Below are 576,716 nucleotides of genomic sequence, written 5' to 3' on the forward strand. Positions count from 1 at the left end.
TTCCTTAGGGATATCTCCCTCATCTGTTGATGAAGACAAGAATCTTCGTCAAGATTATTAATAAATAAAAGGAAGATGGTTTGATGTTTCTAGAATTTAAAACAAATAGCACTTATAGTAGGCACTTGCTGGGAAAATATCACTGAGAGCTATAACATGAAGTCACTCTCTCCTAAACTGCAAACTACACACAGTAAATTTGTTCAGAGTTGATCTCCATTTAATCGATATTTCTTGCCAAAGCTTTAAGAGACGCAAATACTCTTAATGATGAGAAGCTGAATAAGATTGCATCCCTGAATATAATGTTCTCTCTATATTTTGTCATCATATTTAACAATAAACCTCTTCATTGAGCTCTATACAGAGGAATCCTCTGTACAGGATGTTGGCCTGTGTATTGTTCCAGCCTCGTTTCACCATCAAAAGGAGTAATTCATCACACTAATATGTAAGTTCCTGTAACACATCTTGTTTACCACTTGAGATAGTGAACTCTGAAAATAGCAGCATTATTCTCATTATTGTCAACATTTTATTTGCCATCTGTAAAAGTATTCCCTAAATTTAACATCACAATCACAAGATATTAATTGATGTTATCATAGGATTTTGAAGCTATGTATTAGTGTACCTTGAGTAGTTTGCTAAATGACACCCTAGTGTTTGAAAAACCTTAACTGGACCCATGTGGATTAGTTATTTAGGCCAGAGAGCAGCAGTCGATACCTTATGAGATGAAAAATTTAATTGCATTGAATTTGGCACCTTTTCTTTGAATCATTTTTGAACTTTTGACTGATGGACAATCATGATACAAAAAAGTAGACCTTTCATTCCATTTAAACCAAAAATATAATAGCTGAAACACCTGTGATGTTATTTCTTCAAGCCACTAAAAATAGGACCAGTTAACAGTGGTTAGCAACTAAGTTTTTCTGAAATGACAACTGCCATTTTTAAATCTATGTGTCATAGTAATGACTCTCTTTGTTTTTCTGTGTACATATATATATATATCACATATATGTATATATATATATCAAATATATATATACTTCAAGCTTCATAGAGCACTGTGCTATGCTATCACTTCATAAAATGCTACCATTACCTTGGAATTGGAACATCTTTTGGCTTCCTCTCTAAATGACGTTTTTTAACAAGACAATTTAGTATTTTAACATATTCCTTGAATAAAGGAATAACAAGTAGGATTTTATACATGAAATAGAGGAAAACTTGCAGAAAAAGCAAATGTCCTTTGGAAAAATGCTAATGTTAGCATGGAGATATTTTAATCAAGATAGTTTCTAGAAGAACAATGGGTTGCATAGAATTCTGTCTTTGAACTTTGGCTTCAAATTAGTCATTACTGACAAGTATAGAGAATTCAATGCACAAAAATCTCAATGGCCTCCACATTACCACTTTCAGGTACTTTGCCATAGAGAGCAAAATCTGGCCACCTGTTCCAGAACACTTAAGAGAAAAACATGTAAGGATCATGTGAGGGATGCAGTAAAATAAAGATTTATAGGTCCCTGTGGAGATTATGGACTATTCAGTGCAGAGGAAGGCTCTAAAGATCTCTAGCCACATTTTGCGATGTGTTGCCTTGTTGAAAGGAGATTTAATGATTAGAATCTAAAATTATTGTGTCTCTTTCTTTTTGGTAGTGAAATTTTCCTTGATTATCTCTACATCAGTTTCTTCAGTCTCATTTAATTCTAGATCAGTGATCTCCAAAGTGGAATACAGGCATTCCAGGAGTAAAGATAACAGATTTCAATATAAGAAGAGTATAGAACTCAATTTAAAGAAATCCTTTTTTAATTTTTATTTTTGACTATGCTTTATAATGTAAAAAATCTATAAATAAAATATGTATGTTCCTTTATGTATGTGTGTGTGCATGGATATGTGTGTGTATGAGGAGTGCATACTCAAAATTTAACAATTTCATACATTTGGAAATCACTGTTATAGATTATATTAGGCTAGATTATGCTTCCACAATAAACAGCATACAAATATCAGACCCTTAACACCACACAAGTGTTATTTTTCCTTTATTTCAGTATATTACAGGGGTAAAAATGTTTAGGTTACATATATTGCCTTTTCCCTACCCAAGTCAGAGCTTCAAGCATGTCTATCCCCCAGACGGTGTGCACCACATCCATTAGGTGTGAATATATCCATCCCTTCCTCCCTGCATCACCTGCCTGATACCTGATGAATGTTATTACTATATGTGCACATAAGTGTTGATCAATTAATACCAATTTGATGGTGAGTACATGTGGTGCTTGTTTTTCCATTCTTATGATACTATACTTATGGTAGTAGAATGGGCTCCAGATTGTATAATGTCTGCTGTGCATCTGGGCAAATCTTCAAGGCAACTGTCCTTCATATAGCAACTTGGTGAGGAAAGTCCAGCATTCTGTAACTGCTCCATCTTAAACAAATGGCCCTAGGTGTGGGAAGCCAGGAAAGAAGGAGGGGGAAATTGTGCTTAAGCTCTTAAAGGTACATTTTATTAGCAAAGTCCAAGGCCATGACTAATTGTAGGGCAACAGGATAATGCAATCCTCTCATGTACAAAAAATATTTGTAAGCAAATCTAATATATACCAGATACTTTCAACAAAAAATTGAATATGGAAGGCAATTTATCCTGTTCTAACTATATTGTAAATGTTCAAACACACTCACATACTTGCACACATTTATCAGTGCTGATCATAAAACTACATACATGCTTATAATTATAATGAAAAATTAGTATGCCTATATTTTAATGACTATACCATATTTCACGATAGTATTTATAAGTTAAAGTTCTGCTGGCATACATTTCTTTTCATTTGAAAATCATTGTTTGACATAACATCAGATCATTTAACAGAGAAGTAAAAAAAATATTTCTCTCTCTGGAGTACTATTATGCATATTGTAAAAGCAGTTGAAAACCATTTATCTTCAGTATCATGAATGTATTAGATATTTAAGTTAGAAGTGAGGAAATATGTTTAAAAGAAAACTTGGAATTTTGGCATTCATTTTCTACAGAAGCAACTGAGGTATTTAAATTATTTTTAAAAACAGACAATTCCCTAGTTTAGATGCCAAATTTCATCAGCCTGAAGGGACTTGGCTTTTCACAGCCAAGTTTTAGGCATGAGGAAATTATAAATGGAAACATATTGTGTCCTCTGATCTTAGAGGTGGCAACTTTTCCTACAAAACTGGGTGGGTGACTGATCTCATTCTTTGGTTTTCTGCTTTTTGATTAAAAAATTAAATTTGCTGTATCTTAACCAACAGTTAAAAAATATTGCACTGTCTAACTGAAAAGAGCAATGCTTCATAACTACATAATAGCTTCATCAACAAATAAGAGTCTGTTTCCTGCAATGAAGCCACAAATATGTTGAAAGGCCCCAGATTTCTGCAGGATGTACAAAGATCTCTGTTTGAGTCACTTTTGGACCATTTTCCTTCTTTGCGGTGGCAGTGGTTGTCTGGCCGTGTGGGTGAACGTTTAAAACACATCTTACAGATTTTTTAATAATGCATTCCTTGGGAGAAAGGGAGACAAATTTTTTCCTGCTCTGTGAACACTTAAAGTATTTGTCTGATGACTTATTGGCTTTCTTTAGTAATTCAAGATTGATTGAATACGGAAATAAAGAAGATTTTCGAAGTAAGGTAGAAAAAAATCCCTAAAACTTTTTGTTTATCAAGCTTGTTTTATATCTATTTATCATCAGTGACACAAAATCTTTCATGGCCAAGCTAAGATCTCAACTGGAATTATTCACAGTGGGTTAAAAGAAGCCAAACTCATTTATCTGGAAGGCCTTTCATCTAGTGATATTAGGTCTATGATGTTTACATGTTCATTCACTCTCCATTTCCATTTCATATACACAGTGATGGTGTATTTCCAGCTCCAAGTTATTATCATCTCTTAAAAAAAAAAAAAGAATTCTTCTAGGTCAGACTTTCTAGAGGGTAAGTATCTTGAGTATTTTTATGACCTACGTTTAAAGATTATATGATTAGATGATAACTTTGGCAAATTTCCCCTGGAGAGCTTTCTTCTGATCTGTGTCTTTCATAGAAATTTTGATCTGTATCACAGCAAATAAGCCTGCCCTATTTCTATTCTTTTCATTTCAGAAGTAAGTTTCATATTCTTTGATAAAATCATATAAGAGGATAATATCAATATGTTTTAGGCAGTTTACCTTGCTGTACATCTAAGATGGATATTTAAATAAACCAATATGTTTGTTTTAATATCCTTAAGCTTATGAAAGTTTTATCTGTCTTTCCATCAAGTAAATATGAATTTTACCTCTTTATCTCTAAGTAGGATTATAATTTAAACATAATAAAGAGATGTACCAGTTTCTAAAAAAGCTGATTACACAGGTAAAATCAAAAGTTTGGTCAACATTATTTCTCCTGTCCCCAAATTCCTCAATTTCATATTCTGAGATTTTAAAACCATTAATGATAATTCCTTTATCACCCTTAAGGAATATTTTGAAATTGTAGATCTCTTTTATTTTTAGGGAAGTTATTATTCATTAATGATCGAAATTACTCAAGTTCAAAAACTTCATATTGCATCACTTTACCAAGTACTATGAAATAAATTTTAGAATCCTTAAATGCCATTCTAAGTCACACCCATTTTTTAAAATATCTAAGCAAAGTAATTGTAATTTCTCAATCTTTCCAATGTTTAGATTGTTAGCAAAGTGCTTTTTGTGAAATGTTCAGTTTTCTGATTTATTCTCAATTTTTGAACTTTATTCCTGTGTGAATAGTAGGATAAAAGAGACCACTTTACAGTTCTCAACACCAACACTCCAATCCTCCAATTTACTCAGGTTAACCTCTTATACATGACCTCACTGGTTTTTAAGTATCACCTTCACCTGCCACTTCACCTCCTGCTAAAACCTAGCAAAGAAGAGCAGGCAATATTTTGCCCATCCACTTAGAGAGCTTGCATAACTTCATAGAGAAAATATATAATAAAATTCATCCTTGAGATCACATACCAAGGCTAAAATATCATGAAAGTCTTGTACCCAACAGGTAAATGTGTGGATTCATAAATAACAGAAAATGTGAGTTCAGGGTCAGGAAGGAATTTGATTCTGGAAATCCCTCCGAATACAAGTTTATTGTTTCCATAGGCCTTCCTTCCCAAGGTCCTTCATGAGAAGGGCTATTGTTCATACTGCAGCACAGACAGTAGCTGCCAGAATTTACCCCTCCTCACTCAACACTCGCTGCTCTAATCAATTCAGCCCACACCTAGGGTACATTTACTATGTGTCAAGCACTGTATACACATTATCTCGTGTAATGCTCTTATCAGCCTTGCAAAATCTACCTCATAATTATCATAAGTTCACACACGAGGACATAAACTTCTAAAAGCATTACTTATCCAAGGACACACAACCAGTATGTGCCAGAGTTAGAACTCAGACCTGTTTGACTGCAAAGTCAGTGTTTCTATTCTTTAGGCTCTACTGTTTGTGCTGTACAAATGCTTCCTGTGCCTGCTCAGTTTTGTCCCTCTCGTCATGTCCTTTCCCATCCAGACCAAGTGATATTTCCTGGGAATTTATTATTTATCATCTCTATTTTTTCAATTTCCCCAGAGCATAAATTAAGACAAATTTAGATGGTAAACAAGATCTAGTATTTGATAGGGTGACTGTAATCAACAGTAAGTTATTGTATATTTTATTTTTTATTGCTTTTAAAGTTTATTTATTTTTGAAGGGGTGGAGGGTGGTGAGGAGGGGTGCTTTGTTGCTTTGCTTATTTTTGTTGAGATAGAGTGTCACTCTACCCACCGGGGTAGAGTGCAGTAGCATCATTGTAGCTCACTGCAACCTCCAACTCCTGAGCTTCAGCTGTCCTTATGCCTCAGTCTCTGGGGGTAGCTGGGACTACAGGCATGTACTGAAACACCTGACTGGTTTTTTGTTTTGTTTTGTTTTGTTTTGTTTTGGTAGAGACAGGGATGGGGAGGTCTCACTCTTGCTCAGGCTGGTCTTGAACTTCTGAGCTCAAGATATCCTCCCACCTCAGCCTCCCAGAGTGCTAGGATTATAGACGTGAGCCACTGCGCCAAGCCATATATTTTAAAATAACTAAAAGAGTGGAACTAGAATATTCCTAACACAAAGAAATAATAAATGCTTCAGGTGATAGATACTTAAATCATCCTGATTTGATTATTACATATGGTATGCCTGTATGAAAACATCACATGTACCCTATAAATATATATAACTATTAAATACCCATAATAATTAAAAATAAAAATAATTAAATGGCAAATGTCAACAGTTGACATAAGCACTTGAAATGCAATTGCACTAAACTTTAGCCTTTTCATTAAAACAAAAAAATAATGAGTGACATAAGTAATTATTGACTGCAGAGAACAATGTATCTCCTACCCTCAGGCAGCCTAATTTAACTATGAAGTATAGTTCATAATTGGATTAAATTCTTCTGCATTTTCACTTATAAATATATATGACTCGAAGCCAATACTGTCACAAACAGAATATCTAATATTTTAAAGATTGGGTCTTGACATTATAATCTACACTCAGGCATCTGTAAAGCAATATAAGGTTTTAGAAACTACTTCAGTCCTTCATCCCTGCTTTCCTTAATAAGCCAGAATCATTGTAAAGCTGTCCTCTCAGTTTCCAATGAGTCACTATCATAATTCAAAAATTAGAATAATTATCACACAACAGAAGAGATGGAGTGTATGCCTCCAAAGACCAATATTATTATTTTTGAAAATTTTATGGCTTTACAAATATTTTAATTTTGCTTGATGAAATTTGCCAATTAAGCAATAATCAAAGGTGCAAAAGTAGGTTCAAATAATTTTATAATGTTGAACAGTAAGTAAAATTACAAAATATTTTTTCTTGGCTGCCAACTTTTCTTTATTTTAGGAGTGTGATGCAGTTCCCACTTAAAGCATTCTGCCTTTTCTTTGAAAGCTACTGATTTGCTTCTTGACTACGATCATGTGCTTTCAATTTCCTTTGCATTTTACCACTTACTTTCTACAGCATTCTTTTATGGATGAACGACTGCCTGGCAAAATAGAAACTGAACCACAGTGTGTAATTAAGCTCTTTGCACAATGGAAGTTAGTCATCGACACAATTAAACCACTGGCTTCGGAATCCGGCATTGAAGGAATGAACGGCATAAGCAAAGAGCACTCATTCCAATAAGACTTCCCTAAATCATCGAATTGAAGAGTTCAGCCTGCTTTTTTGGTGTCATGACAAGAATCCAGAATAAAACCTCCTTCCCAAACTGAAAAGAATTCACATGATATAGTATATTGTTTCCTCTATATTTTCTTTTATACTTTTTTCACTGTTACTGAACTCTGAATAGAGATTGCAGAATATTGGTGGCAACATACAACAATTTAGGAAATATTTTTGTTCATAGCCTAAGAAAAAGCCCTAATATATAAAATGTACTTTTAAAAATGGAATAATTTAATACTTTTCTATCTTAGTATAATGTGCAATATTATAATAAATACAATAACATATTTCAATTCTTTAAAATATAAATAACATTTTTAGTTCACTACAGAATGATTTCATTAAGAATGCTCTAGGGCTGTTTTAACTTATGATGCTAAATTCAATTTCAAGTTGATGGCAGATATGTATCTAGATTAAAAAATATAATGAACAGCCATTGAGTTGCTTAAAGAATAATAAAAGAAATAAGAAAACATTGTAAGTAAGTATGGTTTGTTTTAGAAAATTTAATTTTTAAAGTGAGATATGAGGATAAATATTTTGAAGAAGAAACAATTCAAGGTCAATTAATCAGTTAACAAAAATGTTTCAAATTACCCCTTGCCTTTTGATCATATTATTGATTGAAATCATAGGTTCTACCTGAAGCACCTACAAAGTCATAGAAAAGCATAAAATGCAGAATCACACATCTAAATAGATATCTCAAAGTTGTGAACATATTCAGTATTTCAATGACTGCAATTGTTGATATGCTGAAAAAAGAGCTTTATGTAAAGAAGACAAACAAAAATGATCTTATTGTTTGTAAGTTAACAGGAACATTTCTTCTTTGGTATTTTTGCTGTAAAGTTTTGATGACAAAAACTAGCACATATAGACTTGACTGTAATCAAATGTGTAAAAATATAAATAACCAGAGAAGTTCAAAGATATATTGTCATTGGTATTTCTGATGCTATTTTTGGTTAGGCATTTGTTTCTCCTTTGATGGAGAATAAATATTTTCTGGTTCATAGGAACTGAATGTGGTCGCTTACTCTTATAACTACTACAATATTTAAAAAATTTTTAACTTAAGTATAACCATTAAATTGCTGGAAGAATAATGAAGGAAATAAGGAAACTTGAGCAAATATACTTTGATTTTGGAAAACTTTATTATTTTCAAATTGCTCATGATCATTCTGCATTCACCTTCTCCTGACTGGCCATCCCTAGCTTTTCCTGTAGGACATTTAAAAAATGTTTCTCTTTCTCCTTAAATGTTACTATTTTCTCAGAGTCCTTTTATTAGTGCTTTACTATAGCTATTTTCTCCAAGGAATTTATCTGTTAATGCAGTGATGAATACCTGTAGATTAATATACTGCCTCTTTACAAAAAGCAGAGAAGGCACTATGCCTTATACCAGAGACAGTTCTCATAGATGTAAACTTTCAGGTCTTGAATGTTATTGAAAGACATATTGAGAAAGATTTTTCCTTTTACACGTATGAAGCAGGCAGCTGCTTACTTGACCTGCGGCAGGGGAAGGCAACATCTGGCCTCAGGGTTAATATTATATTATAAATCAGACCATCATCTAACCTGACTTAAACAAGCTTGTAGTATCTGGGCCAATGAAGAATAGAATAGACAATATAATTAACTAGCCCATAGCCAAATTGGAGTGTCACAAGTGGGCTGTAGGAGAAAATAGGAATTGAAAACTAAAATCCGCATTGGACAAAAATACTGGCAATGTGGAGCTTCTTGGTTTTGAAGCTCAAGGAATTTTCAAAACATTAACTAGTTGAGAAATGGGACGGAATGGTGGAAAGTGATAATCATGGAAAGGAAGCAGCCGGTGTCTAGGCATGTGGGCTGAGGCTTGGTGAAGAAGCCAGGAGGATATAATAGGGACAACAGCAATGGCATGGTCGTTCTGACCAGCAGCCTAGGCCTTTACTGACCGGCAGCTCAGGTCTTCTTTGGTACCCAGTGGAAACAACATGAAAATATGTGCATGGCCTCTCACATGAATTATTTTATGTGAGATGATTTTCAGTTCAATATATCCATTTCTTCATTCATCCATCCTCCAAATTATTTATTGAGTGATTGTGGTCTGTCATATATTATAAGATGTAAATCTTGATACCTATGAAGATGTTAGGTTTGACTAAAGGGAGAAATTAGTACCTGAACAATACAACACAAAGTGTTTAGAGAGAATATGGAAGGTATGCATAATATAGACTAACAAATTCAATGAATTTTTAGGAAGAGGAGGTTCCTCAGCAGTAATTAAAGACAAAAAAGAGTAAGATGAAGGAAGATAAAAATGCTCCAAAGAAGAATCATATGCAAAGCTGAGAGGTGAGAAATAATTTAATTTTCCAATATTTTAGAATCACACAGATTATATAAGAGTACAAACAGCCATTAGCCTATAAGGGAACTTTAATGTCCTGAACATAAGTTTTGAACTTTAACCTCTAGGTCAGTGGTCCCCAACCTTTTTAGCACCAGGACTGGTTTCATGGGAGACAATTTTTCCATGGATAGCGGTGGGGTGGGGGAGGATGCGGGCCAGGGTATTGGGATGATTTTTAAGCACATTATATTTATATAATAAAACAATTATACAAACCTCTCTGCTAATGATAATCTGTTATTGCAACCGCTCCCCAGTGCTAGCATCACCACCTCAGCTCCACCTCAGATCGTCAGGCATTAGATTCTCATAAGGGGCAGACAGCCTAGATTCCCTCTCATGTGAGGCAGTTCACAATGGGGTTCATGCTCCTATGAGATTCTAATGCCCCTGCTTATCTGACAGGAGGTGAAGCTCAGGCGTTGATGCAGGTGACGGGGAGCAGCTGCAAATACAGATGAAGCTTCACTCCCTCACCCACCACTCATCTCCTGTTGTGTGGCACAGTTCCTAACAGGCCAGAGACTGGTACCGGTCTGCTGCCTGGGGCTTGGGGACTGCAGCTCTAGGTAACAGGGAGCCATTGAAGGATTTCAAGCAGACAGGTGACACTTTTAAATTTGCCTTTTAAGAAGATTGTTCTGGGCACAGTGAAGTTATTTGGATGGGAGCAAGATTAGAGTCAGGCATACTAGTTCAACAGTGTGGCAGTTACAAGGAGAAATGGCAAGGATTTATTGCTTTTAAAATGGTGACTGTGAAGATTATATTTAATTTCATATATTCTCATGTTTGTTTAAATCCGATTCTAATCACTATATAGGCCTGCCTATTCCCCTTTAAACTTAAGAAGGCATGATTTCTCCTTTATTGTTTTAAAGTTACTAAGTTTCAGGACAAGGAATATAATGGACTCTGTCATATATGAATAAACCTTAATCAAGGGAAGACAACCTCACCAAACAAGATATCTTAATCAAACAAGTAAATAAGAAATTCAGAAGTAAGGCATCATTCTAAACACCTTTTTATAATTAACTTCCAAAATGAGATTTTGTAAGAAAAATTTCCCCTTAGCCAGTGCTCACTTACCAACCATAAGAATGGGTTCAGGCTTGTGTGGATTGCTATTCAATTGTAGGAGTAGTTTGACCATTTATACAAAAAAAATATATTAACAAAAGAGTCAACATTGTATCTACACCTATCACTGATGAACTGACTTTCTCTAACTAACAGAATCTGTATTTACAGAAATAAAGTCATTTTAATAGAAGAAGGAATTAGCATGGACATTTATAGAACATTAATAGGAACAAAAATCTGGCATATTGTTAGCAAGAAATCAAGATGTTACTCCTACAGGGTAACTGAAATTCTGCCTTCTGTTAATATATGAAAATCAAAAATTCTAAATTTTTTATTATGTTTCTGCTATGTTTATTGATAAAAGAGCCTAGACTTAAAATCATAATATGTAGGTTTTAATTTTAGTTTATTCTTCTGATTGTATATAAAATACGCTCATCTTTTTAAGACTTCACATGGGATAAACGAGCTGATATCTTAAGTTCTTTTCAATTCTAGATTACTATGAGTCTTTGGATTCTAATGTATAAATATATAAATAGATGTAGTATTTCATAATAAAATGCAATAATGAAATGTTAACAATTATTATCTGTTTTTTACCACCTCACTTTCCTTCTCAATTTCCCTGAAACCCTCTTTCCTCTAATGTAAAGCCAGTTCTTTCTCAGATATTCTTACTAATCTAAGACCATTTCTATTTAGTTGTGCATTAAATATTACATATGTATGCCAACAGTTCCCAATGCTAGAATTGAACTTATTCTATAATGGAAAGAAATGGCACTAGTCTTTGGATTTGGGGATTGGTGTTTTTAGATAAAAATAAAATAGTTGTCCCAAAATATATGCATAAAAACCTTAAACATCAAGATTAAATTAAGCTTCATGGAATTCCAAGGATCTTCCAACTTCTTCAAAAATGTTATATAACACAATTTTACAAATATAATCTGAGAGATACTAATTGTATGTTTTTAATTAAAATCTCAGTTTTTAAATGTTACTTAAATTGTACATGAGAGGTCAGTCTATTACCCAGGGAAATATAGCATTCTAATAATATAAACCTTTTAAGAACAAGCTTATTCTCAAACCAATGAGATAGTGGTGAATCTGCCTTTCCTGATTATGACCTAAGTATTCTCCTCAAATATTACACTTTAAGGTTAAAAAAAAAAAGAAAAACAAAATAGATTGCAGAGATTTTAAAACAATGTTTTCATGCCCAATTCTTTTTCTCAAGACAATATAAATTTAATGTCTTGTTAATAGCCACAGGCTTAAAAAATATGAAGCATTACATGACAAATTTATCTAGACATATATTGCTTATCCCATGTACTTTGCAAGCTCTGTGCTTGGTTATATTCTGACCAGTACATAAGGCTGCCCCCAGTAGCTAAGCAATTTGCATGTGTTGGTAACATTACACTAAAACCTTTGAGAGTCTGTGACAGCTAAGATCATAGTCAAGATAAATTAATTATTTTTTGTGATCCCACAAATAGGGATTGATGTCTCTCTGAAAAATATGAATGTGTTTTCAACAAGGTCATATTACACAAAATATGAACATTTTGCTGTTGCACACTATTTTTAAGACCTACAGCTGTACTCAAGATTCCTTTACTTTAGGAAAAATAACTGTCTCCACTATCTCTCCAACCAAGCACTGTGCCATCATTTGAAATGAATGTCTCTCAAGTACAGCCAAATCAAAGCATAGCCAATGGGAGTGGGATGAAATATGGATGTCAAGATTCAGATGTTCACTCCTGAAAATCAAATTTTCAAGTGTGTTGATTGAAATACATCAGGTATGATTCAGTTACTAAAGTGTCATAGATTTGTGGGCAGGCCTCAGTTGGAGTAAGGTGGGGTATATGTGCATGTCCTATGTATTTCAGTGATAAGTATGGGTCTGTTTTTTGATCACAGAGTTCTAAATTTTTTAATTAAAAATTTTTGAGCCAAAACTAAAAATCAGAAAAATTTTATATCATAATCTAGGTGGTGTTTTCTTTTTGAAAACCAAAACTGGGGGGGGGGGAGCAACATGGCGGACGAATAACACCTCCAGACAGAGTGTCTCTGCAGAAAAGACAGATTCTAGCAGAAATTAGAGGAAAGAAGCGAGAAGACGAGCATACAGCGGACAAGGGCCGGAAGGAGGGGTACCTGAGACCCCGGGAGACTCCACGGGAGGAGGCTGCGGAGGAGAACTGGAGGCTGAGACCACCGGAGCAGCCTGGAGACCAGCAGCAAGGGTAGGTTGATTTGCTGTTTCCCCTCCCCTGCATCTGGGACTGCTGGTGGGCTCCCCAGCGGGTGGAGAGACCTGCGGACACCAGCCCAGAGACCGCCGCTGCAAGCCAGCCGTGAGCCTGTAGCAGACGTGGCACCAGGTTCCCAACTTCCCCCGGGCACCTCCGTGTGCACAGACCCAAGCTGCGCGGCAGGCACCATATTGCCTCCTCCTCCCCTCTGCCGACCCTACCCGCGGCTGCTCAGAGAGACAATACAGCCAACAGCTGGAGGCACCTCCAGGGAACGGGACCTTCCCATTTGGGACCCTACACCTCACTCAGGGGAACTCAGACTGTGAGCTCCCTACCCACCCGCCCTCCCAGGTGCTGCTGGCATGGTGTTCCCAGGAGAACGGTGCCGACTCAGAGGCTGAGAGGCATAGACTCAACTTGGGCTCCCTGTGGGTGAATTGGGACCAGAAATCCTCTCCCCGGTGGGGATACAGTTTGAACTCAGGGACCCAGAGGTCGGACCTGCAGACCAAATCCCCTGCAGCGAGGGCTAGCATTGCCCGGGGCACAGAAGGGTTATGCGTGAACAGCCTACTGAGGTGTGTGTGCCTCCAGGGGCAGATCGGCATCCTAGAGGGCAACCCTCCTCCCAGGAGAAGGCCGTGCGCCCAACCCAGGTGGCGTTCCTGTGCAGGGAAAATCCCCGCCGGCATCACAGTCCGGGGAGGCCTGGTGGCTTGTGATCTGGCCTGCTGGCAGAGGCCCAGGAGTAGTTGCGGAGTTGGGGAGGGTGGAAAGAAGTGAGGCCTACTCCAGACCGCGGGTCTCAGACAGCCCCACCCCCACACGCAGACTTCCTGGTTGAGCGGGACCATTCCAGCCCCGCCCTGACAGCTTTCCCTGGAAGCAGAGAAGAGAACTTTGACCCCTGCTAACAGCCTGAGGGCAGGCTTACACAACCCAGCTCCGCCCAGAACAAGAACAGATAACAGGACAAAACATCAACAGTATAGGCTGTTCCTCCAAGCACGCGCCACCTACTGACAGGGACAGCATCTTGCACAGCCTTTCCACGGCACCCACTGACTCAATATACAGGTAGTGGTCCAATTTCACCCACAGACACCACCTAACGCCTCAGAAACTAAACAAGGTGTGTGAATACCCAAACAATAACTTAAGGAAACAACAACTGATCGACATGGGAAGAAATCAGCGAAAGAACTCAGGAAATATGAAGAACCAAACGGAAAACACACCCCCAAAGAGGAGCACCAGCCCCCTAGAAATGGACACCGACCAAAATCAGGCAACCAATATGACAGAAGAGGAATTTCGTATGTGGATCATAAGAACACTCACCCAGCTGCAACAACAACTCAATAACCAACACAAAGAAACCACAAAAAGCCTCCAGGATATGGGAAAAGAAATAGACACAATGAAGAAAAGTGTAACCGAACTCCTGGAAATGAAGAATCAATTCAAGGAACTACAAAATACAGTGGAAAGTCTCAAGAACAGGGTAGATGAAACAGAAGAAAGAATCTCAGAGCTTGAAGATAACACCCTCCAATTAAATAAATCAGTCACAGAAATAGAGCAGAGAAACAAGAGAAAAGAGCAAAGCCTACAAGAGCTGTGGGATTATGTGAAGAAACCTAATGTGAGGGTCATAGAGTTACAAGAAGGGGAAGAAGACAACACTCAAGGGTTGGACAAGCTGTTTGAAAATATAATACAGGAAAATTTCCCAGGCCTTGCTCAAAACCTTGATATACAAGTTCAAGAAGCTCAGAGGACCCCTGGGAGATTCAACGCAAACAGGAAGACGTCACGACATGCAGTCATCAGACTGACCAAAGTATCAACTAAAGAGGCCCATCTAAGAGCTGTAAGACAAAGGAAGCAAGTAACATACAAGGGAAAGCCAATTTGAATAATATCAGACTTCTCTAATGAGACTTTACAGGCAAGGAGAGACTGGGACCCCATTCTCACTCTTTTGAAACAAAACAATGCCCAGCCTAGAATATTATTCCCTGCAAAACTAAGCTTCGTATATGAAGGAGAAATTAAAACATTCTCAGACAAGCAAAGGCTCAGAGAATTCACCAAGACAAGACCAGCCCTCCAAGAAGTACTTAAAACAGCGTTACGCACGGAACATCATAATAATAATCCACGAATATAAAAACAACCAAAACCCAAAGATATTAAAGGCCAGATATTACAATGGCTCAAGCCAGAAATCATAGCAACAACATCCAACCCAAGAGAATGAACAGTAATCTATCTTACCTATCAGTTCTCTCAATAAATGTGAATGGCTTAAACTCTCCACTCAAGAGACATAGGCTGGCTAAATGGATAAGAAAATACAGGCCAAGTATATGCTGTCTTCAGGAAACATATCTAATCTGCAAGGATGCATATAGACTGAAAATAAAAGGGTGGAGATCAATATTCCAAGCAAATAGAAGCCAAAAGAAGGATGGTGTGGCAGTTCTAATTTCAGACGATTTAGTTTTTAAACCAACAAAAGTAGTGAAAGACAAAGAGGGTCATTATATAATGGTGAAGGGCACAGTCCAACAAGAAGAGATAACAATTTTAAATATATATGCACCCAACTATGTGCACTCAGATTCATAAAGCAAACCTTACTGGAGCTAAGCAAATGGATTAATAGCAACTCCATAATCGCCGGAGATTTCAACACCCCACAGACGGCACGAGACAGATCCTCCAAACAGAAAATTAATAAAGAAATAATGGCCTTAAACAAAACTCTAGAAAAATTGAGTCTGACAGACATCTACAGAACATTCTACCCAAAATCCACTGAATATACATTATTCTCATCAGCTCACAGGACATTCTCAGAGATTGACCATATCCTAGGACACAAAGAAAATCTCAAGAAATTTAAAAAAATAGAAATCATACCATGTACCTTCTCAGATCACAGTGGAATCAAAGTAGAAATCAACACTAACAGAAACTCACATTTCTACACAAAAACGTGGAAATTAAACAACCTGCTACTAAATGATTACTTCATAAATGAAGAAATCAAGACGGAAATAAAAAAGTTCTATGGAGAAAAAGACAATGGAGAGACAAGTTATAAACTCCTCTGGGACATAGCTAAAGCAGTTCTGAGAGGAAAGTTTATCTCGATAAATGCCTATAACCAAAAGACAAGAAGATCACAAATGGACAATCTAATGAAATGACTCAAAGATCTGGAAAAAGAAGAGCAAACCAACCCCAAACCAAGCAGAAGAAGTGAAATAAACAAGATCAAATCAGAACTAAACGAAATTGAAAACAGGGAAGCTATTCAGGAGATTAATAAAACAAAAAGTTGATTCTTTGAAAAAATAAACAAAATTGACAAACCATTGGCTAAGCTAAAGAAAAGCAGAAAAGAGAAATCTCTAATAAGCTCCATCAGGAACAAAAAAGGAGATATCACAACAGATCCCAAAGAGATACAAGATACAATTTATGAATATTACAAAAATCTTTATGCACACAAACTGGAAAATGTGGAGGAAATGGACCAATTTCTAGAAACACACAGCTCAACCAGGCTGTGTGCAGCCCTAGGCTCAACCAGGAAGAAATAGATTCCCTGAACAGACCAATCTCAACAGCTGAAATAGAAACAGCAATTAAAAATCTCCCTAAAAAGAAAAGTCCCGGTCCAGATGGCTTCACACCTGAATTTTACCATACTTACAAAGAAGAACTAGTACCTATCTTGCAGAAACTATTCCACAACATCGAGAAGAACGGAAACCTCCCCAACACCTTTTATGAAGCAAATATTACTCTGATACCAAAACCAGGAAAGGATGCAACAAAAAAAGAAAACTACAGACCAATATCCCTAATGAATATAGATGCAAAAATTTTCAACAAAATCTTAGCTAACCGAATCCAGACACTTATCAAAAAAATAATCCACCACGACCAAGTGGGCTTCATCCCAGGGATGCAGGGATGGTTCAACATACGTAAATCTATAAATGCAATTCACCACATCAACAGAAGCGAAAGCAAAGACCACATGATTCTTTCAATAGATGCAGAAAAAGCTTTTGACAAAATTCAACACCCTTTCATGATACGAACACTTAAGAAAATAGGCATAGAAGGGACATACCTAAAAATGATACAAGCCATATATGACAGACCCATAGCCAACATCATACTGAATGGGGGGAAATTGAAATCATTCCCACTTAGAACTGGAACCAGACAAGGCTGCCCACTATCTCCACTTCTGTTCAACATAGTGCTGGATGTCTTGGCTACAGCAATCAGACAGGTAAATGGAATCAAAGGTATCCAAATAGGGGCAGAAGAGATCAAACTTTCACTGTTTGCTGATGATATGATATTGTATCTAGAAAACGCCAAAGATTCAACCAAGAAACTCCTGGAACTGATCAATGAATTTAGTAAAGTCTCAGGATACAAAATCAATACACAGAAATCAGAAGCATTCATATACGCCAACAACAATCTAAATGAGAACCAAATCAAAGACTCAATTCCCTTCACAATAGCAACAAAGAAATTAAAGTACCTAGGAATATACTTAACCAAGGAAGTAAAAGACCTCTACAGGGAGAACCAGGAAACACTGAGGAAGGAAATAGCAGAGGATGTAAACAGATGGAAATCCATGCCATGCTCGTGGATCGGGAGACTCAATATCATCAAAATGTCTATACTACCCAAACTGATCTACAGATTCAATGCAATACCTATTAAAATCCCATCAGCATTCTTCACAGATATAGAAAAAATAATTTTACGCTTCGTATGGAACCAAAGAAGACCCCGAATATCAAGAGCAATTCTAGGCAACAAAAACAAAATGGGAGGCATTAATATGCCTGATATCAAACTATACTACAGAGCTGTAGTAATTAAAACTATATGGTATTGGCACAAAAATGGGAATATTGACCAGTGGAACAGATATGAGAATCCTGATATAAAACCATCCTCATATAGCCATCTAATCTTTGACAAAGCAGACAAAAACATACGCTGGGGAAAGAATCCCTCTTCAATAAATCGTGCTGGGAAAACTGGATAGCCACCTGTAGAAGGCTAAAACAGGACCCACACCTTTCACCTCTCACAAAAACCAACTCACGCTGGATAATAGACTTAAACCTAAGGTATGAAACTATTAGAAATCTACAGGAAAAAGTTGGAAACACTCTCCTAGAGTGTTTGGCCTGGGCAAAGAGTTTATGAAGAAGTCCCCAAAGGCAATCACAGCAGCAACAAAAATAAATAAATGGGACATGATCAAACTACAAAGCTTCTGCACAGCCAAAGAAATAGTCATGAAAGTAAACAGACAACCTACAGAGTGGGAGAAAATTTTTCCATCCTATGCATCTGATAAGGGACTGATAACTAGAATATACTTAGAACTCACGAAAATTAGGAAGAAAAAATCAAATAACCCCATTAAAAAGTGGGCAAAGGACTTGAACTGAAATTTTTCTAAAGAAGACAGAAGAATGGCTAACAAACATATGAAGAAATGCTCAACATCTCTAATCATCAGGGAAATGCAAATCAAAACCACAATGAGATATCACTTAACCCCAGTGAGAATGGCCTTTATCAAAAAATCTCCAAACAGTAAATGCTGGCGTGGTTGCGGAGAAAGAGGAACACTCCTACACTGCTGGTGGGACTGCAAACTAGTTCAACCTCTGTGGAAAGCAATATGGAGATACCTTAAAGCGATACAACTGAATCTACCATTTGACCCAGCAATCCCATTGCTGGGCATCTACCCAAATGATCCAGTGACACTCTACAAAAAAGACACCTGCACTCGAATGTTTATAGCAGCACAATTCATAATTGCAAGGCTGTGGAAACAGCCCAAGTGCCCATCAATCCAAGAATGGATTAATAAAATGTGGTATATGTATACCATGGAGTACTATTCAGCTCTAAGAAACAATGGTGATATAGCACATCTTATATTTTCCTGGTTAGAGCTGGAACCCATACTACTAAGTGAAGTATCCCAAGAATGGAAAAACAAGCACCAGATATATTCTCCAGAAAACTGGTATTAACTGACTAGCACCTAAGTGGACACATAGGTACTACAGTGATAGGGTATTGGGCAGGTGGGATGGGGGAGGGGGGCGGGTATATACATACATAATGAGTGAGATGTGCACCATCTGGGGGATGGTCATGATGGAGACTCAGACTTTTGGGGGGAGGGGGGAAATGGGCATTTATTGAAACCTTAAAATCTGTACCCCCATAATATGCCGAAATAAAAAAAAAAAAAGAAAGAAAAGAAAACCAAAACTGATATGGAGCTTGATAGAAGCTTTGGTATTGCACTCATTTACATTCATTTAAGACCTGTAAGCATTTGGGTTTGAACCATAGAGTTAGACCAACTCAACTTGTTCTTATCTTTTTGTTACATTACACAAAAGCATCAGTTTCCCAGAATTAGTGTAGATAGAGAATTTACAAAATAGTTGAATATATACAGAACCAGCAGCAAGTAAGATAGACTTTAATTTTAGTAATGTCTATACAAATCACAGGTGTTTATTTCTCAATGTCAAAAGCAGTTCCTGTAAACCAGACGTCATTCATGCATACGTTAACCTGGAGCCCATTTCATACTACTGTTAAGTATGAGAAATCATAATACTTTTTGTGGACTCAATGTGTCTCAATTATTGTATGAGTCATCATGCAAGACTCATCACATCAGTTTTCACTGTTAATAAGTAAGTTATTTTTTATTTCAGTAAATTCTTTCTAATAGATAAAAATCCTGGGTAGTTAAATTTGTCAAAAGTATTATTATTGTACATCCAAAGTAGGCCTTCATTATAAGAGACTGAGGATTATAAAGAAGAATGGAACAATGAAAGGGAAACTTCGCAGACATCATACTCAATTTTTGTCTTTAACTGTCTAATGGAAAATCCAGGATTATTAAACGAAGCAAAAATCTGACAATAAATTTTCTTAGAAAACATTTGAGAGAAAATCTTTCTAAGCTATAAGGTAGCAGTGCAGCATTATGGAAATTTTATTTTGGAGGAAAACACTTTAAACTCCTTTTCTAGAAAATTTTCTACTTGTAATATTAGCCTTCCAAAAGTTTGCTTTTAAAAGCCATGCTAGGTGGACATCCTTTAAAAAAAAATGGCAACAAAGGGCAAATCCTATTCTAACTATATGCAATGAATTGGAATTATAACTTCTCATATCTACTCATAGCTACTTTGCAGAATGACACACTCAGTACTTCTGAACCTTAAAAATAATGCTCCTTCCCTCCCTTCCTTCCTTCCTTCCGTGTGTGTGTGTGTGTGTGTGTGTGTGTGTGTGTGTATGTGAGTGTGGTGATTGTAGTCATGCAACATTCTAAAACTCACTAGTTAGGAAATAATGTTGCTATCTAGCCATAACACTATTTCAAGTATTCAGAAAGCATAGAAAGCACATAAATGCATGTATACACTTCTTAAAAATTAAATATACAAAGCTTTCTGGGAAAAATCATGTTGGTTCCATCCTATGGAATTATGTTTTGCAAAAGAATAGCAAAGACACATGCACACACATTCAAGATAGACAGTATTTCATTGTGAGTTTTAGGATAATAATAGGAAACATAATTTTGTGAGTCATAGTCTGCTTGACTTTAATCCTTTTAGACATTGCAACCACTTGATTAAGTGCTATATGAGCTTTCTCCCGCAACACTCTCAAAGTGTCATCTGTCATAGCCTTGCTGTCACAGCCATAAAATATGACTGTCTAATGATATTACAGCCAAGAAATATGATGTTGGGTTTGGCATTTTAGATCACAATGGTTCCTTACTATAAGCCATGTAGCATGGTCCCTGTGTACATAATGAAAAAGAAGATATTAATTGAGCACATGAACATGGCAGACTTTTGGAAAAAATAGAGTGACTAAAAATTAACATTATTTTACTCCTGCCATATTCAATGAAGAATAGCATGAACATAAACATGTATTTTCCCTTAATTTTGATTTTTTCTAAGAACACAATTATAAACTTATTATTCTGAGCACAGTCTAAATCATCTAAAAGCATTTGCTTGAGTTGCCTATATTAATACTGCATGTAGGTTTGTTGTTCTCTTGTCCCTAATGCTATCCTAATATGCTTCTGACCCAAAAAGTATCAATTAGATGGACACTGTGATAACATGGGCTTTGATAAAATAAGATAAAGTAAAATAAAATATTCTTCACATCATTTTTGGGAATATACAATTCAGCTGTATGTCATTGGGAAGTTATTTCCTTTTTTGTTTGTTTTTGTTGAGACAGAATCTTGCTCTGTTGCCTGGCCTACAGTGCTGTGGCATCAGCCTACTTCATAGCAACCTCTGACTCCAGGGTTCAAGCCATCCTTCTGCCTCAGCCTCCCTGGTAGGGGGGACTACAGGCATGTGCCACCATTCCTGGCTAATTTTTTCTATATATTTTTAGTTGTTCATCTAATTTCTTTCTATTTTCAGTGGAGACAGGGTCTCACTCTTGTTCAGGCTGGTCTCGAACTCCTGACCTTAAGCAATCCTCCTGCCTTGGCCTCCCAAAGTGCTAGGATTACAGGTATGAAAGTTATTTGACCTCTCTTTATTATTGTCCTTATTTGTAAAACAGTGCTTCCAATATCTGGCTGGGAGAGGTGTTTATGAATTAAGTTAAAAGTACATGTGAAAAATTTAGCAGAAGGCTTGACAAATAGCAGGTTTCCAATAAAAAGTATTTATATCTATCATTGAGAATTTTGTTGGAAACATATGGTAAATCTATTCCTGGTCTTGTACAATGCTGTGAGTAAGATCCATAATTTGGAAATTTGGGTCATCACACTTCTAAAATATTTAAATAACTTATAAAGAATATAAGGAAGTCCAACAAAATTGGGGAGATAAAGTGCATTCAAGAATTATTGCTTTGATTCATGGAGCTACATGGATTATGAGACATGTCAGAGTAGGTAAAAAAAAAAGGAATGTAGAAAGTAGAGAGAGCCCACAAGGCAAAGGATATGACCACTGGGGGGAAATGCAATATATTAAATGGGAAAGGTTTAGCCAGACTATTAGATGTGGATAGTATGGTGTATTTATTTAACAAACAACCATTGATAATAGTGTACAAAGGTCAGGGACATTCTATCTGACCTCTAAAACTGTACATGCAAGAGGAGGAACTAGAAAATATATAAATATCATAAGATAAACTTGCCAGACTGCAAAAATGTACAAAAGGTGAGAAACATTTGTGGAATGGTGGTGTGAAGATAACCTTTGGCCTTCTTCCAAAACAAAATGTCTATAAGTTCCAGCAAAACAACCATAACTCATGAAAATTATAAAAAACAAATCTTTAAATCTCTTAAAATTATCCTAAGAGCATATGGAAACATTGTCCTAAGAGCAAAAAGAAACATTTATTCAAGACAGTCTATGCAATCTCAGTCTGTGCCATTTTTTCCATAACCTGCTTACTCTCCTGCCCTAGTTCAATGTGACAAAAGCTCCACTCTGGGCAGGTGCAGTCAAGAAGATGAAATTTACTCTTCTCTCAGCCCCTGGTCTAAGGCAATGACTTCTCTCTGAGAAAGAAAGGCTGTGAGTATTGCTCGTCCCTTCTTCCCAGCTCTATGTTGGAGAAGCTTGATTCCAAGCAAGCATGGCCAGGAGGTCTGGAGTTCCCGTCCCCCACTTTGCTCACACTTGTAGGATGGAAACTCTAAACACAGGTGCCAGAGACCAAGAAAACTGGGACCCAACTGCTCTCCCATCTCAGTTTGTTCACAGGCTAGAGGGTTTCTTCCAGCAGAAACAAATTAGAAGACAAGGCTACCACATACTATCACCACGGCAATGCCCAAACTTAGGGAAGAATAGTCATTCCAAGATAAATGGGAGATTTTCTCTGCCTTCCTCTCTGAAGAAGTGGCAGAATTTCAGCACAGGGGTAGATATAGGCTGCAAGAACAGAAAGTGCTATAGCTCTTTCTAAAGGGATTGACTTTATTCAAAACATAAGAAAAACATTCATGCCCAAGGGCAGGGTTGAAATCAATGGAGATTTTGGTTCAGAAAAATTAAGAGCTAGCTCTTGGCACCATCAAGTAGACTACACAGTTTAACAGAAAAGAGCCCTCATGGGATCAAAGCAAGCCTCAAAGTCTGGCCTGACAGATTTTTTTAGTCTACTCCTACAAATGGGGCCACACTTTATTTGGATAACACTGTGGAAAAATTTACGCCCCACAGCTTTGTTGAAAAAAATACACCAATTAGTTAGCAATTAGTGAAAGCTAACTGGATGTGATGCCATTAGTGGTAGACTATCCAAAGCTTAATAGGAAGATAAAGGAACAAGACAAAGAGCTCAGCGCAAACTGCGGTCACCTCTGTGTAGGTTAGTGGGTGACTGTGAACACAGCCAAGCCTTTACCCTCTGAAGAGCAACGTCAGGAGCTGCAAACTGTGATGAAAATAGACTTCACTGAAATAGTCCAGTAGAGTTACTAAACAAATACACAAGCAAAGAGTAAGACTGGGGGGGGGGTGTCAGGATATAGAGTTAGCATAATAGTAATATATTACCTAAAATGTACAGTTTTCAACAAATTATGAATCATTCAAAGAAATAGAAAAGTGGAACCCATACACAAAGAAAAATATATGCAATGAAATTGTCTTTGAGGACACATAGTTGGTGCACTTAGCAAAGACTTCAACACAGCTATTATGAGTATTTTTAAGGAAATAAGGACAACCATGCTTAAGAAATTAAAGAAAGGCATGATACAATTCTCATAAAATTGTGAATATTGATAAAGAGAATTTTTTTCAAAAAAGAACCAAATGATAATTCTAGAGTTGAAAAGTATACTGCAACAAAAGTAAAGAACTGAATAGGGAGAACCAACAGTAATTTTGAAATGTCAGAAGAGAAAAAAATCAGTGAACTTGAAAGTATATTGATAGGGATTATGCAATGTGAAGAATAAAAAGAAATGAACAGAGCTTCTGAGAAATGGAGGACACCATTAAGTGGACCAATATATGTACAATGAAAATATATGAAGGACAGGTGAGAGTGGAGAAGAAAATTATTTTACAATATAATGTCTAAAATTTTCTCATATTTGATGAAATACGTTATTGTACACATCCAAGAAACTCAATGAACTCTAGTTGGATAAAAACAAAGAGATTCTCACCCAAACATATCACAATCAAAATGTAAAAGGCAAAGACAAAGAGAAAAATCTTGAAAGCAGCAAGCAAAAACTGGCTTGTCACACATAAAGAACCTTCAATAATAAAAGTATCTGCCTTCTCATCAGAAACAATGGAGGTCAAATGCTAGTGGTAGGACATATTCAAAGTGCTGAAAGAATAAAACTGTCAGCCAAAATTTTTTCATCAGCAAAATTATCAAAAATGAAGATAAAAATGAAATATTGGCATATTTTTTAATGAGAGAATTTCTTGTAGACACATCATAAAAGAAATACTAAAGAAGTATTTCAGGCTGAAAGAAAGTAACATCAGGCAAAAATTTGAACCCATACACACTCAAAAAACTTTTAAAAAAGGTCTGGTAAACATAATTCTGTAGGTAATCATAAGAGATAGTACAATTGCATATTACTTCTCTCTTCTTTTTCAATTGATTCTGAGGCCAGTATTATCCTGTGACCAATGCCAGACAAAGATCACAAAAAAGAAAAAGCTCCAGACCAGGATCTTTTATGAATGTAGATGCAAAATTCCTCAACAAAATACTAGCAGACAAATCCAGCAACATGTAATAAGTAACATATTCCATGGCCAAGTGAGATTTATCCCAGGAATGCAAAGTTGGTTTAGCATACAAGAATCAATGCAATTAACCATATTAATAGAATAAAGGAAAAAGACCACATAATTACGTCGATAGATACAAAAAATTATTTAAAGAAAATCCAACACCCTTTAATGATAAAATTACTGAAAAAAGTAGAAATAAAGGGGAAATTTCTCAATCTGATAAAAAGAATACATGAAAGTCTGGGCATGGTGACTGTAATTCAAGCACTCTGTGAGGCTGAGGCGGGAGGATCACTTGAGGTCAGGAGTTTGAGACCAGCCTAAGCAAAAGCGAGACACCATCTCTACTAAGAATAGAAAAAGTAGCCAGGTGTTGTGGTGTGTACCTCTAGTCCCAGTTACTAGGGAGGCTGAAACAGGAGGATTGCTTGAGCCTAGGAGTTTGAAGTTGCTGTGAGCTTGGCTGACACCACAGCACTCTACTGAGGGCAACAAAGTCTCTGTCTCAAAAAACAAAACAAAACAAAACAAAAAAACGAAAAGAATATATGGAAAACCAACAATAACACCATATTTATTGTAAAAGACAGAACACTTACCTCTAAGACCAGGAACAAGATATATAATTGCTTGCACTGTCCTATTTCAATTTTGTACTTAATCCTTGCTAGGGAAAGTAGGCGATAAATACACTCATACGTATATTCCTACAAGTATATCAAGGCTGGAAAAAGAGAAAATTATTTCTTTTTTAAGTTGATATGATTTTGTATGCAAAAAATCCTGAAGGATTCCACTAAATAACTGTTAGAGCTGATAAACTACTTCAACAAGGCTGTGGGATTCCTTATCAATATTAAAAAATCAGCTGTATTTCTATACAGTATCAATGAATAATTATCAAATTAAAAACAAAACAAGGAACTAATTTTTTTTAAAAAGTGCAATACTTGTACTCTGAAACCTACAAATCATTTTGAATGGCTTCTTTTGAAGCACTAATAAATGGAAAGACATTCTATGATTATAGATTAGAAGACTTAATGTAGTTAGGATGTCAATAATTCAAAATTGATATAGATTCAATACAAGCTCAATTTAAATTCCAGTTGCTTTCTTTTTAAAGGGAATTGGCAAGTTTATCCTGAAGTACATATGGAAATTCAAAAGACCCAGAATAGTCAAAACAATCTTAAAAAGGAACAAAGTTGAAGGATTCTTATTTTCTGATTTCTAAATTTAATACAATGCTATTGTGATCAAGACAGGTTAGCACTGTCATATAAATAGGCATATAGATAAATATAATAGGATTGATATTCCAAAGATAACCCTTTACATTTATTGTTTATTGATTTTTACAGGCATACCAAGAACATTCAGTGAGGGAAAGAATAGTCTTTTCAGGTAACAATAATAGAATAGCTGGGTACGTCCACATGCAAAATAACAAAGTTGAACTTTTTATTATACTAAAACCAATAATTAATTAAAGACCTAAATGTAAGCTACAACTATAAAGGTCTTTAAAAAGCACAGAGTACGGCCGGGCGCTGTGGCTCACGCCTGTAATCCTAGCTCTTGGGAGGCCGAGGCGGGCGGATTGCTCAAGGTCAGGAGTTCAAAACCAGCCTGAGCAAGAGCGAGACCCCGTCTCTACTATAAATAGAAAGAAATTAATTGGCCAACTGATATATATATAAAAAATTAGCCGGGCATGGTGGCACATGCCTGTAGTCCCAGCTACTCGGGAGGCTGAGGCAGGAGGATTGCTTAAGCCCAGGAGTTTGAGGTTGCTGTGAGCTAGGCTGACGCCACGGCACTCACTCTAGCCTGGACAACAAAGTGAGACTCTGTCTCAAAAAAAAAAAAAAAAAAAAAAAAAAAAAAGCACAGAGTAAGCACAGAGTAATAAAGGTCTTCATTACCATAGGTTAGGGAAAGCCTTCTTAAATGTGACCACAAAAGCACAAGCAACAAAAGGAAAAATAACTTAGACTTCCTCAAAATTAAGTGTTTTGCTGCAAATCCACAGAATTGGAAAAATATTTGCAAACAATATATCTGAAGAGGGCTTTGTTCCAGGAAATATAAAGAACTCTTACAACTCAAAAACATAAATAACCCAAATTTTAAAAATAGACAAGGTGTCTGAATAGATATTTCTCTAAAGAAGATATATATTAATACATAGCGAATAAGTACATGAAAATATGCTCAACATCATTAGCCACTATCAAAGTCCAAATGAAAACTACAATGAGATACTATTATTTCCACCCACTGGACTGGCTATAATAAACAAGATAGATAATCACAACTGTGGGTGAGGAAATGAGAAATTGGAACCCTCATACAGCACTACTGGGAATGTAAAATCATGCAACTGTATTGGAAAACAGTGTGACCATTCTTCAAAATATTAAGCATAGAGTTATCATATGACTCAATAATTCCACTGCTCATTATATACCTAAGAAAAATGGAAAACTATCTCCACACAAAATGCGTGCATAAGTACTCATAACATTATTATTCATTACTGCTGAATGAATAAAGAAAATATAATGTATCCATAAATCAAATACTATTTGGCAATAAAAAGAAATTGAATATTGACACATGCTGCAATGTGGATAAAGCTTAAGAATGTGTTGCTAACTATAATAAATCAGTCACAAATAATCTCATATCATACAATGCCATTCACATGAAATGTCTAGAATAGGCAATCTTGTAGAGACAGAGATTATGTAAGTGCTTTTAGTGATGTCTATGCTAGAGCATAGGGATAGAGAATACAAGTGACTGCCAATGTATACTAGGGCGTTTTCAGAATAATGAAAATGTTCTAAAATTAAATTATAATGATGATTATTCAATTCTGCAAATATACTAAAACTCATTGAATTATATAATTTAAATGTATTAATTGCAGAATATGTGAATTATATTTCAGTAAAGCTTTTAACACTGTACAAAGGAAACACAGCCAAACTTAGCAGAAAGTTAAGTGGGGAACATTCAGACAGAATGTGGACAGCACTGAAATAAAGGAAGAGAGAACCCATGTCATTCATTGCCAGGAGCCTACAAGTAGACAAAAGGTAAAAAAACAAGTTGAGAAAGTAGATACCTGAATATTTTAGTATTGAGAGGTAGTAAATAGTGCACATTTTTACGGTTTCTCCTGAGAACAATTTTTTTCAGGATCTAGAAAATGGATGTACACGAAGATTTTTACAAAGTGGTCACATCTAAGAAGAGAGAAATACTGTTGTTGTACTGAATAAATGTCTCTTGCGTCCATACACATGAAACAAACCAGATTTCTGTTGACCACCTCCTGTCTCTAGTTTATTACAATTCTTTTCCAGTCAGACTAAGGATGATTTTCACAGATAAAAGGTGACATTTTATTGGAGTTTAGAAATGGTGGTATTAATTTTTCAGGCTCTCATCCTGAGCCAGTGACATGGGCAGCTTTATATTAATTCCAGAATTAGCCAGAAAACTTCACTTTAACATAGGAAGAACAGCAAGATGTGAGTCACAACCACAAAATGCTTTATTTCGAAAGGAAACTGGTGGAAGTGAGAACTTTAAATGGTATTGACAGGAGTGTGAATTTTCTTTTTTGAGAGTTCCACCTGCCTAAAAGTGGAAGCTTCCCCTGCTGCTGCCCATGCTGTCCTCATTGGAGGGATAAACAAAAGCCTCCTCTCCAAAAGTCTGTCAATCCAGCACTTTTCTGAGGCACTGAATTCATTTAAAGGGAAAAAAAGTGCTAAACGAATACATTGTCAAACTAAAAATGATTTTAATTTTTTAAGGAGGAATTTGGCATACTAATTATTCTGAATAATTATCTCAGCAATGTGTAGTTTTGTGTCATCAACTACCACAACAGTGTGAAATCCAATATAATGCCTTCTATTCTAATCAGTCTTTATTGTTGGTCTCCGAAGTGTAACTAGCAAGAAATTGCTAAAAAAAAATTCTGTATAAATGCCATAGGGGATGGGAAGCAAAACTGCTGCTTCGGCAAACATTATCAGAAAGAATACTAATACCATTTTAGATTGTCTGCTTTTATTTTCTAACATTAATCGTACATTGTATAAAAAAGAAAATTCTGATATCTTAAACCACATATTTGTGATTTCTTAATCGATACACTAATTTAACTCGCAGGAGACACTTAAATGTCATCTTATTACCTTTGATTTTTAACATTTTTTAATCTTTCTATTCTGGTCCCAGCAAGTTATTAAAAACTCTTGACTATAATTTTTAAGGTAAAGAAAATAACAATTTTTCTGTACTCTCTTCTGATGTAGAGATTATTATGACATTTGTTTATGTTCGTACATTGGAAACGTATACAATGTCTCCAGTTATAATTCGTCACAGTTTTTTTCTTTCCAATAATCAAGTTGGGAACATTTTTTTCAAGTGCTCCTTTCAAGTACTGCTGTTTATTTATTTATTTTTTTTATTTACGAGTCTGTTCTGTTGAAAGGTACTGCTGTTTAATTTCAATTCTTCAGCTGGTACCTGGGACCTGATAAAAGATGGGATCTAGTTAATACTCCTGATCCATTGTGTTCACATCGCCTTCCTCTGCGGTATTGTGATCAAGAGCAGAGCACAATAGGAGACATTTTGGTACTTATTGTGCATAATTATTAAGGTGTGACAAAGGGATGGAGGAAATGCAGAGGCAATCTGTTCTTCAATCTGGGCTGTCTGAGGACCCTTTGAGAGCAGCAGAGTGTTAATTTCCTGAACATCTCATGATAAGCAAAACAAGGCTTCTCTGACAAGAAGGGCTGCCAAAAAAACATGCCGTTGGTGCATGATTTATTCCCCAATGTAATAAAACCCCAGTGAAATTGGAGAGTTAGTTCTCAGGTAAAGAATCTCTCAAGCTTTTATAAACAACTGGTGTTCTCCTGCCAAGGAAAAAGAGACTATTTGTTTATATTTTGGAAGTTAATGACTTTGCCCAATTTCCAATACTTTTTACTTCATGTGAACTGTAATGAAAGAAAAATTATGATGATTAGTAGTGATATAGAGGGCTATTCCTCTACACATAGTTTGCAAAACATCCTTGGCTATTATAGCAATAGAGTTTACTAGTTAATAAATAGTATTTACTTGTGCATCGTGGTCCAGGTAACTGAAAAATCAGTAAATACAGTAAGTAAAATTCCAAATACATATATCACATAATAAAGTTGCTGACTTAAAAAATAAAAGCAAGTCTATTTGAATAGGATGAGTTGGAAAGAAACTCTACACACATCTTCTTCATCAGCCTGTAACAGATCATCTTTAAAGTAAATGCCCTATTCGGGAAAATGAAATGAACTAATAAATTATTTTTTGAATTTTTTTGAATAAGAGAAAAAGAATTACTATAATGAATGATGCAAAATACCCATTTTCCCCCTTAGTTGTAAATATTAGATTGTGTTATGCAATCTTGGTCTGCAAAATAACACATCAACTCTGAAGTAAAAAGCTATTTCTTGGTCCCCTGTGAGGTTACAGATCTAGTTACCTTGGAGATTACTGCGTTTCTTACGCTACACCTCAGGACTTTCAGAATTCATCCAGAGAGCCAAAGGCAGTGGTCTTCAGTCTGAGCCTTTTGAAAGGAAGGAAAAAAATCAAGAGCAGATACAATTTGTAATATACTCCCTCTTGATTCTTTTAGATTCGACTCTGCTGGTATGCTCAGTAGCTTATGCTCTTCAGCTCTATATGAGTGATTTGTGGATGTCTTTTATGATGGCTTAAAAATAATCTCAGTCTTCTTTTTCTCTGCCACATGGGTAGAAATCCAAGTAGATTTTATAAAAGTTAACCCATCTCAAACTGGGTATCTACTCCATGTAGAGAGAAACAGCAGTCCATTCCAGCTAAGGTGTTCCCTAAGGTAGAAGGTAGGAACCTTAAACTGTGATGTGTAATAAAATGGATTAATTTAATTACATTCTGAAGATTATTGTCTCTCAAATTTATTTTGTTAAAAATATAAATTGGAAGTTTTCCCTGTCAGAGAGTCTGATTCAGGTCTATGTTGATGCCTAGGAATCTATCTGAATGTCTACTAACAAATGTTTCTGATGTTTTTAGGAATCACACTCTGATATATCCCACAATATATTAAGCATTACCAAAATAAACAACTGATTCAATCAATTATTCAATATGAGAACTAGTCTCAAGCCACAAACCACTCATATGGTATGAGTATAGATTTAATCCAATCTGTCCTTTCATGGAGGATTTATAGGAGTTCACAGAATGAACTATGTGTCTCTGTTAAATGACTTAAGTATGTGTTGTCTGCTGTGCTGTTCTCCTTTTACTTTCAACATCGTATGTATGGTTACAATACCCATTTCTCTTAAGTATTTTTAGAAGTCTATTTATTATACATGCAAGGAATTTTAAATCTGATTCCCTATCCTCATATATGGTGAGACTAAAGGAGTAAAATACTCTTTTCCTTAGATTCCCTCTGCTACCATCTTATTCAAAACTCAAGGTGTGGATAGAGTTGTTTATGCTGAAAAACTATGATGTAGAAATGCAATCCAGTCTAAGGCTCAGAAAATGGTTATTGCAAGAGTTAGCCACAATTTACATAGGTCTAGGTAGGTGGATCATTCTGCAGTGTACTCTGCTTCTGATGTGGGTCAGTAAAAGTGAAATCCTGAAAACCAAGGTATACACAAGGAGACAGCTTACTTCTCTACACAGTTAATAAAGAGAAACTAGGGGTGAAAGAAAGTGAAAAAGAATAGAAATGTGAGAGAGATAAGAGGAAAGTAAGAGTCTATTAGTTTCTTGTGGCTGCTATAACAAATTACACTACATGCTTGGTGGCATAAAGCAGCAGAAATAGATTTCTTCAGAGTTATGGAGGTCATAAGTCCAAAATCATTGTTGTTGTGCCAAAATCAAGCTGTTATGAAAGCTGCATATCCTTTGATGCTCTAGAGAAAAATCTTTTTCTTGACTCTTACAGAATGGTTTCTGATATTCTTTGCTTGTGGTCACATCACTCCAATTTTAGGGCCAGCATTTTCAAACCCCTTTCCGTTCCATCGACACACCACATTCTCTTCTGCATCCTGCCTGTAAAATCTCCTCCATTCCCCCTTATAAGGATACACATAATTACATTTGAGGCCCCTCCAGATAGGACAATCTCCCTACTTCAAGACCCTTAACTTAATCCCATCTGTCTTTTCTTGGCCATAAGGTAACATTCACAGGTTCTGAGAATTAAGATGTGGATATCTTTCATCAGGAGTGGGGGCGTTTTTAAGGCTTCACAGAAAGAAAAGAGGAGAAAAAGAAACTATATCAGGAAGCTAGAGCTAGTACACAAAGTGATTGTTGGAAAAATCCTAGATGGAGTAGCAGCCACGGGCTATAACAGAAATATCTAAGATCAATTTTAACCAGTATGCCTTCCTGAGATAAAAACTATCTTGATCTTCCTAAATTTTCAATGACTATTGCTTCAAAAACAAAGCCTCATGAGAGAAGCTATCTGAGTTTCACAGAAGTAGAAACATCTGTCAGAAACGACCATGAGAATTTTAATCCCTGCAAGAACTAGAGACAGAACTTTCCACAGAACTTGGGATAAGAGCCTGAGCTAATTTTATCTAAATAACAAAGGGCAGTGTTGCCTAGCTGAAATCTGGATAGCACTGTATTACTGTGGCTTAACTTTCTTTTTAATTATAACAATAGTTTTATTTTTGCTGCAGTGATTCTGTTCTTTCTTGACTATTCAAGCACTGAGAGCCATCTCAGTTAACTCTGCACTTCCTTTAATATCTTTTTCTTTGCTATTATATTGTGACCTGAACATATTCTGCTTAAGGTTTAATGAAAGATGTGATTGACACACATTCTTAGTTAAAAAATAAAAAAATATCTCAGGCCTAGTGCATTAGGGGATCTCATCAGCTTGCCCCTTGGGCCATAGCTTTCATTCATTAAATCTCTCTCTTTTTTTTTTGTCTGGGTACAACTTTATGATCATACATGACAAGGTGGAGCTCCCTAGGCCTCTCTCATTTGTCAAAGGGTCTGGGATAGAAACTGTGTCAACAAGGGGAGATTCTTTGTGTGGTGGGGAACTGAGTTGAGGCAGGGACTTCCCAGAAGCTTAGGGTCTTTCTCACACTATTGATGAGGTGGTCCAGGGGGTTCTGACTCCTTGAAAGCCATGTGCACCATGAGGGTCACCACCCTGTTGCTGTAGCCAACTGCATTGTAATACCAGAAAATTAGCTTCAGAAAGTAATCGTTCAGAGCACTGCCAGCCCCAACATCAATGATAGAACAATAGATGTCACTGTTATACTCGGAAGAAACAATCTGGTGCTCTGTGTAGTGCAGGATGCCCTTGAGGTTCCCTCCCATGCTTGCTTCACCATCTTATTAATGTTACCATATTTGCAGGTTTCTACAGATGACAGGTCAGTTCCACAATCAATACATGGGTGGTGGGGATACAGAGGCCATCTCAGCGAGCTTTTTATTCAGCTCTGGGAAGCCTTATGCACAGCCTTAACCACACCTGTAGATGCAGGGATGATGTCCTGGAGAGCCCCACTGCTGTCATGATAATTTCTCAGAAGGGCCATCCATCCATGGTCTTCTGGGTGCCAGTGATGGCATGGACTCCATGATGCCAAAGGCTTCATGGATGGCTTTGGTAGGGGACTAAGTTGGTGTTATCAGCAGTGATCAGGAGGCACTGCTGATCATGTGGTTGTGTCCATGCCTTTTGTATTTCATGGTTCATGCCCATCACAAACATGGGGCATCAGCAGAAGGGGCAGAGAGGATGATCCTTATGGCTCCACCCTCTAAGTGAGCCCCAGCCTTCTCCAAGAGAGTGAAGACATCAAGGACTTCACAACATATTCAGCACCAGCATCACCCTGTTCAATTTCAGTGGGATCTCACTTTTGGAAGATGGAGACGAGATTTCCAGGGGTGACAAGCTTCTCATTCTCAGCCTTGACTGTGTAACAGAATTTACCATGGTCAGAATCACACTAGCACATGTAGGCCATGTAGTTGACATCAATGAAAGGATCACTGATGGTGACAATATCCACTTTGGTGGAGTTAAAAGTACACTTCATGACCAGACATCCAGACAGCCAAATCCGTTTACTCAAGCCTTCACTTTCATCATTGTGTCTCAGCGTCACTAGCTTGCATTGCCCAAGAAGGTGTCGCTGTCTGTCAAACAGAGATGAGAAGAGAGCCTCACTTGTTAAATATTAATCTTTAATTGTGATGATAGAGATTTTTAATCTCCATCAGAAAACATTTGAGTTTGTGAATTCTGCCAGTTTGATTTCAGAACAATGTAAGTGCTGTGCACACACTGTATGTTCTGCCCTAATGCTCCCTGTCACACCTAAAAGGAAGGCTTTCTCTGGGTGATTGAAAGGTCTAAATCAGAGTTTATGAGGAGGTGGAAATAAAGAGATTACCAGTCAGTGGCCCTTCAAGAATAGGCTACGAGTAGAGCCACTGATGCTGTAGAACCTTACACAAGTGGGTTTCACAGAGTCGATTATGACTTGTATTAATATTTCCTTAAATTTCCAGTTTCAAGAACATCTCCAAAAGCAAAAAAAAAAAAAAAAAAAAAGAGGAGGGGGGATAGTTTAGACTGAGGTGGCAAGCCACCTTTGTGGAGCATTCTAACAGGCTGCATTAGAGCTACTTCACCTCTAGGAGGAGGTTGGACAGGTAAGGAGGCTAAGGATTTTCCTGGAGCATCAGGAGCACACAGAGAGGATAGATGTTTTCCCTTCACCTCCAAGTAAAGGGAAAAGGGTTCTGTAAGGCAGCCCTTCAGAAAGCTTTATATATTTCCTTTAGAGCTTGAGAAGCTTGTGTGTAACTCTTGCCAAGAAAAGTTTGAAGCCAGGGAACTGCCTGGAACTGATTCTTCCTCACTGCACAAGGATGAAGTCTGCAGTGAGCTGAGCCGCGTTTCTCCTGCTGCTAGGACAAGGATTTGCGAATTTACCTATGAACTAAATTAGCTTGTTCTAAAGAATCAGCTTGGTCTCCTCACAGGGAGTACAGCCCCATCCCAGAAGAGACCTTTAAAGGATAGAGTCTATGTGGATTGGACCAGGGTGAGGGGTCTTTGAAGCTCTAATTATGTTGGATTGGACTAAAGTTATTTGAATAGTTTTTAAAAAGGGAGTGAAATGGGGTGTGGTGGAGAAATGTAACATTTTATTGTACTTTTTGTTTGCACCATATATAATCCAGAGCTCTTTCAAGAAAATAGCTACAAACAATCAGGAAGCAGTTCCAGGGCATTTTTTGCTTGATTTTTACAAATTTATTTTTAAATCATTTTAAGAATATTAAAAAAATAATAATAATTAATTTTCTTCTGTATTATTGTACATCAAAAATGAAACAATTAAGATGTTCAATAAGTACAAGTTATTTTATTTTTCATAATATTTTTTTTCTTTTCTAATATATCTGCATTAATAGATTAAAAAGCTTTCACTTGAATTTTCATTTTATTTCTATCTCTTACTTAAAGTCAATGATAAAGTCACAACTGTAAAATGAATACATTTAAAAACACTCATAATATTTTTTTAATCTTAATTTCCTAATGGGACCCCCTACCCCCAGTACTCTTGTGTACACATCATTGCTCCAGTAGAGCCCTACCACTGGCTGGACCTTGTGTATCCTTTTCTACCTCTATCCCTTGAAACCCTACATGTGAATTATTTGAAATGTTATTAATTCATTAAATATGTCTTTTTTTTCCTCCAGCCAAATATAAAATTCTCACTTCTTTGATTAACACATATAATTAATTTGTGCTTTCATGGTCATACTTGTTCTACTTTAAATTACAGTTATTACAGTGCTTTGCTACACCATCCAATGTATTTATTCTTTCATTCAGCAAACACTTGACGAATGTCTTTTACATGCTAGGAATTGGTTATATTCTTTAAGCAAACAGACAGTAATCTCTTTCCCTAGGATAGTTACTAAGAAGTTAATAGTCTTCAAAAATGTGATTTTAAGAAATAAAATATCAAACCAAACATTTACTGAATGCCTCTCTTCACAATACACTGTATGGAATACAAACATGAATCTGATGCAATCTTTCCAAAAAAGAGGATCTCACTGTTCAGTGATTAATTATGATTGAAGGTTATAGAGAGATGTAACTATTTATGTTAACTAATACAAATATTTCATACCAGGCAATGACAGCTAATATATTTCTGTTAAAAGTAGTGTTTGTATAATGAGTTATCTTTTTATTTATAAAAATAAAATTAATTTTACCTATAATTTTAAAAAAACGCATAGTTTTTTTTAACTATGACAAATGGAAAGCTATGAGTATTCAGTTACAGTAAGACATTGAAATGGAACAAAATTCCTGGCATGGGTTATAAGTGGGGTCTTGTTGGCAACTGTTCTATAAACCCATACATCTGCTTACCTTTTCAATAAGATAACAACACACAGAACTATATTGAGACTCTTATATATCAAATACATTGCCATAGGTGAAGAATACAAAGATGATGTGAAAACTAAACTAGATCATAACTTCAAAAAGGTTAAAACCCAATGAAAGTAATAAACATTTACGGAGATTGTTCTAATGAAAAGCATATATGTCCATATATGTACATGTTTCTAAAATTGAAGTCCAGACAAAGTGTCCAATTCTGTTGAGGAAAGTCAAGAGTTGGTTAAAGAGAAAATCAATAATGACTTTAGAAAGAACAATCTGTTTTTATAATAAAAACTTCTTTTTCTCAAAACCAAATAGAGTCTAAATCCACAAGTGAGTCTCAGGAACCAAGAGATTGACTTAGCTTGGAGGGCTGCAGCTCACTCTGCCTGTCCTCGATGTCAAAACAATGCATGTCTCATGTGTCACCAGCACTGTCATGACACAAACCCTGGGCGTCATGAAACAGAATCTTCAACACACACATAGCTGTCACACTGCTAGTCTCAGTAGCAGTTTTCTGGACATAGAGCCCAATTCTTTTCTGCAATGATGATGACAACTACTAATCCTGCTACTCTTTCTCCTATTTTATTTATCCTTAGCCTAAATTTCCTTTTTGATGTCAGATGCTACTGTTTTTTTTTTTTCTGAAAAATAATCCTACCTCCTCTCAACAAGATTTTTATACAAAAGCTACTCTGCCTTAGAGTAATATGGGTAAATGTTCCTCCCAAATTCTATTAACCCTGAAACTCTCACAACCAGAATATCATCTTTATAGGCACTCCACCATCAGACGTGTATTGACCACAGTGTGATGTCCGGACACAAGATACTTCACAAGTATCACTTTTACAAATGTCGATGGAACAGGATTTATTGCTCAACAAAGATTACAAAAGTTTACAAAAAAAAATCTTAATTTTTTTTTTTACTATCAGATGACTTTCCTAAATTATATTTTAGTTCGTTAAGTATAAATACTTCTGGAAGAATAAATTTTCCATAAAATACATACTAAATATAACATGGAGTGGCAATTGAACCTTGGAAAAATAAACCAGTGAAGATTTCTTTTTTTTCAAAACTAAATGAAAAACCAATTAGAACCTTGCTGCTTGACTAAGATGGACATTTTTAAATGTTTGGGGATGTAAATTTTGTATAATGCACGTGGTAAAGAATTGCAAAACAAGGAACAATGTATTTTTTTCTTTCTTCTTACAAGGCTTAGCCAGCCATATCAGAAAGACCATATGTTAGTTGCAAGAAAAGTTTTCTCTGAAGAGTTTAGTTAGAAATTTGCAGTTCAGATACCATATATGACAGAATATATTTTCAGAAAAGATTTAAGTCTCTTTGATAACAGCAATACAATATAACTGCACTATAATGCCGACAGCCCCTACTTTAAGGGCTTCCTAGACCAAAATAACTGAAATGCATTTTGTTGTGGTCACCCCTCAGGGTGACATGAGCCCCCTCCCCCAATTCAAAATTTGGTTTGGATATCAAGATTGCTGATGCTACAGACTCACCAAGAGGGCATGAAATAGTTTATTACTCACATAATGAGGTATTCTGGGGAAAATGAAATGAACTTTCAAGCAGATCAATGAATGGCTTGATAAAACAGAGAACGATGACTGGCTTTAGGGATTTTAGAGTTGATAGGGGATAGGGATGGGGTGAAGGTTCCTCTGCATGTGCTGGGCCTTGTATGGTTTAAAATTCCCTCCAGCACCAAAGAGGGAGCATCGGGCCTTCTTATCAGCTTGCCCAGATGTAGAGCAGAGGGGGAAGGGGAGTGGTGAGCCTTGAGAGCTACCAGCAGTCAAGCATTAAAAATGGAATCTGACTCTATTGTAATTCACCTCTGATGTTTCACTGGCAGCTAAACAGTTAGCTGAATTTGACCGTGTTTAAATGTGCCGTTAGCGTGCTGTATATACCTGTTTCCTGAGACTGGTAAGGGAGGTGAATATTCAATATTTTATTGAATGTATCATTCAAGAGTCCAGTGTGGTATAGCTTGGAAAGGGAAATGAGTGCCTTGGTCACTATCAGCAACGTCTGGAATTCTGAAGGGAATATGTGATATCTTGGTGAGGACTTGTATTACGGTTTTAGCACATGCAGGATGTGTTTGATTTTTATTTATTTTTCACATATTTGTGAAGCAAAAGATCATAAGAGTTCTTTACACCAGAAGAGGTAGTTTTGGCTATACAATTGTTGTTGCCATTACCAGACCAGATGGCCAAACAGTTGGCAACAACCAAAAGTGTGTAAAAATGTGCAGATGGGGTCAATTATTGGCCAGAATATCTAGTGCTAAGAAGCCTGCTTAAAGTACAGTCAATTGTGCTGACTTTTGGATTCTGTTCTTGATCACAGACATCCTGATAAGATGATGAAAAGTAGTAGCTCTCCAGATAGTCACCGCACATGTGATGGTGATGCTAGTGTCCATAAAGTATATGCACTCCCTTGTCTGTTCACTCATTTGTACCTAAGTTGGGGTCAAAAGATTCAGGACAGAGTGTTCTTCCTCTGGAACCATAACATGTAGCAAGATATTGAGGATGGGAGGGGCACCCTTCCTACAGATGAGATATGGCAGAACACCCGCATTTGATTGTATCTTCTAGGAGGAAGCCTCCTTGGTTGTGCTGAAATTGTGAGGTACTGTTTCTGTGACTCAAGACATAAGGGAAATTGAATATGTAGAGCCATGGGCTAAGGGCATGTGAAAGCCTCTGCCCCCAGGACAGCCCAGTATGCAGCTAGCAATGGACACTCTGATGTTATATACTGCGGTGCTAAGGAAAGCAATTTTTGCACCAGATCCCAGAAGGTTAGAGAGGTGGTCCAGAGACCCCAAGAAGCCTCTGCGGTGAAGGAGTCTCTAGGGAACACTAATGAAAATGTCTGCTGTCTTGCAATTTAGAAATATTCTTGAGCATTTTAGTGTAGGATACCCCAATCAAGGTGGACTGATTTGAGAGTAACAATATAAAAGGCTTAAGTAAAATTTATAACTGAGGGATGTGCTCCCTCCATAACCCAAAAAGGACTGAAAGATATTTGCCTTTTAAAAAAATTGTGGGTGCTGAAAAGGTCAATAGCTGTTTGTTGACAGTGTTCGGGATAGAATGGACCATTTTACTCAATAATTTTCAGGAATTTGTGGAGTTTAGAGGTTGTGGAGTCTTGTACTCTTTGAGTAATAATGGCCCCATTCTCTTGTTGTAAGTTCCTTTGCAAGTATTCATATGCCCCAAAAGAGTATGTCAAACAAATCTCCTTGGAATAAGATGTCATTAATAAAACGTCACACCTGTGTTCCTGGAGAAAGTCGGATGTGATTAAGAGCTTGCCGTGAGGATTATGGGTGATGGCAGGGCTGTTGCAGTACTCCACGGATAGCCAGATAAAGATGCATTAGGCTCTTCCAAGGTGAAAGAAAACTGTGGCTAAGAAACTGTTGAAATAGAAACAGAACATACTATTAAAATCTATGACTGCAAAGTATTTGCCAATTGCTGATTGGATGAAATTGATAAGTTAAATACTATTGGGTATAGGGACCTTAATGGATAAAACCAGGGCATTACATTTGGAGTAATGTACTATTAGGTACCACTCATTTTTTCCAAGTTAAAGAATAGGGCATGCTGAACTGCTAAATAGAGAAGCCATGGGGATAATCATTTCTTTTCTAATATGTCTTGCATAATGGGTTTCAATCCTTAAAGTCCATGTTTTAATTTATATTTGGCTTTATTAACTATTTTAACTGGGGAGGAGAAGGTCCATGGAGTCCCATTTATTTCCAGCCATTTGTAAATGTCAAAGACTTAATTAATTTTAATTTTTTTATTCATTGAGTGAGAGCCTCTATTTCTACTACTAGGGCAATGGGCATTATGATTTGGGAATTGACAAGGCAATGGGAATTATGACTTGGGAATTTTGACTAGGCAGTAGTCCATTACTTAAGGTGAGACATGCTGTTTGCCATCTATTTTACTTTCAGGGATTTCTCAAAGATTATAGGGGTCCTTCTGTTTAAATGTAGTAGGATCTCAAGTTTAGTTATAATTTGAGCTCCAGTAGTCTTAAAGTTTGCTAAATGGTGCATTTTAGTAAATGTTAAAGTTAACTCTGTAGAGGCATAAAACCAATCAGTATCTTTTTTTTACTGTATAAATTTTGTTAGTAAATTTTGGATTTCCAATTGAGGCAAATTGTGGCCCTCTCTTTTAGATTTTATTTCTTTATTCAGTATCCAAGGGGATTTTTTGTTTGTTTGTTTGTTTGTTTGTTTTATTGTTTGTGAATATATTTGAGGGAGGGAGTAAATAAGTGTTTTTAGAATTAGGTACCTTTCCCATGGCATTATAGAGTTTAATGGTCATGGACTTAAGTAGAGTTGGAATTAATTCCTTGGCTGTGCCATGGGCATGTCATGGCTGTGTTCCCTATAATACTAAGGAGAAGGATTTGTGTTAGAAGATTAGGCAGCAGCAGCAGCAGTAGCAGCAGCAACAGAGGCAATTTGTAGGGTCCCAGTGAGCCATCTGCTTTTGGAAGTGGCTCCTCAGTATGCCACGTGGTAAATGCTTTTCCTCTACAGGAGCAACCAGACAATGGGCATATTGCACAAGGTATCAGTCTTTCCACTGGCCACTTTATAGAATGGGTTCCAATCAATGCCTACTTGAAACAAAGCAATATATGGAGTAAGAGTTTCTCTCCTGAGCCTGGCTTCAGTAACAAATTATGCTGGCACTGAGACACATAACTCAATCCAAAACACGTAAAGAGATCTGGGCCAATACACATGAAGTAGGACCATCTGGAAGAGGGTCCTAATGCCATATTTCTATCCCTAAATGCTAATTTTTGAAACTTGCTAGTTAGATTAATTAAGTCTATAAGAGACAGAGTAGGACTCAGGAAATGCAGCACAAAGGAGCACAACTCAAAACACAAGCTTAACAGAAAGTAGCCAACCTAGTTAACAAGCCAAGGCCAGAGAAGAAAGAACCATAATGGTGATGATAATTACCTAGACAACGCGATTGCTGTGGCAAATGCTGTGGTCACCCACAGCAAGAGAATGGACCCTCCACCCAAACTTTGATTTGATGTTAAGACTAATGATGTCACACAATGCATCAAGAAGGTTTGGAAAAGTTTATTACTTACACAACAGGGCTTTCTGGGGAGAACTGTTCCAAAAACGGCTCAGGAGAATGAGGAGAGGAGACTAGCTTCGGAGTTTTTATAGCAGTAAGGGACGGGGGTGGAATGAAGGTTTTCCCACTCCGGTGGAACTTATAGGGTTTGAATTTTCACTATGCCAAAGAAGGGAAAACCCAAGATTTCTTATCAGCTTGCTCATATGCAGGGCAGAAGGGAGAAGGGAAATTATGTCACTTGAACACTTTCAGCAGAGGAACATCAAAACTGGTGTCAGATACTAAATTACTTTATTGCACAATATGTGTGTGCTATATGTACATTAGAAGAAAAGATTTGATTTAGATTATTACTGCATTTTCACCCAGGATGAAGTAGTGATTCACAGGGAATCAAGAGTAGTATAAAAATAGCATGGATTTTATAGTCAAGCAAACCAAAATTTTCATCCCTAATCTGCAAATATTTATTCTGAGCCTTTGGGAATGTATACTCAACTTTTCTAGTTTTCTCCACTATGTAAAACAGGAACTGTTGGAGAAAAGAGGCCAATGTGTGTATGCATATGAGCTATGTGGCATGGTTCTTGACATATGGTAGTTATTATTAATGCTAGTTTTGCCCTCAGTCATTCAGTAACTTCTGTTAACTTCTGAATGGAAACTCTGGCAATAGTAAAATTGTCTTGGAGAGTCAATTTCCAGTAATTCACAAGTGAGTTGTCCTTCTTGGGGATCTTCCAGGAGTTTCCTGGCTCCCATTTCAGTGGGCCAGCATTCTTCATCCTATGGTAAGACCTGAGTCAAACCAGTTAATTTAATCACATGTATTGTGCACATGTGGTAGGTTATGGTAACACAGTAGATTTGGTGACACAGCAAAAAAAGACAAGAAAAAGACAAAATAATTCAAAATATGTATGTAACCTGCACTTACATCCTTGATTTTAGAGTTTGCTTATGAGGAGAGCCAAATTAAGATAACCACACAAATTTAGATTTATTTTGTTGAGGAATTAGAAAAGAATCAAGGTGTCATATATATACTCACTTGTTTCTATCAGAAATTGTGAAAATTCTTATATTTTATCTCCTGGTGGTGACCTGGTAAGTTAGCCTGTTTTTCTTTCATGGTTACTGGCAGAAGACATAAGACTCCTGGGTCAGAGATGAAGAACTTCATTATTCGTGGCTCAGCAGGCAAAATGAGCTTTATCCTCATGTCAGTTCTCCTTCCATCTCTCCCCCCACCACCCAGGTCCCATGAGGGTGATGAAAAGGGACATATATGAAGGCCAGATATGCAGTGGATTTGTATCACAACCAAGGAATGATGAACTTGATGATTTCACTGTTTTTTATAATGTCAGGTAAGCAAAGCTGCTGTCAGTCCTCATTCCACACTGCAGGCAAAACCCTAAGAAATGACCGAGGTAGAGAAAGCTTGAAGTCTTACATTCCTGGTATACACCGTAGACACCCACAGGGCACTCAGAGCCCATGGAAAATTGCCTCTTCCAACAATATTTTTGTCTGGTTTAAGTTATTTTTACTTCTTATTAGCACATTCACCAGTAAAGTGAAATGGAAGCAACCTAAAGTGAACCTTGATTCATCATTTACACTCATTCTAACACAGAGCATGTCTTTGTGTTCTGGTTTCTACTTCACACTTACCACGAGCTAGTTGCTGTAATATTTTCCCAAACGTGAAGGCATTAGTGGTCTACTAGAGATAATAAAATACAGTCAGATGAGGAAAAGAAGCATCAACAAAGAATGATGGAATCACATAAGAGGCAGCAATTAGATTTTGGAAAGTTTATTTAGATTTGGAAAGAAGGTGGCGTTGGCACTGTCGTGACAAATGATGAGCTATGCAGTGAAAGAGAAGATAAATCACAAATAGGAAACTACAGATGAAAAACATTAAGATGCCGAAACATCATGCTGTATCCAGTGAAGGTCAGTAGGGCAGTATGAAGCAGAAGGAAAGGAAGGAAGTGGCTAATGTGAGGTTGGCAACACAGTGGCCACCAGATGAGAGTCCTTGAAGTCATTTAATGTTTATTTAACAAATTTTATTTGCAATTTTACTATATGCAATTTTACTATATGCAAATTTACTATATACTATCCAATAATATAGACTACTCTCCCAGGGTCTACATATAATATTATTCCCTTCTTCACCCCCTCCTAAGGTAGCAGAATCACAGCCTCAAGGGGCAAAGCATCTGTCACTTCTCCCTGCTATTCAGAGGATTCTATTACAGGCATCAGATAAAGGTCTATGCCAAAATACTCACCTCCATAATGGCAGTAAAACAAGAAAGCACTGCTTTAAATAATTTTTTCCTATCTCAGTAGTAGAGTTTAATGAACATGAGAATACTATGGAAATGGAGTTGGCAGAAGCTAATATATCAGGCTCAGAATTCAAACTCTCAAGTCCCCAATCCCACAGGGGAGACTTCTTAGCAATGTTAACCAGGACAAATTACATAACAACTCTAGGACTCAGTTTCCATCCCTGGGAATGGGAATAATGAAATTTCTATTCCTCACACGTAACGTTCTCATAACTGAATGAGGCCATTCAAGTAAAGTGCATGGTGGTGAGCCTGGCACACATTAATCATGATACAAACAGTTATAATCCTCAGGTTTATATTATTTTCACAGTTGGAAAGTGGCAGTATTTGATAGAACAACACATGTAAAATCCACCCTTTGGCCTTATTTGGCTGCTATTAAAGTATTTACAAAGAGTTTTCCAAATGGGAAATAGTCATAATGTTTACAAGTTGTAACATTCTTATCAAAACTGAAATCTGCTCCTTATATCAAGATCTGACTGTGGCTTCCTAAATAGTGACAACAAATTTTCAAAGAAGTTTTAAGAGATGTATCTGTAGTTTATTTTTAAGAAAACTCCTATACATTTATAAGCAAGAAAGAATGCTTTTTCTTTATACAAATTATGTCCATGTGGCATGGTGAATTCAATGAATTAATGTATTATATAGTTGCAGAACACTAAGTGACAGACAAAAGTTTAAGTAGGAGGAAAAAGAGTTATATAATTTAATAATTAAGAAATATCAGACATAGAATACATGATTCAATCCCTGATGTTATTCCAATATACTTTGTTATAATTGGAAATGAAGAAGGCTAAGTATGTGTAACCCTGTACCACAGGCGTCTATAACACTTCTCTTGGCCAAGCCCCAACCCAAAAGCCACAATTATGCCCTATTGGATAAATCTAGGGCTTCCCCACTTGCATGCACTCTGACAAAAGTCATAAACAATGCTTGGGCTAGCAATTTTATAACTTGTTTTGTAGCTATAGTAATCTTGCTTCTTCCTCTCATGGGCCTGCTCAGTCATTGCTCATTTGTCTTGTTTCATGCTGCCCTGTTCACTTTACCCAGTCCCTTAAAGTTCTGGTATCCAAGTTCTTTACCATACAACTCACTCCATAAAAATTGGCTTGGAATCTCTGCACATTGCAACATATTTTTTTTTAAACATTCACCTCTGATGTGGTTCTGCTTCCTCTAAATTGGTTTTGGAAGCCTTGTCCCACATCTCCTTTTCTCTTTGTATTTGGCATTAATGGGACATAATTCCATGGATGACAGGGATGATCCTCTAATGCAACCCTCTCACTTTACAGATGGGGAAATGTTCAAACTTTAGTTACTTTTAGATTAGAACGTTTCTTGTGAGATTCTTGCAGAAATAATCAAAAATCATTCCATATGGTAGGCTAATTTCTGGAAAGTTTCCACAGGTAGTCAGTCTTCCCTTTGTGTTGTATTCATTCCTAATAGTTTTATGCATAGGATAAAATCCATATATTGCTCCCTGAGAGAAAATGTCTTTATATTGATAAGCCAGTGGATCAGAAGAGAGAATGTATTTTTGTCTTTGAATCTAGATGTACAGAACCGAAGTTTTTAAAATGTATTTAAATTCTTAATAAGAAGTCATTAATTCAAATCATGTATCATCTATAGGAATTCATTCTGGAATTTATTTCCTCTGGATTCCCTGAAATTTACCACATTTTTATTTGCATATTACATTAAGATGTTTAAAGTATATTACATCATATTCTTCTCATAACAATAAATTATGTTGGGTTTGGAAATATATGACTTTACTGTATAAATGAATAAACCATGGATCATTTCTAACTAGGTGGATTAGACTACTGAAAGAAAAAATAAATAAATTGTGAAAATATCAGAGACACTGATGAAAAATGGAATGTTGATACACTTGAGATCGTAATTCCATAATTTTATATCCCCCCCAAAACCAAGTATTTTAAAATATTCACAGAGGATGAAAATATCCAAGAAACTGTCTAATAGTATGCCATTCTCTGGGTGTGCCAAAAGCAAGTCTATAAGCATCTTAGAATCTGAATCTTCTTGATGGAGTCAATTTCACAGGGAATTCTACTCTGCCTGTATAACATTGCTGCAAGGCTCCAGTGTCTATAGTTGTCTCTGGAACTAGTTTGGATAGATAATGAGAACAAAATTACTTTTAAATTTAACTATTTTGTTGTCTCAATAAATAAAGTATGGAGTGAATTGTCTACAATATTTTTAAACACCTGTCACAGTATCACAGACTTAGAGAAAAAATATTCTTTAATGTTCCCTCTTGAAAGAGAAAATTTGTAAAAGAAGATTGGAAAAAGAAAAAAAGATTAATGTTGTGTCACAGGTTTTTTATTTATTTATTTTTTCAAGTCAATTTTCCTGGTCCTCATTTGGAAACCTTGGTTTCAAATCACACTGATGAAAATCACAAGTTAATCCATTAACTATTTCAGCGGCACACATTCACCTTAAACAATGAAGGCCTTTCCATCCAAATTTGCTATTCTGTCATAGTCAACCATACTTTAATCCTCCTTTCTTTATATGGAAATATACTAATTTCCTCTGATACTGTGAAGGAACATCAGTCAAAATACTCCATCAACACTCTCTTCGTCCCTCCTAATACTATCTCTTTCATATTATTTCAAGAATTTTTGTAAAAGCATTTTTCCCTTTAAAATGTCAAATTTTACTACTTAAAATATATGTGCTACTTTACTTTATAAACCACTGGCTGGGACTAGTGGTGGAACATGAGTTGGCTTCTCTTCAGGAAAGATGCCATTTTTCCCCAATACCACCTCCACCCTGTAGCACTTGGTCTCCAATTCCTTATTTAGAGAACCTATTCTGTTGAAAAGAACAATCACTTAACATAAATGCTAGTTAAATAACTATTGGTTAATTAGCTATCATATTATATTATTATATTATATTGTTAACTATAAATACTTGATGTTTTTCAAACAAGTATTATTTTATACTAATATTATATTCTCAGCATTGCATTGTCAGCACAATTTTATTCAGGATAATATGTGATGTAGATTGTCACACTGTTGCTAATATCTAATAAATTGTGCAGCAATTATTAATCTGATAATGGAACTACCAACAATAAAAAATTAGCAACATTTTTGCTTTAGTGTGCTTATAAACATCAGAACAGAGTCTAGTTCAAGCATTTTAAAAACCTGATTTGTATCTTTCCTGCATGACTTGTGACACATTGGAAAAAGTACTCCATGATAAGCAGGAGAACTCAATTCTCTAGCCAACTATATCGCAAAGTAGCTTTGTGACTCTAGACCTGGGTGGTTTGGGTCTAATCCACAGGCTGCAGAGTCTAGAGGGATGGATGAATGGATAGATAGATAGATAGATAGATAGATAGATAGATAGATAGATAGATAGATAGATAGACAGACAGACTGAGAGACTGCTAGATGTAGAGATACACATTTGGGTATGATATAGATTTAGACGTAGGCACAGATATAGACATGGGCATAGACATAAATACAGACTTATAGATATATGGATACATAAGAATAAATAGACCATAACAAAGCCTCTTTCACCATGCTGTCCCACCCTGTTTAATTCATAAATTTATGAAAACTCCAAGGCTCCTGTCAACATTGTACCACGAGCTGACAGACAAGAGGGATTGTTAACTATGGCTAAGACGAGACCCTTGAAAGAAAAGTAAGTGGACATAGCAGGGTTTGGTCATGTACTACCCTACTTTGCTGATTACCATAAGGTTTATTAACTGCCAGAAGGTTTCCTTTCTGTAATTAGGCAGAAACCCATTTTAGGAAAACATTGCCCAATGGACCCTGGTGGACCACCTGATGCCAGTTGACTGGGATATCCCCACGTTGGGGGGTCCTGCTAGCAGCATCAGTTAGACCAGAGACCACTCTTGCAAACATTTTTTCCTGATAAGCAGTTATAGACCCTAAGTCAGTTCAAGCTGGTCTCCAGAGATGGCACACAAAACTTATTGTGCCCCATAATTCACCTGTGATGTAAAAACCTGAATTTGACATCATTTTAATGTAAAAACTCAACCCTCAATTGAACATAAAATGTATGTAACATATATGTTAACTCACTGCACATGCACTTGACTTTTTCAACAAATATTCATAGATATTCCCCGCATCTGACAAATATGTACATAAGATAGACGTTGAACAGCTTCAGTGCCACATTTTCCTTCCCTTCTGAGGATCAAGTGCTTACTGTTCCCCAAAGGCTGTGTTCTCCAATCTGCAGATTATTACTCTGATAATAAAATTTTCTCCTTTTCCCTTCCTCTGTAGATTTCATGGTCATTTTGATAACATTCCTATAGACATTCACATGTATAGACACATGTGCACAAACACACATTTCACATTAATTTATTAGAAATGGCTATATTATATAGACCACAGTGTTAACATAGATGTAATTTTTTACTGCTCTGTTATTTTTCCAGATATATCATTTAAAATATGTCCACTTCACCTGAGAAGTGATAATGGTTAAAGCAGGCTCAAACTGTTCTGCCTTTAATTGGAAGATTAATAATTCAAATTCACATTTTCATTGACCTAGAAACCATCAAATTCCCCAACAATCTTAGTTACAATAATATATACTTTCTACAAGAAAAAGGGGCATAAAGAATGCAAAAGTCACGCAAGTATTTGATAGATAATGTGTTTGATATATCTTGAATGGAGCAGCAGTTTGCTCTAGTAGTTTTAGATTATCTGCCACATATGTTATATTCCTACATGTTGATATGCATCTGACTGTTGTTGACTTGTTTTGTGTACAAATGGTTTTGGCTCACAGAGGCTTGTTAAGTCTCTATAGCTATTTTCCCATGGGCTGATGTAATTGTTTGCAAACATAGTTTGAAAAGCAAGAGACCAAAACCAAGGACAGCAACAACAAAACATGAAAATCCATTAGAGATCACTGGATCTTACCTTGGCATGAGAAAAATAAAACATCTCACAATAAACTAAAACATTTCTCTTGTATAGGAACCTTACAGACTTTTTTTAATGTTTTGCAATCAGTCACATATTTCTCCAGCTGTTACAACTATGGTGTTCAAAAAACCTGTTGGAAATTATCACAATTAAATATTTATATCTTTTTTTAAAAGTAGTTACTCCTTAATTCACAAATTGATAAAACTTAGAGCATACCTAGAAGATCATTCAGTTTATTTTCAATAGATGACTGATGTCAAACTTGAGGAGAACAACACTAAAACTATTTAAAGAAACATAAAATAAATGATATTTTATGAACTTACATTAAGAAAGATATTTAAGACTACAAAAAAAGACTACTTAAATAAAGTAGTCTCAAATTACATGTATTCTTAGAAATAGTGGAAGTCTCTTTGAGATAGAAAAATTAAAGATAAAGACAATTATTGGGAAGGCCATGTATTTTCAAATGCTATTTATTGAACACCTACTCTTTGCCATTCACTAGTTTTACTGAGCATAGAGAAATAAACATAGCAGGAAAATAAACTATCAGGAGCTCATATTTTAGTGACAGATATGAGGTAAAAGAATGAAATTATATATATATTTTGTTTAAAAATATATAAGCTGCAAACAAATATTATGTTACTGATAGTGTGTTACCTAGAGTAAGAGAAACCATTACAGTTAGCATCAAAAGCCCCTGAGTGTTAGTTTAGAGTCTAAAACACACAAGACATTCTTGTAGTTTATTTACCTCTTTCAGCTTTTTTCACCCTACATAATTGTGACTCATAACATGCACCCAGTCTGTGTCACACTATTTCTCTGAATCTCAAAAATGCTCAAAGTACATTATAGCACTTTGTAAAGTTGTGTCCAGCACAACATAAATACATCTGAAGAGGGAAGTAAACAAGAGCACAACAAAGTCCAAAGAGCATTTCTCGATTTTAACATATGCTGGCAATTGAACAGCAAATTAATATAACTTATATGAGCCACATGAATGAAGATTATGAGAACTTAGAACACGCACATACTCATCCAGATCCACGCCTAGAATGTAGTCTAGTGCTGGGCCTTCTCCTCAGAGAGGCTCATGTTTTAAGGGAACCAATTTACCACATGACAAGTGGCAATACAACAAGGATCCCAGGAATAGACACTGGGATAAAAAGGGATAACTCTTCAAACCTGTGCTAACAATCACTGAAGACTTCCCAACAAGGTAAAGGAGAGGGATGTCTCTACCTTTTAGAATTTTCCATCATTTTTTTTTAAATGTGCTATTGATAGTCACTTTAAATTTACTGCATCTACTTTAAAAATGTTGGCTTTAAGTCTGGAATTAGAATAAGGACTAAAGAAAGTATTTTTTTCTTAGGTTTTTATGGCTTATACAGTACTGGTTCTCAAAATAATGTAGATTAAGATAATCTGTTGATTGTAGAAAACATTGGAATCCCTGGACCCTAACACAAATATTCTGATTTGGTTAGTCTGGAATGTGTCCCAGATCATTTAATATCCATATTATTAATAAATAACATCTACCTAATTTCATTGACCTTTATAATACTTTCAGAAAAAAAATTAAAGGCAATAGACATCCCTGAAAATAATCCCATTTTAAAGTTTGCAAATAATTTTCTAAAATAAGGTATTAATTTATGTGTTTTTGCTAAATATAATACAAATGGCTAGTTGTTATGGGAAATAAGATGAACAAACAAACACATCCATTTCAATCCTGTTCGGTTGTCGTTTTTAAAATGAAGTTATTATATTCCAATTTATTACTTTTTTCAACTAAGCTATTTTCAACTATGTAAAGAAATCAGAAAAATAATAATACTTTTTATTTTACCTAAAAATACATCTCCTACCACAGCCTGAAGAACTTTTGCCAGAACTGAATAAAGCAAGGTCAGAATCTTAGAAGAGTCTACCCTTTGTCTTAGAAACTCCAAATAAGAGGACTTTCTGTTTAAGAATTTTGAGCGAGACAGAGAGAGTGAGAGAGAGAATATGTATGTGAGTGTGTTTACATGCAGAATATACACACACATTTAATGCCATGAGATATAAACTAATCTGCTTAGGTTTTTGTTTGGTTTGGTTTTGTTTTAAGCATGCTGTTGATGTATTTGGAGCAGCAGTCCCCAACCTTTTTGGAACCAGGGACTGTTTTCATGAAAGACAATTTTTCCACAAACTGGAGATAGTTTCAGGATGATTCCAGCACATTACATTTATTGTACACTTTATTTCTATTATTATTACATAGTAATATATAATTAAATAATTATACAACTCACCATAGGTTGGGGACCCCTGCTTTAGAGGATGGAACATTCTAAGAAAGTATGTGAAAAATATATTTTTTGTTTGAAATAATAAATGTAAAGGAAGAGTGGAAATGAAAAGAATGGTTTTGATTAAGGTTTTCAATTGTCTTATATACGTCAAGAACTTCCTTTCCTCTTCCTAAATTGTAAAAGGTTCAGAAACATTTCATGGGGTTTTATTTTCCTCCGAGTATATTCTTGTATACTCTCTTGGGTTCTGAGAGTCATTACTCAATAGGATGGGATTGGGGCAACTCCAAAGTTGAAAATAAATAGCAAACTTGGGTAAAGCCTTTGGAAATAAGATGCCTGCAAAATGGTAATAGAACAAAAGTGAATTTTGCTTTGGGAAGACATGAATGAAAGATACTACAACCCTTTCAGCAATATGAAGGGCAATTACACAGAGCACTTGCCCAGATGTTCATCTCCATTGAGGACAGGAGAGGAAATGGCTGAAACTGAATTATTTATTTTGATATAAGAAATACATTTCTGAGACTGAAGACCAACAACCATTGTAATTTTTGTTGTTACTTGTGTGTGTGTTTGTGTACTTGATGACATAAAAGAGTATTGTAACCACACTACAGTAAGATTTTCAACTCAGAGCTCTTTTGTCTCAGTTACTTTAAGTGTGGTCATGCATGAGAGGGAAAAAAAATAGTATCAGTGACTTTTTAGAATACATTCTATATCTATCCCATTCTGTAAATTAAAATCTGAGTGAAGATTTTCTTTTCCTTGGATAGTTTTAAACTAACTGACAAGATGTCTTTCGGGAGTCTTACCTAAATTAGACATAGATTTCTTTTGCATGGTCCTCTTCTCCTTTTACTCTTCATCTCATTCATTTCCAATTATTTTTTTTCTCATGATAGTGAAAGTTAAAAAAGGTGGGACACACAGAAAATGTTTTAGATGTAGTCCTTCCTGCCTGAGTTAAAAACCAGCATTTGGAAATGTTTATGTTATAATTTTCTAAGATCCTTAAATAGAAACCTTATTGAGATTAGTTTTCTGAAAAAAAAAACACACACACACACACAGACACACACATCAATAGCAGCAGAAATACTAAAAATTAGTTTATTAATTTAAAATACCACTTTAATTATAATAGGGACTTATGAATCACTCATTTCAAAAAAGCAACTGAACTTGATTGATTTAAGGAATGCCAGACTGTATTTTGTAATTGCTATATTCTCTAGAGGCACAATACATGTACACTACAAAGAAAAGATGATATAACAAACTCACGATGTCTCAAAAGGCATCTTGGATATGTGGTAGCTCTTAGAAATAGCTTGTTGCTTTCTGAAATTAAACATATTGTATTCAAAGAATAATATTAAATTTACATTGACTTACCTTACAACTTATATTTTTAAAATTTAGTTTGATTCCTAAGTACTTTTCAAGGGCCCCCTTTTCTCTGTCAGTGGAGATGGTAGATAAGAAGATAATTCTTCATAGAACAAAAGGATCACTTAAAAATATCTATACACCTTACATTCTAGCATCCTCAGTCTAATAAAAAAAGACATTAAAAATTAAATAAAAAATGATTCTTGTTTTCAAAAGCCTTTTCTCTGTGTTTACTATGTCATTTTTATATCTAAGTCATGAGTTTGTTTTAGGTAACAGCAGTATGCCCAAATATATATATATATATATATATATATATATATATATATATATATATATATATCCAGTTATTTGCTTTTCCAGGCTTCCCTCACCCTGCAGTCATCTGACACACACCTCTGGCCACGACACAAGAGAAATATGCCCAGAGTTTTTCACAAACAGGCATTGCCATTTTCTCATTCTTTATGCTTTAAACATTGATGCAATACTTAGAGTTGAAGTAACCATCTTTTAACCATGACTAACAGGTAAAACATGTTTGCAAACACTTCCTTCAACAGACAACACTTCTGAATGAAAAATAATATTTGTAATTGTTGTGATTGCTAAAAATGTTACTGAGGTGTTTAAGAGGGTTATGTCTTTTTTTAACCACTATGAATTTTATTCACACTGAAGAGAAAAATTTCTACATGATATAAAAAACACTCTCACAGCAAAAGTAAATAAAAGACTAAGTATTTAATATGACCTTGCAAATAATGCTGACTAAATGTGGAAATATTTGCATCTGTTCCACCTCCCTTCATTCATCTCACACTCTCTCTTTCTGCACACAAATACACACACAGAAGAAATGCAAATATTTCCACATTTATATATAAATACTTGCACATATTCATATTTGTTCCCAATGCACACTACAATGTACCTTATATTGTGGTGATTTTAGGCACGGTATACTTCAATAAGTTTTAGATTCTGGAAAGGAATTCTTAATTACTATAGTGACTTTGAAGATTCACAAATAAATACTTAGGACATATCTAAATTTTACTTCAATGTATTATGTTTTTAGGGACATGCAAATCAAAACCACAATGAGATACCACTTATCTCCAGTGAGAACAGCCTTTATCAAAAAGTCCCAAAACAATAAATGTTGGTGTGGATGCGTAGAGATAGGAACATTCATATACTGCTGGTGGGACTGCAAACTAGTACACCCTCTGTGGGAAGCAATATGGAGATACTTCAAAGAGCTAAAAGTAGAATTACCATTTGATCCAGCAATCCCATTACTGGGATCTACCCAAAAGAACAAAAGACATTCTGTAAAAAAGACATCGGCACTCGAATGTTTATAGCAACACAATTCACAATTGCAAAGATGTGGAAACAACCGAAATGCCCATCAATACATGAGTGATTAATAAAATGTAGTATATATATACCATGGAGTACTATTCAGCCACAAAAAACAATGGTGATCGAGCACCTCTTGTATTACCCTGGATATAGCTGGAGGCAATTCTACTAAATGAAGTATCCCAAGAATGGAAAAATAAGCACCACATGTACTCACCATCAAATTGGTATTAACTGATCAACACCTATGTGTACATATAGGAATAACATTCATCAGGTGTTGGGAAGATGGGGGGGGGAGGATGGGATGGGTATATACATACATTATGAGTGTGATGTGCACCATCTGGGGGATGGAGATACTTGAAGCTCTGACTCGGGTGGGGCAAGGGCAATAACAAAACCTAAACATTTGTACCCCCATAATATGCTGAAATAAAAAAGAAAAGAAGAAAGAAAAAAAAATTCTAAAACATATATTCTAATTAGTCATCTTTATATAAGGGTACATTCAATGGCTTTCCAAATAAATACCATCAATTGTAGCTAATAAAGGAATTAAAGAGTTTTCAATTGTTAATTACTTTTGAAATTTGGATAGAAAAGTTTTAAATAGATTATATTACCTTTTTTAATTAAGTGAAATCATACGAATTCATAATTTTTATTATGTTTCTTTGTGATTATCTGAATATGACAGAGACCATATATTTTAGAATGTTATAATGCCAAATTGAATTCCAATAAAGTTATAACAACTATAGGGTAGAGCGATTTAATATATTAATATTTTAATATATATATTGGAATATTCAAACCTCTACTATCCACAATTTGGGCAAGTAGAGCAAAATAAATAAGTTAAAGATAATGATATTTATTTGCTTTTTTATATTTGTTGACTAATGTGATTCCTTAGTTTAGAAGAAAAATTAAAACTGCAGATTTCAGCTTCTATAGGAAAAATGAGGCAAGCAGTTGCAAAAATTTTCTAAAATAACTCTTATGTACATTATTGAATCAATGTACATTCTTTTTGTGATGAATATAAGAAAAAAACTTTATTTCAAAAAAAAGACTCAAGACTACTTAAGAAAATTCTCATCCAATATAAATTTAAGGATGTGAAAAAGCAAATTTTTAAATTTTTATAGATAATTCTGATTTCTACCTATATTTACAAAAAGCCCATGAGAAAATTCTTTTTTATAAATTTCATTATGTTTCAAAAGTTTATTTTAGGCCGGGCGCTGTGGCTCTCGCCTGTAATCCTAGCTCTTGGGAGGCCGAGGCGGGCGGATTGCTCAAGGTCAGGAGTTCAAAACCAGCCTGAGCAAGAGCGAGACCCCGTCTCTACTATAAACAGAAAGAAATTAATTGGCCAACTGATATATATATAAAAAAAATTAGCTGGGCATAGTGGCGCATGCCTGTAGTCCCAGCTACTCGGGAGGCTGAGGCAGAAGGATCACTCGAGCCCAGGAGTTTGAGGTTGCTGTGAGCTAGGCTGACGCCACGGCACTCACTCTAGCCTGGACAACAAAGTGAAACTCTGTCTCAAAAAAAAAAAAAGAAAAAAAAAAAAAGTTTATTTTATAAATTATATTTTGTGGGTCCTAACTCTATATTTGACACTATTATGGTACTTTCATATATTCAGCTAAAAAAATTCTCCATTCTCTATGGGTAGTGTCTCAAGTGTAACTAAAAGCTATTGAAAGATTCTCAATAACTTCCTCTGAACTTGACCCTTTACTTTAGTTAAACCATTTATAATATCATATGCAATAAACTTGATCATCAATGATTGTATTTTTATTTGCAAAGTCCGAATGAAACAGATAATTCCTAACTCTTTATCCATGTCTTCTTAGGAGGGAATGGATTGAAAACAGTCTTGCTGAATTACACCAGGTAATTTGTATACAGATCTTTGAAAAACAATCAGAAATTTAGTCAGATGAAAATGAGTTTTCAGTTGAAATAGATGAGAATGAGTAAGCAGTTAAAACAAGTTGCTAATCATTTTCATTATGGAAGAAACAAAAAGAAAGAACATGAACTTCATTATCAAATGAACAGAGGGAAAGCTAGGCCTTCATCATAGGGAGTTACGTAGCAGTGCTTCTTAGAATTCTTTTCTTTCCAAATAAACCCTCACATACGGAACAAAAAAGCCAATGCCTTTCCTCTCATCTCTCCCCTTGTCCCTACTGTTTTTAATAATGTACGTCTGACATGCTAACAATCAAGCACATGTTCTTTCATTGTTGTCTGTTCTCAGCTGTCTGATAATGGCTTAAGAGGAATGATGAGTGGAATCACACATCAAGTGTCTCCTTTGTTGATAGTATAACCAAGGGTGTATTTCCAATTTGCAGTTTGGTGCTGCGGCTTTAGAAGTGCCACATTTGTTTGATATCCACTTGATGCAGTGCCATTAATCTACCAAACTCAGGGGTCAACTGTCTGGACAACGTGTGAATGAGGAATCAAAGAAACGGACTCTGAAGAAGTTTGTGAAAAATAAAAGAAACAGTTTGTTTCCCAGGTTTCTTTTTTTAATCCCCAGACATAAAATAATAAAATATCACTCTGCAAAAATTTAAGCATACCATATGATATGTACATACGTTCTATACCATCTATAGATTTGGCCTAAAAAATGTTTCATGTTTTTCATAACGAATAAAGAGTCAATCTGTTCTATGTTTTTCCATTTGGAATTAATCCAAGACCAATTACTTTACAGATTATCCTCACAAATTTTCTGCATCTCAAACTCTTTGGGGGAAAAATACATCTTTTCAATATTTTAAACATTTTCTACTATGAACATGTGTTACTTGAGCAATACTAAAAATTGTCTTTAAAATATAAACTGTAAAATCTGGTAAGGACCTGCAAAAAAAAAAGGTCTCTGATTACAAAAATTTTAAAAAGGCTTATGTTAGAATATTAAATTTCCCCCCTGCTGGTAGTAGCCTGTTGTTTTCATAAAGTTTACTTTTTGAAGATTGCTACTCTTTTATTACCTAAACTGCATTAATTACATTAATAATACATTTTTGTCTTATATAAATTGGTAGTGATTAAAAGTGGTTTTTTTCTGGTATTGAAGCAATGTTCACAGGTCAGAGACTTAAAGAATTCATCTCCAAAACTTTTGTTCACACACACACGATATGTTACTTTCTACTTTTTTCTTTAAAACTAAAGAAAAAAGATTAAACTCTACACACAAGATTTATACTCTTTCAACATTAGTAAGTAACCTGCAGAAGACTGGTACAAATGAATATATATATTCTAGATGATTTCACTTTTAATTCAACAACCTTTTCTGTTAAAATTGATTTTAACATTAAGGCATATTGGCATAAAGATTTTTGGGAATATTTTTAGATGCATACCCAAATTACCCATACTATGCAACAGACATATTAAAAAAGATATTCTCTGTATATGAGATTACTTGAAGTTAGTATGTGGTAAAATAATTATTTTATCAATTTTATTTTTGTTATGATTGTCTTTTCATGAGCTGCTGTGCATAAGAAAGAATAAAATTACTATGCTTAAGTTTATTAAATACCATTTAAATTAATATTTGAAGAGAACAAGTATAGAAAATGGCTAAAATTCTGTGAGCAAATACTTAACCATAATAAATATAAGGAGCTCTTAAATTAATGTGTCAATTTTTTACATGAACCCAATGAAAACTCTTAAATGGATACTTGCTAAAAAGTGAGACCTGTTGATGAAATACCATTCATCAAAGCCTAAACACTTAAGAGGGACTTTATACTCTATTCTCATGGAAAAATCTACTAACCTTAAAGGTTCTGCAATAAACAATTTAACTCTTTGCTTTCTGATAGCATTTTTAAGGTAGGAACTCCTTTGAAAACAATAACATCTTGAATCAGATTGCACATTCTCTTTCAAATAGCTACTAGAATTCATAATATCCTTTTAGTTCTATTTTTAACAAATAATCTTTAATAATTCCTTATATTTATTATGGTTTAGTATTTGCTCACAGAATTTTAGATAATAGACTGTCAGAAAGTATGAGTTTTGAAAATAAACTTTAAATAGAACCTATGCTCACACTGTGATTTGAGTAAGAGGTTCTCACAAAGCCTTGATGTGATTAGATTTTTCTTAAAGCAAATCTAATTGTGCTATGTCATGAGAGAAAGATAGGTTTTGATCAGAGAAGAAAAGTAAGGATTATAATATTTCTTTGGGTAAAGAAGAAAGACAGCATTATGATCACCAGAGAACCTTCCAGGCCAAGTGCAAATGTGATGGTTTACCCTTGAAATGAACACTCCTTTTAGCTCTTGAATAGCTAGATATTGTCTTTCTGGGCTTCCAATAATGTCACACAATAGACTTCAGGCTCAAGTTGAATGATACAGGGTCTTCCCTATATAAGATATCTTGAAATCTTAACAGGGTTAAATTTTACCTTATAATGGCCTGTTACATAAATTGAACTTTTATTGAAATACATAGCTGAATTTTTATAAAGAGGTATAAGATTTATTTTTTCTTCAATGCCTGAGATATTGATAATAGCAATTATTTTCATATGAGATAAAAGTAAAAACTCAAGAGAAAGCTTATATTAAGCATTGCTATTGAAAAACACATTTTTATAGGTACAATTAAAATTGAATAGTCCTTTAATTCCTTCAGAACACCAAAATGTCAAGGTTATGTTCCCAAAATTATTTCATAGAGTTCAGTTATTTTCTTTTCCTCAACTTCATTTTTCTGGGAAGATGCTAGTTTCTTAAAAAATGTTAATCAACTTCCCTTTAAAATGATCTTCAGTAGAGAAGAGTCAACCATTTTGTCATGGAGACAGTGGCTGTTAAATGTGATATAGGATCACAGTGAATAGAAACGACCAAGTGGAATTAATAAAACATTAAACAATTTTAAAATGCAATAATGTAGCAAATTTATTCATATTAGAATGTGGGTGTGAAAAAGAAAAATAGCTTCTTTATTCTCATTTTTCATAAGGTCAAACTCCACTAAGCAAGAGAGATAGCTTATCAATTTGAAAGTCCTCTAGTATTTTCTAGTTTAACAATATCTTTTTAGTTTACACCATGAATCTATTCAGAGATCTTTTTCCACAGAGTTGATTTTGCTAATTCACTCTTTTAGATAATTAAGTGCATATATAGTAGTAACACTCATCAGGTGTCGGGCAGGTGGGAGATGGAGGAGGGAATGGGTGCATACATACCTAATGGGTGCAGTGTGCACTGTCTGGCGGATGGGCAAGCTTGAAGCTCTGACTTGGGTGGGGCAAAGACAATATATGTAACCTAAAAATTTGTACCCCTGTAATATGCTGAAATAAAAAAATTGTTCTTTCAAATTTTATCCTCTTGCTCTTTTTTTTCACACAATAAGGTTGTGCATGTGTATGAGAGGGGGAGAGCTTGCCTTAGCAACAAAGTAGCAGGGATCCTTAAATGGGGTATCCTCTGGATCCTTCCTGGTCTTTCCTTTAGAATGTAGAAATCTAATCCACTTTACTGAATGGGCTGCTTTCTGCATTACAGCAAATGATTAACCTAAGGCAGCAAGCTTCAAGGCTAAGCCACCATAGAGAATGGTTTCTTCTCTATCTTGTGGAAGAAACTCCTTACTATGATTTCTCTCATTTTCTTCCTTCATACATTGAAGATAGTTCAAAATTCTTAGTCCCTCAAAGCCTAATTTTGCAAAACTATATTTTGAATACCATATGTTGAATACTATTTATTCTTTGTTGTGTATTCCTTTTGCAACAACTTTAATCATCCTTCATCAAATCTACCACCTTGAGATTAAGATGGAACACAGTGATATAAATAAAGACACACTAGGAAAACAACAAATTTAACATATTTTCAAATGTTAATATATTTCAAAAATATCTTTACTTATATAAGTGAAGATCATTTGGATAAACACTAAAATAAATCAAATGTTTGTTTCTTTAATAAATTAATTAATGGATTTGTTTACTCAACATTTATTGAGTCTTCATATATTCCAAGTAGTGTTCTATGCCCCAGAAATACAACACTGAACAATGAAGACAAAATCTCTGACTTAATTCAGCTATTTTCTGATGAACAGTACAGTTATTATTAATCATATTATTTCCTATAGCTTTAAGTACTGTAACTATATGACTGTATATGCTATATAGAAGTACTAATAACTTTATGCTAATAACTACTATCAGAGTCTAGTCTATAAAACAAAAACCATTTTAAGGATTAAAAAATAACTTTAATAGAGTCAATTGATACATAGTCGATAAAAAAGCTAAGAAGAGAAAGAAGAGATAATGAGGTAACCGACATGTTACCAACAGCCACACTCCAGATGATCAAGGAAGGGAGATAGAATTATAAATATCAGGTGCAGGGGCTCAGCAGATGCAAGCTAAAATCACAACCAGGCTTTGGGATGGAAGCTGGAGCCTCAGAAGATATCCTGCCACTAACATTATACGAAGAAAAGGGAGAGTGGGGAAATACCCTTGATTCTCCATTTCTTCAACTTCAAATCTTTCACTAGTGCCCTCTATTGGCCAAATCCAATGTTAGACATGCCCAACAATGATTTGCTCACTTGTGATGAGGAGAGGAACTGGGGACGAGTAACAAGTACATCTGAGAATAAACAGGCCAAGACTGGCACAACTACCAAACTTATATTTCCTGTCATTATTTTCCCTTAGACTTCAAGTTTATGTGTTCAAAAGCCTTGAACACATAAACATCTATATCTTGAATATAGAGAAGGTACATTATACTGGATTTGTAAAACATCCAACTTTGATTATTGCTACATGCGCACACACACATTCAAACAAAGCTATACTAACTAAAATTGTGACCTCCTCTTATTGCTCTGTACACTAAAATCATTTATCGATTATCATAATCGGTCAAGAATTACACTAAGGGGTTCATCTTTCATTTTTCTCTTACCTATACCTCCCTTCTCCTGGCCCAGTCCATTCCACATGGAAGTTCTATCTCTAAGACATTCTGGGTCAGTCTACTTCTCTTCATTTCCACAAACAAAACACTAGTCTGAATCACCATGACATTTATCCTGGATTCGTTAAGATTTTATTTTTAGAGCAGTTTTAGTTTCTCAGGAAAATTGAGAGGAAAGTACAAAGATTTCTATATACCCATTGCCCCCACATATGCATAGCCTCCCCCATTATCAGTGCGGTACATTTGCTTTAATTGATAAACCTATACTGACATATCACTAACACCCCAAATTCATAGTTTACATTAGGATTTCCTCTTGGTGTATATTCTACGGGTTTGAACAAATGTACTCTGACTTGTATCCACCATTATAGTATCATACAGAGTAGTTTCACTGCCCTAAAATTCCTCCGTGCTCTGACTTTTCATCCCTCTCTAAGGCGAGTTGGGACGTGTGTGTGTGTGTGTGTGTTCACACACGCACATGTGTGTGTGTATATGTGTGGGGGTATTGGAGGGAGCTGGGTGGTGAGAATGGGAAGAAAGTGCTAATGAGTATAAGGCTTGTTTTGGGCATGAAAAAGATGTTCTAAAATTAGAGTAAAGTGATAGTTTCATAAATTAGTTATATAATGAAAACGATGTAAGTATATACTTTAAATAGGGGAACTACATGGTATGTAGTTTACTGCTCAGTAAAGTTGTTTAAAAAAAACAAAACAAAAAACTCTCATCTGATCATATCAGTCACTTCTTAAAACCCTTCCTTGACTTTACATTCTCCCAGATTAAATTCCGCACTCTTCTCCTAAGCCTGTAGCCCTAAGAAGAGATCCCAAGAGCTCGTAACCTCATCTACCTTACTGACTCTTTCAAGTCTCCAAAGCCCACTGTGTCTTAGCCACTGTGTCTTTTCTCAGTGCTTCAAATAGTCTGAGTTTGTCCTTTTCTTATGGCATTCACATCATACCTAAACCTATACCTGGAAGACTCTTTCCCTAGATCTTCACTTGTTTACATCCTCCTAACTCTTCAGATCTCAGCTCAAATATTAACTTCTTAGGGCAGATTCACTCAATAAAAATAGTCCCCTGGCCACTTTTTCACACAACACTCTGTCTTGTCTTCATAGCACTTCTAAAACTATAAAACAATTTTGGGTTTGTTCTGTTTATTTACTTGTGATGCCTTTTTTCCCCACTAGACTCTGAGCTCCATGAGAGCTGAAATCTAATCTTCTGATCATCACTTTGCAGTACCCAGAAGAGCATAAAGCAGATGCTTGGTAAATATTTGCTCAATGAGTAATTCTTTACACTTAATTATCCCCTTACCTTTATCATCATGTAACAAATGATGATTTTTCAAGACAGTGTATGTCCCTTTGTAACCTTCATTCTCACATTTCTCTGCTCATTGCTGAGGAAGTTTCAGGCTGCCTTCAGATCAAACTAGCATTTTCCAAAGAGATGTTTCATCCTGCTCTTCCCTGCCTACTTCACAGGCTGTATCTCAGATCTTCCCACTGCTAAGTAACAATGGAAATACCTTATAAACTGTTCTTGTAATTAGAATTTGTATTTTTACTATTGATGGTATAAGGGACAAATCAGGGGATCAAGAAACTTCATGTCTTGCCTGGATACTGCCCCCAAAGAGATCAAGTCACTCAGTTGAGTATGGAAAATATTGAACTTTTTAATGATAACTTATGATGCTCCCTCTTTTTCCAACATCAGAGAAACTGGGCTACAAGAGCAACACATATGACAGCCCTCGGAGAAGTCCTAGGTTTATGCCTTAGTGATTGTGCCTGATTTAGTCTAAGTGCCTCCCTGATCTGTTTGGGATGACTATTTTTACTGCATTCTCCACCTTCTTGTGAGAAATTCCATGTGTTGAGCTGATTCATTGCCTCATGGCATCCCTTTGCTGGGCCAATTTGAGCCAATCTTGCAACTGATGCTGGCAGTCACTTTGTCATGTCATCTTTTCCATTCACCTGCTCCGAGGCTGTCCATCAGCATCAAAGGCAGTTGACTCACAGACCACGCAGGAGAGGCAACACATTGTGTGTGTGTGAGTGGAGAATATCTCTCCTGGATCATCCTATAAGACCTTATATTTTCCTTTCACAGTACTATGCTAGTTTGCAGTCACTGGTTTACTTGTCTGCCTCTCCTTAAGAACTGGGGCAATCACCTTCTTAATGTAATGACATTTTTTATCACAGTATCTGGGATGAAATAAATAATAAGAATAATATAGAAATTTACCGACAGCTTATTAATGTCAGGTGTGACACTAAATTCTTTTCATCTTCACAATAACCCTATGAAGTAGGTATTATTTGTGTCTCCATATTACATATGAAAAAACAAAGACCCAGAGAGACCCATTAGTCATTTGTTTAATGTCACTCAATTCACAGGAGGCAAGCTGAGAATTCATTCCACAGAGTCTGACTCCAAGCCCTATTAAAGACTATGCTATATTGCATTCTAGTTGTAGAATGAATTAATAAATAAATTCTTAAGACTCAATGCTCCAAGGTAGTTAAATATTTAGCTGTGATTCATTCAGATTTTGACTTTCCAACTTAATAACTGAATAAATTTGAGTAAATTGTCTCACTTTTCTGAATCTATTTGTCTTCATTGCTAATATGTGCATAAATAATATATCCTCTGTTTTTTGGATTAAGAGAGATAACTTATAGGAAGTTGTATCACCATTAGCAGAATAAAGGCATATAGTGTGTAGTTGTGTTAGTTAAAAGAAGCATAATAATTAGCTATGTTACTCTTTTTTTTCAATGAAAAATAAGTTTATTTCAAACTGTTACAGGGGTACAAATGTTTTTGGTTGCGTGGATCACTTTTGTAATGCTGGAGTCAGGGTTAAAAGTGTGCCCATCACCCAGATAGTGTTCATTGTACATGTTCCATAGATTTTCGCCCATTCCCTACTCCTCCCTCCTCTTATCTTGATTTCCAATGAGTTTTATTTCCCTCTATGCACATGCATGCTCATCAGTTAGTTCCAAGTAAGTAGTGAAGTACATGTGGTGTTTGTTTTTCCATTCTTTAGATAGTCTTTATAAACTGATTCTGTTTTAAAACACTAATGTTTCAGTTGTTTAAAATAACAGGTTTATTTCTTGCTCATGATACACGTCCATCTGAAGACTCAAGATGATGAAAGACCTACAACTGGAATGTTGGAGTCACCAAGAGAAGAAAAAGAGAAGATAAAAAACTGCAGTGCAACTTTTAAGTGTTCACTTCCTAGAAATGACATATGTTTCTATTCATGTATCTGGGTTGAAGTTCATCACATACCATAGCCATGTGTGTCACTGGGAGATTGTGTAAGTTGTGGTCTTTGTGCTTGGAAGAATAAAATTAGAATTATTAGTGAATTGTTGTAATGTTTATCACAGTAGTTAACATTTGTTTACTATTTTTATTTTTGTTGTGTGTGTTATTTTAAAACATCTATATAATTGAATTGTTAGGGATATATATCCTGTTCATTTCTATTTAGAAACCAGTTTTTGAGTCATTCTCATGTGCAAAGCACCAGGGTTACCTAAATGATAACCACAGAACTGATACTCAAGACACTTATAATAAAAGAATGGAGACTGATACATATAAATGTAATGTAGGTAATACAATGTAAATTGGAAGAGTAATTTTATAAATAAAATAATCTCAAGTCACAGAAAATGCAGTAATAAATTCTAATTGAAGAACTGAAAAGAGATCTACACAAATGACAACTCAATAAATTATACAAGCTAATGATCATGCAATTGGTGAAAGATGAATAAGATATAGAAAGCTCACCCAAGTAAGTACACAAGAAGTGAAAAGGCAGAGTAGAATTAAGTGCCTTATGATCATAATTCAGTCCATCTTGGGGTGTGGAAACTTTGGGAAGTGGGGCGGGACCTTGTAGAGAACTACGGAAACTTTGTTAAAGGGGTTAGGTTTTATTCTTTGGGAACTGGAGAAGCAAGCAAATTTCAGATCAGACAAATGGGTGATCAGGCTTCTATTTTACAGAGATGGATGTACAACTGTATTTTTTTTTTCTCCTGGAGAAAAGTGTGGAGAAGCTTCTGGTTGCAGGAGTACAGAGATGAACTCCCTCCAAAAAAATAAGAAAAAACACTTGAGATGGAAAGAAGAGATAACAAAGACAGATTTAAAAGACAGTGGAAGCCAGGCACAGTGGCTCACACTTGTAATACCAGCACTTTAGGAAACCAAGGTGGGAGGATCTTTTGAGGCCAGGAGTTCAAGACCATGCTGAGCAACTTAGCAAGAGTCCGTCTCTAAAAAGAATAAAAAATATTAGCCAAATTTGGTGGTGCATACTTGTAGTCCCAGATACTCAAGAGGTTGAGGCAGGAGGATTACTTCAACCCAGGAGTTCAAGGCTACAGTGAGCTATGATGACACCACTGCACTCCAACCTGGGTGATGTAGCAAGACCCTATCTCAAAAGAAAAAAATAATGCAGTGGAGCCATAGAACCCATAGGAATGATATCGAATTGTGTGTAATTTTTTATGAAAGGAGGAACAAATTGAATATGGCAGTAGGATTCTTAGTAGAAGAAGTACTAACATTAATTGAGGACCACAAAAAAGAGGGGGATTGTAGTGAAGAAACAGGTTTGACTTGCAAAAATATGAATTAGAAGTGTTTGTAGGAATTTCACATGGAGCTGTTTAGTAATTAGATAGAGGACCTGGCACACAGAGACTATAAAGAACAGAAAAGCCAAAGAGAGCAAGACTCTGTGTGTACGAGTGGATGAGAAATTGGGTGTAAAGCTGGGCAATATGACAATTAGAAGACCATTGATGAATTTTTTTTTTAGTTTAGTCTTAGTTAAGTCCTATGGGCAGATGCCAGCTTACAGTGAAAAGATAAAAAGAGCAAATTAGGGATGATGAAATGGATTATGAATTCACCAAATTTGGCAGGAAAAGGAGAAAAGATATTACATTACTCCAATGCTTTAAGCCCACTGGTCACTTTCAATCTTATTGCAAATGGAATACGAAGTACTTATCATGGACCACAAGCTTTGGCATCATTGTAAATCTCTGAACTCATCTTCCCAACTCTCCCCAAAGCCCCAAGAACAACTAAGTCTGCTGCAGCCACCTGGATATCCTGGATGTTCCTTGAACAAAATACAGAGGACTTTGCCTTGTCTTAGGCCTTTCTTTACATTTGCAATTCCTGTAATTTCCTGTTAGTCACATGACACTACCTTGTTTCTTTCTAATAAATGTCATCCTAACAAATAAACTGTGACCACTTGATTTAAATAGCCTGCTCCCTTTTACCACTTACTATTGTGTCCTTTTGCTCTTTCTTTTTAACAATTACTACAACCCAACATATTAAAAATGCATATTTTTCTATTCTCCCTCTCCCTACCATCTCCAGAATGGAAGCTCTAGTAAATCAGGAATTTCCTCTGTTTGAGCCAATGTTATATTCCTAGCACCTAGAATAGTGCCAGGCACTATTGAACACATAATTCTATGTGTTCAATAATTATTGGTTAAATGCATAAATAAAAGCATGAAGGTATGAATCTGTGCTTAGAAGAATGAGTTAAGTAAAGGCTTTTTTCTGTTGGAGGCAATCTTGAGATCTCAATCTTGAGATCCTCTACGTCTGGGGAGAAAGAACCAATATGGGGCAAGAGATTGATGACATCTTGAAATGTGACAGGGTATCAATAGGCTATGGAGCAATATTCTAGAAGGGGGATATGCAGAAGAAGATTGGATCAAAGCAGCATGTCAGTGTGAAATCTCAGAAAGGGACAGGAGACTACCTCTGTCTGAAATTTAAAAGAAAAAGAATGGATGCACTAAAATAAAAGTAAAATCTGAGGAAAGAAATTGGAAGCATTGGTCCTTAAATTATGAAATAGAATTCAAAAATTCTGAGACAGACTAGAAAGAAAAGTAGAGCAGAAGCTGGAGAAGAGCCAGAAGACAGAGACTTTGGACATGTTGCTTAGGGTGAAAAGAAAAGGCTTATACATTTCTTAGAAGTTAGCTCAGGACAAGATTCTTCCCTCTTCATCGTACTTGTTTCCAATGTAATCTTCTTTCAAAACAGAGCCACTTGCACCTAAGTTCTGCAGATATAGTCTATTTTTTTTTACATGGCCTAATATGGGATGTTGGGATACTTTATTCCCTGAAATTTACATACATACATACATTAAATACATATCTATCTATCTTGATTCTTGCATATATGCGTACATGCATGTATGTATGTACATATATAAATGGACAAATATATGTAAATACCTATGTGTTTGTGTGTGTATGCATATATGTATATATGCACACATACATATCATCAATATAGCAAATAAAATTACCTGGCTTTTGGTTTTCTTAGAATTGTCTAATGAACTTGCAAGTAATATCTAGTATCTATCATCCTTGAAACTAAATTTTCCACTTGATTCCTGACAGAAGCCATCATCGTCCATTCAGAATGGTAATGTTTTTTTCTTTTTTCTTTTTTTTTAAGCTTTACTGGGAAGACCACAGAATATTTATCTCCCTTTGATAATCTAGCTGCTTTACTAGATGTTGGCATTTCTTTTAACTGTTCTGGCATTAGAAAGCAAATGGCAGTAACTTTTTTTTATCTATAAAGTAGTGCATGCACATTAAAAGAAAAGGGAGAACATACAGCAAAGAACATAAAAATTACTCATGATTTAAATACCTAATGTAATTGCTTTGTGATTTTTTTGTTTTTTTCTTTCCAACGTATTTCTGTGCATATGTTTTAATTTTTAAGTAATCCAACTTGTAATGTATATAATTGTACAGTATGATATTTTGATATTTAGTATCATTAGCATTTTATCAAATAATTGAATTCTCTTGAAAAAATATAATTTTAATAGCTATGTAATATTCTATTATATGGTATTTATTTAACTATTGTTCTATTTGGGATTTCTTTCCTTTTTCTTTTAGTTATAAATATTATTATAAAAATTTTTCTGCATAAATTCTTTATTTCAAGGCATGCATTTTAAAATTCTTTGAAATATTATCATTGTTTCTGTGAAAGATTATCATTATAACTGCTGATAAAGTTTTGTTTTTAAATTAATATATCAGACAGAACTTAGGCTACTAATACATAATTCCATATTTACACATTGGAGCTGATATTATCTAAGAAGTTGCATTTAAGTCTGTTACATTATCTTACCCAAGTATCCATAGTTGTGAATTTTCATGAATTTGTGTTCTCAGATTATTTGTATTGTGCTTTTGCTAAATTTAGTTGTTAAAAAAATTAATGTGTCATAAATATTCTTAGATATACTAAATTAGAAATAGCACTAAATTCAGTATTTGTATCATAGTTTTTATATTCATCATGGGAAACCATATTACTTTAAATTTTGTTGCAAATAGTGAATTATATGTCATCAAGATCAATATTCAAATACCAAGAGTTACTTTAAAATTGTAAACCTAAGTGAAATTTTTTTGCATCAAAATATTCCCTTATGGTATTGAAGCAGACATTGTAAGTCTTTCAGAATATACTTTATAAATGAAATACAGTTATGTGAACCATTTCTTTTTCCCTGGGCAGAAATATCCTTCCCTGTTGCATTTCAAGAGCTCTTTCTTTTTGTTGTTCTTATTCCAGGAACATAAGTGCTCCTGAGTGAATGGATAATGTTGGTTGAGAGAAATCATAGAGGAGGATAAATCTCACATGTTTCTATTTGGAATTCATTGATGGCATCTGCTGATGTTCAAGGCAGACAAAGTTGCTTAAAATGCACACTTTTTACCATTCCCACCGCAATCGATATCACACATCTTTCATACTTTAAAAGCTGATTTTACTGTAAATCTTTTAACATTCCTTAGATGATAAATGTCAGGCTTTTAGAGACCAGGCCATTTCAACTAACATGGCAACTATATTTCTAAGATTCAAATCTGTTTAAAATGAAATGGACTTTGTTTCTGATATAATAGCAAGGAAAGAAAGGAAGGCTTACCACCATTCTCATCGTTTCTGTTGCTAAATTATTGGAAGACATACAGGCAGAATTTAGTTTCACTTGTTTGTTTCTTATTGGGACTTGAAATGTTCCTCTTAGAACATTGCAGTGTAAAGAAGATAAATTTTTTTTAAACCATGATATTTTCTCTTGGATCTTTTATTTTCTAGCTGAAGACACTTATAGAAAGTTTACTGAATCCTACTACTGTTCTCTGAGGAAACTGTGTATCCAGACAAAATCTCTCATAGGCAAAAAGTATTACAATGTTAGAATAAGGAAAAAATAGGTGACATTTGGAAAGGAGATGTAGAATTTCTACTGCTGCCATTTCAGAGCTGAGCTCTTGGCCATTGAATAACTGATTTGATTTTTGCAGATCTTGGGAGTGGAGAAAGTGAGGGGAAGTAAAATGTAGCTTGAGCAGTGATTCAAGAAAAATGTAAACTAATATCTTTAAAAATTGGTGTGTACTGGGTGCAGCTTAAAAATAAGTCAAAATGTCACATGTTCTAACCACTCTCAGCTTTGCAAAAAATAGAGACTTGAACTGATCATAAGGGGTATTTACTTTTTCATTTGTTTCTCTTTTTTATTCCTTCTAAGGAAGCCATTTTTATTTGCAGGAAATATTTGGAAATGAAAGATAGTGTGTTTTCTGGATCTCAAAGGACTGCTTTTCTGGAAGTGAATATGTTATTTTGGCTTTGATTTGAGGAAGAAAGCAAGACAAGAGAGGGTATGTCATTGTAGCCATCACATTGACTGATTGGTATTGAATGATTTTTTTAGAAAAAGATATTCACAATAGCCAAGATATGGAATAAATTTAAGTGTACATCATGGATAAATGGATAGAAAAATGTGGTACATATATGCAATGGAATATTATTCAGCCATATAAAGTAATGGGATCTTGTCATTTGCAACAGGCACAGAAGGAGAAATATCACATGTTCTCACTCATGGGTAAGAGCTAAAAGAGTTGATCTCATGTAGGCAGAGTAGAATGATGGTTACCAGAAGTTCAAAAGAGTAGTGGAAGGAAGGGGATAAAGAAAGGATAGTTAATGGGTCCAGAAATACAGTTAGATAGAAGTAATAAGATCTAGTATTTGATAGCACAATGGCGTACCTGTCCTTGACAATAATTTATTGTATATTTCAAACAACTAGAAGAATGGTCTTGGGATATTCCCTGCATAAGGAAATAATAAATGTTTATGATGGTGGCTATCCCAATACCACTGACTTGAACATTACACATTATATGCTTTTATCTAAATATCATATGTATCCCATAAATATGTACAACTATTACATAATCATAAAAATTAAAAATAAAAATAATTTTAAAAATTAAAATTAAAAAAGATGATTTTGAAAAGAGTGCTGAGACAATAAAATAGGGAAAGAATAGTCTTTTCAACAAATGGTGCTAGGACAACTGGTTGTTTATATGAAAAATAATTAAGTTGGATCTCTTTCTTACACACATACACAAATTAAAAAATAATCATAGCCGTAAATTAATAGCTAAAATTATAAAAGGCTTAAAAGCCTATAGTTGCTCAAAAATAAATGATGGAGGTGGGAGCACACAGAGAGGACTACCCTATGGTGACTATTATAAAAAGGAAAAACAAGTCCTGGGGAGGATGTGGAAAAATTGGAACTCTGATACATTACTGGTGAAAAAGTAAAATGGGACATCCTCTTTGGAAAACAATTTTCAGTACCTCAAAAAGTTAACTATTAAGATACTACTATATGTTCCTGCTATTTTACTTCCAGGTGTGTACCCAAAGGAAATGAAAACATATAGCCACACAAAAACTTGTTCATGAGTATTTCTAGCAGCATCATTCATAATAGCCAAACAATGGAAACAACTCCAATGTTTATCAACAGACAAATGTATAACTAAAGTGTAGTATAGCCATACAATAGAATATTGTTTGTCAATAAAAAGGAATAGAGTATTAATGTATGCTACACCATGGATGAACGTCAGAACTATTATGCCAAGTGAAAGAAGCCCGTCACAAAAGACCACACACTGTATAATTTTGTTTTATGTGACTTCCAATATAGGCAAATTTATAGACACAAAGATAGTTTGGTGGTTGCCTAGAGCTGTGCTGTGGAGGTGCAGGGAGGCTAATTTGGGATTGAATGGTAATGAGTAGGAGATTACTTCTGGGGTAGTTAAAATGTTGTATATTTAGATTGTGGTGATGGTTGTACAAATCTATGAATGTACTAAAACCATTGAATTTCACACTTCAAATGGGTTATTTTTAAAATATGGGAATTGTGTACTTCAATACAGATATTTAAAAATCAGTATCAGAATCTCAAAATAAAGTTTTTAAGAGAAAATTGGCATAAAACTCCTGGTTAGAGGACAGGGCAAGAACTAAACAACTCTTCGAAGAGACCTCTATATTCTAGGCATAAATAGATCTACTTTGGTTCCCAAGGGATATAATATGTCACAGATCAGGTTAAGTTCTCACTTTGTTCCTTTCACTACTGACAAATGCCCCTGACGAGGTGCAAATAGGCCATCCTATCTTGTTATACTAAGATTGGGTTATTTGAGCTTATCAGAAAACAACAGTCTTGATATAGACATTTTTCCTGGAACTGTAGTGCATTCATCAGTGATTCAAGGGTATTCTACATTCACTCGATTTTAAGAAATGGAAATCAACCATGAGTGATTTTATGTATGTTAAGATCAGGAAAGGGGGAAAAAAAGAACACTTCTGTTCATGTTCTGACTTGGTAAAGAAAAGGAAAAAAAAAAAAGAATACTTCTAGCTAATAACCTGCTTTATATTAAGGTCATTAAATATGAAGTGTCCTATTTTGAATCAAAAGTGTAGTTTATTATATCTCAAACATGAAGCAGTACAAATAGTCATAATATGTGGCTAAACTATTGACACAGTTTTGCCATCTTAATGGGTAGCTTGTTTATGCCAGCAGCCAAGAATCATGGAGAGTAAGTGATGATGAAATCGTGAAAGGTGTTTTCCACAGCTTGTTGAGAATTGGATATTTTTCCTTGCAAGAAGTACTCCAAAGCCTGGAAGAAGTGGTAGTCAGTTGGTGCAAGGTCTGGTGAATATGATGAATGACAGAGTTTCCAAGCCCAGCTTCTGTAGTTTGAGCAACATGTTGTTTGTGTGACATGTAGTCAAGCCTTGTCCTATGAGAGGATTGGCCTGTCTTTATTGGCCAGGCTTGGCTGCTTAATCACAAGCATCCTCATCAATTCATCTAACCTGTTGCAGTCGACATCCACTGTAATCGACTGATCATGTTTCATGAAGCTGTAGTGGACAATACCAGTGCTGGACCCCCCAAAGACACCATTAACTTATTATGATAAATATTCAATTTTGGACTGTGTTTTGATACTTTGTTTTTATCCAACCATTGTGCTGAATGCTTGTGATTGTCAAAAAGAATCCATTTCTCATCACACATGCACTATGGTTTAGAAATGGTTCACTTTTAGGTTGTGACAGCAAGGAAAGGCAAGCTTCGAGACAATTTCTCTTCTGATGCTTGTTTAATTCATGTAGAACCCATCTATTCAGCCTTTTTACCTTGCAATTAGTTTCAAATGGTCCCTTATTGTTGGAATAGTAATATCGAACCTTGCTACTAATTCACGTGGAGGTTGAGACGGATTTGCTTCCACTACAGCTTTCAGCTCATCATTATCTACTTTGGTCTCAGGTCACCCACGTGGATCATTTTCAAGATTAAAATCACCACAACAGAACTTCTCAAATCATCAATATACTGTGCATTGATCAGCTGCATCCTTCCCAAATACTTCATTGATAATTCCAGCTGTCTGTGCTGCATTGGTACCATGACAGAACTCATATTAAAAAGTAACACAAATTTTGATTTAATCTGTAGTTTGACAAAAATTGCTCTAAAAAACATTTAAAAGATAATCACAAGCCAAACCATGCATTTGAAAGACCGAGGATGTACCTTCACAATAATTATAAAACAAAAAGTGTCAAAGTGAAATGTCAGAGATATCAACTGTCAACTTAGTACTTAAGGAAATTGGACATTTCATACTTAAAACAAAATATATTTAAATATTATCATAGTACCATCAGTATTTACGTGACCCTGACAATGATAGAAGTCTCTTCTAAAGAATTTATTTGGCAAATTTTAGTATGAGGAGGACATTTGTGGAAACTTTCCTTCAAATCCTATATGTGTCCATGGGTGATATTTTCTCTGAAATATTTGCTATTATGTTCTTAGAAATGAAGATATGAGAAACACATATGGTGCTTCAGTTGAAGAAATTTGAAACAGAATGGTTCAACCTCACTTAGCTTCAACACAGTGAATCAGTGACAGTCTAAAAATAAGTATAGCTAATGTCATTCTTATGTACTTTATCTTGACAAAGATGAGAAGTTGGTGAATGCAAAGAACTTTATATATTTTCTGGTTAAATGTCTTAATTAGTTTATCATTTATATATTAGGGTTGATTGAAATACAATTTTGTTATGAGTTGTGATGCCCTCTCTGTGTACCCCCACCTCCATCATTTATTTTTGAGCAGTCATGGGCGAACATATTTTTAAGCCTATTGAGCCAGGCATATTAATTAGGCATAAAATTATGTTTGACAAGAATAGAATGTTATTTCAATGAGCAAAACAGAAGGGCAAGTTTATATTAAATAATCTGTAAACATCCTTTCAGGTATTAAACATTTTGTGATTGTATGATTCCAAATAGTTATAAAATTTTAGAAATGGGTATAAAACACTAATATGGATATTGCTATTCACATTGCGTAAAGTGTTCATAAAAGTATGCTTAGAAAATAGCTTTTTGGTATTTCTAAATTCACTCCAATCCATTAGGCATTTTTCAGGGAAGCACACTAATAAAATGGTGATAGCTCTTACAAGGTTATAAAAATATTCAGGAAAAATGTATATAGTTTTAAGGGGTAATAGTGCATAGAATAATTTATATTACATATTTTTTAAAATATACATGTCAAGAAAACCAAGAATTTATTTGAAATGGACAAATTCCTTGAAGAAATTTAACAAAAAAGGCACAAAATAAAATATGAAATATGAATTGCCATTTAGTTATATAATTAACAAAATATATTAAAGAAAATGCCAGTAAAAATTTAAAAACATTGCTGAGAGGAATTAAGTGGGACCTGAATAAGTTATAGACATTTGATTTATTCTTAAAAGTTTCCCAGAAAGAAAACTCTAGGCCCAATGATTTCATGGGCAACTTATTAAATATTCAAGGACTTGTACATAAACACTATGAGAAAAGAGGAAAGAACACCTTCTAACTCATTTTACTAGACTAGCCAAAACCCAAAAAGGACATTATGAAAAAAGAAAATTATAGACTAATATCTCACATCATATATGTAGAATTCTTTAAGGAAATATTAGTAAATTGAATACAAAAATATGTTAAAAGATAATAGATGATAAACATGTAACATTCATCCCAGGAAAGCAATTTTGTTTTAACATTCAAAATCAATCATTCTAATTCAACATATCAGAATGGAGGATTAAAAACCTGATTCTTTCAAAAGAAGCAGAGAAAGTATCTGATGACATTCAACATTCACTGATAGTAAAGGCTTTTTCCTTCTAGGAATAGAAAGGAACTTTCTTGATCTGATGGTAGGCATATACAAAAAGTCTCCAGCTAATGTCATAATTAATGATGTTTATAATGATTAATTTTATGTGTCAACTTGGCTGGGCCATGGGGTGTCCAACATTTGATTAAAGATTATTTTGGATGTTTTAAAGGGTAAAGCAGCAAAGGCGATTTTGAGATGATTTTGAAGGAGATTAATGCTGAAATTATTGGACTTTGAGCAATGCAAATCATCTTCCATAATGTGGGTAGGCCTCGTCCAATCAACTGAAGGCCTGAGAGAAACAAAAAGACCAGCCTTCGCAAAGCAGGAGAACATTGTCCAGAAGAGTACCTTTGGATTTTATCTACAGCAACAGCTCTTCTCAGTTCTATGGCAGACCGCCTGTGGACTTAATACTAGAAAATCGTTTCTCCTGGTTCTCTCATCTGCCAGCCTTCTGACTGGAACTGTAGCTGGAGGCCCACCTTGCAGATTTTAGACTTGCCAGACTTCATGATCACTTAAGTTAATTCCTTATAACCTATATCTATATTATATAATAATTATAACATTAGTATGTAAGTCAAATGTTTTATAATTCATTATTCTATAGATTGCTATATCATAATCATGTATAATAGAGATATATTACACTCATATATAATTACATATGCATGTGTAATATAAATCTATTTCCTATTTATTCTGATAATTCAGTGATATGTTAAATCCTTGCCCCACAAGGTCAGAAACAAGATGAGGATGAGTGCTCTCCTCACTTCTTTTCAACTTCGTACTCAAGGTCCCAGTCATTGCAATAACAAAAATAAAGAAAATACATAAATATTGAAAAGAAGTAAGTAAACTGTCTCTGTTCAGAGATGGCAGGATTGTTTTTATAGAAAATCTTAATGAATATACAAATTACTGGAACAAAGTAAGTGAATTTATCAAGGTTGTAAGACATCAAGTCAATATAATCCATCAATTATATTTTCATATACCAGCAGCAAAAAATTAGAAAATAAAATATATGATAGCATCAAAAACATAAAATACAGAAATAAATATAACAAAAGATTCATAAGACACATTGAAAATTACAAAACTTTGCTGAGAGAAATTACAGAAGATATCAATAATATACCATGTTACTATATTGGGCTAAATATTGTTAAGATAGCAATTCTACTCTAGTTGAAATCCCAATAATATCCCAAGAACTTTCTTGGCAGAAATTTTCAATCTGATTCAAAATTGTATATGGAAATGCAAATAATCTAGAATAACCAAAGCAATGTTTGAAAGGAAAATTGTAGAAAAACCTGATCTTAAGTCTTATTCTATTTAAATCTCTAGTAACCAAGAATGAGTAGTATTAGCTAAAGAACTGACATATAGATCAATGAAACATATTACAAAATCTAGAAATAGACCTGCATATATATGTTCCATTGGTTTTTGACAAAAATTTCAAGACAAATTCAATGAGTAAAAAAGACTTTTCAACAAATAGTGCTAGAATACCTGTAGAACCATGTGGTAGAACCATGTAGGTAGAACCTACATCCAAAGGATAATTAACAAAACCAGAAAAGTATTAATAAAACCTGGATGGAACTGGAGACCACACTCCTAAGTGAAGTATCACAAGAATGGAAAAACAAATATCACATGTACTCACTTTTAAGCTGGAACTAAATGATCAACACTCATATACATATGGTAGTAAAATTCAATGGAAATCAAGCAGGTGGGAGGGAGAAGGAGGAAATGGGTAAATTCACACCTAACAAGTACAATGTACACTATCTGGGTAATGGACACACTTGTAATTGTGACTTAAACTGTACAAAAGTAATTCATGTAACCAAAATGTTTGTATCCCAGCAATATTCTGAAATTTTAAAAAAGCAGGAAAAATGTGTAAGATATTTCCCATGAGTTTTTTCTACTTTTTGTAGATTTTACACATTCTATAAATAAAAGAAATATCTCTTTTGTTCTAAAACTATTTTTATGAGATGTTGACATGGAAGAAGTAGTAGGATTGGAAAAGATTCAGGGAATTTTTATGTATTTTCAGTATTACTTAACTGTATCATCTTTCTTTTTGAATAGACTCTACTAATGAACTGCCTGCATTGCTTCTTGGGAGTCAGCTGGGTAGGAGTATATCTTGCTAAGCTGGTAGTATTGATTGAAATTATGGTTTTAAAAGGAAAAATGGCGAAAAACACAATAATGGCAATATACATTGAAGAAGTAGGTACATATGCTACTATTGAGATTACTTGCTTCTTCATCCTGGATACTTAAGCCAATAATATGATTTTCCACTTGAAACAAATAATATGGTATAGGACCCTAAAAGGTAATTGTTCTTCAATTTGATTTTTATATAAAAGTGTTTTAGAGTTAAAGAGGACTTTATAAATAATGGGCAAAAAATCTTACTTTGAAGATTAAGATAGTAAGACATTAGGAACTTTTGTTCGGGAGCACACACCAAGTTTGGGCAAAAATGAGATGAATACTTCTCAGAACTAGACTTAAATCATAAGTTTCAGTCATCTCTGGAACCTTATTGTAATAAGTTTAAGTAAACTTTAGTGTTTTTCTTTCAGTCAAAAAGTCTGGGAGGGTGTAAATTTTTAATCCATTACTTGCATAATTTTTTTGTATTTTTTATTTCAAAATATTAAGGGGGTACAAATGCTTTAGGTTACATGGATTATAATGCTATAGGTGTGCCCATCACCCAAAGAGTGTTCATTGTATCCATTAGGTAGGTTTTACCTCCTCCCCTCCCTCCCCTCCTCATTGATTTCTACTTAGTTTTATTATACTTCCCTCTGTGCACGTGTGTGCTCATCAGTTAGTTATAATTTAATAGTGAGTGCATGTGGTGTTTTCTTTTCCATTCTTGAGATACTTCACTTATGAGAATGGTCCCCAGTCCCACCCAGATTGTTGCAAAAGGTATTAATTAATCTTTTTATGGCTTAGTAGTACTCCATGATATACACATGCCACCTTTTATTAATCCACTCATGAATTGATGGGCACTTGAGCTGATTCCACTATCTTTGCAATAGTGAATTGTGCTACAATAAACATTGCGGTGCATTTGTCTTTTTGATGAAAATCTTCTTTTCCTTTGGGTAGATACCCAATAGTGGATTGCTATATGGAATGGTAAGTCTACTTTTAGTTCTTTCAGGGAACTCTATACTGTTTTCCATAAGGGTTGTACTAATTTGCAGTCCCACCAACTGTGTATAAGCATTCGTTCTATTTACATCCATGCCAGCATCATATCTGATAAAGGGCTAATATTCAGAATTTACAAAGAACTCAAGCAAATCAGCAAGAAGAAAACAAACAACCTTATTAAAAAATGGAAAAAAGACATGAACGGAAAGAAAAAAGACAAATGGCCAATAAATGTATGAAAAAATGCTCAATGTCATTAATCATCAGGGAAATGCAAATTAAAACTATAATGAGATATCACGATACCCCTGTCAGAATAGTTTTTATTAAAAAGTCCAAAAACAATACTTGTATAATTTTACTTTCTCTATTTCAGGCAACAAGTCAAATTATTATATTTTCATGTGATTTCTAAGGCTTTATATTTACATTTAAAATATAACCTCTTTTTAAAGTTTTATTTAGATTGGATAACTGTGATCACCATAAAATTATTTTTAAAGTGTATGACATAACTCTCACCACCACCACAAAATCTACTGAGTCTATAAAATATAATGGAAAAAAAAATCCTTCTTAACTTTTGCCTCTAGATCCCTCAACCCTTTATTTCTAGTGATATAACAGTTATAATATGACAAATAGTACTTTTTCTTTGATATTCACTATTGAAAAATAATCTAAAGAGCTTTTCTGTACATTCACATGTTGCTTCAACCTAAACACTCTTGGTATCATTTTGATCACTGCATTAAACTGATTGCTATCATTCCCTTCACCAAATGTGCTGCTTCTAAATCTCTTTGGTGTTCATTTCACTGTACAAAATTAGCTGGTTGGAGTGAACTTGTGGTTTCTGATCAATAATGAGAATTTTCTCCCACTCAATAAAATGCTAGTATGTTTATATTTTAGATATCTTTTGTAAACAGTGGAACTCTGCAGACAAGTTATAGCTGATGAATTCTATAATATTACAGTTAATTTTTGATTGTATGAGTCTGAAATTAAATCTTGCCATTGATGACAGATAATTTTATTAAGAGATTTAGGGTTTTTGTATATACATAGTACGTGGTCCAGAATATTTAATTCCATGATACATGTTCTAACACTTTCTTGCTATATTTTTTTCCTGTAAATGAAACAAGACTTGAGCTCAAATACTGAAATTACCACTCAGGGATACTTCCACAGAAATATGTAAGTGGAATACTTAAATTATATAGTTTTGCCATGGTTAATTTACTGAAAATAAATCCTGGCATTTCATTTCCTGATAGAAATAACTTTGAACGAGTGCATCTGATATATTTATCCACACCCAAAATGATAGATACCCCTTTTTCAACTTTCCAAATTAATATATTTCATGATATGTATTTTTAATCCAGGTTCCTATTTTTAAAAATTCAGTAGGCAACATAAATTAATGACATGATTTCAAATAGTAAATAAATACATTTAAGAATCAACATATTCTTTTCATCTCTATTTTGAGTTGGTCCTTTTTAAATTTAAAAGTTTTTAGATATTGAATTTCTGGAATTTTAAAACCTATGAAAGAAAAGGTTTTTCATAATCAAATTATTATTTTTAGGACAATGGCTTAAGTCAGAGTCACTAAAGCAACTAACTATCAAGGAGAGAATTTTGTACTTGTGAAACTTTACAGTATTCCATTGGTACTTTCACTTTACTTTCATGTGCTATCTTTGTTTGCATAGAAAAAAATACAGGATCACTAAACATTAGGAAACATTACTCCATGTAAATCTCAAATAAAATGCATTTATTGATCTCTAACGGTAGCCCTTTATCTAATTAGATTTAAAGAGTTCATGCCTTCTGTATGTCTTGAGCTTGAACATTTACTCTCAGCCTCACTTCTTGTTCTAGTTGCTGCCTATCATTGCTTCATTATCCGCCCAGTGCTCCTCTGGAAGTGATTCATTAGCAAGCAGTGAGACAGACATCTACAGTGTTATTAGCCTTCTTCTCCAAACTATGCAAAGCTGCCATTTGCCAGATGTAAGCAAGGAAATAGAGATGAAAAATTTGTTCTTGGGAAAACCTCTTGAAAAGATTCTAATAATAAGATCATGCAGGAATTTCTAAATAGCTGTTAAATGCTCATACATACAGAGTAAGGTGATGGAAAATGGTGTCTTGATCAGGTAGATTGAATAATTGTGTCTGTAACTTAAAATTATATTTACCCTATTTCTTTGAGAACTTATTGCTTTCTAGAATTTGTGATTGAGGGAAAATACCTGCTAGAATTTATTTTGAATGTTAGGATGATTTGGGGGATATGTGAATCTTCTATACCCACAATTTACATCTGCCTTTTCTTTTCCCTTGTTAATTTCTCTATTTATTCTATTTCAATATAATCTGTTAAAACATGTTTCAAGATTTTTATGTCTTAATATTTCTTTGAAGACCTATACAGTGTGTCATAGGTCTTACTGTAACATCATTTACTGTTTTTATTCTGGGACTTCAATGCTCCATAAAGCACAGAAGCATCCAAGTGAATAAGGACTTATTTTTCTAAGTTGGAAAACCTCTCTAATATGTAGATACTCTCTGTTAAACAGGCTGAATTCTGTTTTTAGTCCTACTAGAAATCATGTCTTTACCCAAAGACGACCCTGTTGATTCTCAAATTTTTGAATAACTAAATATATGAATAAATATGAAAAGGCTAGGTTCTTCTTTTAACCTCACAAATAATGCATTAAATTTTTTTCTCTAAGTTCTTCCCTTACAATCTTAAGAATGACAAAATATGATTGGCCATAAAAGAGTATGCTTGTAATTGTAGATAGATGATGAAAACAAATTAAGCAAGTAAAGCATCTATAATAGATGCCAGCCAACACATGAACACATATTGTGTACACTAATGTAAAGGGAATTGTGTGGCTCTAGCTTTTCCTGTTATGTGCTTGTCCTGAGGAACAATAAGACTTTAAATCTCAGGCTTTCTCTATAAATCAGATGTTATATTCATTTTATTGCACAGTGAGATATTTTATAATTTAAGCAAAAAGTTTTAATTTGTTGAATTTTGATGCTCTAAAATGAATATCACATGTGGTATAATTAATTAAAAATACAAATTAAATTTTGTGGATATTAAATAGTATTTTAATAAAGATTTTATTTCTGGAGTAGTTTGAAGTTCACAGCAAAATTAAGAGGAAGGTACAGAGATTTCCCATGTACCTCCTACCCCTACACATGCATAGCCTCCTTCATTATCAACATTCCCCCAGCAGAGTGGCACACTTGTTACAATTGCTGAACCTACATTGACACATCATTATCATCCAGACTCTATAGTTTACATTGGGGTTCGCTCTTGGTGTACATTCTATGGGTTTGAACAAACGTATAACAACATGTATCCATCATTATACTACCATACACAGTAGTTTTATTGCTCTCAAAAACTCTGTACTTCCTTTATTCACTTCCTCCACTAAATAGCCTTTTAAAAGGAAATCTAAAAATTGAAATTTGATTGAATATAATGATTTATTACTTTTACAGTTATTTTAAATATACACAGTGAAAAGTTACTCTTTTATTATTTATGCAATCATGAGGCCAAGAGCTCCCTGTCTGTGTGGTTAAATTTGTTGGAATCTTAATGGTATGAGAACACCCCCGTTCCTATCTGTGGAGGAAAATCCATAAAATAAAATATTACTTTTCAAGTATTTTAAATTTCAAAAAAAAAAAGTAAATAAAATAATCTTGCTGACTGAAAATATTTATATTATTTTGTTAAATGATAATTTTGTTGTGCTTCCTTCACTCTTTATGAAAGCAATGTATTATGAATGATAATAAGTTAATGTAAAGTCTGTTAAATAAATTAAATGAATATATAGAAAAGATTTTTGCTATTTATATATTGGTCACCTTAAAAATAACTTTTATCTTTCTCTCTCTTTCTCTTTCTCGCAATAGTTCATTTTAAACAGGCCCTTAATATTGTTTAGTCAACCAGTTATCCATGTTTTTAAAGGGGGGTATAAAATTACTAGTTTAATTTTTATAAAAAATGCCCTATATATAATTATTCAAATACAATGGAATAAATCTTACTAATTGCTATATAATTAACTTCTTATACCTACATTTCTGAGCTATGTTAAACAGTTTGAAATGGAAAATTAAAGAAGAAAACTGGTAAGTACATGAAGTCTGGCATGAAATGAATCCAAAAAACTAAAAAGATACTAATAAAAATAAAACTTTAAATATATTATCATGAATATGAAATACATTTTCATTCAATCACCAAATATTGATTGTGGACCTACTATGTATCTGGCAATATTCCAGATACTGGGAATACAACAATGAGAAAAACAGACCAAAATCTCTGCTCCCCAGGCACCTAATTACATAGTATTTTGGATAACATCATTTTTTGGCAGGACCAGACTTTTGTTACACTTGGTGGTCTATAAGGCTACTTAGCATTCATTGGCTATTCTTATCTTTCCAACAAAGAAGTAATCTGCACTTCAGTAGGCTCATCATAATACAATATGGTATTTCTTACATTTGTCATATTACTCCATAAATGAAGTATAACCAGCAACCTACTAAATAAAAATCCTGACTTAGAATATTGTTAAACAAAGACATTGCTAATATCATGGAACTTGTGCAAACATCCACTCTGAAGGATATTAAAAATAGATATTTGCAAGTTTTAGCAGTAGAGATAGAAAATAGATCCAGTTTTATAAGGTAGGCATGTTCTCCTCTAGAGAAGATCATCCGTATAAAGATTTTTCCATGCTTTTTCAAAGAGTATAGCATGTCTCTTTTGAAAATCACACAGGGGTAAGTCACTTTTACTGGCAGGAGCAAGACACACTCCATGGAATTGTCAGGTATGCTGCTGCCAAAAACATATTAGGACATTTGGTCTATCAATTTTTGTTTGAATCCTTCTCGAAATTGTGTCCATTTAAATTAAAGTGCAAAGATAAAATAATTCAGTTTTTTTCTGCAGTTGTTGCATTCCACAATACCTTTATCATAATTGTTGCAGGTGAATCCATTTTCTCTGTGCTCCATATGCTAAAGGGACTCATTTTGGTGATGGTGTTTATTTAATTACTAATTTCATCATATTTCTTTTCCATTTATAGTAAATTTTACTAAAACATTTTTCAGAAAATATCTGTATTGGTCTGTAAATCTTACATTCGTGTCATTCTTATTAAATATTTTCATGGGGAAATTCAATGAGGAAACACTGCATGTAAAGGTGAATAAGAAGAAGAAAGTTTATCATCCATGTGATCACTCTTCTTATGGAAATGGGTAGAGTTCTCTGAACAAGGAATCAAGTGTGACAATATGACATTTTTTCTTGATGGCTCACGGCTGTGATAAACTAATCATAGAGTCCAGATAAGGTAAATACGAGGTTCCATAATTAGATAAAACTCACAGATGTATCTACGCATCTAAACCCTTCTTAATTACTACAAATTAGGAAATTAATCAAACTACATCTAAAAGTAAAATTGTGCTTATTCCCGTGAAGGCCTCTATGTCAATGAACAGATCTGAACAGAATGTTCAGCTGCGGTGGCTCCTGCCTCTTCAGAGCCCTCTAGTGGAGTGCATGGACTATAGCAGTTTCCTAAGCCAGGGGTTTGGCAATTAAAAAAAATCTTTCATGAAATCAAGGGAAGTGAGTACTGGCATGCGACATTACTCCTTCATTTATTTAGATATGATGATTCCACCAACACACAGTCTTCCTGTATGTGAACTTGACTTGTAAGTCTATTCCAGCTTTTGTACTCTAAAGTGAATTGGAAAAGGTCCAAGCTTTTACTTTGGGCTTTAACTTGTGTTTAAGTATTTCAAAAAATAATTACTGACTATTTGAGCTGCCTAAACTAACTAAATAATAGAAATTGCAGAAGTGAACACATTGAAATAAGAATACAACAGGAACATTTTGAATCCTTTCATTCTCATAATTAATAATTGAAGGAGGGTATAATCATTTTTCTAGAAAAATGTATATTATCAGTATATTTGTAATTATGTTAAGTTTTTTTAGTATAATTTCTCTTTAATTTATTTTTCAAATTGAGTTAAGTTTTAGGTTCCATCATCTGTGCAAAATATGTAATTTTGAATTTAAGAAAATATATTTGTATATATAAAAGCCTAGAGTTTGAAATGGAAGTAGCTTCCATTTAAACTTGAAAAATATTGCATAGGTAAAGATGATTGACATTAAGATGTGGACTACCTGCCACATTTTAAATTATTTATCATTATTTAACCACTGTATTGAGGTGACATAATAGGGATCACTGACCCACAGCACTAAGAGACAAATTGGAAAAGCAGGTGAGGTTATTTGTACACTTGTGGAAACCAGAGCATCCGTGAAAAATCACTAATGTTTGACACTGTTGAATATAAGGCCTCTATGACTTAATATGGATTATTTTTCTGGTTCCCAGATGAATTGATGACTATGGTTAGACAAGCAAATAATCAGTTAATTTTCCTGTATTGAGTAATTCTATTTTATGTCCAGGCTTATGAGATACTCTAGAAACAAAATTAAAGCCACATGTTCTCAAAATATACTTTGACAAAGCATTTAATAATCTTTTATCACCTTTTGCTTTATGTGAAGAACACTTTGGACGCTCCCACGTTTTTACCTGAGCTATAAATACAGCATCTGTGTGATATCCTTAGAAGCATCCCCTTCGATTGATAGGCCATATTGCTATTATTGTTTTACCGAACCATATAACAATACACTGAACAAGTGAAAATGCCATTTTATATTTAGAATTAATTGAAGAATTAAGAAATGAAGAGTTTTTAAATCTTTAGATAAACATAATACTTGTAAACACAAATTCATTTTATATTAAGTCATGAGTTTGTTTTTACAGTGGTTACTTTATGCCTGTTAAGCCCTGAAAATCTAGATAGCTGAAATATGGTTTCTCAATACGTATCTCAAGAAATTATCATCAAACTATCATTATCACATGTTCAACATATCTGAAACAAAATGAAATAGGTTAATATACATTATTGGGGTTAACAGTGCTTTCATTTTTCTAGATGATGTTATCTATTGATTTTGTCCCTAATGAACTTAAAATATTGGGCAGACAATTCATACCTTTGAAACAGTTAAATAATAATGCACATCGGTAAATGATAAAATGCTTATGAGTGATTTTCATAAAAGTGAAATAAAAGTTTACATTAAAGAGAGTGCAGCCTTGACTACATACCTTCAAGAAGAGAGGGATTTCGGGCATAATAGTATTTTCTAATTATCTTGCTGGAGCATAGATTTATCTTGAAGTTTGAATTCATTAAGCTATATATTCCCATATTTTTGCCATTTATGATTTTTAATATTTTGATAGTTGTATTTAAACATGTATCTACATAATTATACTAATTTCCCAAACAAAATCTATATGTTCTTGAATGTTGACAGGCAATGTGCTGTCAGACTTGCAGCAGACACCACCTAGAAGCTTGGTGGTAATGCAGAGTCTCAGGCCCTTCCCTTGATTTACTAAATTATATTCTGTATTTTAACAAGCCTTTCTCTAGGAAATACTACTGGACATACAATATTTCATATGTGTCTGTATGTATGAATGAACATATGTATATGAAGGTATACATGTGTATATATATCATTATTTTTCAAAACTGGATTTAAAGGGACTATAATATAGGCCCAACCAGCAAAAACACTCCCTTTACTCTCCCACCTCCTCCAGCTCCATATGTGGTTGCTTAGAGTTTGATCAGGGCTTTAGGATGTTTTCCTTAGATTTTAAAGTGAACTCTTGGCTTGTTTTGACTGTCTTTGGCAAGAGAAATTGGAGACTAGGAAATAAAGTTGTAGTAAACTTTATTCTAAAAATGGAGAAATGGTTCAGAAGTAATTATAAAAGTGAATATAAGAGTATATTTTAAATATTAATAGCATTGGTTTATTCTAACAAGCAAATCATATTTATGATATAATCTTTTGCTTTGCTTTTGACAGCTTTATAACAATTGGATGAAATCTTTCTAATTTATACCTAGCATTTTTCAATTAATCTAGGCATGCTAATTTTTATATTGATTGCATAAACTTGCATGTTTAAATTAGAAACATATCAATTCAGTAGATATCAGTTAAAATACAGCAAATTAATTTGTGCAATCTACCATGACTACTTTCAAATCCAAAATTCAGTAATTGTCTTGAAAAATCACTTGAAGAAGCTTTCTTAGATTATTTTATTCTTCTAATCACTTCCCAATATTTAGGTAACAGAAAATTTCCACTAAAGTTTCCTATAAGTGTTTTTTTTTAATATTAATATTTCCTTAGTACAATGGCAAGATCGCTGAGATACCTACCCTATTGTTGCCTTGGTGTGAAGTCACTGATGTTTTACTTTCTCTAACTATAAAATGAGAAGCTCTAAAGAATCTTGTAGCTCTAAACACAATTTTCTGGGAAGGAATTCCTAATCTTGTGGTCTTTCCATTAACTGGAAAGATCATTTTGCTTTCAATCTTGATCTAACTTTACCTTATTTTTGGTTGAATCTTCCATTCCTAAAATTTTCAACTCTGTTGTCCTCTCTGACTCTCTCTCTTCACCTTTCTTTCATGATATTTACTCCTACTCAATTTATTAAGATAATTATTCTTATAGGCTTTGTTCTGCCTTTTGAATATTTTATTTAATCAGAATTATATTCTGAGTCATCTTTTCCCCTCACTATTTGTGACCTTTCTGGGCAATTACATTTATTTCCATGGATTAAGATACTACTAATTTACAATGATTTTTTAACTTGAAGTTTATGCCCTGACTTCCCTTCTGTGATTCTTATTTTATATTTAACCACTGGCTTTATTAACTGCACTTGCATCTCAAAATGTCCTAAACAGAACTCATTACTTTCCCAATTTTCCTCCACTTTCCAAATTTGATTCACTGTATTTCTTGTCAATTAATTGCATCACTAGTCAGTTAAGCACATGAGAAAGAAATGTATATAAGCCTCTTCCATTTTATAATATTCTCATAGGATCTTGCTTTCTTCTTTGCTAGGCTTGTCTTCTCTTCTAAGCTTACCTTCTTGAAAGTATAGTATACTTTTGTTTTTACTTCCTCACTTTCCATTTACTCCTTTATGTTAATCAATCTTGTAGCTCCATTAATGCACCAAAACTGCTACCACCAAAGTCATCAAAACCTTCACTGTGGAAAGAGGCATTTATGTTTGAAGGAAACTACAATAGTGTCAAAATGAGTATAAGGCAATACCTGGCATGGGAGGAGGTTATTAATAGGATTCCTAAATTGTAGACTCTTTAGGTCAAGAGATATCAAACAACAAATAAAGAGTTTCCATAATCTGAGCACCATTCTGGAGGGAGTGAAAAAGAGTATTGTCAACAGATAGAGGAGAGCGATGAACGTGGCTACAGAAGGAGTGGGAAGAACAGAGGGGAGGGCACAGATTCCAAGAAGCTCTTATCAAGAAAGTTGTCAAGTCCAATTGAGACTTGTCAGTCAACATCTTAATGATTTTTATTTTTTTGCATGCACCACTCTTAACAGTGAAATGCTTGTGAAACTTTTAATAAGCTTGGCTTCTAATAAGTGAATTTATGCTGGTTCTTTGTTCTTCTGTTTCTGCCTGCCTATTAAATATTGGTCTATGCTAGAGTTTCTTCCTTGGCCAACTGATCTTCCTGCCAACACTTTCCTTATGTGAATATGCCTGCTTATTTTTATACACTAATGATTCCCAAAGAAACAACACTAAATCTCTTGACTCCTAATAGTTCAGTTACTCTTGGCTTTTCCTCATGTCATTCCAACTAGACATACTTAAAATAGAAATCTTTATATCCCATGCCCATTCTCTTTTCTCAAACCACTCTTGTACTCCTGACCACCTCTTTACTCAAGCCAGGAAATAAAAGGCCTCCTAGACATTACTGTCTATCTCATTCCTCATAATCAATCTATTATGAAGTTTTGCCAGTCCTCCCACCCCCATTATACTTGTGTGGTTTTCAATTCTACTGTTACTGCTCCAAATCACATTCTCTAGGTCTGTCCTTTGGATCAAGGTTTTTAAAAATGTATTGAATGTGTCAAACACAGGGTAACACTTTATCTGTACCATTCCAAATCTCATATAATCCTTACAACATCCCTGTGAGATAGGATCTGTTATTGTCTGAATTTTATTATGAGTGGCAGAGCCGGGGCAGTGACCTAGGTTGGTCTCATTCAAAAGCCCCACTGGGGACCTCTGCATAATATTGCCCACCCTTGGCAAAGGCCTCTTAATTGGTCTCTTGGCTCCTGACTGTACTTTTTTGTTTCCATTTTCTTTTCCTTTATTAAATATGTCAAAATAATCTTTCGAAAATGCAAATTAAATTATCTCTCTTCTGTCCCTCAGCAACCTCAGTCCAAGCTCCTTAGAAGAGCTCATAAAACTCTTCATAACTTGCTGCTTCCTGGCCCTCTCATCTCCTCTTTCCCATACTCCTGACACCACCTCAAAATTTATTACTATATAGAGGTATTTGTTATTTACTCCAGGAAGCTTGTTTTTCACATTTAATCTCTCTTCTAAGAGCACCTTTCTTTAAAACACCGCTTTCTAGATTTGGCGGGATTGTCCCCTCTTCTAAGGAAAGGGGAAGAGGGGGAATGGTGCTTCTTTCCCCTAAAACAGGTGTCATTTATTTTCCCTCCTTCTGAGAGATCCTAGTTCAATTCCTTATCACTTTAGTCTTATTTTTTATAATAGCCATAAATGTAACAGCCCTGTCTCTGATTTTCTCTCCTTCACACTCAGCAGTGGTTCTCAAATGTAGGGGACCACGAGGATCACCGGAGAAGCTTGTTAAGCTGCAGATTCCTGGGTCCCAACCTCAGAGATTTTTATTCAGTAAGTTTGTGGTCAGTGTGGTGCAGTGGCTCATGCCTGTAATCCTAGCACTCTAGAAGGCCGAGGCAGGAGGATCACTGGAGGTCAGGAAGTTGAGACCAGCCTGAGCAAGGGTGAGACCCCCATCTTTACTAAAAGTAGAAAAAAATAGCTGGGCATCGTGGCGTGTGCATGTAGTCCCAGCTACTTGGGAGGCTGAGGCAGGAGGATTGCTTGAGCCCAGGAGTTTAAGGTTGCTGTGAGCTAGGCTAACACCATGGTACTCTAGCCCAGACAAGAGAGCAAGACTCTGTCTCAAAAAAAAAAAAAAAAAAAAAACAACTGAAAAGTCTGTGGTGGAAAGAAGGAATAACTTCTTACTAAGCATTCCAGGTACTTCAACAGCAGGTGACTAAGTACCACCGATGGAGATACCCTGTTTTGTGCTATCAATAAAACTTCTTCCCAAAACTCTGATATGATCAATTTATATGCAAAAATGCTTTTAATGTCTCTCTTTAGTCTAGAATATATTGTTGTATCATTGACAGGTGATATTAAGATCTCTGCACAGTTTTCTAACTGCTCTTTGAAGAACATTTCCCTGCACTCTGTCCCCACTCCCCACCTCCTTGTATTCTGGCAGTTTTTCTACCACAAATACTTTAAAATGCCCTATGCTGTCTATATGCCAGATGCTTTTTTTTTTTTTTTGCCTCAGTTGGACACTATTCTGGTTTTGTTTATGTTCCATCTGCCTGCCTGCCTGCAGTGCCTTCTGAACCATTCTCTAATTAGTGAACTCCTAGTCATCCTTCAAGCTGCAACTCAACTACCACTTTCTTGACATGGCCTTTTCTGAATCTGCTGCCTTTGCCTCTATCTTTCCCACTCCTACTGTGGCCAGATTCATTGTTGTCCTGTGTTTGTTGGCATCACTCTTTTTCACGTCTATCTAGAATGCTGCTGAGATTATGGAAACTCTACTGAGTGCTAGAGAACCAATAATTTAGAGATTTTATATCATTTACATCATGTTCTCAGGCCAGGTATTGCTTTGTGTACTCATTTGACACTATTGTAGCTTCCTTTAAACATGAATGCCTCTTTTCACAGTGACAAGTAGCTCTTAAGTGTGAAAAGAGAAATGGCATGAGAAGGGCCAATGTGCATGCATGCCAACACATTGACATGTTCTTCCAAAATGCTTTCAAATTGTCAATCTAAATAAGATTTTGGTTTCTTTCAAGTTTCAGAAAATTTGTATCTAACACTAGAACAATGTAAGTGTTGTGTTGAAACTTTAAAAAGTGCCACCAAGTCACTACTATCTAAGTCCTCTGTTCAGTGTCTGTCATTATTTTCAATTCTGACAGACTTGGCACTTGAGGGTTCTACAGCTTCTGGTGACATAATGTGAGAAGAAGCTAGAAATACAAAATAACAAGACACACATAGAGAAGTGAACAGGGTCACTCTCTTCCCCCGGCTGCTTCTGTTCACGTCCCCATCACAGCCAACAAACTATTATCAAGAACCATTAATTTAAATTCAGGTGAAAATTGTGTTCTCTCATAGTGCTTGTTTATCAAGGCCTTTTCAAACTTTTATTTAGATTACACTGCCTAGAGCTCTAAAATGCATCACTGATCTTAAGGTTGCCTACATACCTTTACTTTCTGAAGATGTTCAAGGAATATAATAATCTTGTTTTCTTTTTAGAATAGGAAGAGATAGATGTGTGGGAGTATATCTGAGTAATCATTTTCTGGGGGATATTTTAAAGATAAGTGAGAACAGTTCTTAAAATATAAACTACAAAATTATTTGGCTGAAATAGATTGCAATTACATTGGAAATAAGGGAGACCATTTGTAATTATGGTGTAAAGTAAGTGACATTAATATTTAGCTATTGGATTTGGAATGTTAAAGAAGAACAGGATCCAAATATTATCAGTTATCAGTGCCTGAAAGTTGAATGGGGAACTGTGAATTCTGCATTGTTTCTCTCACAGAACTGGAGATCCTAACAGCCAATGGTGAGGGAGGGGGAAAGTATTGTCAAGAAATTTAGGTTTGGTTTGTATTACTCTTACAGCACAGAACAGGGATAAATGTTGACCTACTGCTAGGGCTGGGTTTGTTCACTTCCATAGGATACTGAAGCTTACTTCCCAGTTTGGAATACCAAAGTGCACCATATGTGCACTAAATCACTGTGCCAAATCTATTTAAATGCCCTGATACCATTTGGTGTAGAACTGCAGAGACTTTCTGAGTCAGGGTGTGCATCAGTGTCTCTCTGAACTACAAAGGACTCAGAGAGAGTTATGGGCATGTTGAACATAGTAAAAGAATAACTCATTTTAAAAAAACAATACAATCATCATTGATTTTTTTAAATGAAAAGCCGCTATTATTTGAATAACACGCATTTCTCTGGCATTACAGTTTCTTTTCCACAACATTGCCATATGATACTCCTATCCCTGTTCTAGTTTCTTTGGTGAATTAAGCAACAGAGCATGTAGAGGAAGCACTAAAATAGCTGCTTTTCATTGAACATAAAGAGAGGGTGCTTTTCTCGCACCACCCCTGTCCCATCACGACGTCTGGGTTTCCTGCCCCATTGGCGACGCCCCCCACCTCCACCCCCACCTGCTTCCTGTGCTTCAGAGCGAGCCGAGCCAGGGAGCCGTCCCGCTCGGCTTTAGCGCCCGCTGCAGACGGCACTAGGACCCGGGGAGTCCCTGAGCGAGCTTCGCGCAAAGGCAGCCAGACTCCTCCTTATCTCCAGTGTCAAACTTGACATCAGCCTGCGAGCGGAGCATGGTAACTTCTCCAGCAATCAGAGCGCTCCCCCTCACATCAGTGGCATGCTTCATGGAGATATGCTCCTCTCACTGCCCTCTGCACCAGCAACATGGATTGTCACCTCTCCATCCTCCTCCTTCTCAGCTGCTCTGTTCTCAGCTGCTTCGGGGAACTGATTCTCCAGCCTTCCAATGAAGGTAAGCCAGGTACAGCGACGCGCGCAGCGCTGCCCCGCGGGGCTCACGCTCCTCCAAGCGCGTTCCCACCGAAGCCTTTGCACGTCCTTAAGGTGCCTCCGAATACAGCAGTTTGTTCTGAGAGTGAACGAAAGATGTGCTTTTACTCCCAACTGTCTTCTAAAGCACTTTGGGAGATCGTTTTGGATTGTCTAAACCTTCAAAATGTGTTTTTAATCTGATACCAATTTCAGCAATTACCTTGTTTGCCAATTCGAAGCAGAAAGAAAGAAAATACTCCAGTTTTGCAACCCAGTATGTTAATTGCCAAATCGCCAAGGCAGTATTTTATTTTCTAATTATGACCATGTGGTCCTCTGAGAAGTTTAAAAGAAAATTCAACCCTGCTCTCTCTCTAGATTCTTTAGTAGGTTTAAAGGTAATGACAGGTTGTTCCTACTTGGGATCATGGCATTTATGAATGGACTAAAGAGAAATCAGAGTTTCACGAAGCGGAGGTGCGTGTGTGTTTATGTTGCTGTATTGAAGTGATGTGTACCCCGCCAGGCAGTGGTTTGCTCTATGGTACAGGTTCTAATGAGCAGCATATGCCACATTAACATAAGTAATATTTGCAGGAATTACAATAAGCGTAGGTGGGATTCTCTTTGTTTAAGGGCTTATATACAAATAGGAGAATGTATTTAATGAATAGTGAATAGCTCCTGGGAAGATATAGTAAATAACTGACTAGCAAATTAAGAAAGAATGTTTATATGCTGCAAATGGCATTTCCTTGATGTTGGTTATTTATTTTCCTTGCAGTGGGCATGCATACCTTTTCAATGGATTCAAGTGAAAACCTAATATTAAGTACAGTGATGTTTCCTACAAGATTATGTACTTAATAGATACATTTTCTTTTCCCTGTATATCTTTTGTGATCTGTTTCTAATGATTTGTGAATATAATCACTAACTCTTAAGAAAAACTTCTTTAAATAATTGATTGCTTTAAAGCAACATATACAACTTAAATTTCTTCTTGATGATTTAAACTTATAACAATAGCATTTAGCAATGTATTTTGCAAATTAGCAATACTAAGCAATTGATGTGCAAATGCCACATTGGAGATATCACTCATTAAAAAATATATTGTCAAGACAATACTGTTGTATATGGTACAGTATACATTATTTTAAAAAGACAAGTCAAAACAAAATATTGAGAAACTTTTTCATTAAATGTAAAACTGCCTCTTATATTTGGTGACCTACTTTCACTGCTAATAGAGCAGTTTAATTTCTTTCTTGCCTTAGTGACTGCCTTTATCAATTTGGTAGATTTCATTAAATTTTCCTGTGTCTTTCTTTAATTGGGAAACTGAAAATATTCTAAAATGTAAGGATGAAGAGAATCATCTTACCCACAAATGATTTTTTTTCAAACCAAATTAAAAAATGTTAATTTGAAAGTAAGACTCAATCATTCTTCATGAATGAAAGGCAAGAGTAATCATTTGTATAATGAGTAACACCCCAAAAAGTAAAAATTGGTATTTTTTTAAATCTTCTTGTTTTGTGAAGATATTAAAATATTAACAATAACTATAAAATAGTATTATAATTCCCACATTGCTATGAAAAATTATAGTTTTCCAGGTGGAATATTTATTATTTAGATAATGGATATTACTGAATTAATAATACACAGGAATACAGTTGAGAGTCATTATTTTTGTGGAAAACATAACCTTTAAGGAAATTCCAAGAGAAAAAAATGACCCTTTAAACTTATTCACACCTATGTAAAAATTTATGAATATTAATTTAAAGAAACAGGGATAATAATATGCAAATTGCTTTTAAGCCTCACATTGTGTATGTTCGGCTATATAATGTACATAATTATGCAGTCAGGTACACACTAACAATATGTATATAGGAAGGTAAATATACTCGGGAAACTAACATGATTACATTTAATTTGCTTGGATAAAAGTTTATCTATCCATCCTTCAGTCATCAGATTATTCTTTCCAGATTGTGTCTTATGGGTAGTATCTCCTCAACCTTCTACAGTTATGGAGGAAAGCTTTAAAACAAATTTAAGATGAATGATTTAACTAAGGTAATATTGAAGTGAGGTTTTAAATATTAATCAAATAGCTTGTCTTTTAGTAGTTGAGTTGAATAACATGAAAAGTGAAAATTATGAGTATATGCCAAAATTTTCATGCAATTGTTCTATGTAATTTGAATAGAAAGTAATGCTCTGAAAATTCATATATTGAGGGAGTAATGATGAAATGAATCGTATTAATGTAGATTTCTGATATAATTTTGAAAAATATATGTAAAATACTAAAATGCATTTAAAATACTATGCTCAAAATTATATTTCAACACTATAGAAAATTTATTAGAATTTACCAAAAAATATTTGCTAGAATATATTCTTCAATCTGTTATGAAGTTAGTCATGATAGAACTAAAAGGGACAAAACCAGGCCATTGAGTTACTTGCTAGGAAATGTGAAGCTGTGTAATTTTTTAAATTTTTGAGATTTGATAATCAAATATCAATATTGAAATAGCCTGCCTTCTTATAAGAATAAGAACTTAGGAAAAGTATAATCTTAATTCCCCTTTTATTAATCCAGTTACAAATAATTTTCCATCACTGGTCTCCTCAATTATAATACACATTCATCATTCCAATAATCACTTAACTCAAGAACCGGGCCTGTATACTTAAACAGAACTTTATAGAAACTTCATTATAATCTTATCAGCTCTTTCTGTTTACATGACATAGGAAAAGACTTCCAATGGGAAATCAACTACTTTTCATGGCAAAATATGATTGCTACACTATGTATGACTTTAAAAGTTGATATATTTTCTCCCTGTTTCCATCTCAGATAGATTATTAATGATAAATGCAAATAACTTTGGAAAGAGATTAAAACTTGATGTAATATGAAGTTACTATTATTAGTTCAACCTTTTTAGAATTGGATAAAGTACTCTCTTCAAATACTTTAATACATTTGAAGCAGTATTAAAGTCTGAGGCAAAATGCATGGCTTATTCATCAGTATATAATACACTAAATCATTTTTCTATCCAAAAGTGTTCATAAATTGGATTAACATTTACCCACAGAGCTCTTTACATTGAAAATCAGAGTTTTCAAAATAGAACTGAATAAATTAAATCTACATATTTATATACTACTTATTTTGGAAACTTTTTTTTTAAGTAGCTGGGACACTGTTTCTATGAAATGCATTTCCCTGAACATAAATCTCCTAAATGCTAAAGGAGACTATGTGATTGTGTGATTGCTTATAGCTTAAAAGTAAAATGTGCAGATGAATGTTATATGCTTGCCTGTGAGTATTAGGCAAATGTTGGAGACAAATAAATAGCAGTTTTTTCCCTTTTTACAAATTACTATAAATTGGCATCACTTTTCATACATAAACACTTATCCTCAAATAAGAACACAGTGTGACTGAAACATTAATAGAGAACTAAGCTATCATATCATCTTTATAGGGTTTTTTTTGGAGGAGGGTTTACATTTGCTTTTAATAGCATTTCTTCATGCTAGACTAAATAATTGAATGCATTATACATTTTTGTAATTTAATAGCTCTCCTAATAGCTTGCCCCTACATCCCCCTCAACAGTTATAACTGTGCTATTTGCCTGAAGGTAGGAGAAACCTTAATTTCACTATTTTATAACCCACAACAGTTAACACTTGACCTAGGTCATTAACAGGATTATCAACAAATTTGTTTAAGCTTTTACTGACAATCTGAATTGCTACGATAATATTTTGATTGTGCCGGAAAGAAACTTCTTGTAACCTCTCAAAATCCGTCATGAAATTAATTCATTCTGAATCTATATCTTTTAAAGACTAATATTAATAATAATAATTCAAGTGGGGAAAATATTCACTTTGATATCCCATTTTCCTTATTTTTATGTTTTACACATCACACCATTCCAGTGCTTCTCATAAATTAGCAATTACAAACCCTTTTAGAGATTAAGTGTTCTAGCAATAATAGATTTATAAATACTGAATAGCTTTACTATCATCATTTTTAATTTTATGGTTTTTTACTATTGGTGCTATGACTGTTGTAATTTTTTCTACCTAAGGTAAAAAGTCAGTTGGTTATATTTATAACTCAGAAGTGACTGAAACTATAAAAGGGGAACTACATATAATAAAACACCATTGCCACATGTTAGATCATGGTTGTATTTTATATAAAGTTATCTTTTCCATGAAACATACAAATTGGAAGCTACAATGAACAACACTTAAAACTAATATAAAAATTTAAAACAAAATATTATACACAATCAGAACTTAATTTTTTTTTCATTGTTTAGTGAGTTTAGAAAGTTTTATGTAAAGTTTTTATTACTTGAACTTATAGTTTGCTCCTTGCTCACATAAATAATTTAGTAATTTTGCCTTGCTATTAATTAAATCATTTTTAAAGATATGATTTAGTAAAATATTTCTATCATGTTTATATATTATCCACATTTTAATATTCAATTTTTGGTTTGTTCTTTAAGGGTCCAATGACTTTTAATACTTTCTTACAATAACTATCTTTATAACGATCCCTAAACGTTAAAATCGATTCAGAAAATCTGCAATTTTTCTGAAGTAAAATAAACACAATTTTTAAATATCAAATAATCAGTTATTTTTGCAAAGGGATTTTTAAAGGCAAAACATATTTCCACTGTATATTTGATTTACTAACTTCACTTCAAATGGAAACAGAAAGATGTGTTCTTGAGAGTTACATTTTTCAAGTCATAACATCTTCAACTTTCCACAAATCATCAAAACTGAATAAGTTCTTATAGACATTTCCTAAGAAATGTGGTGTGATGTGGCCTACCTTTGATTTGAGTCATTTTCCAATGATTTTGTTTGGCATAAATACTAGATGTATCATGTATTTCTTGGAAGTCCATTAAGTTTTACAAGTCATGTACTGTCAAGATCCTCAACTTTGTTTATTTTATAGAATGCATATTTTTTCTTTAAAATCTTTAATAAACCTTGTTACTTTAATTCCTATTTGAGGGAAGATTTAGAAGAACAGATGCGGGTGTCCCCTTTTGGGTTCTGTTTTCAGAGATCTGGATTTTATCACCAGGAGGGTCAATAAAGGGCTTTTAGCAAGCCCACAAGTAGCTTTCCACAGATTTTTCAAATAAAGGATTGACCAGTGTTGTGAAGCATTCATTGTATTATTCATACAGGTATACAGAAAACCGGGATTAGAAATTCACTTCACAAAAATTTGAAAACCATGGCTAATTTTTCTGTAATAACTTTAGAAATAAAAGCAATGTTATGACATTTATAAAATGCGAAGGCTTTCAAGCCGGAAATCAATCAATCCAGGAAGACATTCCTCATTGTGTTCAGGGTGTCCATACATGTGCACTCCCTGATTTCACTTTCTAGGTCTATTCCCAGCTGCCTGGTATCAGGTAGTTCTTGGAACCTGGCAGGAGGTTTTCTCCAGGAAAAGTCTAAAAGTCAGCAAGTTTTAGTTTGCCTCCTACCAGCTTCCTTTGAAATAAAAAGGGTGGTCGATTACAAAGAAAAAAAAAGGTTTTGCAAGTGAAAATAAAATAAAAAGTTGATTAGAAAGATGGAGAGGTAGAGAAATGCAAAGGTTCTAAAGCCAATGCTAATATATCAATCTTTTGCTTAAAAGAAAGACATTTATCACATAAAACATCTGGTAATCAATTTTCATTAAATCCCTAAAAACCTGCATACTTTAAAATAAAAATGTGGGGTGGGGGTGGGGGTAGGGTGCCTTTCTTTGTTTCTCCTCTCACATTTACACACTTTTGATTTTTCCCCAGAAGAAAAATTTTATCCAGGAAAGTTTTAAGTGTGTAATCCAAAGAATGCTTCCCCCTTTGAATGTCTGGGCGAATGCATATGGAGGGAGGATGGAATCAAAACCAGTTCAGCAAATAAGGCTTCAAATTTGGAGTGATGTTATTAAACTGGAAGCCCTCACTGTGGACACCCCCACCCCCACCCCTTCGTTTTCTAAATCACGTCCTGCTGTTCTAGTCAAAGCAAAGTGTGAAAATCCACCTAATCCAAACCAACATGGTGAAGTGAGAATAATAGATGAGGAAGGAGGGGAAAAATACAAGTGGCAAAGTGGCAGCACTGTACAAACAAACTGTTGTGAATGATCTTCGCCATAGACAGGGGTGGCCACGGGAGGGAATGACTACCTTTCTTTTTTCTTTTTTTTTTCGCGTTATACCTTTCACATTTGATAATGCAATATAGAGGAAATTACAAAGTGTGCCCTGAGAAATTTTAGCACGAAGCAGTTTTACGGGTAGGGTAGGGACTGTAAAGTGGGAACAGAGAGAGGAGCAAGTGCTCCTTGCTGCCACCACACCCATCAGCGGGGCGTCTTCACCACCGACTATTCCGCGCTAGGACGAGACTCAGTGGTGCAAAGAGAAAACTGTCCCCCAACCATTCACTACTTTCTCACTTCGCGTCAGATTAAAGATCAGATCACAGAGAACAACTCCGGGTCCACGTAACCCAGGCCCCCGCCCTCTGGAAGCCAGTGGCTCTTTGTGCGCGAGTCTCCAAGCGCCAGGCTGCCGAAGCCGGTCCCGGAGCGCCAGCTAGCGCGCCTCCGACCCCGGGGACCGCGCTGGCGGGCGGGCGGGCGGGCGGGCGCAGGCCGATGCGGCGCTGCGCCCGGTTTCTGCCGCCCCGCGGACGGCGCTGGGCGCTCTCGGCCCGCGGCGTAGTCTGGAGCGAGCAGGGGGCGAAGGCGCAAAGTTAGGCAGACACGAGCGCCTGGAGGAGGCTGGGGCGGGCGAGAGGCAAACGTGCGCCCTCTGCCTGCTGCCGTGGCGCTGCTGGCACCGGGACAGCGCGGCGTCCCCTTCTCGCCACCTGGACCTGGGGGTCAGTCCCGCGTGCGCCTTGAATGGGCCGGGCACGTCCTGACCTGGGCGACCGACTTGACCCGGAATCCATGAGCGCCCCACCGACTCCCCCATTGCTATCGCCAACCTTTTCAGTTTGGCGCCCGGAGGTGGCGTGGTCTCCTTTCCATCAGTGCTCACGGGCTCACCAGGTGACAGATGGAGGCGAGGGGGCGGGGGGAGTATAGGTTCCGCAAGTTTCCCTGCAAAGTTGGGAAAGCGTCTCCTACTTGGCCAGCTCGGTTGGGAGGTACTGGAGTGGCTAAAACAACCGTTGTTCAGCTTGCCGCTGCCTAACCCTATACCTTTGCTATTTGTTTCTTTTTCATACATTCTCCTCTCCTTGGGTCTCTAGACTGAAATGAGGATTTTTTTTTTTTTCAGTTTTCTTTAAAGCTACCTACTAATGTCACCTCTTAGGCCCCTAGTGATTGCTGAGGGGATGTTCCTTAAACACCCCTCCCCCACCTTGTGCACTCAAAAGTTGTCTGTTTTCCCCAAAGCCCCAGATTTGAATGGCATCGTTTTATTAAAACAAGATTTTTTCTATTTCTATTCTTACTCCTATTCTGGGAGTAAGCGTGGAGTGGGCCAAAGAGAGTTTGGGGGAATGATGTTGCCGAGGTAGGATAGTAGTTGGATGATGCTGATGTGTCTGTGGCTTTGTCAGAGCTTCAAAGTTTTTCATGAAAGAATTGCTGAATCCAGTACATTCCCACGCTAAATGTATCCTCAGTACTATGCCTAACATTGAGATAATAATTGCACAGTGTTCTGCTGATTGAAAAGATTTTTCACTTGTATTAGCATTCACTATTTACTGGACCTCATTTAATTATTTACACAGCCCTAAAATAGGTAATATGACATCTCCTGTTATTGCAATTGGGGAAACTGAGGAAAGGGATCGTAATAATGTGGTTAACTGAGCCAGACCCTCTCTTGTCTTTGTCTTTTGATTTTAACCTCATGCTTTCCCTGTGCACAAATGCTTGTGAGTTAGGGCAGCAGGAAAAGCATTAGCTTCTCCACCTTAATCCCAGCAACTGTACTAATTTGTCCTGTGATTTTGCAAGAGTAACTTAGAAATGCTCAGAATTTTAGACTGGAAAATTGAAGGAAACCAAGTAGGTAGGACTACTTGAAACTGCAAAGTGATTACACTCACAAGTTGATGATCTGTGTGGGTGGGGGACCCACTAAGAAAATAAGTTAAAGGAGATTTGATATGGACAAAAGAATAGAAAAGTAGAAGATGTCTGTGATGCTTTTTCTTTACACATTCTTAGCTCTGTCTTCCTTTCCTAACACTTTTTTTCTCAACCTGGAAAGAATGTTTTTTTTTTTTTTTCAGGAATTCTGCTCACAGAGATTGTGAGGAAATTGTTAATATAACCAGAGTGTGATTATTTAAGGTTTATGTAATAAAAATGAAGTGTGAATTAATTATTAGAATTGTAATAGAGGTCAATAATGGAGAAAATAGAACATGGTTCAAAAAGTAGACTTTAGTCCCTCTGGAAATTTTCCCCTCATTTAAGATAATTTTTTAATTACTTAAGAAGATAAATTGTAGTGATTTCTCTCTTTTTTCATAAAAAACACTTGCATTCTATTTAACTAGATGCATTGAGAAAAGGTAGCAAAAACAGGCTTTTGAAAGGTAGCAAATTAAGTTGGGGGCAATTATATTTTTCATGTGGGTATTTCAGCACATATGTTTTGCATTAATTGCTGCAATAAATTCTGTTAACCTGGCAAAGAGCAAAAATAGCATATTGATGACATCAGGCTTCCAAAGCAGAAAGCTGCTTTTAGTATCTTGCTTTCTTCACTGTAACATGCAAAAAAAAAAAAAAAAAAATCTAATGTGTTATCCGTTATGTTCCCAAAGAGTTATCCAACTTCCCAAGCTGTTGGCACATTTTTCTTGAGTGAATGGGAAGGCTTAGCAACAAACTTTTCCCTCCCTTGCTTCTGCAAAATTAGTGTCAATAACTCCTTTCTGTAGTATTTAATTTTCTTAATTCATATTTTGATTTGTGGAACTCTCCCAAATCAAGGCAAACATAAACTTGACTTTAAAGGCTCTAAACTTAGTTGTCTTTTCTTCTAAGACAAAAATCTTGATTGATTACATAGCAGGGTCTCAAAGAGACTGGAGCAAGAGGAGAAATGTGGGTTAGTTTTATTACTGAGAAGTCTATTTAGTTAATATCAAAGTTGTTTCATGTTGAATTTTCTATATATTCATTATTAGGAAATTAGTTTATCATTTTTTTCCAAATAATAGGTAAGAGGTCAATGATTAAAATCTACAAGTCCAGTAGGGTGTAAAATCCTCCTGCCTGATAAAAAAATATAAGGCTTTAAAATTTTGGTTTTTGCCTGTGATAAAGTTGGTTAATTTCCAATCAATATTTAGCAATTAATAAAAGTATATAGATTTTAGAGGACATATTCTTTCATTGCATATGATAGTAGTCTTCACACTGAGGGGAAGTTAGGCTGGGAAGCTAATTTGCAATGTCTTCCATGTGGATTATCTAACTAATCCTCTGGGCAAGCAAAACACCACTCTGAGGGAAAAATCTGTTTGCAGCACTGTGTCGTGTGTATGTCACCAATAGTATTGTCCCCTTACAAAACGAGCAATTCCCACACTGTGAGCAAAATTTTATGGAAAAATATATACCTTTTGAACTTAGGATGGCATAAAATTCAATTTTATAAACTAAATAAATTCAATTTTCTGAACTACAAATTGGTGGTGAAAACAGTAAAAACAACTACTTATTTGTCACAATCTAATCTTTTTCATTTTCCCCTACTGTTCCCTAATTATTATAATATTCTAAGATGGCATAAAGGCTAGAGTTATATACAAATTGTGATTTCTTTCTTTGAATATGCCAAAGCTAGTTATAGAAGATTTGTAATTTAACAGAATGAAAGAACTGGCATCATTATGGAAAATAAAAATAGAAATTGAATTGGCTTGTTATTCTTTTATTAAATATGTAAGTTCTACCAAATCGAATTATTGCCAAATACTGGAAATATTTTTAAAGGGGCAGAATGAAAGGGAATAGTACTTTTTTTCTTGATTTACTTTACTATCTGGTTTACTATAGATAAGATAGCACTCATTTACATTAGATAATTCAAAAAGATAAACTCAAAGATTTTATCATAGTGTTCTCAACATTTCTGATCTAAATTTTACTGCTTAGATCATCCTTGTTCTCTGACAAAAAGATTTCCAAGTGTAGTTATGCGTACTTTATTTGACTGAACTAGTTAATCTATGCTTACAATGATGGTTTTCCTATAATTCGAGGTACATCTTAAACATTTGTAAATTGTATAAGGAAATATTTTCCTGCCTTTGAAAGTGATGCTCAAAAATATTTTATTTGTTAATATAAAAATGTATATAGGATTAAAGGAAAAACTTAAAAGATATATAATTAGTAGTATGCCTTTAAACTTCCCTTTCCAGAGGTGATCCTTTGGAAATTTACTAAGAATATTTTGTTTTATGTTTGGCCAGGTTTATAGTAGGTTTACTACCTTAACCCTAATAGTGAAGACATGTGGCAGGGATAATTATAATTGAAATTTCTTTTTACTGCATGTAACTTAAAAATGATTTAAATGAATACACAATAAACACATATTTTAGGAGAACTTTTGAAATAACTGCGTATTCATAAATAGTTAATCTTAATAAGCACATACCTAATGTAAATTCTGTATGAGTGCATGCATGCACACATGGGTACATTTGAGTATATTAGAAACATATGTTACTGAATATCAAAAACGAACCATCCCCAAATAGAAACTTCTGTAGGTACTATTCATATTATGACTATACTACCAGGAAAAAACTACGCTGAAGTTTGTCTGGACTCTCCCTTCTCTTTAATCAACAAATTAAAAGTTTTCTCAGTATCCCAAGCACTAACAATTTGATTCTTTTCATTGACAACATGCTCCAAAGATGTAAAGAAAAGGGCTAGAGTTTTGAAATAACGATAAGCATGTGATAACTTATTTGATCCTTTGTGGACCATTATAAAGACCCAGATTTATACCTGTCAGAGATTGTTTGTATGTTCATATCCATGTTTATAGACAGTCAAATTTGTATTGTCATGAGCAAAATATATGATATATATGACATTTTAGCAATCTAGATATAGTTAATCTACAAAATATGATGTAGTCAAAGATACATTCTGATTTTAGTTTTCCCGAGATTTACACCAGTTTATTTATTCTGCAATGGGCTTCTTTTGAAATAAGCGTTTGCGTGTTTGTGTGTGTGTGTGTGTGTTTGTATGTCTGCACATGTATGTGTTTTGATATATCAGAATGTGCAAAGGATGTTTTTAAATTGCAATTTAAGTTTTTTCATCACTATACTCTTTGTTTTCTGTACTAGAATTTTGAATCATTGTATTCAAGGGACTTCTAGGAACACTTTTATTTCTTTGTAAGAAATATTGCATTAGAGTTGTTCTGTAGGCCAATGTGTTTATTCTATTCTATTTTCACAGCTCTCAGTCAAACCTTAACTAGATAGCTGTTAGTACCTGAAGGTTGCTAATCAAGATTTTATGATAATATGATAAAAATACCAGGATAGCCTAATTTTATGTGGTGAAGGCAAAATGTATATGCTACACTTTGAACTGCATTTTGTCATTATTATTATTTATATTTCATAATTAAATAATGTTTTCATTTTTTTAGTTTTTAATCTTTCAAAAAGACTCTCTGAATTACAAGTAAACAAGTTGTTCCGTTACTTCTGAAACACTTTACAAAAAATATGTTAAAATATGCTGTTTGTATAATCATTAATGTTCTACTTTTGGAAACATTTACATTTTGGAGAACACATTTTACTTGTCTAAATGATTCATAATATCAGTTGACAATGAACAGAAATAGAAAGACCTGCAATTCTAGGAATTTTTATAAAAGTTCAGTTTGTCAGTGTACTAAACTTTCACTGACAGGAGAATGTCCTTACTCATTTATGTGAAAGGATTATTCTGTTATATGAACACATTCTACTTCCTACTGATATTGTGATAGTTGTTTTTTTCCACACTAGTATTGATATTAGTATGACCTTTAGATTTCTCTGATTAAAAGAAAAAAATAAAAGGAAAATTTTAATGGTTTAGAAAGAGCATAGGATTTACATTTACTGAAGTGTCCAGGTTTCAAGTAGAATTTTGGTCTATGTTATCTTCTTGACTCACTCTAGTTATGAAATAATGGGCATCTTATTGTGAGATTCTGTCTATTTTGATTTGAAGGAGTTCCCCTTGCTGTTGGCAAAGATTGAGATGAGGCAGCTCATTATAATTTCTTCTATAATTAAGATCTGAATAAAAGTAAATCCAAACTTATTGCCCGGGAGAAAAAGCTAATGAGAAAGAATAATTTGAGGGTATACCACCTTGACCAGAAATCATCCTATAGCACATAAATAAGCCATTAAGATACCCTGTGATGAAAGAGGTTTTTCACAGAAATGTTCAGTACTACATTTCCTTTAATTCTTACATAACGATCTTAGCTGGGAATTTGATTAAAAATTATCATAAATTAATATTTCTATGATAAATATAATATAGTTTATAGGACATTTTATCTGTACACAATTGATAGGTAATTATTTACATTATAATATAAATAATATATTTATAATTTTTAGTATATGAAGTATGATATTTTTATTTCAAAGTATTATGGGGTATCTAAAATGAACTATAATATTAATTAGATTTATTAAAATATTTTAATTATGTTTAGATAGAAATAAAATAAATAGAAATGAAAGGCCTAATTGAGAACATATAAACACAGTAGGTAAAAGTTATGTTGAATACATAAATATCAAATAGAACTAACTTCTCTAAACTTCTCCTCATTGTCATACCCTGTACATACAGTAAAACTGGAAGGCTGAACTTTGGTGGACTCCTGTTAAAAAATAAGTCTTGACTTCTTAATTACATATTGTTTTTTACCATAGAACTACACAAAAATTTATAACACTGAGAAAAATATTTATTCCTTTCTATATCATTTTCTTTTATTTGGATGTTCAAATATAATTAAGAAGCAGATTAAATGACTCTTCTGTTCTCTGTAACCTAAAGCAAAGTTACTGTTTATTATAAAAAAGTGATGAAAATGATGAAGATAAGTATATATGATGTGTGGCTAGGACAATTACGTGATGGTGCAAATAGAATAAAAATTCATTATTCTTTAATAAAAGCAAGATGTAATCAAAGGATGAGCTGTTTTTATGTTGTAGCAGTTTTATAGTTATGTTTACTTGGCTATAAAGGCCTTTTATAACTGAAGGTTTTATAAGAAAACATGTCTATTCTTCTCAGAATCTGAAATTCTTTAGCCATTAGAGACTACTCTTCACTTTGAAATGACATTTGATAATGATTTGTAACTTAGTATTTTCATAAAATGCAACTGTAGTATTACCATAGAACATACTGATTATCTATTGATGTATTATAAGATAATTGAAAAGATCTTCTGCTTCAGTAAGCAATTGTGGCATTTGATTTTTAAAAATCTTTTAGCACTGTCTGCATATTTGCAGCACACAAAATCTTTCAAGATATGAATATTACTTTAACTCTTAGTCTTTCTAAGGACACAAGTAGCCACTATGAATCAGAATTTAGAAATGTCCTTAGAAAAACTTTCGTGTTATATTTCTCTAAGAATGAGCACTCCAGAAACTTACACCACAAGTTTTTAATCTACCTTCACCAAATAAGAACATTTCTTATAAACTCTTATTTAATTAACTGGTCCTTTAAACAAATTTAATATATTCCTATGAATAAAAAAAGACAATGGTATAAATTCCTGGTATAGAAAACTCTTGGTGACACCGGTAATACAAATGAATGATTATTAGAAGTGGACTTTTGATTAGGTTGTTCCATTATGATGAAGGCTAGAAAAGGAAGAGATTGCATGAGTCCTGGGAATCTTGGGACTCCTAGGAATTTGTTGACTCCTGGAATCAATAACCCAGTGGAGTGGAAAATGTGGACAGTAGAGTGAGTGATAAGAATGACAACCAGGTTTCCTCCTTTCCGGTGATACTGATTACCAATTTGAGCCAATTTACTCTGAACTTTGGTTTTTTTTTTTTTTTTGCTCATTTCTAATACCTTATAATTCCCATCAAAAACCACACTTCCTTTTCTCCCAAAGGTATCAATGCTTAGTGGGACTCTTGATTTGGCTTTCAAATAAGTGCTAAGTTCCTGAGACCTTTGGGCCTATCTTAAAGCCAAATAAAGAGTCCAAGTAAGAAAAATTCACTACAGAAATTGAAGTATTAAATAAAAATTAAAAAAAAAAAACTTCTGGAAATGAAGAATTTATTTAAGCAATTGCAAAACACAATGGAAAGTCTCAAGAATAAGGTAGATCGAATAGAAGAAAGAATCTCAGGGATTGAAGATAACATCTTTGAAATAAATAAGTCACTCACAAAGATAAAGCAAAGAAATAGGAGAAAAGATCAAAGCCTATAAGAAATTTGGGTTTATGTGAAGAGGCTGAATGTGAGAATTATAGGCATTCCTGAGGGTGAAGAAGAAAATAAACAGGTTGAATAAACTATTGGAGGATAGTATGGAGGAAAATTTTCCTGGCCTTGTTAGAAATCTGGATATCCATGTTCAAGAAGCTCAAAGGACTCCTGGGAGATTCATTACAAACAGGAAGACATCACAAAAAATAATCATCAGACTGCCCAAAATAAACATGAAAGAGGCCCTCCAATGAGCTGCAAGGTGAAAAAAGCAGATAACCTACAACAAAACCCCATTGAACTGACTACAAACTTCTCAACTTAGACCTTACAAGCCAGAAGAGACTGAGGCTCCATTGGTACTATACTCAAAGAGAATAATAACCAGCGTAGATTCTTATATTCTGCAAACCTAAGGTTCTTATATGAAGGGAATATAAAGACCTTCTCAGACAAGCAAAGACCTGGGGAATTCATCAAGACAAGACCTGCCCTCCAGGAAGTACTCACAACAGTGTTATACACAGATCAGCAAAATAAACACTCTCCAATGTAAAATCATCCAAAAGCTAAAGTTCAAAGGCTAGACACCACAATGGCTAAAGAGAAAAAACAAAGCAACAGCGTTCGACTCAACTGGAGGAACAGAAATCTGCAAACTTATCAATTCTTTCAATAAATGTGAATGGCTTTAACTGCCCACTAAAGAGACATAGCTGGCTGAATGGATAAATATACACAAGCCAAGTATCTGTTGTCTTCATGAAACACATCTAACCCACAAAGACATATTCAGACTCAAGGTGAAGTGATGGAATACAATATTTTATGGAAATTGATGCCAAAAGAAGCTGCCATAGCAGTTCTGATTTCAGACAACTTAGTCTTCATATGAACAAAAGTAATGAAAGTCAAAGACAGTCACTATATAATGGTGAAGGGTACAATTCAACAAGAAGACATACAAATTCTAAATATTTATGCACCTAACTCAGGTGCACCCAGATTCAAAAAGCAAATCCTACTTGATCTAAACAAAATGATAAACAGCACCACTTAAATAGCTGGGAAATTTAACACTCCTCTGACAGAACAGGACAGATCCTCCAAACAGAAAACAAACAAAACAGACTTAAACTGACTCTAGAATAATAGGCCTGACTGACATTTACAGAACATTCTACCTCCAAACTACTGAATATACATTTTACTCATGAGCTCATGGGACATTCTCTAACAATGACCAAATCCTAGGCCACAAAGCATGTCTCAACAAATTTAAAAAAATATAAATTATGCCATACATTTTCTCAGACATCAGTGAAATAAAATTAAAAATCAAATCAAAAAGAAACTCTCATCTCCACACAAAATCATGAAAACTAAACAACATTCTGCTGAATGATTGTTGCCTCAAGGAGAAAATTAAGATGGAAATCAAAACATTCTTTGAACTAAATGACAAAGGAAACACAAGTTATCAAAATCTGTGGGACCCAGCTAAAGCAGTCCTGAGAGGAAAATTTATATTCATAAATGCCTACACCCAAATGATAGAAATATCACAAATCAACAGTCTAATGAATGATCTCAAAGAAATGTAAAAGGATGAGCAAGCTAATTGCAAACCCAGTAAAAGAAAATAAATAACAATATCAGACCAGAACTAAATGCAATAGATTAAAAAAAATACATGAAGATTAATAAAACAAAAAGTTGGTTCTTTGAAAAGATTAAGAAAATTGACATGCCTCTTTCTATATTAATGAGAGGCAGAAAAGAAAGGACTTTAATAAGCTCAATCAGGAATGAAAAAGGAGAAATTAAAACTGATAGCACAGAAATACAAAATATCATCTATGAATACTGTAAAACCACTATGCACATAAACTTGAAAACATGGAAGAAATAAACAAATTCTTATAAACACACAGCCTCATTGGGCTGAATGAGGAAGAAACAATTCCTGAACATACCAATATCAAGTATTGAAATTGAAGCAGTAATAAAAAAACTTCCTAGAAAGAAAAGTCCTGGACCATATGGTTTCTTTCCTGAATTTTACCAGACCTACTAAGAAGAAGAACTGGTGCCTATCCTACAGAAATTATTCCACAACATTGAGAAAGAAGGTATAATCCCCAACACGTTTTATGAAGCTAACATCACTGTCATACCAAAACCAGGAAAGGACACAACAAAAAAAGAAAACTACAGACCAATATCCCTTATGAATATAGGTGCAAAAATTGTAAGCAAAATCCAAGCAAATCAAATTCATGTACTTAATAAAAAATAATAGATCATGACCAAGTGGGCTTCATCTAAGAGATGCAGGGATGGTTCAACATACACAAATATATAAATGTAATTCAACACATAAGTCGAAGTAAAAATAAAGACCATATGATCCTCTTAATAGACACAGAAAAAGCATTTGACAAAATTCAGCACCTTTTATGATAAGAACACCTAACAAAATAGGCATAGATTTGACATACCTAAAAATGATAAAAGCCATATATGACGAGCCCACAGCCAACATCATACTGAATGGATTCCCACTTAGCGCTGGAAACATACAGGTTGCCCTCTATCACTGCTTCCATTCAACATAGTGCTGGAAGTATTAGTCAGTGTAATCAGACAAGGGAAGGAAATCAAGGGAACCCAAAATCGGGGCAGAAGAGGTCAAACTATCACTCTTTGCTGATGATATTATATTATATTTAGAAACCCCAAAGCATCTGTCACGAGACTACTGGAATTGATAAACAAATTCACCAAAGTCTCAGGTTACAAAATCAATGTACACAAATCAGTAGCATTCCTTTACACCAACAACAATCAAACTGAGAGGCTTAATACCTTTCACAATAGCAACAAAGAAATTCATATAGGAATATATTTATTTATATTTATATATTTATTTAAATATATATATTTAACTAAGGAGGTAAAAGACCTCTACAAGGAGAACTATGAAATGTTGAGAAAGGAAATAGCAGAGAATGTAAACCAATGGAAAAGCATACCATGTTCATGGGTTGACAGAATCAACATTGTTAAAATTTTTATACTACCCAAAGTGATCTACAGATTCAATACAATCCCTATTAAAATACCAACATCATTTTTTTAGATCCAGAAAAGATAATCCTATGCTTTATAAGGAACCAGAGAATACCCCCAATAGCAAAACCAATCTTAAGCAAAAGAACACATTGGGAGGCATTAATTTGCCAGACTTCAAGTTGTATTACAAGGCTATAGTAACTAAACCACATTGTATTGGCACAAGAAGAGAGACATAGATCAATGGAATAAAAAAATTAAGAATTCAGATATAAAACCATTCTCATAGAACCATCTAATCTTTGAAAAAGCAAACAAAAACATACACTAGGGAAAAAATCCTTATACAATAAATGGTGCTTGGAAAATTGGCTAGCCACATGGAGAAGACTGAAACAGGATCCACACCTTTCACATCTCACAAAAATCAACTTACAGTGGATAATAGACTCAAAACTAAGGCATCAAACGATGAGAATTCTAAAAGAAAATGTTGGAAAAACTCTTACAGACATTGGCCTAGGCAAAGAATTTGTGAAGAAGACCCCCAAGGCAATCACAGCAACAGCAAAAATAAATAAATGGGACCTGATCAAATTAAAAAGCTTCTGCACAGCCAAGGAAACTATCACAAGAGCAACAAGACAACATACAGAATAAGAGAAAACATATACATGTTCCGCATCCTATAAGGGCTGATAAGTAGAACCTATATAGAACTCAGGAAAATCAGCAAGAAAAATCAAGCAGCCCCATTAAAAAGTGATCTAATGACATTAACAGAAATTTTCAAAAGAAGATAGACTAAAGGCCAAGAAACATGAAAAAATACTCAACATCTCTAACCATCAGGGAAATGCAAATAAAAACCACAATGAGATATCACTTAACTCCAGTGAAAATGGCATTTATCAGAGAGTCCCAAAACAATAAATGCTGGCATAGATGCAGAGAGATAGGAACATTCCTGCACTGCTGGTGGGACTGCAAACTAGTGGTAACTCTGTGGAAAGCAATATGAAGATACCTCAAAGAGCTACAAGTAGAACTACTGTTTTGTTCAGCAATCCCATTTCTGGGCATCTACCCAATGGAAAAAAAGATAAAAAAGACATCTGTACTAGAATGTTTATTATAGTATAATTTACATTTGCAAAGATGTTGAAACAATCCAAGTGTCCATCAATACATGCATGGATTAATAAAATGGTGTATGTATATCATGGAGTTTTACTCAGCCACAAAAAACAATGGTGATCTCACACCTCTTGTATTATCTTGGATGGGGCTGGAGCCCATTCTAACAAGTGAAGTATCACAAGAATGGAAAAACAAGAGCCACGTGTGCTCACCATCAAATTGATATTAACTGAGCAATGCTTATGTGCACATATAGCAGTAACATTCATCAGGTGTTGGGCAGAGGGGAGGGGAGTGAAGGAGATGTGCATATTCACACCTAATGGGTGCAATGTGCACTGTCTGGGAGATGGACACACTTGAAGCTCTGACTTGAGTGGGACAAATTCAATATATGTAACCTAAACATTTGTAGCCCTGTAATATGCTGAAATACAAAATAAATAATTAACTAAAGGAAACTACATAGGCTTAAAAATAAAATTAAAAAATTTAAAAAATAAAGTGTCCAAGTAAGGATTGATTGCCTTCCTCTTCTCATGAACCTAAGCCAATTCTCCTATACATACATCTCTATTCAAAAGCAGTAAGACTCGAGACAGTAAAGTATGTAAAAGAAACCCATAACCATATCCATCTAGACTTAGAATAGTAATTTTCAAATACAATTTTGCCCCAGAAAACTCCACCCATTTACACATCAACTTAAATAGAATCATAATATTTAAAAACATTTCCAATTTAAATCACTTTCATTTGAAAAGCTAGTAGATGTCATATAAGTCTTTGAAATGAAAGTATTCTGAAATTAATGAAATAATGTGTTTCCAGTGTCACACTGAATTGCAAGTTGTCATTAAAACTCAAACTGCAATATTAAAATATTTGTACATCATGCTTCATTAGCCTATTCAATCTGCCCTAGCATTTGAATAGAGTCATGACTTGAGAGGAAATGCCCCAGCATGTGAATAGGTGATTTCAAGTCATGACTTGAGAGGTCTACAGTGTTTTGAGAGGGAAAAGTGTCAGTAAGCAAGGCTCTTTTCCATATCAGTGTGGGGTTTAGGATGTGTTGCATGTTAGGTTTAGTTAATGTATCCAGAGAAATCACTCATAGATTAACTTTCAAAATCTGTTGATTTTCTCTTCTTATTGCAGTTATGCTATACTAAGACTGCCATATAATAGATCACAAAAGGCTGGGTGTGGTGGCTCATGCCTGTAATCCTAGCTCTCTGGGAGGCCAAGGCGGGCGGATTGCTCAAGGTCAGGAGTTCAAAACCAGCCTGAGCAAGAGCGAGACCCCGTCTCTACTATAAATAGAAAGAAATTAATTGGCCAACTAATATATACAAAAAATTAGCCGGGGCATGGTGGCGAATGCCTGTAGTCCCAGCTACTTGGGAGGCTGAGGCAGGAGGATTCCTTGAGCCAGGAGTTTGAGGTTGCTGTGAGCTAGGCTGACGCCACGGCACTCACTCTAGCCTGGGCAACAAAGCGAGACTCTGTCTCATAAAAAACAAACAAACAAAAAAAAAAAAAACAAGAGACTTGAATTTTGTGGTCTGGAAAGTTTCAATGTAGCAACCATTCACTTTAAAATGTTTAGAATTCTTATATATTGTTGATTCTTATTTGGCTACAAACAAAAGGTACCTTATAAACCCCAAATAAGTGCTTTTTAAAAAAAGTGTTTTGCTGTGAACCATTCTTTTCTACTAGGTCACATATTGAAGTTGATTATACATACAATTCAGAAGACAACATGGAACTGTTGTTAAATAATATATTAATTGACGACTCATGGTGATTTTAAATAGATTTATATTATTTGATAATCACAGCAACATTGTGAGATAACCAGGGCAGATATGATGATGTTTGATAGATAACAGAATCAGGAGTAGTGCTGCTAATTGTGTTTTTCTCCTTATGCTAAATTAAGTACATTAAAAATTCAATTTCTAAGTAAATGCAATGAAATTAATTAATCTACCACACTTATTTCACTTGACCATATTGTATAATTCTTTTTGACTTTGCTCTTCTCCATTGAGTAGAAACCAAATGCTGATAGGGTAGATCCAGTCTTTTTCCCCATCATTATCATCAGAGAAAAATTAAAGATATTTAGATCTTTAGATAACAGCTTATTAATGCATTCCAATGAGTTATTTACTAAGTGGAAACAATGTATTAATTGCATCATTTTGCCTCAAATACTTTTTCTCTGGTTATTAATATTGAAATTAAATCAACTATTCATCTTAGGAAGTGGAATAAGACATAACCATCATTCAGTACATATGCAATTATTACTGACACATTATGATACATTGAGCCATTTAGACCCTTAAGGACATTGTGAATGTGACCTAATTACTTATAAAAACTGAAATAAAATAAATAAATAAATAAATTCTACTATGCAAATCTTGTGTAAAACTCAGAGAAATCAAATAATTACTGTGATATAACTAATAATTGAACTAGGTATGTTTTTATCAGAATGAATATTGGTAATATACTTTAAAGGTGAGGGTGTATTCCCATATATTCAAAAATTTTCTAACAGTGAGCCAAAATATAATCTGTAACACTGATTAATTGGTAAAGATTTTTTTTATAATTTTTGAGAGAGAGATAATTACAATATAATTAAGCATACTGTTCATTTCCACATATCCTGGGAAATAATTCAATTATGGAAATTTCACTATGTAATCCATGCAAGGGTATCTTCTTACTTCTTGTTGGGATTAATTTATTGTGAGAAAAATCTTTAATCATTAAAGAATTCTAATGCAATAGGTTAAGTTTATGTGTTTTTCTTTCACCAGCAAAAGTTAAACAATCTAACATTGAGAATGGTATCTCTTTTAAATAATAATGATCAAGTGACTTTCTTATACCTACCTAATGTATTTATCATCTAACCAGGTAACCAAATAACTTTTCTTAAAATTTTTGTAGTGCTAAAAAATTAGAACTTTAATGTCTATCAAATATATTATTCCTTTTTGTTAACATTTTATGTGATTAATGTTTCTTTTGTAAAAAAAAAAGAGCTAGTTGAGAATATTAAAGAAAGGATGGTGCTTCACAAGTATAAGGAATCAGTTTATTGACTACACATGAACATATTGTACAGTTTATGTATTCACATTATGTTTTGATTTGTGTGTATATGAATGCCTGTAAATAATTCTCTTATTGTAGTTATTGATTTACCTACTCAAGTTCATGTTAATAATACATGTTTAGTTTATGTAACCCTTCTTTATAACTTCCATTAGTCAATCATGAGATTGTTTTCCAATACAAAAGAAGGGTGAGGTAAAACCATAGTTTCCCTTATTTAACAGATTAGATTGATAATCAAAGTGAGCATTTTGTTATTAATTATATTTGAAGTGCCTTTTATATTTTATTTTCTAATACATAACAAATGAATAATTTGTGTTGAAAATAAATAATTTGCCTTTATCTTTTAATAATATATTCAAAAGACAGCCACATGCATGCTATATTTTGCTTTTCATCCATAAATATTGATTAGGAGTCAGTCCTGTCAATAGCTAGCACAATGTTCTGAATAAAATAACTAAAGCTTTTGGGTAACAATATCTTCTTTAAATAAGTAAAGATTTACACAGGAAATACTATATTAATATAAAACATATTTTTGCTTTGGTGTCTCCCCAAATTGGTAGTTAAGCATTTTGTTTGCTATGTGTAAGTAGATAATTCATACATTATTAAAAATACACAAAACAGAATAGCATGTTTGGTATTAGCTAGGGAAAATATGAAGCTGCTATATCAGATATGCACAGATGTTGATTCATTATGGAAACATATTTAAGAAATTAATTCATTATGGAATCATATGTAATTTTATCAAATGTAATAGTCTTTGTAGTTATTTTGATATCTGTTAGCATTAATGTTGTTTCTTATTTTATATTTTTGTTTCCTCTTTAGACCTATAATTATTCTGTCAGAAATTATCAATATATTGAATATTAACTTATCCTTGTAAACAAACATAAAGTTTAAAAGGCCACAGAAAATTTTGATCTCTTAATTTTCTTGTGCTTTTGTAATTCTCTTCTTTTAATACTCATTATACAGTTAAAATAAAAATGGCAGAGTAATGTTTTTTTAAGCAATATCAACAATAACAGACAACATTAACTTCACAGAAGCAAATAGTAATAATTCATTATTATTAACTGTGTATGTGTATTTGTGTTTCTTTTTAGTCAATCTACTGGATTCAAAAACAATTCAAGGGGAGTTGGGCTGGATCTCTTATCCATCACATGGGGTAAGTTCAATGAACTATGGAAAGGGAGCAAGATTCTCTCCATTACCTCTCTTGGGAAGCCAGTCAAATTATTGATGTGTTCTCTAAAGGTAACTCCTGTACTTCTGGTGAGACATTATGTTTATAAGTATATTCAAGGCATGGAACTATCACAATTTAGTACTTGTGTTTAATGGAACTATTACAAATTTTGAAGACTGTGGTTTTTTTTCTCTTCTGAATTTATCAATAATTTAAGTGAAATAATTTAATTATTATTAGTATCATGTCAATGATGTGTGGTCATCTAACATTTTTCTGTGATATAATCAGGATAGTGAATTGATAAGACATTTTAAATTTCATACCAGGTAGATATTGTATATTTGGAGATTGTGGTCTCCGAAGTTGTAGCCTTGACATTAACCTTGCTGACTATTCCATGTCGGTTAGAATTTATCAGCAGTGTAAATCTATGCAGCCTTAATTTCTTTGTTTAAAATGTCTGCAACTTACCTAAATCAGTTTAAAGCTGGGTATTTTACTAAGAAAAAGACCTGGTGCTGCCTTTACATTTTTTAACTTTCTGCATAGCTTGGGTATTTTATCAAGCCAGACACGTATTACTAGGGTTTGTGGTATTTTGGTTCTCTGAATTTGTAATGAGACTTTTGTATGAGAACATTTTCCTTTGATTTTTTCAGAAAATAGAGGATCCTACATTTGTAAAACTCTGATTCCTATACAATTGTGTAATAAATGCCTGAACATAACATTGTTTCCAAGTATAGCTTATAAAAATGTAAAGTTCCATTTTGAATATTTGTCATAGTAACAAATTTATGTATTCCTTTCTTTCTATGATAGTTCTCTTTGCAAGAAATTATAATTACTTCCACTAAGTATTGGTGGTCAGTCTTTAGATTTGTGTACTTAAACAAACTAATTTGTATTGTACTACCTGTTTCTTCACCAAGGGATGTTTTCCATCAGAGATACTTCATCTATCTGTCATCTTTGTATCTGCTTCTCTTCCTGGCACACCTTGACATTGACAAAATGCCAAAACCTATAATCAGGACTTCGTTAGTTGCTTTGGAGGGAGAGTATGAAGTAAGCCAGGATTTGGTTTTCCCATAGGTGTAAAAGGAATCAAATGATTAGGATAAAAGCACAGCCTGGATTGTCATAAACAGTGAATTGAAACTCAAGATTGAGCTGGAAAACTCATTTAAAACTATCATCCAAAAGTCAGACCTAACTTTAATCTTGAGTTTAGAAATTTTTTTTTTTATTATACCATCAGATAATATACTATAGAAACCTGCTGGTTAAGGATATAAGAAAAAGCAAAAACCCTAGTGACATTTTACTAATAGATATGTATATGTGTATTTGTTTAAAACAACAATAGGAAATTAACTTGTTTATCAAAGCAACAGTCTATCTTATTTTTTTAAGAAGTTATAAAGATAAACTAATTGATCAACACATGCACATAGGGAAGTAGCATTCATCAGTTGTTGGGTAGGTGGAGGGGAGGGAGGGGATGGGTAAATTCACACCTACTGAATGTGGTGTGCACTTTCTGGGGGATGGGCATGCTTGTAGGTCTGACTTGGGTGGTGCAAAGGCAATATATGCCAACAAAGTGTTTGTACCCCCATAATATTCTGAAATAAAAAATTTTAAATTTTAATTTTAAAAAATAGAAAAAAAAAGAAAGTATAAAGGTAACATGTTTCTGTGTGTTGAGAACTGGGGGAAATGTATTCCCCCATTGTTAATCTCATAGATTTTTGTGATGAGAGTTGGCACTTCTACTTCCAGAGATATGTTCGGAGCAGAGGTGGAGTGTTCTAGCACCTTGATGCATAATGTGTGGCTCGTGGACCAACCAGTAACATTAACATTTGAGAGATTATTAAAAATGCATATTCTTAGGCTCTGCCCCTGACTCTCTGAATCAGAATCCGCATCTCACACAATCCTTAGATGATTCTTAAGCATATTTAATTTGAGAAACATTCCCCTGTATAACTTACATCTTGATATTTCCCATTTCTGGCCCAATTTCCTACCTCCCTTTGTCTAGGAATCTCTTACAGTTTTTTTCAATTAATGATTTTCAGTTTCTTCTTCACCTCACTGTTACCTCAGAGAGCCTCCCTCAGACACTTTGACTTTCTCTTCCCTGTTTTCATCTATTGCTCTTGTAGCTGTGACTTCCCTATATCTGATGCATAAAATAGCCTAAAATAGCTAACTAATCTCTCCAATTTTATCAGTGTAATTTGCTGAAAGAAAAGAAAAATCTCCCCAATAGGTCATGATATTTATAATACCTCAAGAATTCCAAAACTAAGAAAAGAAAAAGAAAAGAAGAAGAAAATCAAGTATGTGAATTATTGGCCTATGGTGATGTGTAGTGTATATTTCCTTTAAATTTATTGCTTATATTATGTTAACCATAATATCCATGAGTAAATAAATAGTGTGAATTTAGAAAATGTTAGATTAACATTTTTTTTCTGTGAAACTGTTTGCGTTCTTGGGTGAAAGTATTGGATGGTAAATTAAGCTTTTGGATTTAACACCCTTCCTTGTACAATTGCTTGTGCCTTTAGATTCAATTAATTATATTGGTTGCCTAATCTTTTCCATTTTCACCATGAACAAGGATAGATTAACGTTGTGGTTGTTTTGTTTGTAAAGGAAATAGATATTTAAAACAATTGTTATATCTTTGTTGAAAGCTTTTCCATAAAAAAATGGCATGTAATAGCTGGAAACAACTTTGAACTTGTCATTTTTAAATTAATTAACTCTAGTAACTGACAATGAGTATGACTGGAGGTTAAATAAAAGATGAATGTAAATTTCAGAGGAAAAAAATCATAACAATGTCATAACATATTGAATCATGCGAAATTCTGCTCTTTTGATTTAGGTTAGTCATTCTTAATAGGATGAAAGGTGAGGGAGGAAGAAACTTTGATTTTGCCTCACAGGGACATTTGGCAATGTCTGAAGATCTGAAGATGTTTTTACGTGTCACAACTGGGACAGGGGTAGCTCTTCTGGCATCTAGTGGAAGAGTCCAGGGGTACTGCTAAATATTTTACAATGAACATGGAGGCCCCCATAACACCCCATAACAAACAATGTATCTTAGTCCAAAGTGACAGTGTTTAGGTTGAGAACCCTTACTTAAGGGATTAATAATTGCACTCCATCAGGAGCTATGGTTACTAAGGAGATTTGGGAGACTGTCAGCTCCTTCTCTAACTTCCAATCTTATTCTAATCAGAAGCTCTAAATTCTAAATCTGTTGAAATGTAAATTTTAAAAAATAAATAAGTGATTCATTCTAAATTCAAAATGAAACTTTCATGGAATGATAACATCACCTGAGCTATATAAAATTAGCTAATTTGAGGAAAAAGAGCCAAGAGTGGCTAATTCCTTCATATATTTTCTTTTCTATTTCTATTGTCCCTTTTCTACCAAAGATGTCTTGATACATGAGACTCTACAATTAAGGTATATAATTTTCTTTGGAGGAGTATTTCTATCTCTATTTTTCAATGGTGTTCCAAATCTTAGAGAAAACCTAGCAGGAAACCTATGTACTAGAATTTGGCCTGGAACAAATCCTCTAAGAGGAAATTTAATGAAAACTTTGGTTTTATCTAAATGAAGGTCATGAAAATAATACTGAAATTTATAATCAAATTATTCTGGGGGGTCATGAATAGCAAATCATTTTTCAATGAAATAGTTTCATTTGACACATATTTTCTGGCACTATGTTTGTTCACTTTAGCAAAGCAGACAGATTCAGTTATTTTCTCTAGCCCTATAAACTATGAATTATAATATAGTATTTGAATCCTAGGATTAATTATATTCAGAAATTTTGATAAATAATGGAATAGTTTTAATATTCTTTGATTTAGAGGACAATCAACACATTTAAAAAGCCTACATACATTGTTGGTTTACATCCTAGAAATATAGTCTTTTGCTTAAAAAAGTAGGTATTTAAATTGAAAGTGCCAATCTACCAAGTAAACTTTCTTAGTCTATGTATCATTACTGAGGAAGGGTTTAAGGGAGGTAGAGCTACACAGGTTTCACTTAGTATGGTATTGATATCCTGATTATACAGTACAAATGAACCATGAGCCATGATTCATTTCATTAAAGAAACACAAATTAAAAAAAAAAATGTAGTACTGACAGGGTCTAGGGAATGTAGAAAAACAGTCTGAAATGAGTGATGTTTATTTGTGGATGAAAGAAAGAGGTATCAAAATTAGAAATTGTTTCCTTAAATATTTATTAGTTTCCTTAGCAGTGAAAATGTATTTGAATAAAAACATTCCTTTGGCAAATAAAGAGCCTGTTGACTTCCCACGCAATATCTGTTCCCTGACATCTCCTTGCCGAAGGAACATTGAAATTGTTCTAGTTATCATCCTCCCATGTGTTCCTGGAAAATGGCCCCTACCCAATTCTCTGCGGTGAATGTGTTGATTCATCTACAAACTAATCATGACCATTACAGTAATTTTGACAGTGAATGGTTTAAGCAAGAATAAGTAAAGTCAATGAAACTGCAGCAGAATTTCAGTAATTTCTGGGAAAGGTTTTTCTCCTCATAAAGAGAAGTGTGGGGGCCAGGCGCGGTGGCTCACGCCTGTAATCCTAGCTCTCTGGGAGGCCGAGGCGGGCGGATTGCTCGAGGTCAGGAGTTTGAAACCAGCCTGAGCAAGAGCAAGACCCCGTCTCTACTATAAAATAGGAAGAAATTAATTGGCCAACTAATATATATACAAAAAATTAGCCGGGCATGGTGGCGAATACCTGTAGTCCCAGCTACTCGGGAGGCTGAGGCAGGAGGATTGCTTGAGCCAGGAGTTTGAGGTTGCTATGAGCTAGGCTGACGCCATGGCACTCACTCTAGCCTTGGCAACAAAGCGAGACTCTGTCTCAAAAAAAAATAAAAATAAAAAAAAAATAAAAAAAAAAAAAGAGAAGTGTGAAGAGGCCCAGCACTTCCTCACTCTTTGCTTGCCCTGTGAAATCCCAGGATCTAGAGCAGCTGCATCTTCTCAGGACCAGAAAGGCAGAGCCTAGTGAACATCAGAGAAACCAGCCTGGAAACCTGACATCACTGAGCCACTGGATTAAATAAAAGAAGGCATTTTCCTTGTTGTCTAAGACATTCTTCATAGTAAGTACTTCATAGTACTTACAAATTAAAAGCACCCTGATAGAATAGAATCTTTTATCTCTGGTTAAACATTCAAATTTCTAAATGGAGGCTATGGCAATGCATAATTTAATGCTATGATGTTGCTTATATTTTCCAGGTTGTCTCTTTCAGTACTTGAGTAGGATGTCAAAAATCATAGGCAGAGTAGTAAAACAAATAAGCATATTGTTCAGAATTGGAACATCTGCATTTGAATTCTGTCTCTACTAGTTATTGTTATCTGTTCTGATGCAAGCCGGATAATATTTGAAAGCATTGTTCTTCACTTTTACAAAACAAATTATAATAATTACTATATCACAGTACTTTAGAGCAAATGAGATTTGAGCAAATAAAATATTTCTATATATCTATCTATGAATATATGTGTTTATATGTTAATGTATGTGAAAGAGCTATGCAAGTATCATTTCTTATTCTAAGACAGATAAGCTTTGAGGTTTTTCCATTCTAATCCAAACCCTTTTGCTAAAGTCATTGACATGTCTCCTTGAATTCTAGTCTACACTTGATATCTTGGATTTGGATTTATGAGCAGGAAAACTGACAGCATTGAGTGAGGTTCCAGCAAACACCTCTTCTCAATTAAGAGTTCAACACATTGCCTTTGACGTCACTTAATTGTTATTCCATAGATCTGCACAGATGAAAGTTTGCATATAATTTCAATGCTATGTTTTTAATTGAAGCAGTCAAAATATAGTACTTGGGTTTCCAGATCATTTTTTATTTTTTAAATGATTAGAATTTCCTCCAATATTGATACTTCAAATTTCAGGTCAATTTTTATTCTTCATAGAGACTTTATAACCTTTTCATAAGCCAGCCTCCTGCCCCTCCCACCTCCTAGGTGACTACCAGCCCTACCCCAGACCAGCACATAACACCTGTTAAGCTCATCTGCCTCCTCCTATATGTTCTTAGGTGTAGCTCCACAGCTTGCAAGAATATGCTAATGCAGTCATTCAACTGATCTTTATCTTATCCAAGAAACTGAAAGCTCTGTGAGGCCAATTCCCATTTCATGAAATTCTCACATTTATTCCCAGCATTTAAAGTTTCTACATTAATTTCCCCATTAATCAAAATTGCCTGAATAACTGAATAAGTGTTTTCTCAATAAAGGACAACAAAGCTAACATTATATTTTATTTGTTGAAAAAACTTGATGATTTCTATTCTATTATTTTAAATGATGTGTGTTAAAAATTTCACTCTTTTATTTGAAAAAAGTAACGTGAATGAAATTTTCTTATATATGCACACATATATATATTATCTATACATATCAATATTAAATATATTATGTTATCGTTTGTACTAGCAGAGAAATTTAGCTAAATGTATTTAGAAAATACTGCCAACCTATGAATTAGAAGTTAACTAAGAAGAAAACTAGCTAAAGACAGCTTTACATTGAAAATTATACTGATGATTATCTAGGAATATAAGACCAGCATCCTGAAAATAAATTCCATTTAACAAAAAATAGAACTGTTTAAAATGAATAAGTCATAGTGAGAAATAGAAATAATAAAAATACTTTCTAACACAAGCCATTGCTTTTCTACTTTACAGTATAGTGTAATTTGCATTTAATATTAGAATTATTACCATTTGGAAAGTCTAGATTTTAAAAGTCTTATCTACTGGATTTCCAGTTTTCACTTCGTAAATGGAGTTTGAAACACAGAAAGAATATTTTGACAAGTGGGTGTCAGCAGTAACCACCTGGGACTCTGCCTTTATGAATCACAGTCCAAATTCTACTTCATATGCTGAATAGTCAATCCAGGAAAATCAAATTTTTGACACATGTGATATGTGACTCTTGGTCATTTGAAATTTTTCTGTCTAGACTCTATTTTAAATATGTCACTTTCACCTATTACGTTGACCTTTCAAGGAAGATGTCTGATCAAATTAGAAAAATGTGGCAAATTCTTACAGTTTCTTTTAAACCTTTTCTTGAAACAAAATGCACTATGAAAGAAGGGGAAATGTGAATAAATGGTAGAGATCAGCAAGCAGAATTTATTCTAGCAACATTTAATTTATAAAAAATGAAATGTTATCAGTGCTTTCAAAACAAGAAACAATTTTTTTTATTTTAAATGCTATATGTTTCTATGTGAATTGTCCCTTCTGCAGCAAAACAATGTCTATTTAATTTATATATTGGGAGATTGGATTAGAATTTTAAAATATGAAACGCACTGTACTTTGTTTTACTTTGGTGTACAGCTGAGTGGGATTTAAAATAACAGAGACTTGAAACGTGCTTGCATGGGTTTTATTTACTCCAGCTTAACTCATAAATTCATTGTTGTTGGCATGATCCTTACCTAACACACATTAACTACAAAGTTAAGTCAAAAGTTAAGATGTATTCAAGCAATCTTCATTTCTATTTTGAATGTGTCAATATATCATAAATTCACTATGACAATTCCATATTTACTTTTTAATGTAGCTTTTAAAAAAATCCAAATCAAAGACAAAATCAGCTTCTAGTGGTTTCTCATATTGACAGAATTTTTTCTTTAAAACAAGTAATTTTTGTTACCAAGCTTTGTTAGGTTGTACAACTTCCAATGAGTATACTTTCTGGTCAAAAGAGCATGGTTATTAAAATGAAAGTGACCAAAAAATAGAAATACTATAATTTTTAAAACAGTGACTTTCATGTTCAGTTTATTATACATTAAAATTATTGAAACATTCAAAATAGTATAAGGCAGACTGAACATAAGTTCCTATATTGCTAAGAAATGTCCTGTTCCTCTAATATTTTATAGAGCATATACTTAGAATAAACACTGCTTACAAGCTTCCAAGTGTTCATTTGTATGCAGAATATAAAAACATATGTACTTCAATGGAAAGGAGTTTCAATTCTGTCATTCAATTAAGTTTAAATCAGTAATTTTGATGAAAATTTATAAAAATAATTCACCCAAAAGTTTTACTTTTTAAAATATTTTTTCTTTTTTTTTAAAGAAATGGGAAATTAATAATGGTTTTGACCGTTAGGTTTATTATACTCTGGTGGTTAATTTACTTTGAAAGATTGAAAAAAAAAAGGAAATTAAATTTAGTCTATAAAATATATGGTGTGAAACACTTTTTATATAAGTCCCATATCCCAAATAATAGCCATTGGGTTTGAGAATGTTTAAAAGTTATAATAATTATAATACAAACCACTTTATTTCTGCAACCTCAGCCTGCTGATTACCATGACTTTTTCTTTCCTCTAATGATGTTCACTTTATTGTGAAATTGCTATATAAATAAAAATATTATCAACACAGTCTCTAAGATTTCTTGGAAGTTGCTAAAATCATTCATCTCCATTATATGAGACATAAGAAGAAAAATGTCAAGGTAGCTCATATGCTGGATTTTCTGATTATGCCTAAATTAACAAATTATTTTTATTAATTCTATAAGTAAGGCAGTTTGATATACATAAACTGACAGATTAAAATCTTTACTTTTAATTTGTATACAGTAGATGTTAGAAATGCAAAATCCTGGGTTCCAACTGAGACCTACTGCATTAGAAAACCTGGAGATGGGGCCCAGCAGTCTGAATTTTAATAGGCCTTTCATGTGAATTTGATGCTGCTCAAGTTTGGGGATCACTATGCTAGAAAATCATTATCTAGTGTAATGAGGCACACATTACTTAACTAAGATATTCAGCTGCTATTTGATTCAGGGGTATAGTTCATCTTAGTCCTCTAATTAATGTAGCTTTGTGCATGATTCATGATTAATATAGCTTTGATACTTTTAAATATAGGATTTTACAATAAAACATAGCAAGAAAAAATAGGTGTTTTACTGGCAATTCAGGGAGTCTATTCTAACAAATTTGACACAGAATTGATTGCAGAATCATCAAGTTTATTTCATGTAATCTTAGAGTTCAGTTTGAACTGCTTGTAGTATCTTTAATATCTACAAATACTTACGCAGTATTTATACACCTGTCATCCATTGCTCATGATAAAAGAAATGATCTTAAAACCAAGAGACAAGCAAAAAGCCATGAATTACATGATAGGAAAATGGGGATAGGAATATGAAAGCTCCTATCAAGCAGATACTATTAATAGAATATAAGGGTGTCTGGGAAATTACTATTAGATGTTCCTAGAAAGTTACTAGAATCCGATTGTAATGGATTTTATGTGCCACACTAAAATACTGTACATCAAAGAGAATATTTTACGCAAGTGATTATGAAGGATTGTGTAATTGAAGAACAGGTAGGAATCAGAAAAAGTGGTATAAAATTTCCATGATAGGTTATAGGAACCTAGGACAGGCCCTCTATTCATTTGGTTGTATATCTTGGAGAATTGGCATAAAGTTGACATTTTATTATTTTGCTAATAATCCAAGAATAAATATTCTTAAAAATCAATTCTTGTTGTTACCCTTCTTCTTCTCCTCCTCCTCTTTCTTCTTCTTCTTTTTATTAAGTGCATCATTTTTTTAAGTCTTTTTTTTATTTCAGCATATTATGGGGGTACAGATTTTAAAGTTTCAATAAATGCCCTTTCTCCCCCTCCTCCCACAAGTCTGAGTTTCCAGCATGACCATTCCCCAGATGGTATGCATCTCACTCATTATGTATGTATATACCCAACCCTTTCTCCCCTCCCACCTGCCCTATACCCTATTACTGTAGTACCTATGTGTCCACTTAGGTGCTACTCAGTTAATACCAGTTTGCTGGTGAGTATATGTGGTGCTTGTTTTTCCATTCTTGGGATACTTCACTTAGTAGTATGGGTTCCAGCTCTAACCAGGAAAATATAAGATGTAAGCACATCATTTTTACAATAAAGGCATAAAACAAAGATTTGGGCAACTGAGTAAATTATAGGACCTTTGGAGGACTCAGTAGAAATGAAAATTATCTAGCAGACTAAGGAAGCCAAAGCAAAAGAAAAAAGAAGGCACAAGGTACTGTAACAGTAAAAGTAATTAAATTTCTTTTCCATATGACAATATTAGTCAATGCTCTTTTGGGTTTGAGGATAAGAATAAGCTAAACTTTAAAATAATATAAACAGTGACCTCTTTTCTCAACATGAACTGAAAAGACTATGGATCTAGCAATTAGGGAGACTCAGCCAATGCAGGAAGAAAGGAGATATGCAATATTATGGTTTTAAACAATTTTAACTCTCCCTCCACATTGGATACTTATTCTATGCCATGGAATCCCAAGAAAACTGGCAGCCGCAAATTCCATGGGTTTACTCAAAAGTCTTAAATGAGATTTAAAACTTATGGATGATATAAGTCAATTGTGTAAATTGTGCTTGTTCAGAAATTCCCTGGAGCCACATGTAATCTGTACCCTCAATGTTGGATGGATGTGCTGGGTAGTACTATTTTTTTTTAAGTAGAATTGGCAATATAATTTTGATGTAAATTTGCTGTTCTTCTTAGTGTTGGAAAGGCAGCAAATAATAATGTAAACATAAGCCATAGAAATACTATCTGTAGAATTTTGTGAAAATATGTATTGATAGAGCTGCTTTGGTTTTTCATTATGGGCAGCAAAACTTTACCTTATTTGGAGCAGTAGAATATATTTGGATGAGTAATTGATTTTAGAGGCAACAGAGACTGTAGAAATCATGTAGTGCAATGTAGACAAGCAGCTGAGGCTCAAAAAGGCTTAGTGACTTGCCCAAGGTCACATCTTTGTTTTCTGAGTCTGGATTCAGTGCTCTTCTCATTCTTCCCCTCTGCCTTGGTCTATGGACAGTACCCAGGAACGATTAAGATTATATGATTTACTATTAAGTAGATTATACTTTATAGAATTTTGAGAGGATTTCACCTGAGTATCATGCCTTGCAGCATCCAAAATAATAATCCAATCTTGGGACACATCAGTCAACATAAAACTACTTTTCTCAGCAGTTGAAAAGTGCTGATCTTTCACAAGCCCAAGAGAAAAATCAGGTTGTATAGGATTATTAGTAGCTTTCCATTCTTATGGATGTGTATCCCCTTATCACAATTTGATTTATGATCCAGGGACTGAGCTGTCACTTGATAACTAAATATTCTTAACTCATTCTCTGACAACTAGAAATTGGTTTTAGCTTAAATTCAAATATAAATCTGAATCTGCTTACATTGAAAGAGTATTTTTAAATGTTGGCTCATAACCAAAACAGATCTCACACTGCTTCAATTTTCATATGAACCAATGAATTTTTGGAGATCTTTTAAAAAATTAGTATATCATTTTCATGTGACTAGTCATAAAGCAGAGGATATTATCTTCTAGCCAGTAAGTCCTCAAGATTTCAAATGTCTCCAAATTGTTAGCTTTATTTTGTGCCTTCTGAACTAGTAAAATAATCACTAAATTTTTTATTGGATACTATTTATGGAAATATATGATGCTTACATGTAGCTTTCAAAATAATTTGGTAATATAAATTAGGGTAACAAGTTAGTTCTTCAACAAATTTTGGAGACTAAAATATATAACTGAGCACAGGAGTTTTATAACCAAAAAAACCACTTTGTGGTGAAATTTGCTTTAGTGATCATTTCTTGGAAAATAAACACTATCTTTTCTCAAATGAATGATCCTAATTCAAAGAAAATTTTAGGAGTAGTAAATATTTGGGGGAAGAGTAAGGGTAATAGCATTATTGAAGAATGAAAGTAAATAAGGTGATATTAGTTTCTGGAACTTATTTAATTCTCAATAGTTTATGTAGTGCTAAAGGAACTTGTAGAATCCTTAGTACATTGGAATTCATTTATCTGTTGTTTAACAACTGCTTTAGTGGCTACTATGTGCTATAATCACAGCCTGTAAGAATGAAAATAATATCAATACCTAATTTCTCCACAATGTGCTATATACTATTCCTAGGGCTTTCCGTATATCAACTTATTTTTCACAAGAATCTCATGAAGTTTTACTGATGAAGAAAGTAAGGCTCATAGAATATAAATAAATTGAACAAGTTTGCATATCTAGTAAGCAGGCTGACCCCTCATATTATGCACATAACCACCACTCTATACCGAGTCATGTATGAGAAGTGAGTAAAGTATTTCCTTAGAAAGCTTAAAGTTTGGTGGAAGAGACCAATTCATGAACCATCAACTACAATACAATAACAGTCACTGATTAAGATACGCAATAGATAAAGTAGTATTACACTGATTGTGTCATCAACTCTGCTTGACATGAATCAGGGAAGACTATACCAAGAAGTTGTGAAGCTTTAAAGAAGGATAAGAATTCACCAGGTATGCATGGCTGTGCACCACACATGCAAAGCACAGACAGACCAGCATGGTGGGCTGAGAAAAAAACATAGCCCATGTTATCTGAAAATAGAGTAGAAGAGGGGTAAGTGATGAAATTTCTGGAAAAAAAAATGAGAGTTCGAATAATAGAGTAGATCATGAAGAGCCTCATATAGCATGCCAAATTTCTGTCTTAATGGAATATGGAGTATTATTAAGCAGTCTGGGAATTAGGAAGTTTACTCCATGGATTTAGACTGGAGGTACCAAGAACAGGTGTTCTACCAAGGCCACTAAGAGAAAAAGGTCTAGCAAGTCTTAAAAGGGAGGTAATGGATACTGGACCATTTAGGTATATTTGTTCTTTGAGAAAGGGTGTCAATTGGGCAGAAAGGATATAGAGAATTCAAGGATAATTACAGTGATACTATGGATGATTGATGATAACTGATGAATATCTTAGTTTCTTCTAGACCAAAGTTTTTCAAACTTGAGAGTGCTTTAGAATCAACTGTCGTATGCTGCCCTCTGGTTATGAATTGTGTTTCTAATGGTGCTTATCCTAGGACCACAGTTTAAGAATCAATGTCCCAGATAAATATTAAGGGTTTATCCTGCAAATAAATTTGAATAGTTTGGTTTTATGAGAGTTTAAAGGGTAGAAATTAAATAAACTTTTTAAAAGATATGTCATTTGTTCTCATGTTGTATAGGGTCACTTAAGATTGAGAATAATTTTTGAAAATATCCTGCACTGGCCCATACATATATATGTATGTATGTATGTATGTATATATAATATATAAAATAAATATATGTGCTTTTATATACACACACATCCAAGCATAAATATATATACATCTACATATATATATCTGCATATAAACACATACTATAACATACCCAATGATATCTTCTTATGTGCTACTTCAATATTTGAAATTGTTTTATTGCCCCCATATTTTGAATAATTTCTACATTACTGAGAAATATAGAAGCTATCAAGATTAAATCTTTACATAAATGTCTCCAGCCAGTTGGATAAGTTCATATAAGGTACTTTTTAATTTTTGCCAGATCCAACTATAGGTATTTTGGCAATAGCAGGTATATAGAAGCTGAAAGTAAAGCTTTTTTCTCAGTATTAATTTTATATTATATTAGTATTTGCAACCTGAAACAAGAAAGTTCTAAAAATAATTATAAAATAGACTTATGATAATTGGTAGACAAAGACGAGATAAATAGAAAACAAAAGATGACGTTTTTCTTCTTCTTTTTTTATTTCAGCATATTATGGGGGTACAAATATTAAAGTTATGTATATTGCCCTTGCCCCCCCTCCACCCTCGGGTCAGAGCTTCAAGCGTGTCCATCCCCCAGATGGTGCGCATAACACTCATTATGTATGTGTATACCCATCCCCTCCACCACCTTCCCACCTGCCTGACACCTGATAAATGTTATTCCTATATGTCCACTTAGGTGTTGATCAGTGAAACTAATTTGCTGCTGAGTACATGTGGTGCTTATTTTTCCATTCTTGGGATACTTCACTTAGAAGAATGGGTTCCAACTCTATCCAGGAAAATACAAGAGGTGTTATATCACCGTTGTTTCTTATGGCTGAATAGTACTCAATGGTGTACATATACCACATTTTATTAATCCAATTATGTATCAATGGGCACTTCATTTGTTTACACATCTTTGCAATTGTGAATTGTGCTGCTATAAACATTCAAGTGCAGGTGTCTTTTTTATAGAGTGTCTTTTTTTTTTTTTAATACTGAGTCTCACTCTGTTGCCCTGACTAGAGTGCAGTGGTATGAGAATATCTCACTGCAACGTCAACCTCAAACTCCTGGGCTCAAGTGATCCTCCTGCCTCAGCCTCCCAAGTAGCTGGGACTATAGGCATGCACCACCATGCCCAGTTAATTTTTCTATTTTTAATAGAGAGATGTGGTCTCACTCTTACTCAGGCTGCTCTCAGACTTCTGATCTAAAGTGATCTTCTCGTTTCTATCTCCCAGAGTGCTAGGATTACAGGTGTGAGCCACTATGCCTGGCCAGAATTTTAAATAAAATTTGAAACAATGATAACCTGGGGAAATGTCTACCATATTGCTTTTCTTTCAATGTTTAATTTACCTTTGAAAAATACTGACACGATAGATATAACATTTGTATAAATTATGATTCTCAACAAAGACCAGATATATATTTACCACAATGTTTAAACAGGAGAGGAGTAATTGTTTTATCTGTTACAAGATAGGGGAATATTCCATAATTATTATAAACACACAGAGCATGAAACATCTCAAGGCACTTATAAATAAGTGAACAATTAATAATTCTTATGGCCTAGAGCCTGCTTTGTTTTTAATCTCATGAACATTAACACTAATATTTTCCAAAAATGTTTAGAATAAAATAAAGGGATATTTTGATTTTTTAATTGCATTTTTATTAAAAGTCAAAGTAAGCTATATAACTCACATTTGTGTATTTTTTAGAGTAGATCCTCAGAAAACAGACTTAGGTCTGAATTGTCATCTTGGAAGAGTAGTATGTATAGCTCTCATCAAAACTCATAGCCAAAGAATAAGTTTTTTAACTGTTTCTTAAATCTTATATAATTTATAATCTAATATAATCATTTAGAATTTGGCATACTGATTCAGGCCACTGGCACATCAAATCTTTCAATAACCTCACTCAGCAGAGTTCCATTTTATGCCTCTTCAAAAAAGAGCATGGACATGGCAGAGTGCTAAATAAAGATTATATTATACTCAAAAAATTAAAATGATCGAACAGTTAATAAGCTGTAACATGTTGAACAATTGGATGGGGAAATCCTCTTTTGACCTTTCAGCTAATTGGTAAATGTGTTAATATGAAAGAATCTAAATGTTATTTATAGAATATTTAATAAAATATAGCTAATCAGGAAAATGAAAAGCTTGTCTGTACAAAAGGAGACATCACATTATATTTAGTAATACGTTTAAATACTGAATCCCACATGATATCTACATAGTTAGGGAGAAAAAAGTCATTGTTTTTAATGAGATCAGATTTCTTTTCACTTTTCTGGTAATATTTTTGTCTATTTTTTGAAATATATAATGCAGTCTCTCTATAAGCATCCACTAAAGTTAATTAGGAAGTTGTCATGTTAATACAACACAAGCTATAATAGTAAGTGGATTTGAAAGATGTTGTTTTTATTTGATTCTAGGCAATTGAGAATTAGTCATTGACCATATATAAGCATTATTTCTACTAGACATTTTAGAGTCATAAGAAGGCTAGAAACAGTTCTTACCCAAAAAGAGCAAGTACATTAGTGTGTTTTGTGTCATGCTGGCACATACAGACACCAAAGCCAAAGATGCATATGGTCTACAGTGGCTGGACATTTAATTCTAGCTGTCGACTATTTTATGATCATGTATGTTGCTAGTCTTTTAAAAAAATCTTATGTTTGGAATAATTTTAGATTTACAGAAAAGTAGCAAAGGAAGTTCAGATACTTCCCATATACTCTACCTAGTTTCATTTAATTTTAAGATCTTAGATAAACATGGTACATTTGTCAAAACTTAGACATTCACATCAGTATATTACTATAAACTACCAACTTTATTCAGGTTTCATTTTTTCTACTAACTCCCTTTTTCTGTTATGGGATGCAATCTTGGGTATCATAGACATTGCCTTTAGTAGGAAGGAATTTTTTCTTATCAATTTATATTCAATAATATATTTTATGACAAGTAATTTTAACTGTCATCAGTTTACCTTTTTAATTAATACACTTTATTTCTTAGAGCAGTTTTAGGTTTACAGAAAAATTGAACAGAAAGTAGAGAGACTTCACATACATTCCCCATATCCACATATAGTTTCTTGTATAATTAACATCTTATATTGCTGTGGTACAATTTACAAAATTGATGAACCAATATTAATACATTATTTTAGCTGAAGTCCATAGTCTGCATTAGAGTTCACTCTTTGTGTTGTACGGTTCTATTGGTTTTGCCAAATGTATGCATATATATGTATCCTCTCCTGCAGTATCATACAGAACAGTTTCTCCACCCTAAATATACCTTGTGCTCCACCTATTCATCTCCCCCACCCCATCCTGCCATGGCAACCACTGATCTTTTTGCTAACTCTATGATTTTGCCTTTTTCGGAATGCCATAGAGTTGGAGTGATGCAATGCATGGCCATTTCAGACTGGCTTTATTCAATTAGTAATATGCATTTTAGATTCCTCCGCATCTTTTCATGTATGATGCTATTTTGTATTTGCTTTGATCATCTATTTATCTGTCCAGTTTTATACACGTCCTTTTGAATTCTGAGTTTACAAAAGAAGTCTTTGTGTATGTTTTTCTTCCATTTTGTACTTACTGATGTCTGCTTTTTTTGAATCCAGATTTCTTTTGAGATTCTTAGGGGTGAAGTGATAACAAACTTTTCAGTGCTACTTACTATTAGAAAATATCTGAGCATATGAAGACATTCATTTATTTGAATATTATCACTTGAACAATGACAATGTATATTTCTTCTTGTTATTCTGTAATATCATTCCATTCTTTATTTTTACTTAAATTTAGTCCCAAATATTAAGTTTGCTCCTTGTTTTCAAACACTATGATTCTGTAATGATGGTGAATTGCAAGTGTTTATACTTTTCAATTTCCATTGCTAATTATTAGGCTATGAGTATTTAATGAGAGCTAAGGAAAAAAATTCCAGAATAGGCACAATCTACTAATTGAATTGAAATAAAACAGTGTGTTGACCTACCTTAGTTGTACAATTTTAAACAAATTAGGAAATAGCAATCATTTCATTCTTATATTATTAATAGTAAGCATTCAATAAAGCCACAGGATTTGATGGATGTTTTAACAGAGTAAAACTAAAATTAATCTACTTTCATAAGAAGAAGCAAATTTCTTTTTTTTACAGGGAGAAAAAATAATATCCATAAAGAACATTTTATTGAGAGGAAGAGAAGGGGATAGGATGAAAAATTAGAAAATTGATATTATTTTGCTTAATATCTTTGTTCTCAAAATTTTTCTTCTAATAAATTTGCTTCATTTCTATAAATCAAACAAGTTAGAAATATTTTATTTTAGTCGTATATATATATATATAGAGAGAGAGAGAAACACAGACACACACATATATAGTGTTTTTACTTTTATTAATATATAGAGACTCTTCAGGCAAACAAACAAAAAGTTGTGTTTATTTTTTAATAGTATCCACTATATTAACATTCTTGATAAAACTATTTTTTGTGTGTGAACATAGTCAGCTTTTAGGTAGATATGATCTTGGAGCTAAACTGTTTGTTATCAAAGTTGTTTAAAATAATGTAGAATGATCTTCATAATATAGAGGTCTGAAAGATCTTATCTTGTGTCTTTTTATTTATAAATTTGGTTGAATATAAAACATTCAATAACTCACATCCACATTTTCTCCTCAGTGAGGAGGATTTATTAATAAATTTATTTATATAACTCAAATTTTTAAAATTGTGCCCTTCTTTCTTCTCTGTCTCAGATAATGCATAAATATTCACTTACCTAATGTAGAGACCTTTGAATCAATTGACTTGTTGTTTCCTTTTATTCATATTCAATTGTTCAGTGTTTTCTGAGGATTTTTCCCCAAATATGTCTAGAATCAATTTCTCCCTCTCCATCTTAACTGTTGCTCTAATTCATTCAAGCAAGCGTCATCAAAGAAGATGCCACTGTGTAATAAGATCTTTGGCTTAAAAATAAGTAGCATCATTTAATAAGGGAAGAAAAAGTAACAGCAAAATAATAAAACAAAAGAAACATAGTATTAAAAATGAATAGTTGCTAATTCTGGAAGCAAAATCCTTGTCTGAGATTTTAATTTCTGTGGTTTTCAACAGGGGTCTGAAAATATTTAATGGAAAATTCCAGAAATAAACAATTCATAAGTTTTGCATACTATGGTTAGCGTGATGAAATCTTGCCTTATTTTGCTCCATCCCACCAGAGACATGAATCATCACTTTGTCCAGCACATCCAGGATATATAAATGACCCTCCAGTTAGTCACTAGTAACTGTCTTGGTTATCAGATCAACTGCCATGGTATCACAGTGCTGTGTTCAAGTAACTCTTATTTGACTTAATAATGGCCCAAAAGCACAACAGTAGTGATGCTGGTAATTTGGATATGCCCAAGGAAAGCCATAAAGTGTTTCCTTTAGGTGAAGAGGTGAAAGTTCTTGACTTGATTAGGAAAGAAAAAAATCTTATGCTGAGGTTGCTAAGAAGAATGAATCTTCTATCTATGAAATTGTGAAGAAGAAACAAAAATATGTGCTATTTTTGCTGTAACATTTCAAACTGCAAAAGTTACAGCCACCATGTGGGATAAATGTTGAGTTAAGAGGGAAAAAGTATTACATTTGTGAATGGAAGACATGAACAGAAATGTGTTCTAATTGATGGCAATCAGGTCCACTACTATCCACATTTTAAGCATTTGATGGGGGGGGGGGGGGCCTGGAATGTATCCAGCAAGGATAAGCAAGGATGGCTGTATCTATATTTAGCTTGCTCTTATGTATTATTCTTCACCCATGAGGAACTTTTGCCTAAAAGTATGATATGGGGCAGAAAAGGATGCTAGTGTGAAGGCAGAGATGATGACTATCAGAAGTAGAAATAGTAGAATGACCCACATATTAGCAAAAAATAAGTGTAGTAAAAATCAATCAATACCTTTGATAACATCCTGGAGTAGCTGGTAGAAAAGGAAGAAAACCAAGTCTTTATGTTTTACATTTGGAGAGTTAAAGAAAAAGAATGGGTGGGGCATTAGGCTAGGAGAGTTCAATACCATGAAATACCATGAAAAAGGCATTTGGGAATAATAAGTTATACTCTAGAAATACACACTGCCTATAATGTGCTAAGAATTTTAGGGGAAAATGAATAGCCTTATGTGTTAATTAAATGCAAATATCAGCCAGTAAAACATACACACACACACACACACACACACACACACACACACACACATACATACATACATACATAAACTACATGTGTGCTTGCATCTCAAAATTTATTATTGGAAAACCAAAATATATATTAAAATTAAAACATGAATATATGAGACACTTAATACAAGAGTCATTGTAAAGAATAAGGGCTTATTCAAGTACCTCTTTTTAAAGTGTCTGAAAGATGATGGGGAATAGATGTTATGGATTTACTGTTTTTTTTCTGTTTTTTTGAATTTATTTATTTTTTGAGGCAGAGTCTTGATTTGTTATCCTGGCTAGAGTGCTGTGGTATCAGCCTAGCTCACAGAAACTTCAAACTCCTGGGCTCAAGCAATCCTCCTACCTCAGCCTCCCAAGTGGCTGGGACTACAGGCATGCGCCACCATGCCCAGCTAATTTCTATTTTTAGTAGAAACAGGATCTCACTCTTACCCAGGCTGGTTTCAAACTCCTGACCTCCAGCGATTCTCCCACCCTGGTCTCCCAGAGTGCTAGAATTACATGTGTGAGCTACCATGCCTTACCAGTGATTTACTGTTTTACAGTTAAGATTTCTCTTTTTCTCTCTCTCTTCTTGGGTTTAAAAATTTTATTGATGAACAGGAAAGACAAGAGATGTTAAGTAGATTTATTTAAAAACAAATGAAAAGATTTATGAATAAATTAAGATTACATAACAATATCAAAAGTTACACAAAATGTTTCTATCTTTCATGACAAAGCAGCCCATACTGAAGTTAAATTTAGTTTTCTCTTATTTTTTTTTAAAGATTGAAAAATGATCAGAGAAAAGTAGTGCCTTTTACTTTGAGCAATATGTGCTTCTAAAAATTATGCATAACTCTTAGAATAATAGAACAAAAATTACTCTTTTAGAGCATCCCTTGATAATTAATTTAATCTTACATTGTTTTTCCAACATACCCACACACAGGAAAGGTCTGTTTGTCATTTCATTTATAGAAACAGTTGGTGAATGTATCTAAGTTATTTTTCTATTCATATAACTGGAAAGGAAGAGAAGAAATCACCATCCTTCCCAACCTAAATAAATTAGGTATTTTCAAATAGAAAATATATTTTATAATTGGAGTCACAACATTATAAAGTAACTGTGAAAAAGGACATCAATGTTGAGACCTGAAGGTACTGATTTAGAGACAGCTAGAAGGCCACAATGAAAATTTTGAAGCCAATACATACTGCTCAAAGACCATAGTTCTTTAAAAGAGACAAAAAATGGCAGCAAGAAACATAGTTCCTCAGGAGTCTGTTGAAACAGAAAATACCATGCCAAAACAATTATGAATTTTTCTATACTTCAAGGGCTTTAATGGAGTATTGGTTTCTGACTGAAACAAGGTATGTCTGACATAATTTTACAGATGTACATGTAAAGGTTTTATGCAGTTCTGCTTTTGAAAAGCATTTATTCATTCTATAAATATCTACCAAAAACATTCTATTTACTGAAGCAATTCCAGGCATTTTAAAAAGTACTACTTGGAAGATGGAACAACCGCGAATTTATAATATCCGTCATGTTTTAGCTTTTCTTTTATGAAATAAAAAACATTGAATTTAGTCGTATCGAAGTGGTATTTCACCATCAGACACCAATGGTTTTCTTTAAGTGGTTGGTGGGTGCTTATTTGAAAATTGCCCAAGGTAAATGCATAGAAAAATTGTAAAAGACACCACAAAGATCCTATGGAAAATACAATAGTTGTAGGTTTTTAATTTTATAACATTTATAAAGTTATAAGAAATAAATTAATATACTTTATAATTTTTTATATTTAATTATTATAAATAAATAATAGTTGTACACATTTGTGGGGCACATGTTGTTTTGATACAAGCATACAATGTGATCAAACATCTCAAACATTTATCATTTCTTTATATTAGGAATGTTGTAATTCCTCTCTTCTAGTTATTTTAAAATACACAATAAATTATTATTAACTATGGTTGCCCTATTGTGCTACCAAATACTAGATCTTATTCCTTCTGTCTAATTATATATTGTACCCATTAACTATCCCTCCTCACTATTCTTCCCAACCTCTGGTAACCATCATTCTATTGTCTATCTCCATGAGTTAGTTTTCTTATTACCTCCTGCATATGAGTGAGAACATGGAATGTTTGTCTTTCTGTGTCTGGCTTATTTTACTTAACATTAATGTCCTCCAGTTCTACCCATGGTGTTGCAAATCAGAAGATTTCATTCCTTTTTATGGCTATAATATTCCATTGTGTATTTGTATCACATTTTCTTTATCTCCAAAATAAAGGAACTCAGTATAGCAAAGAGATATCTGCACTCTGATGTTTGTTGCAGCACTATTCACAATAGCCAACATTTGGAAGTTAATATACTTTAAATGCAAAAAAGAAATTCACTGATGTTGAATATGTATGTGATAAATAAAGGAGGGGGTGATTGATAATAATTAATAAGAAAATTTAGATAGATTTTTTTCTGCCTCTCAGCTCTTATAATAAAGGAATTAAATTTTTGTAGTAGAGTTCGTAAGGCATCAAAATGTATTCCTGTGTACAACGACCAACTTGTTCTCAGGTATCACTACAACCATCCATGAAGTAGCAGTTGTTTCAAAGGCCCTGTGGCCATGCCTCCATTTTCTCGTATCTCTGGCTCACTTTTCAGTGACATGATTGGGATGGGAAAGTATATGATTCTGAAAGGATATTTGTTGCATAACAATGACTTCGTGATTAATTATTTAGGCACCTACTAATTTAAATTATGTTTAATCACATCACAGACATTGAAGATATGAAAGTCCAAGTAATCCAATTTTAAATTTTAATGGGATATATTTATTTAGTCAGTGGAACAAATGCCTTGAATTTTAATCTAGATATAAAATCATCAGTGATCTTCAGGGAATTTTATTTCCCGAAATACTTTTTGTAAAATTTCACACACATTTCTGGTATATATGTAATATTTATTTATATTTTGTCTGTATAGATAATAGTGTAATTAAGTATTTAAAAAAATAGAAATTCAAAAGGCTAAAACAGATGTCAGAGGGAGCAGCCCATGGAACTCATCTTGGAGACTTCCTAGCATAGGAAATAGGTAGAATCCTTCCTTCCATGACCAGTAAGCATTTCCAGAATTCAAAAATTCATGTAACTTCCCCAAATGTACATATACATACTGTTGAGAAAACTCCAAAATATTGATAACAGATCAACATTCTATGTTACTAAAATGTTTACCTTAAAATTTGAATTTTATGTGTATTTAGTTTTTCCATATGATCTGTTCCTTATCTCATATACAACAAAAATGATAGATTAATACAAGCAGAACAGAACATTATTTGTATCTGCAGAACACTGACAAATTTGACATTTTTAATATAGTATTTGCTTCCTATAGGTTTGAGCAAATTCTAACACCTTTTCCTGTATTATGCTTGGGAGTGGACCTTGTAGAAGACACTTTAAGTTTGATAATCATAGAGATATTATGAACTAACTAGATATTGTAATTGTATTCCTAGGTTTTTCTTTTTAAAATCATAGATTTCTCGTGTTGGAATTTTTAAAAATGCAATATTATTTGGTAGGAGCTTTTCTTTTGATAAAGACTTCTGCCCACCTTGAGATCTTAAGGTGGATATGTTTACATTATCTCAAATACATTTATCAATATTTTAATTCATTTTTCTGTGAATCACAAAAATAATCATCATTATGATGGCTTCTATGTTGATTTATATCCATGTGTTCTAGGCTTCATCTGATTACAATTCCAAATTCTATCTCTAACCCAACAAACGATCAGAGGTGACACAATATACATAAGTCACATATACATTAGATTTAACAAAATACTCTCAGTTGTGTACTTCTGCTAAACCTAAAACAACCTCCTTGTGCTGTCCCTTATTATGATTAAAGGCTGTTAGAAACTGCACAGGCCTTTCCTCTCCACCAGCAACCTCTTTTCACATATGGAAGTATTAACTTAGGGTCAGGACCATTCAAGATGTCAAGGTGATTTTACTCATCTGTTTTTATAAATAATTCTCAAGACCTAAAATGTTCATACAGCTAAATATTTTAGGGAGGACTAAAATATTTTAGGAGGACTAAATATGCTAAAAATAATATTATGTATATATATAAAATATGTTTTTAATATATAAAATTTTAGAATTCACATCATTATTTTTTCATTTATAGTTTCAACCTTCAGAAACAATCAGATCTTTAAAAAGAAAATGCTTACATTTCCCATTCAGTCAAATTTTTTTGCTGAATCAAAACATAATATGATGCAATGGGAAAACCATTTTATGGTTATAAGAATATATTTACACAAAATAACTGAAAAAATCACAAAGGAATTGTTGGTACATATTCCTAAGTGCAAGAAAGCATGTAAGCATTGTATATGCTGAGAGGAGTTTCAAAGATTCATTATGAACTAGCAACTAAATTCTAGCATTTTGATATTGATTTGCTGGGTAAATTTAGAAAAATCACCCAAGGTCTAGTAATAGCATTTATCTGTAAAATTGTCTAATTATTTTATGTCTATTATTTAATAAATATTGTATGTGTATTTATAAGCTATAATATCTGGGTAGAGATAAAATCTAAATATGGATTATTATAGTAAAGCATATTTAAATAAGCAGAGCTGTAATAAGCACTACAATATATATTAATAACTCAATGGGCTCCGTATACAATAAAAAACTATAGATGTCCAGATAATGAAGAGATCCATTGTGAATTGTCATGGGTTGGCAAAGAGGCAGTTAGAGCTGGAATTTCAGCTTTGCCTTTAAGGGAGTGTGTAAGTCAGAGAGATGATGAGAATGTTTCCTATTTACTTCACTAGATTTCTAAGGTACTATACTCTCCTGCTTTTATTCATATTTCTTTCAGACATGTGGTTTCTTTTTCATTGACTTTACTGTTCCCTCTTTATTTCCAGCCTCCTTCGAAAGGCAGATTTGTATATCCAACTTCTTCTTAATATCTCCATTTCAAACTGAACTGATTAAAACTTGATTTCCTCTTTCTCTCCCTATCCTGCCTCCAAAATATACTTCTACAGTTTTCCTCATCTTTATTCATAGCCACTGCCTCCTTCCAGGTGATCAAGCCAAAAGCTTTGGAGGGAACTTTGACCCTTTCCTTTCTCTCACATTCACTTGTAATGGTGGCAAATCCTGTTGGCTCTACTTGTCAAATAAATAGGAAATGTAACCATTCTTTACCCACCTTCAGCCAAGCCATCCCATCTCTTACCTGGATTATTGTGAAACCCAGGCTCCTGTTTCTGTACTTGCCCCGTTAAAGTTGCAGTCTATATTCAACACAGACTGATCCTGTGAAAATGTTAAGTCTACTTATAAAATAAAAACCAAAGTCCTCAGAATTTCCTACAGGTCCAGCATGATCTATCCCCAGAGATATCTGTGACCTTATCCTCTCTCCTTCTTTATGCTGCCCCATCCTTGCTAGCCTCCACAGTAACCTTGAACAAGTCAGATCTGCTTTTATCTCTGAGCTTCAGCACTTCTCTTCCGTCCTCCTGCAAATCTATTCCCTCCATCCCCCAGCCAGGGGGCTCCCCCCATCTCACATCCTTTATTTCTGTTCCTTTCAAATGTCAAGCTCTCAGTGAGGCTTGCCTTGATCACTCCATTTTAAATTGTGTTTTCTCCCATCCCTGAAACACTTACTGCCTTAATTTCTCTATTACACTTATCATCTTATAACATCCTCTATGGTATATTTACTTTTTATTATTATTACCGTATCCCCATCCCTTTCAAACAGGATAGGAAATGTTTTGGCTTCTTTGTTTTTGGTTTATCCTCATGACCCAGACAAGGTGAGCACCCTATAGATATTTGTCAAATGCATGAATAAATTGATAAATGTAGAAAAATTGTCTTCCCCCTATGAATTTTTCAGAAAATGTTATGAGTATCAGTGGACTATGTAGTGCTTATATAATGTGAATAAAGATGCATACATGAGCAAAGAAAAACATAGTCTTTTACTGAGTTTGAAAATATTGATTTTGGGCCTCACTTCTAAGATTCCTTTGCTTAATGGACAACTATACTAAAAAGAATTTTAAATTCTTTGATCAAGCTTAGGATTCTATAAATCATGTGAAAATTTCCAATCATTTGGCAGCTGTTTTGTAAACAATTGTCTATAATTGATAGGTCAAAAGACTGAAGCATGTAATATAATACATAGTTTTTAGAATCAAGAATAAATCATGATTTTAAATTATTGCAACTTTAAAAAAGGTCAATATTTTGAGACATTAGGCACTTACCCATATATTTCATCCATAAATGAGACATTCAGAAAGCCAACTTCTTTAAGCCACACTAAAGTATCTAAGGGTATATATACAAAATGTGACAAATTAATTTACCCACAATACATTGACAAGAGTATATACAACCACAACGAGTAAGATGTGCAACGTTTGGGTGATGGACATGCTTGAAGCTCTTACTTGAGGGGGGAGGGGGGAATGGGCAATATATGTAACCTTAACACTTGTACCCCCATAATATGCTAAAATAAAAAAAAATAAAAATAAAGTTTATATATAAAACTTAAGTCCTGGGAAATTATGGTTATTTATTCAGATTCTCTTTATTAGTCTAAAAAGGCCAGATTTTATCTTAAAATACTTCACAAATAACAGTCTTATCTGCTTTTAAGTTGTAGTACTCTTACCCAGTAAGTTAACAAAAATTTTAACCACTCCATTTTGGTGCTTTCATTTATACAGTTTAAAAAAGGGAATTAATTAATATAAAACTATTGTGTTAAAAAGTTTGGAAGATCTTTGTTTTTCCAAAGAGAAAATTTCATTAAAGAATTCTTGAAGTGTATTCAAAGCAACAGCTTTTAGGTACTTACTTTGTATGTGTTTGTAAGAGTTGCACATTAAACATGGAAAGGTAAATATATGTCATAATCCCCAGGCTGGAGGCATTTCAGCACTAATAAGCACAGAATGTATGTAAAAATCAATAAATAATGAGGGCTATTCTAAAATATGAATAATGATCTTATACATATTTCATCTTTAATAGCTTAGGAACTATTATTTGTAACTATGATTTTGACGAATCTGCATCATTTCAAATAAATTTCTCATAGTTCAGGAAACATATAAAATACCTTTTTTTCTAGTTAGGTTAATAAGATTCTCCAATAGTATTTAGTGAGTGAGGTATGATGTACACTATTTCATTCAATCTTCCCAAAAGTGCATTAATATTTCCAGCAGAAGACGCTAGTAGAGATGAGAGAGTAAACAAAATTTTAAAACAAATTTCAGGTTAGATTTCAGGTTAGACCACTTTATGATTGCAATCTATCTTGATTTTCATGATGACTTTTAGATTTTTGATGGAAATTTTGAATAAGGAAAGGGGTCAATTTTTTTTTTTGCAATATCGAAGTTCACAAGTATCATTTATAAAAGCTTAAAAGTAATACAAAATACCCAGCTTTGCACTTATATTTTAATAATGTTAAAATTTTTACAAATCTTTTCACAGGCCAGTTTGCTGAGTGTTGAGTTTTCTTAAGAGAGTGAAAATATGGTTTTTAGTGATTTCTTTTATGAGATTACCCTTTCCCATCTTTGAAAACATTGAACAGATTCAAGCTTTATACAGTGTGCAGTTGAATGTTGGGAACCAAGTTGTGCTGCAGTGGTAGGAGTAATTACAGCTGTCAGTTCTTTCAACATGAGAAAACAACCTCGTTTCAACTTTACAAGAAACAGATTGTAAGTATCCAAAGGAAAGAAATAACAGTCTTTATGTGATGAACAGTGTGGTGATTGTTAAACTAGTAAACTTGGCCATTTGGAACGATATATTTACTGAAGACTGTTGGGAAGAAGATACAGTTTATATTCAAGTTTGAGTGTATTTTATGAATGAACAAACAAAAACATGAGCACTAAGTATCTTATCAGGAAGATTCTAATGACTACTAGACTTTTCAGGGGACAGGAATCATGTCTAAAGAATCTTGTATTAACTGATTTCATGTGAGTTTTGGTTTTTTGTGAAAGCACTTCCTTTGTATTTGGGTGTTCCTCACATCTGTTTTATTTGGATGTTAGAAATCCAGGACTTCCTTCTACTAAACAAGAAGAAAGTAGATGAAATTGGAAAAAAGTTGAAAACATGTTATAAACTGAGGAGCAAGTGCTCTTATTTTTAACTTGTCTCCAATAAATTGCTTATTTTTTAAGCAATTTGTTTAGCATATCATGCATCCTCTCTCATTCTTTGTTTGTGGGGTGATTTGGTTGCTTTTGGCAAAATTAGGCCTTATTGCCAAGCTCAGATGTTTGGGAAAATGGAAGAACAGCATAGTTTTTGGTTTTCTTATTCCACCATGAGGCAAGACTTCGAGGTCTAGTTTCCTAGTGTCTGCTATTTTTTTTTTTCTTTCTTTTCTTAATGAAAATTTTTGTTTCTCATCTTAGGCAAAAATAAGAATGATATTTGTTGCCACGTTATTGAAACAAGTTAACATGTAAAAGCTAAAAGTAAATGTTTTTAATGCTATACAGAGCAGCGACATTTTATTTAAAAAATTAAGCAGGCTATGAAAGTTCTAAATATATCAATATCTGAGTTTTTCTGACTGCTTTCAATTACATCACTTTCCCTTTTCTCCTTATAGTCACTTATGTCCACTACACATTTTTTCCCCCAAACAATTTGTAACTAAGGGCAGCCAAATGGCTTAGGACAGAAAACAGGACACCTCTCCTTGCCTGGACAGGGTTCAAAAATGACACCGCATCAGTGTACAAATGAATCCAAATAATGTGGCAGAAACAAGGTGTCTGCCTCTTAATGTGCAGAGTGCAAAAACTGAAGGAATAGAATAAACTTTCATGGACAGTTCTGGTTTGCACTTATACAAGAATGAAATTGTGATGAAGTGAAGGTTTCTACTGGGAAACAAGCCAGGACACTACGGTAGTACGATCCAGTGTCCCATATGGGGCCAACCAAATTCTGCCCTTTTCTGATTGAACCACTTATTCCTAAATTTTACTTAAGAAAAATTAAGATTAAAGTATATGTCTTAATTAAAAAAACAATTGCCAGATATTCTTTCATGCAGCTTTCAAATAATTTTCTAGGATTGTTAAATTAAAACAAATTCTATTTGACCTTTATTAACAGGCACCCCCTTTCTCATACTTCAGCTGTTATCCGTAACACCTGTAGCAAATTCCTATGGTGTTCTTTCACAAAACCAGATCTCTTGCAAAGTCGATGAAAAAAGAAGAGGAACAAGGAGCATAGAATATCACATTTCTTTTAGGTGTTTTTTCTAATTTCCTTTGGGTTCTGAAACATGTGCTTAAGTTCATGGTTATCTAAATAACCCTGCTGCTTCAAGCAGATGGCTATTGTAAAGGGGCAATGTTGAGGGGATAAAAACCAGGGCAGGGGGACCTAGAAGCAGAGATGAAACCCTCTGGGGGCTGATGATATGTATATATATTGATTTCACAATTTTATCCTACAGGTACTAATTCCAGGAAGTTGTCTCCACATGGCTCTGGATATACAGCAGTAAATGAAAGAGAACAAATTGTCCTTGGGGGTAGGGAGGATAGAAAATAAACAATAATATATATGGTGTAGATGGTGATGTTTGCTAAGGAGAAAAAAGAAAAGAAATCAGGGAAGGGAGATAGAGTCTATGGGCAAGGTTGAAATTTTAAATAGGATTCACAGACAAAAGTCTGAGAAAGTGACAAAGAAGCCTAAAGTTAGTGAGGTCTTTTCTACCTACCTCAGTTGGAAGAGCCTGCCATTGTGTGCTTGTTTGTTTGTTTACTTATGCAATATATACCCATGCTTTACAAGTAGTAATTCATCTAATCTACATGATAACACTATGGGGCATATCGTATTATCATTTTATAGATGAAAAAAACAAAGTACAAAGTAAGTGAATTACCCAAGCTTGTATGGCCAGTTAATGGTGGAGACAGGATTTAAAGCTCAACAGCTTGACTCCAGAATGTTGTAAGGTATTTTTGTAGGTGCTTCTCCAAAAAAGTACATATATCACTCTAGACTCTACCACTCTATGGAGAATTATCTTTAATGCTCATAGTAGAGAGGATATGCTTTCTAATTATAAAACTTCTCTCACTTCTCAATTTCAGTACAATTTTGAATTGGTGGGGTTTGACTTTTTTTACTATCTATTCAAAAGAGATAAATAATATATAGTTTATTGGTTGACTACTTTACCTGCTCAATAATCCCCAAATTTGTCCACCAAAAGATGATGTATTACTCTAAAAAAATGTTAAAGTTAAGTTTTTAAACAAGGTGAAATGAATTTACAGTCTCCATCTTCTAGATTCACAGTATAAACTTTAATACTTTACAGATTTTGAGAAGATCTCTTGCCTAGGCTAGAGTGAGTGCCGTGGCCTCAGCCTAGCTCACAGCAACCTCAAACTCCTGGGCTCAAGCGATCCTTCTGTCTCAGCCTCCCAAGTAGCTGGGACTACAGGCATGAGCCACCATGCCCGGCTAATTTTTTTCTATATATATTAGTTGGCCAATTAGTTTCTTTCTATTTATAGTAGAGACGGGTCTCGCTCTTGCTCAGGCTGGTTTCGAACTCCCGACCTCGAGCAATCCGCCCGCCTCGGCTTCCCAGAGAGCTAGGATTACAGGCGTGAGCCACCGCGCCCGGCCTGAGAAGATCTCTTGTAAAGAAACATGATTTGCTTTTTTACAACTCATTGTTTCTCAAATACGTCTTACAATGGGCCTTTCCGTCTGAGCAACAACTGCTAGCAGTCACAGGACACCAATGCCCCAGGAATCACTGTTTAATAAACAGTGCCAAAAGAGTACTGGATCAAGCTGTTTTCATTTGAAATTAGTTCTGTTTGAAAGGAGTTAAAATTTGGTAGGTCATTGCATGTGAAAAATATAAATGTATTTGCCCTTAATTTCATTAAATAAGGAAGAAAAAACCTCGTACACATCTAGTGTGGAAAGATGAAAGGAAATAACTACTTTTTTTCTTATTATTTTCCTAAATAATACATCATTGTAGGGCAAGGGCACACATCTTCACAAAAGTATATGCATTATTTACTTAACTCATTAATATGTTAGTTCATTTTATATTAACATGGCTGGCATATTTTCAAATGTTTCTGATGTGATTTTACTGATTCATTAAGGCAGTATTTATCAAATATATACTATGCATTTTGATACTGTAAGATTTAATTTTCACTGCCATTTCTATAGCCCTGATCATTTTACAGCGAAGTACAGGCACTTTTACCAAAATCAGATATTCATTTTATGAATCAGAGTTCTTAATTGTAAGCATCAGAAACTCGCTGATGCTGATTTAATTAGAAAAGGTGTTTACTGGCAGGAATATCAGCAACCCAGCTCAGAAAGCAGCTGGATCAATGTTGGGAGAGTACAGTAAGGACCACAGCAAACACCACCAAATGCACTGGTGCAGTCTGTGTACCGCCTTTTGTCCCTGACTACGGTCACTGGCACCACTGACAAGGCTGCCACTGGAACCTAGATGGCATTGCTGAAGCCACTGTCAAAAGGATAAATTATCCACTGTCCCTCACTCCTATTTCAAAGTCCTGGGCAGAAATATTCAGTGAATCCAAGCCCTATCTTCCAACTGGAACCACAGAAAATAAGTAGGGAGCATTTGATGATTGTGTCCAAATATAGGAAAGTGTCTCAGTTCCTTGGAACCCAAAGTGGATAAATATCTTTACAGCCTCTAATATTATTACTTTTACTGTTATTTTTTTAGTTAATTGTTACATTGTAGGATGCACAAGTACTCACTGTGATAAAATAATAGCTTCATATGGTGATTTGTGAGATTCAGTGTGAAGTATAAGGATGCTTCCTTAAGAAAACTCCACACACCAACTAGGCATTATGTGGGCTTTGAATTTTTCCTTCTCTCCTTCATTACTTCTTTCCTTCATTCCTTCTTTCCTCCCTATTTCTTTTTTTTAATTTTTGCTTTTTCTTCAAAAATAAAAACATTATACTAGATTCAAATATGTAAGTAAATAATTACACTGACACCTTAAGACATTTTTGTTCTAAAACCATATACTGCAGGAGTTTGAATTTAAAATGTTGGTAATCCATTTTCTTTTGGGAAGGGGATTGTTTGTTTTTTGAGACAAGGTCTCACCCTGTTACCCTGGCTAGAGTGCAGTGGCATCATCATAGCTCACTGCAACTTCGAAATCCTGGGATCAAGCAATCTTCCTGCCTCAGCCTTCCAAGTAGCTGGGACTATAGGCATGCACCACTACACTAAGCTAATTTTACTATGTTTTGTGAAGATGGAGTCTTCCACTAGCTCAGGCTGGTCTCAAACTCCTGATCTCAAGCAATCCTCCTGCCTCAGCCTCCCAAAGTGCTAAGATTACAGGTGTGAACCACTGCTCTCAGCCAATTTCCTTATATACTATCAGGAGAAGGAAGTGTACAAAAATAGCAAATGCATATAATATATAATATGTTAGAAGTCAATATTGTTATGGAGTAATCAGAATGGATCTTACATTCACTCAGGGGATGACAGACAACAAATATAATAAATAAGTAAATTGTATAACATGTTAAAGTTTGATAAGTAATATGGAGAAATAGGAAAAGCAGTGTAGAGTTCCTTGTTAGTATCAGTTTCTTACATAAAATCATGATAATATTCAGGTAGTTTTCCTCCTAGGAAATAGGAAAATAAAAGAGATTTCATGTACAGGCCATATGAAAAGTTGAAGATTATAAAATTATCAATATACATAAATAAGTAACTGTAAAATGAATGTTCATGACTAAATAACAGCTTAATATTTGACCAGTCAGGGAAAACCAACATTGGAGTGGGCATATTTTGTATTTGTTTTTGTTTCTTTTGAATATTTCTTTCAACAAAGTTGGAATCATTCTGTAGAGGTAAACTTGTATCCTCTTTACTCTCATCCCTCATTAATGTAGTATTATAAGTTTCTTCAATACTGTTAAAAACGTGGCATATCTCTTTAGCACACATAATTATCATCACAGTGGGGATGCTTGAGACTAAGAGAGGGTGTTATTCACCATTAAAATTGGGAATAACAGGAAGAAAGTGAGACAGACCTGGACATACTAGCTTATATGATATCCTGGGAATCATACATTTTAGAAATGGGAAAAGCAGAAGTAAATAAATGAGCCTGTCTTATTCCAAAGAAATTAGATAAGAAGGAATAAATTACTGAATTAATGAATTATGTATAAATAACATTTTAGCCACTGTGAATGATGATGTTCATTTTATGCAGAAGCAAACACAGTGAAGTTGGGGAATTTGTTTTTTTATGATCTGATGCCTGCTCATATTGTGCAATGTTTCTTCATTCAGTGCAAAAGGGGAGCAAGGAGAACAGTTGCCCAGCCTCTCCCTCTTTCTCAATTATTGTGGGTTGGATTCCCCCGGAAGCAGACACTAGGAAGGAGTTGCCTGTGCTGAATGTTTACGAAGGAGTGCCTTTGGGATGCAAACATGTGGAAAGGAGAAGAAAGAAGCGGGAGTGACCAGAAGGAGAGGGATTGCTATCATACAGGCCCAGTGAGGGTCTTCATCCACCTCAGACTATAGGAGCTGAAAGGGACTTTAGAAAGAAATTTGGCTGAGATGGAAAGGCTTTTTCATTCCTGCAGGAACAGTCATTGGATACACTACCCTGGGAAGAGCCAGATCTTCAGTATCGCTGCTCTGTGCAACAGAGGCAATGTCTGAAGGAGTTGGAAGCTGCAGGCTGTCTACTGACAGCATCCCAGCAGCCCGGGCACCAGGTCCTTCAAAGAAGAGGTACCAGGTGGCAAATTACAGTGTCAGCCTCGTGTATCAACACAGTCACCCAACAAACATTATTTACACTAAGATAGAAATGATTAAAGCTTATGTTGACCAGAATATTTCATTTTAGCATAAGAACAATAAATGAGCTAAATTATAGGTGTGGTTAATAGCTTTGGAATCAGACAGACTTAAACTTGAATCCCATCACTGCCTGTTATTCACTGAAAACTTCAGTTTCTTCATCTATAATGTGGGGATGTTTTCCTTCTATTTCATATGTGGATATTATACAAATTAAGTATTATATTTTATATAAAGACTTTAGCTAATACACAGTGAGCATTCAGCAATTATGACTCATAAGTTTAAAGGGAAATAATCAAAATGATAATAACAACTTGATTAATTTATAGTGTCAGGTGTAATATTTTGATGAGTTTTTTTTTGGGGGGGGGTAGAGGAATAAGGAGAAGATAAGAAAGCTCTTCCAGAATATCTCATTTATATTGTGGATGATTCCTTAAGCTACCATTAAGTGACCTGTTACCATATTATTATATTGTTTTATCATATGATATAAAGATGAAATGTAGGGTTTTTGTGAGTTTCTTTGCTCTCTCATGCATTCTTCTATGGAAAGATAGGAATGAAACACTATAAATAACCCAAATGAATACTAGTTATAGGTATCAGAACTTTACTCCTAGTTCAGAGATCCCCACATTTCTTGTTTCCTAGCATGGGTTGTGGATCTCTGCTGCAACTGGGTGGCACAGAAAAGTGTAACATTCCTGAACAAATCAGAATCCGTTCAGGAGACTAACTACAATGATTCATTCAAAGAATCATGGACTAGGGAGGGGAGAGACAAAAAAAAAAAACATTCTAAAATGAAGGTTTTCTATTTGAGGTCAACAAAAGAGGTCAAGTTGGTTCATCCAGGTGAACAATGCAGATTAAGAAATAGGATCTTTTAACATCTGACTGTGCCTAGATTTGTGTAAAGAATCTAATAGTTAGAGGCACCAAATCTACGTAGCAAATAATATCACATGTTATCGATGGAATAAAAGCAACTCAGATTAATCCAGTGATGATTTTGAATTGTTTGGACAGATGTAGCATTTTAGACAGAAAGAATCAGAGAAGAATAATTGATCTAGAAATGCATGGACATGCCAGATAGCCTAGACAAACCACCACACCCCCCTAAAAACAACCCAAAGAACTTTTGTGTCATGTATATAATCGCTTGAATCAATTGGGAAATCTGTTGGGGGACATTTTCCAGACCTCATTCCACATCTGACATCTCATTCTTCCCATCCACATATTTTCTTGCCCATTGGATCCGTTTCCACCCATACTCTTTGGAGGGTGAATCCCACCAGTTTTTTTGTCTTCCTCTGAATCTACCAGAAATCTTTCAACACAAAATCCTAGATGCCTTTATGATCCCTTTCTTTCATGGGGAAAAAAATGAAGTAGCCAAAGATAATAACCTCCCGATTATTCGATGATAGCATGTGCTTTTCTTCACATTTACTGTCTTGAGAGCGTCAAATTAGTGCTAATAGAATGTGTGCTGGTAGGATAATGCCTCAGAACACCAAGCAGAATAGTCAGGGAGTATATGTCAGTGACTAGATGGACTTATTTACTAGAAGAAATAAGCTGGTGGTAATCAGGACACTTAAAATGAAATTGTATTTACACAACTCCACACAGACCATTTGTAGTACTACTCAGACAAAAAGTCTTTGAGAGCATAACTGCTGAATTGGGGTTCTCTTATACTTTAGAAACAGTCCCTTACTTGGACTTTAAAGATTGCAGGGGCTCCTTGTGGTCTTTCTGTCACTTCTAATTCTAATCAGTGAGGGATTAGGGACATAAAACAGATTAATACAGGAGACATTTTGTAAGTGATTCTGATTCAACATTCTAGACACTCCCACTGGGATCCATGGGAAAATCCAGTCTCATGTTCCTTCTAGCTACAAATGAAAAGCTGGGAAAGCTGGATGGGAAAACAAAGAACTTTCACTTAAAATAAGACAAATTGCCAGTGCCTTAGCTAATTCTCAAAAACTGATCTTCCTCAGAATTAAAAGGAAATATAATAACACACAACCCATCCAACATTTATTATCAACATATGAAACCTTTTCCAAGGAAATCACACTTTTCATAATAATGGCTTTTAATAATGCAGTGCAATGCAAACGCATTTCAAATTGGTCAAATTCTTTCCATCTCCAATGCTGCCACCACAGGGCAGACCATCTCTTTAGTGCTCTAATGCATGGGATAAACGTTTCTGTGCTCTTCTGTTACCTTTCCCATATTTCAGTCATAGTGATTCATTCAAAATTGCAAGTCTTATGTCAATTCTCTGCTTTCCTGTCAATGTTATTAATACCCTCTAAAAAAAGATAGTCTTTTTAATATTCTCCTTTTATACCCTGCTTTATTTTGAATATTTACATACTTATCTGCTGAAGGAAAAAAAAAAAAAACATCAGCTTTTGGACAACAAACAAAATCCAGACTCCTTTCCAAGGCTGTCCAGGTCTTGGATGCTAACAGCTCTTGCTGTTCCCAGCTTCATCACTTCCCCATCATGCTGTGGTTTTACCGGCCAACATTCAGCTCCTCAGAAGCACCAAATGCTTTCACCCATTACGGGCTCTCATTCCTGTGTTTTCATTTTCCCAGAACACTTTTCCTCCTGGCTCCTCAAATGTTGTTCACTCTCTGGTTTGTTTTAGATACTATCATCATCTTTGTTTTACAGATGATGGAAATTTAAGCCAGAGACATTAAGTAATTTGTTCGAAGCCTAATTAATAGCAAATGAGTGACCAAAATAAAACTCCAGTGATCTAACTCCAGATTCTGGGCTATTCACCACCATAAGACATCCATCTTACCCCCATGTCAGGTTTAGTTCTCAAATGAAAACTCAGGGAAGTTTTCTTGACATTTCTAAAGTAGGTTTAGCAACCAATTTTGTCTTCTCATTTTTCCCTTATTTTCTCCTTCATATAATTTATCATAATTATTTATTATGATAGTTTGTTCAGATTTTTTATTGTTCAATAAATTATAAGGTTTCAGGGGGCATGACTAAAATATGCCCAGCACATATATTGTCCTTTAAACAAAAGCACCCACTCAATACATTTTTCCTTGAAATAACTGAGAAGCATTGGGAGGGAAGGTTGGTATTGGATGTCTGTAAATTTCAAAGTGACACAAAATCATTTAAGTTATCATTACTGTTGTTTTCTGATTTTTACTCAGATGCCATTATAACAACCATATTACAAGATTCACTTTCATGCAAAGAACAAACAAACAAAAAACCTAAAAACACCACTGAGGATAAAAACTGCAGAATTCTTTGGAATGATGAAAACAAATCATTTATCTTCCATCTTTAGCCTTTCTCCTTTGCTCTCTCAAATTCACCTGCTTCCTCTGTTTTGCTCCCTTTTTTCTTATGCTTCTTGGAATCAGTTGCTTGTAACAAGTTTCCAAAGCAGTGATTCATCAGAAATTTAAGACTCTCAAAATATTTTGGAATAAAATCTAGAGATAACCCAGACAGAATGCATCCTTTGATTAAATTGACCTGGCAATATTGAGGGTGGGGATGCTTTGACTAGGTGATTCTTTGAGATTCTTTTGTGTTTAACAAACAACAGGAAAATACAAGCACAGAAACCCAATAATATGAGGTATTATTGAAAAGGGGTGGAGTGAAGCATTTATCTGACATGTCATAGCCAGGGAAAACATTCTGGCAAATTGCCCCATTTCTCCTCAAAATGTGTCTGAGGTGAAATGGAGCATCCTTTGTTTTATACAAAGAAAATAACTTAGGAGGATGACAAGTTTAATGATATATGTCCTCATGGCCTAAAAGTCAAGGACCTGAAAAAGATTGGCAAATATTTTTTAATTGACAGAAAACATTGTATGTTTTTATTGTGTACAATATGATGTTTCGAAATATATACACATTGTGAAATGGTTAACTCTAGCTAAGTAACAAATGCTTTACTTCACATAGCTATCATTTTTGTTGTAAAAACATATAACATCCACTCTCTTTACTTTTTCAAGAACACAACATATAAACTTAGAAATTTGAAGGGCATATAATTTTAAATGTCACATTTATATTCTCTTTAATTATTTTTTTTCAGTAAGAAGATAATGTATAACTACAAGATGTAGCATGGTAGGACTAGAAGAGTAAATGAGAAATAATAAAGAAGTATATCCATAATATTCCCCGATGTGAGGAGAAATAGTATTATAAAGAATGAATAGAAATTAAAATGCATCATCTTCCACTGAGTGTTGCACTAACAGCATAGTTAGAAATTTGTAGTTATTAGAAACCTTCAAATCAGTGGTAAAAACATGAATGGCTGTGTTTTTGGCTTACATGAAGGTCAAAGTCGAAGTATGCTTTTGTGAACTTTCTGATAAACAGCAGAATGTTAAGGGTTCCTTCCTATAGAAAGTATAAAGATTATCTGAGGACTAACTTGGTCCTAGAGATATATTTGCATGTTGCTAAAACCCTTTCTTCTCTTTCAACTGGAGTGGATGGAATTCCCACAGATAAGTCATTACCATATTTTGACTTTAACCCCTCATACCATTTGTGAACAGATTTAAGCATTGCAAAAGGTGGGAGCAACATCTTCTTCACTAATTTCCATCTTTCATTTAATATATATATATATATATATACACATTTACAAAATTTTGATTGGCATTTTATTTGAAGTGTTTAAACTACCAGAAAGTCACTAAGAAGAGGGCTTGAGGTTGGCACTGGATAAAAAGACAACCTTGAACTAATTTTAAAGTTTGCAATTAGCACAGATCACACTGTGGCAAGTAAAAGTTTTAATGATAGACTGGCCCAGGCCTTGAGGTAAATTATGCATAATTATTCATAACTGCTATTTTTGGCTTGCTTGATTTGTCCTAGACCTCTGGCTGAGGAAACAATTTGAAATAATTAGTGTACTAGTGCATTGACAATGATGAATGAATTGAATACTTCTTGTGCCAAACATAGGTCTTGATAGGAAGCAGATAACTTTGGCAACTGTGGTATTTTGTTACTAGATCTCTGAAAGTGGAAAGTCTGTATTGTTTTTTTGTGATTTTTATAAGTTGTTTCTTTAGTCATTCTCTAAAGTTCTCAATCATTTATAAGGCTATGATTAAAAACAAACCAAAAATCAAAATTTAAAAAAGCATTAGGTGCTACAAAACTTCTAACTTCCTTTTTATTTATACCCAATTTTTACCTGTTTAATTTTGGGAGATGGAACTATTGTATAATAAATATAAATTCACAGTAATTAAGAAACCTGCTTTAAATTTTAATTTCATGTAAAGTTTTCCAGAGTTTAGTATATAAGATCAAAATTCTATTTTAAAAAAGGTACTGATAATAATCTAAATGCAATACTTTTTGAAGTAGAGAAGTTTTAAATAATTATTAGTACATAAGAATATTCAATAATATTTTCTAAATATTTATTGTATAAAGGAAGAACAAAATGGATATTTTCCTACCTCTTGCTAGGGAATGAAACATTACCTTTATACATATTAATAAACTATTCTATGTAAATGTGTTAAAATAGAAAAACTTGATTAATTTTGGGGCACTATCAAAATATAAAACTAGCAGAAAAATTAAAGAAAAGGAATCTCAGAGACTTATCTTTCTAATTCTTTGTCCTTAAATTTTATAAAGTTTTTTTTTAATTAAGCAAATACTCAGAAACATAATATATTTTATATAATATTATTTTTCAGTAGACTAAATAGCCTTTTGCCTGGAGTTTTAGACAAACAGGCAATCTTTGTTAAGTCACTGGAGTGCAAAATTAGACTTTTTTTTTCTAAAACCATAAAGTAATTTAAAAGTATAAAAGGATGAAATTTATAGACAACCTTTGGACTCTATACTAGTTGAACTTTATTACTCTTCTAATTGGATATGTTATTTTCTCTTTTTTAATAGTTCATTAAGATACCCAAACTTGTAGTGCAAACATTTTTACAAATATTAATACTATACATACATCTTAATATAAAAATATATATCTTTATATTATTCATGCACACAATAGTTGAGTCTTAGCTGTGCTACTGAAATGCTGCATCTGATCTCATTTTATCATTCTTTATTACTTTTAACTATGATAAAATTATTTAAATAATGCTTACTTTTCATATATGTAGAATAAATTATAACCGTAAATAAATGGAACAGACATTATAACAACTCCTTTGCTGCTTGTTATATATCATTAAACAATTCTTTTATGTAATTCTTACACCAAATTAAAAAGAAAAAAGGACATATAGTGCAGATTTTGATGTCCCAAATTTATAAAGTTGTTTCAAAAACTACATATATAGAACTATAGCTATTATCAGACATCTATATATATTTCAGGATGCTCTGCCCCTGAAGTTGAAAGTGGTTTTTTTTGGTGGAGTAGTAAGCCCCTGACAGGATAGTTCCTCTTATGTTAGTTATCTTGCATTTATTTAGTTCAAAGTTGGGATGTAAATGTCATTTCATAATCTTAATTTTGGGTTTTGACTCACATTTTCTGATAGTAGAAATTGTAACATTTGGTGTACTTTGCTCAAAAGATTTTGTTAATTAGGGTATTCCATGAGATTACTCAGGATGAGAGTCAAATGAGTGGCTTTGGAATTCAACAAATTCTAGTATTTAGGTTATAGCCTTATAAAAGAAAGATTTAATCATAGAACTAGAATTAGTAAAGTTTGAACCAGAGGATACTTGGCTTAGTCTGTGAGATAACTTTATAGTTTATTTTTCTGATAAATACTTTGCTATATTGAATGACTTTAGACCCAAACCTGCAAGGACACTTACCCTGGCTCTCCGTCCTGACAGAAATAGAACAGCAGTGCTCTGGCAGTGTACATTTCCACTGCTCCATTGAATGCACACAACTTGTCTGTAAAGTGTAGCCAAGGACCCGATGACACGTGAACCGGCCTCTTCTACAATTTTCTTCTGTGACAAGTGTCTCCTGTGACAACTTTCACTACTGAAGATAGAAATGAGGGTAGACAATGGGATCTCAAACCCAAGTAGAAATATTGAACCCTAACTATGAATTTTAATAAAAGAGATGTTTCCGCATGCTGATAGAGAGCAGAAATACTTGGGAACTTTGATATTCTTGAGTAAGAAGAAATCAAAAGACATGATTTATTTGAGAGCACTTTGTAAATTATAAAATAAGATGTGAATGTTCATTATAGTTATTTTTGTTAATATTAGCTAGAATTATGCTCATTGGTTTTGTTGTCTAATGAGTCAAGATATCACAGCATAAAAAGAATATGCTTACTCTTTATAACCATTTTTTCAAGAATTACAATCTGGTACTTTTGCTCAGCTGCAGAGGGGAGCAAAACTTTTAATAAGCAGAACCCTTAAAAAGTGATTCTGTTCAGCATCACTTTAGGTGAAGGAACTTTCAAATTGGTACAAATTAGTCTCCATATTACATGAAGATTTTGATATTCCAAATTTCAAAAACTACTTATAGAAGAAAGCATTTTACCCACTAAAATAAAGTGAACTGTTATACAGAAGGCTTATTTATGTACTTCTGTAGTAAGTTCCTTGTGAGAGGATATAAAATAAGCGTATTATATTTTTCAAATGCTTCGTCATTGGAAGCCAAGAGAATTCAATTTCCTGGCAATGGCCCAATATTGAAATCTATGGGAACAATAATTTTTCAAATTTATTGCATTTCACTCACTAATCAGCACTAAAGTAGGAGCTGCTGCCCTTCTTTAAGTCAGAAGCAAAGAATTCTTATGCACAATGTAGCAGTCAGTGAATATGATAGATTTTTTATAGTAACACAAATTGATAATTTTGAGGCTTTTTTGAATGAATGTGGTGGGAAATAATGTTACAAACTCCATCTCACATTTGTTTTAGTCTAAGAAAATGGCTCATGAAATAATATATATAAAATAATATATAAAATAATAATATATAAACTATATATTATATATTATTTATAATAATATATATAAACATATAACTTATAAAATTATAATATATAATATATACAATAATATAGAATAATATATAAAATAATATAGTGGAAAACAGCTTCTACAATTTATTCAGGATTGTTCACTCAGTTCCTAATTGCTTCAGAGTACAACCTAAGGACTTGTTTCCAAAATATCATATTTTTCCTTGTGGTGTGATTTTTCACCATTCTAAAAAAAAATGTCTGTTTTTAGGGCAGATATATGTTCAAGCATCTACCTGGGGTACTATGGAAATCCTCTCAAAGGAGTCAGTTGATCAGAAAGCAACACATAACCACGAAAACAAAGGTCCATGGCCTGTCTTCGAACTAGTTTGAATCAGAAACCACTTCATGATCACGACAGTTACGTTTAAATGCATAACTCTTAGACATGTACTTGTCATTGATAACATTTTCCTCAGGCATTGTGCAACTCTGACTACAATCTTTCTATAGACAGAAGCCCTTTGTTTGGGTGGTAGCCTAAAAAAGTAGTTTTCTATGAGATAGATTGCAATTTCTTCCATTTGCTTTTTGTTTTTTTCCTCCTCCCTAACCAACTGCCCCTTCCTCTGTCCTCCCCCCACCTCCTTTAAGTCTGAAGCCATCAATTCATGTATTTAAATGTCCTTGGAAACTGAAAGTAATCTAGAAGGTTATTAGCATATTGTTATAAATGTTAATGGCCTGACACCAAGGATGGGCTTTTTCTTTTATGGGTGTTGTTGTGAACATTATGAGTTTAAATGGGGAAAATCTTCCCCATTCAGAGTGTTGCCCTGGCCCTTCATTCACATGTCAGGAGCCCATTGTGTGCCCAAACCTTGTCAGAGGCTTCTAGATGTTTAGTGGCAGCAGCTTGCCATTGAGAGCTGGGAAGAGGCCTGTTTGGGATGGGGAAAGACCAGCCTAGGCAGCCAGGTGGTGGCCAACTGGCCAGTAACTGACAGACAATTTAACCTAACTAGGCTGTACAGTCAGGCCTGCATTACAAAAGACCCACATGTGTCCTTAGCAAGCTTCATTAACTCTTTTGGCTAGGGCTGTACTCCTCTGACATATTAATTAGTTGCAATGCTTTCTCTTATTCCAACTTAACCTTTCCATTGGTCACTCATTCAAGTGGATCCACTGGAAGCTTTTAGAATATGTGTGCAAAATTACTGGAAAAAATTGCTGTAGGAGGAGGAAATATTCCCTAGCACTGTACTGATTTTATAAAAAAAAATAATGATAAAATAATGATAGAAAGAAAATGAATGCACATTAATATTTCATTCAGAAAGGTGATCTAATCCATATTGTTAATAATAATAGAACATCAATTCCAATGTAATTATGTGGATGTCATAGGTATAGAATTGTCTTGCTTCCTTCTGTCTTTGTATTGAAAACAAAGGAAAACACTATAAAACAATATTTTGATGTATTTTAGATTATCTTTATGACCAGAGTGAACTGATTTGGGGATTATAAATTGATTCAGTATTTTGAGTAATTTTCACAAAAGAAGTCTTGATGAAGAAAGGCTATTGTAAACATTTTTAAAATTATAACAAGTAAAGAGTATTCAGAATCTCAAAATGTGTTTCATATGTACATAGGTAGATATAGATATACATATAAATATACCCATTGACTAAAAAAGAGGAGTATTTTTGTGTAATCTTCAATATTTTACATTTCATAATCAAGGGCTATAACGTGTGAACTATAATCGTAGATGTACCAAGTATTGAATTTAATGATGGATGGACCTAATTTGTATTTTTGTTTGTTTTAGTAATGAAACATTTCATGACAGAGGTGTTTCATACATAAAAATTAAATATCTAAGTATAATTAAATGTCCAAGTATAATTTGGACTTTCTAAAGTCCAAAGGCCAAAAATGCATTTTATGTATCTACCCTTGCTAAGCAATAAATCTTCAATGATATAATACTTTTAACTTCTTACAGCAGATTAGTCACCTGTCAAGTCCATTAAGAGAGTAAATTTAGTCTTGTTTTATCATTTTATATCTTATGATTTTTCAAACTTTTACATTATAGTTAAAAGCTTTATATTATAGTTAGTGCGATAATCTAAAGAAAAAAACCCACAGTGGGAACAAATACAATTTGTTAGTTGTGTATTTATTGTTAAATGTATCAATTTTAATTATCTGTGTAAAACCAATAATTCTAAAAGTAGATTTTGCTTTTGTTTTAAGGTGAATTGCTGGAGAGAGAAGCTGTATTCAAAATCTCACAATGAGCATTGTCTCTGCTTACTTTGGGGTCAGCTTAATTATATTGTTCCCAGCAGAAGTTTGTTAATATGACTCCTATTCAGGCTGACTCTAAATTAAGAATATTTCAGACAATTCTTGAGGACTAAAACAATGTTGGTGAATTTAAACTATATGTAAAAAATGATATGCGGTCACATTTTTTAAAAAGATCCCCTCAGGCATTGGCTGCTGTTTTCTAAAGTATGTTCAATAACTGCTTTCCCCAACTCACAGGCTGCAGACTCGTACCAGCCCGTGGCCTGTTAGGAACCAGGCTGCACAGCAGCAGGTGAGCTGCTGGTAAGCAAAATGAAGCTTCATCTGTATTTACAGCCACTCCTCATCGCTGGTATACAGTTATTTTATTATATATCACATGTAATAGTAATAGAAATAAAGTGCACAATAAATGTAATGAGCTTGAATCATTCCGAATACCCACACACACACTCGGTCCCCTGTGCATGGAAAAATTGTCTTTTGGTCCCTGGTTCCTAAAAGGTTGGGGAACACTGTTCTATAAAACATAAAGGGACTTTAAAAAATGGTGAACACCAGCAGTCTGGCAGCAAAAATGCATTCTGTTCTTGGGTCACATTTGTGTGTTTTGGATGTACGTTTTAGGGGAACAGGGTTGATATTGGTGGTTGAAGGAAGAAAAACTTCAGCTATTACAGAGAACACACTAAAAATGCTATGTAAAAAAATAACTCACACGTATAAGATATTACTGTAATAGTTTTAAATTCAATTTATGTTTACGTTTACTAAGTACTCAAAAGCCATATTTGTTTTCTGTTGGTGACAGCTACACATTAATTATCAAAAATCTAAAACTTAGATTTTTGTGGCACTAGATGGTCTCATACTTAGGTGTTCTCATAAATTTATATAGCAATAAAATAAAGATGATAATATCTATTTCTAGGAGTGCTTAATAATCAGCAAGTAATGTGAATAGTCCCGATCAAGAATAAGATGTGGGTATGGCATTATGAGTATTTCATTATTGTTTTTATTAAGAAATGAGATTATTTGCAGCTACATACAATGAGCTTATTATCTGTGGGTAGATTGTGTCTGATTTGGCCTGCTTTTTAATCCGTTTCTAAATAGTATGTACACTTACATAATTTGCATAATATTTCAGGAAGTAAAATTACATAAAGATTGATCGGAGAGAGTATATTTATACTATATTCGAGCAAGTCTGCCATTTTTTTCTAAAAATCCTTGTCTTGAATGTAAATTGAATTAATTATTACCCTTAATTTTAGAGTTATAAATTACAGCCAACAGTTTTGGAACCACATATCTTGATGAAAAGTTATCCTTTCTTTTTTATATTCAGCATCATGTTAAATTATGAAACAAATATCAGAGTTTGATATCTATGGAGGTGATAATACCTTATAATGGCACATGGTTTGGAAAGAATTTATACTAGTCAATTTAACCAGACATTAATAATTATAATATTTTCTGGTCCTACATGTTTTTTGTAATCAAATCAAGCTTTGTAAATCTCATGAGAATAACATTAGTAAAGAAAAAAATGGAGCATTTTGTGAACTCATTTGGTTATTTCAGTTTAATTATAAGCACAAAATAACATTCTTTGCTCCTGCATAATTATTTTTATATTAAACAGATTTGAAAATCTGATGACAACAGGTTTTATGAATAAAAAAAATGATAGCATTTTTTTATTTGACCTTGAACCTTTCACCTGAGGAAATTAGTATGCCTTGGTTGTATTTGGCAGGAGAATGTTATCTTTGAAAATATGCCCTTTTTATTTGATGTGATCCAAAATAAAGCTTAACCAAATTGGGTCACAAGTGCCAGCACTTGATAATTTAAAGTGTTGTAAAAATGATTAGTGTTTACAAGTACAATTTGCTCCAGGAAAATTTGGAACCACTTTAAGTTGGAAAAGTGTCAATATTTTATGATTTATTTTATACCAGCCATGCCCAGATTGCAAGATCCTTTTCAAGCTCTAGTCAACTTTAAACTATTTATTTAAAGTTGTGATTTACAGGTGCAGTATAAAGTCACTGGTAATTTATTAAAGCACATTGCTGTTAAAGACACAGGAATTGATGAACATATATATTTTAGTTTGTGGAGACATATTTTGGACCTTGTTGAAATATTAATATTAACATTTAAAATTTTCTGACCAAGTTAGTGAAATTTTGTTTTAGCCATATGGGCTTTATAAACCACATTTCCTAGGATATTAGTAATCAAAACTATTACATTTTAAATATTTGCTTCATAGAGGTTAATTAAAACACTTTTCTAAAAGGACAAATTGCCATTTATAATTTTCATTTTGGTTTCTGAACCATGTCTGTGATTCTATTCTGGTTCTCTTATGTACTGACAGAAGAAAGAGGAGGAGAAGGGCAAAACCATTCTATTCTCTAAGACTTAATTTCTCCTCCTTATTAGGTTTATTCTGTTATTTTTATTTTAAATTGTTTCTGTTTTGGCCACCATGATCCCAAGTGATGCCATCTTGTACAACTTTCTTTTTATGTATACATTCCAGATTAGTTTTGAGAGGTATTTTCAATACTGTAATACAGGAACTAAAACTTCTGGCATTTTCTGACTCTTTTTCTATTTTTGTGATGAACATCTGAAATATTCCAATTTGGAGATATCAGTATCATGGCATAGTAGAAAGATTATAGGTGTTGAAGTTCAAAAATTTGACTTAGAAATATCTTTTTTCTTCTAACTCTTTATTCTTGCGCCAGTTACTTAATCTTTCCAACTCTCAGTAAATTCACTTGGAGAATGACAGTAAGAATACATGTCTCACAAAGTTGTTGTATGCAGTAATATTATGTAAAACATTTTACACATATTAGCTGCCTTAAATATTTAGAATAATAGCATTACAAATGTGCTTAACTATAAGTTTATAAATAAATACATAATAAAATAATTGCCAATGTTGGCATCTATTGGGTAAATTACTTGAAATTTATCTGGAATATACTGTAGGAAAATAAATTAAGAGGAATAAATAAAATCTAAAAATGAGTTTCAAAATATATAATTTCAATTTTCAACTAAAGACATACAGATATTTTTCTTAGTGTTTCAGATCCTCATGTAACAACAAATACACAAACACACATATGCAAGGTTGTTTTAGATGAGTGATTAATTGATGATTAATTGATGAATGATTAATTTGCAAAACTAAAACACTTGTTTATATGTAGCATAGCATAAAGGGCTCACTAGGTGTGTCTGTGTGTGTATGTGTGTGACATCTATCACTTCTCATAATCATATGAAAATTTCCTAAAAGTTGTAAGAGTAGATTTTATTCTTATATCTGATTATATACCTTAACAGATTTAGCTCTAAGCATGTGCAGAATACTGGTCAGCTACCTGCCAGCAGTTCTTTACATCAGCTCTGCGAAAGACACTTGTCTGGGTGTAGTGCATGCCCTGGTGTGCACTGACAACTGAGTGTTAAAATCTCTGAGGGGCTTCCAGGAGCGACTGCAAGTCTGATGCTTTGGATTGCCTGTCCACATTTGGAACTCTAACAATGAAAAAACGATTTACTTCTCATATGTCTGCTTTCTTTCTTCTGTTTTGATGTTCTCTCTCCCATCGGTAAGATTTTAGTAAACAACTTCAAAGACTGACATAGGCTGACAGCACACTGCAAATGCAAAGGTTTAGTTTTCTTCCATTCTCTTTTAGATTTCATGTTTTTCAAAATTTTTGAAATTATTGATAATTATTGATTAGGCTTAAAATTTAGGTTGTTATGAAATGGTTTTGAAAAGCCCCTCAAACTGCCAGAAAACTGTAAAAAAAAAAAAAAAAAAAGAATAGCAAATCTTTAAGGTGTTATTTCAAATTAGTGATCGCTAATTAGATGCACTGTTTTGTCATAGCACCCTTACATCTCCTCTGGGTAATTTCATCTGTGGTCCTGACAGTGTTCTGTGTGTTTTATATTTGTATTCACTGTTTTTAGATGGCTGCTACAGTTTTTCTTCTTTTGCCTCTCTTTCCTTTACTCATTTTATTTCTCTCTTATTTATTTACTGTGCTATTCAAGTAAATGTTATTAATTGATTAATTTACTTACTACACCTAGACTTTTCCAAAGAAGCTTAAGACACACAGCAAAAAATAATGTCTAAAAATAATAAAAACAATACTCTTCAAAAGGAACCAAAATACTGGAGAAAATTTCCAAGGGGTGGACTATATTCAAAATTATTTATACGTTTATGTTTTTATTTTGTATTTTGCCATTGAAATTTTATGTTCTTTGTGGATAGTCTTAAAATATTGACTATAATTACTCTATTAAATGCCTTCAAAGTGTAATTGCTCTAGCATTATGATTCATAAACTGTTATTAATTAGGTTTGAGCAGTATTTTGAGTGCTTAAATTGAAGAGACATATTATAGCCAATAGATAAACAGATAGATATTTCAATTCAATTTTATATTATTACACCTTATAAATATAATTTTGATTCTTATCTTGATGTTCCTTTTTTTCCATTTGTAGAAAGATGGGGCTAATGTATAAAGGAATGCTATTAGAGTACTTATGATTACACATATATTATAGTTGATGAAGGATTTAGAAATGGAAGTCTGACTATGGAGTCATATGTCATTGCAAAGATGCACCAACTGTTTTGAAAGAAATTCTTGTTCTGAACTTTAGACCTTGGGGCATAATGACTCTGGTGAATCCATTATTTATTACTGTAGATGGTATATTATCTATGAAGTTTGTGGATTAGGATAGATCTTGTGCTGGATGTTTTAAATGCATTGAAAAATATAAATACATTTCTGTTGTAGTTATTAATATCTCTGAATAATGTAACAATAATTAAAATGTTAATATTTTCAAGACTTAGATTTTAAAAGATCCTCTATTTTTAAAGCACTTCAAATACCTTACCTTCTATTTGCTGAGACAAATAAGAAATTCTTATCATATTTTCAGGGATAAGTAAAGAAAAATAAAGCAAATATTTTATATCAATTACTGATTATCAGTAGCATCTGAATCCTGAGACTAACCTTTTCTGTGTGTTTAAAGTCATAATTTTATCACATTTAGCCATGTATACTAGCCCATAAGATAGTTAAAGTCAATAAATATTTGTGATATAAAAACTAGATGTGTGATGTATTATTAATGTGTGATGTTTTTTCTAAGCAAGGGCTACAAACTATATTACTTATATTTTATTATAAAAGTAATTTTTATTTTCCTTTTTTTAACTTGAAGAAAATAATTTCTTTATACCTAACAAACAACTTTAAAAATGTTATTTCTATTTCTTGCGATATTGAATTATTTCATGTGTATTTTCATGTTTTACCAGATTCAAACGTTATAAAGTCATATTAGAAATTGAATTAATCAGGAGAACTAATTAATCTGTCCCTTTCCAGTGTCTTTTTTATTGTAATACTGATCACTGATCTCTCTGATCCTTCCCTTGATAATCACATGGGAGTGGAGTATAGACAGGGTTATCAGAGAAGGGGTTTTAAATAAGTCTAATTAAAGAAAAAGGAGGGGAGCTTGGAGAATGAGTTACCCCTGGTTGACTTTATTACTGATACAAAAGGACACACACTCTATCATCTAATAAGAAAGAAATCACATGATCCAAAGTGAGTCTCCTTATGATCTTTGGTCCAGACTAGTCCAAGGGGAATGTAAAAGTATAAAGTTCAAATCTTCTCTCATCTTTTTTGTTTGGATTGAGGTCACTGACAGGGCAGGGCAGGGGACTGTGTGGTTAACTGTAGTGAAGACAGCCTTTGAGCCAATGGTAAGTGTTATGTTCAAATGTTGCCAATATTTTTAAAGTCTATAAAAAAAAGATCTTCAAAAAATGCGGACAATGAAATCCTTGTCTAGCTCCTTTTTTACTTTTTCCTATTAACACATAAAGTCACAAATGCGTGTTACCAAGTCAAACATACTCACACTTGTAGATACATGTTCCCAGCAGGGTTTCATTTGTGCTTAGTGCTGCGGTTTGGTGAAAAACCCTCTCATGTGTGTAGTTGTTTTCATTTTTGAGCTTGTCACAGCATGAAATCAGTGTCTCACTGAGAGCAGTTTTTTTAATACCTCGAGACTTAGAGGCTAAGTAATTTAAATGTTTGAATATGCAGAACTAAAGCTCAAGTGCAGTTTGTACATTTATATCAATTTCTGTTATCAAAGAATGGAAAAGGTTACAGTAAAACAGTGTCATCTATAGTTGAGGGTGCTTAGAAACCTTGTTATTTTGTTTCCATGTTTTCTTAGAAAAGAATGAATTTCTTCCCTAAAATTCCACAAACACATAGGATACCAATTATAGTATAATAAAATAGCTCTGCATTCAAAAAAATATTTTCATTAAAGCCTTCCCTTACATTCTATATACCTAAGAAATCTTGGAGAGACCAGGCTTAAATGTGGAAATGTTTAGGCATTGTCTTTCATACAATTCTAAAACCTGATTTTTTTTTTCTATAAGTTTCCACTTTACCAAAAACAGCATCAGAAGTTACCTTCTCTTGATTTTCAAGTCTGTGTACATTCAATCCCCCAACTGAAAGATGAGACCATTCTCTTAAATTTATGGTGTGTGTATTTACTGACTGGCATGCAACAGGAGCACCGGTTAGAAAGCCACAACTTTATGATGCTTTGGGTCAAATGTTGTTTTGACATTATGCTTATTTTGCAGTAATCAGCATATTAAACTGAGGAGAGTTTTCTCATATATGCAAAATGCAGAGTATAAAAAGCAGCAGTTTAGTAGCATTATAAGGCCAAGCAAGGTTAAGGTTTGCTTGCCTCGTGGTGCAGCTGATAAAACAATTGGACTGTTTCCAAGATTCCTTGACTCCAGCTTTGTCATTTATTTTTCTCTGTCGTTCTTTTTTAAGGAAAAAAATAGACTTATTTCCATGAAACTCTGAGGTGGCAAACCTGACTTTATATGAAAGAAAAACATTTTCTGTAAGTGAAATGCATATGGAACTACTCCAGCAAGTTCAGTTTGTGTAATTTGTTAAGACTTAACTTATATAGGAGGAGCTACAATAATCCACAGAGAGTAGAAAAAAGAAAGAAAAAAATCGATTTTTTTGTCATAGCCTTTTGACAAAGATGTTGACTAACCAAGTGAATGATAAACAGATTCTTGAAATAGATATTTTTAAAACTTTAAATAGAATACTTTATACTCTTTAACGTATAGTAATAGTAATTACAATTTGGTTTTATGGTTTTGAAATGCTTTTTTTTATTTAAACACAAGCATTCCTATATTGTAATCAAATAATTTGTGTTTGACAGACTTAATATAATCTCCTAATCTTACTATTTAAACCACTCCCTTATGCTACCCATTTCCATTATAGTATGGTTTATTCTTTTTAGAATCTATTTACATGTATTTGTCTTGTTCTTCAAATTGTAGTAGGCATTTTGAAGAATACACAAAAATTCCTGAGAAGTTTACCATGTAGTTGAGTAAAAGTGACAAAGATATACTAAATAAATGAATAATGTCGCACAGTTTGATTCTTCTTATTTCTACTGGAAAATTTTTTTCTTAGAACAAAATGTATCAACTATACACAGTATCATATAGTTCGGTTTAACGCATTGATTAAAATCTTTGTGAAGACATGTAAACATTTAAATGGATTTACTTGGTAGGTAATCAATAATAACCTCAGAAGATGATGCAGCCAAATAAATAGAAAAATAAAAAAACGACAATGTGATGAAGATGGTAGAGGAGAGAGATGTTAAATTACTTAATATTGTGGTGTTTTAAATTTGAATTCTAATTTTTTAGTGCTACAATCAATAAGTATGCATTAAATGTTGCTCTTTCAGTTTTATAAGGCATTAAGACCAGCCAAATAATTTGAGGGGCATAGGGAATAATGAAAATAGCTTGTTGAAAAATTATTAACGATTTTACGATGGTGGCGACAGAACCTTAAACCTAGGAAGAGAGCCCTTTGTGTCTGCAGAGATTGATGCCCCCAAAGCTGACCCTGTAAAGCACAGTAATTGAATGAAAGTCTTCAAAGTAAGCAATGGTTTTCAGTTCTTTAAATCATTATTCCCTGGCAAAATACTAGTACCTTCTTTAAGGGTTTCTATGAGGTCTAATGAAATATTTCATATAATCTATTTAGGCAGCAGTGAGTGCTTTAGGGACCATTTGACAAATGATAATTATTATTTTCATCTTTACTTATATATTAACTATTTCCCTATGATTTTCCTTTTATTTGCTGATTATACTATCATAAATTTCCCTTTCTTCTTTTCTTTTTTCTTCCCTTTTTCTCCTCCATGACTTTAATCAGTTTTTGCTCCTTTCATTGAAAAATAAATATGGGTCTTGTACCTTTATTTCCTATAACAAGGACATGCCATACTCAGTGGTGGCACCTCATAGTCCCAACCATGCCTCCATGCTGAGAGCATTCTTTCATCAGATTTCCTTGACATCTGTAAAAGATCAGTCCGGGAATGTATAATTGCTAGTGGTGTAGTCTGTGCAGTACAGAAAATATGGCTATTCATCGTGGAGAGTAACCCAGTCACTTCACTGGAGTTTAAATACATCAGAGTGTTCTTTAAAAAGAAGAGGCTGGAATGCATTGGTTGTTTGGTGTAGGACATTTTACAGGCTGAATAGATGTTCCATTGACTCTCCGCATAGTCTACATAAATTTCTGCTCATTTCAGCAGGTAATTTTAAAAAGGTTTATTTTACATTATACCGTGAAGAGGAAAATGTCAAAGTCTCTTGAATAATAATAAAAAAAAATCAATTCATATAAAAATTTTGAACAGAGAAAGCATGACTTAAATGAAGTAATTTTTTTCTAATTATAGGCATTAAATTTGTGTCATACCGGTATCTGTATAACTCTTTTGCTTTACCTGGAACTAATCTATGTATGTAAAAGTTGAGATACAGCCAACACAAACGTAGCATATCTTTCTATGTCAGTAACAAAGTAAGAAAATTATGATGTCTTTGACTCTCTTTTTTGTAAGAGTACCTTAGACAGATCAAAATGATCTCTATATAAAATAAAATTCCATGCCTTACTGCTTTCCAGAATTGCATGGAACATATTGTTCCTTAAATGTTTTGAATTAAAATTTTCTGCAATAAATAGCCTGTTCTTTCAATAGCAATATACAAAGCAGGCACTGAAACTTGTTAGAATATCATACATTTTTTAACATGAAAGAAAAACTGATTACAAATGTGAGTTTAATTTGACGATTCTGAGAGATAATTACTGAAGTCAGATTCCAAATATATTTTAAAAACATCCAAACTTTTTGATGATGTTTGCTGATGATAAAAATAGTTATTGAGTTCCCATTATATGTGTATTTATACATATCTACAGATTTATTAAATTTGTGCATGTGCCTCTAAATGTATTGTTCACAAATTGAAATTAAATATAAATTAAAAATTGGACCACATAAAGATGAATTTAATTTCTACTTCATTCCCCCACCCTCTATGCCACATCAAGCCCCTGAAATGTGTTTATTCCATTTTGTGTAGCCATTGATTCTATTTTGGGGGATCTCCAAGATTTGGTTTTTTCTTTTTCTTTTTTTTTTTTTTTGAGACAGAGTCTCACTCTGTTGCCTGGGCTAGAGTGGCGTGGTGTCAGCCTAGCTCACAGCAACCTCAAGCTTCTGGGCTCAAGCGATCCTTCTGCCTCAGCCTCCAGAGTAGCTGGGACTACAGGCATGTGCCACCATACCCAGCTATTTTTTTCTATACATTTTTAGTTGGCCAATTAATTTATTTCTATTTTTTAGTAGAGACAGGGTTTCGCTCTTGCACAGGCTGGTTTTGAACTCTTGACCTTGAGCAATCCTCCCGCCTCGGCCTCCCAGAGTGCTAGAATTACAGGAGTGAGCCACCACGCCTGGCTGGTTTTTTCGTATGGTTGCAATAAGATCATCTGTTGCTATATCACCCTACCACACATACCAAGATATGTGAACATTATCCTGATCACACAGTGTGGTAAGCCTCTATAACCTTAATATTTTAATATTTCAAATCATCTTGAGCCTCTCCTTTTCTATCACTTAAGTCCTTACTCTATTATTGCTTAAAGTCTTGAAGTATCCCCTACAAACACACACACAAACACACACACCCTCTATACCCTCAACTTTTTCCTATGGTAATTTAATGTATTTTACACATATAAAGTAAGATTTTGCTTAAAGAAAGCAGGTGCATTCCAGGTCTTTTCTGCTAATGTGATTATTCCCTTTCAAATAATTTATGTTCATATTACTTCATGATCAGAAATCTTGAATTTTACAACTTTTTACATGTTTTTTAATGGCTCAAGAAATAGATGCCATTTTTTAGGAATTGGATATAGCTATAGATTTTATGCTGGTGTCTTATCTGATATTTCTTTGCAAATGTCTAGGCCTGAATGTAATCATAATTGTAAAAGTATATGAGATTCTAGATTAAACAATCATTGAAATTTAAATGATCAGTGAAATATACTAAGAATATATAAATATTTTAAGGTATAATTTTTATAAACAGTTTGATGTGTTTTTCTTGCTACTCGTTAGAGATTTTACCTTTTCTTTTAAATATATTCACTTAGTTCAGAGCAATATTTGGAATTTTGACGATGCTGGTATTCTTCAAATGGTTCAGAGACCAAGTAGTTATAGAGATCACTGGCAAAGGATGATGGTCTCTCCTGCTCAACTTAGTCTCAGATAGAAATTAAAAGAAACCAGTTTCCCTGAGGGAAAATGTTGTTTTTCCTTATATTCATAAAGGAAACATGAAGATATGCATATAGAAGTGCTTGAATGGCTGGCTGATTTGTTTGAGTGACTTCAGAAAATGGAGGCCACTACACAGCAATGGTATCTTATAGGTTCCAGACCACAGGGATTTCTTGGCATCCAAACCATGGTACTCTATTTGTGCTTAAAAGACCTCTATTCATTGGGTTGGTGGTTTACATTGGCATTAATCTAATTACATTCCGGTTGTTTTGAATTTAGTTTAGATATGCTATAAGTGATTCTACTTTCAATAATCATATGCAGAAATTTTAAAGTAGCAGTCAACGAAGGACTTTTAGAATAAGCAAACACTAGAACAACCAAACTCTTATGTTTTTCAGGAGTATAATTCAAAATGTAAACACATGCTGAAAAGCTCTTTAAAAATCAATGAAAGATACTGTACTCATGGCAGTCAAGCTTTTTCATGCCAGAATTTCTGATATCCCTTGTGATTGTTAAAACAAAATGAGACAAAACTCTTGAAATGGAAAAACTTTATCCTTTTCTTTCTCACATCAAATAAAGGTGAATGTTTTGTGGCAAGATAATAACAGGGAATTGATGGAAAAATAGGGAAATAGGACAGCAGCAGTGATATTAGCATGTCAAGCTTGAAACTACTGTCCCAGGATTAAATCACCTAAGTGCTCCCAAATCTTGTGTCAAATGCCAAGATATCTCCAGTGTGTTCTTGATTTCTTCATGTCTTAAATAGAAAAGCCAACTTCTTACTGAGTGTTTTTTGTTCTATTTCTAGATTACTATTCTAATATGATCTCTGTGCTTTATCTGCATGTGTGTATTGTAAAGACAATATATGATTGGGCACTTATGTATGACAAAGAACCTAAACCTAGAAACATGACATTAACTAATATATAATTCAAAGTCAAAACAGCATCAGTAATATACATAATTGTAAGAAAGTTCAGCAAAGTTCTAGCTTTTTCCCTGAAAGGAAGCTTACTTTTTTCTCTTTTTGATATATCAAACATATTTTTAGATTTTGGAAATTAAAAACAAATAAAATTTTGATGACCTTACTGTACCCCTAGGTACATGTTGATCTGTCCGGTGGCTAATCCAGCACCCGTAGTGGCTAGATTGGGCATTTAACTGGTTAATTATGTAGAAAGGGAATTATATTTGATAAGTATTTAGTAGTTGAGAAAATAGAAACTACAGAAGTTGCTAACAAGAGATTAAAATAAAGTTTTCTTAATTGTTCAGTTCTCCTCCCTTCTCCAACCGCCTCAGTTTTCAATATTAGCTAAAGAATTCTGTCTTTTATATCTTCTCTAGTGCTAAAGCTTGGCAAAAATTTGAAGTAGGTGGGATGTGAAGAGCATGCTTTGTTTAATCAGTTCTACCCTCTTCTTTTTCATTCCAAATCAATCCTCACAATCTCTACACAGTTGTGTCCTTCCACCCTTTCTACTGTAAGAGCATTCTTGGTTCACACATTCACGCTTACACAAATGACAGTTTAGGTTTAATAATCTAATAAACTCAGGGGTCAGGGACAAGCAGCTTGATTTAGAGGGAATAATAGCTCTGTATAGAGCAATTTCTGCTGTCTTTTGAAAGGTGATATTTTGAGAGGAAGATCACCTTGCTGTCTGTTACTCAAATTTAAAGCATATAAAAATACTGCCTACTTTGTTTGCAAGACAGGCCTGTCTTTCTTTTTCTTTCTTTCTTTCTTTCTTTCTTTCTTTCTTTCTTTCTTTCTTTCTTTCTTTCTTTCTTTCTTTCTTTCTTTCTTTCTTTCTCTCTCTCTCTCTCTCTCTCTCTCTCTCTCTTTCTTTCTTTCTTTTTTTCAGTGGTATATGTCTACTGTTTGCTTTTATTAATAAAAATGAAACAAATCACAATATTACATTTTTCATTAGTTAGTGGCTCCATCTTACTTTTCATATAAAACTCTTGGTAAAATCTCACTGTATTATCCTGAGGCATTAATCTATCTTGACACTAGATTGTGACCTCCTTAAGGGCCTACTACCCTTTACTTTATCTGAGAGGCCAAGGGACCTGTCTAAATGCCTCTGTTCTTCCCTATAATGGTATAACCTTTACATATCAATATATACTCTTGTTTCAATAAAATGTAGACCAGATGGTAAGTTTACAACTGTCCTATAGCTTAGTTTACATTTTTTTAAAAAACTGATTTCAAAAGCAAAATTGCTTAAACTTATTTTCCACTATCACAAATTCAGTTTTGTGAAAGGAGACCAAGTCAAACTTCACATTGAGAAGTATTTTCTGATGTTTGTTAGTTGTGCTTGTGTAGTACTGCCAATTACATTTATTAGCCCTAAATATTAACCAGCTGGCAGGATTCCATTGTATATAAATAAGACATTTGAGACCTGGACAAGTGCCATTTTGAATACAGCCAACTGGTGCTTTTTACAGTTTCATTTTCATTCAGCCCAGCAGTACTGATTCCACAGCACACTCAGTGTTTAGGCAAATGACAATAGAAAAACATGTTGTGAATTGGGAATTCTATAGGAAATTCCATTGTGTAGAAATATAACATTTCAAGACTTGTTAAACCAAGGAAATGATACATTATGCACCTGTCGATTGAATTTGTTGAATCTTTTCTTACCTGAGCTATATTTTTAAGCTTTAATTTTCTATGTGCCCATTTTTTAGAACTCTGAATTATGCCATGGAAAACGATTGTTGCTTTATTTTTCCTCTTCTAATAAAGTTAAAATTATTTTTCACTATTTATCTTAATCATAAAAATGTATTGAACTTAATAATAGTATACAGTTTAGATTCTCACTTTATATGTCAATTTATTCATACAGGCCATGACAGACTTTAATTTTTATGTTAACTAATATTTTCATGTGTATATCCTGCCTTTATTGAATTGTTATATAAAAGCCCTTTATCATGTTATTATATTAGTGTTTTCAAAAAGTAAATATGTTCATAATATACTTATTTAATATATATTAATAAACATTTTATAATATACTTATTACATTGAATAAGACATGCAGATAAATGCTGATAAGATGAATTATACAATTATAGTAATATGATAAAAATATTAATTAACTTAAATAATAAATTTGGGGAGAAAAATACCAGTGTAACCCTAAAAATGTCCCTTGTTTTCAAAAGACTATGTGTATTCTCAGAATTAATTGGTAAATATTAGAGAAAATATTTGTTGATATATATCATGTGTGATAGTGTATGTGTGTGTATATATATACTTGTGTATATGAAAAGTCTAAATTAAGCATTAGCCATGTCACTATAGATATTTACTTGAGATAGTTGGCGATGGCATACTTCTATGACATTATTTAAAAAGTTGGATTGGGATTGAGCAATGTAAGATAGCAACCCTCTTGACTTGCTGGAAAATGTCTATTATTATATATTAATTTATAGTAAAAATCTTTTAGCACCTCAATTTCTTTTGACAATTTTACAAATATTTTAAATTCTATAATTAGTATATCCTAAATAAAAAACAAGCAATCTTCAAAATGTAAAATTTTAATGGGCAATATAAAACAGATTATTCTGATAATGAAAATGAAAGCTATGTAATATACAGCATTTCGTTTTCATTTATTTTGTGATTTAATGATTTGCATTACAAAAATGAATGTATCTGTTCTTGTTCATAGGTCCCTTTTTAGAACACATACTTCCTCAAATTAAATTGAAGAAACACACAGATAAAGCATACTCAGATAAGAATTCACCAGCTACGATCCTATTCTATAATAGGCACATCAGTGACATCCATGTTGCCACATGCAGTGGCTCAGTCCTCAACTGTCACCTTTCTCATCTTGTAGGACCATTCGGCATAGCTTATCACAGACTTATCTTTTACTTCTAGAAACTTCTTCATTTGGTGTTAGCACGCCATATTTCTAGTTCTCTTGCTTTACTGATCATTTCTTCTTAGACGCTTTTGTTATATTCTCCCAATATTCTTGAGTTCTAATAAATGAAAAATTCTGTAACTCATCCTTCAGATTTCTTGTATTCTATCTACAATCCTGTCCCGACCAATATCACCATCTACATATTGACAATCCCTATGTTATATCTTTGAGTTTATCACGCTCCTGAATTCTAGACTCATTATGACAGGTGCTTATCGCCATCTTCACTTGCATGTCTAGTAGGCGTTCATAATTAATATAGCCAAAATATCTTGAGATTCCTTCCTCAGTCCTGCTCCTTCTGCAGTTCATTTTCCCCATCTTGATAAATAATTTTCTTCCTAACATCATTTAGCCCTCTACCCATGACAACTAATCAGGGTAGTGATCCTTATACCCGCCTTCCTTTTTTATTAACTATTCTTTTCCTCCTTGAAAACAGGTTTGCTGTTTGTTTCTTTCACTGGCTTCATCCTCAGTCTTGGCTGGTGTCTAGTTCACAGTAAGCCCTCAATAAATACTTTTAAATGGATCAAATATAAGACTGTATTAAGTGCTTCTTTCATGTTCTACCTAGACCAGATGCCTGTGCCTGGAGAGTAGTATCTGTGGTTAAACGGATTTCAAGCTGCTTAGAAAGTTTATAGAAATTTATAAAAGGAATAAATTTGAGTCTTTCTCAAGAGTATGAAGAAAACTAAATGAGGACTATTGCTCTCTCATTGTGAAACGAGAAACATACCTTAGACTATAACTGATAAAAGTGGGATTCTTGTATTAATGTCCAAACTTTCATCATAGCATTAGTATTAATGTCTAATTCTTCAATCTGAGTATAGTATTGAAAGTTATACTAAGAGACTAGCTCTATTCTGAGTCATGTTTCTTTTCTTGAAAACTCCTGCTTTCCAGGAACATGTTGTTTTGAGTTCTTCATTGCCCTGATACATTGCTTTTATTCCAAAACAGAACCTTATTTTCATTTGTAATATTTTCCCACATCAACTAATCTTTTAAATAATTACTATAAATACCCTAGTTTTTAACAATGGATTAGTAAGAATGCATTAGTTTTAACCAATATGCTGCATAATTTATTATTAATGTGTCTTCTTTTGTGCAGTAGCCCTGCTATTTTCCACCCAGATTTAATAATGGAAAACAAATTTTAAACTCAGCTTCTCTTATTTGGAAGCATAATTTCAAAATTAGATCTGAGCTTAAGACAGGTCCCTCATGGTGCAGAAACTGGGACTTTAAGACATTTTCTGTGCAACACTATTAAACATCCTCCATCTGTAGCAGTTCAAGGTGTTTCTACTTAACAATTTCATGATTACTTAACCTAAAAGCTTAATCTGTTTCTTTGATTTATTTTATATATTTTATTGAAATCAAGTCACATGTTTACACTCTTTACTCACCATTTTAATACTTACTAAGAAAAGCTGATAAAGAAAAACAGTTAACGTTTCTGGGCTGGTCTGATTATAGTAAAATATTATTATAATAATTTTCTAACAGGTTAGAAGTTGAAATCAAGGTATTGGCAAGATTGGTTCCTGCTGAGTGTGCTGAGAGAAAAAATGCTTCCAGGCCTGTCTCTTAGGTTTACAGATGGCTGTTGTCTTCTCCTGTGCCCTCTCATAGGCTCCTTGTGTATGTGTCAGTGTCCATTTTCTCTTCTCATAAGGACCTCAGCAATGTTAGATCCCGGCTCACAGTGATGACTTCGTTTTCATTTACTATCCTCTTTATAAGACTTATCTCCAAATATAATCACATTCTAAGGTTCTAATGGTTAGAAGTTCAACATATGAATTTTGAGGGTACACAATTCAGCCTATAAAATATGGTTAAATATTTACCCATTTCATTTTGTTATTTTTATTGAAAAAACTATAATACAACAATCCTCTTTCATTACTTTTGCAACTATTTATTGGGTGACACCTGCCAGATATTATGCTCAATTAGAAGATAAAAATGGCTGGACAAATTTGGGTGACGGTGTTAATTAAACATTGAAGTGGAATTTCTTCAGACCATGAATGTTCTCTCTAGCTTAACACAGTTCCCACAATTCCCAACTGTGCATAAAACCAGCTTTATACTTTTATAGATCCACCCCTGCAAGTATATAAATTTTTCAAGCACAATGTTGTAATCTGCAATTACATAGATAATTTTTACTCTTAAAAATCATATAATTTTGTTTTTAGGGGAAGTATAACCTCTTCGAGAAAAAAATGTTTAAGCAAATCAATGCAGTACTAGGTAATATATGTGGTAGTGAAACTATTTAGGAAGTGATGAAAGTGCACAGCTGAGGATTAAGTGACTCAATCTTAGTGGGGAGGGAAGAAAATCTTAACTAACAGACAAAGTGCCATTTAAATTGGGTCTTAAAGATCAATGAGTCACTCAGTGAGTAGGTTCCATGAAGCAGTGGAGCAGGGAAAAAATAAAACAGAAAGAATTGTCAAGTAAGCCAAACCAAACCAACAGGGAAGCATGAGTTCTGTCTGTGAACTAGAGTACCTGAGTTCAGATTTCCTTTCTGTCATACCCTAATGTGTAACCACAGGACATTTATTAATCTTTTGGCAGCTCCGTGTCTTCCTCTATTGGAGGTATATATTAATATTCCTTTATCCTATAGCTTAGTTATGAGGACTATATTAGATTTATACCTATCAAGGACTTAGAAAAGTGGCCAATGAAAAGCATTTAGTGCAAGATTAGGTTGGGGATTAGGCAAGCATGGTCAAAGAACACCAAAATCTAGGTGGGGAATCCTAGGCATTCTGTATTAGAAACTTCCCTATATTATACAGTTTTCATTCACTTACATTCAATATCTATAGTATTATTGAATGATTGTTAATATTGACAAAGATGTACTCTGGGCCTTCTTGGGCCTTTATTTAAATATCACCTTTTTGGTGAGGTGTTCCTGAGCCATTCTTTCTAAAAAGTTCCCTTCCTCTCAACATACATAACTGTCTCCTCCCCCTTGACTCTTTCATTGCTTCTTCTTAAGGCATAACACTGTGTAAGAGCACATATATTTTACTACTTTGTCTTGTTTTGTTTTCTGTCTCTTCTACAAGAATGTAAGCTCCCTGTGGAGAGATATTTCAGAATGTTTCATTCACTGCTGAAATAGCACCTAAGAGAGTCACTAGTGTATAATGGGTGTTTGATAAATATGTGTTGAATTTAGTCAGTGAAAGGCTAGCTTCATCTGTTACTGCAGCTGCTCAGTAATAGCCAAACTTGGTCAGTGTTTTTGTGTTTTTATGCCTTTCTCTGTTACTTCCCCTGGCTGGAATGCTTATTTATTCCTTCTCCTCTATCCTCATGTATTTTCACCAGTCACAATTCCACTTACATTTAAATTTCTTCCCTAAATGCCACGTCCTGACTGCTGTTCTCTGTTTCTGGTTCTTGCACTAGGGGTGGCCACTTTGATGGTGGAAATCACATTTTTCACTTTTCTCTAATGTCCTGCATCTAATCTATCAAGTCCTTTGACTCTACTACCAAGATATTTCCAGAATCTGATCTGTTTTTCTTACTTCTACAAATACAATCCTATCCAGGCTCCATCCTCTGTCACCTAACTATTACAATAACTTCCTAGTGATCTCGCTTCTTAGACCTTCACTCCTTGCAGTTTCTTTTCCACATAGCAGGAGGTGATCTTTCAATGACATGATTCAGATCATGTCACTCCTCTGCCCAAACCCTTTACTGAATTACCATTTGTCTAAGAATAAAATTCAAAGTCCCTCATGTGGCCTACACAGACCTAAAAAAGCTTGTACTCACCTACCTCTCTGATCTAATGTTTCACCACTTTATGCCTGGCTCATTCAGTTTCAGCCACAGTGACCTTCTTGCCTTGCTTTGATTAAAACAGCACCTCCTGTCTCACAGCTCATGGGCTCTCTGTTTCCTCACGCCAGGATGCTGTATCTACAGACATTCTCTTGGCCTAGTTTCTCATTTCATTCAGGTTTCTGCAAAAAATGAGAACGTATCCCTGGTTACCCTACGTAAAATTTTATTTCCAACAACTCGACTATCATCTGCTATCCTCTTAGCCTGTTTTTATCTTTGTTCATCTTCATACTGATTATCACCACATCACCTATCACGTGTGTGTGTTTCTTACTCAATATTTTGTCACAGATAGAACATAAGCTCTACGAAAACAGCAGTGGCTTTATTTTTTTCCCCCATAGAGTGGGAGATCGTCCTTGCAGAATGCCTGGCCCATAATGAATGTCAATTGAATAGATGTAAGATTCTCTAATGAAAGATTTACATGCATATATTTTAATTCTTATAAGCTTTTTAAGGGCAAGATGTCATAATTTCTACATCTTAATCATAATGGTGGTGCCAAAAAACCGATTTTGTAGAATTTAAGAGCTTAATAAATATTTGTTTCACTTAGTTAACAGGTAATAGCTTTGTAATCATTTATAAACTACCGATATTATCTGTTAACAACTAAACAATCCTATTAGAAAGGTGCTGTTGTCATTTCCATTTTAAACATGAGATACACAAGACTTACCATGTTGTCCAGTATAGAGTAAAAACATAAAAATAATATTTATTTTTATTTGTATTAAACTATTTAATATGTCTATGGACATATGGACATAATATGTCTATGCAGATAGATAATATACTTTTATTTTTTAAACAGAGAATAGTGAAAAGAAGTGAAGTCAAGTAGAACCTGGTTCAGTGTGGAATATTATCAAGCAAAACTTTTATTTCAATTTGGAAGGGCACATTTGTCATAGATAAAAGATAGCCGATTCATTTTTAATAAAAAGGCAAAGCAGCCAGATAGACAATTAACTTTTGTCATTAATTGTATGTATTGAATTTCAAAACAATAAAACAAATTTACACTTTCAGAAATTCTGGTGGTCTTAAATAATTTACAGAAACTCTAGACAAATAAAAAAGAATAGGAAATAGAGAAAGTTTAAATTTAAAATACATTCGTATTATTTTATAAGAAAAAAAAAATCCCACTGTATTCCAATGACATTTTTGGTCAACTTAGCCTAAGCATAATAACAGTAATTAACATTTGTTTACTGCTTCCCAGATGCTACACACAATTCCAATCATTTCAGATGGACAATCTACTTTTCCTCACATCATCTCTAAGAAGTGTGCACTGTTATTCTTCCCATTTGACAGATATGTAAATTAAATCATAGTCTATTAAATCTCATGGTTATTAAGTAGCTGGGTGAGGTTTCAAATACAGGGTCTGTCAATCTCTGGAGTTTAGACCCTTAGATCTGGGCTCCCTGAGATGCTCAATGGATAAAGAATCAAAAACATTCCTGTAAAGTGTGGTTGGTATCTGTGTGGGAAGAACATCAGAAATTGGTGCTATAAAGCAGCTCACATTTCAGAGAAATGTTCCAAAGTATTACACTTATTTTGTTAAAAAATAAACTTAGCTATCTCAAGATCAGTAAAACTTAGCATATGTTCCGTAGTGACATGAGTTAATTTCATTTCCGCCACTCTGAGTGCTCCACAGGTATATTGTAAATTGCTATGAATTACTGTGGCTGTGACCCATTATCATAGCAGGAAATTACATGAATCTCACAACTGATATGAAATGTGCTGCTGTCACTGTTATGCATTAATTTCTAAGTAGTTGGCCATTTGTAATAATTCTGTAAATGTCCATCTTAGCACAGTTTTCAGTCTAGACAAGTTAAGCCAATGTGCATGAAATTTTCACCCATTATTTTCAAGCAGTTATGCTGAATTCTAAAATTACCTTTTTATTGGGCAATTTCACCTTGAACATATTTCCAAGAATTGGAAACATGGTAGTCTCATTGTCCTACTCCCTGATATTTAAGGTAAAATACATTCTATAAAATGTACAACCATTTGGTTATAAATGAACGGAAGACAAAGTAAGAAAACATCTGATGAATGTCAAAAGGTTTTTTAAATCTACTTTTGTAGAATAGATAAATGGTTTATTAGATGATTTTTAATCATATTGACTTTCTCTTTGCTGACATTATTTTCAGATAATGACATAATTCATGGTTATTTTAAAAAAGAACATCTTTGCAATTTTAAGTCTCCATTGCATTACAAATAGAAATATTTCATAATTAAAATATCAAACCTCTATAATGCAAGTTACACATTTCTTATCATTCCTTTGATATTGACATTCTTCCCCTAGAAGGAAAAATAAATTCAAATAGCACATTTAATTGAAAACTTTCGACAAGGACAAATTTAGATATGGTCTCCGCATGACATATTTTATACATTAGTATATCATATGTGTTGCAAATTCAATGCCTCTGGCTAGAAATACTGCCCCCTTTTTTGGTAAGTTTTTAAGCATTTTTAAACATTTTTGAAAGTTTTTTCAACTCACCAGCACCATATCCCAGACCTTAAGATTCTTTCTCTTCACCTTCCCAAATTTTTTTGACTATCTATTCCAAAGATCTTTATCATAAATTTACTAACATACAGTTTCTAGAAACTTATTTCCCTCTTCTTTTTTCTATAAACCTGGCATAGGTCTTATATTTACTCACTTAGGGCAACTCTCTGATGCATAACTATACAAAGTATTGATTTCTCAAATCCAATGCTTTATGTAACCAAAAGCACACTTCTGTGCTTGGTTAATTATATAACTTTGACATTGGCACATCACCTACCATTTAATTTTAGTAAATCTCTATAGGGTTCTTACTTGGTTTTAGGCACAGTGTTAGAGGCTTGGGAGGGGAAGATGATGCATACCAGAAACCATATCAGGCAGAAAGAATAATGAATATAAAGATGAATATGTCAAGATAAAAGAACAATGCTCATAACTGGTAGACAGTATGCCTCTAGGGTCTAAAGAATAGGTACCCTATTCTCTTCGTTACTGCATTATTTATTGATATAGAGCTTGGAACATAGTAGTTAATCAATAAACATAAATTGAATGTTCTTGGAAAGAGATTTATAGAGAATCAGGACACTATCTCACACAGAAAAATTAAAGAAATCCATTTATTTATATAGACAAGCCTTGACATTTTCTTCTGTTGATGCATCATCTTTCAATACAAACAGAAATCTTTCTGAAATATGTTTTAGTAGTCAAAAAATTCCAAGGTAGTAAGCTGTGTTATTCTCTTGACATGTGGATATACATTGTGTACATTCATAGGAAAATGCAGTGTATATTCATTCAAGAGAGGTCTTCTTTAGAATTCTTATATGGATCTTTGCAGTAGTATTCCTGAAGCTCTACTCTTCTTTTCTCTGGACTACCAACTCGCAATCCAGAGCTCACCATGCCTCTCTGCAGTAGTTTCTAATTGTAGCAAAGGAAGTGGAGACACGTCATACTGCCCAAATTGTTCCAGGCCTTTCTGGTCTAAGTAGAGAAGGTCCTTCAATAACATTATCTTGTTCAACATCATTTTGTTATAACATTGATGAAAGAAAATTGATTCCCTGTTGGCGCCACTGTATTTGTGGAGTGTGCACATTCTGCCCATATCTGCGAGGGTTTTCTTCACATATTCCAGTTTCCTCCCACATCCCAAAGATGTGCCTGTTAGGTGAACTGGTCTGTGTGAATTGTCCCAGTGTGAGTGAGTGTCGTGTATGAGTGCACCCTGTGATGGCATGTCATCTTGTCCAGGGTCAGTTCCCGCCTTACGCCTTGAGCTGCTGGGATACGCTCTGGCCACCTGATACCCTCAACTGAAATAAGTGGGTTGAAAATGAATGAATGAATGAATACAAATCATTGTCAAATAAAAATTCATCACACTAAGTATACTATAATCATACAAATGCACGACAATAAACGATGTGGTACAAAACTGTTTAGCGAACCCACCATATTTGCTATTGTTCATTTTTGAATTGTGTGGTGGGTGGAGGTGCTCATTATAATTTTTTCTTCGTAAGCACTTATTCCTTGATTTAATCTAGCACCACCACAACAGCTGTCACTCACTGATTCACCAAAAATTGAGTAAATAGTAATCTTACTTTTTACTAATCTTCCTTAAACGTATATATAGTTCTCAATTATTTCCATATTAGAAGAGTTTGGGGTCCTCATTTAGAAGTTAGGTGATGTTTCTGTGCCTAGAAATGTGCCTGAGAACTTAATTCTTGTTCATATGAATTAGCCTATGATAAAATTGGTTTCATTACATGTCATTTAGCCTAAAGTCACTGTTTCCAAAACCCTCTGGAGGATGTTAAATGAGAACTTACTGCACTTGCTCACACTTGAACAGGTTCTGTCCTCACACATCACACCGAGTTTGCTCACACATTTTCTCCACCTCTGTATGCCCCCACATTTCATTTGTAGAAGTTCCAGGCATCCCGTCTTTCCATTTCTTCTTCCTAAATGCTTTCCCAGGACCTTCCTTCCAGTGATAATCTTGATAACTACTATGTTCCAAGCTCTATATCAACAGCTCCTTGCGATACCTGAGAGAGAGTACACATCCTCATCTGCTTTGTATGACAGTTATGCCACCCCCTCCACCATTAATTTCTGGATAATAAAAATAGCATTTTACTGATCTTTTTTATTATTCACAGTTTCTAACCTATGTTTTGCACATAGAAACATTTAATACATGCATATAGAGTTGAATAAAACTGCTAATATAAAGAAATTTTTAAAAAATCGCAACTCACCACAGAAAATCACTTTGGAAAACTATCCAATTATAGCAAGCTCTTGTCTTACATTCATACCAGTAGAAATATGGTACTGAAAGTAATCCCCTACATTGTTTACATGTTAAAGCGCACGTTTTGCATTTACCGCCAGATGTGAAATAGAAGAGCACAATGGTGAGATTTTCTTGGTTTGTGTAATAATATCTTACAATGCCTCCTAGGAGATAGAAGATGAGGTTATTCAGGTGAGCATCTTTGTAAGGCATGTCTCCACCATGGCAGATCTGGAACGAAAAGCCAGATGGGATGAGGGCCAAACAAAAGACCATGCTACAGAGACAGGTGCAGGCACTATGGATACAGTTTCTAAGGAGACCTAGAAGTTATGGAATCAGACATTGGAGCATCCTCTCAGGACAGAAAGAGCTTGGAAGTTAAAAATCCAGTTGGTCAAGGGTTGAGTATAACCAACCAATAACCAATTGCCTAGGCAACTTAAAAACAAAATAATTGATCTGAGTAGTAACCCACAAAGCAGTATTTTTAAAAAGCTCCCTGGCTGTTTAGCCAGAATTGAAAAAACATTGATTTAGGGAAATTAGACAGACTAGTTAGAGGTATGGGACATTTGTTCAAAGCTGCAAAGAATCATGGGATCCTAGTATAGTGCCTCTCATTCCAAGCTAGGAGAATAACTAAAATTAAAGCTCCTAGAAGTGTGAAGCTGAGACTGCAGTAATTCTTGTCTCACTCTAGGGGTTTTAAGGAAGTAGAGAAATGAAAAATGCTGGTATCTGTGAGCCCAACTGTGAGGTGCTGAGTAACATAGAGACAGAGGGGACCAAAGGATCCTCACATGATCCAGCTTCCAGGAGATGTTATGCCTTTAATAGCCTGCATCTTGTTAAAACTGCACAGAGTACCAAGGCCTGCCCAACCTACCTAAGAATCCTAAGCATAGATCCTATAGCATTTTCTTCCTAACTCTTCCTTTCTCTCTCCAAAATCCTTTGCTTGTTTTCTTCACTAATAATTTCTGGTTCTTTCACCTTTTTCCTGCTTTTCCAGCTCTTTTCAGTGTACTTTACCCAAACTGGGATGTTGGCTACCCTATATTCAATAAGGCAGTTCTTATACCATTATCAAATTTCTGCTGAATACTTAGAAGTTAAAGGTAGGTGGGGAATAAATAGCAGTTATCATTATTAGGATAACTGTCTATGTCTTCCAAGACATGCTCCTTCTGTCATTAGACTCTGGCCTATATCTTGTTGATGATATGGACATTTCAACATCATATCTCCATCTTCTCTTTCCCCAATCCATTGGCCACTAACATGATTCTCTTGTTACACACACATACACACACAATTGTATTCACCATTTGTCTCAAATCTTTTATATTACTCAATCTTTTGGTATCATACCATATATATATATATATGAACATATACATATATATGTATGAATATATACATATGTTGTGTATGTGTGCACTTTTGAGACCAGAATACTCTAAGAAAAATTACCATAAGTAAATATAAATAGAAATATAATGATTTTTGTAGATAAATCTTTGTATGACACTTGACAGTGACAGCTTAGTTGTAAGAGATTGTGCATGCATGCTTAAAATGCTGGTGCATAGTAGATACTCAAACACTTGCAGGATGAAGACTGAATTTTTAAATAACTATAAGTGTTTATAAGGTAAAAAACATGAGAATAAGAAATGAGTGGGGAAAGGAATAACATGAACCAATTTACTATCACTTAAAATTATATGGTCTGAGATTAATCATCATTATCATTTTGCAAAATGCAATACTATGTATTTTTTATTAACCATGCAAAAGCAATATTGTTAACATAATATTGGTGAAGTAATTTTCTTTTTATTTTCATATACAAATTTCTAAGAAACTAATTTTAAGTTTTAAGAGATAAATCCTGATGTTAATTTTTCTCACATTCCTAATATTAATATCTAAATCATATTATACTATGCACTTAATATTTTGCAGCTTCTCCCTCTCTTAAAGAAAACATACCCTCCCCCATACTCCACATTAGCAACTAGCTAAACATGTTTTCCACAACAGTAATTAATATCAACGATAAGTATAAATCCTTGATTACTATAATTAGAGGACATCAGAATGATAGTCACTAGGTTAAATGCCAATTAATTATAGAAAGTATGTGTTTACCTCTAAAATACATATTTGACTCAGTGACAAGGAACCTATGCTATCTTGAAAATATAAACTAAGAGTCTCCTTAGTATCCTACACTACCTTTGATAATGGAGAGGTTCACTGTGATTAAGCTACTGGAAATGAATTTCAGAATAGCTTCTCCAGGAACAGAAAGTCTGGATGCATAGTTTTGTTATAGTTGCAATAATCTGGAAAAAGATAAAAACCAAGGAACCCAGCCCTGGCTTCTATGGTCTAATAATAAAAGCTTAAAGTAGAAATCTGGAACTCAGGGTAGATATTAGAATTGTTGGTTTTGGAGAATTGTAGTTTTAGAAAGTATTTTGAGCTCTTCTGAGTCTGCTTCCTTCTTTGTTGAAGACAACCTTACTACTGGACACCACCACAGTTATTTTTTTTTTTAAGTATTAGAAAAATGAAGAGACATTTGATTTTCACCACGAAACCCTGTATAGCACCAATTCTGCATGTCTTCCATTTTTTTTCCAAGTCTGCCTTGAAATGATTACTAGGCATTATAGAATCTTGAATAATTTATGAGCATTACACATTGATTCTCCGACTGGAAAAATGGATAAGCTTGGGCATTCCTTAAAGTTATAAGCATAAGTATTATTGCAGTAACTTTAATTAATGATTTGTCTTATTGCCGCTGCTAGTGAGAAAATAATCATTTAAGGATTTTGTTTCTACTGTCTTTAGTTCTCTGCAACTGCTAGAGTTAGAGACTTGCTGTTTTTGCACTGGTTTGAGATGACAAGCCACCATTACTTACAAGCAATTTGGACTTCATTACAAATTGATGAAGTGATAATTGCTCTCTGTAACCTTTTATGTGCAAAGAATGCTGGTGCTGTTTGCATTATCTTTTTGCAATTTATACCTCTGTATTCAAGGACTTGTGATAGCTTGCCAAATGTTAAACTACACTGAGATCTTTATAATTAAAATCATATTTTATGTCAAATTATGAAAATCTCTACATAATATGTTCTGTTTGATGTCTACTAAAATGCTGTTCATTGCAGAAGAAATTTGTGAATGATTCATCAAAGTAACAATCTCAATCATTCTTACAAGGAAATCTTGGTTTATAAAACATAAAGTCAATTAGTTTATTTTCAAATAATATTGTCATCATCTAACTTTCTGTAAGAGGGTCCCAGAAAGCATTTATTATCTAGAGTTTTTGCTAGCTCAGTACTTTACAATGCCATTGTAGAATCAATGTAATGATAATTGTGGATTCCATATAACACTGGCTTTAATGCCAGAAATTTTTTAAGTAAATAAACAGATTCTTTTACTCTTTACCATTTTTTCTGATATTAAACTTATACACTAATTTTGCTTTGAATGTGACTCTTGTTATAGTCACTTCAGTGTAAAATCCTTAGAACTGAGGCTCTCGTGTTCAGTTCACTTCTTAAAAGCTCCCTATAAACCACATAAATATACTGGATGTTTATAAATGATATATTGATGATTATTAAAACTACAATATGAATATTTTCCCCATATTACGATACTAAAAAATCTGATATATTACTTATAGGGTTTTCTAAAATAGATCCATTTTGTTCTTTTGTTGGACCAAGGAGTGTGATGATAAAATCAGGCTAATTTTGCCTCCAGAAAATCAGTATCTATCTTGTATTCTAGATGCTGAATGATCATGTTTATTAAATGAGTAATGATTTTTACTTGTTTTGTATTTTTGTGAGTTGGCACATGAACTAGGAAGAATTAGAAATTTTAAAACTGTGTTTTTCAAATGAGTGGGGTCTACAAATTGTTTTGATAATTTAAATACCTCAATATAAATAATTTACTTTTCCCTAATGAGGCTTAAAGGCCAAATAAATGCCATATTTCTTTGTAGTTACTATCAATTTAGAAATCAATATTTTATTTGATTTTGTGGTTAGACATTGCGGATTAGAATTTCTATGTGTCTTTAATAGATATAAATAGAAAAAATATTATACTTTAAATACTATTGATTTAGTTAAAAGTATCAAAAAGTGTTGAACTAACCTCTTTATTGGAGAAAAATTTAGATAGATTTAGAATGGTCTTCACAGTGTTTTATTTATTTATCTGCAAAATTTAAATATATTCTGTAATTAAAAACTTTTTATTGTTATATTATATATGAAAAATAATTTTTGTGCCTATCCCAAAAGGTCAAATTTTGTGTTGCATACTATGGAGGTCTAAAATTTAGCAAATGTATATGAAACAAAACTAAACTAACCTTGCATACTTTAAGAATTAAATTTACAGATGAATAGGGTATTTAATAAGGGCTATATAATACAGAATTTTAAGAATGTTAGGGATGTAGAAGGCACAGAAGAGAAAAGGGCACAGTCCAGTAGGTTATATACTATAAGAAAGGAATAAAAAATGGAAGATCCATTGGGTTTTTTTTTTATTTTATTTCTAGGTATTATCAGGGTACAAACATTTTGGTTACATTTTATGTCTTTGCCTCACGCAAGCCAGGGTTAAAGGCATGCCCTTCCCCTCTACAATGCTACAATGCTCACTGTGTCCTTTATTTTTGAGTTTATCCCCCCAACCCCTTAATCCCTGGAGAATATTACTACCATGTGAGCACCATAGTGTTGTTAATCAGTTAGTACCAATTTGATGGTGAGTACAAGTGGAGCCTATTCTTCTGATCTGATACCTCACTTCAGATAATGGGCTCAAGCTCAATCCAGGAAAATATAAGAGGTGCTAGATCACTGTTGTTTCTTATAATTGAGTAATATTCCATTGTACACATATACAAATTTTAATAATCTACTCACGAATTGATGAGCACTTGAGTTATTTCAATATCCTTGCAATAGTGAATTGTGCTGCCATAAACAGATCCAATGGTCTTTTGAAAATAGTTGACAAGAGTACACATTGACAAGAAGTAGTATGTGCATAAGTGAAACTTATAATTAAGTAATCTCCATTTAAACTTTTAGAACAATTAACATGAGGTTTAGGACCAGTTTTTAGAAAAAATGTAAATGCCAAACTAAAGAGTTTGAAAGATTTTGCATACTGATAGGGAGCTGCAAGTGACTTTAAATTCAAGAATGCCATGGCAAAAGATGTGTTTTCCTGCAAGCAGTAGGCAAAATTGGGCATGATAGGAAGAAAGCACAAAACAGCTAATATAATAGTTTTGAGATCATAAGTAATAAACACAAATAAAGATGCTAGGTTAAAAGCTTCTCAAAATATCTTCTAAGAATCACAGAAATCCATGCTTCACTGTTCTAAAAAGTCTTGAACCTTCTAAAGTCTTTTTACACTGAAAAAAGTTGCATTAAGATAAACTTAACTACTATAACAACCATAGCACCCAAAACTCCCAAATATCTGTACATATCTTGCATGGGTAAAAGTCCAATGTGGGTAAAAAGGCATTAAGAATTGAATGTTGTGGTCTTCTCTTTGTATGCATAATTTACGCTTTTATTTTTTTTTGGGGGGTGGGATTAGGTATATTTATATTTTTACTTCAAAATTTTTCTCATAGTTCCTCAACATATATCTATTGAAATGATAGCACATTAAAGTATGTCATGTATGAAGATACATGGTAATGACATCATTTAGATTCACTTCATTTTGTCATATATCAATGGTACCCAAAACTTGGCTTAAATTGGGAAAATATTGATAAAGATGAATTTTAGGTGGTAATATTTTTTATTCTTTTTTAAAATAAGCAATCAAACAGAACCACAAATATACAACAAAACCATGTTATGTTGTCATTGGACACAACCAATTTGAGGTTTTGATCCTGTAATGTTTGTTTAGGCTTTACCAATAGCTAAGTGACTTTTTCTTGAATATCTATCAAACAATCACAATGTCATCAATATATTTTATCAAAATTACAAATTACTTTGTGTCAATGAACTCAAAGAACCTTGCAAATAATAAAAACTACAAACAAGATTGGTATGGAATTGCTCCATATCATTTTTTTAAATGAGCAACATTAAAGTTTCTGTTTATTTATTCCATAGTTCTTGTGATGTCTTTGACACCCTTATGTTATGTTATTATCATTAATTCTGCCTCTCTCTCTCTCTCTCTTTCTTGGATTCTACAGTGGGAAGAGATCAGTGGTGTTGATGAACATTACACACCCATCAGGACTTACCAGGTGTGCAATGTAATGGATCACAGTCAAAATAATTGGCTGAGGACAAACTGGGTCCCCAGGAACTCAGCTCAAAAGATTTATGTGGAGCTCAAGTTCACTCTACGAGATTGTAATAGCATTCCATTGGTTTTGGGAACTTGCAAGGAGACATTCAACCTGTACTACATGGAGTCTGATGATGATCACGGGGTCAAATTCCGAGAGCATCAGTTTACAAAGATTGACACCATTGCAGCTGATGAAAGTTTCACTCAAATGGATCTTGGGGACCGTATTCTTAAACTCAACACTGAGATTAGAGAAGTAGGTCCTGTCAACAAAAAAGGATTTTATTTGGCTTTTCAAGACGTTGGTGCTTGTGTTGCCTTGGTGTCTGTGAGAGTGTACTTCAAAAAGTGCCCGTTTACAGTGAAGAATCTGGCAATGTTTCCAGACACGGTACCCATGGACTCCCAGTCCTTGGTGGAGGTTAGAGGTTCTTGTGTCAACAATTCTAAGGAAGAAGATCCTCCAAGGATGTACTGCAGTACAGAAGGGGAGTGGCTTGTACCCATTGGCAAGTGCTCCTGCAATGCTGGCTATGAAGAAAGAGGTCTCATGTGCCAAGGTAAGAGTCTTCTCTATTTTCTTTACAATGGCATTTCTCACCTGTGAGTTTATTACAATGTAATTGAGAGACATGAACTCAGTCTGAACTCACTTGGCAGAAAAACATGCCTCAACCTGACCAGAGTCTATTTTTGGACTTAATTTATCCCACTTGATGTGATAATTCATACTTTTTGTAGAAATACTAATGTGTTTGATTATGCAGCACTGGCTTATAACACTAGAAGTGTGCTGGTGTTATATACACTGTTTTAAAGTTTTTCCTGCTATTTAAAGACTACGGTAGTCTAACTCTAAACCAATTGAAAGGAAAAAAGTCTCTTGTAGGTAGAGGTTAGTGGCACCTTCAGCACTCAGCTAATCCAATTCTGACAGAATTGGATACTGAGATGACTGTGTATGCCGGTGCTCATCTATCTCATAGGAATATTTATTTTGTTGCCATAAAATATGTTTTTCTCAAAAAAAAATGTTTTTCTCTTCACTGACATCTTGGTATCAAATAAATGTTTACTTAAAAAGGATTAGTCCTTTGAAGAAGATTATTTTATTTAAAAATTCAGAGCTAGGCCGGGCACAGTGGCTCACGCCTGTAATCCTAGCTCTCTGCCGAGGCGGGCGGATTGCTAAAGGTCAGGAGTTCGAAACCAGCCTGAGCAAGAGCGAGACCCCGTCTCTACTATAAATAGAAAGAAATTAATTGGCTCACTAATATATATAGAAAAAATTAGCCGGGCACGGTGGCACATGTCTGTAGTCCCAGCTACTCGGGAGGCTGAGGCAGGAGGATTGGTTGAGCCCAGGAGTTTGAGGTTGCTGTGAGCTAGGCTGATGCCACGGCACTCACTCTAGCCTGGGCAACAAAGTGAGACTCTGTCTCAAAAAAAAAAAAAAAAAAAAAAAATTCAGAGCTGGTACTGAATTTTTTTAAGTGTATTTTGCTCCATGATTTAGCCCTTGTTACTGCTCAGATTATCCATACCCCTCTTCAGGTTTGAATGCATATCTGATATTAATATAGTATCTGAGAACCTGAACTCTTTTATCAAGTTAATTTTTATTAGAATTTTCTTTGTACTTGAAGTAGAATCAATTATGAGATCATTCTTTCATATAAAATTAAGTTTATCAGCCATCCTATATAAAATCACAATCCCACTTAATCCAATTAAAATTTCTTATTTAGCATTAGGCAAGGTTTTACACTTAAGAAGACACTAAAATTAGTATTTGAATTTTAAATATATGCATATATGGGAGAACTTAAGTACATGGTTCTTGGTATCTTGTCCATTTTGATGCTTTTGTTAGCTGTTATACTCTGTCAAGGGAATTAGTTAAGTTGGGCATTCCACTCGTGGACATATAGTAAGTCACTGCTCTTAAGTTCATGTGGAAGAAATAAATATATTTTGTGTATAAATTGTCCTTTTTGAAAATCCAAACAGAACATAGCATTTTGGTTTTGACTATAGACACATAGAAATACATTTTTAAATGGTTCACTCTAGCCTCATACTCCCCCATGCTATGTGGATGCATGGAAAGAGACCCTCAGAATTCTGTTCCTAAAGTAGTTTTGTAAGTTCTAAAATTAAAACAACATACTAGCTACTACTTGTTTATATACATGAGTGAGCAAAATCTCAGTAGCCTTTATACCCCACTTTGAATTGTTTTTTTATTATTACAGTATTAGTAAGTAGTATTACAGTATTTTATCACTTTGTGTTACGTGTTATTGGTGAGATTTATTTTAAATAAAATCATGAAGGCCTAGATCAGAAGAAATTTAAAAAGTTATCCACTGAATAAATATTGAATGAGCACCTACTTTATTCTAAACAGTGTGTAAGAATTAAATTTTTTAAAACCATTCATTAATTAGGCACTTACTAAATGCCATTCATCATGTTGATTTGCTAAATAATGTCCACGGGCTGTCTCATTTTTTCCTCAAAATAACCTATCAGGTACTTACTATGACTATCTTCAATTTAAAAATTAGGAAAACAAAGCTTTGACAGGTTCAATGTCTTTCTTTAGGTCCCTTAGCAAGTTAATACTAGAGTTGTTGATATTGAAAATGATGTATTCTGGACCTTTAACACTGGAACAGACATCTGAAACCAGGAAGTCCGGCACCAAAGACTGCAGTCTTAATGTCATCCTATCATTGTGCTTTCCTATCATTCAGGCTAATGGTGACAGAGAGTAGGAACCCCACAACATAAATTTTACTACAGTTAGAGGACTGTATTTTGAAGAAGGAGTAGAGCAACAGAGAGTTGGCACAAAGTAGCCAAGAATCTACTAATATAAGCCTTATCTGTATCAATTGATTTCCCACATTTTTCTGTTTCTAGATTTTTAAGAAAGAGGAATTATTAGCTGAAGTATCATATTTTAGGAAGACTAAACTTAGCCTGGGTTGTATTTAATAAAAGCTGGATGTGTGGATCATCAAGCATCTTAGATATGCAAATTTAATTCAATAAGTGTTTCTGACCATCTATTTGTACACAGTAATAATGTGTCAGACACAGGGGAAATATAGACCAATAAGTCATTGTATCTACTATCTAGGAGCTCACAACTAGTATGAAAGTAAGATACATAGATGAATCATTTTAATGCAAGACAAACCAATTCATCTTCTACAGGGACACAATGTGCATTAGCAGTGTAGGGTAAGGAGAGATTAACTTTGAATATTTCACAATTAATAAAGGGAAATGTTAATTAATAATAGGGAGGCTTTGTGTTGAGAGTTTTGGACTCATTATCATTGTGTTTAGAAACATTTAGGGTAGGGAGAAAGGGCTAACTACCTTACACAGGTTACACATTCCAGAAGGTGAGGTTTATGATTTGTTTGTTGAAACATTATCTCAAAATGTGTAGGAGCCCCATTAGAGCACGGTCTTCTGAGTTTGTGCCACAGCGTTGCCTTAAAGATGATCTAAATTTCATTAGTAGGTCATTTTCTGACTTTAGTAATGAAATATTCCAAATTAATTATTCTACTCCAGACAGATAATTAATGACAGTTAAAGTTCAGTAAGGCGAACGATGAAAATGTGACAATATACATTTGATGGGAAATAACCTGGTATTAACTGAGTAGCACCTAAGTGGACACATAGGTACTACAGTAATAGGGTATTGGGGAGGTGGGAGGGGGGAGGGGGGTGGGCATATACATACATAATGAGTGAGATGTGCACCATCTGGGGGATGGTCATGATGGAGACTCAGACTTTTGGGGGAGGGGGGAAATGGGCATTTATTGAAACCTTAAAATCTGTACCCCCATAATATGCCGAAATAAAAAAAAATGGTTGTATTAAAAAATATAATAATTTCCAGAACTATAAATAAAATCAAAGTTATCTTTGTATAAGACCAGAATTACAACTATGGAATTATACTTCTCTTGTATATAATGTTTACTTTCACAACAGTTCTGTTTTCCTGAAATAAGAAAAAGTAGTGGGAAGTATATATTGACCATTTATTTAATTATTCAACATTTCTTGAGTTGTTTAAGAGGTGCCAAATTCTTTATTGAACACTAGACAGAAAATAATGAACACTTTTACTGCTAAATTGGTTTGGTTCCTAGTTCAAAAATGTGTGTGTGTGTGTGTCTGAGAGGGAGAGAGAGAGAGAGAGAGAGAGAGAGAGAGAGAGAGAGAGAGAGAGAGAGAGAGAGAGAGAGAGAGAGAGAGAGGAGAGAGAGTGAGCTTGGTCTCTGCCCCTGAAGAGACATAGATTTTAACTTGTTTATTAAACAGAGCTAAGTTAACACTAGTTTAAACTGGAAAATATGTTATTAACATTTATGAGGAAGGAAGTGTTAAGCTATTGGTAGAGGAGGAGATGAGTGATGGGAAAATAAAACTTTCTGCCATAAGATAAAATATATTGCTGATTTTTTTCTTTTTTTTTTTTTCCTTTTTGTTGAGGAAAAGTAGAACACAGGAAAACTAAGAGTAATAAATGTTGCATCTTTCTTTCAATGGCTGTTTAGAGGAAGAAAATAAGGGAGGATGGAAAGAAATATTGGTAGCTAAAGTTAATCATTAAAATTTGGTTGCATGCCAAGCAAACTGGAAACAGAGAAAAAGTCACCAGGAGAGTAAAGCTTACTTATTACAATAAATTTGGTTAAATGGAAATGAACTTAAAAACAACTAGACAAGAATACACTGATAAGGAATAATGTAAAGATTGGTAAGGAAGGTAAGAAATGAATCAGATGTTGTTTACTAGAAGTGTCTCTACTATGTCATTTCAAAATATGACTATTGTTTGAATAAGTTATTTCTCACATTCAATGGAAGAGGGGGAATGGATGGTATCTCCTTTAATTGACCCATGTGTGTAGCCTAAACCTTTTTTAGGCTGTGTTCCTGGGATCCAGGCAAACTTGCTGGATGTGCACAGTGTGGTAAAATGTCAGGTTAAGTTGTTTTTATGCAATGCCAACAAACTTCTTTTTAAAAGAGTAACATTGAAAAACTAAAATTATAAAGTGACTTACTAAACCCAAATCATCTGCCATTTGCTTTCAATCATTTTCAATCAAGATTTTACTTGATTATTTCACTTGGGACATCATTCACATTTCTTATATCCCATCATAACTCTTTCACTGATTTTATTTTTTTAAGATTGGAGGTGTGTGGACATTGTGCATTCATACCAAGGGAACATCATGACTTTTTTTGTTATTGTTTAAATCCTGGCTAATGAATTATGTTATCTGTTTTGGTTTAGTTTGGAGAGAAGAAATGAAAATGCTAATGGCTTTTTATATAGTCAATTAATTACATTTAAGGCAGATAGCTGAAGGTTACTATAAATATTCCTTTTCATACAAACTTTGTTTAGACTTAGTGTACCAAATACCTTATTAATGTCACTGAAGAATCTGTTGCTCTCTGCTTTATCTCTGCACATTCATTGTGGAATGCTAACTTTGTTCCTTGTTCTTTTACGTTAACAGCTTAGTAGAAAAGTGTGCTTGATGTGATGTATGAGGACACCTAGACTGTTTGATGACTATCTGAAATTATGTTTGTTTTACTTTACTTAGGATACCAGCTCTTTTTCTCCACTCATTTCTCTGTCAATTCAGAAATTCTCAAAGCAGCTGTCAAAGTTTCAATAACAGGATGATTTAATGATTCTACTTGCCCTGACAAAGGAGCTAGAGGAAATTGAAAACCTCAGTAGAATGTTCATAGAACCTACTGAGTCTATGTGCACAATCACAAGGCACCCTCTAAAACTGCAAGGTATTCTATGTTTGACTAAATTCAGAAGCATTTTCTTCCAGTTGTTTTCAGATTGGAAGTTCCTTTCGGGGATATATCATTAATATCTTTTTTAGAAACATCGTGCTTAGAAACTAGCAGAGTTTAATTGAGTAGGTTCTCAATTACATACTTATTGAATGACTAATTCTTGGGAGATTTCTATGGCAACTATGCATTCTTGGAATATAAGCCCTGGAGAGAACATACTTTATACTATTTATCTTTGATTCCACTAGGCCTTTCAGAATGCCTTGAAAATAAAGATGTAATTGTATCTAATTTAAAATGAACACATTTGACTATTAGATTACATACAGTTGCAACCAGATAAAGATATATTCATCTGAGTTCTAGAGTGATGAATAAATAATGTAATAGTATCTAAGAGAATATATTTTTCTTTTTAATGAATGTATGATGAATATTATTTTTCTGCCCTACAGAAATCAATTGCACTAGATATATACCTATAATAAAGCAAAGATGTAAATATGTTTGAAAATGCTGAACTAAGATTTATAACTTCTGTCTCTTAAATTTAGTCATCTAGTACTTAAAGCATTGATTCATCCTTTAAAATCTGCACTATTATTGTCAGGTCTCTTACCTTGAGTTATAAACAATTTGTTTTTCCTGAATTTAAAGTAACAACTTTTAATTTCCACTTTGCCTTTAGCAGTTGCACACCATGATTTTTTTCAAATGAATGAATTTATTTTAATAAAAAATGTGCCACTGATAAGTAATATAAATAACTTTCAAATAACAAATTACACATATACATTATGACAGCTTTATAATAGCTATAAACCCTTTGATTTATACAAGATTCTATGTTTTCTCACCAATTTATGTAAGTTATGATAATAGTAACATGATGCTGAAAACTTACCAAAGCTTGTCTTCAAATTTCAGTTTGCATTTAATGGTTCTATTTGGCAAAAGGCTCTTGTCACTAACAAATGTTTGAAGGCTTGAGCTTAGGAGTCCCAGGATGCTGCTCATTAATTTTATTCCTAAACACTTTGAGCCTTGGTTTCCTCATCTGCAAAATGGATGACCTTCAGAATGGCCAGTATGTATTGCCTAGCCCATTGCATAGTATCCACCACTGGATGCAAGATATTTGAACATAATTCTTACCAGCAGTGTCAACATCCCTGAAATCTTACCTTCCTTGCTTTCTTGTTTCAATTTGTGTTACATTTAGATACAAGAAACTCACTCATTCAACAGTCTCTACTACCTTAGAATTTAGAGATATCTTGAGAAGAGAAAAAATTACTTTAATGAATTTATATATTTATGTATTTATTATTTCTTCCTTGATTGCCTACCTTCTTTCAAACAGAATCATTCTTTTCTGAAGACACTTCATTTTCAGTTCCATTAAACTTCTAGTCTGTTAAACCATGGATGATATTTCCTCTATTTGTCACTGTTAGCTTTTCTTTTTCTTCTTCTAAACAGTAATCTATTTTTCCCATCTGGTATTTGACTCAGTCCCTTACCCTTTATATCACAGGTCTTTTCCATTGATTTTTTAAATGTGATGTTGAATTTAGAGACATACCTTTTTGATATTGTATATCCAGAAGGACTTTTAGGTTTTTAACTGATTGAAGAATGTTTTTAAAAACAAGCAAACAACTTCAATAGCAAAATAAAAATGCTACATTGCAAAAACGTTAAGCTGAGCTATTTTTCACACTGTGTTTGCATGCTAACATTCATTCTATAATATAAATGACTAGGTTAGACAGTTGAAAAGGATATGACAATAAACAATGTCTCTGCCTTGAAGAAATCATGTGAGTTAAAAATAAGTTGGCAAGTAAGGAAAAATATCCATTGAACCATTTTACTTGGCTCTGTGTAGAAATAACTATATCTATTTGCTTTATTTTAGGTAATTTTTGTGTATACTTGATAATCACTCAAATAATATAAAGACAGTGGGGAAACAGTATAAGCTGTTGGAAGTCTATGCCAAATGTGCTTACATAAATCACTATATGATGTTACTGGAAATCTTTGAACAAATTATGTCAGTGCCCTAAGTAGAAATTAAAGTAAAAATTCCTTTTTAAATACAAAAAGAGAGGCAAAGCAATGGGCTATATTTGTGACTTCTTTAAGTATTATAGTTCATTTTGAGTCTGTACAAAAATAAACAGTATAAATTTAAACCATGGATTTGCATGTTTAAGATAATAGAAAGAAATGTGAATTCCTTGTTCTGTATATACTACAAATCAGATTATTGTGAGCAGTCAGAGACAATTTAATTGCAAACATATTTAGGAAAGATATGTCTGCAGTTAAATTTGGGGAATAGAATGAATTCATATCTAACCATTTAAATACTTCATAATGGATAAGAACCAGTTAAATGATCAGCAATGAACCACTATAAAAGACCTTAAAAATCACAAGCAATTCTATAAATGCTAATAAAATTCATACACAGGATTACAATGAAATAAAACCATATTTTAGTAAAATATGGATTCTTTTACCTTACATGGGTTAGCTTTAGTTATAAAATCTCATCAATGTTGTTCAGAGGGAAAAATAATAAGACATTATCTCTTTAAATAGATATAGTTCATCTTTATACCAACCCGGAAGATGATTTTATAGGTCATTATTTATGTATCTTTCTGAAGTTCTAACTTAATTCACAGACATCCCCTATCAAATGATATCTGCTTTTAGGGCATCAAGTTCTTTTTTTTTTACATTTTTACTATTATCATAAGTTCTCTGGACTTTCAGATACCTTGTCTAGTTTAGTGTTTCAAATGTGTGAATAGTAATTTAGGTACCACCTATATCCCAAATGTATAGTCTTTGGAAAAATTAAATCATTTGTCCATTGAATATTTGTTTGAGAGGCTATGGTGATATATGAATTAAGCTTCCCAGAACAGTATTCACTGTGGGAATCTAAGACAAGGAAAAATAATTGCAGTTGCAGAAAGGAAAGTAGCTTAGATTTTGCTTTAAAAAAGCTGTTTCCATCATTTCATTTTGAGTTTCATTTCCAAAGGGATATCAGAACATTGCTTTGCAGACCACTTATAAAATATCTATTAAATGTAAGCTCATCTGTAAAGTGATTAGAATTTTTCAAGAAAAGAATACGTCTAAACCTCTTTCCCTATGAGAGATAAAATATTTGTTATCTTGAATGTATAAAAATTATAGTTTTTCCAGCATCTTAGTGAATATCACCTTGTCAGATGGCTGGTAGATCTGACATAGCAATTTATCATCAAGCCTGGGTGGACCCTGCAGAAAATCTTGAAATTCCATTTCTTTAACTTAGACTACTTTGTATGGATGGCCTTCCTTGGCTCTGATTTGCTACATGCTATTTTTAAAAATAATTTGTGTTAAAGCTTATATATTGCACAATCTATGGCTTTTATAAAAGACATTTATCAAATTCAAATGTATACTTTTTTCTAATTATTCAGATATTATCAAATGTTGTGTATGTAAAACTTTGAAGACTACAATGCAAACTTTTTTTCGGAATACATGTAATGACTCAAAGAGAGCTTATTAATATTTCATTAACTTTTCCAATTTATTTGTTTCATTTTATTTTTTGTAGTCTACTTCTCCCAAAGTAAGGGGAATCAAACTCTATGCAAAATAAACTGAGAACTAGATCTTTTTCCACCTCTTGAGGCACTTAGATTCTGTGAACTACATTGGTAATAGTTTCACAAAGATTGCTTTGTCTGTAGATACTCATTGAACACTTTCCACCTTTTTTTCTGTGATTTCTACCTCCAACTTCTGTCTGTGTTTAGAGTTTTGACAATCCCTTATTAGTTCCAGAGTCAAACTTATAAGAGCTAATAAGGGTTTATATTACAGCTCTGGCAGCTGGCACTAAACTTTAATAGAGAGCAATTGTAGAGAGAAGTATAAGTTTTGATAATATTTGATGAGAATGTACTTAAAGTAAGAGCCATTTGGAAAGAATGAAATGACTAGAAAGGCTGCATGCATGCTCTTCTGTTATAGCTTCTCATCTTCCAGGATATGAATCAAACATCCTGTTGGCAGATAACTCTATAATCACATATGGATGCTTCTTTTACAAATGGCATCCATGATAGTGAAAAAAATATATACTATAAATTTTGATTATATTCCTACCATTATTCCTGGAATACTTTGCAACATGTAGCTGTTGATTGTCCTTTAGAAAGACAATCACAATGTTGATATCTAATCACAGAATCATTCTGTGAAACAAGACCTAGGGTGAGTCATTGAGATCATGAAACCTATAAACCCCATACCATCAGCCATAGACTTTTTATATTATTTTTAAAAAATAAAGAAACAAAAAGTAAGAATGGCTTCAAATATAGAATGATCCTGAGTGTAAAATATTCCTGAGTTCTCTATTTAGTGGTCAGTTGCCATGCTACAAAATGTTAAAAGCAAATTCTGTAATTGAGAACAGCTGCTGCTTTTTTGACATAAAGACTCACTTTCAACAAAGGAAAAGCACACGCTATGAGATGAGAGAATATCATTCTTGAATTAATGAATCACGAACATGTAAAGTTTCATGAAACTCAGGAAATGAATCTGGGTATACAAATGATTGGAAATAATCATTTTTACTTCTCAGGTAGAAAGGAAAATCTGTATTTCAAAGACTTGGATCCATTTGCTGTCTATCTCATTCTTCTATATTGAAGATGAAATATTTAAATCTATCAATCATCATGTGTAAATGTCTTATGGCACACAGAATTGATTAATGTGTTGAACTGGGAGGAAGGAATTCTTTCTCTCAACCAACTTGGATTTTAAGGGGATGTGAACTGAATTTATGTTAGAAGGAAGCAAGTATACTATTCAAAAGAAAAAATATGTTAAAAGCATGAAAGACAAATGCTGTTTACAGACTCATCAAAATGTGCTCCTCCTTGTTAAGGAGAGGTTTCAATCTCTATGGAGTTAGATATTTCACTTTTTTCAACAACAATTTCTAAGTGCCTACTATACCAAGTATCCACTGGTAATGTGGCACTAAAGAAAACACCAATACATCCTTGCCCTCAAGGAACTTAGATTTTAGTGGAAATTCAAGAAAGCAAATGTTAACATCAGTTATTTTAGTTTATCACCTGTAGAGTTCTAGAGTGTAGCGTTCTCAGCCCTACTGATTTTGCCCCCAAGGGACATATGGCAATGTCTGAAGACATTTTTGTTCTCACAGCTGGAGGAGGAAGTTGTTCACTACCATCTCCTGTTTGGAGGGCAGAGTTGTTGCTAAATATCCTATAATGCACAGGGTAGCATCCACAACAAAGACTTATTTAGACAAACATATAAATACATAGTGTCCGGGTTGAATAACTCTGGTCTAGTCTAATCTCTTCCTTTCACAGAGATATTAATTAAAACTAAAGGGTCAATTTACACATTAGCAGAAGCTAAATTGGAACTCAGCCTCAAGCATCTCATGATTGTACTTCAGGACATGTTCTTTTAAAGATTTACTTAGAAATTAGTGTAATGTGTAATTTTTGAATGCATATGAAGTCGTAGTAACTGTTTGGAAAGTGACATTTATGCAAGAAAAACAAAACTATGTTCTTTATCTGTGAGAAAGAATAAAGATTCCAGGAATATTCACATAAAGATGGATATTTAAAAACAGTGAAAACATGTTTCTTACAAAGAACTGGACAAAGTGACTGACATTCAGCGGATGGAGTTTGGTAGTGCAAGAGCTGAGAATGCGAACAGAGTCATAAAAGAGATATCAAAGAGAAAGCACTTGGAGATTGAGGGTGTTTCCTTATGCAAACAGTCCAGACAGCTGTTACTGAGTTAGTTTCCTTTTAGGATACCCTGATGTGCTGACATGAAATCAAAGCTGACATTTGACTCCCTTTTTTCTGTAATATGATACTAATACAAAAATGACAGGTAGACATAGTTATTATTACAAGATATATTGTATTAATAGTTTGCATAAAAAGCTCCTATACTCTAGTTCTAGAACTGGTCCGTCTTTGACAATTGGAGCAGACCTCACCATCAGCTGTTTCTTTTTAAAATAGCCCTTTCTTTTCTCTGGTATGTAACTGATCCTGGCACTTCATTTAATCCTCCCAATAACCTATGAGGTAGCTTGTATCATGTCCCCATTTCACAGGAGAGGAAACTGAGCCTTAGAGAAATCAGGTAACTGTCTGAGGTCACAGTTAGTAAGTGGTAAAACCAGAATTTGAGTGGTGAAACTGGAATTTGAGCAACTGAAAGAGACCACTAGTGTGTAACCACTGTTTCCTACACCTCTCTGGTATAGAGAGCCAGGAGAATTAAAGAACCTAAAACCCACAGGCCTGCCTTATTAGACATAGTGTGTGATGCTCAGAGCATATTTATTGTAAAGATGCTTTTGAGGATGTTATTCAATACTTTCATCATGTCCTTCTTCTGAGACCCACCACAGACATTTACTTCTGCCTCGAATGACAGGAGTCATTGTGGTGTTGGGCTACTAGCTTGTTTTACATTTTGGAAGTTGATTCACATAATAATCATGGTTATTTTGTTTGCATCCTATTAAAAAACACAAAATTATGTGTCTTCCTACATCTGACAAACAGATATGTAGGTATACTCTCTAAACACACCTTTTAAATACTAAACTCATAATTTTATTTTTTTCTTTTATGTACATTTTGTGCTTTATTCTTCAACTTTTAAAATGTATTTTAGAGTAATGTATTCCATCTTGAACTGTAGATATCCTGTCTCAAATAAAAAGGCATGATACCCTAAAATTGCCATTTATTAATTGACCAATATGTACCCAATGATTAATATAATATATCATTTGATCTTACAAAATCATACGAGGTAAATATTAATATTAATTAGCCTCATTTCATCAGGACAAAAATTCTGAGAGAAATTTACTAATTTTCCCGATGTTACAATGCCAGAATGTAAATTACAGTCTGTCAGACTCTGAAACCCAATACTTTTAATAATATGATAAGTTAATCTTTTTCATTTAATGATGCCTCTGCAATCATAATGTGACCATAATGTGAAAATTTGCAAGTTCTCACTGCCAAAGGGATCTGAGAAAAAAGATAGACAACAGCTATTTAAGGAGGCAAAAACTTCATATTCATTAAAGTAACATGTACCTCTTTCTTCAATATAGAATGAGGTAAGACTATAACACAAAAATATTCTCACTGAGTCACTGAGTATCTCTGGCCTTTATTTTCTGGGCATGTGGAACTGAGTCACGCCTCTAATTACCTCTGCTTCTATTTTCATTGCCCCTGCTGTTGCTGAGGACATGATTGATGGGAGATGATGGCGAGTGGAGAACCAAGGCTCAGAAAGACGCTTGCTATGTGCCCAATGTGTATGCTTGCACAATATGCTTCATTATTAGCTTGACAGATCTCCAAATGGCAGATTGAGAATGAGTTTTGGAGATGGCTGGCATATCTGTTATAGACATTGGGTGTTTCAAAAGCTCATAAATACTGCTACATTTAAAAATATACACATGTATGTAAACATGTATGTATATATGGATGTATGTGTATGTGTATATCGACATAAAATGCATTATAATACACAATTATATGTATGCATATATATATGTATGTGTGCATTTTGTAGATATCCATATACATGTATGTACTTAGCACTGTATACTTAGCATATATACATATTTAATAATTAAATGTGTGCTTGTAAATGCCTTTTAAACTCTTTATTTTTAATTTGTATGGGCACATTATAGTTGTATATCTTTATAGTGTACATGTGATGTTTTGATACAGTCATACAATGTGAATTAATCAAATCAGGGTAAATGGGGTATCCACCATCTCAGGCATTTATCATTTCTTTGTATTAAGAGCGTTTCAATTCTACTCTTTCAGTTATTTTAAGGTGTATGCTAACTTATTGTTGATTATAGTCACTATGTTATCAAATGTTTATTCTATCTAACTATATTTTTGCACTAATTAACCATCCCCAGTTTGTTCCCTTGTCCCCGTACCCTTCTCTGTCTCTTGTAATCATTCTTCTACTCTCTGTCTCCATAAGATCAAGTGTTTTGTTTTTTAATTTAGCTCCAAACATATGACTGAGAATGTGTCAAATTGGTCTTTCTGTGATTGGCTTATTTCACTTAACATAATTTTCTCTAGTTCTATGTTGTTGCACATGGCAGGATTTCATTCTTTTTTGTGGATATATAATATTCCATTATTTCTAAAAAAATTGAACACAGTTAAGTCTGTATTAAAATATTCAACTAAACTTCAGATGCCATTGGGCTGCCACACACATTCTCATATTTCTTTATATTGCTTTTAGAATGAAGCAGCACAAAAAAATAAGTTAATAGTTATGATATGCATAACTTCCTAACTTTGGAGTGATAATACATGCTAATGAATCTTTCCACTTTTTAAATAAATGAATGTTGCTTAAAATTTACATACCTAAGTGTCTGTCCAAGTTAATTTATATGAGTATCATGTGTGAAACTATTTTTCTTTGAAAATATTGTTGGTGTTATAGATAACTAATTTTATGTGTCAAAAATTCCTTAACCTTTTAAGCTTTCCCAAATCTAAGGGCTTGAATAAAACACTATTTCATTAATGTAATAAAACTTTTAAAATGTTGATATTCAAGAACAGAAGTAATCCCCAAGATCCTTTATTGTTTCTGGTTATTTTGTTTCTGTGACAAGATAGCATTTGAAATTTAAGTCTGTGCAGAATGATGGGTGGCATAATGGTGTTCTATTAGTGCTTCTATGCAGAGCTGTTGGGAAAAGGAAGCTGAAAGTAAAAGCTGTCTCTCTCCTTCATAAGGTTAGTGGTTACTCTTATTAGTGATGAAAAGAAAATGAGAAAATACATTGGCTTGCTTTTTATTAAGCACAGTAGGTAAAGCAGATGAATGCTTGAGAGCTCATTGAGCTGCCATAAAGAAATTTAAACATTGTTCATATTGGCTGGTTGCCAAGCTCGTGCTGTAAACTCCAGACAAGGATCACAATTGCAGAGAAATTGTAAGCTTTATTGGTAGAGGGTAGTTGCTGTACATTCTTAGTACAGTAATAAACCTGAGATTTCCCCAGCAGGATTGGTGGGATTACATTTGTTTTACATGACTTAGTATCCATCTGAATTCATCACAAAAGAATCTATTAAGATTCCTTAGCATAAGATGATGGTGTCACCTCACTTTATACATTTGAATTTTGTTTATGTCATTTTATTATAATATCTTATACCTATGAATAAATTTGGTTTCTCCATGTCTTGACCTAGAAGGAAAGAGTAAGAGTGTGGAGAGAACTATAAAACATAGTGCTAAAATGTGGTTAGGAAATATAGTTCTAACATACAGTTATTAAGTTTTTAAAGCTAAAAAATGTTATAGATTGCAGTCTTTCTAAGATTAATGGCTGTGCTTTCTACTTCTTTGTAAATTCTTTCAAAGCTTGGTTCAAAATCTGAACACATCTTTTGTGCGTTCAGATAACTCCTTTATTTATCAATATTTTTGTTCCTTTATTAACAAATGTACTCTATCCATATGTAGCAGAAAACATGAAACAATAGGATAAAGAGGGTAACTTTCTTAAATGTAAGCAAACATAGTGGACATAGACATTTGTTATACCCCTATCTTTTGTTATTTCAGAGATTTATAGCATTTCTCCTTCCTATACAAATCAAATCTATTCAAAATTAAGCTTAATAAAATAGAGACATAATCTAAATATTTGATTGATGACCATGCTGGACTAGAAAATTAAAATACTCAGACCTCAGGGCAGATAAAATGGGATAATTAATTAACAATAAAATGATAAAACAAATTCTACCAGTTTATGTTTAAATATTTTTTCAGCCTTCATTTTTTTGAAATGGAAAACTACAAAGAAAAAATGACAGGAGGATAACTACCTTCACTTCTGAAGAAGGAAGAAGACTAGAAATAGACATTAATTTATATCTAAGTTACAGACACCCTTATAAAGGATATGCTTTTTAAATACTCTTTAAATGTTGAAAAAATAGACAAGAAAGTTAAAACAGTTGCTTACTTTCTCATACTCAATAAAAAGTCTTCTGTGATTTGTAAGATTATTTTTTCCAATTTAAAGAAAAATTTGTAAATTAAATAGGAAATGGATTTCTTTTAATAAATACAAATAAAAGATGAAAAGACAATTGGAGATTATCAAGTAATGTATAGCTGAAATTTTCCATCCTGAAATATCTGTGTAAGGATGTAAATTGTTGTAGCATTGTAATCACTTTGTATTTGCTATTTTTTTTAATTTTTTAATTTTTATTATTTTTATTTTGGCATATTATGGTGGTACAGATTTTAAGGTTTCAATAAATGCCCCTCCCCCCTGTATTTGCTATTATTCACTGGTCAGCCATGGGCATAATTATGTGGAACTCCCTCTATGACTGTAATGATCAGAAAAAATGCCTTTAGTAGATTTTATGACTGGGAAGTCAGTGAAAAGATTCTATGGACCCTTTGGGGACACTCTAGTTCCTATGAAAGATTTTGGTATGATCAAAACAATTTTATAAAACTACACTACACATAAAAGTGAACTGGATGGAACCTTTACATTTTCGACCAACTATAAGATTTATTCACCTCAATCACTCACATAATTATAAGTTTCTCTTAGCTTCATAGTTACGTGTTATTTAAGCTTATATCAGTTTACAAAATTAGGTCATAGTAGCCTAATATATTTTCTAAGAAAGCTGCATTTTTTTGCCAGATAATTTTACAAGAAACACCTTTGGTAATTGTTAAGCAAGGAACCCAGGGTGGCAAATACATCTTCTGGGTTTGCCATTGTTCACAGTGAAATTTTTTGTTACTCTTAAGAGCAAAACCAAGGTTCTAGTCAGAGTCTACTCTACTTTAGTTAGGCACATAGTTTTAATATGCTGAGTAATTTGGTTTGAATGCTCATAAGAGATGAAAATTGGAAAGCTAAAAGGGAGAAAGGAGTATATAGAATTGAATATAGTAAATATCATAATTGGCAGCCCAAGAATAGGAAAAGAACCCAAGGGGCTAGCTATGATAACATACACAGTGTTCAAGTTATACTTGCCTAGGGCCACAGTCTTCTTTGCCTGAGTAATCCCCAAGTGTTCACAGGACTGAAAAGAACATAAACCAAGTAGAAATATTCATAGTTGTGGCCTTGAGACGTACATAAATGCTTAAATAATTTTCACTATCCTCTGACAAAGAATTAAGTCATTGTACAATAGATTTTATGAGATTTCCTACACAGAAAACTAAAACTAGAACTATTGTCACCCTAATCAATATAAATGGTACAAATCAGAGGGCCTGGATTTTATCTTTGCTCTATCCCTTATTCACTATGGGATTATGGACAAATTATGTAAAAACTCTGGGTCTTAATTTCCTTGCATATAAATTGGAGATAACAAGAGATAACAATAGTATCTCCTTTGTAGTGTTGTTGCGTGTTTGTGAAGTGTTCAACACAAGTCCTGACACATAGCAAGCACTTGGTAAGTGTAAGCTTTTGTCATAATAAGAATAAATCCTTCGTTATGGGGAAAAATTAACTATCTAGAAAGGCTTTTTCCTAGAAGTTACAAGAATTCAGAGAGCTGAAGGTTTACTATATCCCAAGAAAAGGACCAAAATAAACAAAATAAAATTTAACTAAACAGTATACAATTTGTCATAACATACAATATTTCTGCACAATAAATTGAGAGATATGCAATTCTTAAATATATTTAGAACTGCAACTGATCCATGATTGGATGTTTTTCAGAATCAAATAACTTTACTTGTTTCAGTAATTGGTTTTGATGGTCTGTCTAACATGGTTCAGGGTTGTTTCTTTTAAAATAAGGCATGCCATACCATTCTGAATTCTTCATAAATTCTGAATTACCTTGCTGTGACAGTATTTTTTTTTTATCATGTAGAAAAACAGTTCTTACTCAATGCCAGATAAATGTCATGAAATTTGAAACAAACATGATCACTGAGACTTAATCATACTTAAATCTCTCATATGCATGTTATTGTATAAGATAGCGTAAGAAGGAGGTACATGGATACGTATGGTAATATCTATGTATAAATAGGAAGAAAAATATAGACTAGATTTTAGGGAAGAGAGCAAGCAAAAGATCAAACACATACATATTATAGAATAAACTTGGTTCAAAATAGTCAAAAGAGAAAAATCAGTAAAGATCTGATACTCAGGAGTCCATTAATTTTACATGTAAATATTTAGTCAAGTATACAATCGGTAGCTATCCTGAATAGCATGTGTATTCATATTTGCAGTACTTATACAATATTATTTCTAAGTGATTTTATTTCTACTTTTTTCCCAAATAGAAGTTCTCACATTGGGAAACATATTATAGCTACTAAATGCTAAGTAATTTTATTAGGTAAATTGTTTCAAATTGCCTTTGAGAAATAAATAATAGCTTCTCTCTTGGAAATCCTGAAAATTGACCTCAAACCTTGGAAGTAATCTTATTTAGATATTAAGGATATAAGCCCAAGAGATCACTTCCAAGTCTCTGGTTTCTCATTTATCAATCATACTTTATTTCCTGTATGTTTCTTGAGTAAACATTAAATTGGAGTGAGGAACTTGTATGTGACTGAAGACTGAATATTTAAGTCAGTGTTCAGCATGTTAACAAAAACATTTATAAGCCATGATATAAATTTAAATCCTAGAATGTGGGCAAAATTCCTCAAGTACCCTGTACCTTTCCAGGAACAACATGAGAGGTCTCCTATTTGTGTGTACTTAGGTATTAGAAGAGTGATTGATTCATAGCTTTACCCATGATTTCAAGAGACTGGCTATTATTATTTTTATTAATTTAAATACTTCAGAGAAATTTACTATAATAATTCAGAGCAAGGATATCCCAGAACATGATGGCTATTATTTTGGGCAGTTTATTTGTAATGTCCCATGTCCAAGAATGACTAAACTCTTATATTAGGTTGTTTAAACTGGAAAGGTCAAATGACTTAAGCTTCCAAAAATTTATTTAGCAAATTTCACATTTGCTTTCAGCACTGTGGTTCCTTTCACCAAAGCACATACATGTTAGGGCTGTAAGTACAGTGAATTTACAAGGTTAATTATAGTGTATTGTGTATAAAACAGTCATTTTGTTGGTGGTTCAATGTTATGTTTGGCATGTGTGATAACATTGCAAAGTAGATTTGCTGGAACTTTGACTTTGGTATCCTTAGTTAGAAATGACTGCTCTCTTAGACACATGGTCCCTGGATAGATGCCTACTAAGATTCAATTTTAAATAATAACAAAAAATAATTTCTGCTGAATATAATTTCCTCCTTTGGTTAATATTCACAAACATTGTGTATATAATTGACAATGTGTATTTAAGTGGTGGACAAAATTAGAAAGGAAAACAGAATATTGAAGATGAAAACTTTACTGGGATATGGTATTCCTTGGAAGAAAATGTAGCAAATAGGAATGGGAAAGCTTGCCAACAAAGTTACATTGGATTAATTACCTGGTGTTCACATAACAGGTCCAGTAGATACAGTGTATCTACAAACTTTCTATAGTTTGCATACTGCTCCAGTCATTCATCATGCTAGGGAATGAGTTTTAAGAATTTAATAAGAACTCCATGTTCATTTTAATGAAAATTTTAGGTATAGAATTATTAGATACACTATCATATGGCATAAATTTGTCAGGGTAGATGCTATATGTGATCATGATTATAGAAATTATTAATTTTACATATACATATTGATTAGCTACGAAGTTCAAGGCTTTATGTAAAGCACTGTGTAGGATGTAACATCTGTGAAAAATATTTTACTTTCTGTAGATACTTAAAATCTAGTGCTCAAGTAAGCCAAAAACATACAAAAGAAGTATATAAGTATTATATGAATAGAAATACATGCTTAATACCCAATAACCAAGAACATTAACATTTTTAAACTGAAAAGCTTTCTAAATCACCTAGAGCAGCAATTTTCAGACTGAGGCACATATAAACTGGAAACTCACAGAGACTTTCCAGTAAGTACATGGACATTTATGGTTTTAAATAAATTAATTTGTACATCTTCAACTTTTATACATAGTGAGGTTGACTTTTATGAGAATTTGACTGCATTTAAGCCCAGCTCTCAAGCTAGCTCTATTTATCTACTTCCTTTTTCACAGTTTTGCTTTCCCATCATTTCTAAAGAAAAGTATTCTTGAGATTCCAAAATCTTACTAAGGTACTTTGTTCATAGGATGTAAATGCTAAACTGAGAGATATTTAAAAATTGGTGTTAAGAATATGAATTAATTTAATTTCTTTCTCTTGCCTGATTGCTCTGGCTAGGGCTTCCATTATGTTAAATAGAAGTGCTGACAGTGGGCACACTTGTCTTGTTCCAGTTCTTAAACGGAATGCTTTCAACTTTTCCCCATTATGATGTTGGCTATGGGTTTGTCATATATGGCTTTTATAATTTGAGATATATTTCTTTTATGCCTAATCGTTTCAGGTTTTTTATCATGAAAGGGTGCTGGATTTCTTTGGATGCTTTTTCTGAATCTAATGAGATGATCACATGGTCTTTGTTTTTGTTTCCATTTATGTAGTGAATCACATTTATCCATTTGCAGAAAAAGGGACATTCATATCAAGAAAGGGGAAGTCAAACTATCCCTGTTTGCTGATGATATGATCTTGTAAAACCCTAGAAAATCCTAAAGACTCCACCAAAAGACGCCTAGAATGATAAATAAATTCAGCAAAGTCTCATGTTATAAAATCAGTGTACATGAATCAGTAGCATTTCTATATACTAATAACAATGAAGCTGATAGTCAAATCAAGGACTCAATACCATTCATGATAGCTACAAAGAAAATAATATACATAGAAATATACTTAACCAAGGAAGTGAAAGATCTTATGAGTAGAACTATAAAACACTGTTGAGAGAAATCACAGATGACACAGAAAAATGGAAAATATCCCTTGCTAATGGATTGGCAGAATCAACATTGTTAAAATGTCCATATTGCCAAAAGAGCTTTACAGCATCAATGCAATTCCAATCAAAATACCAAAATCTTATTTCACAGACCTAGAAAAAATAATCCTAAACTTCATTTGGAACCAAAAAATACCCTGAATGATCAAAGCAACCCTAAGCAAAAAGAACAAATCTGGAGGCAAGAAATTACCTGCCTTCAAATTATACGAAAATACTATAGTAACCAAAATAGCATAGTGCTAGTATAAAACTAGAGACATAGACCAATGAAACAAAATAGAGAACTCAGAAATAAAAACCATGTAGCTATGACCAACTGATTTTCAACAGAGTAGGCAGCAACCTACACAGGGGATGGGAAGCTCCATTCAATGAATGGTGCTAGGAAAATTGGATAGCCAGGTGCAGAAAAAAATGATACAGGACCCCTATTTCTCACCACATACAAAAATTAATTAAAATGGATAAGACACTTAAATATAAGGCATGAAGTCATAAAAATTCCAGAAGAAAATAGGAAAAACTCTTATTAGATGTTGGCATAGGCAAAAAATTTATCATTGAGACCCAAAAGGCAAATACAGCAACAAAAAATAAATCAATAAATGGGACTTAATTTAATTAAAAACCTTCTGCACAGCAAAAGAAATAACCAACAGAGTGGATAGAATGGGAAAAAATTTCACAAATAATATATCTAACAAAGGACTAATATCCCGAACACCAACAAATCAGCAAACAAACAAACAAACAAAACATCAAACGAACAAAACAACCCCATCAAATCAAAAAGTGGCAAAGGCATAAACAGATAGCAAAATGGCTATCAAAGTAAGATAGCAAAATGGCTAGCAAACACATGAAAAAATGTTCAACATCATTAATAATAAGAGAAATGTAAATTAAAACTACAAACAGATACTGCTACCTTACCCCTATCAGAATGACCACTAATAAAAAGTCTAAGAGCAATAGCTGCTGGCATGGATGAAGAGAGATAGAATGCTTATACACTGTTGGTGGGACTACAAATTAGTAGAACCTCTCTGAAAAACAGTTTGGAGATTACTCAAAGAAATAAATGTAGACCTATCATTTCATCTATCAATCTCTCTACTAAGTATCTGCCCAAAGGAAAAAAGTCATTGTATAAAAAAGACACCTGCACTTGAATGTTTATCATAGCACAATTCACAATTGTGAAGATGTAGAACCAATCTAAGTGTCCATCAATTCACAAGTGGATAAAGAAAATGTAATACATACCATGGAGTATTAGCCTTAAAAAAGATGAAATAATGTCTTTTATAACAACTTGGATGGAGCTGAGACCATTATCCTAAGTGAAGAAGCTCAGGAATGGAGAACCAAATAGCGTATGTTCTCACTAACAAGTTGGAGCAAAAACATGGGTACTCATGGACACTAAGAGCTATAAAGGACATTGGGCACCAAGAAAGGGGAGGGTGGAAGGGGAGATATGGGATAAAAATTTACCTATTGGGTACAATGAACACTATTCTTGCAATAGAAACACCAAAAGCCCTGACTTAAGCGTTACATGAGGCATTCATCTAACACAAACATTTGTACCCTCTTAATGTTTTGAAATAAAAAAAGAATGTGAATGAATAAGAACTAAGTCACACTGTGACTTGGAAAAACTATAGAAAAACTATTTTCTTTCCTACCTAATTATTTATGTAAATAAGATTTCCCAGTGCTTATGTCTTTAACAATGAAAAATAGAAATAAATTGATTCTCAGTGGGTAGCAATAAGTGATATCCATCCTAACTAAAAAAAGTGTCTAGTTCATTTCAATAAGACATTAATTTCTAAAAATAAATTTTAAATAGTTTTAAAATGTATAATATCTATATAATTTTGACTGGTTATTTGCTAGTAATAATTATAATAAGAAAATTAAAAAAATAACTTGTAGCCTTAAAGTATTAAAATGAAATATATTGTTAATTTCAATGTTTTATTGCTATAATATATGATGAATTGATCAATATAAGATTTTCAAGCATAAAATGTAGTTTTCCTTAGCATAATATTTTAAGGGACAAGTTGGAAATATGAACTCTAGGAAGAAAAGGAAATAACATAAAAATTTTGCCTAGTAAAGAAGAACTTGATCATTTATTTTTACATGGATGATATTGGGTATCAAAGCACTCTAATATTTAGATTCCATTGGGTGTATTTAAGAGTGGTGTGACTGCCTTATTTTAAAATGTCAATATTTACAATATACTGGAAATTACATCATTTCCAATTATTTACACTCATGAGGAAACATTGTAAATGTCAACTATAAATACATGAGTCAGTATATATAAGCTTTAAAAATTATTTGAGTGTATGTGAGCCATAAAAGTTAGAAATTTACAGATGTAGGCCAACCACTTTATATTACTATTGAAGAGATGAAGATACAGAGCAATTAAGTAAATTAACTTAAATAAAGTCACCCCAGCTAGTTAGTAGTGGATCCCAACTAGAAGGAAGGGTCTATGGAGATGAGAAAGATTTCATGAAGCCGGTTAACACTCAAGTTAAAATTTTGCTGATGAAAATGGCCACTCAAGGCAGTGGAAAGTTTTAAAGATAGGAGGAGGTTTTTCCTTGACTGTCACTGCAGTCACTGAACCATAGACAATTTCACTTTTACCTGAACTGTACAAATTTTGGGAATATATTGGCATGAAGAGTGCAAAGTTATGTGGGAACTGGATGGCTCAGACTAAAGATTTTAACTTTCTTCAAATATTGTATGTGGGGCTGGTTGTTGAATGTTTTTAAGTAGAGTGAAGGAGAAAAGTAGTATGAAGCTACTACAAAACTTGAGGGTAGACACTATATTACATCGTTTTGATCATCTAACCAAATTATTCTATCTATAATATGGTTATTATTCTAAATGAAAACAATTTATTTAGATGCTTTTGTTTGTGCTTGGGACAATATTGGAGAAAGTGATTTGATCAAGACACTATTTTCGCAAAATCAATCAGGCATCATTTTACTTAGCTTTGCCTTCCTTCATCTGAAGGAAAGAAAAATTCTTTTACAGTATGTCTGGATCCCACTGGTATGACTCCACTTGCCATTACACAACACACACACAGATTCACACATACACACACACAACTCAGTCCCTGAATCTGTTTCCCACAGGGCTTTATTTTTTAGGCTGCGGGTTTTGTTTTAGGGCACAGGCGTGGTGGCACTAATCATTTGCTTCCTCTGAAGCTAAATATCTACGATTCTGTAATATTCTTTCTACAATATTGTGTTTATTCTAAATAAAAGCAATTTATTAAACACAGATGCAAAGACTTAATTGTTAAGCATTTCCCAACATATTTTAAAATAATTGAATTTATGTGACAGAAGGAACAAAAATATTACTCCTTCTAGTAATAATTTGCATGAAAATGAATAGAATAAATTTATGACACAATTGTTCCTTAAAGAATAACTATTTTGTGCCATTTTTTAGAGCAAATGTTGACCTGACCATTTTTCTTATATATGACTTTAGTATGGTATTTGTTATGCAAAGTACTAATGACCTCAAAAGAGAAAACCTCTTAACTAATCACAACATTTGAAGCATAACATTATATTGACAAATCCTTCCTAAATTGTAGGAATATATATCTAAGTATATATGTACCTAAAAGAACATAACCTTGACTTTAGATAAAGCCAATGTATTTTCCATTAAATATCTAACTTTAAAAGAAAGCAGTTTGTTTGACATTCACTTTTTCCCTTCATTTTGCTTCCTTCCTCACATCTCGCTAGAAATTGTGTTGCTGCTGTTGTGTTTGGGGCAATACTGAAGAGTGCTTCTCAAACATAAATGTGCATATGGATCACCTGGGGATCTTGTTAAAAATGCAGATTATGAGTCACAGGTCTTGGGTGGGACCTGAGAATCTACATTTCTAACATGCTATCAGGTGAAATGAACAGTAGGGGAGAAAAACTACTATCTTTTCTTCACCCATTGTAAGGTTCATGGTCTACACGCCTAAAACAAGCAAACAAAAAAACAGATTCACAAGAGAAAACCATAGAACATTTATTTAAACAAAATTTTACATGATGTGGGAGCCTTCAGAAATGAATAACCAAAAACCCAGGGAAAGCTGTGCATTTTTGAGCTTAGGTTCGTGAAGAATGGATAATCATGTAGAAGTATGAGTGAACAAAAAGTATATGATACAACAGTAATAAACTTGGAAAATTTTAGCAGTTCAAATTCTTCTCTTTGTGACTGTGTCTCCATCCTTTCCTCTAGTATAAGGCAGAACATCTGTTACATGAGGGTCTTTAGGAGAGAAGGGAGGAGGAGTTATTTTTATAGCCTTGGGGAAGAAAGGTGAAAGAAGCACAGAGAATGGTCGTTCTGCTTATGCCCAGGTGGCGTACTTTGGGGTATTGTGTTCTGAGCCCAGACGGTACCACAGTTGGCTAAGGCTTTAGAGACTAAAATAACACATATCTACTTTTGCTTATAAAACAATTTCCTTAAAAAAGTTTAATTCGAATGTATGTATTTGAAGAATGGAAAGCAAAAATGTGGTGATTGGACAAGGAAGACCCATTTTTGGCTGGGTTGATAGATTGGAGAAAGCTTTGTTGTTGGGAGGAAAATCGGGAGTTCAGGCTGGCAGGTGTGGAGTGAGCAGGTCATTTGACAGGTGTGTCTGAGCAGATGGACCAGATTGGGTGGGGTAGGCCAGATTGGTGAAAAGCCTTGAAAGAAAAATTTATGTTGAAAACAGAAAGGTATTGGAAGCTTTAAATATTTTTAAGGGGAAGAATGCAATGTTTGATATAGACAGGTTTCATGAAAAAAATATAAGCATACCTTCTTTGGGAGATATGTTTAAATTTAAGGTTAATGGGGGAAATTTAAGTCCTAGTGGGGAAAGATAACATTTGTAGCTATTCAATTTAGGCACAGATGCCATTTCCCAAATTTATGCCAGATTAAATATGGAAGGCAATTAATATTACAATGTGTTGGTCTCTCAAACTAGAGAATATTAAAATAGCCACAAAAAAATTGAGATGAGCTATAATTAATTCTAAACACAGACTCCAAATGAATGCAATTTTTTTTAAATCCTAGACTCCAGGCTAGAAGAATCTTAACTATTTGTCTATCATTCATTCAGGTCATTTTTATCAATAGCATCAAAAGTAGACAGATAATAGACAGAATGAACTTTCAATTTTACTGAATTATAGCTATCAGCTCTTTTATCCCTGTACCAAAATTCAATATGTATAAGGAAAGTTGCCTTTTCAGGGTGTGCGAAAATGAACCACTCCTTTACATCCAAAGATGGTCAAATTAATACAAAAAGTTAAAATTTAAGTGCAGAATAACTTTTTGCCCTGGATATTTTTCATATATTATTTTCTTAGTCTTTATTAGAAAATGAACCATTTAGAAAATAGAAAATATTAAAAAGAGAAAGTGGAAAGGCTCATTTGTCAGAAACTTTTTCTTTTAGTGTAAAGTAGATGCAATAATAATGCTGTCAACTTAACTACAATGTTTCCCCAAAGACCCGGATAGTCTCCCTACTTTCCTGTCTTTGGCATTGAACTAGCATGTGTAAATGAGGTTGTCTGCTCCCTCATTTTGCCCAGTTGTTAAAGCATAAACAGCAGGGCTTGCTTTGGGTACTGAGGCTGTTCATAAGATCAAAGCTTTAAAAATGTTTTCATTGTTATTGCTGTTGACATGACTTTCTGCTTCTACCTCCCCTGCTGAGCCAGACCCTAAGAACTTTGAACCGGCTGTTGTTTTTTCTCATGTGCTGAATTACTGTTGGTTCCGAGACTGCAAGGGGAGAGGAAAATTATATTGGTTTCTCAATTAGAGTTGGCTATGGGACGTGTGCAGTTGCTCACCAAAGGCTAGACTGTAGTGCTAACTCTCTCTAAGGGAAACAGTGGAAGACATAACAGAGATAAATGAATGCATTTTGGAGTTTGTCAGCTGGAAAAGGCGAGAAGTTAACTAAAGAGAATTCTTCTCTTACAGACTTTCAATTACACGTTCCATCTTGAAAGGGAGATTGCTAAGGTTGTTAAGGTTGCTTGAGACCACTTATAGTGCACATGATAAAAATGATAATCAATATATTTTTAGGTTCTTTAGTTGACTTTGTCGCTAATATTTGAATGGGATATACATGTCATTAAAGAGATATATCAAGTGCCTTCCTCTCCATCTGAACTCCTGTGTATATAGATATCCCATAAAGCAGTAAATAAAATAGTGATGACTGGACTACTTTTGAAATGCATTTTTATTTAACATCATAGTTGAAATGTCAGACATCAATTCTCTGCTCCAGAGAGATTCCCTGGTAGAGAGACCATTGAAAGAGGTAGTTCTGCATTCCTGCTATTCTTCAGGCTATGTCTATTAAATCAGTGAACTATTGAGTTAGCTATTTATGCAGCCTTGCTTGGCTCTTAAGGTGGTGAATTACTTATGGGTTAAAATAGACAAACTTAAAAAAAAATAGTTGATAATTTTCCCAGGACTTCAATGTCCTGTTAACCTTTAAAACTTTATTGGTGACATAGCTTTGCATTTTTACACATATATTCCTATGGAGAAGTTCTGTGGTATGTGATACTTTTGTCCTTCTGCATAATGATGATTTACAACTTCCAAAACATAGTCAATTAAAGGAGCTTAAGTTTCACTTCATTTTCTTTTTAGTGAGATGTATCTATTTTTTTCTTAGCTCATGCATTTTTCACTATCTTTTTAGCAGATCAAGGTCTACATGGCATGCATATAAACCTAATAAATTACAATTGCCATTATTAAGTGACTAGCATTTCTTTAATTTGCTTGTGCTTTGTGGAAGCAGAAAAATTATGACACATGGGTGCTGGCAATTGAGGTGCAGGTTAGTTGGAAGGTAAGAAGTGGAAGGAAGTCTCTGATTAGATGGCACAAATCTGAGTGGTAAATCTCCATAGTTGCAGCTTTTAAAGTTTCACATCAAATGAGCCAAAGGCAAATGATATAGGATAGGAATTAATAAACTGTGTTCTAAAAGGAAAAAAAAATGCCACTTTAAGATAATAGTAAATTAAAGATAAATTTACATATAATTGTACAGAGTAATAATGATGCTATATAAATAAGAAAAAATAGAATAAAATTACATTAATGAGGTAATTTTGCATAATCTTAATATCAGCAGATAGGAGAATCTGCTATATACTAAAGTTTACATTACATTTTGATTTTATCAATTTTCTATATTACAGCTGTTTTCATATGGCTTAACCAATAACATTTTATAAACCATATAAAACCATATAGAAAACTAATTATTTAAACCAAACAGTAATATGTCACAATTCAGTCAGTGTGAATGTTTTTTTTACTTATATTTCATTGTTTATTTTCTATCAACTTTGTAAGTAGGTAAAGTAATTTGGGGGTAATGATTTGAGACCCACATGGACCGATAAATTGTGCTATTTTCTTCCTGGGTAATGGGGACTATTAATTAAGTCTAGAGGCGAATTTCAGTAATGTACTTGAGTTATGAGATGATGAAGCTTTTTACTATGCTGTAGTGTTTGGATGGACTTTGGCTAGATTGTTTTTGAAGAGAAATGCTCTCCTAATATTCAATGATAACTTCGTAGAATAGAAAAATGTTCATTAAAAGTGCATTCTTTTCTTGAATACTCTTTTGATATTAAAAGAGACAAAACAAAATGATTTATAATGACAATAATAACATTTAAGCATAAGATCATACATATTTTACTTAAATATATTTTTCCTGGGCCAATACTTCCTATTCTTAGTAACTATAGCTTAATAACTATAGCATCATAATAAGTCTTGACACCTGAAAGTGCAAGCATATCATTCCTGCCTTTAATAGTACAGACAACTCTTACTCTTTACACACATTTAAGAATCATGTTATTAAATGCCATGAAAATCCCTGTCGAGATTTTGATTGGAATTCTTCAACATGTAGATAACTTTTTAAAAAATGAATAACTTTTCAATATACTATTATTTTCCATGAACATGGTATATATACATACTTACTAAAACTACTTTAATATTTTTTTTCATTAAGTTTTTAAATTTTTCTTTAGGAGCTTGTTAAATTCTGAACACTAAAATTTTATTTATGTTAAAATAAAAATTCAATTTATTAAAATACATTTCAAGGCCGGGCGCGGTGGCTCACGCCTGTAATCCTAGCACTCTGGGAGGCCGAGGCGGGCGGATTGCTCGAGGTTGGGAGTTCGAAACCATCCTGAGCGAGACCCCGTCTCTACTAAAAATAGAAAGAAATTAATTGACCAACTAAAAATATATATACAAAAAACTAGCCGGGCATGGTGGCACATGCCTGTAGTCCCAGCTACTTGGGAGGCTGAGGCAGGAGGATCGTTTGAGCCCAGGAGTTTGAGGTTGCTGTGAGCTAGGCTGACGCCATGGCACTCACTCTAGCCTGGGCAACAAAAGTGAGACTCTGTCTCAAAAAAAAAAAAAAAAAAATACATTTCAAGAAACCAAAAAATGTTCCAAACTGAGAGAAATAATTCAAAACACATACAACTGAAAATATGTGTATTAGTAATATATAAAGAATTTTAATGAATTAATAGTGAAAAGTGTGTGAAAGTTATAAAGTGGCATTTTCCAAAAAAGTTAAACATATATTTACAAGAAAGGTAGGAAAAAATGTTCAATACCATTAATGTCAGTGAAACAAACAAGTTGCGATTGCAATGAGTTACCATTTTAAGCTATTCACTTGGAAATTTTAAATATATATAATATATATATATATATACATATATATACATATATACACTTAAATCAGATATTTCAAGAATTGGAGAAGATGTGGCTTTACATTTTCCACTCTAAATTTAGTATAACTTATGTGAATTTAAATATTTTAACTACTCTGGGATATAGTTTGCCATTATCACCTGAAATAAACTAACCCATTCGCTTCCTAAATATATGTTTCCAAAAAAACTCTTTTATATTTTCAGCAAGATATATTTTCATAAAGCATTATTCAAACTATATAAAACCTGGGCATAGCATAAATATCACTAAAAAGAGAGGGTGTGAATGAACTGTGGGACATTCACACAATGGATTATTCTGCAATAATCAAAATTAATAATTAATAAGAACTGTGTATGCATATCAGCAATATACTATTAAGTGAAAAGTCCTTAAGTCACATCTATCATGGTACCATTTCTTATAAGTTTAAAGACAGCTAAAACATTTTTAAAATTTAAAAGCAAGAGCATGGTGAAAATGTGATTTGGTTTATCTATTACCCAATGTGGATGGAGACAGGGATGGAGTTGGGGAGATGATCAGGTTAGGTGTGTTTTATTACGAAGTTTATATTCTGAATGATAGATTTTCAATATCATAATAAAAAAGAATGAAAAAATACATGGTAAAAAAATTGAGCAAATTAACAAACAAATGTATAAATCATGGCCATACATGAGCCAATTAGAAATGTTTTTTATAAACCAAGGATGATGATTAATTTAATTATAAAAACTCAGTTCCAATAAAAATAAAGTGATATCCATAATGTTCAGAAAATCTGTTTTGTTAACATTTTTTTCTAAGCATTTTTGCATATGATTCCAATTGACCTGTATAAAAGTTGGTTGGTGGTAGGTGGGTATTGTGTGCACATAAGAACTTTGATCTGTCATGTTAAATTATGACCAATTCTGTAGTTTGTAATATTATTTTAAAAGAAGATTTAAAATGTTTACTTAAAAACATTCATGAGAAGAAAAGATCATTTGATTCTCAACATATTAATGTCAAAAATTGAGACAGGATTTTTCTTCCTGGGACATGAGATGGTATAGCAATGACAACACTCAGTACATTATTTAAATAACTGGTATTCACTATTCATTAGTATGTTGAATATTTTCTCAAATACTGAGGAAAGTTCATTTTTAATGACAGATGATTACACTACATAGAGTAGCCAGGTGAAAAGATAAGGCCAATTTCTATTCAATCTGGTAGTTGGTTCTCTGCCAGAGAACCAACACAAAAATTTGTATAACAATCTCAGTAAAAGCAGTAGAGGATTGGGGAACTTAAGCAAATTGTTATGCTAATAATTTGAAATCTTCTTGGGGTATGTGAGCTTAATTTTGAATTTGATAATTGCTGTTTCTTCTAAAGATTTCATGTTATTTTGTATGTCTCTGCCTTTAGTCAGAACCACAGTTAAGTCAGTCCCTGCATCAAAAAACTATTCTTTAACCACAGTTCTAACATAAGAAATCTGTTCTTGAGTTTAACAACTCTCAGTTTAGGGAGGTGTTTCATTTCACTGTTTGTTTAAATGTGAATAGTTGTCATTTATGTCAATTTACCTGTAACAAATATAGTTTTGGGGAAACAGTGTTGCCCAGAAAACTTTGTGAAATGGTAGTCTTGGAGTTGAGTTTTTCTTTCTTTACTGTATTGTTAACCTCAACAAATTACTTACTTCATTTCTACAACTCTAATGCCAAATACTTATAAAATAATTACAAATATTTAAAGTTGAATTACTTTATAAGTGTTTATAATAAACTACATTATGGACTTGACTATATTTTAGGAAGAAAGAAAACTTTCTAAGAATTATCTGGTAGCTATGAATCTACCATTTATTATTCTCAGAAACAAAAACCAGTTGTATTCTGTCGCAAACAGCTAGGTTTATACTAGGTTAAAAAGAAAATCATACCAGACATGGTACAAATACATCTTAAATTTGGCCACATTTCCTTGTTCAAGAATATGACGTAAGAAGTTACACAATATGCAAACATCTTTAATCTTTGGTCTTTCTAGACTTTGTAGCACAAAGTCAAAAAGAAAGCTGCGTATGATATATCTATAACTGTATATACTGCACTATGAAATATCAAAAGCAATCAGTCCTCACTCAGAGAAGATTGTACTGTTCAAAGTAAATGCTTTCTTACTATGAGTTTTATTCCTGAGACCAACTCAAGTAAGTAAATTAAGGATAAAAGAATACAGAGGGATATTTTGCCAGTGATTTCATTGTTTTCCATATTTCAAAACACCAGTTTTATAATTTAAATAATTCTCTAATCCTAACCATTCTCTCCTATAGAGGATGATGTTTTACGGAAATAGCCTAGCCACATGAACCAAATAATAATAAATCTTATATCTTAGGAATATTATAAAGTTACCGCTCATGCTGTCAATTTTAAAATCAAATACCATTATTTACACATTATGCATTTTAACACTACAATAAAAAGTTAGGTTCAAAAACAGTAAATGGAAACTCATATAGTATTTTTTAAAGTCAACCAATCTTCCTGAATCTATAACTTGGGTTTATGGATCAAAACACATCACAGACATTTATGCCCACTACTTCTCTCTTTTTGTGACCTTTTGAAAGGGGCATAATTTATCAAGAAAATATTTTTCAATAATCTCTGCACAGGATAATTTACCTTTTTTCTAATCTTCAAAGTGACAGATTGCATAGGTTGAGCCTCTGTGACTTACACCGCAGACAGTTTCATGTTTCAGTGTGCTTTTCTGTCTCCCTGGCTGACTTGATTGATAATAGGTGAGGTAGTGCAAAATTAAAAATTAATTAATTTGAGTGAATTGGTAATAAAGGGGACTGAGCGGCTGTATTGAGATGCTAATAGGTCTATTCCAGACCTATTCTAGCCATCTGATCCTCTGGAATATTCAACAGCTGTGGCAGGCAAAACTGACAACTGAGCACATTCAAGGGGAAGGGTCAAGCGTTTGTCATCTAACCCCGGTGGAGCCAAAGCAGAGGCTGTTTGTCCCCAGATTCTAGTTCTGAGAGAAAAGCAGGTCGAATGGTTGAAATAACATGTTTGTATGGCATTACTAGAGAATCTTTGTTTAAAAATAGCGATAGGGTCTCGGAGTGTGATTTCCAGTTTGTTGTTGAAAACAACTTCCTGAGATTTCTATAATGCTTCTATTTACTATGTCTGCTTCATGGACTATTTTATTGGGAGAATGCATAATTAATTCAATGAAGACTAGTAGAAATAAAAAATTTCACTGTTATTTTGAAATATATATTCTAAATGTTATGTAGGAAATGAAATCTATATATAGAGAAAGAGATTTCATTTTCATTTATCTCTCTATATATATAGAGAGATTTCATTTTCATTTATCTCTCTCTATATATAGAGAGAGAGATTTCATTTCCTAATAACCCTCTTTGCTAAATATTATTATTTCTCCATTTTAAAAATGAGGAAATCTAGATGGCTTATCAGTTTCTTTTTAGCACCTCTCTATATTGTTTTAGGAGACTATAATGCACATTTTATATTTCTTATCTAAATAGTTCATTATTTGTTGGAACACAGCTAAGAAAAAATACATTTCATCATGAGGTTGGGTTTTCTTTAAAGTATAAGAGAAAATACATCTTAAGAAATAAACTAAATATTTTCTCTAAAGATTGAATGATTTGAGTTTTTCCCCTAGAGGTAAACTAAAAGGATCCTCAAGCAGAATTATATATCTCAAGTCTTAGGCTTATATTGATGGAGCAGTAAATAAAATTATACTTCTCTGCTTCAGAAAACAAAATTAAGTTGTCTTTTAGTGCAATAAAACACTGATTTCAAACCTAGGTTGATTCTTTTAAGGTGCTTTCCAATCAATGAGGATATGAAAGGAAATGCACAGTTGGCAGAGTTGGAAATCCAACTCAAAGTCTAAAGAGGAATGTCTTTGTCTAATCACTGCAAATGCTGCAATATGAGCTGATGATTTTTAAAGTAATTTCAAGTCAAGAATTGTAATTCTACTGAGACAACTCTTCCCGTTACAAGTTAGAATCCATAGACTATTCCTGTTAAAAAATAATAGCAATAATCTCTTAGGAGACACACATTGATATTAGTATTTCAAATAACTTAAGAATTACTGGAAAGTTCAATGTGAAAACAATGTATAATTGTGTACTGCAACATGTTTTAGTATTTTCTTTATAATTTTTATTTTCTGTAATTAATACTTATTGGGGTGTTCTTAAAGTTATTTGGGTAGATATCATAAATATTATCTCACTGCCAAGGTTCATTTATCTCACCACTTGTTCTTTCATACCATTTTATCCATTCATTTAGTGAAGTATAAAAATGTTTCCACTCAGGAAAAAATAAAGCCCTCCCCTTTGAAATTTTCTCCTATACTGCCTCTAACAATGGTTGTAATTCACAAATATGATGCTGACATGTGTCTTAGGAATTTGATTATTTTGTGTTTAAAAACATGAAAATGTCACCATCGCATATCATTTTACATTTTGCAATATTGATTTTATTTTATATTATTGATATGCAAGCTGTGATTCTGAAAAAATATATATTAGGGGGAAATTGGCCTGTAGTGAAAAATTTTAACCAAAATCAAATAGGTTTTTAAGTCAATAATGTAAGTGGGTATCCAAGAATGTCCATTTTGGGGAAATCTGCTTGAAAGTTAGTATCTTTGTTATATTTTGTGTTTACTTTGCTCATGTGTTTAGACTGTAATCAGACAAACTGGAGTGTATGTTAATATCTTAAAATTTATATTATGATTTTTTAAATAGTATGAGCTAATAGTGTCATGAATCACATATTTTTATATATCTAACACATTTAAATTGTTTTTTCTAATTAAAGGAAGGTGAGAACTTTTAAAAATGTTTTTATGGCATCCATTAATTCTTGAAACAAATATATTCTATATTATTTTTTTCTGTATTTACAAAGGTACTGATTTAGTGATTATAAAGTTTTTATAGTAGTATTTTCACAAATACTAATATGAGAAAAGAAGTGAGGTGGAAAATAGAGGGAAGTATTTCAAACCATCTTTATTTTTTTATATTAAAACATTAGTGTAGCCACTATGGTACCCATACTAGTAATAGTAATATTGACACGCAACTTCATTAGGGGCTATAATATGAGCATGTCTTCAGCAATATGCTGCACAGCTGAATAACTTCATTGGAGCACTGGCTTTTGAATTTTTCCCAATTCTGGCTATTGTGCTAAGCATTGGTTTCTGAAATGAAGTGATACCTTTCCTTAGGAAAAGGCAATTGAGCAGATTGTTTTGGGCAAAGTTCAATTGCAGTTAACTCTCCAGATGATCAGTTATGTTCCCATTACTCAGTGTCACTCAGGTCAATCTGAATTATTAAGGACGATTGCAGAAAGGATAAATATTGTTTGCCATTTTTGAAGAAATATTAAAAAAAAAACAAAATATCAATGCCTGTAATGGTTTTGATTTACTTCGGTTTCATTGTTTCTTAAAGATAAATAGCATAGATCATGCTAATCCAGTAATAATTAGTACATACTTGTTTTTTTTTTTACTTAGAGTCACTTTAAAAATTCATACATTCTTTATGTCCTTTTTTAAGAGATAAATTTAAAGTTAATATAACATATTGATAAACTCTATTATTTTAGAATATCCAGATGGATAACTACCTAAAGAATCTTCAAAGGAACAAGAGTAGAAAAGAATAATATATATCAGTGCTTTGTTTTTCTCTTAAAGCATTTCATAGTTACATATCTTAAAAATAGCATCATGCTATTTTCAAGTCTGTATACTAATCAAAGTTATAAAGTAGTTTTATATAACTTATAATTGGTTGACATTATAAATATGAAAATAATATTATGTATCATCAAAGAGCTTATTTTCACCTTGATTTAATAAAAAGAGAAGGGAAAATTAAAAAGTTCTTTGTGTTGATTGTTGTGGTGAGATGGAATAAATATAGAAATCTAGCTGACTCCCATAATTGTGCAAAATCCTACCGCAATGGGTAAGATTAATCTGTAACACCTTCTCAGAAGTGTGAATTAAATCTGATGTTTTAGGATCATTCGGAGGCAATGTGAATGCCTGTGTACATGGTGGAACTGACCAGCCAGCTGGCAGCTCATGTTATCAGAGTGCTAGCCTTGGCTAGTTAAATGGATTTTGCCTCAGGTTAAAAAGCCTTTAGGGAAGTGGGTCAAATCATACAAGGGCAGCTTGTCTAATTTCGTGACTGTGATGTAAAAGTAAGAGCATAATAAGGTTACTTAAAACCCTGCAATATACAAGATCACTTAGATCTAGCATGGGGAATCTCAGGAGAACAAATTAAATCCTCAGTTGGGTACTGGCAAAAATCTCTTACTGAAATGATAGTCTAAAATCCGGCCCTTCTTTACTTTTTTCTCAGGTTGTGTGACTCTGGTACACTCGATTTCAACCATAGGAATGCTGACTATTCAAAGGGAAACCCTCTGAAACAGTGACATTTCTTTCACATATCCCTTGGGATTCCTTACAATTATGCCATCTTCTGCCTTTTAGATCATGGGATTCTGAAGATTGTACCATGGCTGGAAAACATAACCCTTCCAATGCAGCTATGAAATTTTGAAATTTATATTTTATTTATAACAGAGGATACAGTGTTTTGGGCATTGAAAGCTGAAAGAAATCCTCTTAGCAAAGTATAAAATGAACTCATAGAATTCATGAAATCCCATTATTGTTTATGGATATGCTTCAATTTTCAGAAAAATTAAAGTATGAAGTTTAAGTTTTGTACTTTCTGAAGAAACTTTATTTGGAAGAGAGAGTAGCATTTTGATGGCTACCACATCACTTTATATGATACAGGACATAGCTATCTGCACCATGATCCTTTCTACTGAATAGGTCTGGCCTCCTGCAGGCCTAGTTCTTTGACCCCCCACTAGGTTGTATCAAAGAGCTTGCAAGAGACACAGTGAAGTTGCCATCATTTCTGTGGGCAATGGCAGCTGAATTATTTCATGTGTGAATATACTGAATGACAATTGCCACCCTGCACTTCATATGACACCGTGGACATAATTTAAATCAATTTTATTGACAGAATTTTTTATAACAGCTAAGAAAGTGAAATGTGAGTTGTAGTAAGAAGCATTTGTGAGCTTTCCCAGAAATCCATTGCTAATATTTTAATTATTTAAATCTAAAGCTCATTTTGCCCCTTATTACTATAGAAGTCATCAGAAAGTACTGTTGGTTTAATGTTCTTTGGAACACTGGATTCTCATGCATGACAAAGTCAAATTGAAGTTCTTGTTCTAAGAGTCATTGCAGATGCTTATTATATAAGATTTTGCATATATATGTTATATATAGGTAGCATATATGAGATTGTATAAACAAGAGGAAGTGTTAGCAGCAGTATGTAGAGCTGGTGGTATTTGTTGATTTTCTTTCTTAATAAGAATATTCAGTACTATTCAACAAATATTTATTGAGCATCTACTCTGTGGCAGTACATTTCTAGATATTGAGAATTATTACAAAGATAAGAAAATCTCAGTCCTTATTTGCAGAGGTCCCAGTTGAGGACATAAAGAATAGAATGAAGACAAAGTAAATCATTTCAAGGCAGTGATGTTGAGATTTACAAACTCCAATCCTCGGAGATTAGAAAAGACCCAGATCAAGCTAAGAGCATGGGGAATAATTCTAAAGAGTAGAAAAACTGGGTTAAACTTGAAGAATTCATTGGTGATAATCAGGCACAAAAAAAGATGAAAGTAGATAAATGAATCTTAAATAAAATAATATCATGGCAAAGCTCTGAAAGTAAGAAATAGTAAGATGTAAGCAAGCAAGGTAAGTATTTGGTATCGCTGAAACATAAATTGTGTTAAGAGTTACAGTAGTGGAAAATATTATCTGAGAAATAAGCAAGACGCAGGTAATATAGTTTGTCATAGACCATCCAAAGAACTTTAACTTTATTTTTGTCTGTGTCAATTCATGAAATGGTGATGGCCTTATCTAGACCAGTTTTATAAACCTGAAGAGAAAGAGGCAGATTCCCAAAGTACATAGGATACAAAACCCACAGAAACAAGTCACTTAAGGGAGAAAGAAGTCTATGTGATCCAGTTTTCTGATAAGAGGAAATAGGAAATATGGGGGGGAGGGTGGAACTGTAAAAAAGTGATGGATTCAATTTTGAGCATTTTTGACCAAAGTCATTGTGGAACATCCAGGTATAACTATTATGAAATTAGAGTCTAAATTTCATTGTAAAAGGCATGATTGACTAGCAGACTTGTGATCATCATTGATAGCACAGATGCAGCTGAAAATCTAGGGCATGAATTAAGTTGCCCACAGAGACTCCAAAAGTGAAGACAATGTTACTTACTGTAAGAGGCCTCGGGACCACAGATGCTTACATTTTCAATTCTTCAGTGTCCTTTGTCTACTGTTTATGATACATATATTTAATTCACCTTTTTTACTTTTTCCTTCTGTCAATGAATATACCTACATCTCCCCAATTAAAATAAAAACAAAACAAAAAATATTTTCCAAATGTATCTTCTCAAGTTATCCTACTGTTTACCTCATTTTCTTAATCTATTAATAAACTAATAATGCAATCTGATTGCTTCTTTAAATGAGTTGCCACATCTACTGCCTGAACTTTTTCACCATAAAATGCCTGCCCATTTTCTTTGTGGTATTAGATGAAGATACCGTTCTTGGAGTTCACACCATGAGACCTCCAAGCTACCAAATCAATGACTCATTTCCCCCAATTCTCACATTTCTTAATCTCTCTAAAGCAAGTTCTGTGTTGATTACTAGACTCATTCTAGATGTCTGCCTTTCCACAACTTAGTGATTTATCACCCCTGGGCCTTTTTTGCTCCTTTTAAAATTTGGGTTGATATGACTATTTTCCCCAGTTGGAGATATTAATTTCCAATTGCCAGTATCCTGTCTCCATTATTTCTCTTCAGCCTTTGACACCTCAAATCTTTTAAAATGTCTTTAGCTGTTGGAATACATTTGGGTATAAGCACATAAACCTTTAGTTGAATCAGCATAAGCAATAAGAAAAATGTACATAACTTTATGTATCAGGAAGTCCAGAGGTAAGATGTGTTTCAGTCTGCATTGTTGTAGAAGCTCAACAAGATCATACTCAACACAGGCCCTTTCTCTACCATGCCATAATCCCTGCAGCCTCATCACTGGGGGATGATAGTAACTTGGCTGTGGCAATCCCAGACATTATATCCAGAAGAACAAGGATTATTCTTCTAGGAAACCCTTCTAATGTGTGTACAAACTTAGGAAAGAACCACGTTGCTTCTATATGAATTCCTATTCATTCAAAGGCAGAATGAGAAACCATATGCACAGGCCCATAACACACAGCAGATATCAAATTCTTCTGAACCAGGGAACATTAGGGATAATGTAACTTATTAGACTATATGTCAGCCCTCATGTGGCAGAGATTCCAATATGTACCAAAATTCTATTTGCAATCTAACTTTCTCAGTATCTCTGGCAGTTAGATTTGGATCAACAGAGTATTTCTAAGCAAGGAGCTATCAATGAAAGTGACCAATACCACTTTTATGTGGAAGAAGTAAGAATTGTGTTTCTTCATCATCTGCCCCCCTTTTCATGGGGACCTTCTATCCCTGGACCATGCTAGTCCATTATTCTTCAAGGCCCTTAGTTTTGTCTCCTTGCTCATTATTTTACAGGATTGCATGTGATATTAATGGTCCTAGGATTGGCCAGCTTTAGTATCTCACTTCCTCTTGTTTGGGCTTTAGTTGTTTTAAGTGTTGAACTATGACTTTCTATTTTTAGCCAAGCTCATAGTTTATTTGTAATACAGTTGCCTTCAAAATTATTAGCTTCTGATCAATCAGTTGTTTAGACATAGCATTGAAGCCTATGAATTTCTTATAATGATAGATTTTGCTGTACCTAAATCTCAGGATAATAGTGCCTGTTTTGAAATAATTCAAATAGAAATAATTCATTTTGTGCCAACATTTTGCCATTCATTATGGGAACAACCATAAAATTCACCCAAAACTCATTATCCCTAATGCTACAACCTTGTAGATACCCAGTTGGTATTATTCTATGTAAGAAACAATGCTATAACCAATTGTTTTTAATATATCACAAGAGTTACTAATGTCCTAGCCAGAAATTCTGGGGTCTTCCTATCCAGTGCTGAACCTTTTTACCTGGCCAGTTTATAGTTTTTAAGGTCTTTTAATTGAAGTTCCACATTTCTATTATACTATACATTCCTGAATAAGGACAGTCACTTTTGTTTTAAAACTAGGAGGGCTAATTGATTTTATCAAACACCAAAGTCAATATCTTCCCTACAAAATCAGTTTCTCTGAGCCACTTTTGTCTATTAGCAAAAGTTATTTCATTCCTTGCTTGGAACCATGGAAGCTTTATTGACTTATCCTCATGCATTTACTTAGTTTATTCCTTCTACCATATTTGCTGGCCTTTTTCTTCTACCCTGTTTCAGGACTTCAGCAATTTTTTCATGTCATATCAAAGTATTGCTAGCTTTTTTCTTCTTTCCCCTCTGTCTTCTCACCTTTGTCTACCCTATAAAGAACTGCAAAATTACTTTTCTAATTTGTCATTCTAGTAACATTACTTTTTTTCTGAATTCTTCAGTGTCTTCCACTGCACACCACATTTCTCAACCTGGTTTCAAGAATCTGAATTCAGTTATCCTCTGTTCTTATTCTCATTGCTATCCTGTACTGACCTTATACCTAAACCAAATTGGAGGTGCCTCTGAGTCCACTACTCTGGATATACTAACTACATCAAAATTTTCTTAAAAGGCTCAAACCTATCTCATCATTGCCCATTACTCAGCTTCTTTTCTACTCACTTTTTTCTTGAAATGGCTTCTGAAAGCAAAAATCCCACCATATTTTTAAAAATATTTATGTATTTTATTTATTTATTTTTTTTAAGACAAGATTTCACTCTGTTACCCCGGCTGGAATGCAGTGACACAATCATAGTTCACTGCAGCTTTAAATTCCAGAGTTCAAGGGATCCTCCTGCCTCAGCCTCCCCAGTAGCTGGGACTATATAGTGCTCATCACCATGCCCAGTAAATTTTTATTTTTTGTAGAGACAGAATCTTGCTATATTGCCCAGGTGGGTCTGGAATTTGTGGGCTTAAGAAATCCTCCAGTCTCCCAAAGTGCTGAGATTACAGGCATGACCCACCACCCTGACCCTTTAAAAATATATATTTTATTTGTAATACCATTCCTATGTGAAACCTCAACTGATCACTATTACTACTAAAATTTCTCCCCTCTCAGCGGATGCTTGATGATATCTTTCGTTAAGACTATAAACTTGGCTACAGGATTAGTAATGTTCGTCCAAGTAAGCTCTGTAGCCTTTGTGAAAGGCAGCATAGTTAGGAAACATTAACAAACATCTTTATGGAACTGCTAGAAACATTACATACAGAATTGCTTGTTTGAGACTATGAAACGAAAGGGTCAGCCTTAAATCTAAGCAGTTAGGCATATAGAACACTGTATAATGATTTTGTTCCTGAAAAATTAAAAAGTCTTGAAAGATTTAATAATCAAAGTTCTGGACATTGTCTTGTAAACACTGTATTTTGTTTTGTTTTTTTAAATCAGAATCTCCCAGACTAAAAAGCAAACAGGAAAAACAAGATAATATGAAAATTAAGATAATATAAAAACAAATTATCTTGAATCTGAATATGTAGGAAATCACTTCTTTTCAAGATTTTTTTTAATCCTTCATATAGATTATGGTTATTTTTAAAAGAAGGATATTAATATAATATATATTATATACATATCTATATATAATATAGAAAGTGATAAATATTTCAATAATACTAACAATTCTGGACCTAATTAATTTGCCATATATAAATATTAACAATGATATGTGAGAAAGTTTATTAAAATTTATGAAGGCATATTATGTCTTAGATATGTTTAACATAATATTACAACTCTTAAGGAAGGTGATATTAATTGAATTAATAGAGATAGAAACCATAATTCAGAGATATTAGGTAATTTCTCCAAAGTAATACAATCAGTAAAAGGTACAACTCTGATTTAAACGCAAATTGGTCTGATTACTGAGCCTGTGCTCTTTCAAATATTACATGATTGTAAAGATAAAATAAGTAATCAAGGACAATTCAAAGTAAAATTTAAATATCACTTTCATTTTATATCAATTTGAATTTTTTTTATTTCAAGAAAATATGAGAGTACAAACATTTTGGTTGCATTTTGTATCTTGGCCTCTCCCTAGCAAGGGTTAGAGGTATGCCTTTCCCCTCCACAATGTTCACCACATCCCTCAGATATGGGTCTATTCCCCCAACCCCTGAATCCCTGGTAAACACCACCACCATTTGAGAACGATAATGTTAATCAGTCAGTATCAATTTGATGTCAAGTACATGTGAAGCCCATTTTTCTGACACTGTGTCACCTCACTTTGGATAATGGGTGTAAGCTGAATCCAGGATAATATAAGCAGTGCTAGCTCACTGTCGTTTCCTAGATTTGAGTAATATTCCACTGTAAACATATACCAAATTTTAATAATCCACTCATGAATTGAGGAGTACTTGAGTTGTTTCCATGTCCTTGCAATAGTGAATTGTGATGCCATAAAATTTGAATTTTTTTTAATTTTTTTTTACACAGAAAACATTAATCCATTGATATGTCTTGCTTTATTTCAGGTGTGTTTTTAGAAATTGCATGTAGATGAAAAAATTCAAATTGATTAATTCAATTGATTAATATAGACATATACTCTAATATAAAATATGATAAGACATCTATATTTTAAAATACTACGTATGTTCATTGTTAATTATGGCATTTTGTTTTGTTTTACTTTTTAAATGAAACATACATAGATAAAAGTAATTATGGACTACACAACCTAAGAGAAAGAAAATCATGAATTATACCGAGTCTTAGTTTCTATAGATATCCTATTCAGGAATAATAAATTATAAAGGAAAAATATGTCATAGTTATAGGAGCATTTCTTCTAAAAAAGAAATATGAAATATTTGCAGAGTAAATGTGATTCCATATATTTTTATACTGCAAACTATTTCCAAATTTCCACATATGCTTGCCAAGAACAATGATAATTAATGTTTCACTGAATTCTTTGAGAAATGTTGAATTCCAGAATTGGTTTGGACCATATTTAAACATATATTATGCTAGACAAAATTCCAGAAGAAGAGAGTATATTTTATATTTTTGGCTATTCCTGTTTAAAAAATCCTCACGTTTACTACAGAATAGATTTGGTAAAATAAAAAAAAAAATCCATGTGCCGTTTAACAGTTGCTCTTCAGCATTAAAAAAAAATTGTATACTTTTCAAAGTCCCTAATAATTAAGAAACATTAAACTTTTTGTCCATTTATGTTTTTAAGATATTTATTCAAGTTTGTCATGCTCTTATCTTACTAAATAGATACAGTGTGGGTTGCAGGGAGTTCATTGTTCACCCTTAAGACTATACACACATATACACATAATTTTTATATACATATATTTAATATAACATAGTATGATATATACATTTTTTTAAATTTAATATAAAAGTAAAAAAGATCAGAATAATTTAAGTAAAACATTAATTGAATTTAGTTCTTCTAACTGGTTTACTTTAAACTTACTTTCCTTCTCCCTTCCCCCAACTTAGTCATTCCCCTTTGCCAGATGTCATTTGGTTATTCTAAGCAATAGAAAAAGATTTATGTATTGACAAGTGGAGAGGTGAAACACTGGCTAAAAGAGTTCTGCAAATGATACTTCTGATCCCAGCAGGAGTTATAGGCTTACATTACAAAAAAAGAGCAAAGTTTTCCCTGTTAATAACTGTAAATTATATGCTAGAGTATTTTATCCCCTTTTTCTTTTTCCAGCAACTAACTATACCTCACTTTAGGGATAAAATCCTTCAAGTACATGACACAGATGGATACGTTTGTATTTGGGGAACTCTTGAGATTTTCCTTGAAAAAAATGTATTTATGAGATTGAAGATACATGCAATTCACACTTCACCATGCCCTTCCACCTCAAAGGGTATTTATGCTTTCTTCTAAAATAAAAGAAATTAAAGTTCTCAAAAACATGACTGGCTTAGGGGAACCTTTAATCATGGGAGCACTCCTGTGTTCCCTTAGCTTCTAGGAACATACATATCATAGTTTGAAGTTTAAAGTGTATGCACATATTTATTAGAAAATAATATCACCCACAGGTGGAAGTCAATTGTCAATTTCTTGCAAAAATGTAAATTTCAAGATATTATTTTAAGGAAATAGGATCAATTTAGGGGGACACTTAGGTTTGTAAGTTTTCTTAAATGCCTTCTTCATTTCATTATGGCTTAGGCGACTTTGAGTTTAACCAGTTAATAGGAAAGTTTCTTACTTAAAGAAACTCAAAATTAAGAAGAATATCTTATTTGAAATTATAGTTTGTGATGTTTGTATGAGATAGAAAAAAAGCAGGAAACCTTTTTTAACAGTAGCAAAAGCACATGGTTTAATGTGTATATGGTCTTGCATTTTAATCATTGTAAAAGTTGAAATACCATCTTCCTTTCCATATTTTAAATATTTTATGAAGTTTAGAGAGAAAATCACACAAAAAAGAATGTTTAACCTCCTTAATTAGAACCCTCCTAAATAATATAAAATATAGTCATTTGCTTGACCATTAAGCCCAATAATTTAGTAGAATATAATACTAGAAAATGATTAATAATATTTTCACTTCTTTTTAGCCCTTTGTATTTATATGCTTTTCCATAAAAATAATGTGCTTAATTCATATTTATACCCTGATGATTAATAATAATATAAAGTTCTATAAGTATTTATTAAAATGTTTTAGAAATGTACCTTGGAATTTGCTTTACTTAGTGAAAAAATTAGTGTCAGTAGACAATAAGATATGCCTGAAATCATTATTTTCTGCACTTATCAAATAGAGAATAATATTTAAATGTTTAGTTCATGATTAGTATTATTTCCTTCAGCAATGCTACATTCACTCTTAAGACCATAATACAGATAAATCTATTTATAATTGCATGTCTAGTAAATCCTGAAATTCTTTGCTATAACAGTTTAAAATTTCCTATCTATATAAATAAAGAAAATTATTTTGAATGACCAACATATTTGATAGCACTTAAGATAAGTCATCTTTCAGTGTGTGAATACCCCATTTATAAATGTTCCTTCTGCCTGGGAATACCGGGTACCGTAGGATAAAAAGAAAAAAAAAATGTTTCTTAAATAGTAACCACCAGGAGAGCTGGAAGCTTCAACATCCATCAGCACTGGCAAGAGATCTCAATATTGAGCTCATCAAGAGTTTCCTAAATGGAAGACATGTTTTAAAATTCAGTAACTTATGTTGACTGGATTGCTCTATGTCTGAACAATATGGCATGGCATGAGAAAAGGATGATAGCAAAGCAAGATTTCGATATTTTGTATTTATAATTTGTCTTTATAAGACATTTTCTCACAGAAATCCACTTAAACTAGGTCTTCAAACCTAGTAGAGTTGTTTACTAGTTCAAATACATAACAGATAAACATAAGCTTGTGTTGTAACACTGTCAATGAAAAATGCTTTCTGAAATACAATTAACTTATAAAAGAATTTCTAGAAACTTAACAAAGAACTCTCTTTCATAAATAATGTGTATGTAAAAGAACTTTTATGAAATTTTCAGATATTAGAAAATTCTTACATACAGCAGATGCTTTAAACACTAATTTGGAAATACTTCACATTAAGATGGAAGTCTATGATAGCATGCTATCACATGTATAACTACACATTTTATTATCGGCAATAAGCTTTTAAAAAACTTTTGGCATTCTGATATTCTTGCTTCAACTCTGGTCTCACATACCAGGGCCACAAGGGTGAGACGTCCGCCTTTAATCATTCTGTTTATTTGGGACTTCCCTTAAATTAGGGTTTGGTAAACTATGGCCAGCAGGCTAAATCCTGCCTGCCACCTGTTTTTGTAAATACAATTTTATTGAAACACAGACATGTTAATTTGTTTATATATTTTCCATGGCTGCTTTCACACTACAATGGCAGTAGTTGTGACAGAGGCCATATGGCCTGGAAAGTCTGAAATATTTACTATCTGGCTCTATACCGAAAAAGTTTGTCCAGCTCTGCCTTAAATAAAACTCTATGATCTAGTCCTCTAAGTATAGCCCTAGATACGTGCAATGAGGGCTAAAGGAATTTTTTGTCAATACATGGCTTTCAAGCCCAGAGTCTTTCTGAAGACACAAACAAAAATCTCTTTCAACAGCAAATGTTGACCAATGACTTTGTTGTTCTACCATTTTATCTTCCTCATATACAAAAATCTATTGGTAAAATAGTGGGAATACCCAGTGTAAATCACTTTATACCAAATGCCAGCAAAACCAATGGTATATGAATCTGAATATATATAAGCACATACCCTTAGAGGAAAAATGAGGACATTGTTAATAGATGAATCGCTTTCACAATCTAATGGTGCTTTTCTTACTGATACAGACTATAAAGACACAGTTCGCTCTTCTGAGTGTGTGAGCTTGTGTACACATATGATACTGAAGACAATAAAAGTGATGTTTCAACAACTAAATCATTTCACCGTGTTTGAATAACTTCACATGGCTTAAAAAACAAAAACGAATACACAACCCTGAACTATTGAACTATTGCCCTTTCCCTACTGTAGCTCCCTCCCCAAATTCCAACCTTCTAGTTGCTCAGGCCAAAAATATTGAGGCACCATTTCTGCATCTCTTTCTCCTAGACTGCACACCCAATCTGTGAGGAGCTCTAACTAATAATATATAATTAATTATAATTATATATCCATATATATAATCCTGCTGTGTAAAATTGTACTCCCCTGATCCCGGCTAACTTTATGTTTAGTCAAGATTGCAACAGCTTCCTAACTCATCTTTCTGGTTCCACCCATGTGCTCCTTCTGCTACTCCTCCCTCAAAACAGCAGCGTGATCCTTGCCACTTCCCACTTTTGGAATCAGGGACTTTTGGAGAAATAGGTGATTCATATCTGAAGCAGAGAAAATTCAAAGTGATTCTTGAATCTCTTATTGCTTCAAAGTCAGAAAATATTCAAAGGCTAATGATAATATGGCAAAGGACATAGGGGCTTGAAGTGGCTCTCACTGACCAAATCAAGAATAATTTAACTAACAGAAGAAAAATGACAGAAACTGAATATATCATGTTAAAGAATAATAAAAATAACAACCAGCATGACAATAATAATACTAACATAAATATTATAAAAAAAAACTTTAAAGTCCATTCTGACACCAAATAAAAGGCGGTGGGGGTGAGATGAGAGAAAGAACATCTTTGCTGAGTGTTAGTTGGTAAGTTCACTATATTTCACCAACCAATGAAATAATATAGTTAAGTGTCATCAATGGATGCTAAAACCACTGAGTTAAAGGTACTGAAAAACAGAATATTCACATGGAGTCGAAGTATCACTCCACAGACTGCTTTCTTAATTAATTAATATGGGAAAAATTGTCTTTACAGGAAGAGATCTAATGAACACTCTCCTAAGCTACTCAACAAATTTAGCAATATTCATGAGACAAAATCTCACTATATGCCATATGATATGATACAGTAAGAAGTATACAGTCATCTGTTTCACATTCTTACATAAATATCCACTCAAAGTTTAATCAGGAGAAAATAATCAGGCATATCCATCCAGATGCAGGACACTCAACAGGCAACTAGCATGGACTCTTCAATGTCCTGGAAGACAGAAAGGGGAGAAGGAAAACACAGAGATATTTGTGGTCTAGAATAGGGGCACCAAGAGCAATGACAACCAAGTGGGATGTGCGATCTTGACTAAGTTTTTGATAAAAATGTTTAAAGAACATTTTTAAGACAATTAGAGAAATTTGTGTGGTCTGTATATTAGATAGCATAGTATCAATGTTGATTTGGGGGAGTGTGATAATGTGGTGCTTATGAGAAGAATGTCCTTGTCCTTAGATGACACATGTGTTTAGTGGTAATTGTCATTATATAAGCAAATTACTTTCAAATAGTTTATCATAAAGGAAAGAAGAAACAACAACAAAAAATTTATACACTCTATATAGAAAGAGGAAGCAAATAAAATGTTAATATTTGAAAATATAGGTATAAAGAAATACAGGGGTTAATTTTAGTGTGTATGTGTTTGTGTGTGTGCACATTTTATTTTCTTTATTGATTCATCGGTCAACAGACACTTAGGTTGTTTCCATTATCTTGGCTATTGTGAATAATGCTGCAATGAACATGGGAGTGCAGATATCTTTACAAGGTCGTGATTTCATCTCCTTTGCGTATACACCCAGAAGAGGGATTGCTGGGTGTATGTGGTATTCTCTTTAATTTCTTTAGGAACTCTTACACTGTTTTCCATAAAGGCTGTAGCAATTTACATCCCCACCAACAGTGAACTAGGGTTCATTGTTTTTTTCCATACCCTTGCCAACATTTATTATCTCTTGTCTTTCTAATAATAGCCATCCTAACAGATGTGAAGTGACATCTACAGTGGTTTTAATTTATATATCCCTGATGATTAGTGATGTTGGGCACCTCTTCATATATCTGTTGGTCATTTCTATGTCTTCTTTAGGGAAATGTCTGTTCAGATTTTTGCCCATTTTTTAATTGAGTTATAATATTTGTTTTTCTGCTATTGAGTTATAAGAGTTCTTTATAAATTATGGATCTTAATCCTTTATCAGACAAGTCGTTTACAAATTTTTTTCCAGCCCATAGATTGCCTTTTCATTTTGTTGATTATTTCCTTTGCTGTGCAAAAGCATTTTTAGTATATAAGATCGACTTAAACTTTTGACAAGAAAAAAGTAAATAATATTCTTCAGATTTTGGCTGCAGGCACTATTGACAGAATGTAATATTACTTCTTTCTTTGCCTTTTTATTTTGCACACAGTCAATATCTCCCTCTGTCCTGACTTCCACACCAGGCTGATTCATGGACCACTGCCGTTTCCCATTGTTTCCTGTTAGGACTCGGTGGGCCTCCACAGCATTTCCACTAAAATCTTTGAGGCTGCCCTGCTATGGCTCAATACATAGCAGCTGCTAAGATGTCCTGCTGTCTTCCATTCTCTGTGCATTTCCTTCTGTGGACTTATATCCCAACAAAGGATACTGACATGCTGGCTGAGCTTGCGCTTCTTCCCAGGCCATTTCATTTTCAGTGAGTTTGCTGGAGATGATGAGATGATGGCAGAGAAATCCAGTTACAGTGTTTGCTATTAGATTCAATCTTCATGAGGCTATAAAGACATTCTTGTTTGAATATCTGCTAAAGATGATTTTACATGTTTTTAGAATTATTTGAGTTTATTTTAATATTGGTATATTCTGTCCTCTTGATGCATTTAGCAATGAAACTCATACCTTAGACTGCCTTTCTATCTATAGCTTTTCCCAACAGAATGCTGACCTCCTGCCTTGTTCTTTGTGTGTTCAGCTCCTTTTAACACTTCAGCCTTCAGTTAAAAGTGATCTGCAGAGAAAGCTATTTCCTGACCCCTGGGTAGGAAGTACAGTCTTAACTCATTTTCTCCGTGACCACACCCTGCTTAAAACTTATAATTGCATATGTATTTTTAAATTCTGTGCATTATCTCTTTCCCAATGACTTACACTCTCTTGGAGAGCTGGCGGGCAACTTTGTCTTTGGTTTCCCACTGTAGCCTGGCACTTGGCACAGAGTTCGTATAGGATGCGAACTGGTCCTATGTTATAGGACCAGTTGTGGTCAGAATTCAGTGGTCAGAATAAATATTTTATAAATAAATAAATATTTGACAGAATTAATTTCCAGATGCTATTAGAGTAAATTCAAATACCCAGGAAATAATTATCTGAACACAAAGTAGCCACAAATATCAGATATTGACTCATTATAACTCCAGTATATTATACTTGCATTGTTTTTAGAAAGTAAATCTCAGTCATTTTATAATTTATGTAGTTATTTAGAAAGTTATACTACCTTTAACTGTTAAACAGAGAGACACCCATATACACAAATAAACACACAATTTATTATGCCATTGTCAATAAACTTACCTTATTGAATATCTGCATTCAATAACATATAAAATATGCAATAATTTAAAGCCACAATTTTTATTTACACTGAAAAGAATCCAACTAATATTATAACTAACATCAGAAGCAACTGTCATATTTATATCTACCTCGCCTACCTATGAAAATCAATTCTAACTCTCCACTGACCCATGTAATCAATCAGTATCTACAGGGATACAAATCAAAATATCTCAGGGTATTTACTCTCATAAGAAGTTGTGTTAGTTTCCTGTGGCTGCTATACAAAGCACCACAAACTCGGTGGCTTAAAACCATAGAAATTATTCTCTCACACTGTTGGAAGCTGGAAATCTGAAATCGAAGTATTGGTAAAGCCATGATCCCTCTATTTCTCTGAAGGTTCTAGGGAAAATTTTTCTGTTGCCTCTTTCTGTCTTCGAGTGGTTGCTGGAAGTCCTCAGCATTCTTTGGCTAGTAGCTACATCACTCTAATTTTTGCCTCAGTCTTCACATGGCCTTTTTCCCAGTGTGTGCATCTTTACCTGAACACTTCATAAGGACACAAGTTGTTAGATTTACAGTCTACCCTAATCCAGTAGGACTTCATTTTAATGTAACTCATTACATTTCAAAGACCCTATTTCAATGTAAGGTTACATTCTGAAGTTCCAGGTGAGCATGAATTTTTGGGGAAGCACAGGGGGTGGGTAATTCCACCCAGAATTCACATCCATCTCATGTGTGACACCTCCCCAAAGTCTTAATCCATTCTAGCATCAAATCTAAGTGCAAAATCTCATATAAATATCATCAACCTAAAAAGTCTCAAATTCCTTCATTTAAGTCGAGTATGGCTGATACTCTAGATGTGACCTATCCCGGGGCAAAATTTTTCTTCATCTGTGTATCCATGAAACTAGTAAATAAGTTACCTGCTTCCTAAATACAGTGCTGGGACAAGCATAGGATGGACATTCCCATTCTCAGAGGGAGAAAGTAGGAGGAATAAAAGGTCACCTGTCCCAAGCACATCTTAAACCCAGCAAGGAAAATTCTATAGGGTCTCAGGGCCTGAGAATAATCCTCTGTGGCTTGTTGTTCAATGCTATGGGTCCACAGATGCCTGGTCAGCCCCACTCTATGTTTCCTTCCTCACTAAGTCCCATCTCCATTCTATTCCTTGTTCAGTGAAATCCTATTCATTTTTTAGTCTTACTTTAACTATTCCTTACATATTCTAAAGTAGATGAGTTCCCTTTATTATAAATTCTCATATAAATACTCATCTGCATCTTTGTTTACTGGAATTTATAAAGTTAAATGATTCCTGAAATAAATTTTTTAATGTCTATGTCCCCAAGCAAGATTCAAAGGATGAGAGCAGAAGCAGTATGTTTTATTTACAGTCACAGTATCCTAAAAGCATACATCCATGCTTGGCTTACACTAGGCTCTGAAGAAGTACTTATTGAATTAATGAATAAAAACAGAGTTGGGATGACGTCTTAAAAGAAAACAATAGAACTTTTCCACCTTCTGAGTTAAAATAATGCCATGGGCAAAATGCCTGATTCTATATTGAAGTCCTAAAGGGTCATTAAGATTACTGAGAAATGGAAACCAGCTTTTGCTTTTAATACAGTAATTTTAAGATTCTAGACAGAACTGAAGACTTTTAAAAAATTTAACATATCTTTTGGAAATAAATTAAATATTAAAATTTTATTTTCAGCAATAATAAAGGGAGACTATTCCATAGACTTTTCTGGTCTAATTTAACTTTTGTTAGTATCATCATTTTCTAATGTAAGTGCATCTCAAAATTAAAATTGTAAGTAATGAAAAATGCACCAAAATCTTCTTTCTAAAGCTAAATTTCCCAAAACTAGTATCATAGACAACAGTATTTCTTTAGAGATGCATCAAAAAAAATGGAGCATATAGTTTTGGGAAATAGTTTTGAGAAATAGTTTTGGGAAATAGTTGGCCAAATAGTTTTGAGAAACATTATATTAAATATCCCCCTTCAAACATTACCTTTCATAAGGCACATTAGTGAGGTTACAGCTCTGAGCAGTTCTACAGAAAAGAAAATTTACTTTCTGAAAAACATTGCTCCTCCTAAGACTTTTATTTTAATAATCTTGGTAACATCCTGATATACCACTATTTCCTGAAATACTTTTTGGTAAATGTGTATTGCAAAGTGTGATGTGGCTTCATTACTTAAATTAATTCCTATTCCCATTTAGAATAAATTAGGTTTAAAAAATGCCCTTTCTTTTCAAGAAATAGAATGTGATTTACCCATTTATTTGCTGAAATTATGATTTTAAAGAAAAGCATAGTAGAACCAATTATTTAATTTCTGACCCAACTGCAGAGTATCTTGCTCTTCATGTGAAAATGGTGAAACCAAGTACATTCTATATAAGAGCAATATATATAGGAATGAGCACAGCTTGAAAATCTGGGCAACCTTCTTCTTACACCCTTCTCCTGTATGTAAAAGTTACTCTGCTTTCGGGAACCTGATACCAAGAAGAAATTACTGTGAGAATATCCACAAAGTCATTTTTTGCTTTTGTTTCTACTTTAGGAAGTTTTAGGATGATATGGAAATTTGTTCAGGAGTTTGTTATGACTCAGGATTTCCCAGTCTGACGGCCACTACCAGAAGATATCTAACCACATTTAAATTCCTTGATTGGCCCTCAGCTGTATTTTCTGGATACCTTTGATCCCAAGATACTCCAGAGAGGCACAATGACAAAGACACTCTAAGTTTGTTTAATAATAAAAATAACATAAAGAGTGGACTCAATTAATATTAATAAAAATTCTATTAAATAAGTATTTTTATTGATTCCATTTTACAGATAAGGAAACTAAGACCTACACTTTAAGTCACTTGTCCTTGGTCATACAGTTACTAAGGAAAACAGATGGGACTTGAACCCAGGTTAACTGGCTTCCTATAGCTACTCTTAACACACCATATAGACATCATGTTTATTAGAAAATATTTTTATTTTTATTTTTATTTTTTTTTTATTTTTTTTTTATTTTGGCATATTATGGGGGTACAGATTTTAAGGTTTCAATAAATGCCCATTTCCCCCCCTCCCCCCAAAAGTCTGAGTCTCCATCATGACCATCCCCCAGATGGTGCACATCTCACTCACTATGTATGTATATACCCGCCCCCCTCCCCCCTCCCACCTGCCCAATACCCTATTACTGTAGCACCTATGTGTCCACTTAGGTTATACTCAGTTAATACCAGTTTGCTGGAGAATATATCTGGTGCTTGTTTTTCCATTCTTGGGACACTTCACTCAGTAGTATGGGTTCCAGCTCTAACCAGGAAAATATAAGATGTGCTATATCACCATTGTTTCTTAGAGCTGAATAGTACTCCATGGTGTACATATACCACATTTTATTAATCCATTCTTTGATTGATGGGCACTTGGACTGTTTCCACAGCCTTGCAATTATGAATTGTGCTGCTATAAACATTCGAGTGCAGGTGTCTTTTTTGTAGAGTGTCACTGGATCATTTGGGTAGATGCCCAGCAATGGGATTGCTGGAGAAAATATTGTTTTATTGAAGCTAGCTTTATCCCCATATAGCTGGATATATCTTCATATTAGCAGGACTTTGAAGAATTATCTTTTACATTTTAGGCATATTACATTAAATCGAGGATTTAAATTAAATTTTAGCACAACACATTAATCAATGTATTTCAAATACTCCTACCCATTTTCACTAAAAATCTCTCACTTTTTATAAATAAATGTTTACAAATAACCTCTAAATTTTTCTCAAATCTAAGACTATAAGCCTTTTTATGAAGTAGCATGTTCCGTCATCATGGGTGATTTTAATGCTTTCTTAGGTTTCTTTATACTTTATATTTTTGTGTCCTTTGATCAATGTCATTCTTCTTATATTACTGTTCTTATTATAAACAACTAGTTAATTAAAAGGTAATCATTAAAAATAAATCAACTCAAAAACAGATAAGAGTCGACTAGAAAAATTTAGCAATGAAAAATATGATAATTTATCAAATACAAAATAATGTTTTCAAAACTCATTTTAGAGTGTTGAAATACAGTTTTCTTCAGAAACAGAGATTCATCTATCTGACTTTGGAAAGTCCAAGACTTTTGGAAGTCAATGACAAAAAGATTTAAAATAGTATTTTCTTAAAACAAAATTATCTATTTTTTTGCCATTTTTCTCATTTTTTGCTTGGATTTTTTTCCTGAGAAAGCATAAGATATAAGAGTATAAACAAACTAGATAAAGAAAATCAGACTCTTTCTAAGGCAAAGATAAAAATGAAATGGAATAAAAAATATAACAGAAGGTGAGTGGGAACACAACAGGATCAGTAGGTAAAGTAATCTTATCTTGCCAAAGATTACATTATAAAAGTTATAGTAAATAATGGTAGAAACTTTAAGCAATTTAAATGATTGTGTGCATCATATAATTTTCTTTGTAGCAACATTGAGAAAAGATGTGTGTGTACTTGAATTGGAAGTGAATGAGGGTTGAATCAAAGCATATAATTAATTATCCTTGGCTATTTTACACTGTGGCTAATTCAGATGTTACTTTCAGGCAGACAGGGAGAAACTTGATTTATTCAGTCTGGAATTCTACTCTCATTAAAAAAGAAAGGCTTAGGCACCTACTGACTGACACTTACAAGTCACAGCCCTGCCATTCTCCCAGGAGCCAGGGAGCAGAATAGCAAAGAAAAGACGTTTCTAAATGAGCATTAAAAGTACTTCACGTTTGAGGAAGATCCATCAAGGGTAAAGACTTGGCAAGGAAATATTACTGTTTAGCCAACTATTTTTCAAAAGAAATAATTTTATGAAGGCTGTCCTGCTATGTCCAAATAATACAAAGTCAATTACTGGCTTATTTCTGTTTGGGCTTTGACTGTTTTTAATTACATTTTTTAAAAATTCAAAAAAGTTAAAATAAATAGTAAGTAAAAAGCTTAGAGTAAGAGGGAGCCAAAGAAAGACTATAAAATTTTACACTAAAATATTAACAGTTTCTGAGATGATCCTGAGTTTGAGAAAAGAACGAATTAACCGATATTTTAATATAACATTTTGTTTTACAATAGTGTGATTCCAATGGGCTAAAAGTCTGTTTTGATAGTATCTTAACTGGTTTGAAGCTCTCTTTGTTACTGGCCTCAGTTTACACTGAATTTCAGTAAAGTTTACCAAATGGTTACAACAACGGAAAAGATATATACAGTTCCTAATAGCTGGGATGTGCTTTCTCCTGTAGGTTAAGAAAAATTATGAAGTTAATTATTTGTGGTAGGTTAATGTAACTTTATCCATTTTTCCTAAGGATACATTTAAATGCCAAAAGAAACAATTCACTTGCCCCAGGCCACACAAGTCAATAGCTCAGGGTGGTTTTTGAGAGGGATTAAAATTCACAACTTCTGACACCTACTCTACTAAACCACATCAGTTTCATACTGCCGCCAATAGATTAACTTTCTTCTTTCTGGAAACATGTGTTTCTTAATGCTATTGTTGCTGAAAGATATGTCTGTTCATGTGGCTAATCTTCATTGCTTAGAAAGAAATAATGAGAAAGGATCACTCGTCTTGAAGAAGTTCACTGTATTCTTAAAAATATAAAGAGATACTTCAAATTTCAAATTTGATATTTTCTTTTTCTTAACATGCTTAGTCTACTTGGTTTTTCATGTTTCTGTTTGTATTATTTTTAAGTCACCAAAATTTTATTATATAATCAGTGAGCTTGAAAGTCAGAAAATTGAATGGATTTTCATTATTGTAGACAATTAGACTATTATAAATTATATCTATGACATATTAAAAGAGAAAACCTAACTACTGGTTTTCAGAAAAAAAATTCTTGTCTATACCTTTAGCACTTTAGCTATAGCAGTAAATCAGCTGAGGTATTAGAATTTTACAATGTTCTTTGAGGAAGGCGAAATTTATTATTGGCTTTTATATACTCCATTATTTTCACAAAGTGCTGTAAAATAATTTTACAAGTTATTTTTTTTCAACCTTCCTGTGTTGTGGTAAATGATATAATTTTTCTTATTTACAAGTTAGAAAAAAACAACCTAAGGTCAAAGCAAGGTTGTGTATCTTATATAAGGTCATAGGATAAACTCATGAGATTTGGTTAAGAGTAATTAATACATAATATGGTTTTATGGCAGAACTATTTCTACTTTCTTACTGTTTTAAATGTCACAATCTAATTCAAATATTACTTTTGTATTAATAAGTCCACTGACCAATAAGAAAATATTTTAAGTATTTAGTGCTTATTGTGTTGTGTGCCAGACCCAATTTTAAATGGGGTAAACTAATCCTCAAAACAACCTAATAAAGAAGATTTACTTTCCATATTTTACAAACGGAGATTGAGAAATGAGGAATTTATTATGATATGCTTGTACCTAGGAGAGAGCATAGAGCAGTTATTTGGAGCATGAGTTCTCAAGGTGTGAACCAGCGGCATTAGCATCACCTATCAGAAATATATCAGAAATATATCAGAAATGCAAATCCTTGGCTCTCCCCACAGACTGAGTTAAAAACTTGATGTATAGGGCACAGCAGAATGTTTTGTGACAACTGGTTTTGGCTCATGCTGTAGTCTGATAACCACTGGTTCAGAACATAGATTCTAGAGATAAGAGTCCCTGGTTTGCAGTCACAAAATTTTCATTTATGAGATATGTGACTTCAAGTCACTGGTTTTTCAGGACCTGAGCCAGAATATCTTCAGAACATGACTGGTAATAATAGTACCTCTTTGATGGGGCTGTCTAAAGGACTAAAATGTATATAAAGCAGACTTCAAGCAACTAGTAAATCTGTGACTATCAAATCCAAAACTCAATTTTATTATGGATTGAAATTATTATATGGTGATTCATTAATTTAAGGTATTAAAGCATTCTGCATGGTGCCTAGCACTTAGTAAATGGTCATAAACTGGCATCTCCTCCTCCTCATTATTATTATCAATGCTAATATGATGAATAATTATCACTGCCAGTCATGATTTGACTTGTAGAGAATGAGATTATTGATTTACCTATGACCTTATACTCTGACATCCCTTTCCAGCCTCCTTTTGACAGGACTTCTGTCCACTGCCTACTTGTTTGTGCTTGTCTGTCTTTGGTCAGCTGCTAGTGCACCTGTTCTTCATGACTGACAGCATTAGCCATGTAGACAGCTTCTCCTGATCTACACCTGACACTGTATTTTCTTAATAACAGATGCAATAGTATGGTACATTGTGTACCTTGTGTATGAATTCAGTTCACCATAACCATTTAAATGTGCACCCTCTCTTATTGAGTGCTTTCCTTTTAGTTGAAGTCAACAAAATTTAATAATATATATATGATCAAATGGTGTTTGTGCCCCACAGTTGTAACCTTTTGAACGAGTTCAATGTTAACTTTCAAATATTATTCCTCTAAAATTTTCTTTTTATGTCATTTTTCTCCTCTTTATTTCTGATAAAAATTGTCTATACTTTGATTAAAAAAGCAAACCAAAAACCCTGGGCTCCTCGACCGGATTGTTTCTAAAGCTACAGCAATAATGCTTTTCTTTAAATTAATCAAGTAAGAAAACTAATTTGGAAAGAATAATGCCCTCCCGTCTTGATATTTGTAACTATTGTTAACATAAAATATAAATTATGCTCACTGCATACCTTATGGACATTATCATATGCTCTGCTTGTGCACTGAAATAGAAAATATTATTATTCTTACTCTATAGGAATATTAGGTACAATATTGGATAATATATACCTTTTAATATAAAGTCATTGTATTATTAATACCTTTTGTATTGCCAAGAATGAACAAATTAAGAGAAAAGAAAGCTTAGTTAGAAGTGGCAATCTAAGATTGTGCTTTAAAAAAATTCAGAAAAAATAATTACTCCTTTGCAGTATACAAAAAGTTGGGTGTATTTCTGAATGGTGTTCGTTGTAGTTAATGCATTTTTAAACTTGTTATATTGGCTGAGATTCTATAGGGTTAGAGCTCATATAAGGGAGTCAATAGACCTGCATGAGCTTAGACTTCTCCAGCTTTCAGTGTTCTTGGAACTAATCATCTCTAAGATGCTTTACTTTGGTTTTATGTTCAAATCCTCCATTTAACTGGTAGTACATAAAATGAAATATATGCTATTTTTCTCTGCCTCTATTTTTCTCCAAAGTGGTAGCTGATTGTTGAATATATAATAATATGTTGAAATAGAAGAATAGTAACAGAAGCAAAAGGAGAAAGAGGATGAGGAGCGAAAGAAGGAGAAGGAGAAAAGAAGAAGGAAGGAGAAAAGGAGAAGGAAAGAGAAAAATAATGACCAGGAAAAAAATTATCAGAAATAATAGGAAAGAAAAAGATGTCAAATGGGTCCACTTAACTGCAGAATTTCTTCCTCCTCTGCTGCCCCTGAGAAAACAAGACCAGCCCTCTCCTCCTCCTCCTCTTCCTCAGCCTGCTCTACATGAAATTGAGGAGGATAAAGACCATTATAATAATCCACTTCTGCTTAATGAATAATAAATACATTTTCTCTTCCTTATGGTTTTCTTAATTACATTTTCTTTTCTCTAGCTTAGTTTATTGTAATAATACAGTATATACTACATCTATTAAATAACAAAATATGTATGGATCGACTGCTGATATAAGTAAGGTTTCTGGTCAACAGTAGTTAAGTTTTGGGGGAGTCAAAAGCCAGATGTGGATTTTCAACTGCAGAGAGATCAGTGCCCTATCCTAAGACCCACCTTTTTCAAGGGTCAACTGTGCTTTCTATTACCATGTTTGACTACTACTTTTAAAAATAAAAATAAAGTATAATTTTTTCTTAAAATTTTAATGAATCATATAATTTAGCTAATATACCACACAAGTGTGGTTATATTGACAGATCACTGAAAAATTTTATCAGCATTTAAACTAAACTAAAATGCTACGTTTTAAAAATGATACAGTGTGTTTGACCTTTGCCCTGTTAAAGTGTCAAGGAATTTTAATCCATTAAAAGTTGTTTAAAAATGAAAAATAAGACATGTTCTATACCAGATTTTTAAGTGCCCATGTATATTTACAATTAGACAAAAAATAGTGTTAAATGGAATTATATTTTTCACTTTTCTAGGTGTACATGAGAATTGCATAGTAAACATCTTAAAATCATATCTGTTTAATATGGGCTTGATCTTTTACCTGATCCACATTTATGTTTGCTCTTTTACTCTTTGTACATGTTCATATTCATGATCTATAATGTTTAAAAGTAACTATGGAATACATGGAAAGTTGGAATATTATTGAGAGAATGAAGATTTTTTTTTTTACAACTTGGTAACACAGATTTTAAAGTAAACATATTTATTGGGTAGTATTTTACAGAATTAATGTCTGCTGACTGTCATTGTAAGAGACTTAAGAAACTACACATTTATAGCCTGAAATAAATTTTGACTTTATTATTATTACAAAATTATAATCTTCATGAATTGGTTGTTCATTAAAGGAAGTGAATGTTTTTCTTATCTAACCAACTAGTTTATCCAAAATTTATATCCAAAAAATACAAGTTTTTACAGAAAGATAAATTTTCAACTTATTTAAGTAATTTCTTAATGTTTGTGAGCATTGTGAGCCAAAATATTTGATTTCTTATTCCAACAACTTTAGTCTACTCCTGTTCTCTTTAAGATACCATTTCATCTCGCTAAGCTTCACTTTTCTTACTTGTTAATTGAAGATAAAAATGCTTATAAATACCTAACAAGCAGGTACAAATGAAATAAAGTAAGTAAAGGAGCCTTAATAGGCTGTAGGAATGTAAGCCATTGTTGTTTTCTCTTTGTTGTCATTTTTGCATTCCACTGTTTCATTTTATACCTTTCACTGCTTATATCTTAGATGAAAACTTATAATAATAGAACAATAACCAACTTTTCTTTTTGCTCACTGGCATCAGTCTTATGTGTACAATCTAACTTAGAAGGGAGCTTTTGATAAATATAATTGATGTGAATAGATGTTTTTCAAGTGGAAATTGGCGCAGCAAAAAATATGCTGAGTGTAAAGATACTCCATGGTAGCATATGCAGTCAATTGTCATTATTCCTGGTAGTTATATTGTATAATATCACTGCAAATATCGAATTACTACTGCTATTTCTAAAAATAGAAATTTAGGTTTCTGTGAGCATCTGGCCATTTTCATCAACTGATCAATACACAACCTTGTTTTATGTGTGCTGTTGTTTAAAAGAGCTTATTTAATATATTGTGACTCATTAACATTGATGAATGGCTAACAGCATGTAAGTAATGCCAGAAAGACTTTCTAACAGACGTATTTTCTCCGTAAGGTGTGTCATAGCCTTCTTGTGTTTAGGAATGCAGCACTTCAGTACTGTGTTTTGTGGCCATTTTATACTGTAAAAATACTGTAAAAAAAAGGTAGAAAATGTGAAAAATATGACACTAAACAGGCATTTGTTACAGTATGAGAGGTGAAATAAGAAGTCAGAGAGCCACGTTGTTTAACTTCAGCTGGGAATATGCATGTCTGGCAACTCAAGTTTTGCCATTCTGACATGTCTGTGAAAGACCAGAAAGCATCATGAGTATTGACTTTTGGGTCGCAAATAAGTTTTAGCAAGTATGTGAATTTGCAAATACAAAATCCACAAATAATAAGATTGACTTTGCTATTTCCCAATTATCTACCATCCTCCCACTTTGTAAAAGCCTCAACAAAAATAAGCTTTTATGATAAGCTTTAGATTTATTTTCCCCTTAAAAGTTTAAGGAGATAAATTATTCTATCTCTGTTATGTTAGTTCTCTAGTATTTTTTTTAATTTTAGCATTCTTTAGTATTTTATGAATATTGCAGATTTTCAAATGTTAACTGAAAACTAAGTAATTGCTAAACAACATGTAGGTATATTTAGACAGGAGAAGAACAAGGACAATTAATTTAAGTAAAATCATTAGACTGCCTAATGATTTGTATTAAATTCTTACATTTTCTAATAAGAAAGGAATAATATCATAATCTGAAAGCCATAAATTTCTGTGAATTAATGGAGAATAGAAAAATGACTTATCTAGAAGTGAAACTCAATACCCTTGATAGATAAAGCCAACAATTGAATACAATACATTGAATATCTTCTGCCTTTTACCTCTGTCAAAGTTCTCTGCACTTTGGAAGACTGGACAGTGATTTAGGATGATAACAAGGGAAAGGGAAAAAGGTAACTTAACCAAAAAATTTTAAGAACTGGGATTGGATCAAGATGGCAGATGAGAAACACTGCCAGACAGAGTGTTTCTTCAGAAAAGACAGATTCTACCAGAAATTAGAAAAAAGAAGCAAGAAGACTAGAATACAGCAGGCAAGGGTCGGAAGGAGAGGTACCTGAGACCATGGGAGACTCCATGGAAGGAGGTTGCGGAGGAGAACTGGAAGCTGAGACCGCTGGAGCAGCCTGGAGACCAGCAGGAAGGGTAGGCAGATCATTCACCTTCCCCCTCCCCTGCATCTGGGACTGCTGGTGGGCTCCCCAGCAGGTGGAGAGACCTACGGACACCAGCCCGGAGACGGCCGCCACCAGTGAGCAGTAAGCCAGTAGCAGACACGGCACCAGGCTCCTAACTCCCTGGGGCACCTCCGTGTGCACAGACCCGAGCCACTAGGCAGGCACCATATTGCCTCATTCTCCCCGCCACCGACCCTACCCGCAGATGCCCAAAGAGACAATATAGCCACCAGCCGGAGGCACCTCTAGGGAATGGGACGTTCCCTTTTGGGACCCTACAGCTGACTAGGGGGAACTCAGACTGTGAGCTCCCTACCCGCCAGCCCTCCCAGGTGCTGCTGGCACGGTGATCCCAGGAGAATGGTACAGACCCTGAGGCTGAGAAACATAGACTCAGCTTGGGCTCCCAGTGGGGGAATTGGGACCTGCACTCCTTTCCCTGGTGGAGATATACTTTGAACTCTGGGGCCTAGAGGTTAGACCTGCAGACAAGATCCTGTGCACCAAGGTCTCGTATTGTCCGGGGCACAGAAGGGATATATGTGAACAGCCTACTGAGGTGTGTGTGCCTTCAGGGGCAGATCAGCATCCTAGAGTCCTAGAGGGCAACCTTCTTCCCAAAAGGAGGCTGAGCGCCCAGCCCAGGTGGCGTTCTTGCACAGGGAACCTCCCCACCGGCATCACAGTTAGGGGAGGCCTGGTGGCTTGTGGTCTGGCATGCTGGCAGAGGCCCAGGAGTAGCTGCGGAGTTGGGGACCCTGGAAAGAAGCCAGGCCCGCTACAAACCGTGGGTCTCAGACAGCCCCACCCCACACACAGACTTTCTGGCTGAGCGGGGCCATTTCAGCCCCACCCTGACAGCTTTCCCTGGAAGCAGAGAACAGAACTTTGACCCCTGCTAACAGCATTGGTGGTGCCTGAGGGCAGGCTTACCCAATCCAGCTCCACCCAGACTCTCTCCTAGACCAGCTCTCACTGAGGGGGAGAAAATGACACACCTGGAAGTCCCAGGGCCCCACTGACCACCTGAGGCAATAGAGTGCCTCCCTACAGGAACAAGAGCCGATAACAGGACACAAAAACAACAGCGTAGACTGTTCATCCAAGCAAGCACCATCTATTGACAGGGAGGACATCCTGCACAGCCTTTTCATGGCACCTACTGATTCATTATACGGGGAGTGGTCGAATCTCACCCATAGATACCAACTAACGGCTCAGAAACTAAACAAGATGTGTGAATACCCAAACAAAAACCTAAAGAAAAGAAACAACTGATCAACATGGGAAGAAATCAGCGAAGGAACTCCAGAAATATGAAGAACCAAACAGAAAACACACCCCCAAAGAGGAGCACCAGCCCCCTACAAATGGACACCAACAAAAATCAGGCAACCAAAATGACAGAAGAGGAATTTCGTATGTGGATCATAAGATCACTCACCGACCTGCAAGAACAACTCAATAACCAAAACAAAGAAATCACAAAAAGCCTCCAGGACCTAGAACAAAAGTTCACTAAAGAAATAGAGACAATGAAGAAAAGTTTAACCGAACTCCTGGAAATGAAGAATCAATTCAGGTTTCTACAAAATACAGTGGAAAGTCTCAAAAACAGGGTAGATCAAACAGAAGAAAGAATCTCAGAGATTGAAGATAACACCCTCCAACTAAATAAAACAGTCACAGAGATAGAGCAGAGAAACAAGAGAAAACAGCAAAGCCCACAAGAGATGTGGGATTATGTGAAGAAACCTAATGTGAGAGTCATAGGGTTACCAGAAGGGGAAGAGGACAACACTCAAGGGTTGGACAAGCTATTTGAAGATATAATAGAGGAAAATTTACCAGGCCTTGCTCAAAATCTCAATATCCAAGTTCAAGAAGCTCAGAGGACCCCTGGGAGATTCAATGCAAACAGGAAGAAGTCATGACATGCAGTCATCAGACTGACCAAAATATCAACTAAAGAGGCCCTTCTAAGAGCTGTAAGACGAAAGAAGCAAGTAACATACAAGGGAAAGCCAATTCAAATAACACCAGACTTCTCTAATGAGACTTTACAAGCAAGGAGACACTGGGGCCCCATTCTCACTATCCTGAAACAAAACAATGCCCAGCCTAGAATATTATTCCCTGCAAAACTAAGCTTCATATATGAAGGAGAAATAAAGACATTCCCAGACAAGCAAAGGCTCAGAGAATTCACCAAGACAAGATCAGCCCTACAAGAAGTACTCAAAACAGTGTTAGGCATGGAACACCATAATAAAAACTCATGAATATAAAAACAACCAAATACAAAGGATTAAAGGCCAGATAATACAATGGTTCAAGAGAGAAATCATAGCAACAACATCCAACCCAACAGAATGATCAGTAATCTACCTTACCTATCAGTTCTCTCAATAAATGTGAATGGCTTAGACTCTCCACTCAAGAGACATAGGCTGGCTGAATGGATAAGAAAATACAGGCCAAGTATATGCTGTCTTCAGGAAACACATCTAACCTGCAAGGATGCATATAGACTAAAAGTAAAAGGGTGGAGATCAGTATTCCAGGCCAGTGGAAGCCAAAAGAAGCCTGGCGTGGGAGTTCTAATTTCAGATGATGTAGTTTCTAAACCAACAAAAGTAGTGAAAGACAAAGAGGGTCATTATATAATGGTGAAGGGCACAGTTCAACAAGAAGAGATAACAATTTTAAATATATATGCACCCAACTTAGGGGCACTCAGTTTCATAAAGCAAACCTTATTGGATCTAAGCAATTTCATTAATAATAACTCCATAATCACCGGAGATTTCAACACCCCACTGACGGCACAAGACATATCCTCCAAACAGAAAATTAATAAAGAAATAATGGACTTAAACAAAACTCTAGAACAATTGGGTCTGACTGACATCTACAGCACATTCTACCCACAGTCCACTGATTATACTTTCCTCTCATCAGCTCACGGGACATTCTCTAAGATTGACCATATCCTAGGACACAAAGTAAATCTCAAGAAATTTAAAAAAATAGAAATCATACCATGTACCTTCTCAGATCATAGTGGAATAAAAGTAGAAATCAACTGTAACAGAAACTCACATTGCTACACAAAAACGTGGAAATTAAACAACCTCCTACTAAATGATCACTTCATAAATGAAGAAATCAAGATGGAAATAAAAAAAATTCTATGAAGAAAACGACAATGGAGTGACAAGTTATCAAATCCTCTGGGACACAGCTAAAGCAGTTCTGAGAGGAAAGTTTATCTCCATAAATGCCTATAACCAAAAGTCAAAAAGATCACAGACAATCTAATGAAACGACTCAAACAGCTGGAACAAGAAGAACAGACCAACCCCAAACTCAGCAGAAGAAATGAAATCTACAAGATCAAATCAGAACTAAACGAAATTGAAAACAGGGACACTATTCAGGAGATTAATAAAACAAAAACTTGCTTCTTTGAAAAAATAAACAAAATTGACACACCATTGGCTAAGCTAACAAAAAGCAGAAAAGAGAAATCTCTAATAAGCTCCATCAGGAACAAAAAAGGAGATATCACAACTGATCCCAAAGAGATACAAGATATAATTTATGAACACTACAAAGATCTTTATGCACGCAAACTAGAAAATGTGGAGGAAATGGACAAATTTCTAGAAACACACAGCCTCCCTAGGCTCCACCAGGAAGAAATAGATTCCCTGAACAGACCAATCTCAACAGCTGAAATAGAAACAGCAATTAAAAATCTCCCTAAAAAGAAAAGTCCCAGTACAGATGGCTTCACACCTGAATTTTAACACACTTACAAAGAAGAACTAGTACCTATCTTACAGAAACTATTCCACAACATCAAGAAGAATGGAAACCTTCCTGACACCTTTTATGAAGTAAATATTACTCTGATACCAAAACCAGGAAAGGATGCAACAAAAAAAGAAAACTACAGACCAATATCCCTAATGAATATAGATGCAAAAATTTTCAACAAAATCTTAGCTAACCGAATCCAGAGGCTTATCAAAAAAAAATAATCCACCACGACCAAGTGGGCTTCCTCCCAGGAATGCAGGGATGGTTCAACATATGCAAATCTATAAATGCAATTCACCACATAAACAAAAAGAAAAACAAAGACCACAGGATTCTTTCAATAGATGCAGAAAAAGTTTTTGACAAAATTCAACACCCTTTCATGATACGAACACTTAAGAAAATAGGCATAGAAGGGACGTACCTAAAAATGATACAAGCCATATATGACAGACCCATAGCCAACATCATACTGAATGGGGAAAAATTGAAATCATTCCCACTTAGAACTAGAACCAGATAAGGCTGCCCACTATCTCCACTTCTATTCAACATAGTGCTGGAAGTCCTGGCTACAGCAATCGGTCAGGAAAATGTAACTAAATGTATCCAAATAGGGGCAGAAAAGATCAAACTTTCACTGTTTGCTGATGATATGATATTGTATCTAGAAAACCCCAAAGATTCAACCAAGAAACTCCTAGAACTGATCAATGAATTTAGTAAAGTCTCAGGATACAAAATCAATACACAGAAATCAGAAGCATTCATATACGCCAACAACAATCTAATTGAGAACCAAATCAAAGACTCAATTCCCTTCACAATAGCAACAAAGGAATTAAAGTACCTAGGAATATACTTAACCAAGGAGGTAAAAGACCTCTACAGGGAGCACTATGAAACACTGAGGAAGGAAATAGCAGAGGATGTAAACAGATGGAAATCCATATCATGCTGGTGGACCAGCAGACTCAACATCATTAAAATGTCTATACTACCCAAACTGGTCTACAGATTCAATGCAATACCTATTAAAATCCCATTAGCATTCTTCACAGATATAGAAAAAATAATTTTACACTTCTTATGGAACCAAAGAAGACCCTGAATATCAAAAGCAATTCTAGGCAACAAAAACAAAATGGGAGGCATTAATATGCCAAATATCAAACTATACTACAAAGCTGTAGTAATTAAATCAATCTGTTATTGGCACAAAAATAGAAATATTGACCAGTGGAACAGATATGAGAATCCTGATGTAAAACCATCCTTATATAGCCATCTAATCTTTGACAAAGCAGACAAAAACATACGCTGGGGAAAAGAATCCCTTTTCAATAAATGGTGCTGGGAAAACTGGGCAGCCACTTGTAGAAGGCTAAAGCTGGACCCACCCCTTTCACTTATCACAAAAATCAACTCACGCTGGATAACAGACTTAAACCTAAGGCATGAAACTATTAGAACTCTAGAGGAAAATGTTAGAAACACTCTCCTAGACATCGGCCTAGGCAAAGAGTTTATGAAGAAGTCCCCAAAGGCAATCACAGCAGCAACAAAAATAAATAAATGGGATATGATGAAACTAAAAAGCTTCTGCACAGCCAAAGAAGTAGTCATGAAAGTAAACAGACAACCTACAGAATGGGAGAAAATTTTTGCATCCTATGCATCCGATAAGGGGCTGATAACTAGAATATACTTAGAACTCACAAAAACCATCAAGAAAAAATCAAATAACCCTATTAGAAAGTGGTCAAAGGACTTGAACAGAAACTTTTCTAAAGAAGACAGATGAATGGCCAACAAACATATGAAAAAATGCTCAACATCTCTAATCATCAGGGAAATGCAAATCAAAACCACAATGAGATATCACTTAACTCCAGTGAGAATGGCCTTTATCAAAAATTCTCCAAACAATAAATGCTGGTGTGGATTCGGAGAGTGAGGAACACTCCTACACTGCTGGTAGGATTGCAAACTAGTTCAACCTCTGTGGAAAGCAATATGGAGATACCTTAAAGCGATACAAGTGAATCTACCATTTTATCCAGCAATCCCATTGCTGGGCATCTACCCAAAAGACCCAATGACACTCTACAAAAAGGACACCTGCACTCAAATATTTATAGCAGCACTATTCATAATTGCAAGGCTGTGGAAACAGCCCAAGTGCCCATCAATCCAAGAATGGATTAATAAAATGTGGTATATGTATACCATGGAGTAGTATTCAGCTCTAAGAAACAATGGTGATGTAGCACATCTTATATTTTCCTGGTTAGAGCTGGAACCCATACTACTAAGTGAAGTTTCCCAAGAATGGAAAAACAAACACCACATATAGTCACCAGCAAACTGGTATTAACTGAGCAGCACCTAAGTGGACACATAGATACTACAGTAATAGGGTATTGGGCAGGTGGGAGGGGGAGCGGTTATATACATACATAATGAGTGAGATGTGCACCATCTGGGGGATAGTCATGCTTGAGACTCAGACTTGTGGGGGGAGGGGGGAATGGGCATTTAATGAATCCTTAAAATCTGTACCCCCATAATATGTCAAAATAAAAAAAAATGTTCTTCAATCACAAGAAAAATAATACTGTTCCATTCCAGACTGCATTTATAAAAAGTTTTTAACTTTGGCAATTAAAGAAAGTAATGTAAAATCACACACACACACAAAAAGAACTGAGGCCAATAATTATACATTATCTGCACCAAGCCTTTCCTCCTAGTACAAAGCTCAAGTAAATGAATTTGTCATCTTTCCTGGTCATATGTATCAATCATATTTCATAGTAGCATTTCAATAGCATGACATATGTGTAAAGCATATCACATTTATACTATAATTTTAATTCTGTTAATATCCAGTTCTGTAGACATTAATAACTTCAGAATTTTACTAATGATGAAACTGAAGCTTTGAGTGGTTGCGATTTGTTCAAGATCAAACAGCTAGTAAGTAGTGTAACTAAAATTGAAGTTCAAGTCTGGGTGACTCCAAAGTCCATAATTTTTCCACTATATCAGGTTTTGTATATATCAACCTTAAATTTCTACTATTGAATAAGCTAAGAGACAATCCTGGGGGAGCAATGTCAATTCTACCTATTCCTTTCCTTCAATATTCATGTTCTTCAAAAATCACTGATTGACAGCTCCTAAAATCAAGACACCATGACAGAAGAAAGAAAATCTCAGCACCAGAACTGTGATTTTCCTAAGGCTTGGCATTCTCATGATTTAGGAAACTGGATTTTTCTACTACTGTATGTTCGTTCCCTAAATCTTCATAGTGTGCAGCTGGAAAAATGTGGATTTTATAGTCACACTAATAAAGTTCTTAACTTGTGGGAGCTCCAAGCCTTCATTTGTAAAAAGTGAGATTCTTACCTCTCTAGAATGGTAAGAGGTTCAAGTGAGATACTGTAAGTGAAACTGCCTTACAAAATTCAAGTCCCTAACTCATTTACAAATGTGCTCACTCCCAACAAATTATTTTCCAACCCTAAATTTTCTCAATAATATGATAAAATGCTTCAATATTTTCCACAGTTGTTAGCTAAAAGGGCAAAATGTAAAGTTTGTGTATTTTACATGTAGCTTTTTGTATTTGGTTTAATAATTCTGACTCTGTGTCGTGTAAAAATCTTGGCTTCTTTTATTTTTTGACTCCATATTTATTGAAAATATACTAAGATTTATGAACTTTGCTGAGAACTGATACTATAATAATGAATAAAGCAAATCTCTTTCCTCAGTTAAAGGAAATATAATACAATATAATGTATATTTTGCATAACTTAAGAGATATACTTGGTCAAGTTTTGGAGGGTTGAAGAAGTGGTTGAGCTAGAACTAGTGGGACGAGTAGTAGCCTATGAGGCATAGTACTGGCGAGAAAAAGCAGAAGAAAGAAAAAAAAAACTCTCATAGGGACCACAAGGGAAGAGTGCCTACTCAGGAAATCGAAAAATCGCTGTGATTGCATTTTTAAAATAGATGCTCTCAAGGACATGCATCTTCTATAAATGTCCATGATCTCAAATTGTATACAGGTAATTTCTACTCCAGAACATATTCTGATTGATTTATCAATGTCATGGAATGCCATCCATAAAAATATGTCAACATTTTACAGAATAAGTGAAAGTATGAAAAGGCTCATAACATCTTCTCTTAATTTCCTTCGTTCTAATATAGGATGCGTGTGAAGCACTCTACTGTACAGGGTGAGGATGCCTCTGCTTGGGTGCTTAAATTATTGATAAACCTGTCACTAGCAAATTCTTTAAACTGGATACATTTTGATTGAGTAGGAAAAAATGTTTAAAGGGATGCTTGACTGTGAAGAGAATGATTTTACAAATTTCTCCACAGTGTTCCTAATTAAAGTTCTGGTAATACAGTATTGCAAGATAACTTGTTCTCTTTTTTTTTTTTATATGGGTATTTAAAATGTGCATATAAATTAAAAAACACAGGAGATGAAAGCATTAGAGATTGATCATACTCCTTTTGTTTCCTCTTACATCTTATTTGGGGAAAAGTATATAAAATAGGTTTGATTGAGAAAGTAAGTTTTATCATGCTTTCTGTATTTAGGAGAAAGATTTATGATTCTAATCTGAATGTTCCTCTCAGGAAGTCTAGGTTCCCACAGAACATAGGAAATGATGTATTTTTCTATGGCACTAAAGAAACACATTATGTATTAAAGAGGATATCTGAAAGTCAGTCTGTTTTGAAGCTCTCCAGCTGCAATATTAACATAAATATAGATCATAGCAACTTTTCTCTTAGAGTTTCCTAAGTGATATTTTGGATCGGTTTAATCGTTTCCAATGAGTAGATCCCTTTTAAGATGTAATCTTATATAGCTCATGATTAATTGCATGGATATACATATGAAATTGTATTGCCTATCCCATTGCACATGTCCTCAAGAAAAAGCTAGATACATACGGAATAACCAAAACTTCAGAGGACACACTGTCATTCTGTTTGCTACCAAATTACCAACTTTCATGTACTAGAAATACTCTAATATGAAGGCATACCATTTCTCTGAAAACTATTCTTTCCTATCTCGAAATAGATGGCTTCCTCATCTTAATGCAAGTAATAAGAATAATAAATTAAAAATGAATGATCTAATTCTGAATTTTAAAGTTGGAGAATTACACATGTAAAGAAATCAAAAATCTAACTATAATGTGAATGCATAAAAAACCCTTTGCTCTTTTGAATATATCTCTATTCAACTCTACAAGGGCTATTTCATTAATTGAAATCTTTATTATATGGTCATAGTAAATGACTAGATTTAATATTGGAAAATTTTAGAATCTAAATTGGCAATGAAAATTGAAAGGACAAACCAAAGATACATCTGCACCACAAAACTTTAGTTGAGAACTAGATGTTGACAGTAAAATTGTTATAGGCTACTGAAAACATGATGCTTTTAAATAAAATGTTTTTATTTATGCATTTCGAGATATGTTACTATGGGGATAGCACACCCTGGACTGCCCTTATTTTATAGGTTTATAGCTCAAACTCTAAACCTCCCATTTTTAATGGAAAAAATGATCCCAGTATATTCTATTTGTTGTCATATTATGATGCCCTAGTGTTCTGTTGCTCTCTCTCTAAAAATTTCCTAAGACATTATTTTGCAGTGAATATTCATTTTCCCATTTATGAAAATTCCCTATGCATTAGCTAATATGATTCAAGGCATTTTTTTTCTTTTTTCTCCTTTTTAGAAATCTTTTACACAATGATTCTCTATTGGACCCTCCTTGGATGGTGAATATAGTTTCAATGGGGTCTTTAACTCTCACTTCTCATACCACAGTCAGGAGGTTAGTTGCAGCTGCCTTCCCAAGGAAGGTTCATGAGGTTTGTCTCAAATATATTTTATTTTTTTGACAAAAATCTTTGCTTTTACAAGCTTTATGATGGGTTTATACTTTTTACAAGTTGCCTTTTTAAAAACATGGATAATTCCCCAGCAGTCCTTTAAAATAGAGTCAAAATACTTTTCTTTTTGAGGAGTTTTACCCCAAAGGCTAGTATGTAATACATATATTTCCTGCTTTACTTTTCATTTTAAAAGATTTATTCTTAATCCCAAGCATATTGAAACATTATTCAGACAGGGTATCAAGTTTGCTGGGCCTCAGTGGCACACTGGCAGCCTGTATCCTGCCACAGGAGTAGCTAGAAGCAGGTCTCTGCCCTGTAGGTGGTTGAAGCCAGAAAAGCTTGGCTCTTCCAGGTGGAAAATCAACCTGTCAGGACGAGCCGTGGAAACATGATTAGTTTACTAACTTCATTAAATGAAAACGTTTGCAACACAGGGTTCCCTTTGCTCTCACTGGCTGCCACTGCTAAACAATCCAGTGTTTCATGGGCTGAGTGGAATGCCATGTGTACTCCCAGCAGGAGCACATTCCAGGAGGCTATGGGCTTCCTTTACCTGGTGATCTTGTGGACTTCATGTGCAACGTCCTATTTTTGTGACTCCTTCTCCTCTCTCTTTCTGAATAACTCATGACCACAAGTACACAAATTAGAAATAAATGAAATAGATATAGCTCTGCTATTTTTGGATCTTGATAAATCTGATTTAACATTTGTGTATATAAGCTATCAGCTTCTTGGGTAGAGCATTTCAAATAACTAGGCCCATGCCCTGGAGGCTTGCCTTAATTTCCCAGAAGAAATGCGCTAAAATGAGTGCAAATTAACTTTTAAAAAGAGGATAGATTTCATTAGTGTAAGTGCTTTGCACCGGGAGAAGGGTGCTGCTAAGTTCATATTTAAGTGTGATGAGAACTGTGTCCCTATAACTTGAGGGTTCTTAACTACTCATTCAACTTGCTTGGTAGTAGTTTAAACTGTGGAAAATCTGAACCAAATATGTATATAGTGGATATTTTTTTCTGGGTTTTTGAATAGCAGACTGTGGAACTGTGGATCTTTTAAATTCTAGAAGTAGTCTTTTATCTTAAATTTATAATTGTTTTTGCAAGTATATAGCTATGTCAAATAAACCAAAATCATTTTGCAAGCAAATAGCTATACTATCGTTTTCTTTATTTTTATTTTTTATTAACATATACACACAAGCAGAAAACCTCATTCAGGTAGGAAGAAATAAGTTCACTTGTCCTAAGCAATGAGTTTTAAGGAGAAGTCTTTTCTTGTTAATGGAATTAACAATCTGTTTACTATTCTAAAAAGAGTTAGAGGAAAGGTCAATAACAAATGCTTATTCTACACTTTAATATTTATACTTATTGAATAAATTATTTTCATATAGCTCATGCTGCCCATCATTAATTAATTTTTATATTTTTGTTTTTAAAAATATGTAGCCCGTTGGATACTGGCTTAGAAATATGTTTAAGAAATTTTAAAAATAAAGGTACTAAAATTTCTAAGAAATTACTCAACGTGTTTAGTATTCAATGAAGTGAGCTAGTGTATAAGCTAATTTTCAATAAAATACTTTGGCTTATTGGTATTTTCTCTTTTTTTGTAACCAATGAGTATTTCTTATTAAGGCTATCTATTTCAAGAGCAAATTCTACAATACTTATTTGGTACAATTCTAAAGTAAGTGTAGGGGAAACGTTATCGATTTGACTATTAATTTATCTTCTTGTTAATATTAAGTTGTTAATATTTAGTCCTTCCTAAGTAGCCACAATTATCAAAGAAAATAGCAACAAATAATATCTAAACCCTCAGTATTATTATACAGTGTGTTGGGAAAAGCTACTCTAAATATAATACAAAAAGAAGGGTTTAATACTAAATATAATTCAGTAATAAGAAGTGATCCTTATTCAACACATGAAATCATATAATATCTAACAATATTGTGTTATATTACTAAGATGTAAGCTGCTTTTATTTATTTCTCTTACAAACTCGGGGAAGAATACATAAAATTGACTGACTACAATGATTTTCCACAATTCTTGTGGGCGTGTGTATGTGTATGTGCACATGCATGTGTGTCAGAGATGAGAACACAGAGTAAAATATTACAGCAAAATAGCTAGGTATATAATGGATGTAATAGCATAAATTATTAATATTACAGGCATTTATTTCCTGGAAAAATGAATGGATTTATTTAGTAATGCTCATATTTCATAATGACCTTTGAATACTATTTCATAGAAAATACTGATACTTCAGGTAGAAAGCTAGATGGACTTTTAAATGGGACTTCAGGAGTGAGTGTTTATAGACAATCTGTCTACACTTGTGGGATGCAGGTATAGAGATAGCATCTCACAGTTAATAGTAATCAATAAAGGGCTCCAGAGGAATGAAGTGAAAAATGGGTTCACATCTTAGGAAGATAATGGAGTATTGTTAGATATTATAGTCAGGCAAAGGGTGGCACTGTCACCATGTCTCCTCTGTCTGTTACATAACTCGTATGAATCACAGCACTTGAGTAGTGACAAGTGATGTTTCTATTCTCATTGATTAGTATGAGTGGACAGTTCTGGAGGGGATGCTTGCTTTTCAGAGAGCCAAGTGTGGTATAATTGGGTTTCAGTTGTGTTGAGCAATGCATCAATATAGTTGCAAGACATGAGTTTAGTACATAAAAGCATCTGCACTGCATTGGCGCATGTTTCTCTTATGAATACAGCCACAAAATATAACAAGGTTCTATCATCTAATAATAGGTATGGAACAGTGATATCTAATATATAAAAACACGTTAACAATACTGTCTCCAATATAACTCTAACTTGCTATCCAACTATGAATAGAGTAGGTTCTGAGAATCATATGAAAAAAATCACACAATTTATTATAGCCATTTATATGAAAACACTATCAGAGAGGGTATCTTGCCCAAGACCAAGCACCACTAGCATATTTCTAAGCCACGATATGATGAATGCAGTTCTCTTTGACATGAAAACTGGCCCTATTTCTTTTGCAGCAGGTTGTCTCTATGATTAATACTGTGTTCTGAAAATTTAACCAAATATACTTTATTTACAAATGAGCAGCCTAATCCAAATTTGATCCTTTCTTTCTTTTGACAAATATTCACTATTTAACATGAATTTAAATATTAATATATGCAATGTAAATATTAAAATATGTAATTTTAATAAAAACATTATGTTTCCAAGGAGCTCCATTGGAGATACAGCTTTATTCTATAATATGCAGGCTTCAATGAAAAACTTAAACCATATTACATTTTCCATTTTGCCTTGCTGCAACAAATCAAATGCTCCCTGAAGTTCTCGAGTGAGAATAATGAACTGGGAGGTGCCACAGTAAATAACTCTCTGGATTTCATACCCACTGCAAAAGAAACACCAATGGCTAATTACAATCATTGTGTATATGTATAAGAATGTAATATAGTCTTTTCAATACCATAATATTGCAATATAGTCTTTTCAATACTATTCCTAACAGTTTCTTATTATTGAGTTGGTGTATAATTTTAATTTATCTGAGTAAATCATAATAATTATCAGAGGTCTAGATCATGTGGATTATATATTATATATTAAATAACTCACTAATTTACCTGAGAAGGTCCGTCATGCAGTCTTTCACTCAATATGGTTTTATTGAACATCTACTATGGGGTCAGACATACATTTAGGATAAGACATAATGGTGAGTAAATATAGGCATCCTCTTGGCTTCTTTGCCATTTTCAAGTTTGAGTGACAACAAAAACCTGACTAATAATTTAATGAGAGTTGTGATAGATGCTGTAATAACCTATTTTCAAAGGTCACTGAGAAGGTATATTTAAGCTGATAGCCTATAGATATCTACTGAGCACTTACTGCATGCCAGACACTGTTTTAGGTATTCAGGAAATAGCAGTGAACATAGATATTTATTTGCTAACATATTATTCTTGTTGATTAAACATAAGCATCATTTTGGGGCGTAGACACGTGAAATTCATAAATCATCTGCTATCTAACTTTCATTCAAGAGTTTCCTTTCTTTACTTTTTAAAACTCTTTTCCACTTCCACAATCTTCCTAAACAATATAATAACAATTCTCCATTATCTGTTCTCATGGGATTCATAGTTTATTGCCTTTAATGGTCATAATTTAATTTGATTGCATACCATGTTTCCACCTCCATGTTTTTATTTACTATATTAGAATTAAAAAGGACCCATTATACATTATAAGTACCAATTTGGGGATTTAAATATAAAAACATGTTTAAATATAAGAACCATGTTCTTTCTGTTTTGCTAACATACAAATTTAATAAAAAGCGAATACATCTGGAAAATAAGAATTATTGAAACATCACCATGGACAGCCAATAGAGTGTCTTTTTGCTATGGAGAAAAAAACAATCCTCTACCCAAAAACTGAAATATGTTATGATTTTTTCAATATAATAACATAAATTATTGTGAGCTATGCTGTTTCTTTTGGCCATGTTAACTGATACACAAATAATAGAAGCCATTGAAAGGCTTTGCCTTTATTTCATCAAATTTAAATTGTATTAATCTTTGTATAAGTATCAGTTTAACAATTGACAGTGCATATGCTTTATTGGATACATGAGTAGCCAGTCAAAAGAATTAATGTACAACCAATCAATACACAAAGCTGTGCTTGGAGTGCAATTGTAAGGAGTTTGCTTTCAAGTGAAATAACAGAACATGAGCAAGTATTAACTAGTCTTTATGTGCAATAGGAAAAATTTGTTGTGGATGAAATAGAATCAACAGCAAAATTAAAAAGAAGTTTAAACTGTTGTGTAGCATCAGATTTTCTGAGGATTCATGCCCCTGTGTATCTGAATCTTCATGCAATTCTATATAATCAGCTTCCCTAAGCAGAGGGAAAATGTAATGTTTCATTGTTAGGGACATTTATCCAGTGAGAGCTAGCTGGTGGGTGTACCTAGTGGGGAAATAAACACCTGAATATGAGAAACTAACAAAATGGGGTAAGCTACCAATAATAACACTAGGGGAAGAAAAATTGAATTATATATTTTTACTTTGCATAAAACATCTGTGCTTATTTTTAGATAGAAGAATAAACAACCAATCCTAATATGTCAGAGTTCTTTTTATCTAAAAATGAATGTCCCACCATATTAAAGACAAGGAAGGCCTTTTTTGTGAAATATGATTAGGAATCATTGTGAGGTAGAAGTAGAAATCAAGGTCAGGAGAATATATAATTCTCTTAATTCCACCAATGATTTACATTAAAATTGTTAAATGTGTCCCATAGCCTCCAGTGAGCACTTCCTGGATGCTGACCTGACCCATGTTTACCAATGAAGACAATTCATATGTTTATTGCCACTCAGTTATCTAAAAGCAGAAGCATAATAACTCTATGACAGGCCAAAATAGATCAAAAAAAGAATATATTCCTGTCCAATTTTTCCATATTCTTACTCTTTAAATTACAAATCTGTTGCACTGCACAAACACAAAATAAAAGAGAATTTATGTTCTACAAATATATAGCTTCTCACTTAGCTGTTCCTACACCTGAAATTTCTTTCTTCCCTTATATAAAAATGCTATAAAATTGAACAAAAAAGCTATAATTAAACTAATAGAATGTTTAGCCTTTTCCTAAATTTAAATAAAATTATACCTTCTCAATTACAGCATTTGAATTAAAAATAAATCCTAGGAACGTCCATGGAATTTCCTACCCGTATTTTCATGTCAGATTTATAATCAAGAACTTTTAGGCTGGGCGCGGTGGATCACGCCTGTAATCCTAGCACTCTGGGAGGCCGAGGCGGGCGGATTGTTCGAGGTCAGGAGTTCAAAACCAGCCTGAGCAAGAGCAAGACCCTGTCTCTGCTATAAATAGAAAGAAATTAATTGGTCAACTAATATATATAGAAAAAACATTAGCCGGGCATGATGGCACATGCCTGTAGTCCCAGCTACTCAGGAGGCTGAGGCAGGAAGATCGCTTGAGCCCAGGAGTTTGAGGTTGCTGTGAGCTAGGCTGACGCCACGGCACTCACTCTAGCCTGGGCAACAAAGTGAGACTCTGTCTCAAGAAAAAAAAAAGAACTTTTAGTTGTGTATCTTAGTGGTATACTAACATGAATACAGACATGTCTGTTGTAGACACAACTGATTAAATTCATACTAGCACACTATAAAATATTAGAATTTTATTAATAAAATTTACTTCATACACACACATAAAATAGTGATCAGAAACTGTTATCAAAGTAATTCCAAATAAATAAAGTCAGGTTTGTACCTAAAAATCACATTTGTTTTGGTATTTTGATGTATTTGGACTTATACATAGCTATTTCCATTTTTAACAATCCATATCATTATCTTTAATAAACTACATAGTTCTATAAATTCAACTTAGTAAGTTTTTGATAGTTTTTTTAATAGATTCAAGGAAAGTAACTAGAGCTATTAGTCAATTGGAAGGTTTCAGAAAAAATAAACCATTCCCAGTAATGAGACTATTGATAAACTATTCTAAAATATTCAGAAATATTTTCATTTTTTAAAGTAAATTCAAATCGTGAAAATTTCATTTATCAACCTTTTATCAGATATGAAACCTTAATGACTTAATTTTATAATTTTCATGTTACTGATTTTAAAGCCTTGATAATCTGCTTCATCCTGGTTACTTTCTCCATGTAGTAAATGATAACTCCATATTCCCTGCCAGCCAAATGATCTTTTAAAACAAAATCAGATTAAAGTACTTCTCCTAATTCATACTTTCAACAGCCCCCATCAACAGTGCTTCCTTTGGCACCTAAAATGAAATTCAAGTTCTTACCATAGCCTAGAAAGCCCCAAGTGAATTGTCCCCTCCATTTTTCTCAGAACCTATCTCCTACCCCTTCCTCCTCGTTTAATTTATTCCAACCATGTTCTTCCTGTGTTGCTAACATACAAATGAGGACAATCATCATAAAATATAAATCATTTCATGTCATTCTTCTTTCTGTTCAATGGCTGATGGTTTTATTAAAGTCATTTGATCTACCTAGAATACTCTCTGCCTGTAGATTGCCTAGCAGTCATCTCTCTCTCAATATGTAGGACTCAGAACAAATGTTATTCCTCAAAGAAGCTTTCCTGGTCTACATTTACTTTTTCATTAATTCAATAAATATTGGAAGAACACATATGCTAAATAATTGTCTGCGCAATTGGAATATGACATTGAATGACATACCCAAAAATCTCTGCCTATATAATATTCATGCCCTAAAGAAAAAGAAATAATACTACAACAAAATAAATAATGTATTCAAAGGTAATAATTACTATGAGGCAAAATGAAGCAGAAATGAAGAATAGGAAGTTCTAGGTATTGGGGCTGCAATTTTAAAGAGGGCCTTACTGATAAGGTGATATCTAAACAAAGTCCCGAAAGAACGGAAGGTGCAAGCCATACTGATGAAGGGGAGCATGCCAACTATTTGCAGAAGAGCAAAGGCCCTGAGCAAGAAGCTGTTGGTGTACTTCATGAGTGTTAAGAAGGCCAGTTTTCCTGGTGCAAAATAAAGTAGGGATGTAGGGGAGGTAAGGTAAAGGAGGTGGGGGTATGACAGAGGGCCTTATAGTTCATGGTGAGACTTTTACTTCTAAGTGAAATCAGAGCCACTGGAGCCTTTGAACAGAGGAGATGCATCATCCCATTTATGCCGGTGTTGACTGTTGTGTTGGGATTAAGCTGTACATGGGAAAAATGAAAGCAGGAAGAACAATTAGAATGTTTTCCAGTAATCAATCAAGAGATAATGGTATACTGGACCATCACGGTAGCAGTGGAGGTAGTGAGCATGGGTAAAGCACTGGATGTGTTTTGAAGGTAGAGTTGCCAAGTTTTGCTCCTGGTTTGGTTATAAAATGACAGAGCGGCATTGGGATAGTACCAGAATTTTTGTTCTTAGCAATGGAAAAATGTCATTTACTGTAAAGGGAAAGAATGCCAGTATAACAGATTTGAGGAAGTACAAATAATTTGGTATATTTGGAATCATTGCTAAGCCCTGGGCCCGAGTGAGGAAATGAAAGAAGGCCATGTAAGCAAAGCAGAGAGGATGTGCAGAAACTGAGCCTTCATTCACTTCAACATAAAGAGATCATGCATATGAGCCAATAAAAGCATTTTTCCCCACCCCACTCTCCTATATTCTCATTTTCTGCTACATGTCATTGTTTTATTTTCTTATCAGCTCTTTTCTCTATGTAAAAGCATCTTATTGTTTTTTAGACTTACTTGATACTATCTTTTGCCACCACTGAAACATAAGGTTTATGAGAACAGGAACTTGGTCACCTTTTCACCTAACCTGATTCATGGTGATCCCTCTAAAAGCATTTGTTGAACTAATTATTTAATTTTCCATTAAATACATTAAAATACATCTCACTGCAGAACAAGTATGAACAGAAAAACAATCGCTAATATTTATTGCGTGCCAAGCATAGTTCCTTGTCATTAAATGTAATAAAGCCATTTAAACCAAAGAACAACTCTGGAGAGTGAGCACTGCTATTATCCTCATATTATAGTCAGGAAAATCAACACACAGAAATGCTAAATACCTCGCCAAAGGTTGCATTTAGAACAGTCAGAAAATTGAGATTGTAAACCAATCTTACCCATATTAGTGTTTTTTGATGGCCGAGTGGGTGCCCTTTTACCATTATGTTGATATTTCCCAGTAGAAAGAAATGATAATGATGAGGTAAAAAAAAAAAAGTGACATCTCAAGGTTTGGAGATGTTCCTGATCTGACCCAGTTAAAGGAAGGGTGTGGTGTCAGCTATGTAGGAGAGAGAACCATTCCCATCTGGAGCAACTCTAATATTACAGGGCTACACATTGTTCAGGCAAGGAAGTTTATTGAACTACCTCCCCCCCCCCAAAAAAAAAAAAAACCAAGGCTAAAATAAAGGAAATAAAGAAGAGTGAGCAAATATATTTAAACATATTATAGCATCACATTTTTCAGAAGTAGGAAATTTCAATAAAAATCATTGCGGTCAGTATCCTTATCTACAGATAAAGAAACTGAGGAAATTACTTCCAGTTACACAGGTAGATTCTGACACAAATAGTTCTTGAATTCCTCCTCAACCATTTCATTTTGCCACTCAAGATTCTCCTGGGTAGGCCATTGACCTTGAATTTTCCTTAGAAGTGGAAGAAAATACACCAAATTGTCCATCTTTCATTTTTTGTGACAGCTAAAAATATGTCTGAATATGGTAATATAACTTAGATTACTATTCCACCTACATAGGGTTGTGCCTACCTGATGGGAAAACATATCAGAATTTATTTTTTGAGAAAGAAATAGAAAATAGCCTAAGATGTGCATGCTTCCTAACAAAAGATAATTTCCAATAGCTACAAAAGGATACAATGACAAAACTTGTTCAATGTTTACATATGATAGTTTTCATGATACAGAACAATTTCTCACATATATAGTCCATATATAGTCAATGTTGGATATTCAGGCTAGAATATATATATATCTTTTAATACAATGTTCTCTGTGAGCAAAATATCCTTCTAAATGGATGTGTCACACCAGTGCTTGGTAGGACATGAATGATTACAGCCTTAAATTTGTAATGTGCCTTCCTGACACAAATATAGGACTATAGGACTATGATGTTGTATAATGTTGACATTTATAGCCACTTTCATAGACTTTATCTTAAATCCTTGAGTGGTTACAGAGTGTACTGTATATCTAGTTTAAAGTGCCTATATGTGGACAAGCACAGCAACCATTATGTGATGAAAAGTATTATAGACTTCAGTATTCCATTACTGAATGTTTTTTAAGAGCCAATAGAGATACAAACTTGAACCAATACTGCTCTGTCAGTGATGCCAATGGAAAATGGCTACTATGACCTCACAATGTTCTCAGATGACAAACCTAACTAAAGACTGTAATTAGTTTCATAATAAATACTGTTTATGTAAACCTTTGAACATTACTAAGCATATTAAACTCAAAAACACCATATTGGTTCCATAAAGAATATTACATTTCTTCAGTGTTACAGGAAAAGGAGGCATTATGATTTAGAAAATTGTCAGGATAATTAAAATTTAAGCCTCAAAATAGAAAGTATATTCATTTAACCTGAGGTTGATGGAAATGCTTCTAAACAGTTTTAAATATTCTTTGATCTTAATAAAGAATTCTAAAGTTACTTTCAGCCTATACTGGTTCAAAGTATCTTTTATGAATACATTAACTATGATTTAACAATTATCATAGTAACAGCTAGTATCAATATGGCACCTACTGTAGGACAGACAAGGTTCCAAGTCTATACATATATGAATCCAGTTAGTCATCAGAACAACCCAGTGAGCTAACTACTGTTGTTACCCCCATTTTGTAAACTAAGGAACTGAAGCAGAGAGGTAAATTGACATGCTCATAGTCACAGAGCTAGGAAGCAATACCCACATATCATCAGGGATAATTGAAGTGAATAGAGCTTAACTTTTCTGTATCTGATTCCCTTTTGTGTGGAGAATCTGGGCCGGTAGAGAGAAGCTGGGGCTTGCTTCTGCCTTTCGCTTTTTATTCACACTGACAGTCTAGAATGCTAATTAAGTTGCCTTATGGTTGGCTACATTTGGTATTAAAGTTGGTACTAAATGTTGGTACTAAAAATTAATGGCTTCAGAATTTGCTTCTGGGGGTGTTCTATGAAAATGAAAGAAATTATATGTGGTATATTAAAGTAATCCATCCTTTATAATAGGATCGTGGAGCAGACAGGCTGTGCCAAGCAAGTTTATTTGACAGCCTTGAGCCAACTTGTTAAAATTTCTACCTGAGACAGCTATATAAACAGTACACACACACACACACACACACACACACACACACACACACACCATTTTATTTTTTTATTTATAGGGATTAATGTTAGAAAATAAAATTTATCTAATTTTCTGAATTCGTCACAGTGACAGAGAATAATACAAAGGTTAAATATGTACAAGTATGTGCATGCACTCACGCAAGGGGATGGCAGAGAGAACTAAGACCCACGGAGACACACACAGAAGGAAAGTAATGTGAGGAAGGGACAAAGAGCTACGGTTCCTATTCCCGGCCACTCTGCCATTCTTCTTTTGTTTCCACTAAGGTTTGATTAATAAAAGTGAATTCCTTTATACTGCATTGTATTGAGCAGCCTTTCTGGTAAGTGAAGCCATTGTGGGTAAAGTTTAAGTTTCCAGGTTGCAAACATCAGAGAAAGCTCAGCCTAAGAGCTACTTGATGTAACAGACCATGCTGTTTTGCCTGTAGTTTAGGATTCATCCTCTGAATACTTGCCTGCGTCTTATCAAGCACAATGTCAAATAATACAAACTGTGAGGCTGCCAACAGCTCCTTGTTGGATAATTCTTCTGTTGTTGTTCTAAGAGTTTCTTTCTGTAGGTTGTATCACCTTTTTAATCACTTCTAACTGGACACTTCTCTCTAAGGTTCTACTACATAACAATTATATCTTCCTTTATAAACATACCAAAGTGATGGCTATTTGTTTTACCAATTCTATGATTAATTCCAACAATCTTTTGAGAGTTTCTGCGAAACTTGCTCTGATATATTCCTCACTCTTTCTCTCTGATGGATCAACAAATAAAAACAATAATGAAAGCATAGTTTCATCGAGCCGTGCATGGAGGAAAATGTGTTTTTACACATCCAGTTAATGGAATAGAAAGAATGGACACTCTCTCCTCCACCCGATACACTTGAAAACAATAATACAACAGTAAGTTATGTCCACTGCAGACAGAACTCTAACATAGAAAAAAAATAAGTTATGAAAAAGGAATTGTAACAAGGGTTAATTGAAAGCTCCTTACTAGTCCTTATTTTTGTTTTACTTTTTTACCATAATTTAATGTGAAGTGTAACTATGTGTTTGTTTAAAAATAAAACTGTACCTTGTTGCAAAGGAGGTTGAGGAATATTTGTAAATAAGAATTACAAGCACTTGTTCATTTTAGGGCCTAATTTTCAAAGTTTTAGCACTGTATAATGAATTTGTTTTCACTGTTACTGGGTGAAGTACCAGTCAGATAAAAACTAGATAAAAATCATTCCTTGCCAAAAAAGACTTAGCAGACAGTTTTCCTTCTTTTTTAAAGTTGTTAGGTGTATTTTGTAATTGAAATACTTTAAATTAAACCATTAATCCTATACAGTTAGATATAACATTATGAATATTTTGTTTGTTATGCATTTTTAATGACAGATTTATTTAAGAAAACATTGGATACCAAAAACCAACTGAGTTGAATGATATGTAGCTTGATTTCTTCCCTGGTATACTTTAATCACTTGGATTACTGAATTTGTGCCTTGTTATTTACATAGCCTTTGTAGTTAGCATAATGTATGACTCATCAATAGAATTATCTAATTAATGAGTGAGTGAAGACAGGAATTCAAGTCCAGCTAAAACATTACTCACCTTATGACCTTGGGTAAATCACTAAACCTTTCTCATCATAATTATCATTTATATAGTATGGGGATTGGTATAGATTACCTTTGGTATTCCTCCAACTTCTCAGAAACTTTGATTATAAGTTTTTATGGATAAGATTATATATCTTAGAAATAATTACAGGAGCTGGACAATTCCATCATCCATGTCTTTATTATTATTTTGTATTAGAGAAGAAAAGAAATCTACACTATGCTAGGTTATGCAGTATATAAAATTTGCAAATATTTTGGATTTAGAAATATTTTCTAAAAATTATGTATTGTGAAAGAGATGATAGAAATATATATATGTGTGTGTGCATGTATATCTAGAGAGAGAGAGAGATAAATAGAGAGTGCATTTGCATCTGTTTTGTAAATTAATGCTGGATTTAGAAAAGCCTTCCATAATAATAAAAAGATGAAAAAAATGAAATATATTTACAGGATTCTTGAGTAATAAAATCAATATGAGAAGGCAGGATAAGAGAATGTAGGGTCAGTTGTAAGTACTTCAAACTGAAGAGTTATCACTAAATTGCTAACGGGGGACCTTGAAGTGTGATGTTGCATGAGATTACGTGTAAGGATCATTTGCTCCACTTTATGATTCTGCCACTTAAAAGATCAGAACTTTCCATCTTGTGAGACTCAGTTTGGTCTGGTTTATAGGACATGTGCCAGCTGGCCTGGCTAAATGCAAATATCTGCTTCCTCAACAAACTTGTGATCTATGATCCTTAGTCTACTTTTAAAAAGAGGCACTTACAAGAATTGTACTCAACCCTCTGTATCCATAGATTCTGTATCCTCAGATTCAACCAACCATGGATCAAAACTATTTGGAAAAAAAGAACAGTAAAAAATAACAATACAACAATAAAAACAGTGCTAATTTAAAAATAAAGTATAATAACTATTTACATAGTATTTACATTATATTATGTATTTTAAGTAATCTAGAGATGATTTAAAGTATAAGGAAGGACGAGGATATGTATAGACTATACACAAATACTATGGCATTTTCGATAGAGACGTGAGCATCTGCAGGGATCTTTGGGCCAATCCCCCATGGAACCAATCCCCTGTGCACACAGAGGGATGACTGTAATTTACTTAAGCTTCTACATGAAATGTAGAAAACACACCTTTCTGCATTGCCTAAAATGCCTTGCTTACAGAGGCTTTATTTATTTATTATCCCAATATTTTGATTTTCGAGTTTATGAATATATACAGGATAAGAATTCTTAACTATTTTTGATCTACAGAAAGCATAGCATATCAATTCAGAACCTGTAATCTCCACTAAACTCTCTGCACAGTCCCCTATATTTCATTTATTCCTTTTAATATTGTTCTCTTCCTCTTACACACACACACACACACACACACACACACACACACACACACACACACAAGATAACTGCTGAAGTTTATCAAAAATTTCGAAAGTCTTGAATTGAGTATACATTCATGTATAAGCTTTTATTTATAATTATATGCTTCATTTCTTGTGGATAAATACTGAACAGTGGGCTGGCTGAATCATGTGGCATTTAAACTTTATGTCCCCGCCAGCAGTGAATGAGAATTTTAGTTTCTTTACATCTTTGTCGCTTCCTAGTATGGTCACTCTTTTTACTTTTTGAAGTTCTGATGGGTATGTAATGGAATCTCATTGTGGCTTTAATTTGCACTTTCATAAAGCTAATGATATTGAATATCTTTTCATGTACTTATTGTCTATCTTCATATCTTCTTTGGTGAAATGTCTATTTAAATATTTGGTCTTTTTTGGAGGGTGCGGGTTTAAACCATGGAATTTTGAAAGTTCTTTTTATATTCTGAACACAAGTCCTTTATCAAATATTTGATTTGAAAATATTTTTTTTCAGTCTGTGTTTTGCTTTTCATTCTCTTAATAGTATCTTTTGAAGAGCAGAATTTTAAATTTTGATAAATTTCAATTTATCAATTTTTAAAAAATTATTTTGCTTTTACTGTTACATCTTTGCCCATTCAAAGAGGTGACAAACTTTCTTTTAAAATACCAGATAGTAAACAATTTAAACTTTGTGCCTTCTATAACCTATGCCTCAGCTAATCATCTCTGCAGTTGTACTATGAAAGCAGCCACAAAAATATATATGAATGAATGAACAAGGCCATGTTCTAATAATTCTTACTAAAATTTGATTTTATATAATTTTAATGTTATCAAATAGTGTTCTTTTTCATTCCATTTCTTTAATCATATTAAATGTAGAAAGAATGTTCTTAAGAGGAGCATCAGATTTGGCCTGTGGGCCACAGGTAGGTTGCCAACTCCTCTCCTAACCCAAGGTGAAAATGATTTTCTCCTACATTTTCTTCTAGAAGTTTTATAGTTTTGGGTTTTAACATTAAGTCTATAATTCATTTGTATTAATTTTGTTATATGTCCCAAAATACAGGTCTTACTGCATCTTCTGCAAATGGCTACTAATTGTTTTAGCAGCATTTGTTAAAATGACTGCCATTTTTGCACTAAATTAACTTTGCAATTTTGTAGAAAATCATTTCTTCAAATATTTTCTTCCACCCAGTCAGGAACTATAATTAAACATATATTAGTCAAATTGAAGGAGTTCTAGGGTTCATAGATGCTTTTCACATTTTTAAATTGTTTTTCCCTGTGTTCTTCATTTTAGGTAGTTTCAATTGCTATTCCACCAAGCTCATGAAAATTTTCCATTATAACATTTAATTCAGTGTATTCAGTGTATTCACCATTCAATTTAGTGTATCTTTTACATCTGACATTGTAGTTTTAATCTCTAGAAATTTTATTTGCATCTTTCATATCTTTCTTTTTATGTTTTTTTTATTTGAACATAGAAAGCACAGTTATATTAACTGTGTTAATGTCCATGCCTACAAAGTTTAATATCTGTGACAGTTCTGAGTTGACTTTGATTGACTGATTTTCCTTTTTTTGTGACATGTTTTTTTCTGCTTGCCATGTAATTGTTTTTTTTGTTGTTGTTGTTTTTGATGCCAAACATTGTAAATTTTACCTTTTGCGTACTGGATATTTTTGTATTTTTATAAATATTCTTGGGAGTTTTTATGGGACACAGTCAAGCTACTGAGAAAGAGTTTGATCCTTGTGAGTTTTGTTTTTTTAGATTTATTACATGGTATCAGTACAGAGTTTAATCAAGGGCTGATCATTGCTCACTATCGAGGCAAAACACTTATATATACAGTCATACTTAAGAAATATTTCAGATTCAGTCCCAGACAACCACAATAAAGCAAATATGGCAATAAAGCAAGTCACACAAATTTTTGGTTCCCCAGTGCATATAAAAGTTATATATATAAATATATTTATATATATATAAGTTACACTATATTGTAGTCTATTAAGTATACAGTAGCATTATGTCTACAAAATGTACACAACTTAATTACAAAATATCTTATTGCTAAAAAATGCTAATGATCATCTGAGCCTTCAAGTTGTAATCTTTTTGCTAGTGGAGGGTCTTTCCTCAATGTTGATGGATGCTGACTAATCAAGGTCATGGTTGGTGAAGGTTGGAGTGGCTTTGGCAGTTTCTTAAATAAGATGACAATTAAGTTCACTCTATTAATCGACTCTTCCTTTTATGAAAGATTTCTCTGTAGCATATGAGGCGATTTGATAGCATTTTATACACAGTAGAACTTATTTCAAAATATTGGTTTATCGTTTCAAACCCTGACGCTGTTTTATCAACTAAGTTTATGCAATATTCTAAATCCTTTGTTGTCATTTCAACAATAGTCATGGCGTCTTCCCCACAAGTATATTCTATCTCAAGAAGTCACTCTCATCCATAAGAAGCAACTCCTTGTTTATTGAAATTTTATCATAAAATTGAGCAATTCAGACTCAACTTTAGCTCTGCTTCTAGTTGGAGCCTACATCTGAAGTTACTTCCTCCACTGGAGGGATTCCACTTCCTTGAATCCCTCAAAGTCATTCATGAGGGTAGAAATCTACTTCCAAACTACTACTAATACTGATATTCTGACCTCCTCCTATTAATCATTAATGTTTTTCATGGCATCTAGAATGTGAATCTTTTCCAAAAGGTTTTCAATTTACTTTTCCCAGATCCATCAGAGGAGTCATTATCTATAGCAGTTATTCCCTTATGAAATGTGTTTCTTAAATAATAATATTTAAAAGTCAAAATTACTCCTGGATCTAAGGGCTATGGAAGGAAGTTAGCATTCTATAAGCAGGACAACAACATTAACCTCCTTGTACATCTCCAGCAGAGTTCTTGGCTAAGTAGGAGTTTTGTCAATGAGAAGTAATATTTTGAAAGGAAACTTTTTCTTTTCTGAGCAGTAGATCTCAACAATGGGTTTAAAATAGTCAGTAAACCATGTATAAACAGATGTGCTCTTATCTGGACTTTGTTGTTTTATTTGTAGAGCCCAGGCAGGGTAGATTTTGCATAATTATTAAGGGCCCTAACATTTTCAGGATGGCAAATGAGCATTGATTTCAAGTCACCAGCGGCACTTGTTAACCCCTAACAAGAGAGTCAGTCTGTCTTCTGAAGCTCAGGCATTGACTTCTCTTGAAATATTGTGAGATTTACCAATATGTGACACAGACATGAAGTGAGCACATATTATTGGAAAAATGGCACCAAAAGATTGCTTGATGAGGATTGCCACAAACACCTTCAGTTTGCAAAACGAAAAGAAAAAAATGTAATATTTGCAAAGCACAATAAAGCTAAGAACAATAAAATGAGATATTGTCTGTATTCCACTTAACACCCCATGAATCTTGAGGTTTTCCATCTGGACTAGTAAGAGCAAGCATTTTTCCCTGCTCTGTGAGAGCACCAAATATGATGGCTATTTTGATTACCCATTCTTTTGTTACAGCCTAGAAACTCTCAAGACAGTAAAATGTTGCACTGTAGGGCTGATCTCATATATTTCCCTTCTCTTAAGGATCACTATTCTTTGCTACCTAATACCCAGTGACTTTAAAACTGTTGTTTAATATAGTTTTTTTGTTTGTTAGTTTCTTGTTTTTGTTTTGCTTATTCCATAAGAGATGGTAAATCCAGTCTCTGTTACTTCTTTTTGGCCAGGAGCCAAGGATTAAGTTTTGTTATATCTGATTATCTTAAAAATACTTGCATTTTTAAAAAATTATATATTAGAGATTCTGAGAAAGACATAAAATCCTATAAACTAGTAAGTATGCTGCAATTATCTTAACATAGAGTAAAATATATGGGTTATGTCAATTAAACATTATAGACCAGATTGAAACAATATATAATATAATTAACTGCCAAATGGATTATAAAAATAAGATTTCAAAGTAAGAATAACTTACTGAAGACTATATGTTTGGAGACACCTTCATAATGAAAGTGTCAGGATAGGTAAACTTCCAGTAGTTGGTGTGAAATATTTGGATAAAGTCTTTTTATGCAGGTAAACATTATTATATAAAATAATGATCAATGAAGAGATCATTCTAAGTCAAAGGGCAATCAAGGATAATATGTTTGAAGAGGTATGTAAATACCAAATTTTAGAAACTTTAAGTTTGTCTTTTTATATAAAGACATTAGTAAACCATTAACATTTTGGAATAAGTTTGTAATAAGATGAAAGACATTTTGAATAATAATAGTCAGGAGAAAGTGACAAGGAAACAAGTATTACGGAAGCTGGTAAGAAAACTATTATGTTTATCACAGTTCAATTAATGCATTGGGAATGGAATTGGAAAGAAAAAGCAGGTAGAAAAGGCATTACCTGATATAAATAGGAAGTAGTTGGTGATTGATTATATGCAAGACTGAGAAAAGAGGAAATTTCCAGGATGACTGAAATTTTGATTTAAAAAAAGTACAATTAAACTATCAAAAGAAAAGTGTAGCATATAGAGAACTTAGTCTGAAAAAGTAAAATAAATGTACCAAAGCAAAAATAATGACAGTATAACCAAATAATAATGAATAAAAATATTCATTAAATGTGCAATGTGTGCAGGTAATATGCAACAGTCTTTATATGAACCACTTCATTTAATCATTACAGCTTGTTACGAACTTTCACCATTGTCTACAGTATAAAAATAAGGAAATTGATGCAATTCTTCTGCCCAAGGTGACAGCAAAGAAGTAGGGAGGGCAGGATTTGAATCTTAATATATCCATTAAGATATATTAAGATTCTTGTCTCTTGTTATAGATAATGGTCTCTTGTTATAGGTAATGACTACTAAAAAAGTATAAGCATAGTTTTAAAGACAACATGATGGACAGTATTTTGTCAAATATTGGATATGAAAAAGGAAAATATAATTGACTTTTGCAATATCCAGCCTTAAGGAAAAATTTTGATAGACCTAAGTATTAACTGCTCTCATAGTTCTGCTCATCTATAATCTGAGATAGTATTATAATGTGACTACATGTTTCTGTATCAATTATATCAATATTTCTTTGGGGCATAAAAAGATTTTTTTATTTCTGTTGTAGCATCATGTTTCTGTCCCTAAGCTAAAAAAAAAAAAAAAATTAAAAACATTAATGCTAGTACTTACCAGAACTTGATCCACAATATAAATCTATAAGATTTATGTCTTGAATAATTGTGATTAGTTCTTTTTATTTATTACCTAGCTACTAAGTAAATCTTCTAATTGACAAGGAACTATTAAGGTCTTAAACCCTATAATGTCTTTTCTTTACACAATGGATTTTTTTTTTTAAATTCAAGAAGGTAGTAGTTACTTCAATTATTTTTTTTCTGTAACAAAAAGAGTTATAGTTAATATTAATATAAACTACTCTTGCAGCCTATTTAGCATTGCCAATATCTGTTAAGTTTGATATATTGACAGTGCTACACGCATACTCAGAGAAACCCACAACACTCAGGAATACACATGCAAGTTAAGAAGCAGAGAGAAAAGTGGAGGATTGAATTCTTTAGTACATACTATGTTCCAGAATCACACACTTTTAGATGATCTCATTTAGTACTCTCACCAATTATCTTCACTGTCTGAAACCTGACCAGTGTTACTCAGGCAATAAGCTTTGGAGCTGGATTTCAACTTTTATTTTCAGACATCAGAGTTCAAGTTCTTAAGCACAATGCTATATTGTGTACTAAGATATACTGAATCACTACAGTGTCTGCCATTTATTTTAATAAAGGAAATCCTGTGTAGTGAAGCCAGTTTCTTAACAGGAAAACCTCTCAAATAAAATGCACAGCCTATGTCTCCTTACCATACAGCCATTCCTGTTCAGATTTCTCTCAGTATCTCTTTCCTCTCCACCTGTAAGTTACCTCATTTGTGAGATCTGGTTATAAAATAATGTGGCTGATGTTTCTATGGAGGTACCATGACATGTTTTCAGAACCTATTGTCTACCCTTTAAATAAATGCAATACAACAAACTTTGATTTTTTTTTTCCTAAGGTGAATTTTGCTTTTCATTGTGGTTAAGAATTATCCAGAGTCAAACCTGGTGGGTAAAATGATTTGCCCAATAAGAAAAACATTTAGGGTGAAAAATAAATGAGTCATAGATTTAAAGCACTGAGGGAAATCATCTCATGTGGTTCACATAATGTCTCATGGCAATGCAAAAAAAATTTTTTTTTAAATATTTTGAGTCCAGCAGCATTATCCAGCAGTAGGATAAATGTGCAGCCTTCTATATCTTCCACATTTAAGCTGCCACAAAATTTGGAATTATATATGATGAGGGTTTTTTAATAGAAAAAGCTGATAATGTCACTTTAAGTAATAAGATGTATATCACTCATGAAAGACAGGGCATTTAGTAAGCTCACTTTGAGACTAAATAGAGACTAGTACATTAGCAGACGTAGGGGATTAATAAATGTCCATTTTGGTAATAAAACTGGGTTTCATATTAATTGAACTGAGTCACATGACACTTCAATTTACATATTTAAGTATTTGCATATCTGCATGCTGGTAGATGTTTATTATGGTTTCAGCAGTTGTATTTACAGAGTAATTCTAGATGCTTGAATCTTAATATGAATATAAAATGTGAGTTGAGTGGAAGAGGTGTAAATCGAAAGTTAAGCATAAAGTATCAAAGGATACTTATTTAGAGTTGAAATCATAATATCTTTCCCAAATTTTCTTGAGTGAGAATGTACTCTATTTTTTTAAATTTTCTAAGATGCTAAACAGACTAAAACATATCATTCAATGGTAGTCTAGGATATTGTGATATGAGTTTTAATAAGTTCTGTAAGAGTGTGTGAAGCTTAGGAAAAAATGGCAGGGATGTAGGAAACTGAAACAAATGTTATATGGCTATTTTGTGAATACTAACCTTTTTTAACTTTGTAGTCAGGTAAGCAAAGAAAAATAAAATATGACTACTTCACCACCTTAGAAGTATTGTAACCACTCAGACCATGGAATGAATCATGTCTTGTCCTATTTGGACAATCTATTTTATACACAAATAAACAAAATAATTATTTTAATGTGAAACAAATTTCATGTTAGAAGATGGCATAGCATCAGCTTATTAACTTTATTTTTAAATCCATAAACTCCAAAAAGTTGTATCATCTGTAATTGAAATAGCAATCCACTTAGGCCCTACTCTAAAGGCAATTCATATTCATATTTTAACATAATTTTACATTTTAGTAGTGACTAAAATCCTTCCATATGGCGATATGATTTTTCCTACTCACAGTTCCTTTGCCTTTATTGATAACCTTTTTATCTGTTTTATGACAGTCTCTCTTTATACTTTTATTCTAGTTGATATAAAGGAACAAAAGGTGTTCTAACACTTAGCTTGCTTTGTGGGAGGTATGAAAGTCTTTTATTTTATATCCATTTGAAGAGTTTGACTCTATCCTAACTCAGCAGAAGTTGAGAATAAGGAACTGAGTAGGTGAAAATGATTAGAGAATTATACTCAGGAGCGAAGTGGTGAAAGATATCGTATGTGAATGAAGAATACCATATGGTATTCATTTTGTGTGTATATCATGGCTGCTTATTTTTCTAATATCCTACTCTCCACATGTTTTAAGATACATAAAAATTTTCAAAATGTCCTTATGTTTTTGGAATTTAGACTCTATAGTGGTTCAATACTTGCTAATACTCTTCTGAAGTTTAGCTCTATTATTGTTCTTTTATGTATCATGTTCTGAATAATATTAGAATTTCAGAAACAATAGTACTGTCTCAGCAATATTTATTTGTTGTAGAATTATGCATTGTAATATTTGAACTTATTATTTTTCTCTTTCTTTTGTTTAAACTGTTTCTTGAAGTTTAAATAATTTTATTGATGATATTTAACCTTCATACTCCCTTTCACATTTTTACTTGTAATTCCTGTCATTGTTCTTTTCTGTCTTTTGTTAACTGTCCTCTTTAAAAACTTCTATCATAGCACCGATGTCTTTAAGTATTTTCTCTTTAATTTAAAAGAATGATCTTCAGATACAAAGCCTGATATCTGTAGAAAGAGAAAACAAAAAGAAAAAGAGGGATATAGGAAGTTAGGAAAGGAATAAGGAGGGAGAAAATGTAAGGTACAGAGAGAGGGAAGGAAAGGATAGCTTATTAAATGTCATACATTTTCATTACTCCTGTATCTGAATCAATAAGTATCAATTTCTTATATAAAAGTAAGAAAGATGGAATTTAATGCACATTTAATAGGATATTTGAAAATCCTTTCAATTTCAATTTCAATTTTCCAGGAACATTTCAGACAAATAACCATGTCATGCTGCTTTTATTAGTCTCTTTAATATATTTAGGATTTCAAAAACAAAGCAAATTTTTTTTTAATGGTGTGAAAGAAATGGACTTCTCACACCTGGAAGAAAGCAAGTAAGTTCAGCACGAAGAACTTCCTTTATACACACAAATAGTTCAGATGGCTCTTTGTGCACCTCCGTGTTTTTATGTCCAAAGTGACTAAGGGGAGTTTAAACTCACTGTCCCTTTATGTACTTCTGCCAAGTAAAAGATATGAGCTCATCCTGTGAAGATTTAGAGCCAGACCTACTTTTCTTCTTCTTGCTGATTTTCAAACTATTGAACATCTTTAGACCATTTTCTTCTACATTGGCAAACTGTTGGAACCTGTAAGTGAGAGAACTTTTAGTCCCTGTAGTATCCCCAGCCCCTGCTTTGCTACTCACCTAGGTGTGCAAATTTAAGGGTCCTTGAATTTTTGGAACCAATAGTGGCTTTTGATCAAACTTTCATCATCAGCATTTTCATCACACAGTTTTTAGCAACAAACTTTCCCCTTCTTATCTAGTCCAGTATGAACTGTATTTTAGCCTCCAGTTTAGCCACCCTTGCCCTCTACCACTTATTCCCAACACAGACACAGTAAAAATAATATTGCTAAAATTAGCCAACTCTTGTTTTTTCTTTGCTCAATACCCTCCAATGACTCCCCCATTTATTCAGGATTGATGCCAAAATCCTTTCACTGACTATGAATACCACATATAATTCGACTGTGGGGATTCATTACTCACCCAGCAGCCCTACCACTCCAAGCACACTATCCCTCCCCCCTTGATGTTTTCCAAATATCCCCTCATCCTAGGGCTTTGTCCTATAGTTGGTTAGAACTGTTTTTTCCAGGTATCTGCATGACTAAAATCTTCACGCCCTTTAAGTGTTTGTTAAAATCATTGACAAGGTGACTTCTCTATTCAAAACATTGCCATCATATACTCCCTTCTTTAAATCTCCACTTTATTTTTTACTGTACTGTAAATTACTGTTGTATCTAACATACAACATAATACACATATTTATTATGTTCAAAACTTATTGTCTATTTTCTTTCCCTTTCTCACTTTTCCTGCCCCTCTGCTCACTGCACACTACGACATCAACTCCAAGAGGGCTGGGTCTTTTGTTCTATTTACTGATGAACTCTAAGCACTTTGAAAAGATCATGGAAAACAGTTGCCATTCAATAAATATTTAATGAATTTATAAATGAAAGTGTTTCCAGAGGTGTCATTAGGTTAATGGGTATCTTATTTTGATGTTGACCTTCTTTTGTCACATAACTAAAAGATTATTCATTTCATGGATTATTTTTCAATTTATTTTTCAATTTTATTTCTGATATTTAAGACTGCATTGGCATAGCAATTTTTGTATAATCTATGAATCTCTCTTGCATTAGAAATTGTTTTTGTTGTTAAAGAATGCTCCCCTATACACTTGCAATACTTTTTATATTCCCATGTTTTTCTTTTTTTAATTATCTTTTTCTATTATAATCATCCTTTCATTTCAAATAAATATTTCATCCTTGTGATTTTCTACTTTTCAACATGATGAACTGTTTAGCATAGCACAGAAAAATTGCTATCATTTAAAGAACAATGTAACAGCCAAGAAAAATAATATTTTGCATGACAAACCATGCTGTTAGGAGAACACAGATTTGACATGCTTTCACTCTAGTCTTATTCTCTGAACACGTGGAAATTTAAGGTTTATAAGTACAGGCATTTTTTTTTTCATCTACCTTATAAGGTAGAGGAAATAATCTTGGATTGATGTTTAGGAAAGCATAAATTAAAATTTCCTAGTGTTATTACATTCTTATTATGTTATCATTATCATCATTGTCATTGCTAATGCTTTCTTATTGCTTACTATGTTCCAGGCACTGTTCTCATCACCCTACCTTTAATAATGATCAGTTTCCACAACCATGGTATGGGGATGTTAGCATTTCAGTCCCATTACATAGATGATAAACTAGAGGGACAGAGGGTTTACTTAATTACTTAATTAAGTAATTTTTAAAAATATACATAGCTTATGTGAATGACACCAGAATTCTGACTGAAGTGTCTGGCTTGAAGCCCACTGTCTTAAATATTATGCTATTTTGTTTTATCCTAGCCATTAAACTGTGCACTGGAAATTTAAGTCACCTCAAGAAAGAATAATTAACTATTGAAATCATCATGAAAGACCAAAGTAGAGGGTGTTAGATGACAACATGAATATTTTGTGGCTAGAATAGAATTCATGTTGGTAATGACTTTCAGAAAATTTAATTTTCCTATTTTAGCAACTTAACAAACTATCCCAAAAAGTACTTAGTGAACATATTGAAGTTCTAAATAACAAATTATAGTTGAATTTTGGATCAGACCTTTGAGAAACAAAGGTATAGCCTGTATAATGGCAGTAAAATTAATGATATAAAGCTCAGGGCTGATACATTATCAGACTCCCTGGCTTTTCCAGGCTGGCTCACCTAAGCTCAGTCTAGCCATCCATTCATAGCAAATTGTGAATAATACTCAGAAAAGCCCTGTGGGTTTGGATCTGTTTGGTCAGAACCACGCTGTGGTTTGGCAAGCCTGAAAGCAGAGAGTAGAAGTCTGTCTTCCACGACAGGTCAAGTGGATACTTGCCAACTGTGAAGTCCGTCCTTTTGAATTGGATATAATTCTTTGTAGATAAGGCACCTTGCAGGGTTTCTTTGGTTAGGAATAAAAAAAGAAATCTGAGAATTAAAAACTCACATTAAAATAGTTGTCTGTTTTTCTCACAAGTTTCAACAATTAGACTTAAAATATCTAATTAGAAAATAATTTGACACTAAAACTTATATTAATACATGCATAATGGCATACGTGATTACTTTTTCCTAGGTTTCAGGAAGATTGACAAATTCCAATTCCCTTGATGCTTTGACTGTGGAATAGGTTTTCAAAGCCTGTTCTCTATGTTTATATTGCACTTGAGATTGTTTTCACTAGCTACTCTAAAACAAAAAATAGAAAAAAAAATAAATAATCTAACATAACCATGGAAACTAAGAAAGCCTAAAACTGTCTTGAATGTTTTTAAGAAAGAAACAGAAAAGTCTTCATAGCCAGCAGGCATAACCAGTTTTGGGGTAGTCTCAAAATTTTCAAGTGCACAGAATCTTGGTTCAAAGAATTGAACCAAGTTGCTAAACCTAATAAGGACCTAAGAAAGCAAAATCCACCAACTAAATTAATAAGAAAATAAAGATAAGTCTGAAAAAATACAAAATTGAAATGTTTAATTATTCAGCTGGTAGTATGACCAGTTAAGAGCATGAAAAAAGGAAGGAGGTTAATCACATAAAAATGTATTTTAAATTGTACACATATGCAGTTATCAAAATAGTAACTGTGCTAATGTTCGTTGGATTTAGATCATCTCTTTTGCATTGTTTACTTTCCTCAATATGCTTTCCTAGTGTTTAGTTTTAATATGGTAAGTTGAATTATCAAAATTCAATAAAATTTAACTGAAAGTTGTGATTTACAATTATTGGTTCTGAAAATTGACTCTATAGAGTGTAATCATTAAAAAACGAGTGATGATCTGAATTATCCAATGATGTCTTGGTGATTTTTTAAATCTTCCTTGCTTCTATTAATCAACCACTAAGTAACTGTTAAGTGTATATTACATATTTGGTCCTGTGTTAAATTGTGTGAAATGTATAAAGGATAATATAGTATAAGATCCCTTTTCCAAAAAACTGTACAACAGTAAAGAAAAGACTTCACATGAAAAAATAGTAGATAATAAAACTAAGCTGCATAAATAAAACTAAGCTACAAACAATTTGAAGTTACATCAATACATGTAGAATAATAGAAAAATAAGAAAAAGAAGTTTGAGAAAGGGGCATGAATGTCAGCTGGGACCATCAGAGATGAGAAACGGAGCAGGAGCTTGAAAGATGGAGCTGGTAACTACTAGTTACCTACTAGTTAACTAGTAACTACTAGTGTGTGGTTGGGTGGGAGAAGCAGGCATGCAAGAAGAGCACCAGGAGCCCTGGCACAGGGAGCCACTGAGTATGTTGAAGTGAAGGTTATGTTAAGAATCCTACCTGGAGTAGCAAAAGGTAAGTGAGGATAAGTCAAAAGGGGACAAATTATGTACAAACTACAGCTAAGGAAAGCTTTCTATATTCTTAAATAATTTGCAACTACAGATTTTGAGAAGATAAATCTCATTCAACTTAGCAAACATTATGAACCATCACCTAAGTTATAGTTGGTGAGAGTGGAGTGTTGTGATTTGTAGAATAATAGAAAGGTTTATGTAAAGGGATCTGGGAATAACAATTTGAAGGAAACTCAGTAATCCTTTGTAGTTAACATTAAATTCACCAGTTAAGAAGATTAATATTGAATGCATATGTAAAATGAATTAGATGGCAACAGTAATGGATTCAGGGAGACATTCAGTCTTTTCTCAGACTACCTTTTCAATATAATTGGTCAGTTTTTCCTAACAGCAGCACTTGGGAGGCAAACATAGAAAGATTCTGAGAAGTATTCCAGAAGCTGAACAGTAAAATGAGAAGAATGGTGTCTTAGTAGGCAGGATTATGAAAGCTTTTAAGATGATGAGAATGGTGAAAGCATCAAATGTTGCATAGCCAATCAAGTAAGCTGAGTGAAGAAAAAGTGCCTTTGAATTTAACAACGGAGAGATTATTTTTGACATTATCCAAATGCTTTCATTGACTTGGTAGGAGTTAGAAAATGAATGGTTATAAGAAAGTATAAAGAGGGAGAATAGGATACTCTTTTCCTTAATTATTTTTGAGGGGAAAATTAATAGTTACATCAGCATTTTGATATGGAAAAGGGGACTAGGAAAGGATATTGTTTTGCTTGCTTTGTTTCAGACACTGTGTCTTGAGCCTGTGTATGAACCATTGGAGAAGAGGCTAACAAATATGAGAGACATCACCATTGATAGTATTTAAAATGGAAGAAATGGAGAGGATCGACAGTACAGGTGGAGGGAGTATGTAGTATGGGAGAGGGAAGGAATAATTCTTAGCTTTAGCTTCTCAGATTCATGAGATCTTCTGCTAATGCTGCCTCGCACTTTCCACTCCCTGCCATGTACAGACACACACATGCTCTCATCTATCTGTGCTTTTCCTGGCCTGTCCCACATACTGGGGTACCAGAACAATAAAGATAGCTAGATTAGTCTCCTTTACTGTTGCTATTATTGTTCTAGTTTGTTGATTCGATAACTTTCAAATATAAATATTTTTGGTTTCACTGCCAAACCTGTGTTCCCTAGGTCAAATAAGTCAAATTTCTAAATATTCAAGGAAAATATGTCTTTAGTAAACAATTGAATGCAAGTTCTAATAAAGCCTCGAGAGATGTTTATGCCCATTCTTCCTTTCTTCTCTTCACACAGTAAAATATCTCCACAAAAAAAGCATTCAATTTCATAATGCCACTCATATCCTGTGTTTTCTTTATCCTCACTACAAGTTACAAATCTTGTGAATTAAAACTTGGAAGAAAACTGGACGCATCAGTTCAAAATCATGTTTTTTGTTTTCTTTTTGTTTTGTTTTTTAAGTCAAATCTCTGCTAGAAAACTCATAGAGTGATCTTCACATGCCTTCAAACTCTCTGTTCTCTATAGAAAGTGGCACAATTTCTAAAACATTCACTGACTTCTCTCAGCAGAGTTTTTAATGAGCTGGTACCTTTACAGTCCTTTGAGCAGTTCCAAGCAGGGTTCTTTATATATAAAGTAGACATATAAAAGTAAAAGGCAAGTGAATAAAAAGCATAATAGACCATGTGAGCACTAATTTTAAGGGATAGGGAAAAGGTACAATATAATGGCTTTAAAGAAAAAGTAGAAATTGAAGACATTATCACAATTATCCTTATAAATGCACAGTGTAACATCAGACTGCTTTGGAAAAGTGATGAAATGGTTTCCTAAAAAATGTTAGTATTCCTATGGTGTTTCTAGGGTGTATCCTCTCAATAATAAATAGGTTAAATGAAGAGCACTTTGAGGAGATATAACTTAAATTATTTTAGGTCCTGTCTTTCCTGATACAGACTACTTAAATTTTGTTTTTCCATAGCAGGGGTCTTACACTTTGCAGATACCTTACTTATTATTCACCTCTCGAAAAGGCAGGAATACAGTCTGTTAAGTAAGTCTAACAGAATCTAGATATCATTAATATCTAATTAATAGATATTAATTGGAAGTGAACACTTAGAGGTCAATAAACAAAGTGAATTTTCCCAAAATGCAACATCTTTCTGTCTTGTCATCTGTTCAAATATAAGACCTAGACAATTTAGCTGGAATGCTGATGTTTTATGACAAATATATGAAGTATTAATAGCAACAATAGTAAAAATCAAATTTTATTCTTTTGAAGATGTCTGAGCTTGTAATTTTTTTTTAAAGCATAGTGATTTGTTATACTGTCTCTGGAGCCAAAATGCCTGGGTTCTTTTGCTGACTCTATCGTTTCCTAACTGGTTACTTCATATCTCTGGCATTTGATGTTCTCATTGGTATAATAGGGCTCATAGTGGTACTGTTTCAAAGGTTTGTAGTTGAGATTAAATAAAATGCAAAAGAGACACCTGGCAAATACTAAGCATTCTACAAATGGTTGCTGTTCTTATTCAACAATTTCTTTTAAGGAGGAAAACTTGCATACATGCATAATACCTATCTATGTGTTTAAAAAATAAATGTATTTCATATTATGAATTATAAAGAGAAAAAATATAAAATCAAAGCATTAAACTTTAGCACGTTTTCCTTTGTTCTCCTAACTCTACTAACTTTGACAAAAGAGTGCTGACGTTTTGGAGAAATGGACATTTTGGTGAATATTACAACTTTTTTGTTCTTGCTTTTGACATTCACTGTGTCAACCAACAGTCTAAGTGAAACCATGCAAACTTAGGTGTCTAAAGAAGGACAAAAGGTGATGTTGTGATTTAAGTAATAGAAGAGGATATAAAAAGTCTGTATTTTGTTCCTACGTATATCATTTACTCACACTAGAAAGAAACAAATTATACTCATAATTGAGTCAAGACATTTTCAGAATTTTCAAATGTACTCATTTAACATTTTCTTCATTGTTAGCCAAGTACTCGATGGATTTAAGAGATTCATGTTCCAAGCCATCAACTGTCTCTTACGATTTATGTTTATTATTCTGGTTAAGTGAATATGGATTGTCTTTCTTCAGCAAATGCCAACTCTGGAATTGTTTATTAAGTGTCTATATCATTAATACTTCCAAAGAACTCTTTGACCTCAGCGTATGCTTCTTTGGCACAGGCACTTGTATTTTCAACACTTCATGGCTGGCAATGTAACTTGGAATATTTTCCATGTAATGTCTGAAAAATATTCTGGGACTTATCTCATGTGAAATGGCCAAGAATATTCAAGAGGGACTTTGAGGATGGTACAACTAGGCACAATTTTGTTCAAAAAGAGAGGAAAAGAGGGTCACAGAGAACAAAAACAAAACTCTTAAAGAAAGTTAAATAGCAATTAAAGTCATAGAGGTAGAATTATGGATGGAATCTATGTGGTTTATCAAAGTCTTGGCACCTCAATTTCCTATGGTCAGCACATTTTTCACATACATTTTCTAGTTTTACTTCTTTCAGGCCTTTTGTTCACATATATTTGTGACCTCTGATAATAATAAAATCAACATGTAATATAACCACTATTGCCAAAGTATGTAATGCACTAAAGGATTATAATAAACTGATCTTTTAAAATTGTTTTTCTTATTCTTAAAATTTCAGTAGATTTTGGGTGTACAAGTTTTATTTGTTTGTTTGTTTATCTGTTACATGGATGAATTGTATAGTGGTGAAGTGAGGGCTTTTAGTGTACCCATCACCCAAATAGTGAACATTGTACCCAATAGGTACTTTTTCACCCTTTGTGCCTCCCCACCCTTCCTCTGCGTCTCCAGTGCCCATTACAGTATTCTGTATGACCATCATTCAGCTTGCACTTATAAGTGAGAACACGCAGTGTTTGTTTCTATGTTCCTGAGATACTTCACTTAGGATAATTGTCTCCAGTTCCATCCAAGTTGCTGCAAAAGAGAGTATTTCATTATTTTTATGGCTGAGTAGTATTCCATTGTGTATAACTATCCACTCATCAGTTGATGGGCACTTAGATTTGTAGATTCCATATCTTTGCAATTGTGAATTGTGCTGAGGTAAACATATGAGTGCAGGTATATTTTTGAAGGAATGGCTTCTTTTCCTTTGGGTAGGTACTTTGTAGTAGGATTCCTAGATCAAATGGTTGGTCTTCTTTTAGGAACTGTTTTCCATAGAGGTTGTTCTAATTTACATTCCCGCCAACAGTCTTTGATTTCTCTTCACGAATCTCACAAATTTGAAGAAAACTTCTCTAAAGTTGGGAAGAGTGCATTTTAGACACAAATTAATATGTGAGGGTTTATTCAATTAAGCAATTCTGATTTTTTGTAGATTCCTTGAGATTTTCTTCATAGACAATCATGTGGTTTGTGAATAAAAACAGTTTTAGTTATTCCTTTCCGAACTTACTTTTCTCCTTTAAATTTTGTCATTTTTTTGCTCAGATTCTTCTGCCATGCTTTGAGGTTCAGATGAATTTATGTTTTATTTCTTCCTATTGTTTTGATTTATTTATTATGCCTATTATTATTTCTAATATTACTTTGCTTGGAGCCTATTTTTTCTCATGTGAATATAGCTATTCCAATTCTCTTAGGCTACTATTTGTGTAGTATACCTTCTTCCATCTTTTCACTTTCAACTGATTTTGTTTTTGAACTTAATGTGCACTTCTTGTAAGTAGCATATAATTGGATCTTATTTAATGCAATCTGACAAGTTCAGCCATATGTTTGAAATGTTTGGTTCATTCACATTTAATGTAAATGTTAATATGTTTGGCTCTAGGTTTGCCATTTGCTATTTGTTTTCTTTTGCTCTGAATGCTTTTCTGTCCTTCTGTTTTGCCTTTAGTTTTTTCTCTTTTTATTATACCATTAGTTTAACACAAAGATTATAAATGCATCATTTTCATTCCTTTATTTACCTTTTGTGTTATTTTTTGGTAGTTTCTGCAGTAATTTCACTGTGCATCTCTAACTTATCACAATTTCCTTGTGATAAGTTGTTATTAATTTACTTCTGGTAAAATAGAAAAAATTTTCATAAATATATGTCTCCTCTGACTCCCATGCTGTTGTTTTCATATATATTATATCACATATTTTATAAAACCAAGTAATAATCTCATGTTCACTTTAACTAGCCCATGTGGCTTTTAAATAATTTGAGAAAATTTATATTAGTGAATAGTAACAGAAGGGGTAAAATAGCAAAATTTAAGAGGTTCTTGCATTGTTTTACTTGTTATTCCAGCTTCTAAATACCACATATTATTGTTTAAAGCTGTCATCAGTAAAATAAAAAAAAAATTCTCTTGTTAACAGGGAAGGTATACATTTTTCATAAAGCAAACCATTCTTTTAAGAATTTCAAATTTCATTTTATGGTGGTATCAATTTAGAATTATCCTAATTTTAATATTAATTTGATGTTACATGTACACACACAAACACATACACACTAGAATTAACATTTTATATTGCTTTTCATTGTCTTAGGAACATCAATGTGCCTTTCTCCATTCAGTTATATTTGAAGGATCAGCTATCACAGAATTTTTCATGAATTAAATATGTTTTAAGAGGTCAATTTCTCCACCTAAAATCATATAGTCAAATTTCAAGTTTTCCCAAATTTAGTTGCCTCCTTCACTATAAAATAATCAGCACGTCATCAAATTAATTTTTAAGCCTATGTAAAAAGCTACTTTTCTAATTTTGAAATCAATTTCTAATCAGTATTTTTTTTCTTTTATGGCGACACTTAAAGTGCATGGCTACTTTTTTATATAAATTATGAGGAGCACATGAGGAAAAATAAGATGCCTTGTTCAAATAATAGATCTTTAATGTAGTGGGGATCAATGCTGATGTAATACAAAACAATTTATAATGTTTTAATCAAACATTCAAAGCACACTGATTGTCAAGTAAAAGCTTGTGGAAATAAATTATGAAAGAATACAAATGAAGACACGCACTCCATGACTGCCTCATTTCCAGAGCCTGGTGATAGCCCTGCTGTTCTCAGCATGCTACCTAATGATGACCTCATCAGTAACATAAGATGTATTCAGCTATCTGGCACCTACATGGCAGCCTACGAGATATAAACATAGTGCTTTCAAATGGACCATAAAGCCTGACTAAATTGTTACAAATTAGTAATAGAAATACCTGTTACATCATTATATCACTTGGGTACACCCAGCAAATTACTCCCTGATGGAGATTATTTGGAAAAAAATATACACAGTCGTGTATTGCATAACAACAGGGATACATTCTGAGAAATGTTATTGGTGGTTGAGTGAACATCACAGAGTGTGCTTACACAATCTAGATTGTATAGCCCTACTATGTGCCTAGGCTATATGGTGCAGCCTATTGGTCCTAGGCTACAAATCTGTAGAGCATGCTACTGTACCGAATGCTGTAAATAATTGCAATACAATGATAAGTATTTGTGTGTTTAAACATAGAAAAGGCACAGTAAAAACATAATATAATCTTATAGGACCACCTTAATCTTATTTTAGCAACATATAATCTTATAGCAACATCCTGACTGTTGCTGACAAACATTGTTATGACTGCATATATGTTATATATATGTGTGTGTGTATATATATATATATGCTTTTTTGTGTGTATAGTGTATGTGAATATGTGTATATGAAAGTCCATATTCTAATTTTATTTTGTTTTTTAAACTGTAATATCTCATAACAGGCATTTATGCCAACAAAGAAAAAGTTGAATAGGATAGTAATTGGGGAGCATGCTTTATAAATCAGCCATACTATGAGACATTTGCAATAAGAGCTATATTTCAGAACTCAGGGGCCAAGAACACTTCAGTGCCCCTTCAGGAATTAATAAAAGCTTTTTTGTGCTATGGATGATAGTGATTCACACAAATGTGTTATCATTGATCTGTTTTAACAATGACATTTCATCTTGTTTTAGGAGAATCTTCCCTAAGGTTGGATGAATATCACTATCTCTTTTGATTTAGGATGCTTGGAATCTAAATTTTTTAAAAAAATAAAGCAGTATTGTCCTCTGAACTGTCTAAGCTTTAGCAGTTCTGGTAGGGTTCCCTTTCTTCAGGCTTCGTAGTAGATTTTTCTCACAGGTAGTTTCATGTAGAAAAATCAACGATGCTGAGATGGTAGGTGCCAACAAGTCTAATTGTGATAGATGAAACATGATTTCAGATAAAAGATTTTTTTCTTATTTCAGAACTTTAACTTCTAGTTGACATTATTCCTTGAGAATACATATCTGGGATAAAGTCCCCCTAAATCATCTCTAAAGTATTATTGTAAGAAAAATGTGTCCACTAAGGTGTTTGTCAGTCAAGGGACAACCTGAGTGTGGTGTCAGTCGACACAGATATAGAGGCAAGGAGAATGGATGCGTCACATTTTTGTGGTCACATAAAATGCCTTTTTAAATATTTAACATAAATGTAAGGTACAGTCCTTGAAAAAAATATATACCGAAAAAGAAATCGCCTTATAACCTACTTCTTACCTGGGAGATATTATAAGGAAGAAAGTATTCATTAGTCCTAACTGTTTCAAATACTAAAGTTGGCAAAAAAGTAGACACAGGAGGAGAAAATCACCCTGAATTATGAATGTTGTGTGCTATTTCCATGGCACCAGGTGGGAATGTTAACACTTAATCAGTCTCTCTGGCATTATTTCCCCTCCATATTGCCAGCTTTATCACCATGAAAGATGCTTTGATCCTCTTCTGTGGTGTCAAGAACTACAGGCCACAGCACCAATGACATTCCAATCAGTGGGTCATCATTTCACATTAGTTTTTATCTGACATGATATTTCATTAACGCATTTTGACAACATCTTATATAATACAGAGCTCTCTCTCTCTCTCTCTCTTTCTATTAAGGTATACATTGTATATATATTTAGAAAAGGGTATATAGCTTTTCCTTATGCCCTAAAATGGAGATTAATTACAATGTATATCTCTTTTGTAGATTTTGAAGGCAGGAAGAAATATTGTCTTTAAAATATGCTACAGCTTTCTTCTTGATGGTTATTAATGCTCTCTTATGGATAATGAAATTCTTAGATTTCTAACACACTTGATGGTTACTTCAATGTTAAAACAATGCCATTGAAAAAGCTAAGAATGTGCAGAAGTATTGGTTGTGAATTATAACTGTTATGTCATCATAAAAACTTTCTTTTAGTAAGTACCTCTTCCGTGTTATACACTATTGAATGGTCCTTTCAATGTTCATAACCACCTTCTGAGGCAGACATTTTGTACTTGGTACACACATGTGGCAATTAAGTCCAGAGAGGTGAAGTAAATTCTCCAAGATCGCTTAGAAAGTGGCAAATCCCTGATTCTCCCTGAAATCCACTTTCTATTGCCATTCAGGGCTACCGTCTCTTTGAAAATTTACTTAACCAAATACCAAATTATTATAAAATTAGAAAAATAGAAATTGTGGCCACAGTGAAAGGAGAAAGGTTAGTGTGATATCAAATGATGGTCACAGAAAATCAGATTTAAATGGTTCAAAACATCTTCACAATTAGATTTTCTCTTTTGAGTTGTCATTTCTTTTATTGCCTAATGATAAGTTATGAAAACTAGGGGGTATAGCACACTAGTGTTGTCAGCTAGTAGGAAGGAAAGAAATGATGGACTGTTATAATATCGATGTAGAACAGATTCAAGACAGCAAATTTTTGAGCACAGGAAAATTTCAGATCTGGGTGTGTTTAAATCTGGCCTTGCATTGCCAATAGGAAGAGCACGATCATACTGAAAAATGTGGGTGGAGAGGGATACATATAAAGAGAGAGTTAAAGAGAAGTAGCAAAATATCATAAAATGAAATTACAACCTACTCACTGATTCCATAAAGGCCAGTCATAATTGCTATATATACAAGTGACAAAATGTATCACGCTATATATTGATCTGTAAAGACAGAACTATGAGATGTATTAGATAGAAAACAAACAATAAATTTTATAGTATAACATCAAGGAAATATTAAAGTTTTTATACTTTTCACCCCAAATGTACAGATGTTTTAAAAAATAACATAATAATATTAATGTATTCTACCCATTTAATATGAAAATAAAGACTAGATTTTTAACGGTTATTATTACAATTAAAAAGTTAGAAAGAGAACATTTTGTATTAGACTAAAACTAATTCAAACTGATGAGGTTTTTGTTTCTAAATTCTTCTGCATCACTTCTACATAAGCAATATTCTTTGAGATTTCTAAGTGGCTTAAAGGCAATTTTATAGGTTGAAATATTGTCTTTTCTAGTTTTATGGCCAGAGCAAAGCAGTACTCCTCTGGAATGTATATAATATTGCACATGGGGTTAATTAGGTCAGGGATGAATTAATTTGTAACAATTTCCGTTATTTGACAGGCATCAATAATGTGGTATATTACTTGCATTCCAGACATCAGCATGTTGCCATGACCCAGTCATATTCAATTTGGGAAAACCTTGGATCATATGAATATTTTATTATTGATTTTTTTTGGTAAAATCATATTTTACAATAAAGCCTGATCATAAAAGTTCATAATAGCTTGAGAGATTTTAGAAAGTCATACTGTTGATGAATGAAAATTATATTTTCTGTAGTGAAAAGACAACTTACTATCCTCTTCCTGGCATAAGATGTTAAGGTGCAATTTTGTATACTATTAACAGCTATTAAGGAAGTTTTTTTTCTAAGCAATTTCTCCATCCTTTAATTGGATATATTTGGGTGACTGGAAAAAGATGATAGTTTGTGTATCTTTGTTATCCTGGCTTTTTTCAAACTCTCTTTATTTCAGACCATTTTCAGTTAATTATCTGACTTCTCCTAAAAATCTCTCTGTGTTTCCAGGCCCTCATTTGTTTGCACATAATGCTCAGATAAATGATCAGATAGTGCACATAAATGATCAGATGGCAGGCCAGCTTGATGCATAAAGGTTATGTTGATAGTACCTGTGGTTAAGTGCATTGCATTTCAAAAAAAGGGCTTACATTCATCAGAAACCTAATTATAGAAATTTTGGTTATGTACATACCCAGGAGATTCTACTGACCATGTGTAAATATACAAAAATGACGTATCAAAGGGTGGTTGAGTTATAAATCACAAGACCACAAGACTTGATATTAGTTATAAGTTTTCTTGTCCTGTCTATATTTGAAAGGATATAATACACACAGTATTAAACACATACTGTGTTAGTTGCATTAAACAGTTCTGTGGAATCAGAATTATATACTCACTCTTCTCCAGAGGAATGATAAATGCTGATGTTAAATAGGCTAGAAGAATAACTATACAATTTACATTTATTTGGTTCTCATACTTATATTTTATTCAGAATATTTACTCTCAGCCACGATGTTGAAATTAGTGATCTCTAATTTCCATTACACTCCATTCCCAGTATCATCCATTTTTTCTTTAGTTTCCAAAATGTAGGTAATTTTCTAAATTTCTATTCCATGTGTAATTTTCTCCTTTTTCTCTATTCTTTTCTTCTACAGAACCTAAGAGTTTTAGGGGAGAAAATTGAGGGGGAGAGATTAGTAAGGAAGGAAGCTAATGTCATGGCATGGCATGTACACCAGGAACCATAAACATACACACATGCACACAGCACACATATGTATGAATCCATGTATGCATTGAAGTCAATTTATTTCAATAAATATCAATTACAAATGTTGTATCAAGCAGTGTTAAGGTATCTAATATACAAAGATAAATAGGACTAGCTATATAGGATAATTCTCAATGAATTTACAGCATAACATGCTAAAACCCAAAAAGATATAATGACAATGTAATATACTAAGACAGAATCATGTACAAATGCTAAAATTACAAACTGAGGAGCTACATAGTCTCTGGACAGCCAGCCAGGGTGGAAAGAAAACTGAATCTCATAGAGATTAAGCATAATGACAATACCCAACAAAACCCCATCCACAGTATCCCAAAACACAATCTGCTCTGTCAGGAGACAGGCTTATCCTTTGTGTAAAATTAGGGGCCTCAAATTGTCTAAACTGATGCCATAAAATCTTGAAACAGCTTCTCTCTCTTTTAATTCTAAGCTACCATATGAATCCCCTACAATTAAAGATTATTAGTGGATTTCAGTAGAGGTTCATGGTGTGACATTTTGCTCTTAACTTGCTTCCTATAAATACTTGTGCAAATGAATTGAAAATACTCTTATGTTTGTTTTTAACATGTAAAGTTATATGTATACACATATATGTACATGTAAAGTATTTATAAATAGCATTGTGTTCTGTTATTATAAAAAAATAAGTATTTAAGCAATGACTGTGTTCAAAATGTTTAGAACTCTGAGCACAAGAAAATTGCTGATACTGAAAAAAATTGCATACTTCTAAAAACAGTGAGTCTTTAATTCCTAGTATTGTATTACTAGTTTTTATTAGTAATATTTAGATGAAAGATATGCATACATAAATGTACAAATAACTCAAGTAGAAAATAATAAAATAATTTGGATGGCCGGATGAAATAGCCAGCTCCCTGCCGCTACCTTCTCATGACGCCCAAGCCTTTCGCTTCGCCTGGTGCGGCAGCATTTCCACAGCCTCCAGCTGTGGTCAGAATAGTGTTCGTTTCGTGCTATTCTCTAGTGTCCCAAAGGTGTTTAATTTTCAAGTTATAGCTGACACAGAGGAATAGAAATTCAGCAAATGAAAGAGGAACTTGAGATAAGACATTGAAGGTGACTACAGGGATATTATCTTTGCTTTAGGGGAAACATATTCTCTAATGTAATCATTGAACCATCTTGTGTCATCTTCTAATCCTGAGAGATTAGTGCTAAATAGATGAGGAAGTCTATCCATTCTAGGATATGAGATTTTAAATGAGACAATCTTGTGGACTTTTTTTTTTTTCCAAGTCATGAGGCTACATGGCAAGGCTTTTTAATCCTTGTTTAAACTTAATTATATGCCTATGTAGGATCTTGATTAACAAAAATGAGTCATTAGATTACCAGCTTTAGATAGAAATAATACACCACAAAAATATTTGGAAGTCTTTCACAACTTCTGAAAAGTTATTATTGATATAGTCAAACATGTTATTGATGACTAAAACTATTCATGTGATGAGTAATGATCTATCTCAGTGAATAGTTGCCATAAATTTCCCTATAGTGTAAAATTAAAAAGGATTACTAAAACAGAATCAATATCATCTTAGCTATTGAAAAGTCAATCTTGTACCTATAATAACAGATAGAGGAAGGAATGGTAGATCATATAAATTTGGCAGGGGTAGACAGAGTTCCTGTTTTGTTTCTGCTTCTCCACAATGAATTTCACACCACTGGCTTGTCATATGACACTGTTCCCAGATTTCAATATATTCACACATGTATGTGGCATGAAATATCGAAAGTGCATGCATCCCAGGTTAAATTGACCCAGTAACAATTTATTAACTGCTCTTAAAGTTTTAGGTTGTGAATATATCAGAAGCAGCATGTGAAGTGAAGGAAGAAGAGTCAAGTCTATCCCCACCAGCTATAGAACTGGGAGAAATTCTCTCAATGTAAAATGGTACCCAGCTAAACAGTACCAATCAGGACTAGAATACAGGTCTGCTGCCTCCCAATCTGAGGCTACTCTTCCTTCTACACCAAAAGATACATTTGAATATAAGGAAGCTGTGCCTATCGCTCAAACTAACTTAAAATATTTTCTGCTCCAAGAAATGTTTTGATACTACTCCATTAAGTCAGTTCTGGAACACAGTGGGTACAGCACTTCCTTTAAGTATATGCTGGTCCTTTAGAGGTACCATAATATTCTCCTTCTCATTTGCTGATTACTTGTGAGTCTGAGGAATATTTGAATTATTAAGAAGTATGAGAAAACAAAGAGGTTAGATTGGAACAAAAAGGATTATGACAGAGCCTTATAGAGCAGTAGGAGCAAGAAAGCAGATTTAGAAGTGTAAATAAATGTAAAATCAAATCCCAAAATATTAAATTAATAAATGCCTTAACAGTGACAGACTGAATGTTGTGCTACTATCGAAAAGTGAAAAGAGTAGGAAAGTTTAGTTAAAACAAAATTCTGTAAATGATATTAAGCTTCTTGATGAAAAATCATTTCCAAAACTCAGCTGCTGCTCCTAGTGTTACAGTAGTTAGGTGTATAAACATATTGTCTTCTGTTAATTTAAATCCATAATACCTTATACAGAGTGGGGCTGAATTATCTTATTTCTGAGTTTGCACTTTCCATAAAATTAAGGCTAGAATTTCAGTAAAGTTATATAAATTCTGGCACAAATTATTCAAATGAATGTGCTTTATCAGAAAAGTCCCTTGGAAAAAAGTAGTAACTATGCATGTATGTACGTACACACACACACACACACACACACACACACACACACACACACACACAAAGAGCATGTACTTATCTTATGCAACAGAGTTTCCTCTTTGGCACCAAGGAATTATTCAAGTATCCATCAGGTCTTTGGAAATAATGCTATGATCACCTAAAAGAGCCCAGGCAATTATTGCCATATGTGAATGTGGTTTTCATAATCTGGGCACTTATCCCCCTGGATTTGGACTAATAGCTCTGGCCTCTTACTTCTTATTAACTGTCAGAAAAACTATCAGACAGAGGAGACATTGGTCAATGCCAACATGATATAGATTTGGACAAATGGCTGAAAGTTTAAAGGATCAGTATCACCTTAGCAACAGTTATGTATTATACTTATTGAGAAATAAGACTTAGCAAAGTAAAGAATTTCAAAGTCATATATGTTTTGAAACTCAGTAAGAGAAGACTCCTTCCAGAAGTTAGGACAAGATGTGGAGAGAAGGCAGCTAAGTTTGGAAGTGCTTGCTAGTGCATGTAGTAGCCTAAGAAATAAAAATTAACAATTGCCTATATTGGAGTGAGAAAAGTGAATCTATATGAAGAAGCAAGGAGGATTTGAGCTACAAATTCAGAGGTAATTATTTCCTTTACCCTGAGGAGACCCATTCAGCTTTCATTCAGCTTTGATCCTTCCACCAGTAAGTACTAGGATTTCACAGGAGAGTAAAGGCATTAGTTATATGTGACCAAGTGGACTGGCATATCAACCAAGAACTAAGAGTAAAAATAGCTATGTTTTTTTAAAGTAATACAGACAATGTATCTAAGAAAATCTCTAGGGTTATAAATTAATTGTTGGAGCTACTGGCCACAGCAAAGGTTTTGCCACATATCTATCAATAACATACTTGGAAAGGAAGATGCTGTTTTATGATATATTTTTGTGAATTATGTGATAAAGTATAATTTTAACAGAGAAAGATATTGGCATAATATTCCAAGAGAAAGTAAATGCCTAATACATCTCTAAAAGTAGAAAACTAAGAAAGGCAAATGTGGTTTAGTATTGCTAAAATACATTGATAAATTAATTATTCTCATAGATGTTAGAAATGCTTGTACATATCAGGTATATATTTAATTACTTATATAAATGTATATTTATACTAATTTCTGATATGTATTTGAAAATTATTATACTCACATTTAATTCTTCCAAAATCCTATTATAGCATTTCTACTATCCCCATTTTAAGGACAAAGAAACTGAGGCATGAAGAAACTTTGTAACTTGTTTGGTTAAATACCTAGTAAGTGGCAGAGTCAAGATTTGAACCAGAGCAGTCTGAACTTATGCCCATAACAATTACAAATACATTTCAAAATAATGTCTCCTGCCAATTTAGCAGCAATGAGGTAGCACTTTAAATTGTTGGTCCAATAGTCATGATATATTTTTGTTGATCTGAGTGTTAAGATATTAACTATGAAATATCCGATTTCCTTAAGTACTAAGTTTGATAGTTGATATCTATGACATTTCACTTTGACAGTTCCAGTTTTATTTTTATTGTGAAGGTACATCCTCAGTCTTTCAAATACAAATACATATTTTGGCTTGTGATTATCTTTCAAATTTTTTAGAGAAATTTTTGTGAAGCCATGGATAAGTCAAAACTTTGTGTTATTTTTGAACATGAGTTCCATTGTGGAAACAATGCAGTGCAGAAAGCTCAAAATATCAACAAAGTGTTGGGAAGGATGTGGCTAATAAATGCACAGTACATAGAGGGTTTGAGAAGTTCCATTCTGGTGATTTTAATCTTGAAAATGAGCCACTTGAGAAACCTGAGACTATCGTGGATAACGATGAGCTAAAAGCTGTGGTAGAAACAAATCCATCTCAACCTATGTGTGAATTAGCAGCAGAATTTGACATTGTTATTACAACAATATTATATCAGTTGAAAAAATTGGCAAGATAAAGAGGCTGGATAGATGGGTTCCACATGAATTAAATGAGCATCAGAAGAAAAATCATTTCGAAGCTCACCTTTCTTTGCTGACTGTCACAACATAAAGGCAAGCCATTTCTATACCATATTATTAAGTGTGATGAAAAATGGATTATTTTTGACAATCTCAAGCATTCAGCACAATAGTTAAATAAAGACGAAGTGATGAAACACAGTCCAAAACCGAATATTCATCAAAAAACACCTTAATAGTGTCTGTTTGGGGGTCCAAAACTGCTTTTATCCATGATGGCTTCATGAAACCTGGTCATTCGATTACAGCAGATGCTTACTGCAAACAACTGGACAAAATGATAAGGATGCCTGTGATTAAGAGCTGAGATTGGTCAATAGAGAAGGCCAATCCTCTTGCAAGACTATACTCCACCACACCACATGTCATAAAAACAACACTGCTCAAACTACAGAGGCTGGACTTGGAAACTCTCTGTCATCCACCGTATTTACCAGATGTTGCACCAACTGATTACCACTTCTTCCAGGCTTTGGACCATGTCTTTCAAGGAAAAACATTTAATTCTGAACAAGCTGTGGAAAACATCTTTCGTGATTTTCTTGCCATTCATTCTCCAAGCGTCTTCACTGCTGGCATAAACAAGCTACCGTTAAGATGGCAAAACTGTGCTGATAGTTAGGTGCTTTGATTAACTGTGCTGCTCTTGTTTGAGATATAATAAACTATACTTTTGATTCAAAATTGGACATTTCATATTTAATGACCTAATATTATTTTCTTTTCTGCTTTGTCATAAATAGTGGATATCAGCAGAAAGTACAAAAAACAATTTTTGTTGGAATTGATAGAACATAGGTTTTCTATTTTTGAAGCCAGGTATCTGGTTCATGAGTAATTCAAAACCAATATTCTTGTTTAATTACCACCATTTTCTAAGGTGGTGAATCCCCCAACTAAGTAAAGTCACATTGTTTTTCTAAGGTATTGGTAACAGAAAAGTTTTTTCAGAAATATTTTATTGAATTCTTTTTATATAAAAAAATGCTATATATTACTAGATCATATTGGCTTCTCTGAAAACCCACATTTTTGCTAGCCAACTTCATTTGGTGCCAACAAACAAAAGCCTATGTGACAAAGAAATCTAAATGTGGCATTTTTCTTACAGTAAATATATTGGAATCCATTCTTTTGCACTGCAAATACTATAAATACCACATAGTTTACTATAGCAAATGCTTACTTGGCATTTTCTGTTGGCTAAGTCAATGTAATATATCCAAAATATAGCCCTTGTGTTTTTACTCTCCATCCATGCCTTCCCTAAATCAGGAAATAGGAATAATATAAAACTGCTCAATGTAGAAGTTTACATGTCAGTCTTTTTTCCCTTAGTTTATCTAGATTTATTTTTTGTAGTTTTAGTGAGATATAATTGACAAATAAAAATTGTGTATACTTAAGGTGTACAATGTAACAATTTGACATACATACACATTATGAAATGATCACCACAATCAAGTTAATTAACACATCCATCACCTCCTGTATTTACCTTGTTTTACATGTCATTGTTTTTAATCTTATACTCTGCATCTACTCTAACTACAAGACCTATCTGTATTATCTACATAATATATCTCAAATGAACTCACTTTTTTTTCTGTGTGCATAGTCATTTCTCTCCCTATGCCATATCATCTCTAATTTGAATTATTTCAGTAGCTTCTTATCAGTTCCATTCTTGACTCTGTTCAATGCATTTTCCCCATAAAGCAAGAATGACCTCTTTGAAATGTAAATCTGATTATGGTGTACCTCTCATGCATGAAAACTTTCAGTAACCTCCGACAACACTTAATATATAAAAATAAGCCCTTAATATAATCTTCAAGGCACTGTGTGGCCTGATTGGTCTACATGCCTCTCCAGACTCTGTTGAGGCCCACCTGTACTCTCTGTTCCAGCTATACTCTTTTTTCTTTCACTTTCATGTACTCTCCAATTCTCTGCTGCTTCAAGGCTTTTATCCTAGTATGCTCCACCCTTCATTTTTTGTTTTTTCTTTTTACATTTCATATAAATCCTTTAGTACTTTGTACATATGACAGAAAATTGTAGGCCTCATTTTTAAGGTTAGATAGTTTACATGCCATAAATATTATTCAGTTGGAATTCAGTTACTCCTTTTCTTGTCTAAGCTAACTTAATACATTTATTTAAGAAAACGTTATCTTTAGTAAATATAACTCATATTTTCTTTTATCCTGGGGATATTTGCTTTGACATAAGTAAAGATTTTGTTTTAAAGAAATGTTTTAGAGGAAACCAGGGAATTTTTCTTATTTCTAGTTTTTAAATATGATGTATGATTATCATTAATCACATATATTATTATATATAATATATATATATTATATTATATAGAGTTGTCCCTGGGTATCACTGTGGGATTGGTTCCAGGACCCCCAAGGATATGGCAATCTGTGAATACTCAAGTCCTTTATATAAATAGTGTTGTATTTGCAAATAAACTATGTACATCTTACAACATACTTTAAATCATATCAAGATTACTTATAATACCTAATGCAATGTAAATGTTATGTAAATAGTTGTTCTACTATATTGTTTAGAGAATAATGACAAGAAAAACATCTATACGTGTTCAGTGCAGATGCAACCATCCAATTTTTTTTTAATATTTTTTATATGTGGTTAGTTGAATCTATGGATGTGGAGCCCACAGAGCAAGAGGGCCAGCTATATTTTTGTATTTAGCACCTAATGGAACACACAAATATCTTTAAAAATTTGTCCACTTTCTTCCTATTCTTTCATTGTCAAACTTCATGATTGATTCATAACTTGAGACTAATTTTTTAAAGGGAAATTGGGCCTACTAAGACATCTATGGTAAAAAAAAAAAAAAAAGACAGCTATGGTTGGTTAAACCTAGTAATTGGGCATAGGAAATAGATAATGGGAATCATTATGTAGAGATGGAAGACTCTTCCATTCTTTCCTCAAAATGTGTTGGTTGCCTTACATGAGCCAGTTCATTCTAGTAGGTATCAAGAAATAAGGCAAAAAAAAAAAAAAAAAAGAAGAAGAAGAAAGAAAAGTGCCCATGAAGTACCATTATCTTATCTATCTCAATGCAATAACCTAATAAGAGTGGAGTTTCAAAGACTAGAATGTGTTTTATATGTATTTTATGAAAACATGATTATACTGTCAATGTGTAGTTTATACGTAGATAAGTAACTACATTACCTTACAAGATATATCAGTTATGAACTGAGTAGAGTACACTGTTCAGAAAGAATTTTAGTTAGTTGGAATTTTTATCTGGCCTGTAAATGCACAGGTGATGAAATGTGAAGGCAGTCAGAAATGGGTGCTAGAATATGAGTACATGATTTTAGATAATACTGAACATGAACTTACCTAGTCATAAATTTTTTTCAGATATAACTCCCTACTGTGTATCATCAAATAAGTTGAAAATAATAAGAAATCAAGATTTACTCCAAAGAAAATGGTACAAGTTCTAGCTGTTATATGTTATGTTGAAGGAACATTAGATGTACTATTCTGGTCTTATTTAACAAAAACTTTATTGGTTTTAAATCTCTTACTTGGTTGTGCCAAATGTATAATCAAAGTGGCAAGTGCAGATCTGGAGTAGTGCTGAAGGCTTTTTTAGGCATCTTTCCAAAATGCATTAAATCTACCCCCAAATCTTGGGGAAAGTGTTATTGTTTTTCACTGTACTGTTTCAGATGCATGGTAAAGATACATAACCAGAAGCTATATCTGAAAATACTATACGTGATTTCCAATCCAAAACTAAAAGGACTAATGAAATCCCACTTTGTTACTTTAGTCTGTTAGACAATAAGTACTCTCCAGTAACCAAAGGAAAATAAAACATTTTATTTTGTTCCCTATACAATGAAGTTCCTTCTTTCAGCTGATAACATAGAAAACAAAATTTATTCTATTGTAAGTAGGCAAAAAATTTTCCTCCACAAAATAATTCAGCTCACAAATACCTTTCCAGCAGGTCTATGTCAGTCTCTATTCCTAATGGATAAAATTATTTCCCATCACTTGGCTAGATGCATGAGAAATTGTTGGAAAAAACTTCTATGGACCTAACTGTTACTGAGATGAAATTAGGTAATCAATTTCCCTGCATGCCCTTGAAGATAAGTCTTTATAGTACACCTCATATAAATGTGTACATTGTTTTTATGATGTCAGATTGCTTGTTAAAGCTACATTAATTGTTACTTTTAAATTTTACAAGAATAAGAAGAAATTGGATGCAAAAACAAAAATATCTGTATTGAAAGCCCTCAAACATAAGTTTAATTTCTGATTACAACACTTAATAGTGGGATAAACAACCAATGTACTCAATATCTTTAAATTTTTATCTTCCCCTCAGGAAAACTAGATAATGCAGTTTCACATGATGTAAGCATGGAAATAAAACGCAAGTTCAATGCTAGGCATGGAATAGGTTTTCAGGAAATGCTATTTTTTTTAATGTTAGATAGTGGTAAGAACTGTTTTCTTTAGGTAGATAAATCCAGAGAAGATAGTGCAAACATTGCAGTGAAAATCTACCTGGGTGGGTTTACAAAGGAACAGAAATTTGTGCTGCTGGAATAAGATGTAACTCTCTTAGGGAACTCCCTTTCTCATTCTCTTCCCAATCCCTCACCTCTCTCTGCTTCATGTGTGAGATCTAAGCACCTAAATTTTCAGAATATAAAAAGAAGACAAACAATTATCTTGAATTAATTTCTCAAACCAATCAATAAAATTCTATAAAGTAATTCCAGAGAGTAGATAGACTACGTAGTTGTCTTTGCCATGAAGTAGAGTGATGGTTTAAATTAGAGAAATTCACACAGACTTCTATATAAATATCCACACATACCCCAGATTTGTCTACCTTAACATACACAGATATACCCATTCTATCTTTCCTCCTTCTCTCTCCTCTACACCTCCCCCACCCCCATCCCATCTACTCTTCTAGGATGGTAGCACTGAATATAGATTACCAAGTCTGAGATTATGTGAAACAACCAGATAGCATGAACAAAAATGGCAGACATTCTCCTGCTGTTCTTCTTCTTTATGTTCCAAATTCTTAATATGTCCCAGTTATTTGTACTATAAGAGTGTTACGTGTTTGCCAACTATAAGCAATGCATTTTAATATTTCCAATATAATATTTTCTCATCTTTCTTCCATTCTTTTTGACCTTTAATTCTCTCTTACTATTAGATGAATTTAATCTTCTTATTCCTTTTATCACAATTCATGTCTCAACTTGAAGATAAAATTCTAGGATAATATAACTGTGAGAAAAAAGTTCATGTCTATATTTAGAAATTAACCCCCTTAAGGAATGCAAGACAGTTAAAGTGCATCTTAAAGTTTTGGAATATTTTGCTTTTGTATCACCATTAAATATCAATATATACACTGTGGCATCTGCCTATGAAATTCTTACATATACTTGAGAAATCTCTTTGTATCTTAATTGGAGTAGGGAGTATATTTTGTATTTTTACATGCAAATTAGAGTAGACACACACATTTGAAACTTTATAGAGACTAGTTTTCTCTTTGAAAAACTGTGTTTTTATGCAAATAGAAAAATAATTTTTTCATGAACAAGAGGAACTCATTTTATTTGCAGTCTAAATATATAGACATACTATTCTACACAAACACAAACATATATGTCTTTCTAATAGTTTTAGAAAAGATGATTGGCTTAAGGTTTTTTGAAAGACTCATTTAGCTAACAGTTTTGTTGATCCCCTGGGCATTCACTTATGATGGTTTTTATGTTTTACTGGTGAAATCAATTCTTATCCATTTAGAGAATGTATTTCAGAATACTTTAAATAGACACTCCCTTTCTATCTTGGAACAAATATTTATCATAAATATAAAAATAAATTTAAAAACCAGACATTAATGTTGTACTCATTTTATTTTATTTTTCTATATAACCTTTAAATAGTTATTATCCATGATATTACTCAAAGCAAATATTGAATACTTTTAAATGGTAAACCTCTTCTAGTTGGTAGCATTATATGATAATAAAGTAAATACTCAATATATAAATGACACACCATAGGTTTATTTTAAATCTACTGACTTTTAATACTAATATCACATGAATAATTTTAATAAATTTTAAAATATAAAAATGGAATGGAAAACTTATAGGATTATATGAAGTGTTAGAGCATAAATCTGAATGTTAAGGATTTATTTCCTCAGAATAGAAATTGACATTATTTTAAAATAAATTTATTTTAAAAGTAAAGCCAATTTGAAGGACTTCTGACAAAATGCAATGATATCACCATTTCTCAAAGCCCTAAATGGTCATCTTCTCTTTTGGAGAGTGGATAATTAACAATATAACCAAGAGAGCAAATATTTTTGAATTGCATCTTGCAGCTTTCAGATAAATTTTTGCCTGTTTATTTTTCCTCTTAAGTTTTCTACCTTGTATGATTTTTCATTTAAACCCTGGATTTTAAAAACTGTACTATTTTCTGTATACATTTTCCCAAGTGGGGATATGATTACTTGAGATCAAAAGTGTTAAACTCATATTAGTGGGCATAATTTTTTTAAGAAGAAAAAGGAAACTCCTAGAACAGTATAATAGAATCAAGAGCTGATTAAAAACTGTGGTGAATGTGTGTCGGTGTGTGTATGTGTGTGTTTGCGTGTGCGTGTGTGTGTGTGTGTGTGTGTGTGTGTTGACAGAGTGGGGAAAGATAAGGATGTGTGAATTTCAGTCACCCATACAGCATGAAATTTAGTTGTTCAGCATAGATATAACTACACATATATGTTTCCAAAGGTCAAGTTATACAAAGACACACACATTCATTGACTAAAATGTTTTGGTGTTGTTGCATTTGTACAATAGTTTTGCTTCAAAGACTTTAAAAATTTTTAAGTTCTTCATGATATAAGGGATAGTGTTCATGTTTGATGTACAATAATATACAAATAAACAATAAAAACATGATTATATATACATTATTTTATCCAGTTCTTCCCCTATAAAGATATTATGAGCACCTTTCCATGTGAGACATTAACTCCAACAGGCAAATGTATGAGAATAGTGTAATTTATTTATGAAGATGTATGACTATAGTATAATTTATTTAATTGCTTTTTAAATTTAGGTTATTACATTTTTTAATTTGGTAATATTATGAATATCATTGCTCATATATCTTTGTGTAGTTGAACATACACAGGATGTTATTGCTCTTTCTGCAATTATATACAATAAGTCTAAGGTTTTCATCACTCATATCACATGACTCCTAACCTGGGTGACATTGTATACTCCAAAATTCAGTTTATGTTGATAATTCTGTTCTTCTAAAATTAAGTTGTATTCACTGTAAAAATATAAGGGTTAGCAATGGATTAGTACCCAATCCTCATGTTCTAATTATGATTCCAATGCAGCCTGGGAAATGGTAATTTATAGTAGAGAGTATTTTAGATATAGAAGTGATTTATTTAGCTCCTCCATAAATCTTCCTAGGAATAATTTTCTTAGGCATTCCAATGATATTCAGGTCTAATGAAAACTTCTGGTACTATTCTGAAAAGCTTCTCCAGGCTGTCTTTTAATATACCCTGAGTAGAGATTTGGGTCCTATGCATCTTAACATTTACTGTAATAACATCCCATAAATAAGATTCTCTTTTCCATTCTCTTTTTCCCACTCTCTCCCTTTTCTCTTCCTCCCATCTCTGTATTCATCTGCTCATTACATACATGTTTCTTTTAATTTATCTCATTCTCTGATCATTGATAATGAAGTATAGAAAAACTCAACTAGTGATACTCTTAAGACATACAGTTCTTCCTGAAAGTGGACAACTAAAAGCTGGCAAAACAGAATCCTTAGAAACAGAAGCCGTTTTAGCATTCTCTTTGTGTTGAATGTGCATTGGACATATTTCAGCATTACTGGCACCTGTCTGGCTAAATCTGATGGAACAACAACAAACACAATAAAGTCTTGTTACTAAGCTATCTTTGAACCATACTAGATTGTGATTGATTCTGTTGTGTTTAATGGTGTGGTGGCATTTTGCCTTAGGCCTTTTTTATTGAACAGTGGAAGGAACAGAAGAAGGAAACACTTGATCACTTTGTAAATGCTGCACATTGCAGGCAGGGTTTAATGACTGAACGTAGCCACTTCCAGTGTATTGAAATGTCTCGGCCTTGCCTCAAAGCATTGTACCTCTATTCAGATAGCAAAGAATGGAGTTCCTGTAAGATTGTGGAGTGCAGCTCATTTTGGGAATAAACAGTTGCTTTGACCTTGTATAGGCAAATAGACCCTGTCAAGCCTGGAATTTCAAGGCCAGGAAATCATCTGTTTAGTCAGTGCTGGTTCTAGTCATTAGTTTGTGTTTATGGCTGGGAATTGGTAATATAGCCTTGTGTGTTGGAGGTAAGGTCTGAATACTAAAAGAGCCCTATTTACCAACAGCTTTATATTTTAATTTAATGTTAATTCAAATTGAAATGAGCCTTTTAACCCTTAATTAGGACCATGTTTCTTCTAAAAGTCAACCACATTAGTCAACTGGAGACAAAATTCACTTTGCAATTGAAAGGCTGTCTTCTTTCTTTCAACAGTAGCCACCATGGTTTACCAAGTGCGTTTGTTTTCCTTTCAGTAGGGTAACTTTACCCATTCTCTGTATCAGCATAGCTCAAAGTCATCAATTACAACTGGGAGGAAAAATGTGTTGCGTGCTTTGGGAATGAGGCCAAGATTCTATCTTTAAGCTCTTCCATAATTATTATTCATTGTGTAGGTAGTGCTCCATAAGACTGCCTGTTTCATGCTTTTTTTTTCTTTATTATTTTTTGGAGCTGGCAGTTTGTTATTTTACCCTCCTATGGGCCCACAATGTTCAGTTCCTGTTTTATTGTTTCCTTTTTGTAAGTATAGAAACAGCAGGTTCCCAAAATATTTCTAATTCATCCACCACAAATTGGTATTATTTTGGCTTCCTTCTATTATCTTACTCATATTTTTAGTATTTCTCAATAGAAAATTAACATTTGGCAAGGGATTCATTCTATTCCACTGTGGCCTATTCTTTTTTTTTTTCAATAAGTGCTGAGGTTTGCTGAATAAATGAACAAACACATCCTCACTAACTCAACACTGAAAATGGAAAATCTAAAGGCTAGATTAGCAAGAAAAAAGACAAATCCTCACTGCAGATTAATAGAAGGGAAATGTACTCTCTTTTAAATCATATTTTCAATATTCTCAATACTGTGCTTATATTTTTGTCACTAAAAGATAAAACAATCATATTACTTTCTATTTTTAAAATTAAAAATATTAGCATTTTGATTGATATTATCAAATTTGAATTTTTATTTCCATACATTCCCATAAGATTACCAAATTTATAAACATTCTACTCTATCTAAAATGTGCAAAAAATGAAGCATACCATAAAACATAGTTTTATTATGTTACTGGTTAAGATGAAAGTATAATAGAGAATTATTTGTTTGACAGTCAATTTATCTTTCAGTTCATCCAACCATAAAATCAATGCACTCTTTGAATATGTACTGCTCTGATGTAGGGAAGCACTGCAAGATCTATCATTTCTTTTTCAAACATATGTATTTTTAAGCCAGGAAAGAACTTAATTTTTTTGACTTATTGCAGTATGTGATTTTATCATTTCAATGGGTAATTTTAATTCTTAAAGCAGTGATAAGTGTGAAGATACTTTGTTCTTTCTTTTTATTTAGAAATTATTAGGAATTCTAGTAATACAAATTTTGGGACACAAAGTATTAACATTTAAAGTGTCTGGGCCTGAAGAGTCTTTAGAGATAATTTAGTCAACACCTGTCATTTTATAAAGGAGGAAACTGAAGTCCTGAGAGACAATCATTTGCAAGTTAATCATTCACTTAAAAAATGCATCTCATCAACTTCTCATTGCTGGCCAGGCCAGTGTGCTAGATACAGGTTATATAAAATTAATAGGAAATAATTCCTGTCTCTGTATTGCTCAGGGCCTAACCTGGGAATACATAATTATTAAAAAAGAGTTATTTATAAAAGAGTAAGTCACTATCCCAACTACCTCATTAAAGTTTTAAGATACCTAATCAGTGAATCTGAAAAAAAACATCTATTTATTAGAAAACACTAGATCAAGACCTGAATCTCCTAGTCCAGTGCTTCTCTTGTAACATGCTGAAAATACCTCAAAGTATTGAGATGAAAATAAGAGAGAAATCAGGGAATTTCTTGGTGAAGGTAACATAAATGACACATAGAAAGTGTCTTGCACCTCAAAGTCTCTATTGAGTAGATCCATTTCTAAAATAACTATGACATACAAAATTGGTCTCCTCTTTAAAAACTAGGATTGTAAATTTTATTACTATAAGACTGAAAACAAACAATTGTTATTGTATATTGTTTGGGATGCTATAACAACGCATCATAAACAGGCGGCTTATAAACAACAGAAATTTACTTCTCACAGTTCTGGAGGCTGAGAAGTCCAACACCAAGGTGCCAACAGATTCAGTGTCCGGTGAGGACGCATTTCATGGTTCATAAATAGACAGGCTAGCTGTGTCCTCACATGATAGAAGGGGCAAGGCAGCTCTCTGGGGCACTTTTAAAAAGGAATTAATCCCATCTATGTGGATTCTGCCCTCGTGACCTATTTACCTTCCCAAACCCTCACCACCTCACACCATCATATTGGTCATTAGGTTTCAACATATGAATTCTGGGGAAACACAAACATCCAGATCATAGCAAGTATCTAGGTCATTTTAGGAGACCAATATATATTTGTTTAATAAAAGTGAATAAATTAATCCAAACATTATATTAACAAGTCTGATTCCTTATAAATCCATGATGCTATCCAGTAGGGTTTCAGGAGGTGCTACCTTCCATTTTTGAATAGTTATTAACTTATACTCATGAATCATCTTAGTTTGAATTATTGATATGAAATCAGAGATGACAGTTCCTGCCATGCTTAACTAGTTTAAAAATCTCCTTACGAGAAGAGTAAACATCTTCAGGACCAGAAAGAAAAGTGGCGATTTCCCTCCACTTAAAAGATTTTAAACTGTTTAATCACTCTTTGGTTTTATTATCCTGTAAATCTATAAATATTTTTAAAATACACAAATAGACCAACATGAAAAAACAGTTACATAGAAGAATGTGGCAAGTGCTGTTGATTATGTACACAATATCCACACTGGGGTTAAAAACCTATGAATATTTTTTTTACTAGCATTTGGCTGAAAAGAACATTTACTACTGGGTTACCTGAAGGAAGATTTAAATCAGAACTCCCCTTTGGCAGCAGATTGTTTTCTTTTTGAAACAGAGTCTAACTCTACTGCCCTGGGTAGAGTGCCGTGGTGTCATCGTAGCTCATTCTGCAATCTCAAACTCCTGGGCTCAAGTGCTACTTCTGCCATGGCCTCTGCAGTAACTGGGACTACAGGCATACGTCACAGTGCCTGGCTGATTATTCTGTTTTTAGTAGAGACGGGGTTCTACTCTTGTTCTTCAAACTCCTGAGCTCAAGTGATTCACATGCCTCAGGCTCCCGGAGTGCTAGGATTACAGGCATGAGCCACTGTGCCATGCCACTGGCAGCAGATTTTTAACACGTGTGTATCTACCTTTAGTTAAACATTGCTTTCATAGCTGGTATATACCACAGAAGACCTTGACTATATACCTGAGGCTTTTTATTTTAAAACTTGTCACTGGGCAAATCTAAATTAGTTTTCATTTGTCAACCCTCTTGTCTATTCTGTTTTCTTTGGTATTCTCTAATAAGTTTACCAGTACTTCTTTTAAATAATTAAAGGTAAGAAAACACATGAACATATCTACTTTCTATACTTTATATGAATTTTTTCTTTTATATATGGAATGTTCTGCAGCCTATAATATAATATTTAAATGAATGAAATGTGCAGATTGTTACAAACAGGGTGTTATCTTTCTAACATAAGAAATCTTGACATGGGTGTTTGCTGAGTCAGCAAGTACAGGGTTACACATCCCTCAGATTTTCTTGGCTTTTAACTCCTTATCACATGTAAACTGTTACAATTTTGGCCATAATTTCCATAATCATGGCTGGAATAATATAGAAGGGATGTCTCCATTTGCATTTGGACCATCTTCTTAGAAAAGAAAGACTTTCACCAGATTCTTGTTTCTATTTTTTAACCTTCCTTTTGGCCATAAGTTTGGCCATTCATCTCTAGCTGTACTGAAGTCTGAGTAAGGCAGTACTCGTCTGGGTTGAATTCTGAGCAAAATTAGGATTCCGTTAGCAAGCAGGAAGCAGGGTGTGGATATTGGGTACATAATCAACAGCACTCGCCACAGTTTTCTACATAACAGTTCGTCTTTTCATCTTGGCCTATTTGTATATTTAATTATGTTTCTTACTTGCCACCTCTTGCTATCTTTTTATGATCCTTCTCAAATGGCACTTCTGTGAAATCTCTTCCAACCAATCAGTCAGAATGGAGTGCTTGCTCAATGTGGTCTGTATTAAATGCCTGCTGCCTGCTCTTGATTGCAAGGGCCCTTTTGGTATGAACAGAATTTTTGCCTTTATGTCTATCAAGAAGCCTGAACAAGAATAGATGCCTAACAAATATCTATCAAACTGTATGTATATGTGCCTACCTATCTTTTAGTATTACCATCTCTAAGGTTATTATTTGATCTTAATTGGATAAGATCTAGTGACTAGTTGGAGTCACATTCTTAACTTTTATGTTTACTAACTATAGCTACCTTCAAGATATTATCAATAATCCCGATAAATTGTGCTGTAGCTAATAAGTGATTATGTGACTGTCTTGTCTATTTTTTTTTAATGTTATGATATCATTATTATTTATTTTTTTTTTTTTTATTTTGGCATATTATGGGGGTACAGATTTTAAGGTTTCAATAAATGCCCATTTCCCCCCCTCCCCCCAACAGTCTGAGTCTCAATCATGACCATCCCCCAGATGGTGCACATCTCACTCGTTATGTTTGTATATACCCGCCCCCTCCCCCCTCCCCAATACCCTATTACTGTAGCACCTATGTGTCCACTTAGGTGCTACTCAGTTAATACCAGTTTGCTGGAGAATATATCTGGTGCTTGTTTTTCCATTCTTGGGATACTTCACTTAGTAGTATGGGTTCCAGCTCTAACCAGGAAAATATAAGATGTGCTATATCACCATTGTTTCTTAGAGCTGAATAGTACTCCATGGTATACATATACCACATTTTATTAATCCATTCTTGGATTGATGGGCACTTGGGCTGTTTCCACAGCCTTGCAGTGTCTTGTCTATTTTTAAGTATCACATAGTATATCCATTTATAATATTAGCAAAAAGTGATTGTTTAGTGAATACCTTTATGCCAAATGTTGTAAAAACCATAAAAGCCTCAGACAAAAATGCACAGATAAACTTACAAGCAAACAAAATATTAATAACAAAGTACATCAGTGCACTGCAACATAATCTTTTAAAAACTCAATGATGTCCTCTTGCAAATTTAAAGGCACTTGATAATGAACTAAATTGAAACCAGAAGTTAAGTGCATAGTTTGTTTATATACTGTATATGTTTTCCCCCCTGAGGAAATATGACATGAGATATGAGTGGAAGTCCCTAACTAGTGCTTAAAGACAATGTTAAAAAGCTTACAATCCTAATCCATGTTTGATTAGAACAATACAATTTATTTTAATGGATCTCAATTTGAAACCAATAGTTGTCCCATAAATGATCAACCATAAAATGGTCCTAAAGCAGCCATTCTTACTAGGAACTAGAAAACAGCAAGACTAATGATTGCTATCATTTTAAATTATTGTATTAGTTTCTATTTCCAGTGGATTTCTCTTGTTTTATTTCAAGAAATTTTCAATCAAAAGGTATTCGACTATGGATATAATGTGTTACTTTTTAAAAATGCATTTAGTGATTTTTAAATGAAGACTTGTCCACACAGGTTTTACTTGAATGCAAATAAACTTATTTGCACAATGTGAAGTTGATACCAGAAAATCCTGAAATTCAAATACAGTCTATAGGGTCTATTCAATACACAAGTTTTAAGTCATCAGATCTTAATGTAGCATTGAAATTGAATTTTAGAGATCTAGAAATCATTGATTTTTTCAAAGATAGTATGGATGAAACTTAAAATTTGGATCCTGAATTCCTTCTTCAAAGGAATGTCAAGAGACTTCTTGTTAGAATTTTCACTATGATTTCAGCTCCCAATGTTATTATGAAAATGAATCAGATGAAATAATATAGCATTTTGGATTTTCTATCAGACTAAATGAAAATAATATAGTGAGGCATATCTCTGTAAAAGCAGTAAATAGATGTGCAACACTAAATGGTAAACTGAAATCAATGTTTGATAACCAGTCCTTTGGACTTATAAAAAACATATCATGCAGAGATATGGCCAGAAAGAAAAAGATAACATAGATCTATTAAAAGAACTTTCATCTAGTAACGATTCACATGTATATCAGTTTAAATAGAAACTGTACATCTCTATGTATTTCAGGTATCTACAAGGGAATATATTTAAATATTTATTTAAGACCTTTGCCATAGAAGTTAAGGAACAACACTGTCAAGCCAGAAAAAAATCAAAAGTCATATATCAAGAATCTTAAAATATACAGGAAGTATTTTTTTCCTTTGGTTGCTTATAATTTGTGGGACAAGGTTGTACACACATAGGGCAATTAGAAAACAAATCAGTGTGTAATATACTGCTAACTGCAGTGCAAATAGTATACACATTGCATCATGTTTAAAAAAAGGAATGACTACATGGTGACATGGTTTTGCTTTATTTTCCCCACAAATAGTCCAATGCCAAGTAAAGCTGTGAAAACACAAGCTGGAAATTTCATCATACTTTCGTGCCAAAATAATCTAAATCTTGTGGGTTTTTTTCCCCTTAACATTTGGTGCAAATTCAAACATATATGTAAAAAAAAAAAATTACAGTAGGCCATATTATTTGCTTCTGTAAATTCTAGGACAAAAATGATTTTTATTCATATTGAATTCATATCCTAACATACTGAAATCTGTTTCACATATTTTTGAAATACATTTTCAAACTTATCACAGAACTCTAAAAGAATCATTTTGTTTGTAGCTTGCCGACCAGGTTTCTACAAGGCTTCGGATGGTAATATGAAGTGCGCCAAGTGCCCACCTCACAGTTCTACTCACGAAGATGGTTCAATGAACTGCAGGTGTGAGAATAATTACTTCCGAGCAGACAAAGACCCTCCATCCATGGCTTGTACCCGTGAGTAGTTTTGCTGCAACCCATGCCTCCATGTTTGGTTTGGTTTGGTTTTTCTTCTGGTTACTGTGCTGTTTGTTTTTTTGTTTTGAAAGCATTTGGCCCATTTCCTTCTGTTATCCATGTGCAAATTGAAAGCTTTTTCTGCTTCACTCTCCATGCTTGGCTTACCCCAAGTGCAACATTTATCACGCAAAATGAATTACATTTTAAAGTACTTCCTGCAATACAACCCCAAGAAAGAAAGAACATTTTCTGTGTCTTGTTTTAGACCTTGCATTACATTTGACAGGATAGAAGAGGTTATAGGCAGAGGATTTATGTTTTTACATTTCTATTCCCTCTCGCTCTATGTTGGTCATAGGTCACAGGGAAAAAGGACTAAGATTTATAAAACTAATACTAAAGTTTTCATAAGTATTCACAAGGGTATTAAACATAGTGGTAAATTCTTTTGTTGGACTTTGTGAATGTACCCTCACCCTTGAGTCAAAACTCCCCCAGTCATAGCTTGGGGAGGACAGTACTCTTGAATCCATGTGTCTATAATCTCATGGATCCTCTAAGGATGAATTAAAAGTAGATAATAAAGACAGGATGGTTATTTACCTCTTTCAGTTCCATTGTAAATTATCTATTTCCCTTGTAGTAGAAAACAGAAGTGAGGCTCATTAATCTCTGTTGAACTACTTTTCAGGGCCTCCATCTGCACCAAGAAATGTTATCTCTAATATAAACGAGACCTCGGTTATCCTGGACTGGAGTTGGCCCCTGGACACAGGAGGCCGGAAAGATGTTACCTTCAACATCATCTGTAAAAAATGTGGGTGGAATGTAAAACAGTGTGAGCCATGCAGCCCAAATGTCCGCTTCCTCCCTCGACAGTTTGGACTCACCAACACCACGGTGACAGTGACAGACCTCCTGGCACACACTAACTACACCTTTGAGATTGATGCCATTAATGGGGTGTCAGAGCTGAGCTCCCCACCAAGACAATTTGCTGCAGTTAGCATCACAACTAATCAGGCTGGTGAGTACATGCTGGATGTGTCTTATTTCTACCAGTAATGATTTGGGCAGAGAGAGTGGGAAAGAGGGTGGAAGAAAAGAAAAAGATCTGAAAGAGTCACAGGATATTTTTTTCTATCATGTTTAGACAGTTATGATACTTGAAATCATTCAATTTAATTCTTAAAGTGAGAATAAACCATATGTGTCAGGTGATTTTTAAACTAGTTTATACTCATTACTTCCGAATTTGGAACCCTTAAATATTTGGGGCTCTGAGATAGTAGTTACAGAGCTCATTGGAACATTTTTATATTTCAAAGAACTTAACAGGCATTGAACCTTAGCTTTGAAAACATTGAGTAGGATACTTAAAACTATAAATATCATTACCTTAGTTAAAATTAGATTTTTGATATAATTATTCAGTTATTTTAAGCTCCTTAGAAGCTCCGTATAACTCTGATAGTTACAAATCTCTCCTAGATTAATAATAAGAAAATAAACCAATATCATTTGCTACATATAGATTGTGTTAAAAATTCAAAATATGAATTTAGTGAGAAGCATGGTATTACAAAAAGAGGTCTTGGTAGAAAAAATTGGAATCATTCATCTAAAAAATTTCCTGATGTGAATTGTTAGGTGATTTCACCAGCCATATTTTCCACTGACAATATTTTCTTAATTAAAACAAAATCTACATTGGGAGGCAGTAAGCAAAGGCCCTTCAACATGAAATGGAAAAATTAAACAAGCACACAAACAATCTCATCTTTCTTTATCTTACATCCATAACTTTTTCTTTTTTTTTTTTTTACTGTTAGTAAAACATGTTCTTTCAATCATCCTTTAAATCCTCTATGTGAATTACATATGAATTTTGCTTACAGGGTTTTAATTGTGCATCTCACAAACATAAAGATGGATTGTATTTTACACACAAATGATGCCCCCGTTAGAGATATGACAATCACTTTTCAATATTGATAACTGTGTTGAACATGTAATAAACAGCTTTCTTTTGTAATCAACATAAAACACACAAAGTTAAGCTGATGGATATTTGTTGTGCTTGGTTGTTGCTACAAGATATCATAGTTAGGAATACATTCCAAGCAGTTCAATTCAGAGACATTATTGTATTATTTATATACAAGCAAACATTGGAGCCAAAAAAGAAAGAAAGAAAGAGGCAGGATACCACTCTGAGTGTGCTTTACCTAGAAATAGAGATTCTCCAGTGCTCTCCCAGGTGGGCTTACCTCTGAGTTGAAAGTCTGGATTGAGTGTAAACTCGGCTTCTGATCTGCATTTGGCTTAAATGATGGAAGTCCCTCTGGTTTATAGTGGGAATTACCCTTTGCTCTGAGGATATCAGAATGTGTACTGGATGCTGTAGGCCAAAGGAAAGCGGAGATGACTAAATTCTGCCATCAGCTGAAAGAAATCTTCTAACAGCCAAACAACTAGCTAAAAACACTCCACATATGTTTCTCTCACTTGGCTTGCTCAGGTAGATTAGTTCAACTTCGAAGGATATACAGTAAGTGTCATCTGGGACAGCAAGTATGCACCAGTATAACTCTGCTGGTTGTCAATAATTTCAAATGTTTCTCTACTGCTTAAAAGTAATTCTACCTATTTCTGCAGTCAATATAGAAATGTATCTACACAGATTAATTTATCAAATAACATTGAGTAGCTCCTTAAGCTCCATATCTCAGATATATTTCCATCCCTCCATAATCCAGCACCCAGAGGGATAAATCCTGGCATAAGAGGGGACCCCAGAGCACCCCTCCCTCTTGAGAGGTCCCTGTTCCCACCATGATATTTTGATAGATATTTTGAATATAACCCTTGACAAAGTCTATCCGTGTTCAAATATGTATCTTTCTGATTCCAAATTTCTCTTTTGTTCCCATTTTGTTTCTCATCTAATATGTTGATGAAAATCTTGTACTTTTAAATTTCTCATGGTAATAAATAAACTTGTGGAAAGACATGAACTTTAAAGGATATACACTGAATCATTGCTTTAACCTTGCTTACTGAATCTGTAATTTCTCCCACTTGAAGCTAGATCCCAGACCAACCAGCATATGCTTTTGCTCTGCTTCAGTTAATGAAGTAATGAAACTTTGTAGCTAATGATATTTAAAAATTTGTAACATGTTTATTTAACTGTCTTCTGTGAAAAAAGTAATGAGTACTGTAATGCTATTGCTATATATCTCACGATTATGGTTTCTCATGTTCAGTGAACACAGGAATTTTAAGAAATTATAATGATGTGGCAAATGGCTTTCCCAAGTCCTATATTTCAAGCTGATTTACGATGTTATTTAAAATAGGAGCATCAATCTGTGTTATAATTATCTCTTAAGTCAAACAGAAACGTATAAAAACAAGCAAGAGCTCTTTATTTCTATCTTATCATTCCCCTCTGGCTTTCTGAGAATGCATTTATCAGGAAACTAATAGTTTCAAATATATACAGTGAATGAATCTAGGTAAAGTGGCAATGGAGAGAGAGCCAAGGCATTAAAAAATAAATGAGGTTGATGCTTTGGCCTTCCCAGTTACAAATCACAGCTTAGGACAGAGATTCAGCAGGGATGGCATGAGTTACTCTCCCTAGTTCCACTCCCATTTTTTAAGAAAAATCACAAATTTGTTTACAATATGCACCACCAGGCATTTTGTAAATTTATTTTAGTGTATCCGCATCATTTTGTATGCCTGGGGAGATAGAAGCCTTTGTTTCATCTCCAAATCCCCAGGGTAAGATATATAAGCACGATTAGAAGCAATGCTATTTCTACAGGGAGTGTTTCTTTGTTTTGCTTTATTTTTGTTCTTGTGAAGGTTAATGGACTGGTAGCCTTGAAAAATGAGCTCCCTAACACTGGAAGGATATGACTGTGACAGATATGACGCTGTGGTGTTTAAATTTCTCCTAGTCTCTCTATCTTTGACACAGATATAAAGGGGAGCAGTGAATGTGTCCTTTTTAATTTAGTTGGTGAGATTGAATTTGTTGATTCTTCTCCTGATTACATTGTAAAAGTCTTGCGATGACCACATGATAAGGCACCTTCTAAATTGCAGAGGATTATGTTGTGAATTTGGGTATTAGTTGTTAGCTCTCAATACTTTCACAAAGTATGTCAGTGAGATAAAAAGCATGGTCTCCATATAAAGATTGTATCCATCCCTCTACAAACATGTAGAGAAACTGCAGATTACAAAACAAAAATCTTCGAAGTTATAACTTGGCTTAAGTTGCTACTTTTTGTTTTCTTCCTTAGATTGAGTAGATTTATTTTTTAGTTCTGGATTGAAACACTCATTCCACCAGTGGAATATCTGTCTCTGTTTATTCTCTACTGCCACTATAGCTACTGCCCCTTTTCCCCATCCTGTGGCATATAATGATCCCAGACTAGAATAAATGGCACTAACAGAGAATTTACGGGGTCTTGGAGTTTTGAGGTCCACCTCTGCCCCCATTTTGCTGCTGAATCAACTGAGATCCAAGAAGCTTTGTCAGCATTTCATCAAGAGATCAAACTTCTAAGTGGATTGATGTTTCCCTCCTTTTTCAGTTTACTCTTTTGGAACTCTGCATGCACGTGTGTAATTTCCATCATAAAGTTTGATTTATGCACATGGATGAAAATGCTACAGAATAGTACAATAGTACACACCATGCCCATATACCTTTACCCAGATTTCTCCAAAATTAACAGTTTATCACACAGACTGTATCATTCTATCTCCCATCTCTCTCTGTAGATATTACTTATTTCTGAACCACTTGCAGATATTATGCCTGTTTACTCCTAAACACTTCAGTGAGAATTTCCTGAAAACAATAACACTCTTGCATAACCTCAATACATTTGTAAAAATCAGGACATTAACTTTGTTCTGTAGTATGATCTCATCTGCAGATATTAGTCAACCTTTGTCAATTATTCCACTAAAATCCATGTGGTAAAAAAACAAATTGATGTTCTGCTTACACTCAGTTTATATTTGTAATATAATTCATATATATTTTAATGAATAAATAAATTATTTTCTGTAAATTCAAGACAGATACAAAAATATGAGGGGAAAGAGGACTGACATTTATTGATAGGACTTTGTAGGTACTTGATACTTCTCTAGGAATTTCATAGCTACTACTCCATCAAAAGTAATCAGCAAATAATGCTATTTTTAAAAACAAAGAGAGAACAAGACTTAATTTTACTTATATTTCCTATAGAAGTTCCATTAATTTATACAAAGAAGGATAGCATCTCAGAAACTATTTGATACAATAAAAAATACTTCTGTCCTCAGCTTTAGATAGAATGGCCTCTATCATCCATTTAATTCAATAATCAGAAACAATTCCTTCTTTTCATCTTAGACAAGCTGCTTATTTTCTTCTGGTTAAAAATTGCCATCCATCATGTGAAGGTATAGAAATCCAATCAATTTATAATTTTCTTTTTGTATTTATTTTGTATTATTCTGGAACTACAAGCCATAACTTTGTTACTAATATAATTTCAATCATTCAATACATTTTGGGGGCTGTTAAGAACACCTGTGAACTCACTTTCTATAAAATACTTTTAGAACCTTTCTCACCCATGGTTTTGTGGCCTGCTATTTCACAGAACAAAATAACAGCATCCATTAAGAGAAAAAGAAGTAGTATCTCTAATAAGTCTTAAATAAACAATATATACTTTTTAAAATAGACCCTAAACTATCAGAGCCCTTTGGCTACATAGCATCCACTTTAATTATTTAACATTTGATGAAGCACATATTTCTAAATTTTTTTTATTTTTAGTTCTGAAATATATTTTCTCTAGCTACTTTGTTGTTCTCTTAGGACTTAGAAATAGCATATGAAAGAGTAACACCTCATGTCAAAGGCAACCAGTCATGCTTTAGCATTTCTGAAGAAACAAATGTTTCAAAATAAAGGTGGAAAATGTGCTTATCTGGATCTGCTATTAAACTATGGCCACATATTGGTGTGGTCCCTATAGAAATGCATGTTGCCATGTAATTATACTCCCTGGAAGTAAATTAGATGCCAGAAGAATCCACATGAAATTTTTTCAGAACATGAAGGAAGGTGGTTTTAGCATCTGTGTAGTCAATCATAAAATTAAAACATAACAAAAATCACCTACCAAAATAGTGAAGATCATATGGCTTCAATAATGCATTTTCCTTCTGCTTGTTTTATTGTATGAGTCTGAACCTTTTATTTCCCTCAAAAAATAAGTGAGGTCTGAATCCAGCCCAGAGATTACAAGTGAATATGTACATTATAATTTTCATGGTGCATTTTCCTTGTGTGGTAATTTAGCCTCTTCCTTTCCATTTTGAAGTCAAGGCAGATACCTGTGCAACTGGGAATATCACTCTGCTGTGATGTGTCATAGTTGTGTCCGAATGCTTCCACATCATTTAACACATTAATGATGCCTTTCAGCCATCACACCAGGGTACGGAGGCATATTATGTATCTGCAGAATGAGCAATAAGCTGAACAAAAGCAAAACCATATATTGTCCTGACAGTTATTCAAAACCTTTGCAGGAGCTTAAAGCCATAACAATGCAGAACATGAGCAAACGAGGACAGTTTGGGAGCTTCCTAGATCTAAACTGAATTCTTGTCTAGTCTTTATTTCTGATCCTTCATATGATTCATTAATGAAACAGACATGTGCCTGGAAGGGTATGATTAAGCTTTTCATTCTGGCTTCTCCTAAAGGGTGTTCACAAAGAATATCAATTACCAGCTACAGGAGGAGATATGGTGTTAACCAAAGCATGTACAAATTAAGAAAGAAATAGCCTGTCATCCTAACTTGTCCTATCTTAAACCAAATTCTTCTAAGAGCAAAAGATAATCCACAGAAATCTTTCTTTCTCCTTTTTTCCCAAGGAAAAGGTTTTTACTATTGAAACACAGAAAAATAATACCTTATATTTCAAATGTGCTCTATCCTTCTAGGATAATGTAAAAACAGCCCTTAGTAAATGATTGCATTATGTGTAAATAAGTGAGAAATTGAATAAATTCAAATACTTACAAAGGAAAGATGCTCTGTTCTCAAAAGCAAATATCTTACTAGCACTGGCCATATTTTTTCATAATACACGCCTAGTTATATTTCAGTAATTCCACAAGTATTATCTCAGTGTCAATAAACATTCTGACTTTATCAATATAGTACCACTGTCCAAACGAAAAAAAAAAGGCATCCCCTCCTCAAGGGAATGTCAGAAAACAATTGTGATAAGTATCCAAATTACAAGGACTATGAAGGATGTCACCCCTATATTCAGGAGCCCTGAAATTCGCATCAAGCTAAAGAATGCCAAGGCCAAAAAGATGGAAAGTTCACATGTTCCACCCCTTTTCATCATTATTAATTAGTGACATAACTCCTCATGTATGATTAGCACTGCATAAATGTCCTTTACATAATTATCTTGCTTAATTCTTACAATAATTCTATATGTTCGTAAGTGAATAAATGTCTTGTTCATGAGTGCACAACTCCAAAGCTTCTGCTGTTTATGGTTATGATCTTCTTTTTCCTATAGCTCACAAAGAAGAGACTGTGCACAATGTGGAAGTAAGACTTAAAGAGATAATATGTAAAGATAGTTATTACAGTAAAATCTTGACTGCCTGGCACACAGATGGTGTGTTTTTTCCTTTAAAATCAAAATGCTACGTAATTCGAGCAATGCTGATAAGAACTCAGACTTGAATTGCTTTATTGGGATGTCATTTAACCAAATTTTTCTTGGCAAAACCAAACAACAAAACCCCCAAACTTCTAAAGTAGCTTTAAAAGATTTCATTTACTATTAATCAATGTTAATTTAAAAGCATTCATTTTGATCATTTATTCAGCCTGTATAACCTCTTACTGCTTTTCCTTATCATTTCAATACAGAAAAAATTAATTATTTTGATATAATTAATTATATCAAACCAACAGAAAAAGAATCGATCTCTGATCACAGTTTTCTTTAAGAAATAGCTTTAAAAGAAAGACTGTGTGACTAAATAGGAAGAGTTCTGGAAGGTGTGTCAAAAGAGGTAAATACTCATCCATGTTCCCACTCTAATTGGGCCTCAGAATAGGTCACTTATCATAGCTATGTTTTATAATCTTTTTTTTTTTTTTTTTTTTTTTTTTTTTTTTTTTGAGACAGAGTCTCACTTTGTTGTCCAGGCTAGAGTGAGTGCCGTGGCGTCAGCCTAGCTCACAGCAACCTCAAACTCCTGGGCTTGAGTGATCCTTCTGCCTCAGCCTCCCGAGTAGCTGGGACTACAGGCATGCGCCACCATGCCCGGCTAATTTTTTTTTTTTTATATATATATCAGTTGGCCAATTAATTTCTTTCTATTTATAGTAGAGACGGGGTCTCGCTCTTGCTCAGGCTGGTTTTGAACTCCTGACCTTGAGCAATCCGCCCGCCTCGGCCTCCCAAGAGCTAGGATTACAGGCGTGAGCCACAGCGCCCGGCCTGTTTTATAATCTTTTGTGAAATTAAACACTTAGACTAGATCATTTATTTTTCTCTTTTTCTCTCTCTCTTTTTTTATTTCAGCATATTATGGGAGTACAAATGTTTAGGTTATGTGTGTTGCCTGCCCCCATTCACCACCCCCCGTCCCCCAGAGTCAGAGCTTCAAGCGTGTCTATCCCCCAGATGGTGCACATCACACTCATTATGTATGCATATACCCATCCCCTCCTCCCGCTCCCTTCCCGATGCCTGATAAATGCTATTCCTATTTGTCCACTTAGGTGTTGATCAGTTAATACCAATCTGCTGGTGAGTACATGTGTAGATTAGATCATTTCTAAGTTTCTTTCTAGTTTATTCTAGGGAACTAAGTTAGTGTAAATTTTATAATGTACTTATAGAAAAATATTAATAATCCACTGCTTATTTATAATTGAAACAAATACGATTGGGGGATAAAAGTATTTGAGAGCAAAGTGGAATAGGGCAGTAGCAAAAGTCTAGTTGTAAATTCAGGAACTGCCACTTAATAATGAGGGACTACTTTTTGCATTTTAAAATTTGGTTTGTTTATGCATGCATTCCTAATTTTGTTTAAAAGTTAATTTAAGGTAGCTATTAGACTAGACTTACTGGCATCTTTGCATCCTTTTAGACAGGGATATAATAATAATTTATACACATGGATTGCTGTGAAGATTAAGTAAAAGTGACAGAGAGCATTAATGACTGAGAAAGTGCTTAAATAAGTTTTTTGCCCTGTCTCTGATGTAATCAGGCTTATCTTTCTGTGTCTGGGGGAAATAGATACTCCTTTTTAAAATTAAAAATATGACTAAATATTAAAATGTATGAAGTCAAACTTTAAAACACATTACTTTGGTATGATTGACTTAGGCCCCAAATCTTTTTAAAATTGTAAGTCATATGTGTGATATGTGACAACCATTAATAGACCATTCTTGCTTTATTCATTACACACACATATATGTATGTATATACATTGACTTTGTACCAGCACTGAGGTGCCCTTGAGATAGTGTCATGGAAACCACTGTTAAAAACTTGTATATATTGGTCTATACCTCTGAGACTTGGGCTAAGATAAGACCTAAAGGCACATATAAAATAAAGAAACTGGTAAGACTAATAAAGGGACAATCAAACAAAGATATCTTCAAAGATTAAAGGAAAGAAATGGGAAGAAATGTAGGAAGAAACCAAATAACAACAACAAAAAATTCTAATACTCCTTCTGGATAAAGAATTAAAATAATAAACTTTTGTCAAGGACCACATTGTGACTGGAGACAGAGATTTTGCAATTACTTAGGAAATCTTTACTTTTTACTTTCAATCACAAGAACATTACTTGGCTTTTTTTAGAGTTTATTGTAGTAAGTTTATTATAGTTCCAACAAGGGAAAATTTTAAATGCCCCCCAAAGTAAATACCACAGATATTTTAAAGAAACACGTTGTATTTCATATACTTTTATTTGTTTGATTCATTGTATTATTTAAATATACTTTGTGGGCAAAGGTTGTCTATCTTTGTCCATCTATAGAGGCTAATTATGTGTATATCCTCTAAAAATGAGCACATGTTGCAATTATTTATGTCAAGGAACAACATTCTTTATTTCTATTTAATTGAGTAAAGCTTATTTTCTTTTCTTTTTATTAAAATGATTTCAAAAGGTTTTTCATAGTTGACATATGATATACTCTGCCTACTATTCCATTAACTCCCAGTGAAAAAAGAAACTAGGTTTAGAATATAGCATGCTTCTTTCTTGATTTCAATTGATATAGTAGAAGAATTTAGTTTTATTTGACATTTTTATTTCTGAAAAGCTTAAAAAATGGATTCCATTAATCTTACTTAAGATATGCTTTCATTCCAAGCTATTTTCATAAATTCTTATTATTGTGATAACAAGGATACAAGTGATAGATTTTCTTATTAGAATCCTAATTTTAGGATTTAGAAACCTAGACAAAGAACTATTTTTTACAACTTATGTTTATGTGTATATGTGTGTATATATTTTTATGTTCATGTGTATCAATTAAGAACATAAAGTTCTAGAAAGAATTAATTGGAAAAGTGTATGAAATCTAACAGATCTAAGAGAAGAATGCCACTTTTTTTACTGAAATGCTTGAACTTGAATAGTTTTATTCTTAACTATTTCATCTATTATCTACATTAGGATGTTGTGAACATAAGAAGAAATGAAAACATAAGTACCATGTATGGTGCTGGCTCTTTATTAAGTGGTCAGTACTGGATAATTCATATTTTTAATGAACATTTGAAACATTTAGTGATAAATGTACTCTTGAAGATCAAAAAACTCTTAGATAACTCCTGGTTTTCGTTGGCAATAAATAACACACTTGATTATTTTTTTCCTGTTCCCTAAGCATTGCATAATCATTTAGTATGAGCAGGTTACTATGTTGGATGCACTGTGTATAAAATGATGATTAAGATGTCGTTACCATCTTCAAGGAGCTCTCAGTCTAAAAGATCTTAAAGGTTTTAAAAACCCAGCATGAAATTGATTGGTTTGGCCAAGAAAATGCAGGCAAGGCCAGCTGCCAAGAGACTTCAACAAGTACTAGCAGCTAAATGAAGCCACCCAATGAAACAGATTAATCTTGAATTCCCAGATAGTATCAAATTATGTATAATAGTTTTACCTTTTTTAATTAATAAAGGAGGGAAGAAATAAACTACCTGTTACTCGTGATGCTAAACACACACACACACACACACACACACACACACACATACATATACACATATCATACTCTCCCAAAGATCTTCACTAAGGGGAAGAAAGAAAAGAAATGAAATGCTTTAAGTTATGTACAAACTAGATGATATTGGCACTGCAGTTTAATGGTGTCTCAATTGAATATATCCAGTTTGTGAAAAGCACTTAGTCAAAATATGCTAACTTAAAATTGTGGGACGAGTATAGATATTTAGAGCTGTCTAGTAAAACCCTCCATATTAGTTTTAAGTATATATCTCTCCGTACATTCGTCTACCTGTTAATTTATCATGCTTTTTGTTATTAGTCTGGGAAGAAATATTCTATTTAGTTAAGTGTACAAGTTTATAGTTAGTTACCACATGAAGTATATGAAACTAGAATGTAATAAAATATAATTAATAGTAATTTTCATTACAGTAACTCTTCATTTGGGATAAAGAAAATGTCTAAATTTTAGAAATGGTCAGAATATCATGAGTTATAATTGTTCTGAAGATATATAGCCATAATTTCACACTGATAACATAATAAATCATGTTTTACTACTCTGCTAATATTTGTTAGGACATCCACATTTGCAAATATTATAAATATTGTCTATTTGCAAAAGTTAAAAGATATTGTTGATTCTATTAAAAGTAAAACATTATTGAAATGAGCTTCAAAATGAGAAAAACTTATCAGAGAAATTAGATATAAAGGAATAATTCACCATTTTTTAACTAGGTGAATCTACATGCATACTTGTTAGGAAGTAAGTTTAGCTATCTTCTTGGAAAATACTTAAGTCAATTCTAACATTTATATACATTTCACAAGTAATGCTGATATTTATACAACTATTTGCTATAATTTTTAGAACATCATATGCAGTTTTTTTAATTGTGATAGTTTTTAGCTAATAAACATTTCTTTACTGTCAATAGCCATTTCCGATTTAAATGAACTACTGGGCATTAGATGTTGTGCATACATCTATTTGTGTATATCTTCGGATTGTTGTAGCCTAAAAGAACGATTGACTGTGCACAAAATCGAAATATTTGTTATTTAAATCAGCAACCAATTGTGGAATACCAGGTATTTGCAAATCCTATACCAGGCATCTTATAGGTATCATTTAAGCCTTAAATCAACTCTGCAATGCAGGCATTGTTACTGGTTTTTATAAAGGAAGAAACTCTTTTCAAGAGGTTAGTTAACTAACACCATTTATCTAACGTAAGTGTCTGAGAAGAATTTGAATACAGCATCTTTCCAGTACACCAGTATGTTCCAATTTTCAGTAAACAACTTGTTACTTTTAGAAATTTTGCTTTATCCATATACCACCAGGACTCCTATAACTTAATATTGTACTTAAATCAAGCCTCAATTTTTTTGCATTGAAATGTATTTGAAAAAAGTTTACTCCTATAAATAGAAAACTAGTATCACTCACCAAAAGTTTATGACTAATTAGATAAGAAATATTTGCCCATGTAACACCTAAGATTCTTTCACTAATTTCCGAGGGGAAACATGGAGCACTGAATAATCGACTGCTTCCTACCAATCCTACCTCGCTGGCAGTGCTAATGTGGGATCAGTAACGCACAGGACATCTCATTTCTGGTAATGACAACTCCGCTCTTCTAGTTATCCAGATCAAAGCTGTTGGAATCATTTAGCTCCTCTCTTTCTCTCAAATCGTATGCATAATCCATCAGTATATTCTATAAAACAACAAACCTTCAAAATATGAGAGAATCGGACCACTTCTTGCCACATACAATGTTGCCACCCTAGCAGCACCTTGCCTAGATTATTGAAAATGCCTCCGAAGTGCATTCTTTCTTTTTACCTTTGCCTTCTCTACGAAATAAGCTGCTCACAACTATACTTATATTTATTATTCTTAATTATTCATTATATAGATTAGTGGTGTTTGTGAATTTTTTTCTAATGTATTTTATAACTGGTAGAATTTCCTAGTAATTTCAAATATTTGACTCATTCTCATGTATACTTTCAGAGGTGAGTGGCATTATTTTTTATTTGACCAAAGAAAACTAAAGGAAACAACCTCTCATATGGCAAGATGGGTTTAGATTAAAAAAATGACTCAGGCAGAAATTGCTGCTAATAAATGTGTGCTCTTAAATGCTAACTCACAATTATGGCAACTTACTCAGTCAATGTCTTGGGCACTTAGCATTTGTTTTCTCAGTTAACATCTTGCATATTAAGTATTTACTTTCAGAATCTTACCTAGAGTGCAGTATGGCTTTGAACTCAAAAGACTACACTAAAAAAATTAGCAAAAAATGCTGTTGGAGTTCCCCAAGGCACAGACCAGGCCTTCTTGTTTCCTTTGCCCTTCTTTCGAGATACAGACCTATGAGTTCCTAATCTATGTCTTTTGTTAAGATCCATTTTTTAAAGGGTGTCATGTGTAGCCTAAGATATAGCTTGAAATTTGATATGAGTGGTGCTCTGCGACAGAACCACAGATGTTCAGTACATGATATATTTATTTTTTACCCCAATGGCCCTTATAAAAAGGGCTAGAAGATCAGCTTATAACAAGTCAACTAATGACATGATATAAAGAGGCCCCTGGTTCAGTGGCTGTTATTACAGCTGTGTCCCATTACATATTAGATACCTAGAACATGCTTGTATTCCGAATGGCATTTATCTTTTGAATTTCAAACATTCCTACCATAAATAAGGATTTTATGCTTTTCAAAAATGTTTCACAGTTTAGTCTAGGGAATACTGAAAGGTTGCTTTTACTTAATGAAATTTACCCTTTACGGATTCCTGGAGCTAAGATGAGCATTTTTTGAGCACTCACCTCCGCAGACCTGTGTCCCTCTCCTCTATGCCCATACTCTGCTATTCCCTTAGCCTGGAGAGGTGATAATAACTTGAGTTTCACAAAACCAGCAGTGTGGAGATCATATGAGAGTTGGCCTTTGATCACAGTTTAATAATTCCCTCTTTGTTACTTCTTCTTAATAAGAGGTATGTGAATCTAACATAGAATGATTACACTCATGCTGTGGGAAAAGCAAGATTTTTAAATGCATTTGATTCACAAAATGCACACTATGTCTTCAAAATACTTTAAGTGAAAGTATGAAAGGGTGACAACCTCCTTCAAGGTCTTGATTATAATATGAAGGAGTTAAAGACTCATGTTTTTAAAACATAATAGTGGAAAACTTTTAGAAAGGCTATATGAGATAAGATGACCTCACTCCGGAAATAATGACCACAATTATTCCTTTCAAAAATAAGTGTGATCGTCAATCTCATCTTTTCCAAGTGTTACTAGCTGCTATTAATCAAGTGTATGTTCATTTCTTTTTGAGATGAACATGTCTCCTATCCTGAGGAATGAACCACGGGAAGAAGGAAATTCATTACATGTGTCCTTGATTCAGGGAGAAACTCCTTCATTTTCCTTCTGTACTTCAAATAGTTGTTGAGATGGTGGGAGATTAGCCTGGGTAGTAAAGAAAGCAGCTGTCTTTCTGTTGCAGTTGGTGCTAGGCAGCTGCTTTTATTCTCTATATTTCTATATGGAGCTTCTCATTCTAACTACAGTCCCCTGCACACAGCCTACAGTTTTTTGTGTCACAAAGTCTATAACCAGAAGGCTTCATATGACCACTATAATGAACAATGCAGAAAATAAAGTGGAAAGGCATGTCCCTGGAACATCGTGCAAGGATCATATGTGTGTGTATGCATGTGGGATTGGAGATGTTGGAAGTGGGGTAAGGGAGGAGGTGCTTAACGTATGCAATTGAGTGTTTGTGAAAAGCACCAGATTGACAGATGGCAGGATGTATACAACATGGGAGGGGTGTCAGGGAAGGATCTAGTCATCAGCTCTTGTCCTGCACAGCACAATGAGAACCAAAGCTAGGCCCAATGAATGAAGCTTTACACCTGTCCACAGTTAAAACAAAATGCTCTCATTAACCAGGGTAATAGTTATTGACTCAAACTAAGATATTTGTCTGGTGTATATTTCAATCTCTACTTTCCTCCTAGAGTTTTGTTAAAGAGAATTTATGCAAGCCCAAACTGTTGTGCGACTGGAAAGGCAGTTGGCTGTGGTAACAAAGAAAACAGCTCTATCAATTTTATCCTATATAAAGCTATGTATCTGTCTAATTTTTCTTTAGACATACTTTTTGGTTTCATGAGTAGTTTTGCCAGGCAAAACTATGCATTAACTGTCACTGAGTTATTCTTTTGGCCTGCATTTTCATCTTTCTTTGCTGCTTTTAAAATATTTCCTTAAAATTCATTTCATAAAGTGACTCTAATTTCTAACAACAAAATATTGCATTTGTTTAATTTAATTCCAAAAATTTTTATTGAATATTGTTATATGACCAATACTGTGCTATTTATTGCAGGGGGATAACATGATAATTAATATATATTTGTCATTCTAAAGGAATTTATGATTACTTCAACATTTAATCAACTAAATATAGCTTGTGCAAAGAAAATACATCAGAATACAGGAAAAGAATGATTATTTCCAATCTGGTTATAGAGGAAGATCTAATTGGATAGGTGGGGTTTGAGGTAATAAGGATTTAATAGGGGCAAAAGGGAGCCAAGATACTAAAGCCTGGGAAAGGAGCAGAGAGTTTAGGAAAGTAATTGTCCTCCTTTCAGGCACAGCCATCCAGCTGAAGTCCTAGGAGGTGGGAGGGTTGAGTGGGCAATGCTGGTTGGAAAAATGGTTGAGGTGTGCACTACTTGGGGAAGATTCTGTTTGACTATGGTGGACACACACTCACATAGTAATACTTCCAACCATTCTTTGTCAAGGATACAGAACTTAATGGACACACATAATCTACAAACATGAGAGTAGATATGATATATCTCGGCTCAGTCTCCACCCCTGGCTTTTGATTTTCTACATAGCAACATCTAACTGTCTGTGCAGCAAGGGCCCTGCCAGCCTTGGAAACAGACTCATCTTGCTGAACCATTGCTCTTTAGTACTCAGTTCTGTGTCATGCATTGTGGAAAAATCTGTGTTCTTAAATTTGAGGGAATATTTACACATACTGAGTTATTTTGGGTTTTTGAACCAGCTTGGTACCAGCAATCCCAACAAGGCAGGGAGGAATAAAGGACAACAGAGTCAGTGTCTTGGTGTCCTTCAAAAGCATCTCTGCCTCCTACTTTCCCTTGACACAGAAAGTTCTTCTCCCTGAAGAGCCTGTCATGCAATTTCTTCACCTGGTCAGGCATGCATAGGTAATTTTACTTCGTTTTATAGGTAGTGGTGCTTGTGTATGTTATAGATGGTTTAGGTCAGAGTGGTTTAGTGGAAAGACATGTTGATTTTTGTGTAGAAAAGTGACATTATCTAGCCTATGACTTAGGAAAATAAATAAAGCCTCAAGGAAAATAAACTAGTTGACAAACTAATAATAACCAAATAAGAGATTGTAAAGGTCTGATCTAAACCTGGGGGAAACAGGAGAAATGACCTTTAAGAGATTAAAATGGGAATGTGAACATTGGCCAGGTGTGAATTAAAGAGCAAGGTGGAGTTGTAGCTTACTCAAACATGAGAATAATTTAAATAAGTGTGGAATAAATAATGATAAAGCAATTGATCAAGACCAAGGGCAAGAACACAATGTAGAGCATTTTAGAATTGATGAAAATGAGGCAAAATACAAAATAATGTTGTTCATGCAGATAGTTGTACAAAGTAGGCAATTGACAACTAAGGTCTGATTCTTGGGAATGATCTTAAATATGAGTTGTATATTTAAGAATTGTGAGAGTTGAAGAGAAAAGAAGTGGATATAGAGTAGAGAATTTAGTAAAAAATAGTATCAAAGAAAAGATCTTGGGAACAGCAAGATAGCTGCTAAGCATAGAAGGAGCCAGCTTTGAAATTATAGCATGGACTTTAACTAGGAAGCAGTCATATACAAAAGTCATTTATAAAATTGTATTCTCTTTCTGTTCTCTCACTGAGTCCTCCTCAAGTAACATAAGCTTTATGAGGGCAATGAAGTTTTGTTCACTTTGTTCATTGATGCATCATTGAGGTATTTCCTTAGTGGTTAAAATGTAGTGGGTATTAAATAAATGTGTATTAAATGGATATGTAGTCAGTTAGCAAGTCCTGTGGATTCCACCAACACAAACTCTCTTCTGTAATATTGTTTCTGTCTACACTTAATATTACTAATTTCAGGTTCTCATCATCTCTCATCTGGATTATTACAATAACCACTAGTCTGAAGCAGCTCTTTCACCTCATCTGTTTTACAAAGTACCTTAAATCCAAGTGCTTTGCTATGATTTGCAAAGCTCTCCATGACCTGCTCTAGGCCTACCTGCCATTTAGTACCTTTCCACTTTATGCTTCATGAATGCAATTCCTTGTAATCCTGCATAAACTCTCTATAGTCTCATGCCATTTTTAACTCTACTTAATCTATAGCCACTTACAGAAAATTCTACTATTTCTCTTATTCACCTGGTTCATTTCTCATCTCTCAAAAATCAGTTCATGAGTTACTTTCTGCAGGAAGTTTCCCATTTCTTCACCAGAGTAAGCAAACTTCCCTTGCATTCCCATAAGAATTGGTTTCTAGCTCTGTCACTGCTTGTACCAGACTCCTCAAAAGCAGGGGAATTTATCTATATCTGCTGAATGTTGATAAAATCATTGCTGGATTGATTTTATTGATGTAGGGTTTCGATCATGTCACATAACTGCTCTGAATAATGGCTTCGCATAACACACAGGAGAAAAAGTCAAACTTCTTAGCATCAAAATGAAGGCCCTTCCCAACTTGGCTTCACACAAATCTCTAACCTTAATCTCCTTTACTCCATGTTAGAAAGATGAATTTAATGCTTTAATATTCTCTAGGATATTGTGCAAATTTGGTAAACCTCACCTAAAATACACTTATTCTGTATGTATCTATTTAAATGTCTTCCATTCTGCAAGACCCAGAGTAAACGCCAGCACCTCTATTAATTTTTCTGTAATTCTTCTCAGCTGGAAATAATTGTGCTTTCATCTGAACTCCCAGAACACTACATAATCTGTTATCTGCATCTCCCTTACAGTGCTTCTCTATCCTGATTTGTACTATAATAGCATTTTATATGCATTTAATCTTCTCTATTGTCCTGTAGGTTCCTTGAGGGCATGACCCAGGCATGGCCCACATTTGTCTCATTCTCAGTAGCAAGCTTGGGCCTTATCCAGATAGGCATTTTAAATACTTTTTATGTGAAAAACATATAAGAAGAGAGAGCTGAATAGGGTATTTCAGTACTATAGGTTTCATAGAATTAAGTAGGATACTAAAGCTACTGCTGTTGGTAGTTGTAGAGGTATGGTATTTTTTAAGAGACAACTTAGAGGAAAATTTGAGGACAGAATTTAGATTATACATGTTAGAGTACATAATATGTAACAGGCCCTGTGTTAATTATGTTTTGTGTATCATGTAATACAATCTTCATTAAGAAAGAAAGACAAAACAAAACAATAAGGTAGTGTATTAGGGCTATCCAGAGGAACACAACCAATAGGATATATAGGGATATATAAGAGGAGATTTATTATGGGTATTTGCTTCACAAATATGGAGGCCAAGAAGTCCTACAATTTGCTGTCTGCCATCTAGAGAACAGGAGAGACAGTGATGAAATTCAGTCTGAGGCCTAAGGACTAAGATCCAGAGGAGCAATGGCGTAACTCCCAGTCTGAAGTACAAATCTGAGGGATATGATGATATGTTTCCAAGTCCACAGATTTGGAACCAGGATTTCTGAGGGCCAGAGAAAATGTTCATCCCAACTCATGAAGAGAGAAAAAATTCACTGTTCCTCTACCTTTGGTCCTATTCTGTCCTGCAAGGAATTTGATTATGCCCATACCCATGGGTAAGGGTGATCATCTTTACTCAGTCCATCAATTCAGATGCTAATCTCTTCCAGAAACACCCTCATAAACACACCCTGAAGTAATGCTTCCCCAACTCTCTGGGCATCCCTTAGCCCAGTCAAGTAGACACATAAAATTAGCCATCACAGGTAGAAACCATTATTTTCCCAGTTTTCCAATGTGGGAAACTGAGGCAAAGGTATACATTAAGATGCCTAATTTCACATAGGTGTTGCTGAATGACTTGAACTTGAGTTAGCTGACCGCCATGGCCACATTCTTAGCCCTCATTATCATCTCAATAGAAGCATGTCATCAAAAGGAAGAGGAATATGGGCTAGCAACTTAATGACAAGTTAGGCAGGGTTTTTGAGGACTCAAGGAATGGTATGAAGGAATGGAATCAACAACAGAATGGAAAGGAATAGGGAAGTCTCTTTCTTTCAACACTTAGAAAAAAGAAAAATAAGATAGAACCTAAAAAGTCTTTTTACCTGAAAGAGGTTGTAAACTGAATTGAGTAAAGTATTGAGAAGTTTCTAAGCCATGGAGTAAAAATGAGATGTGGTCTCTCAAACCAGTATTGCAGTTTTTCATCTTCTTTGCACACTTATACAAAACATCTGCATCTTGACAATGGGCATAAGGTAAAAAAAAAAAAAAAAAATCAAAGAACCATCAAGGAATTAAGGAAGTCAATATTGAAATTGTATAACATCTGCTGGTAGCTGTATGAAAATAAATATTTCAAAGTAGTCATGTTCTCTGGAAAATCAACTTTGCACAGTTGTTATGGGCCTCTTTTGCAATATCTTTCATGGTATCATGTTAGTTGTTCAGATATTTGTTTTTTTTTTTTCCTCTATTCTAATGATATTTTTGGTTCAGCTTGTTTTTGGTTAATGATCTTTAGATATTTTAGATATTGTGATTTTTACCAATAACCACAGTTGGCATAAAATTCTACTTAAGCACATTTAAAAAAATCTTTTATCTGTTTTCATGTCTTTAAGTTTCCCTAGAGGAGTGGCTGGCCTCTTTACTTATTTAATAAACATGCCTTTAAATATCTTTGACTTTTTTGTACTTATTGTACAGGAACCTTTTTATTCTGGGTGTACTTCTACCAGGTAAACTGAGGAAGAGTACATAAGATAAGATGAAGCATGGCTGGTATCTTAATATTCTTTTTCAGGGAGATTTGTAAAGTTTCCCTACACACTGACTGTCAGCCAGTATCTTCTCTAGTTCAATAATCCACAGCTACAATGTCTGGCACATTCAGAAGTTTTAGGGAAAGTCTGTTAATAGAAGTTGTTCTAGTTTATATTCATCTACTTAGTTTATTGTATATAAATGAATGAATGGAAGGGACGAGTAGCAAAGTTTTAAGATTGAGTAATTTCTTACATGGAAATCATTCATATCTTAGTCAATGCTGTTCATCTATGTTGAAGAGAAATAGTTTCTGAATGACTCAACATTTGAAGAGCTATTAGAGTATGTTGGGGAAGGAGTGCTTTACTATTAAACCAATTGGTTTCTATAGGACACTTCTGAATGATTCACTTCTAGCCTAAGGAGTTATCTAAAAGCTTTCTTCAATTCTAAAGAAAATTTAAATTGCTGTATCAGAGAGAAGTAGGGAAAGTCACTATAAGTTTTTTTCATAATTAATAAGCAATCTGGTCTGAAAGATTCAAATAAAATTGGTATTGACACTTGCTCCCCTGGAATCTATAGATTTTTTTTTCATCTGCTGGTTTTGGAAACAGTCATCCACAGTGGACTTTGCAGACAAGAAGGCAGGGTTTATAAAAGAAGAGATCATAAGATAATTCATAGCTTCATTAGACATGACCTAGAATTGAAGAGGCCTCAGATATAAATCTGGGGCTTAGTGGCTCTATAATGTGATGGAGCCTACGGGTTTCCCCTGGCAGCCTGCTTCTCACCCTCATGCTTAGGTTCAGGCCTCTGGATTCCAATATATTTAAAAAATGAAAGCAAATTTTATTCATATCAAGCACGGATTTTTTTTTTTATTCTTCCTAATTGCAAAAAGCTTTGCAGTTTGCAATTGGCATATGTGCCATTTCTAGGAATTCTCTTAACCACTTCATCAAGCTTGGCACTGTCTAGATGTTGGCTTTGATTGCCAACCTACAAAAGAGAAAGGGAATCACAAAAGAGAAAATTAACAAGTGAGCACAGTTCCAAAATTTGTTCTACAAATGTGTTTTAAATCAAATGAATCATCCTTTGGCATGAGCTATTCACTTTATAGTCATTCATTTGAACGGCTTAGTCTCTGTCTACTGAAGACCGTGGTTAGCATTACTCTTGATGAATGAGACAGTTACCTTAAATCATAAATAAAACAAATAGAATAACTTAACAGGTGATTCTCAAAAGAAGGTATGCTTTCTTACTTTGCACTGGTAATAGACTTCAAAGGGAAGTATTCAGAATATCAGTTTAAACCATGAAAGAACCAAGGATGTATCTCTGTGGAACTGCTGCATGAAAAAAGTAAACTGATAAAATAAATACATCTTGATTAAGAAAATATGTGGCCCTCCCAAATATTTTATCAGTTTGCTTTTCTATTCTTTTCACTCTATAAAATTGGTTTCAATTCTTATTCCTTTTCCTTTATAATTTGATTAAAGTCTCTGGCACAAAGTATGATTCACATAGTAGAATATTCAATTTATATCTGAAATAAACATTTTTAAAATATTAATTTCAAATATTTGTAGGAGACAAGACTTACCAAGGTAAATAATATATAAATCTTAACCTATGAGACAAATTGGGCTTTTCTTACTTTTTGCTCATTTGTTTGTTTTGGACATCTAATTTAATCTTTACTTTTAAAGAAATTTTCTTGCACATTTATAACTTCTTCCAGTCATTTTTTAAATTGGAGTATTAGGGAAAATAGAACTATAGAATATTTTCCTAATTTGTGTAGGCTATCTATAGATAAACCTATACATTTTTCTGCATCATTTTCTATCATCCGTTTTATCTCAGAAAACAAAACTTTGGGAGTAATAATTGTTAAATAACAATGTTATTTCAGCATATTCTTGTAACAGAAAATTATAAGAAGTAAGTAACAGAAGAGATTTCTGTGCAAGCCCACTGGTGTCAATTCCTGCATGACAGGTGTCTCTTTGGTGAAGTCTGCTAGACAGTGGGAAACCAGAATATCAACACCCTGCTGTGAATGAGTGTCTTCCAGAGAGAACTCTCTTATCTGACTCTTTCTCTGATTCCTACTAGACTTTAATTTTCACTCACCATGTGAACTGACAGGAAGAATTTATTCAGAGCTATATTTTATCTCACTTTCAATCTTAGTCTAGGTTTCTATTTGTGGGTTTCTGCAACATGTTATACTAATATAGAACTAAATTACATTTTGTAAAGCTTTGAGAGGCACAGGATAGAGAAGATGTTATTACATGGTTTTATTCATCCCCAGTACCAGAATTTAACAAGAGTCAAATAGGATCCATTTAGTCCAGTTATTATGATATGGGTATTATTATATCTAATACCATACATAATAAATATCAGGGTTTATTAAGGCATTAAAAGGATTTATTAAAAGTGAGTTTCTGGGCCAGGCGTGGTGGCCTATGCCTATAGACCTACCTATTCAGCAGGCTGAGGCAGGAGGATCACTTAAGCCCGGGAGTTACAGACCAGATTAGGCAATATAGCAAGAACACATCTCTAAAAAAAAAAATAAAGAAAGAAAGAAAGAAAGAAAAATATATTTCTGGACTGAAAGCTAAATATATACAATTATACACCTTCTTGGTATACATGTACTTAGAAATATAATCACATTTAAAATACTCAGCAGGATATTTTCCTATTGTTTGGGAATTGGCAACTGGAAACACAAAAATAGGACAAAAATGTACCAAGTATATCACATTCGAAAGAGAACTACAAACAGTTGGATCCAGACACATCTTGAAGGTTTTTTGAGAGGCATAAAATGGGTCTCTGGAGTGTAGATCTCTACAGAGTCCTCTGGAAAAATCCCAAGTGCTTACAGAGAGCCAGTGCACAATTTTGAAAGCCAATACCAGTCAAGAAAACAGTGGAACTCAACAAATACATGCAATTATGTACATAGTTAAGGATAAATTTTTTATTTTCCTCAATCTCTCTACAGTGCCCCAGAAGGGAAAGGAAAAGCAAATGAGCTACTTTTTCCCCCTCCCACCAGGAAATTGCTGTTTCATATTGGTATACAATGGACACTAATAATTGAAAGTGAACAGAAAGCTATGAGATATTACAGCAATGTCATCAAAGAACAGGAAAATGAGACTCAATAGATTAGAGGGTCTCTGTTCTCAGTATTCTACTTTTTGAAAAAAAAAATCCATTGGTCTGGTCTGAATTGAGATATCTGTTTTTTGTTTGAGGGCCAATTTTCATGATACATGTTGGTCTTTGCCTAGGAATCCCCAAAAATGGACAAATAATGAAGCACCTCTTCTCAGACCTGAGGATGCTGCATTCTGTGCATAGAAGAACAGGATGAAAAAAACCAAACTTTTGGCCCAAAAAGGTCACACAACTTAGAGTACACAGAAAAACAGAGGCCTCATTGAACAAAAATGATGAAACTAAGCTTCTGCATAACAACACAAACTATCTTTCATCCCACTATAGCGACCCCGGTCTTATTAATCAAATAATTTCCAATATTATCTGTACTATAATTTACAACTTGAACTTACAACTCAAGAGTGAGTTTTAGACACTAATGATGCTGGGGTAGGGATATATAATATCTGTGTGCCTGTTAGCTCTGTTAGCATAAACATACACATGCTTATATGTTTATGTGTCTATATTTGGCTTCCTTAAGCTTTGTCCCACAGGAAGCCAAAACTTTTCAATGACATCATTAACTAGAATAGACCTAAATTGTTTGTGTCTTGGAAATCTAAATGTAGCTGTAGGTGGTCTCAGCTCTCAACATTATCCCAGAATATTTTCAGAAATGTGAGGTATCTTAGTTTATATCCTCATGGAGGTAGAAGTTGAACAGAGAATTTGAGTACAGGCTATTTATTTGGGAGATGATCCCAGGAAACATAGGTAGGGGAGTATGAAAATGAAAGAAAAAGGAAGGCAACCACTGAAGGATGAATATTGACCGCTTTATGCTGTTGGAACCTAGAGTTTAATCCTGAACAGTGGGAGCCCATGTGGAGCATATGCTTCAGCGATATCCCATACAACAGGAAACTGATGTATTTATGTATGAATTCCCCATCAGTCATTGGCTGAGGGCTTTCCTAAGAAGAGAGGTAATTGAAAGAGTATTATTCTCTGGACTTCCAGCCTAAAGCGAATGGACAGAGATGACTCTCGGAACAAAAGAAAGCCCTCAGTCAAATAGCTTGAATCAGTGACACCTTGAAATTGGAAAGTTGTTCTCATAGTAAATTTCAAAGGGATATTGTTGGGACACAGAGAAAATAGGCCTATTAGGTATCCTGGATGGGCTGGAGTACTTGAAATCTTTTAGAGGTTAACTAAGCTGATGATAGGTACCATGTGCATTGGGGTGAACATAGGATATCAGAAGATAACTTGTAAAAAAATCCAACTCTTTGGATTTGGATGAGATGTGATGAGATGTGATAACAATGTGTTAGATGTATTAGATGTCCATAAAGGTAGGTTCCACATCCACCATTTACACTACTTTAACCATTGTACCTTACCTAGTGCCTGGTATGTAAGAGATGTGCAAAACATTCAGAAAGAAACTGTTTTATAATATTTACTTTAATAATTTTATTAAAGCAATAAACAAAGTTATGCAAAAGGGAACCTATAAAGAGATATATATTAATGTATTGATTTAGAAAAGACTTTAGAACCATAATAAGGAGAGCTATAAGATTAGGATTGTTGCTTCATTAAATGAAATGCTAAATTCCGCTGTCTCTAGTGTCTTTCCAAAGAACTATGTGAATATTTCTTTAGTCTTATTCCAGTAAGATAATAGGAAAAAAGAAGAGTATGGGCGTAAATCTGGTCACAGACTTTTTTTTTAATTTATCATTTACATTTTTTTCTATTCTGTAAACTTGAAATAAAAATTATTTCATTATTCATATTACAAGGAGGTACTAGTAGGTATGAGTGGAGGAATTTGAATGAGAAAGAAATAAGGAAATGAATGAGATTGCCACCATTTGCTTACTATGCTTTTAGCTAAATTTCTCAATATTTTCAATTCTAAATTTTCTTTCATGTCGTATTATGAAAACAATTACTAATTTTTTAAGATTGCTAGTAAGATTAAATAAAATAATACATGAATCCAATATATACAATGATTAGTAAGTGAGCCTTATATAGGATGAGAATTTAAATATAACACATCTAAATATGTATATGTATCTGTATGCATACATGTATGTGATAGTAGACATATTAGACTGCTTTTATGCATATGTCTTCCAATTTGTATTCTTAAAATTATTACAATCAGATTTCATATTTCATCAATTCTTTTCCCTTGAATATGAACTGTGGGTATATAATTTTCTTACTGGAACTAGTTTTCTGATGATTCAGATGGTTTAAATAATTTATATTCTAATTTCATTAAATATTTGTACTCATCTATTTTTTGTAATTTTATATTCACATTTAAAAATACAAACATAGAGTGTCCCCTATATTGCATGTCTTCCATCTATATTCGGATTTAAAATATGTTGGTTTAAGATTTCAAAGTCAAAAGTAAGGTTGACGCTAACCATTCAGATGCCAGTTTTTGCAGCCACTCTTGGGATAGATTGTCATCAATGTTATTCATCGTTTCCTTAAATTAACATTGGTAGTTAGCAATTTGTAGTCCATAAGGGCCTTTTAATTTGTCTTCAAAAAGTGACTTTGAACATATGTTATTTTGTTAAATTATAGATGTTAACTGAATAAATTCTTTGGTTGCATGTTTTCTTTCTACAATCACTTGATTGTTTCCTGTAAAACCCTGCTGACTTTTTATGGAATGTGCTCGAAAATTTTTCTCACAATTTTTCTTCTGTGCCTGTGGTTCTTGTAGTTGTTTCCCTCATTATAAGCTTAATTGCCAGGGGTTTTGTCACAAGAACATGATCTTTTCTTTTACAAAACTTTCCCTTTACTTGGGTTGATTTTTTCTTATCTGATTTCATGGCCCATCATTTTAGGAGTATATAGTGGTAAATTACCTAAAGCACTTCCCAACTTATCTCTACACATTTTTTTGTAAATGAACAGAGTACAAACACTATTTTATGTGTAATTGCCTAAGCATTGGATGGTTTATATTGAACACAAATGTTAATGGAATATTCATTTCACATGTACACATTCGCAAATTCCATATATTGTTTAGAACCCAATGTCTGGTTTCACTAAATTCTTATTTCAGGATCTCCTTTCAGAGATTAAACCAACCCATTAGAGCCAAAAATCAATTTGACAATCAGTTATTCCTAAGGTTAACAAAGAGTAAAAGTATTGCACTTTTTTTAGCTATTCAGGAAAGCAAGGTATATACATAGATCCATAAATGTATATATGAAAACCAACTGTGAACCCCACTAGAATGTAAAGGGTAAGAAACCCAGTCATATTTTGAGAATAGACTGCCAGACTTCTCAAACTTCAAGTTTGCTTTGCCTCTAGCATTTTTCCCTTAATTTTTCTATAGCTAGGTGTATTTTGAAGGAAATTTAACTTGAAAAGCATGTTCCTAAAGCTAAACCACAGACTGTGCAATGTGAATAATAATGATCTTCGGCTTATTGTTTTTCAAGTCCAGAAGAAATATGACAGAACAAGCCAGCAATACTTTATAATGCCTGTATCATAGTTTCATGCAGATTTTTCTTCAACAAATGGCTCTGAAAACTATAAAAAAAAATAGAACACAATAGAAAAATGTTTAAAATCATTAAAAGCCATATATTTAATTTAACCATCTCTTAATTCTGGTACACCATGTATACTACTTTTTACTTCAGTTTTTAAAAAATAGTTTCATTGAGCTATATTTATATCTCATGAAATCCATCCATTTTTTAGTACAATTAAATAATTTTTAGTAGCTTTATTGACTCATGCCACCATCTTCATGAGTCCCTTCCATTAGTAATAGTGTTAAATCCATCATTGCATTTGTCATACAGGTTTTAATATAAATTCTAATATAAAGGTCTTCATATAGAATTTGGTTTTTCATAAATAAAACTCAATAAAAAATGACTTCAGTTTACTTCACAAGCTTGGGAATAAATATTTAAAGTTTTTTCATACATTAGGTAAAATGTAGTGTCTCTCTGTAAAAACTGCAGTTTTCACAGCTATGTCAGAAAATGCTTGGCCTGTGTAGGCTAATGATAATTTTCTGTTAGCTGTTGCAGTAAGGCAGGATCCTAAATACACACATTGAAATGAAAGCCAAATTCTTAAAAGAAACAAGTATTACTATATTTGTACCCACATAATTTTCTTTTTAGCTTTACTTATGCAATCCAAAAATGGAACAACTTAAGGCTATTTTTTTATAATATGGTAAAATTTTTATGGCGTGTGTTAAAATTAATCAGCTCCAGTTTTCAAAATTCTGAGGTCAATTATGTGAAGTATTCTTAATTGCAAAAACATGTATTGATGCATTTTACTTTTTTGGATGAACTTGAGAACTAGAATTGCTCCAAAATTCATGGCTAGCTAAAAAGGTATTTGACAAAAATTCTTTAGCTGAATTAATCCTGTGACTGGAACTAACAAGGTCAATCCACAGGCATCATGAGAATTAAGCAGCAGGTAGTCTGCCTCTACAATTTCTCCTTTGCTTTCTGTTTGGATTTTTAAGAATCTCTATTTGTGAGCAATAAATTTATTTATTGCAACTAAATGTTTGCATTTTTTTTGAGATGTCACTCTGTTTTTGTGTCACTCTGTTGTCCAGTCTAGAGTGCCATGACGTCAGCTTAGCTCACAGCAACCTCAAACTCCTGGGCTCAAGCGATCCTTCTCCCCCAGCCTCCCGAGTAGCGGGGACTACAAGTGCACCACCACCACACCCAACTATTTTTTTTTATTATTTTAGTAGAGATGGGGTCTCACTTTGCTCAGGCTGATCTTAAACTTCTGAGCTCAACAATCCTCCTGCCTCGTCCTCCCAGAGTGCTAGGATTACAGGAATGAGGAACTATAACCATAAATGTTTGCATTTCTTAATCAAGTGAGATTTGTTTGGGACAAAGAGAGGTTGGGAAGTATTAGTAAGTGCAAGCATAGACAATTCAAATTTTACAGCCAAAATAGCAGTTTTGCAGGCCTATTGCTTTGGAAACTCTGTAAGTCTCTGTTGGTACTCATTTTGTTTGATAAATATGCAAACACACCCAAATTAGCATATTCTCCACCTGCATCCTTCAGACAGCTAGATGAGAAAAAATTAATAAACTCGATCTCTTTTTTTAGTACTTAATTTGTTAAAGTTTAATTGAAATTTGATGATCGGTTTGAGATGCATACTTGGAGGAGGTGTAGAGTGATTATTAGGATTCATGTTATAATTTTACCTTTCCCAGTGACCCATTTGGGGGGAAAAAAGGCAAAAAAGGTAAACATGTCAAATGCAAATTTGTCAAATGCATTCGACTTTTTCCTATTTTACTTAAAATGTTAGGGGATTTTTTTTTAATTAACAAATAAAGACTGTATGCTCTTTAAGAGTATGCCTATATTATAAATAAGTTTCTGGCATTGCGGTAACCTGGAATTAGGGCTTCTCAGAAAGATGATTTTATGGTACTCAAAATATTTTTATGTTCTATATAGTGACCCACCAAAATTGGTTTGTTTTTTTTTCTGGAATACTCTCTTGCCCCACTTTTTCAAGCCAAGGAGTATTTCTATATGTGAGTAAATTGGAGAGCTCTGAACTAATTTCCCAAATCTGATTTCCAAATGTTTGCACAGACTTCATAGATTTCCTGTTATAGGAGGTTTGGGCTTTTACCTCCCTAAGGAAGGGATCAATCTACATGATTTCTCAGGAGAACCTCCCTCTCTGCTTCAATTAGTCTCTATTGAACTTGGGGTAGGGTTGCTAGGCACATACAAGCCATATGGGCCAGGCGTATATAAGTCATACGTTAAGCTGAATATCTTAATTTTTTTCTGTTTCCACATATATGATGAATAATATTTAGTTGCAATGCGTACTTGCATGGTGTCTATCATTTCTAAATAAAATTTTGAGAAGATATAATGCAATATAAAAATTTATGATTCCTACAATAAAGAAGAGTTAAGCAATGATTGCTCACTCATTCATGTGATACTTATAAGGACAATTATCATTCCTGCAGGAGTAAATCAATTTCTTTGTCACTCACCCAAGAATATATTGAAGTGAGAATGAAGTTATTATAGGGCCAAAGTTGAATTCATACAAGCGCATGTGCATATGTATCTGTGTGTTTGTGTGTGTTTCACATTCTGGTACCTCAATTAATATTGACAATTTATTACTTGTGACACAGACTCCAAATTGATTGTACTACAACAGAGCTGTGATGCTTTGAAGAACTCTGGCTGATCTGACATAACCATGGCCTCGTTTTCTCCTTATTTTCTTTTCTTATTTGTAAAGATTAAATATCCAGCAAAGACTAAGCAAAATTGCTTATTTGAGGCCTCAACAGTACCAACCAGGAGTAGTTAGTCCCAGAAAATAGTGTTAGCTTATGATTTAGCGTTACCATCTAACTAACAATGTGAGCTGGCTAACATCATGGAGGCTAATGAGCAGAGATGCAGGAGGCCCACAGATAGTAAGCCTGTAAGTGTAGAAGTACCTATCCTTTAAATAGCATAATAAGTTGAAACTAATTATTACCAAAGCTGTTACAGGCTGTTTATAAACCTGCATTAAACATCAAAGGCAGTACATCATGGATGTCTGCTATGGTCTGAATGCTTGTGTCCCGTCCAAATCTACATATTGAAATCTAGCCACTAATACAGTGGTATTAGGAGGTGGGCCTTTCAAAACGTCATGAAGGTAAAACCCTCATGACTGGAGACACAGCTACAGGGCCTGATCTATGAACCAGGAAACGAGCCCTCACCAGACACCAAATTAGCCTGCACCTTAATATTGGACTTCCAGCCTTCAGAACTATAAGAAATAAATATCTGTGGTTTATAAGCTATTCAGTTTATGTTACTTTTTAGTAGCAGCCCGGGCAGACAAAGACAAAGTCTCTGGGTTTGAAGTGTAAGTAAAAAAAATTACAACAATATTGTGTACATGCCAGAAATTTCTTCAGATACCTCTTTACCTCTCTGTCAAGGAGAGGTCTTCTGCTTTCTTGAAGAAGCTTCTAGATGATCGTTCACTACTGCTATTGCTTTAAAATATAGGTTTTATTATTATTCAGGCATGATGAGGCCAATAGATGAGGAGATGACTTCACTGAAAAAATAGCGTGTTTCTCACAGTTCCCCAGAGTAGGCATTCCATGCCACATGAGGCCACTAAGCAAGGCCTTAGGGTCAGTCAGGGGGCAGGAGGACTCATGAGAAAACATGAACAGGATCCTTTATTGTGGATTCTGTGGCAAGGCAAGGCAGGGTAAGCAGGCTTAGAGTGGGTTACTTTGAATAATTTCAGTGACTCTGAGGGATGGGGACTGTCTCTAGTTGTCTGGTACCCGGCCCTTACATTATTAGAACAGCGTAATATTGCTACCTGAAGTGTAAGAACCATAAAGAGAAGGCGTTTCAGAGGAAAGGCTCTGGACAGTTAGTTTGCATATTGCAAGGCACACTCCTGAGCTAGTCAGTTGCTGTCTCTAAGAATTGACGAGCTCTGGAAGAGATAATCTCTCTACAAATCAGTGAGGTCTCAGAGGCGACAGCAGCAAGAATACGGAAATTTAGAAAATAGTTTGGTTAATACAGAGATATATTCAAATCTAATTATACAAAATACAATTTTTACTTCCTTTTAAATTGGAGTAATATTTACATATAGTGAATTGTTCTGATCCAAAGTGTAAAAGTCAATGGCCTTTGAGAAACATCTATACTCCAATAAAGATACAGATTATTTCTATCACTGTAGAATATTCTCTAGTGTCTGCTTCCAATCTATAGGCATAGTTTGCCAATGAAAGTTTAATTTACTTAAGACCAGTATATATCTAGTTTCTAAATACAATATAACATAATATAATTTGTTTTACCCCTTTCTATCCTACTGCTTGGACACATTAACCAAACAATTCAAGAGGATAGCCTGATGGGATTTCAAAATAGTTTTCTCACCTTTCTCTGTTAAAAGGGAAGGTAGGTAAACATCAGTAGGATTATCCATTTTCCAACACCATGTTTTTATCAGCTACATTCTACAATTGCCCTCCTAAATTTTTGGAGCCATACATACTGAAATATACTTGTCTATACTAAAAAGTTGTGCAAGACACTATCTTATCTTGCCCAAGATTTCATATTTAGTTTTTTAAATTTTGATTATCAACTTTGGTTTTGATGTTTCTACTATATGGCCTAATTTTGTAGAAACCACTCAAGACAATAAGCACAAGATACTGTCTAAAGCAATCTTGCATTGGTTGGGGATTTGTGCTATGAAAATTACATCAAAGCAAATTTTCTAACTATTGTAACTAGGAAAATGTTCCCAAGGATAAGTTTGATTATATATATATATATTTCCTCTCTCTAAGAATCACAGTATTTTATGATAGGGTTGCTAGTATACTATATTTTCCAAAGGTGAGAAGTTATGAAAGAAAACTTTATTTGCTCTATTTATATTATTTTCTACCTACATAATTTCTTACTTTAGAAATTAATCAACTTTAAATGGACAATAAGTGTTTTAAATATAGCTGTTTATCAATATTACCCTCTTTCACATTGAAGCATTATATTTAGAAACCTAGGATTATTCCCAAAAATTTTCAGAGATATATCACATATATAAAGTTTGTTCTGACTCTGTGAAAATATTAGAGAATATTAAAAGAAACATTTTTTTAAAAAAGGAATGTGAAGAAGATCTAGTGAGAAAATAAACAGGATTTCATCTTGATGAATTCAAGCAATAAACATCTACAAAATGAACATTTCGCTCTTACTACAGTTTTTTTTTTTCATTTTTATTTCTCCATGCTGAGATAGGGATGAGATTATAAACTGTATATACATTCTTCTGTCTTCCAAACTACTTTAAGGTCTTTAAAATTTTGTTGTTTTCTAAAAATTTAGAACAGAGAAGGCTATATCTTGCATATATACTATTAACAAAAAAATAGGGGGAGGAAATTCTCTTCAAAATTTATTTTCAATGGGTTACATCTTAGAATGTTTTTCTCCAAGCACCATTGATTTTGTCAAGAAAATTACTTGCTTTTCACTGTACTATAGAATTTGAATGATATAATTTTACAGAAAGTAGTCTCTCTTCTTCTCACTTTGAATTGTCTTATTTTAACATCAGGAGCTAAATCAAATTCATCTTTCAGAGGAAATAGACACAAAATATATTGATAAGCTAACCAAACTGCTTGACTAGATTTAGGCAAAGCTGGCCCTATGCTAGGTACCAAAGACTCTGAGGGACTATAGTTTGCTGAGAAGACATACTGGTAAGGGAATGATGTAATCATGACCCAATGCAGTAGGCTAAATAATAGGAGAATGACCAACTATACTATGACAGGTCAGAGGAAAGAGCTGACTAACTATTGCCTAAGGGACTAAGGAAAAGCTTTATGGAGGAATTACATTAGCAAAGGATTTTGAAGGATAATGAGTAGAAGTGGTTTTCCAGGTGGAAAAGGAAGAGAGCTAGCATTCCGGACAGGGAGTACAGCACACACAAACGAATGAAATAATTGTTTTTTTAAAATTTTAGCTTCGAATGAAGAGCAATAAGTGATAAAGCTGTTGTGTATATTGCAGCTTGTGAGAAGACTTAGGTAATAATGATATGAATTTCACATTATATATCATACTGTAGTCCAGAATTTCCCAAATGTTTGTGCTCTTAGGAGCTTTCTACTGATCATCTTAGAAATACAGATTTGTAGATCTTTCCTTTGGAGCTTATTATTTACATAACAAGTTTAGGAAATCTAGATTTTAATTATGAGATTTTGAAGGAGGGGAGAGTCAACATTTCATTTGCTTTAGAAAATAATAAGTCATCAAAATGTGTAGAAAGTCCAAGTTCTGGAAAGATTGAGATGAAATGCAGATGAAAAATAGCAAGAGTCTGAACTAAGGTCGGCCTGGAAAACTAGAATTCAGTAGAAAGAAAATCCATCAGCTTTCAGAAGGTGGAGCTGATTGGCAAGCTTGCTTACTGTTGAGGGAGAAAATATAAAGAAGTATAACTCTGAAATTACAAATTAAATGCATTGCAAAAACAATGAGAGTCCTAGTGGCTAAAACAAGAATATCTAGAGAAGACTAGATTTGGGAAAATCAGGGTAGTAATGGTGAGGTGATGAACACTGAGGTATGAAAGGTTATGCTAAGTGTGTTTCTGCATGTAATATTAATAGAAGTGTTCGCTTCTGAAAAAAGAAGAAGAAAATGTTCTTAAATGGGCATGGTAATGAATGGTAAAGAAAAATAAGGGACTAATGCTTCTAGAGGCATGTCTGATTCAAAAGAAAAACCTTTCAACCATTTACTGCATGATATTTTCCCATGGAGATAATTTTTAAAAGCTTTGGCTCCCTTAGAAAAGAAATACTGAGCGAGCCCTTTTTGTTATTGCTTAAACTTGTCCAATCTCTAAACCACAGAGATACCTCAGAGGTTCATTAGAAATTCCCAAACCCAGAAAGAGGAAGGTCCCAATAAAAACAAACGAACCAAACCAGATCCTTTAGGAGTTGAATTTTGAAGTTTTCACTTCCTGATTTTAAGAAAGGGTCATATTTTAGTTGCAGAATAATGGTAAATGTAGCTTACAAAACACCGAGGTTAAAATAATGAATCCCTTCCGTATCTGCCAGTAGATTTGTCATGCACAAATATCAAGTGTGATCTCATACAAATTGCAAACAAGCAAGTCCCATCCCTAACCTGATTCTTTTACCCTGAAGGCAAGTCCCATCCCTAACCTGATTCATTTACACCTGAAACCTTTTTAAGCTTGCCTTTTGTGAATTGTTTTTTTGTTATTTCACTGAATGTAGTCAATGGTTATGTTAACAATGAGTAAATATCTTGCTCTTCCTCCACAAATGAATGAAGAAACAATCTTTTAGAAAAAGTTCTTTTCCACCTCTAGATGGGGTTCAAATATTAACCATTAGGATGATGCTTCTCTGTTTCTCTGTCACACTTCTGAACTAGTCATTGCCAGTTGCTGATTGAAGAAGTCCAGACTTAGGGAAGAAATCATCAGGTGAATAATTCAACTCTTATTTCCCAGAAAGTTTTGTCTCCTTAGAACAGAAATTGAAAAGCACTTTGATACCATTTTCACAAAACATGTATTACTAGAGAACATAGGTTGAAAATATCTCTCCAGTCCTATATCATGACAGAATGGATTTAAAAAAAAAAAAAAAGAAAAGACGAAATCCACTGTGACATAATTAAGAATTTCCTTAGTACTCAGAGTGTTTGAAAGGTTGCAGTGTTTTTCAGAGTGCTTGAAAGTCCAGAAAAGCTGCATAGAGAATGGTTAACTGTGTGGTTCCTGAGCTACCCTCTCCCTCCCAGTCTTCACTGTTTTTCTCTTGTATTTGTACACCTCTAAGAAATATTTCAGTTGAAATATAATCAATATCACTTTACCAAATATGTCATGCCTCTTTTCTGTATTGTTTTACAAAGACACATCTCTCAGTTGTACCCAGAATAGCAAAAGCTAAAAATCAAACATCTTCTCCTTCTCAAACATAGACAAAAAATGTATTTTATACACTAAGACATTATTTTAAACTTCCTAAAATTAATTCCTTCTTGGTGTTTTAATCTTTCTTTTTACCAGTTTCTTCACTTTTTCCCCTATAAAACTGTCCATTTACTAACCTGCATAAATGCCTGGACTACTTTCTCAGCATCTTATTCTGTCATCGGCTTCTTTCTCTTAATGAGAAAATCTTAATAATCTATCATTTAAGGTACATAAAAGAGGCACAAAATTAAAAGTCCATCCTAGGCTATTGTGGTGCTCACTAGTAATTGAGATTTTAGCTTATATGTGATCAATTTGCCAGGGAAAACCTGTGCTTTCTCTTTCTTCTTAACTTTTCTTTCTAGCTACCAGAATTTCTTTGGTCTTGAGGTCTTTTTTTCCATTTCATGTAACTATTAGCCTCCATTCTTTCAAATGACAAATTTAAAAAACAGAGGAATAAGAATAAAATAAACCAAATATATCTTATGGTGTACATTACAACACCATATCTTTTTAATACAGAAAAAATTAATTTAAAACATTTCTATGGATTTGAAAACATTAATACAATGGAGTGCCCATGGAATTTGTCTGTTTCTGCAGTATGTTTTATTATGTCCTAGCATTATTTATAAGGAGAGGTAAAAACAATTTTTGTTAATTATTTATTAATATTAAAATATTGATGAGCCACACCTAAAAGTAGCAGGCTTCCAGCTGGTGTACTTGGTTGAACTGTACTGAAATGCAGCCAGCACAAGGGGCGTGTACTAAATGAGCAGAACAAATGACTTAACAGGGGCCTGAAAGCAGCAATCAGAAAAGGTTCATTTAACATAGAGATGGCACAAGCTTCAAGCAATTGCCTCTACTTAAGTAAGTGTGGAATTACAAAAGGCTATTTATTACAGCCCAACAGGGCCCCCACAGCTTTGCTCAAAGACCTTTGAAGAAATTCAACAGTTATAAAGTCTTGCTCAGTGCAGATGCAGTAAAATTTGGACAGACCCCCAAAACAGCCTGCACAGCTTTCATTGAAAAGTTAATACAATCTTCATCAAAATTGTTCTTTGAAACAAATTAATTTCTCTCTCTTCTTTTTTAAAGGAGGGATGCTATACCTGGTTATTTTCAAAACTTCTTTGAAAATGAATTTGAACTGTTAGGAAAAATAAAACAAATTTCATGGTGATATGAAATTAAATGTGGGGCTTTCATGGATTTAACAAGAAAGTGTTTCAACATTAAGCTTCTTTGAAATGCCCTCTAAGCACACATTAAAAGTTGTTCTATTAATGGACTTTCTTCAGGAGAAAAGTTAGTGGAATTTCTTCATTGTTTGTACAGAAAGCAAAATTTGATTCCAAGGACATTGGGGCTGCAATTTGTTTATTAGTGACTGGATAATGAATTGATTTTTCTGAGTATTAGATTAGGTAAAAAAAAATTCTTAAAAATTCAACATATCTGTTGTTAATTTATATCAGTGATATGTAAAAAAACATTAAATATTTGCATAAAGCTTCAGCAAAATATAATAAAAATAACTTATCTTTTGCTTGGAACCAACTTTAGAGCAGCAAACCACAGGGGCTAGAGTGTGAGGCCAATTTAGGAACTAAAACAGAGTAATATTGAATAGAGGAAGAGTATACATGAAAGGATATTAGTTGCTAATGAGAGCAAATGTGAAAAAGAAAATAAATTTACTTTTTCATTAGAAAAGCAACACCTCCATTTTTCCTTAGCAAAGGATTAAGTCATCATTCCCAGGCCAATAGAATAATAATGCTTTAATTAGGAAAGAATTCCTATGGGATCTCACAAATAATAGAAACAGGTGGTTGAAAAAGTTTTTGCAATGGATTCTACCTTTTGGTTTACACTTTTCACTGAAGTGGCACAAGACAAGCTTAATGAAAGCACTATTTTAAGTGAGTAATGAAAATGAAAGGTGTTTATAGATAGGAACAGTTTAAATGAGAGGTTGGATGCAAAAGTCATCGTGATAATCATAGAAACATTGAATCAACAAATATAGAACTTCCGCTGGCTTTTGTGGGGAATACAATTATATAAGGTTCTAAAAAGGATGTGCTTAACATTTTTCTGACATTACTTTTAAACTCAGATGAAGCACAAAATTCTCCCAAAATGAATAGTCTGCTCTAAAAGTTAAGTGGTTGACAAGTGTCTTATTACCATGGTAATTCAAGTGAATTAGAAGTATTTAACTGAAATTTTGAATTATAAAGTTGAGATGTATATATAGGGATCTCAACTTGATGTAAAGTAAATGAGCAGTTACCTGGCAGATTTTTGTTTTAAATAACTGATTTAATCCATAATCCCATAACAAACATAGCTTCACTTCAGTATTTACCTTTTTGTCCATCCAACAATGGTCCAATAAGGAAATGATAGGAAATAGCTGAGAAAAACTAAAAGATTTTTGTTTCTAGGGTCTCTGAATGCTGGATTTGTTTTGTTTTGTTTTGTTTCCCATCTGTGGCAGCTAAAAAAAAAAATCACTTAATATTCAGGTTTACCTGTTAGCTCTCGCTCATAGGGAGTTGCCATACATCACAGTTCAAAGTGTATTCTATAGATTAGTAACATTATACTGACATGTAATTGCAATTTACTATGCAGCAAAAATGATTCAAGATGAAAAATAACTATGGTGTCTATTTACCTTTGTATAGGCAATTGCTTAAGTTACTATGCTTTTAACATTTGTACTTGGATAAAATGCTTATGTATGTATAGGAATGTCACAGTGCAAGATGCTGCTAGCCCAGGCACAAAGGATTAAAATTATTTTGTGAAGATTGGTGATTGTATTAAAACTGTTGTGCCATTAGACCTCAAAAAAACCAAAAAACAAATATATAAGGTTCAAATAGTCCTTGATTTATGAAAAATCTGTAAGAAAATAGGTTCTTTAACAATTAAAATAATTCAACAGTTAATGTATCTAAAACTTCCAGAGTTCTGGTTTGTTTGTGTTTGCAATTTATTTTACTGCATTCCACTAAGGCAGGGGGCCACTGAACTCCAGTGAGACATTTTGATCGGCTAGTGCAGCAAGATTGAGATTTTAAACAAGAAGTACTTTGATGGATAGTATGTATTTTTCTTTTTAATGGAAGGATTTGAAGTAGGAAATTACTTAAAATATATTTAAGCTTCAGTTAGAAACGAATGTGACTCTGTGATACCTGATCCAAACAGATAGGGTTTTTAATTCATATTTCATAGTTTTGATAATTCATAGCAAATATAGAGTCACCATCAAATGAGCTATTTCAAAATATATCTAGATAATTGTAACACACATAGCAGTCATTTCTTTGGTACTTCTTATTAATTTTTTTAAGAAATAAAAAGTTAAAAGTACAAGATTGTTGTTTTCTTGATTTTTTTTTATTATGAGAGGTTTTTGTCAGAAGTCAAGACCTAACTGTATTATGTCCTAAATCATATCTATTTTACAATACACTAAATATTATTATTACCTATGGATACTGTGGGACTTCTTGTGCATAATGGATTCCAGTCCTCTTACAGAGTTGCATATGAAAATGTTATCAATGAGCTGAAGAATCTGGCATTAATAACTTTGCAACATTAGAACAAATAGGTAGTCTTGATGTTTTGTTCTTTTTTTAATCTATCAAATATATTTCATTGCTTACATTATAGTAGCAGATTGAAAACATCTGCTCAATTGCCACTAGTCCACTAGCAGCAGAGAATCTCAGTTCATTTTCCATAGGCCTGCACGCACCAGGGCTATAATCCAGCTGCTGAGCCTGCATATGTGGCCAGATTAATACTCAAGAGCCTTGGAAATGGAAATAGTGCTTTCTTGCCAAAGATTAGAACAATGATAGACTCCAGTTGCTTTTCCCTTCTCTCTCTTCTTATTTGCCATCCTTTAAATTGCTCCCTCCCACCATCTCCTCCTATCCTCTCCTTGCAGCTCCATCACCCGTCATGACGATTAAGAAGGATCGGACATCCAGAAACAGCATCTCTTTGTCCTGGCAAGAACCTGAACACCCTAATGGGATCATATTGGACTATGAGGTCAAATACTATGAAAAGGTGGGCAAACAATGTTACAGGGTTAGGTTGTGTAGGGAAAGAGGCTATTTTCTTATGAGCAGTGCTCTTGCAAAGAAATCAATGACATTGCTAGTAAGTGGTAGAGCTCTGTCTAGAACTCTGGTTGTGTGGCCCCTTTGATAAATAGGTAGAAGGGGGAGGTTAGAGAGCATCTTGCCAAACGTCCTCTATTCTACAGCAATAAGCAACATCAAATATGCCACTACCAACTTAAGCCATAGATAGGACATTTATGCCCTTTCACACCAAGATCCATGCTCTACCAATTATTTTATAGTAATTCTTTAGTCTGTTGATGAACTATTTCTTAATTCATTGACTCAAGCATCATTTCCTGACCTTCACACTCATATGAATTTCATCCAAGACAGATAGAAATATTCCATTAGGAACAAAAACATTGTAATATTGAACTGATGATGAAAAGCTTTCTTGACTCTGTAGAAGGAAATTGAGAAAGTAGGGGTGAGTGAGTAAGTTTGCCTCACATAGTAAATTGTGGTTTAGTAATACAATTAGAAAAAATAGGTATACCATTATTTCTACATAGAATTTAGGCAAGGATATTCTATTACTATAAATAACACTTATTTTTCTTTGGTTATAAATCATGGTAAGGTTTGAAGGCAAACCCTATATATTCAAACCTTATAATTAGAGCCGGTTGGTTTTATAGCTACTAATATGAACACAATGTATTTATGTACCTGCTGCAGTTTACAAAGTATTTTAAACTGAATTAAATACAAAGTGTGCATGGATATAGCAGATTACATTTAGAGAACATTTCTGCATACATTATTTATTTGAGTTGTATGATAATCTTATGAAAGTAGGAAAACAGATTCTTTTACAAATAAGAAAACTGATTCAAAATAAGAAAACAGTGACTTTAGATGAACTTTCCACAGCCTCACTGCTAACAAAATTAGGTCTCTATTTTGATTCCTTGCTGCCATGATTCCTTGTTTAGTATGTTTTCCCCTATATCACATACCTCCTTTAACATTAGAATGGATCATTATAGGTATAAGAATTATTGGTATGATCAGTTGTACAAAAATTTATAATATACGCACATTCTTTTTCATTATGTACTTATTTCCTTTCTTCAGGTTAATGTATTTCACAAGTGTGATGCTATTTTCTTTCATGTTCCCTCCAACAGGAAAGGTGTATCAGTTATTTAAAGAAATTAAGGCCTAGTAAACTTCATTGTGCCAAAATCATGGTATAAATAAGGTTTCTCCTAGCTTTCAGTCATCCACTGAAAAGTCATGTGAGTAAAGTCAAATACTCATGTGATTATGATATTCTACTTTTAGAAGTATGACAAGATAGAATGGGCAAATATAAGAAATCATGTTTATAGATGATGAACAAAACCAAAATAAAATTAATGATGTGCCTCAGTTCAGACTGGATGGCAGAACTTGGAAAGTACCTGACCTTTAGATCTGTAAGGCTGATTACAAAATACAATTTTATACATTCATATCTTTTAAAAACATAAAAAATTTTCTGACTTATTTCAAACCTCCTCCACAAAGCACAATAGACATCATTATTTTTAAGCAATATTAATCAGTGCAGGAAAAAATGATTGACTCTATTGATTATTCCCTAGGAATTTTTAATCGCACATATACATGTAATATTATTTTGAATATTTATGTATATAAATACTACTTTACATCATATATACAGAAATTTAAAAATTATTTCTAAATACATGTATACTGCATGGCAATATTTTGAATATTTCACTAGAATCTAAGCTTCACAAGGTTTAGCTTTCTTGACTGGTTTGTTCACTCATGATGAACATGGCCTAGTTCTGAGTATGTGATCAGTAATTCTTTTAACAAATGAAATAATTATTATGTAAAATAAATACATTCTACTCTTTGCATTATTTCATATGGTAACTCAAATGCTAGCTGATACATGACCACCATCTTTAACTAAAAAGCATCTGTAATGTATGCCATGTTTTCTAATATTCTATCTAGTTTGGGTTGAGGATATGCACTGTTCTATATTAACCACACCGGGACCCACCCCAAGTGCAGGGGCATTCTACCAGTGCTTGAAATTAGGTTACTGACAGGTGCTCAGTAAATATTAATATATGTTAGAGGAAAAACACAATTCTGTGTAAATTCAAATTTTATAAGCAGACTTGACACAAAGAGACTCTTACTATTAACGTGCAGTGTGAATTTCCTAATGTACAAAGTGAATCTCATAGAGGCAATCTTTTTTGGGAAATATTCTACAGTTTGAGATGAAGATTTTCATCTCTACTAACTCATAGTGACTTATATTAAATACAGGAAAAATATAGTTATGCTGAAAAATGATTAATGTAGAGCTACATATGAAAACTTGACTTTTTTATCTTTACTATTTTAAGATAGATAGAAATATTTTATTTTTGAGAATCAGTAGGGCATTCCTGTTAGGTTTAGTTCAAAGGGCTTTTTTTTTTCCTCCATAAATTTATTCTTGGGATTAGACTGAAACTTTTGCTCAGCCTTGACTTTGAAGAGAACATATCTTCACTCACATATTTATTAATTAGTAAGAATGAAGCCTAACTTTTCCTACTTTATATGTAGGGCATAGATCATAATATCCAAATTAGGAAATTCTGTAAATATTTTCATCTTTTAAAAATGTCTCTATTGCATTCAGAGAATGAAATAATTGGCATGACTTTTTAAATCTGTCACATGCTCTGTTAAATATTAACACCGAAAGAATCAACTTTGAGTGGTTTACTGTTTATCATTTGATAGCATTATTAAGATTTGATTTTAACGTGCATTTTTTTTACCTCAAAGCAGGAACAAGAGACAAGTTATACCATTCTGAGGGCAAGAGGCACAAATGTTACCATCAGTAGCCTCAAGCCCGACACTACATATGTATTCCAAATCCGAGCCAGAACAGCAGCTGGATATGGGACCAACAGCCGCAAGTTTGAATTTGAAACTAGCCCAGACTGTATGTATTATTTCAATGTAGTGTGGAGGGGTTGTTGGGGGAGGGGGAGTTGCAAAAGGTGTCTAATCATTTGTATCACTCCCTCTAAGTTTTAACCAAATATGGTAACATTGAAAATATATTGCTTGGGACATTTAGCCATTTGTATAGCATTGTGTTTGTATACAGTATATATACAGTGTTTGCGTTGGTGTTAGTGTTCTCTTTTTCAAATGCCTGAAGTGCTTCTGGTTTTCTATTAGCCTTAAATTGCTTTTGAGGAACATTATTTAATATAGTAAGACACTTCCAGTGCCTGTCATTTCAGATATTCCAGGTTCATTGTGTGATTCAGTGAACTACAAAAAAGAAACTTGCTGATCCATGAGGATCTTAATTTTGTTTTAATCCTTAACTCATTCAATCGTGTATCACTTGGAGAATAAGGATTTTCTAAAATGTGTTTTATCACTTCATTCACATTCACAAGCAATTTGGATAGCATGGCCGTTTGACCCCAAATTTTGCTAAAATTGGCAAACATTTTCTCAGTAACTTTCTTTTATTTGGAATGCATTTACTTCACATTTAAAAAGTCCTCTGCTAAAATATAATTTTCAAAAAGGTAAAATCATCTCTATAGTATAAAATGAACAGAAGCTAAAGATTTTATTTAACTTACTAATAATGAGCTGACTAGTAAGAGTTTAAAACCTGGTCATAGGAAAATCTGAAGAATAGATATGTATACACAAAATATACCTATATATTTGTGTGTGAGGGAGAGTTTAGGCAATCAGGAATACTAAATAAATTTGCTGATATGTCCCAACAGGTTAATATCCAGTGGGTCCAATAAATATAATGAATAGGGTTCTCTTTTCTACAGGGCATAAACCAGGTGTATCTTTAGTAAATAAGTGTTATTTTAATTGTAATGGGAAAAATCATATCCATTACTATCAGTTTTCTATAACTATTCACAGTTGTAAAATAGCCTAGAAGGGTGACCAAGATGCATACCATTTAGAATTAGATCAATTCACCCAGGAATAGTCTGACTGTACTCAGCACTCACTGAATGGAAGCCAAGGACTGTTACAATTTGCCCTTTTTCCCTGACACCAATATTTCCTATTTTCTGAATATTTTGTTCCTGACATAAAATTACATTGCTGTTGGTATGATAATATTTTTGTGCCCAAGTCTGATACCTAATAGAAATGTTCAAGATTGTCCAAAAAACATAAAAACTGTTTAAGTTAATGTAATGGAGTGAGTATTTTATGGCATACTATTTGTCAGATGGTTAAGAATGCTGCTTACAATAAGAAGCTGTAAATTCTGCAAGATATTATGATTCTAATGTTTTTAAAAATCATCTGCTCACAGATGAACCATGACAATTCAACTCAAAAGACAGCTGCCTTCTTTAAATACATAAATCTATCCTTAAAGATCGCTTTTAATCCTCATGTGAGGAAATAAGCATGGAGAAACCACTCTCTGAGGATATTAGAAACAAAACATAAAATACTATGGAAATTATAGTAAACATGATTTAAAGTAACTGATAAATTTTAGGTGATCCAATAATAAAATAAAATTGTAACTTAACATTAGTAGTTCTAAGTCGTTTTGCAAATTTTAAATGTACAAAGTTTCTTCTTTTAAAATAATTACAAATTTATTTTTTCAAATTCTTAAATTAATATTTTAATTAAACATCAACAGCAAAATCTACATTTGATTTACCAGGAGAGATTCCAAATCATAGAAGTAGAAAAAGCAAATATTTATTACATCCTGTGGTAGAAATCAGGCATTATATTAAGAGGCAGGAGAGTCTGATCACTATAAACATTTCCTATGTCGATGCATATATTGGAACATCCATTTAATTTTGCATGGTATTAATCAGCTATTAACCATGTCTAATAAGTAAATTCGCAAAAACAACAATACATTTCAAAGATCTAATATAATTCAATATTCACCACAGAGATTGCTATAGTAACATTTGTGCAAAAACTAACAAGGCTTCAATGTCTGAGATCTTAAAAATATCTCATTTGAAAACTGCAGGGTCTTATGATTTTTGCCAAGTAAATTTTTTATCTGCAATATTTCCATTGATGAGAGGGAGGAGAGAAAAAGAGGATAGAAAGAAAAATATGAACTTTTTCTCTTTTTCCTCTCCATTTACAAAAAGAAAAACCTGTGAATTGTACAGTTTGGTTATTTAAAAACAATTTACTCTTAACTGCTTCACCATTGAATTCTTCCAGATTTTAAATATAGATGAGAAAAAAAGTCTTCTGTTTTAGGAGGAAAAGGCAAAAATCAACTCTCACCCTGTTTTTTTAAACCAAAAAGATATATTCCTAAAAACACTAAGAATTTGAGTCTTGTTTGTTATATTTTGACATTTTTAAAAAAATTGAAAGAAAATTCATGTTTGAATTTCTTTAACAGTTTGCTTTTGTCCTCTAGTTTTAATTTTTTGAAATACATGAAAAGTTTTAATTTATAATTTGCATATAATGCATATGTTTTAGTAGAACACAGTGCATTTTGTGCTAGAAGTTAGATAACATTTTCTGAACTTGGTTTATAGGAAAGATATGGAGGCACAATAAAACACATGTTTTCCTAAGTGTTTTAAAATATCTTACTTTTTATATGTCAGTGTTTCACATTTATTATCACTCTCATTTTACAGACGAGGAAACTGAGGAATAGAGATGTTAAGTAAGCTTTCCAAAGTCACATAATTGATACATAATATGTCTGATTCTAGATCCCATGTATTTATTTGACAGTATATAAAGCATTTTCATAAATATTTCAGTTGATTCTATTTGTACAGTATTCAGATACTTCTATTTCCTTTTATACATGATCTAGAATACAGAGTTTATTTTTTTCTGAATTTTAATCTAGTAAGTAGGGACAATGAACCTAGAATCTTCAAGTTTTGGAGTCCTGATCCAGCACTGCTATTGCATATAAAAAAAAAAAAAAGATGCTAAACTAAGACCCACAAAAAGCATGGAGAACAGGAGAGTAAAAGGATTTTCCTAGAATGAAGGCAGCTTCCACCAATGCACCAATGCAAGAAGTACAAACAGTCATATAGCCTATTTGGGAAAACAGTCCAATTGTCCAGAAACCCATCAGTGGACAGAAACTAATCCAGGGTATGTGCTTTGTGCCCAAGAAAGCCAGGTATAATGTAGGCTTTAAGAGCAAGGACTTTGGAGCATAGGGGCATTATTATAATAGGATGAACCTAACAAGTCATTTCAAGTCTCAGTTACAGTATCTGGAAATTTGGGAAAATCATGTGCATAAGATAATAAGGTTCTTATGCTGATTAAATTAGTTATTTTTAAAGTGCTTAAAATATTACTCCATATAGTAGGTACTCACTGTGTGTATTGTATTTTTATAAATAGTTCATAATTTGAACATACAAAGGATTTTAAGAATAAAAATCTGTGGAACAAAGCTGAATTTTAGAGTCAGAAGATTCTGGTAGATATTACTATCAAGAAGTGAACACCAGGGACAATTACATTAGCACTCCTGAATGCCTCATACTTCCTTTCTGTTGTTTTTAAATAGTGAGTGTGCAGCAATGTTCATTTCTTAGACCCTATTATTAAGGGACATGAAGGAAGCCTGATAAAGGTAGAATGTAATCATTATTAAAGAAATTTATATATAAAATTAGACATTCATATATAATTTTATAGGAAACAATAATTTTGCAAGTTTTTCACTAGGGAAATGATATAATAAAAATATGTAACATTTATTGATCATTGAATATTAAGCAAGTGTTTTACTTGCATTAACTCATTTAATTCTCAGACAACCAAATTTGTCACACAGCAAATGAGTACAAATCCAGGCATTCTGGCTCATGAGGATGAGCTCCTAAACACTCTACTTTTGGGAGGGAAAACCAGCAGTATGTGTAAAATGGAGTAAAATATGAAGTGACTAAAAACAGGGAGAGCAGTTTGCTTGTGGGAAAACAAATTGAAGTTGCATTTCTAAGATATGTAATAGATACAAATTTTTAGTAATATACCATGTTAAATTATTAAACAACTATATAACACATCAAAATTATTCCTTTATATTAGCTAACTAGCTAATTTCAGCAATAAAATTAATCTGATTTGGTTATGCACTTTAGATATAATAGTATCTGGGAATCATATATATTTAGAGTTAGCAGAAACTAGAGAAGTCTTAGTTTAATGTTATCTTTGACAGAAAAAGAAATAGAGAATTACTCTTTCTCCTATCATGTTTCCCCTCTGAATTTCACTGAGCTTTATTGTATAAGTTGGTTAATCAAAATTACTATAGAATTCAAAAGTTGCTGCTCTTTGTAAATTATTGCAGTATAAAAAATGAAAAGCGTGAGTTAGTGTTATCATTATATGTCTATGGAACATTTTTCAAACATTGGGTTTAGCTATTTTACAAACTATTCACTTATCTATAGTCAATGGATAAGGATGTATCAGTGAGAGCCTCTGGGAAGCAGATACCAAGATGGAATTCCAATAGCAAGAGCTTTGTAGGGGAAATACCTGTGAAAGGTAAAAGGGAGCAGAGCTGAGGTCTGCAAGCAGAGCCTGAGACTGAGATGTAGGTCTGTCATCAATGAAGAGAAAGAAGGAAAGAAGAATTGGGGAGGAGGAGCCTCAGATCACAAGGTAGCTCTGAGAGTCTTGGCGAAGCCAAGAGTGAGTCCCAGAGTGCAGATGGCCCATTTGCGGAGTTCTGCATGGCATAGGAAAGGCTGGGCTCCAGGACCCCTGCCCCTGCTGTGTTTAGTCACTGAGGGGCAACAAGACCTGTGCTCGAAGGCTGAGGTGAATCCTGAACGTGCAGCAGCTGGAAGGTGTCTGCTCACTGTACTTGTCATAGCAAGCACTCCTGTGACTGCCATAGTAGTGTAAACAATAATTTGCTGGTAGTAAAGAATAAAGTGCTTGCAACAGTTTATATTAGAAGAGTGCCACACTCTTCTAATATATGGGAAGAGAGCCCATCCTGCCACACTCTGGGCTCTTTTGTTCAGATGCTTCTAATGGGAAATTTCTAACAGCCTATCTGCTGCCATGTTTTTTGTTTTATTTTTCATCATTTAACTACTCTTGAAACCACATGTTTTAGAAAAAAATCTTCCAAACTTAGATTTTATCAGGTTGAAGATGCCATATTGGTTTCTGGAAAGGTGATAACATTCCAATAGCTAAACTCTATGCTCTTCTTTTGAGTCACAATTTGTTCACGTGTTCAATCAGCATTTACCACAAGAGCAACATAAGCAAATATGAGCATAAAAAAGAGGCTGCTCCAAAAACTGCCTCTATTTTAGAAAATATAGACTTTAAGAAGCTTAGAGAGTTTTAGCAGATGAGGCTAGAACTTTAAGACAGGGAACAGATCCTAAATGACTTTATACATTCTGCTGCAGAATTTGCATTTTGTCCCAAAAATGATAAGAGCCATGTAAAGATTTTATGCATAGGAATTCCACAGTTAAGTTCATGACCCTGAAGGAATAATCTGGTGGCGAGGTAAAAGATAGATGAGGCATATGAACAGAATTAGGAATTTCTAATGATAATCTAGAAGAGACATCAATACATAAACTAGGATATTTAAGAGGATTTGGTGAGTAAATGGATGTAGAATGAATAGCAGAGGGAGAGGACAAGGGGACTTAATTTTGTGGTCTAGTTCCTTGCTCCTCAAAGGGCTGTGGGCTGGAATCAGCCTCATCAGCACCCCCTGAGAGCTCATAAGAATAGTTCAGTGTCAGTTCACTCCAGCCTGCCTGAATCAGAAACAGTATTTTCAAAAAGATCCCCATGTGGCTTGTGTGAGCATTAAAGTTTGAGAAGCATTGGTCTGGATGGAGAGTCAGTAAACTTTTTTCTGTAATCAGCCAGATAATGAATATTTTAGGCTGTGTGTATATGCAGTCTACCCAACTTGCTCATTGCAGCATAAAATCAGGCATAAATAATACACAAATGAATGGTTGTGTCTGTTTTAATAAAACTTTATTTATGAACACCACAGTTTGAATTTCATAGAATTTCCACATGACAAAATCTTATGACTTTTTATGATTGTTAAAAAATATAAAACCATTCCAAGCTTGTGAGCTATACTGAAACTGGTGGCAGGTCAGATTTGGCTCCTGCCATTTTTGCTGACCCCTTGTCTTGTTGAATGAATGAGTGATGGGGCCATTTGCAAAGGTAGGAAATACTGGGAGAGTTCATTGTTTATATGTGTTGAGGTCCATAGACAAATATCATACTACTTTTTAAACAAATACAGATATTGAAGGCAAAACAAGATTAATTAGAAAGCTTTAATAATTTCAAGCTTAGAAATCTTTACCAGTTCTTTAAGCTCCTCTGATAACTTCGGGTTCATTGAATTAGACTTTTGCCAATGAGGACAGAAAAAACCAGTTATAGATATTTCATAGTCGGCATTCAAGTGGTGTTTGATGCCATTGAAACAGAGGATTTAATCTTATTAACTAGACTGAAATTTCATGCCATATTATGGAAAATGTCTATTTTTATTTGTACTAGTAAATAATTATTTCAACACTATATCAGACATTAAACCAGGTTTCAGGTAAAAACAGTATATATATGACTTAATTTATCAATATTTTCATGGAGATGTTAGTCATGATGTGACAATGTCTGTTCTTTTATTATTTTTTCTCTTCAACCTCACAGCTTTCTCCATCTCTGGTGAAAATAGCCAAGTGGTCATGATTGCCATTTCAGCAGCAGTAGCGATTATTCTCCTCACTGTTGTCATATATGTTTTGATTGGGAGGTGAGGTCACAGTCTGTTTTACTATTTGCTTTCATAATTGCTTGGTTTGCTGCCCTTGATTGCTGTTAAAATTTGAAGAGTGTGGTAAATAAAGTGTTTTGAGAAGTAAAAATACCACCACTTGTATTCTAGGTCCTTTTTCTCCTCCCTTTCTTTTTTTCTCCATCCTTAGTTTTGATTTCTGTTCTCCATTAAATTCCTGTCCCCGCTCTCTAACACACACCACTTCTCTTCTCGCTTTTGACCCCACTCCCAGTTTTTACTTTCTTTTCCCAATTATCTCCTCACTCTTCAAATAACCCCAGATTTCCTTGACACTTTCTCACCCAGAACTCTGGTAACACTGCACAGCACTAATCATTACCAATGGTGACTTTACCCTTCATTCTTTCTAACAGTAGTTGTTAAAAAATACTATAAACACAGTCTAAGGCCATTATAAAAACTGAACTGGAGGGGTCTGCACAGTAGGGAAGCAACTCTACATATCTCCTCATTAGGCAGCTTTCCAGGGTCTCCAGAGAAAAAGGCTTTCTATAGAGGATTTAGAAAATATGAAGTCATTAAACTTTCACCAAAGCATTTAATTGCTTGAAGAAAATGCTTTATTTTGTGTTCATTGCACACTCTGAGCATAGATAATTGTTTTAATATATTCTCCTTACATATTCTCCTCCCTGATTCACCTCTAGGTTCTGTGGCTATAACAAGTCAAAACATGGTGCAGATGAAAAAAGACTTCACTTTGGGAATGGGCATTGTAAGTTTCTAAACTCGTTTTTTGTTTCATTTTACCATTTCAGTTTTAGCAGTTGTTGATATATAACTGGATAACTTCCCCCTGACAAAGAGAATTCACAAGCAGTTTTATGGAAAAACTGAGTATATCCAATTTATTGTAGAAGAAGAAGGAAATGCATGGCTCTGTATTAAGTAATTTTTACATGGCTTCATTTCAGCATACTTAAGCTAAAGTAAAGGGTAACCTGTGGTTTATATTCAAATAATGCACACGATGGGCAGTATCAACTACAGTTAGCTCTGCCTGGCTGAAAGGCAAAGCATATCTTCAATTTCCTTGTTACTAGTCTAAATAGGAGACTTTCCTCATTCCTAACTGCCAAATAAATATAAACAACCTGTGTTTACACTAAGTGCCTTACTCCATTTTGTCAACCAACCAAGAAAGAGACTTTAGAATAAACTGTTTGTATTGGAGTTACATGATATCCAACTAGTAGTAACGCCAGAACTTTCCCCCCACATTTTAATTTAGCCTTTGTAAAATATTTTTTAAAAGAAGTACACTTTTATGAAACAAAGTGTTTACAACTAAAAAAAGACAATTTCTTTATTCCTGGTGAAACAAATCATCCCGGGTGTTTTGCTTTTCCAAATGATAGCTCAGCTTAGGGTGGCAATTACTAATCAGTGACCTTAAAAGGAATAAAATGTTCTCATGGAAATTAATACCAAGACTATACCTCATGCTCATGTGCTCTAAAATAATCTCAATGTAACCAATGTAGTGTTGTAAGCATTAATTTCTTTAGTATTCACCATTGCCTTCTAAAATTATTTTCAAATCAACATGATACTTTGCATCAGTCATTGGATTGTCATCAAAAAATGTAGCTTTAGTTATAACTCAAACATTCAGGGAGCATACAGTACCTTGAAAAAAAGCAGTTCATTGCTAGAATAATTACCTTGGGGGTGAGGGATAAAAATTTACCTGTGAGGTACAATGTACACTACTCTAGTGATGGGCACATAAAAACCCTGACTTCAGCATTATTCAATTCATCCGTCTAACAAAATCACTTGTACCCCGTTAATGTTTTGAAATATAAAAAAGAATGTCGTCCAAAATGTAAATTCACATGACATGGAAACAGTACGAGATTGTGGGATTGTTTTGTTCCTCTCATTATAGAGTCAATATAAAATAATTCACAAAAAAGCCAAAGTACTACCTTTCTAATGTCAACATCACATCAGTCCAGGTTTTTTAGGATAATGATTCAGAAGTCTAAAAAGAAGTCTGAACAAGTTATAGGATATTTGTTTTCCTTTTTTCAATGGGCCCAGAAAACACTTAAGTTATAATCTCCATACATAAATTAGTCAGAACAATGACATTCTCATGGATTAAGTTGCTCTTAGTTTCAGTTGGACAATTGATGTCAATATTGTCTTTAGTGAAAGACCACACTGACTTGATTTTTTTTGTAGGAATTATAAGTCTTATGAATTTGGAGTTTTGATAAATTTTTGTGTGCCAATTGCAAGCAGATTCCTGTATCATCCCAGTCAGTTTTGCTGTTGGCTTTTATCAAGGAGTTTGTTGAAACTTTAATTTTGTTTCAAATGTGTAATATTCTTGTGATAGACAAATAAAAAAGAAATGCATTTTATCCTAGCTGCAGAGGCATAAAGTAACTTATATGCATCTCATAAACTTTCTGCCTCTTAATACTACAGCTGGTTTATTTCAGACCATTTATTTGGTATTACTTTAAAAAGCTCTAGCTATGAACTATTCCCTCCAGCCTTGTTACAAATCCTATAATATTGCTTCAAAAGGAAAGAAATGTGTTTCACCTCCTAAGATCCTGTCCCCTTGCCCTTTCTGGCAGGGCCTTTTTACTTTTTGCTATCCTTAGGGCAACTCATGCTGGTAAAATGGAAATGTAAATTATTGTGTTTGCACAGAATGAGCTGTAAAGTAGTGCAGCTTAACACGTGTGCATGTGTTTATTATCTGGTTTTCATGACAGAGCCCAGTTACTCTGTATGTTGCCCTTAATTATTGGTGTGAAGGGATTATGTGCCTTGCAGCCTGAATCACCTGATTCCTGGAACCTCTGGGGTCAGCAGTTAAATATCAGCAGCCAAAGCTCCCACAGTGAACAGACCATTTTACTTGAGGTGGGGGTGGTATTTATATTTGTAATTTTTCTCTCAAATGTCCTGTGGATGGAAAAGCAATTTATCTTATTTTAATTAAGAGCAACGAATATGATTGATTTGATTTTTATTTGGGGGTGATTATTTAATTTTCAGATTATTTAGTAGTACATATATTCCCTAGGACTTACTGGTAGTGAAGAATAACGCTAAAGCATACTTTCAAGTCTCTTTAAAACCAGTGTTTATTTAAAAATATTTGAGACATTGTTCCTAACAACTCATTTAAAAGTCTTTGTAAATTCTGATGCCAGCAAATCTCTCCAAAATTGATGTTCAACAAGGTAAAACATTTGTAATCGTTTATTAAAAAATAAAAAAAACAATCAATTTTACCTTATGTTTAAAATGTCACTTTTTTTTTCCTTGAAAAGAATTGCTAGATTTTACCTTATTGTTACTAAGTAGAGACAAATCAAAACTAGAAAATCATATATCATAACCTCAATCTGGTGTGAATCTTCATTAAAATGGAACTAAATTGACTAAATTAAAGGATTTCCAATAAGACTTGTCTCCTAACATATTTTAGTAACTCTATGGTTATTTACTTTTACAGCTTTCTTTACTCCAAAGCAAGAAAAATATGACAGCCTTCCTTAATCTGCTTCTTATTTTAAGGGTAAAGAATTTTAGTACCGATAATGTTAGAAGTCATTTTAGCATAATGATAAAATATAGTAGACTACTGTATTAATGGGGGACCCTGCCATTTGTGATTTTAGGAAGGAATAATGTTTATATGGCAGAAGCATGCAAACTGATCTGTGAGCTCAAAAGAAATGGACATCTCTGAGCCTAAATTCTACCACCAGGAAACTTCAATGATACTAATAATTATAAGTAAACACTCTTAACAAGGGAACTGCTAATTAGGTCAACAATTTCTATCATTTATTGATCATGACTTATGGAACAGGCTCTCATGCTAGGTTCTTGAATAATAAGTTCTCTAAAGCTTTCTCTCTCAGAGGCCTAACTTGTTCTTTTCGCAGAGATATCCAAGTTAGAAAAACTCTAAAAGTGGTGCTCTCACTTCAAAAGCTACTCCACTCAAAGTTTACCCAAAGCAAGGGCTAGGACTTTAATTTTCCCATTTCTGTGGATGTTGACTTCCTCGATAGTGGTGTCTTTTCAAATTATCCACACCCTGTCTCAGGCTGGAGAGCGGCTGCTCTTTTGTAGTAGCAGCAGGCAGAAAGAAGCAGGAGTGATGCTAGCCTTTCTTCTCATTCTCCATTTGTTCCCTCACCCCCCTGCCACTCCTATTGTGCTGTGTCAATGTCACCCAAGAAGTAGCTGAGGAAAATAGAGTTTTTACCTCCCTTCTCTCTGAGCCACTGTTTCTTTTATAGCCCACTTATTCTTATGCTCATGTTTCTTTACTCAAACTTCTATGAAAGCTTCATGAGAACATAAATTATAGTGTATCGTGATCATGGGATTCATGAATTTGTCTTGTAGTTCAATGAACTGATCATTTGTTAACACAAACTGTGAAATCCTGGACTTGGCCTGATGTTCGTAGTGTTAAAGGCTTTCCAGAACTGCTTTACACCCATTTAATACAAACTACAAAATGAACTCAAGGAAATCTTTGGTCCATACAGACTGTTCTATTATGAAGTAATATGGGAAATGATAATGTCTGATATTATTTGTTAGATTAGGAAAAAAATCACTTCAATAATTTGATGTGATAAATAAAAAAATATGCCACAATTAAGCATCCATGTTCCACTCTAAAGCAATGTTATCAATGTTACTAAAATTAAAAGCAAAATCAATAATATTCATATACTATGTGAGTTAAGTTGCAGTTTTCTTTAGTGTTAGAGCATGTTTTTCTACTTTAATAACTCTTAGGCTCACCTTTCAAAATTTAGTTTCTCTCATAGAAAGATAGCTTATTGGAATTTGCAAATTATCTGCAATGTGAGTTATTTTTTCCAACTGATAGGGACTTCATTAATATAAAGTCCAAAATGATTCTCCTGTATCATTTGACCATGATATTTTAATTATAGATTATCATTAAAATGTTCACCTTTGTTTAATAAATAAATATATTATGAAAGAGATTTATATTTAATAAATTAGCTCCTTAGCACCATTAATAAACTCACAGACAATACTTAGATTGCATTTAATTATGTTAAAGAGCTACACAATAAGATTTCAGTACATTTATACTATATTGGTGTGTGTATAGAGTATACATATACATATACATTTATATATATATATATATACACATACCAACAGTATAAAGTATACCTATAATTGCAGTGGGGTATTTTGATTGTGAATATTAATAAAAGTAGTAGAGTATCAGACAGAAGACATACCATTTTAGATCCTTTAATTAATGTATCTGTAATCACAACAATTATCTAACCTTATATAAGTATTTTATATATACTTGGATTTATTGTCAGATATTACATTGTAATAGATATTTGGTTACTGTAGTGTTTGTAGAATCATGAATATGCAATAGCATGATAGAATTGACTCATTAGTGCTATGAGTAGTAATTATTATGCCTACTCAACTCTGAATCATCTTCTTTCTTAAAATCCCTTTTCTTGTCCATTTTACTTCTAGTGTTTTTGGAGAGAAAATTCTTCTGTGTGCTTCTTCTTTATATTTCATCATGGAGAACTTCTTTTCTTAAATATCTCAACACTGAGTCCAATATCTCTGCCAGTTTCTATGATCCCACAGAATCAACTAAAATTGTACATCTTATTGGTGTTAGGACTTTTTTTAACCAGTAATGTTATCTGAAAATTTGCTCAGAAAAGTTATAAATCTAGCTAAAGTAATGCCTTTCTTCCTTTTCTTAAACAGTAAAACTTCCAGGACTCAGGACTTATGTTGACCCACATACATATGAAGACCCTACACAAGCAGTTCATGAATTTGCCAAGGAATTGGACGCCACCAACATATCCATTGACAAAGTCGTTGGAGCAGGTAACGAACTCAGTAATCCTACTGCCCACCTAATACTGCACGTACATCACAAGTTCAGGACTGTGAATAAGAATACTACCTGAGATTGCTCTGTCTCTGATGCCTAGTATATTGCTATGGAAAGGGGAAAATCTGATTTCATGATCAAAGGCAAGCAATAAATAAATGGAGCATTTAATGGAATGTAATGATTTCAAAGGTGCCAGACTTACAGACTCACAGACCATGGCTGCCTTTTATTTATTGAATTTCAGAGGTGGCAGCAGCAACGACTCAATCTTCCCATGACTATGCTGATCATGTGTCACAAAGCTTATTTGGCTAAATAGGGATAATGGGATAAAAGTGTGTCTCACTTTAGACATGCCCAATAATTGAAAATTTTGATTTTCAATTTTAGAATCTTCTTTGGAATTATAAAAACCAAATGATACAAAATAAAATCATAACATTTTATATGAATTTCATCACAACTATCTTGAGTGGATACTTTAAATAACAAAAAGTGTTCCAGTTTAATATTGGCTTAACTGCACATTTTCTTAATTTATGTTAAAGCTGTGTTTATACAGGCATCTCTTTGTTTTAATTATTAATTTACTCAATTATAAGCTCATTACTAACTATGAAGTGATTATTAATAGCAGTTGCATATTTCCAAGAAAAATTTTATTGATTTGTAAAATAGCATTTGATACCCTTACACAGAAACACATGAACAGCCATACGATGTGCAGTAAGCATGAACAGAAAACTACCATTAAAAAGTAAAATTGAACCATGCTCAACAATAAAGAGTTTTGCACCATCATCTCATCCTTCAGTGCTTCTCTTAAACACAAACTAGCTATGTTGATGCAGGAATTAGAGTGAAGATTGAGAAATTAACTCATTGAATTATGTATAACATATTAGATCACATTTTCTGCAAGTACTATATATATTTATGACTGATGCTTCTTTACAAAATGTGCATATAATTTTGTTTCCTTTTCTATATACCAAAGCAGTATTTAAAATTCAAGCAGTAGTTAATATGCAAACAGGACGACTTGAGTAATTCATATTATCTAAATAAGATGACAATTTACTAAAGCTTCTCTATGATTTTCTTAATGTCTTATGCATCTAAAACTATGTGGGTAATATTAAACTATTAAACTATGAAACTGTGTTAATAGCAGGAAAATTGAGTTGCTACTCCTTTTTTACAATCTAAGACTTGAGAGTCTACACATTTACTGTACATCTGTGGTAATCCAGTGCCAAAACAGGTAGAGATTGATAACGGTTTCATTTCTACAGTGCTGCTTTACAAACAGCGGCACGACGCAGAGAGCTTTTGTTTGGCAGGTTGTATTGTTTCCCCACAAGAGCACACTTTTGTCCAGGGTGGAAACTGTAGTAGCAAATGCAACACAAGGACTTTGCATACTCAACTGGAGAATCTGATAAGAGGAGGAAAAGGTTACATACCCAATTCTAGATTGTTCTGATTAGCCTTCAGAAGGTGATCATTACCAAGAAAGAATATGAAATCAAAACTTTAATAACTACTAATTTTTCAAACATTTTTGTTTTGTAAGATTTAAAATATGTATAAAAGTAGATGAAATAGTATCATACTATAATGAACCTGCATTTACTAATTTTTACAATAGCTCCAATAACAATCAACAAATGCCACACTTGTTTCATACATACACTTTTACCTACTTCCCACATCCTTTTAAATTTTTTAATATAATGTAATAGTATTCATAAAAATGTAATAATTATGCTAAATTGATTAATAACTATCTTCCATTGTTAGAAAGGCTAACCTTTTCAACCAATGACGTGACATTCACAGTTAATTAAATTAATGGAAAGATTCTCTCCTCTCTCTCTTTCTCTCTCTCTCTCTCTCTCTCTTTCTCTCTCTCTCTGCTAGTTCTTTAATTTTCTGCCAGAGATTTTATATAAATTAATAGATGTAAGAAAAACTCTAATTTATAGATTGAATCATCAGAATTAAACCCATATTGCAAATAATAAAATTAAAACTCAGTTGTGAATAAACTTTCTTGAAGAAGATTTCTATTAATGAGGAATTCATGACTAAAATTCCTATTTTTGTCCTTCAATCCAATGATTCTTTCAAGGATTAAATATTAGAAATTTCTGAAGAAATAAATATTTATTAAGCCCTTAATTTATGGTAGGCATTCACATGATATTTGATTTTATTAGCCTTTAGATAGATATTTCCATTTCAGCACATAAGAAAGCAAAAGCTGAGAATTTAAATGGCTGTGGTCACATCAAAATGGGAAACCCAAATTTGAATCTTGTACTTTCCAAATTCAAATCTCATATTAGATGTCGCAGGTCACAATATGCCTTCTTCATAGAATTTTTGTGAAGATTAAATTAGATAATTCATGTAGAGTACTTCTGTGACAAATAAGCATTGGGCTTGTCTTACCAAAACAGTGGGAGAGTGGGCTTTGAGACTAGTTTAGGAGAAGAGTCATTCTACTTACATACATGTAGATTTTATTCCTCTACTTTAAATGAAATTAAAGTAAGAAGTTTTATTTTGAGCAGCTTTTACATTTTACATCTTAAATCAGAATACAATGCACATTCTCATAAAGTATGCATATTTCAAAAGGCAAATAAAAACTGCTGTACTTATTAAACTAAAAGAAATCAAGATCTGATAGTTTATGCTTAGAAACAACAGGATCTAAATTTTCTTTCTTATGAATACAAAGTTAATTGAATAAGACAATATAAAACTTGGCTAGATGGAGAGATTGGGATTTGTGTTTTCCCAGTCTTTTAAAACTTTTCCAACAGTTACTTTAAATTATTATAAAGAGAATTGAATTAGTATTTAGCATTTCTACATCTTGTAAAATATATTGGAGACCATTTCTAGTATTTTCTGATGAAATAAACACATTACTAAATTTTGTGATTTTTAAAAATTAGCCTTACTAATCTGTTTCATGAATTTTGAAGGTAATTATATATGTTCATGTGCATGTATCCAAATTTCCCAGTTGAAATTTGAACTCTCTCCCTTATTCTTACAAAATGTTCTTTCTATAAATGCTTATCCAGTATGACATGAACTATGTTATTACTATCATCATCATAACCATCTGTTACATTAACATAGTATTTGGCCTTTTATAAAGCTCCTTTATATTTATTTATCAGTTTGATCTAAACAGAAACTCTTGATAGGTAGATAGATAATTTATCCTTCTTAAGGTAGATCTGAACTCAGAGAGATACATAGTGACTAACAGTTGACACTTACTATGTGTCTGACATTTTTTCCAGTGCTTTAGATACATTAATTTTTTTTAACTGCACAACAGTTTTATGAGGTAGACACAATTGGTGTCCCCATGTTATAGATAAGGAAACAGGCACACAGAGGTTAAGTTACTCCCTTAAAATCACACATGTAATACATGACAACGCTTGGCTACAAATTCTAGAATTTATTTGCATTCCCTACGATTTCTCTTCTTCTAACACTCTATAGCATTTATAATGACATATTCTCCCTTGGAGTTAGCAAGATCAATGAACTTTCTCAAGTTCTGCTCCCTAATTCTCCTTGTATTCTAAGGAACACTGTAGCTGCAGATAACATTATTTTCATTACATTTACTCAAAAATAAACTACTCTTGCCTTGTTCACCATTATATCTTTGTGTGTTTCATACTGTCTGCTATACTGTTAATAGTTGATGAGTATTTTTAAAATAAATTCATAAATATCTGCTTTTGAACTTTAAGTGATGTTGCCAAGTTACAGAAAACGGCATTGCTGTGAAAACTGTGTCAAGACTGGATTCCTGGGAAAGAGTCAGGTCTGAGGGAAGTAAAAGTTTCCTGGAGAAAGACAAGCCATTTGTAGTTATGTCATTGGTAAATCAATAAGACAACTGCTACTTTTGTGAGTCTAACCACTTACTTGAACACAAAAATAGAGTAGAATCACATCACTTTCTCTGGCTTTCATATAGGGAAGGAAGCTCATAAAAAAACTCTAGTGAGAAAGTTGGACCAAGAATGTTATTTCATTCCATCAAGAGCAAAAAATATTAACCATGTAATTAATCCTACAATATTTCAGAAAAAAACTATCATTTAATATTAACCATCATCTAATGTACAAAACAGATCTAATAATCCACACAGTATTAGAAGTCCTGTGCACAAGAAGCATTCTGTGGCACTACTTTGTAGCAATCTTTAGGGCAGTGTGGGGACAGAGGAGTAAATGTAGAAGGGCCTCTTCTTGAAGGAAGCTCAAAATCTAATGAAAGAATGTTGGTAAATCTTCTCAGTAACAATATATACTGAAGGTAGTGCCCATCATAGTTCTAGACAATTTTATATCAATTTGGCTAGAATATTTAAAAGTAAGCTATACTCCATATTCAAGAAATTCTGGACTAATAGCACATTTAAGGTATTTTTTATTGAAGATATTATGTCTAAGAAAATAAGTCTATAGTAAATCTTTAGATAAGACATACTATGTTTTATTTGACACTGTTATATTGTTATTTTCCTTCCAGAAGCCTGAAGAACTTTATAGCCATTATGTCAGTAAGGCAACACACCAATACTCCAATAACATGAATTGATAGCAGATGCCTTCATTCTCCTTTTCAGAGAGTCTGAGTATAAAGCCCAATTGGCCCTCTTGGTAAAAACAGAATAAACACATCTGAAATTTAATCCAGTGTTCAACTTCAATCACTATCTTTGCTGTCCTGTTAATTACCCTGAAATAATCGTAACTATGAGAACAAGGGGTAAAATCTAGTAGATGCAGCTTTCAACTTATCTCTTGTTTTTTCATTTTGCATGATTTTATTGTGTGGTACTTTAAGATATATGTGGCTTCTTACAAGGTCCATTTTCCATCAGGATATGTATATCCTAAAGTTTCCTAGGCAGTGTTATGTTATTATCAACCAAAATAATTTGGAGCACTATAGTGTACACCTTGTAGGTCAAAGACACAAATATTTTTAATGAAATTATTGAGACAAAGCAGTTGCTCTTTATTGATAATTTTTTATTGTGCAATTCCTCCCATTTTCTTGTTGTCCTTCTGCATTCTAACAGGTGAATTTGGAGAAGTGTGCAGTGGCCGCTTAAAACTGCCTTCAAAAAAAGAGATTTCAGTGGCCATCAAAACCCTGAAAGTAGGCTACACAGAAAAGCAGAGGAGAGACTTCCTGGGAGAAGCAAGCATTATGGGACAGTTTGACCATCCCAATATCATTCGACTGGAAGGAGTTGTTACTAAAAGTAAGTCAGTCATAAGGCTTGCCTTTGTGTATGTTGAGCAAAGGTTGTTTAAACCCAAATTCAACCATTTAAGAATTTTTATCTTTTTTCATAAGTATCTCAATTCTAACAGAAAGATCAGTTTAGGATTAATGTGCCTCTCTTTGATAATAGAGCAAAGATATTTTACCAGTATTATATTAAGAGTGCTATTTTAGATCTTAAAAATAATATTAGGAGCTAGACATTAGACTTATATAAAGACATGGTGACTAAACGATAATTAAGAAGAGAACTGTGGAGAACTCTCAGTTATGTAGAGTAGCAAGGAAAAACAATGACTCAATTTTGACAGGAACACCCAGCTAGCTGCCTTCTCTTTTATTGTTCACCAGTTTGATTTAAGTTTCCAAATCTTTACCTAGCCCCCGCAACCCTGGCTTTAGGAAAAATGTGGGAGTCTTGGAAATGCTTCTGAGCTTTAAAGACTAGGATCACTATAAACTCAAGGCCTTTTCTTGGTTCTCTGTGGATTTTAAATAGTTCTGATCTGGGGTCACAGGTGGGTTCTTGACTGCTCTGGGGAATCTCTGGCTCATGGCCCGTGATAGAGATATGAACTTATTTCCATGATAGTTTCTCCAGCCAGGCTCAAAAGGCATCCTGTGAGGCAGATCTGTGATTTTTGGCTCTAATCCCAATGGAAACCTCTTGAGAATGCTACGGGACTTTTTTTTCTCAAAGATTTTAAAGCACAGAATGAAGAATAAGCAAAATTGGCATCATACTCCTTAGAGTGAAAGACAACATATGGCAGGGAATTTGGCATCCTTTAGGGGATAATTCATTGGCACCACATTTACATGCTCTATGGTTACCAACAGACATTACTCATTATGTTTTTCACAATGATATTTCCCTTTAACATTACATTAGAGTATTTTCCAAATGGTACTAATATATATTTTCACTTTAGTGTGATTAAAAAGGCATTTCCTTCCTCATGAGAGTATGGTACACTTGAAATTTTTACTTCTAGATACTTTGGTGTTCTTTCAAATCTTTATGTATAGTAAGTGGGATTAAGAATTTAACAATGTAGAATATTTAACCACAGACCCCATGCTCCTGTTAATTCTTGTAAGAAGTATTTTTTTTTGCTTCTTTGCTCCTAAAAATAAGGTTATATTAATAGTAACATTGAAAAATTTTCTTTTGAAAAACATATTTTTAAATGTTTTCAATTAATAATAAAAGTACTTGGTAGCAGTAGTAAGGATTGGGAATATGTATGAATCTTTTGTTCCTTCTGGACAAGGCTATGCTGTTTTGTATCTATAGAATTACTGTACTATATCTCACTGCATTTTAATGTCATTTACCCATTCATTGCCTTCCATGACATCCTAATCAAGTGGTGGTCCTTCAGGTCTTGATCCTCCTGGGAAGAGAAAACTCACTGGTACCTATGCAACCATTCTTCTAACTCTCAATTTTTCAAGTTTTTTATTATGAAGTATGTGTTATGTGCCTGCCATAATACTATGGCATCATTTCATTCTTACCACTAATGCTTGAATGAGATGTGATAATTTCTCTTTTACATTTGAGCAAACAATAATTGTAAAGGGTAAGTAGCTTGTACAACTAGAAAGTGTTAGACATAGCATGGGGACTTATTCTGTTTATTTCATCTTTATCCTCATCTCTGGACTAAAACAGATTTCTATTTTTTCCCTTTGTCTTATTCTTTTATATTTTGATTTTTTAAATCTTCTCTAACAACTTGATCATGGAAAGGCATTCTTCAAGCTTCAGAAAATTTCTGGAGAAAATCAATAACCCTTAATACCTAAAACAAGATATAAACTCTCAAAGATGGCAAGAATCCAAGTAATTTGATGGTCAGTGACCAAAATAGACCCTGGATTAAAGTAGACACTTAATTTACCAATGTTGAAGAATGAAAGATTGATTAATTGATGAAGGAAGGAAAGAAGGAAAGAATAGTGTCTTCCTTAGTGTACAATTTATAAAAATGAATTCATTTTTCAAAGAAGTGCAATTTTATAACTGCTTGCATCACTCAGGGAATAATAAAGAAAACAACTACATTTTGATGTGGACAGGATTATCCCCTATCTTCTCCAACACCTACAACTCAGAAAAAATAAGATAAAAATCACTATCAAACAAATGTTAGGTTTAAATTTAAGCTTATCCTAATAGGCTCTATTATTATATCAAACATAGGTTGATGGTTTTCTTCCCAGAGTTACGAATTATTGAAAGTACCCATTGTATTTTGCTATTTCCTATGAAACCATGTACTGAATGAAAAGCAACATTGAACTATAATTATGGTAGCAAATTTTCTTAGATATAAAAATGAAATAATTATAAATTATGGTAACCAAAGAAATCCATAAGTCTCTAAGACAAAAATGCAGAAAAATGCACTAAAAGTTACCTTCAAAAATTGAAGATATTATACATTATAAATATCTTATTCAAGTCTAACTCTTTAACATTTTTTATATGGATTACAACTGCCTTATTCTTAGGGTGAGAGTTCTAAATTTGATATATCTCTCTGGTCAAATAAGCATGTAAGAAGCTGCCAAATCTGACTATATAAATCCCAGTCATCTCATATATTGTAAACATAATAGAGTAGTAGCCATAGAATTAGATTTTTGGACTCCTTAGTGGCATATTTATAAGCTCTAAGTCTGGCACCCTGTAACATCTGAGAAGAAATAGAAACTCCTTATGATGAAGTTAATAGGTTGTATTTAATACATAAATATGGCAATTTTTCTCCAAAAGATGATATTTATTTTTCTGTTGTTTTCTGTGTTTCCTGAGACTATATGACTTCCAGAACAATATACCTACAGAGTTCAGAAACAAATATACACACACACTAGAGTGATGCAGAACTTATAACTTAATTTAAAAAACTGTATTTAAAAAGAAAAAAAGCATGTCAATATCTAGAGAAGATATTGATCTGATTGATAAGTATCATTGATCTGAATTCAAGTTCTGACTCATCCTTACTAGTTGTGAGACCTCCTGCAAATTATTCACAGATAGTTCTTCACTTGTAACATGGAATTAATAGTACCACATTTTTATTTCTAGATATTTTTAAGATCAAATGAGATCATGTAAGAATACATTAAATGACAAAAGATTATGCAAATCTAAATTGCCTCTCTGGTAAAGTTCAAGATTTTACCAATTACTATGGGTGTATAGAAAAAAATCTTGAAAATAATTCTTTTTTTGCTCAAAGATAATTTTTTTATTATTGCTATTAAACTGTGCTTTGAACATAAGTTCTAATATAATGTATCATTTTCAAATCATTTAAAGAAAGCTTTTTATCATATTTTAATTTATTTGAATTGAGCCATAAACAATTTTAATGGTACATTTTGAGCCTGATAGTCTTAAACAAGAGAAGGTGAGAGAGTCTCTGATCTTCAAAGTAGCAGAAAGCTAGGGGTACAAACTCTGCTCAGAACTAGGTACTAACACGTGTTATCAATTTTGGTTGAAGTTCAAAAGGATGGAATTTGTTTTTAGCAAATGTTTAATATCTCTGCCATCACACCATTAGTCAAATGATGTTCAAGATCCAAGGATACTATTCATTGGCCACTTTTCACCTAGTAAAATAGAAGGAATTGGATGATATTGATGTATTTTTTCCTTTGGATTATTTTCTAAAAATTAAAAAAAAAAAAACTACCATACAATTTAACTGTAACCTTGCATTACTGAGAAATGGCATGGGCAGAACACTAAGAGGATTTCTGATAATTAAAACATATCTATACTGTTGTTAGTATCCACTTTGCACCAAAACCTTAACCATTGGTTTGCACTTTCCTAGTTCCTGCACTTAGGATGAGGAAACATTGCTGGAATAAGATGTCATTATTTAATAACAATGCCAAATTTTGTTATTTCTCTTTTGCTTCTCTCTAAAAGTTTCCTTCTGCGTTTATCTCAAAGGTATAACACTTCATGTCATGTTCTTAATAGACAATACATATGTTGTGCTTATTTTAGTAGTGATTTACAGAAATAGTTTGTAAAAATAAAACATTTTGGAAACTCTGGTGACACAAATTTATATCATGCATTCATAATTTCAGATTGATAAATGAGTTCAGAACATGTCTAAGTGTCCACATCAACAAAATTATGAAAATATCTGCTCAATAAATTAGAGAAAAAAATAAGACAGTAATGTCATTTTTACATGTTTACAAAAATTTATTTCTTCATCACTGTTCACCTATGTCTCTTGGAAGACTTGGCCACATTTGAATTATAATAAGAGTATAAGATGTATATTTTCCTCAGTTATACAGATAGCAAGATTTTCTGATGTTTTTGAAAAATTAAATACAAATCACAAAATTTGTTGGAGAATGATTTGCATGTGTCCAAGACTCTTCTTTATAGGTCACTAGTTTAAAAATAAAATAACTCTCATAAAGGAAGACAAAATATAATGATGCACTAGTGTAATAGCTGAGTAAGCCTGATCTTACACAAACTTTTGCAGAAAGGGAGAAACAAAACACCACTAACTCATAAGGCTAGTAATATCTTGATACCAAGCTATACAACTGTTATCAGAAAGAAAAATAACAATTCATTGTAATGAATTGTGATATCATATCTACCGTGTTAAAAATACTATTTTATGCCCAAAGTTGGTTTAATGCTTAGTAATTACAAAAATTACAATATTTGTAGTAAAAGAAAAATCAATCTCAATAGATGTATAAAATTCTATTTTAATTTTTCTTATTAGCATATATAGAGAATATGTTTGCCTGATAAAGGTATGTAAATACTCCCAAAACAAAACAAACATTATATTCAATAATAAAACATTAAGATATATTTTAAAATAGGAACATCAAGCCTGCTATCATTACTTAATTCAGTACTATACTGAAGATCTTATACTTTTCAAATTACACAAACAAATAAATAAAAGGTATAAAGTTTTAAAAGGAAAAACCAAAACTTTTTATGAAATCAAGTCAAACATATTCAGAACTCTATATTCATTAATTGCACCTACTGTGTGACTCAGCTCTGACTGGAGTAAGGGAGAGTAAGCTATAGCTTTTGTGTACAAAGATATTAAATTTTGTTTCAAGTTAAGCATAAATAAATTTTAAAAATTTAAACCAGCTTAGTGTAAAGCATTCTATGCATTCGGATTCATAAAATATGATTGGTTAAAGAAGACTTGGAGAAAGTGTTTATCAGTCTAATTTTGAAGAGAAAGATTGTCTACAGCCAGTCTGAAATTATAGACATAATCTGATAAATTGTAACTGGCACACTACTAGGTGCTGGACTGAGAACTACACACAAATGGAGCTGGCCTGTGCTCTCATTAACTCAGACCAGTAGATGTAATAGGGGTAATTTCAACAGAGTAATGTCTTGATTCAAATGGAATTTGGAAGACATTGCCCTATATTTTTATAATGATTTAATGAGAAACACACAGAAAAAAAATACCTTCATTCATTCATTTTATCAGTTAGTTTGATCTAATATATGAAAATTTATAACTAAAACATCTTCTTTCTCATCAAAAATGATTCAAGTCTTCTTTTCTGGAAATAGTAAGGCACATTTTGTCAATTTTCTTCAACTCTCCTTTTACTGTTTATGATTTTTTTTTTGCTTCCACTCTGATTCTAATTATATATACTAGCTTCTAAGGTCAATGATTTTGATTTTATAAATTACATTCATGTATTACCATATGTTTAAATCTTTTGAAAATAAGATGGAAAGCATTAGATACAATTACTGTTGTTAATAAGAGTTAATAGTATTTTCTTTAGAAATGAATCAAATTTCACTAATTTATAATATTTCAATAATTGGTAAATATTTTTATGTCCAAAGAAAAATAGTTAAATCTAAAAACCAACATTTATTTTAAAATTGCAAAGAAAATTTTTTTTTTTTTTTTTTTTTTTTTTTTTGAGACAGAGTCTCACTTTATTGCCCAGGCTAGAGTGAGTGCCATGGCGTCAGCCTAGCTCACAGCAACCTCAAACTCCTGGCTCAAGCAATCCTGCTGCCTCAGCCTCCCAAGTAGCTGGGACTACAGGCATTCACCACCATGCCCGGCTAATTTTTTGTATATATATATATTAGTTGGCCAATTAATTTCTTTCTATTTATAGTAGAGACGGGGTCTCGCTCTTGCTCAGGCTGGTTTCGAACTTCTGACCTCGAGCAATCCGCCCGCCTCGGCCTCCCAGAGAGCTAGGATTACAGGCGTGAGCCACCGCGCCCGGCCAAGAAAATATTTTTGACTGACATTTTATTTCTCTCACACATGTTACCTTACTCTTCTTTTTATAGACAATGTGGTTAAGAATGTTGTGGTGAAATAGCCACTGCTGAATCTGGAATTCTTAGACGTTTTGAATCACATTTCTTCTGTCATCAAGCAGTGATTCAATGATTAGTAATATCTCTGAGCCACTGGGGATAGTTGGGGAAATGAACTGATTGTAACAGACTGATTTTCTTCCCTTTACTCTACAGTTGTGAAGGCTCATCATTTTATTTATACTGAAGTCAATTTAAGAACAAAAGTGCCACTCTACTGCAAATTTTGCTTTGTTCATTTTTTTTTATTTCGATATATTATGGGGGTACAGATTTTAAGGTTTCAATAAATGCCCTTTCCTCCCCTCCCCCCACAAGTCTGAGTCTCCAGCATGACCATCCCCATAGACTCTCATTTCAGTGAGTCATAGAACAGTACTTTTATTGAGTTTAGTATGGAGACCGAGATGTGTTTTGGAGTCTCCAAGAGCAGTGAATGATAATAGGCTCTGTCTCCAGGAAGGTGATCATGTCATTTGTAAATCAAAATAACATGAAAGAGCATGTAAACTTGAGTACAAATATATGGCATAATGTGAAGATGAGCTGGCATTTTATAAATAATTTTTCACTATGTTAGAACTAGTTCTCACCACTATTGCAGTCTCTTTTTCTTTAACCCTATTTATCATAATCAAAATCACAGGGGAAACTCTAAGTTAAGATACTGCTTTCCAAGGTAGAATATTTGTAATTCTGTTTATTCTTTGTACATTTACTTTGCTGAATCTTTGAACTTAATGCAAAGCACATTTTCAGACTTGCCCATCTTAACTGATGTGTTTATAAATACCTAAATTATAGAGTTAAATGCAGCCTGATCTGATTTCTGAATGGTCATGGGGCTTTGACTTAATTGACTGGTTTGATTTTTCAGCTACTTTTATTTCCCTTGCCAAACATTCTACTAGACATGCTAATGAGAAATGAAATGGCCATAGGCTGGGAGCCAGAAGGAAAGGAGTGATAAGCAAAGGTCTGAGTAGTACAAAAATATAGTAACTGGCCAATATTATTGAGAGTTGGCAGTGTGAAGCAAAATATCTGTGACTACACTTGAAGTATGCATTGAATTTTGATAGCGTATTATTCTTCCCAGAATTGTATTAAGGAAGGAAGACAGAAACTGATGGTGATTTATGGAGAACATGCATATGCAGGATTTTGTTCATTCATTCATTCATTTCCTTTCAGGCCTGGTCTCTGGGACCAGTCTTTAGGCATCGGATACTAGTTCAGGAGAGATCAAAGTTTCCAAGGGAACAGTGAATTTTCCTTTTCTTTCTAAATATTTTCCAGTTAAAGTTTAGGTAGAATTTTGAAAAAATAGTTCTAGAGAGGCTCAAGGTTTTGGCTAAAAGAACTTTTTAGATATTATTATATTAATTAGATTTACATGATGAGGTACATAAAATATACAACTAAACCAATCTTATTTTGATAGAAAATAGATCAATTTATCTATTGATTATAACATGTGAACATTTTTATAGAATTTAAATAGTTTTTTCTCACCTCAGTAAATAAGACATACTTCCTGGGATATTTTCAAGTTACTAAATACAATAAACATAACATTCATGTAACAATTCATACAAGTATAAATTAATACTTTTCACTTATGAAAGTAAATAGATTTTTAAAATCTATTATTTGCTTACGTTCTTTTAGCAGTACTCAGTTAAGACTTAGGTCTTCTGGACTTAAAACAGAAGTGATTTTCCCTCTTCTTGTAACATGATGGATTTATAATTAAAGCAATATTATCACAACAGTAAAGTAAGAGAATTACAATGTAGTAATATATGTAGGCTTTGACATCAGATAGAGTCATGTTTAGGATTTATTTAACTACTAACTCATTATTTTACTATAATAAATTGTTTAAATCTGCAATGCTTTCAGGAGAGGAAAGGTAAAGTTGGAAGAGTGCATATTACTAAAATATAAGTATGCTGTGAGAATTAAGTGTGATGTAACATATATCAAGTGCCTAATGTAATGTTACACAGTTCTAATTATGAAAAAAACATTACTGGTGTTTCCTGTATATCAAAAACATTTATTTTGTATATTTCTCTTTCTTTTTCAAATCTTTGTTGTGTAAGTTATTTTCCCAGTTACTATCATAATGCATCTATAGTTATATTTTCAGCTAATATTAGTTATATTTTCATAACATTATCCTATAGTAATTATCTAAAGTGCTACAGTCTTCAGAGTCATCATTTTAATTGAAAATGATCCATAAAATTGACATACAACAATTGACTAAATCATTACCTATGGTTGAACATTTATTCTATTTGTAGCTCTATATATTCAATATGCTTGGCACTTTGTTTCTGATGTTTTATCATATTTTAAATGTTTCTGTCAGTATAAATTTCTAAGAGTAATAGTGTTCAGGTTGCAACTTTTGGCTTTATGACTTGTTAACTGTGTGACGCTGAGTTAGTTAATTAACCTCTGTGTCTCAGTTTTCTCATGTGTAAAATGGAAATAATAATTAAAATGTTAACATATATAAAATAATTAAACCAGTACCTTGCACATAATAAGTGCTATATAAATACATTAAAATGTTGGGTTAAAGGTTTACTGGTACTTAAGGCCACATATTTCCAAAATGGTTATTACAAGTTACTGCCAATAGCAATTTTAATTTCAGTTTTATTTTCCTATTAAATATAGCAAGTATTTTGTAATTTTAATGTGTTAAATACAGGTAAAAGACTATAATTATTATTAACTTTTTAGTACAACTTCTATATAGAATCCATGAAAGCAGGAATTTTGATCTATTAGCCTGAAACTAACCAGCACAAAAGAGAATACCTAGCACATAGCTTGGTAAATACCTATGGACAGAATAAATACATGTTGAATTCCTGACTTTATCTTGGGCTTGAAGGCAGAAATACTTGATTTTGAAGATTAAGTTAGATGCAATTAGTTAAAAAGAGGAAAGGGGCATATTTTGTATTCACTGAAAATCATGCCAAATAAACCAACTGTAGGTTATGAGCCTTTGTTCTGAAAACCAATCTTCTCCAACTTTTGGTTTTTTAAGTTATATTTTCTATTGAAACCTAAGGTGTTTTTTTTAAATAGCAACTTTTGGAGGACAGGAAAAGTTCTTACATCTCTGTATTCATTGGGTGTATCAAAGTGTACGTATAAGTCCATTGCCTGATATTTGTTAAACTGTGATGATTATATATTTAATTTTTTATTTGCCATATATCTAGGTAAGCCAGTTATGATTGTCACTGAATACATGGAAAATGGTTCATTGGACAGTTTCTTACGTGTAAGTAAATGATTTTATATGTGCATATATATATACATATGTGTATGCATGTATATACATACATGCACACACATACACATTATGCATACATTGCTGAAAATGTTAGAGACAGTCTCTAATATCATGCCAAGTGATTAGGTAATCTAAATTTAAAGTAAAACTGAACTTTTGGAGGCTAAATAGCAAGAAGAAGACCATAAAACTGCATCTTTATTTTGTAGCATTCAAATGTTAATGATTTATATTTTTAAAACAAACCACATTCTTCAACCTTTTTGTACTGTCAAGATTTCCACCAGTTAAGATAAAAATAAAAAGAACCCTAAAGCAAGATGTAAAAAATATTGATGTAAGACAAAAGTATTCCCTTTTCTATATTTAAAGTAATCTCAGTCTGCTGTAAGATAGACCATCTACCTCTCACATAGTGCTGTCCACCCAGAAAGTATTTGCTATAATGCTAAATATACATTCCCAATTTAGAGATATAATTTTCGTTATATATTTTAAGCCTTTAAATTTGAAAGCCTTATACTTTAATAAATTTTAGCATACTACATGCCAATATAATATATTCAATATATTAAATTTTAATATATTTCAACAAATATTATGTTCAAAAATTTTATAAAGTTCAAGACACTTCCGATTACATGCCACTACAGGTGATAAGAAAAGACAAAGAAGTCCTGTCATCAAAGTTCTTTTAGTACTATTAATATATAAATTGAGATAGGGAGATGATAGATGATTAGATAGATAGATTAAATATGTAGTATCATTCATAAGCGTGAAGGAAAATTCTAAATTTTCTAAGAATTAGAAATATTCTAATATTCTAATATTAGAAATTTAATTTCTAATATTCACTAGCCAAGTAAAATTTTCAGTAGCAAGTATCTCACAAACATACTTCACAAATAATCAAGTGATTTAAACTATTATAATACATTTTCTTTTAAATTATAGTTTGTAGAGGTTTAATTAGACATGGAATTTTATATTAATAAATTATCTATACATTATAAACTATATGTTTTTATTTTGATCCAAGTTGATTGGAAGCTTTTCTAAATCTAGGACTAGAGGACTTTGTCTCCTACTGCTTTCTATTTCATGACTTACAACTCAGGATTGGGTAGCAACACAAATGGTTAAGAAATATTTTCAACAAATAGAAACTAATTATTTATGATGATAATTAAAAATTTAACATCCACTTTATTTGAAGCGATTCATAAAATATCTGGAAGCCTAGAAGGAAGAATGAAAATTCAATCAAACAAAAAATATCAACCTAAAATAGCCAGAAGATCCATTTCATTTTATTGTTCTTTACCTAAATGTTTCTGAGGAAGAGTTTTCATGTCACATAAAGACTAGGAAGGTCCTAATTCTGAACTTCAAGTCAAAGAATATTTGGATACTTCTTGTTACAAAGTATTTGATAATGCAGCCACTGTGTTACTTTGTTTTATCCTTGTATCCATACTCTTAAGTGCTTAGAACCAAAATGCATGTAGTTAGAAAATTCCGAATGTGATATTTTAACTAAAAAATACATATCTTTGGGAGATAGTAGCACATCTTAATTGTACATTTGAAATACTTCGCAGAAACATGATGCCCAGTTTACAGTTATCCAGCTCGTTGGGATGCTTCGAGGGATAGCATCTGGCATGAAGTACCTGTCAGACATGGGCTATGTTCACCGAGACCTTGCTGCTCGGAACATCTTGATCAACAGTAATTTGGTGTGTAAGGTTTCCGACTTTGGACTCTCACGTGTTCTAGAGGATGATCCGGAAGCTGCTTACACAACAAGAGTGAGTAACTCGGATTTCTCTCTCTTTTTTCTTTGTTTTTCATCTTGTATCACATTGACCGGTAAATAAATAGATGGTCACTATTTAAAATGTAATGATTCTGAAATTCCATACATTTGGTTTAATGCTGAGCACACACACACACACACACACACACACACACACACACACACACCCCACAAAGGAACAAGCTTCTCACATTCCTAAAATCTTGGAATCTTATATTTACCCATCTTTTCATCATGGTTGAGTAAGCAGATTGGAGAAATTCTCAGGACCCCCATGCTACTAAATATAATTTTAAAACACTTTAAAACCAATGTTTTAATAAATAACACCAATTCATAACATAAAAATTTCAAAACAAAGCATTAAAACAGAGAAAAGTTGCCCATAATTATGCCACTTACAAAAAATGTTTGTAACTTTGTGAGTCAATTATTCCAGACTTTCCTTCATACTTACATATACAAACATATGCATGACTATATTATTGAAATAGAAGTTTTCATAATAGCATTGTATGCCATTTTTCTCCTTAGCAATACATCTCTTGAATATTTTCACTATTAGTAAGTAATCTTTAAGTTTTCATTTTTAGCAGCATGATGTATTCTATTTTCTGGTTGTAATGTTTTTAAAGCAAACCCTAATGAGTGAGTAAATTAGTATTATATTTAGTTTTTAAATATTTTATACAAATGCAAAAATGATCGATCTGCATTCATAATTATGGGAGTCTGATGATTTCCTTATGACGTATTACTAAAACTGAATCTTCTGTGTTAAAGAGTGTGTGCCTACTTTAAGAGCACACTTCACTATATTGATAAAACTAAGTATTGGCATTAATTTTAATATTTGCTTATCAATTAGAAGAAATTGAATCTAATTGTTTTAATTTGTACCCATTTAATTTAAAATGAATTTGAATACTTTTTCATATATTTATTGATAAATTTGTTTGAAATTCCATTTCTTTAGAGAAAATTTTCATGTCAGAAAACTTAGAAGAAACATAAAATATTTTTTTCACCACAGAACATTTAGAAAAGAGATAAACAAAAAGTAAATAGATAATAGTCATCACTATCATGCTCCCCAAAGATAAGCAATCTTATCCTTTCAAAATATTTTTCTATACATTTTAATATATAAATAATTCCCACATTGGCATATAGTTATGAAAATGGGATCATATCAGTATCTGTATTTCAACTTATCAATGAATTTCGTACTTTATATATAAATTCATTGTTATTTTATAATATGCTTTGTTTCAACTTAAAAACCTAAAATATAAATGTTCCAGATGATTAAATATTTGTTTAGAATATTATTTAATAGTGCATATTACTCCATTTTATTAATATATATAATTAATTTAAATAATTCAATATTAATTGGGTGGAATATCAATGTCTTTATATTATTAATGACATTTTGATATACGTTCTGATATTGTTCATGTCTGTCTGGGATTACCTCCACATGATAAATTTCTAGAAATAAAATTGCTGGATCAAAACGTGTACATATATGTGAGAATTTTTGGTATATGAATTGCCCAGTTATCTGCAATACAGTTTGTTATGTATTTTCACTTCTAATGGTAGTATACAACCATTTTCTCCATCTTCTCATCAGCCTAGAGAATGGGTAGTTTTCAAACACAGTAGACTCCTGTTATTTTTCCTGTCTAATTCTATAATAAAAGTTTATTCCTGTTTAAAAAAAAACCCACACAGCTCATTCTTTTTGTAAATTATCAATCTTGACAATGCCATTAACAACCATCAAGGTTGTCACATGGCATCTATATCACACACACTCTGAGAAAGACCTAATATGCTAAACAGAGCTTCATTGTCATGTAAAGCCACAATAATAGAACCGAAGGATACTGTAGCACAGTGCCTCTGGGGTATTCCTAGATGCATTGGTTTAGGAATTCGGATGCTCCTGGTGGCTGTTTGTTTTTCTTATTTTCAAGTAAACTTTGTAGCCGATTCATTTTGTTCATGAATCTAAGTATTTTTTTGTAAATGTGTCTTGTGTAAATATGTTGTCCTTAGGAACACAGTTCATTAAGGTAAGAGCATGAGAAAGAAAAGGAAATTTTATATCTTGTGGCTAGTTGAATTAAATTTATAACAGTGACTACAACTATGTAGCTCTGAACACTTAATGAAATTGGAATAAATACTTGATAGTGTCTTTTATTGCTCCTTGTCTGATCTCCAGAAAAAATCAGTCAGCCAACATATCTGCAACAGAGCATCATTTTTATGACTAAACCATCAACTCAAGAGTATATGCAAGAAAGGATAATACTATTTATTATCCCCAGGAATGTTTTTTTATTCTACTCACTGCTACTCTGCTTTCTAAAGATACCGTTGGTAAACTACTACTACATAAGCCTCTAACAGTTCATGAAAAGTATCATGCTTTCTTACATTGTTTTGTTGTTACAACAATCGCATTATTCAAGAAATACTTCCAGTTTATTAGTATTTAACAAAAGGATTTTATTTAAAATATTGAATTTCTGGTTATTCATTCAGGTTTTAATTTCTAGGCCATGTCCAGTTATTAAATGAGAGCATCCTTGTTCCAAATACTAGTCTTAATTTCTAGGATTCTCAAAAGAACACCTTCTCTGGTAGGAACTTGAAAGATTCATCTAAATCTAGGTCATCCATTCTTTGCAGAGTATATTGGGTTAATTTTCAGTGTTTGATTTACACTTGTTACTTTGTCAGGACCTCATAAGGATCACATTTTTTACCTTAGTAGAAGAAAGTTGTTGCTGTGTCAAAATTGCTCTTTAAGGTTGAGAGCAGAGGCTCACGCCTGTAATCCTAGCACTCTGGAAGGCCAAGGCTGGAGGATCACTTGAGGTCAGGAGTTTGAGGTTGCTGGGAGTAGGCTGATGCCATGGCACTCTAGCCAGGGCAACAGAGTGAGATTCTGTCTCAAAAAAAAAAAAAAAAATTGCTCTTCGCATTTCTAAAATAAAAGTGCAACAGGCTCTTTGCCTTTCTTTTTCAGTGTCTGAAGATATTTAAAAACCACACTGAACAAATGGGCTCATTCACTATCAATAAATAGCTATTTAGAATTTTTCAGTGTTCATCCTTGTATTTTCTTGAAACTCCCTCAAAATATCCATGGGGGGCCTGGCTTTCTTCTGAGAAGCTGTAATTTGCATGTTCATTTCTAGAGTAATTTAGAAATTGTTGATTTAATCTTCCATAATAAGCCTCGTTTAGTACAATAAGTTTATAATTTACCATAAAATATGAGGTATGGTTATAAGGTAACAGGACTTCTGTTTTTTTAAACAATAACACCAAAACAGCTATGCCACTCTAGGTTTTCTTTTTGGATATATGTTCTCGCTGCAAGAACACCAATACTGCACAAAATGTTTGGGGAATTCTTCTCTTGGAATTATCTTTAAAGCTTGATTATGACTGATACTATTATTCAAAAATTTTTAAGCATATGGTATTTTGGGAAATAGACTTGACTGAGATAAAACTTCTTGTCTCAATAAGTTTATAGTTTAATAAAAAAGAAAATGATTACATTGTTTTATGCATAGTAAAATCTGTTTGTTAACCAAAAGTAATATTATTCAGCTTAGACATCCACTTTGTTTACTGGTTTAGTATGCTATGATTATGGTTATTTCAGAAACACAATTTCACCATTTAAAACAGTATGCAAGACATTTGATTCAGATAAACAAATTCTGGTTAATCTGCTTTAAAAAAGCAGTCACACTACTTTAATAACATTTAACAAATTTCATCTGGTGTCTGGAGTTTCTACAGTTTGGAAATTAACATTCAGCACCTCAATGTATTAAACCTTTCCCAGTTGCTCCTCTGGCAGCTATTGCCTTTAGGTAGAGGGTAATTGCACTAAAAATCATGAGAAGCATTTGATTCAATGTTAATGCCTAAACATAGAATGTTTGCTGCTCTCATCTTTAAAATGTCTTTGTGAGTGACAGGCAAGATAAAAGAGTGTATAGAAAATATAGCATCTAATTCTGTACTTAAAAATTCCTAAACTGGAGAGAGTATTGAAGAGTTGAGAAAGCACTTAACCTCAAAACTTAAAACAATTTATCAGACATTTTCCCATGTTGATTTCTGTGCTATGTCCTCAACAGAATGCCTGATAGGAAAGGGTCAGCTAAGATAGTAATATATATTTTCTTATGTATGTTTTCTCTTTTCCATAATGATATTGTGTAAGGAATCAGTTTTTTTAATACTCACTTCTAGTTATTTCTCCTTTCTTTCTTCTTATTCCATGAAAAATAGGAATTCAGGAATTCAAAAGGTTGGCACTTTCCATTATACAATATTATTATGCATCTTGCAACCTGTGTAAAATTTCACTGTATACTCATGAGATATTGAGAATGTAAAAGGTGATGAAGTTTTAGTATTATTATGAAAAGAGTTTCTATCTTATGGCCCCCCTGAAATGCTCTTGGAGACTCTCATAGATGCTTGGATGACACATTGAATAAAACTGTTACAGATACCAGGAAAAAGCACCTTAAAAACTAAATAAATATTTCAGTAGTTATTCAATGATATAAATCTAAATTATGACAGTTTTATGTGATATAATATGTTTTAAAGGAGCCTGAAAGCCTCACTGCAGCTGCATACCAAAGGTTGCAAATCATCTTGAAAGTCCCTGGATTTCATTTGGGATGGATATGATTAGAGCATTTAGCTCCACAAATTTAAATCATCAAAGAATTTTTGTTGTAAAAACAAACAAAATGAATTCGCTTTCTTTGGATTCCCATCATGTGCATTTCAAAGTATAATTGTGACATGTTTCCTGTTTCTTGCCCTGATTTACTAATTTACTTCATTCTAACAAATCATGATACTATTGCTAAGAATTGTTTGCCACTGAATGATTTTTTTCACTTTTGCACTTATGAAATTATATTTTAACTGGTATTTTTGTATATATGCATGTATGCATCTATGCAGATGAATATTTTTATAACCATGTGTTGAAAAAGATGGAATCTCAAATTCCAACACAATAGTGCTTAAGTTGTTGTTTTATACTGGATGATCTTATAGAAAGTCCAAACTTTTATCAGATTTATATGCTGTGTAGTCAGTCAATACAATTCTTTTTAGGCCTTCAACTTTATTTGGGGGAAATAATTACTATTTAAACTGATTTGGAACATTTGAGAAAACCAATTGATTTGTTCTTGGTTATATTCATCAGTATTTTTTTCTTTTTATTTCTGTTCTTAAATTGCATACTTGGTAATTAACAACTGGATTTTTATATTGGATGAGAGTGTTATGTCATTTGTCCATAAAGAACATCTTATTTTACATGATAACTTATTAGTTTTTTAGATCTGTTGCTCTGTCAAGTGGATGTCAGAAATATTCTAGTACAGCATTTTCTCATCTAATGTTATTTTAAGGATAAAAAAAGTGGCAAAAGTAAGTGGTCAAAAGCTAAGAGGTTAAATACCTCTGTTTTGGTAACTCCATTCTAAGAACAAAAGTAATAGAAAACATGATCCTTTGATCTGCATGATTGTCAAGGTCTAAATACTATGCATATCAAAAACTGGTATGATACAAAAAGTAATTATATTATTGTGATAAGTAATGTATGCCATATGTCATTTTCACATGAATGGGAAAGGCAATAACAAAATATCTTATCAGTGTCCTTTATATAGTAATAGTATTTTAAGCTTCGAACCAAAATAAATAATTGCAAATATGAATTTATTGCCTACTTTCTTATGATCATCATGAATATGCCTGTATGAAGCTTCACAAAGTAAAGCCACCTATTCAAAAATCAGAAATTCTAGAAGATTTAGTAATTTTAATTATCAATGTTGTATCCAAACTTAATGAGGGATCTAGTATATTCTAACCACCCATTTCAGAGAGATGGATAGAATGAACAACATATAAAACAACATGTGAAATCTGATTTATGTGATAAAAATCAAAAGTGTAATTGTAATTTTGAAGCAGAACACAGGAGTAAAGAGGCTGTGTGTAAATATACTTACATATGTACAGTCTCTAGCAGGAACTGTTCTCTAAAATGCATGATTCATTTATTCATTCAACAAATATTTGAGTGTCTATGATATACCAGGAACTCTTCTAGGACCTGAAATGCAGAAGTGAATAAAACAAAGCTTCATAAGCTTATATTCTACTGTAGGAATTTAGATAATAAAATAATTAAGTAAAGGCATAGCAAGGCAGAGAAAAAAGATGAGGAATGTGGGCAGTTCATGGAGAGTGTCATTTTATAGAGGATGGTCAGAGTGCTTCTCTGGTAAATTGACATTAGAGCAGAGAATGGGTTTGAGTGAAGGAGAAAATAATGCAAATATTGAGGCTAAAGAAGAATTAATTTTGCTTTAACTAATTTTAAATTGAATAAAATAATTTTAATCATTGCTGTGATTTGCAGGAAGACAATATAAGTAGTCAGACTAATCATTTAGCTTAGGCTAAACATTAGGCTCATAGTGACTAACCCTATTTCCTATTACTTTGGTTCAGTCTATAGTGTTGGTGACCCTTAGAAGCTCAGTAAAAATCACTTTCTGATGTTATTTTCAATCCACTGGTGAATAGCCCATATTTTCAAATATGTGATGACACATTGCTTGAAGCTCTCCCCATGTACCCTGAAGCAAGTGACCAGCTGCAAACTCATCTGGCACTTGGGGGTGCAGTAGTCACACAGCCCGAGGCAAATGTTAACACTTGACGTTTAGTTTGGCTAATAATTTGGCTCATTCCTTTCCTATCACCCTTTCAACAATTTTTAAGATTCAATCCCATTCTCATGATTTTTTTTCCATTTGCTAACTCTAGCTCTGGAATTGCCATATATTTGAAGAAATTATTCATTAAACATAGAACTCCAAAAAACCATTGCCATGATATCTGATGGTTTCAAAATCATTCAAAGTGCCTCAGTGGATATTTCTGAGAGTTTTAACCCACTGCTTCATCTTTTCTTATTTTTTAATTGCCAATATTAAGCAAATCAGTCTAATCAAGTTTTGTTCTTTTTAATTATTAGAATGAATCTAATATTCCTTTTATCATTTTTATTGAATATATACTAAATTCCTGCTACATTCTTACTTATTTACTTATAACATTGCTTCTTCAGAAGATCATATTCAGAATGCTAAAAATTCAGGCTTTCAAATGATTTTCTGTAATTTTTAAAAATATATAAATGAAGTATTGAATATATAGGTATAACAGAATTTGACACTTAAAATGTTACTGAACTTTGAAAAGAGCTAAACCCATACTAGTGCATGCATTCATATTTAGCTCCCCAATTTTTGCATTATTTTTGTTGAAGATGGACATTACACATTAGATTACATAGCTTTTATATCGTATTATGTGAGTTTGAAAGTAACGTAAACATTATATATTTGTGTTTTATTTCCTGGACAGCTATAGCATAACATAGACTGTAAAGATTTTTCTGTATTTCAAGAAATTCTTAATCATTTCACACAATGTTGAAAAATCTCAAAAGTTCAAGGAATAGACTTTTGCTACCTGAAGGATCATTTGTCTCTGATCTCTTGTGGCAGTCAACATCTGCTGAAACTATTCTCTCAGTGACTTTTAGATGTGAACTTCTGGGGATTAGAATAGATGCTTCACTGGGAGTTCTCTTGGATTGTCCTTCACCTTGCTGTCTAGAGTGAATGAAGTTTAGCCCCTGACAATAGATAGCTGCTAAATCCTTTTGTCAAATGATTTATTTCTATAGTTCCACTGTTAACCTGAGAAGCCAATATTTGCCTCTAGGTTAAATACTCAATTACTTAGAGTTTACCCAGATAAACTCTCCGAAGTCCTTTGTCACTCTAAGTATGACCTGACAGAGCACGCAGTCAGGGAATGTGAACTATGAATCAGCAAAGCTTTCCCTAAATCAGCCAGGAGACATTTGTACATATAATTAGAAAAAAAACCTGGGACAGATATGAGATATTATGCCTCAATGTCCAGAGATTCCAGCAATTACACTCCTTCTCTTTAGAAATAAAGATTCGAAGCTTCCCTAACCTGTAGTGAATGAGCTGACCTCAGTTAAGCTCCTGAAAAATTCAGGCTTTTAGCCAAATGTCTCATTTGAGCTGTCTAAATTCATTAAGCTTATAGAACTGAATTGCAGAAACTTTCACAAACAGTTTTGCTATTTGATTCCTATTCTAACTGCTGTTTCTGCACAAAGTGAACAAGGTTTTAGACTCCTTCAACTAATCCTGGAGTGGAATTTAGCAATTATGTAATGCCTCTGTCCAGAGAATTGCTAGCATCTTTACTTGCAGCACTTCATTCATCCCTTTAACTTTTCTGTAGAATTCTATAGAGGTAAATCCACATATGACACCCAAATGGATATGCAGTTTAGTCCAAAGTTAATTTATATTTAAGAGTCCAAAATAATTATAACTGAAAATGTCAGCATCCTTGATATTCACGTAGGTTTAAGATAGAAATTTGAAAGTTGAAAGAGTTGAGGTTCATAAGTCAGTAAACTTGTTAAGCTATTAGAGATCAAACTTAGCATAAAGTCGTTTCATATTCCCCATGACCCTTAGCTTATGAATTAAAAGAGAGCTGAGCAGAGAGGTTAAGAAACTTGGCTAAAATTAAATAGGATGGTCAAAGCTGAGCCCAGAAGCAAAGAGTCCTGATTCTTACTAAACGCCAGAATTTAGATGGAACAAGTGACCAAATCTCCCTCTGCACCTCAATTACCAAGCTATACATAGGTAATACATCAGTGCTGAGAGGAAGTGGCCCTAGGTTTGGCATTGTAAATATAGGGAGCAAACACTAGCTTCTGATTCTGTTAAGTTTGAATTAGAGGTCCCTCTGCAATTGAGGTTTTAGATGCGCTCCATATGCTGTGATGCTGGGCTGGCTCCAAGCAATTGGAAACTTTTCTCAAATACATAAATATATTTGGGGAACTTATGTGTGGATATAGAGACCAACTCAAGTATATGCTTCATTTTACAGCCTGTTTAATATGGTACAAACCCCACATCTTCATAAATAATTTTTATAGTTACTAGATATGTTTTTATAATATTCTGAGTGCCTACTAATATTTTACCAATCAAAATTTAAATCACCAACCAATTTCAAAGTTTTAGCTCATCAATAAAGTTGCACTGGAACAGTTTTGCTGTGACAGGAAAGATGTATGCCAAACAATGACAGCATTTTCTCATCAAATCGAAATGTTTGTATACCCCATTGAAGGATGTGTATGGCAGTTATTTGAAAAGTATGTAAATTTTAAAATGTCTGTCAGGTATGTGAACTGGGAAAGTAATTTCTAAACCTTAAAACAACAACAGCAACAAACATATGCAATATGAGCTAGAATTTGTTAAGGTGGGAGATGGAGAAAGAAGAATTTTTGTGGTCACAATCAGAAGCAGAAATATGTATAAGTTCTGCTATGAATTACTTGCAGGAAATTTAGTGAGTCAGACTCCTGTATATTCAATTTATTTTAGTTTGATAGTCTCATAACTACAGATGCTCGGCTTAAGTGCAGTGAGCCTTGTTATAAAGTGTGACTCAATTAAAATTTATGGTTCCAGCTTCTTCTTTTACCTATATTTCAGGAACAAATTGGGCCCTCAAGGACTCTTATCCAATGTCTCTCTATGCCAATAACATTTATATTTTTATAGCTGTAGATAGTGTTTGCTTTTGGAGTAAGCACTCATATCTTACCAAAAGGCTTGGTCAATGATGCCTCCATGTAATAAAAAAATGGATGCTTAATTTATACAGTTAATTTAAGTTTCACCAGCAATAGGAGGTTATCTCATTTTCAAAAAAAAGAAAAGGAAAGGAAAACAAACAAAGAGAAAGAAAGAAGAAAAGTAAATAAAACACTAAAAAATTGAGGGAAAATCTAGAAGGGATATTGTTGTATTATGAAAACTCAGATAATAGAAGATCAGCTCTGGTGAACTTGACCCTTGCTTTTCTTTATTAAAGCTGTACCCTAGAACAGGTATAACATATTTCTAGTAAGTTTGAACATGGCAAAAAAAAAAAAAATGTTGCTTCCACTTAGTGTATATAAAATCCTGGGTAAATCCTGGACCTGATTTGGAATGCTGTGATCAAGGCTTGTCAGACACCATTTAAAGCAGTAGTTCTCAATTGAGGATGATTTTGTTCCCCAGGAGATATTTGGTATTGTCTGGAGGGATTTGGGGCTGCAGCAAGTAGGGAAATGCTAATATAATTGAGATGATAGAGGCCAGGGGAGTTGCCAGACTTCCTGTAATGCACAGGACAGCCCCCACAGCAAAGAGCCATCTGGCATGAAATGTCAACAGTGCTCTTCCAGAGAAACTTTGTTCTGTAGCTTCCCATCAGGTGTAAAGAATGGGAGCGGGAATCAAACGTCTCCCTCAGGTACTTTCTAATTTATCCTATCCATACTGGACTGCAGTTGCATGGGACAATGTAGAATATATAGCTATTTGTGAAAAAAATGTGCCACGGACTAGCCATTTGCCATTAGGCCTCCTAGAGTGTTGAACTATGAGTTATCGCAAACAAAATGAGACAAATCATAAGCCTTTTATGTCTGTTAAAATTTTATTTTCATTTGGTTTTGTTTGAACACTTGGAATGGCTAATTCTCCCCCCAGCTAGCTCTAAATTTGATGTTCTATTTTCATTTTATTAAGACATCATGGCATAAAATCATACATAGACATAAACTCCTAGCAGATAAATAGGTCAGATGTTTTCAGTTAGCTTATGAGTCTTAGCCATGTGTAATTCTTTTGTTTTAAAATTTCACTTAGCTTAACTCTACAAATGAATGGAGTAATATTGGTAAAGTACCCAAAACATTAATATTGAAGCAGTTGATATAGAATGTGTATCATTTACAGAGTTAAATGAAAAACTTTCATAGCATTCTGCAAATTCTAAAATATTTAATCCATACAACATCCTATGACATGTTTTCATGATTTTATAGATACTGTAAAAAAATTAACACTCAATGAATCTTATATTTACTATCATTATGGAATCTGTAAAATGTTTTATTGTAACAGCATTATTAAACAGTAGCACGAGGGGAAAGAGTAGGACATCAGAAAATAGGATGAATTTTTTTAAAAAGTTATTATGCTGTGTGTTGGCTTATTTTTACTTCATATTTACATATGTTCTGAAAAACTAGATTTAACTCATTACTATCTGAAAATAAATTGCACATTTTAAAATGCTCAAAATTACGAAAGCTCTTTAGTAAAATCTACTACTCTAAGTCTATAAAATAATAAATCATATTTTTACTTGACAAAATAAAACACTGTTTACAAGGAAAAATGTATTATAAACAGGAGAGACAGAAAATAAGACTTGTGTTTTAAACTGTGGGAATGCACAGATGAAGGGGAAAAGGTGATTCCTCCTTTGGGCACCCCAGTCTAGGCAGGATAATAGAGCAGTAGAAGGATCACAGAAGACAGTGTCCAACTCTGCCTGTGAGATTCCCAAATGTTCCAGCAATGAGTTCTCATTTGACCAGGAAGTTCAAATAACAACTTTGCCAGTTACAGAAGGCGGGAAGGGAAAAAGTCTTCCAAGAAAAAACATCATGTCTTTAAGAAGACAGCATGTGCTTAGGAGAAGAGGAATTCAATCAAATCAATGAGCATTTGTTAAATGCTTATACTGCCCATTTGCCAAGATAATGCCTCAAGAAGACAATTGCTGTCTACAGTGAGCACAGGCTCATGTGAGTTAATACCCTTTAATTTCAGCTTTATAATCTATTCAGTTTTTCATGACTTTATGATTTCAAATTATAGTTTGGATACACTTTTTATTTATGGCAATGGATATGATAAGAGCTACTATTACTACTTTATTAGTGTCAAACATGAGTTTGAAATGACAATGTTGAATTTAAAGCGTTTGTAATAATGTACACATTCGTCCATCCTTAAATTTCATAATAATCTCACTTGTAGTTTAATTTTTAAATTTCAAATGAAGTGCATAAAGCATTGTTTTTTCTTTTATTTAAAGCCAGAATGACTTGATATTGTTTGCCCATTATTGGATAAAATTTTTTTTAAATATTATTTTTAGTCTGATTTATTTTTAGCAACAATTGCTAAATTTGAATAGTACTTCATAGCTAACAATGAGCTTTCCTTTATATACTCTTTAATTTGTTATATCAATAGTAAAGGTATATTAACCAATTAAAGGAAACTGAAAGGAAAGGGTAGAACATTTATTGAATCAGACATTTTATTAGTTGCTTTACATACATTATAAATCTATTACCAATGACAAAATTTCCATAAATAATAATGAATAATCCTCAATCATTATTATCTTCCCGATATTCTCAGTGATGGAAGGGATCACTGACAAAATGACTGGCTAGGGAAAAGGTAAGAGTCTTTCATCTATGATTAGTATTCCAATTCTTGGAGCTAAATCAATCAACTAGAAAGCTACCTGGAAGCAGATAATGAAAGTTTTCTAATGAGAAGACTAAAACGTTTCATGAATATTGAATAAATTCTGGGTTAAAAAACTAACTATCTAGAGGCTTCAACAATAACATTGGGCAAAGGTAAACACTCATTCACATCTTCTTCTAAATAAAGAGTTTAAATTAGTCCCAGTTGTTCTTTTAGAATGGGTTGTATGAGTATCATATATGAAAATATGAATTAAGGATTTCCTAGTACTAATTCAAATAAATATCTTTGCTTGTAAATATATGAGCTTGCTAAACTGTAATCTGAACAGAATCTGGCCAGTAAGGAAAAGACCTAGGAAGCTAAAAAGCTTGATTAATGGAAGTATCTGGATAAGTTAAAGAAACATTTAAAACTTTTAAAACTGATTTCATTGTTGAGCTGATTGCCACTTACTTTTTATGTATTCCTAATAACCTGTTAGAATAAGATTTTTAAAAGCCCAGATTACCCCAAGTCCTCATGTTTCCCATAAGGACAGCGACCCAAGTTTTGACATAGTTATAAACTAGAGGAAAGCTTAAGTTAAAAACCTGAATGACAAATATAAAGCCATAACTTACATTTCTAAAGCTAGCAAATCTAGTATCAAGAGGCCTTTGTCATTTCATAGGTAACTACTGCACAATGTGGACAAGATATTTTCACAAAGTAGCACAGTGATCTGAAAGCCATAATATTTTTGTTAAAAAATAATGCAAAGTTAAAGATAGCATAAAGGTCACTTAATCAGCAAGTAAGTTTCACACATTACTGCATTGAAAGGTTTAAAATTGTTATTCTAACGTGTGTGTGTGTGTGAGCACGTGCATGTGTGTGTTTGGCAGGCTGCAACAATTACAAAACACATCAGGAAGAGAACAGAATTCAACATTTCCCCAACTCTCTACACAGTTCCATGCATTGTCATTCTTAATGACCCAGTGTAAACCTCTTTCAAAGTTCTGGCAGCACTTTTCTCTTAACAGCTCACTTGTATTAAAGCACCAGAGAGAAGTGTTCAGTTTTATTGAGTTAGTTCCAATCTTATCACTCTCTCATCCAAAATAAAATTTCCCAATGTATTATCTGTGATTAAATACCAATTTGAAATTTTTGCTTCCTTTCTCATTGTATTTGTTCTCACCAGAAACTTCTTCTGAAACATATATTTTTCTCCTCTGGGCTTTGATTTATACTGTTCTGCTTGGAATGTGGGAGTGTTAAACTAATGTTTCTTGACTCCTTACTATAATATGTACGGTAACAATGCTAAAGATTTTTCCAAAATGTGTCGCTTAGCCCCAACAACAATATTATGAATCAGTACTATTACTTTGCCAAATAACAAATGAAGAAATTCAGGCATAATGAGGTTTAATGACTTATGTCCGAAGCTGCAGCTGTCTCTATAAAGCACTGTATTGCCTCTCTTCAGCGTGACTTCAAAACCAGTGACACACTATAAGGTGCAATATCAATGGAACAAATTTTCATAAATATGGCTTAGAATTTTGCTGATGTGAATTCCTTGAAACATCCATCCCTTTTTTCTTCTTCTAATTTTTTTTTATATTTATTTATTTATTTTTTGAGACAGAGTCTCACTTTGTTGTCCAGGCTAGAGTGAGTGCCGTGGCGTCAGCCTAGCTCACAGCAACCTCAAACTCCTGGGCTCAAGCAATCCTGCTGCTTCAGCCTCCCGAGTAGCTGGGACTACAGGCATGCGCCACCATGCCTGGCTAATTTTTTCTATACATATTAGTTGGCCAATTAGTTTTCTTTCTATTTATAGTAGAGACGGGATCTCACTCTTGCTCAGGCTGGTTTCGAACTCCTGACCTCGAGCAATCCACCCACCTCGGCCTCCCAGAGTGCTAGGATTACAGACGTGAGCCACCGCGCCTGGCCTAAATTTTATTTTTAATTATTATGGACACAATAGTGGGAGATAAATATTATAAACAATTGATCTCATGCAGACAGTGGGATGACAGTTACTAGAGGCTGGGAAAGGTAGCAGGAAGTGGCGGGAAGAAAGTGGGAATGGTAAATGGGTGCAAAAAATATAGTTAGATGGATATAATGAACAATATTTGATAGCACAACAAAGTGACTGTAATCAATAATAAGTTAGGATATACTTTTAAATAATTAAAAGAGTGGAATTGGAATGTTCCTAACACAACAAAATGATAAATGCTTGAAGTGATAGATAATCCCTTTTTTCTTATGTCAAAAAATTGTACTCACCTTTCAAGTGACTTCACTTGAAATTGATGTCTCTTTTTTTTTTTTTTTTTTTTTTGAGACAGAGTCTCGTTTGTTGACCAGGCTAGAGTGAGTGCCGTGGCGTCAGCCTAGCTCACAGCAACCTCAATCTCCTGGGCTCAAGCAATCCTTCTGCCTCAGCCTCCCAAGTAGCTGGGACTACAGGCATGCGCCACCATGCCCGGCTAATTTTATATATATATTAGTTGGCCAATTAATTTCTTTCTATTTATAGTAGAGACGGGGTCTCGCTCTTGCTCAGGCTGGTTTCGAACTCCTGACCTCGAGCAATCCGCCCACCTCAGCCTCCCAGAGTGCTAGGATTACAGGCGTGAGCCACCGCGCCCGGCTTGATGTCTCTTAATTCATGAGCAACCCAAGTTTCTCTAGGAAAAATCTTGACTCCATGTTCCATATCCATAGTAGCTTCCACTGTTGCCTTTTTACTCAGTGTATGGTACATGGATCAGCAAGATCAGTATGGTCTGGAGTTTGTCAGAAATGTAGACACTGACTACACCCTAAACCTCCCGAATTAAAATTTTTATTTTAATAGGAGTGAGCCTTGATTTATATGCACTATGAAGTTTGAAGATCATTGCACTAGATACTTATCTTTCTGTATTTAGTTATTCACAGCAACTAATTATTACCTCTATTTGCCTAAAAATTGCCAAACAAAAGAACCAATCAATATGTTACTTACAATTTTCTCACCCAAAGTAATTAGTGTAATAATACTCCTTGTATGGTTGAAAATTGGTACATCTTTCTTAAATGTATTTATTAAACTGAGAGCAAATGCCATAGAAGTTATACTTTTATATTTCTCATAACTCATAAAAATGGTATTAATCTCCTCTAGACTACAAGTTCTGAGAATGTAGTTTTAATGTTTATCTAGTTCATATGATGCCTGCCTAGTACATGGAAGGCACTTCAATGATTAATGATGGAATGAGGCACTCAATAAATTAATCAAGATGATTAATATATTAAAGAGAGTTTTCTCAAGTATATTTTTTTATTTTGAGATTATTTAGTTACCAAATACCTATAAGTACTTAGGTGCCAACAAGTGGTTTAAGTTCTTTACAAATATTGATATTGACTTATTCACATTCTAAACTTTGATTGGTTGGCCAAGCATAAATCTATGTTAAATCAAGAAAGGTTGATTTGTGATACTTCTTTCAATACTAATAATATGTTATATCTCATATACTTCAGGTTGTCTTGTTGCAAATGATTAATTAATGTTCTGTAGTTGATATAAAATATCAATATTTAAATATGTTTCTATTTTTTTCCTTTCCTGATTTTAAAATCCTTCGACATTGGAAGTAAAGTTTGCTGTAAATGGTATGCTACTCCTGGTTGGTATAAAAACAGAATAACTTCAAAATATTTTAACAGAAACTCATATTCCATTTCAGAACAGAAATGCCTTAACAAATTCTGTCAGATTTCAGATCATATTACATATATTATATTTTCTATACATTGCTCATTTACATTTAAATGATTTTATATTCAAAGGGAGGGAAGATCCCTATTCGGTGGACATCACCAGAAGCCATAGCCTACCGCAAGTTCACATCAGCCAGTGATGTATGGAGTTATGGAATTGTTCTCTGGGAGGTGATGTCTTATGGAGAGAGACCATACTGGGAGATGTCCAATCAGGATGTAAGTATTTTTAGTCTATAAATTATGGGTTCAGATTAAAAGATCAAGCTGTGTAAGGAAGTGGAGCATAATGAAACCAGGTGGCTCCTAGTTTGTGCCACTGAAATAGAATATTTAGCAGAAATGAAACTGTTTACAAGTACTGCAATGGTATTAATGGAAATGCTCTTAGAGGTTTATACATTTCCTTCAAGCAGGGGTTTAGAAATGACACAAAAGGAAACATTTTAATAAGAATGTAATGAAATAAGTGACCAACAAGATAACCCATAGATTCTGATGGACATTAAAGTTTGAAAATCGCTGCTTTATATGATGTAAAAATACGAATGAACTGATAGTTACTTAATTGTACAGCACAAAGGATTTTTCCAAAGGAAGTTACTATGATTCGGAAGGGACCATTTGAACTGTGACATAACTAGAATCTGTATACTAATTTTCTCTACATTCATTCACTTACTCCTTACTCCTTCCATAGAGATCTATATGATCATATAATGCTTTCTTTATGGCACCAAATGTCCTGTATCATTGAACATTTCTTTTTATTTTAGTCTGACAAGGATCTTTGCAAACTCTTCTTTCCTAAATTCACTTTCTCTCTTTTGATATGCTTTTATATAACATTTTAAAGCATGAATAATTTCTTATTTATTTGATAAGCTGTTATTCTTTTAGGCAATTTCAAATGAGAACTTTTTAACCTAACTTTAAAATACAAATTAGTGAACCTTATCCATGAAAAAGTAGAGTAAGTCTGACTTCTTAAGTCCCTGGAACCTTTGCTTCTCACACAGGTAATTAAAGCTGTGGATGAGGGCTATCGACTGCCACCTCCCATGGACTGCCCAGCTGCCTTGTATCAGCTGATGCTGGACTGCTGGCAGAAAGACAGAAACAACAGACCTAAGTTTGAGCAGATTGTTAGTATTCTGGACAAGCTTATCCGGAATCCCGGCAGCCTGAAGATCATCACCAGTGCAGCAGCAAGGTGACACATCAGACTTTGTTTTGTGCACTCACTCTGAAATTCATGTGTTTGCTACCTCTGAGGTGTTAATTTTTTCCTCTCACTCTCCAAATGCATTCTTTGGAACTCATATTACACAAAACTAGAGAGATGTCTTTTCCTTTCTTTTTTTAATCTTTAGAAGGGATTCTCATGCTGCTTAATAGTAATGATGAGAAATTCTGAGATATTTTTAAGTTCCATCTTGACTACAAATGATTCCACATTCATGCATACATTTTTGAGAAACAGGAATGCTGGACATGGACACATACTTTCTTTTCACTTTCCATGATTAAAGAAGTCCTGATTCTTTCCTCATTTAAAATAAAGCAATATATATATATTGCTTTATTTTAAATGTATAAATATAAATATATTTATATATATATATATATTCAAAAAATATATATATTCAAAAAAATATATATATATTCAAAATATATATATATTCAAAATATTGCACCAGCTAGCAGAATGCAAATTTCCCCACTTAATTAAACAAATATTTATTTAATCCCTATTGGGTACCAAATACTGTGCTAGACCCTAGAGAAAGGTACCAAATACTCTGCTAGACCCTAAAGAAGATAAAACTAACAGTAAAATAAAGTCAATGCTCCTGTACAACAATATAAATGTCAATACATCATAGCTATAATGCAATCCAGAATGTACACTGTATTAAATTTTAGGCTTATTCTTCTTAGCTAGGAATCACCAGTTCTCATAGTGGTTATGAAGAATGTGAATTACACTGTATCTACAAAGTACAATGGGAGAAATGGGGGGAAAAAGATGAATTTTGTCAGGAACATATGAGAAAAAAAAGTGTTAATGTATTTGATATATCTGAGAGAAATTAAAGGTGAAGCTATCTTATTTAATAACTTAGATTCTCATTGTACACTTAAGAGTAAAACAGTTCTTTTATATTTTGATGATGTATGTTCTTACAGACTTTTACTTTTTCTTTCTGATTTATCATATGAGCTAGTACATATTTCATGCTTTGTAAAAGCATTCATCCTGACAACTAGAGACAGAAGCACTTCAAACCTATTTGGCACTTCAGCTGTGTGAGCACTCACTCAGTGGCTTAAAGACTAGTGAGTCTAATGATACCCTGGTCGTACAATGGAGTTCTCTCAATAATGATCACTGTGGGCTTTCTAAATTCTTTGCAAGTTAGTTCTCTATGTCTATTCTTAATTGGGATGTTTCTAGTTTTCATTAATAATATCCTTCCTTGTAGTTTCCATTGCTACAAAGCATAGTGACTAAAGCTTGCATTCAATGCATGGGGAATTTCTTGTTTTTCACCTTAAGTTCTCTCTTTAAAGATCAAGCAGTATGTGTATACATGTATGTGTGTTTGTGATTATATATATATATATTTATACATTAAAAGTTCAATTAATTATGCTTTAAAAGTATCAGATTTTCTAAAAGGATGAATCAATGATATTTAAAGCAATATTTCAAGCAATCAAAATTAATGTCCCCAGTCCAAAATGAATAAAACGTTGACATTTTTAACATTTAAATATTTTCTTTATCCATTCATTTGTTAATGGATACTGAGATTGATTCCATATCTTGGCTACAATGAACAATGCTGCAATGAACATAATGGTATATATATCTGTCTGAGATACTGGTTTCATTTCTTTTGGATATGTACCCAGAAGTGGGATTGCTGGATCATACAGTGGTTCTATTTTTAGTTGTTTGAGAAACCATACTGTCTTCCATATGGCTGTCCCAATTTACATTCCCACATTCTCACTAACACTTGTTATCTTTAAATTCTTTGATAATACCACCCTAACAGGTGTGACATGATATCTCATTGTGGTTTTAATTTGCATTTCCCTTTTCTCTACATCCTCACTAACACTTATCGTTAGACTTTTTGGTAATAGCCATCCTTACAGCTATGATGAGATGATATCTCTTTGTGGTTTTGATGTGCATTTCCCTAATGATTACTGATGTTGAGCACTTTTACATATGCCTATTGGCCATTTGTATGTTTTCCTTGGGAAAATGCCTATTCATGTCCTTTGCCCATTTTTTTCATCAGGTTATTTGTTTTTGTGCTATTGAGTTGTATGAGTTACTTACATATTTTGGATATTAGCCACTTATCAGATATATAAATTGTAAATATTTTCTCCCCTTCTGTGGATTGTCTTTTCGTTTTGTTGATTATTTCCTTTGCTGTGAAGAAAAATTTTAGCTTGTTATAGTCACTTGTTTATTTTTGCTTTGGTTGCTTGTGCTTTTGGTGTCACATCCACAAAATTGCTTCCAAGACTAATGTCATGGAGTTCTCTCCCCATATTTGCTTCTTGGGATTTTATAGCATCAGATTCCAAGTTTATTCATTTTGGGTTGATTATATTGAGCACATATTATCGAGTTTTTACATTTATATTTGAGCAAGATGAAGAGGAGAATCTGAACCAAAGCCTTAATTTCAGTGTGGAAATAACATTTGGGGTCATTAAGATTGAATTTAGTAATAGATCCTTAGATAAAACTATCTATAACTTATCCCATAAGGATAAATCTCTATCCTAAACTTCACACAGACTATACAGACCTTTTTGAAATCCACCCGACAGTTTAACAACTAACAGGATAAGAAACCTGTCCTTCCCTGGGCCATACGGTCTTCATTTTGTTCCCTAAAGCCATTTCTTTTGATCTTTACACAATTGTAATCATAGCAAAGAGGAACATGTTTTCAACTCTTTCCCTTTCATAAAAAGGACATCTAAACCATTTCACAGGATGGTATTATCAATATAAAGCTAACTCATGCAAGATGATGTAGGGATATTTAACACAAATTTTATAGAGGAAAATAGTATTAATATTAAATCATAGCATGTCAGGATATGTCCTAGCATCTAAACCTTAATATATATCGATAATTTTTTTCCATTCTTATTGAAATACATTGAATACTTTTTTCCTGATATATATTCTTTAAGATCTGAATAAATTCAATGTATTTTATCACAAGATATAATTTCAGGGAAAATATAAAGATTTTTCCAGGAAGTGCCATTTATCTTAATTGACTAAATCTAGAAGTTTGAGCAATTGTATTGACTTTTTACTTTTTGCCCTTAAAACACACAACAGGTGATATTTTGTCATTATGAATTTATTACCAACAACCTCACATTAATATGCAACAATGTCAAGAATGTTTTTACTTTAGAAAATTTGCTTTTTATTCTTGACAATGATTATTTCATCTTTTTTATAACTGATTAAACTCATTCCTCCCTTTGATTTTTCACTGATGTCCTAAGGAGGCCAAATACTTACTGAGAAAATACAAAGTTATTAGATGGGAACTTTCAACAACAAAATAAAAATTAAATAGCACCTGCACCTTCTTTCCTCTAATTACAAGAGAATACTCTGGTTTCTCTTCAAATCATATAATTATAAGAGGATGGGTCTTTCTACTTGTCAGGGGTAAATCCTCTACTTTCTCTTTCTTCCTATCTCCCTTTCTTCTCTCTTTCTTCTACATACCCAGGCTCTTTCTTTTTGCAGCATCATTGCTATAGAAATATACTCTACTATGTTGTTTCTCACATTTTCCTGGTGATAAAAATCACCTGGGGAACATATTGGGCACATAATATAAAGGCCTATCCCAAGCTACTGATATTCAGAAACTCTAGGAAAGGGGAATGGAATTTCAAAGTTTGATTAAAAACTCAAGGTGATTTTTCTCATCAGCAGAATTTAGGAGATACTGCTTGTCAATATCACCTTTGCTGGTGCCCCACCTCTGTCAACTACTTCCTTATTTCTCTAACATTCTTCACTGTCAAACGTCACAAATAATAAACTTACAGATTTATAAACTCAATATTCTGAAAATTTATCTTTCTAGTTTTTCCTGTTAGCCTGATCCTTACACTTCCTTCCTAATTTAGTCAAATACATCAATACCTACTCATTTGCCCAACCAAGAATTGGGATAACTCTTGACACCTTTTTCTTAACACCTCCCACACACTGGGATAACTCTTGACACCTCCCACACATTGATCCAGATTCTCAATCTCTCTCCCTTCCCACTGTAAATACTCTCTTCTGTTCTATGACTGTTTTCTGTTTTGATCTGGACCATTGCAATGGCCTCCCAACTTCCGCTGCTTTCCAGCTGTCCAACTTCAAAAATCTTTCTCTATAGCTTTCAGAATCTTCCTGTGAAACATATATTATATAATTTCAGTCACCTGTTTATAAGAATTTTGAATTCCCATTACACTTAGAAAAGAATCTAGTCTATTTTTGATGGTTTATAAAACCCTGCTTCTCCAATGCCATTTCTTTTATTGAAGTGTTCATTTATTCTTTTTTTCAACAACTATTTATTATATTCCAATCTACCTTGTGAAAGGTACTTTGTAGACTTTGGAGAACAATGAAGAAGACAAATACGGTTTTTGCCATCCTACAACTTACATTATAGAAGAAGTACAATAGACAAGTACAGATCACAGAAAGGAAATAAGTAGATGGCTGTGATATATAATGAAAAAGTAGTTAGGAAAGAGCCCTCTGAGGAGATGATGTTTGAGCTGAAACCTGAGGGAAGAGAATGAGGAAGCTGTGCAAAGACCACCCCTCTCCCAATGAAGAAAATATTCTTGGCATAGAATTAAAAAACTGCAAATACCTTGAGATGGGAAAGAGTTTGAAGAGTTCTAGGAAGTGGCAAAGGACAATATGAAGAGCAGGAGGGAAGAAAGAGTCTGTCACGAATCTAAGGAGATAAACAGAAGCCAGAGCACTTGAGGCTACACAGGCTATGAGGAAGACTTTGAAATGCATGCATTTGAATGCTTTCAAATGCATGAGGAATCCATTAAGGTATTTGAAGCAGAGAAGTAAGATGATTTGATTTATATGACTGCTTTGTAGTAGGAGGAGCACAAGTAGAAGGAGGCAGGGTCATTTTAACCTTTCAACTTGTGACACTTTCACTTAAACAATACTCTAGCCTCAGCGGCCACTTCCAGCTCCTTCAGAAAGCAAAAGCATTTCTGAAGATCATAACACATGTTCCCCTTGCTCAGATTCTCCTCCACACCTTTCTTCCTCAAGGAAGCAGCTTACACATCATGTATTTATTGAGCCATTCTCTGACAACAGCAGAGAAATAAAGTTTAATACCATTATTCTTTTACAGAGCAACATATTGTTGTTCTTCATCTTTATTTCAATTCTGTTTTCTATTTGTGTGTGTGTAGACTTTTGAAGTATTCATTCTCCCAATAAACTCATCCTATGAGATCAGATGCCATGCTTCTCTTATATTTCCAGTGCTAAGTTGACTGGAAACTCAATAAATATCTGCTAAATATATGAGTGAATATTTGCTGACATCATTAGTAATTTTCATTTTCAACAGACACAAACTTTAGGAAAAACATTCTGATATGTTTCTATTTATTAACAGATTGTTTTAAGACATCAGTCATATGGTAAAAGCTTAAAACTATTTTCCTATGTGTCCCTTTCTTTCAGCTTAACTCTGGAAATACACACTGAAAACACAATAAGAACTATTTCAAACTTAATTTGTGGCTAGTACAAAAGATCCAAATTTATGAATGATGTAGTTATTCAGATCAATGTGTAGAATTGTCCCTGTACACACAATCTATGGTGTCCTTTAAGAAAAACAGCCTCGTTTTTGTAAGAATGATGTTTTCAAGTCTTCCTGGATCTGGTTAGTTTTATAGTAGAATTTTTTGTTTATTCTGGTGTGTTGGCTAAGTACATTTTACAATTGTTTCAATTAGAAAAACTTTGTTTTATGTGCTATTAGACAAATCTTTTTATAATGCATCATTTTACTTTTCAACCTTCATTAGATTTGATGATTCATAACAGAATCATTCCCAAAGAATCTTTCACTGACAGTGTCTCTGTGATTATCATTGTTCATTGTACATGACTACAATTGGTGAAATTGGAAAAGCAGATGTTCAGGGTGTGTCAGATCTGAAACTGCCTTAGATTCTGTAAGGCATGGTGAGAAAGAAATAGAAGCTATACTCAACTTTATGTTATTTTTGTTTCCTAGTAATTGATTTATTTTTTCTAAAAATAAAGGAAATCAAAGGAGATATGTGAGAGTTTGAAGTTTTGACTGTACATCATACAAGGCTACAGATGTTTATTTAGCAATAACCTGAGTGAGGCATTATCCTAGGCACTGTGTCTATTACATAATTGACACAGCTTCCACCCTCATCAGGTTACATTTAAATATGAGAGATAAAAGAATATTGAGAAATATTATAATACCCCTCAGGATATTTAATTATTGGAGCAAAAAGACAAAGTGTTCAGAATACTAGGGGAGGTGAGTTTATTTTATATTTTGGATTTCCTGGGAATTTTAGGTAATAAGTGATTTTTGGATAGTAGATTAAATTTCTATAGGATAAGCTTATAAGATGATAAGGGAACACTAAAAAAGGGCAAGACACACAAAAATGTAGGATACTTCAAAATTGCATTGTAAAATACAGTTCTAGTAGACTATGGGATAAAAAAAGGAAATTATGGGGAAAGAGCCTGATAGCTGATTGTGTCAGATAATGGAAGACTGAATGTTATGTCTAGAAAATTTGCACTTTTATCTGTGAGGAAAGAGGAGCCATTAAAGGTACTTAAATGATATATGTCACTGTGTTTATGGGATAATTAGTTCTTTGGCAGCCACCCTTAAGAAGGATTGGGGGTGAAGAGATTTGGGGTAAGGAATTAGGAGATGATTTCAGTAGTCTAAGAAAAGGCTTAAGTTAGGGTAGAACAGAGAAAATCCAACATATGTGAATTTGCTAATAAGACATTTTACAGATGTATTGTAGGACCTGGAGACTTATGAGATGTGCAGAGTGACAGAGAAAGTATCAGAGGGTACTTCCAGGGTTTGAATGTGGAGGGCGGTGAGACTAGCCCTCGCAGGGACTGTGATAGACAGCACAGAAGGAAGAACACGTCTGCCAGGCAGATGAGCGTTCTGAATTTCACATCACAACCTATGGGAGAGATTAAAGCTATGCATATAATATAGAGTATTCTTTCTGTAGAGATCAAAAGAGCATCCTAGTAAGAAACATGTTTAGCATGTCCAAACTCAGTCCAGTAATGGCAGTTTTCATCACAAATATAACCTTCTTTATTTTTCTGACATTACTTAATTTCAAATTAAAGTTCTCATATCCCATGGATTATCAGAAGACTTTATAATTAGGAGAGGGTGTTTGGTTTATATAGGTTGATATTGAGCTATCCCTCACCCCAATCTTCCAGATTATCATTTTCACATTCCCTTTGCTGATTTTATGCCTCCCTGGGATCTGGGGATCTTAGTGGAGTCTCTAAATGACTCATTCACTTAGTACAGACTTCACTAACTCGAATGTCTACAAGAGCCAAGAAGCCAATTGAAATGATTGAATGCTTTCGTTGTACATAACAGGGTGTGCAATGGAGATTTTAGGCTCCCTGTAAGGGGGCTGTGGAGCCAATCAGTAACAGTGGTTGGCAACCATAGAAGGAAAGCAAATATGAAATAGTCATTAATACTCAGAATGTTGACCCACTGCATTGACACCCACCTAGAGAGAAAGAAAAATTCCTCTATTCACAGCTTGGAGAACAGTACCAGTTACATCACAGAAGAACATGAAATGGTAGGTAGAAACAAGAAACAATCAGAGAGTTAGGATGAGACTTAGACGGTTGCAAAAAACCACAGTTTGAGAAATTTTCAAAGAGTGGGTGAAATGAACTATGTTACCAAAAGCTGCAAAGAGGGAAAGGAAAAAAAGAGAACTGAGGAAAAGACTTTTCAGTTAAAAGTAGAAAAGGCTCTAAAAAAAAAAAAGAACAGTTATGATTTTTTTAAAGTGATGGATATGAAATATTAAGAGATCTAATTAGAATTGGTTGATGAAAAGGAAAGGCAATATAAAAATAGTGCTTTTAAGAAATTTAGAAAAAATAATCATAATGCACATGTATAAAAGGGTGAAAATGAAGCTCACTCTATTTTTTTTAAGAATCAGAGAAGTCTCTCTTAAAGACTTCATTGATAGAAAATGTTGCTATAAAAATAAATGGAAAATAGTCTTATGATAACAGGTATTGTCTTCACATGTTTGTTAAAAATACAAGAGAAATACACAAAACTCATTTTTAAAAGAAATTATTTTGAAAAATTATTTTTATGACTCCTGGATATAAGTAAATGTATTCATTTACTTTTTATGAATGGAGCTAAATTAAACATTAAAAAGAATAGTAATAAGAAAAATGAGAGTACATTTGTTTCTATTCCAATAGTAAATACCCTTTTTATTTTTGAAGATATATTCTGGATTTTGATTATTAAAGCTCTTTATTTTGAAGATATATATATATAATTAAACAGAGAAATAACTTATTCTTAAATTCACAGAATCTTCACAATCCAAGTTATCAGATTCTTCTAAACTATTATAAATGTGTAGAATCCAAATTCTTAACATAAATAATTAAACAATATATTTAATATATTCAGAATGAGATTTTGCATACCCAATTATACTTAATTAATTTAATTGAAATAATTTTAAATATTTGGTTCCATTGCACTGATCACTAACCTTGAAGGGATTTATTTTTATTAACTTACAGCTTAAATAGGAACAAAAATAATACTCATAATTTTTCCTTTAATGGCAATAAATAAGCATTAGTAAAAAGCTTCTGATCTCTAAGAGTTCATGATATAATTCTTTTTGAGAATAACTGCTGTTTTGATTATTACTATATCCTTCAAAAGAGAACAACCAAAAAATAAAACAATCTGCCTTTATTTCTCAAAATGACTTTGACCTCAAATTCTGAAACTGAGAGGGTGACTTTGCTAACTGAACAAACATGATACAGAACCTTTTAGAAGGAAGCAAATATCCCAAATACCCAGGTGATCTCTCTCTCTTTTTTTAATCTTAAAATCAAAGTAGCTAATTTCACCACAGGGAGGAATTAAACCAGATGTAATAGCTATAACTGTTAAGATTTTTGTCCTTAAGGCCTAGAGATAATTAAAATAAACACAATGACTTTACTTCTCCTTAATGTGTCATTTATATACTAGTTTCCTGTTGGGAACTATATATATTCAAAATTATTTTTAGTTACTGATGACAAATTAAATTCATTTAATCACATCTGAATTTTTAATGTTAGAGATAAAGAAGATCAAGGTCATCATTAATCCACATTAAAATAAATTAACAAATATAAGATTTTCCCCCCTGAAATACAGTGAAAAAATGTTTTCTGAAATAAAAAAAAGTAGGTTATAAAAGGTACTAAAAAATTATATTGCTATTCTCAATCATAAATGTAGATACCATCAGTATTTTGGCTTTAAGACATTACTCTTTAGATTTAATATATTCCCTGAACATATTTACAACAAATGAGAAACAATTATAATGTTATAGCATGTATCTCCAATATTATCTTCTAGACTTAATAGGCATATATTAATATTTATTCATTCAAGAAATGTACTTACTCATTATTTTTGATATGTGAAAGATAAAGTTTGTTGTACAGCAAAAAGAGTCTTTTATGTTATAAAAGGATAACTAGTGATTAAGAATTCTAAAGGTAGTACTGAAATAAGGTCACTATCAGAAGGTATTCTTGGGATTGGCAGTTGTTAATTGACATTTGTTCCCCAGTACCTGGTGATAATTGATATGCACATATTTACAGCTAAAATAGGAGTTGATGGGAAGAAAATATATGTATACCTATTTAGTGCAACAGTATGAAAACCCATAAAAGAGTAATTCACAAATCTTAACACAAGGTGGGAGAGAGAAAGGGAGGAAAGTTATTTTTCCCTTCCCCTGAGCAAACATGTAATTTCCATGATTTCTTTTTAATGACTTCGGTCTTCGGCCAGTAGGTACTGATTTATGAAAAGCTGTAAAAGATCAGGTGGAACTCTGTAGGACATCGTTTACAGCTGCACGGATTGAAACCTATCTAATTTGTCTAGTAAAAGTGTGAGCTCACAGAGCACATCACCCAGCCTATAAATTTCCCCTTCAAGCCTAACGTCTGGGGCTGGGTCTGAAAAAACGCCAATCCTTGCAGCTGCTCAAAAGGCCCAGATTCCCTTGGTGCACATGAAGAGACATCACAGGCTCTTCACAGTGAGAGACAAATTCCTATCCATTGATAAACTCTCCAGATGTCCTCTCCGAGGAGGAAAGGAACCAATTTTTATTTGAAATCCCCCGAGAAATCCTGAAAGTGGAAAAATGATACTTTGCAGGGCTGGTTATTCTGAGGTCACTGGCATTAAAATTAGGTCATTTTTTTTTTTTTTTGTCTTGGTTGTACTTTGATCCAAGTCATAAACAGACAAACTCAGTTGGGGTCACTCTAATCCCTAATCCGCATGTCCTGTTCTATTTCAATTTGTTTATCCTAATTTTCTCTAAAGTCTTGTTGAGTTTGGCTAAAGTGTTGAGTGTAAAAGTACAAAAACCATTTTGAATTGAGAAGAAAAAATTCTGCATTTTGCTATTAGGCACACTTCATAAATATACTGAATAGATGTCCTGGGGTTTGATTCTCCATACCCACAAAACCATAAATAAAAAAGTATTACCATTCATGGGACTAAAAATTGACATCAGGTTCTATGCTATAGCTACTGTAGATCTAGAAACTGTGGTGGGGGTGGGTGTGTGTACCTGCACACCTGTAGATAGTTTAATATTTTATTGTCCTTTTTCTAGGTCCCGCTTCAGTTTTTTCATAAAGTTTTCTCATGACTGATTTAATGCTGTTTTTATCAACTTTGTTTACTGGTTCAATGACTTACTCAATGAATCCAATGTTATATCTAGTGCTTGCTAGCAATGAAGGCTATTTCACCCATGATAGCCATGCTAAAACAACCCAAGAATATTGTGTAAGATTTAGAACATGGATTGTATAACTATATCTGTAATTCCTCAAATTCTAAAGAAAAGAACAAAAATAAGAAATTTTCATTATGAAAATAAACTGTTTTTTTCTTTCTTGGATGAGTAATTTAAAGAATCATACAAAATTATTTGTCTTTATGCTTCAGAAGAAAATAATTTATAAAATGTTATATTTATATTTTTCGGTTTTCTAGCTATCCCTGAAAAAAAGAGAATTAATGTTTTGTAAAATAATGCCTAATGTTTTAAAAATAATCTCTGAAAGTTAGTTAAAACTAAACCATATCACAGAAATATAAATGATAAACTCCATAATTCAAATTTTAATTTAAAACTTGAACACAAAGTAGAAAGGGTTGAAGTAGTTGAGTTTAGTGTGATGGAAAGAAGTTTGAAAATTCCTTCACATTCAACTGCCCCCCCATTTACACAAATGATCTTGAGAGGGCAGGAACTAGCTATTAATCTATATTTCCACAAAAGTTGAAAATTGAGGCAGAACCAGAATATAATATTGCCATTCCTTAAAACTCAGCATTAAGATCACATTAAAATGTGACTATTTATATCAAATAAATGTAATGCATTCCCACAAAAATGAAGATGAATAATCAATTTACAAGCTCTTCATGTGCTCCAAGCAACAGCATGCAATTCTAAGGTATGATCCAAAATCGTCCAGGCTTGAGAATCTTAACTTTACATTTACGCAAGTCTGGTATATCAGGGAGTGAGTTGGGAAAAATATCAGTAGTTGTAGAAACCTCCCAACTAAAAATCCTTTTAAATGTAGATAGAGTTGGGACATTTATGGATTTGCATCGCAGAGAGATTTTCTCATTAAGAAGAGGAGCTTTTACCACATCTAGATGGTAACCAATGGCTGCTACTCATAGGTAAAACATTGTATAGTTTCATTTTATCTGTAACATTCATTTTGCTATTATTTCATGCTGTTTCTAAAGATATTATTAAAATTAGCACTTAGAGAGCTAAATTCATTTCTAAAATAAGGATAAATGCAGGTCGATATATCCTTCATTTATTTTGATGTCTTCTGACAACTAATTCTAACTGTTGAAATATTTTTTAAATGTTGAATTTAAATACCTCAAGGGATGCCATTCACTGAAGCAAATAATGCATTTTAAGTATTTAAGAAAAATATGACATTCTAGTTATAAAACCCCTAATATTGGGGATTTAAAAAATAGTGATTCTTAAAAAGATTTAAGAGATTGGTGCAGACTAAATCCAACCACAGAATCAACAAATATGAAAGATTTAAATGATAATTCTGAAAAGATAAATATCAAATTGCACCTTCTTAATTATAAAATAAAGATTGGGTTATGATATATAAAGTTTTAATCTTAATAATATATTTTATTACAATAATAAAAACAGGAATGACAGAAGGCAGAATAGCACATCCATTTACAAGCATTGGCTGTGGAATCATTGTGAGCTCATAAAAGTCACCAACTATTCTAATGAGGTCCCTAACAATACCTACTTTCCTGTGTTGCTGCACTATTATGTACATAACATTACATATGACTATCTAGTTACTCAAAATTATGATTAACAAAGTCATTGCATTCTCACCATTTTATATAAACTGTTGTTTGCTATATTATTTTCTTTTTGAAGTTTTAAAATATTAAACCATTTCACCAACAGTGTTACCTTTGTCAGAATAATGAACAGTTAAGAGATAGTGTGTATTTTGTGCCAAAACTGTCCTAAGGGCTACCTACTTATGCTCATTTAATTTTCATTTGTTTGAATTCTGTATCATCACCATCATCTCCATTTTATAGGTGAAGAAACAGACAAGATAAGAACACACTCGAGGTCACACAGATAGTATGTGGTACACCCAGGATTCGACCAGACCTTAAGGTTCCAGTATCTGTACACTAAGCCACTATATACTTCAGGACATATAAAAATTAAATAGGGGGTACTCAATATGAACAAAGTTTCATCTAAGTGGTATAACATAGTAGCAAAGACTGTGAGCTGTAGTATAAAGTAACATGGGTATAAATCCTAGCTCTGCCTCTTTCATCTGGGAGAACTCGGATTTATAACTTAATCTCATTAAGGTTTGTCATGTCTGTGTGCCATGCTTAGCATAGCATCTGGCACATTAGAAGTGCTCAGGAATGTTCAATATAATCAGAAAACAGGACCTTCATAACATATGGCTGTTGTTATTAATATTATTAATCCAAAAACAAGAGCTTTCATAACTACTACGTGCTTGAGCTCCCTACCTTAAGAGAAACGAATAAAGAAAGAGAAAGGTCAATAAATTGTTCACCTAGTGACTGGCCTAAGCCTTACAAGTCAAAAGACAATCCAAAAAGGTCCTTGAAAGCTGAAAAAATTAAAAAACACTGTAAAGACAGTGATTAACAGGCTGCTTCTTTTGACTTTTCAAGGATGTAAACATAGTCTCCTCCATTTCTTTTATTTGTCTCCTGTTCCTTTGATTCACCAGATTTTGCAGGTAGTCATAGATTGACAATCGGCCTATAATTTTATAGACCAATCCTAGAAGTCCTTCTTCTTAATGTTGATCATATGTTGTGCAATATAAATCATAATCACAATCTCTCTCTCTCCACATATATAATATCAAAATGTGTACATATATAATTTTACATGTATATATTACATATACATATAGTGAACTACATTCGGTGTCACCAAGTATGAAAGAATTTTATTTATCATTACTCACTTACTTTTTTCTATTCTTTTGATAATTTTTATCTTTAATCACATTTGTGACATTATTTAACTCTGCCCTAACTTAATGTCCTGCCGCAAGTATAGTCTAGGTTGTTCCAGCCATTCTTTAGACAGCAGCCTATACAATGTCTAACAAACAAACACCCAGTGGGCAAGATATAATGTTAAAACCAAATTTATTATCAAAGCACACAGCAAAGTGTTCAGTGTGTCATTTCTGCGATTACTGTATCCTAAATTACTGCCATCTTTGTCAATGATTAAACAAATTAAATTATAATAAGGTATATATGGATATATTTATGCCTTTCACTGGCAAAGTTTCAATGATTTAAAAAGCAGTTGTGAGTGGAGAAGGGGAGCACTTAGACAAGATGATTACACGATATTCCTCCTAGCTGCCAGCTTGAACAGATGAAGCCTTCATGGCAGATAAATTCCACAAATGAACAGGAACATCACACGATGTCTGTTCCTGCTGATGTTGGTGTCAAATTTTGACACACAGCATCTCTGCTGGCTCCTGATCTCTCTCCCTTTGGTGTTTTCTTGCAGGCCATCAAACCTTCTTCTTGACCAAAGCAATGTCGATATCACTACCTTCCGCACAACAGGTGACTGGCTTAATGGCATCCGGACAGCACACTGCAAGGAAATCTTCACAGGCGTGGAGTACAGTTCTTGTGACACCATAGCCAAGATTTCCACAGAGTAAGAAAAGAATTTTATTAAAAAGAATTAATAATTCTTGTGAACTTCCTACTGAATACATGTTTTGTATGAATGTTTTATAAATATTCATTGTACCTCTGAGGTACTTACTGTCTTCTGTAACTGCTGAGTGAGGCCCTGGGTCTCTTTGTAACCCACACCTTCTGGACTGATGCACGTTGCTGTGTCTTTCTCCCTTATGATAGGGCCCTAGCATAGGGGTCTTCATTGACACTGTGACCTTCAGATAGACCAACAGATAAATACCTATATCTCTACTACAGACCCAAGACCCGAATTTAAAACATGAGCAAATATAGCTTGATGATTATATTCCTGCATTTGTGATTTTCTGTTATTTTTACCAAAGCTTAACCTCTGTGAATGTGGAAAATTGAGAACTGATTGGATAATCTGGCATACGAGGAAATAAGTTAAAGTATAAAAGTAGTTTTCACAGCTACTAAATAAACATATCACCATCTAGTCATCATTGTCTACTCTGTAAAGGATATCATGCTAGAAAATGGAGCTATAATTAGATTTAAGATAAGACTTTTTGGGTTTTCCTTAATAGGGTTATTGTCAGTTGAAAAAGATGGAATATGCATCAGAATATCAATATTAGTTTATGGTCTCATGTGTTAAAAGCCAGGAATAATCAAATGTAATATGATATATTTCTTAGACAGAGATCCTTTGGTAACAAGAATCTTAATTTGAGAAACAGGTGGACTCAAGACAGGGGGTTTGTAAAGAATCAAGTGAATCCAGTGAATAATCAAATATTTTAGTCTGGGGGGAATTAAAAAAAAGGAAAAAAAAATAAAAAAAATTTAGCAGTTATTGGCAAGGTATGGTATTTGGGAACCACGAAATGAAGAGTTAGAAGTCATATTTTTTATTTCTTTATGAATGAGAACCAATTTACTTCACTTCCTAATGTAACTGAATCTTTTTTTTTTCCTTTTCTGCACAGTGACTTTTTCTGTATAATATCCATGCAAATAACTAAAAATGGCTTTCTCAGTTCTAGGTCATACAATCTCCTAGTGCCACTCCTGACCAGGGCCCGGCTCTTTTAAGTTCCCAGGACAGAAACTGAGACTGGCTCAGTCCCACTCGTAGCCCTTTTAAGCTCATATGTCTGCCAATGTCTAGTCATTTCTATTCAAAAGAAGTAGAATGAGATAGAATGAACCTGGCTATAGGAAGCCTTCCCTGAGGGTAAGATGGAGGACTGTGCCAAAGAAAGAGGTGTGTGTGGGCAGATACACCAAAGTTGTCCAGAATGTTTGCATGGTCTGCTGGGAAACTGTGTTCATCTTTGTGTCATAGCCTTTCTCTCTTTGATCTTTGTTAAATTAAATAAGCCCTTTATTCCCTTCTAGTTCCTTTAAGTATTATCTCCTCCAACTATTTTTAAATTTTTTAATGTTGAATATATAAAGAATTTCATTGTCACTTTGTCAATTATTTAAAGAAAGTCACAGTGGAGAACACATGGCATATCAAAAAGAAGTATGCAGTATAATTCATAGAGATACAAGCTCCTAACAAACAGATTGCTAAGTTTACAATAACATAACATTACAGTCAGAAACACATAAAGCTTTTATCTAGAAAGCAAAGCCTTTAAAAAGAAAAAGATACATGTAAAGTCACAAAAGTACTTACAGAAAGGGTTTATTACTATTAAACAGGAGAACTTGTTCTGAAAAAGTAAACCTACTCTAGTCTATTTGTCATGCATTGGCATACTTGTTCACATGGAATGTGGCATTTATTGAACAGACTTTTGATCCAATGGAAAATAACCTTTGGGTTTCTATGGTACTTATTTGGATCAGATACAGTCTCAGGATATATTCATGTATTTAAATATTTTTATGAATTCTTAGTTCAGTAATATAAACAGTTAGGGTTATGTTATACAGCACGCCTCTTTTACAGCACAGAAGCAAAGCGAAAAACAAACAAAAAATTGAACATTTCCACACTATTACCAGATTTTAAAATGTAAACTTATGCAAATGTTTATTTTCAATAAAATATCAACACTCAGAGCTTTTAGATATTGAAACCCTACATTGAAGTGTCTGAGGCAGAACACAGTTAATAAGATTAACTGCTTAGTTTGCAATTTAAATACAGCTATGAGTGTGATAAGAAAGCTATTTGCTTAAAAAAAAGTGAAATGACAGCATTTGTTATACTTCCAAGTTAGCTGTGTTTTGTGTCAACAATACAGTGTTGGGCATTAAACTCTTTTTGGCTGATTAGCATATATTTACTTTATTATTATTATTATTTGAACAACCTATGAACATACATTCAAGATGAAAGCTGACTTTTCCTGAGAGACTCAGCTTTGTCAGGGTTGGCCTTCACGCTGAGTCAAATGGTCTTGGATTATCTCTGTATTCCACTCGCCACAATATTCTTTCTTCTGCCCTTTCCTTTCAATTTAGGGACAACATCGATTGCCCTGAAACTACTTGAAAGAAATTGTTTTCTCCCCAAGCTTCCACAGTGTCATGAACTCTCAGTTCGTATATAAAAAAGAAGAATTTATTAAAAATCTTTAATATGCTAATAATTTCAGTAACTCATGTGAGGTAACATTTTCACATTAATATTTAGCTAAATATTTTCTTTTCTTTTGCAGTCTCGGGCTCATTGTTTGACCTTGATTGCTTTTCAATCTTTATATTCTTTGTGCCAACCACACGCAATTCAGAAATGATTCTTTTGACAACATAATTCTAAGGATTCCCCTAGAATAGGCAGAGATACCTAAGATGAATACTGAATTCCTTTTTTTCCCTATACAATCAAGTCATAAAGAAAGATCAATAAAGTTGCACATTCAAATAAATATTAATTTATTTCAGTTAGTTTAGGGATTTAATAGACATGCAAGCTACGCAAGTCAGCTTATTTTCAAATGAAGCTCAGAAAATATGCAGCTTATTTAATAAATATATATTTTAAAATATTATTTCATAGCCTAAAATGGAATTAGGAAGATTAAAATGAGAAAAATTGACAGAAAGGAAAAGGGCAAAGTGAGTGTGACTGTAGGATCTGGAGAGGGAATTAGGTGTGTGGAATGAATGTTAAGTACATTAATTGCTACATGTCATTATCCTACACCCTTGGATGCCATTTTCAAAGTGTCATCACCTGTCCTTTTGCCTTTGAAGTCCCAGATAGCACATTCACCTCTGGTCTCAACCTTGAGCTGCACTTTAGTCTGAGCTTTTCCACCACTTTCCTAAATAGGATAGTCAAAATGGAATGAACACACTGGGAGTTTTATTGAGACTACAGCTGCTGGGTCTTCAGAGCTATTTTGGACATGGCAGAGTGGTTGGTAGAAGACATGTGGCAAGAGCAGAGAGTAGAAGATACATAAAACCGCAGCAAAAGGATGAGCCAAAGGGATAATTGCTTTAATTCTCATTTCCAAACTCCAATATAATGTTTTGTATTAAGTATAAGCAAAATTATATATATATATGTTTGATTGTATTAGGTTCCCAAAGAATCTAAGGAAGTTTTATGCAAAGATTTCTTGAGGCATATACTTGGGAGATCCATTTAAAAAGAAAAGTGATGAGGAATGTCTCAAGTTGATCTGTGAGCACTCAGCATCTGATTGTTTTCCAGCCACTTGGGGATGAGTGCTTCAGTTCAGAAGAGAATATCAGGGCCAAGCATCACAGCATGGACTACTCGAGTCACTATGCTTACATTTCTCAAAGAGCTCAGGAAATTACCATATTACACTGGAACCTTTTTCCGCTTTCTATGTGTATCATTTTGTTATTAATAAAGTTTATAAAAGACAGGGAAAGGGAAGAAACAAAGAAAAAGAACAGTCATAAAAATATAATACATTATTGGAGGAAAAATGAAAGAAAATACAAAAAGAGTGAGAATCTATTGATTTTACACCTATATTTATATCTGTCCTGTTTTATGACTTTAGACTCATGACCTAATTTTGTTATAGTTGGGGATGAATGGAGAAATGTTTATCACGTATTTTAAAGATAGATCCATGGTACATAAATAGGTATAATCCCACAACACACATTCGCAAAGGCATGGATCAACAGAAACAGCATATATTACTCTAACGAAGATGTTCTTTGTCCAGTTATACTAAGAGTGCAAACCTGATATTATCATACCTGCACACAAGCTTTCCTCATGAAGAGAAGGCAACAGAGGAGTGTGATCAGAGAGGACTGCAGGCATGACACAAATTGTCCATAGAGAATTAATCAGCTCTTTGCATGTTAATAGGGAGGGAACCTGGTGGTCATCAGGAACTTCATTCCCAGCCCAGATGATAGTGATGCAGTACAGTCTTGGTTAATTTCATACAGCTGATGCTTAAATAATAAGTACTTTGCTTCTCAAAAGGATACCTATTATCTTCTTGCACACTTTTATTGCTTTGGAACCCACTTATTAAGAAATCAATTAGTCCATTTCTATGTAGTTGAATTCCCAAATTTTCTCTCTCTTTATGCTCGGTATAGAGGAATCCTTTTCTGTGTGTATGTGCATATGGGTGTGGAGTGTGTTCATGCATGCATCTTTTATTCTTGTTTTCTCAACTTGCCTGGCTCTCCTTGCCAGATGGTACTTTATTCCCTGGTCAACTTCACCCTGAAAAATATATTTTCTATGTTTCTTTGTTTAGTAAATTTGCATTGAGCCTACTAAACAGCAGCCATTGTTCAAGGTGCTATTGATAAGTGTAGTACAAAATAAGCAAAAATCCCCGTTCACATGGAACCTACCTTTTTGTGGGACAAGAAAGTAAATAAATAAAATTAATAAAAAAGAAAAGTGATATGCTAACTGGTAGTAAATGCTTTGGAAGAAAATGAAAGAAATGAAAAGAGAAAGTGCAGACACAAGTACAGGAAGGTTTTACAATATTAAATAGGAGGGTTGGGGTGGTGCTCACTAGAGGAGGATATTTGAGCATCCTCATTCCTGAAAGAAGTGAATATATGAACTAATTACTTGAAACAAGAAAATATAACTAATAATTTACACATTTAGCTAAGTCTTTCCTTTTTCCTAAATGAAACGCTGTTATGTTTTCATAATCTTTATTTTAATGCCTGGTTTCTGACTTTAAACTATGATAAAGTTAATAAATAAAGACATGTCTTTGTCATTTTTTTCTACTTTGAAAGAACTCTGCACTTTAAAGAGATATGTCAGTTATCTATGGCTCTGTTAACAAACTGCCCCCAAATTTAAAGAATCAAAAAACAGCTTTATTATACATCACAGTGTTGTGGGTTATGAATTAGGACTGAGCTCAGGTGGGTGATTCTTTGTACTGTAGTGTTGGTGTAGGCTGAAGCTTTCAGCTGACAAATGGACTGATCTGGATTGGAGGGCTAGAGATGCTTTCATTCAGATGTCCGCCTTGGTGCACGTGGCTACCTAGCTGATCTCATCTGGCACTGTAGACCAGAGTGCTTACACACAGCCTCTCTGATGCCATAATATCAGGTAGTCAGACTTCTTATATGGCAGCTTTTATATAGCAGAGAGGATTTATTAAGGAATAAGAAGTGGAAGCTGGCAATTTCTTAAGACCTGCGTGCAAAAACTGATACAATGTCACCTCTGGTATAATCTGTTAGTGAAAGCAGTCCCAGAGCTGGCCTGGATTCAGGGGAAAGAGATGAAGTCCCAAAAAGAATGTATGACTATCTGTATTAGTTTCCAAAGACTGCCACAGAAATTACATTACCATAAATTTATTGGCTTAAACAACAGAAGTTGATTCTCTTACAATTCTAGACACCAGAAGTATGAAATCAAGATGCTGATAGGACCATACTTGTTTCAGAGTCCCTAGAGATGAATCGTTCCTTGCCTCTTCCAGCTTCTGGTGGTTCCTGGTGTTCCTTGGCTTGTGGCAACAGCACTCCAATCTCTGCTTTCATTTGATATTGCTTCTTCCCTGTGTCATTGTGTGTCTTATGCTCTTATAAGGAACTGTCATTAGATTTAGGTTCCACCCTAATCCAGTATAATATTTCAATCCTTGCCTTAATTACATATGGAAAGGACTCTATTTCCAAATAAGGTCACATTATGAGGTTCTGGATGAACACAAATTTTGAGGGAACACTATTTAACCTACTACACTATCTATACATTCTTCCACAATATAGAGGTAGAATAGTGAGGATATAACATGTGAATGATGCAAATATTAAAAAATCAGGTCCAAAGTACTGGAATACATAATTGTGCAAATTTTGCTAATTGAAAATTTCCTGCTTATATACTATCCAGGAAACCATGATTCTCACCAGATATTTTTTTCTTTTTTTTTTTTTCCACAGTGACATGAAAAAGGTTGGTGTTACCGTGGTTGGGCCACAGAAGAAGATTATCAGTAGCATTAAAGCTCTAGAAACACAATCAAAGAATGGTCCAGTGCCAGTGTAAAGTACTACTTCTGGAAGGAAGGGGTGGCTGTGGAAGACGTAGCATCACTCTACAGATAGACAACAATGCTGGACATACTGGTGGAAACTCCAAGTCCAATAAGAACTCAGATATGAGTACAAATGCCTTAAAATGGAATTGAAAAACCCTTTATTTTCCCCTATCATTTAGTGGATGGGTGGGTTGGTGTATTTTGTTTTGTAATTGCTTTTTTAACATTAGTTGATAGATTAAATTAAAATTCTTCAGCGCAAAATAGTGAAGAACTAGCCTAGAGCCATTGATCATAAACTGACTATGATAAAAGCAAAACAAGTGAAATAACAGGATGGACATGGTGGCTTTGTTTACAAATAGCCACAAAAGGAAAGACTTGTAATATTTTTATATACAGAAGAAATCTGTAACAGGTATTTTGTTTCCTTAAAAGCAAGCAAAGCGGAGGAATTTATACCTCAAACTATCTGGCCATATTTGCTACCTTATCATTGTATTATTCTCTTTTATCTGTTTAAAGCATATAGAGATAAAATTTGTAGTTGTTTTAAGTACTACACATTTTAAATTGTTAGTTCCTTAAGTATATCATGTAAAGAAATGTCTTAAATTTTGAAAAAAGTACATATTTATTTTCTTTTGAGTTGTTTTTATTGTTTTATATTTATGCTTTGATGATTTAATTTGGATTTTTTACAGCCAAGTGCCAAAAGCTCTCTCAAATTGTCAGCAGTAGAAAACATATTTAACTAGACACAGATAATGATGGACTTCTTTCTAGATTTTTTGAACCATCCACTTACCTGCATTAAAAATAACAAAACCCTTTCCATGTTCATACACTAGTCAAATCTCTCACAGTCTGAATGATCCTATTCATTTTTCCTTCTCCATTTATTATAAACTGCTCCTAATTCAGTGGAATATGCTGGCTTGTATGTAATGGAATTTCAACCAGATGACATACCTTTCCTGCTCTGGTGCTTTTTTCATCAACTCCCTTCATTAGGTAAAGAAGCCATGTTAGAGCTCCTGAGAATAGCTACACTGGAAAGAATTGGAATCCTATGTAGATTGCTGCATTAATTGGCAACACATCCTATGCCAATGCATGAGTCAAAAAATCACTAGCTTACTGGCTTTGATAAGTCACTTAATATTGTTGTTTAAACTTACTGAGCTATTTACAGAGAATGATGATAACTAAACTACTCATCTACATCACTGGGGTTTAGGTCAATTAATTAAACATTGTGATCTTCAATACCAGGCATTATTATCTTTAAGAGTCTTCCATTTCAATGTACCTATTGTAATTTTGGTGTATAACTTAGAAGCACTGAACTTCCTTCAATTTATTGGACTTACCATTTTCAAAATAGTGGGTCATCTAGCAAATGCCTCAAAATATGTAGGCAATAGAGAGATCTCTCATTGCAGGGATTTAGACTATTACATAAAGGCCAAATATGAGCATGCTCAGTAATATTTGAAAGGATGTACCTGGTGGAAATCTAGCTATTGATATATTCCAAAGCAGCATTTTAGCTCTATACTCTTTCTAATGCTGATATGATCATGGGTTTAAGAAATGCATATGTCACAAGGATAGAATAAACAAAAAAAATGCTGCAAATTTTATGTTCTTATGCAAAATGGAACACTAATGAAATACAGCTTAAAATCACAAATCAAAATTGACAATTGCTAATCTGTTATAGGTTTAGTGTAATAAGGCTTAGATTGTGTTCCTTCAGATATGAGATCATTTCTCAAATTTTGATAATATTCTTAATAGTCAAATCACACTACTAGAATTCTGTATTGGATATAATAAGAGCATGAACATCTTAAAAAGATATGTGTAATTATGAAAATAATCACAAATTTCACTTAAGCCTGCTAGAAGCAGCTAGAAAAAAAATTTTAATCAAATATTTTGTGTTTTGGAATATTAAAATGAGATCTGAATCTGATTTCAATCTCATTTTTTTTCCAGGCTAGGATTTATGTTTTTAGATACTGTTCTGAGCAGACTCAATATAATCTGTGCATTTTCTAAACTAATAGAAGTTGAGGATTGCTGAATCTATTTCACTTATTTTGGCTGTGGTTTCCCTTTGAAAGTAGAGGTTCTATACATAGCATATTGCTCTTCATTTTTTGAATATTTTTCTACCTGACCTCTTATAGATTTACTTTATGCAATTCTTACCCTGTACATATGTAAACATAAGTGTACGATTCTTAACTGTGGAGTAGAGGTACTAGAATGCTTTTGGCCATCTCTTTGTACAGAAACTTCATTGGCATTCAATAAACATAAACCACAACTCCTTCAAAATGTTATGTACCATATTATCTGTTTTGTATCTTAAATTTGATTTACATGTATTATTTATTTCTGGTAACTCACCCAGTTTGTGCTGTGCTAAATGTCAATTAAGCCATGGATAAATGTGTATGATTGACAATATATGTTTACTTTAAACTTGTCTTTTCAAAACATTACTCATTTAGTTTATGTTGTACAATGTAGATGGCCTCTTACTAATGTAAAATGATTTGTAGTGGAAACATTTATATTTTTATAATAAACATAATGAAAATATTTTTTACAGATTGGAATACAGAAGTGGTCTTTGAAGTTTTTTTTTAATATAAAAGTATGCTCATTTTTAAATACCAAAATAATGAAATTTATATGTCACAAAAAATGTGCTTCTGTTTCCTTTTTCTCCATTAGTGAAGAGAGAGGGATTCATGTTATGTGATCCTCATTTTATGGTCCAAATTCCATTATCAATAAGCTAGAACAATCATCAGTAAATATTATCTTCCTAGTTAATAAACACACCGTATTAGTTCTCTTTTGATTACAAGTGACAAAAAGTAGATAAATCAACTTAAAGATAAAAAGAAAATGTTAAGCCCATGTGACTGAAAACTCTGGGAATAAACTCCCTACCTGAGAGAGCAGGCACAGATGGAACCAGGAATTCCAACAATGTCATCAGAATTAAGTATCTTGTTCTATATGCTTTCTTTCTTTGACCTTATTTTTTTCCCAACTGGATTAATTTGCAAGCTATATCTTTTTACAAGGTGGAAAATACTGCTCTATTTAATATACTTCTGCATTTAAATTCCTGTGAAATAATTGCTGTCCTTTAATTATTCTGATAGAAATTGTGAGTACTTGCTCGGGTCACAGCTCTATCGCTTTGGGCTGGGCAATAAATTACTAAGATTGGCAAGTACTCAGTCCCTGTGCTTGGCCTTGGAGACAGTGAGTGGAATCATGTGGAAGTGATGTTCTACAGAAATTGTAGATGTCAGAGTGTTTTGTTTCCAAAAGAAAGTCAGAATATCCTTTATGAAAAAGAAAAGAATTCTAGTCAGGCCAAATGAAACAAATAAAAATGGAAAAAACAAACAACTATAACTGAAAACCAAATGCTAAAACACATATAGTACTTTGTATAAAGTAGGTCCCTTTCACACTCAACTTAAAGAAAATGATTATACATGAAAATAAAATTTAAAAAAAGCTAACTTAAAATATATGCAAAATGATCTTTTGGGTAGATGCCCAGTAGTGGAATTGCTGGATGAAATGGTAGATCTACTTGTATCACTTTGAGGTATCTCCATATTGCTTTCCACAGAGGTTGAACTAGTTTGCAGTCACTTTATGAAAAAGACACCTGCACTCGAATGTTTATAGCAGCACAATTCACAATTGCAAAGTTGTGGAAACAACCCAAGTGCCAATCAATTCATGAGTGGATTAATAAAATGTGGTATATGTATACCATGGAGTACTATTCAGCTTTAAGAAACAATGGTGATATAGCACCTCTTGTATATTCCTGGATAGAGCTGGAATCCATTCTACTAAGTGAAATATCTCAAGAATGGAAAAACCAGCACCACATGTACTCACCAGCAAATTGGTATTAACAGATCAACACCTAAGTGGACATATAGGAGTAACATTTATCAGGTGTTGGGAGGGTGAGGGGGGGGAGGGGGAGTATATAGAACCACAACGAGTAAGATGTGCAGCGTTTGGGGGATGGACATGCTTGAAGCTCTAACTTGAGGGGGGAGGGGGGCATGGGCAAAATATGTAACCTTAACACTTGTACCCCCATAATACACTAAAATAAATAAATAAATAAAATATATGCAAAATGAGATGAATGACATGATTCCCATAGAGAAGAAAGTAGTTAGGAAAAGATCACAAAACAGGTCATATTTGTGTTTACCTTTAAGGTTGAGTGAAGTAGAGACTATCTTGGAAGCACATTAGCTAAGTAAAGGGGAAGAGATAAAGAAGAATATATTTATTCACTCAATAAATACTTAGTAAGCACTGCTATGTGCCAGGTGTTTTGCTATCAACATTTACAAATTACATCATTGAATTTTCGCTACACTTGTGTGAATAGATATTGCTCACTTTTTTTCTTTTATTTCAACATAGTATGGGGGTACAAATGTTTAGGTTACGTGTATTGCTTCCCCCCCCCCAGAATCAGAGCTTCAAGCATGTCCATCTCCCAGACGGTGAGCATCACACTCATTATGTATGTATATACCCATCCCTTCCTCCCCCCTCCCATATGCCCGATGCCTGATAAATGTTTTTCCTATATGTCCACTTAGGTGTTCATCAGTTAATAGCAATTTGATATTGCTCACTTTTAAGTGAAGAGGGTATCCAGGCTCCAATGTTCAAGTCACCTTCCAAGGTCAACCCTAGTGTATAGATAGATATTTTAAACTGAAATCTTCTTATTCTGTTTTCTTTCCATCATATTATAGCTGTTGTTATCCCATATGCTCTGGGGACAGTGACAGCGGTACTTCAATCTGAAAGCTCATTGTGCTTTCTCTTACACCCTGTCCCAATGTTTCACAGGAATTTCTACCAAATTGCTTTCAAGTTTAATTCTTTCTGTGTCTGATTCCTGAAGATATTAAACAGAGATGACTACGAAGTTGATTAACCTGGAAACTAAAATGTCATCCTTTACTCTTCCTTCCACGTCCTCCTGAGCATCTAACAGTTCTCCTAAGCCATGAAACCATCTTAGGAATGTCGCTTCCTTCCCTTTTCTCTGTCACACACCACAACCTCGGTTAGTCCCTCACTACTTGCCTGGAATACCGAAAAAGCTTCCTAAATTATGCCTCTGACTCCAGTTCTCATTTCTTCAAAACAATGTTCAATAGGCAGCCAAACTGGTACAGCAAATTTAATTTTGTAGTTCTTTCCCAGGAGTCTTGCATACTCAAATGCCTCAGGGGCCTGACAGCCTACAAAAATGAGTGAAGCAAGTGAAGTGTGTGGTGATCCATAAAGGCACCTTGCCTTCCTCTAAAAGCAACTTCTCAGATATAAGGCAACACCAATCCAGCCCAAATTTCTGATTTTTCAAGAAAATGCTTAATCAGAATTTTTGTGAGAAATTTGTATGTATTTAAAACATAACTCATCAAATTACCGCCCCCCCCCACACACACACACTCTTGTATACACACATTGAACTTAGCCTGCAATGGCCAACTTTTCATTTCTAGATTTCTAGAATACAGAATACTCTGGTGTTGGCACATGCGACCTGTCTTGACTAAAACCCTGCTTCTCTCCTTATTTTCCCATTGGTCTACTAGCTCCTCATCCTATACACAACTGTACTGAACCACTTGTAGTTCCCTGAGTATGCTACACTTTTTAAAATGCACCACGGCCTTATTAACTTTTCAGTCCTCTGTCTAGAACCACTTAACCAATCTCTATTCATGCTTCAGGTTTCCTTATCTCCCCATCACTAGTTAGATGACCTTTTCTTGTGCAGCAATAGGACTCTATGCTTAAAAATGTCATAACATTTGCCATCTTAACTGAAATTGCCTGTTCTTTATGCCCCATCCCTACTCCTAGCTGAGGATACCTTGAACAGAAACTGCGCCTTGTAAACCACTGTTGCTGTGTTGCCCATTCAAGGTGCCTGCTTATAATAAGCGTGAAAAGAATTTTTGAGTTTAATTAATACATTTATTATGTTTGATAACACAATAAAGGGTGATATTCCTGATTTTTTTCCCTGTAGGGAGAAGTGTAAATTTCCTTCAGGTCAATAAAACTAGTTAATGTTCTAGTTACATATCTTGGATCATTGAATATACTGATCTCTGTGAGAACTGGTTCATTTTCATTGAATTTTGTGAACTTATTTCATTGGTCTCAATGCTCCCATTTTTTTTAGTACAGTTAAGTCATTTAAGTAGACCCTTAAACCAGAGCTTAGCTATAAAATTTTAACAAGGTAAATGCCAAAGCTTTCTGATCCTTTCTACTCACTTTTACTATGTACAAATAACATCAATGTGCCTACTAAAAACTGCCCTTCTTATGAGGCATCTGGGATGCACATTCTATTGACCCAGACTATCTAGATACAATTTGGGAAAATAAGTGGTAGAGTTAAATATACCATAAAATGAAGATTTTGGTGGTTTACAGAAGTCCTTACCCTAAAATTCTCTGGGAAAACCTAGCGTTGGAGAATAGCCATAATTGTGTAACATTTCCTGCTAGGTGGGCTATCACCTTTCTTTTATGAAGAAAGATAATTTTCCACTTAAATTAGAGATAATTAAAGTGTTACTAGCAATGATAATAAACAAAAATAAAATAAGCTGCTTGATATCTATTACATATATGTACACACACATATATAAGCTTTATATTTAACTGTTCCAAGCAATTATAGTTAATGACAATTGAGCATTTACCATGTACAAAGCCCTTAATATATATTATTTGATTTAATTTTTCCAGCAGTTCAATGAAGTAATTATATTGTTATCCACTTTATAGGTTAAGATTTAAAATAATGAATATTCATATAAGGTCATACAGCTAGCAAGTAGAAGAACTGAAGTCAAAATCAACTCTGGAATCCTTCTGAATTACTACACTCCATTAGCTTTCAGGACAGTATTACAACTGAGGATAAAATCTGAAGGAAAATTAGGAAATTCTTTCTGAATTAAGATCTCAGGTAGTCTCCATTTTCATTTTTTAATGCGCATGATGTTATTCAGTAACTCTGCTGGTAAAGACACATTTCTGCAGAATCCGTTGATTTTTACTACCATGGTAGGGAAGAAACTGGGAGTTATCCTTGATTTCACTTCTGTGAACTCCATTTCAATAGCATGAGATTTGTCTGACATATGGTGAACCCTTCAAGCAAACATGCTTCCCTGAACATTTAACAAATAATCTAATTTGGAAACACCAAATACCACAAGGAAAAAGTAGTACTCTTGTGCTATTTTCTGACAGATTTCCACACCAATGATTTATGGAAGTGTGTTAAGTTTGGGATTTTTATCTGAAGCCAAGAAAAAACCCCTTGCCTGTTTGAAGCCTATCGCCCTCAATGATGGAAGCCAAAACCTTGGAATGTTGCTAAAATCAAGGATGAGAGAACACAGAATGTCATGTACTATCAAGAACTTATTGACTTTCATATGGTTCTCATTTATTCTCATACATGGCAAATCAAAAGCCTTGGGAGGAAGCCAATACAAATTGTTATAGATAACACTATCTGAACTTAACTGCCATAGATACACTTCATATAATAAATATATATTTCATATCAGCAACTCAGCAACACAAAAATTGAAAAAGACTCTAGTCAAAATTCATTTGGATAGTCTCCTTCAGAGAATGCTCAATTTGCCAATATTATTATTTATCTTGGGCTGCAGAGCCCTTAATACTCAATCTATTTCAGGTTAGGTTTCTGACTCTAGAGATTATATTTATATTTAATATATAAAGTATTTATATCACACATTCTATGGAAGTTAAAATATTAAAATTCTATTATAATAATACCTTTGGATAATAAAATTAAATTTCAATACATAAAAGATTAGTGTGTGCTTACAGAATCAAATAGATTAAGTTGTTGATATTTTCAAATCTTCAAAGACACTTTGCGAATAGAAATTTCTTCTTCATTTAATTAGGTTCTGTTTGAGGCATCATTTGAGCATAAAAGGCTCTAACATAGCATTACTATAATTTTTATCCTAATAGTGATGGTTTAGTTATCAAATGCCTAACACAGTACCTGACTCATAATAGGCTAGTAGGCATACAATTAGTATTTATTAAATGAATATTAAATGTATTGTTGAAGAACAAATGAGCAATATTACCTTTTTCAACAATCGTGGTAAGGATCTTATTAATTACATACACTTGGGTTCCACTTATATTAGTAATATTTCTCTCAAACATTTAGAGGCAGAGAGTTTTGTAATGGCAAGTCTCATCTAACACACGAGCTGGTTCAAGGTCTGGCCCATAGAATAAACTCATAATTGTTTGTTGAATAATACACATTTCAATGGAAATCACCATGGGTAACAAAAAAAAAATAATCCTATTTTACACTTTTCTATTGTGCAGAAAGGGAAATAGATATATGGTAAATGGCTTACTAATATTTAAAGAATTAGTAAATGCCAGAGCCAAGAATAAGACTAAAAAGTTCTGAGAAATGTTTTCCTCTTAGATAGCATGTGCATTAAAGGTTCAAGAAATATTAAAGAAAAATGTTTTTGTCTGTTTGTTTTTAGTGAATGTTTTGACTACTATGGTCATAAAACCTCACTTAGTGACTTAAAAACAACAAAAATCACTTATTTCTCATGTTTTCTGTGAATCAGGAATTCATACATGACAAAACTTTTCTCTGTTCCCTGTTGCCTATACCTCAGACGGAAGACTCAAGGTTAATTTACTCACATTATCTAGTGCTATCATCTGTGGACCTAGCTGAGCCATTAGCTGGAACACTCATGAACGGCCTCTCTTTAGGCTGGGATTTCTTACAATGTTGTGGTTGATTCTGAGTACCAGCATCATGAGGGGAGGAGAAGAGAGAGAGAAATATCATGAACTGTGAAGAGTCTGAGATTTTTGTCCTATTTGTAATCCAAAAAGTTAGCCTACCACATTTTCATGGATGCTGACAGAAGATACGAGTTTTCTGGGTCAGAGACAAAGGACAGTTTGGCACTCATAGCAATAGCAGCATATACTATCATCATTTTCATGCTCTGGTGCCCCAAGCCCCAATTTCTATAGAATTATGCAAAGAGAATGAAAGCATACCTGCATATGCAATGAGTTTTGTTGAAGGAAGGGAAGCTCATGTTTAAGGAGCATCAGTCATTTATAATGGGCTATAAACAAACCTGCCTAGCATTTTCTTCAGAGGAAAATGTTATCTTTATCATACCGGAGAGTTGACAAACCTACCATTTGCTATAAAGAGCAACGTCTATATTCAAATGGTAGCAAAGATACTGTTTCTATATTCCAAGGTTGTTTACTATACAAACATCTTTAAGACTATCATACAGAAAAGAAAGCAATCGGTATCTCTGTTTGCAACACATGCAGAAACACAAGAGACCCATAGAGAATTTTTTCCTCTAAAACACTCCCTTCAGTCTTTGGTGTTCAATGAAATAAAGAAATTTAAACTCATTAAAATTTCACACTTAAAATTTCTTTAGAAGAGATCAACTCTCCTGGTCTCATCCTCCCTTGGTTAGGAATGACTGACTATACAGTATAGGAAAATTGAGACTCTTAGGCATAAAATAATTGAAAGATGTTTCTTAAGTAAAGATCATAATTTGTAGGAATATTTTATATAATCTGGTTAAATTGTTAGGATTTTCATTAAACCTATAGATTATATGAGTAGAATTGATAAATTTAAAATACTGAGGTCTTCAATTCATGAGCATGATATGCCTTTCTATTTATCTAGCTTTTCTTTAATGTCTTTCATTAGAATTTTGTAATTTTTAGCATAAAGATGTACAAGTTTTATTTAATTTGTATATAAGTATTACATTTTCTTTGGCAAAATTAACACTGTGGTGTTAATTCTAGTTTCCACATTTTCATTGTTGGTATCTGGAAATATGATTAAGTTTTTGTTTTGATTTTATATCCTACTACCATATTGAATTCATGTATTAGTTCTAAGTTTTTTCTTTTGTAGATTCTTTGGTATTTTTCTATGTAGACAATCATACCATCTAATCATGATATTTTTATTTCTTCCTCTCCAAACTTTTTAGTTGCTTTTTTCTGCCTTATTGCTCTGGCTAGAACTTTTAGTACCATATTGAATAAGAATGGTGGTGAGCAGACATTTGTTCTAAGTCTTAAGGAGATAGCATTCTGTTTTTCACTATTAAGTAGGATGTTTGCTATAAGTCTTTTGTAGATACTCTTTATTTATTTTTTAAAGTATTACAAGGGTACAAATGTTGTTGGTTACAAGGATCACTTTTGTAATGCTTGAGTCAGGGTTAAGAAAAATATCAAACAACCTCATTAAAAAGTGGGCAAAAGACCTGAAGTGAAGCTTTACAAAAGAAGATAGGGCCAATAAACATGAAAAAATGCTCAACATCAGTAATTATCAGGGAAACGCATATTAAAACCACAATGAAATATCACCTTATCTCAGTTAGAATGGCATTTATTAAAAAGTCCCAAAATAATAGATGCTGGTGTAGAAACTTGTGATTGAATTAAGGAAGTTCCCCTCTATTCTTAGTTTTCAGAAAGGATTTCATTTTTTTTTTTTTAATTCATGAAAGAATGTTGGAATTTTTCAAATGGTTTTCCTGCCTCAATTGGTATGATTATGTAATTTTCTTCTACAATCTCTTGATATGGTGATTAGACTGATTTATTTTTGAACATTGAACTATACTTGCATGCCTAGATCAAATACTCCTTATTCTTGGTACATAATTATTTAATATATTGCTGGATTCAATTTCCTAATATGTTTTAGAGAATTTTGCATCTAAATTTATGAGAGACATACAGGTGTAGTATTCTTTCTTTTACTTCCTTAATTTTCTTTACATGATTTATTGGTTTTTTTGTGGGTAATACAAGCTTCAGAAAAATAGGTTGGAGACCTTTCTCTCCTTTCTTATTTTCTGGAAGAGACTGTATAAAATTGTGTAATTATTGTTTTAAGTTTTAATAGAATTCCCCAGTGAAATGATCTGGGGCTGGAGGTCTCTTTCTTAAGAGATCTTCAATTATGAATTCAACTTATTTAATGATTGTGGGGTTGTGGGATGACTCAGTTTATCTATTTCATTTTGGTTATGTTTTGGTAATTTGTAGTTTTTGAGAAATTTATCCAGTTTTAAAAGTTTTCAAATTTATGAGTTTATATAATTTCCTTGTTCTTCTAATCACTGTGAGGTTTAGAATAATATCTCTAATTTTATTATCAATATTTATGATTTTTGTCATCATTATTTTCTAGAAGTTTAACATAATTGTTAATTTTTTTGAAGAAAATTTTTTTCATTGTTTTTTTCCTATTGTTTTCCTGTTTCAATTGTTATTGGTATCTGTTGTTATCTATTATTTCTTTCCTTTTGTTGGCTTTGGAATACTTTTTCTCTTTTTTTTAGTGTTTTTGAGGAACTTGGACTATTGATTTGAAAGCCTTTTCCCTAAAACAATCTATAATTTCTTCTCTTATTGATATTTTAGCTGCATTCCACTAATATTGATATGTTTTGTTTTAATTTTCAATCAGTATTATGTATATTTTGTTTTCTTTGAGACTTTCTTTTTCATCCTATTCATGGATTTTTTAAATTGTTTTTGTTTAATTTCCAAATATTTAGAGATTTTCCACTTGTCTTTTCATCATTGAAGTTTAGTTTGATTCTATTATGATTAAATAATATACTACATATGATTTCAATTATTTTAAATTTGCCAACGTTTGCTTTATGACCCAGCATGTGGTTTATCTTGGTGAATGTTCCTTGGGCACTTAAATAGAATGCATATTATGCTATTAATAGGTGGAGTGTTTTATCAATGCCTATTGGATCTTCTTAGGTAATATTGTTTTTCAGTTCTCCCAGGTCTTTGCTCACTTTCTAATCTAGTATTGTCATCTGTTGGTAAGAGTAATATTTCAAAATCCTAAACTATAATTGTAAATTTTCCCATTTCTGCTTTCAGCTGCATTCACATTTGCTTTAGGTATTGGAAAACTCTGCTGTTTTGTGCCTACAGAGTTGAAATCACTATGCCTTTTTGGTGGATTGATCCTTTTATTATTATGTAATGCTTTGCCTTATTCCTACTATATTTTTTGCTTTGAAGTCTTATTTGATATAAATGTAGCTACCCCTAATTTTTAAAATTAATGTTTTTATAATACATTTTCATCTATCATTTTGTTATTAACATATCTGTGTCATTATGTTGGAAGTGAATGGATTTTTGTAGTCTCCATATAACTGGGTCTTGGTTTTGAATCCACTCAGCCAAACTCCATCTTTTATTAATAATTGGTGTGTTTATATCATTTACTTCTAAAGTAATTAAATGATGTCTTAAGTGTGCTAATTTACTATTTGTTTCATGATTTTCCTTCTATTTCAAATTCTACTCTTTCTTGCCTTTTTAGGTAAGAAAGATTACATGACCTTTTCCTTAGAGTTGCAGTTTAATTTACTTATAATGTTTTTAAATAATATTGTATAATTTCCTCAATATTTTCTCAAGGTATTACAACGAACATTTGCAACTTTAAAAACATATACAAATATTCAAATGAAGAAATTATTCTGGTATTTACCAGTATGAGAATTGAGAACTGGACTAAATATTTTCTGTAGGTTTTTCTAGTTCTAACAATCTATATTTTGTGATATTGACTATTATAAGTGTATTAACATTGGAAAATCATAGTGCTATATATGAAAAAATAAAACTCAATGACTTTACCCATACTACTGAGCAGAACTTTTATTTATTATTATTTTTTTATTTCAGTAGATTTAAAAGATACAAGTGGTATTTTGTTACATGGATGAATTGTATAGTGGTGAATTCAGGGCTTTTAGTGTACCCATCACCCCGATAGTATACACTGTAACTGATAACATAGTTTGTCAGTTTGTGATCCCACACCCTCCTCCCACCTTCCTACATCCAAATCTCCAAAGTCCCTTATATCACTCTGTATGATCAATGTATACTCAATCATTCAGTTTCCATTTACTGGTGAGTACATGCAGCATTTGTTTTTCTATATCTGAGATACTTCCCTTAGGATTATGGCTTCCAATTCCATCCATGTTGTTGCAAAAGACATTATTTCATTCTGTTTTAGTAGTATTCACAGTGTGTGTACACACACACACACACACACACCCTCCAAACATTTCTTTATCCACTCATCAGTTTATGGCACTTAGGTGGATTCTATATCTTTGCAAAATTGTGAATTGTGCTGTGTCTTTTTGAAAGTGCATGTGTCTTTTTGATTTAATGACTTCTTTTCCATTGAGTAGATATCTAGTAGCAGGATGGCTGGATTAAATGTTAGGTCCACTTTCAGTTCTTTGAGGAACCCCTATATTATTTTCCACAAAGATGTATTAATTTACATTCCTACTAAAAATGAATAAATGCTTCATTTTCACTATATCCACTTCAACACTTATTATTATTATTTTTTTTAATTTGTAATAATGGCCATTCAGACAAGGCTAAGGTAGTATCTCATTGAGGTTTAATTTGCATTTCCCTAATGATTACTGACTTTGAGCATTTGTTTTTTATTGATGAATTGTTTGAGTTCATTGTAGATTTTGGATATTAGTCCTCTGTTGGATATATAGTTTATGAATATTTTCTCCCATCCTGTAGGTTGTCTATTTACTCTATTGGTTATATCTTTTGCTACGCAGAAAGTTTTAGTTTAATTAAGTCCCATGTATTTATTTATTTGAGTTTTTGTTATATTTACTTTAGGGGTCTTAGTCATAAAGTCTTTGCCCAGGCCAATTTCCAGAAAGTTTTTCTTAAGTTTTCTTCTAGAATTTTAGGGTGTTAGCTTATATTTAATTTTTTAATCCATATTGAATTAATTTTTGTGTAATGAGATAGGGATCCAGTTTCATTCTTCTGCATGTGGCTCTCCAATTTTTCCAGCATCATGTGTTCAATAAGGCACCCTTTCCCCAGTCTATGTTTTTGTCTGCTTTGCCAAAGATCAGTTAGTCATAGCTATAATAGAGATCCCAGAAATGTCCTGCTCCAGAAGAATGCTCAGACAGGAAAAGGGCAGATGCACTGTGAACCTGGGATGGGAGGTGCGGGCCCCTCTTGATGAGACTAGCAGACCCAGAGGTGGACATCTGTGGAGCACACAAGCCGCTCATACTTCCCTTTCTCAGCAATGACAGTGGTCTCTGTCTTTTGTGGTCAAGAAAGTGCCCAGATTCCCGGTTCCCACCCTGGTCCAGTTACAGCAGAGTTGGTGGGGGCAGCTCAACATTCTGTGTGCAGGGCTACTAGACTGGCTGAGAGCTGTGACTGAAACGCTCCAGCACAGGAAGTCTGGTTGTATCAGGGACTTGCCTCTAGGGTGGGTAGGCTCCTTGTAGAAAAGACAAGCAGCTCACAGCTCAGGAAGAGGTCTGCTAGTCCTGCTCTCCCTCAGAGGAAGCAGTAGCTTTTGTCCTTGGGGCACAGGGAAGTGCTCATTGCTTCTTTTTAGAGGGAAGGGAGAGAGATCTAAGCTCCATGGAAGTGATAGGCACTTGGTCAGAGGCAGGACAGCTGCTCCCAGGTGCCCTGGTATAACCATCCCTTGTACAACCCTTCTGGTTCTGAGGGGAAACAGCCAGCCTTGGTGTGATAGGTGCTCTGTCAGAAATGGGCAGCCATTCCCAGAAGCCCTGGCTTAATCATCTCCTGTGGAATACTTGCCAGTCTCAGTCCTGAGTGGAAACAGCTCTTCATCCATGGCTGCCTTCAGGCAGTAGGGAAGAGGAGGAGAAGGCCCCAAATGGTAGGGTTATCTTTTACTGGGAGGGGTGCAGACAACTTTGGATCACAAGCCAAAGATCTTTTGTAGGAGAATATGCATTCTGCCTGGCTCTGTCCTAAAAAGCATTTGTGGCACTTCCCAGTCTCCTGTGCCAGCCTACCCCATAGGTTGTAACTCTGAGAACACTGCTACTCTCCCAGGTCTTCCTGTTCCTTTGTGGTTCTTAGCAGTCCAAGCAGGTGCTGGGGTATGCTCATGTGAGATCCAGTGACAGGGAGACTGAGGGGCTATGACTTCCCCAGCTGAACAGAAGCACCTAGTGTGTGTGCAGGCAACATAACACCTACCATCTCAGCTTGTGTCCCTGGTGAAGTGAAGTGACCCTACGCAGGCCTACAGCCCAGTGCTCTGCTTCCAGGAAGCTCTCAGTTGGCCAGAGGCAGCAAGCAGCACCTGGATTCATAAGGGCAGAAGGGCTCTCTGACAGATTAGGAACTGGCAGACTGCCACAAGTGTGAAAAGAGGAAAAGTAAACACTCTTACCTACCCTTTCTGCTGGGCTCTGAATCTGGAGTCAGCTGGAGGGTCTGTCTCCACCAAAATTTTGTTCCTTCCTGTTCTGCTCCACCACTTCTTCCCTTGGGATCTTTGGTAAGAGTAGATTCTAGCACTTTTCCCTCATTATCTCATCTGAGCTAGGTTTTCTCACTTGAAATTTCTTCCTCTTTTTAGGATAATCTGGCAACCAATGTCTCTAGTCAGCCATCTTGCTCCCCTCTTCTTCTAAAAGAAGCAGAGCTTTGAAGCAACCTGTCCATAACTTAAGGAATTAATTGGAAACTGTTCAGGATCTTCTTGATTGGTTGTGATAATTGTTTATTATGTGGTAAATGAGCACAGTTTTAACCATTTGTTATTCCCTCTTTAAAAAAAAATGCATCCTAATTTTTTCTTGTATTTTTTATACTTTCACATAGTAATGACAGCATCAAAGGCTTTAAAATTTTGAAAGCCACTGTTGTTACATAAGCTCACACCTGCAATTTGTTTGTTTGGTTGTAGATCACTGAATGACTAAGAAAACAGAAACAAAAGCATGAAGTTAGCAGAGTTCCTAAAATAAGCAAAAAAAAAAAATCCATGCATATATTTAATGGGAACAAAAAATGTAGTTTTTGTGTTTGTTCACTTGTTTGGGTATATCTACTCTGTATCATGCACGATTCTAAGCCTTGGGTATGTGGGGGAAATAGAGAAATAACGACTGTAGTGAGGATCAATGTTGAAGTTACTGTTGAAACATGAAAACATTTTAATTCTTCTTGACCCTTCCAAGAGTTCAGATGTTAAGATGATGTGCTATTGCCACAATCCATGCTTCATTAAATAAACCCACATTCACTAGGTAAACTACATTTTTCTCTGTTCTTTATACTCTGAAAGACCCTAAAAGACACTCTTCATCATTATACTGCATAATCTTGGAGGCTTGGCTAGAATAATTTTTATTGATATGCCTCCAGATGTTTTAAACAGTAAATAGCTTTTAAAGTAACTAGTTTGAATACATAAGTAAATAAACAATAATATCAGATATTACATATCACTGTGAGTACTTGCTGTTTATGCTTGTTAAAAAGTAGCATAGTAGAAAAGAATCAGGATTTAGAGTAAAAGAAACCTGAGTTCAAGATCCTTAGCTGATTTTTTTTTTAGATGAATTTAATGCTGGTTGAACTCTAGAGACTCAGTTTTTTCATCACATAAATCAGAATCATTATATCAAGCTAATAGAGCTGGAAAGATAAAATAGAGTATTATGGGTAAAATGCTTTCCTGAGTTTACCAGCTTAAATAGTTCTATTTTCTTTCCCTATTCACTTACCTTGATCCAAGTGAAAGCCTGGTTTTAGGATTTATGTTTATCAAAATTGAACTCTATTGGGGGGAGGGGGAGAAATGGGCATTTATTGAAACCTTAAAATCTGTACCCCCATAATATGCCGAAATAAAAAAAAATAAAAAAAAATTGAACTCTGAATCAAATGAACTCAAACCATAAATTTGGGGATGTCAAAATTAAAGAAGTTCAGCCAAATCTGATAATGTATATTTTTTACATTAAAACTCCTCAATAATTATTTTTTGGAATTCAAAACAAGCCTTCTCCCATTTCCCTTTGTCAATACAATGACTTTTGTTTTTGATATCTGAAGTATGTAATAAAAGTTTTAGAAACTAGAAAATTTCCTTCAATGAAATGGAATATTTGTACTATCTATGAAAGCTATTTTTTGGTCCCAATTTAAATAATACAAAACCTAATTTTCATTTCCTGGTTTTAAATTATAATCTATATATTCCTAGTTTACAGCAGATTATATACATTTAAAGTACTAGAAATGTTGTTTCAAGGTAGTAAATATTAAGTGCCGTAAATGACTGTTCCATAAGCATAGCTTCCTGCTGTGTAGGACACATAAATTCTTATATTTAATTTGAAATGACTTAAAATGTTTCCAATGTCTTTTAACAATTAAAAGAAAAAATATGAGGCTCTGAGATGTGATTCCATCAGCAAATTTGTATTTTAAGAACTATTTGATCCTACCCAGTAAGTGCATGGAAAAATGTTGGCTAGCTATTTGATTCAATGTGGTTGTTAGAAAAGAAAATATGTCTCTTATGTGGGGTTTCAGCCTTATGCAGCTTTGTGATTGTATTTGTTTACCCATGGTGGAAATCCCCTTATTAAATTGTGGGCAAGAGGCACTTTTATTGGTTTTTCTAACAGCAACTGCTTATTTCAGGAAGCATTAGATTAAAACACTAGATGCAGATCTCTACGGTTGATCTTGTAACAGAACTAGCCACACTGGCTTGATATTTCGAGATGTGCAGAAGACAGACAATTTCCTACAGGGATGGATGTAATTTCTTCTTTTAGTTCTAAAACAAATTTTAACATTCTTTTCTGCTCTTGGTAAAGATATGGACATATGCATCTAATAAAGAGGTTTGATAAAGCCTCCTCTTGACTTTAGTTTTGCATGTGTGCAGCAACTGAGCATTAAGTGGCTACAAAACATGACTTAAAAATAAAATGCTCAGTTCTGTACATACAGATGAGCTGTTGTTAGTTGTGATGCTCTCATTAGCTGTTATAGTATCAACACGATTATCAACATGGTGTTGATCTCATATTGTTTCCTCTTTTCCACTGCTAGCTGTGTGTTCCTCTTGTTCTTGGGCCAGTTGAACCATACATCTTGTGTCCTAAACCATATGGAGCATGTTTTTGTATGAACCCTCATGATTGAGGACATCTGTCTCAGCCCTTACATTCGCCTTCAGGGGATCTTTGCATCATTTAATGGTACAGTTAACAGCATGTTTTGCATCATGATGTTGGCTGTACATAGTTTTTCTGGGGATTCCACTGTTTTCATTCCTAAAAAAAAAAAAAACATATGGAAGAGTCAATACTTTAGATTTCTCTCTCTCTTTCTCTCTCTCTCCTCTTCTTTCCTGCTTTTTTTCCTCCCTCCTTCCCTTTCTTCCTTTTTGTTAATTAATATTTATTGGGAGTCATCCTGCAGTAGGTTGGACTTATAATACTCCAAATTGCATGTTTTCAATACTGTAAAGATTGACTGCAATTTCTAAATGCAATTCACTTCCCCTCTCAATTTCTTTTTTTTGAGTATAATATGGGTGCCCTAAAACATGTGTTACTTTTCCATGAATTTTGTCATAAATAAACAATTTAGATTCAACTTCCTTAGATATTACTGAGAAATATTCTGAAGTGAATCTATCGAAAATATCCATATTCCTCATAAATTAACAACCCAATGTATTGCTAATTCTAGAGTGAAATTCTACTCATTTTTCATTCTGTAAAAATGTTCATCAAAATTGATTAATAAGTGTTGATTATAAAGGTTTTAATTAAAATTAATTTTAGTAGCTTTTAAATGGATATAGTAGCACTTTAAATAGATCAGAGCCATAGTCATTGAAACTCTTAAACACTAGGAAACGTATGTAAAATATGTACAATTCTTAAATTGATTATATGTTGCTGATTTTTACTTTATGATTTGTACAACACTCCCTTTCTTTATTGATACTAACATAAATTTTATTGGAAAATCCTTGAATGATGAAAAAGTCTAAGTAATTGTAATCTACTGACTTTATTTTTACTATTTTTTTTTCATAGGTAAATTGTCACTAGTTCCATTTATTGCTAAATGCAGTGGTCATCTGTTTTCAATTAATTCCAAATTGTAAAAATGAATGTATTTAGACAGTTTCAGTAAAAACATATAGATTAGTGAATTAGATTTATTGATATATTTATTCTTTCAATGTTTATATTTGCCCTTTTTAAGGCATAGTATTTGCTCACCAGAAATATTGTTGAGCAATTATTGATGTGCCAGTTATTGTGATGAACTTAAGATACAGAAATGAACAAGGTGTTCCTGCTCTAGTGAAGAAGTCTACTTGTTGATACTGGGAATATGAGAGGAAGATACAGAGACAGGAATGATAGATTTTGTTTTTAGAGGTATAAGTTTCTTAAATATGGTGTTTGCAAAAATTGACACACTTAAATTGATGTGAAGATGTTAATATTCTCAAAATGTAAATATAATTCTGTACTATGATTTGGTTTTTTTTTTTTTTTGAGACAGAATCTCGCTTTGTTGCACAGGCTAGAGTGAGTGCGGTAGCATCAGCCTAGCTCACAGCAACCTCAAACTCCTGGGCACAAGCAATCCTCCTGCCTCAGCCTCCCAAGTAGCTGGGACTACAGGCATGCGCCGCCATGCCTGGCTAATTTTTTTCTATATATATTAGTTGGCCAATTAATTTCTTTCTATTTATAGTAGAGACGGGGGTCTCACTTTTGCTCAGGCTGGTTTCGAACTCCTGACCTTGAGCAATCCACCTGCCTCGGCCTCCCAGAGTGCTAGGATTACAGACGTGAGCCACCGTGCCCGGCCTGTGATTTGTTTTTTAAACAGCATTGAGTGTAATTTATATACCATAAAATTCACCCATTTTTATTGTATAATTTGATGAGTTTTAGTAAATTTTAAAATTGTGCCAGCATCTCCACAATCTAGTTTTAGAACACATTTGTCACCCCAAAAATTTCCCTCATGCCCTTTTGCAGTCCCTCTCTCCCAATTCCAGCCCCAAGCAATCAATATGTTTTCTATCTCTACAGATTTCTCTTTTCTAGAAATTTCATAAAAAATACAATAATAAATAATGTATAAATCATTAAAAATTTATAACACATGTAGTCTTACCCATTTTTTCATATTTCTTAGGTTCCTTTGTACAATGAAAACTATTTCAGTTGGTATTTTGAAACGTGGAAGATGCCTTTTGACTAAGAATGCTAGGGGTATCAACCTTAATGCTTCCTTTCCTGATTTTACAGATGTGAAAAGATATGATATGTTGTTGATCTTTACTTTATAATTTGTAAAAGATCAGACATTTGCCCAATGACATTGCTACAAAGTGACTACTAATATTTAAAACAAGGTCTGTCTAATTCTAAACCCACTGCTTTAGTTTCTCAAAAATTTGAAATGTTTTAACTTATAAACTTATTGATAGTGGTGGATTGTCTTTGTTTTGTTGATTAATGGTTAACTAAGTATCTAAAACAATAGTTGGCATGCAATAGAGTTTTAATTGTAATGAGCTGTTTATTTTTTTATTTCAGCATATTATGAGGGTACAAACATTAAGGTTATGTACATTATAATGTACATTATAATTTCAATAGTTATTAACCACTCACATACCTAACACTATGCTAGTTGCCTAGAATCAAAAAAGAATAAGGTATAGAATAAAGTCCCATATAGTTTTTACTTGTTCTCAAAAATCTAATTTCATGATGTATCTTAAATCTAAAAATCTATAATATATCTGAAAAGGGGTCATTTTTTTCACAGCTCTTTCTGTGCCTTCCTTAAAGCATAACAGTTGATGTCACTTTGTTTTATCAGTTGATTTAACTGCTATTTTGTAAGCAGATTGTGGTATTATTTTTATTTCAGCATATTATGGGGGTACAAATGTTTAGATTGCATGTATTGCCCTTTGTCCTCCCCTGCCTCAGAGCTTCGGGCGTGTCCATCCCCCAGACTGTGTGCATCGCACTCATTATGTATGTGTACACCCACCCCCTGCTCCTCCCTCCCATCTGCCCGACACCCAATGAATGTTATTTGTGGTATTATTTTTTTTTTTTGTAGGACAGAAAAACTAACAGGCAAACTAGTTTAAGTATGCTATACTTACTAATATTCAAATATTTAAAAATTTTAACAGTAAATACAATTATAATATATCCAAATGCAGTCTGAAACTGTTGGGAAGTAATGCTTTTAGAACAAAGTTTCGGTCTGGTTTCCTAAAAAAATTTAGCAACAAGTAAACTCTTACTGCATTTTCATATGCACAACTCCACACATTTTTTATCAGGTACTAGAAAAACAATGAATGTTAATGCCAATAAATTTTGCTGAAATAGGTACTCTGTAAGTCCTTTTATAATGAAGATTTCAACCACTTAACTTTACCAGAGTAGTGTTTTCACAATGCATAATTATGACAAAGATAGAATGATAGGTAAAGGAGAAAGTGTCATCAGGTTCAACGTCAAAAGATAAAACAACCATTTTGTTTTTTAATCAGCTTCCTTTCCCATTTCAATAAAGAAAAATTAATGTTTTTCTTGAAATTTGTTTAAACTCTTCATTTTTGACTTAAATCAGAAATTTTGCATATGAAACACATTAGATGTGTGTGTACATGAGTGGTATTGGTAAGACATATTATTTTGACTTGTTATTAAAAGTTTACTATAAAAAAATCTGCTTAGTTAATTGATGCCAGCAATTGAATACATTTATTAATAAGTAATACAATATTTATGACTGAATTTTGCTTGTAAACTTCTCTCTCAGTGTCTTTCATTCTTCTACTTTTTCAAATACAAGTTTGGAGTTAGGTCATGTGACCATAACATTTAGTCTATCATTCAAATGCTTATCAGGAAATTGGAAATTTAAAAATGACTTATGTGTGGAGATGATGCCAGAGGCAAAGGCATAAAACAAGGAGTGTTTCTAAATGCCTTCTAATAACAATGAAAAAACGGAAGTTATTTGTGATCATAGAAGATGGTTAAGGAAAAGGTGAAACCTGATACTAAGGAAACAAAAGTTTAGACAAGATAATCCCAACATCAGAGAGAGCATTTGTCATTGTCAGAACTCCAAAGAGCAATAAAGCTTTAATCCATTTCATGGACCCCAGGACTCACGATCTAGTAATTCTCTAATGTCACCAAACCTTCTTACGATCTGTATGAAATTACAGTGTGTCACCACTCTACATCTGCAATCTTAATGTTTCCGTCCTTTGATTGTATGACAAGGAAACTCTTGAACCAGAGCACCCCCCATCACAGGAGTCTGATAGAACCAGCTGCTCATAATTTTGGAGTTTTATGGGGCTTTTTAGTCCAAGAATCTCTGTCTGACCTATTCCCATTTTCAGAATTCTTCAGGAAAAATTTTTTGGCTATCTTTTAATATCTTAAAACATTTTTTAAAATACTGAGAGTTTTGAAGCTAATCATAGACTTCACTGTCTTCCTCTGTTGTTTCTTCAATTGTGTAATATTTATTAAATCTAGAGTGACCATTTTAAATTACATTCACTGATCTTTACACAAAACATTTTAGATGGCTTCATTTCCCAAAAATGAACATTATTGTCTAGAATTAACATTCTCTAAAATTGATGTCATTTTGTAATATGTGTGTAGATTTAAAAATATTTTGTTGTAAAGAATTGAAAGAGATTGTTGACTGTTTTTATTTCATATAAACAAAGGAGTGTTTAGAAATACAATTGATGGAAAAATAAACTTCATATTACTTATAAACTCATTAAAATTCTGTGTACCCACTTTTTTTTTTCTTTTGACAGTCTTGCTCTGTTGCCTGGGCTCGAGTGCCATGGCATCAGCCTCGCTCACAGCAACCTCAAACTCCTGGGCTCGAGCAATCCTTCTGCCTCAGCCTCCTGAGTAACTAGGACTACAGGCATGTGCCACCATGCCCACTTAATTTTTTCTATGTAATTTTAATTGTCTAGCTAATTTTCTTTCTATTTTTAGTAGAGACAGGGTCTCACTCTTGCCCAGGCTGGTCTTGAACTCTTGACCTTCAGTGATCCTCCCGCCTCGGCCTCCCAGAGTGCTAGGATTACAGGCACCAGCCACCACACCTGGCCTGTGTACCCACTTTTTCTATTCCCTGGTAGTATAAAGTTTACAAAAGATTCTGACAGATGATCAAGGATATTTTATTTGGCTTTAATTTCTCTCCCACAACACAGCAAATATATGACACAACTTATTGTTCTATTAAGAAAAATAGAACTGTTATCTGAACAACTGCTTATGATAAAACCTTTGCAACTTTTGTGTTTTATCAACTTAATATTTTTTCTGTGACATTTAGAACTTTTTATAATCTAAGTGCATTAAAAATAAAATCAGATCAATAGGCAATCTCCATGCATAAAGGAAAATTTAATTCTCATAGTCAGGTACTGGTGTTATCTACAGTAAATCGTTTTATATGACATTTTGTGCTTTCAGTTTTTCTTTTTTCCATTGCAGATGAATAATAGTTACCATACGAATTTGGGTTATGGTTGATGGTTGATCCATTTCTATATCACAGCATATTGCCAAAAACTTCAAATGAAAATACAAAGGGCTCCTGGGGTAGGAGGGGAAAATAAGGGTTTACCCCAAATGCTCTCATTACGTTTAGAAAATGTTATATGCTCTATATCCCAATTGGTGAATCTTTATGCTTGTTCTTTGTTAAAGCATCTCAAAAAACTCAGCACTAAAACATCTGTTTAACTGAGTTCATTCTACATCATTCAAGTTTATTTGACTAGAGAATGCTTTTCAGTAGGTATCTGTTTTACAGAGCACATGTGGGAAATTCTGTCATATACTGTCCCGAATCACAGTACATTTCGTATTTACATGATGGTCAAAGGTTGAAATAATTTCTTTTCTTTTTTCTTTTTACATTTAGAGATTATATGGCAAAATATATAAGGCACCTTGCCTATCAAGAGATTTGTTACCTATTGTAACTTGGACACATTGCTGTCTCTTTTCTAAGATGCTGCATATGCCTTTTCTATTGATTCAGCAGGAAATTCTATGAATATTTTTCCATTAATCATATCCAAGTGTAAAGGAGTTTAAAATTTCTTAGGAGAAACTTAATCAATATGGATAGTATTAAAGCATCATATTTCCCATGATTCAACTTGTATGGAACACTATTTTTATTTCATCATACCTAAATCAATTGAGTGTTATATGTGTCCCTTTTTATGTTCCTTAAAATTTTCTGAGAAGAATATGAATTATCTCACACTTGGTTGCTATCATGAGACACTTTGTAGCTCTATACCAGGAAAGTGATGCCATTTTGCAAACAGCAAATGAAAACAAATATTAAAGTTTCCTCTGAGGAAAATGTATAATGATTAAAGTTAACACTGAAAACACTCTCTATAAATAGAGAAATACTCACTTTTATTTGGAATGAGTCATTGTATTCTGAAGTAGTGTCCAAAGACATTAGGAGCAGACCACCCAGACAGAAGAGCTTGCAAAGGCATTGGATTGGAAATCAACATGGTGTGGTACTAACTAGTAGCAACCATGCCTGGGATAAAGTTTCTTTGATCACTTAAAGTTTCCCACTCATTGCTATAAAGTATGAAATGTGATACCTCTTGTGGTTCAGGGAAATTTTTATTTGTTTGCCTTTCTCTGTATTGCTCCAGTATTGACCCTATGTCGCCTTGATAACTGAGTTAGTTATCACTAAACATGTGAACAGTAAATGTTCTGACAGCACAGGAGACCGGGAGAAAGGGGAAAGAAGTAGGAAACAAACAGCCCCTACTGTTTGGGCCAGGACTTACCTCAGTTCCACTTCCAGGATGCCAGAGGGAGAGGATTAGCAATGTTCCTTCTGGAGCCATCAGCAGGTAAGAGTGGTTTCCTGCTCATCAATTAGACCTGAGGCTGTCACTGCCACCTGTGTCTCCTTAGGGGACTTGGCTGCATTCCATCATGTGAGACACAGATTGGAAGGAGTCAGAAAGTTTCTGACCATTGCTTAAGTAAAGCCACTCAGTGCTGGTTCATTGGTTGCCAACATACATTAGTATGTTTAGAATCATTATTTTTGACAGAGAATGGAAATGAAAAATATAACACATAAAATTGAAAGTGGAGACATATAGCAGAATAGATTTGAGATGAAAAGCATCTTCACATGCAGAAAGCCCTTCCTAAAGACTCTTTATCTATTCATTTTGAACTTAGCCTAACCCTTTTAAAAAATCCTTTTGCCACAAACTGAAGCAAGGAGGTCACCTCAATTCTTTCTTCCTGCTAATAGCTAGATTATTAAACTGCTTCCTGCTAATAGCTAGATTATTAAATAGTTGTGGATGTTTCTCTAGGTTGTTTCAGCCAGATCAACCAGTGACCCTGGAGTATCTAATATAGATGCCATACTAAGACTCTCTATGTCTAGAAAAATAACACATGGTACTTATAATGTCAAACTGAAATATGTCTAACTTTGTCACACTGTTTGGCAAAATTACTATTGAACATCTTCAAAGAGATTTTAGAGATCACACACAGAGTCTCCAATCAGAAACACGGTTAGTAATAGAAGTAAAACTGTTTGAATGAAAGAAAAATGGGGGAATGCTAATTTGTATCTACATTATCAGAGCTTTTTGTGTCAGTGTTTTCAAACAAGGCATTTTACTGAGAGTAACACATGGCATAACTTGAGGACCAGTGTTTGTTTTTCAGTGAAGCTAATTCTAACTCATTTTTAATGTATATCTTCAGGCAATGGGGTACAGCTGGCTAGTGACCTCTTGGAGAAATACTGAGCAGAGTTCTTCATTTGTCTAATATAAGAGATAGTGTATTACACAGGACTAAGGAAAATTTATCATTATGACAGGAAAAGATAAAGCATCTAATAATTGAATGATACCATATGTAGAAACTTTCAAAAATATTTAGTACTTTCTACTCTACAGAACAGTTATCTCAGTTTTATCTGCATCCATGCTTTTGGGTACCTTGATGTTGAAATCAACAATATAAATTCAATGACTTCCTGAACTTTTGCTAGCCTGGAAGCAAAGACCTGATTGATGGTTCTTACAGGGAAAAGGTATGCACAGGCAGGAGTTGAGACTTTATTTTCAAGTAGCATCAAGCCATACAAATCAGTCAAATCAGAACTTGCTGCTACCCAGACCCAAAGCTATTCATGGATAAGAGGATGCTTCCACATATCATTTTGATCTTATATCAGGAGATGTTAAGTGATTCCAGCCATCCTTGAATAAAACTGTGTAGGATGAAATATTTATCACTTCGTTTCAAAACAAAATTAACCTTTCAAAAATCTTTACACTTGTTCAAATACAAATTTTTCTTAATGTCCATACAGTAAGAGAAAGAGGATTTTCCAGGCATGAAAGTGGGTAAACAATGATATGAGCTATAGCATTCTTTAAATGTCTTATAGGATACCATCTTCACTTATTCCTACCAGAAATAGATATTTCTTAGGTCTCCAGCATAAGAACTTAAGGTTCAAGAAGCATTTGATAAAACAAAAGACTTTGTCTTTTGGGAATTTTAAATGTCAGATTTGAACTCTGAAACTCAAGTCACATCATAATTATCTAGGGAATTACATTAATCATGAGAAGTAAGTTCATAGTAGCAGAGTTTTGTTTTGCCAGAATATAAGATAAAGAGTGATACAACAAGCAATGCATAATATTGCCATGTGTATTCTAGATTGTAATTATGTTGAAGCAGAATGCTTCAAGTTTATTTATTTATTTTATTAAAATCAGGTTAACTTTAGTTTGCTTGGTTAGGCATCATATTTTCTTGCCTTGATATTTTTAAAATTTCAAAATATTAAGGAGTATAAATGTTTCTGTTATCATGAATAGCTTGCATAGTACTTAAGTCGGTATTTTAGTGTGCTAGTCACCAGGATAGTGTTTATTATACCTAATAGGTAAGTTTTTATCACTCACTCCTCACTCACCCTCCCCTCTCCTTGGTTTCCAATGTCCTTTACATCTCTTTGTATCCATCATTTAGCTCAAAGTTATTATTGTGAACATGTGGTGTTTATTTTTCCATTCCTGAGATATTTCTCTTAGGATAATGGTCTCCAGTTCTATCCAAGTTGCTGCAAAAGACATTATTTCATTTCTTTTTATGGCTGAGTACTACTCTATGGTGTGTCTATACCACATTTTCTTTATCCATTCATGAATTGATGGACACTCAGGTTGATTCCACATTTTTCCAATTGTGAATTGTGCTAAGATAAACATTTGTGTGCAGGTTACTTTTTGATAAAATGACCTCTTTTCCTTTGGGTAGAGAGTGGGATTTCTGGATCGAATGGTATGTCTACATTTATTTCTTTGAGGGATTTCCATACTGTTTTTCACAGAGGTTGTATTAATTTGCAGTCCCACCACAACTTTCATAACCTCACAAGGTTTTATCACTTGAAAGGAGCCCAGACTTTTTTTTTTGAGTTAGTAATCAAACAGCAACACAATTCATTTTCTCGTGTAGGAAACTGACTGAGTAAGATTATATCAGGGTTGGTTTATGTGTGTGTGCTTCTTCCTGCCCTGCAGCTGTTCCTAGTACAAAGCTCCCTCTAAAGTGGAAGTATGGACGCCTACCAAAAATAGTGCTACGTGCTGCCATTGTGACTATATCCAGAGCATTTTGTAAAAGAGGATTTTTAAGCCCTAGCATTCCATTTTTAGTAAATTCTTTCATGGGTTATATTTTTGCAGTTCAAATAAGAAAAGTTTGTTGCTTGCCTAATACAAGATGATGCATTATGTTAAACTGGAGAAATCCACACAGTAACAAGAATGCAATGAAAGCAGAGGCTTCCATTTAATAACTGAGTGATACCACATGTAGAATCCTAAATGTTTACAAAACTGTGTGGGTGGGTTCATGGAATCAGGCCTTTCCCTGGATTTGGAGACCTGTTTATATCTGCATGCAAGTAGAAAGGGAAATATCACTGGGCTTGCTCAAAATACCACTGGAGAAAGAATAACCAACTTGGATGGGGTTTTAGTCTTCAATTTAAAAACTGTATTAAGTTTGTTTTTTCCATTTCTTGATTGGAAAATTGGCTTAATTATTTTGTTGCCATTTGGCACTTAACTTTAGCCTTGCATCCTTTGGAAGTAAACATATTTTATTATTATTATATAGTAAACATATTTTATATGTTTATATGTTATATATGTTTACATGTTATATGTTAAAATGTTTATATGTTATATGTTAAATATGCATATTTATATGTTTATATGTTAAAAATATATATGTTTACTATAAAATATATTTTATATGTTTAGTATATGTTATATGTAATGTATTATTATATAGTAAACATATTTTATTATTATTTTATTATTAAAATTATTAAAAACTATGATATAAGAATTGGCCCAATGAAACAATTATTAGGTTTATTTATCATTGCAAAGCACAAAATAGCCATACAAATAATGCACCATAAGTGACAATTATTGTATTTAGGTTCAGTACTTTTTTGACTGTGAGCATGTACCTTTCTGTCTGAGAAAGGAGGAAGTTGGTTCATTCTCCAGCAGTGTTGGAAAGGAAGGAAGCTCATAAAAATTGCTTGAAGAAGCTGTGTGCCTGCCTAAGACCACCTTAGACTGGTTCAGGGTGAATTCGCTAGCTGACATTGTTTTTATACGTGAAATATTGTAAACAAATGTTAGAAATATCCATGAAATTATAGTGTACACTGTTCTATAATGATTCAGTCCACATACTTCTCTCCTCCCAGACTAAGGAAATGTTTTGAAAGACTTCCACAGAGGAGGATTCCACAGTTATCATAAGCAATTTATTTTATAATTCAACTGTCATGAAATACATGATACTATCTGACATACTGTCTGTAATATGTAAATTAACTCACCTCCTTTTAATATAATCTGAGTGAAAATAGGGAATTATTTACATTTTTGTAAATAGTGATAGGTTTAGAAATCATTATTAAGCTCCCCTTTAGGGTTCAGCTAGAAAGAATATATTAATATATATTATATATATGGATTTTACTAGTTACTGAGTATGTCTATTCAATTATATATTCCAGAACTGGGGAAATTTGAGAAACAATTGGGTCCCATTTGGTCTAACTGGGGTGAATATGAGTCAAAACTCCATTGATTACTTGACCCCCATAAGGCCCTACTCTTACGTGGTAGATCACAGTAACATTTTGGCTCTCCAAAATTTAGTGTCAGTTCAGGACTGGTGACGGTAATGCTCTAAAGGTTTATTTCCCTTTCTACAATGCACAGTCATCCTGGTAAATGGTGATAGGTATTTTTGGGGGCTGGGGAAAAGATTAACAACATAAACTTTTGTAATTATAGTAAAGTCTTTCCTCAAAGGGATGCAGGTCCTTCATTCAAGAGGTTCTGAATATCCACAAAGATTCACCTACAGCGACTTTTTAATTTCTGTAGGCTAATATATAGAATAGAGATTTAGAAATTTTTTGAACTGCTTTGCAGTGTTAAATAGCCATTTACCTGGTAATAAAGATTTTAATTGTTTCCCAAGGTTTTAATGCTCTTTCAGCACACAAAATTACACATACTCTGTCTTGAACATGTGTGTTTCTCTTGGTTAGATCCAAAGAAGTAAATGTGGGAACGTAAGATACACACACACACAACACACACAAAATATAATGTTTCCAATGTTGGAATATATATATATATATATATATATATATATATATATATATATTTCTTTTATTTTGCATCTAAATTGCATCACCACCAACACTGTGAAAAACCAAATTTTCTTACCATTGAGATCATTGAAAGACAAATGGGAAACAGCAAATATAGAGTGACATTCTTAGTAGTGTAATGTTCTCTGATCATGAAAAATCTAGTCCTCCCAAGACCACAAGCATACAACTTTCTGTTTGATAGAAGAAGGAGTTCATTTCTTTCTTCACCCTGCCATCTTTGAAAGGAAATTCAGGAAAACTGCCTTGCCCATTTTGTAATTGGGTTATTTGTCTTTTTATCACTGAGTTGTAAGAGCACTTTAAATATGCTTTATGATAATTATTTTTTAGATATTTAGTTTGCAAATATATTCTCCTATTCTTTGGATAGTCTTTTAATTTTCTTTGTAGTGTCCTTTGAAGCACAAAAGTTTTCATTTTGATAAAATTTAACTTATCTTTTTTTTTTTATTTTTTTTACTTGCTTGTGCTTCTGGTGCCATATTATAAAAAGAACTCTCTAATACAGTATCACAAAGATTTATGTCTGTATTGTCTTCTATGAGCTTTATAGTTTCAGCTGTTACATTTAGAATTTGATTCCATTTTTATATATGATGTGAATTAGAGGTGCAAATTTATTTTTGCATATAGAAATCCAGTTGTCAAGTCCATTTTGTTGAATTCCCCCAAATGAATTTTCCCCCAGTATTGAATTCCCTCCAATGAATTTCCTCCAATGTTGACTTCCACCCAATTAATTTTCTTAGCACTGTTCTGAAAAATCAATTGACCATAAATATGACAATTTTATCTGGACTCTCAATTCTATTTCATTGATCTGTGTCTATACATATAGGAATACCATATGGTTTTGATTACTATAGCTATTTATTATGTATTGAATTGGGAAAATGCGAGTCTTCCAACTTTGTTGTTCTTCTCCAAGACTTATATGACTATTCTAGTTCTCTTATATTTTCATATGAATTTTAGAATCAGCTTATCAATTTCTTCAAAGAAGCCAGCTAAATTTTGATAGGAATTGTGATGAATAGATGGATCATTTTTTGTAGTGTTGCCATCTGGGCAAAATTAAGAATTTCAGTCCATGAACAATGGATATTTTTTAATTTATTTAGGTTCTCTTTAATTTTGTTTTCAGTGATAAAGTTTTGAATGTAGAAGACTTGGTGACTTTTTGTTAACTTTCTAAACATTTCACTTTTTGATGCTATTGTAAATAAAATTATTTTTCTTACTTTTATTTTCAGATTTTTTATTGCCAATATGTATTCATACAATTTATTTTTTATAATTATATTGTATCCTGCAACCTTGCTGAACTCATTAATTAGCTCTCTATTTTTTCTCATAGACTCCTTAGGATTTGCCTAAGGACTTTCCTTAGACAAGATTATTTCATCTGTGAATAGACAGTTTTATTTCTTGCTTTTCAATATGCATTCCTTTTAGTTCTTTTTCTTGCCTAATTTTTAAGCTAAAACATTCACGAAAATATTAAAAAGAAGTGGCAAGAGCAAACATTTATTTTTTTAACCTTGATTGTAGGGGGAAAACTTTCAGTCTTTAACCATTAATTATGATGTTATCAGTGGATTTTTTTATAAGATAAATGTTATCATATTGAGGTAGTTCCTTTCTAGTGCTAATTTGTTGAGTGCTTTGATCATGAAAAATTGTGCTTTGTCAAATACTTTCCCCTATGTCTATTGAGATGATTATTTATTTATTCTATAGGTACATTATAGTCATTGATTTCCAGATGATAAACCAACTTTCATTCCTGGTATAGTTTCCACTTGATCATAATATATAGTCTTCTTGATATGTTACTCAATTCAATTTTTCCAGTATTTTGTTGGATACTTATGAATCTGTATTTATAAGTTTGTTAGTTTTATTAATCTTATGAAAGAATCAACTTTTGGTTGAATTGGTTTTCTCTATTGTTTTCCAGTTTATATGGCTTTCCTTGGTTCATTTTGTCCCACTCTATTTTTTTCCATGAGCTTATTGTGTTCAGTTTGCATTTCTTTTCCAGTATCATAAAGTGAGAGTTTGAGTCATTGATTTGAGATCTTTATTCATTTTTAGTGTAAAGATTTACAGCTGTAAATTTTCATCTCAATATTGCTATGGCTACAACCTATAAATTTGGTATATTGTGTATTCATTTTAATTCATCTTAAAGTATTTTCTGATTTCTTTTGTGAGCCTTCTTTGACCTATTTGTTACTTAAATGTGTATTGCTTAATTTTCACATATTTGTTAATTCCCAAATTCCCTTCTGTTGTTGATTTCTGATCTCATTCAGTGTGGTCATAGAACACATTGTTTTCAATCTTCTTAAATACCTTGAGGCTTGTTGTATGGCCTCATTTATGATGTATATTGAAGACATATTCTCCACATACATTTGATAAGAATGTATTATAGTGTTGTTTAGATTGTTGTATAGATGTCTGTTACGTATAGTATATAGGGTTGTTCCAATCTTTTTTTTCTTATTAATTTTCCATCTACTTATTGTAACCATTATCGAAGTGGGTTTTGATGATGACAGCTGTATTTAATTGTTTGCTTTTCCCTCAATTATATCAACTTTTGCTTCACAAATTTTATAGCATTGCTTATAGACACAAATATGTTTATAATTGTATACTTTCCTGGATTGACCCTTTTATTATATAAAATGTTCTCTTTATCTCTAGTAACTACTGTTGTTTTAAAATTATTTTTTGATTAGTATATCCACTTCAGATTTATTTTGCTTATTGTCAGCATGCTATATATTTTTTTCTATCCTTTTAGTTTTAATCTTTTTCTGTCTTTAAGTCTAAAATATTTCCCTTGTAGATAACACATAGTTGAATCGTTTCTGTTTTGTTTTTAATATTTTATGTCAATCTCTGCCTTTTGTTTGAAGTGGTTAGTCCATTTACGTTAAGTGTAATTACTATCCCAAACTAATAAATTCTATCTAACATCTGTCATTTTGTTTCTTTTCCTTCCTATATGTCTATGTTTTTTTCCTTTGCTCTTCTATTACTGTATGTCTGTGTGTGCATGTGTGTGTGTGAAATGGATATTTTTATATCCAGGTAACATATATAATTCCCTTGCTTTAATTTATTTTATTATCTTATTTGAATTATTTGCTTAGTGTCACCTTGTTGATTTCAACCAACATTCCAATTTATAATAATCTAATTCAGATTAATGCCATTTAAGTTTGTCTGTGAAATGGTTTCTCATATATATCCTTATTCCCTACCCTTTTCTACTATTATAATCATGCAAATTATGTCAATATAAAGTATATTCTTAACAGAGATTTATAATTACTGCTTTATGAAGTTGTCTTTTTAAATCAGATAAAGGGGAAAATTAGCTGTAAAAATACAATTATATGTACTACATAGTTATCTATGTATTTACATGTAACAATATTCTCCATTCCTTCATGTAGAGTGGAGTTATTGTGTAGGATCCTTTCAATTCTTACTGAAAGACGCTTTAGTATTTCTTGTAGGGCAAATCTGTTACCATCAAATGTCCTTGTTTTTGTTTATCTAGGAATGTCTTTATTTCTCCATTTCTTCTTTTCTGTAGTTTTCCTAGATTTAGAATTTTTGATTTACTTTTTTTTAACAAAAGAAGAATTGAAATAGAAAGTAACATAATAAAGAATATTAGAAAACATAATGGTCAAAATTTAGTGATAACAATAATCTACACATTCATCAAAATCAATAATTTCCAAGTAGAATAAATTCAATGAAATCTGCATTTAAACATATTATAACCAAACTGTTGAAGCTACATTTGCATTGGGCATGTTTTAATATACTTGATGTTAAAAACAATAATTTTTGTCATTGTTTTCATTGTTTTATGGAGGAAAAGACTTCTAGAGGTCCTTAGTATATGAGCCTCTATTCATTTATTTTTCATTGTTTTTTCTTTCTGTTTCTCCTACCAGATAATCTCACTTGATCCATTTTCGTGTTTACTGATTCTTTCTTCTGCTAGCTCAAATCTATAGTTAAATCTACGGAATATTATATTTCAATTATTTTACTCTCAACTACAAAATTTCTACCTTTTATTATTTTTATCTCTATTGATATTCTCTGGTGAGATATCACTCTCATAATTTTATTTTGTTCTTTACACATGGTTTCCTTTAATTATTTGAAATGAATTTAAATTAGCTATTTAAAATTATTGTCTAGTAAATCTAACATCTGGACTTCCTCAAAGATAATTCCCATTTAATGTTTGTTTGTTTCTTATATATGTGCTATCCTTTGTTTCTTTGTGCAAATCATACCTATTTATTGAAATCTAGACATTTTAAGTAATATAATGTGCTAACTCTGGAAATAAGATCTCTCCTAGTTCTTTCATTTTTGCTCATTGTTTTGTTGTTGTTTGTTTCATGATGTTCCTGAACTAATTCTGTAGAGTCAGTGCTCTTTGTTACTTATATGAGTCCACTAAAGTCTCGGCGTGGGTGGCTTGTGGTCAACCAATGATTGTACGGAGATTTCACTAAATGTCTGGACTCTATAAGCATCTAGCCTTTGCTGAAGGGCTATGTGTTTTTGGAAAACATGCATTCAATGCTTAGTCAAACACTTTAAAACTATGACTTAGCCTTCACTTATTGTTTGCATAGAGCCTTAAGGTCAGCAAATTGTGAAAAATTAGGTCCTTCTCAGATCTTTCCTTGGCATGTGCACAGCCTCAGGCCTGTTAGCAGCCCTTCCCACGTGGTGTACGGTTTTCTAGATTTTCAAGAATACAATTTTGCCCTTAGATGACAGCTTTTCCTTCAGATGTTTTGGTCATCTCATATCCTAGCTTTTCGTTCTAAGTGTTTTGGTCAATATGTTGTTTTCCCCATCTGATATTTCTACCTTAGTCAGCTACAGTTTGTAAAAATTGCCACTTAATATTTTTGATGTGTTGATCAAAATCCCCCAGGGTAAAAGCTAATCTTACTGGATCAACACTAAGTCATATCAAATAAAGCTAAGCTTTGCAGGTAGAATTTTCCAGGGAACAGCAAGACAGATCAAATAATGACAGTTATGTGGGAATGAGATTTTGGAGAAGTTCCAACCCTCTTCTGTTCCCTCCAGTGGCTGCTAAGATGCTGGTCTTTCCTGCAATTGTGAGGTTGTTGGTTTTTAAGGCTACCATGGAACTGGGGAAGGGGTGGGAACAGGAAAAGTTACAATGGCACAAAGTTTGCTATTCTCTGAGATTCAGCCATCCTCCTGAATCAATGTTCCCTGGATTATAGAAGCCTTTATTTAAATTCTAGAATTCTGAAAAGTTGATATTGACAATTTTGGCCATTGTTATCAATGTTTTATGTAGGAAAAGACTTCTTGAGGTCCTTAGTCTTTCATTCCATCTGATGTCCTCCACATGCATTTTAAACAATGATCAATATCAGTGGTGATAATCAACAAAAAGGACAAATCAACCTTGCCAGATGTCATGTGAGGTGCTATTTTGCACTTCTACCTCCTAATTGGCCAACCCCTTGTGCATTACGAGAAGCAGGGCCACGAGAGAAACCAGAATCCCTCTTCTTTGCAGTGCTGGAGGTCCAATTGTAGTCTGCTAGAGGGACTGAGGACAGCTTCAATTTGATTTTAAACTATAAATTTAAAAAATAAATGGGATCAGGTCTTCATTTTTAAAACTTTATTGGCTATATTAGTGCATTTACTCTTTATTTATGCAGTTTAGAATTAGTAAGTCAAACTTCATGAAAATTTCTATTATGGTTTTGATTGAGGTACACTGAATTGACAGATGAATTTGGTGAGAGTTAATCTATTTACAATAATAAGATTTTTACATTTATGAGCATTGTATGTCTCTCCATTTATACAATTCTTAATGGCTCTTAGTAAACTTTTATAATGGTATTCATAAATTTCTTACATACATGTTTTTAGATTTAGTTGTAGACCTGTACAGTTATATCTATTGTAAATAAAATTTTTAGAACATACTATATGTTAAATTGATCATTATCGTTGACTCTTGGTTGTTGATTTATTATCTATTAGCTCCATTAGATGCTGACTTAATAGGTGTCTATTTTCTGAGTTTCATTATAAATGCTAATACTCTTTTTCAGTTCTCCTTAGGCTTAAATTATTATATTTTTTTAATCAATGATAGCTTTGCCACTTCCCTTAAAATCTTTATGACTCATATTTACACTTTGGATTTAACACAATGTTAACAAATTGTGATGATACTGGCATCCTTTCCTTATTTCTTATTGTAATATTTTATTGTTCAGAATTATTGTTACTTCTTGTGTATAGTTTTTATCAGCCTAAGGGAGTATCTTCATATTAAAAATACTTTACATAACGGAGTGTCAAGCTTTGTCTTTTTCAGTATCTATAATGATACTCTCTTTTGATCTTGTAATATAATTACATAGGTTATTATTTAATTTAATACTATTTAATTTATTAATATAATTATTTTCTAAATTTTGAATTCCAGAAAAAAATTGTTGTATGTTTCTTTAAATATAATTCTGAATCTGATGTGCTAATAGGTTAAGAATTTATGCATTTTTATATGTAAAGTAAGATTTGTCTTCAATGGCATTTCATTGTGCTGTATTTTTTTCATATTAGTGTTAATTAACATCTTAACAGATGTTAATTTCCCAAACCTTTCCCAAACCTTTATTCATCTTTGAAGAATAAACTCTCCAGATTTCTCATTTCTAACAAATTATGGATTGTGGAAAATATCATTATATTAAACTAAGAGATCTAAATTGTGCGTTTTAAATTCATTCATATGAAGAGACATATTCATTTCAAATTAATATTCAAAGTCATTTATCTTAATGTAGAGATCCATTTCTACTGTTCTAGTATATTACATCTCTTCCATTTTTACAATATAATACCTTTCATAAATAGATCACATGGCATTAATTGAGACTTCTTTTTGTGTTATAACCAACATGACTTTTATTTCAACCTGTATGATTCTGTGCAGGACGTGCAAAAGGGGATGATGACATTTCCTTTCCTCTTCTGTACTTTTTATTCTGAGATAAATTTCATTATTGTGTTTGCTCAGTTTCCATAGCACTGACAAACTTACTTATATTTAAGATATATGAGTTACATAGCTAGTTTATACAAGTTACATTCTTTATGAGAGAAGATAAGCAGAAATTGTATTTGTAGCACAGAAATTCTATTTAATCCAAGAATCACTTTCTTCTCTGGAAAATGGATCACAAGAATATTCATTTAACACTGCCATGGATCACAAGAATATTCATTTAACACTGCCATAAAAAACCTTTGTAAAATATTTGTTCAATATCTCTTATTATATGTATGACAATAGTGGCTTATGTTTTTAGTTTTAATTACCACCCCTGCCCTCAGTTCAAGGAACTCCCAAAGTGGCTTCCATTTTATTACAGTGGGATATGGAGGTGATACTTGCTCTTTCCTCCAAAAATATAATAGAAAGTAAACTAACCTAGCAACCAGTGCATCTGATTATCCTTATTTTTGTCACTAAATGTTTTGAGACATTGAGCAAGTTGCATTTCTATCTATGCAAATACTCCTTTCATGTAAAATAAGAGGATTGAAACAGGTCCACTCAATATCTAGAATCCTGTAATACTGTGTTAGTTAGAGACATAGTATTTAAGTGTTAGATGACAGCATAAAACTGGAAGTTTAACCTTCATCCTAGAAACACATTTGATGTTGAAATTAGCTGATATAATTTTGAAAGAGCTTAGCTTTGATCTAGTGCATAGATCATGATGTACTTTAAATAGAATTTAAACATAAAGCAACAGTCTGAAGGGAGAATTACTGTTAGGTCCAATTTTTTAAAAAGGGCTTCTATTGCAATTTTAAACTTAATTAACTGGAGATTCAAAGTCCTTAAAAAATGTTTATTTGTCCTTACATTTGTTTATTTGTTTTATTCCAAAGAAGGTCTTACACAGGGTTTCAACTAATAGTTGTAATATAGTTAATAGTTCAAGCTTTATCACAAACAACATGCTTTTTAAATCATTATAAAACACATTGTTAAATACTTAAATGTTTTGAAACCAAATTTAAAATTTGTGGTTTGCTTTAATTATGAATTGTTTCTTTAAAATTATAATGGAAATCAATGTAAATACATGATTCACTGGCCAAAAATTAGATTTATTTTCAATGTGGATTTTCTACATTTGTTAATCTGTAGTGTGGTGGTAAACTTCATTGGTTTGTATTTACCTTTATTTTTTTTCTCTTATATTTCTATAGACATTTTGAATCATTATTTATAACTTGTACTTAACTTCAGTTAAAATGGAAAAATTTAAATGTCCAATAACTACTTGAAAACATTGATCTAAGGTTTAGAATGAAAAAAAGATTGTTTAAAATGGTAGTTGTAAGGCCTCTGATTTTTTTACACTCTCACAGTGAAAAATTAAAATAAATTCTTTATATCTTTCAGAAAATTATTTGGCTCAGAAATAAAACATCAATAGACAATGAACAAAATAAGCCAGAAACAGATGTTATCTAATTTGCTATGGTTTGAATGAGTTCCTCAAAGTTCATGTGTTGGAAACACATGTAACAGCGTTGTGAAGTGGGACCTTTAAGATGTGATTATGTTATGAGGGCTCTGCCATCATGAATGGATTAATGACATTATTGTGGGAGTGGGTTCCTGATAAAAGGATGAGTTTAGCCCCCTTCCTCCTCTCTCCTACATGTTCTCATCTGCCTTTGCATCATGAGATGATGCAACAAGAAGGCTCTCATCAGATGTGTCCTTTCAGTTTTGGACTAATCTCCAGAACGGTGAGCCAAATAAATTCATTATGAATTACTCAATATTAGCTATTCTGTTATAGCAGCACAAAACAGGCTAAGAGATAATTCATTATCTAACTTGGACTCTCCGATATACCTGGGTTCTGGAAGTATTATTTGTATTGTAATCATTCACCTATGTACAGGTTATAATTTCCTGGAACTTAGACGAGTAGCCAAGCAAAGCAATTGACTTAAAAAGTATGTCATAGGCTGATCACAAGATTTAACACCTGTAATCCCAGCACTTTGAATGGCTAAGGTGGGAGGAACACTTGAAGCTAGGAGTTCAGGACCAGCCTGAGCAGCATAGCAAGAGCTAGTCTCTACAACAAATACAAAAATCAGCTGGGCATGGTTGCACACACATACAGTTCCAGCTACTCGGGAGCTTGAGACAGGAAGATGGCTTGAGCCTGAAAGTTTGAGGTTGCAGTGAGCTAGATGACATCACTACACTAGCCAGGCAATAGAATAAGACCTTGTCTCAAAAAAAAAAAAAAAAAGGTGTATGGTAATTTGCACTTAACATCACAGAAGAATACTCAAAAAAGAGAAATCATCTAGGGAAAATATATGTTTTTAGGGGCTGAAGTCTCTCCTTAAACCCTTCAAAAAACAGGGTAAAACATAACAGGAATGAAGCCTTTTGTCAATGAAGAAAGTTATAAATGGTAAGATGAAAGGTTTTTTGGGTTTTTTTCTCTTTTTTTTTCCTTCCTGACCTTTGATGAGAATATAATCTAGTCTCGGTTTTGTTCTCAAACCATACCATGGTTTTAATCAAAATTCACTTAAAAGTGGTTATTTAAAAATAAACTTTCAAATGATGTATTGTGCATTTTAAACAGTCTCACCTATCATCATTCAGGAAAATGTATATATTTATGTTTTTTGTGTCATTAAACACTCTAAGTTTTTGTCTTCTCCAGCCAGAAGTTTCCCTGGAATGATGGTTAATAAGAAAACAGATGCCCAGAATGAATGCATTACAATATGTTGCATGATAGTGATAGTCAAGCCACAAAGCAAATAAGTGACAGACTCACCTACCTTATTGTGAATCCATTTTATATTCTATCTAGACTCTAAAGAAGATGTAAACTGAAAATAAGTTATACAAATTTAAAATGGTTACAAACACAAAGGGAAGACACATGTGACCACATAAGATAAACGAGTTGAACTCTAAAATATATTAATTTAACTTATGATGAAAGTTAGAAAAATACACAATTAAAACCTATGTAAGAAAAAATTTTGGATATGACAGATTTTCCATGCCAGTTATTATATTTATTTAAATCAATTGACTTTATTCATTCAAAATTACTCTTGCAATTGATAGTTAATTACAAATGTTATATTTATATATTAATTTAAAAATATTTTCTTAGTCAAGGGATTAAAAATAGGTTCACCTGCATTGTACATGTATCTTAACATTACATAACTGCTGAATTACCTATACAGCCTGGTATTTGAAAAAAGTAGAATTTACTTTCAATTGCACAAAAAAGAGATACATTATTACACATATATCACCTTATTGTGGTAATAAAGCCCCAAATATTTTATTTACTGTTTTCTCAATAGCAGAGTAGAATTTTAGAAACTCGAATCCAAGTTACATACTTGTGGATTTTAAGTTGAGGTGACTTTGGTAAAATAACGATTAGATCATATTAATAAGAATAGTTCATTTCTTGCACATTTTTTCCTGTATTGATTTTTCGTTATACTTACAGAGTTGGATTTTACACAATTCTCTGTCAAGTTCTGCTATCTTGGACAGTGAATTATGGATTCTGAAGCAGATTTTAAGAGACAGAATTGTAAAAGAGGAGGTATGAGATTTGACAATAGAAAGATGTTAACATATTTGAACTTAGTACTGCCTGTGATTCCTCCTCAGGAAGGAAGAATGAGGCATCTAAGGGTCATGATGCTGAAAGTAACTCAGGAAATGTTAAAAAAAAAAAAAAAGGAACAAAGGGAAAAAGAGAAAGTAAAAAAGCTTGAGAAAGAGAAATAGATGTTATAGCAAGAAGATAAAATAATAATGAAGAATTATTCTACATTATGTCATCCATCACATATGTCAAAATACTATAACCTATGAAAGGCTGTTGTCAACATATGGTAATGTGAAGACTGATACTAATTAGACAAGTTTTACTCCACACATAAGTCTGGTTCTTGTAGTTCTTGCTAGTCATAAACATAAGGAGTTACTGATTTAATGACAGGCAGAATTTCCTGCTGAGCCAGGAAGAAGATAATGGTTTAGAGATTAAAGTTTAAAGTGTTAAGCAGGAGACATATTCAAAACAGCTAACACTGATTAGTATTTGTGGAGGAAGGACATGTTTGTATTAGTTTAAAGATATTATAAAAAGTAATAACATTACTTATTACTTCATTTAATTATTTACTAAGCAACAGAAAGGTCTGAACTTTTCCCCAGGTGGAACGAATTTCTCTTTCCTCTCTTTTTTTTTGCTGATATAAGCACTCCCACAAGAAGGAATTTGAAAAGATACCATCAGGATATTCCATCCAACTCTTTCTGCAAATGAAGTCAAGTAGATGGAAGAAGCAATACATATACCTCTGTTTAAAAGGAAGATTACAAATCAAAATATTTTATGAAAATGAAGAAAATCTTAGTTCACTCATTGTTCTTCTAAAGACAAATTGTTCACACCGCCATCAGTCATAACGCTACTAAATTTCACTACAGGATTCCTACTGCTGCATTCTTGACTTGCCCCTTTGAGACAGCATAAAAGGGAGATTTTTAAATAGGCTTATTAACATGAGGTCTTATAGGTATTATAAGTTACTATACATATGCATGTATTTTTAATATAAGTTTTTCAAAAATATATTTACTTGCTTTTTCCTCATTAGTTTCTATTATATTGCTGATGGAACACCAAATTTAGAAAGGAAAAGAGCAAAGGCAAAAGTGCAAGTGGGTAAAAGAAACAAAAAGTTTCTTTACAAGTAAATCTTCACTTGTTTTCTGGAAGAATAGAAAACAATGACATTTATTCTTAATTACACCTAACTTGACTTTGAATGGTGTAACTCTCCTTTTTTCCTTCTTGACATTAGTAGGACTCTACACTTGATTAGTCATTTATTTGTTACGATATCCCAAGTGGCCAGAAACAGTACCTGGTGCACAGTAGATACTTAGTAAGTATTTACACAATAAAAAGTTGCATTTCGTATCTGCGAGATGCATGAAACCACTCGTATTGACAAATTGTCTGTTAGCTAAACATGGTTTGAATTGCTGTAGTGCTATTCTATTCCTGTTACTCTTTGGAAGTCCATTAATGGGATATGTTAAAGTGTCAAACATCCTGGATGAACAGTAAATATGAAATGCAAAAGGTGGATTTTTTTTTGTCTGCAACTACAATTGAATACTTCTGTTGAAATATGGAACATTATCTTCTCTGTCACAGGAAAACACTTGCTTTCCCATTCTCTCACACTATGCAGATTTTAAATGCATCTTAAAAAATCAAAAGGCAGCTAGGTGGCATGCCATTTATTTTCTTTTAATCTATTGTTATCTATTTACATTGCATAGCTTTCACCATTTTCCTCAATATCTTGTAGTATTTAAGCTGTACTTAAAGAAATGCCCTTGAGTATATCTTATTTTCATATGTAGTTTGATAGACTGTTAAAATTGTGCTTGTTATTTTAAGCAGAATGCATACGTTATTGATGAAAGTAAAATTGGCCTCATTTAAAAGTATCAGGGCAGTTAAAGTTTATGATAAGATGTGTGATGAGTTGGTGCTTGATTGAATCATTACTGAATAGAGATATAAATTTCCCATAGTACCACCACACGGGACTCAGACATATACAACAGGATGTCTGGCCATGGGGTGAATGGAAGGGCGAAATGTGTGTTCTCTCTTTCACTAGGGAACTGTTTCTCCCACCAAGGCCCTTAACACTCACAGACTGCTTTTCCCTGCAGGTTGGTGTCCATTAATCTTACCACCTCCTGCCCAGCTGAGTCAGCGTTTACAGATTCAGCACTTTCTCTCCACAACAAGCAAATGGCTCATGAGTTGTTAGATCTTACCCAAGAGGAATACCTAGCACAGTGGGAAATGATCAGGCCTTACACATTTAAAATTCAAAAAGGCTTAAGTAACAATTTCAGTCAAAGTAAACAAGATTCATTGGACATTTATTATCTCCTAGAATAAAAATCACATGAATATTTCTCCAGCAATATTAAAATTTTAATTCCTCAAAAAGAAACACAATAAATAAAGATTTCCATGTACTATGCACTTGTAAAATAACTTTTCCCCAAATCAGTAAGCGTTTTTGAGTTTCAGGTAGATTTAATTCATTCACTTTGGATATTTGGGGATGTTTATTCGGTTCTCTACTGATAAATTTCTTATCTATTCATTCTCTTTTTTTCCTGGATGGGAAGATCTCAATAGTCTTTAGAACAGTCATTGATTTCATTCCAAATAAAAGATCATGATAAATCATATTTTATGCACTTCTAAGAAAACACAGACATTTTTAAAAAGTTGCAGATTCCTTGATAGTCTAAATTCCAAATATTTTACATATTTTTGCACAGAGCTGAAAACAAAAACTTTCTAAGTGCATACTTTTCCTATATTGCATTTTATTAGTTGATCCTGGGTTTAAGGCTATATGCTTTAAAAATCTATGTTACAGTTTTGATTATAAACTTGATTGATAAATATAAAAGATATATAACCTTAATAGCATATTATACTGCAGACAGGGCAAAGCAACAGGTACCTTCAAATTTATGGCATTTTCTTAGTGCATGCCAGATATTCCACTCTTAAAAATAGTTTTTTACAGCTTCCATTCTAGATTCCTTGATTGAATATTTATCATAGGATGATAAACTTTAAAATCCTTGAGAGCAGGTGTCATATGTTGTTTATGTGTTTGTAAACATAGCGGCACCTTTTACAAATGAGATATAATAATGTTTATTGAATTTAGTGTTATGAAAATGTGTTCTCTGGCCTTACCATTAGGAATACATGCATCTTGACTTTAAACCAGTCACTCTCAAACTTCGGGGTGAAGGAATTTTGCAAGGTGCCTTTATAAAATGTAGGTTTAGGGGCCTCATATGCAGTTATTCTTGTTTAGTAGGCCTGACAGTGGCTTCAGATCTGAATATGTAACAAACATCATGATGATAGTGAAACAGGTGTTCCCTGCACAGTACTTTGAAACATACTTCTTTTTACCAGTTAAGCATGTTGTCCTTCCATGAGTCCCCCCTTTTTCCAATGAGGAGGCTACTATTTAGAACACTGCCCTCTTCCCCCATCTATTGCTCCAGGGATGCATTTTGTGCCCATGTTTTTGCATGAAATAAGCCAGACAGTCTTTGAGCCTGACGCACAGCTGATTGACAACTGGTAATAGTGGAAGGTCAGCGCTAATTACTTGTGCCTCATTTGCATGAGAAATTTTGAAAGATGGAAACTAAAGTGTCTGTGGCATTTTCTGTCAACAAATTACTTGACTGACAGGAAGATGTCACTGCTCATCAATGCTGACAGTGTGTAAGCTGGTACTTGTTCAATTAAGGAGAATAGAAATACGGCCTCAGAGAGTTACCTTCCTGGGAGTAATTACTATAGGTGTCAACAGGCTGGGAAAAGAAGGGGGCCCATTTGCTATTCTATGAGTAAAGGTTGTGAATGATGAAAGGTCTGATTCTAATGATCATCAAAATCCCTGTGCCACCTCTAGGTTTACTCATTTGTCACTGATTATAAGAGCATGAGAAAGGGCTCAGAAAACAGACAGTAATTAAGCAGTTAAGAACAAAATCCCTGTTACTTATTCCATGGATTCCTGAGACATTTCTAAGATGAGGTTACTATTCTGAAATTTAATGTTCTTGGGTAGATTGCCATAGCCAACAAAAAGAATTAAGGGCAGGAGGAATTGTTAGAAAAAAAAATTGAACAAGAACTTATCAAGAAAAGAAAGAAATTGAAGTCTGCATTTTCTTGAGCCAGAGTATTTGGAGCACCTGGAGCTTTAGTTTATGTCTCCATAGAGGTTTGCCAACTTCCTTCACAAATTTAGAACCACTCTAAGTCAATGTTTTTCCTCTTTGCCCTACTTGCTTTCAGGTTCTCATGCTGACTGCATACATCCCACATAGAAAAGCAAGCATGCCCTGATTTTCATACGCTCGTCTTTGTAGCTATCTAATAGCAGTTTGGAGCCCCCTCTTGGAGATGGAACATATTTGAGTATTTGCTAGGAGACAACGAAAGGCTGGGGCTGGTAAGTAGAGGCCTTTTCATCTGGTTTATATAGCTCAGAGTTCACTACCATCATCAACACTGATCACTTCAGAGTTCTGCAGTTCTGTTCTGTGTTAACCCTCTCAGACCCCTGTGGCCTCTGGGAGACCTGACCCCTACTTTGAGACACACTGAACTGGAAATAATAACTCCCATATGGGAGAAGAATACTCCAGCCCCGAGAGCTTATCAAGCTTTGTTTTTTCTATGACTACTAAGAAAAGGAGTGTGTATTGGAAGCAATTCTCTCAGCTTATAGCTATTTTGATAGGGGTTCTATATTTAATAAAGGTTAAATCCATTGAAACCGTGAGTCAAAGGCACTTTTCATGGCCAACAATTTCACCTACTTTAGAAGCCTGCCTCTTCCCACTCTCCCTATGCCTGCTCAAAGAGGGAAATGGGCATGGGCGGCATTGGCTTTGTTTAATAGGCAAATGGCCCTTCCCCCAAAGAATATGAATACGTATTTTCAATCTGAACTTGTACATCACTCTTATATGTCTCTCTACTCCACACAAAAGAAAGCTCTTTGAGTAATTGCAAGACTTAATTAGCCAATGTTCACACAGAGGCTTCCTTTGTCCACCCATCAACAGGCTGCTTTCATCGATAGTTGTCTGACTCTCTGAAGGCTACTCTTTTTCTAAGTTTCGCACAGACTTCTATTTTCAGCTTTGGAGTCCTATGATATAAGTGTCCTGCATTCCAGTTCCCAGTGTCTTTTCTCTGCCTCATCCCCTCTACTCATCATTTCTTCCATGGCTGATGGTGATCTGATCACTTTCCCAGTCTATTAATTCTTAGTCTTCAATGGGACAGAAACAGATTTTCCAAACAGCAGCAATGCTGTGGCAAGAATGGGCCACTAAAAGAGTTGATTTTCTTCTAGTTTAATTTTTTTATCTTTTAAGTCAGAGCTACAGCAATAGGAGAGAGTAAGACCAGGAATTATGAATACCTGAAAAATACTGGAAAGATATACCAGTGAGTACACTGTAAAAATGTAAGTGATATCTTCTGTATAAGGGAAAGAAAAGAAAGGACATCTTATATCATTTCATGGGTTTTAAAAACAAGTTTAAATCACTTATAAGCTAATTTATGGCTATCATATTCTGAGCATTACCCGATATTACTCTCATTGAAGTTACCTCCTTTCTCTTCTCTGCTTATGAAAATCCTACTGTAAGATTTCATGACACTTTTTATGTTGACATTTAAAAGGCTTCTGTCCTAAAGATTGCCGTTTGCCTTCCTGGGTAATAAGCTTAAAATTTACATACATTTTTGAGTCTGACATCTATAAACTCAAATCTGTAGCATTTCTTCCAGTAACTTAGAAAATAAAAATCATCTCGGAGTCTTAGTTGCTAACAAAGAGGAAGTTTTCACTGTCTGGGATTGAGTAAAATCCAGAAAATGCACTTATTATCATGATTATTCCTATCTCATGGTAAGTGATGCTTGTAATTTATATCCTTAAAGCTGAATATCTATAATATTCATAAGCATAGATCTTCATATCAAATAGAAAGTTTTTGAAATCATTGATTACTTCTATAGAGATTTTTGTTGAATATGTTAAACAGAAATATTAATCTATATTGCCATGACATTTAAATTTGAAAGATAATGCATGGCTTATAAAAAGATGCTTTAAAATTATAAACAGTTTCTTACAATAAATTTTTCACTTAGTAATCTTGACATGTCATCAAATACTACTACAAATAATCAGGATACTTTTCATCTGTTTTAGGACAGAAGAGTTTGGTAACTCTTCCAAAGTTTGCTAATGTAATACCAGTTTTGACACTTTCACTGGTATTATATTGCAAGCATCAAAAAACAAAAAACAAGTTTTTGTTTTAGCTCTTCCAATGAAAGAAATATTTTTTTATGATTCCCAGAAGATAAGTTTGTTTGATTTCAATCTATTACCTCACCAGTGCCCTATATGCTGCATGCCCTACCACAACTACCCAACTCTACCTCTGTAATACAACTGCGAGAACAAAGTGTACAACTCGTTTATCAAGAATTTGCCAGTATGACCACATTTCTAAAGGAAGCATCATTTTTGCCAGTTCAGAGGGAAGTCATTTCCTTGATTTTCAGATATTTCTGCACAGATTTTGTTTACTAATTGTTCATACAAGCAATTAGCCCCATTTGATGCCATCATATCAAATCAACTCAGTCTGAAACAGCAAACTGTGTCCACCCATACATACTTGATTTCTTCTTTTATAGTCTGGCCTACGATAGCAATTGTACTCTATTAAAGTTACTGAGAGTACATACTCTTCCAGTTTATTGCAGAACTTGCTTATTAAAATAATATTTAAATAAAACATGTATACATTAAATTTTATTTTTCCCATCATGAAAGTGATACTCTGGGGAAAAAGTAAATCATTATTAATTAATTGCAAAAAAATTGTTGACAATGTTCTGTATTTAGTTTGAGACATTTTTCTATCAAGGTTAAATCTGGTTTTAAACAGACTCATTGGTGATGATTAGCTCTACATATAAACCTCTTAAAACTCTTGGTTAATATTTTCTCAAGTATTATCAGTAATAAACATTTTTGGATATCAACCATAGAAGGGGAAAAATATGCCATGTGTTATAGAGAGACAGGATACAACAGTATTTCTGTTCTTGAAAGGCCTTCATATAATGCAATAGTTCAGGCATAAACCACTAGAATATAACAAACAATATAAGGAAGCTTATAATACATGCAAAAGAAATAATAACAAGGTGAGAACACTGATCCCTGGGGTGGTCATGAAAATATTATGTTTTGTTAAATCATATAATAAGCAGACTAAACATTTCTGAAAAATTGTAGTGATGAAAGAAACAATGAATTTACACACTACACATAGGTGATTTTAGGCATTTTAAGAGAAAAGATTTAAAGGCTACTTTCCTAGTTTACTAAGTTTGTTTAAACAGTCATTTGCTTTAAAATGTTAATAGTTAATAAAATAGTATGAACATTTAATCATATTAATTGAATTTAAGAGCTCTCTTCTTCAGGTATCTTTTCATTAGTAGAAAGACAGTACTACACTTAAGTTAAAAGTCTATTTTCCTTTCTGTCATGGAATTATTTGCAAACATATTTTTTATTGTGAGAGTTTTATCTCTTTATTTTAAGTATAAAGATTCAAAAGAGCCATTCTATCACTTATCACAGTTTGGTGTTCTAGACCGTGTTGTTATAACATGATGAAAATATATTTATATTACACTAAAACTCTCTTTAAATAAGACAAACAAATCTACATTTTACTTCACTAAGTAATTATGACAAATGATAGATTTTAATGCTATTTTGAAAACTGAAATATTCAGTTAAAACAGAAAATTATTTTCCCATATTTGATTGGTGTTAACAATGGAAAGAAAACTTGTTCTAAAGAGCAGAAATGCTGCCAATAGACATTTTTATCAGCTTGGTGCTGTCACATATCTCTTAATTTTGTTCCATTAAAATCATCAATATTATTATTTAAATGTGCCTATGTTGAAAGACAAATATTAAATTTGAAAAACAGTCATTTTACTGTGGGTTTTAACTGCCTTGATTTCCGACCTGCCTGTTTCTATCTCTTCATATTCCATTAAAAAACACTACATCTATTGATAGCTGCAAACAGATTTTAATTTAGCTCTATTTTTTTGCACTTTAATGTATCATACTCTATTGGATGCACCATTCATATTCTCTAACTTCTTGGGACTCAGAACCTTTAGGCTATCTCTTCTCATTGTTATCAAAACCTACTCTCAGAATAAATGTGAAATTTTATAATGATTTATAGTGTTCCTTTCACTGGGGGTTATTTAACCCAAATTAAAAATTTAAAATCTTGAGTTATAGAAGAAAGCCAGTGTTGGTTGTAGGACCATCCCAACATCCATAAAATCTCTCCACGTAAATGGTTACTTACTGACAGAAGGCTAATCCTATAAGATATTGGGAATTAATTTATCATCCTATACAACAAAATATAAATGTTACATAGTATAGCTCCTGATTAAACAGTAATACAAAACTAAGGTAAAGTTGATAGACACAAAAATTCATTCTAGAAGATAAATATGGAGACACTTTTACTTATTAAATGGACAGCCAAATATTAACTATAGATATTGCTGAGAAATAAAATATTTTATTGAAAGCCTCTGCAATGTAACTTTGAGATGTTATTCTAAATAACACCTAGTATCAAAGAGGACATGTTTCCTTAGTTAGAGAAAACATTCTAATGTTGTCCTAAATTTCTAGATATCATTAATTATTTTGGAAATCACAGAAAGCTCACAGAAACAAAACACTACTCTATGGCTGTATGTTTGGGTAAGGGAGGGGAAAAAGACTGAAAAAATGTAGAATCAGTAAATTTAATACTGAAATTTCTATTAAGATAGGCCAGCGACTATCCATAATTGCGTAATAATATTCTATGTACATGTGAATTAAGTACTTTTCATATTTCATCATTTCTCACAAAAATCTCCATTTGAGTTAAATAGTGAAAATGTTTTCCTTTCCATTTAACTACAAATTTAGAGCCATTCAAAGCATTAAGAAGATGTGAGACAAGTGATATTGATTTGAATGAGATTTAGTCTTAATCACACAAATATACTTTTTCAACTTGGAAAAAATAGAAAGTGGCCTAATCCAAAACCTTGCGTGATATCTGTGCTGTGCTGCACACAATCAGCTGTTGATTCTCACAATAGTCTGTCTATGAAACTTGTGTGGTCTGTCTTAGGAAGCCAAACAGAGAGATAATGACAATAGCACTTATTATAAAAATCACATTCATGATCATCCAATTTGTGGTTTAAATTTCCCTTTATTAAGAAAAACTGGCTGATGTAAAATCACATACTAGACAGCACAGGCTCAGCTCCCCTCCCCTCTAATTTTCCATGGAACCATTGGCCACCACACACATTGCTGTCAAATTGTTCTGCTTCTTGTCAGCTGCACACTGGCAGAACAGGGGGCTGGCCATGCACTAATTAGGAGCATAGACCTTTTAAAACAGTCCATTCTAAGAAGTATAGGTGCCAAATATTAGCTTATCTAAAACTCTTTAAAGGAGAAAAGGCAGGGATAGAAGAAGTGCAAAATAAAATGTTTAATTTCTTTGGACTGAGATATTGAGAGAAATTTATTTTGAAGATGGCACCAATGTTAAAGTAAAATTCTCCCCTGAAATAGGAAAAGGCTGAACTATGGTCCACTTAGGACTGAAGGCTTTAGAAGAAAATTCCAAAACTATAAAATTCCTCTTGTGGATTTGACTAAATAGCTCTGTTTTTCTGAAATAATTATAGGCTAATAAAGGCACTAAATTTATAGGAAAGACATTAATCTAGTTAGAAATAACAAACAGTGTAAACTTGCAATGTACTGAAAGTTTCCACAGCAAATTTATCTGTTAATATTGTTAATTATGGGTGGAGAGTACCATCAATTGGAGTTTTTCCCTTTTAGAAAAAAACTGACTTCTGTTAAATATTGCTTAGTTGGAAGTTAAGACATATACAAAGCATTGTTTGAAGATGTCTTATTGATAAGCGATTAGAAGATTATGCAAATTATATGTTTATATACATTACTTACAAGTATATATGAATATATGCAAGACAAAAAAGAAAGATTATTTGCAAGCACCTTAAAAACTGTCATCTCTTGATGAAATCAGAAACTTTTGTTTCACTTGTATATGGTTCTCTACTGGGAACGATTTTTTTAAATCAATAATTACTATATAATTTTGGATCTTTTATTTTTGAATATTGGAGGATATTTAAAAGATTTATTTAATGGAACTGAGTGATGAAGAATTTATAAATTACATTATATCCACGGTAATAAGACAAGAGGTTTATGGATCCACATTGAGCAGTAATTTTAAAATTCTTAAAATTAAATCAGATTATGTCAGAAATAAACACCCCTTCCCTGCCTGACAGTATATTAGGAGTACTGAGGAATTTCTAATGTTTGGAAGGACATTAGTAGCCAAATATGAAAATGAACTTTGGCAAAAAACTTAGATTTTAAAGATATTTGTCACAGTGGACCATTTAGTAACACAATAAATGACTAATTTTAGAAACAAATTAACTGATAAACATTGATGAAAATACACAATAATTCCACATACAATTGTTCCTTGTATTAATCTTAGATAAAAACTGATGAAGAATAATTTAATTCAATAGATCTGCTCTAAATTCTTTCTTGATGATTTTTTCCTATTACTCTTTTTGACCTTCATCAATCTAATTTTGAAATATTTTACTTTACAAAGAAATCATTAATTTTGTTGATATTTTTGTTTTTAATTGTAATTATATATTATTTGTACAAGTTTGTTCAATTCCCTTTTATTATGTCACCTTTGACAAAATGTCTTTGTTTACTTTGGTTTCTTTATTTATTTTGCATATAGTTGATCTAGTTTTGGGGGGATTATGAATATGTATTTTTAATCTAGCTCTCAAATTTCTTAATACCTTATTCTGTCTATATATTTTTGATGCATATTTTGCATTTTAAATTCATTATTTTTTCTATAATTGCTATCTTTAGGTTTTTCTCTTCATAAAATACTGAATTAAATAATTGCCTCACGTGTTTTCTTTCTTTGTCTCTTGCTTCATGTTTCTCTGTCTACTTGACTTTATATATTTACCAGGATGTTCTATATAGTCAAGAAGTACTCTGTGAATAGAAACTATTTTAGTTCCTTTTTTCCAAGTGGAATAATGCTTTTTTTCTTGCCTTATGTACTGAAAAGAATATTAAGAATGATGTTAAATAGAAATAGTGAGAGTGGACATCCTTGCCTTTTTCTTGATGTCAAAGAAAAATACATCATCTTTCACCATTTGCTGTAGGAATTTATCAATTTATACAAGTTTTTTCTGTTCCTGGTTTGCTGAGATATTTCATCATTTATGGTTGTTGAATTTTGCCAAATGCTTTATCTCCATGAGTTGAGGTGCCCATTTTCTTTCTCTTTCGTTCTGTTGATATGGTGAATTGTATTCACTGAGATTTGAATGTTACACTAGATTTGCATTTCTGGGATAAATCCCACATGATTCTAATGTATTATTCTTTTAACATATTGCTAGATTTTATTTGCTGATATTTAATTGAGGAGTTTTGCACCTATATTCATGAGGAATTATATTCTGTAGTTTGTTTTGTTGTGGTGTCTTTGTTTAGTTTTATTATCAGGGTAATGCCAGCCTCACAAAAAAAAAAAAAAAAGAGCTGAAAATGTTACTCTTCTTCCATTTTCTAGAAAAGTTTTTGTTTGTTTGTTTGTTTTCCAGTATTGGTATTATTTCTTTCTTAAATATTTGATAAAATTTCCTTGTAAAGCCATTTGATCTTGGAGTTTTCTCTGTGAAAATATTTTCAAATTAAATTTTAATTTATAAATAGTTACAAGGCCATTTGGGTTGTTTTCTTCATGAGTAAATCTTGCTTTTTTGTCTTTTAAGGAATTTGTGTATTTCACTTAAGTTGTTGAATTTAAGAGCATAAAGTTGTTTATAATATTATCAGAGTCTATTATTCTTATAGCTTGTAGTGATGTTTCCTCTTTAACTACTGTTGTTGATAATTTGCTTCTTTTTTCTTTTTTATTGGACAGGCTACAGTTTGATGGATTTCATTTATCTTTTCAGAGAAATGAAGGAGGGCAGAATATGACACCCCAACATGTACCACTTTGGTAAGGATTGTTTTGAGCTAAAGACACATGAAAAGCAACAAATGCCAGAGGGCATTCTAATCTCCATTTTTCTTCCAGAAAATAGGAAGACAAAACTCCCATGTGAAAGATGTCCTCTCTGAACCCGGAGAAAAGAAACATTTTTTGATGGGAAGTCATAGCCAAGAGAATTCTGTACAAGCAGACCTTGCTAAAATAATTCTTATTTTCTATTCGCCTCCTCCATGGTTCAATTAGTTTTCTTATAATTGACTGTGTTCAATCTAGTATAAAAACATTTAGGCTTTGTCCAGTTCTTCGGATCTTCATTTTTTTTTTTTTAAATAAGGGCTCCTATGTCATAGAGACTTTTATAAATGTGTATGTGTTTCTTCTGTTAATCTGTTTTATGCCAAATTAATCATCAGCCATTACACTAAGAGGGTAGAGGTAAAGTTTTGCTTTACCCTATAGAACCTTCTTTGTCTTCATTGATATTTTATTCTTTATTTTAAATTTCTTTTCTTATGATGCTTTATTCTTTCTGCTTACTTTGGGTTTAATTTACTCTTTTTGTATTTGTTTCCTTTTTTAAATTTCAGCATATTATGGGGTTACAAATGTTTAGGTTACCTGTGCTGAGTTCCCCCCCCTCCCCGCTTGGCCCCCTCCCTGGAGTCAGAGCTTCAAGCGTGACCATCCCCCAAACATTGCATATCTCATTCATTATGTTTGTATATACCCATCCTCTCCTCCCCCTTTCCACCTGCCCAACACCCAATAAATGTTATTCCTATATGTCCACTTAGGTATTGATCCATTAATATCAATTTGCTGGTGAGTACATGTGGTGGTTTTATTTTTCTTGGGATACTTCACTTAGGAGAATGGGTTCCAGCTCGAACCAGGAAAATACAAGAGGTGCTATATCATCGTTGTTTCTTATAGCTGAATAGTACTCCATGGTATACATTTACCACATTTTATTAATCCACTCATGTATTGATGGGCACTTGGGTTGTTTCTGCATCTTTGCAATTACGAATTGTGCTACTATAAACATTCGAGTGCAGGTATCTTTTTTATAGAGTGTCTTTTGTTCTTTTGGGTGGGTGCCCAGTAATGGGATTGCTGGATCAGATTTGAAATTATTCTTCTTTTTTAATATTAGTAATAATGGTATAAATTTTCCACTAAGTATGTTTAGCAGGATATCACAATTTTGATATATAGTTTTTATTCTCAGTCAATACAAAATATTTTAAAATTTCTTTTTTTAACTTCTTTAACCCATGAGATATTTAGAAATATGCTGTTTAATTTATAAATAGTTGAGAGTTTTTCAGATATCTCAGTTATTTATATATAATTTAATTCCACTTTGGTGAAATTACTTTGTTTTACATTGTTTTGTTTCTTTTGAGGTTTAGTTTTGTAGGGCCCAGAATATGACTTAACATGGTGAATTTTCCATATCCAAAACACATATTATTTTTAAGTACATATGGAACATTCACAATGGTAAATCTTATCTTTGGCCTCATTTTATTGGCTGTTAGTCTAGGTTTAGGTCAATGTTATTGAGAGTTGAGCAGGGTTTGGGTTTTGCTGTTGTTACGGTTACCTCCAGTTTACCATTGGCTTCAAATTTCTCTAGAATTTCTTATACTTGCATGCTTGGCTGGAAAGTTTTCCTCAAAAGTTTCTTCATTCTCAGGTTTAGGCCTTCCTTTTATGTGGATGCCTCTTAAAGGGTTAGTTTATATTCTTGTCTTTCCCTAAACTTGATACTTGGTGCTTGCTGTCCTCTGGTGGGAGTGAGGGGGTTTTCGCTGTCCTAGACAGCCTCAGTGTTGGGCAGCTCCTGTGTCCCTGGGTCTCAGCGGTTCAAATTATTGTAATTCAGGGGTTCAGAGTCATTTCTAAATGATCCTATTATTCCCTAAGTATTTGGAAGTCTCTAAAACAGTTGCCTTAAAATTTCATCGATCTCATAGATTCAGGAAAGGTAATAATTTTACAGATTATGATTTCTTTCCCTTTCACTCCCTAGAGTGGGTGTTACATTGCTTCAGCTTCCTATGCCCTAAGCAGAAACCACAATTCTATCCCTTTCTTTTAATGAAAAATTACACTTCTATATGTTTTCCTTTGAATATATGTTTAACCATGAATCATCATCAATTTTTACATAAAATATTATTATAATTATATTTAAATTAGTGGGTCATAGTAATTTTTAATGTTTAATGTCTATGTTAATAATTCAAGCATTAGATTCATTTTTGTTTTTATTTCTGATAAGTATAAACATTTTCTATTAATTTATAATATTATTTTATTATAATAAGAGGCTGTAATACATATAATATCTGCTATTTACTTAAGAATATTACCAATTTCTAATGCCCTTTTACTAATTAATGAGAATTTATGTGCCCCCAACTTGATTTTCAAGTGGAACTGAGAAATTAACTGAAATTCAATAACAAAAATAGTGCTAAAACTAATTATCACTCTATTGTAATCAATAGCTTAATTGTAGGGTGAATTCACAGTGAGTCTCGAGATTCATAAAAATAATTTTTTATTCTGGAATATACAGTGTTCTTATATTAATGTGACCTATATTCAAGATGTTTTTATGTAAATTGCATGCACTGTTGATTATTACTGAAGTTACTCTTATCTAATACTCTTAAGATGCTTACCCGGCTAAGCCAGTCTATAATTGGACATTGTGGGATTTGATTTCATCTCCATGCCTTAGTTTACATTAAAATTTGCTGCATTGTATTTAATCTTTTATTTCAGCCTGTTGAGGCCTTTTTAGATGCTAATACTGTCATCCAAAATACTATCTATTCCTTCCAGCTTCATGTCAACTTTTATTTTCATAATCTTGTTTTCATACAAGTCATTGATAAATGGTGATAAATGTTAAGCAGAACAGGACTGAGAAAAAAAGCCTTTTGGTCTACCATTGAAAATGTCTCTTTAAGTCGACACTGTTCTATAAATAAGCATGTTTGGATATGCCCACTTAATTTATTACAGATCTGTCTAATTATTGCCTTGACTTAAACCTACATGCTGCCATTTTTTTCACACATTATAGAAATGATCTGATTTAATGCTATTTTGAAATTCAGATAAGTCTCATCTATTTCAGGATCCACTTAATAATTTATTCTAAAATTATGCTTGTGATTTATGTCTGTATTTGGAGCAAATGACTGTAGTAGATTGATTGAAAAATGGCTTAATTCACCATTCCTCCCTTTATTCATAACTTTTGTATTATAATTTTACAGCTTAATCAATCAAGAGATGGACTCTGTTTTTTCTACCTCTGAATCTGGGCTGGCCCCATGACTTGCTTTGGCCAACAGAACATGACAGAAGTATCTATATGACAGATCCATTCACAGGCTTCCTAAAGACTTAAACACTTACACTGTTTTTCAGAATTCTGCTCCATCATGAGAACAAACCCAGAATAGCCAACTGGAGGATGAAAGACCAATAGAGCAGGGAAGAGCTGCCCAGCAGAGGGTATCTGGATTAGGTAGCTGAATACAGACAGGTAAATGATTCTAGAGAAGATTAACTGAGTCTAGCACAGATTAGCAGAACCACCCATAATCTCATGAAAAATAATAAACATTTGTTATTGTTTTGGTGGTTAAAGCCACCAAGTTTTGGCATGTTTTATTGTTAACAACAGATAACTGATACATTGTCCATCTTTACCTTTCATGAAAATTGGAACAATGATTAGTGAGAACATTTGTTGACATATCTTCCATTCTAATGATTATTCAGAAATAATTTATCAGTTTATATTTGATTTTGTCAACAAATTTGTTACCCTACAATACTTGAGTTGACATGGGTTTTTTTTTAATTTTGTAGTTCTGATTTATTGTTAGTGACATTGTAGCAAGAAAGATCATGGCGGTGATTTAGTTGCTTACAAATTTCTTCTGCAAGTATGGGATAAAGTAGTGACAGCACCAATGCAGTATATTTGTTTTTCTTGCTTTAGAATCTAATGAAATTTATGTATGGTGAATTTCTACAACTACAATAACTTCCACATTATATTACAAAGGTAATGAACACTGTCTATGTTATCTCTTAGTAATTACTATTAAAATAAGTTTATATACTTGAGAAGGAGGGGATATTATTTTTTCTCTACCATTTGTTCATCAATATAGATTAGTTTTTCAGATTAACTAGCTATTATTATATCATAAAAAGAATATAAATGTTGGCCCTAAGATGATTAATCAGAAGAAAAGCCAGTTACCATGGAAGTAAACAGGGAGGCAGAAGTAAGGAATACAACGTCAAGAGTCATAGTTTTCCTTACTTTGAGGATTGAAGTGACTGACTGTCCCACTTGAACAATTCTATTTAGATGAGAGTGAGCCATAAATTTTCTCTCCCATATCCTTAGTTTCTAGAGCTAGAATTTGTGTATTGATTGTGGTTTATTTTATTGGGAAAATCCATTAAAACAACAGAAGTGTGGGTGTTTTCTAAAGTTATGGCAGAAATTCAGAATATTTTAAATGACTGAATTTGTGTCTGTGTGTTTTGGCACATAGCTATCAATTTTAATTCTGCTTTGTATAATGCTCAATTTATTCAGCTTAAAGAACTATTAAGATATAATCTCTAAACATTTTAAGACTATGTACACATTTAGTAAATTAAAGGAAAAAACAAATGTAATAAATCAAATATCTTAGACATTTAAAATTGACTATACACTCAGTGAAATCTGCCTAAATATTTTAGTGAAATGATGGCTTGTGTCACCTTTCCTTTACTACTTCAAGTACTATGAAAAATAAACAAGCCATGTACAAATATTAAGTGATTCAAAACTTCTTGTTATAGTAATTTATTAATTAGTACCTAGAAACTGGAGATAGATCCTCATATTTGTTTCACATGCCTTACAGATGATTTTGATAAGGCTAATATTTGAGAATCACTGGCTTGTTGTGTATTGTTCACCAGTAGCACATCTGTTTTTTCCTTCATTTATTCTCAACCAAGTTCTACCACATATATTTTAGATTTACAGAAAAAAAAAATGAGTGGAAAGCAGCAGAAAGTTTCCATATACTTCCCACCCTAACTATCCATGATTAGTCTTTTGGAGTTGCCAAAATATTTGGTAGCTTTTTGGTCTGAAACAAATGTATAACAAACAGACTCTTATATCTGCCCAAATAAATAAATCATGTGAATTAGAGTTTTCTAGTATTTTTTCTTTGCTATTTTGCCTTGTTAATTTTATGAAAGGTTATGGGTAGAGTTTTCCAATTTCTGTCATCTAAAGGGAAAATTGGCTGAATATATGTTTTTCAAGCATTTGCCCACAATCCTCCTTTTTTTATTTATTTAAGTGCATATCTAGGTTTTCCATTGAAAAGAAAAGTTCCTAAGGACATATTTTCACCTTACTCTTCACTGACATAGCTTCAAATTTGCATTACCTAATATAAAGAAGGTGCTCTTTTGGCTAAATTTAATGGAAACAAAACATGATGTTTGTTGGTCTGTACTTTAACAGTGGTATTTTAGAAAATATCTGGTAAGAGTTAACCAAATATGAATTTAAGATGTGATGGGAACTGAGGAAAATGACATCTCAAAAATTACCTTCTGATCAACTATATCCTTGTGCACCAAATAGAGTCCAAGTAGATAGTTCAAAGTTATTACTAAACAGCAAATCCAAGTTGCATAGTAAATGCAGATGGAAACCACTTAGGTAAATGTAACTGGAGATGAAGAAATGTATAGTGTATTTGAAGGAGATTTCTCATTTCAAATTGAAACTGTAAAATGTTTCTTTGATGTTTATGTAAGTTTGATTCTAAGCACTTTCAAATCTTATGCACTGCAAATCAATTTATGAAATAGATACTCAGAATTCTACACTTCTATATCTTGAAAATAAATATGTCTGCCTCTGACCAATAAAAATAATGTATGCAGTGGAAACTGAAATTCCAAATTATGACTACATTCAAATATCTTTTGGGAGATTTTATATAGATATATAAAATTTATATATATAAAGATAGATAGATAGATAGATAGATAGATAGATAGATAGATAGATCCAACTATCCAGATATATATCCAGAAATATATTTGAATATAGTCATAATATGTATATATGTATATACACACAGCTATATATATACTATATATATATTCATTCTTTGAAAGCCTTTCATTTAAATAAAATAATTAAAGGATTTTAAAAATTAACCTTCTTTTATTTTTAAGTTATAATTTTGATTTTGCTCATGGAATTCCTTGACCATGATTTAATGGGGCATGTAATAATATAGAGAATGACATTGTTCTGTATAAGAACTAAAGATTTAAATAGATATCTTTTCACTATTTCCTACATTCCCATTTCCTAACAATTCTATATATTATTTAACATTCCATGCTTTTCAGAATGTAATTGATAAGATTATTTTAAACTTTTTGATGGACCAGGTTCTGCCACCAATTTTATATTAAGGCTAATCCGTGCATTTGCTCTTCTGTGTGCTTCTCATCATCACAGGATGCTAGAACCTGGAAGCTGGAAAGTTTATTTTCCAGATTCCCTTGCCAGCTGATTTCTGGCTAGGTTCTGCAAAGAAATACACTGGTTAGAGATTAGAAGGCAAAAGGAAGACAAGTTAGTTTGTTTCTGGTTCTTGCAGTGGGAGAAACTGCAGGAAACAACCATAGGTTACTCTGGACTCCAGGAGCAATGGGGGGCGGGGGGCAGCATGACAGCAGGGTTGCTTTTGATCCAAGGTTGTCCAGGCGCCTTCAGCGGTATAAGTAAGTGATAGTGATTCCAGTAGCAGGAGCAGCAGCACCAGCTGGTGTAAACTTCTGCATGTCGGCAGCTCTGGCCTCCGGAGGCTCTATGGTTTTATTTTCTTTAGTTAAAACTAACCTCTCTCGGGAGCTCCTCTAAACCTTCCAACACCTTTAAAATCAGAGAAAAACTCTTTCTCTTTTATCTGGAAGAGTTTCTATTCATTGGGCTGAAAAATGACCCATAAATAAGAAAAATTTGGCTTCTTCATTGGGACAATTAGAAGGTAAAGCAGACTTGTATACACAGAAGTCTACGTATACAGACTTCACATGTGTCCAATATGACTTGACAAGGGGAATAGTCTTTTCAATGTTAATGTTGAGGAGATAATTTAGGGCAAGTTGCAGTAGTAGAACTAGTTAACATTTGCTGGACCTCAGCTTGTCTTTTTCTTTTTCTTTTTTTTCCCCCATGACTAGAGTGCAATGGTGTCATCATAGCTCACTGAAACCTCAAACTCCTGGGCTTCAGCCTCCATAGTAGCTGGGACAACAGGAATGTGCCACCATACCTGACTAATCTTTCTATTTTTTGTAGAAATGGGATATTTCTCTTGCTCAGGCTGGTCTTGAACTCCTGGCTTCAAGTAGGCCTCCCACCTCAGCCTCCCAAAATGCTAGGATTACCAGCATGAGCCACCACACCTGCCCTAGTCTTTTTATTGTTATTATTATTGTGTTAAGAACACTTAATGTGAGATCTACCCTCTTAATTTTAATTCTTTAAGTGTACTGGGAAAACTATTGTATTGGGAATGGATAAGAAAGAGCCTTTTATTGAAAAATAGCTAGTGTGTGTGTGTATGTGTGAGAGAGAGAGAGAGAGAGAGAGAGAGAGAGAGAGAGAGAGAGAAGAGAGTTCCATCTACTCTAAGGAGTCACTTCTTATTGGGATATGCTTTTAATATGTTAAATATCTATAAACACTTAAGCTATGTACTTAGAGCCAGAATATTTTGGTTTAAGCCCAGGCTTCTCTTCTGACCAATTATGAGCATATCAAAGTTTCTCATTCCTTATCTGGAAAGGAATACCATAATCCATACCTACTTTGCAGAGCCTTTATCAGGATCAAATGGGATAAGTATGTGAAGGTGTTTTGTTAATGGCTAAGTTCTGCATGTGTGTCAGGAATTATTAGAGAAGATTAGTTAACAGCTGGAAATGGAAGGACTGTGACTTCAGAAATTATAGCAAAGAAAGTAGTTCCTGAATCAAAGAGTGACTCTGTACATAGCCTCTATGAGCACATTCTCTTCATGTGAAGCTGTGAAGTCAGGAATAGCTCAGGAACAGGGTGAGAAATCCATGAAACATATGGTAGAAGAGAGCAGAAAGCAGAGGCAAGAAATGTGAATTGTCGATTGCTACAAGTTTACATCCCCACTGTCCACATATGCAGCCCATTTTAGAGACCCTGCTCTTTGCTTCAATGCCCTGTGCAGTGAATGTCCTGGATGCATAAGGTCTGTGCAACAAAAACCAGAGATATATTTTTTAGAAACCTTATTGCACACCTGAATCAACTGAAAAGCCTTATAAAATACAGATTCGAATGCATCACCCTAGGATTTTCATTTACTAAATTAAAATGTGACTTAAGATTCTGAATTGTTTAGGTGCCCCTTACAAGTCTTCACTAAAGCAGCATTTCTCAGAAGTATGGCCTCTGGACCAATTTAATTGAAATTATCTTTTTTTTCACTTGTGTAAATTCCCAATTTCTGAGCCCAAGTCCAGACCATTCACTCAATGTGGAACCTGTGGCCTTAAGGCACGTATGGCCTTCTGGGTCCTTAAGTGTAGCTTTTTGTAAAATTCAAATTTTATAGAACAAATCCTTTTATTAAAAGGGGTGGAGCAGAGAAAGATGAAGTTTTTCTTGCCTTCTTTGGTGCTTAAAAAAGAACAATCTTGAAGTCGGAAGGCTGTAGGTTCCCTCCCAGCTGGATGGTGGTGCTGGAGTCTACAATTTAACAAGGAACCCACATGCTTGTTATTCACACTTAATTTGGACAACAAAGACTAGTGGGCAAGGTCAGTTCAAGGGCAAGTTCTGCACCTGCTCTCTCACCCCAGCAACATTCTCATTCACTTTGCATCTAATTTTATTCCTCTCCTAAAATATATTTTAACCCTCTTCTAAACTAAAATTAAAGACAGTGAGGTTTAAAGTACAAACACCTGGTAAAGCTCAACGACAAGTAAACAAAGGCTTTGATTTTTCTAAGCTTTGCTGAGCTGAATCTTGATGCATTCTGGCTTTCTCCATGGCCACTTCTAAGGTTGGTATTAGACTTTCATATTTCATATGTTACTTTTCAGCATCCATTTCACTTGATAGCATTTGTCATTTTTGGGTTTGGGGCTCATGTGGTTTCCTCAACTGACTCATTTATCTATTTAATTCCCACTCATCCTTCAAAGTTCGTCTTATCACCATCTCTAAGGAATATTATCTGGTCGCACAAGTCCAGGTTATTCACTGTCCTGTACATAGAATCCAAGACCCTTCCTATTACATATATCACACACTATTTTAAGTGTCCATTTATTTTCCCAAGTCTTACATTAGATCAAGGTTGGCAAAGTTTTTCTGTAAAGTGTCAGATAGTAATTATTTTAGGCTTTGCAGATCATGAAGTCTCTGTCATAACTACTCAAATTTATCCTTGTAGCATGAAAACAGCAATAGACAATAAGAACAGTGGCATTCTGATAAAATTTCACTTACAAAAATATTCAGTGGGGTATTTGGCCCATGGATTTGCAGACCCCTGCACCAGACTGTTAGATAGCATGACCATTCTCATTTACCGTTGTAGCTTCAAACAGAACAGCCTCTGACCAACGGTAAGCACACTATAGAGATTGTTGAACTTAATCTGTATTCCGTATATAATTTCATTCAGCTGCTAATAAGCAAACAAACAAATAAAGTGGTTTAAATAAGACAGAAGTTTATTTCTCTATCATATAAGAGAATTTTGGAGGTAAGTATGGCAGCTTCAGGGTTCTCAGTGTTTTCAGTTATCAGGGCCTATAAATACACACACACACACACACACACACACACACACAACCATCCTTACCATGTGACTTTCATTCTCAAAGGGACTTCATTTATGTAGGAATGAATAAAAGAGGAAGTAGATTTAAGGAGACTATCTGGAAGTCTGATATATGTCCATGTACATGAAATTGTCCAGAACTCAGTGGCATTGCCAGGTTCAGTTAAAAGAAAGAATGGAGAATGCGGTTGTTTTGCAAAGAATTCTATGATCAGCTAAAAATTTGGGCCCCATTACAAAGGGAAAAAAAGAAAATAGATGTTGGTGTTCAACAAGCCTGTTAATGTCTGTTGTTGGGTGACGTGTGGTATTTTGTTCCAGTATTATGTCTATGTGTCAGTAAACAAAGCCCAAATGTCACCTAGAATGGCTGAAATGTGGCAGAGGGAAGAGCAAATAACGTTCATAATGTTTCTTCCCATCTTCTGATTATGCCACTTCATAAACATAGGAAAGGGCCTCAAGCAGTTTAAAAACTTTTATTTTTGAGTGACACCAGAAGTTGACAAGTGAGAGACCTCCTTAAAAATTTCTTATCATGATTAATGTGCTCATATTTAATCTCTTGTTCTGCACTTCAGAAAAACGAATAATGTTTTTGTTAGCTAGCCCCACCCACAATTTCTACAGCAACTGTTTTTGTGCATGAAAGGCAGCCCCAAACATGCATAATTACAAATGTTTACATCTGTTTCCAATCTCTAAGCCAGAACACAGAATGACTCTTGTACTGGGGCTTGCACAGTGGTCCCATTTGTTTATTTATGTTTTGGTTCTTGAATTATATGTAAACATGTACAATAACAACAATGTTATAATATCTGACATCTGTCACATGGTAAGGTTAGCACACAGGAAGAGATTTCGGTCTTCTTTGTGAAGAATGGATATTTGATCTTCACCAGAAGAGTTCTGGGGTTATAGACTTCAAAATAAAGTAGACCTTATTGAACCTACTTCATTTTTTTAATGAGTCCCTCTACTTTTTTCATAAAATGTGATCTTTCCCCATTCATACTGTATTGGAGAAAATAAAACAATACCCTTTGCTTACTGTCTCTGTCTTTCCACCTCTGGCTCTCTTTTTCTCTCTCTCCCTCTCTTTTCCTCTATCTACCTACTTTGTCTGTAGACCTAGACTTTATTGAATAATTACAAATCTGTTTTAGATATTATTTCAATACTCAAATTTTGTGTAACATTATAATTCCTTTATTCGAAAATGGAAGCATTTAAGCCTTCTACTTCTTAGCTCATCAATTTTACCGTGGTGACCTTGTATAATTTTAGGAAGTGAAAATCTTAGGATATTGTTCTTGTTCTTTAGTTATTAATGCTATATATATATATATATATATATATATATATATATATATATCAGACAGGAAGTACCCATTCTATAATACTTATCACTTTTTATCCCTCTTCTATTCCTCTGCATTTGACATTTATAAATAAAGCACTTGCCTTTATTTTGTGAAGATATTTCAGAACTAACAGTGGTCCCTTAACTTTAGCATATAGAATAATCACACACAGAATTTGTAAAAATACAGATTCTAGTTCTTTGTTTCTAGATGTTCTGATTAAGTAGATGTGGGATTTAGCTAAAATATCTGTAAATCCACATTTTTTAAAATAAGAAATATTGTGTAAGTAGTCTGCTGTTCATGCTTTTACAATACAGTGGCAAGTATGTTTTAGATATTTTTCTGCCTCTGTTCATATCATTTTCTTCATGTGAAGCATGGTGTGGAGGGAGGCAGTGTGTGTGTGCAATGGAGACTTTTTTTTTATTTTTTCCTGAAATTTTTAGTTTACCATCTTTGACTTCTTGGCTAGTACTCTGAAGTGTCTTCTTCCCACTCACCCTCCTTCCCAAACCCCAGCTTACCTCATTAGTACCTGGCACTCTCAGTGCTAACATTCTATCGGTAGGACTGTTCCATGTTTGCACCTTGAAATACACAGTACAATTGGGGTAATGGCAAAATGTAGTGAAACTCACTTGTTTTTCATTGGTTCCAGTTTTATGCTTTTATCTTTACTTTTACTCCCACTGTATTCCTTCTTCTTCCTGCTTGGAATGTAAATGTGTTCTTGTCTAACTTGAAATTTAATCCCTATGAAAGATTACATGTTTTAGATACCAGTAGGTTTTGAGGCAGTTTGTTAGAAAAATAAGTCTAAAAATATTCCCTTAATTGTGGCCTAATGTATTTATTTCTCCTTGAAAATTACATGAACTTTTTAAGTATTAAAATTTGAGAAGTAAGCTTTTTTTGGAACTCATTGGTTAGGCATTACAGAATTACTGGCAGTTGGGGAATTTGGGGATTGCCCCTACACATGCAATTAAAACTAAATAAATGATAGGAGATTGGTCTACCTAGTTCTATACCTTTATTAGCATAGGTAAGAGCAGAGGATTGTAGGGAATGGTCCTTGTCAACTTTAAGAATCTTTTCAGGTAAATGGTACAATATATAGTAATGAGCTCTCTCAATGTGTGGGCTAAGAAAACAAGTTGCTATTGTTTTCTCATGTAAGTGTCAGGTACAGAACAGACTATGCCCCAATTTTTGCAATAGATAAAATATCTAGAACAAATTCCATACTGGGGATATTAGACCAGCAACTTAGAATGAGAATAAATCAATAGTTTTTTGTTTTTTTTTCTATTGACACAGGGGGAGCAGACTCTGAGACTTTTTAATTGCTGGAACACTGTTTTTAGGACTGGACTATAAAACAGGACTTCCAGATAACTTCAACAAAAATAGCAGGCATATGAGATAAAAGATACATATACAAACATATGGAAATGTTTCATAAGCTTCTCATAATCAATATGAGAAGCTTATTGATAGATGGTCATTAGTTTGCATGACATTTATATAACATTCTGTAAACCTTCTATTTTAAGAAATTATCTTTTTATTCAAAGCAAGGTTAATTTAAATGGTAGTGTATACTATACCATTTGGCTGGAAAAATTCTTAAAGTTGACAAGTGTCATTTCCTACAACCTTCTGCCATTATCTATGCTAATAAAAATGTGCAACCAGATATATATTTAAAACTTATATGAGTTTTGGCTTTTACTGAATTTTTGTTAATTTATATCATTTGTCAATCCATGCATTTCCTTCTTTGTTATTATTTGCAGTATATACACTTGAAAAGGAATGGAGACAAGGTAATTTTCCACTTTTAATAAATTTAAGGAGAAATTCCACTTATCAGTTGATCTTTACACAAATATACCTATTTTCCCTAAATCTTGTTTGCAATCTTCAAGGTGTCATAAGATAATTAGTCATTTAAATGTTAAGCTTCTTGAATGAATATGTTTAGAGTTCCTCCTTTTTTTCAGATTCATTATTTGATTTATCACCTGTATGTGATCTTCAATAGATTGCCAAAACTTCTTTTTTAAAAAAATCAGTGTCACCCATATTCCAAGTCCAGTAACCTTCCCTGACTCCTTACCTTGATTTTTGTGTCATCTGAATATTGACACAACTCCATTCTGCTTAAAGATTTATCTTCTTTGGTTTCACAGAGTACAGTCCTCCCCTAGTTCTCTCTGACTTTTCACATTATATTCCTTTCTTCATTCTTCAAATATAGTCAGTCAATATCTAACTATCTTACCTGGCACTTATATCATCACCTTTCCAAATTCATGACTACAGTGAATATTTCTTTGTGGTTCAGCCACAGATCTGTTAACAGTTCTAATCAAGGTGAACCATATTCTCTTATTTTCATTTGGGTGGTGCTATCCCTTTGAGTCTATGCAGGATAGCAGCTTCAAGATGTCCAAAATTGAACTACACATGCTTCTTATAAATTCATCATCCATATTACCATATAAAAGTTTCAAAAGGATCCTATACCAAAAAATGCTTAATTTAAAACTTCCCAATGTATATTAATGTGATGTGTATGAAATTGGATTGCCTCTTTTTTTAATATACAAAATAAATTTTATCAGTATGCTACTGTCATCTATTACTATCATATTCCCTGTATTTAAACATATGTCTTATTTTCCTTTCCAAATTGAAAACTCATGAAGGCCAAATCAATTGCTGTTTCTTCTAATTCTCCCAGCCCAGAGCCTGACACATTTAAATATTCACCACCCTATGGCATGAATTATCATTACTTTTCTAACGTTGTTAGATATTTAGGTAGTAAGTAAAGGTTTATTTTTAATAAAAACACAAAATTAATATAATAGTATATGTTGGAAATTTAAAACATAAACCACCCACCTACTCCTTCTTCTCCCTGAAGCTTAAAACTAAGAAAAATCTTCAGGTTTCTACTTATTCATTACAAAGGCTAGAGTCACTTCAAAGCCTCTTTCTATAAGCAGAATATTTGCCTTGAAGTGATATAAGGCTAACTTATTTTGTGGGTCACTGGAGCACCATGAATGAGTGTGGAGGCACAGAAAAGTACACCAAACAGTCAGACAGAAACAAATACTTTTTTTTATTATAGGCTTAAATGGTCCTCTTCAGAAATGGTCCTCTTCAGAAAATTCATATTTTTTAACCCATTGGAAAGAAAGTAAATAAGCATGCTTTAAAGCTCACCCCACTGTATGTATAGCAGTCGAAACATGATTTGGAAATTTTAGGTCTTGAACCTCCTAGGTTGCTCTCCCTATACTATTCAGAAGGGATTGTAAACAGCAGTCGGTACTTATCATTCTGCTGAACTGCTTCTGGATATTACATGAGACTAAATGATTTAGACTTGGGTAAATTTCCACATGGCATAAATGCAAGCCAAAAAAAAGTTGGGTTAAAAATTAGGGAGATACCCACAAGCTGATCCCTTTTGGAAGATTTAACTTAATATATATATTTCCCCACCTCAGAATGAGAAATGCAATGTAACTAGAACAGATATTTACCTTTAAACTTTTTTATTTTCCTTTATACTCAAATTTCACTTTTATCCTACTTCAATTTCAATCAAAGAACAGCAACTAGATTATGGCCCTCAAATTGGGTTTAATTCATATTTCTGGAAGCTATCAGTCATTAAATATGAAATGTCCGATTTCAAATCAAAAGTGTAGTTTATTATATATCTTAAACAAGAAGCGATGCAATGAATCAAAGTATGTGCCTAAACTATTGATGCAGTTTTACCATCTTAACAGTAGCTTGTTTATGCCAGCAGTGAAGAAGCCTGGAGAGGGAAAGGTAATGAAATCACGAAAGGCATTTTCAACAGCTTGTTGGGAATTGAATATTTTTCCTTGCAAGAAGTGATCCAAAGCCTGGAAGAAGTGTTAGTCAGCTGGTCCAAAATCTGATGAATATGGTGGGTGACACAGTTTCCAAGTCCATCTTCTATAGTTTGAGCAGCATTTTTTGTGCAACATGTGATGAAGTGTTGTCTTACAAGAGGGTTGGCCTGTCTCTATTGACCAACCTTAGCTGCTTAATCATAAGCATACTCTTCATTTCATCCAACCGGGTACAGTAGACATCCACTGTAATGGATTAACCGGGTTTCATGAATCTGTAGTAGATAATACCAGCGCTGGACCACCAAACAGACACCATTAGTCTTTTTCTATGCATATTTAGTTTTGGACTGTGTTTTGGCATTTCATCTTTAGCCAACCATTGTGCAAATACTTATGATTGTAAAAAAGAATCCATTTTTCATCACATGTAACAATATGGTATAGAAATGGTTCACCTTTATGTTGTGACAGCAAAGAAAGGCAAGCTTTGAGATGATTTCTCTTCAATTCATGCAGAATCCATCTATCCAGCTTCTTCACCTTGCCAATTTGTTTTTAATGGTCCAGTACTGTTGTAATAGTACCATTAAGCCTTGCTACTAATTTATGTGTAGGTTTAGCTCATCATTATCTACCTAGATCTCAGGTGGCCTGCATGGCTCATTTTCAAGATTAATGTCACCAGAGTGGAACTTCTCAAACCATTGATGTACTGTGCCTTCATTAGCCACATACTTCCCAAACATTTGTTGATATTTCAAGCTGTCTGCACACCATTGGTTCCAGGACAGAACTCATATACAAAAATAACACGAATTTTTGACTTATCACCCCTGATGTGTATGGTGTGTACCGTCTGGGGGATGGACACGCTTGAAGCTCTGACTCGGGTAGGGCAAAGGCAATATATGTAACCTAAGCATTTGTAATTTGTACCCACATAATATGTTGAAATAAAAAAATTAAATTAAATTAAAAGTTAAAAAATAACAAAAATAACATGAATTTTTGACTTATCCATGGTCTCACAAAATTTGCTCTTAAAAAAATGTGAAAGATAATCACAAGCCAAAATGGGTGTTTAAGAAACTGAAGATATATCTTTACAATAAAAATACAACAAGAAATGTCAAAGTGAAATGTCAGAGATATCAACTGTCAAACTTAGTGTTTAAGGAAATCAGACATTTCATACTTAAACCTAAATAAAAGCTCATCTGCTAACTACTTCCTGGAGCAAAGTCTCTAGTCACAGCTATCATAACAATTGACAGCTAGGGTAGGCATAACTGCAGACGACTGTTAATATAGTTTTTCTCTGAGCATTTGGATGCTGCACGGAACTGATTTTCACTTTGAGAACCACACACAGACATATATTGGCCTCAGATAGCTGTCATTATGCTAAAACTTGAGAAATGTTTATTAGCCGATATACAAACTATCCCTAGTATAAACATTTCTTCCCTGAAAAAAAAGGCCAATTTGTTTTATTAATATATGACATTTTTCATTGTAGGTAGAATACCATCCTTAGTTTCCCCAACCTTGCATCCTATTTCCCAGTCCTCATGCTCTATGGATATTCAAATGACCTGGGAACCTGGAGAGCCAAACCATCACATTTATTTCTCCAGAAAGAGTTCCAGTATTTTGATATAATGGGGTTAGAGACAGAGTTTTTTTTAAAAAAAACAATGCATACCTTTCTCTATAGTCATCTATATACGACAGAAAAATGAATATGCTCAGCTCTCTGTTGACCATGCAGTGTGCTCCAGGATGTTGTAGCATTCTGTCAAAAATTTAAAAGCTTTTTCTCATCTCTGTATAATGATATTTACAAAGAAGTGTTGACTATCAAAAGTCCATGCTCATCTGTGTATATCACAGTACTGAGAGGGTCATGGCTATTGTCTCACAATCACTTTATTCCAACTTCATAAGTTGTCATTTGTTTGGCATTCATACATAGTATATATGTTCTTAGCCATAAGCTGATGAGATTTCTCATCAGTTTTGAAAGTTTCTAAATATAACCAGTATAAATTGTTCCATGACAGTAGGATATAAAAAACATGACTTTAGATAAGGAGAAAACGTTTAAATCAAAGAAAATGTGCCTAATCCTCCACTTCCTGACTAAGGTACTATAAATGCTAATCAGTTGGGGGGATTCTTTCTTCTTATCATGTTCAAGAAAAGTCTTGAGGATTCAGAGGTGCCCCTCACACAAAGCCTCCACTGCTGTTGTTTCTCCTTAGCTTGAACTAAAGGAGAAAGTGGTAGTCTATTGAGAGGCTGTGCTTAAGATTTCAAGATGGTACCTGACTACTAGCAAAGGCAGCTAGTGCCCAGGGTACAATTAAGAGTGAAAGGGAAGATTATCTGGTGTTGGGAATAGATACTGCAATTTAGGGAAGCAGAACGTGATAAGATAGAGAAAATTTCTGTGCCTGTAAGTGTAGTAAACATCTTTAAGGAATTGAGTCCTGGAGTCTTGCTACAGGCATTGTCTGTAATCATTCAGCAAAATATAATCAAAAACTGCTTAAGCTAATAGTATAAAAGAAGACGTTACCTTGAAGGATATTACCCTTCACCAAAACTGCCATCTAGGGACCTGGAAAAATCTTGCCTTGAAACCACCTAATAGGTTGGCCTTAATTTCTATATTGTCAGTATTTTATCTATGATGCTTCAAAAAAGTAAAAATTGTTTTAAAGGATAAATATTTAACCTTGTAAATAAGCACTTGAAAACTGTAAGTGGCACTGCTCAAGAAAACAATCTGCATTGAGAAATGAATGTCTTATATTTCCCATCAGGCTATGAACTCTTTAGCAATCTACCTCTTGCATGTTAGAATCTCCTATTGTAGAGCTGCCAGAAGATGTCTGTAGCACCACCCTCAATCTTTGAGAATCTCATGGGTGAGGCCCATGAAACCAGTCTTACATAGGGATAGCAGAACTGTCTGTCTCAAGTATACTTTGTAACTTTGCATAAGAGTCTCCAGACTATATTTGAAAGGTCCAGCTCCAAGACAAATCCTCTGTGTGATATTTCAGGGTTGACCATAGGCAATTACAAGGCTTTGCCTGGAAGGTCTCAGGGTCAAGGGAAGCTGTGCAGACTTGGTACAAGGCCAGTGTCTTGCAGTTTTCTGGAGGGAGTTGCAGTTAAAAATTCCTGTCCCCCTGAGCTAGCCATATTCAAATATAAATTCTGAAGTCTTAGCCAGGTACCTCCATTAACAAGCCTCCAGGCTAAATCACATCAGGAGGCCTTGACTAAGACACTTTTTTTCACTCTGTACTTTTTCACTACTAGTGTTTTCCTCTCACTCATCACCTAATCCCTTGGGTCTAGAAAACAACTGGACCCTGTTATTCAGAGATCCTCAGCATTGAGAAGATTGCCCTATGTGTGCTGATCCACCTGAGTTTTGCTTGGTGCCATTCTAATGGGGGGAAAAAATAAAGCATTACAAAGCTTGCACTAATTTTTGCCCCTTGCTTACATTATTTCAGTAAGTAAATACAGTCTTGACTATTAACTTTGGTTTGTCTTGTTCTAATTGACCACCTAGAAACCTGGCAGCTTGATAGTAGTGAAGTACGCAGGTTTCTTCCCCAGGCACTGCTGGGGATTAACAAGATAGCTGGGGAGAATTTATTGGGAGGGATTGTTCCCTTTGCTTATCCAGCTAGTGATTAACATGTTCAATCAAGTTTTTATCTATACTTAAGTTGGCCAACTGCCCACAATATAATTATTTTAGAATGTATATGTTACACTTAAAAGAGAAAAGATATAAGTATTATAGCATGTGTCTTTACAAACACAAACTACATATTCCTTTGATATATACGCCATTTTCTTGAGAATTATCAGGCCACTCTCATTGCATGCCTCTGTTGAAACTAAGCCAGTGCTCCATAGCGTGGTTTACAAGGTCCAAGTAACTGGGGGAGAGAATACACACAACATCTTCCACCTGGCAAGAGTGAGCAAGAGCAATTTTTCCTTCAGTGCTGTGGCTGACGTTCTTAAGCTTGAGCTGACAGATGGAACCCAGAGGAAGGCATCGGGAAAGAAACAAGGGAGAAAAGTGGATTCTTTGTGATTCCTGCATATCAGCTAAAAAAGCATATGGTTGGCTACCCTGAGGCCCTAATCCACTCTGCAAGTCATCTTGCTCATCTACAGAAGACCCTTTAATAACCCAGGTTCTCCCAGACAGATGCATACTGCCAGGAAATGTGTGCACTTCCCAACCCCAGGACATTATTCAAATGGATGCTTTTCAAATTTAATGAACATACAAATACAAATCACCCTGGAATCTTGTTAAAATGCAGTTTCTGAGTCAGTAGGTGGGACCTGAAATTCTGCATTTCTAACAAGCTCTCAGAAGTGTTGTCATTGCTGCTGGTGTGTAGATCACACTATGAGTAAGAAATCTGCAGACTATGATGAAAGTCCACTGCTGGACTTGTGTACTGTGCAACCTGCAAAAATGTTTACAGTGGCCCAGCTATCATCACATGAGACAGTGGAAACCATATGACCGCATACATTTCATAAGTTTTTTTTAAATTTTTTTAACCATCAAAGGAGAAAGAAAAAAGAAAAACTCCTCTCTCTTATCTACCACATTCTTCCTACTCCCCTTCCAAAAACCAGCTTCTTGGTAGCCAAATTTACTGTTCTTATTCAATGGAGAAATCAAGTGAGGTTTTTTTTTTGTTGTTGTTAATTATATGCAAAAGTGAAACCATTTTTTCTTTGCACTGGAGTTCAGTTCCACTTACTTAACTGATGTCTGTCATCAAAATAACTACATATTTACTCCCCATCACTGAAATAGGATTGTCTTTGCTCTGAATAAGTATGCTATTATTTTGAAGATTATTTAATGTTTTCCACTCTGTGTTCTATGGGTAATAGGAATTAGACATATTTCATGGAACTAAGAAGATCCCAGGGTCCAACTCTAACCATTTCATGCGAAATAAAATTTTTATTTAAAGCTTCTGCCCATTATACACATCCTATGGATTATTGTTCTCACTTTTCAAAAAGAATTCCACTTATTCATTGTCTCTCTTAGTTCATTTTGTGCTGCTAGGACAAAATACCATATACTGGGTAGTTTACAAACAATGTAAATTTTTTGCCTACAGTTCTGAAGGCTGGGAAGCCCAAGACCAAGGCAGATTTTGTGCTTGGTGAGGACCTACTTTCTGGCTCATAGTCAGTACCTTTCTGCCATCTCCTCACAAGGTGGAAGGGGCAAGGGGTCTCTCTCAGGCCTCTTTTATAAGGGCATTCTTATATCCCATATATGAGGGGTCTTCCCTCATGACCTAATTACCTCCCAAAGACCCCACCTCCTAATACCATCACCTTGGGTATTAGTGTTTCAACATATAAATTTTGAGGGGACACAAACATCCAGACTATAGTAGTCACATTTTATGACATGGAATTACACATAGAATATTAAAGCCTGCTTCAGGTCTTTTGGTGGCTACCTTGTTAGCTCTTAATTTTTGCCTGGCTTAAAGTATAGTGTTTAGCATCTCATCTCTAATAGTCTACAATTGACAGTCATGGAAAGTCCAAGACATATAAAATAGCTCCAAAGCTAGAGAAGACTCAGTTTAAATGAGTCACAGAGAAGACATGCTTTCAGCCATGATGGAGTAAGAAGAGTGACATGCTATATTGATATCAAAGTAGATTTCAGCATTACACAGTTGAAAACATGGACGATATATGTGTATCAATTGTTTGCAGAAACTAGACAATAGGCAGAACAGGGCAGCTATCCTGGAAGTAAGGAAAATGAACAATATGAGCCCTATGATTGCCCCTGTATTGGCAATAGAGTTGAGCATTTGGAAGTGCCAAATATCAAAAATTCAAAAAGTAAAGTACCAAATAGGAGATAGCTACACAGAGAGAGAATTCTGCAGATCTGAATCAGATTGTATCATGAGCTGAGTACTTACCAGCAAATGTATGCAAGGAAACCATATGAGGTTAGGGAAAAAACAAAGCAGAATAACTACTGAGACTTACATAGGATTTTTAATAGATCATATTTCCAGGACCAAAAGGGAAAACAAGGAGCATCAGGTAAAGTATTCAGGAAGTCACTGTCTCCATAGTTATGCCACCTTAGCCTAAAGATAACATTATTCTGCTTTAAAAAGAGCCTCAGAATAATCAAACTAAAATTAAATAACCTGTCTCTTAAAACAAAGGTAAAAACATGTAAAGGAATACAAACAAAAGCATATGATAAAAATTCATAATTTCTGGCATTCAACAATTATCAGTCATGCAAAGTATCAAGAGTGTACAATTCATATGACAAAATTAAATTAGTAGAAATGGACTCAGAACTGATGCATATGATAGAATTAAAGACAAATAACTACTGTAAACATGCAGCATGCATTCAAGAAATCAAAAGAAAAGCATGAATGCATTAATGGGAGATATAGAAGACAACAAAAGAGCCAAATCCAACTTGTAGACATAAAAAGTACAATGGCTCAGATAACAAATACACCAAGTGGTATTGGGAGCAGATTAAATTCTATAGAACAAAATATTAGTGAAGTTTATAACAGTACAATTCACAATTGCAAAGATGTGGAAACAACCCAAGTGCCCATCAATATATAGGTGGATTAATAAGTATTGTGTAAGTATACTATGGAGTTCTACTCAGCCACAAAAAATAATGGTGATATAATACCTCTTACTTTATATAGAGCTTACCTCTTACTTTCTATAGAGTATAGAGCTGGAGCCCATTCTACTAAGTGAAGTATCACAAGAATGGAAAAATAAACACCACATGTACTCACCATCAAATTGGTATTAACTGATCAACACTTAAGTGTACATATAGTAGTAACATTCATCAGGTGGCAAGCCGATGGGAGGGGCAAGCGGGGATGGGTATATATACACACCATATAGGTGTGGTGTGCACCGTCTGGGAGATGGACACGCTTGAAGCTCTGACTCGGGTGGGGCAAAGGCAATATATGTAACCTACCCCCATAATATGCTGAAATAAAAAACGTAGTAAAAACTATCTAATAAAATACAGAGAAGAAGTTTGAAAAAGGATCAGTGAGCTATGGAACAAATTCAATCACATACATTTGATTTATGGTTTCGTAAGGAGGGGAGGAGAGAAAAAACAATTGAATAAATGGTCAAAAGTTTTACAATTTTGATAAAACTTAAAACCTACATTTTTAATAATTTCACAAAAACAGAATAAACATGAAAAAACTACACTAAGGAATTTCATAATCAAATTCTCTAAACCAGTGATGAAGACAAAAATCTAAAACGCAGCCACAACAAAGTAACAGACCAATAAAAAAACAACAAAAATCACATCTGTACCAAGAAATATAGGTAATCATGTTAGCAGATTTCTTAGTGTAAACAATGCCAGGAAGAAAAGTAGAGAAACACCTTTAAAATTAAAAAGAAAAATTGCTGAATGGAGAATTCAAAACTTTAAATATTAAGAAAAAGCTTCAGATTTCCACCCAGAAAAAATAACTTTCAAATATAAAAGTGAAATAATGCCAGTTTCAGACATAAAGACCAGTATACTAAAAGATATGTGATAGGAATTTCTTTGGTCAGAAGGACGATATCAGGTGAAAATCTAATTCCATAAAAAAGAATGACAAACCAGGATAATGATAAATAGGTAAGTATATATTACAGAGTTTTTGGTCATATTTAAAAAAAAAAACTCCTTAAAGTACAATTGACTCTTTAACGTAATCACAGTATATTCAGTTGCAAGTATGTACAGTTGTGAAATATATGTCAGCACAAAGGCTGGGAGAGAGAAAAAGAGAATATATTGTTGCATAGTTCTTATACTATACTTACAGGTGTCTTTAAACTAAGTTGAACTTATATAAAATAAACTCTAAAGCAACCACATATGCACCAAAACTAATAAATAACTACTATGACAATAAAAAATATAAAATTGAATAATTTAAAAAACCAGCTTCCAGCCCTGTGAGAATGTGAAATGTTGTTTAAGCAACCCAATCTGTGGGTATTTTGTTATGGCAGCTCTAGCAAACTTATATGCCATGCTAATAGTATAGCACTAACCAAAAGAAAATTGCAGTGGCTACACTAATATCAGACAAAGTAGATTTCAGAACAAGGACTATTTTTAATAATAAATAGGATGCTTAAAATACCAAAAAGATCACTTCATAAGGAACACATAACAATTCAAAGTGATTATTCACAGAATTACAGAGCTTCAGAATATAGGAAGCCAAAATTTATATGCTTGAAAAAATATGATTAGAAAATAAATTCACCATAGTAAGAGACTAAAAAAGAAAAATAATATGATCATATCAGTAGATGCAGAAATGTAATTTGACAAAATTTAAAGTTCTTTCATTATTAAAAACTCTCAGGATACTAGAAAAAAAAAGAAGGAACTACCTCAACCTAATTCAAGGCAACTAGGAAAAGCCTACAGCAATCTTTATACTCAATGGGAAATAACTAAATGCATTCCTCTGGCATAAAGACCAAGGCAAGTATATATGGCTGATTTCTATTAAACATTATATGCAGGTATTATCCAGTGCACTAAAGCAAGAAAACAGAATAAAATACATTCAGATTGGAAAGAAAGAAAACTTTCTTTATTGCAGACAATATGATGGTTTATGTAGGAAATCCTAAGGATTTTCCTAAGGATTTATAAAAGAGGTGTAGTAAATAAATAGTTTAGCAAGCCTGCAGAAGAAAAGTCACTAAGTGAGAATCAACTTTACTTCTATATGCAAGCATAAAACAATTCTAAATTAAAATGAAAATATGATTTTCAATAAAATAGAGATGAAATACTTAGTAATAAATCTAATAAGAGGTGTATAAGACCTGTACACTGAAAATTGCACAACATTGCTAAGAGAAATTAAGAAAACCTAAATACAGGGTGAGATATATCACATTCATTGTTGAAAAATACTATATTGTTGGGATTTATGCTTTCCAAAAATTGATATATAAATTTAATCCAATCCTATTCAAAACAAGCCATTTTTCTTTTCTTTTAGACACTGACATGCTGTTTCTAACATTCATGTGGAAAGATGAAAAAACTAGAATAACTAAAACTTTGCAAAAGTAGAGCAAGGTTGGAGGATTTACTAATTATAAAGTATACTTAAGAGTCTCATGTCCTACAAACTGAGCCAGTTGGGCGGAAGTGAAACTATACTTATGTTAAAACTAAAGTAACTATAATAATAATAAAACTACAGTTATTATCAAATAAACTTATCTTAACATTTGTAAAACTAGAGTAATCAAGACAATGTGGTATTAATGTGAAGACAAACATATGTATTAATGGAATAGAAAAAGGAATATGAAAATAGACCTACACATGTACAGTAAATTGATTTCTGGAAAAATTGCTACAGCATTCCAATGGGGGAAGGTTAATCTTTTCCACAAATGATGCTACAATGATAGGATAAATACAACTCGCAATAAAATTAACCTTGATCCTTAACTCACACTATGTAAAAACATTTGCTCACAATGGGTCACAGCCCTAAGTGTAAAAACTAAAACAATAAAACTTCTACAAAAGAAAACTTAAATAAAAATCTTAGTGAGCTTGGTTTTGACAAGGATTTTATAAATAGGAAAAAATACATCAGCAATAAATAAAATCTTGATAAATTGGACCTCAAAAATGTAAAGCTTTTGTTTTATAGAGACACATAAGAAAATGTAAAGGAAAGCCACAGACTAGGAGAAAATATTGTCAAAATATGTCTGAGAAAAGGTTATAAAAGCTAGAATATATAAATTTCTTGAAATTCAATAATAAATCAAACAACTTCACAGAAAAAGATCAAATATTTTGAATAGACACACTACTGAAAAAATATACAAATGTTTCAAAAGCACACACACACATGCAATTCTAAGATATGAATTGTTATTAGGGAAATGCAAATTAAAACCACAATGAAATGCCACTATACAGCCATTAGAATGTTGAAAATTTAAAAAAGAGTGATCATACTGAGTGTTGGCAAGGATGTGGAACAATTGATTCAACTGATATTAAATCCTAGGAAAAGCAAAATATTCTATAATTATAGAAAACAGACTAAGGGGTTCCTGTGGTCAGATGAGGGGGTGAGGCTAGGGCAGGGTGGTCTGGAAGGAAGGATTATTAAGAGGCATGAGGAACCTTTTGAGGTGATTGATATTTTTATTAACTTGATTGCAAGGATACTTCCATAGATATATTCCTATCTCAAAAATCATCAAATTAAACTCTCTAAATATTTGCTGTTTATTATGCCAGTTGTCAGTTGTTCTTAAAGCCCTAAAAAACAAAACAAAATCCCAAGTGGTCTGTGCAATTTCCAAGGCAACTCTAAGACAGTAGAGCCATAATGTCTTAAGTCAATAATAAAGTCACTTTATTACCAAGATCATGTTTTAATGATACAACACATTATGGGAAACAATCATCTTTAATTTACTTTTAAAGTTTCTTATTTTCCTGAATTTTTTTACTTGTTATATATTCATTCTTCTTACAGAATTTCTGAAAACTCTTTCTTAACCTTTAAATTTGGGGTGAAAAAGTGATGATGTTTTCGTGATTAAAATCAAGAACGTTCCACAAAGACATCACAAATTTTATACATTACTGTAAATTATGTCATAATTTAGTTTCTTTTATAATGTCAAATGTTGTTCTGTGAATTATCTCCAGGGAAGGAATATTATATAATGCAAATGATATATACTTCCTAAAACTATCTAAAAGTAAGTAACACTGAACTCTCAACTAGAAGCTAATATAAAATGGAAATTGTTTTTTTATCAATAGTCCTAAGGAGCTATGGCTGGCCTTAAGGGAGAGCTAGTTGAGAAATAATGAACATGACGTAATCCTAACTGAGTTGTCTTTTTTAATGAATCTATTGGCTAAGCTTTGGTTTTACTATAATTTACCTCAGATAGCATAAAATAATCTTTATTTAATCTTAAATTCTAAAAATAAGAGTATACTATCTTTTCCTCAAATGTATATAATATATAAATAAAACTCAAAGTTAGGTACAGTTGATAAAGTACAAAGTGAAACTGTTTGGTGAATATAAGCGAAATCGACTCTCAGTTACAGTAAAGCCAGTTGTTTTACATTTGTTTTACCCCCTTCTCCATACTCCATATCCATCCCACACCATTTCTCTCTTCTCATGGTGATATTTTATCCTCAATGTTCAGAAGCTTTCAGAGTCTTTTCCTTTCTTTTCCTCATCCACACTTTCTCTGTCCCAGAACTCTTGATCCTTCGTGTTATAAAATCTTCACATATCACTTCATCAAGAGAAGGCAATTTTTCTGTCAAAAGTGTGAGTCTGTATTTATTTTTTTGATAGGGAGCATTTATAGCTAAACAATGAGTCTGTATTTATAAGTGTTTTAGCTTTAGTGAAAGATGGATGGGAGGGTCTTTATTGATTGTTTATTATTTGGTTAGGGTGTCATGATATGTGATGGGAGAAGTTTGGATATATAAAATAGGCAGTTGGATTTTGCTACTATAACTAACGTCATATAGCATTAATGGCCATGAACTCTGCCTTTGTGGATGGATAGGAAATATAAATAGATGTTCATTGTTTAAACCTAAAAACTGAGTATTTTATGACATAGAAGTTGACCTAGTACTAATATAATTGTTTGTAAAGTACAGCCATTTAAGATGACCTACTCATCCATATTTACTTTCCACATGTTTTGTGACAGAGAAAGATGATTGGATTCTATTACAATAGATTAATTATGGAGAACCTTTTATTTCTTTAAATTCTTATGCTAGAATAAAAGCTCAGGCTGAATACTAACAAGGACTTCACAATAACTGCTCTGAGTTCTACTGACAGACCCCTAGATTACACTTGTATTTTCAAATTAACCAGTTTTATATAATGGTTCTTTAAAAGCAAAATAAAACAAATAAAAAAGAACCCCTTTTTAATATTAGATAATTTTTAAAAGTTTTCTTTCTACCCTTCCTAGAGTACACTGCACTATGGAATTTGACACCACATAAAATCAAATTTTTTATGTGGGGAGGGGATATATTTCCATTTTTCCTTTGATATTTGCATATTTTTATTTCTGTTAGAATTGGGTTTGCTTTTTGCTTCCATTATTTATGTTTTATCTCTATAGGAGTGACAGGCACTGAACTCACACAATAGAACTGCTATAGGTTGTTGAGAAACACTCATAAATGAAACAAAAACATTCCTCCCAATGTACATTCTACACTTTTATAGACCTTTTTCCTGATTATTTTTAACAAGCAGATCCAACATTTACTATTTAATAACATTATTTTAACGGAACACTAAAATAAGCTCTCTTTTATTTTAATTGAAAGAGCTTTTATTTCTGCCTCATGTCTGTTAAAATACAATTTTCAGCCAGGTAAAATTGTGACTTTCATACTAATATGAAATGAACAGTTGTCAAAGATTTTACTTAACCCACTAATTAATAAAGAATACAGTAAAAATGTTAAAACCAATTCAAATGAAAATTATAGAGATTGATCTTCTGTACAAGATTCATTTGCATTGCCATGAGCAGGAATCATTTGCATAGCAAGGCAATGAAATTCCAGGAAATATTTGCATTACTTCAGTTTCTCCAAGTTAAGGTCTGCCTATCACAGGTGGACACCTGTACAAAATAAGATAATCCCAGAGGGGCAGTTATACAATGCTCAGCACTCCATTCAAAGGACACTCAACTATCTATTTTGCACATTTCAAACTCTTGCACAAATTTTCCTGACATTGCATATTTGCTGTTATGCTAGTGCTGTTATGATTTTGCTGAACCTCATTAAAGTATCACACTGGATAATTAGAAAAAATTATTTTACTATGATTTTTAAAATTGATTCCTCATGAAATTGAATCTAAGTGAAAGGTAAAATAAGTGAATTCTAGAAAGAAAGGCTTTGAGAATTATTTACATTAAATTGTAATTCTTTTGTATAAATTACACCATACAGATTTTCAACCAATAGGTAGAGTAAGACTACATTTGAAATAAATGTCAATGTCTGGGAAGTAAAATTATTGAGTTAAAATTAAATTAAAATAATATTAACTAGCTTGAAAAAAATGTGAGGAAAAAATTTCTTTATTAAGCTTTAATCACTATAATGCTCAAGGTAATATATCAAAAAGTAACCATAACTACTTATCTCTTATTTTGCCTCAATGATTTTTCCCTATTTTCTTTTACAGGTCAATAAGTAGAACATGAAAGGTAATTCTTCATTTTCCTGCATGTGCTTTTTATCATGAAAAACAAGTGATTTAAATGGGATGAAAGTAGCTATATTTTGAAATTTATATTTACTGTTTGAAAATAATAGATGCAAATACTTTTTAAAAGGTGATTTCTTTCCCTTCTAATAATTGCTTTTGTTTTTGTTTTCCTTAGCAGCTCTTGGATACATGTTGTCAATTGTATGTCAATATCTAAATTTCCAAAAAAAAAACCTCTTAGATTTTGGCTTTCTCTTATAATTATTTTAGTCCTGACTATTTTAAATATGACTGTCATCTGCTGTTTTGCACATTTTAATGACCCATTTATGTTTATATTATTTCTATACTGTCCTATGAGTATGTTGGTATGCAGAGATAAACTTTCACCCTGCCGTGTGTTGCTTTAATACTTACTCAAAGAATGTAGTAGCATCACCTTATCCATATCTCCCCACAGCAAGCTCAGGGCAGACCCAGTAATTTCTTTTTCCCTACAACAAAATGGAGTTAATCTATCTTGTCCACTAACACAAAGTGCATGAAATATTTCACAGGCAATTAAAGTGACAGAAAATGTATAACTCTCGCCTCAACCTATTTGGGATGCACCTTGTGAGCTGCTCTCTCTGGGCCCTCTGTGCCAACTTTGTTTCTCTGCTCTGTGACTACACAGTTGTTTCATTTCAAGTCACGGATTCTGGATACCAACCAAGCTGGCAAATGAAAAATAACTCAGCCGGGGCCATTTCACCCACCAGTGATCTCTGTCTGTGAGATAATTCCTCCCTGAGGTTTCTTTCTCTCCACTCCTGTGTTCTTAAAGGCCTAACACAGGGCAGCAGGCTGGTGCCACTGTCTAAGGTTTCAATTAAGACATGTGGAGATATCAAAGAAGCAACAAACGGGCCTCCACAACAATGCCTCATGTTTTGTTCTCAGTTCTAGTTTAGAGATGGCAAGATACTTGAAAAATGTAGTTCATTAATCCTTACAACAGACCCCGGAGGCTGAGAGGACAGAGATGGAGCCAGCAACAGGATCGAGTCTGAATAGTTTCTCTGTTGGTTGTGTACATTTAGAGCTGACTGTGAAATCTATGTGGACATACTGAACCCTATGGTTAACCTCATGGTGCAAATGTGTTGATCAAAGGCACTCTGTCAGTATCTGATTAAGAGCCATGTAAGAACACTGAAGACATTTCCTTCTGGTTAACAACTCTGATTACAGGGGCTCCTGGAGTGAGTTTTCCTGTAAGCAGTCAAGCAGGTCCCTGGGCTCCAGCTGTAGCTATAGGGTTTCCCAATGGCAGAGCTTCCTGTTGCTGAAGGCTTCAATTCATTCACAGCTTGTAAATCAGTAGCCTGTAAATCAACAGATTGAGCTACTACTGTTTAAAACACAGTTTCCTCAACAAGCTTCCTTCTGGTTTTGTTTTCATATATCAAGGGCATGAAAAAAAAAAGTGCCCAAATTTTAACACCTGGACCGATGTGGGCTCAGCAGGAGAGGCATATTACACCAAGCTCTGCAGTTTTGTTTTTGTTTCGGTGGAGCAAGAACTTAGTGGCTAATGTCAAGATACCATTTACTTAGAGAAATGATAGGGGACTATTTTAGGAAAATTGAAAATGTTTAATGCTGCATGCATCTCAGCAGTTTTAAGAAGTATAGAATAGAGCTAACGCTGGAGTGAGAATCAAAACATTCTTGTTTCTTTTACTCTCGAGTATTAAAACGTGTATAGATACAATTTTGAAATTGATCTGGGGTGCTTAATCCAAGTATTTTCAACATTTGATGTGATTTAATGCCTATTAAAACCAGATCAACCATAAGAGGACTGGATAATTATAGAAAATCTTCTTTTGTCAATGATCAATTACAGAAAAATCTATTAATATACATCAAGAAAGCAACAATTGATACTGTGTCAAATATCTAAATTTATGGCTTCATCTATTATCAGAAAGTGTTTTAGATGGCAATGCAGGTACTATATAGTCTATAAAATATTATAATAAGCTCTTATTAATTATCACCATGTTTATTTGAGAGAGCAGAATTCTGAGAAGTAACTTGTAAATTTTAAAGTTATGTTTATAGTCAACATTAACTATTGATAATTAGTATCTAAGAAAATTAATAATTGCATTTTATCCTGGCCCCTATACTAAATGCAGAAAAATTCACATATTAACTATAAATTGGATATTTCCAAATTTCACAACTCAAATATTGTTTTGCTTTGAGAAAAATTTGCTCTCCTCTGAGCTTGGATCAATCATATGGAAACTTAATCTATGTCCCTTCTCAGGAATCTGCAACTATCAATACATTGATTCTATTTATATGGTTGTCTCTAAGCCCTCTGAGAAAAGTAGGGAAGGGAATTTTAGAGCTTATCCCCTGAATAATATCATTATTATTATCCTTTAAACAGAGCTGGATTTGAAGATTGATCCAAGCTCATAGGAAAGCAAATTTTTCTCAAAGCAAAACAATATTTGAGTTGTGAAATTTGGAAATATCCAATTCATAGTTAATTCCTATCATTGGAAGCATGTTATAAAATAAAACATGGGTGACCTATTACTACAATTAGCATACTGTAGAATAAAGTCCCTTCCTAAAATGAAAGTTTGCAATGTAATTCAAAATAATTCACTTCTTAATAGATAAAACATGATCACAGTAAAAAATCAAATCAGTTTCAAAAAGATATATCCTATAAAGAACTCTACTTTCCACCCTGTTTCTTCTCCAGAGCCTAGGTCTATTCCCTAGAAGCTATCTCTATTGTCAATTTCTTTTTATCTTGTTCCAGACATACTGTATCTCCATGCAAGCATTTTACATAACTGATAGTATGTTCCACAGATTTTTCTGAAACTTCCTTTTCTCCTTGAATAATTCCATACTTGTACTTAAGACATTGTTTCATTCATTGTAGTAGCTACATAGAGTTCCCTTTAATGTATGAAGCATACTGTATTAGATCAGTTTCCTATTGTAACAATTTTATGGATGTTTTCAGTTTTGAATTGTAATAGACATAAAAGCAACTTTTGCTTATATCTGTAGTATAAATTCCTAAACATGAGATTTCCAAATTAATGGGAATGAATATTTCAAATTTTGATAGATATTTGTCTCATACAGATATTTATATTGTTACACACAAAAAAATTGTATAATTTAAACTTTCACAAAAATGCAGGTTTTGTTTCTTTTCTCTTAACATAAAGTTGAACATCTTTTCGTATTTTGAAAATCCATTTATGCTTCATTTTATTATAATTTCTTTCATGTCTTATACCATTTTGTTATTGAGTTGTTGATCTTTTTTTCCTATCAATGTGTTGGAGCACTTAATATGTTAAGTAAATAAGTATTACACTGTCATAATTGTTTCAAATTTGTTCCCAAGATTTTCCTTTATCTTTTGATTTTGTTCATAGCATTTATATAGATGTTAATTATATATGTTAATTGTTATAAGTCAAATTCATCAATCATTTCTCATATAATTTCTAGATTTGGTATCACGTTTAAAAAGCCTAATTCTACATTCTAATTACATAAATCATTCTCCCATGTTTTCTTCAAGTGCATTTGATTTATTTTTAAAAGTATTTAAGTGTTAGTCCATGAGAATTTTCTTGATAGAAAGAGTCAGATATAGATCTAAATATTTCTCAGATAGCTATTCAGTTGTCTAAATGCCATTAATTAATCCATCTTATTACTGAAATGTACTGAAACTTGTACCATGTAATATATGCCCTTATATATATATTAGCCTATCTCTTCATGTATCAGTATCTACTATGACATTTAAAATACATATTCATTACTTTGGCTAATTTTTCCAATTACTTTAATTTTTTAGATATCTTTTGACTATGATTACTCATTTTTCTCATACATGTCAGCTTAGACTTAATGCTAGCTGTGAATTTGTTAGAATTATTTTAAAGTTTTAGATTAGGCATCAGCAAGTTCCAACTCATAGGCCAAATCTTTACCTCTCTTTGCAAATAAAATCTTATTGGGACACAGGCACATTCTCTCATTTAGGTACTGTCTATCGCTGGGTATTTTTTGTTGTTGTTGTTGTTTTGCTATAACACAAGGGTTAATAAGTAGTTGTGGCCAAGACAACATAACCCCCAAACCAAAAGCATTTAAAATTTGAATATTTGGCCCTATAGAGTAAAAACTTGTCTATCTCTGTTATAGATTAATGTTTCATAGATACTTACACATTTTGAGGCAATCAGCAAATTTTACTGACTTGCAATAAAATTATCTTTCTTATGCTTCGTATATATTCATTCACTCATTTAACATCTAATTAGCCTTTAACATAAAAAGAATATTGTATAATGCATACAGATTTAAAGGTGAATAAAGCAAAATACCTTCTTTGAGGAACTCATTTTTATAGGCAGATATATTAACAATTAATTATGCAATTTGAAAATCCTATATGGAAGATAAACATAATGTCATATAGAAAAACCCAATAAAGCAGGTTAGGTTTAGTATTGAAATTTATCAATAGCTACAAGTGAATAAGTATAATAATGTTCCAAACTCAGTGTCATTTTAAAATAATTATTTAAAAATCATGAAAAATAAAAATTTCTATTTTATTAATAAAATATTTGTGTCATTTTAATGAACATATTTACTTTTCATAAACTGTTACTTTTAAAATATTAGGGATAGTTTGACTTCTTTAAAAATTTCTAGCAGCAGCACCTAGTATTATCCTAACCACAGTGAATCTAAACTAATTGTGACTAAATTTCTTATTAGTAGCATAGATTATACTTGATTTGGACTCAGAATACTTCTGGGACAAAGGAGAGATTATTGAGAGCTAGCAAACATAGAAAGAACAGTGTTGGCAGTTATGAATAGGTTTTCAAATTATCAACAGTACCATGAATAGAGATCTCCTTCATAATTTTACTATGGATACACGTGCCTAAGCCTTCTCATTTACAGATTTTATTTTCTTAGTTTCACGACTGAAGTAGGTGATCCTAAAAAATCCAAGAACATTAAGAAATATTTGCTTTGCCAGGACCAGTTTTTACACATCTTCACTTGGGAGGAAGTGTGGCCTTTGCCAGCTGCAAAGGGTTCACAATTCTCCTGCCTCTGTTTCAGAGGCCCGAGGGTGATTTGAGGACTGATTTATTTTCAATTCCCTAGAGAATTTAGCTAAATTGAGAAGAAGAAAATCATCATAAATCATATATGATGTCTTGAAACTTAACATTTTTCATATAAAGCAGAGACTACTGCAATCATGACAACTGAATGACATATAATAATAAGGCCTCCAATTATCAGATCAAGGTGGTCTTAATAAATGGTAAGGTCTTTAATAATTGCAATAGTGGCTAACAAATTGTGATTAAACAATGGATCAGGTTAGCAAAGAAACCATCTCATCTTGGCTTCTATCCATTTAATTGTGTTAAGATTCCAGCAAAATGTAATAGAATTATAGCAGAAATCACATAAACTGACTGATGAATGGAAAACACATATTGCATCAGATCTCTGCTTGAAGTTTTTTTTCTCCATTATTTGCAACTTTATTATAGAGATACGACATTTTTACAGATGACCTGGTGATACATTCAAAAGTAATAGCTCAAATATACACGTTTTCTTTAGTTGTTTAGAGTTCATAGACAAAATAATTTTATTTACCTGTCTAAGATTTGTATATTTTGAAATGATGCAAATACATATATTTTAAAAAAATCATTTTTAAGTCTCGGTTAAATTCTGACAATTAAATTTTAGTGAAAGAGTTCATTTAAAAAATCTAAACATTCCTTCAACTCTTTGTTTCTATTAAAACTAAGAGAGGTCACATAGGTACTACAGTAATAGGGTATTGAGCAGGTGGGAGGGGGGAGGGGGCGGGTATATACATATATAATGAGTGAGATGTGCACCATCTGGGGGATGGTCATGATGGAGACTCAGACTTGTGGGGGGAGGAGGGGAAATGGCCATTTATTGAAACCTTAAAATCTGTACCCCCATAATATGCTGAAATAAAAAATAAAACTAAGAGAGAAAGTGTCAGTTGATAAATGTATTTTTAGGACAATTACCTGGTAATTCATGAAGGAAATGGAACTCAAAAAAACAGACATTAAATCTCCCGTGTCTCCTTTCTACCTTCTCTCACCTGTCATTCATGGATCTTCCAAAGCTTTCCTTAACCTACTTTCCAAATATATCTCCTACTGTTCCTTTATACTAGCTAAAATCAAATTTATTCATTATTATTTTCTGTACATGCCTTGTACTGTCTTACCTCTTACCTTTTCTTTAGCAATTTTTACAACCAGAATGCTTTTGAAAACCATACTCATCTTTTATGATCTCTTTTAAATATCTTCTTGTTCGTGTAGTTCCGTGAATCTATTCCAAACCATAGTTTTTTCTAAACTCATAAAACATTCTTCCCAAACTTTTAATCTCATGATATGTATGGAAAACCAATAAAACTGTACAACTCACTTAGGTAAATCAGCATGCCTTTTCACAAGATTGGAGGCAACCTAATTAGAGGGTTCAAAGGCTACAGATGCAGTAAGTCCGTCCATCATGAATAATGTGGCACAGTTGTAACCAGGTGTGCCTATAGAAAAGAACTAAATTCTATGCAAATTCTTTGACAATTTGTCAGGTGTTGTCCTGTATCATGACTTCTATTATTCTTCATTACTAGACTCTTCTTGACTCATTTCCTGAACAGATCACAGACTATTAGAAAATAGGGCTAATGTCTTAAAATTCTATTTATTTATTTAAAATTGTGGTAAAATGTGCATAACATAAAATTTGCATTTTAACCATTTTAAGGGTACAATTCAGTGTCATTAAGTATATTCACATTGTTGTGCAACCATCACCACCATCTATTTCCACAATTTTCTTCATCTTTCCAAACTGAAATCCTACCCATTAAGCAGTAACTCTCCATTCCCTTCTCTCCTGAGTCACTCTGACTTTATAAATTTGACTATGTTAAGTATCTCATATAAGTGGAATCATTCAGTATTTGTCCTTTGTTGACTGGCTTTTTTCACTTAGCATAATGTCTTCAAGGTTCATTTATAACTGTTATTAAACATAGTAACTAATGTTTTGTACAACACCCAGAAGATTCTCAATAGGTATTATTTGTTTATTTTTCATGCTCTTCTCTAAATAGCTTACATTCAGTAGCAACAATTATGTATGAGAGGATTGCATCTGATGTCTTTTATTTCCTACTAAACTCTTAATAAAAATCAACATGGTCATTTTTTGAAGGGAGTAATAACTGATTTAATTACTAATTGAATTTAATGTATGGATTATAGTTGATCACACAAAATCACATTGTCTGCAATTGACCCCAATAATTCAATAATTTAAAATTGGATTATAGTGTCATGTTCATTGGTAAGACCATGCCTCTTGATAATTCTTATTCTTTAGAGGGTCTTTAATATATATGTTAAAATGATTGTTTCTAAAATCCATCATTTTCCTCTAATTGTTAGTGATATTCTGGTTTATATAAGCAAAGTTAATACACTAAATTTCTTTGTTGGTGGTTATAATCTTTAGTTAAACTGATAGCTCTATCCTCTGGCCAATATCCTGTCTGTAATTTATGACATGCTGATAAAAAGCAACCAAGAAATAATTTATTAATATTAAAATAAAATAAATTTTAGAATAATGTATTAAACTAATAATAAGAGACAGATCCAAATTTAAGCAATTTTTCTAATGCCTACATTGTTCTATATTTTGTGATTTCTGTCACTCTATTATGTAATTCAATTATTTTCTACAAAATAGATTTTAAATGAATTTGCTTACACAGTCCTGCATGCTGAGCCAAGCAATCTAGATGAAGTATATTGATGTAAAATGTTTTTTCCTTTCTTCATTCTTTTTTTTTTCTGACAGGGTCTCACTCTGTTGGCCCAGCTAGAGTGCAGTGGTATCATCATAGTTCACTGCAACCTCATACTCCCGGGCTCAAGTGATACTCCTGCTTCAGCCTCCCGAGTAGCTGGCAGTGCACCATCACACCCAACTAATTTTTCTGTTTTGAAGAGACTGGGTCTCATTGTGTTGCTCAGGCAAGTCTCAAACTCCTGGCCTAACCTGGTCCTCCTGCCTTGGCCTTCCAAAGTAGGATTATCAACATGAGCTACTATGTCAGGCCTAGAATGCTATTTTATCCTGAAGTCTTTATTCTTTGCCTATAGATTTATTTTGAATATTTGTTGGCAGTTGCACCTGAGCATCATAACATGTAAAGCTTTCATAATGGATATTGACTCTAAAAAAATAAACTTAAAAGTATTAGTTTACATTGTATATAAATATGTACTATAACAATAAAACATTTAATTAAAACATGTTTAAAATAGCAAGCAATAGTGATGATGACTCAGATAATGCAGATATTTTCCTACTTCACATTGCCAACTTCCAAAGTGTGCTAAAATTTGAGTGAACTTTTCTGCATACATTTTTGTACTGATTTTAGTTCTACAATTGTTGATAAAGGATTTTCAGAATAAAATAAAATTTTAAGAACAATTAAGGAAAATATGCTGGTACCCATTTTAAAAAGACAAAGAAAATTTAAAGTTGATATTGCTAATCCATTCTATAGAATGGAAGGCTTCAATTTTATCTGTGGAATAACTTTCTTATTAACAGTAGATGAGAGCATTTTCTTACTGCTAAACTTCAGAGATTTTTTTACATAAGTCCTAACACAAAAAATAACTGTCTATAAAACAAACATTATAAGTATACTTCTCAAATGGACAACATAATGAAGTATGAATAATTTGTAACTCATCAGATTCTATGCATATCCTAATCTATTAATGAAACAAACTATGTAGTTTATGTAAAGTGAAAATCCATATTTTTTTCATACCCATTTCCCTGGTCCAGGTTTTATTCACTATATCATTCAGGCCTTGGTCAAAAAACAGAAGCCACTCTGCACAGTATAAATGGTTTAATACAAATTTAGATGGTGGTTGTAAGAACTGGTAGAGTGTTAGTGAGAAGTTCATTAAAGATCAGATAAGCTGCTGTCAAATATTAGGAAAGCATAAACTAGAAAGATCAGTTTAAAGCAGCAAAATATGTTGGTCTCAAAAAATTTAACAGAAACCTTCTGTAATTCTTAAGAATCTCTGTAAAGTTTGTACCTCTTGTCTTAGTTATTAGCAACAAAGCAAAGGATCTTCAGTAGGAAGTGGTAAGCCACTGAGAATCTCACATCTCCATGCATTTGTCTACACTTGAATTCTTTTTATTTTCTGTTTTTCATATATTGTGCTGGGTCCCTCTCATTAGCAGCCTAGCCTTGAATCAAACAATGAAGACACTTCTAGGAAGTGTAGTTTCTAGCAATACAAAGGAGACTGGGAAGAGGATAATGGTGACATCAAGTTGAAAAGTGATAATCTGACTTTCATGTACATTGCTTTTTTCATATTTAAGTTTTGAATAAGGTTTAGGTTAACATGATACAACAACCTGCATAACAAAGACATTCTGTCTCCTTGAAAGAGGAGACATGAAGTCTGATATGTCATTCATACATCTCAATGTGAAGTTCATTTGTATTCCAGATGTGTTGCAAAAATATTCATATATCTATATATGAACATGTGGATATGTAGATAGTCATAACTGAAACTCTGAAATATAGGGCCAAACAATATTAATATATTTATATTCAATATAAAAAAGACAAAAGCAATGCAAAAGTTGGTTAATTGTTTGCAAATATGTAAATATCAAATGTGATAAGTAAATGTATAATACGAGCACATTCCTGCAACTGCATACATGGCCATGGATGGTATTTAAAACTTCCTTCTTCCTCTAACCATTTCATGATCAGTTTAATTTCAGCCAGCATCATAGCATGGCAAGGACTTTTACCTAAAATAGTGATCCATGCCTTTATGCTTGAAGGATTGTGTTATTGGAGTTCCTGCCTGGGTTGAGTTCCAGTCATTTGCATTAGCTTTTATGAGAACCACCATATTGGCCTTCACTATGTATTTGTAGCTTTGTGTTCTGAGTTATCCTGCTAGGACAGGAAACCTTTCTTTTGCCTATTGATTCAGTGGCATAAAAGACTAATATGATTAAAAGACAGATGATCATCTCAGTTTCCCATTCAATTGTACCTTTGTTGTTTCCACTGGTCAAAATATCCTGGTGCTAAAAGGCCTGGGGTGGCTGGTAAAGAGGGCAGACTGCCATACATACTCTAGATTATCTCATCCACCTGATTACTGAGGCCTCCTCTGAATCCTGTCAGTAAGTATCCAATCAATTGTGACTTTATGAATGGTCCATCCTAAAACTTCTCCAGAACTTGCCACCAAAGTTGTTTTCCAATCTCTTAACAACCAGCCAAACCACTTAAATGTTTCTTTCTAAGAAAATGGATTTGTCAGCCTCTTCCTTTCTTTGGCCTCTCAGTTTCCACAGACTCTGGAGGTAGTTTTGCATAGACCTGCCCAACACAGAACAGCAGTCAAGGTATTCACCTTTGTCAACATCTGCCTAAATGTTCCATTCTTTTTTGGGGAGATCAACTTATTACAAACCAATGATCTAACCAAAAAGAACTGATGAAACTGTAAATTGATTTTCCTTTTAAATAATTCATCCTACCCACAAGAAGATCAGACTTTGGATTTGGTTTTCATAAATTTTGGCTATTCACATTATAATAAATTATTTCTTAAAATGGATATGTAAAGCAGTAAGTCTGTCATTTTGTTTCTTCAGGTTTTCCAGTACATTTAGAGTACAATTTTTGTACTCATTGTTCCCTTGTATTGCTAAACTACTTGGTCTTCCAAAGTTTTCCTTAAATAGATGCTTAATTATATGTGAAATTATATGTAATGATTTAGCTAATTCTTTCACAACTACATGCTAAAAATTATCGATATCTCATTTTCTACTGATAATGAGGCTATTACTAAACTTTACATCCAAGAATATTAGACAGCCAGTTCCATAGTCTCAATTATTTTAGATTCTATTAGACTTATCATATCAAAAAACTGCATCCATCAGTATTTAGTCAGGAAAACAGAAGCTACTGAATATATTCTGAGTATAAAGGCTTAATGCATAACTAATCATCCCCATTATTATTGGAAAATGTTGTAAAGATGTGGAAAGTAATGCCAAAGGTAAGGTTGATGCGACTGAAGTTTGAGGAGAAAACACTGAAGATTTTAACTTAAAGCGTAAAGTATTTCTCAAAATCTTGGAAGGAAGCTGCCACATACTCAAGAATGTCTAAAATACTTGCACCAACTGACTCATTGCGTAGCAGAGAAGTAAATGGTTATCAAGACCTTTTTACTAAGCTGTTGTCAATTTTACATCCTCTCATTCTTCTGGCTGCAACTCTCTTTTGAGGAAAATAGCTTTCTCTTTTGTTCTGCTTTCAATGGAGAGCTCTCTCATCTGCAAAATCTGGAATTGTTTATAAACAGTGATTCTGGTAAATGCAGTGTTCTTCAAGAAGTGCTGTTAATTATGCTGGGTTGAAAACAGATAATCCATGACAGTCATTTCTTCTTCAAACCATTCAACATATAAGTCCCTTTTTCATTATACCACCTGACCCCAATAATTATTATCCCAAAATATAATTCAAATACTCTCATTCCCCCATCTACCCCTCAAACAAAGAAATAGCAAAGACTTTCTGGTATCTTCTTCTAACTTTTCAGGCTAACCTCCAACGCATTCAGTAAACTTGCCTTTCTGGTTTGATTATAACAATTATTTTCTGTTGTGTCTAACTGCAACAATATGTACATATTAAATCTCCATGCCTTTATGCTCCTCTCATATCACAGAATGTGTTGTCCCAATTCAATCCTAGTAAACTCAACGCTGTATTCTCTTTGCCTCCTTAAAGTTTTTCATGTTAGCCCATGTCAGACTTAGTTATTTTTGTTTGCATAAAACTAAACTTATACCTCTATGTAGCACTCAATTCATTCTGACTTTTATTTTCTTTCAAGACTATGATTTTCCTATTTGCTCTGGATAACATATTGTAAATCCAAAGTGCAGTATGTAAATTCCCACTTCCTGGTCCTAAATCTTTCCCATTGTACATCTAGATATATCTATGTCAACTAGTCATCCCTGGAAAAGAAAAGGCATTTGGCAAAATTTGATATCCTATGGGTGCTCTGGTGAAGTACGATTAGAAACCAGTCATGTTCAAAAAACATGAAATCCTCAGCTTTAATTTCTGCTTAAGATACTAGTATAAAATCTTATCCTGGAAGAAGAGAGTATAAGAAAGTAATGCCTCCTATCAAACACTCAATTTCTCACCAAGACACTTTGAAAGGGTATAGGGCCATTTCAGTGTGGCAAGGTACCAGGATCCATCCATTATTGATTAGTGGTATCTGAGATCTAGAATATCCAGAGTCACAGTGTAGGCCCAGGTCCCTTGATTCTGACTGTACCCATCTTTGTGGGAGCTCTCTTTCAACCACAGCTGTGTATCAGTAATTCATTATTTTTAATTATTCAGTAGTATTTCACATACTATGATTATTTTATGTAAGTATATAAATATGTTGGTATATGTATTTATATATTATATATAATTATGTCATTATATTATAGACTTTTGTTTTTGCTTCAGTGATAGAACTCTAATACATAGGATAAAAATAAAGGGTTCTGTGCCTAGACACATTGTAGTCAAACATTTGAAAGTAAAAACAAAGATATTATATTGAAAACAACAAATGAGAAATCATACGAAAACTATCATTAGCATTTTTCCTTCTCTACAGAAATGATCAAGGCCATGAAAGAGTGAACTGACATATTTAAAATGCTGAAAGAAAAAAATAATGTCCAATCAAGAATTGTATATTCAGCAAAAATATCCTTCAAAAATGAAGATGAAATACATTTCTAAATAAACAAAACTGAAATAATCCATTGTTAGCAGATATGTCTTTTAAGATATATGCAAGTCTTTCATGAAGACAGGAAATGGCCTCAGGTAATAATGTTAACTCACATACATATAAAGAGCACCGGTAAGTAATTACATAAGTAAATATAAAAGCAAAACTATGTATTTTCTCTCTTCTTTTCTAACTAATTTAAAAGAAAATTGCATAAAACTATAATTATAAAACTGTACTGTTGGACTTATACAATATAAAGTTGATATATAAATGACAATAATGACACAAGAGGTGAGAAATGGTGTCATGTTGGAGAAATATTTCAGTATTTACAGGAATTAAATTGTATTAATCTAAAGTAAATTGTAATAAATTAAATTATATATTGTAACAGTGCACTAAGAATAACTAAAAATGAATACAGATAGTGCACCATAAAATATCCGTTTGATTCAAAAGAACACAATAATAGAAATACACAGGGAAAAAGACAATGGACAAATACAAAAACATAGGAGCTATTCATCCAACTATATTAATAATTACGTTAAATATATTAATAAATGTATCTTTAAACCAATAGAAGGACAAATTTTCATATGCAGTCAAGAAAAAGTAAAAACAAGGTCATACTTTATATTACATTATTTGCAGGAGGAAAGTCTTAGATTCTAAGGCATAAGCAGTTTAATAGTAAAAGTACAGAAAAACATACTATGCAAACAGTAACCAGGAGAGATCTGGAATGGCCATACTAATACACCAAGTAGACTTTAAAACAAAGAAAAGTTATACTAGATAAAGATGAGCATTTTATAGTCATAAAATCTCAATTCTTCAGGAAGATGTGATGATTTTAGAAATATATTCACCTAACAGCAAAGCCCCCAAATTTATTTATTAAGAACTGACATAATGAAGGAAGATATAAAAATTGAATGATAAGATTCAGAGACTTTAATGCACCAGTATCCATAATAGATACAATTATTAACAAAACTTAACAAGTATATGGTATACTTGAACAAAACCATGAAGTAACTTGACCTAACATGCACTTCTAGAATAGACGACCCAACAAAAGCAATGTGTATGGTCTTTTCAAGTACATATGGAGTATTCTCTAAGACAGATCATATGCTAAGCCATAAAACAATTCTCAATAAAGTTAAAGGATTAAAAAATTACGCAGAATTAATTCTGTTCACAACAGAATTAGAAATAAACAACAAAAAATATTGGGGAAATTCACAAATACTTACAATTTAAGCAATAGAATTTTAAAGGTCTATGATCAAAAAAGAAATTTGAAATCAATTAAAACAATATAAATATTATAAAAATACAATATATAGAAATTTAAAGAATGAAGCCAAAACAGTGATCAGTAATCAAATTTATAGCTTTAAACGCATACATCAGAAAAAATGGAAAGGTTTCAAATCAATAATGTAAACTTCCACCTTAAGAAATTATTAAGTATGAAATAGTTATTAAGTATCAAATGTCCAATTTCCTTAAATACTAAGTTTGACAGTTGATATCTCTGACATTTCACTTTGACATTTTTTGTTTTATGTTTATTGTAAAGATACATTCTCAGTCTTTCAAATGCAAATGTACATTTTTACAGCAATTTTTGTGAAACTGTAGATAAGTAAAAAAATTCGTGTTATTTTTGTATATGAACTCTGTCATGAAACCAATGCAGCACAGACAGCTTGAAATACCAACGAAGTGTTTGGGAAGAGTGTGGCTAATGAACACACAGTACATCAATGGTTAATTAAGTTTCATTCTGGTGATTTTAATCTTGAACATGAGCCACATGGGCAAACTGAGACTGAGGTGGATAATGATGAGCGGAAACTGTAGTGGAAGTGAATGCACCTCAACCTATGTGTGTGAATTAGCAGCAAGGTTTGACGTTACTATTCCAACAATATTGGACCATTTGAAACAAATTGGCAAGGTAAAGAAGCTGGATAGATGGGTTCCACATGAATTGAAGAGAAATCATCTCAAAGCTTGCCTTTCTTTGCTGTCACAACATAAAGGTGAACCATTTTTATACCATTTTGTTATGTGTGATGAAAAATGGATTCTTTTTGACAATTGCAAGCATTCAGCTCAATGGTTGGATAAAGATGAAGTATCAAAACAAAGTCAAAATTTGAATATTCATCAAAAAAGTTAATGGTGTCTGTTTGGTGGTCCAGCACTGTTATGATCCACCACAGCTTCATGAAACCTGGTCCATGGATTACAGCGGATGTTTACTGCAACCAATTGGATGAAATGATGAGGATGCTTGAGATTAAGCAGTCCGAGATTAATAAATAGAGACAAACCAATCCTCTTGCAAGACAACACTCTACCACATGTCACCCAAATAACACTGCTCAACCTACAGAAGCTGGACTTGCAAACTCTCTGTCATCCACCATATTTACCAGACCTTGCACCAAGTGATTACCACTTCTTCCAGGCTTTGGACCACTTCTTGCAAGGAAAAATATTCAATTCTCACCAAGCTGTCAAAAACACCTTTAGAGATTTCATCACCACTTGCTCTGCAGCCTTCTTTGCTGCTGGCATAAACAAGCTACTGTTAAGATGACAAACTGTTTTGATAGTTTAGGTGCATACTTTGGTTAATTGTACTGCTTCTTGTTTGAGATATGATAAACTACACTTTAGATTTGAAAACAGACATTTCATATTTAATTACCTAAATTGAAAATGAAGATTACACTAAACTTCAAGCAAGAAGAACAGAAATAATAAATATTAAAGTGGAAATGAGTGAAATAGAAAACAAAACAATAAAAACACAAAAATAAAAAAAATGTTGTTTATTTGAAACAGATAAAAATAATTGTGAGCCGGGCGCGGTGGCTCACGCCTGTAATCCTAGCACTCTGGGAGGCTGAGGCGGGCGGATTGCTCGAGGTCAGGAGTTCGAAACCAGCCTGAGCAAGAGCGAGACCCCGTCTCTACTATAAATACAAAGAAATTAATTGGCCAACTAATATATATATAAAAATTAGCCGGGCATGGTTGCGCATGCCTGTAGTCCCAGCTACTCGGGAGGCCGAGGCAGCAGGATTACTTGAGCCCAGGAGTTTGAGGTTGCTGTGAGCTAGGCTGACGCCACGGCACTCACTCTAGCCTGGGCAACAAGCGAGACTCTGTCTCAAAAAAAAAAAAAAAAAAAAAAAAAAAAAATAATTGTGAAAAGTTTATTGATTAATCAAAGTAAAGACACAAATTAATAAAATCTGGATTAAATGTGTAGATATTATTACTGATCTTACAGTAATTAAAAGGATTGAAATTAAATACTATGAACAACTTTAAGGATATTTAATTCAGTGTGCAGTAGAATGTAAAGCAAGTTAAAAATGTTTGTAAAGGAAATGTAATTGACATAGAAGAAGCAACACTGCAGAACATATTTTAAAAACATCAGACAACTTTTTAAAATATATTTGCTGTCAGGTGACAAATACATGAGTGAAAAATAGTCTCCTTGTAAAGAAGAATGCAGGCTAGAAAATTAAATATTTGAGCCAAAGTGGCCTAGATTTAAGCCCTTCCTAATTACTTTTTTAAAAATTATGGAAGCTACCATTTAGTTTTCCAGCATCTCAACTTCTTTATTAGTAAAATGAAGATAATAATCCCAACATAAGAAATGATTATTAGAATTGAAAAGTAAAATGTGTAAAATACTTAGTACAGTGTCTGGTACCTCAATGTTCAATAAACACTTTTGGTATTATTGTATGTTATAGGTTGTTTTGACCAGAAAATCATTTATCTATAAGAAAACTTGAATATTTAAGACAGAATTTCAATTAGAATAAAATCCTATGCCATTAAAATAACCTATAAATATAGTGTATGTATGGGTAAGAAATTCTGGGCAGAAAGCATTGCTTTAGAAAAAAAGCTGCAAATTGACTCTAACATCTATAGGGGACACAGGAAACAATATGCAGAAACAATATTATAACTTCAGTAACTTCCATTGTGCCAGAAGTAATAGTTGCTACTCAAATGGACCTTGAAAATGTATACAAGTTGGTACTTGCTGGGTGATAGCACCTATTTAAAAGCTCCTCCTGCCCTCATTTAGTTCCTCCTGTGCTTTAGAATTTTCTCAAAAGAAATGTCAATATTCTGAAAGGCTGAGAGGAGGGTGAGTGCCAATTATAGCGCCAGCTGAGACACAAACAATTCCACTCATCAGTAAGCAAGAAGGTGAACCATTGGAGGAGCTTTTTATATTAATGCTGTAGTAAATGTGGCGAGTCCGTCACGGAATATTTTAATATATCATGCATGTCGTTTGGTTTTACAAGCAACCTGCTGAGAATGTAGAGACCTACTTTCCTCTGCTGTGATTTCAGTGCATTTTAAGAAACATCCCTAAATCATACCCCTTTCCTAAACATTTGGTTCTGTAATACTTTTCTTAGTTAACAAGAAATATATTTTCTTCCCCTAATTAAAAAAAAAAAGGCATGTATTTCCTAAAGGGAGAGATACAAGCTAAAACATGCTGATTTTGCATTTAAAAAAAAGTCAATCCTGTAGTCTTCTAAAGAGAAGAAGACAACCAAATACATAGTTTAACATCAAGAAAGGAAAGATAAGTAAGCATTAAATAAAACAGGCCAATTGATAAATTTATTATTTTCATTGAGGCAAAGTCAAACTATGATATATAGTCCATTACAGATTTATGCTATCAATATAACTGCATATTATTTCACAAATAATCTAACTCTTACAGTAATAGCATTTTGGGAGAAAATATTAAATGCCACTTGTCGAGTTAATAGCCTATTATAGTCAAATTTCCTTAAAATATATACCTATAATATGTATTAATGATTTTTAATAATTTAAAATTATATAGCATAGCTGTGAGCTGAAATGAAACTCTGATTGATTCTTTGTAGAAAACTAAAATTGCAAAACAACTTAGCAGAGTTTTTCCTCAGGCAAGAAAATACACAAACACATCTTTAAAAACAATGGGCAATTTTTGAAAGGAGGATTCATTCTGTGCCCTAGTTTTGGCGGCATGTGTTAAAGATATTCAATACCTTCTTGTAGCAGGCCTGTTGGAAGCATACACTTTGCTTTGGTGGAGAAGGTATCCCTGTGTACTGGAAGAGTACAATTTATTTCGGAGCATAATAGACATAAATCAAATAAAATGAAAGAATATCTTCAACTTGTCTCCTTGCTAACACAAATACATGGGCCTGTATTTTTCCTGTATTAAATTAGCATTTTTACTGAAAATCTTAAGTTCCATTTTTGTTTTGAGAGTTAATATACATAATGTAAAGATTATGGGCATTGAATTAAACAGATAGGCTTAAATCCTGACAAGGTCAGTTATGAGGTATATAAATCGGGGAAATTTTCTCAGTCTCTTCTATGTTTTTCAAATTCCTTATCTATAAAATAGGAACCTCTTTAACTTAAATATTTGTTTGGAGATTAAAAATACAATACATATAAAGTTCTTATTACTGTTTCTGGCCCATAATATTAGTAAATGATCAAAAAGAATATTATCTTCTTTATCATTATATTTAAGAACAGAAACTGAATATGTGTTTTACTAAATACATTTTAGTTATATTTTGCCTAATATTAGCTATTGTCCCACATACTCCACTATTCCAAATATCTGTTAGGAAGAGAATAGGCTATCACCTCTAAAAATTATTTATAGGCAAGGCCCAGTGGCTCATATTTGTAATTCCAATACTTTGGAAGGCCAAGGTAGGAGGATCGCTTGAGGCCAGGAGTTCAAGCCCAGCCTGGGCAACATAGAGAGACCCCCATCTCTATAAAAAATTTTAAAAATTGGTTGGGCTTGGTGGCATACACCTGTAGTCTCAGCTACTCGGGAGGTTTAAGTGGGAGGATTGCTTGAGCCCAGGAGTTTGACATTACAGTGAGCTATCATGCTAATGCAGTCCTCCAGCCTGGGTGACAGAGTAAGACCCCATCTCTAAGAAAAAAAATAATTATGAATTGATATGTTAAACAATGCAACAAATACTTACTGATCATCTACTATGTTTTAAGCACTGTTAGTCACTAATGAAATAATAGCGACAAAATAATGCTTTTACTATTTATTTTAAACTCATAGTATGTTAATGAAAGGACTTAGGTAAACACAGGGGGAGCTTTTCTATTTTATTTTAGTAAGAAAGTTACCATCTCATTTTTAATTGAAAAACACACACACACACACACGTGCATGCACACACATAATGAGTTATATATATATAGAAAACATCAACTTACTGAAGTCCATGTCAACCTATAGACTACATATTTAGTATAGAGCTAAATATTGCTTAGAGAGGGTTGGGGAGGGTACACTCACAACTAAAGAACACATTGTAGAGGGGAAGGGCATGCCTCTAACCCTCATTTGGAAGAGGCAAAGTCATAAAATGCAACCAAAATTTGTACCCTCATAATACCCTGAAATAAAAAACAAGTAAATAAATAAATATTGGTCAGATATAGAAGTTGGCAGTATCTGTCTGACAGTCGTATGCTGCCTTACATGTAAGCACTACATTTACGCTTATCATCATTTGCCTATTGATATAATAGACAAAAATCAACTGTCTCACAGTTGTTGAGTCCTTCCCTGTGCCAGGCTCTGAGGGGCACTCTGAACCAGAGCACTAATAAGAATTTCTCATGTTTGCCCTCTGAGAGTGATGAGAAAGTAGATTTGTAAACAGAATGTGAGCTTATTTATAGTAAAGGTGTGAGTAAATTTCTGCAGATAAAAAGGAAGCAGAAAGAAGTAACATCTTACCCTTTAAATACAAGGTTGACAAATATAAATACATATATAAAAAATAAAAGCGATGCAATACAATGAGTCTGTGAAAGAATGTTATATAAGTAACAGTAAAATATATTTGATTGAAAGTAGAATTGGAACTACAAATATGAAAGGAGAAAGCAGCAAATAAAAAAAACAATAACCAACTTCTGGCTTAGAAAAGATTGTTAAGAGAAAACAGTGAATAGTAATTTTCTTTTTACTGAAGATAGTGCAAGACGAATCTAGCCTAAGGCTCCTGATTAGGAACAACTCCTTCACAACATTGGGATGTATTGCAGAAAGGTTATGGAGTTGCTATTTTTAAATATTCACCAGTTACAAACTAGAGAGTGTTTCTTGGAGAGAGAAGGCAAATGTCATATGTATTCACATAAAATAAATTATGTTAGCCATCCATAGAATGCTTCCAAGGCTGAGCATTAACATTTAAATTTTATTCCTATGAATGGCCACATACAGTAGTCTATAAGCTTACGTTTGGGTGATGGTCACGCTTGAAGCTCTGACTCGAAGAGGGAGGGGAGCATGGGCAATATATGTAACCTTAACATTTTTACCCCCATAATATGCTGAAATAAAAAAAAGAAAAGAAAAACATATACCAAATCTGGCATCTGGCACTTTGATAAGGTAACCAGGCTACCCTCAGATTTCTGACATAAGTTTGTCTTGTTAATCTGGGAAACAGCCCTGATTATTAGTCAAAAGATATAATAGGAAATTGTTTTCACAACAGATGAAAGACAGACATCCTGTTTTTCTGATGACATTCTCTGTTTCTGAGAGTCCTTACCCCACAAACCAAGGTGACAATGACAGCACATGAGACTTTCAGCAAAGTTAACTATTGCTTGAAGGAACATCAGACATTTGCACTGAATCATGGCCATTTTGAGTGTCGGGTTTCCAGTTTTATAGATGACCAAGAAAAGAAATGGCTCACAGAATCATTTACTTATAGATCCATTTGTCATCTAACCAGTACAGAATGGGTTATGAGTTCTCTCTCATGACTGAAAGTATTAGTTGGAATTTGGGCTCCAAGGACTTGCCAAATAATAGAAGAGGAAGTATTTATGAATCTTATGTATACTTAGGATCTGGTAGGAATTTTTCTTTGGTTGAATGGTATAGAATTTTTAATAGTTTTTTTCCACCTGGATAAAAGTAATAAATCTTATATTAACATGAGTTGCTTGAGATTATTATCTTTATTTTCTACAAACCCATACTGGATAAAAGTAAAATTACATTGGGAAGGAAAGAACAAGCCAATACTTGTGCTGAGACCTAGTTTTTTAGTAGTCTGACAAGTGTTAGGAAATGGGCCCTTAAGTCACTTCTAAGTGAGCCAGAATTTGATATAGACCTTGGGCTTCTTTGACCTCAAATATGTTCTCCTTTATTCCTGCTCTGATTAGTATCAAACAGACACTGACCTATCCAAGGCTGTGTTTTACAAACTTCTGGGTCAAGTGGCTTCAGGTTGAATTTGGCCAAATATATAAGTATAAAAACTACAAACAGTGTCAGGTGCTATCTCTGATAGCTACTTCCCCAAGACTGGCCTCCTGTGGTTCCAAGTTCCAATGAGTGACCAGGCTCCTGAGCTCTGAAAACAATATGCTCTTCTTTGTCTCTTCAACCTAGCAATGGAAAAATGATTCCTGCTTTTGCTTATTTTGGGTTTTCTTTCACATTTCCCTATTGGTTTCTTGGTTTCTCCACTAGCTATGTAACTGATTCCCTGAAATGAATTATATTTGCTTTAAATATTCAGAGTAGCATTCGCTGTGCTGGTTTGAATTAACCAGTAACATTCTTGGGACCACGGATAGTCCCAAGATAGAAATCTTCAAGTTGGGCTGCTGAGAGGAATTGCTCACCTGTTCAAGTGGGATATTGTTAATCAGTGAATTGCAGTACTGTTATGATTATATAAATTATCACCTGTGGTTGCTTGGAATAAAGTGTCAGTCAAAATGAAGACTTTAAAAAAATCAAAGAGTGGCTACACTTGACCATTCACCATGACAATAACGATGCTTATTCAAACTGCAAGTTGAATCACCACTTTTGCTGGCACTGAAAAATTTACAGCAAAAGTAAGCTCAGAACATTGAACTCTTCACTGAAGACACAGGATGCAAGCAACAAGGGAGCTTCAAGGCTGACAATTAGAAGAATCTTTTACTCCTTGAACCTGCAGGGAAAACATGAGTGTTAATAAGGCCTAAATTCTAATTGTACAGGTGGCAGAATCACAAGTCAAGAAGAACACACAATTTTACCAAGTCTTTTATGTAAAGTGAAGTTATGAATTGGGAAGAAGTGAAACTGCAAGACTAGGTATAGGTATATCAGAGTGTAGTCAAGGGAGCCTAAGAACTTTTAATCCTGAAATTTCCCGAACATTCTTTGCAAGAAAAGCCATCTGTCCTTCCTTCTCTGAGAAAATAACTTATATTATTCATAGTCTATTCAAAATAGAGGCATACTCATGTAGGATTTTGAAATTAACTTAATAAATAAACTTCTAAAAATTGTGCCCAGTGTTAAGGAAAGGGGGATATTGAGATACAAGGAACTTGGACTTGTGGTAATTGTTTATTATCCATAAATGAACAAGGGGGGAAAATGAGAGCCCAATCAGACTTAGAACCACTGAACAGGAACTCCCCTTATAGGGAGATGTAGCCACCACTAGAACTACAATTCAACTTCCTTTTCCACCAACCTTCTAATCTCACTTGTTAATGTCCCCATCTGCCAAACCCAACTAAAATCCAGAGGACAGGGAGTCAGGCCTGACCTGTACAGGCAAGCATATAAAGGCAAACAACAGGTAGCAAAATATGGGCAATAGCCTGGAGATGGAGAAAAACATATGCAGATTATCAAGCACATTCCACTCTTTTTTTGCCAATCTTCATTCATTTCTGATCTTTGCTCGGAGGAAAAATGCTACCTTCATCCCAAGGAAGACATGTTGTCATTGAGCAATAATTTCCATTCACTTATACTTCTCCCATGGAACCACCATAGTTCTCCCATAGAACATTAACCACTATCTGTGTTCTTCAGATAAGGTAGCAGAGGATTAAAGAAAAAAATAATTAACTTGTTATACCTCCCACATTGCTCAATTGTGTGCCTGGTCACTGGGCCTAAACTAATAATTATAACTCTATAACCTTCTCCATACATCAACCAGAAAACAGAAAAAAAAACACCAGCATCTTTTACCCTATGACAGCATCTCTCCCTAATAGAGTGATCCAAATATTGATTACTTTAGGATACAGATCTTCAGTGAGCCTGTGTTTATTGCATTGACACAGTTTCCCATGTTTGATTATTGCTGGACACGGGAAGAATAAGAGGCACCCCAGTGAATCTTCTGGATTAGTCTTCTTTTGCCGTTGGTGTCCTATTAAATAGCATATCAATTCTTTCTTTGAAATCGGGGTTAAGCACTCTGACAAGCACACTGATCTTATTCTGTTATCCCATTTCATTAGCAGGAGGAGCCCTAAATAGACAGTGTGTGGTTTTTGCAACCTATTTAATAGAACTATGACTATGTTCTCTAGAGTATATGTACATCTCCTTTGGTCACTTGTACCTCCAAACCCACCAAGCCCAAGGCTGCAGTGATGAGAAGCAAATGTTCCGCAATGGGTTATTAAATATATCAGTGAAAGGGGCCTATCTTCCCCTTGGTTCCCAGACTTGGACTAGCTAAAGATAAATTGGAATCATAAATTGGACTATAGTGTAACTGCAGGACATAAGTGGATCCTCAATAGGTCACAACACTATTTTATCAAACTTTTTTTTCTCTGAATGAAAAGTTCATGGTAAAACCAATGAATCCCTTGCACATGAGCTCATTGTTACATTTCTGTGACTGTAAAGTGAGTTTGTTGTTTGGAGGCAATGATGTGTGAGATAACGTGGCCATAAATAAGGCATTCTGTAAATCCACTAATGGATGTTCTGGCAGAAGTATTTCAGATAGGGAAGGCAAGTTTATATGTATTTATTCCTATGAAGACAAATCACTGCCTCACACCTGAGGGAAGGGGTCAAAAGTAATCTAACTAACGTCTTTTGACAGGTTGGCAGGTGGTAGCCAGATAAGCCTTACAGAGAATAAGCCTATGTTTTTGAGCCCATGCCTAACCCATATTTCTACCTACATGCACTACTTTGTACATGGGCCCATTAAGGATGCAGTGGAGAATTTGAAGAATGAGGTTGGACAACATTAACAGATGGTTTATCTTGTCCACCATTATTAAAAGTCTCTTCTATAGTGGATACTTCTGGAAAGCATCTAGTTGGCAAATGTTGCTCCCTTTTTCTTCATTCTAGAATGTCCATCCACATACATCTTCCAAATTCTTCTTATTTCAAATATTCCTATTTTATTATTTAGTTTTCCAGCAACACAAGACTTAGCACTAGCCATGAATCAATATAGATCAATGTCATATATCAACTTTCTTTCAAAAAATATATATGAAGGCAATCACTAGATATACTGCTTGACATTCTGTTCAAGACAATATTTCTTTTCACCACTGTCTTCTACAGCATCCCCAAGTCAGGCTGTAACAGAACAACTATGCACTGCCAGATGCAACATGCTACTGTGAAAATACATCTGTAAACCAGGCCTATGCTTATTCCTCTTCAGATTATTGGTTCTTAAGAACCTACCATGCATATCAGTGTGTGGATGGAGTAAGAAGCAGTGAAATTGAAAGAGTCAGTATTTGTGAGTTTGAGCCATCTGCTTATGTTAATTGCATGTGAATTCTAGACCTCTGGAGCTTGGTCCTACGTATGCCATTTCCATTTTTCAGTGACATGCTGCTGCTAATATCCAGCATAATTTTATAAGTACTGCAGGCCCAGTATGCAATGGGAGGAAGAGGCATGTACTCTGCACTCAATTATTCAATTGGGGCTTGCCACAGACCCATTCCACATCCCTATCTGCCGCACTGATTATCTTCATTATTAACTGTGATATGTCATTAGGTAGAACAGGCAGAACAGCTTGCATCTCACACTGGGTCTGCTAAAGAGCCTTCTTCTGCTCTAAGTTCTGCTCAAAACTGACAGCATTGTGGATTTCCCAGTAAATGAAACAGAACAGCACAATTTAAAATACAATAAAACTCCAAAGTGTTACAATTTGGCTTCTTTCTTTCTCATGGCTGTACAAGGTGTACTAGGTTGTCTTCCATTTTAGGGGAATAGTCCCCACATTCCCTGACCACTGGAGGAAATCACTAATAGGGTAGCCCCTGAACTTTCCCAGGGATTACTGTCTCTATGTGGTGTAAATGTACCTTGTTAAAGTATTTAGGGAGCATGCTCTTTACCAGGTAAGTTAGTAAAATGTTCATATGGTTAGGGATGCTTAACAGGATGAACATATTACATTAATACATTTACTTCAATATTTCCATTTCCTAAACTTTTGGACCCCTTTCTATATTGCATGCCAAGCACATTCTGGCATCTAAACCTCATTGACTGTAAGCCATTATTCAGTCCAAGATTTTATTAATTAACAAACCAAGCTGTTGAAGTCCATCCTAGGGACTGGAGCTAACATTTTAAATCCTGAATTTCAAGTAATTGTACACATATTGACTCATTTAGCCTGAAACAACTTTATACGCTAATCTACTTTATTTTAAAACTACTAGCATCCTTTCTCATAAAAAATAGGAGGAAATTCCTTCCAAGGTTAAGTAATTAAAATGTTTTCTTTTATATTCAACATTTAGTTTTCTCAGATTAAGGATTTTCCTAGCAAGGGAATTTCAGGAAAAATTAAATGTTCAAGTTTCTTAGCCCTTTTCAAATTTTCGTCTAATATTCTTTAATTTACTATAATTTGGCTCTAGTCCTCAGAAGGTCATTCATTCATTCAACAAATATTTACTGATACATTATATCTATAAATATCTCAGTGAATAAAAACAACCAAACAATCCATATCTCTCACCACTCACAAAAATTAATTCAACATGGATAATAGACTTAAATCTAAGACATAAAATCATAAGAATTCTAGAAGAAAATGTTGGAAAAACTCTTCTAGATATTGGCCTAGGCAAAGAATTTGTGAAGAAGACCGTGAAAGTAGTCACAGCAACAGCAAAACTAAATAAATGGGACTTGATTCAATTAAAAACCTTCTACACAGCCAAGGAAACAGTCAACAGAGCAAATAGACAACCTACAGAATGGGAAATAAAATGTTGCATGCTATACATCCAATAAAGGGCTAACAATAAGAATCTACAAAGAACTCAAGCAAATCACCTAGGAAAAAAATCAAACAACCTCTTTAAAAAGTGGGCAAATGAAGCGAATAGAACTTTCAAAAAAAGATAGACCAATGGCCAATAAACATAAAAAAATGCTCAATGTCACTAATCATCAGAGAAATGCACATCAAAACCACAATGATATATCACCTAACCTCAGTGAGAATGGCTTTTATCAAAAAGGCCCAGAACAATAGCTGCTGGCATGGATGTGGAGAGAAAGGAACACTTATACACTGTTGGTGGGACTGCAAATTAGTGCAACCTGTGTGAAAAATAGTATGGAAATTCCTCAAAGAACTAAAAGTAGACCTACCATTTGATCCAGATCTTTTGGTATCTACCCAAAGAAAAAAAGTCATTTTACCAAAAAGACACTTGCACTAGAATGTTTATTGCAGCACAGCTCACAATTGCAAAGATGTGGAATCAACCCAAGTGCCCATCAATTCATGAATGGATTAATAAAAAGGTATATGTATACTGTGGAGTACTACTCAGCCATGAAAATATGAATTAATATCTTTTGCTGCAGTCTGGATAGAACTGGAGATCATCCTCTTAAATGAAGTATCACAAGAATGGAAAAACAAATACCACATGTACTTGCTATTAAATTGGAACTAACCAATAAGCACTCATGCGCACCAATGGAAGGAAAATTCAATGAAAATCATGCAAGTGGGAGGGGGGGAGGAACAGATGAATTAAATCATACCTAATATAGGTGTCCAGATTGGGCTCTCAATGAGGAGGTGACATGACAGGTAAGGGCCTTAAGGCGTGAAGGTGAAATCCATTTGGACTTCAGGGTGCTGAGCCCTCTGTGGCAGAGAAAACATCAAGGGCAAAGCCCTTGAAGCAGAGTGTAAGTGACAGGCTCAATGAACAATGAGAAGGTCAGTGTAGTTGGGAGTGGAGTGAACCAGAGGGAGAGTAGTAGGGGATAAAATGAAAAAGGACCAGATTTAAAGAGCCTTATAAATTAAGAACTTTGAATTTTGATGTCAGCTAGGTGTAATAGATTGAAGCAGAGATGATTAGAGGGAGCTCAGTGAAAGGAGAGACTCAAGAGTTTATTGCAATAACATAGATTAACCAGGCTAGGTGGTTGAGGACAAAGACATTTCACCCATTATGAGATCAAGAAACAGGTTTCAGTGGAGATATTTTCAACCTAAGGGACAAAAAGGGATAACTAAGTCTCTCATTCTCTCTGATCCCACTCTAATCAGATTTTTATCCCCAAATTCCACTTAAATTACTCTTGTCGAGTCACCAGTTACCTCTATGTTCCCTGCCCTTTGCCTTCTGATTCCCTTTTTTGAGATTTCAAACATTAGAACAACCCTATATCTGGAGAACAGCCATGGATGAGACATTAATCTGATTGAGGTTAGAAGCCATATGTGCAAAAGCTTGTCTGAAAACACCGGCTGTTAGCCACCAGAAGTCTTTTGGGGAGTGACATACAGGCTTCAGGGAAAGCACAGCCCAGGACCCTAAGAAAGTTGAATTCTGACACAGCCCCTTAGATGGTAGAGAACAAGCACATCCATTCCCAGCGTGTTTTACTTGTTATTCAGCCAAACCTTTTAATATCACTCATTAGACAATTCTGCTTTTGTCTTCCATGCCAACAAGACATGAACTAGTATGGTAGCAGTTGGACACAGTAAACAACCTTAAAATTTTGATTATGTTTCAAGAGTTGAAACAACAGGATTTTCTGGAACACTTGATGTAAAAAGAGAGAACTTGAGGGTGACTCTTGTGTTTTTGACTGAAGAACTCAAAAATAGAGTTGCAACTAGCTCAAATAGGGAATATTGCAAAGGGATCTTGGTTTGAAGGGTAATGTGACTCAAAAGTGGACATTTTGAGTTTGAAGAGCCTGTTAGCATCCCAGAGAAGATATCTAGCAGATTGGAGAAGATGTCTAAGCTAGAAATATAAATTAAGATATAGACACAGGAATTGCCAGCTTTGAGTTGGGGCTTACATCTCCATAATCAGACAGGATCATCAGAAAGTGAATGTTGATTCAAAGAAAAGGTATCTATCCAAGAATGGAACTCTGGACACTCTGAAATTTATGGGCAAGAGAAATGAATAAAATCATCAAATGACACAGAAGGAAAGGCCAAGTTTGTAGAAAATTCATGAGACTTGTCTTTCATAAGCCAACAGAAGAAAATATTGGAGGAGAAGAAAATGATCAGCTGGGGAAAAAAATGCTCCTGAGAGGTCAAAATGAAACTAGAGAGTTGATCCTTAGCTTTAGAAAATGTAGGTAATATGACTTGACAGGAATAGTTTAGTTGTGGTTGTGGGAATGTAAGTCTGATAGGAGTGAGTTGAAGACACATTGTGAGGAAACAAGTTAAAGAACACTTATTCTAACAGTTTTGTTGTAGAAAGGATAGAAAGATGGTAAAAATAGGAATTGAGTGGTGAAGTACATGAAGGTTTTTTTTTATGAAAGCACTAATAGTAATTTTGTATGCTGATAGGAATTTAAATACACAAAAATTAATAGTGCAGGAAAGAGAGAGAAGAAATGGTGGGACAATGTCCTGGAATAAGTGATAAGAGATGGAGAGAAAGAGAAAGGGGAGATTTTAAGACATATCTATTTTGGGAGAAGGGGAAATTTTCAACCCATTATACTATCTTATTGAAACACATTCATGGACATAACTTTACTTAAATATTTTTCTATGAAACCAAATTAGACTGGAATTTATGCTTTTTCCATAGAGTAGTCCATGCTGTTTCTATGATTTTTTTTTTTTTTTGAGACAGAGTCTCGCTTGTTGACCAGGCTAGAGTGAGTGCCGTGGCATCAGCCTAGCTCACAGCAACCTCAAACTCCTGGGCTCAAGCAATCCTTCTGCCTCAGCCTCCCGAGTAGCTGGGACTACAGACATGTGCCACCATGCCCGGCTACTTTTCTATATATATTAGTTGGCCAATTAATTTCTTACTATTTTTTTATAGTAGAGACGGGGTCTTGCTCTTGCTCAGGCTGGTTTCGAACTCCTGACCTCGAGCAATCCGCCCGCCTCAGCCTCTCAGAGTGCTAGGATTACAGGCGTGAGCCACCGTGCCCGGCTTGTTTCTATGATTTTTAACTATCCTGCTCCTATTGTCAGAGATCAACAAGAAGCTAAGAGCTTATGCAAATATTTTGGTTACAGGACATATTCTTTGAGGCTAATAATTACATAATTAATGGTATTAATAAACACTAGGTTTCCTACAGAGATACTTCTTTTTATAGATAAAGATAATTTGGTAATAATTACTCTGTTATTAGATAAATCAAGTTTGTCCTTGTTCATAACATTGAAAGTATAATGGTGTACCAAATTCCCACTTGCCTTACTATCATTGGATCTCCCACCAGATGTCCCTTTTATTAATAAATTTAACTCCCTAATCTTAAATAGTTTCAAACAGGTGAGATCCTATGTACACTATGGGATAGAGAGGCTACAAGATTCTACATGCAATAAAAATTATTGTCTCATGAAGCAGCAGGCTCAGTTACTATTACACACTAAAGGCAACACTTCTAAGAGTTTCTATTTCAGAGGTCCTTCAGTTCTTAATTTAATCATCAACATGTATAAAATGGAGATAAGCTCACATATCTTAAAAAATTACATACCTTAGGTAAGGTAATCACATGCCTTAATTAAATTATTTAATACCTTAAAGAAGTCTAGAAAAGATAAGGTAAAATCTGCAAAGCCGCCAACATGTTACCATCATATGGCAGCACTGGTCAATATTTATTTCCATTTTTTTCTTAATGACTATGCAAAGTTATTTCATTGAATTGCATATCTTTGTCAGGAAACCAGTCCTTGCCACTGGTCATCTCAGCAATGTGGAGAAAGTACAATAATATATTATACTTTTGTCAACAGAATCAAATGATACTGGCTAAGGGTTAAGAATCCCTGGAAAACATATTGCTGTGAGGATTTAGGAAACTGACCTGGTGAATGTATGCATGGGGTGCTGACAGAATTGAAAAGGATTATGGTACACAGAAATGTGAACCAGAAAGTATTTATGGGTCATGGAACCATTGCTCAAGTGTAGAGGATTAAAAATTTGCTGCAGAGATCCCAAGGAGCCCAGATAACCTTTATTTCACTGGGATCCCTGAAACAGGTTTTGATAAGACGTCTCATTCTCATTTTAAATACAGGTGCAGAATCAAACTATAGATGTTTTTCTAGTCTTGCCTCCTCATAAAATTGTGTTCCTGGAAGGAAAGAGGATATTTAAATAGAAGAATCACCATTGTTATCTATTCAAATGTTTCTAAACAAATATTCCTTTGGGAAAAGTAAATATTTCCAAAGGATGTGGTATCTTCAATAAATACTAAGAGATGAAGAGTATTTAACTAGTAAAATGGAGTTGAGATTGAAGAGAAGATATGCCCTATAAGTACAGGAAATAATAAAAACTAGATTCAGAGAAAGAAAGATAGAAAGAAAAAAAATAGTAATAGGTTGATTCAGGGCACAGCATGTAGTTACTATAATTAGAACTACATTGCGAGGTACAAGTAAGCTATATTTAAGAAGTAAAAGCATTAAATAGAAGGGCAAGAAGGGCTCATACCATAGGGCATTATAAAATGTAAAGATATGGCTTTTATTCTGAATAAAACAAGGATACACTAAGAGGTTTTAAGTATAGAAAAGACTGATAGATTCAGTTTTGTGTTTACAAAAATTTGACAATGAATTACACATCAAAACCAAAAGCTAGGAGACCTATTAGGATGCTGCTTCAGTTAACAGTGTATAGGTGATAATGGATTTAATTATGACAGTAGTAGTGTGAAGAAAGTGAAAGAAATATGAATTTAAAAATCATAAAACCTAGAGATCAACTAGATATGAGAGTGAAGAAAGGGCAGTATTAAGGATGACCTAAGAATTGCTGGACAGGATAATAGAACAGGTAGTGCTGCTGGTTTTCAGGCCAGAGAGCACAGGAAGAAGAGATGGTATGTTGTTGAACGGGATGATTAATATTTATTCTGCGCCATGTTCATGCATGAGAGTGATTATGATATTTCAGTACAAAATACTCAAAACTGTATTTATCTCTACGTCACTGTGAATGCCTCAAAGGCAGTGAGTTTTCATACTGTCTTTGTATCACTCATGCTATCACAGAGCTAACATTTAAAAGGCATTTAAATGTTATATTTATTGCTATATTTATTCATTTTTTCACAAATATTAACTGAACATACCATATGCCAGGCGCTTATCTAGGTCAGTCATTATCAATCACGGCTGCATATCAAAAGCAGGTATGAATGTTTAAACACCACTGAGGCCTAAGCCCCTACCTGGACCCATTATATCAGAATAACTTGGCCCAGAACACAGGTGATTATTAACTTCAAGCTAAGTAGCATTCATCAAATTCTATCGAGAATTGGCATTGAAAACCACTATTCTAGGGGCTAGGGATAAGAGAGCCAGAGTTACTCGTCTTGTGGGACTTATATGCAAAGATTTGTGGAAAGCAGAAAGAAATAAACACAGGAAGTCTGAAATAGATGCCATATGCTAATTCAAATGTTCTAATATTTAGGTGACTAATGGTAACAAATTGTGAAATAATTATGAATAATATAACTAAATCATGTAATGAAAAAATAATTTCTTTTGTGTGGCAGTCATTACTTGAGGAAATATTATTTTGGAATAGAATTACACCTATAAGTAAGTAAATAACTAGATCATAAAGTTACCTCTTCCAGATTAAAGGTTTTAGCCCTCTGCCCTGTATGTCACCTGTGGCACAGAATATATTTCATTCACTTGGAAACGACCTCTGTGTTTCCAGGTATTCCATGGGTGTAGAATATACATCAGAGCCTACGGCTGATAGTGACAGGTGAGTGGATGCATATTCACTCCTGCAAAAGTGACAACAGGACTTCAATAAGGACTACGAATACCAAGACAAAAGTAACTTGGGACCATTTTAAGTAAACAGTTGTACTACATATTCCAGATTTTGCTGTTATCGAATAAAGAATGTAGAATAGCAAAATAAGCTATGGGAAAATGAATAAAGGGAATGTTAAGTCCAATTTTCCTCAAAGGATCTTACATGCATTGTGGTGTTCAAGCATGGCACAACACTATTGTTCCCAACTTGACCAAATCATTCTAAAAATTGTAATAAAAACATTAGAAGGTTAAGAAATTATAGGTCTCAGCGTGTTTTATGAAACCATGCTGAAAAGTAAATATTTTATTTCAAGGATTAACCATTAATTATCTGGAAAGTTTTACTTATTCTGAACATCTAATTTCCCGGAGCGTACAGTATAAATGAAATGTTACTAGCCTATTACAAAGGGTGATCCATTATTGCCTATTACTAATTAGTAATAGTGCACACTACTATTAATTTCATTTACCATTTGCCTCCAAGTAAAGCACGAGAGTCATTTCTCAATAGATAATTAAGACATGGCTGCAGCATATTCATCCAGAGTTAATATGTACAGAATGTTATGTAGCTATTATATATACATTTGCTCCTTTAGATAAGAATTGTATGTACAAAAAATTAATTCAAAATTTATGAGTAAAAATATACATGTATCATTACTTTAGAGTATTATATATAGCTTTTTATACATTTCATTGGCTTTTTATTTATGACTCAATTAATTTAATTGATTATTTAAAATATTAAAATAAAAGAAATTATAGTATATTCATATTTATCAAGTGCCAAACTATGTACTTGGGATTTATTTTCTCATGCAATTTCACAATAATGTCCACATACTCATTCAAGATAAACACAAACATACTCCTTTAAAATATAGATGAATTAATTAATAATTTATTAATCTGAATATATAAATAAATAAATCTCAAACATCAGAGAAGTTGGGAGAATTACTTGTGGTTCCAAGCTACTAAAAAGCAGAGTCAGGATTCAAAACTTGATTATTCTGATTCCATATCTCTGGGATTTCCCAAGCCCCCACTACCACCCGCCAACCAATAGCAGCAGTAACCTCTGAGAATTTGTTAGAATAGAAATTATTGGTCCTCACCCAGACCTACTCATCACAAATTTTGAGAGGTCATTCTGCAATATGTTTTAGTCTTCTGGGTGATTCTGATTCAAGCTAAAGATTGAAAATCACTGTAAGAGTTAATGCTTCCTTTCCTGTTCCATAGCACTCCTGTGATTTAGTTCAATTTCAGCCACAAAATCTCCATGGGCTGCAGTTCTCACACAAGCTTCTCTAGATCTATGCTCACCCTTTTGCATATAGAGAGAATGACCTATGTGAACCACAGCAAAAACTTCCCTTGACCTCGGACTTCTAGTTAGCTTCCATCAACCAATAGGTGGAAATAGGTGGAAATTTGAGGAAGAGAAGAGAGGGTTTTCAGTGTACTTGTTACCCCAGTTCATTCTCTGTCGTGTTTCTTTGAGTTGGCTTTATCCTTAATTTTAACAGCTCCATTTGAACAACAACTTCCAGAGAGATCTTTTGGTAGCTGTCTCATGCCCAGAAGTAGAAATGATGCCCAGCCTACGCTATTCCTGGCTGCTATACATTCAGTCTTTCATTACTAAGTATCATGTTAGCTATGGATTTTTCTTAGCTGAATTTTATTAGTTTGAGGAAGTTTGTTTTTTATTTCTAGTCTTTGTTTTATGTATCTCAGGTCTCTGCTTGGTGCAAGTATGTTTATAATTATTATATCTTCCTAAAGGATTGACTTTTGGAGATTTTTGAGCTTTTTGAATATGTAGATTAATATTTTACATTAAATTTGGAAGGTTTTCAACCTTCCAAATTTAATGTAATTCCAATTAATTCATCAGATATTTTTTCTGCTGCTGTCTGTTTCTCCTCTCCTCCTAGTATCCCTATTATGCATATGTTGGTGGTAAATGATGTCCCACGTGTATTCTTTATACCATTTATTGTACTTCTCAACTTCTGTTTTTATGACTACCCACTTGGCAAACTTCTAAGCCATTGCTCCAGAGATGGGAATAAGAACATTGGCCTATTTCTCTCAGAATGACACCACTGATTTATGAGATGAGCATTCAGCAGCAGTGGTAGCCTCTGGTCTTCTTGGCTTGCATTTTCTGGAGTGAAAACTTTATAAGAGAGCTCAGGTGAAAGCAATAGGCATCCCACTATTCTCAGTCTGCCATGTCTAGGTTAGAGCTTCTGTCCTATTAGTTGTGGCTGAGTGGAGGAAGGGAAAACCAAACTCTTAGCTGCATTCTCCTAGAATCGGCCTTTGCAACACAGAGTCGGAGCGTGGGCGAGAAACACTCATAGCCTGCCCATCCAGTGAAGACATAGTGCTTGACTTGAAGCTCAGGGGAGAAGAATCTTGAACTTTTTGGCTACACCCACGAGGAATGAAGCTTCTGTCTTCAATCGTGCTGAGCTAGGGAATGAGAGGGAGAGACATGTCCTTTCTGAAATGCTATAGACTCATTCTTAACTAATTTAGTTATTTTTTAAAATAAAATGTCTTTGTGTGCTATTTCTCAGGGGACAAATTTCAGAGTCATCAACTGATTATCGTTTTATCATTCTCTCATTTCATCTTGTTGTTTTGCTCAGTAGTGGGTCCATGGAGTCCTCATACTGCATTCTAGAAGTGCCTAAAGATTGTTCACACACGATTCTTTTAATTCCAGTTAATTTATTGCAAACTCTCTTTTCTGATTAGTCAGAAGATCAAAATCTCTCTAACACCACAGCTGATATTTTATTAAACCCAGGGGTTTTACTCGGTAATGAAGACCATTACTATTGACAAGTACAAATGGAGAAACAGGCAGTCTGCTCAGTTCCTGATTGCTGTGGAATGAATTGTGCCACTCCAAAACCCAAATGTCAAAACTCCAACCCTCAATGTGATAGATTAGGAGATAGGGCTTTGGGGAGATAATTAGGTTTAGACGAGGTCATTGGGGATAGGTCCCTCATGATGGAATTAGTGTCCTTACAAGAACCCTAGAGAGTACTCTTGCACTCATACATGCATGTTCTACTCCCCATCCCCACCTCCCTCACTGTCATGTGAGGACACGACAAAGAGGCAGTCTCTTTAAGCCTCTGTAAGCTAAAAGAGAACCCTCACCAGACCACGCTGGCACCCTGACCTAAGACATTCAGCCTCTAGAACTGTGAGAAAATAAATATCCATTGTTTAATCCACCTAACCTATGATATTTTGTCATGGCAGCCAAGGCCAATAGACTCTGGCACTTTTGCTTTGATTTTAGCATATGGCTCTGCTATTGGACACTACTCCCACATATTCTAATGAATACCTGTCCATAACAGGAGTTCTATCCTTGGTGACCTAGACTCCTATACCAATCCTGGCATTGGGTTTTAATGTTATAGCTTGTTACGTTTCACTTTTAAACACCCAACTCATTCTGCCATGAAATCAATTCTGAGAAAGACTTACCAGCTGTAGCCACTTTTTTCTGAGATCAGACTTTTTCCTTAAAACATTCAGCCCTGGTAGTAAGCCTGGGTTAGCAGTGCAGAGTCCTTCTCCCTTGTGGTAAGTATATTGGGTATCTGCAATAAATTTCCTTGCAGTCAGCATCATTTTGGTCAATGACATTCCATGAGAAAAGTTTAGATTGCATTAAACCTCTAATAAAATGATTATGGTCTCAATCGTTTTCTTTTTAGAAAGTTTATTTGCCCCAATTCAAACATGTCCACCTCCTACCTACTTAGCAGCTCTGTATTCCAAGGATATTTGGGAGAAATTCAATGTCAAAATTGTTTCATTACACAATTCTCCAAACACAATCACTTCCTATTTGCTTTATGCTTATATATGTAATAAGGACGTTTCCAGTAATTATTCTCTGAGCAAACAAGTTCTCTTGTAAGATGACTTACTGTCTACTAGTAGATAGAGCCAGTAGTGTCATTTTATAGAATTTTAAGGTCTTTTTTCTTTAATTATACTAAGAAATGACATTACACATCTAAGAACATTTTAATTGAAAGATTAGCAAAACTAAAATCTGATAAAGCTGTAAATCCAGTCTAAAATATAATGTGGTCACATTTCCACTACATTTTATTTATTATCTCTATAAATTCTGCAAAATGAGCAATGTATTTTTGTTCTTACCCTCATGGGTACACATGTATTTTACAAAGACACTGGTGATATATTTTGCTATACAAATCACAAGATATAGTTTACACATGGAGCTCAGGTTTTTATACATATCTCCCCAAAGGGTATTCATATTTGATAAATCGCTGATTGAAATCTGAGGCAATTAAGTTGTGATGACCTTGGCATGCTAGTGGATATGTTTCCATTAAGAAGATGTCAGTCCTTTCTCACAGCCCGCATAAAAGAGAGGCAAGCTAGGATCACACCACGTGCAACTTCTTATCCCTCAAATATATAGGATGCTTTAATTTAAACTGATCAAACCTATCTGACAGCCTCTTGCTTTATTAGGCCAAGTTGAATACTTTGCTTTAGGATTTCCACTTTTCAGTTGAAGTAAAAGCTATAAATCTCTCGGGAGATAAAACAAGTGTTTAATATTGAATTCATTTTTATCTCTTACCTTTGTTTTTCTAAAAATCATGACTAGAAAATTCCCCTATATTCTACTTCAAATATTTTGATTATAAAATATTCTAACAATATCCATGTTTACAGAGCAAGGTAAAGCCATTCACTTTCATCTTTTATTCCCAATTTTTCTTTTCTCCCTGGAGGTAACCTTTCTCATGAGCTATTGTATTTTTGAGCAGGTTTTTCTATTCATTTCTATATATAATTAACAAAATAATGAATGAAATTTTTCCTGTTGTTTTTTTCTAGATAATTCCTAGAAAAAAATATAGTATAGTATTTAACCCTGACAATCTCAGCTTCCTAGAAAGTCTGTGAACCATAGAATACCCTTTAATAAATTATTTTTCTGTTTAAACATCCAGAATATATACTATTGTTGGCAATAAGAGTGCTGAAGGACACAAAGACTTTTCCTAACTCTTTTCTTAAAATGATATTCATTGATAATAAACTTCCTAAATTTCTAGTTATCATTAAATAAATCTGCCAAATGATAACAACTGAGTACAGTATTTTTATGTTGCTGCCTTTTCAATTCAGTATTGTGCAGATGCTATTCTATATATTTTTCTAAATACAGGGCTGCAGATCATTCTTTTTCCTTTGTAGACATCTTGTTCCTTCTTTTTTAATTTAATTTTTTTAATTTTTCACTATTATGGATACCTAATAGTACACATTTACGGGTTTCATGTCATATTTTGATACAAGCATAAAATGCATAATGATCAAATCAGCTTAATTGGGATATCCATCACCTCAAACATTTATCATTTATTTGTCTTAGGAACATTCTAATTCCACTCTTAATTATTTGAAATATATAAACAATTATTGTTAACTGTAGTCACTTCTACCTAACTGCATTTTTACCTTGAATCTTATAAGATTTTTTTTTCTTGGTTCTTAGAGTTCAGAGGTTTTACCAGGAAATACTTCAGTTTTGTGGGCCCACTCTCATCTATTTAGCCTTTAGAGTTCAGTAAGCTTTTTCAACGGGAAGCCTTTCTTCAGTCCAGCTTCTGGTCTAGAAAAATTTCTTCTAATTACTCAATTTTGTTCTCCCATCATCAGTTTATATATTATTATATAAAGTTTTTAAAATATAATTTCAATTGACTGTGTTCTGCAAATCTCTGATCTTTTCCTTCATGATTTTGTACTTTTTCTCTATGTTCTGAGATATTTTTCACATTTTCTTCCAGCCACTAATTTGCATTTGAATATTTATTACTCTTTCCTTCAGTGCAACTACTTATTTTATTGTTATTGCTAGGAAAATATTCTTTTTAAAAAGATCCAGCATTCTTTTATGGACTACACTTCAATTTCCTTAACTACTCATATGTTTTTCTTATTCATTTTGTTGTCAGTCTCCTCCTCCACCTCTCTTTGGCTGAACATGTATTGTATTTGTTTTAAGGCTTTTTTCTTTAGCTTCTGGGCCCTTCTGATAAGATGTTAATTTTCTCTGTCATCTCTCTAAAGCTAGTTGGTGGAGCCTCCTGAGTGTCTGCCATGCTACAAGAACTGGATGTAGGAGGTAAGATAGAAACCAGCAGGTTCCGTACCACGGAGCAGGGTCTTTGTTCAGCCTCAGGGTGACAGAGGCTTTACCTCACCCCTTCAGCTCCGCTTGGCCACTTGGGGCCAAGAACCCAGCACACTTGGATGTCAACCTTGCCTCCAACAGTCCCTAGGTCTATGCAGAGATCCCTGGCTTTCCCTTGAGGCTCATGTTCAGGCTCACCCAACCTGCAGGGGAGAAAAGTTCCAGTCTCGCTTTGTTCCTGCTGTCTGGAGAGGAAGACTCATTGTACTTAGGATTAAAGTGAAAGGGAGGTTTCTCCAGGTCACTGACTTTCCAGAATTCCTAACAGATTATCTTGGTAATCAATATTGTGGATTTCTTTTCTTTTGAGGATTTTAATCCTGTTTTTCTCCTTTCCCTGGCTATCCATACACAAAATGTAAAAAAAGCAAATTAGGAATTCAGCACCTATTTGACACCGATCTTTCAGCTATTCACCCTTTTGTCTCTACATTTTCATGCATCATCTCCCATAAATGATATCTATAACATTTCATCTCAATTGATAAACATGTCAATGGGGAACAAGCATTGAGTAAGGGGGTGCTGCGTAGCACCAGAGAAATCATATCACATGGGCCTCATGTCCACATTGGCCTTCCAGAATCTTGTTTTCAAATAAGTTGTTTCTACATGCCCCAATTTCCACCTTCACCATTCACAAGTTGAGATTGTATCACATTAACAATTCATGTCATGTGAAGCAGATATTCTCAAGGTAACTTAAAAGAATAACCTTTTCGCTTGTTCATCAACAGCTACTGGGAGTCATTTCTGTCATGCCAATTCTGAATATGGCAATAAGGAAAGAATCATTTTGAGATGTCTTTTATTGCCTGATTTTTCTTGTTCTCACCTGATAATGCACTGTTTTGCTAAGAGGTAATTCAATAACAGCCTTTATCTTGTTCAACACTCAGTTCCACCCATGACTTATGATTCTCTCTAAGTTGAATTCTTTAAAATGCAATATTATTAAAGATTTTACTAAATTTAGAAAGAACGAATCAAATCATATCTCACAGGTAAGCTATGGACTTGATAGACAAACCCACGTGCTTTCTGGAAGATGGGCACGCCTGTCAGGCTGTGCTAAGGCAATTTATGTAAACAAAGCATTGTACCCCCAAAATACTCTGAAATAAAAATAAAAATAAATAAATACAAAGTTCATAAATATATTAAATACTTCATTTTAAAATTTTTGTTTTTTCCGTTAAAGGCTATAATTGATCTAGAATTTATTTTTGTGGTTTTTATGACTAGTGTGAGGGAGAGATTTAATTTCACTTCTTTACACATAGTAAGACAATTAATCCCACATGATTTATTTAAAATATCCTTTTCCAAAAGAATCTTATAACATTTTAAAAATATTTTATATTTAGAGTTATTTATTTTCATAAGGTCAATTCTATTAATTGTTTCTAACATACTAGCTTTATAAAGTAAATATTAGACTCAAAGAATTTTAAATCTGATGATTTCTATATATTAAAACAAATGAGAAATAGCACTCAGATCAAAAAGAGATAACCATATTTTAGTCTAAATTATTGTTATTAAAGTAATCATAATCACTTTAAATTATATGGGAAATGTTCTTCAAGACAGATTCAAGAGTGTGATAATGGTTGATACTTTGAATAACTGAGTGGAGTCTCTATCTCACTTTCTCTTATATGGCAGTTAAAACTTGTTGAGTTGAACTGAAATTCTCTGTACCTCTATCATGCCATATTGAAGAAATGGGACTAGCCTCATAAAGTTTCTGTCCCGCATGGCTGAGTTTCACTAAGTGAAGCATCTCACACAATACTGAGAAAATCTGAAATGTTGGAAGAAAGGATAGTGATGTGGTGTATACAAATATTTTTAAGGTAGAAAAATTGAAATTTATAACTTTATATTTACTGTTGCAATTGCAGCAAAAGATTTATTTTTACTCATATCAGAAAAGCTGTCAATCACAAATCTTAGCATATCATCTTGCACAGATGCTGTTTTATTTTTAATTTTAAATTATTGTCATAGAATCACCTTGCAGACTGGACGTGTCACTTTTAGTGTGATATCTTGTGCTAACTACAGCAAGGTATTGGTCAAAGCAATCACATCTAATTACACATGCTGAAAGTGAGGAAAAAAAAACATTTTTTGATGTCTAGCTCTTTGCACTAATTAATAAATAATTTAAGTTCTGTATATCCTGAATAAAGGAATTTTTAATGTCTCTGATTGCTTTAAGCATGTATTTAAGAGAAGTACAAAGTTCAGTATCAAAATCAAGAATTTTCAAACCTCCGTTTAGAAACTATACTTACAAACTAGACTAATGAGGGAAAATAATCATATATTTTACTTAGTTTGAAATATACAAAATGATGTAATTTTCTTTGGCGTAGAAGTAAGAATGCCCTTGACATTTTTGGTTCAGATATTCAATTCTTTCATATGTTAGAATTTGTTAAATTTGAACCTTTTAAATTTTGTTTCCCATTCGTTTAGGATCCTAAAGATGAATGTGGACAGAACAGCTGCTTCTTCCTTATTACAGCAGGTAATATTAAATGCCTACCAGGAATTTGACCCTCTATGATTATACTGGCAAATACATATTTCTCCAAGGAACCAGTCTGTTGAGACTGTATTTAAGAAACATATGGATTTTAATAATCTCAGGTTTATGCTGAATTAACCAACTAGGTGAAGACAGGTCTAGCATTAACTGCAATTGTCTTGAGTTCTTATTTGCCAGGTGGTTTAGACCAGATCTCAAAGAAATGAAGAAATACATGTCAAAAAATTCCATTTAAACTGTGTATCCCATTGCCACATCTGTGAATACAAATGCATTATATTTTAAATGTATTATGTACAAATCTCAAAGCCCTGAGCTTCCACTTGTATAAATAACAAAAAACCCCAGTCTTTTTCTGGTATTCCCTTCATCAATTATTTAGGTATCTGCTGAGGAGTATATGTGTAGATAAGTTAAAATTGTTTGCTTACCATTTGATATTTTATGATGCTTTTGTGATGCAACATTCTAGACCCTTTGCCCTTAGTGTTGTTTACTAATTTACTTAACAAATATTGATTGAGCATGTACTATAAGAAAGACATAATTCTAAATACTGGACATAACCAATAAGATAGTGGAAGTTTCTGGTTTCCTGAAGGCAGCTTTCTAGTGTCACTGTCTTCACTGTTTTTCTGAGTCATTGATACTCAATGTACTTTTGCCCCTACTGCTGCCCAATTAGGGGTGCCTAGTAAGCATTCTCTAGAGAAGTATATCCAATAGGGTATACAAATATAGATATATAGAAAGAGATTTGTTATGAGGAATTGGCTCACACAATTATGGAGACTGAGGAGTCCCATGATCTGCCCTCTGCAGCCAGATGTCTAGGAAAGCTAGTGGTATAGTCCAAGCCTGAATGCTTGAGAACCAGGGGACTCAATGATGGACGTCTCTAAGTCTGAAGGCTCAGTAACCAGTAGAGATGTTGTCTAAGGACAGAAGATGGATTTTCCAGTTCATAAAGAGAGAGAGGGAAATTTTGCCCTTCTTTGACCTTTCTTTTTTCTAGTTGAGTCCTCAAGGGATTGGATGATACCTGACTGTATTGGAGAGGACAGTCTTCTTTACTCAATCTACCAATTCAAATTCTAATCTCTTCCAGAAACACTCTCACAGACACACTCAGAAATAATGCTTTACCAGCTACGTAGGCATCCCTTAGCCCAGTCAGGTGGCACAGTAAAATTAACCGTCTCAGGCCCCAGTGTTCACGCTGCCCATCAGCTTCCTGTTTGTAGCCGTCGATCTTCTCTGGCTGCTCACATAGGTGGTCTTTCTCCATTCAGATCAAAAGAGAAATTTCTGATGCCTCCTGGGACAAGCTCTTTCAAAGCTATTTATCAAAGCAGAGCTCTTACATCCTTTATAACACAGTTGTTTCATTAATGCCAGTGGTTCCTAAACTTACTGTAGATCAGAATCAATTAGTGAGATGTTTCAAAGACACATATTCTCTGGTTCCACCTCATGCTTGCTGAATTAGAATAACTTATGGCAGAAGGCAACAATCTCTATTTAAAAACGCTCAAATGATTCTGATAGAGTGTGAAACACAGCCTCACATTTCACTTGGAACCATTTATCCCTTCAAATCTGAATCCTGCCACCAAGTTTCACCTACCCTAGCAAACTCATTCATGTGTTTGTTTTAGCTTATTTATTTCAAGATCCAAATTTTCTTTTCCCTCTGCTTGACCTCATATGTGGATTCTCAGTCCATCAAGAAAGTTCGAATGTTCCCAATCCACACTTAATTGTGGATAAGTTCAAGTTCATTCCTACAGGGCTCCATAAAATTCAAAGTTTTGGGTTTACATTTTTATGTCCCTGGACTGAGACCAACATCCCACAATAGCTACAACTTTCTCAATGTTTACTAGAAATACAAAGGCTGGTTTGCTTGGGAAAACAGAGAGACTCCAGAGGAGGGTGGTGTCTAAAACCCAGGAAACTAAATAAATGTCATTTGTAACTCAGAAAAATCACTGTTACTCATAAAATTTCTGTGGGAAAAATAACATTATTAGAAATAAAGATAATATTAGAACATTAATCTAAGAGAAAATATCTAGATTTGGCTAACCTCACTTCTGGAAATATGGTTATCTAGACTGAAGGGGACAGCATGATGGTAGTAAAGTGGACTTGCTGAGATACAGCCACTTGGACTCAAGTCCTGGCAATGACACATTCTAACAGGGTGGCCTAAATAAAATGCTTGGACTCTAAGGTCTAATGCTTCAGTAGCTACATTATACAGTTAATCTGAATATTAAGACAATACAAAATAAGCACTTAATATAGTACTTAACACATTGTAAAGATTCAAGAAAATAGTAACTGTTATTAATATAATTCTTATTGGCATTATTTTCATTAACAGGAGTAAATATATGGAGTTGGAGTTAAGTAGGACTTCTTCCTGGATTATGGTATGTGCCAATAAGCATCGTCTTTCAATGGTCATTATGTAAGAGTTATCATAAATCTTTTTCTCTATTTTTGGCAGGGAAGGGAGGAAGAATATTCTCACAGTCTCTCAGGTCATCATGAAAAGGCCTGCTCCTTCAAAGTAAAAAATTATCACCTTCTTATGATTTAAATATCAATCACATTTATAGTCACAAAATATGTGCAATTACTGAAGACTACGTTCAACAAACTATTTCTGGTTCAATCAGAGCATCTCAAAAGTTTACTAAATACTTCTGAGATTAATATTCTGAAAATTTTACTGCAGACAAAAAAAGTCCTTTGACAAGTTCTGTTATTAAAAGTTACTTTCTAAATAAATTGTATATAAATTAACATAAGGGACAATTGTAAATTAAAATTTAAACTGCGGCTATGAAAGCATATAACTATGGATGCCAACACACTTGACACCTTTTAAAATTATAAATCATGAATAACTTTTATGGAAATAAAAATAAAAAGAATATCATCAGTGTAATGATCTGACTTCACTTACAAGGATTATAAGAGAATTAGTCCATCTGACCTTATCTATATCTAATTTTAAAATATTTTTGGAAGTTATCACTTGTCCATTCCTCAACATCTATTTAAAAAGAGACTTTATAGAACACCCATTAGGGTGAAAGAACATGCAATATAGGTTAACAGAATCTAGTATACTTTTACTTTTTACCTTGAATTAATTTTTTAATAAGAATAGGAATTTGTAATAAAATTTTGAATATATTCACTATGGGTAGGTATTTGTTTATTTCAGAAGGCAGCAAAACAATATGTTGATACTACAAAGAAAAAAAGGTATCATAAATGTATAGCTAATACAATTAAAACTACTTGCAAGTCATATGCCATAATGTAAAAAGTTGGTTTGCAAGAAAATCCCCTTATAAAATATGTGTTAATTATTTCTAGATGACCATAACTTAAAAGCCTAAGATTTCTTCCCAGCAGTAGCTCCAGAATTTCTATTATAAGAAAATCTTAAGATTTGGTTTTTTGGAAGGGAAGGAAAGAAATAAATCGTCATGGAGTGGACATTTAGCAATCCCATTGTTGTGACACAGCTTTTCTGTTTGCAACGGTTTGGACAAACAAATGATTATGTGGTTACAGTGGGAGGAAGCAGTGAGGAAGTCTCCCTTTGTACCACCATAGCTCCCTTCTTTTATTAACTATTACAACAACAAAACTGACTTCAGTTACTTCAACTGTAAAAGAAAGAAATAATAAACTATAGTTCTTTCACATCTCAAGTTACAAGTTCTGTGCTTTTTAATAACCAAAGCTTAAGATATCAAATGCAATAGGATGCAAATCAAATGAAAAATAAAAATTAAGACTCTAACAATCTGAGATTTTCCTGTATTGTACTTTTGAATTTATACTATAACTTTTGTGCATTTTGTGGATACCTGTAATTTTAAATATATTTCAATATGCGAAATAATATTTCTACTGTGAAACATAAAAAAGAACATTAAACAAAGACTTTTTAGTTAATGAACATCATGCAGAGTCAGCCACAGAGGAATTGTAATAATGAAAATAGTCATATATTATGAGAATTATTATTCTATTGAATGACAAGTTCCCTTCTGCTACAGAAAAACCGTTTAAAGAATAAAATGACCTGTGTAATTCTCGTCTATGTTCTTATTTGCAATTCAAAGAGTTAATTTTTATCTAGTAAAAAACCTATCTCAACAGAGAATTTCTTGATGGTTCTCAAACTCTTTATTCATTTTTCTTTCTTAAAACCTTAATTAAGGAGATACTAGTTCCATTTCTCTAACATCTTAGCACAGGATATTAGGGATGTAAATAATCATCCTCCCCTGAATTTTTTTTTTTTTTTTTGCCTCGGAAAAGTAAATGTATACACAGTTTTATTCTATGTAATGCATTTCTAAGTTACTTGGACACATTTGCTACTCCCCTCTACTTTCTAGTATAAAATCTAAGTAACTTACTGTCCTACAGTTTACCCCCAAAATAAAAGACTATAACAAAGGCCTCTAATGAGATGGAAAATCGAATGAATGTATATGATTCTTCCCTTGTTCCATAAATCCCCAAAGGCAATATGAATAAATTTAACAAATAAAATTATTATTAAAAGGAAAACTGGGCTTACAATCTCATCCTGATGGGATATGCAGAAGGAATATGAATCATATTGCACAGGGCTTAAGTTAGTAAAATGTTAGGTTGATGGATGTTTATGGAAAATGTATGTGCTTCTTCATAAGGAAATGCACATATAAGCTTTCATTACATCCACAATCTACTTGAGTAATGTTTCCTTCACTTGCTGTATAATCATACGAAGTGGGCAAATATGTAATGCTGGAATCCAAATTTTTGATTGTTAGTTTCACTCAAAATATTCAGACACTACTTTGTGAGTTACTTTGTAGTTAGTGCCTATAGTAAACACAGCTGATCACTGCTGAGATTTATCTCTATTACTGCCCTGTTAAAGTGTATACCAACTTTGTTTACCTGCGATAACCCACCTCCCATATAAAAGCACATTGTTCAAGGATGTCCAACATCCTACTTGAGTATTTTCAGCCTATGGCTCACTTTTTGTACTTTTGACTTAGTAGAATAAAGATGAAGAGATTGGTTCTGGTACAGATCAGGTTCTCATTAGAGTGAATTGAGTTCTTTAATCAACAACATATTTTTATAAGAAATTAAAACCAATGTTTGGAGATTTCCTGATTCTCTAATGCTTTGCTTTTCTCTTTTTAAAGTAGCCTTAAGCCAAAGTGAAGTTGAAGTTGGGGGAAAAAAGTTATACAATCCAGAAGTTTGTTGACAAAACTTTTTTGATGTCTTCCAATTTATAATGGAAAGTGAACTTCCCAGAATAGTATGAAAAGCAAGTGAATCATATTTTTCTTAGTCAAAAACTTAAATGCAAAACAGTTTAGAAAATCTTCATGCTTAAGATTTAGACCTTTGCACCAAATTCTTACTATTTGAGCAGTTTATTCTATATGAAAAACAAATATTGGTATATCTAATCATGAAAGTACTAAATAAAGATGGCAAACTTATTATCTATAGTAAGAAAAACTTAAGTCTAAACTTAGTGAATTGGTCTTCTATGTACCTTTCCATACTCAAAGTAAATTGATTTTATAATTAAAGTCTTCAGCTATAACCAGGAGTAGAATTAAAATAGATAATGTTTCTGAATCTTTTCTCTTTCAAAATCCTGTTTCCTGTAACTGAATGATCTGGAGTGCCCTAAAAGTCTGAGATTAGCTTGGGCTTCCCCTCCTCCCAAGAAGGAGAGTAGTGGTAGTTATTTAACTTATTTCAACCAGCTTTTTATTTATTTTTAAATCTGTTCTTGTGTTTTATTGCAACATTGTAATTTTAAAAATTATTTGAGTAACAACAAGCACACATCTTCTGAAAGATTTTTCTGGTAAAAAGTATTGTGTAACTAGATTTCCTTAAAATTAAGAACGTTTTCTCTGCAAAAGGCATGTCAAGAGAATAGAAAGACAAAGAACAGACTGGGAGAAAATATTGGTAAAAGACACACATGGTTAAGGACTGTTGTCCAAAATGTACAAAGAACTATTAAAACTCAGTAATAAGAAAATAAACAACCAGATAAAAATGGGCAAAGAGCTAAACATAATATCTCACTATAGATATGCAGGTGGCAAATAAGCATATTAAAAGATATTCAATATCATCTGTTATTAAGGAATTGCAAATTAAATCAACAATGAGATATAATACAACTATACACCTATCAGAATGGCCCAAATCCACAACACTGACAACACCAAATGCTGACAAGATACTGAAGCAACAGAAACTCTCGTTCATACCTGATGGAAATGCAAAATGGTACAGCCACTTTAAGAAGACAGTTTGGCAGTTTCTTACAAAATTAAATATACTCCAATCATATAATCCAGCAATCACACTTTTTGGTATTTACCAACATCATTCAAAATGTATGTCCACTCAAAAACCTGCACATGGATGTTTATAACAGCTTTATTCATAATTCCAAAACTTAGAAAAAAAACAAGATTTCCTTCAGTAGGCAAATGGATAAATAAACTGTGGTACATCCAGACAATGGAATATTAAGTACTAAAAAGAAATGAGCTACCAAACCATGAAAAGACAAAGAGGAAACTGTAATACATATTGCTAAATGAAATCAGCCCATCTGAAAAAGCTACTTACTGTATGATTCCAGCCATATGATATCCTAGAAAATGTAAAACTATGGAGATAGTAAAAATATTAGTGATTTCCAGAGGTTAGGGGAGGAAAGGATGTATAGAGAAGACAGGACTTTTAGGGCAGTGGAACCACTTATTTTTTACGACACTGCAATGGTGGATACCATTCATTTTATATTTGTAAAAACCCATAGAATGTATACCACCAAGAGTATACCCTAATGTAAACTATGGACTTTGGATAATGATTATGTCTCAATGTAGATTCATCAGTTTTAACAAGTGTACCCCTACTCTGGTGGGGGGTGTTGATAGTGAAGGAGGTTGCAGAGGTGGCAAGGGGGTATGTGGAAACCATGTACTTCCTTTTGATTTTATTATGAACCTAATACTGTCCTTAAATATAAAGCTTATTAATTTTTTATAAAATAATTATTTAAAATATATTTTCTGTGAGTTTTCAAAGTTATATCCCCTTTCAATTATATTTCACTATTGTAAAGTAAGTTTTTGTCCACTTTATCTCTCTAAGCATTCTATGGGGAGAGATTTATCGAAGTCTTGTATTTGCAAAAAGCAAGAGCAGTAAAGTTCTATACTTCTATAACTCTTTGTTTTGATGCTTATAGCTTTTCCCTTTCAGACATTATATAAAGATACTGCTCTGCATAACAACTGGCTCCATCTTTGAGAGCAATTTGACATTCATTTAGGTCATATCTGCTGAAGATTCATCTGCTCCTCTTTTGCCCATGCTAGATAGCCATCTAAACACTTGTTGGTTTTTGTCTTCTTTTTTTTTTCTAAAAGATTCCAGACATCTCCCCATAGAAAGCGTCTGTTACTTCCAGAAATCTGTAAATTACTTTTCCATTGATGGTTAAGAATCATAGCTATTAATATATAATGCTTTCATCCATTCTTTTATTCATCTTATTTTTGTCCTTAAAATTTGTCTTGTTTGAATAACTATTAAAGTGGGTGCAAGCCTCTGATTATTGCTGGCTAATAAGTACCAAGTTTTCTTTCTGGCCAACTCAGTCCCTGCATGCTAGATTTATGTTCAGAGAGTGGAAATCAATTAAATCCATTTTTGACTATCTTTGCTGGCATTTTTTTTCTCATTCTGGTTCAGAGGCTTTTGTGAATGCATACCAACACCAGTTTATCTGCCACTCTAGATCAATTGAACCATGTTTCTCCAGGCCTTGGCCATTTGCCTTACTTCTTGGCTAGAGCAGCTCTAGTAGACGGTGTATGTTGTTCCCAGAGTTGTACCAACACCACAGAGAGAAACACCCTTTGCTTGGTGACAGTTAACAAAAAGGGACTCCTATGCCTGCACCGTGGCTAGCTTATGCCCAGTGAAGTTTGGGTTTCCCTGTAACTTACTAGAGAATCCCCTAGCTTAAACAAAGCACTGAGATGGGATTTTAACACCCTGAGGGGAAGGTTATGACCAAGAATAGAAAGAAGGATGGAAAGATTCAGCAAATAAGTTGCTCCCTCTTCTTCCTCAGCTAACATTTCCAGACTCAGGGGGTTTCATGTAGGCTCTCTGTGTATGTCCCATGTAACTAAGCAACAAAATGTGTCTTGAGGCAAAGCTGTGGCCAGCCCTGAAGTGTACCATCTTGTGTTTGCTCTTCTGCCTTCCCTGTTTCACTTTTCTTTATTTATCCTTGATGTTGCTTCCCTCTGGGATTGTATCTCCCAATGCAACATTAACCTCTTAGTTTTTGCCCTAGGCTCTGTTTTTGAAGAAATCAAGATTAACACAGAGCTAGATTGTATACGTGTGTGTGCACATTTGTGTGCATGTGTATGTGTGTATATGTGTGTGTGTGTGTGCGTGTAATCCAAAACTGTGTTTCTCACAGTATCCTGTTTTAACATGTAGTCAGTATAATTCCTGACTGGGTATTATCATATATGTTCTTTTAGCATAAATATACACTGCTACAGCAAATATTACTTTCTGTAATTTCCATGGGTGTTCTCCTCTGCTTTCAACAGGGAGATGTCGGGATAATAATGGATAAATTAGAAAGGGTAGCTATGGAACCTCTAATTTACTATTATTTTATCCTGTTGAATAAACAGTTTATTTTACCATTTAGGCATTAAACATACTGACATTCCTCTGATCAAGTAGAAATTTTGGTTAGAAAAATTTATTTAAAAGAACACAAAAGAGAGTAAATACAATAGAAAATGTGACATTTTCTTTGCTTGTTTATTTTTCTTTTACAGAATGTTGACTATTGCTTTGACCATTGCAGCTGAATTCCATAAGTGGATTTGTTTTTGTTCTCATTCCTATAGGAGTTTGATAAGTCGGATGTGATTTAGATTCTAGTTTGAAACAGAAAATAAAACAAAAATTTTGGTTTTCTATTGTCAGATAATCACCTAAAATTGGGTAACTGAAAGTAAATTTTCAATGTAAGTTTAAATTCCTACCTAACAACTAAATAAGCATGAATATTATTTCTGACATTTATTACAATGACTTTGCCAGGTGGCCTGTTACTCTTAATTTTAAGTGGCAGATAATAAATAATGCTCACTTAAAGATTCTCATCATTTTCTTGGGCATATAACTAGTTCATTTTTATAGCTCATCCATTTATGTAGGCTTCTTGGGTTTGGCCAATGGAATCTTGTTGGAGGTGAATGGTGGAGCAGATTCCCAATCTTCCTACCCCCAACTATATTGAAATATGTACTAAATAAGAAATGTCCTTTTGTTTTCTTAAGACATTGGAATTTTGAGATTAGCTACTATAGTCAGATACTCTAACTTATTTATTTGGCAATAAATAGTTATATTGTAGCATAATGTATATTTAAAATATTAAAGAAAAGTATATTTGGTATTGACATCATAATAATCACCATTAATACAATTCATTATAGAGAATGCTAATTAGAGATCTATTTATGAAGTTATATTATGCATTTAGTAACTCTAATTAATTTTTACTATCCATGTATAATAAATTTACAAATACTTTGGTGTCAATATATATTGAAAAAATTACTGCTTAAAACCCACATGTATCGGAAAGAATAAAGTCATTATCATGACAGCTTTAAAACATCTTTGAAATCTATTTTGATTACATATTTATGTAGGCATCCTTTATTCTTAGAATTTGAGTGAATGACACTGTCCAGTTATGAAACAGGAAAACTAAAATAAAAGATAATTTTCAATAATTAAATTATAATGTTACAGTAAATGCTTATACTAAGTCAATTATTTTAAATGTAAGAAGAGGTATATATGTTTTCATTTACATAGAAATTGTTTTTTTCCGCTGTTATTTCATATGTACTTAATAAAATTGACAAAAAGCTTTACAACTTATGTTTCAAAATAGTGGACTGGACACAAACTACAGCCTCCTGTTTATCTCAGATTTTTAGACGTGATTTTTAAAAAGATATTTCAAATTTATCTGACATATGAGAAATTCAGGAAGAAAATTTTCACAAAATCAGAGATTATGAAATAATCCTGGGTAGACTTGTATTGCAAAAGAAAAACACAGCCCAAAATAAAAGAAAGAAAGTAATTCTTATACTAATTTGAGGTTGCCATAAGAGGTGAAAGATAAAAGAACATGTAGACTAAGGAGAAAGCAGTAGATTAATCAGTTCAGCTACAGAGTGAGGTGCGGCTAAGCGGACAGATTTTTGCACCTTTCTCTCCCCACTCCATCGAACAAGGTGGCCACCCCAAGCAGAGATAATTTATGTGGCAATTTAGTTAAGGACAGGAGAGTAGTTTGCAGATTCCGGGAGATATAAAGCCCCCATATCCAGGAATATAGCAGGTCTTTTGCATTCCCTTTGTTCACTGAAAACAGCCTTCCCCCAATCCACATAGCTGCTCTTGACCTCAATCAAACATTGTGCATAAAAACACAATACAGAGAGATACAGTATAGAATCTAACAAAGAATACCACTGAGGAAGAAAATCTCATAAACAAGAGACAATCAACCCAACAGATGGAAGAACTTACCTCTGAGGAAGCAGAGTACAGAGGACATACAGTAAGGAAAATATAACTTTCGAATAACTTTCATTTTAATCCTCTGAAATATGGTGGCAGAATGATATAGACATTTAAAAAAATCAAAATTTTAATAATTTAAATTATGTTCCTAGCAAACAAAATAAAAGAATCTGTAGAGAGAAAGAGCCAGTCAGTAAGCTATAAATTTAAGCAAAAGTATTCTCCTAGAAAACAAAACAAATGTTTGGAAAGGCAAGACTTTGACTAAAACCTAGCAGTTCTAACATCTAATTCAATTTTGAGAATGTGAAAATGAAAAACATTCATAATGATTTGTAGAACAGAAAAGATAGGATACTGTAAGTAACATTGATCAGCATATAGAGCTTCAGGCATAAATAACACAATCCAATTTTAACAAAAGTAATTTTAGAAAAAATGTGTTCAATATACTTGTAGTGAAATTAATTTTGTAGGGAAAACATTTTATTTATATAGACATCGTATATTCTATGCTGGAATTCAATGGAAATCTCACAAGTTCTTAGTAGCAGGAATAATCCTCTGGTCTTGAAACAGTCTAAAATCATAGCTAAAAAATGTGTTGTTATCAGAAAATAATGACACATGGTAAGATTTTATCAAATATATGTTAAACTATAAAGTATAAAAGAAATAATCCCACTGTATCACTAATTGACTATTTTCCCATGACTTGCTATTTTTGTTATGGAAATGACAAGTGGGATTTGAAATTTGAATCTCTTCTGATATTTTATTGCTATGATTTGTCACTGGGAGTCTCTTTGGGGTTCATACATAAAATTAAAATATGACAGAAAAAAATTTTGAGAATTAAACATGCTGTGAATTTAAACACTACACTCTCAAATACAGAAAAATTCCAATGATATCAACATATAAAATGTGATGGTGGGGAAGAGGATAGAAATAAAAATATGCTTTCTTCTTTGTTCCATAGGAGGATAATAGATGGTGATAATTCAACAGTTTTTTATAAGAGCAGGTTTAAACAGATGTAATAAATGTGTGAGAGTAACTATTAGAGTAAGAGTAGAGACATCACTTGAAAGTAGTAGAATAAAATGAATGGGAAAAAGTATCATGACCACAAAGGTTAAGAAATGGGGTAGGGAACTTGAAATATATAAAAAATAAAATAATAGAGAAGCTATAGGGTTACACAAGTCAATAATTACAATTAATATAAATAAAAATTTACCTGAAATTTATCTATTAAAAGATAGAGCCAAGAATAGGCTAAAAAACAACTCACAACATACTGTTTACAAAGACAAACTTACAACAAAAAAGGGAGGAAAAGGGATATTTAAATGAATATGAATATTATTGTATTGGTCAGTGTTCTCCAGAGAGAAACAGAGCTGTCTTTACCAGATATCAACACTCAAAACAATGGCAATTTAAAAGTATAGCTCTGGTGCCAGAAGAGAATATACCAATGGAACATACTTGGTGTAGGTGGTATTTAAAATAAGTATTGGAAGGCGAACTACTTAATAAATCACCCACAAAAACTGAAAATTTATTTTTGTTAAACAAAGACATTTCTAACGTACATCATTGGATAAAGTCTAAGTAAATTCCTAAATGTATTGTTCAGAAAAAATATGGAATATGCTAATACTTTGATATCTGGAGAGCTTTTTTAAACAAGTTACAAAGAAAAAAGCAATAAAGTAAAAAAAATGGTATACATTTAAATGTAAAACATCTTCATGGCAAAATACAACATAAATAAGGCTAGGGAAAAGTATTTACATATAACAGAAACAGATTTGTATTTAGAATATATTAAGAATTCAAATCATTACAAATATCAAATAGAAATCTAGGCAAAAGATAGGCATTTTGAAGGGGAAAAAAGATGCAAATAATCAATGAAAGAGGTCCGATCTCACTAGTCAACAGGAAAATGCAATTAAGGCAACAACAACAACAACAAAAACACCGTTTTTACACATTTAACTGATACATATAGAATGAAAATATTGACAAGATATATGAAAATATACATAGTTTGCAGGGATTTTATAGCAGACAAGATGCATTGAAAATTGTTGTGGTAGTAATCATTAAAATTTTATATAAAGCACCAAATGATGCAGACCTACCAAGAGAAGCACTTACATCTTACACAGAAGCAAAGCTGTTCATTGATTCACCTAGCAGAAATCGAGACAACATAAATATCTATCCAAATAGGGAATAACTAAATAACTTTTACATGCCTATGCTAGGCAATATTATACCATAGTTAACACTAGTGATGCAAATGACTAAGTATTGATGTGGAAGGAAAGCAAATTATTAAGCAATAGCTCACAAATAGCAAAAGAAATAACTAAATATTAACTCCTACAATGTGATAAGTTATACAATATATACAATAGATAATGTATTTTGTTTAACTATGTATTACATAATATTTTTGTTTAATACATATTATACTAATTAATTAATACTCATAAAATATATTCAACCAAAATATTATATAGTGTATCCCCATTGTATATTGAATATCATATCCATTTGCATTGAATAATATACATCAAATTTATATTAATATTTTATGTATTATGTTTGTATGTATTAGTGCATGATATGTACTATATATTCAGCCCCAAAATTACATATTATATATTTATATACATTATTTATTCAATCAAACATGTTATATATTTTATGGATGCATATATTTAAGAATTTGCTCTGAATAGCCTAAATGTATACATTGAACTCATAAATGCGTTTGTTTCTCATAAAGCAGACTTAAGCTTAATCATCAAAAGAAATTTTAGTCTTATTAATAATATTCTAATGTTTTATAATGAGGATATTCACATATTACTTGTATAATTAAAAATTAATTTGGAATATAAAGTATATGAGTGAAGAAGAGTATCAAATTATTAATTTCCTTGTGGCATGTGTATATCTCATGATGCCTGTGCTGATAACATAGCATTCATATAAGAATTAAATAATATAAAACATATGATAAAATGTTCTAAAATGTAAAACATGAAATTCTATATTTTATTCAAGGATTTTTTTCTTTACTTCGGGCAAAGTGACTTTAAACATTGTCAGAATATAATAAAATCTTTGCCAACAGGAATATTGATGACTACTAATCTATCCAAAAATGCTCGGATGTAAGAAAAATTTTCTTCTCCATCACTTTTCCTTTCAGAGCTGAATGAATAAGGATCTTCTGATTAAACAGACCTATGAAGAAACATAGTCTGTGCATGGATTGTAAATAGAAGTGTAGGCATGTATGGGAAAAAAGTAAGATCGATATAAATTGTGGTTCCATTATTATAATTTTTTAAATAGGCATTTTTTGGAAGAGGACAAAAAGAAACATTAGAGAGGAAAGTGAAAGTTTGAATAAAGATATGGCTTGCTGAAGTAATACAGGAATTGATTATGGGTATCATGTTCATAGTGAGTCAATCTGAAATTCATGAGAATTGTAGATTTCAAAGCTAGAAAATGTCATACATGCAATCTGGTCAAACTCATGTATCCTAGTGCTAGAAATTATTTATCTAAAATAATAGACATGGCATATAGCTTTATCAAAATTATAGTTATAAACCAGAGGTGGTATGAAAAACCATAATTTTCATGCTGTATTCCAAAGAATTACCTCCTTATAGTTTAAGGAAAGCCCTCACTGATAGGTATGTTTCTATTTATCTTGATCATTTACAATGACTTTTTTCAATGACATATTCAGATACTATTATATCTGGTGGAATCTGACATTTCTTTCCAGAAGACTTAGAGGTATTGGCCCAACTATTCCATAGTCAACTCAAATCTAGTTTTTTCCCCCTAAGTTCTGTAACTCATTGAAAGATGTTACTACCATCCTCGTTGTTCAAGATCAACTAGAGAGATATACCAGTAATACTTTCAAACTCCCCCATTTGCAGTCAATAACAAAATCTAGTACATTTTCGCCAAAGTTTTCCTTAAATATTCTTCAGTTCATCTATACTTCCCCTTCTTCACTCTCTCCCTTCACTTGAAAAATACAGGGAAAAAGAGACAAATCTCAAATATATAACTTGGTAAATTTTCACATCATGTTGAACACACAAAATGAGCTAGTGGATTAAGAAATTTTATCTTGGCTGGGCATGGTGGCTCATGCCTGTAATCCTAGCACTCTGAGAGACCAAGAAGGAAGGACAGCTCGAGTTCAGGAGTTCGAGGCCAGCCTGAGCAAGAGTGAGACCCTGTCTCTACTAAAAACAGAAAGAAATTAGCTGGATAACTAATAATATAGAGAGAAAAAACTAGCCGGGCATGGAGGCACATGCCTGTAGTTCCAGCTACTTGGGAGGCTGAGGCAGAAGGATTGCTTGAGCCCAGAAGTTTGAGGTTGCTGTGAGCTAAGCTGATGCCATGGCACTCTAGCCCAGGCAACAGAGCAAAACTCCAAAGGAAAAAAAAAAGAAGAAAGAAATTGAATCTTAACAGTACTTACCAGACTTATCTTAAGACTTAACAGACTTAATCTTAACAGACTTTCCTTCACTCACTCTATCACTACTTCCCCCACTTAAGATTAAAACTATTATGATTTATAACACCAATAAGTAGTTTGGCCTGTTTTGAACTTTCTATAAATGGAATCATATAACATCTATTCCTTTATGCCTGGATTCTTTGGCTTGGCATTAGACTTGTGAGATACATCTTCACAGCCATAGTCATTCATTCTCATTACTGTGTAGCATTTCCTTCCATTGATATATTATAATTTATTTACCCTTTTTATTTTTGATGGACATTTCAGTTGCTTTCAGTTTGGAGCTATAACAAAGAATAATGTGAACATTCTTAAGTATTCTTAAGTATTTTTTTAACAAATATACGCATGCATTCCTGTTGGGTATATGCCTAAGAGTGGATTTCCAGGGACATAGGTATGGATATGTTAACCTTTAGTATACAATAAAGAGTTCTATAAAGTGGTTGTGTTGAGGATTCTAATTAATGTACATGAAAACACAACATTAATATGATCTGTATTTTTAAATTAAGCCATTCTGGAAGGTGTCATTAAATCTCATTGCAGTTTTAATTTGAATTTCTCTGATGAATAATAATGTTGAAAACTTTTTTCATATATATTACCTATTTATATTACCTATTAAGCTTGTTACCTCAACATGAACCCATCTGTCTAATTTTGCTTTGGTTGCCTGCACTTTGGGGTTATTACTCAAAAAGTCTTTGTCCAGACCAATGTCCTAAAACACTTCCCATTGTTTTCTTTTAGTAGTTTCAGGACTTTAAATCTAAGATTTAATTATTTAATCTATTTTGATTTGAGTTTTGTATATTTCTAGAGATAAGGGTCTAGTTTCAGTATTCTGCATATGAATATCCAGTTTTCCCTGTACCATTTATTGAAGAAAATGTCCTTTCCCCACTGTATGTTCATAGCACCTTTTTTGAAGATAAGGTCACTATAGATATGTGGATTTATTTTTGGGTTTTCTATTCTGTTACATTAGTCTATGTGTCTGTTTTTATGCCAGTACCATGCTTTTTTGATTACTACAGCTTTGTAGTATAATTTGAAGTCAGGTTATGTGATTCCTTCAATCTTATTCTTTTTGTTCAAGATGGCTTTGGCTATTCTGGATCTTCTGTGGTTCCATATAAATTTTAGGATTTTTTTTCTGTTTCTGTGAAGAATGTCATTGGTATTTTGATACAGATTGCATTGGATCTATAAATTGCTTTGGGTGGTATGGATATTTTAAAAATACTGATCCTCCAATCCACAGATATGGAATACCTGTCCATTTAGTGTGTGTGTCCTCTTCAATTTCTTTCATCCATGTTTTACAGTTTTATTATAGAGATCTTTTACTTCTTTGATAAAGGTAATTCCTAGATATTTCATTTTATTTGTAGCTATTGTAAGTGGGATGACTTTCTTGGTTTTTGTTTGTTTGTTTGTTTGCTGTTGGCATATAGAAATGCTACTGATTTTTGGATGTATATTTTGTATTCTACAACTTTACTGAATTTATTTATTATTTCTAATAATTGTTTTGTGAAGTCTTTAGGCTTCTCTAGTAATAAGATCATATTATCTGCAAACAAGGATAATTTGACTTCTTCCTTCCAATATGGATACCCTTTATTTGTTTGTTTTGTCTGATTGCTCTAGCTAGAACTTCCATTACTATGTTGAATAACTGGTGAAAGTGGGCATCCTTTTCTTTTCCAGATCTTGGAAATCTTTCAGCTTTCCCCCATTCAGTATGATACTACTTGTGGGTTTGTCATATTTGACTTTTATCATGAAGAGGTAAGCTCCTTCTATGCTTAGTTTTTTGAGAGCTTTTATCATGAAGGGATGTTGAATTTTATTGAATGCTTTTCCAGCATCAACCGTCATCATTATATGGTTTTTGTCTTTCACTCTGTTGATATGCAACCATCCTTGTAGCCCTGGAATGAATTTCACTTGATCATGATAAATAATATTTTTAATGTGCTGTTGAAATTGGTTTGCTAGTATGTTGTTGAGGATTTGTGTATCTATATTCATCAGAGATATTGGCCTATAGTTTTCATTATTTGTTGTGTCTTTCTCTGGTTTTGGTATTAGGGTGACATCGGCCTCATAGAATGAGTTTAGGAGTATTCCTCCTTCTGAATTATTTGGAATAGTTTAAGTAGGATTGGTATTAGATCTTTGAATGCTTTGTAGAATTCAGCAGTGAAGTCACTGGGTCCTGGGTTTTTCTTTGAGGGGAGACTTTTTATCACTGCTTCTATCTTATTACTTGTAATTGGTTTATTCGGGTTTTGGATTTCTTCCTAGTTCAATTTTAGTAGATTGTATATTTCTAGGAATTTATCCATTTCTTCTAAGTTTTCCAATTTATTGGCATATAGTTGAACAGAGTAGTCTCTAATCATCCTTTGAATTTCTGCAGTATCAGTTGGCTCCTTTTTTATCAATATTTTTTTATTTGGGGTTTCTCTCTTTTTTTCTTAGTCTGGCTAATGGTTTGTCAATTTTGTTTATTTTTTTTAAAAAAATCAACTTTTCATTTTGTTGACCTTTGTATTTTTTATGGTTTCAATTTTATTTATTTATGCTCTGATCTTTATTATTTCTTTTGTAGTACTAATTTGGGGTTTGGTTTGCTCTTGTTTTTCTAGTTCTTGGAGATGCATGATTAGGTGGTTTATTTGAAGCTTTTCTACTTTTTTTGATGTAGGCACTTATTGCTATAACTTTCCTCTTATTAATGCTTTTGCTTTATACTATACCTTTGATATCTTGTGTTTTTATTTTCATTTATTTCAAGAAATTTTTAAATTTTCTTCTTAATCTCTTCATTGACCCACTGGTCATTCAGGAGCATATTATTTAGTTTGTATGCATTTGTGTATTTTCCAATGTTCCTCTTGGTATTGATTGCTAGTTTTATTCCATTGTGGTCAGAGAAAATTTGTGCTACAATTTCAACATTTTGAGTTTTTTAAGATTTGTTTTGTCACCTAATGTATGATCTATCCTTGAAAATGATCCATGAACTGAGGAGAAGACCATATAATCTGTAGCTGTTGGATGTAATGCTCTATAAATATCAATTAGGTCCATTTGGTCTATAGTCCAATGTTTCTTTTGATTGTTGTTGATTTTCTGTTTGGATGATCTGTCTAATGCTGAAAGTGGAGTGTTGAGGTATCCAACAATTATTGTATTGAGGTCTATCTCTCACTTTAGCTCTGATAATATTTGCTTTATGTATTTGGATGCTCCAGTGTTAGGTGCATATATATTTAGAACTATGATATCCTCTTGCTGAATTGACTCCTTTATCATTATATAATGACTTTCTTTGTTTCTTTCACAGTTTTTTTTCTTGAAATTTGTTTTATCTCATAATAATATAGCTACTCTTGCCCTTTTTGTGGTAACCATTGAATGGAATACATTTTTCCATTCCTTTATTTTCAGTGTATGTGTGTCTTTATAGGTGAAGAGTGCTTCTTCTAGAGACAACATATAGTTGGGTCTTTTCTTTTTTTTTTTTTTAATTCACTCAGCCACTCTAAGTCTTTTGATTGGAGAGTTTAGTCCATTCATACTCAATGTTATTATTAATAGGCAAGAACTTACTACTGCCATGCTGTTATTTGATTTCTGGTTGTTTGGGGTCCGCTCTTTCTTCCTTCCTTCCTGTCTTCCTTTGTTAAAAGTTATTTTCTCCAGTAGCGTGTTTTAATTTCAGGCTTTTTATTTTTTTGTATCTGTTGTAGGTTTAAAGTTATTAATTCCAGGAGTCTTGCAAAAAACATTTTATAGCCAATTATTTTAAACATATGACAACTCTGCTTATAAACAAACAAAAAAGCAAAGAATAATCTAAACAGATATTCTACACTTTTAACTTCAGCCTCCCCTCCAACATTTTAATTTTTTTTGTTTCCATCTATGTCTTTTTATACTATCTCTCAAAATGTTGTTGTTATTTTCAATAGCTATTTTAGTCTTCCTACTCAAAATATAAGTGGTTTATCCACTGCAATTACAGCAACAGAGTATTCTGTATTTGTGTCATTACTGTTACCAGTGAGTTGTATATCTTCAGAAGATTTCTTATTATTTATTAATGTCCTTTTCTTTCAGATTGAAGAACTCCTTTTATCATTGAGTGTAGGACAGATATGGTGTTGATGAAATCCTTCAGCTTTTGTTTGTCTGGGAAAGTATTTCTCCTTCATGTTTGAAGGATAGTTTTGCAGGATATGATATTCTAGCATTAAGGTTTGTTTTTTTTTTTTTTATTTTCTTCAGCACTTTTAATATGGCACACAGGAAAAGATGTTTCCTGACTTTTTAATGTCCTGTTTAGCTCTTTGGGTAAATATCTTTTAATGTTAATTTTTTAGCAGTGATATTAGAGGTTACCTTATGCATTCTTTACTTCTTGCTATATTTCCTTAACCCCTATTAAACAATGAGAAAAAGTTACAATTTAAGCCACTACCACTAACAGCAGTCCCCCATACACACAACTTACTCAACAAACCTCTCATCAACAAAAAAGCCATGCACTTGGGCTCCTGTAGATTCTCCTTCATCACACCAGTTTGTGTCACAGTCAAAAGCTTCTCTGGTTTTCTTTTACCTCAGGAGAGTCCTTCTCCCTGGTTAAGCCCAGATGTATGCTTATTCTCAGAATCAGCAAATGTCCCTAAGGCTGACAGTGATTGTCAGATCATTTGGGCAGGACTCTTCCTACTCTGTGTAATTTTAGCTCCTCTTGTCCTTGTTGATTCCCCACTTTTTGCTATATCGAAAATATAATGTGTAATTACTCTTTTATTTTCTAGATATTACATCAATAATACCTGAAGAATTGGTGGATAATTTCCAAACTGTTAAGCAAATGGTTAAATTCTGATGTTTTCTCCTTCTTCTCTTCTCCCTCAATAGCACTGTTGTTTATTGAGTGATAATTGTGTGCCAAGCATGGTGCTAAATGCTTTACTGAAGTTATCTTCTGATAAGTACAATAAATATCCTCATTTTTTCTATTTATATTTAGAGTAACTCAGGCTCATGAAGGTTTATATAGCTAGGAATTAAATGGAACTTGAATTTTGTCACTGGAGATATGTGTGTGCATATATGATATAGTCAGTATCAGTGTGGTATATTCTGATACCAAATACTTGTCATTTTTCCACACTAATTCTTCAATTTCCAACACCAACTGCCCAACTCAATTCTGCTCAATTCTGACTCTTAACTCCGGAGTTAGTGCAGACCCCACAGGCTAAGGTCTCAGTCCCACAAGACTATTCCCATTTCTGATGCCAGCCACAAATGGGGTGCCCAGACTACTTGCATTTCTGCCAAGCTGACTAAAAATCCAGGTTATCCCACTACCCCCTCCTTATGTTTAATAATTGGCTAGAACAACCCACAGGCTCCAAAAAGTACATATGTATTATTATTAGTTTGTTACTGAAAAAAAAAAAAAAAAAAAACCTCAGCCACATCCAAATGGAAGAGATACACAGGACACGATTGGGAAAGGGGATGCATGCAGACTTTTTATGCCTTTTCTGGGCACAAGTTGATCTGCTCACCAACCCAGAAGCTCTCTGAATCTGTGTTTAGTGGTTTGCATAGGCATAATGTATTAAATCGCTAGCCATTATTGATTGAATTCGAGCCCTTTCCCCTTCTAGGATGCCAGGGATGGAGCTGAAAGTTCCAACTCTCCAATCTTTGACTTGGTCTTTCTTTTTTTTTTTTTTTTTCTTATTTGTTTATTTATTTATTTATTTTATTTTAGTGTATTATGGGGGTACAAGTGTTAACGTTCCGTATATTGCCCATGCTCCCCCCCTCTCAAGTCAGAGTCTCAAGGGTGACCATCCCTCAAATGTTGTACATCTCACTCATTGTGTTTGTATATACCCATCCCCTCCTCCCCCTCCCACCTACCCGACACCTGATAAATGTTATTTCTATTTGTCCACTTAGGTGCTGATCCATTAATACCAATTTGCTGGTGAGTACATGTGGTGCTTGTTTTTCCATTCTTGAGATACTTCACTTAGCAGAATGGGTTCCAGCTCTATCCAGGAAAATATAAGAGGTGCTATATCACCATTGTTTCTTAAAGATAAATAGTACTCCATGGTATATATATACCACATTTTATTAATCCACTCATGAATTGATGGGCACTTGGGTTGTTTCCACAACTTTGCAATTGTGAATTGTGCTGCTATAAACATTTGAGTGCAGGTGTATTTTTGTAGAGAGTCATTTGTTTTTTGGGTAGATACCCAGTAGTGGAATTGCTAGATCAAATGGTAGATCCACTTGTATCGCTTTAAGGTATTCATTCACATATTGCTTTCCATAGAGGATGAACTAGTTTGCAGTCCCAACAGCAGTGTAGGAGTGTTCCTCTCTCTCCACATTCATGCCAGCATGTATTGTTTGGGGACTTTTTGATAAAAGCCATTCTCACTGGAGTTAAGTGATATCTCATTGTGGTTTTGATTTGCATTTCCCTGATGATTAGAGATGTTGAGCATTTTTTCATATGTTTGTTGGCCACTATTCTGTCTTCTTTTGAGAAGTTTCTGTTCATGTCCTTTGCCCATTTTTTGATAGAGTTTTTTGATTTTTTTCTTGCTGATTTTCCTGAGTTCTAAATAGATTCTAGTTATCAGCCCTTTATTGGATATGTAGCTTGCGAAAATTTTCTCCCATTCTGTGGGTTGTCTGTTTGCTCTTGTGACATTTCTTTGGCTGTGCAGAAGCTTTTTAATTTGATCAGGTCCCATTTGTTTATTTTTGTTGCTGCTGTGATTGCCTTTGAGGTCTTCTTGATAAATTCCTTGCCTACGCCAATGTCTAGAAGAGTATTTCCAATGTTTCCCTCTAGAATTCTAATAGTTTTACACCTAAGGTTCAAGTCTGTTACCCAGCGTGAATTGATTTTTGTGAGAGGTGAAAGGTGTGAGTCTTGTTTCAGTCCTCTACATGTGGCTATCCAGTTTCCCCAGCACCATCTATTAAATAAGGATTCTTTTCCCCAGTGTATGTTTTTGTCTGCTTTGTCGAAGATTAGTTGGCTATATGAGGATGGTTTTATATCTGAGTTCTGGGTTCTGTTCCACTGGTCAATGTCCCTGTTCTTGTGCCAGTCCAAAGATGTTTTAATTACTATAGCCTTGTAGTATAGTTTGAAGTCTGGTAAATTGATACCTCTTATTTTGTTTTTATTGCCTAGGATTGATTTTGCTATATGTGGTCTTCTCTGGTTCCATACAAAATGTAAAATTAGTTTTTCTATATCTGTGAAAAATGATGGTGGCATTTGATAAGGATTGCATTGACTCTGTAGGTCACCTTGGTTAGTATAGACATTTTAACACTGTTGATTCTGCCAACCCATGAGCATGGTATATTCTTCCACCTGTTTATATCCTCTGCTATTTCCTTCTTTAGTGTTTCATAGTTCTCCCTGTAGAGGTCTTTTACCTCCTTGGTTAAATATTTTCCTAGGTACTTTATTTTTTGTTGTTGCTATTTTGAAGGGAATTGAGTCTTTGATTTGGTTCTCACTTGTACTGTTGTTGGCGTATATGAATGCCTCCGATTTCTGTGTTTTGATTTTGTATCCTGAGACTTTACCAAATTCATTTATCAATTCAAGGATTCTCTTGGTTGAATCCTTGGGATTTTCTAGGTATAATATCATGTCATCATGAAAAAGTGAGAGTTTGATATCTTCTGCTCCCATTTGGATACCCTTAATTCCACTCTCTTGTCTGATTGTTGTAGCAAGGACTTCTAGCACTATGTTGAATAGAAGTGGAGATCAGTTCTCATCCTGAAGCTATGTAGGCCCTCCTACTCAGTAGACCCAGAGTTTTAGGAGCTCTGTGCTGAGCTGGGGACAATGAGAAAATAGTTATTTTTTATTATACTATATCATCTTTCCCAAGAAGTGATGTGTACACAGGTTTACCATTAGAGGAGAGGGTTTATGCTCTAGTTCTTCTACCTTAAAGTGTGATCCTGGGCTCAATACTTAACTTTCCTGAATCTCACTTTCCTCATCTATAGTTGGTAAGAATAATACCTCATTGGGTAACTTGTGACAGAAGTTACTGATATGGAACCAATTTTTAAATTATAAATCTCTTCAAATATTTTAGTTATCATTTTCATTAACATATATTCACATTCATATCCTGAGGAGGTTTTGGTTGTTCATATCTTTCTTGTGTTAATTTCATCACATTGCCAATTATAGTTAAACCAAACAATCAAGCTGTTATTCAATTGTGCAGGATAACCAGCTAATCTCATTATCGAACTTGGTATATTATGTTGAATTATGTACCTTAAGTGTCAAGGAAAAGTCCTTAAATAAGCCACCAGCACTAATAAGATTTTAACCTTAGTTGGCTTGCCAAAGACATTTTAATTGATTGCAATGTTAAGTTTGCTGAAACTACTAACAGAGGCCATAAGAAAATTGAGCTGCCAGTTGTTTAAAAAATAATAGGCTGAAGGGGAACAAGTTAGATAGAAGAGTTTTTAAAAC

General features: G+C 33.4%; 1 protein-coding gene and 1 long non-coding RNA gene across 2 annotated transcripts; one reads left to right on the plus strand and one right to left on the minus strand.

Annotated features, from left to right (window-relative positions):
- Positions 1–92,118: 92,118 nt before the first annotated feature.
- EPHA3 (EPH receptor A3) lies at positions 92,119–432,506 on the plus strand. Its single transcript, XM_012750987.2, has 17 exons — positions 92,119–92,388; positions 115,493–115,557; positions 189,558–190,218; positions 318,900–319,055; positions 319,750–320,085; positions 358,374–358,498; positions 361,366–361,528; positions 368,302–368,404; positions 369,097–369,164; positions 374,228–374,353; positions 379,499–379,684; positions 389,368–389,429; positions 391,046–391,255; positions 407,688–407,837; positions 408,638–408,831; positions 423,228–423,383; positions 429,776–432,506. Exons 1-17 carry the CDS (start codon positions 92,301–92,303, stop codon positions 429,879–429,881), a joined length of 2,955 nt encoding a protein of 984 aa, XP_012606441.2. The 5' UTR covers positions 92,119–92,300; the 3' UTR covers positions 429,882–432,506.
- LOC142872373 (uncharacterized) lies at positions 181,567–183,463 on the minus strand. The gene is made up of 3 exons (XR_012920604.1): positions 183,352–183,463; positions 182,787–183,008; positions 181,567–181,866 (listed from the first exon to the last, which is right to left on the minus strand). It is a non-coding gene; the product is annotated as an uncharacterized LOC142872373 (long non-coding RNA).
- Positions 432,507–576,716: the final 144,210 nt, after the last annotated feature.

This window comes from Microcebus murinus, chromosome 1 (assembly GCF_040939455.1).
Source record: "Microcebus murinus isolate Inina chromosome 1, M.murinus_Inina_mat1.0, whole genome shotgun sequence".
In the NCBI taxonomy this organism is placed as follows: Eukaryota; Metazoa; Chordata; class Mammalia; order Primates; family Cheirogaleidae; genus Microcebus; species Microcebus murinus.

Excerpts from the sequence above, each read along its gene's own strand:
- EPHA3 (XM_012750987.2), top strand. The coding sequence starts at position 92,301 with ATGGATTGTCACCTCTCCATCCTCCTCCTTCTCAGCTGCTCTGTTCTC. Across the intron at positions 358,499-361,365 it reads AGGTCAAATACTATGAAAAG|CAGGAACAAGAGACAAGTTA; the intron begins GTGGGCAAACAA and ends TTTACCTCAAAG. Across the intron at positions 389,430-391,045 it reads CATTGGACAGTTTCTTACGT|AAACATGATGCCCAGTTTAC; the intron begins GTAAGTAAATGA and ends AATACTTCGCAG.